Source organism: Taudactylus pleione, unplaced genomic scaffold (genome assembly GCF_031769625.1).
Source record: "Taudactylus pleione unplaced genomic scaffold, aTauple2 ptg000804l, whole genome shotgun sequence".
Classification (NCBI taxonomy): domain Eukaryota; kingdom Metazoa; phylum Chordata; class Amphibia; order Anura; family Myobatrachidae; genus Taudactylus; species Taudactylus pleione.
The window spans coordinates 1-503977 of NW_028285206.1; the positions used below are offsets into that span (position 1 = coordinate 1).

The 503977-nt window shown below is 45.8% G+C and overlaps 9 protein-coding genes and 1 pseudogene across 11 annotated transcripts; 4 read left to right on the plus strand and 6 right to left on the minus strand.

Annotated features, from left to right (window-relative positions):
• The first annotated feature begins 76461 nt into the window (after positions 1–76461).
• Positions 76462–105587, plus strand: LOC148474863 (uncharacterized). The gene is made up of 5 exons (XM_088458064.1): positions 76462–76517; positions 84146–84397; positions 90063–90160; positions 94589–94841; positions 103185–105587. The coding sequence occupies exons 2-5, from the start codon at positions 84148–84150 to the stop codon at positions 105158–105160; spliced, it is 2577 nt and encodes an 858-aa protein (XP_088314190.1). The 5' UTR covers positions 76462–76517; positions 84146–84147; the 3' UTR covers positions 105161–105587.
• Positions 105588–122759: 17172 nt separating this feature from the next.
• Positions 122760–149870, plus strand: LOC148474864 (uncharacterized). Of its 2 annotated transcripts, none has more exons than XM_088458070.1 (5): positions 122760–122835; positions 132664–132823; positions 141266–141363; positions 142309–142612; positions 147690–149870. In XM_088458070.1, exons 1-5 carry the CDS (start codon positions 122788–122790, stop codon positions 148763–148765), a joined length of 1686 nt encoding a protein of 561 aa, XP_088314196.1. In that variant the 5' UTR covers positions 122760–122787; the 3' UTR covers positions 148766–149870. The 2 variants fall into 2 exon arrangements, with proteins under 2 accessions (XP_088314196.1, XP_088314197.1); XM_088458071.1 differs by having other exon boundaries at positions 147693–149870.
• LOC148474865 (uncharacterized) lies at positions 142084–219318 on the minus strand. Its single transcript, XM_088458072.1, has 5 exons — positions 219051–219318; positions 173375–173453; positions 173174–173271; positions 168746–169029; positions 142084–142151 (listed from the first exon to the last, which is right to left on the minus strand). The coding sequence occupies exons 2-5, from the start codon at positions 173406–173408 to the stop codon at positions 142124–142126; spliced, it is 444 nt and encodes a 147-aa protein (XP_088314198.1). The 5' UTR covers positions 173409–173453; positions 219051–219318; the 3' UTR covers positions 142084–142123.
• LOC148474866 (uncharacterized) lies at positions 163293–165524 on the minus strand (annotated as a pseudogene).
• On the plus strand, positions 219068–304481 carry LOC148474867 (uncharacterized). Its single transcript, XM_088458075.1, is given in 16 exon segments — positions 219068–219309; positions 226651–226849; positions 228108–228186; positions 228306–228403; positions 228558–229005; positions 236230–237274; positions 241469–241572; positions 250183–250908; positions 271521–272568; positions 277062–277089; positions 288715–288974; positions 294380–294395; positions 296776–297539; positions 297541–297678; positions 298515–299634; positions 304371–304481. Coding segments are annotated over 16 exon segments (6225 nt in total). The 5' UTR covers positions 219068–219268.
• Positions 304482–309079: 4598 nt separating this feature from the next.
• On the plus strand, positions 309080–358580 carry LOC148474868 (uncharacterized). The gene is made up of 5 exons (XM_088458074.1): positions 309080–309114; positions 311677–312304; positions 325752–326861; positions 351349–352193; positions 357481–358580. Exons 2-5 carry the CDS (start codon positions 311686–311688, stop codon positions 358483–358485), a joined length of 3579 nt encoding a protein of 1192 aa, XP_088314200.1. The 5' UTR covers positions 309080–309114; positions 311677–311685; the 3' UTR covers positions 358486–358580.
• Positions 358581–372175: 13595 nt separating this feature from the next.
• LOC148474869 (uncharacterized) lies at positions 372176–390851 on the minus strand. Its single transcript, XM_088458067.1, has 5 exons — positions 390730–390851; positions 384137–384286; positions 381223–381410; positions 377969–378398; positions 372176–374287 (listed from the first exon to the last, which is right to left on the minus strand). The coding sequence occupies exons 3-5, from the start codon at positions 381340–381342 to the stop codon at positions 373059–373061; spliced, it is 1779 nt and encodes a 592-aa protein (XP_088314193.1). The 5' UTR covers positions 381343–381410; positions 384137–384286; positions 390730–390851; the 3' UTR covers positions 372176–373058.
• A 14339-nt stretch (positions 390852–405190) lies between these two features.
• LOC148474870 (uncharacterized) lies at positions 405191–417350 on the minus strand. Of its 2 annotated transcripts, none has more exons than XM_088458069.1 (5): positions 417268–417350; positions 415146–415259; positions 408917–409014; positions 408467–408749; positions 405191–406465 (listed from the first exon to the last, which is right to left on the minus strand). In XM_088458069.1, exons 2-5 carry the CDS (start codon positions 415240–415242, stop codon positions 405249–405251), a joined length of 1695 nt encoding a protein of 564 aa, XP_088314195.1. In that variant the 5' UTR covers positions 415243–415259; positions 417268–417350; the 3' UTR covers positions 405191–405248. The 2 variants fall into 2 exon arrangements, with proteins under 2 accessions (XP_088314195.1, XP_088314194.1); XM_088458068.1 differs by having other exon boundaries at positions 405191–406468.
• Positions 417351–436484: 19134 nt separating this feature from the next.
• On the minus strand, positions 436485–454559 carry LOC148474871 (uncharacterized). Its single transcript, XM_088458065.1, is given in 8 exon segments — positions 436485–436843; positions 436846–438086; positions 440016–440442; positions 440702–440799; positions 440919–440997; positions 441118–441309; positions 442894–443034; positions 454448–454559. Coding segments are annotated over 7 exon segments (2175 nt in total). The 5' UTR covers positions 442972–443034; positions 454448–454559; the 3' UTR covers positions 436485–436783.
• Positions 454560–465999: 11440 nt separating this feature from the next.
• Positions 466000–478379, minus strand: LOC148474872 (uncharacterized). Its single transcript, XM_088458066.1, has 5 exons — positions 478300–478379; positions 477942–478020; positions 477727–477824; positions 477121–477562; positions 466000–469626 (listed from the first exon to the last, which is right to left on the minus strand). The coding sequence occupies exons 2-5, from the start codon at positions 477973–477975 to the stop codon at positions 468419–468421; spliced, it is 1782 nt and encodes a 593-aa protein (XP_088314192.1). The 5' UTR covers positions 477976–478020; positions 478300–478379; the 3' UTR covers positions 466000–468418.
• Between the last annotated feature and the right edge of the window lie 25598 nt (positions 478380–503977).

A 503977-nucleotide genomic window follows, 5' to 3' on the forward strand; every position in this document is an offset into this window, starting at 1 on the left:
ACACTAAATACACACAGACACTCCCCTACTACACTACCAGCACCCAGACACCCCCTCCTACACTAAATACACACAGACACTCCCCTACTACACTACCAGCACCCAGACACCCCCTCTACACTGACCAGCACCCAGACACCCCTCTACTACACTAAATACACACAGACACCCCCTACTACACTACCAGCACCCAGACACCCCCCACTACACTACCAGCACCCAGACACCCCCTCCTACACTAAATACACACAGACACCCCCTACTACACTACCAGCACCCAGACACCCCCTCCTACACTAAATACACACAGACACTCCCCTACTACACTACCAGCACCCAGACACCCCCTCCTACACTAAATACACACAGACACACCCCTACTACCACTACCAGCACCCAGACACCCCCTCCTACACTAAATACACACAGACACTCCCCTACTACACTACCAGCACCCAGACACCCCCTCCTACACTACCAGCACCCAGACACCCCTCTACTACACTAAATACACACAGACACCCCCCTACTACACTACCAGCACCCAGACACACCCTACTACACTACCAGCACCCAGAGACCCCTCTACTACACTAAATACACACAGACACCCCCTCCTACACTACCAGCACCCAGACACCCCCTCCTACACTACCAGCACCCAGACACCCCTCTACAACACTAAATACACACAGACACCCCCCTACTACACTACCAGCACCCAGACACCCCCTCCTACACTACCAGCACCCAGACACCCCTCTACTACACTAAATACACACAGACACCCCCCTACTACAGTACCAGCACCCAGACACCCCCTCCTACACTACCAGCACCCCGACTCCCCCCAAATACACTACCAGCACCCAGACACCCCCCTACACTAAATACACACAGACACCCCCTACTACACTACCAGCACACAGACACCCTCTACTACACTACCAGCACCCAGACACCCCCTCCTACACTACCAGCACCCAGACACCCCCTCCTACACTAAAAACACACAGACACCCCCCTACTACACTACCAGCACCCAGACACCCCCTACTACACTACCAGCACCCCAGACACCCCCTCTACTACACTAAATACACACAGACACCCCCCCTACAACACTACCAGCACCCAGGCACCCCCCCCCACTACACTACCAGCACCCAGACACCCCCTCCTACACTAAATACACACAGACACCCCCCTACTACACTACCAGCACCCAGACACCCCCTCCTACACTACCAGCACCCAGACACCCCTCTACTACACTACCAGCACCCAGACACCCCCTCCTACACTAAATACACACAGACACCCCCCTACTACACTACCAGCACCCAGACACCCCCTCCTACACTAAATACACACAGACACCCCCCTACGGCACTACCAGCACAAGACACCCCCCCTCCTACACTACCAGCACCCAGACACCCCCTACTACACTACCAGCACCCAGACACCCCCTACTACACTACCAGCACCCAGACACCCCCCCACTACACTACCAGCACCCAGACACCCCCTACTACACTACCAGCACCCAGACACCCCCCCACTACACTACCAGCACCCAGACACCCCCTCCTACAATAAATACACACAGACACCCCCCAAATACACTACCAGCACCCAGACACCCCCTACTACACTACCAGCACCCAGACACCCCCCTACTACACTACCAGCACCCAGACACCCCCTCACTACACTACCAGCACCCAGACACCCCCTACTACACTACCAGCACCCAGACACCCCCTCCTACACTAAATACACACAGACACCCCCTACTACACTACCAGCACCCAGACACCCCCTCCTACACTAAATACACACAGACACTCCCTACTACACTACCAGCACCCAGACACCCCCTCCTACACTAAATACACACAGACACCCCCGTACTACACTACCAGCACCCAGACACCCCCTCCTACACTATATTACACACAGACACTCCCCTACTACACTACCAGCACCCAGACACCCCCTCCTACACTACCAGCACCCAGACACCCCTCTACTACACTAAATACACACAGACACCCCCCTACTACACTACCAGCACCAGAAACCCCCTACTACACTACCAGCACCCACACACCCCTCTACTACACTAAATACACACAGACACCCCCTCCTACACTACCAGCACCCAGACACCCCCTCCTACACTACCAGCACCCAGACACCCCTCTACTACACTAAATACACACAGACACCCCCCTACTACACTACCAGCACCCAGACACCCCCTCCTACAATAAATACACACAGACACCCCCCTACTACACTACCAGCACCCAGACCCCCCCTCCTCTACACTACCACTACCCCGACTCCTCCCAAATACACTACCAGCACCCAGACACCCCCCCCCTACACTAAATACACACAGACACCCCCTACTACACTACAAGCACACAGACACCCCCCTCCTACACTAAAAACACAGACACCCCCCTACTACACTAAAAACACACCCCTCCTACACTACCAGCACCCAGACACCCCCCTACTACACTACCAGCACCCAGACACCCCCCTCCTACACTAAAAACACGAGACACCCCCTCCTACACTAAATACACAGACACCCCCCTACTACACTACCAGCACCCAGACACCCCCCCCCACTACACTACCAGCACCCAGACACCCCCTCCTACACTAAATACACACAGACACCCCCCCTACTACACTACCAGCACCCAGACACCCCCTCCTACACTAAATACACACAGACACTCCCCTACTACACTACCAGCACCCAGACACCCCCCCACTACACTACCAGCACCCAGACCACCCCCTACTACACTACCAGCACCCAGACACCCCCCCACCACACTACCAGCACCCAGACACCCCCTACTACACTACCAGCACCCAGACACCCCCCCACTACACTACCAGCACCCAGACACCCCCCCACTACACTACCAGCACCCAGACACCCCTTCCTACACTAAATACACACAGACACCCCCCTACAACACTACCAGCACCCAGACACCCCCTCCTACACTAAATACACACAGACACTCCCCTACTACACTACCAGCACCCAGACACCCCCTCCTACACTAAATACACACAGACACCCCCCTACTACACTACCAGCACCCAGACACCCCCTCCTACACTAAATACACACAGACACTCCCCTACTACACTACCAGCACCCAGACACCCCCTCCTACACTACCAGCACCCAGACACCCCTCTACTACACTAAATACACACAGACACCCCCTACTACACTACCAGCACCCAGACACCCCCCCACTACACTACCAGCACCCAGACACCCCCTCCTACACTAAATACACACAGACACCCCCTACTACACTACCAGCACCCAGACACCCCCTCCTACACTAAATACACACAGACACTCCCCTACTACACTACCAGCACCCAGACACCCCCTCCTACACTAAATACACACAGACACCCCCCTACTACACTACCAGCACCCAGACACCCCCCTCCTACACTACCAGCACCCCAGACACCCCCTCCTACACTACCAGCACCCAGACACCCCCTCCTACACTAAATACACACAGACACCCCCTTACTACACTACCAGCACCCAGACACCCCCTCCTACACTAAATACACACAGACACCCCCCTCCTACACTACCAGCACCCAGACACCCCCTCCTACACTACCAGCACCCAGACACCCCTCTACTACACTAAATACACACAGACACCCCCCTACTACACTACCACCACCCAGACACCCCCCTACTACACTACCACCACCCAGACACCCCTTACTACACTACCAGCACCCAGACACCCCCTACTACACTACCAGCACCCAGACACCCCCCCACTACACTACCAGGCACCCAGACACCCCCCTACTACACTACCAGCACCCAGGGACACCCCCTCCTACACTAAATACACACAGACACCCCCCTACTACACTACCAGCACCCAGACACCCCCTCCTACACTACCAGCACCAGACACCCCCTACTACACTACCAGCACCCAGACACCCCCCACTACACTACCAGCACCCAGACACCCCCTACTACACTACCAGTACCCCAGACACCCCCTCCTACACTAAATACACACAGACACCCCCTAATACACTACCAGCACCCCAGACACCCCCTACTACACTACCAGCACCCAGACACCCCCCACAACACTACCAGCACCCAGACACCCCCTACTACACTACCAGCACCCAGACACCCCCTCCTACACTAAATACACACAGACACCCCCCTACTACACTACCAGCACCCAGACACCCCCTCCTACACTACCAGCACCCAGACAGCCCCCTACTACACTACCAGCACCCAGACACCCCCTCCTACACTACCAGCACCCCAGACACCCCCCTACTACACTACCAGCACCCAGACACCCCCTCCTACACTACCAGCACCCAGACACCCCCTCCTACACTAAATACACACAGACACCCCCCTCCTACACTATCAGCACCCAGACACCCCCTACTACACTACCAGCACCCAGATACCCCCTCCTACACTAAATACACACAGACACCCCCCTCCTACACTACCAGCACCCAGACACCCCCTCCTACACTAAATACACACAGACACCCCCCTCCTACACTATCAGCACCCAGACACCCCCTACTACACTACCAGCACCCAGACACCCCCTCCTACACTAAATACACACAGACACCCCCCTCCTACACTACCAGCACCCAGACACCCCCTCCTACACTACCAGCACCCAGACACCCCCTCCTACACTAAATACACACAGACACCCCCCTACTACACTACCACCACCCAGACACCCCTTACTACACTACCAGCACCCAGACACCCCCTACTACAGTACCAGCACCCAGACACCCCCTACTACACTACCAGCACCCATACACCCCCCCACTACACTACCAGCACCCAGACACCCCCTACTACACTACCAGCACCCAGACACCCCCTCCTACACTAAATACACACAGACACCCCCCTACTACACTACCAGCACCCAGACACCCCTTACTACACTACCAGCACCCAGACACCCCCTACTACACTACCAGCACCCAGACACCCCCTACTACACTACCAGCACCCAGACACCCCCTACTACACTACCAGCACCCAGACACCCCCCCACTACACTACCAGCACCCAGACACCCCCTACTACACTACCAGCACCCAGACACCCCCTCCTACACTACCAGCACCCAGACACCCCCTACTACACTACCAGCACCCAGACACCCCCTACTACACTACCAGCACCCAGACACCCCCTCCTACACTAAATACACACAGACACCCCCCTACTACACTACCAGCACCCAGACACCCCCCTCCTACACTACCAGCACCCAGACACCCCCTCCTACACTACCAGCACCCAGACACCCCCTACTACACTACCAGCACCCAGACACCCCCTCCTACACTAAATACACACAGACACCCCCTTACTACACTACCAGCACCCAGACACCCCCTCCTACACTAAATACACACAGACACCCCCCTCCTACACTACCAGCACCCAGACACCCCCTCCTACACTACCAGCACCCAGACACCCCTCTACTACACTAAATACACACAGACACCCCCCTACTACACTACCACCACCCAGACACCCCCTACTACACTACCACCACCCAGACACCCCTTACTACACTACCAGCACCCAGACACCCCCTACTACACTACCAGCACCCAGACACCCCCCCACTACACTACCAGCACCCAGACACCCCCTACTACACTACCAGCACCCAGACACCCCCTCCTACACTAAATACACACAGACACCCCCCTACTACACTACCAGCACCCAGACACCCCCTCCTACACTACCAGCACCCAGACACCCCCTACTACACTACCAGCACCCAGACACCCCCCCACTACACTACCAGCACCCAGACACCCCCTACTACACTACCAGCACCCAGACACCCCCTCCTACACTAAATACACACAGACACCCCCCTAATACACTACCAGCACCCAGACACCCCCTACTACACTACCAGCACCCAGACACCCCCCCACAACACTACCAGCACCCAGACACCCCCTACTACACTACCAGCACCCAGACACCCCCTCCTACACTAAATACACACAGACACCCCCCTACTACACTACCAGCACCCAGACACCCCCTCCTACACTACCAGCACCCAGACAGCCCCCTACTACACTACCAGCACCCAGACACCCCCTCCTACACTACCAGCACCCAGACACCCCCTACTACACTACCAGCACCCAGACACCCCCTCCTACACTACCAGCACCCAGACACCCCCTCCTACACTAAATACACACAGACACCCCCCTCCTACACTATCAGCACCCAGACACCCCCTACTACACTACCAGCACCCAGACACCCCCTCCTACACTAAATACACACAGACACCCCCCTCCTACACTACCAGCACCCAGACACCCCCTCCTACACTACCAGCACCCAGACACCCCCTCCTACACTAAATACACACAGACACCCCCCTACTACACTACCACCACCCAGACACCCCTTACTACACTACCAGCACCCAGACACCCCCTACTACAGTACCAGCACCCAGACACCCCCTACTACACTACCAGCACCCATACACCCCCCCACTACACTACCAGCACCCAGACACCCCCTACTACACTACCAGCACCCAGACACCCCCTCCTACACTAAATACACACAGACACCCCCCTACTACACTACCAGCACCCAGACACCCCTTACTACACTACCAGCACCCAGACACCCCCTACTACACTACCAGCACCCAGACACCCCCTACTACACTACCAGCACCCAGACACCCCCTACTACACTACCAGCACCCAGACACCCCCCCACTACACTACCAGCACCCAGACACCCCCTACTACACTACCAGCACCCAGACACCCCCTCCTACACTAAATACACACAGACACCCCCCTAATACACTACCAGCACCCAGACACCCCCTACTACACTACCAGCACCCAGACACCCCCTACTACACTACCAGCACTCAGACACCCCCCCACTACACTACCAGCACCCAGACACCCCCTACTACACTACCAGCACCCAGACACCCCCTCCTACACTAAATACACACAGACACCCCCCTACTACACTACCAGCACCCAGACACCCCCTCCTACACTACCAGCACCCAGACACCCCCTACTACACTACCAGCACCCAGACACCCCCCCACTACACTACCAGCACCCAGACACCCCCTACTACACTACCAGCACCCAGACACCCCCCCACTACACTACCAGCACCCAGACACCCCCCCACTACATTACCAGCACCCAGACACCCCTTCCTACACTAAATACACACAGACACCCCCCCTACTACACTACCAGCACCCAGACACCCCCTACTACACTACCAGCACCCAGACACCCCCTACTACACTACCAGCACCCAGACACCCCCCCACTACACTACCAGCACCCAGACACCCCCTACTACACTACCAGCACCCAGACACCCCCCCCCCCACTACACTACCAGCACCCAGACACCCCCTCCTACACTAAATACACACAGACACCCCCCTACTACACTACCAGCACCCAGACACCCCCTCCTACACTAAATACACACAGACACTCCCCTACTACACTACCAGCACCCAGACACCCCCCCACTACACTACCAGCACCCAGACACCCCCTACTACACTACCAGCACCCAGACACCCCCCCACTACACTACCAGCACCCAGACACCCCCTACTACACTACCAGCACCCAGACACCCCCCCACTACACTACCAGCACCCAGACACCCCCCCACTACACTACCAGCACCCAGACACCCCTTCCTACACTAAATACACACAGACACCCCCCTACTACACTACCAGCACCCAGACACCCCCTCCTACACTAAATACACACAGACACTCCCCTACTACACTACCAGCACCCAGACACCCCCTCCTACACTAAATACACACAGACACCCCCCTACTACACTACCAGCACCCAGACACCCCCTCCTACACTAAATACACACAGACACTCCCCTACTACACTACCAGCACCCAGACACCCCCTCCTACACTACCAGCACCCAGACACCCCTCTACTACACTAAATACACACAGACACCCCCCTACTACACTACCAGCACCCAGACACCCCCCCACTACACTACCAGCACCCAGACACCCCCTCCTACACTAAATACACACAGACACCCCCTACTACACTACCAGCACCCAGACACCCCCTCCTACACTAAATACACACAGACACTCCCCTACTACACTACCAGCACCCAGACACCCCCTCCTACACTAAATACACACAGACACCCCCCTACTACACTACCAGCACCCAGACACCCCCCTCCTACACTACCAGCACCCAGACACCCCCTCCTACACTACCAGCACCCAGACACCCCCTACTACACTACCAGCACCCAGACACCCCCTCCTACACTAAATACACACAGACACCCCCCTACTACACTACCAGCACCCAGACACCCCCCCTCCTACACTACCAGCACCCAGACACCCCCTCCTACACTACCAGCACCCAGACACCCCCTACTACACTAAATACACACAGACACCCCCCTACTACACTACCAGCACCCAGACACCCCCTCCTACACTAAATACACACAGACACCCCCCTCCTACACTACCAGCACCCAGACACCCCCTCCTACACTACCAGCACCCAGACACCCCTCTACTACACTAAATACACACAGACACCCCCCTACTACACTACCACCACCCAGACACCCCCTACTACACTACCACCACCCAGACACCCCTTACTACACTACCAGCACCCAGACACCCCCTACTACACTACCAGCACCCAGACACCCCCCCACTACACTACCAGCACCCAGACACCCCCTACTACACTACCAGCACCCAGACACCCCCTCCTACACTAAATACACACAGACACCCCCCTACTACACTACCAGCACCCAGACACCCCCTCCTACACTACCAGCACCCAGACACCCCCTACTACACTACCAGCACCCAGACACCCCCCCACTACACTACCAGCACCCAGACACCCCCTACTACACTACCAGCACCCAGACACCCCCTCCTACACTAAATACACACAGACACCCCCCTAATACACTACCAGCACCCAGACACCCCCTACTACACTACCAGCACCCAGACACCCCCCCACAACACTACCAGCACCCAGACCCCCCTACTACACTACCAGCACAAAGACACCCCCTCCTACACTAAATACACACAGACACCCCCCTACTACACTACCAGCACCCAGACACCCCCTCCTACACTACCAGCACCCAGACAGCCCCCTACTACACTACCAGCACCCAGACACCCCCTCCTACACTACCAGCACCCAGACACCCCCTACTACACTACCAGCACCCAGACACCCCCTCCTACACTACCAGCACCCAGACACCCCCTCCTACACTAAATACACACAGACACCCCCCTCCTACACTATCAGCACCCAGACACCCCCTACTACACTACCAGCACCCAGACACCCCCTCCTACACTAAATACACACAGACACCCCCCTCCTACACTACCAGCACCCAGACACCCCCTCCTACACTACCAGCACCCAGACACCCCCTCCTACACTAAATACACACAGACACCCCCCTACTACACTACCAGCACCCAGACACCCCTTACTACACTACCAGCACCCAGACACCCCCTACTACAGTACCAGCACCCAGACACCCCCTACTACACTACCAGCACCCATACACCCCCCCACTACACTACCAGCACCCAGACACCCCCTACTACACTACCAGCACCCAGACACCCCCTCCTACACTAAATACACACAGACACCCCCCTACTACACTACCAGCACCCAGACACCCCTTACTACACTACCAGCACCCAGACACCCCCTACTACACTACCAGCACCCAGACACCCCCTACTACACTACCAGCACCCAGACACCCCCTACTACACTACCAGCACCCAGACACCCCCCCACTACACTACCAGCACCCAGACACCCCCTACTACACTACCAGCACCCAGACACCCCCTCCTACACTAAATACACACAGACACCCCCCTAATACACTACCAGCACCCAGACACCCCCTACTACACTACCAGCACCCAGACACCCCCTACTACACTACCAGCACTCAGACACCCCCCCACTACACTACCAGCACCCAGACACCCCCTACTACACTACCAGCACCCAGACACCCCCTCCTACACTAAATACACACAGACACCCCCCTACTACACTACCAGCACCCAGACACCCCCTCCTACACTACCAGCACCCAGACACCCCCTACTACACTACCAGCACCCAGACACCCCCCCACTACACTACCAGCACCCAGACACCCCCTACTACACTACCAGCACCCAGACACCCCCCCACTACACTACCAGCACCCAGACACCCCCCCACTACACTACCAGCACCCAGACACCCCTTCCTACACTAAATACACACAGACACCCCCCTACTACACTACCAGCACCCAGACACCCCCTACTACACTACCAGCACCCAGACACCCCCCCACTACACTACCAGCACCCAGACACCCCCTACTACACTACCAGCACCCAGACACCCCCCCACTACACTACCAGCACCCAGACACCCCCTCCTACACTAAATACACACAGACACCCCCCTACTACACTACCAGCACCCAGACACCCCCTCCTACACTAAATACACACAGACACTCCCCTACTACACTACCAGCACCCAGACACCCCCCCACTACACTACCAGCACCCAGACACCCCCTACTACACTACCAGCACCCAGACACCCCCCCACTACACTACCAGCACCCAGACACCCCCTACTACACTACCAGCACCCAGACACCCCCCACTACACTACCAGCACCCAGACACCCCCCCACTACACTACCAGCACCCAGACACCCCTTCCTACACTAAATACACACAGACACCCCCCTACTACACTACCAGCACCCAGACACCCCCTCCTACACTAAATACACACAGACACTCCCCTACTACACTACCAGCACCCAGACACCCCCTCCTACACTAAATACACACAGACACCCCCCTACTACACTACCAGCACCCAGACACCCCCTCCTACACTAAATACACACAGACACTCCCCTACTACACTACCAGCACCCAGACACCCCCTCCTACACTACCAGCACCCAGACACCCCTCTACTACACTAAATACACACAGACACCCCCCTACTACACTACCAGCACCCAGACACCCCCCCACTACACTACCAGCACCCAGACACCCCCTCCTACACTAAATACACACAGACACCCCCTACTACACTACCAGCACCCAGACACCCCCTCCTACACTAAATACACACAGACACTCCCCTACTACACTACCAGCACCCAGACACCCCCTCCTACACTAAATACACACAGACACCCCCCTACTACACTACCAGCACCCAGACACCCCCTCCTACACTAAATACACACAGACACTCCCCTACTACACTACCAGCACCCAGACACCCCCTCCTACACTACCAGCACCCAGACACCCCTCTACTACACTAAATACACACAGACACCCCCCTACTACACTACCAGCACCCAGACACACCCTACTATACTACCAGCACCCAGAGACCCCTCTACTACACTAAATACACACAGACACCCCCTCCTACACTACCAGCACCCAGACACCCCCTCCTACACTACCAGCACCCAGACACCCCTCTACAACACTAAATACACACAGACACCCCCCTACTACACTACCAGCACCCAGACACCCCCTCCTACACTACCAGCACCCAGACACCCCTCTACTACACTAAATACACACAGACACCCCCCTACTACAGTACCAGCACCCAGACACCCCCTCCTACACTACCAGCACCCCGACTCCCCCCAAATACACTACCAGCACCCAGACACCCCCCTACACTAAATACACACAGACACCCCCTACTACACTACCAGCACACAGACACCCCCTACTACACTACCAGCACACAGACACCCTCTACTACACTACCAGCACCCAGACACCCCCTCCTACACTACCAGCACCCAGACACCCCCTCCTACACTAAAAACACACAGACACCCCCCTACTACACTACCAGCACCCAGACACCCCCTACTACACTACCAGCACCCAGACACCCCTCTACTACACTAAATACACACAGACACCCCCCCTACAACACTACCAGCACCCAGACACACCCCCACTACACTACCAGCACCCAGACACCCCCTCCTACACTAAATACACACAGACACCCCCCTACTACACTACCAGCACCCAGACAACCCCTCCTACACTACCAGCACCCAGACACCCCTCTACTACACTACCAGCACCCAGACACCCCCTCCTACACTAAATACACACAGACACCCCCCTACTACACTACCAGCACCCAGACACCCCCTCCTACACTAAATACACACAGACACCCCCCTACGGCACTACCAGCACCCAGACACCCCCCCTCCTACACTACCAGCACCCAGACACCCCCTACTACACTACCAGCACCCAGACACCCCCTACTACACTACCAGCACCCAGACACCCCCCCACTACACTACCAGCACCCAGACACCCCCTACTACACTACCAGCACCCAGACACCCCCCCACTACACTACCAGCACCCAGACATCCCCTCCTACACTAAATACACACAGACACCCCCCAAATACACTACCAGCACCCAGACACCCCCTACTACACTACCAGCACCCAGACACCCCCCTACTACACTACCAGCACCCAGACACCCCCTCACTACACTACCAGCACCCAGACACCCCCTACTACACTACCAGCACCCAGACACCCCCTCCTACACTAAATACACACAGACACCCCCCTACTACACTACCAGCACCCAGACACCCCCTCCTACACTAAATACACACAGACACTCCCCTACTACACTACCAGCACCCAGACACCCCCTCCTACACTAAATACACACAGACACCCCCGTACTACACTACCAGCACCCAGACACCCCCTCCTACACTATGTACACACAGACACTCCCCTACTACACTACCAGCACCCAGACACCCCCTCCTACACTACCAGCACCCAGACACCCCTCTACTACACTAAATACACACAGACACCCCCCTACTACACTACCAGCACCCAGAAACCCCCTACTACACTACCAGCACCCACACACCCCTCTACTACACTAAATACACACAGACACCCCCTCCTACACTACCAGCACCCAGACACCCCCTCCTACACTACCAGCACCCAGACACCCCTCTACTACACTAAATACACACAGACACCCCCTACTACACTACCAGCACCCAGACACCCCCTCCTACAATAAATACACACAGACACCCCCCTACTACACTACCAGCACCCAGACCCCCCCTCCTACACTACCACTACCCCGACTCCCCCCAAATACACTACCAGCACCCAGACACCCCCCTACACTAAATACACACAGACACCCCCTACTACACTACAAGCACACAGACACCCCCCTCCTACACTAAAAACACAGACACCCCCCTACTACACTAAAAACACACCCCTCCTACACTACCAGCACCCAGACACCCCCCTACTACACTACCAGCACCCAGACACCCCCCTCCTACACTAAAAACACAGACACCCCCTCCTACACTAAATACACAGACACCCCCCTACTACACTACCAGCACCCAGACACCCCCCCACTACACTACCAGCACCCAGACACCCCCTCCTACACTAAATACACACAGACACCCCCCTGCTACACTACCAGCACCCAGACACCCCCTCCTACACTAAATACACACAGACACTCCCCTACTACACTACCAGCACCCAGACACCCCCCACTACACTACCAGCACCCAGACACCCCCTACTACACTACCAGCACCCAGACACCCCCCCACTACACTACCAGCACCCAGACACCCCCTACTACACTACCAGCACCCAGACACCCCCTCCTACACTAAATACACACAGACACTCCCCTACTACACTACCAGCACCCAGACACCCCCTCCTACACTAAATACACACAGACACCCCCCTACTACACTACCAGCACCCAGACACCCCCTCCTACACTAAATACACACAGACACTCCCCTACTACACTACCAGCACCCAGACACCCCCTCCTACACTACCAGCACCCAGACACCCCTCTACTACACTAAATACACACAGACACCCCCCTACTACACTACCAGCACCCAGACACACCCTACTATACTACCAGCACCCAGAGACCCCTCTACTACACTAAATACACACAGACACCCCCTCCTACACTACCAGCACCCAGACACCCCCTCCTACACTACCAGCACCCAGACACCCCTCTACAACACTAAATACACACAGACACCCCCCTACTACACTACCAGCACCCAGACACCCCCTCCTACACTACCAGCACCCAGACACCCCTCTACTACACTAAATACACACAGACACCCCCCTACTACAGTACCAGCACCCAGACACCCCCTCCTACACTACCAGCACCCCGACTCCCCCCAAATACACTACCAGCACCCAGACACCCCCCTACACTAAATACACACAGACACCCCCTACTACACTACCAGCACACAGACACCCCCTACTACACTACCAGCACACAGACACCCTCTACTACACTACCAGCACCCAGACACCCCCTCCTACACTACCAGCACCCAGACACCCCCTCCTACACTAAAAACACACAGACACCCCCCTACTACACTACCAGCACCCAGACACCCCCTACTACACTACCAGCACCCAGACACCCCTCTACTACACTAAATACACACAGACACCCCCCCTACAACACTACCAGCACCCAGACACCCCCCCACTACACTACCAGCACCCAGACACCCCCTCCTACACTAAATACACACAGACACCCCCCTACTACACTACCAGCACCCAGACAACCCCTCCTACACTACCAGCACCCAGACACCCCTCTACTACACTACCAGCACCCAGACACCCCCTCCTACACTAAATACACACAGACACCCCCCTACTACACTACCAGCACCCAGACACCCCCTCCTACACTAAATACACACAGACACCCCCCTACGGCACTACCAGCACCCAGACACCCCCCCTCCTACACTACCAGCACCCAGACACCCCCTACTACACTACCAGCACCCAGACACCCCCTACTACACTACCAGCACCCAGACACCCCCCCACTACACTACCAGCACCCAGACACCCCCTACTACACTACCAGCACCCAGACACCCCCCCACTACACTACCAGCACCCAGACATCCCCTCCTACACTAAATACACACAGACACCCCCCAAATACACTACCAGCACCCAGACACCCCCTACTACACTACCAGCACCCAGACACCCCCCTACTACACTACCAGCACCCAGACACCCCCTCACTACACTACCAGCACCCAGACACCCCCTACTACACTACCAGCACCCAGACACCCCCTCCTACACTAAATACACACAGACACCCCCCTACTACACTACCAGCACCCAGACACCCCCTCCTACACTAAATACACACAGACACTCCCCTACTACACTACCAGCACCCAGACACCCCCTCCTACACTAAATACACACAGACACCCCCGTACTACACTACCAGCACCCAGACACCCCCTCCTACACTATGTACACACAGACACTCCCCTACTACACTACCAGCACCCAGACACCCCCTCCTACACTACCAGCACCCAGACACCCCTCTACTACACTAAATACACACAGACACCCCCCTACTACACTACCAGCACCCAGAAACCCCCTACTACACTACCAGCACCCACACACCCCTCTACTACACTAAATACACACAGACACCCCCTCCTACACTACCAGCACCCAGACACCCCCTCCTACACTACCAGCACCCAGACACCCCTCTACTACACTAAATACACACAGACACCCCCTACTACACTACCAGCACCCAGACACCCCCTCCTACAATAAATACACACAGACACCCCCCTACTACACTACCAGCACCCAGACCCCCCCTCCTACACTACCACTACCCCGACTCCCCCCAAATACACTACCAGCACCCAGACACCCCCCTACACTAAATACACACAGACACCCCCTACTACACTACAAGCACACAGACACCCCCCTCCTACACTAAAAACACAGACACCCCCCTACTACACTAAAAACACACCCCTCCTACACTACCAGCACCCAGACACCCCCCTACTACACTACCAGCACCCAGACACCCCCCTCCTACACTAAAAACACAGACACCCCCTCCTACACTAAATACACAGACACCCCTCTACTACACTACCAGCACCCAGACACCCCCCCACTACACTACCAGCACCCAGACACCCCCTCCTACACTAAATACACACAGACACCCCCCTGCTACACTACCAGCACCCAGACACCCCCTCCTACACTAAATACACACAGACACTCCCCTACTACACTACCAGCACCCAGACACCCCCCACTACACTACCAGCACCCAGACACCCCCTACTACACTACCAGCACCCAGACACCCCCCCACTACACTACCAGCACCCAGACACCCCCTACTACACTACCAGCACCCAGACACCCCCCACTACACTACCAGCACCCAGACACCCCCCCACTACACTACCAGCACCCAGACACCCCTTCCTACACTAAATACACACAGACACCCCCTACAACACTACCAGCACCCAGACACCCCCTCCTACACTAAATACACACAGACACTCCCCTACTACACTACCAGCACCCAGACACCCCCTCCTACACTAAATACACACAGACACCCCCCTACTACACTACCAGCACCCAGACACCCCCTCCTACACTAAATACACACAGACACTCCCCTACTACACTACCAGCACCCAGACACCCCTCTACTACACTAAATACACACAGACACCCCCTACTACACTACCAGCACCCAGACACCCCCCCACTACACTACCAGCACCCAGACACCCCCTCCTACACTAAATACACACAGACACCCCCTACTACACTACCAGCACCCAGACACCCCCTCCTACACTAAATACACACAGACACTCCCCTACTACACTACCAGCACCCAGACACCCCCTCCTACACTAAATACACACAGACACCCCCCTACTACACTACCAGCACCCAGACACCCCCTCCTACACTAAATACACACAGACACTCCCCTACTACACTACCAGCACCCAGACACCCCCTCCTACACTACCAGCACCCGGACACCCCCTCCTACACTAAATACACACAGACACCCCCCTACTACACTACCAGCACCCAGACACACCCTACTACACTACCAGCACCCAGAGACCCCTCTACTACACTAAATACACACAGACACCCCCTCCTACACTACCAGCACCCAGACACCCCCTCCTACACTACCAGCACCCAGACACCCCTCTACAACACTAAATACACACAGACACCCCCCTACTACACTACCAGCACCCAGACACCCCCTCCTACACTACCAGCACCCAGACACCCCTCTACTACACTAAATACACACAGACACCCCCCTACTACAGTACCAGCACCCAGACACCCCCTCCTACACTACCAGCACCCCGACTCCCCCCAAATACACTACCAGCACCCAGACACCCCCCTACACTAAATACACACAGACACCCCCTACTACACTACCAGCACACAGACACCCCCTACTACACTACCAGCACACAGACACCCTCTACTACACTACCAGCACCCAGACACCCCCTCCTACACTACCAGCACCCAGACACCCCCTCCTACACTAAAAACACACAGACACCCCCCTACTACACTACCAGCACCCAGACACCCCCTACTACACTACCAGCACCCAGACACCCCTCTACTACACTAAATACACACAGACACCCCCCCTACAACACTACCAGCACCCAGACACCCCCCCACTACACTACCAGCACCCAGACACCCCCTCCTACACTAAATACACACAGACACCCCCCTACTACACTACCAGCACCCAGACACCCCCTCCTACACTACCAGCACCCAGACACCCCTCTACTACACTACCAGCACCCAGACACCCCCTCCTACACTAAATACACACAGACACCCCCCTACTACACTACCAGCACCCAGACACCCCCTCCTACACTAAATACACACAGACACCCCCCTACGGCACTACCAGCACCCAGACACCCCCCCTCCTACACTACCAGCACCCAGACACCCCCTACTACACTACCAGCACCCAGACACCCCCTACTACACTACCAGCACCCAGACACCCCCCCACTACACTACCAGCACCCAGACACCCCCTACTACACTACCAGCACCCAGACACCCCCCACTACACTACCAGCACCCAGACACCCCCTCCTACAATAAATACACACAGACGCCCCCCAAATACACTACCAGCACCCAGACACCCCCTACTACACTACCAGCACCCAGACACCCCCCTACTACACTAGCAGCACCCAGACACCCCCTCACTACACTACCAGCACCCAGACACCCCCCCCCACTACACTACCAGCACCCAGACACCCCCTCCTACACTAAATACACACAGACACCCCCCTACTACACTACCAGCACCCAGACACCCCCTCCTACACTAAATACACACAGACACTCCCCTACTACACTACCAGCACCCAGACACCCCCTCCTACAATAAATACACACAGACACCCCCCTACTACACTACCAGCACCCAGACCCCCCCTCCTACACTACCACTACCCCGACTCCCCCCAAATACACTACCAGCACCCAGACACCCCCCTACACTAAATACACACAGACACCCCCTACTACACTACAAGCACACAGACACCCCCTTCCTACACTAAAAACACAGACACCCCCCTACTACACTAAAAACACACCCCTCCTACACTACCAGCACCCAGACACCCCCCTACTACACTACCAGCACCCAGACACCCCCCTCCTACACTAAAAACACAGACACCCCCTCCTACACTAAATACACAGACACCCCCCTACTACACTACCAGCACCCAGACACCCCCCCTACTACACTACCAGCACCCAGACACCCCCCCACTACACTACCAGCACCCAGACACCCCCTCCTACACTAAATACACACAGACACCCCCCTGCTACACTACCAGCACCCAGACACCCCCTCCTACACTAAATACACACAGACACTCCCCTTCTACACTACCAGCACCCAGACACCCCCCACTACACTACCAGCACCCAGACACCCCCTACTACACTACCAGCACCCAGACACCCCCCCACTACACTACCAGCACCCAGACACCCCCTACTACACTACCAGCACCCAGACACCCCCCCACTACACTACCAGCACCCAGACACCCCCCCACTACACTACCAGCACCCAGACACCCCTTCCTACACTAAATACACACAGACACCCCCCTACAACACTACCAGCACCCAGACACCCCCTCCTACACTAAATACACACAGACACTCCCCTACTACACTACCAGCACCCAGACACCCCCTCCTACACTAAATACACACAGACACCCCCCTACTACACTACCAGCACCCAGACACCCCCTCCTACACTAAATACACACAGACACTCCCCTACTACACTACCAGCACGCAGACACCCCTCTACTACACTAAATACACACAGACACCCCCTACTACACTACCAGCACCCAGACACCCCCCCACTACACTACCAGCACCCAGACACCCCCTCCTACACTAAATACACACAGACACCCCCTACTACACTACCAGCACCCAGACACCCCCTCCTACACTAAATACACACAGACACTCCCCTACTACACTACCAGCACCCAGACACCCCCTCCTACACTAAATACACACAGACACCCCCCTACTACACTACCAGCACCCAGACACCCCCTCCTACACTAAATACACACAGACACTCCCCTACTACACTACCAGCACCCAGACACCCCCTCCTACACTACCAGCACCCGGACACCCCCTCCTACACTAAATACACACAGACACCCCCCTACTACACTACCAGCACCCAGACACACCCTACTACACTACCAGCACCCAGAGACCCCTCTACTACACTAAATACACACAGACACCCCCTCCTACACTACCAGCACCCAGACACCCCCTCCTACACTACCAGCACCCAGACACCCCTCTACAACACTAAATACACACAGACACCCCCCTACTACACTACCAGCACCCAGACACCCCCTCCTACACTACCAGCACCCAGACACCCCTCTACTACACTAAATACACACAGACACCCCCCTACTACAGTACCAGCACCCAGACACCCCCTCCTACACTACCAGCACCCCGACTCCCCCCAAATACACTACCAGCACCCAGACACCCCCCTACACTAAATACACACAGACACCCCCTACTACACTACCAGCACACAGACACCCCCTACTACACTACCAGCACAGAGACACCCTCTACTACACTACCAGCACCCAGACACCCCCTCCTACACTACCAGCACCCAGACACCCCCTCCTACACTAAAAACACACAGACACCCCCCTACTACACTACCAGCACCCAGACACCCCCTACTACACTACCAGCACCCAGACACCCCTCTACTACACTAAATACACACAGACACCCCCCCTACAACACTACCAGCACCCAGACACCCCCCCACTACACTACCAGCACCCAGACACCCCCTCCTACACTAAATACACACAGACACCCCCCTACTACACTACCAGCACCCAGACACCCCCTCCTACACTACCAGCACCCAGACACCCCTCTACTACACTACCAGCACCCAGACACCCCCTCCTACACTAAATACACACAGACACCCCCCTACTACACTACCAGCACCCAGACACCCCCTCCTACACTAAATACACACAGACACCCCCCTACGGCACTACCAGCACCCAGACACCCCCCCTCCTACACTACCAGCACCCAGACACCCCCTACTACACTACCAGCACCCAGACACCCCCTACTACACTACCAGCACCCAGACACCCCCCCACTACACTACCAGCACCCAGACACCCCCTACTACACTACCAGCACCCAGACACCCCCCACTACACTACCAGCACCCAGACACCCCCTCCTACAATAAATACACACAGACGCCCCCCAAATACACTACCAGCACCCAGACACCCCCTACTACACTACCAGCACCCAGACACCCCCCTACTACACTAGCAGCACCCAGACACCCCCTCACTACACTACCAGCACCCAGACACCCCCCCCCACTACACTACCAGCACCCAGACACCCCCTCCTACACTAAATACACACAGACACCCCCCTACTACACTACCAGCACCCAGACACCCCCTCCTACACTAAATACACACAGACACTCCCCTACTACACTACCAGCACCCAGACACCCCCCCACTACACTACCAGCACCCAGACACCCCCTACTACACTACCAGCACCCAGACACCCCCCCACTACACTACCAGCACCCAGACACCCCCTACTACACTACCAGCACCCAGACACCCCCCCACTACACTACCAGCACCCAGACACCCCCCCACTACACTACCAGCACCCAGACACCCCTTCCTACACTAAATACACACAGACACCCCCCTACTACACTACCAGCACCCAGACACCCCCTCCTACACTAAATACACACAGACACTCCCCTACTACACTACCAGCACCCAGACACCCCCTCCTACACTAAATACACACAGACACTCCCCTACTACACTACCAGCACCCAGACACCCCCTCCTACACTACCAGCACCCAGACACCCCTCTACTACACTAAATACACACAGACACCCCCCTACTACACTACCAGCACCCAGACACCCCCCCACTACACTACCAGCACCCAGACACCCCTTCCTACACTAAATACACACAGACACCCCCTACTACACTACCAGCACCCAGACACCCCCTCCTACACTAAATACACACAGACACTCCCCTACTACACTACCAGCACCCAGACACCCCCTCCTACACTAAATACACACAGACACCCCCCTACTACACTACCAGCACCCAGACACCCCCTCCTACACTAAATACACACAGACACTCCCCTACTACACTACCAGCACCCAGACACCCCCTCCTACACTACCAGCACCCAGACACCCCTCTACTACACTAAATACACACAGACACCCCCCTACTACACTACCAGCACCCAGACACACCCTACTACACTACCAGCACCCAGAGACCCCTCTACTACACTAAATACACACAGACACCCCCTCCTACACTACCAGCACCCAGACACCCCCTCCTACACTACCAGCACCCAGACACCCCTCTACAACACTAAATACACACAGACACCCCCCTACTACACTACCAGCACCCAGACACCCCCTCCTACACTACCAGCACCCTGACACCCCTCTACTACACTAAATACACACAGACACCCCCCTACTACAGTACCAGCACCCAGACACCCCCTCCTACACTACCAGCACCCCGACTCCCCCCAAATACACTACCAGCACCCAGACACCCCCCTACACTAAATACACACAGACACCCCCTACTACACTACCAGCACACAGACACCCCCTACTACACTACCAGCACACAGACACCCTCTACTACACTACCAGCACCCAGACACCCCCTCCTACACTACCAGCACCCAGACACCCCCTCCTACACTAAAAACACACAGACACCCCCCTACTACACTACCAGCACCCAGACACCCCCTACTACACTACCAGCACCCAGACACCCCTCTACTACACTAAATACACACAGACACCCCCCCTACAACACTACCAGCACCCAGACACCCCCCCACTACACTACCAGCACCCAGACACCCCCTCCTACACTAAATACACACAGACACCCCCCTACTACACTACCAGCACCCAGACAACCCCTCCTACACTACCAGCACCCAGACACCCCTCTACTACACTACCAGCACCCAGACACCCCCTCCTACACTAAATACACACAGACACCCCCCTACTACACTACCAGCACCCAGACACCCCCTCCTACACTAAATACACACAGACACCCCCCTACGGCACTACCAGCACCCAGACACCCCCCCTCCTACACTACCAGCACCCAGACACCCCCTACTACACTACCAGCACCCAGACACCCCCTACTACACTACCAGCACCCAGACACCCCCCCACTACACTACCAGCACCCAGACACCCCCTACTACACTACCAGCACCCAGACACCCCCCCACTACACTACCAGCACCCAGACACCCCCTCCTACACTAAATACACACAGACACCCCCCAAATACACTACCAGCACCCAGACACCCCCTACTACACTACCAGCACCCAGACACCCCCCTACTACACTACCAGCACCCAGACACCCCCTCACTACACTACCAGCACCCAGACACCCCCTACTACACTACCAGCACCCAGACACCCCCTCCTACACTAAATACACACAGACACCCCCCTACTACACTACCAGCACCCAGACACCCCCTCCTACACTAAATACACACAGACACTCCCCTACTACACTACCAGCACCCAGACACCCCCTCCTACACTAAATACACACAGACACCCCCGTACTACACTACCAGCACCCAGACACCCCCTCCTACACTATATACACACAGACACTCCCCTACTACACTACCAGCACCCAGACACCCCCTCCTACACTACCAGCACCCAGACACCCCTCTACTTCACTAAATACACACAGACACCCCCCTACTACACTACCAGCACCCAGAAACCCCCTACTACACTTCCAGCACCCACACACCCCTCTACTACACTAAATACACACAGACACCCCCTCCTACACTACCAGCACCCAGACACCCCCTCCTACACTACCAGCACCCAGACACCCCTCTACTACACTAAATACACACAGACACCCCCCTACTACACTACCAGCACCCAGACACCCCCTCATACAATAAATACACACAGACACCCCCCTACTACACTACCAGCACCCAGACCCCCCCTCCTACACTACCACTACCCCGACTCCCCCCAAATACACTACCAGCACCCAGACACCCCCCTACACTAAATACACACAGACACCCCCCTACTACACTACCAGCACCCAGACCCCCCCTCCTACACTACCACTACCCCGACTCCCCCCAAATACACTACCAGCACCCAGACACCCCCCTACACTAAATACACACAGACACCCCCCTACTACACTACAAGCACACAGACACCCCCCTCCTACACTAAAAACACAGACACCCCCCTACTACACTAAAAACACACCCCTCCTACACTACCAGCACCCAGACACCCCCCTACTACACTACCAGCACCCAGACACCCCCCTCCTACACTAAAAACACAGACACCCCCTCCTACACTAAATACACAGACACCCCCCTACTACACTACCAGCACCCAGACACCCCCCCACTACACTACCAGCACCCAGACACCCCCTCCTACACTAAATACACACAGACACCCCCCTACTACACTACCAGCACCCAGACACCCCCTCCTACACTAAATACACACAGACACTCCCCTACTACACTACCAGCACCCAGACACCCCCCACTACACTACCAGCACCCAGACACCCCCTACTACACTACCAGCACCCAGACACCCCCCCACTACACTACCAGCACCCAGACACCCCCTACTACACTACCAGCACCCAGACACCCCCCCACTACACTACCAGCACCCAGACACCCCCCCACTACACTACCAGCACCCAGACACCCCTTCCTACACTAAATACACACAGACACCCCCCTACAACACTACCAGCACCCAGACACCCCCTCCTACACTAAATACACACAGACACTCCCCTACTACACTACCAGCACCCAGACACCCCCTCCTACACTAAATACACACAGACACCCCCCTACTACACTACCAGCACCCAGACACCCCCTCCTACACTAAATACACACAGACACTCCCCTACTACACTACCAGCACCCAGACACCCCCTCCTACACTACCAGCACCCAGACACCCCTCTACTACACTAAATACACACAGACACCCCCTACTACACTACCAGCACCCAGACACCCCCCCACTACACTACCTGCACCCAGACACCCCCTCCTACACTAAATACACACAGACACCCCCTACTACACTACCAGCACCCAGACACCCCCTCCTACACTAAATACACAGAGACACTCCCCTACTACACTACCAGCACCCAGACACCCCCTCCTACACTAAATACACACAGACACCCCCCTACTACACTACCAGCACCCAGACACCCCCTCCTACACTAAATACACACAGACACCCCCCTACTACACTACCAGCACCCAGACACCCCTCTACTACACTAAATACACACAGACACCCCCCTACTACACTACCAGCACCCAGACACCCCCTCCTACACTACCAGCACCCAGACACCCCTCTACAACACTAAATACACACAGACACCCCCCTACTACACTACCAGCACCCAGACACCCCCTCCTACACTACCAGCACCCAGACACCCCTCTACTACACTAAATACACACAGACACCCCCCTACTACAGTACCAGCACCCAGACACCCCCTCCTACACTACCAGCACCCCCGACTCCCCCCAAATACACTACCAGCACCCAGACACCCCCCTACACTAAATACACACAGACACCCCCTACTACACTACCAGCACACAGACACCCCCTACTACACTACCAGCACACAGACACCCTCTACTACACTACCAGCACCCAGACACCCCCTCCTACACTACCAGCACCCAGACACCCCCTCCTACACTAAAAACACACAGACACCCCCCTACTACACTACCAGCACCCAGACACCCCCTACTACACTACCAGCACCCAGACACCCCTCTACTACACTAAATACACACAGACACCCCCCCCTACAACACTACCAGCACCCAGACACCCCCCCACTACACTACCAGCACCCAGACACCCCCTCCTACACTAAATACACACAGACACCCCCCTACTACACTACCAGCACCCAGACACCCCCTCCTACCCTAAATACACACAGACACCCCCCCCTACTACACTACCAGCACCCAGACACCCCCTCCTACACTAAATACACACAGACACCCCCCTACGGCACTACCAGCACCCAGACACCCCCCCCTCCTACACTACCAGCACCCAGACACCCCCTACTACACTACCAGCACCCAGACACCCCCTACTACACTACCAGCACCCAGACACCCCCCCACTACACTACCAGCACCCAGACACCCCCTACTACACTACCAGCACCCAGACACCCCCCACTACACTACCAGCACCCAGACACCCCCTCCTACAATAAATACACACAGACGCCCCCCAAATACACTACCAGCACCCAGACACCCCCTACTACACTACCAGCACCCAGACACCCCCCTACTACACTAGCAGCACCCAGACACCCCCTCACTACACTACCAGCACCCAGACACCCCCCCCCCACTACACTACCAGCACCCAGACACCCCCTCCTACACTAAATACACACAGACACCCCCCTACTACACTACCAGCACCCAGACACCCCCTCCTACACTAAATACACACAGACACTCCCCTACTACACTACCAGCACCCAGACACCCCCCCACTACACTACCAGCACCCAGACACCCCCTACTACACTACCAGCACCCAGACACCCCCCCACTACACTACCAGCACCCAGACACCCCCCTACTACACTACCAGCACCCAGACACCCCCCCACTACACTACCAGCACCCAGACACCCCCCCACTACACTACCAGCACCCAGACACCCCTTCCTACACTAAATACACACAGACACCCCCCTACTACACTACCAGCACCCAGACACCCCCTCCTACACTAAATACACACAGACACTCGCCTACTACACTACCAGCACCCAGACACCCCCTCCTACACTAAATACACACAGACACTCCCCTACTACACTACCAGCACCCAGACACCCCCTCCTACACTACCAGCACCCAGACACCCCTCTACTACACTAAATACACACAGACACCCCCCTACTACACTACCAGCACCCAGACACCCCCCCACTACACTACCAGCACCCAGACACCCCTTCCTACACTAAATACACACAGACACCCCCTACTACACTACCAGCACCCAGACACCCCCTCCTACACTAAATACACACAGACACTCCCCTACTACACTACCAGCACCCAGACACCCCCTCCTACACTAAATACACACAGACACCCCCCTACTACACTACCAGCACCCAGACACCCCCTCCTACACTAAATACACACAGACACTCCCCTACTACACTACCAGCACCCAGACACCCCCTCCTACACTACCAGCACCCAGACACCCCTCTACTACACTAAATACACACAGACACCCCCCTACTACACTACCAGCACCCAGACACACCCTACTACACTACCAGCACCCAGAGACCCCTCTACTACACTAAATACACACAGACACCCCCTCCTACACTACCAGCACCCAGACACCCCCTCCTACACTACCAGCACCCAGACACCCCTCTACAACACTAAATACACACAGACACCCCCCTACTACACTACCAGCACCCAGACACCCCCTCCTACACTACCAGCACCCAGACACCCCTCTACTACACTAAATACACACAGACACCCCCCTACTACAGTACCAGCACCCAGACACCCCCTCCTACACTACCAGCACCCCGACTCCCCCCAAATACACTACCAGCACCCAGACACCCCCCTACACTAAATACACACAGACACCCCCTACTACACTACCAGCACACAGACACCCCCTACTACACTACCAGCACACAGACACCCTCTACTACACTACCAGCACCCAGACACCCCCTCCTACACTACCAGCACCCAGACACCCCCTCCTACACTAAAAACACACAGACACCCCCCTACTACACTACCAGCACCCAGACACCCCCTACTACACTACCAGCACCCAGACACCCCTCTACTACACTAAATACACACAGACACCCCCCCTACAACACTACCAGCACCCAGACACCCCCCCACTACACTACCAGCACCCAGACACCCCCTCCTACACTAAATACACACAGACACCCCCCTACTACACTACCAGCACCCAGACAACCCCTCCTACACTACCAGCACCCAGACACCCCTCTACTACACTACCAGCACCCAGACACCCCCTCCTACACTAAATACACACAGACACCCCCCTACTACACTACCAGCACCCAGACACCCCCTCCTACACTAAATACACACAGACACCCCCCTACGGCACTACCAGCACCCAGACACCCCCCCTCCTACACTACCAGCACCCAGACACCCCCTACTACACTACCAGCACCCAGACACCCCCTACTACACTACCAGCACCCAGACACCCCCCCACTACACTACCAGCACCCAGACACCCCCTACTACACTACCAGCACCCAGACACCCCCCCACTACACTACCAGCACCCAGACACCCCCTCCTACACTAAATACACACAGACACCCCCCAAATACACTACCAGCACCCAGACACCCCCTACTACACTACCAGCACCCAGACACCCCCCTACTACACTACCAGCACCCAGACACCCCCTCACTACACTACCAGCACCCAGACACCCCCTACTACACTACCAGCACCCAGACACCCCCTCCTACACTAAATACACACAGACACCCCCCTACTACACTACCAGCACCCAGACACCCCCTCCTACACTAAATACACACAGACACTCCCCTACTACACTACCAGCACCCAGACACCCCCTCCTACACTAAATACACACAGACACCCCCGTACTACACTACCAGCACCCAGACACCCCCTCCTACACTATATACACACAGACACTCCCCTACTACACTACCAGCACCCAGACACCCCCTCCTACACTACCAGCACCCAGACACCCCTCTACTACACTAAATACACACAGACACCCCCCTACTACACTACCAGCACCCAGAAACCCCCTACTACACTTCCAGCACCCACACACCCCTCTACTACACTAAATACACACAGACACCCCCTCCTACACTACCAGCACCCAGACACCCCCTCCTACACTACCAGCACCCAGACACCCCTCTACTACACTAAATACACACAGACACCCCCCTACTACACTACCAGCACCCAGACACCCCCTCATACAATAAATACACACAGACACCCCCCTACTACACTACCAGCACCCAGACCCCCCCTCCTACACTACCACTACCCCGACTCCCCCCAAATACACTACCAGCACCCAGACACCCCCCTACACTAAATACACACAGACACCCCCCTACTACACTACCAGCACCCAGACCCCCCCTCCTACACTACCACTACCCCGACTCCCCCCAAATACACTACCAGCACCCAGACACCCCCCTACACTAAATACACACAGACACCCCCCTACTACACTACAAGCACACAGACACCCCCCTCCTACACTAAAAACACAGACACCCCCCTACTACACTAAAAACACACCCCTCCTACACTACCAGCACCCAGACACCCCCCTACTACACTACCAGCACCCAGACACCCCCCTCCTACACTAAAAACACAGACACCCCCTCCTACACTAAATACACAGACACCCCCCTACTACACTACCAGCACCCAGACACCCCCCCACTACACTACCAGCACCCAGACACCCCCTCCTACACTAAATACACACAGACACCCCCCTACTACACTACCAGCACCCAGACACCCCCTCCTACACTAAATACACACAGACACTCCCCTACTACACTACCAGCACCCAGACACCCCCCACTACACTACCAGCACCCAGACACCCCCTACTACACTACCAGCACCCAGACACCCCCCCACTACACTACCAGCACCCAGACACCCCCTACTACACTACCAGCACCCAGACACCCCCCCACTACACTACCAGCACCCAGACACCCCCCCACTACACTACCAGCACCCAGACACCCCTTCCTACACTAAATACACACAGACACCCCCCTACAACACTACCAGCACCCAGACACCCCCTCCTACACTAAATACACACAGACACTCCCCTACTACACTACCAGCACCCAGACACCCCCTCCTACACTAAATACACACAGACACCCCCCTACTACACTACCAGCACCCAGACACCCCCTCCTACACTAAATACACACAGACACTCCCCTACTACACTACCAGCACCCAGACACCCCCTCCTACACTACCAGCACCCAGACACCCCTCTACTACACTAAATACACACAGACACCCCCTACTACACTACCAGCACCCAGACACCCCCCCACTACACTACCAGCACCCAGACACCCCCTCCTACACTAAATACACACAGACACCCCCTACTACACTACCAGCACCCAGACACCCCCTCCTACACTAAATACACACAGACACTCCCCTACTACACTACCAGCACCCAGACACCCCCTCCTACACTAAATACACACAGACACCCCCCTACTACACTACCAGCACCCAGACACCCCCCTCCTACACTACCAGCACCCAGACACCCCTCTACAACACTAAATACACACAGACACCCCCCTACTACACTACCAGCACCCAGACACCCCCTCCTACACTACCAGCACCCAGACACCCCTCTACTACACTAAATACACACAGACACCCCCCTACTACAGTACCAGCACCCAGACACCCCCTCCTACACTACCAGCACCCCGACTCCCCCCAAATACACTACCAGCACCCAGACACCCCCCTACACTAAATACACACAGACACCCCCTACTACACTACCAGCACACAGACACCCCCTACTACACTACCAGCACACAGACACCCTCTACTACACTACCAGCACCCAGACACCCCCTCCTACACTACCAGCACCCAGACACCCCCTCCTACACTAAAAACACACAGACACCCCCCTACTACACTACCAGCACCCAGACACCCCCTACTACACTACCAGCACCCAGACACCCCTCTACTACACTAAATACACACAGACACCCCCCCTACAACACTACCAGCACCCAGACACCCCCCCACTACACTACCAGCACCCAGACACCCCCTCCTACACTAAATACACACAGACACCCCCCTACTACACTACCAGCACCCAGACACCCCCTCCTACACTACCAGCACCCAGACACCCCTCTACTACACTACCAGCACCCAGACACCCCCTCCTACACTAAATACACACAGACACCCCCCTACTACACTACCAGCACCCAGACACCCCCTCCTACACTAAATACACACAGACACCCCCCTACGGCACTACCAGCACCCAGACACCCCCCCTCCTACACTACCAGCACCCAGACACCCCCTACTACACTACCAGCACCCAGACACCCCCTACTACACTACCAGCACCCAGACACCCCCCCACTACACTACCAGCACCCAGACACCCCCTACTACACTACCAGCACCCAGACACCCCCCCACTACACTACCAGCACCCAGACACCCCCTCCTACAATAAATACACACAGACACCCCCCAAATACACTACCAGCACCCAGACACCCCCTACTACACTACCAGCACCCAGACACCCCCCTACTACACTACCAGCACCCAGACACCCCCTCACTACACTACCAGCACCCAGACACCCCCTACTACACTACCAGCACCCAGACACCCCCTCCTACACTAAATACACACAGACACCCCCCTACTACACTACCAGCACCCAGACACCCCCTCCTACACTAAATACACACAGACACTCCCCTACTACACTACCAGCACCCAGACACCCCCTCCTACACTAAATACACACAGACACCCCCGTACTACACTACCAGCACCCAGACACCCCCTCCTACACTATATACACACAGACACTCCCCTACTACACTACCAGCACCCAGACACCCCCTCCTACACTACCAGCACCCAGACACCCCTCTACTACACTAAATACACACAGACACCCCCCTACTACACTACCAGCACCCAGAAACCCCCTACTACACTACCAGCACCCACACACCCCTCTACTACACTAAATACACACAGACACCCCCTCCTACACTACCAGCACCCAGACACCCCCTCCTACACTACCAGCACCCAGACACCCCTCTACTACACTAACTACACACAGACACCCCCCTACTACACTACCAGCACCCAGACACCCCCTCCTACAATAAATACACACAGACACCCCCCTACTACACTACCAGCACCCAGACCCCCCCTCCTACACTACCACTACCCCGACTCCCCCCAAATACACTACCAGCACCCAGACACCCCCTACACTAAATACACACAGACACCCCCTACTACAATACAAGCACACAGACACCCCCCTCCTACACTAAAAACACAGACACCCCCCTACTACACTAAAAACACACCCCTCCTACACTACCAGCACCCAGACACCCCCCTACTACACTACCAGCACCCAGACACCCCCCTCCTACACTAAAAACACAGACACCCCCTCCTACACTAAATACACAGACACCCCCCTACTACACTACCAGCACCCAGACACCCCCCCACTACACTACCAGCACCCAGACACCCCCTCCTACACTAAATACACACAGACACCCCCCTACTACACTACCAGCACCCAGACACCCCCTCCTACACTACCAGCACCCAGACACCCCTCTACTACACTAAATACACACAGACACCCCCCTACTACACTACCAGCACCCAGACACCCCCTCCTACACTACCAGCACCCAGACACCCCTCTACTACACTAAATACACACAGACACTCCCCTACTACACTACCAGCACCCAGACACCCCCTCCTACACTAAATACACACAGACACTCCCCCACTACACTACCAGCACCCAGACACCCCCTACTACACTACCAGCACCCAGACACCCCCCCACTACACTACCAGCACCCAGACACCCCCTACTACACTACCAGCACCCAGACAACCCCCCACTACACTACCAGCACCCAGACACCCCCCCACTACACTACCAGCACCCAGACACCCCTTCCTACACTAAATACACACAGACACCCCCCTACAACACTACCAGCACCCAGACACCCCCTCCTACACTAAATACACACAGACACCCCCCTACTACACTACCAGCACCCAGACACCCCCTCCTACACTACCAGCACCCAGATACCCCTCTACTACACTACCAGCACCCAGACACCCCCTCCTACACTAAATACACACAGACACCCCCCTACTACACTACCAGCACCCAGACACCCCCTCCTACACTAAATACACACAGACACCCCCCTACGGCACTACCAGCACCCAGACACCCCCCCTCCTACACTACCAGCACCCAGACACCCCCTACTACACTACCAGCACCCAGACACCCCCTACTACACTACCAGCACCCAGACACCCCCCCACTACACTACCAGCACCCAGACACCCCCTACTACACTACCAGCACCCAGACACCCCCCCACTACACTACCAGCACCCAGACACCCCCTCCTACAATAAATACACACAGACACCCCCCAAATACACTACCAGCACCCAGACACCCCCTACTACACTACCAGCACCCAGACACCCCCCTACTACACTACCAGCACCCAGACACCCCCTCACTACACTACCAGCACCCAGACACCCCCTACTACACTACCAGCACCCAGACACCCCCTCCTACACTAAATACACACAGACACCCCCCTACTACACTACCAGCACCCAGACACCCCCTCCTACACTAAATACACACAGACACTCCCCTACTACACTACCAGCACCCAGACACCCCCTCCTACACTAAATACACACAGACACCCCCGTACTACACTACCAGCACCCAGACACCCCCTCCTACACTATATACACACAGACACTCCCCTACTACACTACCAGCACCCAGACACCCCCTCCTACACTACCAGCACCCAGACACCCCTCTACTACACTAAATACACACAGACACCCCCCTACTACACTACCAGCACCCAGAAACCCCCTACTACACTACCAGCACCCACACACCCCTCTACTACACTAAATACACACAGACACCCCCTCCTACACTACCAGCACCCAGACACCCCCTCCTACACTACCAGCACCCAGACACCCCTCTACTACACTAACTACACACAGACACCCCCCTACTACACTACCAGCACCCAGACACCCCCTCCTACAATAAATACACACAGACACCCCCCTACTACACTACCAGCACCCAGACCCCCCCTCCTACACTACCACTACCCCGACTCCCCCCAAATACACTACCAGCACCCAGACACCCCCTACACTAAATACACACAGACACCCCCTACTACAATACAAGCACACAGACACCCCCCTCCTACACTAAAAACACAGACACCCCCCTACTACACTAAAAACACACCCCTCCTACACTACCAGCACCCAGACACCCCCCTACTACACTACCAGCACCCAGACACCCCCCTCCTACACTAAAAACACAGACACCCCCTCCTACACTAAATACACAGACACCCCCCTACTACACTACCAGCACCCAGACACCCCCCCACTACACTACCAGCACCCAGACACCCCCTCCTACACTAAATACACACAGACACCCCCCTACTACACTACCAGCACCCAGACACCCCCTCCTACACTACCAGCACCCAGACACCCCTCTACTACACTAAATACACACAGACACCCCCCTACTACACTACCAGCACCCAGACACCCCCTCCTACACTACCAGCACCCAGACACCCCTCTACTACACTAAATACACACAGACACTCCCCTACTACACTACCAGCACCCAGACACCCCCTCCTACACTAAATACACACAGACACTCCCCTACTACACTACCAGCACCCAGACACCCCCCACTACACTACCAGCACCCAGACACCCCCTACTACACTACCAGCACCCAGACACCCCCCCACTACACTACCAGCACCCAGACACCCCCTACTACACTACCAGCACCCAGACAACCCCCCACTACACTACCAGCACCCAGACACCCCCCCACTACACTACCAGCACCCAGACACCCCTTCCTACACTAAATACACACAGACACCCCCCTACAACACTACCAGCACCCAGACACCCCCTCCTACACTAAATACACACAGACACTCCCCTACTACACTACCAGCACCCAGACACCCCCTCCTACACTACCAACACCCAGACACCCCTCTACTACACTAAATACACACAGACACCCCCTACTACACTACCAGCACCCAGACACCCCCCCACTACACTACCAGCACCCAGACACCCCCTCCTACACTAAATACACACAGACACCCCCTACTACACTACCAGCACCCAGACACCCCCTCCTACACTAAATACACACAGACACTCCCCTACTACACTACCAGCACCCAGACACCCCCTCCTACACTAAATACACACAGACACCCCCCTACTACACTACCAGCACCCAGACACCCCCTCCTACACTACCAGCACCCAGACACCCCTCTACTACTCTAAATACACACAGACACCCCCCTACTACACTACCAGCACCCAGACACACCCTACTACACTACCAGCACCCAGAGACCCCTCTACTACACTAAATACACACAGACACCCCCTCCTACACTACCAGCACCCAGACACCCCCTCCTACACTACCAGCACCCAGACACCCCTCTACAACACTAAATACACACAGACATCCCCCTACTACACTACCAGCACCCAGACACCCCCTCCTACACTACCAGCACCCCGACTCCCCCCAAATACACTACCAGCACCCAGACACCCCCCTACACTAAATACACACAGACACCCCCTACTACACTACCAGCACACAGACACCCCCTACTACACTACCAGCACACAGACACCCTCTACTACACTACCAGCACCCAGACACCCCCTCCTACACTACCAGCACCCAGACACCCCCTCCTACACTAAAAACACACAGACACCCCCCTACTACACTACCAGCACCCAGACACCCCCTACTACACTACCAGCACCCAGACACCCCTCTACTACACTAAATACACACAGACACCACCCCTACAACACTACCAGCACCCAGACACCCCCCACTACACTACCAGCACCCAGACACCCCCTCCTACACTAAATACACACAGACACCCCCCTACTACACTACCAGCACCCAGACACCCCCTCCTACACTACCAGCACCCAGACACCCCTCTACTACACTACCAGCACCCAGACACCCCCTCCTACACTAAATACACACAGACACCCCCCTACTACACTACCAGCACCCAGACACCCCCTCCTACACTAAATACACACAGACACCCCCCTACGGCACTACCAGCACCCAGACACCCCCCCTCCTCCACTACCAGCACCCAGACACCCCCTACTACACTACCAGCACCCAGACACCCCCTACTACACTACCAGCACCCAGACACCCCCCCACTACACTACCAGCACCCAGACACCCCCTACTACACTACCAGCACCCAGACACCCCCCCACTACACTACCAGCACCCAGACACCCCCTTCTACACTAAATACACACAGACACCCCCCAAATACACTACCAGCACCCAGACACCCCCTACTACACTACCAGCACCCAGACACCCCCCTACTACACTACCAGCACCCAGACACCCCCTCACTACACTACCAGCACCCAGACACCCCCTACTACACTACCAGCACCCAGACACCCCCTCCTACACTAAATACACACAGACACCCCCCTACTACACTACCAGCACCCAGACACCCCCTCCTACACTAAATACACACAGACACTCCCCTACTACACTACCAGCACCCAGACACCCCCTCCTACACTAAATACACACAGACACCCCCGTACTACACTACCAGCACCCAGACACCCCCTCCTACACTATATACACACAGACACTCCCCTACTACACTACCAGCACCCAGACACCCCCTCCTACACTACCAGCACCCAGACACCCCTCTACTACACTAAATACACACTGACACCCCCCTACTACACTACCAGCACCCAGACACCCCCTACTACACTACCAGCACCCACACACCCCTCTACTACACTAAATACACACAGACACCCCCTCCTACACTACCAGCACCCAGACACCCCTCTACTACACTAAATACACACAGACACCCCCCTACTACACTACCAGCACCCAGACACCCCCTCCTACAATAAATACACACAGACACCCCCCTACTACACTACCAGCACCCAGACCCCCCCTCCTACACTACCACTACCCTGACTCCCCCCAAATACACTACCAGCACCCAGACACCCCCCTACACTAAATACACACAGACACCCCCTACTACACTACAAGCACACAGACACCCTCTACTACACTACCAGCACCCAGACACCCCCTCCTACACTACCAGCACCCAGACACCCCCTCCTACACTAAAAACACACAGACACCCCCCTACTACACTACCAGCACCCAGACACCCCCTACTACACTACCAGCTGCCAGACACCCCTCTACTACACTAAATACACACAGACACCCCCCCTACAACACTACCAGCACCCAGACACCCCCCCACTACACTACCAGCACCCAGACACCCCTTCCTACACTAAATACACACAGACACCCCCGTACTACACTACCAGCACCCAGACACCCCCTCCTACACTACCAGCACCCAGACACCCCTCTACTACACTACCAGCACCCAGACACCCCCACCTACACTAAATACACACAGACACCCCCCTACGACACTACCAGCACCCAGACACCCCCCCTCCTACACTACCAGCACCCAGACACCCCCTACTACACTACCAGCACCCAGACACCCCCTACTACACTACCAGCACCCAGACACCCCCTACTACACTACCAGCACCCAGACACCCCCTCCTACACTAAATACACACAGACACCCCCCTTCTACATTACCAGCACCCAGACACCCCCTCCTACACTACCAGCACCCAGACACCCCCTCCTACACTACCAGCACCCAGACACCCCTCTACTACACTAAATACACACAGACACCCCCTACTACACTACCAGCACCCAGACACCCCTCTACTACACTAAATACACACAGACACCCCCCTACTCCACTACCAGCACCCAGACACCCCCCTCCTACACTAAATACACACAGACAACCCCCTACTACATTACCAGCACCCAGACACCCCCTACTACACTACCAGCACCCAGACACCCCCTCCACCACTAAATACACACAGACACCTCCCTACTACACTACCAGCACCCAGACACCCCCTCCTACACTAAATTCACACAGACACCCCCCTTACTACACTACCAGCACCCAGACACCCCCTCCTACACTAAATACACACAGACACCCCCCTACTACACTACCAGCACCCAGACACCCCCTACTACACTACTAGCACCCAGACACTCCCCTCCTACACTAAAAACAAACAGACACCCCCCTAACACTAACAGCACACAGACACCCCCTACTACACTACCAGCACCCAGACACCCCCTCCTACACTAAATACACACAGACACCCCCCCTACTACATTACCAGCACCCAGACACCCCCTCCTACACTAAATACACACAGACACCCCCCTACTACACTAACAGCACACAGACACCCTCTACTACACTACCAGCACCCAGACACCCCCCACAGACACCCCCCTACTACACTACCAGCACCCAGACACCCCCTCCTACACTAAATACACACAGACACCCCCCTACTACATTACCAACACCCAGACACCCCCTCCTACACTAAATACACACAGACACCCCCCTACTACACTACCAGCACCCAGACACCCCCTACTACACTACCAGCACCCAGACACCCCTCTACTACACTAAATACACACAGACACCCCCTCACTACACTACCAGCACCCAGACACCCCCTCCTACACTACCAGCACCCAGACACCCCCTACTACACTACCATCACCCAGATACCCCCTACTACACTACCAGCACCCAGACACCCCCCACAGACACCCCCCTACTACACTTCCAGCACCCAGACACCCCCTCCTACACTAAAAACACAGACACCCCCCCTACTACACTACCAGCACATAGACACCCCCTCCTACACTAAATACACACAGACACCCCCCCTACTACACTACCAGCACCCAGACACCCCCTCCTACACTAAATACACACAGACACCCCCCTACTACACTACCAGCACCCAGACACCCCCTCCTACACTAAAAACAAACAGACACCCCCCTTCTACATTACCAGCACCCAGACACCGCCCTCCTACACTAAAAACACAGACACCCCCCTACTACACTACCAGCACCCAGACACCCCCCACAGACACCCCCTACTACACTACCAGCACCCAGACACCCCCTCCTACACTAAATACACACAGACACCCCCCTACTACATTACCAGCACCCAGACACCCCCCTCCTACACTTAATACACACAGACACCCTCCTACTACACTACCAGCACCCAGACACCCCCCTCCTACATTAAATACACACAGACACCCCCCTACTACACTACCAGCACCCAGACACCCCCTAATACACTACCAGCACCCAGACACCCCCTACTACACTACCAGCACCCAGACACCCCCCACAGACACCCCCCTACTACACTACCAGCACCGAGACACCCCCCACAGACACCCCCCTACTACACTACCAGCACCCAGACACCCCCTCCTACACTAAAAACACAGACACCCCCCCTACTACACTACCAGCACCCAGACACCCCCCACAGACACCCCCCTACTAAACTACCAGCACCCACACACCCCCTCCTACACTAAAAACACAGACACCCCCCCTACTACACTACCAGCACCCAGACACCCCCTACTACACTACCAGCACCCAGACACCCCCCTACTACACTACCAGCACCCAGACACCCCCTCCTACACTAAAAACACAGACACCCCCCTACTACACTACCAGCACCCAGACACCCCCTCCTACACTAAAAACACAGACACCCCCCCTATTACACTACCAGCACCCAGACACCCCCTACTACACTACCAGCACCCAGACACCCCCCACAGACACCCCCCTACTACACTACCAGCACCCAGACACCCCCTCCTACACTAAAAACACAGACACCCCCCCCTACTACACTACCAGCACATAGACACCCCCACCTACACTTAAAACACAGACACCTCCCCAACTACACTACCAGCACCCAGACACCCCCTACTACACTACCAGCACCCAGACACCCCCCTCCTACACTAATTACAGACACCCCCCCTACTACACTACCAGCACCCAGACACCCCCCTCCTACACTAAAAACACAGACACCCCCTCCTACACTAAATACACAGACACCCCCCTACTACACTGCCAGCACCCAGACACCCCCCTCCTACACTAAAAACACAGACACCCCCTCCTACACTAAATACACAGACACCCCCCTACTACATTACCAGCACCCAGACACCCCCTCCTACACTTAATACACACAGACACCCTCCTACTACACTACCAGCACCCAGACACCCCCCTCCTACATTAAATACACACAGACACCCCCCTACTACACTACCAGCACCCAGACACCCCCTAATACACTACCAGCACCCAGACACCCCCTACTACACTACACTACCAGCACCCAGACACCCCCCAAAGACACCCCCCTACTACACTACCAGCACCGAGACACCCCCCACAGACACCCCCCTACTACACTACCAGCACCCAGACACCACCTCCTACACTAAAAACACAGACACCCCCCCTACTACACTACCAGCACCCAGACACCCCCCACAGACACCCCCCTACTACACTACCAGCACCCAGACACCCCCTCCTACACTAAAAAACACAGACACCCCCCCTACTACACTACCAGCACCCAGACACCCCCCACAGACACCCCCCTACTACACTACCAGCACCCAGACACCCCCCTCCTACACTGAAAACACAGACACCCCCCTACTACACTACCAGCACCCAGACACCCTCTACTACACTAAATACACACAGACACCCCCTCACTACACTACCAGCACCCAGACACGCCCTCCTACACTACCAGCACCCAGACACCCCCTACTACACTACCAGCACCCAGACACCCCCTACTACACTACCATCACCCAGATACCCCCTACTACACTACCAGCACCCAGACACCCCCCACAGACACCCCCCTACTACACTTCCAGCACCCAGACACCCCCTCCTACACTAAAAACACAGACACCCCCCCTACTACACTACCAGCACATAGACACCCCCTCCTACACTAAATACACACAGACACCCCCCCTACTACACTACCAGCACCCAGACACCCCCTCCTACACTAAATACACACAGACACCCCCCTTCTACATTACCAGCACCCAGACACCGCCCTCCTACACTAAAAACACAGACACCCCCCTACTACACTACCAGCACCCAGACACCCCCACAGACACCCCCTACTACACTACCAGCACCCAGACACCCCCTCCTACACTAAATACACACAGACACCCCCTTACTACATTACCAGCACCCAGACACCCCCTCCTACACTTAATACACACAGACACCCTCCTACTACACTACCAGCACCCAGACACCCCCCTCCTACATTAAATACACACAGACACCCCCCCTACTACACTACCAGCACCCAGACACCCCCTAATACACTACCAGCACCCAGACACCCCCTACTACACTACCAGCACCCAGACACCCCCCACAGACACCCCCCTACTACACTACCAGCACCGAGACACCCCCCACAGACACCCCCCTACTACACTACCAGCACCCAGACACCCCCTCCTACACTAAAAACACAGACACCCCCCCTACTACACTACCAGCACCCAGACACCCCCCACAGACACCCCCCTACTACACTACCAGCACCCACACACCCCCTCCTACACTAAAAACACAGACACCCCCCCTACTACACTACCAGCACCCAGACACCCCCTACTACACTACCAGCACCCAGACACCCCCCTACTACACTACCAGCACCCAGACACACCCTCCTACACTAAAAACACAGACACCCCCCTACTACACTACCAGCACCCAGACACCCCCTCCTACACTAAAAACACAGACACCCCCCCTACTACACTACCAGCACCCAGACACCCCCTACTACACTACCAGCACCCAGACACCCCCCACAGACACCCCCCTACTACACTACCAGCACCCAGACACCCCCTCCTACACTAAAAACACAGACACCCCCCCTACTACACTACCAGCACATAGACACCCCCACCTACACTTAAAACACAGACACCTCCCCAACTACACTACCAGCACCCAGACACCCCCTACTACACTACCAGCACCCAGACACCCCCTCCTACACTAATTACACACAGACACCCCCCTACTACACTACCAGCACCCAGACACCCCCTCCTACACTAAAAACACAGACACCCCCCCTACTACACTACCAGCACATAGACACCCCCACCTACACTTAAAACACAGACACCTCCCCAACTACACTACCAGCACCCAGACACCCCCTACTACACTACCAGCACCCAGACACCCCCCTCCTACACTAATTACAGACACCCCCCTACTACACTACCAGCACCCAGACACCCCCCTCCTACACTAAAAACACAGACACCCCCTCCTACACTAAATACACAGACACCCCCCTACTACACTGCCAGCACCCAGACACCCCCCTCCTACACTAAAAACACAGACACCCCCTCCTACACTAAATACACAGACACCCCCCTACTACATTACCAGCACCCAGACACCCCCTCCTACACTTAATACACACAGACACCCTCCTACTACACTACCAGCACCCAGACACCCCCCTCCTACATTAAATACACACAGACACCCCCCTACTACACTACCAGCACCCAGACACCCCCTAATACACTACCAGCACCCAGACACCCCCTACTACACTACCAGCACCCAGACACCCCCCACAGACACCCCCCTACTACACTACCAGCACCGAGACACCCCCCACAGACACCCCCCTACTACACTACCAGCACCCAGACACCACCTCCTACACTAAAAACACAGACACCCCCCCTACTACACTACCAGCACCCAGACACCCCCCACAGACACCCCCCTACTACACTACCAGCACCCAGACACCCCCTCCTACACTAAAAACACAGACACCCCCCCTACTACACTACCAGCACCCAGACACCCCCGACTACACTACCAGCACCCAGACACCCCCCTACTACACTACCAGCACCCAGACACCCCCTCCTACACTAAAAACACAGACACCCCCCTACTACACTACCAGCACCCAGACACCCCCTACTACACTACCAGCACCCAGACACCCCCCCTACTACACTACCAGCACCCAGACACCCCCTCCTACACTAAAAACACAGACACCCCCCTACTACACTACCAGCACCCAGACACCCCCTCCTACACTAAAAACACAGACACCCCCCTACTACACTACCAGCACCCAGACACCCCCTCCTACACTTAAAACACCAGACACCTCCCCCAACTACACTACCAGCACCCAGACACCCCCTACTACACTACCTGCACCCAGACACCCCCCTCCTACACTAATTACACACAGACACCCCCCTACTACACTACCAGCACCCAGACACCCCCCTCCTACACTAAAAACACAGACACCCCCTCCTACACTAAATACACAGACACCCCCCTACTACACTACCAGCACCCAGACACCCCCTCCTACACTAAATACACACAGACACCCCCCTACTACACTACCAGCACCCAGACACCCCCCTACTACACTAAAAACACAGACACCCCCCTACTACACTAAAAACACACCCCTCCTACACTACCAGCACCCAGACACCCCCCTACTACACTACCAGCACCCAGACACCCCCCTACTACACTAAAAACACAGACACCCCCTCCTACACTACCAGCACCCAGACACCCCCCTACTACACTACCAGCACCCAGACACCCCCTCCTACACTAAAAACACAGACACCCCCTCCTACACTAAATACACAGACACCCCCCTACTACACTACCAGCACCCAGACACCCCCTCCTACACTAAATACACACAGACACCCCCCTACTACACTAAAAACACACCCCTCCTACACTACCAGCACCCAGACACCCCCCTACTACACTACCAGCACCCAGACACCCCCTCCTACACTAAATACACACAGACACCCCCCTACTACACTACCAGCACCCAGACACCCCCTCCTACACTAAATACACACAGACACCCCCCTACTACACTACCAGCACCCAGACACCCCCCTACTACAATAAAAACACAGACACCCCCCTACTACACTAAAAACACACCCCTCCTACACTACCAGCACCCAGACACCCCCCTACTACACTACCAGCACCCAGACACCCCCCTACTACACTAAAAACACAGACACCCCCTCCTACACTACCAGCACCCAGACACCCCCCTACTACACTACCAGCACCCAGACACCCCCTCCTACACTAAAAACACAGACACCCCCTCCTACACTAAATACACAGACACCCCCCCACTACACTACCAGCACCCAGACACCCCCCTCCTACACTAAAAACACAGACACCCCCCTACTACACTAAAAACACACCCCTCCTACACTACCAGCACCCAGACACCCCCCTACTACACTACCAGCACCCAGACACCCCCTCCTACACTAAATACACACAGACACCCCCCTACTACACTACCAGCACCCAGACACCCCCTCCTACACTAAATACACACAGACACCCCCCTACTACACTACCAGCACCCAGACACCCCCCTCCTACACTAAAAACACAGACACCCCCCTACTACACTAAAAACACACCCCTCCTACACTACCAGCACCCAGGCACCCCCCTACTACACTACCAGCACCCAGACACCCCCTCCTACACTAAATACACACAGACACCCCCCTACTACACTACCAGCACCCAGACACCCCCTCCTACACTAAATACACACAGACACCCCCCTACTACACTACCAGCACCCAGACACCCCCCTCCTACACTAAAAACACAGACACCCCCCTACTACACTAAAAACACACCCCTCCTACACTACCAGCATCCAGACACCCCCCTACTACACTACCAGCACCCAGACACCCCCTCCTACACTAAATACACACAGACACCCCCCTACTACACTACCAGCACCCAGACACCCCCTCCTACACTAAATACACACAGACACCCCCCTACTACACTACCAGCACCCAGACACCCCCCTCCTACACTAAAAACACAGACACCCCCCTACTACACTAAAAACACACCCCTCCTACACTACCAGCACCCAGGCACCCCCCTACTACACTACCAGCACCCAGACACCCCCTCCTACACTAAATACACACAGACACCCCCTACTACACTACCAGCACCCAGACACCCCCCTCCTACACTAAAAACAAACAGACACCCCCCTTCTACATTACCAGCACCCAGACACCGCCCTCCTACACTAAAAACACAGACACCCCCCTACTACACTACCAGCACCCAGACACCCCCCACAGACACCCCCTACTACACTACCAGCACCCAGACACCCCCTCCTACACTAAATACACACAGACACCCCCCTACTACATTACCAGCACCCAGACACCCCCTCCTACACTTAATACACACAGACACCCTCCTACTACACTACCAGCACCCAGACACCCCCCTCCTACATTAAATACACACAGACACCCCCCTACTACACTACCAGCACCCAGACACCCCCTAATACACTACCAGCACCCAGACACCCCCTACTACACTACCAGCACCCAGACACCCCCCACAGACACCCCCCTACTACACTACCAGCACCCAGACACCCCCCACAGACACCCCCCTACTACACTACCAGCACCCAGACACCCCCTCCTACACTAAATACACAGACACCCCCCCCTACTACACTACCAGCACCCAGACACCCCCTACTACACTACCAGCACCCAGACACCCCCCTACTACACTACCAGCACCCAGACACCCCCTCCTACACTAAAAACACAGACACCCCCCTACTACACTACCAGCACCCAGACACCCCCTCCTACACTAAAAACACAGACACCCCCTACTACACTACCAGCACCCAGACACCCCCTACTACACTACCAGCACCCAGACACCCCCCACAGACACCCCCCTACTACACTACCAGCACCCAGACACCCCCTCCTACACTAAAAACACAGACACCCCCCCTACTACACTACCAGCACATAGACACCCCCCTCCTACACTTAAAACACAGACACCTCCCCAACTACACTACCAGCACCCAGACACCCCCTACTACACTACCAGCACCCAGACACCCCCCTCCTACACTAATTACACACAGACACCCCCCTACTACACTACCAGCACCCAGACACCCCCCTCCTACACTAAAAACACAGACACCCCCCCTACTACACTACCAGCACATAGACACCCCCACCTACACTTAAAACACAGACACCTCCCCAACTACACTACCAGCACCCAGACACCCCCTACTACACTACCAGCACCCAGACACCCCCCTCCTACACTAATTACACACAGACACCCCCCTACTACACTACCAGCACCCAGACATCCCCTCCTACACTAAAAACACAGACACCCCCCCTACTACACTACCAGCACATAGACACCCCCACCTACACTTAAAACACAGACACCTCCCCAACTACACTACCAGCACCCAGACACCCCCCTCCTACACTAAAAACACAGACACCCCCTCCTACACTAAATACACAGACACCCCCCTACTACATTACCAGCACCCAGACACCCCCTCCTACACTTAATACACACAGACACCCTCCTACTACACTACCAGCACCCAGACACCCCCCTCCTACATTAAATACACACAGACACCCCCCTAATACACTACCAGCACCCAGACACCCCCTAATACACTACCAGCACCCAGACACCCCCTACTACACTACCAGCACCCAGACACCCCCCACAGACACCCCCCTACTACACTACCAGCACCGAGACACCCCCCACAGACACCCCCCTACTACACTACCAGCACCCAGACACCCCCTCCTACACTAAAAACACAGACACCCCCCCTACTACACTACCAGCACCCAGACACCCCCCACAGACACCCCCCTACTACACTACCAGCACCCAGACACCCCCTCCTACACTAAAAACACAGACACCCCCCCCTACTACACTACCAGCACCCAGACACTCCCCTACTACACTACCAGCACCCAGACACCCCCTCCTACACTAAAAACACAGACACCCCCCTACTACACTACCAGCACCCAGACACCCCCTCCTACACTAAATACACCCAGACACCCCCCTACTACACTACCAGCACATAGACACCCCCACCTACACTTAAAACACAGACACCTCCCCAACTACACTACCAGCACCCAGACACCCCCTACTACACTACCAGCACCCAGACACCCCCCTCCTACACTAATTACACACAGACACCCCCCCTCCTACACTAATTACACACAGACACCCCCCTACTACACTACCAGCACCCAGACACCCCCCTCCTACACTAAAAACACAGACACCCCCCTACTACACTACCAGCACCCAGACACCCCCTCCTACACTAAATACACACAGACACCCCCCTACTACACTACCAGCACCCTGACACCCCCCTCCTACACTAAAAACACAGACACCCCCCTACTACACTAATTACACACAGACACCCCCCTACTACACTACCAGCACCCAGACACCCCCCTCCTACACTAAAAACACAGACACCCCCCTACTACACTACCAGCACCCAGACACCCCCCTCCTACACTAAAAACACAGACACCCCCTCCTACACTAAATACACAGACACCCCCCTACTACATTACCAGCACCCAGACACCCCCTCCTACACTTAATACACACAGACACTCCCCTACTACACTACCAGCACCCAGACACCCCCCTCCTACATTAAATACACACAGACACCCCCCTACTACACTACCAGCACCCAGACACCCCCTAATACACTACCAGCACCCAGACACCCCCTACTACACTACCAGCACCCAGACACCCCCCACAGACACCCCCCTACTACACTACCAGCACCGAGACACCCCCCACAGACACCCCCCTACTACACTACCAGCACCCAGACACCCCCCCTCCTACACTAAAAACACAGACACCCCCCCTACTACACTACCAGCACCCAGACACCCCCCACAGACACCCCCCTACTACACTACCAGCACCCAGACACCCCCTCCTACACTAAAAACACAGACACCCCCCCCTACTACACTACCAGCACCCAGACACCCCCTACTACACTACCAGCACCCAGACACTCCCCTACTACACTACCAGCACCCAGACACCCCCTCCTACACTAAAAACACAGACACCCCCCTACTACACTACCAGCACCCAGACACCCCCTCCTACACTAAATACACCCAGACACCCCCTCCTACACTAAAAACACAGACACCCCCCCTACTACACTACCAGCACATAGACACCCCCACCTACACTTAAAACACAGACACCTCCCCAACTACACTACCAGCACCCAGACACCCCCTACTACACTACCAGCACCCAGACACCCCCCTCCTACACTAATTACACACAGACACCCCCCTACTACACTACCAGCACCCAGACACCCCCCTCCTACACTAAAAACACAGACACCCCCTCCTACACTAAATACACAGACACCCCCCTACTACACTACCAGCACCCAGACACCCCCTCCTACACTAAATACACACAGACACCCCCCTACTACACTACCAGCACCCAGACACCCCCCTCCTACACTAAAAACACAGACACCCCCCTACTACACTAAATACACAGACACCCCCCTACTACACTACCAGCACCCAGACACCCCCTCCTACACTAAATACACACAGACACCCCCCTACTACACTACCAGCACCCAGACACCCCCCTCCTACACTAAAAACACAGACACCCCCCTACTACACTAATTACACACAGACACCCCCCTACTACACTACCAGCACCCAGACACCCCCCTCCTACACTAAAAACACAGACACCCCCCTACTACACTACCAGCACCCAGACACCCCCCTCCTACACTAAAAACACAGACACCCCCTCCTACACTAAATACACAGACACCCCCCTACTACATTACCAGCACCCAGACACCCCCCTCCTACACTAAAAACACAGACACCCCCTCCTACACTAAATACACAGACACCCCCCTACTACACTACCAGCACCCAGACACCCCCTCCTACACTTAATACACACAGACACCCTCCTACTACACTACCAGCACCCAGACACCCCCCCTCCTACATTAAATACACACAGACACCCCCCTACTACACTAAAAACACAGACACCCCCCCTACTACACTACCAGCACATAGACACCCCCTACTACACTACCAGCACCCAGACACCCCCCTCCTACACTAATTACACACAGACACCCCCCTACTACACTACCAGCACCCAGACACCCCCTCCTACACTAAATACACACAGACACTCCCCTACTACACTACCAGCACCCAGACACCCCCTCCTACACTACCAGCACCCAGACACCCCTCTACTACACTAAATACACACAGACACCCCCCTACTACACTAAAAACACACCCCTCCTACACTACCAGCACCCAGGCACCCCCCCCTACCTTCCAGCTGCAGTGTACTGCTTGTGCTCCCTCCATGGTGCTCACTGCGTCCACTGACAGAGCAGAGGAAGCAGATCCCGGGCCTCGGCCGCCTTGTGTGTTCGCGGAGAAGAAAGGACAGGAGCGGAGGAGCCGATAAAGGAGGTTGCCCGGCAGCTAGAAAAGGGGGTGGAGCGAAAATGCGGGAGGGGCGGGGCCTAATTGCGGGCCTCGGCACCATTAAAAGATTTTTAAAAATTGTTTATTATGGGGATGTGGACGGGGGCAGTGTGTGGGGACCCCCTATGTGTGGGGGCCCCAGGACGACCGCCCCTGTCGCCCTGCCCTTAATCCGGCCCTGATCATATCTATCTAATCTATCTATCTCATAAATATCTATCTATCTAATATCATATCTATCTATCTCATATCTACCTCTATCTCATATCTATCTACATCATATCTATCTATATATGTATTTAATATCTATCTATCTCATATATATATATATTAGGGGTGAGCGGGTTCGATTTTACTCGGATCTTTAAACAACATTTTATTGGCTATCGCCTATCATGTGTTTTGGTTAGCCAATATAATAAATCCGAATTTGCGGTAAAGTGGCGATAAGAACCGAGTAAATCCGAGTAAAACCGAGCCGGCACATCCCTAATATATGTATATATGTCTATCTCATATCTATCTTGCTATCTCATATCTATCTATCTATCTATCTATCTATCTATCTATCTATCTATCTATCTCATATCTATCTATCTCATATCTATCTATCTATCTATCTATCTATCTATCTATCTATCTATCTATCTATCTATCTATCTATCTATCTATCTATCTCATATCTATCTATCTATCTATCTCATATCTATCTATCTCATATATATCTGTCTATCTCATATCTATCTATCTCATATATATATCTGTCTATCTCATATATATCTATCTATCTCATATCTATCTAAACATCTATCTATAAATCTATCTCATCTATCTATACATCTATCTCATATCTATCTATAAATCTATCTCATATCTATCTATACATCTATCTCATATCTATCTATACATCTATCTATAAATCTATCTCATATCTATCTATACATCTATCTCATATCTATCTATACATCTATCTCATATCTATCTATACATCTATCTATAAATCTATCTCATATCTATCTACCTATCTATCTCATATCTATCTAAACAAATAATAGTTTCTGTAAGTGAGAATGCGCTGATGAAAAATAATCAGAAAAAAAATAAAGAAAATACAGATATTCTCCTATGGTATGTCCCGTTTGAATATTCCAGTGCTGTCTGGGACTCTCAGGATGACGCAATTTATATATGAAAGAAAATAAACATTAAATATCAACAATTTTGTTAAAAAAAATTCAACAGTTATCGTATACTGGTTACTAAAATCGGCGTACCCCACTCACTATAAAAGTGGGTGTACTAAACATATCAAGGTATCTTTTCCCACCAAGGAATATTCTTTATTTATATCTCTATTTAGTAATGGAAAAGAACAGGGGCGTACCGTACTTACAGCAGGCTGAAGGGTTGCCCCGTACTTCAATGGTATCTTTAGGGAGGGAAATAGGGCAGATTAAGACCTTCCTGCCCTCCTTCTCCAATGCACTCCTCGTTACCGGAATCTCTCACTGAAGATGTTGCTGTTCAGGACCATAGGAAAGGAATTGAGGGTCTGATTCAGAGCCGGACGCTATTTGCGCTCGCTCGTTCAGGAAAAGGGGGTGGCTATTTAAATTAACCGTTCGCTCTTTGCGGTCTGTTCACGCCTCTATGTCTCAACGAGCGAACAAAACATGCTCTCGCTATTTTGAAAAAAACGCCCCCTGGCCGCTCGCATCCTACGTCATCTCCGCTATTTATTAGATTAATCGAGTACATCGAACAGCGTATGAACTGCTCGCTATTCTTGTGGTTGGTTTTTCCTACCACAATCATGCGAGCAGTTCTAGCTAAAAGACAAATAACTGACGTGGTCGATGACGCTACTTTGTTAATTATGCACACCCTTAAAACGCCCGTTGTGACCTTTAAGCACGCCTGCGTTCTGATTTCCACTCCCCGTTTTCAAGCACCTTCCCCTGTTACCACCCACATATGCCTCCTCCTGTCATTCAAAATAGCAGGCATTCGCTATATAGCGAGCACACGATTTTCGGCCGCACTGACTGGTTCTACTGGTATTACAATCCGTACGCAAGCGCAGATGTGCGAACATCGCTCGGAACGAACGAGCGGCCGCTTACGAGCGGCTCTGAAGGAAGCCCTGTGTCACTGCGCGTATTGCCGTACGCATTTATCCATCTGCCTGTGTGCCCCTGTTAATGTGCCTGTAAGTGCGTGTACAGTATCTCCACGCTGTTATCCGAGACTCTCTTTGTTCGTTGTTTCAGTTTCCATGCTCTGCCCGCCGCTGCCAAACCACAGATTTTGCTTCAAATAAAACAGATAGAAATTGGGCAGCCCAATTTTCAAGAAAGAACATGAGTGGTGCCAATCAGATCAACAGTGTTCTGTTCATCTCCCTAAAGATACCATTGAAGTACGGGGCAACCCTTCAGCCTGCTGTAAGTACGGTACGCCCCTGTTCTTTTCCATTACTAAATAGAGATATAAATGAAGAATATTCCTTGGTGATGTCCATATTTTTTTTATCTATCTATCTCATATCTATATATCTATCTCATATCTATTTATCTATCTCATATCTATTTATCTATCTCATATCTATATATCTATCTCATATCTATTTATCTATCTCATATCTATCTCATATCTATTTATCTATCTCATATCTATTTATCTATCTCATATCTATTTATCTATCTCAATTCTATCTAATCTATCTATCTATCTCATATCTATCTATCTATCTATCTCATATCTATTTATCTATCTCATATCTATTTATCTATCTCAATTCTATCTAATCTATCTATCTATCTCATATCTATCTATTTATCTATCTATCTCATATCTATCTAATCTATTTATCTATCTATCTCATATCTATTTATCTATCTATCTCATATCTATCTATTTATCTATCTATCTCATATCTATTTATCTATCTCATATCTATCTCAATTCTATCTAATCTATCTATCTATCTCATATCTATCTATTTATCTATCTATCTCATATCTATCTAATCTATTTATCTATCTGTCTCATATCTATTTATCTATCTATCTCATATCTATCTATTTATCTATCTATCTCATATCTATTTATCTATCTCACATCTATCTATTTCATATATATTTATCTATCTCATATCTATCTAATCTATCTATCTATCTATCTCATATCTATCTAATCTATTTATCTATCTATCTCATATCTATCTATCTATCTCATATCTATCTATCTATGTATCTATCTATCTCATATCTATTTATCTATCTCATATCTATCTATCTCATATCTATTTATCTATCTATCTAATCTATTTATCTATCTATCTATCTCATATCTATCTATCTATGTATCTATCTATCTCATATCTATTTATCTATCTCATATCTATCTAATCTATCTATCTCATATCTATTTATCTATCTATCTCATATCTATTTATCTATCTCATATCTATCTAATCTATCTATCTCACATCTATCTATCTATCTATCTCATATCTATCTAATCTATCTATCTCATATCTATTTATCTATCTCATATCTATCTAATCTATCTTTCTCATATCTATTTATCTATCTATCTCATATCTATTTATCTATCTATCTCATATCTATCTAATCTATTTATCTATCTATCTCATATCTATCTAATCTATTTATCTATCTAACTCATATCTATTTATCTATCTATCTCATATTATCTATCTCATATCTATCTTTCTACATCAGGGTCCATAGGGTTCCACAGGATACCTTGGGGTATAGGCGATGGCGGCAGACATCCAGGCACCACAGAGTTAAAGTTTTCATCCTCCCAGGATGCACTGGGGTCCCTTTCCTATACCCCGCCTCCGAGCCTCAGGCACTCAGTTTTCGTCGGTGCCTGGCTGAAGTCGGATGCACTGTACAGAGTGGGGGTCTGTAGGCCCCCTGAAGTTCTTCAATGCAGCTGTGGCTGCACATCTAACGAGCAGACAACATGGACAGTCTGTACTGACGTCCATATCGTCGCTCCTACACCCCGCTGGTACCAGAACACCGGTACTGATCTGGGGATGCTGGTGGGCGACGGGGTTCACAGCTAGCGGTGGCCCCAGTTACCCGGGACTGTGGCCGGATTTACAGGGGTTCAGGTAAGCGGCAAGGTCCCGCGGTGGGTCCCAGCCGCATAGCACAGTCCTTAGTCCCCAGGCAGGGGGCTCCCTGGGGACTGGCTGCAGTGTGGAACCAGGCTACTGATCCCTGCGCTTTCCACTACCCCCCTGGGACTGAGGACTGGACAGAAACAGTAAAAGTCCAGCGTCCCAAGGGTTAAATGCATGCCAGGGGAGCTTTCCCTGCTAAGCAGCCGGCACCTCCCCCGCTGCACACGGCCTCTCCACAAGGTGGTTAGGCATCTGCATGCGCTCCGCCCCCGGACCAGCCCTCCCTCTGCTCCTCGGTGGCCATTTTAATACATGTGGCAAACGCTGTTGGAAGCTGAAAAACGCGGGCATCGTGGTCTGGGTCCCCTGCATACCTCTCCTCCGGTGCTAGGTCAGTGTATGCAGTGCTGCTGGAAGCTGATAACGCGTGCATTGTGGTCTGGGTCCCCCTGCATACCTCTCCTCCGGTGCAAGGTCAGTGTATGCAGCGCTGCTGGAAGCTGATAACGCGGGCATCGTGGTCTGGGTCCCCCCGCATACCTCTCCTCCGGTGCAAGGTCAGTGTATGCAGCGCTGCTGGAAGCTGATAATGCGGGCATCGTGGTCTGGGTCCCCTGCATACCTCTCCTCCAGTGCAAGGTCAGTGTATGAAGCGCTGCTGGAAGCTGATAACGCGGGCATCGTGGTCTGGGTCCCCCTGCATACCTCTCCTCCGGTGCTAGGTCAGTGTATGCAGCGCTGCTGGAAGCTGATAACGCGGGCATCGTGGTCTGGGTCCCCTGCATACCTCTCCTCCGGTGCAAGGTCAGTGTATGCAGCGCTGCTGGAAGCTGATAACGCGGGCATCGTGGTCTGGGACCCCCTACATACCTCTCCTCCGGTGCAAGGTCAGTGTATGCAGCGCTGCTGGAAGCTGATAACGCGGGGATCGTGGTCTGGGTCCCCTGCATACCTCTCCTCCGGTGCAAGGTCAGTGTATGCAGCGCTGCTGGAAGCTGATAACGCGGGCATCGTGGTCTGGGTCCCCTGCATACCTCTCCTCCGGTGCAAGGTCAGTGTATGCAGCGCTGCTGGAAGCTGTTACCGCGGGCATCGTGGTCTGGGGTCCCCTGCATACCTCTCCTCCGGTGCAAGGTCAGTGTATGCAGCGCTGCTGGAAGCTGTTACCGCGGGCATCGTGGTCTGGGGTCCCCTGCATACCTCTCCTCCGGTGCAAGGTCAGTGTATGCAGCGCTGCTGGAAGCTGATAACGTGGGCATCGTGGTCTGGGTCCCCTGCATACCCCTCCTCCGGTGCAAGGTCAGTGTATGAAGCGCTGCTGGAAGCTGATAACGCGGGCATCGTGGTCTGGGTCCACTGCATACCCCTCCTCCGATGCAAGGTCAGTGTATGCAGCGCTGCTGGAAGCTGATAACGTGGGCATCGTGGTCTGGGTCCCCTGCATACCTCTCCTCCGGAGCAAGGTCAGTGTATGCAGCACTGCTGGAAGCTGATAACGTGGGCATCGTGGTCTGGGTCCCCTGCATACCTCTCCTCCGGTGCAAGGTCAGTGTATGCAGCGCTGCTGGAAGCTGTTACCGCGGGCATCGTGGTCTGGGGTCCCCCTGCATACCTCTCCTCCGGTGCAAGGTCAGTGTATGCAGCGCTGCTGGAAGCTGTTACCGCGGGCATCGTGGTCTGGGTCCCCCCGCATACCTCTCCTGCGGTGCAAGGTCAGTGTATGCAGCGCTGCTGGAAGCTGTTACCGTGGGCATCGTGGTCTGGGCCCCCCTGCATACCTCTCCTCCGGTGCAAGGTCAGTGTATGCAGCGCTGCTGGAAGCTGATAACGCGGGCATCGTGGTCTGGGTCCCCTGCATACCTCTCCTCCGGTGCAAGGTCAGTGTATGCAGCGCTGCTGGAAGCTGTTATCGCGGGCATCGTGGTCTGGGCCCCCCTGCATACCTCTCCTCCGGTGCAAGGTCAGTGTATGCAGCGCTGCTGGAAGCTGATAACGCGGGCATCGTGGTCTGGGTCCCCTGCATACCTCTCCTCCGGTGCAAGGTCAGTGTATGCAGCGCTGCTGGAAGCTGTTACCGCGGGCATCGCGGTCTGGGTCCCCCTGCATACCTCTCCTACGGTGCAAGGTCAGTGTATGCAGCGCTGCTGGAAGCTGATAACGTGGGCATCGTGGTCTGGGTCCCCTGCATACCTCTCCTCCGGTGCAAGGTCAGTGTATGCAGCGCTGCTGGAAGCTGATAACGGTGGCATCGTGGTCTGGGTCCCCTGCATACCCCTCCTCCGGTGCAAGGTCAGTGTATGAAGCGCTGCTGGAAGCTGATAACGCGGGCATCGTGGTCTGGGTCCCCTGCATACCCCTCCTCCGGTGCAAGGTCAGTGTATGCAGCGCTGCTGGAAGCTGATAACGCGGGCATCGTGGTCTGGGTCCCCCTGCATACCTCTCCTCTGGTGCAAGGTCAGTGTATGAAGCGCTGCTGGAAGCTGATAACGCGGGCATCGTGGTCTGGGTCCCCTGCATACCCCTCCTCCGGTGCAAGGTCAGTGTATGCAGCGCTGCTGGAAGCTGATAACGCGGGCATCGTGGTCTGGGTCCCCTGCATACCTCTCCTCCGGTGCTAGGTCAGTGTATGCAGCGCTGCTGGAAGCTGATAACATGGGCATCGTGGTCTGGGTCCCCCTGCATACCTCTCCTCCGGTGCTAGGTCAGTGTATGCAGCGCTGCTGGAAGCTGATAACGTGGGCATCGTGGTCTGGGTCCCCCTGCATACCTCTCCTCCGGTGCAAGGTCAGTGTATGCAGCGCTGCTGGAAGCTGATAACGCGGGCATCGTGGTCTGGGTCCCCCTGCATACCTCTCCTCTTGTGCTAGGTCAGTGTATGCAGCGCTGCTGGAAGCTGAAAACGCGGGCATCGTGGTCTGGGTCCCCTGCATACCTCTCCTCCGGTGCAAGGTCAGTGTATGCAGCGCTGCTGGAAGCTGTTACCGCGGGCATCGCGGTCTGGGTCCCCCTGCATACCTCTCCTACGGTGCAAGGTCAGTGTATGCAGCGCTGCTGGAAGCTGTTACCGCGGGCATCGTGGTCTGGGGTCCCCCTGCATACCTCTCCTCCGGTGCAAGGTCAGTGTATGCAGCGCTGCTGGAAGCTGTTACCGCGGGCATCGTGGTCTGGGTCCCCCCGCATACCTCTCCTGCGGTGCAAGGTCAGTGTATGCAGCGCTGCTGGAAGCTGTTACCGTGGGCATCGTGGTCTGGGCCCCCCTGCATACCTCTCCTCCGGTGCAAGGTCAGTGTATGCAGCGCTGCTGGAAGCTGTTACCGCGGGCATCGTGGTCTGGGCCCCCTGCATACCTCTCCTCGGGTGCAAGGTCAGTGTATGAAGCGCTGCTGGAAGCTGATAACGCGGGCATCGTGGTCTGGGTCCCCTGCATACCTCTCCTCCGGTGCAAGGTCAGTGTATGCAGCGCTGCTGGAAGCTGATAACGCGGGCATCGTGGTCTGGGTCCCCTGCATACCCCTCCTCCGGTGCAAGGTCAGTGTATGCAGCGCTGCTGGAAGCTGGTAACGCGGGCATCGTGGTCTGGGTCCCCTGCATACCTCTCCTCCGGTGCTAGGTCAGTGTATGCAGCGCTGCTGGAAGCTGTTACCGCGGGCATTGTGGTCTGGGTCCCCTGCATACCTCTCCTCCGGTGCAAGGTCAGTGTATGCAGCGCTGCTGGACGCTGATAACGCGGGCATCGTGGTCTGGGTCCCCCCGCATACCTCTCCTCCGGTGCAAGGTCAGTGTATGCAGCGCTGGTTCCTGCCAGGCTGATAACGCGGGCATTGTGGTCTGGGTCCCCCTGCATACCTCTCCTCCGGTGCTATGTCAGTGTATGCAGCGCTGCTGGAAGCTGATAACGCGGGCATCGTGGTCTGGGTCCCCTGCATACCTCTCCTCAGGTGCAAGGTCAGTGTATGCAGCGCTGCTGGAAGCTGATAACGTGGGCATCGTGGTCTGGGTCCCCCTGCATACCTCTCCTCCGGTGTAAGGTCAGTGTATGCAGCGCTGCTGGAAGCTGATAACGCGGGCATCGTGGTTTGGGTCCCCCTGCATACCTCTCCTCCGGTGCAAGGTCAGTGTATGCAGCGCTGCTGGAAGCTGTTACCGCGGGCATCGTGGTCTGGGTCCCCCTGCATACCTCTCCTCCGGTGCAAGGTCAGTGTATGCAGCGCTGCTGGAAGCTGGTAATGTGGGCATCGTGGTCTGGGTCCCCTGCATACCTCTCCTCCGGTGCAAGGTCAGTGTATGAAGCGCTGCTGGAAGCTGATAACGTGGGCATCGTGGTCTGGGTCCCCCTGCATACCCCTCCTCTGGTGCAAGGTCAGTATATGCAGCGCTGCTGTAAGCTGATAACGTGGGCATCGTGGTCTGGGTCCCCTGCATACCCCTCCTCTGGTGCAAGGTCAGTGTATGCAGCTCTGCTGGAAGCTGATAACGCGGGCATCGTGGTCTGGGTCCCCCTGCATACCTCTCCTCCGGTGCAAGGTCAGTGTATGAAGCGCTGCTGGAAGCTGATAACGGTGGCATCGTGGTCTGGGTCCCCTGCATACCCCTCCTCCGGTGCAAGGTCAGTGTATGAAGCGCTGCTGGAAGCTGATAACGCGGGCATCGTGGTCTGGGTCCCCTGCATACCCCTCCTCCGGTGCAAGGTCAGTGTATGCAGCGCTGCTGGAAGCTGATAACGCGGGCATCGTGGTCTGGGTCCCCCTGCATACCTCTCCTCTGGTGCAAGGTCAGTGTATGAAGCGCTGCTGGAAGCTGATAACGCGGGCATCGTGGTCTGGGTCCCCTGCATACCCCTCCTCCGGTGCAAGGTCAGTGTATGCAGCGCTGCTGGAAGCTGATAACGCGGGCATCGTGGTCTGGGTCCCCTGCATACCTCTCCTCCGGTGCTAGGTCAGTGTATGCAGCGCTGCTGGAAGCTGATAACACGGGCATCGTGGTCTGGGTCCCCCTGCATACCTCTCCTCCGGTGCTAGGTCAGTGTATGCAGCGCTGCTGGAAGCTGATAACGTGGGCATCGTGGTCTGGGTCCCCCTGCATACCTCTCCTCCGGTGCAAGGTCAGTGTATGCAGCGCTGCTGGAAGCTGATAACGCGGGCATCGTGGTGTGGGTCCCCCTGCATACCTCTCCTCCGGTGCAAGGTCAGTGTATGCAGCGCTGCTGGAAGCTGTTACCGCGGGCATCGTGGTCTGGGGTCCCCCTGCATACCTCTCCTCCGGTGCAAGGTCAGTGTATGCAGCGCTGCTGGAAGCTGTTACCGCGGGCATCGTGGTCTGGGTCCCCCCGCATACCTCTCCTGCGGTGCAAGGTCAGTGTATGCAGCGCTGCTGGAAGCTGTTACCGTGGGCATCGTGGTCTGGGCCCCCCTGCATACCTCTCCTCCGGTGCAAGGTCAGTGTATGCAGCGCTGCTGGAAGCTGTTACCGCGGGCATCGTGGTCTGGGCCCCCTGCATACCTCTCCTCCGGTGCAAGGTCAGTGTATGAAGCGCTGCTGGAAGCTGATAACGCGGGCATCGTGGTCTGGGTCCCCTGCATACCTCTCCTCCGGTGCAAGGTCAGTGTATGCAGCGCTGCTGGAAGCTGATAACGCGGGCATCGTGGTCTGGGTCCCCTGCATACCCCTCCTCCGGTGCAAGGTCAGTGTATGCAGCGCTGCTGGAAGCTGGTAACGCGGGCATCGTGGTCTGGGTCCCCTGCATACCTCTCCTCCGGTGCTAGGTCAGTGTATGCAGCGCTGCTGGAAGCTGTTACCGCGGGCATTGTGGTCTGGGTCCCCTGCATACCTCTCCTCCGGTGCAAGGTCAGTGTATGCAGCGCTGCTGGACGCTGATAACGCGGGCATCGTGGTCTGGGTCCCCCCGCATACCTCTCCTCCGGTGCAAGGTCAGTGTATGCAGCGCTGGTTCCTGCCAGGCTGATAACGCGGGCATTGTGGTCTGGGTCCCCCTGCATACCTCTCCTCCGGTGCAAGGTCAGTGTATGCAGCGCTGCGGGAAGCTGATAACGTGGGCATCGTGGTCTGGGTCCCCCTGCATACCTCTCCTCAGGTGCTATGTCAGTGTATGCAGCGCTGCTGGAAGCTGATAACGCGGGCATCGTGGTCTGGGTCCCCTGCATACCTCTCCTCAGGTGCAAGGTCAGTGTATGCAGCGCTGCTGGAAGCTGATAACGTGGGCATCGTGGTCTGGGTCCCCCTGCATACCTCTCCTCCGGTGTAAGGTCAGTGTATGCAGCGCTGCTGGAAGCTGATAACGCGGGCATCGTGGTTTGGGTCCCCCTGCATACCTCTCCTCCGGTGCAAGGTCAGTGTATGCAGCGCTGCTGGAAGCTGTTACCGCGGGCATCGTGGTCTGGGTCCCCCTGCATACCTCTCCTCCGGTGCAAGGTCAGTGTATGCAGCGCTGCTGGAAGCTGGTAATGTGGGCATCGTGGTCTGGGTCCCCTGCATACCTCTCCTCCGGTGCAAGGTCAGTGTATGAAGCGCTGCTGGAAGCTGATAACGTGGGCATCGTGGTCTGGGTCCCCCTGCATACCCCTCCTCTGGTGCAAGGTCAGTATATGCAGCGCTGCTGTAAGCTGATAACGTGGGCATCGTGGTCTGGGTCCCCCTGCATACCCCTCCTCTGGTGCAAGGTCAGTGTATGAAGCGCTGCTGGAAGCTGATAACGTGGGCATCGTGGTCTGGGTCCCCTGCATACCCCTCCTCTGGTGCAAGGTCAGTGTATGCAGCTCTGCTGGAAGCTGATAACGCGGGCATCGTGGTCTGGGTCCCCCTGCATACCTCTCCTCCGGTGCAAGGTCAGTGTATGCAGCGCTGCTGGAAGCTGATAACGCGGGGATCGTGGTCTGGGTCTCCCTACATACCTCTCCTCCGGTGCAAGGTCAGTGTATGCAGCGCTGCTGGAAGCTGTTACCGCGGGCATCGTGGTCTGGGGGCCCCCTGCATACCTCTCCTCCGGTGCTAGGTTAGTGTATGCAGCGCTGCTGGAAGCTGATAACGCGGGCATCGTGGTCTGGGTCCCCCTGCATACCCCTCCTCCGGTGCAAGGTCAGTGTATGCAGCGCTGCTGGAAGCTGATAACGCGGGCATTGTGGTCTGGGTCCCCTGCATACCTCTCCTCCGGTGCAAGGTCAGTCTATGCAGCGCTGCTGGAAGCTGATAACACGGGCATCGTGGTCTGGGTCCCCTGCATACCCCTCCTCCGGTGCTAGGTCAGTGTATGCAGCGCTGCTGGAAGCTGATAACGCGGGCATCGTGGTCTGGGTCCCCTGCATACCTCTCCTCCGGTGCAAGGTCAGTGTATGCAGCGCTGCTGGAAGCTGATAACGTGGGCATCGTGGTCTGGGTCCCCCTGCATACCTCTCCTCCGGTGCAAGGTCAGTGTATGCAGCGCTGCTGGAAGCTGTTACCGTGGGCATCGTGGTCTGGGTCCCCCTGCATAACTCTCCTCCGGTGCTAGGTCAGTGTATGCAGCGCTGCTGGAAGCTGATAACGTGGGCATCGTGGTCTGGGTCCCCCTGCATACCTCTCCTCCGATGCAAGGTCAGTGTATGCAGCGCTGCTGGAAGCTGTTACCGCGGGCATCGTGGTCTGGGTCCCCTGCATACCTCTCCTCCGGTGCATGGTCAGTGTATGCAGCTCTGCTGGAAGCTGATAACGTGGGCATCGTGGTCTGGGTCCCCCGCATACCTCTCCTCCGGTGCAAGGTCAGTGTATGCAGCGCTGCTGGAAGCTGTTACTGCGGGCATCGTGGTCTGGGTCCCCCTGCATACCCCTCCTCCGGTGCTAGGTCAGTGTATGCAGCGCTGCTGGAAGCTGTTACCGCGGGCATCGTGGTCTGGGTCCCCTGCATACCTCTCCTCCGATGCAAGGTCAGTGTATGCAGCGCTGCTGGAAGCTGATAACGTGGGCATCATGGTCTGGGTCCCCTGCATACCTCTCCTCCGGTGCAAGGTCAGTGTATGCAGCGCTGCTGGAAGCTGATAACGCGGGCATCGTGGTCTGGGTCCCCTGCATACCTCTCCTCCGGTGCTAGGTCAGTGTATGCAGCGCTGCTGGAAGCTGATAACGTGGGCATCGTGGTCTGGGTCCCCCTGCATACCTCTCCTCCGGTGCTAGGTCAGTGTATGAAGCGCTGCTGGAAGCTGTTACCGCGGGCATTGTGGTCTGGGTCCCCTGCATACCTCTCCTCCGGTGCAAGGTCAGTGTATGCAGCGCTGCTGGAAGCTGTTACCGCGGGCATCGTGGTCTGGGTCCCCTGCATACCTCTCCTCCGGTGCAAGGTCAGTGTATGCAGCGCTGCTGGAAGCTGATAACGCGGGCATCGTGGTCTGGGTCCCCCTGCATACCTCTCCTCCGGTGCAAGGTCAGTGTATGCAGCGCTGCTGGAAGCTGATAACGCGGGCATCGTGGTCTGGGTCCCCCTGCATACCTCTCCTCCGGTGCAAGGTCAGTGTATGCAGCGCTGCTGGAAGCTGATAACGCGGGCATCGTGGTCTGGGTCCCCTGCATACCTCTCCTCCGGTGCAAGGTCAGTGTATGCAGCGCTGCTGGAAGCTGATAACGCGGGCATCGTGGTCTGGGTCCCCCTACATACCTCTCCTCCGGTGCAAGGTCAGTGTATGCAGCGCTGCTGGAAGCTGATAACGTGGGCATCGTGGTCTGGGTCCCCTGCATACCCCTCCTCCGGTGCAAGGTCAGTGTATGCAGCGCTGCTGGAAGCTGATAATGCGGGCATCGTGGTCTGGGTCCCCTGCATACCTCTCCTCCGGTGCAAGGTCAGTGTATGCAGCGCTGCTGGAAGCTGATAACGCGGGCATCGTGGTCTGGGTCCCCTGCATACCTCTCCTCCGGTGCAAGGTCAGTCTATGCAGCGCTGCTGGAAGCTGATAACACGGGCATCGTGGTCTGGGTCCCCTGCATACCCCTCCTCCGGTGCTAGGTCAGTGTATGCAGCGCTGCTGGAAGCTGATAACGCGGGCATCGTGGTCTGGGTCCCCTGCATACCTCTCCTCCGGTGCAAGGTCAGTGTATGCAGCGCTGCTGGAAGCTGATAACGTGGGCATCGTGGTCTGGGTCCCCCTGCATACCTCTCCTCCGGTGCAAGGTCAGTGTATGCAGCGCTGCTGGAAGCTGATAAAGCGGGCATCGTGGTCTGGGTCCCCCTGCATAACTCTCCTCCGGTGCTAGGTCAGTGTATGCAGCGCTGCTGGAAGCTGATAACGTGGGCATCGTGGTCTGGGTCCCCCTGCATACCTCTCCTCCGATGCAAGGTCAGTGTATGCAGCGCTGCTGGAAGCTGTTACCGCGGGCATCGTGGTCTGGGTCCCCCTGCATACCTCTCCTCCGGTGTAAGGTCAGTGTATGCAGTGCTGCTGGAAGCTGTTACCGCGGGCATCGTGGTCTGGGTCCCCTGCATACCTCTCCTCCGGTGCATGGTCAGTGTATGCAGCTCTGCTGGAAGCTGATAACGTGGGCATCGTGGTCTGGGTCCCCCGCATACCTCTCCTCCGGTGCAAGGTCAGTGTATGCAGCGCTGCTGGAAGCTGTTACCGCGGGCATCGTGGTCTGGGTCCCCCTGCATACCCCTCCTCCGGTGCTAGGTCAGTGTATGCAGCGCTGCTGGAAGCTGTTACCGCGGGCATCGTGGTCTGGGTCCCCTGCATACCTCTCCTCCGGTGCAAGGTCAGTGTATGCAGCGCTGCTGGAAGCTGATAACGTGGGCATCATGGTCTGGGTCCCCTGCATACCTCTCCTCCGGTGCAAGGTCAGTGTATGCAGCGCTGCTGGAAGCTGATAACGCGGGCATCGTGGTCTGGGTCCCCTGCATACCTCTCCTCCGGTGCTAGGTCAGTGTATGCAGCGCTGCTGGAAGCTGATAACGTGGGCATCGTGGTCTGGGTCCCCCTGCATACCTCTCCTCCGGTGCTAGGTCAGTGTATGAAGCGCTGCTGGAAGCTGTTACCGCGGGCATTGTGGTCTGGGTCCCCTGCATACCTCTCCTCCGGTGCAAGGTCAGTGTATGCAGCGCTGCTGGAAGCTGTTACCGCGGGCATCGTGGTCTGGGTCCCCTGCATACCTCTCCTCCGGTGCAAGGTCAGTGTATGCAGCGCTGCTGGAAGCTGATAACGCGGGCATCGTGGTCTGGGTCCCCCTGCATACCTCTCCTCCGGTGCTAGGTCAGTGTATGCAGCGCTGCTGGAAGCTGATAACGTGGGCATCGTGGTCTGGGTCCCCCTGCATACCTCTCCTCCGGTGCAAGGTCAGTGTATGCAGCGCTGCTGGAAGCTGATAACGCGGGCATCGTGGTCTGGGTCCCCCTGCATACCTCTCCTCTTGTGCTAGGTCAGTGTATGCAGCGCTGCTGGAAGCTGAAAACGCGGGCATCGTGGTCTGGGTCCCCTGCATACCTCTCCTCCGGTGCAAGGTCAGTGTATGCAGCGCTGCTGGAAGCTGTTACCGCGGGCATCGCGGTCTGGGTCCCCCTGCATACCTCTCCTACGGTGCAAGGTCAGTGTATGCAGCGCTGCTGGAAGCTGATAACGTGGGCATCGTGGTCTGGGTCCCCTGCATACCTCTCCTCCGGTGCAAGGTCAGTGTATGCAGCGCTGCTGGAAGCTGATAACGTGGGCATCGTGGTCTGGGTCCCCTGCATACCTCTCCTCCGGTGCAAGGTCAGTGTATGCAGCGCTGCTGGAAGCTGTTACCGCGGGCATCGTGGTCTGGGGTCCCCCTGCATACCTCTCCTCCGGTGCAAGGTCAGTGTATGCAGCGCTGCTGGAAGCTGTTACCGCGGGCATCGTGGTCTGGGTCCCCCCGCATACCTCTCCTGCGGTGCAAGGTCAGTGTATGCAGCGCTGCTGGAAGCTGTTACCGTGGGCATCGTGGTCTGGGCCCCCCTGCATACCTCTCCTCCGGTGCAAGGTCAGTGTATGCAGCGCTGCTGGAAGCTGTTACCGCGGGCATCGTGGTCTGGGCCCCCTGCATACCTCTCCTCCGGTGCAAGGTCAGTGTATGAAGCGCTGCTGGAAGCTGATAACGCGGGCATCGTGGTCTGGGTCCCCTGCATACCTCTCCTCCGGTGCAAGGTCAGTGTATGCAGCGCTGCTGGAAGCTGATAACGCGGGCATCGTGGTCTGGGTCCCCTGCATACCCCTCCTCCGGTGCAAGGTCAGTGTATGCAGCGCTGCTGGAAGCTGGTAACGCCGGCATCGTGGTCTGGGTCCCCTGCATACCTCTCCTCCGGTGCTAGGTCAGTGTATGCAGCGCTGCTGGAAGCTGTTACCGCGGGCATTGTGGTCTGGGTCCCCTGCATACCTCTCCTCCGGTGCAAGGTCAGTGTATGCAGCGCTGCTGGACGCTGATAACGCGGGCATCGTGGTCTGGGTCCCCCCGCATACCTCTCCTCCGGTGCAAGGTCAGTGTATGCAGCGCTGGTTCCTGCCAGGCTGATAACGCGGGCATTGTGGTCTGGGTCCCCCTGCATACCTCTCCTCCGGTGCAAGGTCAGTGTATGCAGCGCTGCGGGAAGCTGATAACGTGGGCATCGTGGTCTGGGTCCCCCTGCATACCTCTCCTCAGGTGCTATGTCAGTGTATGCAGCGCTGCTGGAAGCTGATAACGCGGGCATCGTGGTCTGGGTCCCCTGCATACCTCTCCTCAGGTGCAAGGTCAGTGTATGCAGCGGTGCTGGAAGCTGATAACGTGGGCATCGTGGTCTGGGTCCCCCTGCATACCTCTCCTCCGGTGTAAGGTCAGTGTATGCAGCGCTGCTGGAAGCTGATAACGCGGGCATCGTGGTTTGGGTCCCCCTGCATACCTCTCCTCCGGTGCAAGGTCAGTGTATGCAGCGCTGCTGGAAGCTGTTACCGCGGGCATCGTGGTCTGGGTCCCCCTGCATACCTCTCCTCCGGTGCAAGGTCAGTGTATGCAGCGCTGCTGGAAGCTGGTAATGTGGGCATCGTGGTCTGGGTCCCCTGCATACCTCTCCTCCGGTGCAAGGTCAGTGTATGAAGCGCTGCTGGAAGCTGATAACGTGGGCATCGTGGTCTGGGTCCCCCTGCATACCCCTCCTCTGGTGCAAGGTCAGTATATGCAGCGCTGCTGTAAGCTGATAACGTGGGCATCGTGGTCTGGGTCCCCCTGCATACCCCTCCTCTGGTGCAAGGTCAGTGTATGAAGCGCTGCTGGAAGCTGATAACGTGGGCATCGTGGTCTGGGTCCCCTGCATACCCCTCCTCTGGTGCAAGGTCAGTGTATGCAGCTCTGCTGGAAGCTGATAACGCGGGCATCGTGGTCTGGGTCCCCCTGCATACCTCTCCTCCGGTGCAAGGTCAGTGTATGCAGCGCTGCTGGAAGCTGATAACGCGGGGATCGTGGTCTGGGTCTCCCTACATACCTCTCCTCCGGTGCAAGGTCAGTGTATGCAGCGCTGCTGGAAGCTGTTACCGCGGGCATCGTGGTCTGGGGTCCCCCTGCATACCTCTCCTCCGGTGCTAGGTTAGTGTATGCAGCGCTGCTGGAAGCTGATAACGCGGGCATCGTGGTCTGGGTCCCCCTGCATACCCCTCCTCCGGTGCAAGGTCAGTGTATGCAGCGCTGCTGGAAGCTGATAACGCGGGCATTGTGGTCTGGGTCCCCTGCATACCTCTCCTCCGGTGCAAGGTCAGTCTATGCAGCGCTGCTGGAAGCTGATAACACGGGCATCGTGGTCTGGGTCCCCTGCATACCCCTCCTCCGGTGCTAGGTCAGTGTATGCAGCGCTGCTGGAAGCTGATAACGCGGGCATCGTGGTCTGGGTCCCCTGCATACCTCTCCTCCGGTGCAAGGTCAGTGTATGCAGCGCTGCTGGAAGCTGATAACGTGGGCATCGTGGTCTGGGTCCCCCTGCATACCTCTCCTCCGGTGCAAGGTCAGTGTATGCAGCGCTGCTGGAAGCTGTTACCGTGGGCATCGTGGTCTGGGTCCCCCTGCATAACTCTCCTCCGGTGCTAGGTCAGTGTATGCAGCGCTGCTGGAAGCTGATAACGTGGGCATCGTGGTCTGCGTCCCCCTGCATACCTCTCCTCCGATGCAAGGTCAGTGTATGCAGCGCTGCTGGAAGCTGTTACCGCGGGCATCGTGGTCTGGGTCCCCCTGCATACCTCTCCTCCGGTGCTAGGTCAGTGTATGCAGCGCTGCTGGAAGCTGATAACGTGGGCATCGTGGTCTGGGTCCCCCTGCATACCTCTCCTCCGGTGCTAGGTCAGTGTATGAAGCGCTGCTGGAAGCTGTTACCGCGGGCATTGTGGTCTGGGTCCCCTGCATACCTCTCCTCCGGTGCAAGGTCAGTGTATGCAGCGCTGCTGGAAGCTGTTACCGCGGGCATCGTGGTCTGGGTCCCCTGCATACCTCTCCTCCGGTGCAAGGTCAGTGTATGCAGCGCTGCTGGAAGCTGTTACCGCGGGCATCGTGGTCTGGGTCCCCCTGCATACCTCTCCTCCGGTGCAAGGTCAGTGTATGCAGCGCTGCTGGAAGCTGATAACGCGGGCATCGTGGTCTGGGTCCCCCTGCATACCTCTCCTCCGGTGCAAGGTCAGTGTATGCAGCGCTGCTGGAAGCTGATAACGCGGGCATCGTGGTCTGGGTCCCCTGCATACCTCTCCTCCGGTGCAAGGTCAGTGTATGCAGCGCTGCTGGAAGCTGATAACGCGGGCATCGTGGTCTGGGTCCCCCTACATACCTCTCCTCCGGTGCAAGGTCAGTGTATGCAGCGCTGCTGGAAGCTGATAACGTGGGCATCGTGGTCTGGGTCCCCTGCATACCCCTCCTCCGGTGCAAGGTCAGTGTATGCAGCGCTGCTGGAAGCTGATAACGCGGGCATCGTGGTCTGGGTCCCCTGCATACCTCTCCTCCGGTGCAAGGTCAGTGTATGCAGCGCTGCTGGAAGCTGATAATGCGGGCATCGTGGTCTGGGTCCCCTGCATACCTCTCCTCCGGTGCAAGGTCAGTCTATGCAGCGCTGCTGGAAGCTGATAACACGGGCATCGTGGTCTGGGTCCCCTGCATACCCCTCCTCCGGTGCTAGGTCAGTGTATGCAGCGCTGCTGGAAGCTGATAACGCGGGCATCGTGGTCTGGGTCCCCTGCATACCTCTCCTCCGGTGCAAGGTCAGTGTATGCAGCGCTGCTGGAAGCTGATAACGTGGGCATCGTGGTCTGGGTCCCCCTGCATACCTCTCCTCCGGTGCAAGGTCAGTGTATGCAGCGCTGCTGGAAGCTGATAAAGCGGGCATCGTGGTCTGGGTCCCCCTGCATAACTCTCCTCCGGTGCTAGGTCAGTGTATGCAGCGCTGCTGGAAGCTGATAACGTGGGCATCGTGGTCTGGGTCCCCCTGCATACCTCTCCTCCGATGCAAGGTCAGTGTATGCAGCGCTGCTGGAAGCTGTTACCGCGGGCATCGTGGTCTGGGTCCCCCTGCATACCTCTCCTCCGGTGTAAGGTCAGTGTATGCAGTGCTGCTGGAAGCTGTTACCGCGGGCATCGTGGTCTGGGTCCCCTGCATACCTCTCCTCCGGTGCATGGTCAGTGTATGCAGCTCTGCTGGAAGCTGATAACGTGGGCATCGTGGTCTGGGTCCCCCGCATACCTCTCCTCCGGTGCAAGGTCAGTGTATGCAGCGCTGCTGGAAGCTGTTACCGCGGGCATCGTGGTCTGGGTCCCCCTGCATACCCCTCCTCCGGTGCTAGGTCAGTGTATGCAGCGCTGCTGGAAGCTGTTACCGCGGGCATCGTGGTCTGGGTCCCCTGCATACCTCTCCTCCGGTGCAAGGTCAGTGTATGCAGCGCTGCTGGAAGCTGATAACGTGGGCATCATGGTCTGGGTCCCCTGCATACCTCTCCTCCGGTGCAAGGTCAGTGTATGCAGCGCTGCTGGAAGCTGATAACGCGGGCATCGTGGTCTGGGTCCCCTGCATACCTCTCCTCCGGTGCTAGGTCAGTGTATGCAGCGCTGCTGGAAGCTGATAACGTGGGCATCGTGGTCTGGGTCCCCCTGCATACCTCTCCTCCGGTGCTAGGTCAGTGTATGAAGCGCTGCTGGAAGCTGTTACCGCGGGCATTGTGGTCTGGGTCCCCTGCATACCTCTCCTCCGGTGCAAGGTCAGTGTATGCAGCGCTGCTGGAAGCTGTTACCGCGGGCATCGTGGTCTGGGTCCCCTGCATACCTCTCCTCCGGTGCAAGGTCAGTGTATGCAGCGCTGCTGGAAGCTGATAACGCGGGCATCGTGGTCTGGGTCCCCCTGCATACCTCTCCTCCGGTGCAAGGTCAGTGTATGCAGCGCTGCTGGAAGCTGATAACGCGGGCATCGTGGTCTGGGTCCCCCTGCATACCTCTCCTCCGGTGCAAGGTCAGTGTATGCAGCGCTGCTGGAAGCTGATAACGCGGGCATCGTGGTCTGGGTCCCCTGCATACCTCTCCTCCGGTGCAAGGTCAGTGTATGCAGCGCTGCTGGAAGCTGATAACGCGGGCATCGTGGTCTGGGTCCCCCTACATACCTCTCCTCCGGTGCAAGGTCAGTGTATGCAGCGCTGCTGGAAGCTGATAACGTGGGCATCGTGGTCTGGGTCCCCTGCATACCCCTCCTCCGGTGCAAGGTCAGTGTATGCAGCGCTGCTGGAAGCTGATAACGCGGGCATCGTGGTCTGGGTCCCCTGCATACCTCTCCTCCGGTGCAAGGTCAGTGTATGCAGCGCTGCTGGAAGCTGATAACGCGGGCATCGTGGTCTGGGTCCCCTGCATACCCCTCCTCCGGTGCAAGGTCAGTGTATGCAGCGCTGCTGGAAGCTGATAATGCGGTCTTCGTGGTCTGGGTCCCCTGCATACCCCTCCTCCGGTGCAAGGTCAGTGTATGCAGCGCTGCTGGAAGCTGATAACGTGGGCATCGTGGTCTGGGTCCCCTGCATACCTCTCCTCGGTGCTAGGTCAGTGTATGCAGCGCTGCTGGAAGCTGTTACCGCGGGCATCGTGGTCTGGTTCCCCTGCATACCTCTCCTCCGGTGCAAGGTCAGTGTATGCAGCGCTGCTGGACGCTGATAACGCGGGCATCGTGGTCTGGGTCCCCCCGCATACCTCTCCTCCTGTGCAAGGTCAGTGTATGCAGCGCTGGTTCCTGCCAGGCTGAGGTCTGGTTAGTTGATGAAGCAGAGATACTGGAGGGTTTTCTGCATTGTATGTGACTTTGGGCTAGCGCTGCTGTCTGTTACTGTCACATACTGTCAGCTATTTTCCCTATCCCTTTCTTCTCTGCTAACAAGCCCTTGCGGTGCGGTGTTGCAAGGGGGATTTATACCTCACTATACAACTTGTTGTGAAGTGCGGTGGTCACATACAGCTCCGGGTCACACACTCAGTATGTCTGACAGTGAGCACGATTTCCCCATTCCGCCTTAGTGTACTGTATGCAAGGTACCATTGGCAGAGGGTGATGGTAACTCTGATGGATTATGTAAGGCGTGCCTGCGGTTGGCACGGCCGATTTCTGTCACTGCACCTGTGCACAGCAGTCGACAGAGTCTAATATGGTTTCATCCCCTATGCAGGGGTTTCCTAAACAGTTTATCGTACCTCAGAGTTTCCCGTTGTTGCCCCCCTCAGGTCATCCATGAACCTGCGTGGGCTAATTCACTGTCTACCTCAGTACAACAGCTGTCAGAGGTGTTACAGGGCGAGTCGTCTGTGCGGGCGCAGAAGCGTCAGCTGCAACCTCATCAAGATCAGGATGTTGTAACAACAGATAATGGCTCATACGTGCGGTGCGCACGGCCTTGGTTATTGAGGATGACGCTCCTCCTGTAGCTAAATCTAAATATGCCTTTTTCAAGGATATTAAAAGTGATGCTACGGTGTTTCCCCTATCTGATCAGCTAGTGGATCATTTGAGGAGGCGTGGAAAACGCCGGGTAAGCGTTACCAGCCCCCTAGACGGTTTACGGTGGCATACCCTTTTGCAGATAATTATTTTTCAAAATGGGATAAACCGCCACAAGTGGATTCACACGTTACACGTCTAGTAAAGAGTGCTACGTTGCCAATGCCCTCTATGTTCTCCTTAAAGGATCCCACGGATTGCAGGGTAGAAATATGTTTGAAATCTATCTATTCCCTTGCAGGAGGTGTGTCCAGACCGGCTATGGCCGTGTGCTGGGTGGCAAGAGCTATGGAGCACTGATCTGATACCCTGGAGGCATCCCTGGACCGAGACTCGTCACCTGAACAGGTGGAGTTGGTGGGTAATTTAAGGGACTCAGCTACCTACATTAATGAGGCAGCTTTAGATATAGGCCTCATGGTGTCTAAGATCTCCTCGGCAGCGGTGGCGGCTCGTCGTAGCCTGTGGTTGCGTTCTTGGAAGGCAGATGCTGATTCCAAAAAAGGGTTTGGATGGGGTTACCCTTCAATGGAGAAGTGCTGTTTGGCCCTGATCTGGACAAAATTATGGCTACTTTGGCAGCAGCTAAGGCTGCGTGTCTGCCATCCACTACTGTCCCATCAGGAGCGGGTTCTTCGTCCTTTTGCCCCTACAGAACACAGAACAGACCCAGGGTACAGTCCTTTCCTAGGAGGACTGCCACCAAGAAACCTGCGAAGCCCAGGAAGTAGGCCTGGAGTACCAGACGTTCCACTCCCAAGTCCGTTGACAAACCTTCGGCCTGACGGGACGGGCCTCTCTTTGGGGGACCCCAAAGTGGGAGGCCGACTTCTGAAATTCACCCAAAGATGGTGTCTGACCACTTCAGACACGTGGGTCAGAGAAGTGGTCTCTCAGGGGTACGCTCTCTCCTTCCGCAGGGGGCCTCCAGACGGTTTTTCACTACAGGCCTTGCGTCCAATCAGGACAAGGCCCGGGAACTCAAGAAGGTTATACAATCAATGCTCCAGAATGGAGTTATAGTGCCAGTTCCTTTGTCTCAGAAGGGATTGGGGTATTACTCCAATATTTTTTCTGGTGCAGAAACCCAATGGGTCCTACCGGCCAATGCTCAACCTGAAATCCCTCAACAGATTTCTGAGGGTTCCTCGGTTCAGGTTGGAGACCCTGCGTTCCATTATTTTAGCAATGGAACCTGGGGATTTCATGGTGTCGCTGGATGTTCAGGATGCTTACCTGCATATCCCTATTGTATCAGCGCACCAGTGCTTCCTCAGATTTGCAGTGGTCAAGGACCACTTCCAGTTTCAGGCTCTGCCCTTCGGTCTGGCTACAGCACCTCGGGTGTTCACCAAAGTTATAGCCGTCATGGCAGCCCTCCTGCGGTTGCAGGGAGTCCGCCTGTTACCTTATCTGGACGATCTCCTGTTACTGGCGGAGTCCCCAGAGAAACTTCAGCGCCATCTGCAACTAACAGTCTCTGTATTGCAGTCTCACGGCTGGCTGGTAAATTGGAAGAAGTCCTCCCTGGAACCATCACAGAGGATGCTCCATCTAGGAGCTCTGTTGGATTCTCAGCATCAGAGGATCTTTGTGACGGGAGAAAAGATCTCTGCGTTTCAGGCAAAGGTCCGTCTTTGCCTGCAGAGTCGCCGGGTGTTCATTCACTCGGCAATGAGGTTACTGGGATCCATAGTATCCATGTTCGACATGGTGGAGTTTGCCCAGCTTCACTCGAGGCCTCTGCAGAAGCTGATCCTCTCCAGATGGAATGGGTCGCCCCAAAGGATAAAGACACAGACTATGCTGCTTTCCCCGGAGGTGCGGTTATCTCTGGCCTGGTGGCTACAGACGGTTCACCTGAACAAGGGGCGCCCCTTTTGGATCGCAGACTGGGTCCTTCTGACGACGGATGCCAGTCTCAGAGGCTGGGGAGCGGTGTCGGGTCCACACTTCTTTCAGGGAAGGTGGACATCGGTAGAAGCTGCTCTTCCAATAAGCATATTGGAACTGCGGGCAGTATTCAAGGCTCTCCAGCATGCAAGACAGGTCCTGCAGGGAAAACCTGTGCAGGTACAGTCAGACAACGCCACCATGGTGGCATACATAAACCGCCAAGGAGGGACTCGCAGTCAGGCGGCTCTGACAGAGGTGTCCCGCATTCTAGTATGGGCGGAAAAGCATCTCACCGCAATATCAGCAGTGTTCATACCAGGAGTCCTCAACTGGGAAGCAGACTTTCTCAGCCGTCAAGACGTGCATCCAGTAGAGTGGTCTCTTCCCAAGGAGGTGTTTCAGTTACTGGTGAACAGGTGGGGCCTTCCAGATAAAGATCTCATGGCCTCACGACACAACAACAAACTGCCTTTGTTCGGGTCAAGAACAAGAGACGCAAAGGCTTGTCTAGTGGACGCCCTGGTGGTCAAGTGGACCTTCCAGTATGCGTACCTTTTCCCTCCGTTCTCCCTTCTTCCTCGACTGATGCGCATATTCAAGCAAGAAGGCGGAATGCTACTGCTGATGGCACCAGCGTGGCCCAGGCGGCACTGGTACACGGATCTTCAGAGTCTCTCAGTGGACACTCTGCTGTTGTTGCCTCAACGTCAGGACCTGCTATCTCAGGGTCCTTGTCTTTATCCGGACCTGAGTCGGCTGTCTTTGACGGCGTGGCTATTGAGACTGCCCTCTTGAGGTCCAGAGGTTTCTCCAGCTCGGTGGTCAACACCATGCTGAGAGCTCGGAAACCTTCATCTGCCAACATCTATCATGGAGTGTGGCGGGCTTTCTTCCAGTGGTGTCGCACTAGAGGTTATGCTCCTCAGGTGTTCAGATTGTCCAGGGTTCTGGCCTTCCTACAGGTGGGTTTAGACCAGGGTCTTCGCCTAGCTTCCCTGAAGGTACAGGTATCTGCACTTTCGGTGTGGTTTCATCATAGGATTGCTATGCTTCCTGATGTCCGCACCTTTATGCAAGGGGTGCTTCATATTCAGTCTCCCTTTGTTCCACCTGTGGCACCATGGGATCTGGCTGTGGTCTTGAAGGCTCTTCAAGGGCCGCCATTTGAACCACTGCCTTGAGGAAGGGAGAAGGTGCTCCCGAAACGCGTTGCTAGTGTGACAGAACTACTGGAGTAGTGGGTGATTCCAGAGGATCCTAATATAGATGCAGTTAGAGGTAATCCGGAATACCTCCATCATTAACATCTACATGCCCTATATATAGGGTTTTCTGGTAATTTCCCATCTTGTTTTAATTGTTGGATACGTTTATTACACATTGGATGGTGTGTGCACTTGTTTTAAAATATGAAAATAAATGTTACAAATTTTTAAGAAAATACTACACCATGATGGTGGTATAATTTTCTTGTTTTTTCATGGTATGAATATTGAGCAAGAGAAGATTTAACAACATAAGGAAGAATTGGATACTACAAAGGGAAGTACTCATAATATCTTAAAAAGATACAAGCGCAATTGATCTTTCAAGTTTTATTTAGTCCCTATGTTATTACGGTTCTAGGGGTAGAACCATTTTTGATTTGATTTTTTGCTGCTCTATAGGTATCTGGGCGCCAGGGGGTGCAACTATTATATTTTGGGTTTAGACCAGGGTCTTCGCCTAGCTTCCCTGAAGGTACAGGTATCTGCACTTTCGGTGTGGTTTCATCATAGGATTGCTATGCTTCCTGATGTCCGCACCTTTATGCAAGGGGTGCTTCATATTCAGTCTCCCTTTGTTCCACCTGTGGCACCATGGGATCTGGCTGTGGTCTTGAAGGCTCTTCAAGGGCCGCCATTTGAACCACTGGGCTCAGTGGATTTGAAATGGCTAACCATTAAGACTGTATTCCTTCTGGCTATTGCTTCGGCCAGAAGGGTTTCAGAATTGGGAGCTCTCTCATGTAGACCTCCATTTCTGATTTTTCATAGAAACAGGGCTGTGCTGCGCACTCGTCCTAGGTTTCTTCCGAAGGTGGTATCTAGTTTCCATTTCAACGAGGAAATTATTGTACCATCGTTTAATTCACTGGACCTTTCGGTTGGCGAGGTCACCTTGGATGTGGTGTGGGCCTTGAAAATCTATGTGGACCGCACTTCTGCCTATAGGAAGTCAGACTCTTTGTTTGTCCTTTATGGCTTCCATAAAAGAGGTTGGCCTGCCACTAAACAAACATTGGCAGGATGGATTCGACTGGCTATCTCTGAAGCTTAGGCTCACGAGGGCCTTCCTGTTCCATCTTCTGCTAAGGTTCATTCCACTAGGTCTGTGGGTCCTTCGTGGGCAGCTCGACGTGGCGCCTCAGCTGTTCAGCTTTGCAAGGCGGCCACGTGGTCATCTGTCCATACTTTCGTACGGTATTATGCTTTTCATACCTATGCCTCTCAGGATGCTTCATTCGGGCGACGGATTATCCTCTCAGCACAGGAGCGTCCCCACCCTTGAAGGATACTGCTTTGGGACATCCCCAAGGTATCCTGTGGATACCCTATGGACCCTGATGTAGAAAATATGAGATATGGTAAGAACTTACCTTTGTTATCTCTATTTCTACGAAGTCCATAGGGTCCCACAGGACTCCCGCCCTGTCGCACCTGTACTGCAGATGGGCTGTGGTTCTGGTCACCAGTTTTTCCGTCTCCCTCTGGTGAGACTGTGATTCTTGTGTGTTCCAGACTTTCTTCTCTCTCTTTTTATCCTCCTCCGGCCTATGGCTTGTGACGAAATTGAGTGCCTGAGGCTCGGAGGCGGGGTATAGGAGAGGGACCCAGTGCATCCTGGGAGGATGAAAACTTTAAATCTGTGGTGCCTGGATGTCTGCCGCCATCGCCTATACCCCAAGGTATCCTGTGGAACCCTATGGACTTCGTAGAAATAGAGATAACAAAGGTAAGTTCTTACCATACCTCATATTATCTATCTCATATCTATTTATCTATCTCATATCTAATCTATTTATCTATCTATCTCATATCTATCTTCTATCTCATATCTATCTATCATCTCTCTATCTATCTATCTATCTTATATCTAATATCTATCTCATATTTATTTATCTATCTATCTCATATCTATCTATCTAATCTATCTATCTATCTATCTATCTATCTATCTATCTATCTATCTATCTATCTATCTATCTATCTATCTATTCTAAACTAATACACTGTATAATATTATGTACAAGGGTCACATGATCAAGATCATCTGTTGTCAGAGTAGAGGAAAGACATATTTAAATAATATTATCAATATATGTCCTCAGTGTGAGGAGAGGCACAGCTAGTACAAGTACAACGTAGAGAGAGCGGCGGCCATTTTGCTGTAGTACAAATAGTATTTCTTTATACATAGTGTTTTCATTACAGCACTGCGTCGGCCATTTTCTTGTAGATTTACAAACGCCAGGCACACAGCGTAGACAAGCCGTCCTCTATCATCCGGTCATCTACTCCCAGACTCCCCGGGCGCCATTTTATGCATTGTTAGGAGGAGGTAATGTTTATATATCATGTTATTATTGTTATTCTAAAGGGCAGAGGGGACCGTACAGTGATATATGAGGGGGAATAACACAGCTCCCAGCACACACAGATATGTGATATTATTATTATATAGGGGGGAGGGGACTGTACAGTGATATATGAGGGGAATAACACAGCTCCCAGCACACACAGATATGTGGTATTATTATATAGGGGGGAGGGGACTGTACAGTGATATATGAGGGGGAATAACAGCTCCCAGCACACACTGATATGTGATATTATTATTATATAGGGGGAGAGGGGACTGTACAGTGATATATGAGGGGAATAACACAGCTCCCAGCACACACAGATATGTGATATTATTATTATATAGGGGGAGAGGGGACTGTACAGTGATATATGAGGGGGAATAACACAGCTCCCAGCACACACTGATATGTGATATTATTATTATATAGGGGGAGAGGGGACTGTACAGTGATATATGAGGGGGAATAACACAGCTCCCAGCACACACTGATATGTGGTATTATTATTATATAGGGGGGAGGGGACCGTACAGTGATATATGAGGGGAATAACACAGCTCCCAGCACACACAGATATGTGATATTATTATTATATAGGGGGAGAGGGGACTGTACAGTGATATATGAGGGGGAATAACACAGCTCCCAGCACACACAGATATGTGGTATTATTATTATATAGGGGGGAGGGGACTGTACAGTGATATATGAGGGGGAATAACAGCTCCCAGCACACACTGATATGTGATATTATTATTATATAGGGGGAGAGGGGACTGTACAGTGATATATGAGGGGAATAACACAGCTCCCAGCACACACAGATATGTGATATTATTATTATATAGGGGGAGAGGGGACTGTACAGTGATATATGAGGGGGAATAACACAGCTCCCAGCACACACTGATATGTGATATTATTATTATATAGGGGGAGAGGGGACTGTACAGTGATATATGAGGGGGAATAACACAGCTCCCAGCACACACTGATATGTGGTATTATTATTATATAGGGGGGAGGGGACCGTACAGTGATATATGAGGGGAATAACACAGCTCCCAGCACACACAGATATGTGATATTATTATTATATAGGGGGAGAGGGGACTGTACAGTGATATATGAGGGGAATAACACAGCTCCCAGCACACACAGATATGTGGTATTATTATTATATATAGGGAAGAGGGGACTGTACAGTGATATATGAGGGGGAATAACACAGCTCCCAGCACACACTGATATGTGGTATTATTATTATATAGGGGGGAGGGGACTGTACAGTGATATATGAGGGGAATAACACAGCTCCCAGCACACACAGATATGTGATATTATTATTATATAGGGGGAGAGGGGACTGTACAGTGATATATGAGGGGAATAACACAGCTCCCAGCACACACAGATATGTGATATTATTATTATATAGGGGGAGAGGGGACTGTACAGTGATATATGAGGGGGAATAACACAGCTCCCAGCACACACTGATATGTGGTATTATTATTATATATAGGGAAGAGGGGACTGTACAGTGATATATGAGGGGGAATAACACAGCTCCCAGCACACACTGATATGTGATATTATTATTATATAGGGGGAGAGGGGACTGTACAGTGATATATGAGGGGGAATAACACAGCTCCCAGCACACACTGATATGTGGTATTATTATTATATAGGGGGGAGGGGACCGTACAGTGATATATGAGGGGAATAACACAGCTCCCAGCACACACAGATATGTGATATTATTATTATATAGGGGGAGAGGGGACTGTACAGTGATATATGAGGGGAATAACACAGCTCCCAGCACACACAGATATGTGATATTATTATTATATAGGGGGAGAGGGGACTGTACAGTGATATATGAGGGGGAATAACACAGCTCCCAGCACACACTGATATGTGGTATTATTATTATATATAGGGAAGAGGGGACTGTACAGTGATATATGAGGGGGAATAACACAGCTCCCAGCACACACTGATATGTGGTATTATTATTATATAGGGGGGAGGGGACTGTACAGTGATATATGAGGGGAATAACACAGCTCCCAGCACACACAGATATGTGATATTATTATTATATAGGGGGAGAGGGGACTGTACAGTGATATATGAGGGGAATAACACAGCTCCCAGCACACACAGATATGTGATATTATTATTATATAGGGGGAGAGGGGACTGTACAGTGATATATGAGGGGGAATAACACAGCTCCCAGCACACACTGATATGTGGTATTATTATTATATATAGGGAAGAGGGGACTGTACAGTGATATATGAGGGGGAATAACACAGCTCCCAGCACACACTGATATGTGGTATTATTATTATATAGGGGGGAGGGGACTGTACAGTGATATATGAGGGGAATAACACAGCTCCCAGCACACACTGATATGTGGTATAATTATTATATAGGGGAGAGGGGACCGTACAGTGATATATGAGGGGATATAACACAGCTCCCAGCACACACTGATATGTGATATTATTATTATATAGGGGAGAGGGGACTGTACAGTGATATATGAGGGGAATAACACAGCTCCCAGCACACACTGATATGTGATATTATTATATAGGGGAGAGGGGTCTGTACAGTGATATATGAGGGGAATAACACAGCTCCCAGCACACACTGATATGTGGTATTATTATTATATAAGGGAGAGGGGACTGTACAGTGATATATGAGGGGGAATAACACAGCTCCCAGCACACACTGATATGTGATATTATTATATAGGGGAGAGGGGTCTGTACAGTGATATATGAGGGGAATAACACAGCTCCCAGCACACACTGATATGTGGTATTATTATTATATAAGGGAGAGGGGACTGTACAGTGATATATGAGGGGGAATAACACAGCTCCCAGCACACACTGATATGTGGTATTATTATTATATAGGGGAGAGGGGACTGTACAGTGATATATGAGGGGGAATAACACAGCTCCCAGCACACACTGATATGTGGTATTATTATATAGGGGAGAGGGGACTTTACAGTGATATATGAGGGGGAATAACATAGCTCCCAGCACACACTGATATGTGGTATTATTATTATATAGGGGGGAGGGGACTGTACAGTGATATATGAGGGGGAATAACACAGCTCCCAGCACATACTGATATGTGGTATTATTATATAGGGGAGAGGGGACCGTACAATGATATATGAGGGGGAATAACACAGCTCCCAGCACACACTGATATGTGGTATTATTATTATATAGGGGGAGAGGGGACCGTACAGTGATATATGAGGGGAATAACACAGCTCCCAGCACACACTGATATGTGATATTATTATTATATAGGGGAGAGGGGACTGTACAGTGATATATGAGGGGGAATAACACAGCTCCCAGCACACACTGATATGTGGTATTATTATTATATAGGGGGAGAGGGGACTGTACAGTGATATATGAGGGGGAATAAAACAGCTCCCGGCACACACTGATATGTGCTATTATTATTATATAGGGGGGAGGGGACTGTACAGTGATATATGAGGGGGAATAACACAGCTCCCAGCACACACTGATATGTGGTATTATTATTATATAGGAGAGAGGGGACAGTACAGTGATATATGAGGGGGAATAACACAGCTCCCAGCACACACTGATATGTGCTATTATTATTATATAGGGGAGAGGGGACCGTACAGTGATATATGAGGGGGAATAACACAGCACCCAGCACACACTGATATGTGCTATTATTATTATATAGTTGAGAGGGGACCGTACAGTGATATATGAGGGGAATAACACAGCTCCCAGCACACACTGATATGTGATATTATTATTATATAGGGGAGAGGGGACCGTACAGTGATATATGAGGGGGAATAACACAGCTCCCAGCACACACTGATATGTGGTATTATTATTATATAAGGGGAGAGGGGACTGTACAGTGATATATGAGGGGGAATAAAACAGCTCCCGGCACACACTGATATGTGCTATTATTATTATATAGGGGGGAGGGGACTGTACAGTGATATATGAGGGGGAATAACACAGCTCCCAGCACACACTGATATGTGGTATTATTATTATATAGGAGAGAGGGGACAGTACAGTGATATATGAGGGGGAATAACACAGCTCCCAGCACACACTGATATGTGCTATTATTATTATATAGGGGAGAGGGGACCGTACAGTGATATATGAGGGGGAATAACACAGCACCCAGCACACACTGATATGTGCTATTATTATTATATAGGGGAGAGGGGACCGTACAGTGATATATGAGGGGAATAACACAGCTCCCAGCACACACTGATATGTGGTATTATATAGGGGGAGAGGGGACGGTACAGTGATATATGAGGGGGAATAAAACAGCTCCCGGCACACACTGATATGTGCTATTATTATTATATAGGGGGGAGGGGACGGTACAGTGATATATGAGGGGGAATAACACAGCTCCCAGCACACACTGATATGTGGTATTATTATTATATAGGAGAGAGGGGACCGTACAGTGATATATGAGGGGGAATAACACAGCTCCCAGCAAACACTGATATGTGGTATTATTATTATTATTATATAGGGGGAGAGGGGACCGTACAGTGATATATGAGGGGGAATAACACAACTCCCAGCACACACTGATATGTGCTATTATTATTATATAGGGGAGAGGGGACTGTACAGTGATATATGAGGGGGAATAACACAGCTCCCAGCACACACTGATATGTGGTATTATTATATAGGGGAGAAGGGACCGTACAACACTATATGAGGGGGAATAACACAGTTCCCAGCACACACTGATATGTGGTATTATTATTATATAGGGGAGAGGGGACTGTACAGTGATATATGAGGGAGAATAACACAACTCCCAGCACACACTGATATGTGGTATTATTATTATATAGGGGAGAAGGGACCGTACAACACTATATGAGGGGGAATAACACAGCTCCCAGCACACACTGATATGTGGTATTATTATTATATAGGGGGAGAAGGGACCGTAAAGCACTATATGAGGGGGAATAACACAGTTCCCAGCACACACTGATATGTGGTATTATTATTATATAGGGGAGAGGGGACCGTACAGTGATATATGAGGGGGAATAACACAGCTCCCAGCACACTCTGATATGTGGTACTATTATTATATAGGGGGAGAGGGGACCGTACCGTGATATATGAGGGGTAATAACACAGCTCCTAGCACACACTGATATGTGGTATTATATATAGGGGTGGGGACTGTGCAGTGATATATGAGGAGGAATAAAACAGCTCCCGGCACACACTTATATGTAGTATTATTATTATATAGGGGGAGGGGACCGTACAGTGATATATGAGGGGGATTAATACAGTTCCCAGCACATACTGATATGTGGTATTATATAGGGGAGAGGGAACCATACCGTGATATATGAGGGGAATAACACAGCTCCCAGCACACACTGATATGTGGTATTATTATATATGTGGGGAGGGGACCATACAGTGATATATAAGGGGAATAACACGGCTCCCAGTACACACTGATATGTGGTATCACTGTTATATAGGGGAGAGGGGACTGTACAGTGATATATTAGGGGGAATAACACAGCTCCCAGCACACACTGATATGTGGTATTACAGGTTGAGTCTCCCATATCCAAAATGCTTGGGACCAGGGGTATTTTGGATAACGGAATATTCCGTATTTTGGAATAATTGCATACCATAATGAAATATCTTGGGAATGGGACCCCAATATACACACAGAATGCATTTATGTGTTATATACACCTTATAAACACAGCCTGCAGGTCATTTGATACAATATTTTCAATAATTTTGTGGCTCAAGCAAAGTTTGTGTACATACATGAAATAAATTTATGATTCATTTACACCCTATACACACAGCCTGAAGGTAATTTAATACCATATTTTAAATAATTTGTGCTTTAGACAAAGTTTTTGTACATTGATCCATCAAAAATCAAAGGTTTTATTATCTCAGTCATGCCAGAATTATTCCGTATTTCGGAATATTCCGTATTTCGGAATATTTGGATATGAGAGACTCAACCTGTATTATTATATAGGGGAGAGGGGACTGTACAGTGATATATAAGGGAAATAACACAGCTCCCAGCACACACTGATATGTGGTATTATTATATAGGGGGAGAGGACCATACAGTGATATATGAGGAGGAATAACACAGCTCCCAGCACACACTGATATGTGGTATTATCATTATATAGGGGGAGAGGACCATACAATGATATATGAGGGGAATAACACAGCTCCGAGCACACACTGATATGTGGTACTATTATTATATAGGGGAGAGGGGACCGTACAGTGATATATGAGGGGGAATAACACAGCTCCTAGCACACACTGATATGTGGTATTATTATTATTATATAGGGGGAGAGGGGACTGTACAGTGATATATGAGGGGGAATAACACAGCTCCCAGCACACACTGATATGTGGTATTATTATTATATAGGGAGAGAGGGGACCGTACAGTGATATATGAGGGGGAATAACACAGCTCCCAGCACACACTGATATTTGGTATTATTATTTATATAGAGGAGAGTGGACCATACAGTTATATATAGTGGAGACAATTAAACATTCCTGGTTATTAGGGATTATAAAAGTGGACTAACTAGATTGTGCAGGAGGTTCTTAGCTGGTGTCATATTCTAGTTATTTCATATTTAAACAATAATTGTTTCACGTAACAAAAAGCTAGGAAATTCCATTGACAAAACTACCTTACAGTGTAACACATTCTATTAAGGCTTCTTCCACATGATCTAAAGTTTCTGGAAATGTTTGATCGCTACCACTCGGGCTGGGATACAAAGGAATGATTTCCTCATCCTTATGATTGAATCCAGTTGCTTAGATGGCATGCGTGAGCACACAGACCTGTGATATAGCCGCTCTGCCGTTGTGTGAGTGACATCAGTCCATAACCCTGCAGGACCTGCAGCTAAGAGCAGGGTGTGATGGCACCGTGACTGGTATTACACAGGGAAATAGTAAAACAAGGCTTCTACCCTAATGGTGGTAATGTCATCTCTTTGTCGGGTTTGTTTTGTATCGTTTCCACTGTTTTTGAAATTGTAGATCATGTATAATAAGCCTCAATAGGACACGTTACACTGTATGGTTTATTCCACAGTGTCTGAAGAAGGAGGATGTGTGTGTTTTCTATACGGTATCAGTTTTATCTGGATTCCCCTCTATTCACAGAAGTTCTGCATTTGGAATCAGCTCAGTGTGTCACCAGAATTTAGCTCCTAGACCAGTGTTGGGCATTGATTTTATAATTAAGTGTAGCCGGTATCAGACCATACTTGTAGTGGTGACTGTCAGACTTCTCTTGTAACACACACATAATACCACATTTACTATATGGTCTGTAGGGCAGCTGTGACTCGTCTTCCACACTGATATTCTTCTCTTTTAGTAATGTCTGATATCATTTATTGGTATTAAAGTGCTATTTTATTGTTTTGTGTGGGTTATATATGGTAAAGGTATGACTGATGTAAAGACAGAAGATATAGAGGGAGAAGAAGAGACGTATGTGACTGATGTAAAGACAGAAGATATAGAGGGAGAAGAAGAGACGTATGTGACTGATATGAAGGCAGAAGATATAAAAGGAGGAGCAGAAGAAATGTATGTGACTAATATAAAGGAAGAAGATACAGAGGGAAAAGAAGAGACATATGCGATGGATGATCAGCAGTGTAAGGAGGAGGAAATACCTACAAATATCAACACAGGTGAGTAATAATTATTTATTACAGAAAAATGTCACATTCTACTGGTTCAGAAACTACAGCAATCTCTTTGCCTACATCCTCCTCTGTCAGTACAAATTAAAAAGTGAAATTAATCTGCCCAGTGGGGGAGTCAGAAGCCATCAGCCCCTATTATACTCCTGCTCTCCCCTTCACATCATATCACTGTGTGTTACCAGCCCAGAGATCTGACCAGTCTCCTCCCCACACTCTCTGGTGTATCTTATACATCAGGAGTCATCATCCCCTATTGTACTCCTGCTCTCCCCCTCACATCATGTCACTGTCTGTTACCAGCCCAGAGATCTGACCAGTCTCCTCCCCACACTCTCTGGTGTATCTCATACATCAGGAGCCATCAGCCCCTATTATACTCCTGCTCTCCCCTTCACATCATATCACTGTGTGTTACCAGCCCAGAGATCTGACCAGTCTCCTCCCCACACTCTCTGGTGTATCTTATACATCAGGAGCCATCATCCCCTATTATACTCCTGCTCTCCCCCCTCACATCATGTCACTGTGTTACCAGCCCTGAGATCTGACCAGTCTCCTCCCCACACTCTCCGGTATATCTCATACATCAGGAGCCATCAGCCCCTATTATACTCCTGCTCTCCCCCTCACATCATGTCTTGCTGTGACATCGTCTAGTGATAAATCATAGGACTCAGCTGAGAGACCTGATATCACTTTTGCTTATTTTCATCGAAGAGAAACAACTTTTTATAAAGAAGCTTCTGACGCTCTCATAGTAGAAGTGTCTGCACTCGGAAGTGATGGCTGTGAGCTTGTGATTATGACACTTGGGGATAAGGGGACACACGGGACCTTTTCAGTATGACGTCCTCTCTATTCATAAAGCAGTAGAGGTTCATTTCCTTCCACTACTCACCAATATATGCACAGCTTGGAAACCAATACACAGACTGAGTGACTGATGCCACAACTGAGAGAGTGCACAGAGCCAATTGTCCCAGGCTGTAGGGCTATGAGTGGCCACACGCTGGGGTACCGGTGTACTGGCTACCATTACGTCTGTGCGGCACGGAACCAAGTCTGGCTGCTGTGGCGTTGCTGGGAGAGTTACAGCAGCTGGGAGTCTGGTCCCAGGCCGCAGTGCTATGAGCTCCTGAATGTTACGGACTGGGAGCCTAACTCTGAGTGCCCCAGTACTGAAAGATTTAAGCTCCAGCGCTTATTCCCGGGGCTTGTGTTGGAAAAACTTTACAGATGATTAAATAAAATGTATTAAGAAATCTATTGCTCTGTGCAATGCATCAGGGAAAAATAATGTATTTAAGGTAAGTGTAATATTTAAAAGTAACATTGTACTTGCCTATTGGTGGTGGTCTAGGGGATCGGGAACCCTCCGTGGGCTTTGTTCCCCTCTCAAGGAATCAGAAACGCCTCCCATGCAGCCTCCTGCAGCAGAGTGGCATGGGGAGATGCAGGGAGATCTGGCCAGCAGAGTGGCATGGGGAGATGCAGGGAGACCTGGCCAGCAGAGTGGCATGGGGAGATGTAGGGAGAGCTAGCCAGCAGAGTGGCATGGGGAGATGCAGGGAGAGCTGGCCATCAGAGTGGCATGGGGAGATGCGGGGAGAGCTGGCCATCAGAGTGGCATGGGGAGATGCGGGGAGAGCTAGCCAGCAGAGTGGCATGGGGAGATGCGGGGAGAGCTAGCCAGCAGAGTGGCATGGGGAGATGCGGGGAGAGCTAGCCAGCAGAGTTGGCATGAGGAGATGCAGGGAGAGCTAGCCAGCAGAGTGGCATGGGGAGATGCAGGGAGAGCTAGCCAGCAGAGTGGCATGGGTAGATGCAGGGAGAGCTAGCCAGCAGAGTTGGCATGAGGAGATGCAGGGAGAGCTAGCCAGCAGAGTGGCATGAGGAGATGCAGGGAGAGCTGGCCAGCAGAGTGGCATGGGGAGATGCAGGGAGAGTTGGCCAGCAGAGAGGCATGGGGAGATGCAGGGAGAGCTGGCCAGCAGAGTGGCAAGGGGAGATGCAGGGAGAGCTGGCCAGCAGAGTGGCATGGGTAGATGCAGAGCAGGCTGGCCAGCAGAGAGGCATGGGTAGATGCAGGGAGAGCAGGCCAGTACAGTCAGCTGATTGTTTTCTTGGAGCTCCAAAGACCTCACACTTGGTGACCAGTAGACTGCTAACTGTCAATACTTTCTTTCTGCATCTGGAGCCCAAATTTGTCCATAGACGGTGGGCAAAAAGGGCTCCTAGCAAAATTCAGGAAGTAAAGTCTTGGATGTCACCTTCCCCCCTCCAGACTTGCTGGCAGCTGGGTACCTGGGTTAACTGTACAGATGGTCTTAGGCACAGAGGAGTGTGACCGCTCCCCACTGTTCATTAGGGACAATATCCTCTGGAACATCAAGAAAGATTAAGCACCTTCAGTGATGGGAATTGTCTTTTTCAAGACATTTGAGCAATAATCCTCTTGCCTTAAAATGCCTGCAACTGCTTGTATCCTGTGAACACCGGAATAGAGCAAAACATTTTGTTCTCCGGCTGTTCTGCAAGCTGAAACCCTCTGTTACCTATCCCTTGCAGACTGGATCCTGCGGAGGGACCAGTGGAAATTAGCCAACACTACCCAGTAACTGTTGCAGCAGCATGTCCACACATACCGTGAGGTAGGAGGTTACAGGTGCCAGTGGTAGGAGCTTAGGAGAAGTGGTTCCAGGTACAAATGTACGAACTTGCGTGGAACAAGCAATTCCAGGTGCCAGTGTAGGAGCCTGCTGGTGGCAGTTAATTAGCCGCCCACTGCGCAGTGGGAGGAGTTAGCAATAGGCAGTTACTGAGACGGAATCCCTAGGAGTGGTGGAGTAAGCCCACTCAGGCTACTGAGGAACGAGTGACCACCCTCTCTTCTATTGTGTCACAAAATTTGTGATCACCTGGCAAAGCGAGGTCATCCGGTCACAGGCGGCCTTAGGGCCCATTTATGGACTGACTGCTATTTCAGTTGATCTTTATTTTAGCTGTTCTTCTCTAAACACTCTACATGCCACCCAGTATATTGTATCCTGCACAAGGGACTCTAATCACCATTAAACAGACTGTAACTTGTTACTCTGTGTTGGTAGAAACCTGGAACTCTGTTTACAACTGTCACATGTCGCTAGGTCCAGCGGTGGCGGTCCCTGCTTGTAATCCGTGCCGATGAAAAAAGGGCAAGAGCACGATTACAACTGTCACACTTCGCTAGGTCCGGCGGTGGTGGTCCCTACTTGGAATCCGTGCCAATGAAAAAAGGGCATGAGGATGTTTACAACTGTCACACGTCTCTAGGTCCTGTGGTGGCGGTCCCTGCTTGGAATCCGTGCCGATGAAAAAAGGGCAAGAGGATGTTTACAACTGTCACACGTCGCTAAGTCCGGTGATGGCAGTCCCTGCTTGGAATTTGTGCCAATGAAAAAAGGGCAAGAGGATGTTTACAACTGTCAAACGTCACTAGGTCCGGCGTTGGTGGTCCCTACTTGGAATCCGTGCCAATGAAAAAAGGCCAAGAGGATGTCTACAACTGTCACCCGTCGCTAGGTCCGGCGATGGCGGTCCCTGCTTGGAAACCGTGCCGATGAAAAAAGGGCAAGAGGAAAGTGTTGTCTCTTTAGAATGGTGCACTTTGATTAATTTCAAATATATTACAAAACAATTTGTTACATACAAATAATCAAATGTAACTATTTCACTCACTTATTAACCATTCATTGGTATAATAAAGTATCAAGTTTGTCCAGATCGTCCTAACTATTTAATACACTTATATTTCTTAGTTCATCCTATTATTGATCTGGGTCAACCTGCTGCTCCCAATGACAACAGTTGTGTTGGAATCACTCGTTATTGTAGTAAACCTTAAGCTGGTCAGACACGCTACGATCATCGGGGCGATCCGCCCGATATCCGCGGATCGCCCCGATAATTGTAGCATGTGTGCGGGCGACCGAGGGTTAAATATCGCTCGGTCGGGCATGCCGGATCGTCCAGCATGTCCATCCGATGCGATATTTGTAATTTAAAATGACGGCCGCATCGGTCAGTGTATGCCCAGCCGCGGCCGACAGACAGACATTTCCTGTGTTCCTTCCCATGGGAGGAACAGGGAAATGTCTCCTCCCCCGGGAGCTACTGCATGCTCACGGGTGATTTTGGATTTGGTAGTAGCTCAAGAGTCATACTTCTATTAACAATTTCCCTGATTATTCCTCCGTCTCCGGACTCTGTCCATTATCCACAGTTCGGGTGACATATCGTCTAGTTTCCGCTAACGGGTGCTTGTTAATTAGCAGCAGTTGACAGGACAAACTTATGTAGTTTAAATTCAAATATTTGCACACATATGATACACACAGATAGCGTGTCGATGCATGTTTCGCTGCTGTTGTTGTTTCAAGGCTCTAATCTATATATCTTCTATACGGTTTTTAAATATTTCACTGATCCTATACCTCATGGTCCTGAACGGATCATCTTGGGTGATGATTTTTAGACAAGATACCTAATAAAAGTTAACTGTTATTATTTGTATATAACAGATTGTTTTTTTAATATATTTGAAATGAATCAAAGTGCACCATTCTAAAAAGACAACACTTTCCTCTTGTCCTTTTGTGTGTACTATTACCTGTTGTCGTATATTGGTAGCACCCCCACTACTACCAATTCTTCTACTGTGAATGATAATAAATACGGGGCTATTACTTAGAAAAGTTCTAAGCAACATTTCAAATCCAGCGTCTTACATAATCCCACTCTGGCTATTTCCTGCAGTTTATCCGTTCCAGACTCTCCGTGTTTCTAACTTCGCTTCCTGTTTGCTCCTTGGGTACCTCTGTTGCGCATTATGGTGACCACTTCAGACTAGTTTGTTGATTCTTCTGGAAGCCCATTTAGTACTTTCTTCTGACATATTGTATCTGGATGTGGGGACCTTAAGCGGCCCATACACGGTGCGATTTTTTGCACGATATGGCTGATTTAGATAAATCGTAACAACCAATCGTGGTATATCATGTGCTGTATTTGTACGATTACGATGATGATGTGCATCGTAGATCTTATGGAAAAATGGTAAGATTTCGACCTATCATGTGCGATGTGACACACATATGCTGTTTTGCTTGATGAACGATCCAATATACGTGGTCTTGCAAAATCCCTGGCCACTCCCCTCCATTTTGTGAGAAACGACGCATCGATATCGTATGTACAATTGTTAACCATTTCACTAAATCGTATAGAGAATTTCAAGGGAAATTGTACAACACATCTTAACGTTAGGAAATCGCATCATGTATGGCCAGCTTTAGACTTTAATTGTCACAGATCTGCCCTGTCACACTGCTGGGGATGTGGGGACCCTACACTAATGGGGATGTGGGGACCCTAGAAGTACAGTGTAAATATCTTTTGGTAATGTCCTAATATAAAACCATGTTGATAGAAATGTATTCCCTGATACACATCTTTGGAACATATATTCGAGATGCCTCCCTTATATACTTGGTAAATGCTGCATAGGGAGTCATACCTAGAGACCTTTCCCCATCCAGTATATTTGATTAGGTTTCTGTACACAAATCACCTGATAATCACATATATAACAGTCACTGTGTGCCTCCTACAGATGGATCTATTAACAGAAATACCCCAGAGAGATGTCCCCGTCCTATTTATTCCCAGGACTGTACAGAGGAGAATCACAGGACCCCACAGGAGCATCAGGTAATAGAGGCTCTTCCCAAAGATCGAAATACCAAAGTGACACTTCATTAATTGTTATATGAACAGAAAAACGAATATCTGGTGTCAATTTAACTTCCAGTGCAACCTTCTGTTTGACTGCTGCTTCCACAGAATGGAGGTACCCTACCCCCACATAAAAAATTATATTCAGCAAAGAAAAAAAGGAAGCGCTGGCAAACAGTAAAATTCGATTTAGGTTAAGGTAGGTGGACATTAATTCTACTTAGAAAGAGTATTAAGTGCACTGCTCTATATGAATATTCACATGGCCTAACATTGTTTTATTTATATATATATATATTTTCATTTTAATAAATATTGGAGTATTTTGTCGGCTGATATTTTAGAAGTGATATATCAATTAATATTAAAAGGAAAAATAAATCGAATTTTACTGTTTGTCAGCGCTTCCTCTTTTTTCTTTATTTCATTAATTGACCTTCCTTGATTAATTAATCTGCTTCTAATTGATTATTCAATTTGCACTAGTAACTCTTGGTGCTCCTACTTATCTCACACAGTAACTTGTAATTTTTATGTAGCTAATCTATAGAATGGAGGAATCAGTAACAATCTAAAAACGAAAAATAACAATGGATGACCATATTGAAGATATGTCATTCAAATAATAAATAAAAATAAGAGAAATAAATAAAATGAAAAAAAATTTCAATAAACATATAAATAGATTTGAATCTAAAAATACTTTGGCAGATAAAGTAAAAACAATTTATATAGCAAATTATAAATTAAAACATGTACGTATAAAACTCCAATATCCTTCACAATGCCTTTGCGTAGTGTACCATTTTTAATTTTCCAATGTTATAACATGGTTATGTACATTTCATGTATTTAATACATCACTAGTGAATGGTATATGCACATATGCTAATAGCCTAACCAGCATTGATATTCACTCCTGAATTAAATACTCTGCAGTCCTGAGTTCTGCTATTCCTTCAAAATGTAACAAAAAGACCTCCTTTATGATAGAAGGCGCAGCTTATTCATGATTCAAGTTTTGCCTGACTGGCATTGACATTTACTCACTGATATGGCCAACTCAAAATTGTCCCCAGATCTGCCAAATCCTGTAGCCGCTGGCCGTGGTTTTCTAGTTCCACACACTGCCCTTGGCTGCAGTTGCAGCTCAGTCGGTCTGGATCTGTTAACTCCTTAGTGTGTTGTGCTGCCTCTGGGTTGGACATACATTGTATGTCCCGCACTTACCCTTAATAGTTTGGTCTACTGACGTTCTCCGCCCTTTATTTTCCCACTTACGGTGGTCCGGTTTGCAAGCTGGGATTTTCGTCCTGGGTGCTCAGTCTTTGATTGTGCTGCTGTCCTGCATCTCTGTCTCTGCATTTCTTCCTTGCTGGAACGCAGCCGTGGAATGCAGAGCGACAGCTTCTGGCTTCCTCTCTTCACCTGCTTCCGGTACCTGGGTATCTTTTTTCCTATTAAAAATTGCTTTCACCTATGCGTTTCACCCATAATTTAATGTCGCCCTATAATTAGCTTCATCAGGGGTAAACCATCAGTCTCTATTACTGCCGTTATATAGGGCTTATAATTAATTAGTTTGTAGGTTCTCAAAATGGTCTAGTTTTTTTTTATTGAGTTTTCGAAACACACCCAAACAAAATAACAAAAGATACAGTAAGCTAATATTATCAGCAGGCATAAAATATACAACACATAATAGTGCTCTGGTTGAATGATACACATATAAGTAGCATAAATCATGGTAAATAACAGAAACATAGACCATAGCCATCTCAAACTGTGCGGATGTTACCGTGCAGACCCATAGGCACCATCTGAGCCCACGCAGTCTAAAAGCTATATAGAATAAATTATATGAACAGACATATTGTGTAGACATTATATAATTTAATACAAAATATCACATCAGAATAAAATACAAAAACCGTTCCATGCCTGCCAACATATATAAATTATAAAAATATATATAGTACCTATCCCCCCCAAAAATCCCAAATCAAACCACCCTTAAACCCCCCACCCTGTATGACCTAACCCCTAGATATACCTGGATCCCCTAAACCCTTAACCCGTTACTAACTAACCTAATTAGCTAAATATCTAAAAAAAAATGCCCCCCTCCCTACTGAAAATAATAAAACAGGGGCAAAAAACTGGATCGCCCTAAGCTAGTGGAGACCGACCCCAGCCCACAAGGCCTCCAAAATAGATTAAATCAAAAACAAATACTTCCCCCCTCGACATAAAGACAGAAACAAAAATATGAAGATCACATATATATCGGGAATAAATCCCCTATCACCTCCCGGCCTAAATACAAACAAAGTAATATTTATATATATATTTATATAAGCATATAGAAATTGTACAAGATAAGTAATAATTGACAGGGGCATTAGACTTAAGTAACTATACAGTAGTCATAACCCGGCTCCCAGATATATAAAAATGAAATTCCTCAACTTATTGAAACGAAATATGGTACTTTTGTGGCATGAAAAATATAAACATTTTAAGAATCAGGATATATACTTGTATATTGGTGCAGAAAATGGAAAATCAAATAGATACGGCATCAAAAATATGACAAATACATTAGACTAAGGAGTACTAATCCGGCCAAGCCTCAGTTTCTAGCAAAATATTAAAAGCAAAAGGAGTTTTGGACCAGCCCACCCAAACATATGCAAAAAGTACATATAATGCTGAATTGTTGGAATCAGAATCTTCAGCATAGCGTGTATGGCAAAAAGATGGGCTTTTTGGAGAGGCGTCACAGGTTCGGAGGGCCCATAAGCTGCAAAATCAACGGTCTGGGATTTAGCTGCAACCTCTATGGAGGATATAACCATATATTGAGCCTGAAAAGCCGCATACGATTCAGAATGTCCAGGGATCGGAAAAAAGTCAATCTTGGAGGAAAATGCAACCACTGAGGAGGATAACTCCAGGAGCTGGTTGGTTGCTGACATAGTGGGGTCGCCATATTCAGAGATCGAAGGAGAAATTGGAGAAACCGAAGTATCGAACACTGTCAGCAAATGGTATCTGAGACATCCCGCTCCACAGCTTGATGGTGTTCAGGCCGCCATTAACAGAGACATTGCTTTTCCCCACGTCATGATCACAGGTCACCTCTTCGGCTATCTGAGAATCAATGTGCTGAAAATCATAAATTGGAAAAAGTAACTCAGAATGTAGATTCATCACCCATGCTACAAGCCTCTCCTCTGAGCTGGCAATAGCTGTAAGGAGAAGTTCCATGATAGGGTGTGAGGACATAACCGCCTCAGCAGCTGAACGTAATAACAATAATATATTATAAACAAGAAGTTAGTGTAAAATAAAGCTTCGTTGTGAATAAGCTGCAATATCAGGCAGTAAGTTCAGGGAGGCAGACTGTAACGTGAGGTATGAGTCATAAAACTGTGCAGACAGAAATAATCTAGCACATCAATAAATGCAACTGCACCTGCACTCCAGGAAATACAGGATAGCAGCAGAAGGTCCACCCTCAGCCCGCAGGCCTTTAATAATTCAGAGGAGCACTTCCAGATAACGCTGGGTCCGGAAACCGCGGGTTCAGAAAGGATCTCAGCAAACTTTATGAAGTTATAGGATGGTCATCCGCCTCCCCAACAACTCAAAGCACTGACCGGTGGAGATTCGCTCTTGTCAGAGGGAGCAGCAGCAGCAGCACACTCTGAGACCGACCACAAGATGGCGGCCGGGCCCATGCTACGCGGATCAACAGGAGCCCACAGACTAAAGCTGGGTCTTCCACCTTCCCACCTGTCCAGGACACCGACCAGGATGACAGGGAACTCAGCGCCCGAGCCAGGAGCTGCAGCAGCCGCCGGAGGGGAATCCAAGATGGCGCCCGCAGTGATGAGACGCTGCAGAAGGAGACAAACTGCATCCACAGCACAGCCACCAGAAAGAACAGGCTGCCCAACGGGTTCCAGGAGCATGGAGGTAAGTATCCAGCTATGAGCCAAACTAGGAGTCCAGTCAGAGGGTACAGGATGCTAATGACGGATATTTAGGCCCAGGAGCTGTAAAGTCAGCCTCCTTCTCCTATCTCATCCAGGCCACGCCCCAAATTGGTCTAGTTTGATGTAACTGGGTATTTTTAACCCAGTCTACATCTTATGCTGTTTTATGATTAAATAGTATATATCTCTGAATTTATTTTTTTGTTACTGAGATCCAAGTCTTAAAATAATTATGATTAAAAACAGATAAAAAAATTTAATAAAAATTACAATAAATTAAAATAAAAGCAAACATAATAAGAATAATCTAATTGATGATCTTAGATGCTGAAATTTTACTATTTATTCTCATATTATGTACTCTGACATTATTAAAGTGGTATTGTTTATTTGGGTAAATTAGGATGAAGTCCTTACTGATATTAAGAGAGAAGTTATAGAGAGAGAAGAAGAGAAGTATGTAAGTGATATTAAGACGGAAAATATAGCGAGAGAGGAAGAGACATATGTGACTGATATGAAGGCAGAAGATATAAAGGGAGAAGAGACGTATGTGACTGATATAAAGGCAGAAATTACAGAGTGGGAAGAAGAGACGTATGTGAGGGGTTATCCGTCGTGTAAGGAGGAGGAAATCCCTACAGATATCAGCAAAGGTGAGTAATACATGCTTATTACAGAAAATAATCAAATATTCAGTCTCTTATTCCTCTGTTAGTGAGCAGTTTGTAGATTTGTAAATCTAATTAGAGGTGGTTTCTGCCGAGCCGTCCACAATTTATATGAAACATGGAAAGTGCAATCAGACTGTGACAGAATATAGTTTAAGGCTGACGCGTTTCTCCAGTAGTTCCGGTGCGCTTTCATCTGAGGAATAGTTTGTGAGGGTAAATCGGTACAGGTGCTCATAGTGTAGTAATAAAACACCAATTTATGGTTGTACAATAGGTATGTTGTGTACTTTTTTTTTTTTTTTTTATTGAAGCACAATCATTATACTAAGTACAATAACATGTATAGACATAATAGTATTTGAAGCAACTTATTGGGTGGCACAATGGCACTTATTCTACATGGAAAAATCCAAGAGATAAGGGATGAAAATATTACATACAATATTATAATGAACTTGTACATGGCGGTGTCACAGAATGTGCAAAAGGAAAAGGTAATTTAGACACAAATTTTATCGTTTCCACCCAGTCCATATTAAACATAAAATGGGTTGGGTATGCAATCCTGGCTGTCGGGATGCCACCGGGTACAATACCGACAGCAGCATCCTGACAGCCAGAATCCCGAAACCCATAGGGAAGACACGTAAGTACTTTTCTAACCCCTCCCCTCCCCCTAGTGTCTAAACCTAACCACCCCCTCCCCGCACCCTAAACCTAACACCCCCTCCCCGATGCCTAACCCTAACCTCCTACCCTAGTGTCTAAACCTAACTTCCCCCTCCCCGCACCGTAAACCTAACACCCCCTCCCCGATGCCTAACCCTAACCTCTCACCCTAGTGTCTAAACCTAACTTCCCCCTCCCCAAACCCTAAACCTAACACCGCCTCCCCGGTGCCTAAACCTAACCTCCCCCTCCCCGCATTCTAATCCTAAAACTCTCTACCCGGTGCCTAACCCTAACCTCCCACCCTAGTGTCTAAACCTAACCTCCCTGCACCCTAAACCTAACACCCCCTCCCCGGTGCCTAAACCTAACCTCCCCCCCAGTGCCTAAACCTAACCTCCCCGCATTCTAATCCTAAAACTCCCTACTCGGTGCCTAACCCTTCACCTAATGCCTAACCCTAATCCCACTACCTAACCTACACCTAACACCCCAATACTTACCTTCAGGATGCAGGCGATCGGGATACTGGTGCCGGGGTCCTGATCTGTCGGGATTTTGGTGCCGGTATTCATACAGTCCGCATGCTGGGATGCCGACTATATTCCCACTCCCATAAGCTATGGTAAAGATCCGCTTCCTCTCACCCACATCTAGGACAATTGTGGGATTGTGTGAGTCACATTCTAAATCATCTATCTGGGGACAATAAGTTTATTAATTATTAGCGAATAATTAATTATGTGCACTAGAAGTAAATAGAGAATGAGCTCTGGAGAGCCCACAAACGAAATCTGAGATGGTAAGAGTAGGACACTGCTGCAGCCATTGGCGCATACCTTGGCTAACCAAATCATGGTCCAAAAATGTACATAATAGGGAGATGGTCTTATAGAGAGGGGTAGGGCGACACAGAAGCTGGTCGAGTGAGTTTTGCCAGTCTGAATGTGCTAAGGGAAACTTCTCTAAATTTCCAAATTTTGCAGTTACCTAGAGGTATTTCAGGGGTCCACTGCGCTGGAACATTTAACACATTTTGAAGCTTGTGACTCTCCCTACTCTCCATATTGTGAAGGGGATTAGGTTGATTGACCATCTTGGAATTCCATATTACGTAAGAAAGGGAGGTGGATGGAACTCCTTGATTGTAAATGTGGAGGAAATATTTGAGGGTCATTGTGGGTAAAAACTGTTATTCCAAGGATGCCACAGTATGCTGGGTCCCCGACCCTTATTATCAGGTCCATCAGTGCCCACCGCGATGATCTCCTCCTGGTCGGTGCCCGGTGCTGAAGTACTGTAGGCTTCTCACCCCTGACTTCTGCGATCTGGCGGCCACGGCTCCCGTAGGGAAGCGTGTGCCACTCTGTGTATAATTTAAAGGGCCAGGAACGCCAAAGTGTGATGTCACACTGGCTCCAAATTTGAAATCCCTCCCTATATAAGGTTGTCTCTGAGCATAATTCAGTGCCAGAGTATAGGCTCAGTTACCATAGTCCAGCGATTAGCCATAGTGCATTCCAGTGCTCTTCCTGTGCTCCGTCCCTGGTTCCTGTCCACCCTGTGCTCAGTTCCTGCCGTCCTCCTGTCTGTTCCCTGACACCATATGCATTCCTGACCTTCCAGCTCCGACCCACTCTGTTTGCACTCATCCTCCTGTCTGTACACCTCACTGTGAAATTACCTTACCAGCTTCTGTGCACACAAGCCCCGTACCAGGAAACCCAATCAGAGTGCCGCGACCTGCTTGTCGGGCGTTTCGAAGCCCAAACTTCCTTGCGGGAGTCCCTGGTGAACACCACAGGCGCATTAGGCTCTGCGCCTCTGTACTGGGTCGACAGCCAGTTCTGTAGTGCGGGTTAACAATGATTTATTCCATCTACTGATGATCTGAACTGAGTGGCGTGATTATATGTAACAACATTGGGAAGTTAATTTGATTTTGGATGGCACAGTTTTCTAATCAAATTGGTGTGTTAATTACCGTAACATCTTTTGAGGTGAGTAAAAATGGCAGAGATTGGAGTAGGTATAAGAGGCGTGGGAAAGTTATCATGTTAATGAGAGCAGCACGTCCTAAGTATGAAGAGAGTCAGATGTTTCCATCATCTGAGTTCCTCAGTAATGTCACAAATCGTTCGGGAGATGTTCCTGATATATGGTAGGTCGGGGGTTCTGGGTGCAGTGATCCCCAGATATTTAGGTGTTTGGAAAATTGGTATAAGGACCCCCAGGAGGGTATGGGAGTACATTGATTTAGAAACATTGCCTTGGATTTATCCGCATTGACCACCAAGCCAGAGATGTCACCAAACTGATGTAATCAAGGGTTACGAACATTGTGGATCTGTAATATACAACAGGATGTCATCAGCAAAGGCTGTAATCTTAAAATGGCGTGAACCCACCCAGACTCCCCAGCTCTCCACAGCTCCATAGGGGCGCCACAAATCCCATTTAGCAGTAAAGATGTGCAAGGATTGAAGTAAAATAGACGAAGGAGTCGGATAAAGTCGGACAAATTCCCCACGTTCCAAAACTTCCAACAGGTGAGACCAGAGGACCATGTCGAACGCCTTGTGTGTCTGTCAAGACTGAGAAGCAAATTCTGAGTACAGGTTGAGTCTCCCATATCCAAATATTCCGAAATACGGAATATTCCGAATTACGGAATATTTTTAGTATGACTGAGAATGTGAAACCTTTGCTTTCTGATGGTTCAATGTACACAAACTTGTTTTAAAGCACACATTCATTAAAATACAGTATACAATAAACTTCAGACTGTGTGTATAAGGTGTATATGAAACATAAATGAATTTCATGTATGTACACAAACTTTTTTGATGCTCAAAATTATAAAAAAATATTGTATAAAATGACCTGCAGGCTGTGTGTATAAGGTGTATATAGAACATAAATGCATTCTGTGTTTAGTTTTGGGTCCTATACCCAAGATATTTCATTATAGTATGCAAATATTCCAAAATACGGAATAATCCGATATCCAAAATACCCCTGGTCCCGAGCATTTTGGATATGGGAGACTCAACCTGTACTGAGATGCCGAGCCGAAGTATTCACAGCAGCAAGAGCAGTCTGAATGCACCTAACCGATTGCCTTCCCCCCCACGTACCCCAGTTGATGTTACGTTAGCAGGCTTGGGAAAATATTTTTCAGGCGATTGGCCATGAACTTTTCTAAAGTAGTTTAAAGTCAATATTCAATAAGGTTATTTGATGATATGAACCACGGAGGGGATTGCATGGGAATAATTAAAAAAGCATAGGATGGGGCATGATGATGTATTCTACGGAATTGATCTAGGAGGAGGGGAGAGTTGTCCTCCTAGAGGAACTTGAATAATCTCAGGAGAAATCATCGGAACCTGGTGCTTTATGTGCAGGAAGGCATTTAAAGATGTCACGGAGTTCCTGATCAGTAATGTCCTCACTAAGGATGTCTTATTGCTCCTGAGTATGGGTAGATGGGCTTCATCTAGTAAAGCTCGTTGTTTGGCTGTGTCAACTGAGGTGGCAGAATATAAAAAAGAGTATTAAGAGTGAAAGAGGGACAAGATGGCCTTGGAGTCAGCAATTGAGGCCTGGGTGACTGGATGCTAAACTGCTGTAATGTGATTTCTCGGTTTTCAAGATTTGGCCATATTAGCCAAAAGATGGCCTGCCTTATTGTCCCAACATTAGTATTTGTGATTAGAAATTTCTAAATTATGTTTGGTTTGAGAAAGAAGAAAGTCTTCCAGTAGTTGCCGAGCCTGCTTGTAGCGAAGTTAGTTATCATTAGATGAGACCGATATGTAGTCAGAACTTGGGCAACAGTGGCACTCACACCTGCGCTTAGCTACATAGCTAATAATGTGTCCTCTAAGTACTGCTTTAGATGACTCCCACGTAAGGATAGGGTCCTCAAAATGCTCTAGATTATCATCAAGAAAATCGGACCAGCGTGCCTTGAGGAATGAATGAAAATCATCAGAAGAGGCCAAGTGGGTGGGGAATCTTCACATTTTATCTATATGGGGGTCAGTGGGGAGGGTGAGAACAACCGAAATAGGGGCATGTTCTGATATCATGGAGACGTGTCACCAAAGTATCCGACTGCTGAATGATGGGTCTGTATGAGGGATTCAGAAGAAGCCAGGGGTCTGTTAAATGCAAGGCTGTGAGCAGAGAGAGGAGCCACCGCCAGGTGGAAGAAGACGGTCTAGGGATCGGAGGCATCACCAATTTAAGGGTCAATGTATAATAAGCATATCCAGACCCCCAACAATCCATGAGGCAAGGTGCAAATGAACTAGGCAGCGAGTGGAGCTGGGGTCAGCCACAAGCCATCCTAACTTCCCTCCGGCATCTAAATGAGTAATGTGGCAGGTGGCTATGAATTTGAACAATCGGGGTATAATGACCTATCTTCGTATCCATGAGAAGATCGGAGGAGCATGTGGCAGTATATCCAAGATATTACGGATTATAAAGCTAAAATGGTTGAGATAGGAGGGGTAAGTAGTTCCTTAGTGGAGGATTTGTTTTATATTCAGTTTGATAATGACAATAAGTTACTAGCTAAGGCCCAGAAGACTCGGCCTGAGGAATCAGCCCTGGTGTTAGAAGAAACGGGAGTCCTGGGGCAAAATCGAATTTGTAAAATATGTGAGTATAGAGCTATGCTCGCACATTTTTACAACTGATCCTATGTAATACAGTGTGAGAACATGCAAACTTGCATGTTTCTCACACCACCGCAACTCGCGATGGCAAAACACACATCCAAATGTTTTGCCTTTGTGAGGATACAAGTCGGGCAATGTAATAGAGTGCCAGTGTTTAACTCCCACACTATTACTGTCTGAAAGCTTGAGAAAAAAACAGACCTGCTTCAGGCTAGCAAGTCTACCCTGAGTAGGTCCGAGTTACATATAAACATGCACAGATCCATGAGTTATGAGCATGTTTCTGTGTGTAAGAAAAAAAAAAGGAACTTTTTAAAAAATATATATATATGACATGCGTCCCCCCTCTCAAGCATAACTAGCCCCGGGATCTGCTGAGCCTGTCCTGGTTCTTAAAATACAGGGGAAAAAAATGCGTAGGGTTGTCCTGTATTTTAGGAACCAGCACCAGGCTGTTGAGCCGGTCCTGATTGAGAAAATATGGGTGAAAACTTACATAGGGGTCCCCCTGTATTTTCATCAACGAGCACCAGGCTCAGTGAGCAAGTCCTGGTTGTGGAAATACGGAGGACAAACTGAGCCGAAGCCCGCCGTATTCTCCGCAACCAGCACATGACTATCTAGCAGGGGTGTAATGCCACAGCAGGTGTACCCTTTCACTTTGTCCCCCGGCCAATGCATTATACCTGACCACTAGTCAGCCCAGGCCTGGGATGCCCTGGAGAGGGGGAACCCCTTTATTGGGGTGATTGAGTGATTATGTCTGCTTGTGTCTGACCTTGGCTTCATTCATGAACTGACTCCGTCTCCTTCCTGAGACTGTGCTTGGTATTCCGGTTTCGACCTTGGTTTGCCTACGTGACCTGTTTACATTAGCTCCCTGGTACCGTCTTGTCAACTACATGGTACGACTGCATTGTACTCCGCTCTAAACCAGAGAACACCAACACCTGTACAAGGGAACCAAGTCTGAGGGCCGCAACCTGCTTGTCGGATGCAGCTAAGTCCAAACCTCCTTGCGTGAGTCCCTGGTGAATATCGCCAGCACAATAGACTCTGCGCCTCAGTACTGGGTCTCGCCAATCCCGAAGTACGGGCTAGCATCCACTATCCATCTGTGAGTTGTGAGGCGTTCAGTCATGATTGTAAAATTTGCAGAGGATATTGCTATGGTTGGGTTGATAAGTAATGAGGATGAGGGCGCGTATAGGAACAAGGTTGAAATATTAGTTGAGCAGAGTCAGATTTATTGTTTACTTATAAATGCCTCTAAAACTAAGGAGTTGGTAGTTGATTTTAGGAAAAATAATAGGAGGCCGAAGCTACCGGTAGTCTTAGGGCACGATCCAATTAAGTGCAAATTGCAAGTAGCGTGTTGGTTACTTTAAACTCGCACACTTTGCCGCGTAGCACGCTCCAGAGAATTCTCCAATCCAACTAAAAATGCCTATTCGCACAACTCGCAGTGGAGGGGTGCAAATTAACTGGCAAACGAGATTTGCCAGAAATTAATAAAACTGTGGGGAGACCATCCTGGACGCCCAAAATGGATAATTTTGTTAGGACCGTATAGAAGGCTGTTTGTGGGCATTAGAAATGTACTGTAGGTTTTGAAATGGTGTCAAATGGCTGATTTGTGCTTTTTTTTTTTTTTAAATGCAAGAAAATTATAAAAAAACAAACTTTTTTCATTTAATCTCAAACGAATTAAATGAAAAGTGCAAAAAAAAAACTAGGAAAAAGGGTAATTTTGGGGTACTTTGAGGGCACCTTGAAAAATAAAAAAATGATAAAAACAATTATTTTTCAAATAAAAAATTATAATTAAATTTGGGGTGCCTAAACTAACGAAAAAGTTGATTTTGGGGTAATTTGAGGACATTTTTTTGTTACCTAAAAAAAATGACATGTAATTATTGGACTAAATAAGCTAATAATAAATTTCCAATTGACTAATTGGTCATTAGGGGGGGTGTCCAAGGGGTTCAGCACAGTGTCCCCACATTTTAACCTTAAAATAAAGATGTTCCTTTCCATCTCTCACTCTTAGGGAGGTGCGAGTGGAAACTTGCGAATTCAGTGCGAGTTGCTAACTGGATTGCAAAACGAATTCGCTATGCGAATTCGAAGTGAAAATCGCATCTTGCAATTCGCACCTAATAGGATTGACCCCTTAGATGGGCAGTCAAAGTTTTGGAGATTCAGACCTCGGATAATTTGACATGGTCATTACATTTCACACTTTATTGTTAAAATAAAAAAAAGCATAGCAACGCCTTTTCTTTTTGAGACAGCTAAGGGCGGCCTGTTTGAGTAAAGAAACCCTTATGGCATTACTGTACGGTATGGCAACTATACTGTCGCCGAGCGAGGTGCTCTCGGACATGTGGTTAGGACTGCACGTAGAGTGATCGGCGTGACTTTGCCTTGTATTCTGGATTTCTATGAGAAGAGGACTAAAGGTAAGTCATCCGAATTATAGGTTATTTGACACATTACCATCAGACAGAAGCTTTAGGACTGTGCTGTCCCGTACAAAGCGGTAATATAACAGATTTTTCCAACATTTGTACTTATGTTGAACTGGCAAAATGTACTGATGTAAGAAGGTATATTTGCTTTATAGTTACTTGAGGGTTTTTACTTGATATTTTATTGTTGTATTGTTTAATAACAAAAATGTGTATTATATTGTAAATATTATATTATAACCGTATTATTCTCACGTGTTTTAGCTGTAATTTTAGGCAACAATGGTATAATATTTTCCAGCACATTTTATAGCTGTATTATCACCACACATTGCTTTGATATTGCAAAGTAAATTCCATCGCAGATAATTACAATAAAGCTGTAGTCCCTACTCCATGCATAATGGATGGTAAAATAAGGACCTTTGACAACTGACTTTATTGTAAAATGAAAATCACTGGTGGTCATTCGTACATTATTTTATTCCCAACAGGTGGATGTTACAGCAGGAATATCTTGAAAGAAAATCTAATTTTATCTCCAGAATGTGAAATAAAAAATAATGACTTCAAACAAGATTCTCCAGGAGAAAACCCCATTACCCCAATTATACATCCAGTATCTCACAGTTCAGATGTATCACCTGATCCTGCTTATAATGAGGAATGTTTTCCTGGTACTTCTATTACAGCTCTTAGAGCAGATAAAGTATTTCCTTCTTCTATATATGCCAAATGTCTTACACAGAATAAAAAGCGTATTACTCCTAAGCCAGCTAAGGCAGGTGAGAGACCATTTCCATGTCCTGAGTGTGGGAAATGTTTTAAGTGGAAATCACATCTTGTTAGACATCAGAGAACTCATACAGGTGAGAAACCATTTCCATGTTCTGAGTGTGGGAAACATTTTACACGAAAATCATTTCTTGTTTTACATCAGAGAAGTCACACAGGTGTAGAGCTTATTTCATGTTCTGAGTGTGGTAAATGTTTTACACAGAATTCAGATCTTATTAGACATCAGAAACATCACACAGATGAGAAGCCATTTTCCTGCTCTGTGTGTGGGAAATGTTTTACACAGAAATCAAATCTCGATAGACATGAGAGAGGTCACAAAGGTGAGAGGCCATTTCCATGTTCTGAGTGTGGGAAATGTTTTACACGGAAATCAGTTCTTGTTAGACATCAGAGATGTCACACAGGTGAGAGGCCATTTTCATGCTTTGATTGTGGGAAATGTTTTACACAGAAATCAGTTCTTGTTTTACATCAAAGACATCACACAGGTAATAAACCATTTCCGTGTTCTGAGTGTGGGAAATGTTTTACACATAAATCAGTTCTTGTTTTACATCAGAGATCTCACTCAGGAGAGAGGCCATTTTCATGCTCTGAGTGTGGGAAATGTTTTAAACAGAAATCAATTCTTGTTCTACATCAGAGAAATCACACAGGTGAGAAGCCATTTTCATGTTCGGAGTGTGAGAAATGTTTTGCACAGAAATCAGATCTTGTTACACATCAGAAACGTCACAGAGATGAGAGGCCATTTTCCTGCTTTGTGTGTGGAAAATGTTTTACACGGAAGGAATTTCTTGTTAGACATCAGAGAATTCATACAGGTGAGAAACCATTTCCATGTTCTGAGTGTGGGAAATGTTTTACACGGAAATCAATTCTTGTTTCACATCAGAGAACTCACACAGGTGAGAAACCGTTCCCATGTTCTGAGTGTGGTAAATGTTTTACACGGAAGTCATTTCTTGTTAGACATCAGAGAAGCCACACAGGTGAGAGGCCATTTCCATGTTCTGAGTGTGGTAAATGTTTTACACGTAAATCACATCTTGTTTTACATCTGAGAACTCACACAGGTGAGAAACCATTTCCATGCTCTGAATGTGGGAAATGTTTTTCACGGAAATCAGATCTTGTTTTTCATGAGAGAAGTCACACAGGTGTAATCCTAATTTCATGTTCTGAGTGTGGGAAATGTTTTACAAAGAAATCACATCTTGTAAGACATCAGCGAAGTCATACAGGTGAGAAACCATTTCCATGTTCTGAGTGTGGCAAATGTTTTACACGTAATTCATTTCTTGTTAGACATCAGAAAAGTCACACAGGTGAAAAGCCATTTCCATGTTCTGAGTGTGGGAAGTGTTATACACTGAAATCAGATCTTGTTACGCATCAGAGAACTCATACAGAGGAGAAACCATTTCCATGTTCTGAGTGTGGGAAATGTTTTGCACGACAATCTCTTCTTGTTAGACATCAGAGAGGTCACACAGGTGAGAGGCCATTTCCATGTTCTGATTGTGGGAAATGTTTTACACAAAAATCAGTTCTTGTTACACATCAGAGAAGTCACACCGGTGAGAAGCCATTTTCATGTTCTAAGTGTGGGAAATGTTTTACACAGAAATCAAATCTTGTTTCACATAAACGACTTCACACAGATTAGCTATAAAGTATTTCTCTACACCCGGGCTCTTTGCTGACACCTGATGCTTCTTTTTCGTGATCCAGAAAGTTGAATGGTAATAGCATGTAATACTGTCCTTATTGTATTTTTGTGTTATTTTACTTGCATGTATTTTGTAAGGAGAGTTACTCTGCAGTGTGTATTGCATGTGTATAGCAGTTTTTGGAATTGGATCATTCGAATTCCAGTATTGGGAGTCGAGGGACTGAATGTTTGTCATCTGCTAATTTAGCAGATTTTAATGATGCTTATCTATTCAATATGTCTGTGCTTGAGTTCTGATGAATATACAGATATATGTAACACACAGATTGTGTATCCAACCAGTTTCACATAACCAATTTTTTGTTACTGTTCATATTGTTTTATACTCATGTACATAAAAAAAACCTAAAATGTCCAGTTACCATGTTTGGACTAATTATTTCCATCAAGGAATTGGATCACTTCCACTACAAAGCTCTCACATAACAGCAATGACTCCTTGATACAGACTCGGTTGAGGTGAAATGTGTCAAACTTTCTCTGTGTTTTTTTTTTATCTGTTGTTACAAATCACTTGCACAGTTTCCCTGATTGATCTATGAATATTTTGATACATCGATTTCTTGAGACAGTCACATCTTATTACTCTCTGTGTGAATACCAGTTTAATTCTTACATGCTAACAGCGTATACACTAGAAGTGGTCACCTGGGCGTTGCAGAATAAGGATACATCTCCAAGTAAACTTGTCCTAAATCTCTGCAAGTTCAGAAATGGTCCCACTACATTTTTTTTTTCAGCTGAGTAAAAATCCTCTTCACATTTTTAATAAGTATTTTTATCCAAAGAGGAGTATGTATGAGCTGAATGTAGATACTGAATGAGAAGGATGTTGGAATCTAGTGGGAAGGCTGTGTCACATAACTGCTCAGACCTTCAGTTGCATAGACTTAAGCACACTCTCTAGAAAGTGCTAAATCTGCAGCTAACCACAGGGTGTGATGGCACCATATCTGTATTGTACAAGGAACACGTGCACTTAAGCATCAACATTAATGGTCAAAATTTCACTTTTACCTGTTTAAGTGGAAGAATTACAACAGTTTTTAAAATCTGTCATCCTGTGTAAGAAGCCTTAAATCAACTTATGAAAACAAAGTTTTTAGTTAATGGAATGTCATAGCTTTTTTAAAGTTAATATATTTATGCTTTAAAATTTAGAAACAGAGAATTTGACAAACCCCGGCCCTCCTGCTTTTCCCTCTCACCCCACCATCTGCCCATCAATTCTTTTAATGTTACGGAGTACAGCTCAATGAGGACTGGATATGGGTCTGCAGGGCAGTGATGGCAAAATAGGTGGAAAGTCAGTGAGGAAATGGTATCAGGAAATGGGGAGCGCAGGGTAGCAATAACAGGATCATATCTGTTTTGGCAGGACATTAGGTGTTGCCGTGCATTGACCTAGGATGATTGGACAGAGAGGGGCCAAACATAACAGGACATGGGGGTGCAGAATGGGATAATGACATGGGGGCACAGGCGAGGATGACAAGAATTGGGTCTACTATGGGATGACAGGACATGGGGGTGTAAAACAGGATGATCGGACATGGGGCCAAACAACAGGACATGGGTGCAGATCATGATGACAGGACAAGACATGGGGGTACATAATGGGATGGCAGGGGTCACAGAATGGGATAACGACATGGGTGCAGAATGGGATGACAGGGGTCAGAGAATGGGATAACAGGACATGGGTGCAGAATGGGATGACGGGTCAGAGAATGGGATAACAGGACATGGGTGCAGAATGGGATGACGGGTCAGAGAATGGGATAACAGGACATGGGTGCAGAATGGGATGATGGGTCAGAGAATGGGATGACAGGACATGGGTGCAGAATGGGATGACAGGACATGGGGGAAGCAGAATAGGTCCATACATGGAGGTGCATATTGGGATAATGACATGGGGGCACAGATTGCGTTCACAGGACTTGGGGGTGGAGAACGGAATGACGACATGGGTGGTGCAGAAAATATTAAGTATCGCCCTAATATACCGTGGAGAGACCGCAGTGCATATCTCCATTTTTATTAACATCTACAGCCCCAATATCTTTCTGTGGGAGCTACAAAGCTGTCATTTACCAAGGTTTGGCCCCAGGTGCTAACACCGAAGATGTCGTTAGGCCTGTGGGGGGTATTTCATGAAATTTACCTGGAGAGGGTTCCTCCAGAATCTTCCCCGGCAATGTACGCCGCACATGCATGGTCAGGAGACCACGTAAGCACAGTGGCACTGTGGGGGTCTTAATGGATGCATTAATTTCACTTTGAACACATTGCAGGGACAGGCTGTTTTCCAGGACCCCTGTCCCTTTTCAGAACCCATCCTCAATATATCTCCAGTGTGGTATAAGCTGCAGCTGCATTATACACAGACATAATATAGACCCAGAGGTTGTCCATTGCTGAAGTGGCTGCATGCCTGTGTACTCCATAGGTTCATGTACTGAAATGATTTGGATAAAAAACAGCTTCCTTTAAGTTCTTTTTTTAAATCGCCCCTTTATGTACTGACCTGACATTTTACTCCAGTACCTGTAATCATTCCTGCTGTATTTTTAATGTAAAGCATCTTGTTCTAATCAAGTTTTTAAACAAGTAAGAAGTATATCTATTGAGCATGTAGCTGTGAGAACTATTATGGTTTTATAAACAGACTCCTGTTGTAATGTGTTAGACCAGAGGTTCCCAAACTCCGCCAGGACAAGCTTCCGAATGCACAAAAAGTATATTTACAAACAACATTTACATTTTTTCAAAGTATTCACCAGAGGAGTCTATGCAAAGTTGCGTATGCTCAAATCACTTGGCGAAACAGCTGGACCAGTCTGAAGCAGGTATGTCTTCTACCTGCTGGATGACAGTCTCCACTGCAGCTTTTGGTTACTCAATACGAATCCCATGCATCCCGTGATTGATTTCTGGGAACATGAACAAGTTACAAGGGGCCAGGAAGGATGACCAAGCTCCTGAATGTGTTCATTTGACCAAAAAATCCGCCACTGCCCTGGACTTGTGAGCAGGTGCATTGTCATGATGGAGAAGGGCACCACAAGCGCGAGATCTTGGACAGCGCCTGAAAATGGCTTCCAGCACTTGCGGCAGGCATTGGTTGGCGTACCAGTTCCCAGTGATGGTGTATGAGTGGTACGGTAGCTAGATGACTACGAAACATCAGAACTCTTTCAACTGGGCTGACTTGTTTGGTCTCGGGGTCAAGATCCAGGACTTAATACCACTGATAAACTCCCAGAATTTAAATGACCACTATCAAACTTGGCCAGCATATTGTGGCACCAAGTTACCCAAGCCTTCTGCTTGTGAGTCAGCTGATGGAGCACCAAGCATCCAGAAAACTTGCTTAGGCCAAGCTTTTCCTGAACGGATGGATCCCGATGAGATGCCTATCTCCTCTAACTAGGCCACATCAACTATGGCCCACACGGCAACATTAGCCTCGGTGATGGTGGACACAGGTTGGCTACAGCACTGCTTGTCTTCCAGAGACTGGTTCACATGCCAAAATTCTGCAAACCACTCAAACACCCCAAAAGCAGCTCCCCGTTGGTCAAATCTTTCCTGCTGTCGCAGACCACTCTTGTACTCATGGAAGATCATGGCTCTCCAGTCGCCTCTGTTGAGCTCTATAATGAGTTTGTGAAGGACTTGAACAAGCTGACTTCAGTGTGCAATGCAGCTTATATACAGTTCTATGCCCTGAAATTTGACAAGAATTTTAGTCAGAGATCACAGTTCACAACCAGTCAGTGTCTACCTATATCCGAAAACTTATTGCAGACATCATCTTCCTCTATATCTCCTGCCTTCATATCAGACACGTCTCTTCTCCCTCTGTATCTTCTTCCTTATGATGTCTTATTATCAGTAACATGTCTCTACTTCCATATACTCTACCTTAATATTATTCAGATCTTCACCCTAATAAACCCATACGATAATAAATGACAGTTTCATAATTTCTGATTTAAGTGATATAAAGTCACTTAGCTCTAAGATGAAAGCTGTGAAATAGCTGAAACTCATTGGAGTTAAACTAATCAGAACAAGGACCCCCATATACAATTATTCTCTGCCAGAGTAAACTAATCTCTAAAAGTATTGCTACACCCCCTAAGTAGGCCAAAAACATCAAATGAATTGAGATTAAACAATACTAACAGTGTATATAAGCACAAAGCTGTATACAGATCATAAAGAGCTCTGGTATATTATATTGTGAGATCCTAAATCCAATTTAACTGATTCTCCAATGGGATCCTTGGATTCTCCTCTGTACAGTCCTGTAAATAAAGAAGACAGGGACATCTCTCTGGGGTATCCATCCTGGATTATTTGTAGGAGACACACAGTCGATCATTTCAATTACCCTGGAGTCCCCTCGCTGCCCGAGAAAGTGCGGCTATATACTTATACCGGACATGCAGATATATATATACTTATATCGGACTCGCAGATGTCTGTTCGCAGCCTTATAGGGCTTAATAAAAAAACAGGAGTCCAGGGCAAGAACTTGTCAAGAGGAGTGTGAGTTCCGGTGGCTTTGGCTGCATGTACATGCTATTACAACGGCAATTCAACCCCCCACGTAGCTAATTAAATTGACCCCAGTGGCTGAATACATGATTTATAACAGATTATGGGCCTGATTCAGAGCCGCTCGTAAGCGGCCGCTCGCTCGCTCCGAGCGATGTTCACACATCTGCGCATGCGTATGGGTCATAATAATGCGCATGCGCCAACCATTGCGGTCGGAAATCGTCTGTTCGCAAAATAGCGAGTGCCTGCTAATTTGAGTGACAGGATGAGGCGTTTGTGGGTGGTAACGGGAAGGTGCTTGAAAACGGGGAGTGGAGATCCGAACGCAGGCGTGCCAAACGGTCAAAACGGGCGTTTTAAGGGTGTGCATAATTAACAAAGCAGCGTCATCGGCCACGTCACTTGATTGTTTCTTAGCCTGAACTGTTCGCATGATTGCAGTAGGAAAATTCAACCACAAGCACTGCGAGCAGTTCATACGCCTTTTCGATGTACTCGATTAATCTAATAAATAGTGGAGATGACGTAGGATGCGAGCGGCCAGGGGGCGTCTTTACAAAATAGCGAGCGCATATTTTGTTCGCTCGCTCAGACATAGAGGCGTCAACAGACCGCAAAGAGCGAGCGCTCTATTTAAATATCCGGCCCCTTTTTCTGAACGAGCGAGCGCAAATAGCGTCCGGCTCTGAATGAGGTCCTATGTGTGCATTTATGTAGCTTTCACAACTGCTCTCCCCTGTATAATAAATGACAGTCTCTTCTTATCCAGTGATGTGAGGGGACAGAGCTTCTCCATCATCACATCCTTGTACAGACCCCTCTGTTCCTCTATATACTCCCCCTTCTGCATAGAGACATAGACAGTGACATCCTGACACCTTATAGGAACCTGACACACACAATGACAGTCATCACCCAGACACATCCCCTGGTGTTACTGTATAATGTCCCATTCCCAGCAGTCACCTCTCCAGTCATCACCCAGACACATTCCCTGGTGTTACTGTATAATGTCCCATTCCCAGCAGTCGCCTCTCCAGTCATCACCCAGACACATCCCCTGGTGTTACTGTATAATGTCCCAATCCCAGCAGTCGCCTCTCCAGTCATCACCCAGACACATCCCCTGGTGTTACTGTATAATATCCCATTCCCAGCAGTCGCCTCTCCAGTCATCACCCAGACACATCCCCGGTGTTACTGTATAATGTCCCATTCCCAACAGTCGCCTCTCCAGTCATCACCCAGACACATCCCCTGGTGTTACTGTATAATGTCCCATTCCCAGCAGTCGCCTCTCCAGTCATCACCCAGACACATCCCCTGGTGTTACTGTATAATGTCCCATTCCCAGCAGTCGCCTCTCCAGTCATCACCCAGACACATCCCCTGGTGTTACTGTATAATGTCCCATTCCCAGCAGTCGCCTCTCCAGTCATCACCCAGACACATCCCCTGGTGTTACTGTATAATGTCCCATTCCCAGCAGTCGCCTCTCCAGTCATCACCCAGACACATCCCCTGGTGTTACTGTATAATGTCCCATTCCCAGCAGTCCCCTCTCCAGTCATCACCCAGACACATCCCCTGGTGTTACTGTATAATGTCCCATTCCCAGCAGTCACCTCTCCAGTCATCACCCAGACACATCCCCTGGTGTTACTGTATAATGTCCCATTCCCAGCAGTCACCTCTCCAGTCAACACCCAGACACATCCCCCGGTGTTACTGTATAATGTCCCATTCCCAGCAGTCTCCTCTCCAGTCATCACCCAGACACATCCCCGGTGTTACTGTATAATGTCCCATTCCCAGCAGTCACCTCTCCAGTCATCACCCAGACACATCCCCTGGTGTTACTGTATAATGTCCCATTCCCAGCAGTCACCTCCCCAGTCATCACCCAGACACATCCCCTGGTGTTACTGTATAATGTCCCATTCCCAGCAGTCACCTCTCCAGTCATCACCCAGACACATCCCCTGGTGTTACTGTATAATGTCCCATTCCCAGCAGTCACCTCTGCAGTCAGCAGCTGAATTATCTTGTTGGTGAGTTCCAGGATCTTCTGGTCATTGTGTCTCTTATGTATCAGTGACAGAGGTGGAGGCATCATGATGGGGCTCTGGGTCCTGTCCAGTCCTCCTGACAAATGGGGTCGGCTGCTGGGTGTCTCATACTTACTTGATGTCTTCACTACTGTGTAATCCTGTGTATTTAAAAGTACATTAACAATAACTACATACACTCCCAGATCCCCTTACCTCCCCAGTCATGTCCCTGTATTATTACATTAGATATATGTGATGTCACTGTGACACTCCCAGACCCCTCACCTTCCCAGTGTGTGCTGGGAGCTGTGTTATTCCCCATCATATATCACTTTACAGTTCCCTCTCCCCTATATAATAATAATCCCACATATCAGTGTGTGCTGGGAGCTGTGTTATCCCCCTCATATATCACTGTACAGTCCCCTCTCCTGTATATAATAATAATACCACATATCAGTGTGTGCTGGGAGCTGTGTTATTCCCCCTCATATATTACTGTACAGTCCTCTCATCCCTATATAATAATAATACCACATATCAGTGTGTCCTGGGAGCTGTGTTATTCCCCCTCATATATTACTGTACAGTCCTCTCATCCCTATATAATAATAATACCATATATCAGTGTGTGCTGGAAGCTGTGTTATTCCCCCTCATATATTACTGTACAGTCCTCTCATCCCTATATAATAATAATACCATATATCAGTGTGTGCTGGGAACTGTGTTATTCCCCCTCATATATTACTGTACAGTCCCCTCTCCTATTTAATAATAATAGCACATATCAGTGTGTGCTGGGAGCTGTGTTATTCCCCCTCATATATCACTGTACGGTCCCCTCTCCCCTATATAATAATAATACCACATATCAGTGTGTGCTGGAAGCTGTGTTATTCCCCCTCATATATTACTGTACAGTCCTCTCATCCCTATATAATAATAATACCACATATCAGTGTGTGCTGGGAGCTGTGTTATTCCCCTTCATATATCACTGTACAGTCCCCTCTCCCCTATGTAATAATAATACCACATATCAGTGTGTGCTGGGAGCTGTGTTATTCCCCCTCATATATCACTGTACGGTCCCCTCTCCCCTATATAATAATAATACCACATACCAGTGTGTGCTGGGAGCTGTGTTATTCCCCCTCATATATTACTGTACAGTCTTCTCATCCCTATATAATAATAATACCATATATCAGTGTGTGCTGGGAGCTGTGTTATTTCCCCTCATATATCACTGTACAGTCCCCTCTCCTGTATATAATAATACCACATATCAGCATGTGCTGGGAGCTGTGTTATTCCCCCTCATATATTACTGTACAGTCCTCTCTCCCCTATATAATAATAATACCACATATCAGTGTGTGTTGGGAACTATGCTATTCCCATACTTACAACAAAGGCAGACAGTTCTCTTTCTTGGGGCACTCAACCTACTATTTATACAAAAAGATTTTTTATAGTATATCACACTAAAAATGACCAAATGGTCATCTGACACATATAATCAAGAATAATACACAAAACATAATAAAATTAGTCAATATAAGTCCTGGCCATGCCAGGACCAATTCACCTTTAGAAATGACCTGTCACATGACAGGAGACATACATAATGAGTGTCTCTGTTATAATTCTGTCAATCATGACACAATGGTCAAAATTATGGTGAAAATATATACATGTAATCACAGAATTTAGGTGTAAATTACCCTCTGTATAAAAAGTCTTCGGCCATCCAATCAATATGCTATTGCCTGAGAGTGTTATCATGCATAATAATACAATCAGAAATTCATGACATAACTATGTATATTAGTATATATATGAGTATATATATATATATATATATATATATATATATATGAGAAGAAGATACCAATTCCCGTCAGACAACTGGCACAGTGGAGGTTTTTATTTTCATATATACTGATATTAAAATGGACTGGCAGATACTCATGCATATATATATATATTATATATATATATATATATATATATATTATATATATATATAAAATCAGCCTGACAGCCTTAAAACACAGCCACGCAGCTGAAAGTTCTAATTAGCCTCCTGCGAAGCTAACAGTCCAAAAAGCTACTAGCACAAACATCTTACTGAGGTTTCCAAACACATAGGTCAGGTATTTAGGGCAAATATATCTGCCTTCCACTATGATGCCAGTGACCTTGTCAAAAAATATATATATATTATATATATATATATATATATACATATATATATATATATATATACACACCTATATAATCCTATTGGTCCACACTCGCTCCATCTTATTTAATTAAGGAGTGCACTCACCAGACTTGAAAATTCATCAGCTTTTATTACATGGCTTACAAGAGAACACAGCTAGCCCATCGACATTTCGGTCTTCTCCCAGACCTTTGTCAAGATAATCACACACTGTCCTCTTTGCCTTATTTATACTAAGTGATCAAGTATCCCACCCACAATTATTAATGTGTACACCCACTCTTCTGTAGCTCATTAATGGCTTGTCTGGTAGCTTATTTTATAACCACAGACCCAATATCTAAAAATAAACTTCCAGACAAGCCATTGGTAAGCTACAGAAGAGGCTCTAATCTTAAGGACCTTCTCATGCGCCCGGAACTTTATCCACAAAGTACCCAAGAAAACATGGCTCACAAAGGAGAAGTATGGTTGCTTCAAATCTTCTGGATGCACAACACGCAGGGGGACGCTCACAGGTGACGTGTTTCACCACCCACATACGGGACGTAAAGTGAAGATTAAACATCGTGTTACTTGCACGTGTGATCATGGTCCCCTTTCGTGAATGGATGGCGAATCAAGGTTCCTCCATCAGGTCAGCTACTGAGAATGGTGTGACAGATAAACCAGTGGTGAAACATTTTATGGAGGCTCGCCACCCTTTAGTGTCACTAAAATGTATGGTGATTGACTTTATCCCTCCACCCTCGAGGGGTGGTGATTGAGCGAGAATGTTGTTGCACAGAGAAGCATTATGGCTCCAGGGAATAGATATGCCAGGGAGCCTGAACGACTCGATTCATTATGGAATTTTTCTGGATTAACTGGCTGGAGTTATTTGGTCTAACGAAATTTTATTTTATTTTGTGATATTTTTTTTCTTTATTCTATATTTAAAAAAATAAATAAACAGATTTTTCAATTTTTTTACTTTTATTTTAATTTTTTATTATTTTTTATTTAAATTTTAGTGTTGTCTTTCGGTGGGTTGAAAGTAACAGAACAATATAATATTTTTAATTCAAATGTTAATGCCACTACATAAAAGTTTTTTTTACATACAGATATCAGTCTATATAAATGTGTGGAAACAGTAATTAACTACTAGTTTCTAAGGGTATTGATACCTGGTACATGAACAGTGTTGTAACATACTTTACCGGCTCCAACTACATAGATTCTGCTTGATGGAACTGATAAATGGAAATAGTGGTAGATATATTGAGTATTTGATTATCGGTTGCTTGGCAACCTGTTTTGATAACATTCACTTGTTGCCTGATATCAGTGATTATCGGACGGAGCCGAGATCACATGATCATTACATAGACAATAGTAGCGTGGGGTCCGGCACCGGAATTACATGCAACAGCCTCGCGTGTCATTCTACGGTTAGAGCAGACTTCCTGCCGGCTGACAGGAAGTGCGGCCGTGGCCATTGTGAGACGATATACAGGTTGAGTCTCCCATATCCAATATGCTTGGGACCAGAAGTGTTTTGGATATCGGAGTATTCCGTATTTTGGAATATTTGCATACCATAATGAGATATTACGGTAATGGGAGCCAAATCTAGACACAAGACCTCACAGCAGCAAATGTCACAGGGTGGGAAAACAAATACATATTGTGCTAAATCTAGGGGTGTCACATATTGTGCTAAATCTAGGGGTGTAGAAAGCCAGGTCAGGACCAATTTTTAAGGGGGCGTGGCTTAATTGTGGAAGACGTGGTCACGCCCCTTTAAAAACAACCTTTTTTCTGCGCTGGGGAGGGGGGCGCTATGAGTCCCTCAGCCCAGCGCAAAGGTGTGTGTGGGGGGGCACGATCAGTGCGATCGCTCCCCCCTGAGAGGCAGAGGAGAGGAGACTGCCGCTGTGGGCTGGGCTGCCTGTGAGGTACTGTAAGAGGGAAAGGAAGCCTGGCCCAGGTCATTAGTACCCGCCCCCCTCCTCTCAGCAACCCTGGCTAAATCCCCCATAAACCCAGGACCCCTGCTACCAAGTAATCCAATTGTAATTCATCCATATGAAATGCCAGGCCTGCATACGGTACATGAACTGAATGTATCCATCATTATGGAGGGAATAGGTAAATACCCACCTACCTGAGGACACTGTGGAGACTGGCGTTGCTGGATGCTGCCATGCTGGATGACAGGTGTAGTATTGAGAGAGATGCAGCAGGTAAGGGACCTCTTCTAGCCCGTGATAATACAGTGGAAGGAGGGGCGTCTTTAGAGAGGAGGGGGCCCATGTGCATTCCCTGTCCGGGGCCCCCTCCTCTCTTCCCGGCGGCTGGCAGCCGTCTGATGCGGTTGGCCGGCCACCAGAGCACTAGAAGACTCTGGGCACTAGAGTGTGCCCGGAGTCTATTGCGGGTTTGGTACAGCGCTTTTACCCGGCGCGGGCCCTTGGAGAGGTAAGTTTTAAATAATATGGGTGCAGGGTGTGCGGTCCGGGCCCCTCCTGGACCCGGGGGCCCGTGTGCACCGCACACCTTGCACCCATTATAGATACGCCCCTGAGTGGAAGATACACAGACTGAGTGCCGCCCCTAGCTCTACCAGTCGGCACTTCCTGCTCTGACATGCCTGCTGTTAATTCAAGCACCCTGTCTGCAGATGGGGTCTATGTACCAAGCCTTGGAGGGAGATAATGTACCGGCCAATCAGCTCTTAACTGTCACTTTACAGGCTGTGCTTGAACAATGACAGCTAGGAGCTGATTGGTTGGTACTTTATTTCCACCCACGTTATCTCTCTTCGGCCGCGATTCAATTCAGCGCGCTGTTAAGTCGGAGAATGGCGGCTCTCGCGACTTAGCCTGTTTAGTCACGAGAACCGGCATTCTCCAACTAATGTGCCGGCCGCGGGGCTGTTAGCGCCACATTAAGCCGGCAAACAGCCGTGCGGCCGGCACTTTTGTCGGATTTCTCCTCGCACCCACAGGAGGGTGCTGGAGTCCAGGACAGTGGTTTCGCTACGGGTCGCCATTCAGCTTATACGCACGCACCGCAGTTGCTAATATTTATTTATTATTTATTATTACCAGTTATTTATATAGCGCACACATATTCCGCAGCGCTTTACAGAGAGAATATTTGGCCATTCACATCAGTCCCTGCCCCAGTGGAGCTTACACTCTATATTCCCTATCACATGCTCACACACATACACACTAGGGGGTAAATTTACTAAAGTGAGAGTTTTTAGAAGTGAGTTTTAAAAGTGATGTTGCCCATAGCAACCAATCAGATTCTACTTAACATTTACCTAGCACCTTCTAGAAGATAATAGCTAGAATCTGGTTGCTATGGGCAACATCACTTTTAAAACTCACTTCTAAAAACTCTCATTTTAGTAAATTTACCCCTAGGGGTAATTTTGTTGGGAGCCAATTAACCTATCAGTATATATTTGTAGTGTGGGAGGAAACCCACGCAAGCACAGGGAGAATATACAAACTCCACACAGTTAGGGCTATACATAGGGAGGACCTCTACTGTGGGCTCTGTATAAGGGGCACTACTGGAGTCTCTGGATAGGTTGGGACCACTTCTGGGGGCTCTGTATAAAGGGCAGAACTGGAAGCACTGAATAGGGGGAACACTACTGGGGGCACTGCATAGGGGGGCACTGTATAAGGGGCACTACTGGGGGCACAGGGGACACTGCAGAAGGGACACCACTACTGGGGCCACGGTATAAGGGGCAGTACTGGGAGCACTGCATAGGGGGACCACGACTGGGGGCACTGCTTAGGGGGGCACTGTATAAGGGGCACTACTGGTAGCACTGCATAGGGGGACCACTACTAGACTCACTGCATAAGGGGGCACTGTATAAGGGGCACTACTGGGGGCACAAGAGACACTGCATAAGGGACACTACTGGGGGCACTGCATAAGGGGCACTACTACAGGGGGCACTGCATAAGGGGCAATACTACAGTGGGCATTGCAAGAGGGTCACTACTACTGGGGGCAGTAAGGTGCACATGGAATAGAAAGGAATGTTCCCAGAGTGAGGAGAAACTGCTGACACAATTTTTTTTCAGTGGCCACGCCCCTTGTTGCATTTGGCCATGCCCACTTTTTCGATGCTCGCACATAATTGGGGGGGGGGGTGCACCATTTTTTTAAACTTGCCCTGGGCTCCAAGTACCCTAGTTACACCACTGCCCTGCTCCAACCCATGTCAGTACCTCAGTGATAAACTACCAACCTGTGTTTGAAAAATTACAGGAGCTGATTGGTTGGTAGTTTATCACTCTCCAATTTATCACTTTCCAGAGCTCAGTACATATCCCCCTTGAGATAGAACCAGGATGAGGAGAGAGCAGGAATTCCCTGTGACATTATCGACCAGATAAACAGCACAGACAACACTTTATATGGCTATGTCCATCCCGGGATCTCCAGGAATGGTGCTTCACCTCCTGCCCCAGTCCCCCATCTATCTGGTCTCTGGGGGTAGCAGCAGGGCCAAGGGCATCGGTGCAGGGGCAACCAGGGCTGGTGGTCCGAATGTGTGGCCGCTGGGGTGAGTGCCGACAAAAGATTATTAGGGAGAAATGGGTGTCTGACATCAGGAGGGGGCAGTACTGGTGGTATAAAAAAATACTCCAAAAGAAGCTGCCTAACCAGCCTCATTCACAAATCTAAGCTGGCACATGTGGCAGCGAGTCCAAAGATACTACACACTGTGTATGGGAGGAGACCCCTGTGTGTGACAGCCGTTGCCAGGAGGACCCTGCTGTGTGTCACTGCTACCACTCAGAATGGGCTGTACAGTACAGATAGCTGCTGGGGGTCCAGGGTATTCACAGTGTACGGGAAGCTGCGGGTACTCACATACTGCCGTGACAGTACAGAGAGCCCCCCTGCTGTGTGTCACTGCTACCACTGAGAAACGGGCAGTACAGATAGCTGCTGGGGGTCCAGGGTATTCACAGTGTGCGGGAAGCTGCAGGTACTCACATACTGCCGTGACAGTACAGAGAACCCCCTGCTGTGTGTCACTGCTATCACTGAGAACGGGCAGTACAGATAGCTGCTGGGGGTCCAGGGTATTCACAGTTTGCAGTATATATAAAAGCAGTCGCAGAGATTGAAGGATATCAGTTTTAAACTCAAGCCAATACACAAAATTATTAATAATATATATTATTTATTAATAATAAAATAAGAAACAAACACACATGTGATCTGGCATGATCCACAATAAAAATTTATATTGTTGAACCAATGTATAACTATACATACAACATGAAAGTCAAAACTACAATAATGATCTCAGGAGAGGGTTCAAGTTGTATAATGGAGCTGGAGAATGGAAAAATGTACATATATTGATAAATACGGTATTGCAGGCTCCTGTATGTGAGGGGCTAATTGAGCAGCAAATCCCAATAGTGTTACCTGCAGACTCCAATCCTTTAGTGCACAGTTGAAGAGGGTGAAGGGACCCTAGTACCCAGCAGGTACTGCACTCAACCCGGCCGGCGGGGAGCGACTTATGTGTTGATGGATCAATCCTGCAAATGGGGTGCTGTAATGTGGGGATGTTGCCTCCGTACCGTCCGATCTGCTCCAGCAGTGCAAGTGGGTGGGCAGGTATGTAGAGGATCCCCCAGAGCATACCTGGTGCTCCTCTTGTGTAAACTATGCGCCGTCAGGTGTACAGCAAACTCCGTCCTTCCAGCTCCCACGCACCTAGACTTGCTGTGCGGGCAGGAGCGTAACAGCCGTCACCTGATACCTTGTTTGGCGGGTGCAATAAGAGTCGTTGCCAGGTAAGATAGGTCAGATGGAGCAGTGTAGCGATTCAGATGAGCCGTATCCTAAAGATCTTGAGCGACGATAGAGCGCCTACGCGTTTCGACGTCACATGGGCGTCTTTGTCAAAGCAAATACTATGTGATCTGTTTCCAGTGTTTAAATAGCATTCTTACTTAGGCCCTGATTCAGAGCCGGACGCTCTGACAGAGCGCTCGCTCTGAATCAGGGCCGGTCTTTTTTTTTTTTTTAGAACGGCCTCCTGGCCGCTCGCATAGCTGTGGGTGACCACCCACAGCTATAGCGAGCGGCCAGGAAGATGGTCGCGATGGTCAAGACCATCAAGACCATCGGGCTTGCGACGAGACCCTTGTAGTAGGGGCTCATGGCCGCAACCCCCAGAGAGATTTCGTGATGTCAGTGGGGCCGCCCCCAAACGGAGGCTTTCACATGGGAACGCCTCCGTTTGGGCAGCCACTCCCCCGGGCCCGCCCACCAAAGAGGGCGTGCTGCCACTCAACATCGAAAGCAAGCCCCCTTTGGAGTGAGACCCGGAGCAACGGTTTGGCCGTCGCTATCCGGGTCTCGCGCATGCGCACGACGGAGCCGGCTCCATCGTGCGCATGCGCACTAGGCCACCATCGACCCGCTTGCGAGCGCATAGCGCTCACGAGCGGGTCTGAATCAGGCCCTTAGCCTGATCTGATTCAGCTTTATACACTTAAACCATTGTCTTGAGTCATTTTCTTTACTTTAAAAGGAATCGGTGAGAGATTTAAAAAGGAGACAATGTGTAACCATTATTAAACTACTATATATGTCCATTAAATAAACTCTAAAATAAGATACACACATATGCATTTGTCTAAAAATATATGTACATAACCAATTCATGGATTCATTAATACTATATCATTACATTTTCCATTTTATTCATTAATCACCTATCCTCATATGCCCTTAAGGGGAATTTTTAGTCTGGATATAATATCCCAAACTTTTATCTAAAGAAGAGAACATGCATTTTTTATATGTGTGTGTGTTCACTTCACACATCTGAATCACATATGTGAACCAAAAATGATTAACATAGACACAAACAAAATAATACCCCTTTTACACCAGAGCAAAAACCTGGGTTTTTGCTGGGTCTACCCGGGTCGCAGCTCAGTGTAAAAGGGTCTCTGAAAAATAACCGGGTCAAGTAACCCAGCAATCCAACCCAGGAGGTAGCTACCAGGGTTGGACCCAGGATGGACCCGGGTAATGGTGCAGTGTAAACGGTGCAACCCGGGTTATCTGACCTGGGTCATGCCTAAAGTGAGCTGATTGGTGGTTGTGGAGCAGTCACCTCCCACATTTTATGACCTCACAGGTTTAGCAAGGCAGACCTTAGTTCAGTGTGAGCAGGGCTGACCTGGGAGTAACCCAGATCGAAGGTGCAGTGTAAATGGGTCTGACCAGGGTTGGAACCATGTCCAAAACCCAAGGTCGGACCTGGGTTTTTGGTGGAAAAGAGGTATTAATGAGTGACTGTACCCTGGTCTCTCAGCTTTACACTTGAGAAATCATATTGCTACTGGAGACACTAGATGTATTAGCATGCAATCATGTGCGTAAGTATCCACATCCTGGTGATAAGTGAGTGGATATAGATAGAGTACAAATGTCCTTCTGTTGGTAACATATAGAATTACAATAAATTAGGAAATAGAGATTATCAATTACCCTAGATGCAAATATAGGAAAGGAGGATATGTAATATATGGTTGAAGATGTATCGAAAATGATGGGTGAGAGCAATATGGATGATAAATATGATCATACATGTACACATATATATATAGGAATCAACTAAATGAATAATAGAAATAAACATGTATATATATACACATATAAACATATATACAAAACACAAAAAAAATATGTATACATAGATAATAAACAAGAGAAAGAAAGAAAGCTGCGGGTACTCACATACTGCCGTGACAGTAGAGAGAACCCCCCTGCTGTGTCACTGCTGCCACTGAGAACGGGCAGTACAGATAGCTGCTGGGGGTCCAGGGTATTCACAGTGTGCGGGAAGCTGCGGGTACTCACATACTGCTGTGACAGTACAGAGAACCCCCCTACTGTGTGTCACTCCTACCACTGAGAACGGGCAGTACAGATAGCTGCTGGGGGTCCAGGGTATTCAGAGTGTGCGGGAAGCTGCGGGTACTCACATACTGCCGTCACAGTACAGAGACCCCCCCCTGCTGTGTGTCATTGCTAACTCTGAGAAACGGGCTTTACAGATAGCTGCTATCTGTACTGCCTGTGACTGGGGGTGTTTTGTTTTTGGGAGGTTACCCCCAGTCATATCGTAATCATTGAGGAATTCCTATAAGCAGGGGGGGGGGGGAAGACACCAAACATATTTCCATGTTTGTACACTTAAATATTATAAAATTCCCTATCTTTAACATGGGGCATATTTGGCTATATATACACTGTATGCATTTAAAAATATGTACAGTATATATAAATATATATATATATATACACAAATTAATAAACACACACTATATCTCTAATCTCTAGCTATCTCTAATTTAGTATACTATATAGTATTGAGTAAAAGGGTCATATAACGTCCTAGACCTAGATAATTCGTTGTTAGTGTAGAGGGAACAACTGATAAGTAAATTGTAAAATATATGTCCTCAGTCCAAGGAGAAAACAAAGCAGGGACTACACATTAAAATGCAATGAGCGGCGGCCATTTTACTGTAGTACAGCCTGTAATTCTCTATATTAGTACAAACTTGCGGCGGCCATTTTCTTATAGTCGTTCAGAAACAGCAGCACACAGTGTAGAAGAGTCGTCCTCTATCGCTCGTGTCATGAACCCAGACTACCCCGGGCGCCATTTTATACTCTGTCTGGAGGAGGTAATGTAATGTATATCATATTATTATTGTTATTATATAGGGGGGAGGGGACTGTACAGTGATATATGAGGGGGAATAACACAGCTCCCAGCACACACTGATATGTGGTATTATTATATAGGGGGAGGGGACTGTACAGTGATATATGAGGGGGAATAACACAGCTCCCAGCACACACTGATATGTGGTATTATTATTATATAGGGGGGAGGGGACTGTACAGTGATATATGAGGGGGAATAACACAGCTCCCAGCACACACTGATATGTGGTATTATTATTATATAGGGGAGAGGAGACCGTACAGTGATATATGAGGGGGAATAACACAGCTCCCAGCACACACTGATATGTGGTATTATTATTATATAGGGGAGAGGGGACCGTACAGTGATATATGAGGGGGAATAGCACAGCTCCCAGCACACACTGATATGTGGTATTATTATTATATAGGGGAGAGGGGACTGTACAGTGATATATGAGGGGGAATAACACAGCTCCCAGCACACTGATATGTGGTATTATTATTATATAGGGGAGAGGGGACTGTACAGTGATATATGAGGGGGAATAACACAGCTCCCAGCACACACTGATATGTGGTATTATTATATAGGGGAGAGGGGACCGTACAGTGATATATGAGGGGGAATAACACAGCTCCCAGCACACACTGATATGTGATATTATTATTATATAGGGGAGAGGGGACTGTACAGTGATATATGAGGGGGAATAACACAGCTCCCAGCACACACTGATATGTGGTATTATTATTATATAGGGGAGAGGAGACCGTACAGTGATATATGAGGGGGAATAACACAGCTCCCAGCACACACTGATATGTGGTATTATTATTATATAGGGGAGAGGGGACCGTACAGTGATATATGAGGGGGAATAACACAGCTCCCAGCACACACTGATATGTGGTATTATTATATAGGGGGGAGGGGACTGTACAGTGATATATGAGGGGGAATAACACAGCTCCCAGCACACACTGATATGTGGTATTATTATTATATAGGGGAGAGGGGACTGTACAGTGATATATGAGGGGGAATAACACAGCTCCCAGCACACACTGATATGTGGTATTATTATTATATAGGGGAGAGGGGACTGTACAGTGATATATGAGGGGGAATAACACAGCTCCCAGCACACACTGATATGTGGTATTATTATTATATAGGGGAGAGGGGACCATACAGTGATATATGAGGGGGAATAACACAGCTCCCAGCACACACTGATATGTGGTATTATTATTATATAGGGGAGAGGGGACCGTACAGTGATATATGAGGGGGAATAACACAGCTCCCAGCACACACTGATATGTGGTATTATTATATAGGGGGGAGGGGACTGTACAGTGATATATGAGGGGGAATAACACAGCTCCCAGCACACACTGATATGTGGTATTATTATTATATAGGGGAGAGGGGATCGTACAGTGATATATGAGGGGGAATAACACAGCTCCCAGCACACACTGATATGTGGTATTATTATTATATAGGGGAGAGGGGATCGTACAGTGATATATGAGGGGGAATAACACAGCTCCCAGCACACACTGATATGTGTTATTATTATATAGGGGAGAGGGGACCGTACAGTGATATATGAGGGGGAATAACACAGCTCCCAGCACACACTGATATGTGGTATTATTATATAGGGAGAGGGGACCGTACAGTGATATATGAGGGGGAATAACACAGCTCCCAGCATACACTGATATGTGGTATTATTATATAGGGAGAGGGGACTGTACAGTGATATATGAGGGGGAATAACACAGCTCCGAGCACACACTGATATGTTCTATTATTATTATATAGGGGAGAGGGGACCGTACAGTGATATATGAGGGGGAATAACACAGCTCCCAGCACACACTGATATGTGATATTATTATTATATAGGGGAGAGGGGACTGTACAGTGATATATGAGGGGGAATAACACAGCTCCCAGCACACACTGATATGTGGTATTATTATTATATAGGGGAGAGGGGACTGTACAGTGATATATGAGGGGGAATAACAGCTCCCAGCACACTGATATGTGGTATTATTATTATATAGGGGAGAGGGGACCATACAGTGATATATGAGGGGGAATAACACAGCTCCCAGCACACACTGATATGTGGTATTATTATTATATAGGATGGAGGGGACTAAACAGTGATATATGAGGGGGAATAACACAGCTCCCAGCACACACTGATATGTGGTATTATTATATAGGGAGAGGGGACCGTACAGTGATATATGAGGGGGAATAACACAGCTCCGAGCACACACTGATATGTTCTATTATTATTATATAGGGGAGAGGGGACTGTACAGTGATATATGAGGGGGATTAACACAGCTCCGAGCACACACTGATATGTTGTATTATTATTATATAGGGGAGAGGGGACCGTACAGTGATATATGAGGGGGAATAACACAGCTCCCAGCACACACTGATATGTGATATTATTATTATATAGGGGAGAGGGGACTGTACAGTGATATATGAGGGGGAATAACACAGCTCCCAGCACACACTGATATGTGGTATTATTATTATATAGGGGAGAGGGGACTGTACAGTGATATAAGAGGGAATAACACAGCTCCCAGCACACACTGATATGTGGTATTATTATTATATAGGGGAGAGGGGATCGTACAGTGATATATGAGGGGGAATAACACAGCTCCCAGCACACACTGATATGTGTTATTATTATATAGGGGAGAGGGGACCGTACAGTGATATATGAGGGGGAATAACACAGCTCCCAGCACACACTGATATGTGGTATTATTATATAGGGAGAGGGGACCGTACAGTGATATATGAGGGGGAATAACACAGCTCCCAGCACACACTGATATGTGGTATTATTATATAGGGGGAGGGGACCGTACAGTGATATATGAGGGGGAATAACACAGCTCCCAGCACACACTGATATGTGGTATTATTATTATATAGGGGAGAGGGGACTGTACAGTGATATATGAGGGGGAATAACACAGCTCCCAGCACACACTGATATGTGGTATTATTATTATATAGGGGAGAGGGGACTGTACAGTGATATATGAGGGGGAATAACACAGCTCCCAGCACACACTGAAATGTGTTATTATTATATAGGGGAGAGGGGACCGTACAGTGATATATGAGGGGGAATAACACAGCTCCCAGCACACAATGATATGTGGTATTATTATTATATAGGGGAGAGGGGATCGTACAGTGATATATGAGGGGTAATAACACAGCTCCCAGCACACACTGATATGTGTTATTATTATATAGGGAGAGGGGACCGTACAGTGATATATGAGGGGGAATAACACAGCTCCCAGCACACACTGATATGTGGTATTATTATATAGGGGGAGGGGACCGTACAGTGATATATGAGGGGGAATAACACAGCTCCCAGCACACACTGATATGTGGTATTATTATTATATAGGGGAGAGGGGACTGTACAGTGATATATGAGGGGGAATAACACAGCTCCCAGCACACACTGATATGTGGTATTATTATTATATAGGGGAGAGGGGACTGTACAGTGATATGAGCGGGAATAACACAGCACCCAGCACACACTGATATGTGGTATTATTATTATATAGGGGAGAGGGGACCGTACAGTGATATATGAGGGGGAATAACACAGCTCCCAACATACACTGATATGTGGTATTATTATTATATAGGGGAGAGAGGACTGTACAGTGATATATGAGGGGGAATAACACAGCTCCCAGCACACACTGATATGTGGTATTATTATTATATAGGGGAGAGAGGACTGTACAGTGATATATGAGGGGGAATAACACAGCTCCAAGCACACACTGATATGTGGTATTATTATTATATAGGGGAGAGGGGACTGTACAGTGATATGAGGGGGAATAACACAGCACCCAGCACACACTGATATGTGGTATTATTATTATATAGGGGAGAGGGGACCCTACAGTGATATATGAGGGGGAATAACCGGGCTCCCAGCACACACTGATATGTGGTATTATTATTATATAGGGGGTGGGGACCGTACAGTGATATATGAGGGGGAATAACACAGCTCCCAGCACACACTGATATGTGGTATTATTATTATATAGGGGAGAGGGGACTGTATATGAGGGGGAATCACACAGCTCCCAGCACACACTAATATGTGGTATTATTATTATATAGGGGAGAGGGGACTGTACAGTGATATAGGAGGAGGAATAACACAGCGCCCAGCACACACTGATATGTGATATTATTATTATATAGGGGAGAGGGGATTGTACAGTGATATATGAGGGGGAATAACACAGCTCCCAGCACACACTGATATGTGGTATTATTATTATATAGAGGGGAGGGGACTGTACAGTGATATAAGAGGGAATAACACAGCTCCCAGCACACACTGATATGTGGTATTATTATTACATAGGGGAGAGGGGACTGTACAGTGATATATGAGGGGGAATAACACAGCTCCCAGCACACACTGATATGTGGTATTATTATTATATAGGGGAGAGGGGACTGTACAGTGATATATGAGGGGGAATAACACAGCTCCCAGCACACACTGATATGTGGTATTATTATTATATAGGGGAGAGGGGACTGTATATGAGGGGGAATCACATAGCTCCCAGCACACACTGATATGTGGTAATATTATTATATAGGGGAGAGGGGACTGTACAGTGATATAGGAGGAGGAATAACACAGCTCCCAGCACACACTGATATGTGATATTATTATTATATAGGGGAGAGGGGATTGTACAGTGATATATGAGTGGGAATAACACAGCTCCCAACACACTCTGATATGTGGTATTATTATATAGAGGGGAGGGGACTGTACAGTGATATAAGAGGGAATAACACAGCTCCCAGCACACACTGATATGTGGTATTATTATTACATAGGGGAGAGGGGACTGTACAGTGATATATGAGGGGGAATAACACAGCTCCCAGCACACACTGATATGTGGTATTATTATTATATAGGGGAGAGGGGACTGTACAGTGATATATGAGGAGGAATAACACAGCTCCCAGCACACACTGATATGTGATATTATTATATAGGGGAGAGGGGACCGTACAGTGATATATGAGGGGGAATAACACAGCTCCCAGCACACACTGATATGTGGTATTATTATTATATAGGGGAGAGGGGACCGTACAGTGATATTTGAGGGGGAATAACACAGCTCCCAGCACACACTGATATGTGGTATTATTATTATATAGGGGAGAGGGGACCGTACAGTGATATATGAGGGGGAATAACACAGCTCCCAGCACACACTGATATGTGGTATTATTATTATATTGGGGAGATGGGACTGTATATGAGGGGGAATCACACAGCTCCCAGCACACACTGATATGTGGTATTATTATATAGGGGAGAGGGGACTGTACAGTGATATAGGAGGAGGAATAACACAGCTCCCAGCACACACTGATATGTGATATTATTATTATATAGGGGAGAGGGGATTGTACAGTGATATATGAGGGGGAATAACACAGCTCCCAGCACACACTGATATGTGGTATTATTATTATATAGAGGGGAGGGGACTGTACAGTGATATAAGAGGGAATATCACAGTTCCCAGCACACACTGATATGTGGTATTATTATTACATAGGGGAGAGGGGACCGTACAGTGATATATGAAGGGGAATAACACAGCTCCCAGCACACACTGATATGTGGTATTATTATTATATAGGGGAGAGGGGACCGTACAGTGATATATGAGGGGGAATAACACAGCTGCCAGCACACACTGATATGTGGTATTATTATTATATAGGAGAGAGGGGACCGTACAGTGATATATGAGAGGGAATAACACAGCTCCCAGCATACACTGATATGTGGTATTATTATTATATAGGAGAGAGGGGACCATACAGTGATATATGAGGGGGAATAACACAGCTCCCAGTACACACTGATATGTGGTATTATTATTATATAGGGGAGAGGGGACCGTACAGTGATATATGAGGGGGAATAACACAGCTCCCAGCACACACTGATATGTGCTATTATTATTATATAGGGGAGAGGGGACTGTACAGTGATATATGAGGGGGAATAACACAGCTCCCAGCACACACTGATATGTGGTATTATTATTATATAGGGGGAGAGGGGACTGTACAGTGATATATGAGGGGGAATAACAGCTCCCAGCACACACTTATATGTGGTATTATTATATAGGGGAGAGGGGACCGTACAGTGATATATGAGGGTGAATAACACAGCTCCCAGCACACACTGATATATGCTATTATTAATATTATATAGGGGAGAGGGGACTGTACAGTGATATATGAGGGGGAATAACACAGCTCCCAGCACACACTGATATGTGCTATTATTAATATTATATAGGGGAGAGGGGACTGTACAGTGATATATGAGGGGGAATAACAGCTCACAGGACACACTGATATGTGGTATTATTATTATATAGGGGGGAGGGGACTGTACAGTGATATATGAGGGGGAATAACACAGCTCCCAGCACACACTGATATGTGCATTTATTATTATATTGGGGGAGGGGACCATACAGTGATATATGAGGGAAATAACACAGCTCCCAGCACACACTGATATGTGCATTTATTATTATATAGGGGAGAGGTGACCGTACAGTGATATATGAGGGGGAATAACACAGCTCCCAGCACACACTGATATGTGCTATTATTAATATTATATAGGGGAGAGGGGACTGTACAGTGATATATGAGGGGGAATAACACAGCTCCCAGCACACACTGATATGTGCTATTATTAATATTATATAGGGGAGAGGGGACTGTACACACAGTGATATATGAGGGGGAATAGCACAGCTCCCAGCACACACTGATATGTGCATTTATTATTATTTTGGGGGAGGGGACCGTACAGTGATATATGAGGGGGAATAACATAGCTCCCTGCACACACTGATATGTGGTATTATTATTATATAATATATAATAATATATATTATGGGCATCACAGACTGTGTAATGGTTAGCGTTACTGCCTCACAGCACTGAGGTAATGGGTTTGATTCCCACTACGGCCCTAACTGTGTGGAGTTTGTATATTCTCCCTGTGCTTGCGTGGGTTTCCTACGGGTACTCCGGTTTCCTCCCACACTTCAAAAATATACTGGTAGGTTAATTGGCTCCCCACAAAATTGACCATAGTGTGTATGAACATGTGGTAGGGAATATAGATTGTAAGCTCCACTGGGGCAGGGACAGATGTGAAAGGTAAAATATTCTCTGTAAAGCGCTGCGGAATATGTGTGCGCTATATAAATAACTGGTAATAAATATATATAGTGGGGGAGGGGACTGTACAGTGATATATGAGGGGGAATACCAGCTCCGAGCACACACTGATATGTGGTATTATTATTATATAGGGGGAAGGGGATTGTACAGTGATATATGAGGGGGAATACCAGCTCCCGACAAACACTGATATGTGGTATTATTGTTTTAAAGAGGAGAGTGGACCATACAGATATATAGTGGAACAATTAAAAATGCCTTGTTAGTTATTATAAAATAATAAAAGTAGATTGTGCAAGGGGTTCTTAGCTGGTATTATATTCTAAGTATTTAACAGTTAAACCATTAAACTACCATACAGTGTATCACGTTCTATTAATGCTTCTTCCACATGATCTGATCTAAAGTTTCAGGAAACGTCTGATCGCTACCACTCAGGCTGGGATCAGTGTTGCCAACTCTGAAATGAAAAATAAGCAACCAATAAGTTACGAACAAGCCCAAACCAATCATTAAAAACCCAATAAAAAAGACCAATTTATGGGGGTGTCTCTTTGTCCTCTCTACCTGCCTAACTTCCTTTATTCCCCCCTTCACTAACTTAAATATGTTAGTGTATGCACAGCCTTATTATCTGCCTATATTGCTTTTCTACCTCTACACCAACCTCCATATTTTTACCTCCTCCCCCTTTTCATACCTCATTCCCTTGCCAGTCTTCAGCTGCCCGACCACGCAATATATATCGGGCGGTCAAAACATACTGCGCGATGCGGTGACCGAACGTCCGATATGTCGGGCACTGGCCCCATCCACTATGCAAGCGTCGGCATCTGTGTCGTTCCTTCGGCCCTACATGCAGGCTGACAGAGCGACCCTGATGGACGACCCATGGGAGTGCGCAGAGTCGTGCATAGTGGGTACACACTGGCCGATGTGTCGGCTGACCTTTCCTTTACCTGACTCCCCATTCCTCTCACCTCTCCTGTCGCCTGTCTAATGCCATTATCTCCTCACTATAACAGCCTCAGTCATTTTAACTCGCCCCTATGTACCTGCCCCATTTCCGTCATGTATTTTACCTCTCCCTCTTGCCTGCCCCCTCCAACTTCACCCTGTCCACTGTCTACCGCTCTCTATTCCCCAGACACAACCTCCCCCCCTCCCTCAGTCACTACTGGTGTAAAAAAAACACACACATACACTGCCTCAACAATGCACAAAAAAAAAACAAGCCCAAAAACAAGCTACCTTAAAAAAAAAAAAAAGCAACACGGAACCATAAAAAAAAACAATCAACTTGTGGAAAAAAGAAGCCCAATTCCGCTTGTTATAAGCGGACTTTGCAACTATGGCTGGGATACAAAGTAATGATTTTTTCATGCGATTATTCCATTGAGCACTCAGACCTGTGATATAGCCCCCCCTCATTGTGTGAGTGACATCAGTACATGACACTGCAGAATCTGCAGCTAAGTGCAGGGTGTGACGGCATCGTAACTGTTATTACACACTGAAAACGTGCAGTAAGTGGTATATTTACTAAAGTTCAGGTTTTTAGAAGTGGAGATGTTGCCCATAGCAACCAAGCAGGTTCAACTTATCATTTATCTAACACATTCTAGAAGATAATAGCTAGAATGTGATTGGTTGCTATGGGTAACATCTCCACTTGTAAAAACCTGCACTTTAGTAAATATATTCCCTAAGGTTTCTGCCATGGTTGCATAAATTTTTTTTTTTTTTTTTAAATAATGAAAAATGGATTTATTTGATTTTAATTAGATTTTTGGGATTTAAATAGGATTTTTTATAAAAAATTTGTTTAAAGTAAACATTTAAAATTTTTAAATGTTTATTTACATTTTTTTTTTTTTTTAAACTATTTAAATCAAATAAATTCGTTTTTGATTTAAAAAAAAAAAAAAAAAAAATCCAATTTTATACAGCCCTTATTGCGGTAATGTAATTTTTTCTGGTATGTGTGGAATGCGTTTCTGAGGTTTTATGAAATTCTTGATCATGTGTAATATGCCTGAATAGGACATGTTACACTGTAAGGTTCATGCCACGGTGTCTGAAGAATGTGAGTGTTTTCTATATGGTATCAGTGTGACCTGGGTGCCCCCTCCCCCCCCCCCCCCACTCTGATCACAGAGTTCTCTGTGGGGAATCAGCTTTGTGTGTAACCAGAATTTAGCTCCTTGTCTGGTGTTGGTCATTGATATGATAATTAAGTGTGTCCTGTATCAGCCCATACTTATAGTGGTGACTGTCAGACCTCTCTGGTAACACAAGTAAGTCCACATTTACTATATGGTATGTAGGGCAGCTGTAGTTAGTCTTCCACACTGTTATTCTTTTCTTTTACTAATGTCTAATATCATTATTGATATTTAAGTGTAACTTTATTGTTTTGTGGCTTATACAGGTTAAAGACATGACTGATCTTAATGTAGAAGATATAGAGGGAGAAGAAGAGACGTATGTGACTGTTATAAAGGCAGAAAACATAGAGGGAGAAGAAGAGATGTATATGATGGTTGATCAGCAGTGTAAGGAGGAGGAAATCCCTACAGATATCAGCACAGGTGAGTAATAAACACTTATTACAGAAAGGAGTCACATATTCTCTTTGATCAGTAACTACAGCAATCTAATATACTACACCCTCCTCTGTCAGTACAAACTAATGAGGGAAATGTATCTGCCCAGTGGGGGGCATCAGGAGCCACCAGCCCCTATTATACTCCTGCTCTCCCCCTCACATGATGTCACTGTGTGTTACCAGCTCAGAGATCTGACCAATCTCCTCCCCACACTCTCTGGTGTATCTCATACATCAGTAGCCATCAGCCCCTATTATACTCCTGCTCTCCTCCTCACATCATGTCACTGTGTGTTACCAGCCCAGAGATCTGACCAGTCTCCTCCCCACACTCTCTGGTGTATCTCATACATCAGGAGCCATCAGCCCCTATTATACTCCTGCTGTCCCTCTCACATCATGTCACTGAGTGTTACCAGCCCAGAGATCTGACCAGTCTCCTTCCCACACTTTCTGGTGTATCTCATACATCAGGAGCCATCAGCCCCTATTATATTCCTGCTCTCCCCCTCACATCATGTCACTGTGTGTTACCAGCCCAGAGATCTGACCAGTCTCCTCCCCACACTATCTGGTGTATCTCATACATCAAGAGCCATCAGCCCCTATTATACTCCTGCTCTCCCCCTCACATCATGTCACTGTGTGTTACCAGCCCAGAGATCTGACCAGTCTCCTCCCCACACTCTCTGGTGTATCTCATACATCAGGAGCCATCAGCCCCTATTATACTCCTGCTCTCCCCCTCACATCATGTCACTGTGTGTTACCAGCCCAGAGATCTGACCAGTCTCCTCCCCACACTCCCTGGTGTATCTCATACATCACTGTGTGTTACCAGCCCAGAGATAGGGTGATGTAACTTACTCTGCAGTGCAGTAACATTGCCCTTGTAATAATATATCGAGCCATTGTATGGCGGATCACATAGTGTGTACGCTGACAGGCTATATTATCACATGGTATCAGACTATTGCTGGATAGACTCTTCGTCGTTCTGTTGTGTACCCAGCGTAATACCCAGAATAATGATTCTGCTCAGGAGGGTATTGATGAATGCTTCTAGACCTCCCAAGTGGAGGCTTCTCTCCTGCAGACCCGGCTGGAACCCGAGAGACCCGTCCACCCCACGGCCTCAGATTTCCCCTCACTGGCTGTGGCATTGTCTAGTGATAAATCATTAGACTCAGCTGAGAGATTTGATATCACTTTTCCTCATGTTCTACCAAGAGAAACTGAACGTTACATAAAGAAGCTTCTGACGTTCTCATAGTAGAAGTGTCTGCACTCGAAAGTGTTGGCTGTGAGCTGGTGACCACGACACATGGTCATAAGGGACACACGGGACCTTTTCAGTATGACGTCCTCTCTTTTCATAAAGCAGTAGTGGTTAATTTCCATCCACTAATCACCAGAGCCGGATTAAGGCTTGTGGGGACCACGGGGCAACTACATTGTGGGGGCCCACGGGACCCACCCGGCAATGGTGGCATGCGCAGAACCCCCGGCAGCACTCCGGGCACATCACAGGGATTCTAGCGGTATGATCGCATCTTGCAGTGCGATCATGGGTGGTAATGTCATGCCCAGATCGTATTGCAAATGCGATAATTTATAAATTGGCCCCCACTGCCAGGGGCAAACGGAGAATTTTGAGTGGGGGGTGAGAGAAAGGCGGAAGAGGAAGGTGGATAGAAAGGGAGAGACAGAGAGAGGGAGGGACAAGGAGGGGGAGGGAGAAAGGGAGAGCGTGAGACAGACAGGGAAGTGAGAGCAAGAGGGAGAGAGGAAGTGAGAAAGGGAGAGAGAGGCCATGGCTAGAGACAGAGGTCATGAGTGACAAAGTAAGAGAGAGAGGAAAGGGCAGAGGGCCTGACTCAGACCGGACGCTATGCTGCGCTCGCTCGCATTGTGCGCGAACCAGATATTGCGATGGGAAAGTGGCCGCCCGTAACAGGCAAGTCGGGCCGCTATTTTGAGTGACAGATAGTGCCGTTTGTGGGAGGTAGCAGGGGAAGGTGCTTGAAAATGGGGGTGTGGATGTGCGAACGCAGGCGTGCCTGACCGTCAGAACGGCGTTTAATGGTCGTGCATAATTAGCAAAGTAGCGTCATCACACACGTAACAGTTGTATTTTAGCCTGAACTGCTCGCAATGTTGTGGTGGGAAACATTGCTGCGCTGCGAGCAGCTCCGATGGCTCTCGATGTTCCCGATTAATCCTAAAACTGCCGGAGATGACGTGTGTTGCGAGTGGCAAAGGGGCGTCTTTATACAGGTGCGAGCGCACAGTGCGGCCGCTTGCTATTACTTAGCGGGCGGCTTTACGCGACGCAGCGCGAGAGCATGATTTAAATAGCCGGCCCCTTTTAGCCAGCGAGTGGACGCAAATAGCGTCCGGGTCTGAATCAGGCCCAGAGTGCACACAAACACTACTGTACCTGCTGTAGGATCAGATCAGGACGGCAGGGCTTCTAAATGATGTGGGTCACGTAAGTAGTCTCCGCCCCCTACCCATTCACCCGCGAATCGTGGCAGCGAGGGGGCGGGGCTTCCATCGTCAGCTACGATCAGTGACAGTCAGTGTGCTCAGCTGTCACTGCTGCTGTCTGCTGCCGAGGGGAACCAGCCAGAGAGTGTCCAGACTCCAGAATGCTTGCTGCACACGTTGGGGGCTCCTGGACGACCGCCCCATCCGCCCTGCCTATAATCCGGCCCTGCTAATCACCTATATTTGCACAACTTGGAAACCAGCAGAATTAGACCTATATTACGGATTTACAACCAGACGGCCACTACACAGACTGAGAGAGACTGATGCCACAATCGGGATGTGCACAGAGCTAAAATGTCCCAGGCCTCATGAGTGGCCGCATGCTGAGGGACCGGGAGCCGCAGAACCCCACAGTGGAAAGAAGGGGGCGCTGCTGTGCTGATGCAAGGAGAGTAATAACAGTCAGGAGTCTAGTCCCAGGCTGCAGGGCTATGAGTTCGCCTCTCAGTGCCCCAGTTTGAAAGATTTAAGCCCCAGCCCTAGTCCCTGGGGCTTGTCTTGGAAAAACTCTACATATGTTTAAATAAAATGTATATATGTTGCTGTGTGCAATGCACCAGGCACGGGATCGGTATGAAATGCGTCCAGCGGTTCAAATCCTGACCCTGGAAGACTGGCGGTTCTAATCCCCCTTTCCCCGCACCCTAACCCTAAGTCTACCGGGGGGTGACTAACACTAACCTCCCCCCTTGTGTGCCTTACCCTAAACCCACCTTCCCCAAGCTTAACCGTCCCAGGGGGATGCCTAACCCTAAGTCCCCCCCGGGAGCCCCTAACCTAACCCTCCCACCCCGCAGCTGTCCACGCCTGCCGCCCACCTTCGATCGGTATGCCAGACGTCGGGCTCCCGGCGTAGGTAAAATACAGGCGTTGGGATTTCGACGCCTGTCATTAGACCCTTGCCGGGATTAGACAGTCGGGATCCAGACTGCATGCCCCAGGCACAAACAATGTATTTAAGGTAAGTGTAATATGTCAAAGTTACATTGTACTTGACCCTTGTGGTGGGCTACTGCTGGTCCCCCTCCCAGGGAATCAGAATGGTCTTCCATGCAGCCTCCTGCAGCAGAGTGACATGAGGAGATGCAAGGAGAGCTGGCCAGCTGATTGTTTTCTTGGAGCTCCACAGATTTCACACTTGGTGACCAGGACACTGCTAATTGTGAATACTTTCTATCTGCCTCTGGAGCCCAAATTCATCCAGAAAAAGTGATAAGGTCTCCTAGCAGAATTCTGGAAGTAAAGTCTTGGATGTCAACATCCGCTGTCCAGACTTGCTGGCACCTGGGCTGTGGTTAACGGTACATGTGTTCTCAGGCACAGAAGAGCAACCACTCCCCAATGTCCATTATACTTTATAAATGTGTGTATTCATAGTTCATGCAGTTACCTTGATTGGTTAAGGGACCCAAGGTGGGCTTCCCCCTGTGGTATTGTGTGTTAGTACTGTGTAAATGGATGTCCTGTGAGCCCTGAGTTTACAGCCTCTGGAACATCAATAAGGATTGTACTTCTGGAACATTTTATATGCTGTGATTCCCCAAGCTCCTTCACCAATGGGAATTGTATTTTTTAAATCATTTGAGCAGTAAACCTCTTGCCTTAAGACAGAAAACAATAATCGGAAATGAAGGCGCTGTGGTTAAATAATGTATGATGTTGTCAATCTACCTGCTGCTCTCTAAAAAAGTGATGACTAGTCACTTTGGTGGGTAACCCAAAAAGATAAAGAAAGATGTGAAAGCGCAATGAGATATAACAATTACATGATAGATAATTTAATAATAAGGATGTGATGTATGGAAAATTGGTAAAAAATAGTACTATCACAAAGAATTAATAAAAACACAGAATATACAATGGAAAGACACTAATAGCATCAAATATATACATAAATAGAATGTACATGAAATACTGAATGTACAGATGAGTAGTTGGTAATGATTGTATTTCTGTCTGTAAGACAGAATGAGGTAATTAACCCAATTAATAAAATAGAACCAATGGAAATATTCTTATGGGACAAAATGAAATAATAGTCTGGGATGATATAGAAAAAGACAATAGGAATGCTCCTGTAATAGGTAAATTAGCGTTGGTATTGTGCACAATACAGGCTAACCTTATAGATGTGGCTCCCGGTTAGACTTCACTGAAACACAGAGGGCAGTGTCCGGAATGCCTCTCTGGTATATATCTCACCCACCAAGGAATGATCCGGCCTCCTACCAATGTAGGGGAATGAATGTTGAGTGCGGTGGCAGGGAAAGTTGGATGCGGAGTAACCGCTGGTGTGAGGCCGCTATGAAAAGATCTGAGGACTGGTCTCTGCCCGTCCTGTGAGCGGCAATGGCTATTCGTAGCTTCGGCTGTCGGGACTCCGTGTGCAGGAGAACCAGGGGGTCAATGCGCCCAGTCTCAGCTGATGAACGGCCGTGATGGAAAAGGGCCGTGCTGACACACTCCGACCTCCGTCAGATGGCTGGATCGGGATAGTTCAAAGTCACCATATGAATGCTCTAATAGATGCCGTATGGTACTGTGTAGGTGGTCGTGTGCCACCGCACTCAACATTCATTCCCCTACATTGGTAGGAGGCCGGATCATTCCTTGGTGGGTGATATATATACCAGAGAGGCATTCCGGACACTGCCCTCTGTGTTTCAGTGAAGTCTAACCGGGAGCCACATGTATAAGGTTAGCCTGTATTGTGCACAATACCAACGCTAATTTACCTTTTACAGGAGCATTCTTATTGTCTTTTTCTATATCATCCCAGACTATTATTTCATTTTGTCCCATAAGAATATTTCCATTGGTTCTATTTTATTAATTGGGTTAATTACCTAATTCTGTCTTACAGACAGAAATACAATCATTACCAACTACTCATCTGTACATTCAGTATTTCATGTGTATTCTATTTATGTATATATTTGATGCTATTAGTGTCTTTCCATTGTATATTCTGTGTTTTTATTAATTCTTTGTGATAGTACTATTTTTTACCAATTTTCCATACATCACATCCTTATTATTAAATTATCTATCATGTAATTGTTATATCTCATTGCGCTTTCACATCTTGCCTTAAGACACCTGCATCTGCTTGTATCCTGTGACCACCAGAATAGAGCAAAACACTATTTTCTTCTCCAGTTGTTCTGCACTGATCTCAGTGTCTCCACGCTGAAAATCTCTGCCAGCTGCCCCTTGCAGGCTTGTCCATGCTGAGGGACCGGTAGGATATAGCCATCACTACCCAGGAACTGTTGTAGCAGTGTGTCCTCTCATACCCAGAAGTAGGTGGTTCTAGGTGCTGGTAATAGGAGCTTGGGAGCAGTTGTACCTGGTACTGGTGTAGGAGCCTGGTGGTGGCAGCGAGTTTCCCGACCACTATGCAGTGGGAGGAGTCAGTAACAGGCGGTTACTGCCAATGAGAGGGAATCCCTAGGAGTGGTCGAGTAATCTGACTCTGGTTACTCAGGGATCAGTAATCACCCTCTATTCTATCATGTTATACATCTGTGATCGCCTGGCGGAGTAAGGTCATCCGGTCACAGACGTCCTTACTGATAAAGGGCCCATTTATGGACTGTCTCTACATGCCGCCCAGTATATTGTGTCCTGCACAGGGGACTCTAATCCCCACTGACCAGACTGTCTGTAACTTAACATTCAGTGTTGGTAGAAACCTGGGACTCTGTTTAACAACTGTCACACGTTGCCAGGCCCGGCAGAGGTGGTTCATGCTTGGAATCCGTGCTGACACCCTGCTGTTGCTGGGCAGGTGTTTGGTTCAGTTCTGTGGTTGCCTCACTCTCTGTAAGAGCAGGCCTGAGGCTCTCTATTGGCTTTATGTGTGTGGTCATGTGACGAGTGACACCGATGCCGTACATCAAATTCAAATCCATGTGGGGACCCTAGATGTAGTTTCACAGATCTGCCCTATCACACTGCTGGAGATGTGAGGACCCTAGACGTACAGTGCAAATATCTTTTGGTAATGTCCTAATATTAAACCCTATTGATAGACATGGATTCACTGATATAAATTATTGGCACATATATATATATATATATATATATATATACACATATACAGTCAGGTGCATAAATATTGGGACATTGACAGAATTTTCATATTTTGACCTCTATTCACCACCACAATGGCTTTGAAATGAAACAAACAAGATGTGCTTTAACTGCAGACTTTCAGATTTAATTTGAGGGTAATTACATCCAAATCAGGTGAACGGTGTAGGAATTACAACAGTTTCTATATGTGCCTCCCACTTTTTAAGGGGCCAAAAGTAATGGGACTATCAACTCAAAAGCTATTTCATAGACAGGTGTGGGCTATTCCCTCATTATTTCATTATCAATTAAGCAGGTAAAAGGTCTGGAGTTGATTCTAGGTGTGACATTTGCATTTGGAATCAGTTGCTGTCGACTCTCAATATGAGATCCAAAGAGCTGTCACTTTCAGTGAAGCAAGCCATCATTAGGCTGAAAAATCAAAACAAACCCATCAGAGAGATAGCAAAAACATTAGGTGTGGCCAAATCAACTGTTTGGAACATTCTTAAAAAGAAAGAACGCACCGGAGAGCTCAGCAACACCGGAAGACCACGGAAAACAACTGTGGTGGATGACAGAAGAATTATTTCCCTGGTGAAGAAAAACCCCTTTACAACAGTTGGCCAAATCAAGAACACTCTCCAGGAGGTAGGTGTATATGTGTCAAAGTCAACAATCAAGAGAAGACTTCACAAGAGTGAATATAGAGGGTTCACCACACGATGTAAACCATTGGTGAGCCACAAAAACAGGAAGACAAGATTAGAGTTTGCCAAACAACATCTAAAAAAGCCATTACAGTTCTGGCAATCAACTTGTACCAGAGTGATAGGAAGAGAAGAGTATGGAGAAGGAAAGGAACTGCTCATGATCCAAAACATACCACCTCATCAGTGAAGCATGGTGGTGGTAGTGTCATGGCGTGTGTATGTATGGCTGCCAATGGAACTGGTTCCCTTGTATTTATTGATGATGTGACTGCTGACAAAAGCAGCAGAATGAATTCTGAAGTGTTTCGGGCAATATTATATGCTCATATTCGGTCAAATGCTTCAGAACTCATTGGATGGCGCTTCACAGTGCAGATGGACAATGACCCGAAGCATACTGCAAAAGCAACCAAAGAGTTTTTTAAGGCTAAAAAGTGGAATGTTATGTAATGGCCAAGTTAATCCCCTGACCTGAATCCGATTGAGCATGCATTTCACTTGATGAAGACAAATCTGAAGGGAAAATGCCCCAAGAACAAGCAGGAACTGAAGACATTTGCAGTAGAGGCCTGGCAGAGCATCACCAGGGATGAAACCCAGCGTCTGGTGATGTCTATGCGTTCCAGACTTCAGGCTGTAATTGCCTGCAAAGGGTTTGCAACAAAGTATTAAAAAGTGAAAGTTTGATTTAGGATTGTTTAGTTTGTCCCATTACTTTTGGCCACATATAGAAACCATTGTAATTCCTACACCGTTCACCTGGTTTGGATGTAATTACCCTCAAATTAAATCTGAAAGTCTGCAGTTAAAGCACATCTTGTTTGTTTCATTTCAAAGCCATTGTGGTGGTGAACAGAGGCCAAAATATGAAAATTCTGTCAATGTCCCAATATTTATGCACCTGACTGTATATATATATATATATATATATATATATATATATGAGATGCCTCTTTTATGTACATTAGGGTGTCATACCTAGTATAGTTGAGAACTTTTCCCATACAGTATAGGTTACTGTACACACATCACCTGATAATAACATATACACAATATACTCAGTCACTGTGTGTCTCCTACAGATGGACCCAGTAACAGAAATACCCCAGAGAGATGTCCCCGTCCTCTTTATTCCCAGGACTGTAAAGAGGAGAATCACAGGATCCCACAGGAGGATCAGGTAATATAGGCTCTTCCCAAGGGTCGTAATCCCAAAGTGACATTTTATTAATTCACCTGCATTGATTGATTAATCTGGATCTCTTTAATTATTATATTTGCTTTAGTAACTCTCGGCGCTCCTACCTATCTCATTCAGCCACTTGTGATGGTTATGTAGCTAATCTGTAGATTGGAGGAATAATACTACAAGTAACTATCTTAAAAACGAAATATAACCACGGATAACCAAATTGAAGAATATGTGGCATTCAAATATTAAATAAAAATGAGAGAGAAAAATAAAATTCAATAAAACATATAAGTAGACTTGGATCTAAAAGTGCTCAGACAGATAAAGCAAAAACAATATATATCACTAATAAATTGAACACTGATATGGTCAAATCAAAATTGTCCCTAAATTTGCAAATTCCTTCAGCCACTGGCCGTGGCTTTCTAGTTCCACGCACTGCCCATGGCTGTAGTTTCAGCTCAGTTGATTCTGCAGCTGTTAGCTCCTTAGTGTGTTGTGCTGCCTCTGAGTTGGACATACATTGTATGTCCCGCACTTCCCCTTAGCAGTTTGGTGTCATTCTCCACCATTTATTTTCCCACTTACTGTGGTTCGGTTTGAGGGTGGGATATTCATCCTGGGTGCTCAGCCTTTGATTACGCCGCTGTCCTGTATCTCTATCTCTTCACTTCCATGCTGGAATGTAGTGTGTGTGTGTATATATATATGTGTGTGTGTGTATGTGTATATTAATTTTTTTTTTCTGTTACATTTTATGGCTTGAGATCCAATTTCTAAAATAAATATAAATAAAAATAAATATTAAAAAAATTTAATAAAATAAAAGCAAAAATAATAAGAATAGTTTAATATCTTACATGCTGATATTATGCTATTTATTCTCATATAATATACTTAGTTTGAATGTTTAATGTTTTGTGGGTGTTTTAGGATGAAGGCCTTACTTATATTAAGACAGAAGATATAGAGGGAGAAGGAGAAACGTATGTGACTGATATTAAGGCAGAAGATACAGATGGAGAAGAAGAGACGTATGTGACTGATATAAAGGCAGAAGATATAGAAGGAGAAGAAGAGACGTATGGGATTGATATAAAAGTAGAAGATACAGAGGGAGAAGAAGAGACGTATGTGACTGATGTAATAGCAGAAGATATAGATGGTGAAGAAGAGATGTATGTGAGGGGTGATCAGCAGTGTATGGAGGAGGAAATCCCTACAGATATCAGCACAGGTGAGTAATAAACCCTTATTACAGAAAAAAGTGACATATTCTCCTTGCTCAGTCACTACAAAAATCTCTTGTCCCTCACCCTCCTCTGTCAGTGAGCATTTTGTAGATTAGTAAATCTAATTGGTTACTGCAGAGCCATCCAAAATGTATATGAGATATGGAAAGTGATAATGACAAAATGTAGTCTCACTAACGCGTTTCTACAGTAGTTCTGGTGCGCTTTCATCTGAGGCATAGTTTGTGAGTGTAAATCAGTACATTTACATGCTCTCATAAACCAATCAATTAATAAATATATGTGTGTGTCAATATATATATATATAGAGAGAGAGTAATAGGACAAGAAGGCGCTCATAGTGTAGTAAATAATACCCAATTGATGGTTGTAAAATAGAATTATGCGTACTTTTAAGAAAATATGTAAATGCTTATCTGAGTATGGTTCCCCTCAAGGGTAAGCGAAATCAGGAAAAAGTCATCATCTTGGACACTTTTTAAACCACATAATGATCTACATTTCTGGAATATAGCCTAGCACCAAGCAAACGGAGAAGACTGATGATGTAGTAATTTCCATATTTGCTAATTGTTACCATTTTCACACCCAAGGATGCTAGTTTTGTACGGAAAGTTTTGTGTCCAGTGAGAAAATGTCCAGACAGCCAGTGCGCGCTCCAACTTGGTCAGACTATTGGCTGTCACATTTTTTGTCTGTATGAGAGGCCAGTACTTATATAGGCAAGGCCAACATTGATTTGAGCATTCTATCCTCCAAGGACTCCGCTTCCTCTGTGGCAGCTAGGTAAGCGAGCAGACAGCAAGTCCAAGAAGGCTCTGGAGGGCCTTCTTTTCTCTGGTGAGGCTCTCTTTGTTTTTGAGCTGGATAAAATCATCACCACTGTAGCAGCTTCTAAAATGGCCTTTCTCCCCCCCCGGCGGCTCCGAAGACCAAAAGTTTTCCCTTTCTGTCCTTTCACCCACAGGAAAAGGCCAGAGGTTGTCCCTCTTCCAGAGCTCGTCCTTCAAAAGTCCAGAAGCCACTAGAACTGGTCAGGTCACCACAAGGCTCCTTAGCCAGCCTATAAACCGGCGGAATGACGGGGCTGGCCCCCACCTGGACCTCCCAAGGTGAGCGGCCGTTCTGTGCTTCGCCGATGTATGGTTGGAAACAACATCAGATACCTGGGTAGGGGGCACCATATCCCGAGGGTTCTCCTTTATATTTCAGGAACGCCCTCTGGTTCAGTTTTTTTTCCACAGGGTTTCCAGTTGGCAAGGCCGCCGCCCTTCGTACTTCCGTCAAGGCCCTTTTGACCTCCAATGTGATAGTTCGCGTTTCTCTCCCCCAAAGCAGGACAGGTTTTTACTCAAATTTGTTTCTCGTTCAAAATCCAGACAGCTCCTTTCGTCCTATACTCAACCTGCAGAATCTTAAACTGTATCTCAGGGTCCCCAGTTTCAGGATTGAGTCGCTCCATTCCATCATACAGGCAATGGAGCTGGGTGATTACATGGTCTCCTGGACATACAGAATGTCTACTTGCATGTGCCTATGCAGGAAGATCATCAGCGGTTCACGATACAGAGGGACCGCTTCCAGTTTGGGACTTGTCTTTTGGACTATCTACGGCACCAGTGTTCGCAACGTTCATGGCTGTTATGGCGGCTGACCTTTGTCAATGAGGTATCAAAATTCTGCCATACCTGGATGACCTCCTATTGGCTCAGTGGACGTCTTGCAGTCACATGTATGGCTGATCAGCTGGCGCAGGTCTAGCCTGGCTTTGTCTCAGGAAATGCTCCATCTGGGCGCTCTGCTGAATTCCAGACCACATAGGGTCTTTGTTTCCGGGGACAAGCTGACATTCCTTCAGTCCCTCATCAAACTTTTCCTCCACCAGCGCAGAGTCTCGATTCACTTCTGTATGTGAGGTTTGGGAAAGATGGTCTCCACCTTTGATATGATGGAATATGAACAGTTCCATTTCAGGCCACTGCAACTGAAACTTCTACAGTGGTGAAACCGCTCTCTCCCATCTTAAATCCCAAACGATTGGTCTGTTCTCAGAGGTCTGCCATTCCCTCTCATGGTGGCTCCAATCATCTCACCTCAACAGGGGTCACAGATTTCTGATTCAGGATAGGGTTCTTTTAACTACAGACCAGCTTTTGGGGCTAGCTTTTCAATCCGACAATGTGACAGCGGTTGCCTACATAAACCAGGGAGGTACCAGAAGTTGCGGACCCATGAAGGTAGTTGGTCCATCCTCATGGGCTTTCTTCCAGCTCTGTCAACAGTCTACATTCCAATAGTCTAGAGTGGTCTCTACATCCCAAAGTTTTTCAGATGTTGGGCCGTTTCTGGTGCCATCTATACATTGACTTTATGGCCTCCAGACACAACCACAAGTTTCCTCGCTATGGCTTCTGCACTAGAGACTGACGCACTCACAGTGCCATAGAATTTTCACTTGTTTACCTCTTACCTCTGATTGCTCTGCTTTAACTTCCTTTGGAAGTTAAAGCAGAAGGGCATCTCCGCCATTCTCATCACCCCGTTTTGTAGACAGAGCGCTTGTTACGCATACCTTCACACTCTATCGTCCTCATGGCGCCTTTCTCTTTGGCCGAATCTTCTCTCCAGGGCCCATGTCTCTATCTCGATTTTGCCCGACTTGCTTTAATGGAGTGGCTATTGAAACCTCAATCCTAAAAGCCAAGAGTTAGTATGATTTGGTTATCCGGACCATGATCCGTGCCGGGAAACCTTCATTGGCAAGGATCTATTATCATGTATGGTGAACTTATTTTGAGTGGTGTTCTGCCCATGGTGGGGATACACTTATTTTTCCCCAATCCAAGATATTGTTTTTCTGCAGGTGGGCTAGGACCTGACCCTTCGCCTTGCTTTCCTTAAGGTACAGGTGTTGGCCCTTTTGATCTTGCTACAATGCAAGATTATTCGCCTTCCGGCTATTCAGACTTTCTTGCAGGGGGTCCTTCACATTCAACCACCCTCTCCCCCCGGTGACACCATGGGACCTGACTTTAGTGTTGATGGGGCCTCAACAATCCTCCTTTGAACCGTTGGATTCTGTTGGCTGATGTGGAAAGCGGTATCCTACTGGCTATTTCCTCAGTCCGCAGAGTCTTGGTTTGGACTTGGGGCATTGTCTTACTGTGCACCTTTACTTGTTTTCCATCCTGACAATGCTGTCCTTTGTACCTGCCTGGGCTATTTTCTGAAGGTGGTGTCACGTTTCCATATCAATCAGGAGATTGTGGTCCCTTTGGCTACCAATACTACAGACTCTGGTCATTCTCTCCTCACATTGGACATGGTCCGGGCTCTTCGCACTTATGTCGACCAGACCAAGGACATTCGGAAATCTGACTCCCTATTCATTCTTTCTGACTTCCACAAGCGTGGCTGGTCATCTTCTAAACAAATTTTGTTGTGTCTGGCGATTTGTCAGACATCTTTTGGTAAGGACGTCGGTTCTGGCCTCAGTGAAGGCTAATTCCACTACATCTGTGGGGACCCCGAGGGCAAGCAGACTGAGGTGCCTCTGCAGAGCAGCTTTCACTCGGCCAAGTGGTCTTCTGCCAACACTTTCATAAAGTTTTACAACTTTGACACCTTTGCCTCGCCCAATATGGCTTTTGGGCGTCGGGTCCTTAGAGCAGTACAGGAGCATTCCCTCCTTTGAAGAGACCGCTTTGGGACATCTAATAGTGCCAGTGAACGAAAGAAAAGAGGGGATTTTTGTCTTGATTATTAAAACCTTTTTCTATGTCCATGGGGGTTACTGGGCGCCCACCCTCATGCCCTTGGCTGGCTGGGGCTTTCCCAATTTTGGCACTCGGTCTCTTACCAGTTGGTGTGTAGGTTTGTACGTGCATGTGTGCTGGTGTTCTCTTCTCCTGTTCCTGCTCCTTGGACTTATTAAGTATAACTGGCTTCCCGGACTTCAGGTGGGGTATAGGGAAGGAGGATCCTGTGCTGCTCTCAAAGAAGTCAACTCTTTGGTGCCCAGACTCCTGCATCTCCACCTATACCCAGGTCCCAGTGTCCCCATGGACTCAGAAAAAAGTTTTAACAGATTAAACTTTATAAAAGTTCGACCCCGAGTGGTTAAGTTGGGAAATTCACTTCAGTGGAAGTGCTGTTAAAAACAGGTGCCCCACAGTGTTGCGTTCTCAGTCTCCTACTATACTCATTATTTACGCACGACTGCGTATCATCTTCACAATCAGTTAACATTTTAAAATTTGCGGAGGATATTGCTATGGTTGGCTTGATAACTTATGAAGACAAGGGTGCGTATAGGAACAAGGTTGTAAAAATAGTTGAGTGGATTAAGAGTCATTGTTTACTTCTAAACGCCTCTAAAATGAAGGAGTTGGTGGATAATTTTAGGTAGAATAACAGGAGACCTAAGCTACCGGTAGTCTTAGATGGCCAGTCAGATTTTTTGGGGATTCAGAGCTCGAGTAATTTCACATGGTCCTACATTTCACACCTCTGCATTGCTGCAGTTACAGTTCTCCTGGATAGACAAATATCAAATCTTGTTGCACCTAAGAGAAGTCACACAGGTGAGAAACCATTTTCCTGCTCTGAGTGTGGGCAATGTTTTACACAGAAATCATTTCTTCTTTTACATCAGAGAAGTCACACAGGTGAGAAATCATTTCCATGCTGTTGACTGCTGCAGTTACAGTTCTCCTGGATATTGCACATTTTACCTACAAGCCTGGAGGCAGCTGTGGTTTTTCAATGCGCTTCAGCTGTAATTTTATTCAATACCAGTCTAGTATATTACAGCACAAGTTATAGCTGTATTATCACCACACATTGCTCTCATATTACAGAGTAAATTCCAGCACAAATGATTATAATAAAGCTGTAATCCCTGCTCTATACATAGCAGTGTAACATGTCAGGTGATGAGTTTTACATTGTACCTTAGAGCATTGTGAGTTTATCCATTTGATGGTGATTTAAGGACCTTTGATAACAGTCTTTATGTAACATTATATTTATGGGATATTCATATATTTATTTTTTTCCCAGCAGATGGAGGTAACAGCAGGAATATCTGGAAGGAGAATCTAGTTTTATCTCCAGATTGTGAAATAGAAGATAATGACATCAAACAAGATTCTCCGGTAGAAAACCCCATTACCCCAATTATACATCCAGTGCCTCACGTTGCAGATGTATCACCTAATCCTGCTTATAATGAGGAATGTTCTCCTGGTACCTCTATTACATCTCTTAGAGTAGATAAAATATTTCCCTCTTCTGTAGATGTCAAATGTTTTGCACAGAATATAAAGCTTATTACCCATCAGCCAGCTAAGGCAGGTGAGAGACCATTTCCATGTTCTGAGTGTGGGAAATGTTTTATACACCGATCACATCTTGTTACACATCAGAGATGTCACTTAGGTGAGAAACCATTTCCATGTTCTGAGTGTGGGAAATATTTTACACTGAAATCTCATCTTGTTACACATCAGAGAAGTCACAAAAGTAAGGAACTATTTCCGTGTTCTGAGTGTGTGAAATGTTTTTCACGTAAATCACATCTTGTTAGACATCAGAGACGTCACACAGGTGAGAAACCATTTCCATGTTCTGAGTGTGGGAAATACTTTACACAGAAATCACATCTTGTTACACATCAGAGACGTCACACAGGTGAGAAACCATATCCATGTCCTGAGTGTGACAAATGTTTTACACAAAAATCAGATCTTGTTGCACATCAGAGACTTCACACAGGTGAGAAACCATTTTCCTGCTCTGAATGTGGGAAATGTTGTAGACAAATATCAAATCTTGTTGCACATAAGAGAAGTCACACAGGTGAGAAACCATTTTCCTGCTCTGAGTGTGGGAAGTGTTTTACACAGAAATCAGTACTTGTTTTACATCAGAGACATCACACAGGTGTAAAACTAATTTCATGTTCCGAGTGTGGGAAATGTTTTACAACAAAATCAGAGCTTGTTAGACATGAGAGAAGTCACACAGGGGAGAAACCATTTCCATGCTCTGAGTGTGGGAAATGTTTTAAACAGAAATCATTTCTTCTTTTACATCAGAGAAGTCACACAAGTGAGAAATCATTTCCATGCTGTTGACTATGGGAAATGTTTTATACAGAAATCACATCTTGTTTCACATAAAATACTTCACACAGATTAGCTATTCTTATGGGAATGGGTATGAAATACCGGCGGCTGAACAGCTGACGCCGGAAGTCCGAACGCTGACGATCCCGACCCCTTTCCCCCCTAACCTTAACCCTCTCTGGTGCCCAACCCTAACCCACCCCTAGTGCCTAACACCCCTCCCCCAGTGGTGCCTAAAACTAACCCCCTCTCCCTGTAACCTAACTCCTCCATCCACGGGGAAACTACTATACTTACCGGGGTCCTGATGTTCAGGATTATGGCATTCGGGATGCCAATGCCGGTATCCTGATCTTCAGGATATTGGCGTCGGCATTTTGCTGGGCGGCGGGATTCTGGGGTCAGTATTTCGGCCAAACCGCATCCTTTCTGCCAGCAATTTAAGTACATTGTCGGAAATTACAGAAATCGGATCTCATTAAACCATCCTTTATTTACACTGGATAAACTGTGTGTTTACAAGTGGAAATTTCTTTTTAGAAAACATCTCATTAAGCCTAGTATTTCTCTTGATCCAGGTGCTTCATTCAGCCTCTGACATTTTTGTTTTGTGATCCAGACAGTTGGATGGGCTTAGCTTATATTACTGTCCTTATTCTTTTCTTGTGTTATTTTTCTTGCTTTTATCTGTTTTGTAAGAAAAGTTACTCTGTAGCGTGTATACCAATTATTGGAATTGGATCACTCAAAGAACATTGTGTAGGAAGACGAGCACCAGTGGTCAAGGCAGTAACGGAGTTCTATCATCTAATAATAGACCATAAGGTTCTGATAGCTGACATACACGTTCCTGCCACCAACCTCCTCCACTCTATGAAACCTGTATGCTGCAAGGAGACCAGGCGCCCAGAGCAATGGGTGGATATAAACACTTAGTTATATCAGAGTATGGTTTGTTAGAGAAAAATAAAAGTGCTATCACACATCATCAGGACACAACAGTGAGGAGTGAGGACTGTCCTATATGTGGGTGTTCCTGGTGCTACGAGTGGTCTCCCAATATGTGTATATTTCTGTGTATGTAAATAAATTCTCTTTCTTGTGCTTAGAGGGTGAGGCTATAAAGATTTATATTTTTGAAATTTAATATTGTGCAGTATGTACTTATTTATAAATGATAAGTTGTAATATTGTGTACATTTATTTCTGTGGTTTTCCATGTACAAAATACCAGATGAGCATCTACTTTCCAGTATTGGGATTTCAGGGCTGAATGTTTGTCATGTGCTAATTAACTAAGCAAAGTATTAAATCGGTATACGTTTATGAAGCCGGCGGACAGAATGCCGACCGGCAGCTTCTAGACTACTAAATCCCTGCGAGGGTTAAAAGACAGGCGTCTAAATCTAGACACCTGTCATTCCCAATCAAAGGGATGCAGGGCACCGGGCGCGGGAGGGTTAAGTTTAGGGCTCCCGGGGGGGAATTAGGGTTCGGCTAGGGGGAGGGAGGGTTAGGCACCCCCCTGGGGGACTTAGGTTTAGGCGGGGAAGGGGGGTTAGGTTTAGGCACTTAGGGGATTAGGGATAGGCACCCCTAAGGGAGGGTTAGGGGGTAAAATTAGGTTAGTTTATACTTACGTGGGGACAATCAGGATTTCCTCCGTCGGGCTGCCGGGATTTGAACCGCCGGCCATGCGGCTGCCGGTGAATAATACTGATTCCAATTACATCTGCTATTTTTTTATTGAATATATCTGTTTGAGTTTTAATAGACCAAAATATCTAACACACAAATTGTGTACCCAACTAATTTCACACAACCAGGTTTTTTTTTTACTGCTAATATTTGTTTTTTAAAAACAAACTAAAGGGTCCACTATCATCATCATGTGTGGACTAATTAATGCCATGCAGAAATTGGATCACTTCCACTACAAAGCTTTCACACACCAGCAATGACTTTGATAAAGTCTACATTGGAGGCAAAATGCGTCAGCCCTTACTGATTTACAGAATCGATATAACAAATCACTTACACTTTCTCCCTAATGCACAGGTTCTCAAAATCGGTGCTCAGGACCCCAAACAGTGCATGTTTTCCAGATCTCACAGAATCACAGGTGAAATAATATCCACCTTTGGATCTTTTAAAATGTGTCTGAGTAATGAAGACACCGACCTGTGCACCTGTTGGGTGACCTGGAAAATGTGACTTGTGTGGGAATTGAGTTTGAGAAGCACTGCCTTAATGGGTTGGTGAATATTGTAGTATATTGATCTCTTGAGACACATCTGAGTGCTGTGTGTGATTACCAGCTTCATTCTTACAGGCTAACAGCATATACACTAGAAGTGGTCACCTTACCGGACTTTGCAGAATAAGGATGCACCTGCGGATACACTTGTTCAGCTAAGTAAGTTTGGCACTGGTTCTACCTTCTTTTCAGCAGAGTAAAAATACTGTTCACATTTTTGATAAATATTTTTATCCAAAGAGGAGTGAAAATTACATATATACAATGACTCTCCCCTTCACATGTGAGCACAAATGTTAGGAAAACATTGCATGTAGCATCTGGAGTCTGGTCACTCCCATGTTATGTTCGTGCTTTTTCCATCCACAGTAATATGTTAGCATGGAGCAGTGTGTGCAGTCAGTATGGTAGTTACCTAGCAGGAAAATGACCAGCGGTCACAGCACCACCATTAAATGTTAGGAACCCCAGTTTAGGGGTGTGAGGATACGGGGTTCTCTCAATCACCCAGACACCGAGCAGATGAAAGCAAAGTGATGATTTATTGTTCACGGCACACAGAAATAGGTAATATGCAATGGCAAGGGGTAAATACAGCGAACAGGCAATATGCAGGTAGCAGTCCAGACAGATGCAGTCCTGGTAGGGGATAAAGTTCCAGAACAATTCCACCAAATAGCTAGAGACACCCAGTCTCACACAGTAGAAACTATCACAGTTCACACAGAAGTGATAGCGTATATGTCCATCCAAGCGTTTCAGGGTTCCAACACAGTCGAAACTACCACAATTCACACAGCAGTGATACACCCCGGAGAACGAAGATCTCCCCACTGGAGTTTCCAGATGTACACGTTCACACAGGACTGGCGATGCGTTCCACTAAGTACCTTGACAGAAATTCCCTTAGCCAAGGTCAGTGACTAACATCTGGAGCTGCCTTCGGTGACCTATTTTGAAACCTAATTTCCCACAATATTGTGACCACCCAGGGGAGTTGCACCGTTTCCTGATGATGTGGGTCCATTATCCTGCAACTTCCTCCTACCTCCCCCAGATATTACTTCCCCGAGGAATACTTGCTGGGTTGGCTCTGTACAGTCTGCCAGACTCCAGTGAGGCACAAAGACAGGCAAATGGAAGGAGGTGTAAGTCCTGAGTGTCCTTTGCAGAGGTGGAAATTAACTCAGGGGGTCTTTTGTTCTGTGAGGTGTTACATTGCTCTACTGGTTATGAATAAAACAGGCATATGGACAAGGCTAAACATCAAGGCTTACAAAGTATTAACCAAAACATTTCCTTACATTATATAATATACCTGCTACTGCAAAAGTATAAATCCTGTGGATGAACCCTCATACACTCAGACGGATAGGGGAACAAATGAGATTAAAAGTTAATCGCTGCAGGGACTGAGATGCTGCAAATACATTTTTAACACTCATCTCATGTCGTCACAAGGGGGCTATGCCTGGGGTTCTCCCCAGTCTGCTTAGCCCCCAGCTCAAGATCCTTCATACATCAGTCCGCTGGCCAGCCTCTTATGCTGGTAGTTGTAGGAGCAGTGGCTGATAAAGGCCCAGCTGCTGCAGTCCTGTTTATTACTGTGCACCAGGTGGCCGATATCCAGGGACAGCAGCTAGTCCTGCTATGCACCATCCCACAGGGTGATGTAATAGCCCAGGCCCAGTCTTGTTTCATGCATAGAAATATGCATGAAACCTCTCTTAAATAGTGCCTGTGGGTTCAAAGGCATCTGATGCCTATACAGGCATTACTGTGACATCTGAAGTTCAGATGTGATGTTTTTGGGACACTAAGGGGCATATTCAATAGGCTGCGAGAAAAGCCAAAAACCCGCACCTGCGAGGTATTTCCTGCAGGTGCGGGTTTTTGCTATTCTATTAGGTGCGTGTTTTTTTATAAAAACACGCGCCGGGAGGTTTTTTTTTGCGCACCTGAGCAAGCGTGATTTTTCCAGAAATCAATGTTCTTAGGAAAAATCACGTGTACTTGCTCTGACAACCCCCCCCCCTCCTCAAAGGACTAATTAAGCAATTGGAAGTATCCAATTAACTTAATTAGTCCTTAATTACTCACCTTCCTCAGCGCTGTCTTCTCATCTTCTTCATCCAGCGTCGGGAGCTGGCTCTTCTGCAGCAGCGGTGAGTATGTCAGTGTGTGTGCTGTATGTAAGTGCGTATGAATGTGTGTGTGACACCCGGTGCGGTGTTTGTGGCCCCCCGGAATGGGCGCTGGGAGAACTACATCTCCCAGCAGCCCTTGCTCCTCCCATCAGCCCCCGGGACTCCCAGCTGCCCCCTCTCCAGTAAGAAGAGAGAGGGGAGGCCACCGGGAGCCGTGGAGACCCGGACAGGTAAGTGACTATTTTAAAAAGAAAAATAAATTTACGCGGCGCGTGGTTTTCAGTGATGAAAACCCAGCGCCCACTGTTTTTTTAATTGAATCCCGCGGGTATCGGGAGCGCGCATACCCGCGGGTTTTCGAAATTGGCCACGAGGGGCGCGAGGTTTTTTCCTCGCAAAACCTTGCGGCCAATTGAATATACCACTAAGTTCCAGATGATTGCTTATTGCCCTTGTTTTAGTAATAATAGACTATATACTGTATGCTTGGATCAGATGAATACAGTATAACAATTTATTTATAACCTTGTTCTGGGGTTCTGTCTGCCCAAACCTCCTGGCATGAGGTCCCACTAGCTCAAGTGTCCAGTTCTTCCAGCTCTGCTAAGGTCCTAAGCACTGAGGTCCTGTGACTGCAGAGTCTTTAGTGCCGACTGGCGAGTCTTCAGTGATTGCTGTGCCGACTGGCAAGCCTCCAGTACCCGCTATGCCGACTGCTGAGTCTTTAGTGTCCACTGTGCCGACTGCCGAGTCTTCAGTGTACCTTCAACTGCAGCCTGTCCATGAAGTATGCTGTAAACTGGGACTTGTTTGTCGGTTTACTGCTGAGTCTCGTCGGTATATATAGTTCCTGGATTTCTCTGCCAATTACTGTGTTTTTAAATACATTTGTGCACTCTCCAGCCTTCAAGGGGTCTGCATACCCTGCCTTCACATGTGCTCTGTATAATAAACCTTTTATGCGTCTTCATCTACTTCTGGAATCTGTATTTGGGTTTTGCACATGCTGAAATCATAAGAGTGTGACCTGTCTGTGATTCATACATGACCTGTGTGTGTACCGTACATGTGACTTTTTTTTAATTAAGTACATTTTTATTGATTTTTAAAAGATACAACATTCAAAAAGAAAAAATATAGCGGCAGACATGGTAAAAAAATAAGTGCAGTATAGACCATATCATCTGACATGACAATATGTTAAAAGGCAAAAATATGCAATCAGGATATACACAAACCCCACATCCAATAAAAGAATATATCATGTACCCAAAGGCGCCATTCGGGTACCCAGAGCCTGAAACCTAAGAAGGGACAGAAGGAATGACCACACATCAAAACAAAAATACTAGAATATACAATAAAGTGACCCATACACGGTGCGATATACACCATGTATGATGACGGCCGATCCGATGCCCCTCATATCGGGTTGTCCCCACACACGGTGCGCAGTGGTGGACGACCACCCGATATGCCGGCACCTCCTTCATCTGCATAGTGCAATATGGGGTCGTACATCGCATCCCCTGATCGAGTGAATCTTCCGTAAGATCTGGGGATGCAATATACGACCCCATGGGAGCGCGCCCAAGATGATATCATGGGCATACACGGTATGATATAGCAGCTATATCGTGCCAATCCATCGGATCGGCTACTATATCGCACCGTGTATGGCCAGCATAAGTCACATCTCCCTGTAACCACCCACCCTATATAAACCAACACAACCTAGGTATACTTGGATCCCAACCCCCCCATTTACACTACTTAAGGTCTCACTCCCCTACCCCCCAAGCACCACCCGGAGACAAGCAGGAAAGAGCATAGAATACTGTATTGTCCCGGAGCTTCTTTTTGACCTGCATGAATTGTGACCATGTTTTCTGAACCTCCAGAGCAAAATCTGGAAAGACTGAAACAGCATGATTCTTGTACTTGAGAGGACCTTGATGGCAAGCCGGGCACAATACTGTATCACAATCCTTGAATTGGAGGAGACGAGCAATAAAAGATCTAGAAGGGGCTCCAATCGGCAGAGACTTGGAGGGAAGGCGATGAGCATGTTCCACCACAAACTGAGGTGTGAAAGCTTCTTTAGTAAAAAGCCAGTTCTCCAGAAATTTCTCAGGCAGGATCTTCTGCAGGCTCAAGAAAACCCACTAAGTGAAGTTTGCTATGTCTAAGTCTAACCTCCATATCAAAAATCTTGGACGCCACAGCAGCTATTTGAGAGGAAAGATCAGAAATGTTATCCTGCAAAAATGCAGTAGTGACCCCTAAATCAGATATTCTATGCTCAGCCTCACCAACCCTTTCTCGTATCTTCTGAATATCATGATGAAGCAGGGAGATATTGATATGCAACTGACTGGTCTTATCAGTAACCCGCTGCTCAGAGGGTGTGATAGCCTGCAAGGTCTGTTGTGTAGAAGGAGGAGAGTCCCCTGGGGTGACCCCAGCCGAGGACTGCGACTGAGAGACTTGGGTGTTGGCAGGTGGTTCCGCTGGTGGAGGGGGCTGAGAAGAACGACCAAGTCTTTCTAGTTTGGATGCCACTTTTCCCGATTTACCCATAACAGAGACAAGGAGAACCTCCCATGAAATGTGCTAGCTGAGGCAGAAGAAAAACTTGTCACACCGAGGATCCTGCTCAGGACAACCAGTAAATAAAAGCTGCACTATGGGTAACCTATCATGATACTGAATGGAGAGCACCTTCCCTGCTGGAACACAATTTGCATTTTAAAAATGGCTGTCGCCACCTGCAGCAGAGCTTGCCCAGGGAGAGACAGGTAAGGTAGGTCAGCAACAGACCAAAGCATCCAGGTAGAGAACCCCCAAGTTAGAAGGCACAAAGGACAGTTAGGTGGCAGGTTCCACAGGAGAGCAGCACCAGCAATCACCGGGACAAGATGGTGGCTCTTGACACAATGGCGTCATTCCCCCAGTGTGGTTTTTGGAGAGGAACGCAGCTCACACAGCAGCACCAGGAGTAGATTCCAACACTGGAGATATAGGCATATACACCCCTTAGGAGACGGGGACCAAGAGTCAATGCGGAGCTGAGCCCAGAGCAGACCTCAACCAGACCTGTCCGCGGGCATACAGCAGCTGGTAAATAAATAACAGGGCTTGGCACCAGGAGTGACTCAAAGCACCCTCGGGCCGCAGGAACTGCACACAGTGGAAGAGTTGTAGCTGAAGACCACCAGGAGAACCAGAGACTTCATAGGATAAATGCAGGAGCTCTGGCAGTATGCTGCCTACTCCATCACATGTATGACTTTTTACCTGTGTGTGATACATGTATTACCTGTGTGCTGTGTTTTATACATTACTTTGTACTATGTATTACACATGTATGACCTGTTTGCGGTTTTATACATTTATTACTTCGTACTATGTATTACACATGTATGACCTGTGTGCTGTGTTTTATACATTACTTTGTGCTATGTATTACACATATAGGACCTGTTTGCTGTGTTTTATACATTTATTACTTTGTACTATGTATTACACATGTAGGACATGTGTGCTGTGTTTTATACATTTATTACTTTGTACTATTTATTACACATGTATGACCTGTGTGCTGTGTTTTATGCATTTATTACTTTGTACTATGTATTACACATGTATGACCTTTGTGACACAGGTATGACCTATGTGCTGTGCATTATACATGTATGACTTTGTTCTGTGTATTTACGGGTTTGGTATGAGATCCCGGTGGTCGGGAAGCCGCTGGTCAGAATACCGGCACCCATAAAGAAATCAGGTAAGACTAACCCTTACCCCTCCCTCCCCGGTGCCTAAACGTAACCTTGCCCTCCCCGAATCCTAAACCTAACACTCCCTCCCTGATGCCTAAACCTATTCTCCCCCCTAGTTCCTAAACCTAACCTCCCCACACCCAAACCCTCCCCCTAACGCCCGATACTTACCTTCGGGATGCCGGCGGTCAGGATTCTGGTGCCGGGATGCCGATGGCTGGCTGACTACATTGTGTATATACATATATGATCTGTGTGCTGTGTGATACATGTATGACCTGTCTGTGTGTATTGTGTGTGATACATTTGATACTTGGATACAGTAAGTCACAGCTGCACAGCCAGTGTGTGGAGTTCCCCCAGCTTGGTATCATGGCTGGCGTACATCTCCAAAGACAAAAGGACTGCGATGTTCCGATCCTGCTTCTTTAGATGCAGGAATTAGATCTGAGATGCTGGCTGAAGGCGTCTTTTCCCTTCAGATGCCTCCTGCAATATGGCTCAATGTCTGTACCAGTAACAATCCGTGTCCCCAGCCAGGTATACAGAGGGAAGGCCCAGCATAGCTGGAGGAGATACAGAGTAGATACTGCATTCCAGCACCCAGTATAACTCTATGTTGACCCCAGCACAACCCTCTGCTGACCCCTAAGGTAACCTACAATGTATATTAACATAAAACACTGCACACATAATTACAAAAATAGTGCAAAAGACTAACAGTACAAAACATTGTAGAGCATAGAATACAAGTAAACATTTCAGTGTATGCAGTCAATATAGCCACAAAAGGACGGGCAAGCCCAAAGGTTCGGTGTTAGGTCCGGAAATTAAAAGCAGGAAATAGAATAGGGTCCTGCTCTTTACAGTTAGCAATCCATAAGGTATAGATAGTAGTTGGCTGTCTCAAGATAAACTTTATTATTCATATACATTGTATGATCATTATTATGTCTTTAACGGTACAGTACATCTGTATGTTCTTTATGTATTATGGAGTCATAATTAAAAGACAGACTCCGCTTGCTGGGACAACTTGTGAAGTTTTTCAAGATATCAGATAAACTCGAATTTTTTTAATTTATGGTACGGGTCCACTTCAAGCAAATTTTACACAACTAGTGGTGGCACACATTGCACTGGAGCAATTTCATCTTGCCACGGCCCCCGGCATCATATAACAACCTCCTGCATATCGCTCCTGCCACCTGTATCACACAACTGCCTCCTGCTTCTCACTCTTGCCCCCTGCATCTCACCACAGCCTCCTGCTTCTGGCTCCTGCCCCCTGCATCCCACCACAGCCTCCTGCTTCTCACTCCTGCCCCCTGCAACCCACCACAGCCTCCTGCTTCTCACTCCTGCCCCCTGCATCTCACCACAGCCTCCCGCTTCTCACTCCTGCTCCCTGCATCTCACAATAGCCTCCTGCTTCTCACTCCTGCCCCATGCATCTCACAACAGCCTCCTGCTTCTCACTCCTGCCCCCTGCATCTCACCACAGCCTCCTGCTTCTCACTTCTGCCCCCTGCATCTCACCACAGCCTCCTGCTTCTCACTCCTGCCCCTGCATCTCACAACAGCCTCCTGCTTCTCACTCCTGCCCCCTGCATCTCACCACAGCCTCCTGCTTCATACTCCTGCCCCCTGCATCTCACTACAGCCTCCTTCTCACTCCTGCCCCCTGCATCTCACAACAGCCTCCTGCTTCTCACTTCTGCCCCCTGCATCTCACCACAGCCTCCTGCTTCTCACTTCTGCCCCCAGCATCTCACCACAGCCTCCTGCATCTCACAACAGCCTCCTGCTTCTCACTCCTGTCCCCTGCATCTCACTACAGCCTCCTGCTTCTCACCTGCCATCTGCATCTCACTACAGCCTCCTGCTTCTCACTTCTGCCCCCTGCATCTCACCACAGCCTCCTGCTTTTCACTTCTGCCCCCTGCATCTCACCAGCCTCCTGCTTTTCACTTCTGCCCCCTGCATCTCACCACAGCCTCCTGCTTCTCACTTCTGCCCCCTGCATCTCACCACAGCCTCCTGCTTCTCACTCCTGCCCCCTGCATCTCACAACAGCCTCATGCTTCTCACTCCTGCCCCCTACATCTCACCACAGCCTCCTGCATCTCACCACAGCCTCCTGCTTCTCACCACAGCCTCCTGCATCTCACAACAGCCTCCTGCTTCTTACTCCTGCCCCCTGCATCTCACTACAGCCTCCTTCTCACTCCTGCCCCCTGCATCTCACAACAGCCTCCTGCTTCTCACTCCAGCCCCCTGCATCTCACAACAGCCTCCTGCTTCTCACTTCTGCCCCCTGCATCTCACCACAGCCTCCTGCTTCTCACTACTGCCCCCTGCATCTCACAACAGCCTCCTGCTTCTCACTCCTGCATCTCACCACAGCCTCCTGCTTCTCACTCCTGCATCTCACCACAGCCTCCTGCTTCTCACTCCTGCCCCCTGCATCTCACAACAGCCTCCTGCTTCTCACTTCTGCCCCCTGTATCTCACCACAGCCTCCTGCTTCTCACTTCTGCCCCCTGCATCTCACAACAGCCTCCTGCTTCTCACTCCTGCATCTCACCACAGCCTCCTGCTCACCACAGCCTCCTGCATCTCACAACAGCCTCCTGCTTCTTACTCCTGCCCCCTGCATCTCACTACAGCCTCCTGCTTCTCACTACAGCCTCCTTCTCACTCCTGCCCCTGCATCTCACAACAGCCTCCTGCTTCTCACTCCTGCCCACTGCATCTCACCACAGCCTCCTGCTTCTCACTCCTGCCCCCTGCATCTCACCACAGCCTCCTGCTTCTCACTTCTGCCCCCTGCATCTCACCACAGCCTCCTGCTTCTCACTTCTGCCCCCTGCATCTCACCACAGCCTCCTGCTTCTCACTTCTGCCCCCTGCATCTCACAACAGCCTCCTGCTTCTCACTCCTGCATCTCACAACAGCCTCCTGCTTCTCACTCGTGTCCCCTGCATCTCACAACAGCCTCCTGCTTCTCACTTCTGCCCCTGCATCCCACCACAGCCTCTAGCTCTCACTCCTGCCCCCTGCATCTCACTACAGCCTCCTGCTTCTCACTTCTGCCATCTGCATCTCACTACAGTCTCCTGCTTCTCACTTCTGCCCCCTGCATCTCACCACAGCCTCCTGCTTCTCATTTCTGCCCCCTGCATCTCACCACAGCCTCAGGCTTCTCACTTCTGCCCCCTGCATCTCACAACAGCCTCCTGCTTCTCACTCCTGCCCCCTGCATCTCACCACAGCCTCCTGCTTCTCACTTCTGCCCCCTGCATCTCACCACAGCCTCCTGCTTCTCACTCCTGCCCCCTGCATCTCACCACAGCCTCCTGCTTCTCACTTCTGCCCCCTGCATCTCACCACAGCCTCTAGCTCTCACTCCTGCCCCCTGCATCTCGCAACAGCCTTCTGCTTCTCACTCCTGCCCCCTGCATCTAACAGCCTCCTGCTTCTCACTTCTGCCCCCTGCATCTCACCACAGCCTCCTGCTTCTCACTTCTGCCCCCTGCATCTCACCACAGCCTCCTGCTTCTCACTTCTGCCCCCTGCATCTCACAACAGCCTCCTGCTTCTCACTCCTGCATCTCACCACAGCCTCCTGCTTCTCACTCGTGTCCCCTGCATCTCACAACAGCCTCCTACTTCTCACTTCTGCCCCTGCATCCCACCACAGCCTCTAGCTCTCACTCCTGCCCCCTGCATCTCACTACAGCCTCCTGCTTCTCACTTCTGCCATCTGCATCTCACTACAGTCTCCTGCTTCTCACTTCTGCCCCCTGCATCTCACAACAGCCTCCTGCTTCTCACTCGTGTCCCCTGCATCTCACAACAGCCTCCTGCTTCTCACTTCTGCCCCCTGCATCCCACCACAGCCTCTAGCTCTCACTACAGCCTCCTGCTTCTCACTTCTGCCATCTGCATCTCACTAGTCTCCTGCTTCTCTATCCTACCCCCTGCATCTCGCAACAGCCTCCTGCTTCTCACTCCTGCCCCCTGCATCTCACCACAGCCTCCTGCTTCTCACTCCTGCCCCCTGCATCTCACCACAGCCTCCTGCTTCTCACTTCTGCCCCCTGCATCTCACCACAGCCTCCTGCTTCTCACTTCTGCCCCCTGCATCTCACCACAGCCTCCTGCTTCTCACTTCTGCCCCCTGCATCTCACCACAGCCTCTAGCTCTCACTCCTGCCCCCTGCATCTCACAACAGCCTTCTGCTTCTCACTCCTGCCCCCTGCATCTCACAACAGCCTCCTGCTTCTCACACCTGCCACCTGTATCTCACTCCTGCCCCCTGCATCTCACAACAGCCTCCTGCTTCTCCCTTCTGCCACCTGTATCTCACTCCTGCCCCCTGCATCTCACAACAGCCTCCTGCTTCTCCCTTCTGCCACCTGTATCTCACCTCAGCCTCCTGCTTCTCACTCCTGGCCCCTGCATCTCACCAGTCTCCTGCTTCTCACTCCTGCCCCCTCCATCTCACCACAGCCTCCTGCTTCTTACTACTGGCCCCTGCATCTCACAGCAGCCTCCTGCTTCTCACTCCTGCCCCCAGCATCTCACAACAGCCTCCTGCTTCTCACTTCTGCATTTCACCACAACATCCTATATTTCACCACAGGGCCCTGCTTCTCCTGCAACTGGACCTTACCACAGCCCCCTGCATCTCACCAGTGTCACCCTCCCCCTCCTTGCACTGCAGCTGGCTGGTGCCTGGACACTGGGATGTGCTGGGATTGGCAGGATTATGGATGTGAGATTTGTATTACAGCTACCAAAAAGATTATCAGCATGTCCACAGGGCTGGGGCACCTGTGCATATTTCCACAGCCTCCATGTGTGCCCCTCCTTGGCTGATGAACATGGTGATGAGCAATGTCCTCTTTGCACAATGTACCCTTTATTTCCTGATCTTCCTGCTGAGCTTCCTCATCGTGGTGCCCCTGGCCGAGAACAGTGCTGACTACAATGGGAGGTGACTCCTGTTCACCGAGGGCGTGTGGCTGAGTGGGAACATCATGATGGAGAGGGAGCACTTCAGTGGAGTATTGGTGGCTGGAGTCCACCCTCAGGTTCTGTGTAGGGATGGACATTGAAATCCGATGTTTACTAACCAATGTCTTTGTGCCGATGCTAGTGTTTTTATCATTTGATGGTAGTGGTCCAATGTTTGCCACTATCAAATGGAAATCATTTGATGGTGTTCTGATGGTTGGTCTTTTTAAATCCTGATAGCTATGCCTCCCCTGGCTAATTTGTGGCTACTGAGTCTGCATCTGGGCATCTTAATGGGTTCGCTGGTGGCTCTCACTCTGTCTGCCTCAGACGTGTCCCTGCTCACCCTCCCCTCTCTAGACTGCTGCTAAGCAACAGGAAACATTGCTATCTCTAAATGGCTCTCACTGTCTCAGAGAGCCGATCAGAGCGCAGCCCTCGCCCCTGCAGCAGACACTCACACAGCACAACAGTATTTCCTGTGACTTGCTTCATCAGTAAAACCGTCACTGCTCGGCTCCCTTTTGTCACAGATGAATGGTTCATACACCTAAACCAACGCTGTATAGAATAGTGAAAGCCCGATCACAATTAGTCTAGTGGTTCAAGAGCTTAGCCCAAACGGAGACCCCTAAACTAAAAAAAAAAATAACACGACCACTGCTCAATATAGTATGCCCGTCGGCCAGTGTGTTTCAGCGATGTCTGAACGGCATCGTTTACAGACATATCACATCAGCTATGCTGCACAGCTGATGGCAGATATCTGCAGATATATATCTATGCATCATGCTGTGTGCTCGGGCGATCTACCGACCACCCTTACACTTGCAGCAGATGCCATGGGGAGGGGGTCGTGGCGCAACCCCCGGCCAGTGGGACCCAGACAGATGGAAAACAGTTGTTCAGTGTGTGTATGAACAACCATCATCTACAGATCACTTGATCTGCAGCTATATGTTAAGTGTGTACCCAGCTTTACACTTGCAGAGATTTAGCTGCACAAGTGTATTCGCAGGTGTCTCCTTATTCTGCAAAGTCCTGGTGAATACGGTGCCCACTTCTAGTGTATACGCTGTTATCGTTTTAGAATGAAGCTGGTAGTCACACACAGCACTCAGATGTATCTCAAGAGATCGATATACCACAATATTCATGGATCCATCAGGGACACAGTGCAAGCAGGTTGTAACATGATCTGTTAAACAGTAACTGACGTATTTCACCTCCAACTGAGACTTTTATCAGAAAGTCATTGCTGGACTGTGAGAGATTTGTAGTCCAATTATTCCATGACATTAGTCCACACATGATGTTAGTGGCCCTTTAAGTTCGGGTTTATTTTTAAAGTACATGAGGTATAACACAAAATAAACAGTAAAAAAAAAATTGGTTGTATAAAGCCTGTTGCGTACACAATTTATGTGTTAGGTATATTGGTCTATTCACTAAAACTCAAACACAGATATATTAAATAAAAGAAATAGCAGTTTTTTATGATAATTCGCTTAGTTAATTAGCACATGACAAACATTCATTCCCTCGAACCCCAACACTGGAAAGCAGATGCTTGTCTGACATTTTGTACATGGAAAACCAGAGAAATAAAACTACAATTACAATGTAACATATATACTGCACAATATTACATTTTATAGATAGAGCTTTATAGCCTCATTCTCTAAGCTCGGGAAGGAGTTGAGAGAGAATAGTATATATACAAACACAGAAATATACACATACTGGGGACACTACATATAGGACAGTCCTCACTGTGTTGTTGTGTCCTGCTGGTGTGTGACAGCTGTTATTTCTTTCTCTAACAAATAATTCCAATATTAGGATATATATACACTTCCATTGCTCTGGGCACCTGGCCTCCCTGCAGCATATAATAGAGGGGAGGAGGTGGGTGGCAGGAACTTGTCAGGTCTCAGACATTATGGTCTATTATTAGATGACAGGACAGGACTGAGCATGGCCACTGTTCCTCATGTCTTAATACACCCTTTTATACCATTCAGGTGATCAGATTCCAAAATCTGGGATACACGCTGTAGAGTCACTTTCCTTACAAAAAAAAAAAATTAAAGCGGAACACAATAACTGAATGAGGACAGTAAGACAAGCTATGACCATTCAACAATACATAAATACTGTATCAGGTGACAATAAAGCACACGGGTCAGGGGATATGAGATGGTTTTGTTCGTAGCAATAATTTCCACTTGTAAACACGCACAGTTTTGCCAGTGTAAATATGGAATGGCTTAACGAGATCTAAATTTTGTCATTTCTTACACTCGGGACAGTATAGCTAATGTGTGTGATGTCTTTGATGTTTAACAAGATTTGATTTCTGTGTAAAACATTTCCCACACTCCGAGCAGGAAAATGGCTTCTCCCCTGTGTGACTTCTTTCATGTGTGACAAGAAAAGATTTCTGTGTAAAACATTTCCCACACTCCAAGCAGGAAAATGGCTTCTCTCCTGTGTGAATTCTCTGATGTATCACAAGATATGATTGCCGTGTAAAACATTTCCCACACTCAGAACATGGAAATGGTTTCTCACCTGTATGTATACTCTGATGTCGATCGAGTGTTGATTTCAGTGCAAAACTTTTCCTACACTCAGAACATGGAAATGGTTTCTCACCTGTGTGACTTCTCAGATGTCTAAGAAGCTGTGATTTGTCTTGTAAACATTTCCCACACTCAGAACATGGATAAAGTTCCTCACCAGTGTGAAGTGTCTGATGTGCAACAAGCGCTATTTTCAGTGTAAAACATTTCCCACACTCAGAGCAGGAAAATGGTTTCTCACCTGTGTGAGTTCTCTGATGTCTAACAAGATGTGATTTCTGTGCAAAACATTTCCCACACTCAGTACATGGAAATGGCTTCGCACCTGTGTGACTTCTCTCATGTGTAAGAAGACCTGAAATCTGTGTAAAACATTTCCCACACTCAGAACATGGAAATGGTTTTGCACCTGTGTGACGTCTCTTATGTGTAACAAGAGCTGATTTCTGTGTAAAACATTTCCCACAATCAGAACATGGAAATGGCTTTTCACTTGTGTGACATTTCTGATGTCTACCAAGCTGTGATTTGTCTCTAAAACATTTTCCACACTGAGAACAAGGAAATGGTTTCTCACCTGTGTGACGTCTCTGATGTAAATCAAGAACTGATTTCCGTGTAAAAAATTTCCCACACTCAGAGCAGGAAAATGGTTTCTCACCTGTGTGACGTCTCTGATGTGTTACAAGATGTGATTTGTATGTGAAACATTTCCCACACTCAGAACATAGAAATGGCCTCTCACCTGTGTGACTTCGCTGATGTGCAACAAGCTGTGATTTACGTGTAAAACATTTTCTACACTCAGAGCATGGAAATGGTCTCTCACCTGTGTGATTTTTCAGATGTAAAACAAATTGTGATTTGTGGGTAAAACATTTCCCACACTCAGAACATGGAAATGGTTTCTCACCTGTGTGACTTCTCAGGTGGATAGCAAGCTGTGATTTGTATGTAAAACATTTCCTACACTCAGAACATGGAAATGGCCTCTTGCCTGCCTTAGATGGCTTTGTGTTCTGTGTAAGACATTTGGCATATATAGAAGAGGGAAATACTTTATCTACTCTAAGAGCTGTAATAGATGTACCAGGAGAACATTCCTCATTATAAGCAGGATCTGGAGATACATTTGCACTGTGAGGTACTGGATGTGTAATTGGGGTAACGGGGTTTTCTCCTGGAGAATCTTGTTTAATGTCATTATCTTCTATTTCATAATCTGATGAAAAAATTTGATTTTCCTTTGAGATATTCCTGCTGTTACATCCATCTGCTGGGAATAAAATAAATATATGAATGATCCCAGTAAATATAATTTTCTAATAAAGACTTTAATGATTACAATAAAGCTGTAATCCCTCCTCTGTGCATAATGGATCCTTATATCGCAGACTCAGTTGTACACAGATGTACAAGTGTTGTAAATCAAATTAACCAGTGCAGTCTCGTGATGAGGTTTGTCACATGCGTTTTCTCGCGAACAGACAAATTTTCGGGCAAAAAACAAGCCGAATCAAGTGGGAGCTGGCACGCCAACAAGGACTGTTTGACAGAACTGCAGCAATAAAGAGGTAGGGCAATTTTCCCTACACACTAGAATACATTGATGTGTTTTACTGCAATGTATGTGTTATTTAGTATTTCTACTGTTTAAGCAGTTTAGTGATGGTTGTCTATGTTCACTATGGTTGCTAGGATACTAGCAGGGATTTTGGGTAGCATGATGATGTGTGTCACTATCCGGTAACATCCCAGCTGGCAGCGCACACTTTGGGAGCGTGCAGAGCACAGGTGTGTACTTCCCATATATAAGCTAAGTACGATTTGTGTATATTTGCTGACCCTGATGAACGTTGTATAAACTAAAACACCTCGTTTACTAAAAAGATTTAATAAAAAGTTCCCTAAAAAGCCTTTTTAGGGTGTTCAGGATCCTTTACCGATGGGGGCTGCCACCTGCCTTGGGGTGTGGAGGGCCTGGCCCACATTCCCTGGGTCTCTCATTGTTTTCCTTCCAGCATACGCTAGCCAGCATCTGCTCCTGCAAAGTTTTGCTGGGCGCTGCCGTCATGATGGCACTTCCTCCTTTTTGGCCCCTAGAGGTCTCCATCTTGGCGGACCCTGTAAAAAATAACCTTAGGGGGTGTGTTTCTTTTCCTTGATTGAGCACCCTACTTATTATCCCTCTCTCCTACAGCACAGAGTTAGATCCCTTGTCAGCACTTGTGCTTGACAGCTGGGCTGCAAGTCTAGTACTGCGGTCCCTAGCTAGTGTGGATACTCTAGCGCTTCCCGGGGGATACTCTGCTGGGACTTCTAGCGCCTCCTGAGGGATACTCTGCTGGGACTTCTAGCACCTCCAGGGCATACTCTGCTGGGACTTCTAGCGCCTCCCGAGGGATACTCTGCTGGATCATCTAGCACCTCCTGGGCATACTCTGCTGGGCCTTCTAGCACCTGCTGGGCATACTCTGCTGGGACTTCTAGCACCTGCTGGGCATACTCTGCTGGGACTTCTAGCACCTGCTGGGCATACTCTGCTGGGACTTCTAGCACCTGCTGGGCATACTCTGCTGGGACTTCTAGCACCTGCTGGGCATACTCTGCTGGGACTTCTAGCACCTGCTGGGCATACTCTGCTGGGACTTCTAGCACCTGCTGGGCATACTCTGCTGGGACTTCTAGCACCTGCTGGGCATACTCTGCTGGGACTTCTAGCACCTGCTGGGCATACTCTGCTGGGTCTTATAGTTCCTCCTGAGGATACTCTGCTGGGTCCACTAACTACCACTGGGGATTCTCTTCTGGACTGTAGTCTATTCCACACCAGTGTGTGTCTTCCAGCTGTCTCTTATTGAGATCCTAATTATTTATCTTGTGGTGTTCACGAACCCAGGCAATGCTGTGGCGGCAGCAATGGGATGCGAATGGGAAGTCATCTCCTGTACCCCATAGAAGAAAAGGAACATTGCACTGTTTGAACGCTGATGTTACTTGTGGCCCCAGCATTGCATTTTGCTGCTGTGTGCGGCAATGCCACATGCAGGTCGGTTGTCACAAGGCATGCCAGATGGTGCTGTCCAAATTCATCCAGAGTTTCTTTGTAGGCCACAGAGGTGGGGCACCCTGGAGATCATCCCTGAGGTTGTGCTTGCGTTACAGCCTTGAAATTGTTGCATATGAAAATCCGAATTTCGGGTTGAGTTTGGAGATGTAGTGACCCATCTCTCTGACACCTACTATCAAGCCTCATTCAAAGTCTCTTGAATCGCAAAGTGCTGCCATCTTCACTGCGAATTATAACGGATTGCAGAGATATCGGTCTACATATAGTATATAATTTGTGGAAGATACCATTTAATGTGATGGTGTAGTGGTACGTACTGGGAATGGAAGTAGCTGTCTCGGGTGGTCTGGCACACCATGCATCTAGCACCGTAGGACATATTGAGGCTACTGTAGGTGTATGAAGACATTTTGTATCTATAAAATAAATTACACTAATTCATTGGTTTATGGGGACATTTAAATGTACTTTTTTACCCTCACAAACTATTCTTCAGATGAAACTGCACCGGTACTGGAGAAACGCGTCAGTATGAATCATGCAATCTACTAATTAACCTCTGAGAACTGGTGAGGATTCACATATTTATACTATATATAGATAACTATTACATCCATTGAGGACTTGGACTATATTCCATCTAATCTACAAACTGCTCACTGACAATGGAGGGTGGAGAATGATATTATTGTAGTTACTAAGCAAGAAGAATATGCAACTCTTTATTAAGTGTTTATTACTCACCTGTGCTGATATCTGTAGGGATTTCCTCCTTACACTGCTGATCACTCCTCATATACGTCTCTTCTCCCTCTATATCTTCTGCCCTCATATCAGTCACATAAGTCTCTTCTCCCTCTATATCTTCTGCCTTCACATCAGTCACATACGTCTCTTCTTCTCCCTCTATATCTTCTGCCTTCATATCAGTCACATACGTCTCTTCTTCTCCCTCTATATCTTCTGCCTTCATATCAGTCACATACGTCTCTTCTCCCTCTATATCTTCTGCCTTATTATCAGTCACATACGTGTCTTCTCCATCTATATCTTCTGCCTTATTATCAGTCACATACGTCTCTTCTTCTCCCTCTATATCTTCTGCCTTCATATCAGTCACATACCTCTCTTCTTCTCCCTCTGTATCCTCTTCCTTCTTATCAGTCACATACGTCTCTTCTTCTCCCTCTATATCCTCTTCCTTCATATCAGACACATACGTCTCTTCTTCTCCCTCTATATCTTCTGCCTTCAGATCAGTCACATACGTCTCTTCTCCCTTTATATCTTCTGCCTTCATATCAGTCACATACGTCTTATTTTCTCCTTCTGTATCTTCTGACTTTATATCAGTCACATACATCTTGTCTTCTAAATCGTCTGTCTTCATATCAGTTAGGTTTTTATCCTAAATGAACATAGGGGATGATTCAGTACTGGAAAGAATTGCAAAGCTACATGCAAGTCGCAGGCTGGAATAACCATCACGACCGTCGGTCACGATGGTAGATGGCGCAAGGCCACCAGTCAGCTGAGTAAGCCTCAGCTTACTCAGGCTGGCTGGCTTGCGATGCCAGGAAACTGCATCTGTGGACGTAGCCCCTGGCCTTGTCACTCACAGAAAACGGGACACGCCCACGTTTCCATGAACGCCAGCTGTTCCCGCACCGCCCCTTAAATGCCTCTGCCTGTCGATCAACTGGCACTGCAGGACCTGTTCTGCTGGTGCCTCACCATCGGATATGTACCCATAAGGTTTACATACCATACCAGATTCAGGCCCTGGAGTACATTATTTGAGAATAAATAGTATAATAGTATAATATCAGCATGTTAGACAATGAATAGGATGCAGATACAGTAATCAATGCAGGTCACTTTGATATACTGATCCTTGGAAAGAGCCTATATTCACAAAAAGAAAAAGGGAAGATTCCTGCACTAGTTAATGATTGTAATGCACAGATTTTAGATAAACCCCATATACTTCAAATTATCAAGAAATCTAAATAATTATATTTTATTAATGTAGGGGGTACAGCCTGATGACAATGAGAGGCCCATCAGAATATACAGAAAAAAGAAAATGTCTTATTCCAGACGCACAAAAATTTATTAAAACATAACTTTTAATTCATCTTACAATAAACATATATTACACAGAAATGAACAGCGAAATATTAAAAGGAAACAGAATGTTTCAAGACTATAAACAAACATATATAGTGTGGACTAGACAATAGAAAAAGTGTCAATAAAAAAACTCTGTCCCGCTGTGTGATTAATATGAAATTAATAGAATAATTCGTAATAGATTATGGGAGAGACTGCAACTGAGGTTCCATATACTTCTCAATAGTTGCAACATTATTATCATGTGTCAGACTCCCAATAGATAAATGTTACAAAGTGAATCCCTAAATGTAACTATCTGTGTTGACTGTATTCACAGTATTTTGTAAAAAATTATAGTACTGTCTATGATTGATATAGTCTTATCAGAACCCAATCCACTACAAGAGCTATGATGTGGATTGTCACAATATGTTGTAGATAATAATAAATAATTGGATATGGAAAGTAAGTTGTTAAATAAATCTATTCTAATACAATAAATTCGAATTGGAAAGGAATTGCTCCTCTCGCAAAATATTAGTTAAATGGGTTCTGAATGCTGTTTTATTATAAAGATCCTGTTGGTCTTAAACACCTAATGGTATATGTGTTATTGATCTCAGAGTTTCTTACATAAGACTGCTATCTGATCATCTAAATTACATGGACAGTAATAGGACAGGAATTGATGTTAATATAATTGTGTCCCTGCCCGATTCATACAACACTGTCCAACCGCAGAGCCGCTAAGTGTCCGGTGTGACTAGTATACCACTCTGTGATTGTACATATACAATACATACTAACAGCAACCGTACTCCATGTAGTATGGTCTTAACTGGGTTAATCAAAGGTGTAAGGATATTAATCAATGTTAGTATACCGCTGACATTGTCTCATTCATCAACTCTTATAAAGACACCCTAATGCTGCATATTAAGTATATCAGATATACAGCTGTAGGTTTCATATGTTTTTTATCATATGTAGTAGAATCCTTAGGGTAGACTTCACTTGAATAAATCGCAGTCACGCGCTGTCCCTGTCATATGGGTCTGTGCTGTTGAGATACTGAGCGGCTGTATATATTAGGTACTAGTAACACCATGCCGTCTTCATATCTTTAATGCTCTCAAAACGTATTCAGCAGACAGCAAGCCGTGTGCTTGACATGCACCATGGAGTAAATAGCGTCGGTATAAGTATGCTACTGGCGTTGTCTCACAGAACAGTCCTCTAAGTATATCCTGACACTGCCCAATTTAATTCTAAAATTCATATATTAATTATGTGCTGCAGTGAATTTACTCAGGATTATTAACATGGAAGTGAATCTTAATGAGACGCTGTCCCTGTCTCAATATTCGGCATCGTGAGTACACTGCATAGCTGCACGTCAGATATTCACAACACCTTTCCGTGTTCATACATACATTTTCATGATAGTTTTACAGATAGACCATTAACTAAATATGTGATGCCTATTACATGGAAAAACATTAGGTCACACAGTGGGACCTGCTGCAAACGCGCGTTTCGCTGAGATTAGCTTTATCAAGGCTAACCAGATTGCCCTGTTTGGTATCCTGATATACGTTAATAATCCATTTCCGAATTCATCATTTCAGTCACATGTTGATCTCAGTCAAGTTCATTGTACTGCTGCTTGTCAATTCAAATTACCATTCGTAAGAATACTATAGGTGCAGGAAATTTAAAATGCACCAAAAGGTATTCTCCGCAAAATGTGTCATATATGGATACTGTCTGGATACTAAACTATTAATTAATATGGCAGATAATGATTAATAAATAATAATCTTAAAATATATGTTCTTGCTCCCCTTTATGAATATACCAAATGAATACTTATATATATATTCTTAAATTATGTATAAAGAAATAAATAATATATATCATATTACTTATATAAAATACATTAACAAACTGAACAAACAAATCCCGTACATGCAAAAGTAAAAATGTGCTTCATAAATATAATCTTATATAATTAAAAAATGTTAAATGATTAAAGTGACCCATACCCATAATAAGTAGATGTACAAAACCCTTAATATTTAATTCATTACAAGATCCCTGATTGAAAACAGTGAATATAATAATATTGTTCCATATTAAGTGCCTTAAATAAAGTTATCATAAGAATTTAATTACAAAAATATATAATAAAAATATAATGATTTAATGTGCATCAAAAATTAAACAAAGTGATAAGTGAAATTAAATGGGTGTATATATTAAAAGTGCCAACATAGTGTATAGTGCTAAGGTGGGTTTATGGTGATCAATAGGTGCCTAAAAGGTTGAAGGGTGAATAAATGAAATCGTGTGTAATAGCCCCATGAAAAAATAAAAATGTGTCATATATAGACCTAGGATACTGAACTCATGAATGTGCTACCATAACATGTGTACATGTAAAATAGGTAATATTAACCAATAAAATCACCCAAATACGTGAATGTGAATTCATATTATATATTATACATATTGGAGGTGTATATCCGGTATATTCTACTATCTCCAGCATTAATATAAATTATGTAACATAAAAAAGAAATGGTATATATAAATTATGTATATTAAAAATGTGCTACCATAAAATATGTAAATCTAAAATAGATAATATTAACCTGTAGATCACCCATATTTGTGAGTGTATAATCATATTGTACCTTGCATATAGTGGCTGTGTATGTCCGATATGTTTAGATGATCAGATAGCAGTCTTATGTAAGAAGCTCCGAGATCAATAACACATATACCATTAGGTGTTTAAGACCAACAGGATCTTTATAATAAAACAGCATTCAGAACCTATTTAACTAATATTTTGCGAGAGGAGCAATTCCTTTCCAAATAGAATTTATTGTATTAGAATAGATTTATTTAACAACGTACTTTCCGTGTCCAATTATTTATTATTATCTACAACATAGTGTGACAATCCACATAGTGGATTGGGTTCTGATAAGACTATATCAATCATAGACAGTACTATCATTTTTGCAAAATACTGTGAATACAGTGAACACAGATAGTTACATTTAGGCATTCACTTTGTAACATTTGTCTATTTGGGAGTCTGACACATGATAATAATGTTGCAACTATTGAGAAGTATATAGAACCTCAGTTGCAGTCTCTCCCATAATTTATTACGAATTATTCTATTAATTTCATATTAATCACACAGCGGGACATAAAGTTTTTCATTGACACTTTTTCTATTGTCTAATCCACACTACATATGTTTGTTTATAGTCTTGAAACATTCTGTTTCCTTTTAATATTTCACTGTTCATTTCTGTGTAATATGTTTATTGTAAGATGAATTAAAACTTATGTTTTAATTATTTTTGTGCGCCTGGAATAAGACACTCTTTTTTCTGTATATTCTAAAGAACCTATATTACCTGATCCTCCTGTGGGATCCTGTGATTCTCCTCCATACAGTCATGTGTATACAGAGGACAGGGACATCTCTCTGGGGTATTTCTGTTACTGGGTCCATCTGTAGGAGTACATTGTATATATGTGATTATCAGGTGATCTGTGTATATAGGGAGCCCCCTTACCTACTCGCCCCTGTACAATAATTGACAGTCTCCTCTTACCCAGTGATGTGAGGGGCCAGTGATTCTCCATCATCACGTCCTTGTACAGACCCCTGTGTTCCTCTATATACTCCCCCTCCTGCATGGAGACATAGACAGTGACATCCTGACACCTTATAGGAACCTGACACACACAATGATACAGTCATCACCCAGACACATCCCCCGGTGTTACTGTATAATGTCCTATTCCCAGCAGTCACCTCTCCAGTCATCACCCAGACACATCCCCTGGTGTTACTGTATAATGTCCCATTCCCAGCAGTCACCTCTACAGTCAACACACAGACATATCCCCTGGTATTACTGTATAATGTCCTATTCCCAGCAGTCACCTCCCCAGTCATCACCCAGACACATCCCCCGGTGTTACTGTATAATGTCCCATTCCCAGCAGTCACCTCTCCAGTCATCACCCAGACACATCCCCCGGTGTTACTGTATAATGTCCCATTCCCAGCAGTCACCTCTCCAGTCATCACCCAGGCGCATCCCCCGGTGTTACTGTATAATGTCCCATTCCCAGCAGTCACCTCTCCAGTCATCACCCACACACATCCCCTGGTGTTACTGTATAATGTCCCATTCCCAGCCTTCACCTCTCCAGTCATCACCCAGACACATCCCCCGGTGTTATTGTATAATGTCCCATTCCCAGCAGTCACCTCTCCAGTCATCACCCAGACACATCCCCTGGTGTTACTGTATAATGTCCCGTTCCCAGCAGTCACCTCTCCAGTCATCACCCAGACACATCCCCTGGTGTTACTGTATAATGTCGCATTCCCAGCCTTCACCTCTCCAGTCATCACCCAGACACATCCCCCGGTGTTACTGTATAATGTCCCATTCCCAGCAGTCACCTCTCCAGTCATCACCCAGACACATCCCCTGGTGTTACTGTATAATGTCCCATTCCCAGCAGTCACCTCTCCAGTCATCACTCAGACACATCCCCTGGTGTTACTGTATAATGTCCCATTCCCAGCAGTCACCTCTACAGTCAACACACAGACATATCCCCTGGTATTACTGTATAATGTCCTATTCCCAGCAGTCACCTCCCCAGTCATCACCCAGACACATCCCCCGGTGTTACTGTATAATGTCCCATTCCCAGCAGTCACCTCTCCAGTCATCACCCAGACACATCCCCCGGTGTTACTGTATAATGTCCCATTCCCAGCAGTCACCTCTCCAGTCATCACCCAGGCGCATCCCCCGGTGTTACTGTATAATGTCCCATTCCCAGCAGTCACCTCTCCAGTCATCACCCACACACATCCCCTGGTGTTACTGTATAATGTCCCATTCCCAGCCTTCACCTCTCCAGTCATCACCCAGACACATTCCCCGGTGTTATTGTATAATGTCCCATTCCCAGCAGTCACCTCTCCAGTCATCACCCAGACACATCCCCTGGTGTTACTGTATAATGTCCCGTTCCCAGCAGTCACCTCTACAGTCAACACACAGACATATCCCCTGGTATTACTGTATAATGTCCTATTCCCAGCAGTCACCTCCCCAGTCATCACCCAGACACATCCCCCGGTGTTACTGTATAATGTCCTATTCCCAGCAGTCACCTCCCCAGTCATCACCCAGACACATCCCCCGGTGTTACTGTATAATGTCCCATTCCCAGCAGTCACCTCTCCAGTCATCACCCAGACACATCCCCTGGTGTTACTGTATAATGTCCCATTCCCAGCAGTCACCTCTCCAGTCATCACCCAGGCGCATCCCCCGGTGTTACTGTATAATGTCCCATTCCCAGCAGTCACCTCTCCAGTCATCACCCAGACACATCCCCTGGTGTTACTGTATAATGTCCCATTCCCAGCAGTCACCTCTCCAGTCATCACCCAGACACATCCCCCGGTGTTATTGTATAATGTCCCATTCCCAGCAGTCACCTCTCCAGTCATCACCCAGACACATCCCCTGGTGTTACTGTATAATGTCCCATTCCCAGCAGTCACCTCTCCAGTCATCACCCAGACACATCCCCCGGTGTTACTGTATAATGTCCCATTCCCAGCAGTCACCTCTCCAGTCATCACCCAGACACATCCCCCGGTGTTACTGTATAATGTCCCATTCCCAGCAGTCACCTCTCCAGTCATCACCCAGACACATCCCCCGGTGTTACTGTATAATGTCCCATTCCCAGCAGTCACCTCTCCAGTCATCACCCAGACACATCCCCTTGTGTTACTGTATAACGTCCCATTCCCAGCAGTCACCTCTGCAGACATCACCCAGACACATCCCCTTGTGTTACTGTATAACGTCCCATTCCCAGAAGTCACCTCTCCAGTCATCACCCAGACACATCCCCTGGTGTTACTGTATAATGTCCCATTCCCAGCAGTCACCTCTCCAGTCCTCAGCCAGACACATCCCAGGTGTTACTGTATAATGTCCCATTCCCAGCAGTCACCTCTCCAGTCATCACCCAGACACATCCCCCGGTGTTACTGTATAATGTCCCATTCCCAGCAGTCACCTCTCCAGTCATCACCCAGACACATCCCCTGGTGTTACTGTATAATGTCCCATTCCCAGCAGTCACCTCTCCAGTCATCACCCAGACACATCCCCCGGTGTTACTGTATAATGTCCCATTCCCAGCAGTCACCTCTCCGGTCATCACCCAGACACATCCCCCGGTGTTACTGTATAATGTCCCATTCCCAGCAGTCACCTCTCCCGTCATCACCCAGACACATCCCCTGGTGTTACTGTATAATGTCCCATTCCCAGCAGTCACCTCTCCAGTCATCACCCAGACACATCCCCCGGTGTTATTGTATAATGTCCCATTCCCAGCAGTCACCTCTCCGGTCATCACCCAGACACATCCCCTGGTGTTACTGTATAATGTCCCATTCCCAGCAGTCACCTCTCCAGTCATCACCCAGACACATCCCCCGGTGTTATTGTATAATGTCCCATTCCCAGCAGTCACCTCTCCGGTCATCACCCAGACACATCCCCCGGTGTTACTGTATAATGTCCCATTCCCAGCAGTCACCTCTCCGGTCATCACCCAGACACATCCCCTGGTGTTACTGTATAATGTCCTATTCCCAGCAGTCACCTCTCCAGTCATCACCCAGACACATCCCCCGGTGTTATTGTATAATGTCCCATTCCCAGCAGTCACCTCTCCAGTCATCACCCAGACACATCCCCTGGTGTTACTGTATAATGTCCCATTCCCAGCAGTCACCTCTCCTATATGTAACCATTTATATTATTATTCCAAATGTACAAAGCAATACTACAAACTCAGATAATAGCTCAGCAATAATATATAACAGTACTGAACATGGCGGATCCCACATGTATTTTCCCCAGGTGCAGACGACTACAGGACAGCGGGACCAGGTAAGTATGTAATAGGAGGAGCCTGACATTAAACTTGGTCTCATGCCTTCATTTTCATATACATATTACACACATCCCACAGGTCATACACAGGTCACACATCTAACACACATCCCACAGGTCACACACAGGTCACACATCCCACAGGTCATACACAGGTCACGCATCTAACACATCCCACAGGTCACACATCTAACACACATCCCACAGGTCGCACATCTAACACACATCCCACAGGTCATACACAGGTCACACATCCCACAGGTCATACACAGGTCACGCATCTAACACATCCCACAGGTCACACATCTAACACACATCCCACAGGTCACACATCTAACACACATCCCACAGGTCACACATCCCACAGGTCATACACAGGTCACACATCCCACAGGTCATACACAGGTCACACATCCCACAGGTCATACACAGGTCACGCATCTAACACACATCCCACAGGTCACACATCTAACACACATCCCACAGGTCACACATCTAACACACATCCCACAGGTCACACATCTAACACACATCCCACAGGTCACACATCCCACAGGTCACACATCTAACACACATCCCACAGGTCACACACAGGTCACACATCTAACACACATCCCACAGGTCACACACAGGTCACACATCCCACAGGTCATACACAGGTCACGCATCTAACACATCCCACAGGTCACACATCTAACACACATCCCACAGGTCGCACATCTAACACACATCCCACAGGTCATACACAGGTCACACATCCCACAGGTCATACACAGGTCACGCATCTAACACATCCCACAGGTCATACATCCCACAGGTCATACACAGGTCACGCATCTAACACACATCCCACAGGTCATACACAGATCACACATCCCACAGGTCATACACAGGTCACACATCCCACAGGTCACACATCTAACACACATCCCACAGGTCACACATCCCACAGGTCACACATCTAACACACATCCCACAGGTCACACACAGGTCACACATCCCACAGGTCATACACAGGTCACACATCTAACACACATCCCACAGGTCACACATCTAACACATCCCACAGGTCACACATCTAACACACATCCCACAGGTCACACATCTAACACACATCCCACAGGTCATACACAGGTCACACATCCCACAGGTCATACACAGGTCACGCATCTAACACATCCCACAGGTCATACATCCCACAGGTCATACACAGGTCACGCATCTAACACACATCCCACAGGTCATACACAGATCACACATCCCACAGGTCATACACAGGTCACACATCCCACAGGTCATACACAGGTCACACATCCCACAGGTCATACACAGGTCACACATCCCACAGGTCATACACAGGTCACGCATCTAACACATCCCACAGGTCACACATCTAACACACATCCCACAGGTCACACATCTAGCACACATCCCACAGGTCACACATCTAACACACATCCCACAGGTCACACATCCCACAGGTCACACACAGGTCACACATCCCACAGGTCATACACAGGTCACGCATCTAACACATCGCACAGGTCACACATCTAACACACATCCCACAGGTCACACATCTAACACACATCCCACAGGTCATACACAGGTCACACATCCCACAGGTCACACATCTAACACACATCCCACAGGTCACACATCTAACACACATCCCACAGGTCACACATCTAACACACATCCCACAGGTCACACACAGGTCACACATCCCACAGGTCATACACAGGTCACGCATCTAACACATCCCACAGGTCATACATCCCACAGGTCATACACAGGTCACGCATCTAACTCACATCCCACAGGTCATACACAGATCACACATCCCACAGGTCATACACAGGTCACACATCCCACAGGTCATACACAGGTCACGCATCTAACACATCCCACAGGTCACACATCTAACACACATCCCACAGGTCACACATCTAACACACATCCCACAGGTCATACACAGGTCACACATCCCACAGGTCATACACAGGTCACACATCCCACTGGTCATACACAGGTCACACATCCCACAGGTCATACACAGGTCACACATCTAACACACATCCCACAGGTCACACATCTAACACACATCCCACAGGTCACACATCTAACACACATCCCACAGGTCATACACAGGTCACACATCCCACAGGTCATACACAGGTCACGCATCTAACACATCCCACAGGTCATACATCCCACAGGTCATACACAGGTCACGCATCTAACACACATCCCACAGGTCATACACAGATCACACATCCCACAGGTCATACACAGGTCACACATCCCACAGGTCATAAACAGGTCACACATCCCACAGGTCACGCATCTAACACATCCCACAGGTCACACATCTAACACACATCCCACAGGTCACACATCTAACACACATCCCACAGGTCATACACAGGTCACACATCCCACAGGTCATACACAGGTCACACATCCCACTGGTCATACACAGGTCACACAACTAACACATCCCACAGGTCACACATCTAACACACATCCCACAGGTCACACATCTAACACACATCCCACAGGTCACACATCTAACACACATCCCACAGGTCATACACAGGTCACACATCCCACAGGTCATACACAGGTCACACATCCCACTGGTCATACACAGATCACGCATCTAACACATCCCACAGGTCACACATCTAACACACATCCCACAGGTCACACATCTAACACACATCCCACAGGTCACACATCCCACAGGTCATACACAGGTCATACATCCCACTGGTCATACACAGGTCACACATCCCACAGGTCATACACAGGTCACACATCTAACACACATCCCACAGGTCACACACAGGTCACACATCCCACAGGTCATACACAGGTCACGCATCTAACACATCCCACAGGTCGTACACAGGTCACACATCTAACACACATCCCACAGGTCATACACAGGTCACACATCCCACAGGTCATACACAGGTCACACATCCCACAGGTCATACACAGGTCACGCATCTAACACATCCCACAGGTCACACATCTAACACACATCCCACAGGTCACACATCTAACACACATCCCACAGGTCACACATCTAACACACATCCCACAGGTCACACATCCCACAGGTCACACATCTAACACACATCCCACAGGTCACACATCCCACAGGTCACACATCTAACACACATCCCACAGGTCACACATCTAACACACATCCCACAGGTCACACACAGGTCACACATCCCACAGGTCATACACAGGTCACGCATCTAACACATCCCACAGGTCGCACATCTAACACACATCCCACAGGTCATACACAGGTCACACATCCCACAGGTCATACACAGGTCACGCATCTAACACATCCCACAGGTCATACATCCCACAGGTCATACACAGGTCACGCATCTAACACACATCCCACAGGTCATACACAGATCACACATCCCACAGGTCATACACAGGTCACACATCCCACAGGTCACACATCTAACACACATCCCACAGGTCACACATCTAACACACATCCCACAGGTCATACACAGGTCACACATCTAACACACATCCCACAGGTCACACATCTAACACACATCCCACAGGTCACACATCTAACACACATCCCACAGGTCACACATCTAACACACATCCCACAGGTCATACACAGGTCACACATCCCACAGGTCATACACAGGTCACGCATCTAACACATCCCACAGGTCATACATCCCACAGGTCATACACAGGTCACGCATCTAACACACATCCCACAGGTCATACACAGATCACACATCCCACAGGTCATACACAGGTCACACATCCCACAGGTCATACACAGGTCACACATCCCACAGGTCATACACAGGTCACACATCCCACAGGTCATACACAGGTCACGCATCTAACACATCCCACAGGTCACACATCTAACACACATCCCACAGGTCACACATCTAACACACATCCCACAGGTCACACATCCCACAGGTCACACATCTAACACACATCCCACAGGTCACACACAGGTCACACATCCCACAGGTCATACACAGGTCACGCATCTAACACATCCCACAGGTCACACATCTAACACACATCCCACAGGTCACACATCTAACACACATCCCACAGGTCATACACAGGTCACACATCCCACAGGTCATACACAGGTCACACATCTAACACACATCCCACAGGTCACACATCTAACACACATCCCACAGGTCACACATCTAACACACATCCCACAGGTCATACACAGGTCACACATCCCACAGGTCATACACAGGTCACGCATCTAACACATCCCACAGGTCATACATCCCACAGGTCACGCATCTAACACACATCCCACAGGTCATACACAGATCACACATCCCACAGGTCATACACAGGTCACACATCCCACAGGTCATACACAGGTCACACATCCCACAGGTCATACACAGGTCACACATCCCACAGGTAATACACAGGTCACGCATCTAACACATCCCACAGGTCACACATCTAACACACATCCCACAGGTCACACATCTAACACACATCCCACAGGTCATACACAGGTCACACATCCCACAGGTCATACACAGGTCACACATCCCACAGGTCATACACAGGTCACACATCCCACTGGTCATACACAGGTCACACATCCCACAGGTCATACACAGGTCACACATCTAACACACATCCCACAGGTCACACATCTAACACACATCCCACAGGTCACACATCTAACACACATCCCACAGGTCATACACAGGTCACACATCCCACAGGTCATACACAGGTCACGCATCTAACACATCCCACAGGTCATACATCCCACAGGTCATACACAGGTCACGCATCTAACACACATCCCACAGGTCATACACAGATCACACATCCCACAGGTCACACATCCCACAGGTCATAAACAGGTCACACATCCCACAGGTCATACACAGGTCACGCATCTAACACATCCCACAGGTCACACATCCCACAGGTCGCACATCTAACACACATCCCACAGGTCATACACAGGTCACGCATCTAACACATCCCACAGGTCACACATCTAACACACATCCCACAGGTCACACATCTAACACACATCCCACAGGTCATACACAGGTCACACATCCCACAGGTCATACACAGGTCACACATCCCACTGGTCATACACAGGTCACACAACTAACACATCCCACAGGTCACACATCTAACACACATCCCACAGGTCACACATCTAACACACATCCCACAGGTCACACATCTAACACACATCCCACAGGTCATACACAGGTCACACATCCCACAGGTCATACACAGGTCACACATCCCACTGGTCATACACAGGTCACGCATCTAACACATCCCACAGGTCACACATCTAACACACATCCCACAGGTCACACATCTAACACACATCCCACAGGTCACACATCTAACACACATCCCACAGGTCATACACAGGTCACACATCCCACAGGTCATACACAGGTCACACATCCCACTGGTCATACACAGGTCACACATCCCACAGGTCATACACAGGTCACACATCTAACACACATCCCACAGGTCACACACAGGTCATACACAGGTCACGCATCTAACACATCCCACAGGTCGTACACAGGTCACACATCTAACACACATCCCACAGGTCATACACAGGTCACACATCCCACAGGTCATACACAGGTCACACATCCCACAGGTCATACACAGGTCACGCATCTAACACATCCCACAGGTCACACATCTAACACACATCCCACAGGTCACACATCTAACACACATCCCACAGGTCACACATCTAACACACATCCCACAGGTCACACATCTAACACACATCCCACAGGTCACACACAGGTCACACATCCCACAGGTCATACACAGGTCACGCATCTAACACATCCCACAGGTCACACATCAAACACACATCCCACAGGTCGCACATCTAACACACATCCCACAGTTCATACACAGGTCACGCATCTAACACATCCCACAGGTCATACATCCCACAGGTCATACACAGGTCACGCATCTAACACACATCCCACAGGTCATACACAGATCACACATCCCACAGGTCATACACAGGTCACACATCCCACAGGTCACACATCTAACACACATCCCACAGGTCACACATCCCACAGGTCACACATCTAACACACATCCCACAGGTCATACACAGGTCACACATCTAACACACATCCCACAGGTCACACACAGGTCACACATCCCACAGGTCATACACAGGTCACGCATCTAACACATCCCACAGGTCACACATCAAACACACATCCCACAGGTCGCACATCTAACACACATCCCACAGGTCATACACAGGTCACACATCCCACAGGTCATACACAGGTCACACATCCCACTGGTCATACACAGGTCACACATCCCACTGGTCATACACAGGTCACACATCCCACTGGTCATACACAGGTCACACATCTAACACACATCCCACAGGTCACACATCTAACACACATCCCACAGGTCACACATCTAACACACATCCCACAGGTCACACATCTAACACACATCCCACAGGTCATACACAGGTCACACATCCCACAGGTCACACATCCCACTGGTCATACACAGGTCACACATCCCACTGGTCATACACAGGTCACACATCCCACTGGTCATACACAGGTCACACATCTAACACACATCCCACAGGTCACACATCTAACACACATCCCACAGGTCACACATCTAACACACATCCCACAGGTCACACATCTAACACACATCCCACAGGTCATACACAGGTCACACATCCCACAGGTCATACACAGGTCACACATCCCACTGGTCATACACAGGTCACACATCCCACTGGTCATACACAGGTCACACATCCCACAGGTCATACACAGGTCACGCATCTAACACATCCCACAGGTCACACATCTAACACACATCCCACAGGTCATACACAGGTCACACATCCCACAGGTCATACACAGGTCACACATCTAACACACATCCCACAGGTCACACATCTAACACACATCCCACAGGTCACACATCTAACACACATCCCACAGGTCATACACAGGTCACACATCCCACAGGTCATACACAGGTCACACATCTAACACACATCCCACAGGTCACACATCTAACACACATCCCACAGGTCACACATCTAACACACATCCCACAGGTCATACACAGGTCACACATCCCACAGGTCATACACAGGTCACGCATCTAACACATCCCACAGGTCATACATCCCACAGGTCACACACAGGTCACACATCTAACACACATCCCACAGGTCACACATCTAACACACATCCCACAGGTCATACACAGGTCACACATCCCACAGGTCATACACAGGTCACACATCCCACTGGTCATACACAGGTCACACAACTAACACATCCCACAGGTCACACATCTAACACACATCCCACAGGTCACACATCTAACACACATCCCACAGGTCACACATCTAACACACATCCCACAGGTCATACACAGGTCACACATCCCACAGGTCATACACAGGTCACACATCCCACTGGTCATACACAGGTCACACATCCCACTGGTCATACACAGGTCACACATTCCACTGGTCATACACAGGTCACACATCTAACACACATCCCACAGGTCACACATCTAACACACATCCCACAGGTCACACATCTAACACACATCCCACAGGTCACACATCTAACACACATCCCACAGGTCATACACAGGTCACACATCCCACAGGTCATACACAGGTCACACATCCCACTGGTCATACACAGGTCACACATCCCACTGGTCATACACAGGTCACACATTCCACTGGTCATACACAGGTCACACATCTAACACACATCCCACAGGTCACACATCTAACACACATCCCACAGGTCACACATCTAACACACATCCCACAGGTCACACATCTAACACACATCCCACAGGTCATACACAGGTCACACATCCCACAGATCATACACAGGTCACGCATCTAACACATCCCACAGGTCATACATCCCACAGGTCATACACAGGTCACACATCTAACACACATCCCACAGGTCATACACAGATCACACATCCCACTGGTCATACACAGATCACACATCCCACAGGTCATACACAGGTCACACATCCCACAGGTCATACACAGGTCACACATCTAACACACATCCCACAGGTCACACATCTAACACACATCCCACAGGTCACACATCTAACACACATCCCACAGGTCATACACAGGTCACGCATCTAACACATCCCACAGGTCATACATCCCACAGGTCATACACAGGTCACGCATCTAACACACATCCCACAGGTCATACACAGATCACACATCCCACTGGTCATACACAGATCACACATCCCACAGGTCATACACAGGTCACACATCCCACAGGTCATACACAGGTCACATCCCACAGGTCATACACAGGTCACGCATCTAACACATCCCACAGGTCACACATCTAACACACATCCCACAGGTCATACACAGGTCACACATCCCACTGGTCATACACAGATCACACATCCCACAGGTCATACACAGGTCACACATCCCACAGGTCATACACAGGTCACACATCCCACAGGTCATACACAGGTCACGCATCTAACACACATCCCACAGGTCACACATCTAACACACATCCCACAGGTCACACATCTAACACACATCCCACAGGTCATACACAGGTCACACATCCCACAGGTCATACACAGGTCACACATCTAACACACATCCCACAGGTCACACATCTAACACACATCCCACAGGTCATACACAGGTCACGCATCTAACACATCCCACAGGTCATACATCCCACAGGTCACACATCTAACACACATCCCACAGGTCACACATCTAACACACATCCCACAGGTCATACACAGGTCACACATCCCACAGGTCATACACAGGTCACACATCCCACTGGTCATACACAGGTCACACAACTAACACATCCCACAGGTCACACATCTAACACACATCCCACAGGTCACACATCTAACACACATCCCACAGGTCACACATCTAACACACATCCCACAGGTCATACACAGGTCACACATCCCACAGGTCATACACAGGTCACACATCCCACTGGTCATACACAGGTCACACATCCCACTGGTCATACACAGGTCACACATCCCACTGGTCACACATCTAACACACATCCCACAGGTCACACATCTAACACACATCCCACAGGTCACACATCTAACACACATCCCACAGGTCATACACAGGTCACACATCCCACAGGTCATACACAGGTCACACATCCCACTGGTCATACACAGGTCACACATCCCACTGGTCATACACAGGTCACACATCCCACAGGTCATACACAGGTCACACATCTAACACACATCCCACAGGTCACACATCTAACACACATCCCACAGGTCACACATCTAACACACATCCCACAGGTCATACACAGGTCACACATCCCACAGATCATACACAGGTCACGCATCTAACACATCCCACAGGTCATACACAGGTCACGCATCTAACACACATCCCACAGGTCATACACAGATCACACATCCCACTGGTCATACACAGATCACACATCCCACAGGTCATACACAGGTCACACATCCCACAGGTCATACACAGGTCACATCCCACAGGTCATACACAGGTCACGCATCTAACACATCCCACAGGTCACACATCTAACACACATCCCACAGGTCACACATCTAACACACATCCCACAGGTCACACATCTAACACACATCCCACAGGTCATACACAGGTCACACATCCCACAGGTCATACACAGGTCACACATCTAACACACATCCCACAGGTCATACACAAGTCACACATCCCACTAGTCATACACAGGTCACGCATCTAACACATCCCACAGGTCACACATCTAACACACATTCCACAGGTCACACATCTAACACACATCCCACAGGTCACACATCTAACACACATCCCACAGGTCATACACAGGTCACACATCCCACTGGTCATACACAGGTCACACATCCCACAGGTCATACACAGGTCACACATCTAACACACATCCCACAGGTCACACATCTAACACACATCCCACAGGTCACACATCTAACACACATCCCACAGGTCATACACAGGTCACGCATCTAACACATCCCACAGGTCATACATCCCACAGGTCATACACAGGTCACGCATCTAACACACATCCCACAGGTCATACACAGATCACACATCCCACTGGTCATACACAGATCACACATCCCACAGGTCATACACAGGTCACACATCCCACAGGTCATACACAGGTCACACATCCCACAGGTCATACACAGGTCACGCATCTAACACACATCCCACAGGTCATACACAGGTCACACATCCCACAGGTCACGCATCTAACACACATCCCACAGGTCACACATCTAACACATATCCCACAGGTCATACACAGGTCACACATCCCACAGGTCATACACAGGTCACACATCTAACACACATCCCACAGGTCATACACAGGTCACACATCCCACTGGTCATACACAGGTCACGCATCTAACACATCCCACAGGTCATACATCCCACAGGTCATACACAGGTCACGCATCTAACACACATCCCACAGGTCATACACAGATCACACATCCCACTGGTCATACACAGATCACACATCCCACAGGTCATACACAGGTCACACATCCCACAGGTCATACACAGGTCACACATCCCACAGGTCATACACAGGTCACGCATCTAACACACATCCCACAGGTCATACACAGGTCACACATCCCACAGGTCATACACAGGTCACACATCCCACAGGTCATACACAGGTCACACATCTAACACACATCCCACAGGTCACACATCTAACACACATCCCACAGGTCACACATCTAACACACATCCCACAGGTCATACACAGGTCACACATCCCACAGATCATACACAGGTCACGCATCTAACACATCCCACAGGTCATACATCCCACAGGTCATACACAGGTCACGCATCTAACACACATCCCACAGGTCATACACAGATCACACATCCCACTGGTCATACACAGATCACACATCCCACAGGTCATACACAGGTCACACATCCCACAGGTCATACACAGGTCACATCCCACAGGTCATACACAGGTCACGCATCTAACACATCCCACAGGTCACACATCTAACACACATCCCACAGGTCATACACAGGTCACACATCCCACTGGTCATACACAGATCACACATCCCACAGGTCATACACAGGTCACACATCCCACAGGTCATACACAGGTCACACATCCCACAGGTCATACACAGGTCACGCATCTAACACACATCCCACAGGTCACACATCTAACACACATCCCACAGGTCACACATCTAACACACATCCCACAGGTCATACACAGGTCACACAACCCACAGGTCATACACAGGTCACACATCTAACACACATCCCACAGGTCACACATCTAACACACATCCCACAGGTCATACACAGGTCACGCATCTAACACATCCCACAGGTCATACATCCCACAGGTCACACACAGGTCACACATCTAACACACATCCCACAGGTCACACATCTAACACACATCCCACAGGTCATACACAGGTCACACATCCCACAGGTCATACACAGGTCACACATCCCACTGGTCATACACAGGTCACACAACTAACACATCCCACAGGTCACACATCTAACACACATCCCACAGGTCACACATCTAACACACATCCCACAGGTCACACATCTAACACACATCCCACAGGTCATACACAGGTCACACATCCCACAGGTCATACACAGGTCACACATCCCACTGGTCATACACAGGTCACACATCCCACTGGTCATACACAGGTCACACATCCCACTGGTCATACACAGGTCACACATCTAACACACATCCCACAGGTCACACATCTAACACACATCCCACAGGTCACACATCTAACACACATCCCACAGGTCATACACAGGTCACACATCCCACAGGTCATACACAGGTCACACATCCCACTGGTCATACACAGGTCACACATCCCACTGGTCATACACAGGTCACACATCCCACAGGTCATACACAGGTCACACATCTAACACACATCCCACAGGTCACACATCTAACACACATCCCACAGGTCACACATCTAACACACATCCCACAGGTCATACACAGGTCACACATCCCACAGATCATACACAGGTCACGCATCTAACACATCCCACAGGTCATACATCCCACAGGTCATACACAGGTCACGCATCTAACACACATCCCACAGGTCATACACAGATCACACATCCCACTGGTCATACACAGATCACACATCCCACAGGTCATACACAGGTCACACATCCCACAGGTCATACACAGGTCACATCCCACAGGTCATACACAGGTCACGCATCTAACACATCCCACAGGTCACACATCTAACACACATCCCACAGGTCACACATCTAACACACATCCCACAGGTCACACATCTAACACACATCCCACAGGTCATACACAGGTCACACATCCCACAGGTCATACACAGGTCACACATCTAACACACATCCCACAGGTCATACACAGGTCACACATCCCACTAGTCATACACAGGTCACGCATCTAACACATCCCACAGGTCACACATCTAACACACATTCCACAGGTCACACATCTAACACACATCCCACAGGTCACACATCTAACACACATCCCACAGGTCATACACAGGTCACACATCCCACTGGTCATACACAGGTCACACATCCCACAGGTCATACACAGGTCACACATCTAACACACATCCCACAGGTCACACATCTAACACACATCCCACAGGTCACACATCTAACACACATCCCACAGGTCATACACAGGTCACGCATCTAACACATCCCACAGGTCATACATCCCACAGGTCATACACAGGTCACGCATCTAACACACATCCCACAGGTCATACACAGATCACACATCCCACTGGTCATACACAGATCACACATCCCACAGGTCATACACAGGTCACACATCCCACAGGTCATACACAGGTCACGCATCTAACACACATCCCACAGGTCATACACAGGTCACACATCCCACAGGTCACGCATCTAACACATCCCACAGGTCACACATCTAACACACATCCCACAGGTCACACATCTAACACATATCCCACAGGTCATACACAGGTCACACATCCCACAGGTCATACACAGGTCACACATCTAACACACATCCCACAGGTCATACACAGGTCACACATCCCACTGGTCATACACAGGTCACGCATCTAACACATCCCACAGGTCATACATCCCACAGGTCATACACAGGTCACGCATCTAACACACATCCCACAGGTCATACACAGATCACACATCCCACTGGTCATACACAGATCACACATCCCACAGGTCATACACAGGTCACACATCCCACAGGTCATACACAGGTCACACATCCCACAGGTCATACACAGGTCACGCATCTAACACACATCCCACAGGTCATACACAGGTCACACATCCCACAGGTCATACACAGGTCACGCATCTAACACATCCCACAGGTCACACATCTAACACACATCCCACAGGTCACACATCTAACACATATCCCACAGGTCATACACAGGTCACACATCCCACAGGTCATACACAGGTCACACATCTAACACACATCCCACAGGTCATACACAGGTCACACATCCCACTGGTCATACACAGGTCACGCATCTAACACATCCCACAGGTCACACATCTAAAACACATCCCACAGGTCACACATCTTATGGAGCGTACACACGGTCAGATTTGTCAGACTTGTCAGATGAACGACTGAACGATTAAACGATTTGAACGATTTGGACGATTTGACCAAAGTTTTGAACGATTTCAAAGTTTTGAACGATTGAACGATTTTTGACTGCATTAAAATGAATGGAATCGTCCAAGTCTGACTGCAAACCCATCAGATGTCAGATATCGTTATCTGACAAACGGGAACGCGCATCGTTGATCGTCCATCGTTCAGGCATGTCAGATATGAACGATTTTCCTTCAGATATGAACGACTGAACGATTTTTAAATCGTTATCGTCCATATCTGAAGAAAAAATCTGATCGTGTGTATGCACCTTAACACACATCCCACAGGTCACACATCTAACACACATCCCACAGGTCATACACAGGTCACACATCCCACAGGTCATACACAGGTCACACATCCCACAGGTCATACACAGGTCACACATCCCACAGGTCATACACAGGTCACGCATCTAACACACATCCCACAGGTCACACATCTAACACACATCCCACAGGTCACACATCTAACACACATCCCACAGGTCATACACAGGTCACACATCCCACAGGTCATACACAGGTCACACATCTAACACACATCCCACAGGTCACACATCTAACACACATCCCACAGGTCATACACAGGTCACGCATCTAACACATCCCACAGGTCATACATCCCACAGGTCACACACAGGTCACACATCTAACACACATCCCACAGGTCACACATCTAACACACATCCCACAGGTCATACACAGGTCACACATCCCACAGGTCATACACAGGTCACACATCCCACTGGTCATACACAGGTCACACAACTAACACATCCCACAGGTCACACATCTAACACACATCCCACAGGTCACACATCTAACACACATCCCACAGGTCACACATCTAACACACATCCCACAGGTCATACACAGGTCACACATCCCACAGGTCATACACAGGTCACACATCCCACTGGTCATACACAGGTCACACATCCCACTGGTCATACACAGGTCACACATCCCACTGGTCATACACAGGTCACACATCTAACACACATCCCACAGGTCACACATCTAACACACATCCCACAGGTCACACATCTAACACACATCCCACAGGTCATACACAGGTCACACATCCCACAGGTCATACACAGGTCACACATCCCACTGGTCATACACAGGTCACACATCCCACTGGTCATACACAGGTCACACATCCCACAGGTCATACACAGGTCACACATCTAACACACATCCCACAGGTCACACATCTAACACACATCCCACAGGTCACACATCTAACACACATCCCACAGGTCATACACAGGTCACACATCCCACAGATCATACACAGGTCACGCATCTAACACATCCCACAGGTCATACATCCCACAGGTCATACACAGGTCACGCATCTAACACACATCCCACAGGTCATACACAGATCACACATCCCACTGGTCATACACAGATCACACATCCCACAGGTCATACACAGGTCACACATCCCACAGGTCATACACAGGTCACATCCCACAGGTCATACACAGGTCACGCATCTAACACATCCCACAGGTCACACATCTAACACACATCCCACAGGTCACACATCTAACACACATCCCACAGGTCACACATCTAACACACATCCCACAGGTCATACACAGGTCACACATCCCACAGGTCATACACAGGTCACACATCTAACACACATCCCACAGGTCATACACAGGTCACACATCCCACTAGTCATACACAGGTCACGCATCTAACACATCCCACAGGTCACACATCTAACACACATTCCACAGGTCACACATCTAACACACATCCCACAGGTCACACATCTAACACACATCCCACAGGTCATACACAGGTCACACATCCCACTGGTCATACACAGGTCACACATCCCACAGGTCATACACAGGTCACACATCTAACACACATCCCACAGGTCACACATCTAACACACATCCCACAGGTCACACATCTAACACACATCCCACAGGTCATACACAGGTCACGCATCTAACACATCCCACAGGTCATACATCCCACAGGTCATACACAGGTCACGCGTCTAATACACATCCCACAGGTCATACACAGGTCACACATCCCACAGGTCACGCATCTAACACATCCCACAGGTCACACATCTAACACACATCCCACAGGTCACACATCTAACACATATCCCACAGGTCATACACAGGTCACACATCCCACAGGTCATACACAGGTCACACATCTAACACACATCCCACAGGTCATACACAGGTCACACATCCCACTGGTCATACACAGGTCACGCATCTAACACATCCCACAGGTCATACATCCCACAGGTCATACACAGGTCACGCATCTAACACACATCCCACAGGTCATACACAGATCACACATCCCACTGGTCATACACAGATCACACATCCCACAGGTCATACACAGGTCACACATCCCACAGGTCATACACAGGTCACACATCCCACAGGTCATACACAGGTCACGCATCTAACACACATCCCACAGGTCATACACAGGTCACACATCCCACAGGTCATACACAGGTCACGCATCTAACACATCCCACAGGTCACACATCTAACACACATCCCACAGGTCACACATCTAACACATATCCCACAGGTCATACACAGGTCACACATCCCACAGGTCATACACAGGTCACACATCTAACACACATCCCACAGGTCATACACAGGTCACACATCCCACTGGTCATACACAGGTCACGCATCTAACACATCCCACAGGTCACACATCTAAAACACATCCCACAGGTCACACATCTTATGGAGCGTACACACGGTCAGATTTGTCAGACTTGTCAGATGAACGACTGAACGATTAAACGATTTGAACGATTTGGACGATTTGACCAAAGTTTTGAACGATTTCAAAGTTTTGAACGATTGAACGATTTTTGACTGCATTAAAATGAATGGAATCGTCCAAGTCTGACTGCAAACCCATCAGATGTCAGATATCGTTATCTGACAAACGGGAACGCGCATCGTTGATCGTCCATCGTTCAGACATGTCAGATATGAACGATTTTCCTTCAGATATGAACGACTGAACGATTTTTAAATCGTTATCGTCCATATCTGAAGAAAAAATCTGATCGTGTGTATGCACCTTAACACACATCCCACAGGTCACACATCTAACACACATCCCACAGGTCATACACAGGTCACACATCCCACAGGTCATACACAGGTCACACATCCCACTGGTCATACACAGGTCACACATCCCACTGGTCATACACAGGTCACACATCTAATGGAGCGTACACACGGTCAGATTTGTCAGACTTGTCAGATTTGTCAGATGAACGACTGAACGATTAAACGATTTGAACGATTTGGACGATTTGACCAAAGTTTTGAACGATTTGAACGATTGAACGATTTTTGACTGCATTAAAATGAATGGAATCGTCCAAGTCTGACTGCAAACCCATCAGATGTCAGATATCGTTATCTGACAAACGGGAACGCGCATCGTTGATCGTCCATCGTTCAGGCATGTCAGATATGAACGATTTTCCATCAGATATGAACGACTGAACGATTTTTAAATCGTTATCGTCCATATCTGAAGAAAAAATGTGATCGTGTGTATGCACCATAACACACATCCCACAGGTCACACATCTAACACACATCCCACAGGTCACACATCTAACACACATCCCACAGGTCATACACAGGTCACACATCCCACAGGTCATACACAGGTCACGCATCCCACACACATCCCACAGGTCACACATCCCACAGGTCACACATCTAACACACATTCCACAGGTCACACACAGGTCACACATCCCACAGGTCATACACAGATCACACATCCCACAGGTCATACACAGGTCACACATCCCACAGGTCATACACAGGTCACACATCCCACAGGTCATACACAGGTCACACATCCCACAGGTCATACACAGGTCACGCATCTAACACATCCCACAGGTCACGCATCTAACACACATCCCACAGGTCACACATCCCACAGGTCACACATCCAACACACATCCCACAGGTCATACACAGGTCACACATCCCACAGGTCATACACAGGTCACGCATCTAACACATCCCACAGGTCACGCATCTAACACACATCCCACAGGTCACACATCCCACAGGTCACACATCCAACACACATCCCACAGGTCACACATCCCACAGGTCATACACAGGTCACACATCCCACAGGTCATACACAGGTCACACATCTAACACACATCCCACAGGTCACACATCTAACACACATCCCACAGGTCACACATCTAACACACATCCCACAGGTCACACATCTAACACACATCCCACAGGTCACACATCTAACACACATCCCACAGGTCACACACAGGTCACACATCCCACAGGTCATACACAGGTCACGTATCTAACACATCCCACAGGTCACACATCTAACACACATCCCACAGGTCACACATCTAACACACATCCCACAGGTCACACATCTAACACACATCCCACAGGTCATACACAGGTCACACATCCCACAGGTCATACACAGGTCACACATCCCACAGGTCATACACAGGTCACGCATCTAACACATCCCACAGGTCACACATCTAACACACATCCCACAGGTCACACATCTAACACACATCCCACAGGTCATACACAGGTCACACATCCCACAGGTCATACACAGGTCACGCATCCAACACACATCCCACAGGTCACACATCCCACAGGTCATACACAGGTCACACATCCCACAGGTCATACACAGGTCACGCATCTAACACACATCCCACAGGTCACACATCCCACAGGTCATACACAGGTCACACATCCCACAGGTCATACACAGGTCACATATCCCACAGGTCATACACAGGTCACACATCCCACAGGTCATACACAGGTCACACATCTAACACACATCCCACAGGTCATACACAGGTCACACATCCCACTGGTCATACACAGGTCACGCATCTAACACATCCCACAGGTCACACATCTAACACACATCCCACAGGTCACACATCTAACACACATCCCACAGGTCACACATCTAACACACATCCCACAGGTCACACATCTAACACACATCCCACAGGTCACACATCTAACACACATCCCACAGGTCACACATCTAACACACATCCCACAGGTCATACACAGGTCACACATCCCACAGGTCATACACAGGTCACGCATCTAACACATCCCACAGGTCATACACAGGTCACGCATCTAACACACATCCCACAGGTCATACACAGATCACACATCCCACAGGTCATACACAGGTCACACATCCCACAGGTCATACACAGATCACACATCCCACAGGTCATACACAGGTCACACATCCCACAGGTCATACACAGGTCACACATCTAACACATCCCACAGGTCACACATCTAACACACATCCCACAGGTCACACATCTAACACACATCCCACAGGTCACACATCTAACACACATCCCACAGGTCACACATCCCACAGGTCATACACAGGTCACACATCCCACAGGTCATACACAGGTCACACATCTAACACACATCCCACAGGTCACACATCTAACACACATCCCACAGGTCACACATCTAACACACATCCCACAGGTCATACACAGGTCACACATCCCACAGGTCATACACAGGTCACGCATCTAACACATCCCACAGGTCATACATCCCACAGGTCATACACAGGTCACGCATCTAACACACATCCCACAGGTCATACACAGATCACACATCCCACTGGTCATACACAGATCACACATCCCACAGGTCATACACAGGTCACACATCCCACAGGTCATACACAGGTCACGCATCTAACACATCCCACAGGTCACACATCTAACACACATCCCACAGGTCACACATCTAACACACATCCCACAGGTCACACACAGGTCACACATCCCACATGTCATACACAGGTCACGCATCTAACACATCTAACACATCCCACATACATCCCACAGGTCACACATCTAACACACATCCCACAGGTCACACATCTAACACACATCCCACAGGTCATACACAGGTCACACATCCCACAGGTCATATACAGGTCACACATCCCACAGGTCATACACAGGTCACCCATCTAACACACATCCCACAGGTCACACATCTAACACACATCCCACAGGTCATACACAGGTCACACATCCCACAGGTCATACACAGGTCACGCATCTAACACACATCCCACAGGTCACAGGTACACAGTACAGGTTACACATCCCACAGGTCACACATCCTACAGGTCACACATCTAACACACATCCCACAGGTCACACATCTAACACACATCCCACAGGTCACACATCCCACAGGTCACACATCTAACACACATCCCACAGGTCACACACAGGTCACACATCCCACAGGTCATACACAGGTCACGCATCTAACACATCCCACAGGTCACACATCTAACACACATCCCACAGGTCACACATCTAACACACATCCCACAGGTCACACATCTAACACACATCCCACAGGTCACACATCTAACACAAATCCCACAGGTCACACATCTAACACACATCCCACAGGTCACACATCTAACACACATCCCACAGGTCATACACAGGTCACACATCCCACAGGTCATACACAGGTCACGCATCCAACACACATCCCACAGGTCACACATCTAACACACATCCCACAGGTCACACATCTAACACACATCCCACAGGTCACACACAGGTCACACATCCCACAGGTCATACACAGGTCACGCATCTAACACATCCCACAGGTCACACATCCCACAGGTCATACACAGGTCACACATCCCACAGGTAATACACAGGTCACACATCCCACAGGTCATACACAGGTCACGCATCTAACACACATCCCACAGGTCATACACAGGTCACACATCCCACAGGTCATACACAGGTCACGCATCTAACACACATCCCACAGGTCATACACAGGTCACGCATCTAACACACATCCCACAGGTCATACACAGGTCACACATCACACAGGTCACACATCCCACAGGTCATACTTGTTACACACAGCACATAATTCATACACAGGTCATTATAATTATAATTACACACATCCCACTGGTCATACACAGGTCACACAACTAAAACCCATATTACAAACAACCCAAAGGTCACACACATTACACAAGTCAAACACACGCTACACACAGGTCACACACACGTGTATGGCCTGTGTGCTGTGTGTAACATGTGTGCAATGTGTTTGACCTGTGTGTAACGTGTTACACACAACCCACAGGTCACATATCTAACACACATCCCACAGGTCATACACAGGTCACACATCCCACAGGTCATACACAGGTCACGCATCTAACACATCCCACAGGTCATACATCCCACAGGTCATACACAGGTCACGCATCTAACACATCCCACAGGTCATACACAGATCACACATCCCACAGGTCATACACAGGTCACACATCCCACAGGTCATACACAGGTCACGCATCTAACACATCCCACAGGTCACACATCTAACACACATCCCACAGGTCACACATCTAACACACATCCCACAGGTCACACATCCCACAGGTCACACATCTAACACACATCCCACAGGTCACACACAGGTCACACATCCCACAGGTCATACACAGGTCACACATCCCACAGGTCATACACAGGTCACACATCCCACAGGTCATACACAGGTCACACATCCCACAGGTCATACACAGGTCACGCATCTAACACATCCCACAGGTCACACATCTAACACACATCCCACAGGTCACACATCTAACACACATCCCACAGGTCACACATCTAACACACATCCCACAGGTCACACACAGGTCACACATCCCACAGGTCATACACAGGTCACGCATCTAACACATCCCACAGGTCACACATCTAACACACATCCCACAGGTCACACATCTAACACACATCCCACAGGTCATACACAGGTCACACATCCCACAGGTCATACACAGGTCACGCATCCAACACACATCCCACAGGTCACACATCTAACACACATCCCACAGGTCACACAGAGGTCACACATCCCACAGGTCATACACAGGTCACACATCTAACACACATCCCACAGGTCACACATCTAACACACATCCCACAGGTCACACATCTAACACACATCCCACAGGTCACACATCTAACACACATCCCACAGGTCATACACAGGTCACACATCCCACAGGTCATACACAGGTCACGCATCTAACACATCCCACAGGTCATACACAGGTCACGCATCTAACACACATCCCACAGGTCATACACAGATCACACATCCCACAGGTCATACACAGGTCACACATCCCACAGGTCATACACAGGTCACACATCCCACAGGTCATACACAGGTAACACATCCCACAGGTAATACACAGGTCACGCATCTAACACATCCCACAGGTCACACATCTAACACACATCCCACAGGTCACACATCTAACACACATCCCACAGGTCACACATCTAACACACATCCCACAGGTCATACACAGGTCACACATCCCACAGGTCATACACAGGTCACGCATCTAACACATCCCACAGGTCATACATCCCACAGGTCATACACAGGTCACGCATCTAACACACATCCCACAGGTCATACACAGATCACACATCCCACAGGTCATACACAGGTCACACATCCCACAGGTCATACACAGGTCACACATCCCACAGGTCATACACAGGTCACGCATCTAACACATCCCACAGGTCACACATCTAACACACATCCCACAGGTCACACATCTAACACACATCCCACAGGTCACACATCCCACAGGTCACACATCTAACACACATCCCACAGGTCACACACAGGTCACACATCCCACAGGTCATACACAGGTCACACATCCCACAGGTCACACATCCCATAGGTCATACACAGGTCACACATCCCACAGGTCACGCATCTAACACATCCCACAGGTCACACATCTAACACACATCCCACAGGTCACACATCTAACACACATCCCACAGGTCACACATCCCACAGGTCACACATCTAACACACATCCCACAGGTCACACACAGGTCACACATCCCACAGGTCATACACAGGTCACGCATCTAACACATCCCACAGGTCACACATCTAACACACATCCCACAGGTCACACATCTAACACACATCCCACAGGTCATACACAGGTCACACATCCCACAGGTCATACACAGGTCACACATCCCACAGGTCATACACAGGTCACGCATCCAACACACATCCCACAGGTCACACATCCCACAGGTCACACATCTAACACACATCCCACAGGTCATACACAGGTCACACAACTAAAACCCATATTACAAACAACCCAAAGGTCACACACATTACACAGGTCAAACACACGCTACACACAGGTCACACACACGTGTATGACCTGTGTGCTGTGTGTAACATGTGTGCAATGTGTTTGACCTGTGTGTAACGTGTTACACACAACCCACAGGTCACACATCTAACACACATCCCACAGGTCACACATCTAACACACATCCCACAGGTCATACACAGGTCACACATCCCACAGGTCATACACAGGTCACGCATCTAACACATCCCACAGGTCATACATCCCACAGGTCATACACAGGTCACGCATCCCACAGGTCATACACAGATCACACATCCCACAGGTCATACACAGGTCACACATCCCACAGGTCATACACAGGTCACGCATCTAACACATCCCACAGGTCACACATCTAACACACATCCCACAGGTCACACATCTAACACACATCCCACAGGTCACACATCCCACAGGTCACACATCCCACAGGTCACACATCTAACAAACACATCCCACAGGTCACACACAGGTCACACATCCCACAGGTCATACACAGGTCACGCATCTAACAAATCCCACAGGTCACACATCTAACACACATCCCACAGGTCACACATCCCACAGGTCACACATCTAACACACATCCCACAGGTCACACACAGGTCACACATCCCACAGGTCATACACAGGTCACGCATCTAACACATCCCACAGGTCACACATCTAACACACATCCCACAGGTCACACATCTAACACACATCCCACAGGTCATACACAGGTCACACATCCCACAGGTCATACACAGGTCACACATCCCACAGGTCACACATCTAACACACATCCCACAGGTCACACACAGGTCACACATCCCACAGGTCATACACAGGTCACACAACTAAAACCCATATTACAAACAACCCAAAGGTCAAACACATTACACAGGTCAAACACACGCTACACACAGGTCACACACACGTGTATGACCTGTGTGCTGTGTGTAACATGTGTGCAATGTGTTTGACCTGTGTGTAACGTGTTACACACAACCCACAGGTCACATATCTAACACACATCCCACAGGTCACACATCTAACACACATCCCACAGGTCATACACAGGTCACACATCCCACAGGTCATACACAGATCACGCATCTAACACATCCCACAGGTCATACAAAGGTCACGCATCTAACACACATCCCACAGGTCATACACAGATCACACATCCCACAGGTCATACAGGTCACGCATCTAACACATCCCACAGGTCACGCATCTAACACACATCCCACAGGTCACACATCCCACAGGTCACACATCCAACACACATCCCACAGGTCATACACAGGTCACACATCCAACACACATCCCACAGGTCATACACAGATCACACATCCCACAGGTCATACACAGGTCACACATCCCACAGGTCATACACAGGTCACACATCCCACAGGTCATACACAGGTCACACATCCCACAGGTCATACACAGGTCACGCATCTAACACATCCCACAGGTCACGCATCTAACACACATCCCACAGGTCACACATCCCACAGGTCACACATCCCACAGGTCACACATCCAACACACATCCCACAGGTCATACACAGGTCACACATCCCACAGGTCATACACAGGTCACACATCCCACAGGTCATACACAGGTCACGCATCTAACACATCCCACAGGTCACGCATCTAACACACATCCCACAGGTCACACATCCCACAGGTCACACATCCAACACACATCCCACAGGTCATACACAGTTCACACATCCAACACACATCCCACAGGTCATACACAGGTCACACATCCCACAGGTCATACACAGGTCACACATCCCACAGGTCATACACAGGTCACGCATCCAACACACATCCCACAGGTCACACATCCCACAGGTCACACATCCCACAGGTCACACATCTAACACACATTCCACAGGTCACACACAGGTCACACATCCCACAGGTCATACACAGATCACACATCCCACAGGTCATACACAGGTCACACATCCCACAGGTCATACACGGGTCACACATCCCACAGGTCATACACAGGTCACACATCCCACAGGTCATACACAGGTCACGCATCTAACACATCCCACAGGTCACGCATCTAACACACATCCCACAGGTCACAAATCCCACAGGTCACACATCCAACACACATCCCACAGGTCATACACAGGTCACACATCCCACAGGTCATACACAGGTCACACATCTAACACACAACCCACAGGTCACACATCTAACACACATCCCACAGGTCACACATCCCACAGGTCATACACAGGTCACACATCCCACAGGTCACACATCTAACACACATCCCACAGGTCACACATCTAACACACATCCCACAGGTCACACACAGGTCACACATCCCACAGGTCATACACAGGTCACACATCTAACACACATCCCACAGGTCACACATCTAACACACATCCCACAGGTCACACATCTAACACACATCCCACAGGTCACACGTCTAACACACATCCTACAGGTCACACATCTAACACACATCCCACAGGTCACACATCTAACACACATCCCACAGGTCACACACAGGTCACACATCCCACAGGTCATACACAGGTCACGCATCTAACACATCCCACAGGTCACACATCTAACACACATCCCACAGGTCACACATCTAACACACATCCCACAGGTCATACACAGGTCACACATCCCACAGGTCACACATCCCACAGCTCATACACATCCCACAGGTCACACATCTAACACACATCCCACAGGTCACACATCTAACACACATCCCACAGGTCACACATCTAACACACATCCCACAGGTCACACACAGGTCACACATCCCACAGGTCATACACAGGTCACGCATCTAACACATCCCACAGGTCACACATCTAAAACACATCCCACAGGTCACACATCTAACACACATCCCACAGGTCACACATCTAACACACATCCTACAGGTCACACATCTAACACACATCCCACAGGTCACACATCTAACACACATCCCACAGGTCACACACAGGTCACACATCCAACAGGTCATACACAGGTCACGCATCTAACACATCCCACAGGTCACACATCTAACACACATCCCACAGGTCACACATCTAACACACATCCCACAGGTCATACACAGGTCACACATCCCACAGGTCACACAACCCACAGCTCATACACAGGTCACACATCTAACACACATCCCACAGGTCACACATCTAACACACATCCCACAGGTCACACATCTAACACACATCCCACAGGTCACACACAGGTCACACATCCCACAGGTCATACACAGGTCACGCATCTAACACATCCCACAGGTCACACATCTAACACACATCCCACAGGTCACACATCTAACACACATCCCACAGGTCACACATCTAACACACATCCTACAGGTCACACATCTAACACACATCCCACAGGTCACACATCTAACACACATCCCACAGGTCACACACAGGTCACACATCCCACAGGTCATACACAGGTCACGCATCTAACACATCCCACAGGTCACACATCTAACACACATCCCACAGGTCACACATCTAACACACATCCCACAGGTCACACATCTAACACACATCCCACAGGTCACACACAGGTCACACATCCCACAGGTCATACACAGGTCACGCATCTAACACATCCCACAGGTCACACATCTAACACACATCCCACAGGTCACACATCTAACACACATCCCACAGGTCACACATCTAACACACATCCCACAGGTCATACACAGGTCACACATCCCACAGGTCATACACAGGTCACACATCCCACAGGTCATACACAGGTCACGCATCTAACACATCCCACAGGTCACACATCTAACACACATCCCACAGGTCACACATCTAACACACATCCCACAGGTCACACATCTAACACACATCCCACAGGTCATACACAGGTCACACATCCCACAGGTCATACACAGGTCACGCATCCAACACACATCCCACAGGTCACACATCCCACAGGTCATACACAGGTCACACATCCCACAGGTCATACACAGGTCACGCATCTAACACACATCCCACAGGTCACAGGTACACAGTACAGGTTACACATCCCACAGGTCATACACAGGTCACACATCCCACAGGTCATACACAGGTCACACATCCCACAGGTCATACACAGGTCACGCATCTAACACATCCCACAGGTCACACATCTAACACACATCCCACAGGTCACACATCTAACACACATCCCACAGGTCACACATCTAACACACATCCCACAGGTCACACATCTAACACACATCCCACAGGTCACACATCTAACACACATCCCACAGGTCACACATCCCACAGGTCACACATCTAACACACATCCCACAGGTCACACACAGGTCACACATCTAACACACATCCCACAGGTCACACATCCCACAGGTCATACACAGGTCACGCATCTAACACATCCCACAGGTCACACATATAACACACATCCCACAGGTCACACATCTAACACACATCCCACAGGTCATACACAGGTCACACATCCCACAGCTCATACACAGGTCACACATCTAACACACATCCCACAGGTCACACATCTAACACACATCCCACAGGTCACACATCTAACACACATCCCACAGGTCATACACAGGTCACACATCCCACAGGTCATACACAGGTCACACATCCCACAGGTCATACACAGGTCACGCATCCAACACACATCCCACAGGTCACACATCCCACAGGTCACACATCCCACAGGTCATACACAGGTCACGCATCTAACACACATCCCACAGGTCATACACAGATCACACATCCCACAGGTCATACACAGGTCACACATCCCACAGGTCATACACAGGTCACACATCCCACAGGTCATGCATCTAACACATCCCACAGGTCACACATCTAACACACATCCCACAGGTCACACATCTAACACACATCCCACAGGTCACACATCCCACAGGTCACACATCTAACAAACACATCCCACAGGTCACACACAGGTCACACATCCCACAGGTCATACACAGGTCACACATCCCACAGGTCATACACAGGTCACGCATCTAACAAATCCCACAGGTCACACATCTAACACACATCCCACAGGTCACACATCCCACAGGTCACACATCTAACACACATCCCACAGGTCACACATCCCACAGGTCATACACAGGTCACGCATCTAACACATCCCACAGGTCACACATCTAACACACATCCCACAGGTCACACATCTAACACACATCCCACAGGTCATACACAGGTCACACATCCCACAGGTCACACATCTAACACACATCCCACAGGTCACACACAGGTCACACATCCCACAGGTCATACACAGGTCACACAACTAAAACCCATATTACAAACAACCCAAAGGTCAAACACATTACACAGGTCAAACACACGCTACACACAGGTCACACACACGTGTATGACCTGTGTGCTGTGTGTAACATGTGTGCAATGTGTTTGACCTGTGTGTAACGTGTTACACACAACCCACAGGTCACATATCTAACACACATCCCACAGGTCACACATCTAACACACATCCCACAGGTCATACACAGGTCACACATCCCACAGGTCATACACAGATCACGCATCTAACACATCCCACAGGTCATACATCCCACAGGTCATACAAAGGTCACGCATCTAACACACATCCCACAGGTCATACACAGATCACACATCCCACAGGTCATACACAGGTCACACATCCCACAGGTCATACACAGGTCACACATCCCACAGGTCACACAGGTCACGCATCTAACACATCCCACAGGTCACGCATCTAACACACATCCCACAGGTCACACATCCCACAGGTCACACATCCAACACACATCCCACAGGTCATACACAGGTCACACATCCAACACACATCCCACAGGTCATACACAGATCACACATCCCACAGGTCATACACAGGTCACACATCCCACAGGTCATACACAGGTCACACATCCCACAGGTCATACACAGGTCACGCATCTAACACATCCCACAGGTCACGCATCTAACACACATCCCACAGGTCACACATCCCACAGGTCACACATCCCACAGGTCACACATCCAACACACATCCCACAGGTCATACACAGGTCACACATCCCACAGGTTATACACAGGTCACACATCCCACAGGTCATACACAGGTCACGCATCTAACACATCCCACAGGTCACGCATCTAACACACATCCCACAGGTCACACATCCCACAGGTCACACATCCAACACACATCCCACAGGTCATACACAGGTCACACATCCAACACACATCCCACAGGTCATACACAGGTCACACATCCCACAGGTCATACACAGGTCACACATCCCACAGGTCATACACAGGTCACGCATCCAACACACATCCCACAGGTCACACATCCCACAGGTCACACATCCCACAGGTCACACATCTAACACACATTCCACAGGTCACACACAGGTCACACATCCCACAGGTCATACACAGATCACACATCCCACAGGTCATACACAGGTCACACATCCCACAGGTCATACACGGGTCACACATCCCACAGGTCATACACAGGTCACACATCCCACAGGTCATACACAGGTCACGCATCTAACACATCCCACAGGTCACGCATCTAACACACATCCCACAGGTCACACATCCCACAGGTCACACATCCAACACACATCCCACAGGTCATACACAGGTCACACATCCCACAGGTCATACACAGGTCACACATCTAACACACAACCCACAGGTCACACATCTAACACACATCCCACAGGTCACACATCCCACAGGTCATACACAGGTCACACATCCCACAGGTCATACACAGGTCACACATCTAACACACATCCCACAGGTCACACATCTAACACACATCCCACAGGTCATACACAGGTCACACATCTAACACACATCCCACAGGTCACACATCTAACACACATCCCACAGGTCACACATCCCACAGGTCATACACAGGTCACACATCCCACAGGTCATACACAGGTCACACATCTAACACACATCCCACAGGTCACACATCTAACACACATCCCACAGGTCACACACAGGTCACACATCCCACAGGTCATACACAGGTCACACATCTAACACACATCCCACAGGTCACATATCTAACACACATCCCACAGGTCACACATCTAACACACATCCCACAGGTCACACATCTAACACACATCCCACAGGTCACACATCTAACACACATCCCACAGGTCACACATCTAACACACATCCCACAGGTCACACACAGGTCACACATCCCACAGGTCATACACAGGTCACGCATCTAACACATCCCACAGGTCACACATCTAACACACATCCCACAGGTCACACATCTAACACACATCCCACAGGTCATACACAGGTCACACATCCCACAGCTCATACACAGGTCACACATCTAACACACATCCCACAGGTCACACATCTAACACACATCCCACAGGTCACACATCTAACACAGATCCCACAGGTCACACATCTAACACACATCCCACAGGTCACACACAGGTCACACATCCCACAGGTCATACACAGGTCACGCATCTAACACATCCCACAGGTCACACATCTAACACACATCCCACAGGTCACACATCTAACACACATCCCACAGGTCACACATCTAACACACATCCTACAGGTCACACATCTAACACACATCCTACAGGTCACACATCTAACACACATCCCACAGGTCACACATCTAACACACATCCCACAGGTCACACACAGGTCACACATCCAACAGGTCATACACAGGTCACGCATCTAACACATCCCACAGGTCACACATCTAACACACATCCCACAGGTCACACATCTAACACACATCCCACAGGTCATACACAGGTCACACATCCCACAGGTCACACATCCCACAGCTCATACACAGGTCACACATCTAACACACATCCCACAGGTCACACATCTAACACACATCCCACAGGTCACACATCTAACACACATCCCACAGGTCACACACAGGTCACACATCCCACAGGTCATACACAGGTCACGCATCTAACACATCCCACAGGTCACACATCTAACACACATCCCACAGGTCACACATCTAACACACATCCCACAGGTCACACATCTAACACACATCCTACAGGTCACACATCTAACACACATCCCACAGGTCACACATCTAACACACATCCCACAGGTCACACACAGGTCACACATCCCACAGGTCATACACAGGTCACGCATCTAACACATCCCACAGGTCACACATCTAACACACATCCCACAGGTCACACATCTAACACACATCCCACAGGTCATACACAGGTCACACATCCCACAGCTCATACACAGGTCACACATCTAACACACATCCCACAGGTCACACATCTAACACACATCCCACAGGTCACACATCTAACACACATCCCACAGGTCACACATCTAACACACATCCCACAGGTCACACACAGGTCACACATCCCACAGGTCATACACAGGTCACGCATCTAACACATCCCACAGGTCACACATCTAACACACATCCCACAGGTCACACATCTAACACACATCCCACAGGTCACACATCTAACACACATCCCACAGGTCATACACAGGTCACACATCCCACAGGTCATACACAGGTCACACATCCCACAGGTCATACACAGGTCACGCATCTAACACATCCCACAGGTCACACATCCCACAGGTCACACATCTAACACACATCCCACAGGTCATACACAGGTCACACATCCCACAGGTCATACACAGGTCACGCATCCAACACACATCCCACAGGTCACACATCCCACAGGTCATACACAGGTCACACATCCCACAGGTCATACACAGGTCACGCATCTAACACACATCCCACAGGTCACAGGTACACAGTACAGGTTACACATCCCACAGGTCATACACAGGTCACACATCCCACAGGTCATACACAGGTCACACATCCCACAGGTCATACACAGGTCACGCATCTAACACATCCCACAGGTCACACATCTAACACACATCCCACAGGTCACACATCTAACACACATCCCACAGGTCACACATCTAACACACATCCCACAGGTCACACATCTAACACACATCCCACAGGTCACACATCCCACAGGTCACACATCTAACACACATCCCACAGGTCACACATCTAACACACATCCCACAGGTCACACACAGGTCACACATCTAACACACATCCCACAGGTCACACACAGGTCACACATCCCACAGGTCATACACAGGTCACGCATCTAACACATCCCACAGGTCACACATATAACACACATCCCACAGGTCACACATCTAACACACATCCCACAGGTCATACACAGGTCACACATCCCACAGGTCACACATCCCACAGCTCATACACAGGTCACACATCTAACACACATCCCACAGGTCACACATCTAACACACATCCCACAGGTCACACATCTAACACACATCCCACAGGTCACACACAGGTCACACATCCCACAGGTCATACACAGGTCACGCATCTAACACATCCCACAGGTCACACATCTAACACACATCCCACAGGTCACACATCTAACACACATCCCACAGGTCACACATCTAACACACATCCCACAGGTCACACATCTAACACACATCCCACAGGTCATACACAGGTCACGCATCTAACACATCCCACAGGTCACACATCCCACAGGTCACACATCCCACAGGTCATACACAGGTCACACATCCCACAGGTCATACACAGGTCACGCATCTAACACACATCCCACAGGTCACAGGTACACAGTACAGGTTACACATCCCACAGGTCATACACAGGTCACACATCCCACAGGTCATACACAGGTCACACATCCCACAGGTCATACACAGGTCACGCATCTAACACATCCCACAGGTCACACATCTAACACACATCCCACAGGTCACACATCTAACACACATCCCACAGGTCACACATCTAACACACATCCCACAGGTCACACATCTAACACACATCCCACAGGTCACACATCTAACACACATCCCACAGGTCACACATCCCACAGGTCACACATCTAACACACATCCCACAGGTCACACACAGGTCACACATCTAACACACATCCCACAGGTCACACACAGGTCACACATCCCACAGGTCATACACAGGTCACGCATCTAACACATCCCACAGGTCACACATCTAACACACATCCCACAGGTCACACATCTAACACACATCCCACAGGTCATACACAGGTCACACATCCCACAGGTCATACACAGGTCACACATCTAACACACATCCCACAGGTCATACACAGGTCACGCATCTAACACACATCCCACAGGTCATACACAGATCACACATCCCACAGGTCATACACAGGTCACACATCCCACAGGTCACACATCTAACACACATCCCACAGGTCACACATCTAACACACATCCCACAGGTCACACATCCCACAGGTCACACATCCCACAGGTCACACACAGGTCACACATCCCACAGGTCATACACAGGTCACACATCTAACACACATCCCACAGGTCACACATCTAACACACATCCCACAGGTCACACATCTAACACACATCCCACAGGTCACACATCTAACACACATCCCACAGGTCATACACAGGTCACACATCCCACAGGTCATACACAGGTCACGCATCTAACACATCCCACAGGTCATACATCCCACAGGTCACACATCTAACACACATCCCACAGGTCACACACAGGTCACACATCCCACAGGTCATACACAGGTCACACAACTAAAACCCATATTACAAACAACCCAAAGGTAACACACATTACACAGGTCAAACACACGCTACACACAGGTCACACACACGTGTATGACCTGTGTGCTGTGTGTAACATGTGTGCAATGTGTTTGACCTGTGTGTAACGTGTTACACACAACCCACAGGTCACACATCTAACACACATCCCACAGGTCACACATCCCACAGGTCATACACAGGTCACACATCCCACAGGTCATACACAGGTCACGCATCTAACACATCCCACAGGTCATACATCCCACAGGTCATACACAGGTCACGCATCTAACACACATCCCACAGGTCATACACAGATCACACATCCCACAGGTCATACACAGGTCACACATCCCACAGGTCATACACAGGTCACACATCCCACAGGTCATACACAGGTCACACATCCCACAGGTCACACATCTAACACACATCCCACAGGTCACACATCTAACACACATCCCACAGGTCACACATCCCACAGGTCACACATCCCACAGGTCACACATCTAACACACATCCCACAGGTCACACACAGGTCACACATCCCACAGGTCATACACAGGTCACACATCCCACAGGTCACACATCCCACAGGTCATACACAGGTCACACATCCCACAGGTCATACACAGGTCACGCATCTAACACATCCCACAGGTCACACATCTAACACACATCCCACAGGTCACACATCTAACACACATCCCACAGGTCACACATCCCACAGGTCACACATCTAACACACATCCCACAGGTCACACACAGGTCACACATCCCACAGGTCATACACAGGTCACGCATCTAACACATCCCACAGGTCACACATCTAACACACATCCCACAGGTCACACATCTAACACACATCCCACAGGTCATACACAGGTCACACATCCCACAGGTCATACACAGGTCACACATCCCACAGGTCATACACAGGTCACGCATCCAACACTCATCCCACAGGTCACACATCCCACAGGTCACACATCCCACAGGTCACACATCTAACACACATCCCACAGGTCACACACAGGTCACACATCCCACAGGTCATACACAGGTCACACAACTAAAACCCATATTACAAACAACCCAAAGGTCACACACATTACACAGGTCAAACACACGCTACACACAGGTCACACACACGTGTATGACCTGTGTGCTGTGTGTAACATGTGTGCAATGTGTTTGACCTGTGTGTAACGTGTTACACACAACCCACAGGTCACACATCTAACACACATCCCACAGGTCACACATCTAACACACATCCCACAGGTCATACACAGGTCACACATCCCACAGGTCATACACAGGTCACGCATCTAACACATCCCACAGGTCATACATCCCACAGGTCATACACAGGTCACGCATCTAACACACATCCCACAGGTCATACACAGATCACACATCCCACAGGTCACACATCCCACAGGTCATACACAGGTCACACATCCCACAGGTCATACACAGGTCACGCATCTAACACATCCCACAGGTCACACATCTAACACACATCCCACAGGTCACACATCTAACACACATCCCACAGGTCACACATCCCACAGGTCACACATCTAACACACATCCCACAGGTCACACACAGGTCACACATCCCACAGGTCACACATCCCACAGGTCATACACAGGTCACACATCCCACAGGTCATACACAGGTCACGCATCTAACAAATCCCACATCTAACACACATCCCACAGGTCACACATCTAACACACATCCCACAGGTCACACATCCCACAGGTCACACATCCCACAGGTCACACATCTAACACACATCCCACAGGTCACACACAGGTCACACATCCCACAGGTCATACACAGGTCACGCATCTAACACATCCCACAGGTCACACATCTAACACACATCCCACAGGTCACACATCTAACACACATCCCACAGGTCATACACAGGTCACACATCCCACAGGTCATACACAGGTCACACATCCCACAGGTCACACATCTAACACACATCCCACAGGTCACACACAGGTCACACATCCCACAGGTCATACACAGGTCACACAACTAAAACCCATATTACAAACAACCCAAAGGTCAAACACATTACACAGGTCAAACACACGCTACACACAGGTCACACACACGTGTATGACCTGTGTGCTGTGTGTAACATGTGTGCAATGTGTTTGACCTGTGTGTAACGTGTTACACACAACCCACAGGTCACATATCTAACACACATCCCACAGGTCATACACAGGTCACACATCCCACAGGTCATACACAGGTCACGCATCTAACACATCCCACAGGTCACGCATCTAACACACATCCCACAGGTCACACATCCCACAGGTCACACATCCAACACACATCCCACAGGTCATACACAGGTCACACATCCCACAGGTCATACACAGGTCACACATCCCACAGGTCATACACAGATCACGCATCTAACACATCCCACAGGTCATACATCCCACAGGTCATACAAAGGTCACGCATCTAACACACATCCCACAGGTCATACACAGATCACACATCCCACAGGTCATACACAGGTCACACATCCCACAGGTCATACACAGGTCACACATCCCACAGGTCATACACAGGTCACACATCCCACAGGTCATACACAGGTCACGCATCTAACACATCCCACAGGTCACGCATCTAACACACATCCCACAGGTCACACATCCCACAGGTCACACATCCAACACACATCCCACAGGTCATACACAGGTCACACATCCAACACACATCCCACAGGTCATACACAGATCACACATCCCACAGGTCATACACAGGTCACACATCCCACAGGTCATACACAGGTCACACATCCCACAGGTCATACACAGGTCACACATCCCACAGGTCATACACAGGTCACGCATCTAACACATCCCACAGGTCACGCATCTAACACACATCCCACAGGTCACACATCCCACAGGTCACACATCCAACACACATCCCACAGGTCATACACAGGTCACACATCCCACAGGTCATACACAGGTCACACATCCCACAGGTCATACACAGGTCACGCATCTAACACATCCCACAGGTCACGCATCTAACACACATCCCACAGGTCACACATCCCACAGGTCACACATCCCACAGGTCACACATCCCACAGGTCACACATCCCACAGGTCATACACAGGTCACACATCCAACACACATCCCACAGGTCATACACAGGTCACACATCCCACAGGTCATACACAGGTCACACATCCAACACACATCCCACAGGTCACACATCCCACAGGTCACACATCTAACACACATTCCACAGGTCACACACAGGTCACACATCCCACAGGTCATACACAGATCACACATCCCACAGGTCATACACAGGTCACACATCCCACAGGTCATACACGGGTCACACATCCCACAGGTCATACACGGGTCACACATCCCACAGGTCATACACAGGTCACGCATCTAACACATCCCACAGGTCACGCATCTAACACACATCCCACAGGTCACACATCCCACAGGTCACACATCCAACACACATCCCACAGGTCATACACAGGTCACACATCCCACAGGTCATACACAGGTCACACATCCCACAGGTCATACACAGGTCACGCATCTAACACATCCCACAGGTCACGCATCTAACACACATCCCACAGGTCACACATCTAACACACATCCCACAGGTCACACATCCCACAGGTCACACATCCCACAGGTCACACATCCAACACACATCCCACAGGTCATACACAGGTCACACATCCAACACACATCCCACAGGTCACACATCCCACAGGTCACACATCTAACACACATCCCACAGGTCACACACAGGTCACACATCCCACAGGTCATACACAGGTCACGCATCTAACACATCCCACAGGTCACGCATCTAACACACATCCCACAGGTCACGCATCTAACACACATCCCACAGGTCACACATCCCACAGGTCACACATCCAACACACATCCCACAGGTCATACACAGGTCACACATCCCACAGGTCATACACAGGTCACACATCCCACAGGTCATACACAGGTCACGCATCTAACACATCCCACAGGTCACGCATCTAACACACATCCCACAGGTCACACATCCCACAGGTCACACATCCCACAGGTCATACACAGGTCACACATCCCACAGGTCATACACAGGTCACACATCCAACACACATCCCACAGGTCATACACAGGTCACACATCCCACAGGTCATACACAGGTCACGCATCCAACACACATCCCACAGGTCACACATCCCACAGGTCACACATCTAACACACATTCCACAGGTCACACACAGGTCACACATCCCACAGGTCATACACAGATCACACATCCCACAGGTCATACACAGGTCACACATCCCACAGGTCATACACAGGTCACACATCCCACAGGTCATACACAGGTCACGCATCTAACACATCCCACAGGTCACGCATCTAACACACATCCCACAGGTCACACATCCCACAGGTCACACATCCAACACACATCCCACAGGTCATACACAGGTCACACATCCCACAGGTCATACACAGGTCACGCATCTAACACATCCCACAGGTCACGCATCTAACACACATCCCACAGGTCACACATCCAACACACATCCCACAGGTCATACACAGGTCACACATCCAACACACATCCCACAGGTCATACACAGGTCACACATCCCACAGGTCATACACAGGTCACACATCCCACAGGTCATACACAGGTCACGCATCCAACACACATCCCACAGGTCACACATCCCACAGGTCACACATCTAACACACATTCCACAGGTCACACATCTAACACACATTCCACAGGTCACACACAGGTCACACATCCCACAGGTCATACACAGATCACACATCCCACAGGTCATACACAGGTCACACATCCCACAGGTCATACACAGGTCACACATCCCACAGGTCATACACAGGTCACGCATCTAACACATCCCACAGGTCACGCATCTAACACACATCCCACAGGTCACACATCCCACAGGTCACACATCCAACACACATCCCACAGGTCATACACAGGTCACACATCCCACAGGTCATACACAGGTCACGCATCTAACACATCCCACAGGTCACGCATCTAACACACATCCCACAGGTCACGCATCTAACACACATCCCACAGGTCACACATCTAACACACATCCCACAGGTCACACATCCCACAGGTCACACATCCCACAGGTCACACATCCAACACACATCCCACAGGTCATACACAGGTCACACATCCAACACACATCCCACAGGTCACACATCCCACAGGTCACACATCTAACACACATCCCACAGGTCACACACAGGTCACACATCCCACAGGTCATACACAGGTCACGCATCTAACACATCCCACAGGTCATGCATCTAACACACATCCCACAGGTCACGCATCTAACACACATCCCACAGGTCACACATCCCACAGGTCACACATCCAACACACATCCCACAGGTCATACACAGGTCACACATCCCACAGGTCATACACAGGTCACACATCCCACAGGTCATACACAGGTCACGCATCTAACACATCCCACAGGTCACGCATCTAACACACATCCCACAGGTCACACATCCAACACACATCCCACAGGTCATACACAGGTCACACATCCAACACACATCCCACAGGTCATACACAGGTCACACATCCCACAGGTCATACACAGGTCACACATCCCACAGGTCATACACAGGTCACGCATCCAACACACATCCCACAGGTCACACATCCCACAGGTCACACATCCCACAGGTCACACATCTAACACACATTCCACAGGTCACACACAGGTCACACATCCCACAGATCACACATCCCACAGGTCATACACAGGTCACACATCCCACAGGTCATACACAGGTCACACATCCCACAGGTCATACACAGGTCACACATCCCACAGGTCATACACAAGTCACGCATCTAACACATCCCACAGGTCACGCATCTAACACACATCCCACAGGTCACACATCCCACAGGTCACACATCCAACACACATCCCACAGGTCATACACAGGTCACACATCCCACAGGTCATACACAGGTCACACATCCCACAGGTCATACACAGGTCACGCATCTAACACATCCCACAGGTCACGCATCTAACACACATCCCACAGGTCACACATCTAACACACATCCCACAGGTCACACATCTAACACACATTCCACAGGTCACACACAGGTCACACATCCCACAGGTCATACACAGATCACACATCCCACAGGTCATACACAGGTCACACATCCCACAGGTCATACACAGGTCACACATCCCACAGGTCATACACAGGTCACACATCCCACAGGTCATACACAGGTCACACATCCCACAGGTCATACACAGGTCACGCATCTAACACACATCCCACAGGTCACACATCCCACAGGTCACACATCCCACAGGTCACACATCCAACACACATCCCACAGGTCATACACAGGTCACACATCCCACAGGTCATACACAGGTCACACATCCCACAGGTCATACACAGGTCACGCATGTAACACATCCCACAGGTCACGCATCTAACACACATCCCACAGGTCACACATCTAACACACATCCCACAGGTCACACATCCCACAGGTCACACATCCCACAGGTCACACATCTAACACACATCCCACAGGTCATACACAGGTCACACATCCCACAGGTCATACACAGGTCACACATCCCACAGGTCATACACAGGTCACGCATCTAACACATCCCACAGGTCACGCATCTAACACACATCCCACAGGTCACACATCTAACACACATCCCACAGGTCACACATCCCACAGGTCACACATCCCACAGGTCACACATCCCACAGGTCACACATCCCACAGGTCACACATCCCACAGGTCACACACAGGTCACACATCCCACAGGTCATACACAGATCACACATCCCACAGGTCATACACAGGTCACACATCCCACAGGTCATACACAGGTCACACATCCCACAGGTCATACACAGGTCACACATCCCACAGGTCATACACAGGTCACGCATCTAACACACATCCCACAGGTCACACATCCCACAGGTCACACATCCCACAGGTCACACATCTAACACACATTCCACAGGTCACACACAGGTCACACATCCCACAGGTCATACACAGATCACACATCCCACAGGTCATACACAGGTCACACATCCCACAGGTCATACACAGGTCACACATCCCACAGGTCATACACAGGTCACGCATCCCACAGGTCATACACAGGTCACGCATCTAACACACATCCCACAGGTCATACACAGGTCACACATCCAACACACATCCCACAGGTCATACACAGGTCACACATCCCACAGGTCATACACAGGTCACACATCCCACAGGTCATACACAGGTCACGCATCTAACACATCCCACAGGTCACGCATCTAACACACATCCCACAGGTCACACATCTAACACACATCCCACAGGTCACACATCCCACAGGTCACACATCCCACAGGTCACACATCCCACAGGTCACACACAGGTCACACATCCCACAGGTCATACACAGATCACACATCCCACAGGTCATACACAGGTCACACATCCCACAGGTCATACACAGGTCACACATCCCACAGGTCATACACAGGTCACACATCCCACAGGTCATACACAGGTCACGCATCTAACACACATCCCACAGGTCACACATCCCACAGGTCACACATCTAACACACATTCCACAGGTCACACACAGGTCACACATCCCACAGGTCATACACAGATCACACATCCCACAGGTCATACACAGGTCACACATCCCACAGGTCATACACAGGTCACACAACTAAAACCCATATTACAAACAACCCAAAGGTCACACACATTACACAGGTCAAACACACGCTACACACAGGTCACACACACGTGTATGACCTGTGTGCTGTGTGTAACATGTGTGCAATGTGTTTGACCTGTGTGTAACGTGTTACACACAACCCACAGGTCACATATCTAATACACATCCCACAGGTCATACATGTTACAGACAGCCGACAGGTCATACAAGTAGTACAAACATCCTATAGGTCACACAGCACACAGGTCATACACATGTTACACACATCCAAATAGGTCATACATGTATGTGGGGGCAGCAGCTCAGGCCGGGTCTCCTCCTCCTATTATCCTGTCCGCGTTCCTCTCTCTCCTGCCCCACTGCGGCCTCCGTCACTTCCTACTACTGGCCGCCGCCGCCATTACTCTTCCTGGCAGCTGCCAGTTCCTCCCCTACTTCCCCCTCCTGGTGCCGGTGTCTCCGCGCTGCCCGGTGCCCTGTGTGTGCTGAGTGGGAAGAGGATGGGGGAGAGGCCGCTGCCTGACACTGAGGGGAGGGGGAGGTGAGTGACGGCTGCCCGGTGCCTCCCATATGTACCTCCTCCTACCCTATATATACATACCCCCCTGCCCGGTGCCTCTATATATATATATATATATATATATATATACCTCCTCCTACCCCATATACCTCATATATACCTCCTCCTACCCCATATACCTCATATATACCTCCTCCTACCCCATATATACCCCCCTACCCCATATATACCTCCTCCTACCCCATATACCTCATATATACCTCCCCCTACCCCATATACCTCATATATACCCCATATATACCTCCTACCCCATATACCTGCTACCCTATATATACCTACCCCCCTGCCCGGTGCCTCCATATATATATATATATATATATATATATATACCTCCTCCTACCCCATATACCTCATATATACCTCCTCCTACCCCATATACCTCATATATACCTCCTCCTACCCCATATACCTCATATATACCTCCTCCTACCCCATATATACCCCCCTACCCCATATATACCTCCTACCCCATATACCTCATATATACCTCCCCCTACCCCATATACCTCATATATACCTCCCATATACCCCATATATACCTCCTACCCCATATACCTGCTACCCTATATATACCTACCCCCCTGCCCGGTGCCTCCATATAGATACCTCCTACTACCCCATATACCCCTACACAAATATATATCACCCTATACATATCTATCTTCCACTACACCCCTATACATTTATCCCCCCTACAGCCCTATACATACACCTCTATACATATATACCCATCCCACCACAAAAGACCCCTGCCCTCATATACCTACATCCCTGTACATATATATATTCCCCTACACCCCTATACATCTCTCTATCCCCCTATACATATATCTATCCCCCTACACCTATATACCTATGCCCCTATACATATATATATATATCCACTACTGTCCTATAGTCCCCTATACATATATCCCCTTCCACCACATACCCCCCATACACCTACACCCATATATATATATATATATATATATATATATATATATATACACACTATATATATATATATATATATATATATATATATATCCCTCCCACCCCCTACACCCAAGTCCCCATACAACCCAATACACCCGTGCTCCCCATATATCTACATTTTTATACACATACCCCCCCATACACCCCTGCCCAATGTGTGTGTGTGTGTATATATATATATATATGTGTGTGCGTGTATATGTATGTGTGTGTGTGTATATATATATGTGTGCGTGTATGTGTGTGTGTGTGTGTTTATATATATATATGTATGTATGTATGTATGTTTGTATGTGTGTGTATATTATTACATAATACATTTTCAAATGACCAGGAAAACATGCACGGCACTGCAGGCTTTGAACAATAGACATTTTTTTACTTCACTCTGTTGCTTTGGGGGGAGCTTACTCTCCGTCCTCTGGAAGCACATGACAAACAAAACCAGAGGCTTATCTTATACCCCACTGGATAGTGTGTGTGACTCCCAGCCGGGTCAATGTGACCGGGGAGGTGAGCGGTGCGTGCGGATTACAGCACTTGCTCTATTCCCCGGCGGTTGCCATGTCAACAGCTAACGCTCGCCTGGCTGCCGAACACCGTAGCTTGGTAGGAAGAGTAAATAGTGCACAAAATAAAGCAGACAGCTTATTACATGAAGGTCTATAAGAGATAGTAAAACACATTGTAATCTATATAAAAAAGTGCCCATATGTGAAATCATAAACAATTTAAGCTATTAGCTCGGCACATATTTATATCTGTTGTTAATTACAATACAAATAGAAACCTAATTAATGCTCCAGAAAAAAACATATACATATTACACTGACATAGTATATAGCTTTTGGGAATTCAAGGGGAATCAAAAACATATTCTATTAACCCAAAATGGACTAAATTAAAAAGTCACAACAGAGTTTTCCGAGAGATCCTTTCATTTAGCCCGCAGGGTGCTACAGTATTAAGTCGGTAAATCCATGAGGCTTCCAATTTATCCAGTCGGGCTAACCGATCACCACCTCGTACTGGTAAAGGAACATGGTCAATAATCTTATGGCAAAGCGATGCTAGATGATGACAGCTGTCTCTGAATTGTGCTACGACAGGTTTGTCCATTGGTTGAAGGGCAACGATAGCATCCAGGTTTTTTTGTCATAAGATTGTGTAGGCTGAAATCAGTGACATCCGTATGGACTAGGAAGTCTCATAGATTGCAACTTCTCCTGTAACAAGTCGGTCATAGGTCTGAGATGCTGGCAAATCTTTATTACTAGAGAGAGGCCACACAGCTCGACATGCTCTGGAATCACGTCGCTTGAAGCTTCAAATGTAGTAACCCAGATGAAATTGTCCATATTGGTGGTACGAGCCTTTGGTTTGACAAGATCTTCACGATTTAATGACAAAACCTTTTGTTTAGTTGCTAATAGGTCCTTATATTTATATCCCCTCTCACGGAATTTAAAAAATTATTTTATCAAGTTGAAATGGAAGTTCCTGTTGGTTGTTGGTGATACGTGCCGCCCTTAACGTTTGGGAATAAGACAACCCTTTCTTGAGTGGAGGAGGATGTTGGCTGCCTACTCGTAACAAAGTATTTCTGTCTGTTGGTTTGTAGAAAATGGCAGTACATTAATTTTATCTGCACACAGTTGTACTGCCGCATCCAAAAAGTCAACATTAGTATCACTCCACCTGTAGGTAAATTTAACCAGGGAATTGGGTTAATTGATTTGCAACATTCATTGTTCAGATAATCGGTCACATCTATACATCAAGTATAGAAACCTATAGGTTTGGAAAATTCCGCATTCTGAAAACAAAAAGATCTTCAAGGTGAAACATAAATACATTAGCGTACGATGGAGGCCACAGCTTACACTATCGCACGGCCAGACACATGGAGGTAATACTCCCCATCGAATGGAAAATAGTTGCGGGTGAGAACGAGTTTGAGTAATTGTAAAAATAGAGTGTTATCAACACCAAAGTCACTATTAATGGTAGTCAAAAAAAGCTCAATAGCTATCAATCCCAAATCATATGGGATACAAGTATACAGGGGCACTGAGATGGGGGGGAACAGCAGCAGCAGTCTCCTCTGTCTGTGGGGTGGTAGCCCTGGATTTACTCTCATAGCGCCCCCTCCCACGCGCAACTGTTTTTTTTTTTCTTAAGGGGGTGTGACCACGCCTCCCGCAATTAGGCCACGTCCCCTTCATCCGGACCAGCCCTGCAAGTATATAAACTTTTAACGTCCCAAACGCACATAATAGTGTTAGCTCTGATGTCTATATCAACCCTCAAAAGATTTAAAATTGTGGCGGTGTCCTTGAAATAGGTAGGTCTTTTGGATACATATGGCTGTAGTAATACATCCAAGAGCTGGGAAATAGTTTGGTATAATGAGCCACAAGCCGATATTATACGGGCGGATTAACCGCTTCATTATGAATTTAAGGTATAGTGTAGAAAATTTCAGTTATTGGTAATTTTTGAAGTCGTGCATCTGCAAGTTTCTCTTCCAAGAGTTTGGATTTCACTCACTCTCGTAATATTTGATTTAGTTCTTGTTGATACTGGTTCAGCTGATTATTAGGTCATTTATGGTAAACATGTAAATCTGAAAGCGGCAGAAAGTTTTCTTCTTTATATTTCGTGATGCCCTGATGGACAGTGCCCCCGACTTTATCCGCAAGGTGAATGGTTATTCTCTTGCCCTGACTAAGCTCTTTTAAAGCTCGTTTTTCAGCTCTGTAAAGATTGTAATGGATTTGAGATCCTGCTTGCGTAAATTTAGACAAGTAAACGTGAAAAGGATTTAATGGAGGCATTGTTGGAAGGTGGATTGAATTTAGAATGCGCCCTTGTTCTGTAAAAAGTATCAAGAGGGGTGCTGAGTGACTCAATTGTTTGAATCTGAAAAAATTCTGTAAGTCTCAATCCCCGATTGATTCTATGGATATCAATTTGCCATTCAAAATTGTTGTGAATCGTTGTTGGTATCTGTTCAAATTTGTTCCTCAGTCTTAGAGGGCGAGAGGAGAAGTTAGATGCAAATTTTTTTTTCTAGATGTTGTTTTTGAACCTCCTTTCGTTGCACAGGAACCACCTCTAGGGACTTGTACTGAGCCACACCTTCAGCACAGGAACCACCTCTAGGGACTTGTACTGAGCCGCGCCTCCTGCACAGGAACTACATCTAGGGACTTGTACTGAGCCACGCCTCCTGCACAGGAACCACCTCTAGGGACTTGTACTGAGCCGTACCTCCTGCACAGGAACCACCTCTAGGGACTTGTACTGAGCCATACCTCCTGCACAGGAACCACCTCTAGGGACTTGTACTGAGCCACGCCTCCTGCACAGGAACCACCTCTAGGGACTTGTACTGAGCCGCGCCTCCTGCACAGGAACCACCTCTAGGGACTTGTACTGAGCCGCGCCTCCTGCACAGGAACCACCTCTAGGGACTTGTACTGAGCCGCGCCTCCTGCACAGGAACTACATCTAGGGACTTGTACTGAGCCATACCTCCTGCACAGGAACCGCCTCTAGGGACTTGTACTGAGCCGCACCTCCTGCACAGGAACTACATCTAGGGACTTGTACTGAGCCATACCTCCTGCACAGGAACCACCTCTAGGGACTTGTACTGAGCCATACCTCCTGCACAGGAACCGCCTCTAGGGACTTGTACTGAGCCGCGCCTCCTGCACAGGAACTACATCTAGGGACTTGTACTGAGCCATACCTCCTGTACAGGAACCGCCTCTAGGGACTTGTACTGAGCCGCACCCCCTGCACAGGAACTACATCTAGGGACTTGTACTGAGCCGCGCCTCCTGCACAGGAACCGCCTCTAGGGACTTGTACTGAGCCGTGCCTCCTGCACAGGAACCACTTCTAGGGACTTGTACTGAGCCGCGCCTCCTGCACAGGAACCACCTCTAGTGACTTGTACTGAGCCACACCTCCTGCACAGGAACCGTCTCTAGGGACTTGTACTGAGCCACGCCTCCTGCACAGGAACCTCTAGGGACTTTTACTGAGCCATACCTCCTGCACAGGAACCACCTCTAGGGACTTGTACTGAGCCGTGCCTCCTGCACAGGAACTACATCTAGGGACTTGTACTGAGCCATACCTCCTGCACAGGAACCACCTCTAGGGACTTGTACTGAGCCATACCTCCTGCACAGGAACCACCTCTAGGGACTTGTACTGAGCCTCACCTCCTGCACAGGAACCACCTCTAGTGACTTGTACTGCGCAATACCTCCTGCACAGGAACCACCTCTAGGGACTTGTACTGAGCCACGCCTACTGCACAGGAACCTCTAGGGACTTTTACTGAGCCACGCCTCCTGCACAGTAACCACCTCTAGGGACTTGTACTGAGCCGTGCCTCCTGCACAGGAACCACCTCTAGTGACTTGTACTGAGCCACGCCTCCTGCACAGGAACCACCTCTAGGGACTTGTACTGAGCCACGCCTCCTGCACAGGAACCACCTCTAGTGACTTGTACTGAGCCACACCTCCTGCACAGGAACCGCCTCTAGGGACTTGTACTGAGCCACGCCTCCTGCACAGGAACCTCTAGGGACTTTTACTGAGCCATACCTCCTGCACAGGAACCACCTCTAGGGACTTGTACTGAGCCGTGCCTCCTGCACAGGAACTACATCTAGGGACTTGTACTGAGCCATACCTCCTGCACAGGAACCACCTCTAGGGACTTGTACTGAGCCATACCTCCTGCACAGGAACCACCTCTAGGGACTTGTACTGAGCCTCACCTCCTGCACAGGAAACACCTCTAGGGACTTGTACTGAGCCGCACCTCCTGCACAGGAACCGCCTCTAGGGACTTGTACTGAGCCACGCCTCCTGCACAGGAACCTCTAGGGACTTGTACTGAGCCGTGCCTCCTGCACAGGAACCACCTCTAGGGACTTGTACTGAGCCACGCCTCCTGCACAGGAACCTCTAGGGACTTGTACTGAGCCACGCCTCCTGCACAGGAACTACATCTAGGGACTTGTACTGAGCCGCACCTCCTGCACAGGAACCACCTCCAGGAACTTGTACTGAGCCGTGCCTCCTGCACAGGAACCACCTCCAGGAACTTGTACTGAGCCGTGCCTCCTGCACAGGAACCACCTCTAGGGACGTACTGAGCTGCGCCTCCTGCAGAGGAACTACCTCTAGGGACTTGAACTGAGCCACGTCTCTTGCACAGGAACCACCTCTAGGGACTTGTACTGAGCCATGCCTCCTGCACAGGAACCACCTCTAGGAACTTGTACTGAGCCGTGCCTCCTGCACAGGAACCACCTCTAGGGACTTGTACTGAGCCGCGCGTCCTGCACAGGAACCGCCTCTAGGGACTTGTACTGAGCCATACCTCCTGCACAGGAACCGCCTCTAGGGACTTGTACTGAGCCATACCTCTGCACAGGAACCGCCTCTATGGACTTGTACTGAAACCAGCAACCTGACATGGAACCCGCCAATATGAGAATCTGCAGTAAAACTGGAAACACTTGATAAATGAGACAGCTCTCAGCATCCTTCTGCCATTAAATATTACAGCTTTGCTGACTGGGAAAAGTATCTGATATAGGAACAGGGATCTCAAGGCTGACAATCACCGATCTGACCTGTATATGGAGAGACTTTGTATCCATCACACAGGATTTTATTATACTCAGTTTAAATGTATCTCAATATAAGCCATAATTTTAATAAGTTACTGCAGCTGTCTGTACCCCAAGTAGGATACTTTGCTGAAAAGACCTCACAGAGGCCCCATGATTGGGAACCCCCAATGACAGATCACAAGGCATACAGATGCATAGACCGAGAGCTTAGAGGTTCCCGACCTCTAAAGATGGCAGAACCTGCAGTGTTTGTATATTGTCGGTGGTATACAGCTTACTACAGGTCATATGTGGGAATTTATAAAAGATAAAATAGGGATTGTTATAGCAACACAGACCCTTGTATATTTATCAAATAGACTTCATTCTAGCACCCTGCACACCCGTAATAACCCGTGCAGTTCCTCTTTCCTGCCTGGGGTGTCGCTCTCTGCTCTGTTGCTTCTAGCACACTCAGCTGATGCATCAAACTGCTGAGATTAAGCAGTTTGTGTGCTAGAAAGACCAGAGCAGAGAGTGACACCCCAAGCAGGAAAGAGGAACTGCACAGGTTATTACAGGTGTGCAGGGTGCTAGAATGAATGCTATTAAAATTACGCTATAAAAAAACAACTTTGATTTATATTCATTTTACCTTTTTGTTCTTTATGACTTAGTACACAGGGTTACACAGTAGTGAGTAAGACACCTGGTGAGTGTGAGGCACCCAGCAGCCATCCTTGTGTGTCAGGAGGACTCAGCGGGACCCAGAGCCCCATCACAGTGCCTCCACCTCACTCACTGATACATGAAAGAGACAATGACCAGAAGATCCTGGAACTCACTAACAAGATAATTCATCTGCTGACTGGAGAGGTGACTGCTGGGAATGGGACATTATACAGTAACACCAGGGGATGTGTCTGGGTGATGACTGGAGAGGTGACTGCTGGGAATGGGACATTATACAGTAACACCAGGGGATGTGTCTGGTTGATGGCTGGAGTCTGGGTGATGGCTGGAGAGGTGACTGGTGGGAATGGGACATTATACGGTAACACCAGGGGATGTGTCTGCTGGGAATGGGACATTATACAGTAACACCGGGGATGTGTCTGGGTGATGACTGGAGAGGTGACTGCTGGGAATGGGACATTATACAGTAACACCAGGGGATGTGTCTGGGTGATGACTGGAGAGGTGACTGCTGGGAATGGGACATTATACGGTAACACCAGGGGATGTGTCTGGGTGATGACTGGAGAGGTGACTGCTGGGAATGGGACATTATACAGTAACACCAGGGGATGTGTCTGGGTGATGGCTGGAGTCTGGGTGATGACTGGAGAGGTGACTGGTGGGAATGGGACATTATACGGTAACACCAGGGGATGTGTCTGGGTGATGACTGGAGAGGTGACTGCTGGGAATGGGACATTATACGGTAACACCAGGGGATGTGTCTGGGTGATGACCGGAGAGGTGACTGCTGGGAATGGGACAATATACGGTAACACCAGGGGATGCGTCTGGGTGATGACCGGGGAGGTGACTGCTGGGAATGGGACAATATACAGTAACACCAGGGGATGCGTCTGGGTGATGACCGGAGAGGTGACTGCTGGGAATGGGACATTATACAGTAACACCAGGGGATGCGTCTGGGTGATGACCGGAGAGGTGACTGCTGGGAATGGGACATTATACAGTAACACCAGGGAATGTGTCTGGGTGATGACCGGAAAGGTGACTGCTGGGAATGGGACATTATACAGTAACACCGGGGCATGTGTCTGGGTGATGACCGGAGAGGTGACTGCTGGGAATGGGACATTATACAGTAACACCGGGGCATGTGTCTGAGTGATGACCGGAGAGGTGACTGCTGAGAATGGAACATTATACAGTAACACCAGGGGATGTGTCTGGGTGGTGACTGGAGAGGTGACTGCTGGGAATGGGATATTATACAGTAACACCAGGAGATTTGTCTGGGTGATGACTGGAGTGGTGACTACTGGGAGTGGGACATTATAGAGTAACACCAGGGGATGTGTCTGGGTGATGACTGTATCATTGTGTGTGTCAGGTTCCTATAAGGTGTCAGGATGTCACTGTCTATGTCTCCATGCAGGAGGGGGAGTATATAGAGGAATACAGGGGTCTGTACAAGGATGGGCTGATGGAGAATCACCGTCCCCTCACATCACTGGGTAAGAGGAGACTGTCATTTATTGTACAGGGGAGAGCAGGAATGGTGGCCCCCTATATACACACATCACCTGATAATCACATATATACAATGTACTCAGTCACTGTGTGTCTCCTACAGATGGACCCAGTAACAGAAATACCCCAGAGAGATGTCCCCGTCCTCTTTATTCACAGGATTGGACAGAGGAGAATCACAGGATCCTACAGGAGCATCAGGTAGGTGGAATTTAGGGTCTCACTAATATACCAAAGTGATTGTCACTATATAATCTGTAGAGAAGCTGAGTGTGTCTTATACCCTGATATTTTGTTAAATTTTCAACAATAATATCCAAATAATGTTATTTTATAGTTTTTATGTGTTATTTAGGGTGAAGAGCTGACTGATATGAAGGCAGAAGATTTAGAGGGAGAAGAAGAGATGTATGTGACTGATATGAAGGCAGAAGATATAGAGGGAGAAGAAGAGATGTATGTGACTGATATGAAGGCAGAAGATATAGAGAGAGAAGAAGAGACGTATGTGACTGATATGAAGGCAGAAGATATAGAGGGAGAAGAAGAGACGTATGTGACTGATATGAAGGCAGAAGATATAGAGGGAGAAGAAGAGACGTATGTGACTGATATGAAGGCAGAAGATATAGAGGGAGAAGAAGAGACGTATGTGACTGATATAAAGGCAGAAGATGGAGAGGGAGAAGAAGAGACGTGTATGAATGATATGAAGGAAGAAGATATCGAGGGAGAAGAAGAAACGTATGTGAGGGGTGATCAGCAGTGTAAGGAGGAGGAAAACCCTACAGATATCAGCACAGGTGAGTAATAAACGTATTATAGAAAAGTGTCACATATTCTCCTTGCTCAGTCACTACAGCAATCTCTTCTCTGTCAGTACAAATTAATGAGGGACATGTATATGCCTAGTGAGGGAGAGGAGCCATCAGCCTCCATTATACTACTACTCTCCACCCTCACATCATGTCACTGTGTGTTATAAGCCCAGATATCTGACCAGTCTCCTCCCCACACTCTGGTGTATCTCATACATCAGGAGCCATCAGCCCCTATTATACTCCTGCTCTCCTCCTCACATCATGTCACTGTGTGTTACAAGCCCAGAGATCTGACCAGTCTCCTCCCCACACTCTCTGGTGTATCTCATACATCAGGAGCCATCATCCCCTATTATACTCCTGCTCTCTTCCTCACATCATGTCACTGTGTGTTAGCAACCCAGAGATCTGACCAGTCTCCTCCCCACACTCTCTGGTGTATCTCATACATCAGGAGCCGTCAGCCCCTATTATACTCCTGCTCTCCCCCTCACATCTTGTCACTGTGTGTTACCAGCCCAGAGATCTGACCAGTCTCCTCCCCACACTCTCTGGTCTTGTCTCATACATTAGGAGCCATCAGTCCCTATTATACTCCTGCTCTCCTCCTCACATCATGTCACTGTGTGTTACCAGCCCAGAGATCTGACCTGTCTCCTCCCCACACTCTCTGGTATATCTCATACATCAGGAGCCATCAGCCCCTATTATACTCCTGCTCTCCCCTCACATCATGTCACTGTGTGTTACCAGCCCAGAGATCTGACCAGTCTCCTCCTCACACTCTCTGATGTATCTCATACATCCGGAGACATCACCCCCTATTATGTGGAAGCTGTACACTGGTATACAGCTACCTATGTTTTTACATATGATATTATGCGCGTGGTTTTGTCATGTGATGTGAAGATGTGAGATCACAGGCTGTGTGACTTACAGCACCTATCTTGATATGTAAGTGCACTATCCAGGGTTGTTTTTCATGTCATGGAAGTCTGGTAAAGGAGAACCACAAACCCCAGGAAGAGGAGGCTTCTCGCAATCAGACGCTGCTGGAACTGGAGACCCCCACAGGCTCCTCAGCTTCTAATACCCTTTACCAAAGTCCTTACCATTGTGCATTGATTCATTAGACTCGGGGGGGGGTACCTCTAATTTTACTCCATTACTAGGAAGTCAAATTGTACATTCGATAAAGAGTGTTCCTCAGCTCCTAAAGTAGGAATTCCAGATCAGCATGAAGTTGTGGAACAAGTTCTATGGGGTTAATATCCATGCATTGGATTTTTAAATATGATGTTCCCTTTTTCTAAAGGTTTGCCCGCAAACTGGCACACATACAACAATATCTGGGTTTGAGGGTATATAAAAGGAAAGGTTGTTTGTTTGTTTTCTTTTTCACCCCCTGTAATACCAGATGGCCACTACAGAGATTTAGCTTATTCTCCTCTATTCTTTTTATCATTTATATTTCCTCATCTGCATACTTAGGGCAAAATTCACTAATTGGCAACTTGTAAATCCCAAACAATTTGGCAGTGGTTTTGCTATATGGCGATTTACTAAGCCCAAAACACCGCAAGACCATTGGGAAAGCACAGTTTACAATAGAATAGAGCAGAACTGAATATCAAAACACCATCAATGTTTTTTTACCATAGAAAGAATAGATTAGAAGTCCCGGATTTATCAAGTGAATGTTTTAAAAACCGGCGTAAAACCGACTACAAACCTGCCCAAACAATAGATCTGCCTCTGGCAGGCGAGTTTGGGTAAAGCACTGCAGAGATCACAATGATCTGTGCAGTCGTCATTTTGTTTAAAGGGATAGAAATAGTTTGAAATAATTAAACAAAAATGACTGGGGTCCCACCACAAATCCATAGCCAGCCCTGGACCTCTGAGCTTGGACTGGTATTGGAATATAGGGGGAAAATGGCGATAATCTCAGTTGTATGAAGGGGTCCATAATTGATCGGGGGAACCAGGTTGTGCGAAAGCTCTTAAGCAATACTTGTTCCTTCTAACCAGTTAGTGGAAAAGTAGAGAGCTAAACCAAGACTCAGGCAACTTTTTATTTTCCCAAGTGGTTACTTTGTTGTCAGCAGCCCAGCGCCAGGTGAGTTCAAATTAACCTTCTTTGGCTCAGGGTTTAGTCCGTTCAGTACAAATATTTGTCCAGCTTCCACCTCCGCTGCCCACAAAATGTCCCTGCCAGTGCCTTTACACTACTGGGATGGGCCTGTCTCTGAGGTCTGTGCTTTGGAATGAGTGGAGAAAGCAGATTTAGGGCCTGATTCAGACCCACTCGCGAGCGGCTGTCCGCTCGCAAGTGGGTCGATGTTATGCACTGAGCATGCGCACGACGGAGGGAGCTCCGTCGTGCGCTTGCGCCAGACGCGACGAGCGAAGGAAAGTCCTTCGCTCGTTGTGTCTGATCAAAGGGGGCGTGCTGTCGATGTTGATTGACAGCACGCCCCCTTTGGTGGGCGTGCCGGGGGCGTGCCTCCCTGACGGGGGCGTTCCCACGGGAACGCCTCCCGTCAGAAGCTGGCCCACTGACATCACTAGTGATGTCAGTGGGAGTGATTTTGGCTCTGATAGAGCCAAAATCACTCCGGAGCTTGCGGTTGAAAACCTCAACCGCAGGCTCCGGCTCGCAGTTTCGATGGTCGCGATGGTCACGACCATCGCGGCCATCAAAATGCACGCTCGTATAGGCTGTGGGTGGTGACCAACAGCTATACGAGTGTCCAGGAGGACGCTCCATTTTCATGGAGGGCGGCCCTCATTCAGAGCGTGCGCTCTGCTCAGAGCGTACGGCTCTGAATGAGGGCCTTAGATCTGTATAGTACTTATGTTTAGGAAGACGATCCATCTTCTCCGGAGTTAGAAGAACTTCTGGGTGAAGCTTGGGTTTGCCCAGACAGAAAATTCAAGCATTTTAGAAGACTTAAGTCTCTTCACCAACTGCCTGTGGTAGATAGAGGTAAGTGAGATATTCCTCCAAAGGTGGATTCTCCAATTACTTGGTTGGCAAAAGCTAACACTATTCCTATCCCTAATGAAGGGTCTCTGAAGAATAGTTCAGCAAGGAAAATTGATGAGCAGATTAGAGAAGTATCGGTTTACCTTGGATAGACAGCCATTGATTCTTAAAGCATGGTAGGGGGCACCATGTTTGGCTACTGCAGTTACAGCATATAGAGCAGTTTGATTGTGTTCTTCCCTCTGAAGAAACCGCCGGTCTTGTGGGCGGAGAAACGCGTCTGGTGATTGGCTGTCGTTGACACGCAGGTGGAACGCAGATACAGGAAGTTTGTACAGCAGTATCCGGAACTCAGCACGAGGAAGCGGTGGATTATATCCGCATCACTCCCGTTCCAGGGCTGCGGAGAGGCCGCGTCACAGGAGAAGAGGTCCCTTTGCATTGGGACTCGGCGCCACCGGAGATAGGGTGAGCGGCCGCCACACATATACCAGCGGGACGTATCAGGTATCTAACGTACCACTTACAATCACGTGGGCTTTTGAATGCCAGGATTATTACTTTGGCACATTTCTTACGATACACTAAGTACAGAGTGTCCGGAGATACCCTCCCTTAAATAAAGGTAGAGGATTTAAACTAACAATTGCATGAACTTTCTCCATAACCAGTTGCTGGTTTCTGCAATCCCTCGGCTTACTAACTATCTGCTGCAATATACTTCCTGACACTAACCTGCTTATATTAACAAACTTAAAGAATTTTAAATTATTATTTTAGAATAAGCATATGCTATTGTTATTGTTATTAATACAATTTAGAAGAATTGGCAATTTTTATGTGTATTTATGATTGTGTATTATTGTGATTTTTTTTGAATTGAGTAAACATTTTAAATCAGCAGCTGGTCACAGGCACCTCTATTCATTTTTAAGTTGATTGTGTTCTTGGCTGGCTGATACATTGGAAGCTCTTCCATTTGCAGAAAAAAAAATGTTTAGACAACTTCCCCCCCCCCAGTAGTCATGGATATTATGTTATCTTTTTCATCTGCTTCTGGGACTACTAGGAATAGTGGGTACTTCTGTTCATATGTCCTTGGTAGAAGCAAAGAATAGGCAGGCTCTAACACCTAAGTCCCAGCGTTCTGGTGCAGGCAGACATGGGACCATGCCCTAAACCCACAGTCAGCCAGCAAGCCTGACAGACAGGGGGCCTATTCCATAGATCAAATGGTGGGTGCTCATCTATTTAGTTTCAAGAAGAAGTGGTAAGAATCCACTTTAGATGTTTGGGTGAAGATAATCATTACCAGGGGGTACTTCATAGACCTAGTAAACCTCACTCTTAACCAATATTTTTTACAACAGAATTACCAGTACATCCAAGGAAGCATTTGGCTGTACCGGAAGCGATTCAGAAATTGCTTTCGGCAGATGTCATTGTGTCAGTACCAGCCAGAGAGGATTAGGGGTTTACTCCAATGTGTTCTTGGTTCAGAAGCCAGATAGCTCTTTCAGGCACCTTCTAAATTTAAAGTCTCAAGTCCTGTGTTCTACTTGAGGACATCTAGCTCAGCTTCAGGTTATAATAGACTGTTTCTGGTTCCTGTCTTGCTGCTTGAGTCCTCCCCTAATCCTTTGCTTTATCCCTATCAGTGGCTGTTCCTGACCTTACTCCATGTGTAGGAACTTCATCAGACCACCCAGTTTCTTGCACTCAACATCCTCACCGACTTCAGCACTAAGATCCAAGCTGGAAACCCAAAACCTGCTGATCTGACACAGATCTGTTAAGCCAGGGGCTTCTCAGTCATTCAGCATGATCTTGGCTGGTGCTTATGCCGTAGCTACTGAAGCTGTGATTTCAAAAGCCGAGGGGATTTTGGACATGTGATCTGGTGTGAAGGGAAAAGTTTCCCAACTATTAACTACAGGCAGGCAAGGTTACGCTTGTTTTTACAGGAAGGACTTGATGCGGAGTTGTGACTTGGATCTCTGAATGTTCAGATATCAGCTTTGTCAGTTTTCCTTCATGGGATACTGGTATTAATCCCAAGTGGTCAGGCTTGCCCAATTTAACGCTCTCTGGTTTATCAGATAGAGATTTTGAGGAAGTGGGAGAGGTCCTATCTTAATTTGTCCTCCCAGGTCATCACTCATCACTCCTCTGGTGGTTAGGGATTAGTTATCCTCCAGTACAGATGGGCAGATTGTCTCAGTAGTAGTAGTAGTGCGCCATATACTGAAAGCAGCCCAGGTTTGCCTGAAAGGTCAAACAGTAAATGGTTTGTTTAGAAAATGCTACCAAAGCAGAGGGGTACCAGGAGTGCCCTGGCCATGTGAGGGACATAACAGATCGTCTGATGGGCAGAAAAGAATGTTAAGACTCTCACTGCAGTGTTTATTCCAGACCTATCCGGAAGGTCTCTCAATCTTGGTGTATTCCCACATTTCCTAGACAGATGAGGTCAGCTAGACATAGACATAATTGGCATCCTGGCTGAATACTGTGCCAGCATATGGGAACCAGAAGCAAGTTTTAGTTGTTGCGGTGGTCATTCCTTGTAATTACCATTATTTACCTGTTCCCACTGGTAGCCTTAATACTGAGGGTTCTATATATGAGAGAGGGAGCACAGGTCATTCTAGTGACTCCAGATTGACTGAGGGACTGCTACTCAGATCTCTCATGAGTGTTAATGCTCCTCGGCATCTAGACCTGTTAGGCCAGGGGCTGTCCAGTCATTCAGTGTGATCTCGGCTGGCTTTGATGGCATAGCTACTGTAGTTGTGATTTTAAAAGCCAAGGGATTTTTGGACATGGAAGTTTGGAATATGATGAGCCTGAGGAAGCCAATATCGGGCAAAAAATATAATCAAATTTGGGAATCCTATGTGATCTGGTGTGAAGGGAAAAGTTTCCCAACTATTAACTATAGTTACGCTTGTTTTTACAGGAGGGACTTGATGCGGGGTTGTGACTTGGATCTCTGAATGTTCAGATATCAGCTTTGTCAGTTTTCCTTCAGGGGATACTGACATTAATCCCAGAGGTTCAAACATTCCCACATGGGGTTCTTCATGTACAACCTCCTTGATTTTCTCCAGTGGTCCTGTGGAACTTGAATTTGGTTCTTCAAACTTCACATGTCACCCTCTAAACCATTGAGTCTGTAGACATAAGGTTGGTAACCTGGAAGGTGTTTTTTCTTCTGGTTATCTGTTCAGCGTGTAGAGCATCAGAATTGGGAGCTCTTTTATGATGTTAGTCTTCTCTCCTATTTCTGGACAGCGTTTCTGATAAAATGCTCATTCACATCAGTAACAGACAGGGGTGGCTACTATCTCACTTCCTGTAGTGTTTATGTAGCATGTCATATGAGAAACAGACTATAGCATCCTGCACAGAAGACTCCAGTCATGATGAAACAGGCTGTGTGCTTATCACATTATGTGTCGTTACAAGACAGGGGCCGCACTCTAACATCATAGTGGATAAGGATATGAAGGTAATGATCGGCTACGTAAGTGGCATTACCCAGAAGTCCATTCTCCTATTCGAACGATATCTCATAAATCCAAACTTAAAAGTAAAAAAAGAATTATGTCACTGATTTATTAAATGTAATTATTTAATTATTTATCATATTTAAGGTTTAAGTACCTCTAATCTTTACATTAAAAATGCTGCAAAACCTAAAGCATTGAAAGTTAGTGTGAAAATGTGAATGTATTTTAAGTTTCAATGTTGTTTTCTCCTATTAATTGGTGTTACTATGGTTACTATCAGGGGTGCACAATTTTTTTTTTAGCCCAAGGGCCGCATTGAAAGTCCACAGTCAAACGTTACTTGTATAAACATGTAAAGGATCTACAATTTAATAGGAGAAAAGAGGGACCTCTATGCTGTATAACAGACCTCGCTGCATTGTTACACAGTCCCTATGGGGACACATAAACAGATACATGAAATGAGGATATGGTCCATTGTCTGTGTGATTATAGTACAAATGTACGTAACTACAAAATATGCGAAACATGCTATAGTGATGGGGGTATTCAGTAAAAGCAATATGTAATTTTGGAATGGCACTATGTGCCTGCAGGCATTGCAAGTTTTCCCTCACACCCCATAGAGGTGTGAGGGAGCACATGCGATGTCGGCCCACCCATTTAAAATAAAATGTTTTAATACATTTATTTTATTTCCAACAGGTGGATGCACAAGCAAGAGTGTCCCTAAGCGATATCTAATGTCTCCAGATTCTAATATACAAGAAAACATCACACAAGATTCTCCAGGAGAAAAATCCATTACCCTAAATGTACATCCAGATCTATATGATCATGAGCATGAGGAATGTTCCCCTGACAGAGCAGATATTGCTGCACATAGTACAACTCATAGAGGTGATATATTTTCCTGTTCAGAGTGTGGGAAATGTTATACACATAAATCAGCTCTGGTTATACACGAGAGATGTCACACAGGTGAGAGGCCATTTTCATGTTCTGATTGTGGGAAATGTTTTACACAGAAATCAGCTCTTGTTAGACATCAGAGAAGTCACACAGGTGATAAACCATTTCCATGTTCTGAGTGTGGGAAATGTTTTACACAGAAATCCGCTCTTGTTAGACATCAGAGCTATCACACAGGTGAGAAACCATTTCCATGTCCTGAATGTGGGAAATGTTTTACACAGAAATCACATCTTGTTACACATCAGAGTAGTCACACAGGTAAGAGGCCATTTACATGTTCTGAGTGTGGTAAATGTTTTACAGAGAAATCATATCTTATTATACATCAGAGATGTCACACAGGTGAGAAGCCATTTCAATGTCCTGAATGTGGGAAATGGTTTACACAGAAATCAGCTCTTGTTGCGCATCAGAGAAGTCACACAGGTGAGAAACCATTTCCATGTTCTGAGTGTGTGAAATGTTTTACACAGAAATCACATCTTGTTAGACACCAGAGAAGTCACACAGGCGAGAGGCCATTTCCATGTCCTGAGTGTGGGAAATGTTTTACATATAAATCATATCTTGTTATACATCAGAGAAGTCACACAGGTGAGAAACCATTTCCATGTCCTGAGTGTGGGAAATGTTTTACACAGAAATCAGATCTTGTCACACATCAGAGAAGTCACACAGGTGAGAAACCATTTCCATGTTCTGAGTGTGGCAAATGTTTTACACAGAAAGCAAATCTTGTCGCGCATCTTAAAATACATAAAATATCCATGACCTAGTGCAGAGGTTGCCAAACGTTGTCCTCAAGACTCCCCAACAGTTCAGGTTTTAGAGATATCCATGGTTGAGCACAGGTGACTTATTTAGTATCGAAGTTAATTTGATTTACCACCTGTGCACAACCATGGATATCTCTAAAACCTGAACTGTTGGGTGGCCTTGAGGACCGCATTTGGGAATCTCTGACCTAATGGGTATTAATCAGGTTTGCAGCAATACTGGCTTACACAACAAGGGAATAGGGGAAGGGAAATCTGTCTGCACAAGTATAGTAGGAATTATAAATTCAGATGTCCTGTATTTGTCTATTTACTTGACTCAGAGGGAGCTACCTATGACACCCATTGCAATTGTATACAAACAAAAGGAAACAAGTTGTATAATGTAGCACAAAGAAGAATATTATTTTATAACATCATTTTTTATTTTACAATTAAATGTTAATAAACGTTGCCAGCGAAATATGTTTAAGAATGAAGTAAATAACTAAATTGTGTAAAGATCATGAAATAAAGAAATAAATGTGATTGAAACCAAGTGTCTCGCTGTGTATTATTCATATGCTTATTCCATATTGGTTTCTTGTAAATATGTAGTTAATCCTAATGTGTGTGTTGGTGATGGATTAACAGCAGCCGATTCCCCCTATCTACATGAGTCATCTGGTACAATGTATCCCAGAGAGCCAATAAATAAATGGATTCAATTAATAGTACCCTTTAATAAGAACATTCTATACAATTGTGTGCTTAATAACCAGTATCCCAGTAATGTATGACCTGTCAGTATATATAATGATCTGTATTATCTAGGGTCCCATAATAGTACAGAGTAGAGATTAAGCCTTTTATCTGTAGATTAGCTGTCTAACTAAACCGGCACCAATTGGTAGTAACCAGATAGGTTATCATACATGTAGCTGCTACAGGAATGGTAAATCCCAATAGGTCTGTTTTGATATGATTTATTACAAATCTATTGTAGGAGATAAATTGCCCAAACAGAATAATTTAATTAGCAATCAGTTGTCTTTATGGCCATCAGTTACGGTGATAAACACTGATTTTCTGGTCTAAACAGTTGTTTCATTATGGATTTATAGTATATATATGCTATATATATATATATATATATATATACTATATGCTCTTGGAGTGACTATAGATGGCGCTATTAACGGTATTTTTAGTCTGTCCATGAACCAGTTGCAGTCTAATACAGTTGTTTTATATTCCTGGTAATGATAATCTGTTATCATGCATGGACAGATTGGGACACCGGACTATAGATAGACAGTAGAAAGGTCGACAATATCTAGATGTTAGACAGTCAATAGGTCGACCGGGACAAAAGGTCAACACACTAAAGGTACAAATGGACAACAAGGTCAAATGGTTGACTTTTTTATGTTTAGGGTTAGGCACTTACAGAAGGGTTAGGGTTGGGCACTTACGCTGATGGTTAGGGTTGGGCACTTACCCCGACGGTTAAAGTTAGGCACCTGGAGGGAGGGTTAGGCACTAGAAAGTATTGTTATAAGGGTAAGGCACCTACTCCAACGGTTAGGGTTGGGCACCAAGGGGAGGGTTAGTAGATTGGGGGTAGAAAACCAAAGAAATGTTGACCATTTTTTGTATCGATCATTTTTGTATCAACCCTTTGACTCTTTCAACCATTTGTACCCGTTGACCTTCTTACATGTCGTCCTTTAGTGTGTCGACCTTTTGTAACTGTCGACCTATTGACTGTATAACATCTGGTGTCTAGCTAGACACTGTTGACCTTTTTACTGTCTATCTCTTATACAACACCCAACAGATTGTGGGTTAATCACATCGCCCATAATCGGGCGTAAGTCCGTAGTGTATAATCCCCTTTGTGTAATAGTGTCATCTTATCCGCGGTTATAGCTGCTGGGGTAATTACACTAATGAGCTGCATTCTCAATCATCAATCATTGTGCTGTAATTTGGTACTTTGAAATAACACGTTTGATACAACGTTAATTTAGTCATTGGTGTCATATTGGCAAATTGTGTTCATACATCACAATCTATTGAGGTTGTTAGCATTCATGTACCTATAAAATGTAACCACAGATAACTGGTGAATGGTTCCTAAAGTAACGTTAGACAATGAGTAAAAGGTCCCTTTACCCGAGTTATCTCTTATGGTAATTAAATGGTTAATTTATTTTCTGAAAAAAAACCAAGTTGAGTTGTGACCTACGTTATTATAGAAAAGATCCACATTCACTTAGATTGTTTTGTGTTTGTTTTGTGTTTTATAGCGCTCAGTGGGTAAGATCATTACAAGGGGGAATTAGTCGTCGTTCCCACTCACATTATATAGAGGAGGCAAATTCTGTTTAGTGTTTCCGCATACACAACCTGACCGCTCTAACTGCTGGTCGCCCCACTTCTAGCTCCACAGGCTGAACTTCGTACACACACATTGTCATAACACACATTCAGTATAGCATATTACACAGCGAGCAAGTCACAAACACGTGTTTTGCTGTTAGAGGTTTATCAGATAACTCAGCGTGCATACTTTTCAGTGGGCTCAGGAGGTCGGACATCTAAAATATTAAACTCCATATAAGATGTGACCTCCCAATCCATCCGTTGCAGGAGGGATTTGAGCCATTTATCGGCTAACGCTCCTGCGTACACACTCTTCTGATATTGCATGAAGGGTCAGGAATCTAAAGGGTGGCCCAATAATTGTATAGGTGTGTAGCCAGTTTTAAGCTGGGTACACACTTGCCGCAATTGTTCATGCCACGAGCTGATTGTGACTAATTGAATTTTTCCCTATCGCGTAGCTTTATATACAGTACATGCAGGTCACTGTACTGTACCAGAATGTGGCCACACCAAGACACACTTAGAGAAGATGGCCATGGGATAAAAAAAACAAAGCTCTCTCTGGATTTGGGCTTAGAATAAAGATGGCAATGAGTTTATCTGTGACTCTTTATATTAAACTATTTTTAAAGCGTATTTTTTTATCTTTTACACTACAGTGTGCCACTACTTATCCCAGCAGGCCCTAGATGTCCGAGCATGTAGTTGCTTTTAGTTCTTCAAGTTGGCACATGTCATTCTACAAGCACAAGCAAGTCTAAGAAGTTAATGGCTGCCAGGGGTGGCTACTTATAGTTAGCCCACATATCCCTCTGTTTTCTTATTACATTTTATTAATTACTGTTTTATTAATATTATATTTACAGGTTAGTTTTATGTTTGTAATATATGTAAATGCCTGTTTCTACCCATAAAGACACACCCCTTGCCATTAACCTAGAAGAGGGTCGGACCACCGTTTGAACTCAAACTTAAAGGTGGAAATATGTAAATACAATAGGGTGGATATGACTCTAATTTCCCCACATGGAGATCCCCAGCCAGCATTGCTGTATATATATTAGAAGAGCAGAAGTGTGTCACCAGAAGTGGAGACAAAGGAAAGGTGGAAGAGACCCCAGGCCATTACCGTGACATAGGACTGGCGAATGTGCATCACCGGAAGGTGAAAATATGGAAGGGCAGCGGTCAGTCTATGCTATTTTATCCCTCCACGGCCCAACACAGAGAAACAGTTACATAAACCAGAATAGCGTCTAAGGAAGTGATGCGATCAGATCAGGTGGAAGAAACAGGGCAACGGATACCACCAATTTCCAACTGGTCAAGTAATTTAGGTATTTATTGTAAGATATGGAGGGAGTAAGTATCCTTGTATCCCTGATGAAGCCCCCACAGGCGAAATGCGTCGGAAAGAAGGTACAACCATGCCCTACACCAGCCTCAAAGAGGCTAAAGGAGAAGAACCCCATTTTGCCAGCAACACCCCTCCAGACTTTCCCTGTATACCATGGTACTATAGTACCCCCGCAACCTTCCGATAAGACTCAGTTTTGATTGCTCTGAAGAGGGTTAAGTGAGACTGTATCCACTCTGATACTTGGAGCCTCAGTTATACTAGCAGATGCCAAACCAACACCTTATAAATCTCAGGAACACTTTTATTGTTGGATTTTGTGAATAATGTCTACTAAGAAATCTTCAAAGGAAAAGGACCTAATTTATTGACATTATTTATACCAAATGTTTTTATTAATTTTTTCTTTATGAATGATATGTTGATTTGTTATTGTTTGATAAAAAATGCTCTTCCATTGTCTTAGTTGTGAAGGTTGCAAATGTACGAAACAAAGAAGGTCCAAGGGGATCGAACTCTACTCTTTCGCTAGTAACAAGAAAAGTTACAAGATAACAGACAAACTTACATGTGAGACCCAAGGGGTTATCTGCATGTTGGAATGCCCTTGCAGGCTGCGGAATGTAGGGCGGACGATAAGACCATTAAAACTAAGTATTGCAGGACATCCCTGAAATATAATGAAAAAAGCTGGCACCCACAGTGTTTCTGCACCCTTTGCTTTGTGTCATAACCGACCCATCTGGACTGATATTTATGGGTATCAAAAAGATCACAAACCACGGGGGAGGAGGTGATGATATTGCAGAAATCTCCAAAGAGGAAGCACAATGGATCTATTATCTAGTAACCATCTGCCCAAAGGGGTTAAATATCAATTTTCATCTAGGTTCTTGAAGTCCGACTTTCTATGGCCTCCTAAACACTCTTCCCAGATATTTAATTATTTTTTTTTCTTCTGCATTGATTTACTCCCTATTTTTACTCTTTTTTCACCTACTTTCTTAAGCCTGGTACACACTATATAATCTCTCGGAAAATATGCAAAATTCTGACAGATTGAAGCAACATATCGTTAAAATCATCTAGTGTCTACCCACTATGTTGCATCATTGGGTCGTCCTTACATGCTGCTCGACCAAACAAAGCGACTGACGACCCCATGCAGCAGGTGCTGACATATTGGGCGGTCGGGCACAGGATCGTCTAATGTGTACCAGCCACCCGAAATGTCGGCCGGTCGGCGGGATGGTCACCCGTCGTATCGCTGGCTACACACATCGTATAGTGTGTGACCAGCTATACCCTCTAATTAGATCCCAGTTATCAGATATAGAGATTTAGGAGATGTGTATCCCGAAAGCACAAGGATTATTACTAATGGACTTGAACCATAAAGATATTGACATGTCCAATTATTTTCAAAAGAAATAAACCAACATTAAACAAATTTTCTATTTATATAATATGTTCTAATTATATACTTTATATTTTAAATTACAAAATATATATTATTCCCAGTATAAATTAGCCTATTAAATATTAAATTAACCAACCATCCAGGGTAATACAATAAAGATAATAAAGGTATAGTATTATGGAGGCAAAAAACAAGAAAGGGGAAATATTGCCAGTTTATAAATAGATTGATAGGGGAAATAAAGAAACCAACAATAACCCAACAATTACATTATGTAAAAGAAGGAGAAAAGAGTTAACTGATGCTCATACAAATCAATTAACTAATTAAGCAACAGTGGTCCCTTTAAATAGGGCTGAAATGAGTGTAAGTTTCATCTCTGATGAAGCCTCGGGAGGGTGAAACGCGCTCCCCAGTGCAGATTGCTAATATATAAACATCTCATGCTGGTGATACAAATTAGACCAGTGGTCTCCAAGATTATTTGAGGTGTGAGCTACTTTAGAAAATGAAACCTCCTGTAGATCTACTGAATTTGTAGAAAAAAAAACATCTGGCTAATAACTGAACAATTGTAATTTAATGAAAAAAAAAAGATTAATAGAAAATAAAAATGCATTTAATTATTACGGTGATATTCCTGTAGTTTGTAAATAAAATGTAAGCACAGGCACATTTCACTGTTAATTACCAGCTCCAAGGAGGTACATGCAGTAGAGGAGCAAAAGATATAGGCAGGGCTGCTGTGTGATTTTCTGGCAGGGCTGGGCGGGAGTCACTCGCTCTGCCGTAGCGTAGACACCGCGGGTGGAACCACAGGGAAGCACGTCAGGTGATTGCTGTAGAGGCTTCGGAAATCACCTGACGTGCTTTCCTGCAATTCCACCCATGGTGACGATGCCATGGGGAGCACACGTCAGAGGTCACTTCCTCCTAGTTGACTCGGCAGTACTACAGCTAGGTGAGCTACCAAAATTAAGGTTGCGAGCAACAGGTTGGAGACCACTGTATTAGACAATATATACACTGGATGCCGATCAGGGTGGTCCATAAGTGTGGAACCACACTTATAAAAAGGAAATAAGTAAGAAAATATGAATCCAGTGTCTACACATATATGGGAATGGGAGTGGGGGAAAACTTTTTAGGGTATGTCACCAGTACAGCGGCCATCTTGAAGTCGACCATCTTGGATGCAACCCTAATTTTTTAATTTGGAAGGCAGTCATGTGACATCAAACAGATGCAGAAATTCATAAGAAAAACAATGGTGTTCTTCGTGTTAACGTCTCTTTATTCATTAACTCGAGAATAAATAATTATACGTTATAACAAAGCACATCATTGTTTTTCTTATGAGACTTTGCATCTGTTTAATATGTGGTATGACTACCTTATATATAATTTATATGGCAGGGAGGGTGACAGAGAGGAGGTATAGGGGTAACATTACAAGCAGGGGGCAGGAAGGAGGCTCATGGTGTAAACAGATATATAATGGTCCACATGGTCCGACTCTCTCCGTGGTTTGATAAAAACGCCCCGGGTGCCCGCACAAATAACAACATACAAGTTCCACGAGGTGCAACACTCCAGTTTCAAATAAGCTCACATACAGCGAAGGGTATAATGGCAACGTTTCAGTGCCTATGTATTTTGTGGCACTGACGAAAGTGCCACAAAATACATAGGCACTGAAACGTTGCCATTATACCCATATATATATATATATATATATATATATATATATATATATATAGGGCAGGGAGGGGTGACTGAGATGTGGTATAGGGGTAATAACCTGCAGGGGGCAGGAAGGAGAAAAATTGTATATAGATGGGGTAAAGAAGTAATACAAAGCAGAGGGCAGGAAGGAGGCATATGGTATATAGATGGGGTATAACAATCAGAAGAGGGCAGAAAGGAGACCCACGGTGTATAGAGAGGGTATAGTGGTATAATAATCAGCAGGGGGCAGGATGGAGGCACATGGTATACAGAGGTGGTATAATAACCAGTAGGGGACAGTAAGGAAACACATGGTATACAGAGGTGGTAAGGGGTATAATAACCAGCAGGGGGCAGGGAGGAGGCAAATGGTATATAGAGGTGTGTATAAAGGTATAATAATTAGCAGGCGGCGGGGGGAGGCACATGGTATATAGAGGGGGTATAGGGTATAATAACCAGCAGTGGACATGGAAAAAGCATATGGTATACAGTGGGGTGCAGAGGGGTATAATAACCAGCAGGGGGCCGGGAGGAGGCACAGGGTATATAGAGGGAGTATAGGGGTATAATAACAAGCAGGGGGCAGGGATGAGGCACATGGTATATAGAGGTATAATAACCAGCAGAGGGCAGGGAGGATGCACATGGTATATAGGGGGTGGTATAGGTGTATAATAACCAGCAATGGGCAGGGAGGAGATACATGGTATATAGAGGGGGTTATATAGGGGTATAATAACCAGCAGGGGGCAGGGAGGAGGTACATGGTATGTAGAGGGGGTTATATAGGGGTATAATAACCAGCAGGGGGCAGGGAGGAGGCACAGGGTATGTAGAGGGGGTTATATAGGGGTATAATAACAAGCAGGGGGCAGGGATGAGGCACATGGTATATAGAGGTATAATAACCAGCAGAGGGCAGGGAGGATGCACATGGTATATAGGGGGTGGTATAGGTGTATAATAACCAGCAATGGGCAGGGAGGAGATACATGGTATATAGAGGGGATTATATAGGGGTATAATAACCAGCAGGGGGCAGGGAGGAGGTACATGGTATATAGAGGGGGTATATAGGATTATAATAACCAGGAGGGGGCAGGGAGGAGGTACATGGTATATAGAGGGGGTTATATAGGGGTATAATAACCAGCAGGGGGCAGGGAGGAGGTACATGGTATGTAGAGGGGGTTATATAGGGGTATAATAACCAGCAGGGGGCAGGGAGGAGGCACAGGGTATGTAGAGGGGGTTATATAGGGGTATAATAACAAGCAGGGGGCAGGGATGAGGCACATGGTATATAGAGGTATAATAACCAGCAGAGGGCAGGGAGGATGCACATGGTATATAGGGGGTGGTATAGGTGTATAATAACCAGCAATGGGCAGGGAGGAGATACATGGTATATAGAGGGGATTATATAGGGGTATAATAACCAGCAGGGGGCAGGGAGGAGGTACATGGTATATAGAGGGGGTATATAGGATTATAATAACCAGGAGGGGGCAGGGAGGAGGTACATGGTATATAGAGGGGGTTATATAGGGGTATAATAACCAGCAGGGGGCAGGGAGGAGGCACATGATATATAGAGGGGGTATATAGGGGTATAATAACCAGGAGGGGGCAGGGAGGAGGCACATGGTATATAGAGGAGGGTATATAGGATTAAAATAACCAGGAGGGGGCAGGGAGGAGGTACATGGTATATAGAGGGGGTTATATAGGGGGTTATATAGGGGTATAATAACCAGAAGTTAGGGTGGAGGCACATGGTATATAGAGGGGAGTATAATAACCACCAGGGGGTAGGGTGAAGGCATATGGTCTATAGAGGGAGTATAGGCATGTAATTACCAGCAGGGGGCAGGGTGGAGGCACATGGTATATAGAGGGGGGCATAGGGGTACAATAACCAGCAGGACGCAGGGTGGTGGCACATGGTATATTGTGGGGGATAAAGGGGTATAATAACCAGCAGGGGGCAGGGAGGAGGCACATGGTATATAGAGGGGGAATAATAACCAGCAGGGGGCAGGGAGGATGCACATGGTATATAGTGGTGGGTATACACAGAGAATTATACACAGCAGCTCCCTGTATACAGCATTACATACATCCAGCTCTCTTTCACTGTATGTATGTACTAACCCCCCGCCAGGCTCTGTGCTCCCTGTACACACCCCACTTCCGCCTTGTGCGTTCCACCAGCACTTCCGCCCTTTGCGTTCCACCTGGTTTTCTGTTTGGGCAGTCCAATTGACTTCCGGTCTTTCTTCTAGCAGCTTCTGGAGCTGGGAAGCGGCAGCAGTAGGTAATAGTTTCTTATATACAGGGGGAGCAGCCTGTGGTGTCCTATATACAGGGGGAGCAGCCTGTGGTATCCTATATACAGGGGCATCAGCCTGTGGTGTCCTATATACAGGGGAAGCAGCCCGTGGTGTCTATATACGGGGGAGCAGCCTGTGGTGTCCTATATACAGATGGAGCAGCATGTGGTGTCCTTTATACAGGGGAATCAGCATGTGGTGCCTATATACAGGGGGAGCAGCATGTGGTGCCTATGTACAGGGAGAGCAGCCCGTGGTGTCCTATGTACGGGGATAGCATCATGTGGTATCCTATATAGAGGGGGAGCAGCCCGTGGTGTACTATGTACAGGGGGAGCAGCATGTGGTGTCTATATACAAGTGGGGCAGCCTGTGGTGTCCTATATACAGGTGGAACAGCTTGTGGTGTCCTATGTACAGGGGGAACAGCTTGTGGTAACCTATGTATAGTGGGAGCAGCCTGTGGTGTCCTATATACAGGGAGAGCAGCCTGTGGTGTCCTATATACAGGGGGAGCAGCCTGTGGTGTCCTATATACAGGGGGAGCAGTCCGTGGTGTCCTATATACAGGGGGAGCAGCCTGTGGTGTCCTATATACAGGGGGATCAGCCTGTGGTGTCCTATACACAGGGGGAGCAGCCTGTGGAGTCTTATATACAGGTGGAGTGGCCTGTGGTGTCCTATATAGAGGGAGAGCGGCCTGTGGTTTGCTATATAGCGTTTCCGAAGCTGAAAAGCAGCAGCAGTAGGTAATGGTATCTTATGTACAGTGGGAGCATCATGTGGTATCCTATATAGAGGGGGGCAGCCTGTGGTGCCTATATACAGGGGAAGCAGCATGTGGTATCCTATATACAAGGGGAGCAGCCTGTGGAGTCCTATGTACAAGTGGAGTGGCCTGTGGTGTCCTATATAGAGGGAGAGTGGCCTGTTGTTTGCTATATATAGGGTGAGCAGCCTGTGGTGTCTCCTATATACAGGTGAAGCAGCCTGTGGTGTCCTATATACAGGGGGAGCAGCCTGTGGGGTCCTATATCTAGGGGGAGAAACCTGTGGGGTCCTATTTCCAGGGGAAGCAGCCTGTGTGGTATTATATACAAGATGCAGCCTGTGGAGTCATATATGTATATATATATATATATATATATATACAGGGGGAGCAGCTTGTGGTGTCCTTCCATATAGGGGGAGCGGCCTGTGGTGTCCTACTAAACAGGATGAGCAGCCTGTCGTGTGCTTGCAGCATGTGGTACTACTATAAAGGGGGAACAGCCTGTGATGTCCTACTTTACAGGGGGAGCGGCCTGCGGTGTCCTATACAGGGGTAGCAGCCTGCGGTGTCGTATTCAGGGATAGCAGCCTCTGGTGTCCTCTGTACAAGGGGAGCAGCCTGTGGTGTCCTATGTTCAGGGGGAGCAGCTTGTGGTGTCCTATATACAGGGGGAGCAGCCTGTGGTGTCCTATGTACAGGGGGGAGCAGCCTGTGGTGTCCTATATACAGGGGGAGCAGCCTGTGATGTCCTATATACAGGGGGAGCAGCCTGTGGTGTCCTATATACAGGGGGAGCAGCCTGTGGTGTCCTATGTACAGGGGGGAGCAGCCTGTGGTGTCCTATATACAGGGGGAGCAGCCTGTGGTGTCCTATATACCGGTGGAGTGGCCTGTGGTGGTCTATATAGAGGGAGAGCGTCCTGTTTGCTATATATAGTGTGAGCAGCCTGTGGTGTACTATATACATGTGAAGCAGCCTGTGGTGTCCTATATCCAGGGGGAGTAGCCTATGGGGTCCTATATCTAGGAGGAGCAACCTGTGGGGTCCTATATCCAGGGGAAGCAGCCCTACTTTACAGGGGAAGCAGCATGTGTTGTCTTATATACAAGGTGTAGCCTGTGAAGTCATATGTACAGGGGGAGCGGCCTGTGGTGTCCTTCCACACAGGGGGAGCGGCGTGTGGTGTCCTACTAAACAGGAGGAGTAGCCTGTGCTGTCCTTCCAGCCTGTGGTCCTTCTATACAGGGGGAACAGCCTGTGGTGTCCTACTTTACAGGGGGAGCGGCCTGCGTCGTCCTATACAGGGGGAGCGGCCTGTGGTGTCCTTTATACAGAGAGAGTAACCTGTTTGGTCCTATATACAGGGGAAGGAGCCTATGGTGTCCTAGTATTTTAATATCGGGGAGCAGCCTGTTGTGTCCTGGTATTATAATACTGGGGAAGCAGCCTATGGTGACAGAAACTGACCAGTGACCTATGTCTAGGTGGAAAGAGGAGATTAAAGCTGCATACACACGTAAAGATTTTCTGTCCATCCATCCAACCAGTTGATTGGTTGGAATGAAATTTGGTAACGTATGAAAGCAAATGACAATCAGCAATTTTGTTGGAAAATGGTCAAAAACTGTTGTTTGATCAAATTGTTTAGATCAAACATTTAACAAACTTGTCTAATGACCATTTTCATCTGTTTTCTGGCATTTAGGAGCAAATTGCTGATCATCAGTTACTCCCATACGTTACCAGATTTTCATTCCAACCAATCAACTAGTTGGATGGTTGGATAGAAAATCTTTACGTGTGTATGCAGCTTTACTGGTCAATCATACCTGAAAATGTTACATGTGTTCTCTGTGATGTTTTTGTAATTATATTTATTCTTACAAAATCCAGCTGTGAGGTCTTTATTAGATGCTATGTGAGAATGAGACACAGACAGGAGTCACATGTCTGAGAGGATCTTTCATCTCACCCTGGAGATACTGTACCTACTACCTGGGGAGGTGAGGAGATCTGGGAGTGTCACAGTGACATCACATATCTATAGTAATAATACAGGGACATGACTGGGGAGGTGAGGGGATCTGGAAGTGTCACAGTGACATCACTTATATCTATAGTAATAATACAGGGACATGACTGGGGAGGTGAGGGGATCTGGAAGTGTCACAGTGACATCACTTATATCTATAGTAATAATACAGGGACATGACTGGGGAGGTGAGGGGATCTGGAAGTGTCACAGTGACATCACATATCTATAGTAATAATACAGGGACATGACTGGGGAGGTGAGGGGATCTGGGATTGTCACAGTGATTTTTCCACTTTCTATAGTAATAAAATAAGGACATGACTGGGGAGGTGAGATAATCTGGGAGTGTCAAAGTGACATCACTAAATATAGCTAAAATACCAGGACATGGCTGGGGATGTTAGGGGATCTGGGAGTGTCACAGTGACATTCCTAATATCTATAGTAATAATACAGGGATATGACTGGGAAGCTGAGTGGATCTGGGATTGTTACTGTGATATCACCACTTTATTATAGTAATAATATAAGGACATGACTGGAGAGGTGAGGGGGTCTGGGAGTATCACAGTGCCATCACCTATATCTATAGTTATAATACAGGGACATGATTGGGGAGGTGAGGGGATCTAGGACTGTCACAGTGACATCACTTATATCTATAGTAATAATACAGGGACATGACTGGGGAGGTGAGGGGATCTGGGAGTGTCACAGTGACATCACTTATAGCTATAGTAATAATACAGGGACATGATTGGGGAGGTGAGGGGATCTAGGAGTGTCTATGTGACAATGTTTATATCTATATTAAGTCTAACCAATTTGTTTTCATTCCGCAACCATTACTTTTAAAGTGTTTTTGATTTGTGTGTTATTTAGGGTGAAATATGACTGATATGAAGGCAGAAGATACAGAGGGAGAAGAAGAGATGTATGTGACTGATATAAAGGTTGAACCTTTAGAGGGAGAAGAAGAGACATATGTGACTGATATGAAGGCAGAAGATATAGAGGGACCAGAAGAGACGTATGTGACTGATATAAAGACAGAAGATATAGAGGGAGAAGAAGAGACGTATGTGACTGATAATAAGGCAGAAGATATAGAGGAAGAAGAGATGTATGTGACTGATATGAAGGCAGAAGATATAGAGGGACCAGAAGAGACGTATGTGACTGATAATAAGGCAGAAGATATAGAGGGAGAAGAAGAGACGTATGTGACTGATATAAAGACAGAAGATATAGAGGGAGAAGAAGAGACGTATGTGACTGATAATAAGGCAGAAGATATAGAGGGAGAAGAAGAGACGTATGTGACTGATAAAAAGACAGAAGATATAGAGGGAGAAGACGACACGTATGTGACTGATAATAAAGCAGAAGATATAGAGGGAGAAGAAGAGACGTATGTGACTGATAATAAAGCAGAAGATATAGAGGGAGAAGAAGAGATGTATGTGACTGATATGAAGGCAGAAGATATAGAGGGAGAAGAAGAGACGTATGTGACTGATATGAAGGCAGAAGATATAGCGGGAGAAGAAGAGACGTATGTGAACGGTGATCGGCAATGTAAGAAGGAGGAAATCCCTACAGATATTAGCACAGGTGAGTAATAAACACTTATTAAAGAAACGCAACACATAAATAATAAAATGCTCAGTGTTAGTGCTCTGTGTGAGTAGCCGCCTCCTATTAGATACAGGTGTGTCAGTCATTTACTAATAAAACAATGAGAATAAATAAGACCTCATGCAGTTGCAGTACAGTATCCCTACTTTCAGGGTATGTTAAAGCATTCCTACTATGTCGGAGTCTTTCATGGCGATATAAGTGAAGTAAATGCTGAGGTGTAAATAACTGAGAGATCTCTTATTTAGAGTGTAATCCTATACAGTTGTGATAATACAAAATGGCCTCAGACACCTCATACAGACTTGTCAGTATATTGCTCACATAGAATCAATTGTAAGAGAAACCTTTGTCCTTATTACCCCCTTTACTATATACAGTATAACATTAATTTATTACCATTGTAAGTTTCTCCAATATGTGATTGTATAACTTAAACAACCTCCTAGACTAACACCCTTCCTTACGTTGCTTATTAACTCTAACATAACCGAGGGGTATCTTACAGTAATGTCCTGGATCCGTGGTAACAAGAGACCATTCATAGGTAGCTGTTCCCCTCCAAACGGGTGTCTACAGACGTCCTTATAAGGGCAGAGAGCGCACACGGTTATATAGCCGCTGTGATTTTTCCTTCATATAATGTGACTCTGAACCTCCTACATGGGCTCATATGGAAACAGCCGCCGCGGTCCTTGGCAAGGATGGCTATAGAGAAGTAATAATGCATAAAATTAATTATAGAAACAATCTGAATAATAACTGGTTTCACCTCCCCCAACATAGACAGTGAAAGAAATATTGTATAATTGAATTTGTCTTATTGGCATAGAGCTCAGTATATTACAGTAAATTATAGTATATACAGTACGTGTGTTTTAGTTACTGGTGTTTTTGAGAGAGAACCTGTTTTTGTAACATTCTCAGACAGGAAATCTATTAATAAAGCATTTAGTCTGAGGCAAGATAAGGGGTGGCGTTAGCTTGACCAGTACATTCCTCAGCTTGAAATCTCACCAGAGGGTCCCCGTATGTCAGTTCTGTGTGCCAGAGTTTTCTGTGGAGATGTTCCATTATTGAACCATATAGGTATTTGGGAATTAACGATTACTGTAAATTGTCTCATTCCAATGTAAGATCATGTACTGCTTGTGGTTAGAGCTACCCCTTGATGCTAAGCTCTAATGTTTAATACCCCTGTGCTGTAAGTTGTCCTGTTGTGATGAAAGGAGGTCTGCCCTCTTTCCAACCCAGGAGATAAATGAGTTGGGCATATATAGGCCTTAATTGGTAGGCTCTGTGTAGTATTTCCCGAGCCTCTAAGTTATGATGCCAGGGCTGGAGACTGGTTTGGGTTCTGTATAAAGAGCGCCCACTGCTGGATTTTGTACATGTACCACCTTGTACTTCTCAGTGTATTATCCCTCTCACAGAGGGGTGTATAACAGTCCTTTTAAGGACTATTTTAAGGACAATAAACATCTCAATGTCTATTACCTGCTTTAATACTGTGACGTACAGCTGAGAGCTAACACTCTAATCCATTCTTTGGCTGTCTGCATAGAACCCAGTGTCTTGAGTCAATGCACTGGCATACAGCCCCCTATGTTATTGCATATTGTCGAAGCCGGATGATTGGCTGAGACAGAATCTGTTAAAAATTAAAATCTGCATGATGCCATTTTGCGAATGGCAACGACGCCATTTTGCGAATGGCCGCACAACGCCATTTTAGCGAATACCACGTAATATCAGTACATACGGCGATGTTATTATTGAGCGTTGTGCAATTCCAATGCAATAGAACACTATTAAAAGTCCTTACTAAAACCATACACACGTTTATTAATACACATAATATGAACAATCCTGCAAAACACGTACCACACTGTACTCCACAAGCACGTAGACACACAACGCTAACTAGCGTCTTTTCTTAATATCCCCACACTTACACATTGCATACTTACACTTAAAGGTTCCAAGGCATTAAGGTTAATATTTAAGGTTTTATTCATTATCAATGATATTGTGAAATACATGTTATTTGATATCTAAGGTTTAGTACATGAAAAGCAGACCGTGTTTGGTGTCATTCTAAACAACTGTGTATTTGCAGATTTCCGGTTCCATCGGCAAGGAGATCACAACATGCGTCTGCAAGTTATGAATTATGGAGAATTAGGTGATAGAATGTACTTTGTATGTAGTGTCCATTTATTAGTTATTCGGCGGGAAGATACACACAAAGAGGTGTTGGAGGGCTGAACTATTGCTGTACAAATGGACCAATGAACTGTATCGTAACAGAAGATCCACGAGGAAGAACCAATGGGATTATGCCAGCTCATGTCTATTGTATTGCCTATCTCTGTAATGGTATATATGCAAGCGCTCTATTTTTGGTAGTTAGCCATCTTCTTTCGTGTGACGGAGGCTTCATCTTTGATGCTGGGAATCTGGATCCAGAGCGCTTGCGTATGTAACGACTGTACCTTATTGAATGTAATAACCCTTTGCGCTCATTGTCTAGATCAAAGTGCGTGATACCTTTTTTTTGTGAATAATAACTTTATGCTTTGGAACCACACTCAAGGTTTAGAAAGTGTTTATTTAATGTGCGACTGTTCACAACGCTAAATAGCGACATTTAAGGTATAGAGGTTTATTAGGAATTCATGGTTGAGGGCTCATAGAGTGAAACACGCTACCATTTACACGGTAACACTCGGTTATCGGTCTCTCCCCAAAAGGGTGGACGGCGCCATAAGCAGGAAAGAACGATTTGCCTTCGAATACCTGCTACCACTTTGTTGCTGAGAGACAGCTATCCGTTATTGTGTGAGTTCAAGGAGCGCTGATTAGAACTAGGGACGAGGAAGGAAAAGTGTGTTTTTCCTTCGTTGTTAAAGTTTTGTGTTAGGGGGTAAGTTGCACAATAGCGTCCGCATATTTCCTGTATTGCTGCCACGTGTTCAAACGGTCATTGTATTCATAGCGTGATTGCTTGTTAAAAAAACCCTCTGAATTATACTGCTATATTTAAGTAAAGGATTTATTTTTCTGTACAGAAAAGGTGTCTGATTGAAACGTGTGTGTAGGCTACTGTCTGGTTAAGCCTAAGTAAGTGGAGGCTACTGTCTGGTTAAGCCTCGGTGGAGGTTACTGTCTGTTAAACCTCGGTGAAACTCGGTAGGGGACCCTGAGGAGGTCGCACAAGCTACTGGGCCAGTGTACAGAGCAGGTACATTGTGGTTTATCGAGAAACTAAGAGCGTTTCTCGGTCCGGCACCCGTTAATCGCAAAATCCGCTGATCAGTTAGGTTCCTTGGACAGCGCGATCAGACCGCATAGTTATATAAACTGTGATTGTGAAGTGGGTTGTTGTGGGAGTGAAACCGCTGGTAAGGTTAGTAGTTATTAACTTCTAGATGCTACCAGCTGGGAGTAAACTCAAAGCAGGGAGCTAGTGGTAAAGCTTGAGTTGATTTACCACTGGTAAAATAATTCGCTAAGCGGTTATTTTACTCCTCGTTAGGTACACGGTCCCTAAGGGCGGGAAATCGGTGCATAACGGGGAGTGCGTGAACGTTGGCTCTAAAAAAAAAAATCGTTCACCAATCGAAATTCTCTGGAAGTTGCTAAGTGTTTCCTCAGATGGGGGCTAAGCAATCTCTAGTAATGGTCGATGTTGTGCTGCTGTCGGAAGGGCCGCTTGGGTCGGCCAGGTATGTTATGTTTAAAAAGTATGGTGCGTATGCAATGGCGTACTGTAACATATGGGTCAAGATGACCAAGAAATGTAGAAAGCCTTTTCCCAAGATTGGTAGTTTTGATTTGGAGGTTCTGTTTAATGACTGTTTAAAGTTATGGCAGCACGAGGGGAACATGTGGCTTAGCGGAGTGCACGCGATGCAAATTAGCGGCGCGTTCATGACGCAAGGGAGCGCGTACGCAATGCAAAATAGCGTTGCACATGTGACGTAAGGGAACGAGTACGCACAGCAATGTAGCGTTGCCAAAGATATTGTTAGTAGCTCATGCGCACCACCTCCACCCTATGCGGATGGGGGTGAAGGTACAGTCGTTCTCAAAAATCATTAAAATTTAACAAGTAACTTGTACCCTCTCCTGAGTAACTATAAGGAACATGTTTATAATGCAGATGATGAACCTGTTGTAATGTCAGCTCTATCCCATGTTGCCCAAATATTAAATGCACCCACACAGCAAGCACAGGTAGCTGCCCCATCCGTACCATTAGTGGAGGTAGCCCCACCATTGATGGTGCAGGAAGTATCAACACCTGTTGTAGCAGTAACGGAGGTTGTTAATCCCATAAGTAGCAGTAGTAGGCTGAACCCTCCACCAGGTAACAAGGCCACAGGTAGTGGTGCAGTTGGCATTCATCCCGTCCGGACAATAACTTCCCAAGGGGAATCCGGACGCACAGGGTATAGTGGCCACAAAGTATGTAGCAATGCATTGTCCATGGACGAGAGTGGAGCTACATTCCATAATGACAGATTTCCCTGACCCTAGGCATAAGTTAGCAAAGTGCCAGAAATTTGTAAAGGATTTAGGTAATGCTCATGAGCCAACCAATAAGGATTGGTGAGTGGTATTACGGGCATGTCTTCCACACAATACCGATGTGAAAAAGTTTATCACGGCCTGTGTATTGGATGGAGATAGTCCCATAACAGATGCAGATAATCAGGATAACATAGCCCACATTGTCACCCAGTTGGCCGTATATTTCTCAGTAGTAGTTAAACTGGAGTAAGATTTTTACCATTAAACAGAAAGTGAGTCTGCAGCAGATTATTTCACCAGAGCGCTGCAGACTATTACCCAATACACTGGGATAGAGGATATAAAAGATAATACCCATCACAGGGAAATGGTGCTTATGGATGGTCTTAAAGACATCCTAAAAACCAGGGTTCAGACCTCACTTCCTGTGTGATGGGGAATTACTGTAGACATTCTCAGGGAATCTACAATTGAACATGATAAAAACATCCTTAGGAAGAGAGAAATGCAGAGCGAGAAACTAATGGCTGTTAGTATTCAAGCTCTGGAAGTAATGCAAATACCACCGCAACGCTCTTATCACACACAGCCAAAATACACTCACCCCATACAACCTCCAAACCCCTATCCCCCTATACAGCCACAATCTTTCCACACTCCACAACCCGCACAACAACAACCTTTTAATACACGTCAACCACGAAGGTGTTATAGATGTAACCAGGAGGGGCACATAAGTAGGTTTTGTAAAAATAGTACGTGGGAATCTCCAAACCAGAGAACACCAAGGTACCCACAGGAGAGGCACCCACCACAGTCAGAACAATTCCAACCATTACCTGCTCACATCGTAAAAGTGAATGCTTTGCTGGAAGAGGACAGTCAGCTCTAGGGGTCAGGTCATACCTGTAGTCTACAGCCAGTCAGATTAACTAGGGATACCAGGGAAGAACCTGTAATGTTAATTGATGTAGCTGGTACCAAACATTCTTTTCTTGTAGACACAGGGGCGAACAGATCAGTGTTAAATTCTTCATCCAATTTACAGGTAACCAGCAAGACAGTGCCAGCAATGGGTGTAACGGGTAAAGTACATTATTCTTTAACCAAATCCGCAGAAGTAACTATCGGTCTATTGCATACCAGGCATTCCTTTCTCCTGGCAGCAGCGGCCCCTACTAACCTACTGGGAAGGGATTTTTTATGTAAAATGGGATCTGTCATTTAATGTACCCCTGATGGTATATTTTTAGATATCCCATAGAGAGTTGCGCACGAAAGGAGGGATATATTGGACACTCCCCAACGGTTAATGTTTCACTCTACTGTTTTAGATTAAAATCCATCCCAGGTAGAGCAGATGTTATCTCAAATACCTGGTTCACTTTGGACCAAAGATGGACAAGACACTGGATTAATGGCAAACATAGCTCCTGTAATGGAAAATCTAAAAAGTGGTAGGCAAGCTCCAAAAAATTCCCCAGTACCTGTTAAAACCAGAGGTAGAGATCGGGGTTTATCCCATAATTGAGCGGTTATTACAGCAGGGAATTTTGGTCCGTACAACAAGTGTAGCCAATAGTCCCATTTTTCCAGGTAGTTGAGAGCCAATTCCCCGTATGCCAAATCCAGCTGTCATCCTTATGCAGATCCCACCAACGGCCACTTATTTCAGTGTCATTGACTTCTGTTCTGCTTTCTTCTCTGTCCCTCTTCATCCTGACTGTAAGTACCTATTCGCCTTCACATACACGGGAGTACATTACACATGGACACGATTGCCCCAGGGTTTCATAGACAGCCCAAGTATCTTCTCCCAGGCCTTTCATGGCTGTTTACAATCTTTTCAACCTGCCAATGGATCTGTTCTAATTTAATATGTAGACGATTTGTTGTTAGGCTCTGATTCGTTTGTTATGTTTAAATGATACTAAACTGTTGTTACTTTATCTCTCACAAACAGGGCACAAGGATGCAAAGGACAAATTACAGCCATGCCAGTCTAAGGTTAAATACTTGGGACACTGCCTAACCCAGGGGTTACGACATCTGACTACTGACCAAATCCAAGCCATACAGACCATGACACTGCCGCGTAACCAATAGCAAATCCGTACCTTCTTGGGAATTTGTGGATACTGCAGAATGTGGATCCCAGGTTTTTCTATTTTGGCCTTACCTTTACAGGACTTAGACCCTCATTCAGAGGCGGTCGCAAAAGAAGCGACTGCTCGCTCTGAATGAGCACAGCCACTTGATTTTTCTAGTGGGGCCTCCTGGTCGCTAGCTAAGCTGCGGGGCGGCCATCGGGGCTTGCGATGAGACCCTAAGGTTGGGTCTTGGCAACCGCAAGCCCCAAGGAGCTTCCTGCTCTGATCGAGCAGGAAGCTCCCTGACATCACTGCTGATGTCATTGCGGCCGCCCACAAACAGCAAGCGTTCCTTAAGGAACGCCTCTGTTTGTCCAGCCCCCCCCGCCCATCAAACGGGGCGAGCTATTGATTAACAACGACAGCCGCCCCGTTGGTAGCGAGCCCCGCAGCGAGAGAATTTCTCTCTCGCTCTGGGGCTTGCGCAGTGCGGCTGCGCGTGCGCAGGGCCTAAACATTGACCCGGTTGAGAGCGCTCAGCGCTTGCGACCGGGTCTGAATGAGGTCCATAGTCTCTTCCTCAAAGCCCGATCGTGTCATACACACAGAGGAAACAGAGCAGGCTTTCCTTAATCTTAAGGACAGTGTGACAAGAGCACCTGCATTGGGAATACCTGACTATGAAAAACCTTTGAGTTATATTGTACGGAAGCCGATAGTTGCACAGCAGGTGTCCTCACCCAAAAACATTGTGACGCTAGCAGACCTGTAGCATACTACAGTGCCCAATTGGACACTGTGGCAAGATCACTCCCAACGTGTTTAAGAAGTGTTGCTGCCACCGCTCTTTTGGTAAACAAGAGCGATGACGTAGTGTTAGGACATGATACAGTTGTCTATACACCCCATGCAGTATCTGCCTTGTTGAATTCAGCTCAAAACAGACATGTCTCCTCAGCTAGGTTCACAAAATGGGAACTAGCCCTGATAGCACCTGCAAACATCACCATAAAACGGTGCAATAAATCCAGCAACGTACTTACCATATGTGCATCGGAATGCACAAAGAGTGGAAGGTGAGTCTCTGGCGGAAGGTGAGTTTTGCAGGGGTACTGATAAACATGACTATATGGATTATTTGAATCGAACTTTTACAGCTAGGCCTGACATATGTGATACACCTTTGGAAAATGCAGATTTGACGTTTTACACGGATGGGAGTCGTCATAGACAAACTGACACAGGAGAGTTTTATGTACAGGTTATGCTGTTGTAGATGACAAGGATATCATAGAAGCCGAACCCCTTGGTCCACCTCACTTGGCCCAAGTGGCGGAGCTGGTGGCACTAAGAAGAGCGCGTGAATTAGCAGAAGGTTAATCTGATAATATCTACACTGACTCTAGGTACGCCTTCGGGGTAGTACATGATTTCGGTGCTCTATGGCGTCTGAGAAATTTTATGACAGCAGCAGGCACACCAGTCGCACACTCAAAACATATAAAAGGACTATTGACAGCGATTCAAATGCCTAAGGCAGTGGCCATCATTAAATGTAAGCCCATACATGTGAGGACGATCCAGTGTCACTAGGAAATAACAGAGCTGATGAAGCTGCTAAATGGGCAGCAGGGTTGAAAATGAAGGTACCAGTTGATCAAATTATGGTTTTTCAAACGATTGACATGCAGAAATTAATTGAGATGCAAAGTTTGTGTTCCATTCAGGAAAAGGCAGTCTGGAGATCCAAGGGATGTGGACAGGAGTCCTCTGGACTCTGGAGAGATGGACAAGGTAAGCCGGTGGCACCCAAGGCATACTACCCAAGCTTGGCTGAGGCAGCGCACGGTCTGACTCACCTGGGAAAGCAAGGTATGTGCAAGTTGGTCAGGGCGTATTGATGTGCACCAGGTTTTTCTTCCCAAGCTGAAAAGAGGGCAATGTCCTGTTTGACATGCTTGAGGAAGAACGTTGGAAAAACAATACCAACCGAGCCATCCCACATCCCTCCGACAGATGGACCTTTTCAGGTAATACAAATTGATTTCATCCAATTACCACCCTGCAGGAATCTCAAGTATGTATTAGTTTGTACTGATGTATTTTCTAATTGGGTAGAGGCATATAAAGTTGCCACTAATACTGCTGTGTTCACTGCTAAAAAGATTGTACAGGAGTTTGAATGCAGATATGGTATCCCTAGGATTATTGAAAGTGATAGGGATGCTCATTTCACAGGTGATGTCTTCCAGAGCATGTGTAAGTTGATGGATATTAATAGTAAACTTCACACCCCCTGCTGAGCCCAGGCCAGTGCGAAGGTGGAGAGAGTAAACGGTACTATTAAGAATAAATTGAGTACGATCATGGCAGAGACTGGACTGGGATGGCCAGAAGCATTACCGTTAGTCCTTCATAGCATCAGGACAACTCATAGACCTCCTCTTAATCTGTCCCCCTTTGAAATACTGTTTGGTAGATAACCTCATTTGATTGTAAGTCCACAGGAAGATTTGAAGAGTAAAAATAAGGTTACTGTGAAGTGTCTTATAGCAATGAGTAAACAGTTGAAACAGCAACAGCAGAAACTGAAATTGTCACCTGATATACCAGAAACAAACCTGGGGAATTTGTTATGATCAGAAATTTCTTACGTTCAGGTTGTCTGATAGATCGGTGGAAAGGTCCGTACCAGGTGTTGCTGATGAGTACTACATGCTTGAACGTGACAGAGAGATACCTGGGTCCATTCCACTCACTGCAGGAAGGTCAACCAACCGGTGGAGATACAAGGCGGAGTCGAGGCAGATAACGTAGACCTGTCAATTGCGAGCTTGTTCCAGGAGGGCTAAAGGTTGCAGTTAGATACCTGAGCTAGATAAATTTGTAGATCATTGTTTTCAGCAATGGAGTGGCCTGCTGTGGTTATCTTTGTGTTTTCTTCCAGAGTTTTCATCATCCTGGGTTGTTTGGGGATTTCTGGTTTCCGTGAACGAGGACAGATAACGGAGAGGGGAGCTAATGTTGATATCGATGGAGTGGAGTTGGAGAAGGAGTTCTAAACCAACCGGGGGAGTATATGACCAAATCCAGTACAGTAATTGCTAAGAGATCTGTTATGCCTGAAACTCGGAGACAGTGTGAAGGTCTATCATCTGAGGAAAATTGTATTTGTGAATTTTGTGGTCCCTAGTCGATGAGAGATGCATCCAATGGTGCCAGCCTAAGTATAACCCATATTGGGGAGGGTATCCTTTAGAGGATTATCATAACATGGTGGGCAAAGTCTTAAATCACTCTGACTGTTGGGTGTGCTCTCACGTGCCTCAAGGACAGCATAATGTAGGGCTAGTGCCATTTCCATTAAATGCCTCTGAGGTTTTAGAATTGCAAAAAGGGAAAGCGCTGGATGGAAGATTCCTTATGTCCAAACCACCTCATTTTAAACTCCACCATTATCAAGTAGATCACTTTTGTGATTGAACATCACCAACTCCAACAAACCAGGAAGTTGGGAGGTGATGGGGAATAACCAGATGATGACCTCACTAAGAGCTGATAATGAGCCTATAGATTTTGACCTGTTACGCACAATTAGGTTAAATGGGAGACATTTCTGGTATCGGTATACACTTAGTGATACTAAAGGAATGGTTTGTAGGGTACCAGAAGGGTACTGTTCCAGGGTTATACAACCAGAAACGTGTATTGATCAGATGGGACAACCAGAAATAGGATCACTTGCTAGTGAAGTGTGTTTAACGATTATGATGCATACTGTTCCTTATGTTCTCCCCGATGATGTGTATTTTATATGTGGAAGAAAAGCGTATAAGTGGCTCTCTCCGAGTTCAGAAGGTTTATGTTATCTGGGAAGAATACTTCCAGAGGTTATGACCCTTACACATGATGAAATGCTTGGTATCCATAAAAACACCCCATCTCCATATCTTCATACACATTATGAACACTGTGACAAAAGAAATATGATACCTGGTGACATACATAAAGCCACTCAGTTAATTAGTGAGACAACTGGCTTTCAAGTTTTGGTAACACTAGATCCCACCAGGATCGCTCGGGGTACACTAAATATTAGATATATCCAAGATCTTGCTAAATTAATAGATAATATCACCGAGATGTATGATGACACATTCAGGTATACAGGTAAGGAGTTACAGGCTTATAAGAAAGAACTTGTGCAACATAGACTAGTGTTAAATTATTTAACAGTTGTCACAGGAGGATACTGTGTGACATTGGCCACCCAATTTGGTGCAAAGTGCTGCATGTATATTACTAATAACACTAGTGACCCCAAGGAGGTGATAAGCTAGAAGATGGACGAAATTCTGCAGCTAAAATGGGAATTCCGAAAGAACCATAATGCTTCATTGATTGAAGTAGAGGAAAGGGTAGAGGAATGGTTCACTTGGTAGAACCCTGTGAAATGGTTCTCCAGTCTAGGAGAGTGGGTCCAGGAATTGGTTGCTACAAAGGGTAAGCTCCTGATCCTTATAATGAGTGTCATCTTAGTAATTGGCTTATGTGTCAGGTGTGTTCCTAATGTATTGAAGTGCGGAAAATGTACCAACCGAGATGATGGTGGTAAGCAATGATATTATGGATACCAAGGTCAAGGAAGAACTGTATTACAACCCTGAATTAGAATGTACCATATGATGATGTAACCCAGATTTGTTTGGTCATGCATAAATATATTGTTGATATTATTTTAAAACATCTTAGATAATGCAGTCCCAAACCCCTTCAAGACTTCCCTTATAGGTTAGGTGCACCCCCACATCTTTCCCATGATCCCTTATAGATCCACAGTATAAGGGCAGTTTTATGTCCCTTCCAGGGGCGCATTATTTAATGGTTCAAATGACCAAACTGTGTCATACCATATATAACATTAAACAGCATATTTTCATGCATGACTAAACAGATTCAAGACAGGTTGTGATAGTGCTTGATTGGCTATCAAAGGGTGGACTGTCGAAGCCGGATGATTGGCTGAGACAATCTGTTAAAAAATTAAAATCTGCACGACGCCATTTTGCGAATGGCAACAAGACGCCATTTATGGGAATCCCACGTAATATCAGTACATACGGCGATATTTATCGTCGTGCAATTCCTACGCATTAGAACACTGTTAAAAGTCCTTACTAAAACCATACACACGTTTATTAATACACACAATATGAACAATCCTGCAAAACACGTACCATGGTGTACTCCACAAACACGTAGATGCACAACGCTAACTAGCGTCTTTTCTTAATATCCCCACACTTACACATTGCATACTTACACTAAAAGGTTCAGTAGCATTATGGTTAATATTTAAGGTTTTATTCATTATCAATGATATTGTGAAATACATGTTATTTGATATCTAAGGTTTAGTACATGATAAGCAGACCGTGTTTGGAGTCATTCTAAACCACTGTTTATTTGCAGATTTCCGGTTCCATCGGCAAGGCGATCGCAACATGCGTCTGCAAGTTATGAATTATGGAGAATTAGGTGATAGAATGTACTTTATATGTAGTGTCCATTTATTAGTTATTCGGCGGGAAGATACACACAAAAAGCCATTGGAGGGCTGAACTATTGCTGTACAAATGGACCAATGAACTGTATCGTAACAGAAGATCCACGAGGAAGAACCAATGGGATTATGCCAGCTCATGTCTATTGTATTGCCTATCTCTGTAAGGGTATATATGCAAGCGCTCTATTTTTGGTAGTTAGTCATCTTTCGTGTGACGGAGGCTTCATCTTTCATGCCGGGAATCTGGATCCAGAGCGCTTGCGTATGTAACGACTGTACCTTATTGAATGTAATAACCATATGCGCTCATTGTCTAGATCAAAGTGCATGATACCTTTTTTTTTGTGAATAATAACTTTTTGTGCTTTGGAACCACACTCAAGGTTTGAAAAGTGTTTATTTAATGTGCGACTGTTCACAACGCTAAATAGCGACATTTAAGGTATAGAGGTTTATTAGGAATTCATAATATGTAATTATTCACGTGGTTGTGTCATGTGACGTGAGGATGTTTATCACAGGCCATGTGACTTTCTGCACCTATCCTGATATGTAAGTGCACTAACCAGGGTTGTTTTTATGTCATGTAAGTCAAAACCACAAACTCCAGGAAGAGGAGGTTTCTCGCCAGAAGACGCTGCTGGAACTGAAGAGCCCCACATGTTCCTCAGCTTCTAATGCCCCCTTACAAAGGTCCTTATTGTTATGCATTGATGATTTATAAGACTCTGGGGAGAGTACCTCTACATTTGCTCCCTTTCTAGCAAGAATTCCTACACTAGCCATAAAGAATGTTCCAATGCTCCCAAAGTAGACGTTCCAGATGAAGTTGTGGAAAAAGTTTTATTTTTTCATAAATAAGCAGGTGACATCTGTAGTGCATGTGAACTTCAGGCTTAGTCTCAATAATCTGCTGGGTCTGTCACTGATCGGGGGGGAACCAGCTTGGGCAAAAGCTCTCACTCAAGCAGTGAATATATATATATAGCTACGAGACTGCGCTATGAAGCTACATAAAAAAGAAAAATATAATAACCCGTATGGTCAATGCGTAGAGATAGCAGCATCTTTTTTTGATTGTTTCGATCAGTAACACAGTGGTCACCTAGTAAATAGTATCAAAAGAAAAAGGGTAGTGATAGCACAACTGGTGCTGGGTGTTTATATGTTGAGATTCGTGAGTAGCAATAACCTAGAGATACCATTTGGATAAATTCTATAACATGGCAGATTCTTTTATAATAAACAGATTTATTACACATTCTGTACAAAATTCATATTAAAAACAAAAAACATCAAAAACATTTGCAATTAATAAGTACAATACTGATGTATAAAATATTTGATTTCAATTTGAAAAAATGAGGTGTAAAAAAAATTATAGGAGGAAAAAGATAAAATGAGTTTAAAAAGTGAAAAGGTTGATAAAAATAGTAATTAATATGAACAAAAAAATGTTTGTGGAAAAATAAACAGATAAAGTCAGATAGGTAATATTATAAGTCCCTGATGGGAAACAGGTCTTTGTAGATTCAAAACACGTTGCTAGGGAATGGATAAAAATTGCCTAACCTGCAGGTTGGTTTATATTGAGGTCTGTATCTCACAAAGGGTAGAATGCTTGATCCAATGGTATCTCCACTGAATGTGATGTATTCAGCAATGAATTGGCTGGATGCTGTAATCCAATGGAAAGCTGATGATCCTTTGTAGTAGTATAGTAAAAGGTCCGTGTATCACGGAGGATCAAGGTGCTCGTATGGATATTTGAGCTTCCAATCATGCTGTAAGCTGATCAGCTGAGTCAATGGTAAATTCTGGTCCCTTGTGGAGTGTGTGTCGGGATCCAGCTCAGGATGCAGGGGAGATATCACAATGGCATCTAGTGAGAACGGACAAGAGCTCATCCGAAGCAGCGTGTGTGAACTGGCTAACGCGTTTCTCTGTAGCAACAGCTTTCTCAGAGGCTTAGTAACTTGGTCTACATTGGATCAACCTTTATATACCCTCTCTAATCAGCTTAATTGCATACTGCTGTTTTATCAGGGTTAATAAATCAACGCATTGATTCCCAAAACAATATATAAAAAATATATATAGCTGCCTTATGATTGTTATAATGAATCAATGTTATTAGTGAATAGTAAAAAAGACCATATAGAGAAAAAAAATGTGACCAGAGCGTCGAACCTGGTGCTCTACGGCCGCTATATTGATGACCTACTTATCGTATGGAATGGCACCTTAAACTGCTACTTCATTCGTAGAACATTTTAAATTAGTACAATTTGCACTTCACACATACTTTTAATACCTCCACCATCAATTTTTTGGATGTAACGGTACAGGCAGTGGATTACCAATTGGTAACCTCCAACTTTCAAAAACCCACAGATGCGAATAACTTTTTGCATTTTAAAAGTGGTCACCACAAACCATGGAAAACCAATATCCCTAAGGGCCAATTATGTAGAGTCCGAAGGAGCTGCTCATCTAATGAGATATTTAACATACAAGCTGAACAATTAGTGAACAACCTCAGAGATAGATCCTATCGGGATCATCTTCTGAAAAATGCCCTGGAAGAGGTTAATACTTTAGAACTACCGCAGGACTGCTGTCAGGACACAAGGTTATCCAGTGAAGTGGCCGTCCTACCCCTGCAGGAACTTCTTGGAGTGAAGATGCAGGTATAATGTATCTTGTACTGGAACATTGATAAAAGTACATTGGCAGCGGCAATTGGCGATGGTCTCAGGTGCGTCTGAGGACTATGTTACGACTGGGTCGCCAGGCATAAAGCGGTTTAACACTGGCTGGATAGTCGCTAGCTATGAGCAGGAGAGACTGGGACTGTGGTACAGCAGGGTCTCAGGCTATGGCATGACTAGCTATGAATTTCGGTGCGGCTCAGCCATGGGCTGTGGAGCGGAATATTAGACAGATGGTCATAGGTGCGGCTTAGAGCTCAGGCTGGAGGCAGATGGAGAGCACTGTTAGCTTGAAGTGGCTGATCACTGACAGACGCGACTTAGACTGTTGTGCAGAAATGCTGCTGGCTGAGGACAGGTAGGCCACGGCTGCAGAAGTCGCTGCTCCGACTAGTACCAGCAGCGAGAATGTAAGCCGGTAGAATTACAGCAGGTTAAACCAGGACTTCTGATCAGGAAGGCAGGTACAGGAAGGACTTGATGCAGGGTTGTGACTTGGATCTGTGAATATTCAGATATCATCTTTTTTAGATTTACTAAAGGGCATTAATGTCAGATTTACTAAAGGGCATTAATCCCAGATGATCAAGCATTACCACATGGGGTTCTTCATGTACAACCTCCTTGATTTCATCCAGTGGTCCTGCACCACTTGAATTTGGTTCTTCAAGCATCACAAGAGTCGCCCTTTGAGCCACTGAATCTGTAGACATAAGATAAGTACCCTGGAAGGTGGTTTTCTTCTGGTCATCTGTTCAGCGTGTAGAGCTTCGGAATTTGGAGCTCTTTTACGTTGTTAGTGTTCTCTCCTATTTTAGGACAAATGCCCATCTAGCATTTCATATGAGGAACAGAATATAGCACTGCACAGAAGACTCCAGTCATGATGAAACAGGCTGTGTGCTTATGATATTATGTGTCGGTACAAGCCTGGGCCACGCTCTAGTGTATAAGGATATGAAGGTAACAGTCTGCTATGTAAGTGGCGTTACCCAGAAGTCCTTTCTTCTGTTGGAATAACATCTCATAAAAGTAGAGACAATCCAAACTTTAAAGTAAAAAGTATTGTCAGTGATTTATTAAATGTCATTATTTATATCGTATTCGATCTATGTACGAAGCTTAGGAGTGAGATAAAGTATCAGCCAATCAGCTGATCACTTTATAGGCTGTGTTTGAAAAATGACAGGAACTGATTGGTTCTTTATCTCCATCCACATTATCTCTCTTCAAGACTTAGGGCCTGATTCAGGTTGGATCGCAATGCTGCATTCGCACTCAACCGGCAGCTGCGATAATATGCTAATTAATGCATTCACACCGCCATCGCAGCACAAGATGTAGACGTCCAGCACTACATAATCAGTGATCGCGCTGAACAAAAAAAAATACTTTAGCAATTTGGGGTCCTAGTCCACTGTTTCTGTGTCCCATCAAACATAGCAGTTGTGACAGAGCTGGGGTGCAAGGAAGGGGTGAGGGGGCAAGGGTAGATAGCAGCTGGCGCAGTACAGGGAGGACAAGGAGGGGGTTAGGGGCAGGCAGAACTGGGGGTCGGGAGGGGGGCAAGGGTAGAACGCAGCTGGCACAGTTCTGGGGGTTAAGGGCAGGAAGTACTGGGGGTAGGGAGGGGGTAAGGGTAGATAGCAGCTAGGGCAGTACTGGTGGGGCAGAAAGGGTGTTAGGGGCAGTGCTGGGGGTAGAGGGGATCAGGATAGCATCTGGGGCAGTGCGGGGGGTAGGGTGGGGAAATGGCTGGATAACAGCTGGAGCAGTACTGGGGGACAAGGAGGGTGTTGGGGGCAGTGCTGAGGGTAGGTGGGGGTCAGGATAGGAGTTGGGGCAGCACTGGGGGTAGGGAGGGGGCAAGTGTAGATAGCTGGGGCAGTATGGGGGCTGAGAAAGAGGTTAGGGACAGGCAGTATTTGGGGTAGGGTAGATAGCAGCTAGGGCAGTACTGGGGGAGGGCAAGGAGGGGGTTAGGGGCAGGCAATACTTGGGGCAGTGCTGGGGGTAGGGAGAGGGTTAGGGTAGCTAAAACTTGGGGCAGTGGTTACCTCTTTTGCTTCTGCTGGAAGCCCTTGGCTGGGTCACTGTTTTCCACCTGCAGCTCCCTTCTGCCCCATGTGCTGTTCGCCTCCTGCGTACAGAGAGCTCAGCTGGCTGAAGGAGTGCCCTGGCACCAACGACAATGCTGCTGCAGCCAAATCGCCCATGGACTTCTGGCGGAGGACCCGCTGCACAGCGATTGGCTGGGGGTGATGGTGCTGCGTGGTGAATGGCTGGGGGGATCCCGCTGCATGGCGATTGGCTGGGGGGACAGTGGTGCATTGTAATTGGGGGGCATGCCTCATGAATGGCTGGGGGACACCGCTACATGGCGATTGGCTGGGGGTACGGCGCCGCGTGATGATTGGCTGGGGGAGCCGCTACTATGATTGGCTGGAGGACAGTGCCACGTGGTGAATGGCTGGGGGCATGGCGCCCTGTGTTGAACGGCTGTGGGGATGCCGCTGCACACTGGCTACTGAGGTACACACAGCGCCAGCGCGTCCTCCAGAGGGCCACTACAAAGACAGATATTCCAAAGCTTTGGTAATAATAGCACAGATGGTGCTATTAGTTTGAGGTTTTATCTCCTGGTCTGCAAACATTGTGTCAACTGTACTGGAACAGGCAGCTGTTATACACTTGGATACACTTTTTCCTATTAGATAAACATATGATCTAAGACAATCTTTCAATCTTCCAGATCTCTATTTACTCCCATGCAAATTTAGTCATTCCAGTGCAGATCAGTTAAATATCATCTCCGGATATCTCACTACTGTGTGTCACCAGCCCAGAGATCTGACCAGTCTCCTCCCCACACTCTCTGGTGTATCTCATACATCAGGAGCCATCAGCCCCTATTATACTCCTGCTCTCCCCTTCACATCATGTCACTGTGTGTTACCAGCCCAGAGATCTGACCAGTCTCCTCCCCACACTCTCTGGTGTATCTCATACATCAGGAGCCATCAGCCCCTATTATACTCCTGCTCTCCCCCTCACATCATGTCACTGTGTGTTACCAGCCCAAAGATCTGACCAGTCTCCTCCCCACACTCTGGTGTATCTCATACACCAGGAGCTATCAGCCCCTATTATACTCCTGCTCTTTTCACATCATGTCACTGTGTGTTACCAGCCCAGAGATCTGACCAGTCTCCTCCCCTACACTCTCTGGTGTATCTCATACATCAGGAGCCATCAGCCCATATAATACTCCTGCTCTCCCCCTCACATCATGTCACTGTGTGTTACCAGCCCAGAGATCTGACCAGTCTCCTCCCCACACTCTTTGATGTATCTCATACATCAGGAGCCATCAGCCCCTATTATACTCCTGCTCTCCCCCTCACATCATGTCACTGTGTTACCAGCCCAGAGATCTGACCAGTCTCCTCCCCACACTCTGGTGTATCTCATACACCAGGAGCCATCAGCCCCTATTATACCCCTGCTCTCCCCGTCACATCATGTTACTGTGTGTTACCAGCCCAGAGATCTGACCAGTCTCCTCCCCACACTCTCTGGTGTATCTCATACACCAGGAGCTATCAGCCCCTATTATACTCCTGCTCTTTTCACATCATGTCACTGTGTGTTACCAGCCCAGAGATCTGACCAGTCTCCTCCCCTACACTCTCTGGTGTATCTCATACATCAGGAGCCATCAGCCCATATAATACTCCTGCTCTCCCCCTCACATCATGTCACTGTGTGTTACCAGCCCAGAGATCTGACCAGTCTCCTCCCCACACTCTCTGATGTATCTCATACATCAGGAGCCATCAGCCCCTATTATACTCCTGCTCTCCCCCTCACATCATGTCACTGTGTTACCAGCCCAGAGATCTGACCAGTCTCCTCCCCACACTCTGGTGTATCTCATACACCAGGAGCCATCAGCCCCTATTATACCCCTGCTCTCCCCGTCACATCATGTTACTGTGTGTTACCAGCCCAGAGATCTGACCAGTCTCCTCCCCACACTCTCTGGTGTATCTCATACATTAGTGCAAGGGACAGCACTAGAGTGATTCAGATGTGACATGATAATGATCAGACCTGTGCACTGCCACATGTGACCTTTCTCATTATTCTTTTTGAAATTATACCTGCTTTTTTGACTGTCAATATGTATATACAGCTGAGCTAAAGCAAAATAGCGGGTGACTCCGATTTCACACAAGCTCCTCCCACACATCATAACCACACTCATCATTGCACAATAGTTCCCCTCCATTCTCTGTGCTTAGATGCTCTGTACTGTTGCTCTTTATCCTCTGATCTGTCCATGTATCCTGAGCTGTTCTAATGTATCCTTACATTGCTGTGACCTGTCTGTGCCGTACTCCAATCACGTACACTGGCCTGGCTCCTCCTCTGTACTGCTATCAGCGTTCCGTGTTATTTCCTAGCTTGGTCTTCTGAGTTCTGTCATATTTCTTCCCCAGAGCTTAGCCTAATGTTGTGCCATTACTCTGCCCACTGTTGTGCTTTGCTACCTGCGTGTCCTCGTATTGTAGATGCATGGATAGTACATGCTCTTAATTTAGCCCATGTCTACCTTGCTTCCAAGGCTCCAGTGTGTGTATGGATGGGACATGTGATTAGACAATGTCACAGGCTAATGAGGCTTCCTGTCCTGTGATGCTATGGATAAGGATGGAGAAATAAATTACAAGTGTAAGTTGTTACGGGCTGGGGTGTATTTTTGTTGGTTTGCTGCCAATAACTTGATAGGTTTTTAGGGAAGAACAGTTCAGCAGTTGGTTATGCATTATCGGGAGGCTGAATGAACCATAATTAAGTACAGACATACGGAATGTGGTCCCACTGTCATTAACACTATTCAGTATATGATGGTATTGGAATGTTATCTTAGCTATTAAGACCTGTGTCTCTCAATAACAACAGAATTGTTGTCCTCAGTTGTTAACCCAGTGAGTCGCAGGTGTCTGCTATTAGTACTTATAGATGCAGTGCAGAATGTAAATTCTCAACGCGTTTCACTCTTTCATCAGCAGGTGTTTCTCTTGTGGGAAAGGAGTTTGAAGTCCCACTCTCCAATCAGGGGAATTTGTTTCAATCGTTTAGCCTAATCTCTATTTTTGCCCTATTAATATCCACACTCTTTACACTAATATTCATCATGTGACAGGTGTGGAGACAATTAGACAGAACTGTCACATGATGAGATCTTAGGGGACCTTGAAGAATTTATTCAGCACTACGTTAATTTTATCATGTCATGTAATTATTTTATATTTAATCACCAATTTTATTTGCAAATTCTTGGAGTTGGGATGGGAATTAGTGTAAATACATCTGGAATGTGCCTGCTCTGGAATTATTACTCAGTGAAGTCTGCGTTCTTGTGGGAGTTGTCCAATGTGATGGCCAGTCACTGTTGCTGGGTCTATTCAATTTGATTTACAATGTGGTTGTTGTATATATATTCAGCCAATGATTAACTGTATCTACTCAACAACAGAAACCTATGTGCTGTTTGCACATTAATAACTGTAATAAAGTGTTTAAATTAGGCAAATAGAATACAGTGAAACCTATGTAACTCATAGAATGAACATGTGCTCCTCACTGTACGGTAATGTTTATTATACATTTTATTTCCAGCAGATCAGTGTCAAAGCAGGAATGGCTCTGAGGGACATCTCGTTTGGTCTCCTGACTTCAAAATAGAAGATGACAACATTGTACCAGATTCCCAAGGAGAAAACACTCGAAATTTACACCCAATTCTTCATACTGCAGAAATATTGTCTAGTCCCTCTAACCTTGAGGCATGTTCTCCTGATAATTCAGGTGGCAAAAACCTTTCCTGTTCGGAGTGTGGGAAATGTTTTACACAGAAATCAGATCTTGTTACACATCAGAGATGTCACACAGGTGAGAGGCCATTTCCATGTTCTGAGTGTGGGAAATTTTTTGCACATAAATCACGTTTTCTTACACATCAGAGAAGTCACACTGGAGAGAAACCATTTCCATGTTCTGAATGTGGGAAATGTTTTACACAGAAATCAGATCTTGTTAAACATCAGATAAGTCACACAGGTGAGAGTCCATTTCCATGTTCTGAGTGTGGGAAAAGTTTCACACTAAAATCATATCTTGTTAGACATCAGAGAAGTCACACAGGTGAGAAGCCATTTCCATGTTCTGAGTGTGGGAAATGTTTTTTACTGAAATCAGTTCTTGTAACACATCAGAGAAGTCACACTGGAGAGAAACCATTTCCATGCTCTGAGTGTGGGAAATGTTTTACACGAAAATCATATCTTGTTACACATCAGAGAAGTCACACAGGTGAGAGGCCATTTCCATGCTCTGAGTGTTGTAAAAGTTTTACATGTAAAGCACATCTTGTTATACATCAGAGACTTCACACAGGCGAGAATTTACTTCCATGTTCAGAGTGTGGGAAATCTTTTATAGACAAACATCATCTTGTTATACATCAGAAACAACACACAGGTGAGAAACCATTTCCATGTTCTGAGTGCGGGAAATGTTTTGCATGTAAATCAGTTCTTGTTACACATCAGAGAAGTCACACAGGAGTAAAATCATTTTCCTGCTCTGAGTGTGGGAAATGTTTTACACGTAAGGTAAGCCTTGCTAAACATCAGACAAATTGCACAGGTGAGAAGCCATTTCCATGAGCTGAAGTTTGTAAAATGGTTGCAGTAATCCCAAATTTTGTAACTATTGATATTCATGCAAATGATAATAGTTCTTTATATTTATGGAGAATAGGCCTAAAGTTATATTGACTTCAGTGAGTGTTTGCGGGCACTTCAAAGCTTTAATCACACAGTGGGGCAGATTAAATTGACTGCAAATTTAAGACTCTGACCTGGACAGTTAACGCACAGAAGTCGCCACAACAGGTTCCAGCACTTTCTGCGGCTAGTTTAATCTGCCCCAGTATATTAACATGTTATAATATAAATAGCGCTCATAGACTTAGGTGAAATGTATGTAAGCAAATAATACTGGAAGCAATTTCTTGTGTGGAACTTTTTGCAGTTTCTTACTCTATTGAAATACGGCAGCACTCCAATGTAATAATAGAACACGTTATCTTGGGTCCTATGTAATATATATTGCTAGCAGTAGGCTTGAGTTATGTATGAACTTTGAATTTATTACATGATGTTTTGTCAAAATGTATAAAGTGATATGATTCATGTAATTAGTTCTGTAATCTTACAATGTAATGGAATAATTAAAAAAGATGCGGAAATGTGGTCCATTTAAATAGTTACACGCGTGGCTTGCTAGTTCAAGATATGTCTGCAGGGGTGCAAAACTTTGCCCATTATGGGATCAGCTAAGTGGATCCGGCCATGTTCTTCACCATTGATTACTTTTTACAAAACTGTACACGTGCTTATACGTAGCGGAGGTCAGACCTCATCTCATGTTTTTTTTAGCAGGATACTTATTATATCTTCCAGGAACAATTCAATTGAAATTTATTTTTTTTATAGAGACATAAATACTCATGAATTAAACATACTCTTGTGACAGTGGATTGAGAGTGGGCATTCTATGGTCCTGATTTTGCATGTTCCTATGTTGGGAGGTATGTAGGCCAATATATAGGTGTATTTTTGTGTAAGCAAATGCTCTTTGGGGCTGTATTCGTTTTTCAGGTGATAAATTACTATTCGTGGATCCAGCAATTTTCTTGTCCTGTAACAGATTCTTTATCTGTTTAGTAGACAATAAGAACATTTCTCATTATTTCTTTTGGACTTAAATATTGGCCATATGATATGGTGAGATGACATGACACACATGACGTGACGGTCGGCCGTGTTATCCAACAGTTCAGTGCTTCAGACGCCGAATAATCAGGCAGTTGGGAGGTTTCCTGGGGCGAGTCCCCTTTTTCTATACATTGGGGCACGTTTGATTAACAACAGTTGAGCCTTTGTCCAGAGGTCTAGCCTAAATGGAGACACCTGTACAAAGTCCAAATCTAAAAGGCAATAAAGGTACATCATACTCAACCAAACTAAAACAAAAAAAATCATACATTTATTGAGTGTTTTAAAAAAAAAAAATAAATAACCAGAAATATATACCTCAGACACCACACATCGGCGTGGTGTATAGATATTTTACCTTTTACCACAGCTGTGATGTACTAAATAATCATGGACTACTCACAACCAGGAACTAGTTCTATATGTTTCAGCCAGAGAGAGATGCACAATAACTATCCACCACGTGGCTGGAGCCAAAAATGAGACCAGTGGTTGTATCCATGAACATGTATCCCCTCCAGCAGCCACAAATGTTACTCCACTGCCTTACGTCTCAAGGGTTCCTCCCGTTTCTTAGATTGTAACATCAAATATCACCATCTTTTCCAGTATCTTGCATTTTATGTCATCTTACAGTATTTGCCTCCCCTGTTTACAGCACCAACTAATAGGTTGTTGGTTTCTAAATTACATATAGTAGGAATACTAACAATAGAATGGTTCTTAGAAGAATAAAGTTGTTATATCTCCCTCAATCCTGGCACCCACAGAGGAGGGGGATTATCCTCTTTAAAATGTTCTGGCCCCTGCATGGTTATTGATTGGTAATAATCCGATATCACCATGCACTGCATAAACACTAATAGAGCCAAAGATGGGGGAGGCACTAAAATGGCCATTCTCCTTCCTGGCACCAACACTCTCAGGGGCACACCCATTTATTGCCATAAACAAACACAGGGTGCACGCAAAATGTGGAACGTTCTGCAACTTTCAAACTTGAATGCCTTATTCCTACACAGTCTCATTCAACCAAGTAAAAAGAAATCAGATTGTGTAATAGCAAATCCTGAGAGTACGATTAATGCTTAAGCAAAAGCCACAAAGTATTTATTGGTAAAAAAACACGTTGGCCACTGTGGGTGGATTTTCTAGATCATGTGAGGCGATATGAACAAGTTACTTCTGGACAGTCAAAGACTCATAAAAAAACAAAAGTAGGATTTATCCAATCCGAGCGTGAGAAAAGCCTTGGCAGTGAACCAGTGAATTGATGTAATGCCAGAATATATGGCTAGAATCCTATAGTTGACGCGCTTTCTATGCAAGATTCAGTTCATCGTTGGCCTTGGTTTACTACTAACTTGTGTATTGTGCACTGTAGTTTGCATGGGATTAATGGAATGTTTTAGAAGCAGTTGAATATTTTTTTATTATGTAATTTTGAATCTTTTGTATAATTATGTAGCAATATTATATGTAGGCATGACCGGCAATGTTAAAATAATAAAATCTGTAATTACCAACCAACTTGCCTTCTTGTTTTTCTTAAAATTGCTTAAATATTTTTGAGAATATCCCCTCTTTTCATAAGAGGTGTAGGCGCTAATCATTTCCGTTTACAACAATCACATATATTTTGACACCTATAACACACTGAGAGAACAATATTATGGTGCGATGACTTCCTAGCTCTATGGATATCAAAGCCTAGGACCATCCCTATTGAGTGTCTGCAACCCTCTGTGAAACCAGGTGGCCACTACAGAGACTGATATTCCACAGCCTTGGTAATAATATCACAGATGGTGCTATTAGCTTTAGGTTTTATCTCCTGGTCTGCAAACTTTGTACGCGCTGTACTGGAGCCGGCAGCTATTGGTTTGAAGTTTTTCCTATTAGATAAACAATGATCTAAGACAATCTTTCAGCCTTCCAGAATTCCTGTGTTCTTCCAGATCTGTACTTACTCCCATGCGGATTTGGTCATCTGTATAATCAAACTTTCATTCCAGTGCAGAGCAGTTACATATCATCTCCTGATATCTCACTACTACTTTTTCCTCACTACTGTGTTACCAGCCCAGAGATCTGACCAGTCTCCTCCCCACACTCTCTGGTGTATCTCATACATCAGGAGCCATCAGCCCCTATTATACGCCTGCTCTCCCCCTCACATCATGTCACTGTGTGTTACCAGCCCAGAGATCTGACCAGTCTCCTCCCCACACTCTCTGGTGTATCTCATACATCAGGAGCCATCAGCCCCTATTATACTCCTGCTCTCCCCCTCACATCATGTCACTGTGTTACCAGCCCAGAGATCTGACCAGTCCCCTCCCCACACTCTCTGATGTATCTCATACATCAGGAGCCATCAGCCCCTATTATACTCCTGCTCTCCTCCTCGCATCATGTCACTGTGTGTTACCAGCCCAGAGATCTGACCAGTCTCCTCCACACACTCTCTGGTGTATCTCATACATCAGGAGCCATCAGCCCCTATTATACTCCTGCTCTCCACCTCACATCATGTCACTGTGTTACCAGCCCAGATATCTGACTAGTCTCCTTCCCACACTCTCTGGTGTATCACATACATCAGGAGTCATCAGCCCCTATTATACTCCTGCTCTCCCCCTCACATGATGTCACTGTGTTACCAGCCCAGATATCTGACTAGTCTCCTCCACACTCTCTGGTGTATCACATACATCAGGAGTCATCAGCCCCTATTATACTCCTGCTCTCCCCCTCACATCATGTCACTGTGTGTTACCAGCCCAGAGATCTGACCAGTCTCCTACCCACACTCTGGTGTATCTCATACATCAGGAGCCATCAGCCTCTATTATACTCCTGCTCTCAACCTCACATCATGTCACTGTGTTACCAGCCCAGATATCTGACTAGTCTCCTTCCCACACTCTCTGGTGTATCACATACATCAGGAGTCATCAGCCCCTATTATACTCCTGCTCTCCCCCTCACATGATGTCACTGTGTTACCAGCCCAGATATCTGACTAGTCTCCTCCACACTCTCTGGTGTATCACATACATCAGGAGTCATCAGCCCCTATTATACTCCTGCTCTCCCCCTCACATCATGTCACTGTGTGTTACCAGCCCAGAGATCTGACCAGTCTCCTTCCTACACTCTCGGATGTATCTCATACATCAGGAGCCATCAGCCCCTATTATGAGGTAAGCTGTACACTAGCATACAACTACCTATGTTTTTACATATGATATTATGCACATGGTTGTGTCATGTGATGTGGAGCTGTGAGATCACAGGCCGTGTGACTTACAGCACCTATCCTTATATGTAAGTGCACTATCCAGGGTTGTTTTTCATGTCATGGATGTCTTGTAAGGGAGAACCACAAGCCCCAGGAAGAGGAGGCTTCTCACCATCAGACACTGCTGGAACTGGAGACCCCCAGAGGCTCCTTAGATTCTAATACCCTTTACCAAAGTCCTTATCATTGTGCATTGATGATTCATTAGAATCAGGAGGGTACCTCTAATTTTGCTCCATTATTAGTAAGACAAATTCCATAAAGAGTGTTGCTCAGCTCCTAAAGTAGGAATTCCAGATCAGCATGAAGTTGTGGAACAAGTTCTATGGGGTTAATGGGATACATTGGGTTTTTAAATACGATGTTCCACTTTTTTCATAAAGCAGTCAAGGTACAAATAGTTTGCCTGCAAACTGGCACACACATACAACAATATCTGGGTTTGAGGGTTTAGAAAAGGAAAGGGTTTTTTTGTTTGTTTTACCCCATGTAATAACAGGTGGCTACTACAAAGATTTAGCTATTACTCTTTTATATTATTTTTATTATTTCTATTTCCTCGTCTGCATATGTAGGGCAAAATTTACTAATTGGCGAGTTGTAAATCCCCAAAATTTTGCAGTGGTTTTGCTATATGCTGATTTACTAAGCCCAAAACCACTGGGAAAGCGCACTTTACAATAGAATAGAGCAGAACTGAATATCGAAACACCATCAATATTTTGTTTTACCATAGAAAGAATAGGTTAGAAGTTCCAGATTTATCAAGTGGGGGTTTTGAAAACCGTGGAAACCCGGCAACAAACCTGCCCAAACAATAGACCTGCCTCTGGCAGGTGAGTTTGGGTAAAGTACTGAACAGATCACAATGATCTGTACAGTCATTTTGTTTAAAGGGATAGAAATAGTTTTAAAAAATGAAACAAAAATGACTGGGGTCCCACCACAAATCCATAGCCAGCCCTGGACCTCTGAGCTTGGACGTATTAGAAAATAGGGGGAAAAATGGTAGACTTGATAATCTCAGTTGTATGAAGGGGTCCATCATTGATCGAGGGGAACCAGGTTGTGCGAAAGCTCTTAAGCAATACTTGTTCCTTCTAACCAGTTAGTGGAAAAGTAGAGAGCAAAACCAAGAATCAGGCAACTTTTTATTTTCCTACGTGGTTACTTTGGTATCAGCAGCCCAGCGCCAGGTGGATTCAAATGAACCTTCTTTGGCTCAGGGTTTAGCCCATTCAGTTTAAAGATTTTTCCAGGTTTCTTCATCTCAGGGAAATTGCCTGGAGACAGCTTCCACCTCCGCTGCCCGCAAAAGATCCCTGCCAGTGCCTCTACAGTCCTGGGAAGGGCTGGTCTCTGAGGTCTGTGCTTTGGAATGACTGGAGGAAGCAGATTTAGATCTGTATAGTACATATATGTTTTGGAAGACGATCCATGAAGTAGTCAGGTGGTGAGTCTTTGGTCTGGGGAGTGAGAGAAGTACTTCAGATTCAGGGTGAGGAATGTGATGTACCAAATATTGCTCTGTTATAAAGGAAGAAGAAATAGTTTGTTATTTTTCCATCTTTCCAGGAGTTAGAAGAACTTCTGGGTGAAGCTTGGCTTTGCCCAGACAGAAAGTTGAAGCATTCTAGGAGGCTTAAGTCTCTTTACCCTTTGCCTATGGTAGATAGAGATAAGTGAGAAATTTCTCCAAAGGTCGATTCTCCCATTACTCGGTTGGCAAAAGCTAACACTATTCCTATCTCTAATGAAGGGTCTCTGAAGAATAGTTCAGTAAGGAAAATTGATGAGCAGATTGGAGAATTATCGGTTTACCTTTAGATGTTTGGGTAAAAAGAATCAATACCAAGGGGGTATATCATACACCTAGCAAACCTCAATAGTAACCAATTATTTCTAACAGGATTACCAGTACATCGAAGGAAGCATCTGGCTGTACCGGAAGCGATTCAGAAGTTGCTTTCGGCAAGTGTCATTGTCCCGGTACCATCCTGAGAGGATTGGGGTTTTATTCCAATCTGTTCTTGGTTCAGAAGCCAGGTAGCTCTTTTAAGCCCATTCTAAATTTAAAGTGTCATCCTGTGTTCTACTTGAGGACATCTAGCTCAGCTTCAGGTTATGAAAGGCTAATTCTGGTTCCTGTCTTGCTGCTTGAGTCCTCACCTAATCCTTTGCTTCATCCCTATCTATCAGTGCCTGTTCCTGACCTTACTCCATGCGTAGAAACTTAATCAGGCTACCCAGTTTCTTGCACTCAGCATCCTCGCCGACTCCAGAATAAAGATCCAAGATGGAAAAACAAAACCCGCTAATCTGACACAGATCTGTTAAGCCAGGGGCTTTTCAGTCTATCAGCGCGATCTCGGCTGGCGCTTATGGCGTAGCTACTAAAGCTGTGATTTCAAAAGCCAAGGGGTTTTCGAACATGGAAGTTCAGGCTATGATGAGCCTAAGGAAGCCGGTATCAGGCAAAAAATATAATCAAGTTTGGAAATCCTATGTAATCTGGTGTGAAGGGAAAAGTTACCCAACTATTAACTATAGGCAGGCAAGGTTACGGTTGTTTTTACAGGAAGGACTTGATGCGGGGTTGCGGTTTGGATCTCTGAATGTTCAGGTATCAGCTTTGTCAGTTTTCCTTCATGAGATACTGGCATTAATCCCAAGTGGTCAGGCTTGCCCAATTTAATGCTCTCTGGTTTTTCAGATAGGACCTCTTCCACTTCCTCAAAATCTCTATCTTAATTTGTCCTCCTAATTCCTCACTCATCGCTCCTCTGGTGGTCGAGTAGTAGTGAACCTCCAGGGCAGATGGTCTCAGTAGTAGTGCACCATATACTGAAAGCACCCCAGGTTTGCCTGGAAGGTCAAGCAGTGAATTGTCTGACTAGAAAATGCCTTGGCCATGAGAGAGACATCACAGATCATCTGATGGGCAGAAAAGAATGTTAATGTTTAATGTCATATGACTACCATATATATATAATTTATATGGCAGGGAGGGGTGACAGAGAGGGTATAGGGGTAAAATTACAAGCAGGGGGCAGGAAGGAGGCACATGGTGTAAATATATTTATATATATATGTATATAGGGCAGGGAAGGGTGACAGAGATGTGGTATAGGGGTATAACCAGCAGGGGGCAGTAAAGAGAAACATGGTATATAAAGGGGGTAAAGAAGTAATACAAAGCAGGGAGCAGGAAGGAGGCACATAGTATATAGATGGGGTATGGGGTATAATAATCAGCAGAGGGCAGAAAGGAGACACATGGCGTATAGACGGGGTATAATAACCAGCAGGTTGGAGGTACATTGTATACAGAGGGTATATAAACCAGTAGGGGGCAGGGAGGAGGCACATGGTATATAGAGGAGGTACAAGGGTTTAATAACCAGGAGGGGCAGGAAGGAGACACATGGTATATAGAGGGAATAATCACAAATGGGACAGGAAGAAGGTACATGGTATATAGAGGTGGTAAGGGGATATAATAACCAGCAGGGAGAAGGCACATGGTATATCAAGGGTGTATAGGGTTATAATAACCAGCAGGGTGCTGGGAGGAGGCACATGGTATAAAGAGGGGGAAATAGGGGTATAATAACAAGCAGGGGGCATGAAGGAGGCACATGGTATATAGAGGGGGTATAGGGGTATTATATCCACCAGGGGGCAGGGACGAGGCACATAGAATATAGAGGGGGTATGGCACGTATAATAACAGCAGGGGGCAGGGAGGAGGCACATTGCATATTAAGGGGGTATAGACATGCAATAACCAGCAGGGGGCAGGGTGGAGGCACATGGTATATAGAGAGGGGGGTACAATAACCAGCAAGGGGCAGGGAGGAGGCATATGGTATATAGAGGGGGTATAGGGGTATAATAATCAGCAAGGGGCAGGGAGGAGGCATATGGTATATAGAGGGGGTATAATAACCAGCAGGGGACAGGGAGGAGGCACATGATATATAGAGGTGGTATATGGGTATAATAACCAGCAGGGGGCAGGGAGGAGGCACATGGTATATAGAGGGGGTATAGGGGTATAATAATCAGCAGGGGGCAGGGAGGAGGCGTATTGTATATAGAGGGGGTATAGGGGTTTAATAACCAGAAGAGGGCATGGAGGAAGCACATGGTATATAGAGGGGGGGTAAAATATCCAGCAGGGGGCAGGGATAAGGCATATGGTGTATAGATTAGGGTACAGTGGTATAATAAACAGCAGAGGCAGGGAGGAGGCACATGGTTTATAGAGGGGGGTACAGGGGAAAAATAACCAGCAGGGAGGAGGCACATGGAATATAGAGGGGGTATGGAACGTATAATAACCAGCAGGGGGCAGGGAGGAGGCACATGGTATATAAAGGGGGGTAAAAAGGTATAATAACAGCAGGGGGCAGGGAGGAGGCACATTGCATATTAAGGGGGTATAGACATGCAATAACCAGCAGGGGGCAGGGTGGAGGCACATGGTATATAGAGAGGGGGGTACAATAACCAGCAAGGGGCAGGGAGGAGGCATATGGTGTATAGAGGGGGTATAGGGGTATAATAACCAGCAGGGAGGAGGCACATGGTATATAGAGGGGATATAGGGGTATAATAACCAGCAGGGGGCATGGAGGAGGCATATGGTGTATAGAGGGGGTATACGGGTATAATAACCAGCAGGGGGCAGGGAGGAGGCACATGATATATAGAGGTGGTATATGGGTATAATAACCAGCAGGGGGCAGGGAGGAGGCACATGGTATATAGAGGGGGTATAGGGGTATAATAACCAGCAGGGGGCAGGCATATTGTATATAGAGGGGGTATAATAACCAGCAGGAGGCAGGGAGGAGGCACATGGTATATAGAGGGGGTATATGGGTATAATAACCAGCAGGGGGCAGGGAGGAGGCACATGGTATATAGAGGGGGTATAATAACCAGCAGGGGGCAGGGAGGAGGCATATTGTATATAGAGGGGGTATAGGGGTTTAATAACCAGAAGGGGGCATGGAGGAAGCACATGGTATATAGAGGGGGGGTAAAATATCCAGCAGGGAGCAGGGATAAGGCATATGGTGTATAGGGTACAGTGGTATAATAAACAGCAGAGGCAGGGAGGAGGCACATGGTTTATAGAGGGGGGTACAGGGGAAGAATAACCAGCAGGGGGCATGGAGGAGACACATGGTATATACAGGGGGGTATAGGGGTATAATAACTAGCATGGGGCAGGGAGAAGACACATGGTATATAGAGAGGGTATAAGGGTATAATAACCAGCAGGGGCAGGGAGGAGACACGTGCTATATAGAGAGGGTATAGGGGTATAATAACCAGTAGGGGGCAGGGAGGAGACACATGGTATATAGAGGGGGTATAGGGGTTTAATAACCAGAAGGGGGCATGGAGGAGGCACATGGTATATAGAGGTGGGGGCAGGAATAAGGCATACGGTGTATAGAGGAGGGTACAGTGGTATAATAAACAGCAGGGGGCAGGGAGGAGGCACATGGTTTATAGAGGGGGGTACAGGGGTAGAATAACTAGCATGGGGCAGGGAGAAGACACATGGTATATAGAGAGGTTATAGGGGTATAACAACCAGCAGGCGGCAGGGAGGAGACACATGGTATATAGAGAGGGTATAAGGGTTTAATAACTAGCAGGGGGCAGGCACATGGTATATAGAGGTATAATAACCAGCAGGGGGCAGGGAGAAGACACATGGTATATAGAGGGGGTATAAGGGGTATAATAATTAGCAGGGGGCAGAGAGGAGGCACATGGTATATAGAGGGGTGTAGGGGTAGAATAACCAGCAGGGGGCAGGGAGGAGACACATGGTATATAGAGGGGCATAGGGGGTATAATAACTAGCAGGGGGCAGGGAGGAGGCACATGGTATATAGAAGGGGTAGAGGAGTATAATAACCAGCAGGGGGTAATGAGGAGACACATGGTATATAGAGGGGGTATAGGGGTATAATAACCAGCAGGGGGCAGGGAGGAGGCACATGGTATATAGAGGGGGTATAGGGGTATAATAACCAGCAGGGGGCAGGCATATTGTATATAGAGGGGGTATAATAACCAGCAGGAGGCAGGGAGGAGGCACATGGTATATAGAGGGGGTATATGGGTATAATAACCAGCAGGGGGCAGGGAGGAGGCACATGGTATATAGAGGGGGTATAATAACCAGCAGGGGGCAGGGAGGAGGCATATTGTATATAGAGGGGGTATAGGGGTTTAATAACCAGAAGGGGGCATGGAGGAAGCACATGGTATATAGAGGGGGGGTAAAATATCCAGCAGGGAGCAGGGATAAGGCATATGGTGTATAGGGTACAGTGGTATAATAAACAGCAGAGGCAGGGAGGAGGCACATGGTTTATAGAGGGGGGTACAGGGGAAGAATAACCAGCAGGGGGCATGGAGGAGACACATGGTATATACAGGGGGGTATAGGGGTATAATAACTAGCATGGGGCAGGGAGAAGACACATGGTATATAGAGAGGGTATAAGGGTATAATAACCAGCAGGGGCAGGGAGGAGACACGTGCTATATAGAGAGGGTATAGGGGTATAATAACCAGTAGGGGGCAGGGAGGAGACACATGGTATATAGAGGTGGGGGCAGGAATAAGGCATACGGTGTATAGAGGAGGGTACAGTGGTATAATAAACAGCAGGGGGCAGGGAGGAGGCACATGGTTTATAGAGGGGGGTACAGGGGTAGAATAACTAGCATGGGGCAGGGAGAAGACACATGGTATATAGAGAGGTTATAGGGGTATAACAACCAGCAGGGGGCAGGGAGGACAACACATGGTATATAGAGGGGGTATATGGGTATAATAACCAGCAGGGGGCAGGGAGGAGGCACATGGTATATAGAGGGGGTATAATAACCAGCAGGGGGCAGGGAGGAGGCATATTGTATATAGAGGGGGTACAGGGGTTTAATAACCAGAAGGGGGCATGGAGGAAGCACATGGTATATAGAGGGGGGGTAAAATATCCAGCAGGGAGCAGGGATAAGGCATATGGTGTATAGGGTACAGTGGTATAATAAACAGCAGAGGCAGGGAGGAGGCACATGGTTTATAGAGGGGGGTACAGGGGAAGAATAACCAGCAGGGGGCATGGAGGAGACACATGGTATATACAGGGGGGTATAGGGGTATAATAACTAGCATGGGGCAGGGAGAAGACACATGGTATATAGAGAGGGTATAAGGGTATAATAACCAGCAGGGGCAGGGAGGAGACACGTGCTATATAGAGAGGGTATAGGGGTATAATAACCAGTAGGGGGCAGGGAGGAGACACATGGTATATAGAGGGGGTATAGGGGTTTAATAACCAGAAGGGGGCATGGAGGAGGCACATGGTATATAGAGGTGGGGGCAGGAATAAGGCATACGGTGTATAGAGGAGGGTACAGTGGTATAATAAACAGCAGGGGGCAGGGAGGAGGCACATGGTTTATAGAGGGGGGTACAGGGGTAGAATAACTAGCATGGGGCAGGGAGAAGACACATGGTATATAGAGAGGTTATAGGGGTATAACAACCAGCAGGCGGCAGGGAGGAGACACATGGTATATAGAGAGGGTATAAGGGTTTAATAACCAGCAGGGGGCAGGCACATGGTATATAGAGGTATAATAACCAGCAGGGGGCAGGGAGAAGACACATGGTATATAGAGGGGGTATAGGGGGTATAATAATTAGCAGGGGGCAGAGAGGAGGCACATGGTATATAGAGGGGTGTAGGGGTAGAATAACCAGCAGGGGGCAGGGAGGAGACACATGGTATATAGAGGGGCATAGGGGGTATAATAACTAGCAGGGAGGAGGCACATGGTATATAGAGGGGGTAGAGGAGTATAATAACCAGCAGGGGGTAATGAGGAGACACATGGTATATAGAGGGGGTATAGGGGTATAATAACCAGCAGGGGGCAGGGAGGAGGCACATGGTATATAGAGGGGGTATAGGGGTATAATAACCAGCAGGGGGCAGGCATATTGTATATAGAGGGGGTATAATAACCAGCAGGAGGCAGGGAGGAGGCACATGGTATATAGAGGGGGTATATGGGTATAATAACCAACAGGGGGCAGGGAGGAGGCACATGGTATATAGAGGGGGTATAATAACCAGCAGGGGGCAGGGAGGAGGCATATTGTATATAGAGGGGGTATAGGGGTTTAATAACCAGAAGGGGGCATGGAGGAAGCACATGGTATATAGAGGGGGGGTAAAATATCCAGCAGGGAGCAGGGATAAGGCATATGGTGTATAGGGTACAGTGGTATAATAAACAGCAGAGGCAGGGAGGAGGCACATGGTTTATAGAGGGGGGTACAGGGGAAGAATAACCAGCAGGGGGCATGGAGGAGACACATGGTATATACAGGGGGGTATAGGGGTATAATAACTAGCATGGGGCAGGGAGAAGACACATGGTATATAGAGAGGGTATAAGGGTATAATAACCAGCAGGGGCAGGGAGGAGACACGTGCTATATAGAGAGGGTATAGGGGTATAATAACCAGTAGGGGGCAGGGAGGAGACACATGGTATATAGAGGTGGGGGCAGGAATAAGGCATACGGTGTATAGAGGAGGGTACAGTGGTATAATAAACAGCAGGGGGCAGGGAGGAGGCACATGGTTTATAGAGGGGGGTACAGGGGTAGAATAACTAGCATGGGGCAGGGAGAAGACACATGGTATATAGAGAGGTTATAGGGGTATAACAACCAGCAGGCGGCAGGGAGGAGACACATGGTATATAGAGAGGGTATAAGGGTTTAATAACCAGCAGGGGGCAGGCACATGGTATATAGAGGTATAATAACCAGCAGGGGGCAGGGAGAAGACACATGGTATATAGAGGGGGTATAGGGGGTATAATAATTAGCAGGGGGCAGAGAGGAGGCACATGGTATATAGAGGGGTGTAGGGGTAGAATAACCAGTAGGGGGCAGGGAGGAGACACATGGTATATAGAGGGGCATAGGGGGTATAATAACTAGCAGGGGGCAGGGAGGAGGCACATGGTATATAGAAGGGGTAGAGGAGTATAATAACCAGCAGGGGGTAATGAGGAGACACATGGTATATAGAGGGGGTATAGGGGTATAATAACCAGCAGGGGGCAGGGAGGAGGCACATGGTATATAGAGGGGGTATAGGGGTATAATAACCAGCAGGGGGCAGGCATATTGTATATAGAGGGCATATTGTATATAGAGGGGGTATAATAACCAGCAGGAGGCAGGGAGGAGGCACATGGTATATAGAGGGGGTATATGGGTATAATAACCAGCAGGGGGCAGGGAGGAGGCACATGGTATATAGAGGGGGTATAATAACCAGCAGGGGGCAGGGAGGAGGCATATTGTATATAGAGGGGGTATAGGGGTTTAATAACCAGAAGGGGGCATGGAGGAAGCACATGGTATATAGAGGGGGGGTAAAATATCCAGCAGGGAGCAGGGATAAGGCATATGGTGTATAGGGTACAGTGGTATAATAAACAGCAGAGGCAGGGAGGAGGCACATGGTTTATAGAGAGGGTATAAGGGTTTAATAACCAGCAGGGGGCAGGCACATGGTATATAGAGGTATAATAACCAGCAGGGGGCAGGGAGAAGACACATGGTATATAGAGGGGGTATAGGGGGTATAATAATTAGCACGGGGCAGAGAGGAGGCACATGGTATATAGAGGGGCATAGGGGGTATAATAACTAGCAGGGGGCAGGGAGGAGACACATGGTATATAGAGGGGCATAGGGGGTATAATAACTAGCAGGGGGCAGGGAGGAGGCACATGGTATATAGAGGGGGTAGAGGAGTATAATAACCAGCAGGGGGTAATGAGGAGACACATGGTATATAGAGGGGGGAGGGGTGTCTATGGGTATAACAGCATCACAGTTATACACAGCAGCTCCTTGTATACAGCATGTTACATACATCCAGCTCTCACTCACTGTGTGTATGTAGTAACCTTTCGCCAGGGTCTGTGCTCGCCTCACCTCACACGGGGGGAATAACACACCCCACTTCCGCCCTGTGCGTTCCACCATCACTTTCACCCTGTGCGTTCCACCTGGTTTTCTATTTGGGCGGTCCAATTGACTTCCGGTCTTTCTTCAGCTGTTTCCTTAGCTGAGGACCTCAGAAGCGGCAGCAGTAGGTAATGGTGTCTTATTTACAGCATCATGTGGTATCCTATATACAGGGGAAGCAGCCTGTGGTGTCCTATATACAGGGGAAGCAGCCTGTGGTGTCCTATATACAGGGGGAGCAGCCTGTGGTGTCCTATATACAGGGGGAGCAGCCTGTGGTATCTTATGTACAGGGGGAGCAGCCTGTGGTATCTTATATACAGGGGGAGCAGCCTGTGGTATCCTATATACAGGGGGAGCAGCTTGTGTTGTCTTATATACAAGGGGAAAAGAATGTGGTGCACTATATACAGGCGGAGCAGCTTTTGGTGTCCTATATACAGTGGGAGCAGCCTGTGGTGCCTATATACAGGGGAGTAGCATGTGGTGCACTATATACAGGGAGAGCAGCCTGTGGTGTCCTATATACAGGGGGAGCAGCTTGTGGTGCACTCTATACAGGGGGAGCAGCCTGTGGTGTCCTATGTACAGGGGGAGCAGCCTGTTTTGGCCTTTATACAGGGGGAGCAGCCTGTGGTTTCCTATATACAGGTGGAGCAGCCTGTGGTGTCCTATATACAGGTGGAGCAACCTGTGCTGTCCTATATCTAGGGGGAGTAACCTGTGGGGTCCTGTTTCCAGGGGGAGCAGCCTTTGGTGCCCTACTTTTCAGGGGAAACAGCCTGTGTGGTCTTATATACAAGGTGCTGCCTGTGGAGTCATATATACAGGGGGAACGGCCTGTGGTGACCTACTATACAGGAGGAGCAGCATGTGGTGTCCTACCGGCCTGTGGTCATACTATACAGGGGGAACAGCCTGTGGTGTCCTACTTTACAGGGGGAGCAGCCTGTGGTATTCTTTATACAGATAGAGTAGCCTGTTTGGTCCTAAATATGGAGTCTAAGTATTTTAATACCGGGGAGCAGCCTGTGGTGACCTGGTATTATAATACTGGGGAAGCAGCCTATGGTGACACACTGACCTGTGACCTCTGGCTAGGAGGAGAGAAGAGACTTACTGGTCACTCGTACCTGAAAATGTTACATGTGTTCTCTGTGATTTTTTTGTAGTTATATTTATTCTTACATAATCCAGCTGTGAGGTCTTTATTAGACGTTATGTGAGGATGAGACACAGACGGGTCACATGTCTGAGAGGATCTTTCATCTCACCCTGAAGATCCTGTACCTACTGACTGGGGAGGTGAGGGGATCTGGGGGTGTCACAGTGACATCACTTATATCTGTAGTAATAATACAGGGAGGTGAGAGGGTCTGGGAGTGTCACAGTGACATCACTTATATCTATAGTAATAATACAGGGATATGACTGGGAAGGTGAGAGGTTCTGGGATTGTCACTATGATATCACCACTTATATAGTAATAATATAAGGACATGACTGGGGAGGTAGGGGATGTGGGAGTGTCACAGTGACATCACATATATCTATATTAAGTCTCATCTCAATTTGTTTTCATTCCTCAACCATTACTATTAAAGTGCTATTGATTTGTTGTTTATTTAGGGTGAAGATATGACTGATATGAAGGCAGAAGATATGGAGGGAGAAGAAAAGACATATGTGACTGATATGAAGGTAGAAGATATAGAGGGAGAAGAAGAGACGTATGTGACTGATATGAAGGCAGAAGATATAGAGGGAGAAGAAGAAATGTATGTGACTGATGTGAAGGCAGCAGATGTAGAGAGAGAAGAAGAGATGTATGTGAGGGGTGATCATCAGTGTAAAAAGGAAGAAATCCCTACAGATATCAGCACAGGTGAGTAATAAACACTTATTACAGAAACGCAACACATAAATAATAAAATGCTGAGTGTTAGTGCTCTGTTTGACCAGCCGCCTCCTATTAGATACAGGTGAATTAGTAATTTGCTAATAAAACAATGAGCATAAATTAGAACTCGTGCAGTTGCAGTTCAGTATCCCTACTTTCAGAGTTTGTTAGAGCATTCCTACTATGTCGGAGTCTTTCATGGTGATATAAGCGAGATGAAGGCTGAGGTGTAAATAACAGAGATCTCTTATTTAGAGTGTAATCCTATACAGTTTTGATAATACAAAATGGCCTCAGACACCTCATACAGACTGTCAGTATAATGATCACATAGAATCAATTGTAAGAGAAACCTTTGTCCTTATTACCCCCTTTACTATATACAGCATAACATTCATTTATTACTATTGTAAGTTTCTCCAGTATGTGATTGTATAACTAAAACTACCTAGACTAACACCCTTCCTTAAGGTGTTTATTAACTCTTACATAACCGAGGGGTATCTTACAGTTATGTCCTGTATCCGTGGTAACTAGAGACCATTCATAAGTAGCTGTTCCCCTCCAAACGGGTGTCTACAGACTTCCTTATAAGGACAGAGAGCGCACACGGTTATATAGCCGATGTGATCTTTCCTTCATATGATGTGACTGAACCTCCTACATGGGCTCATATGGAATCAGCCGCCGCGGTCCTTGGCAAGGATGGTTATAGAGAAGTAATAATCCATAAGATTAATTATAGGAACAATCTGAATAATAACTGATTGGTTTCAGCTCCCCCAACATGGACAGTGGAAGAAATATTGTATAAATTAATGTCTTATAGGCGCAGAGCTCATTGTATATTACAGTACATTATAGTGTGTTTTAGTTACTGGTGTTTTTGAGAGAGAACTTGTTTTTGTAACATTCTCAGACAGGAAATCTATTAATAAAGCATTTAGTCTGAGGCAAGATAAGGGGTGGCGTTAGCTTGACCACTACATTCCTTAGCTTGAAATCTCACTTTTCTGTGGAGATGTTCCATTGTTGAACCATATAGGTATTTGGGAATTAATGATTACTGTAAATTGTGTCTAATACCAATGTAAGATCATGTTCTGCTTAGTGTGGTTAGAGCTACCCCCTGGTGCTAAGCATTAATATGTAATACCCCTGTGCTGTAAGCTGTGCTGTTGTGATGAAAGGAGGTCTGTCCTCTTTCCAACCTAGGAGATAAATGAGTTGGGCATCTATAGTCCTTAATTGGTTGGCTCTGAGCAGTCTGCCCCATCTCCCTGATTCTGTCCTGCTCAGTCATCCACTAGGACAGTGCAGTATTTCCCGAGACTATATGTTATGATGCCAGGGCTGGAGACTGGTATGGTTCTGTATAAAGAGCGCCCGCTGCTGGATTTTTTACGTGTACCACCTTGTACTTCTGAGTGTATTATCCCTCTCACAGAGGGGTGTATAACAGTACTTGTAAGGACTATTTTAAGGACAATAAACATCTCAATGCCTATTACCTGCTTTAATACTGTGACGTACAGCTGAGAGCTAACACTCTAATCCATACCTTGGTTGTCCGTATAGAACCTAGTGTCCTGAGTGAATGCACTGGCATGCAGCTCCCTATGTTATTGCATATGTAATTATTCACATGGTTGTGTCATGTGACGTGAGGATGTGAGATCACAGGCCATGTGACTTTCTACACCTATCCTGATATGTAAGTGCACTAACCAGGGTTGTTTTTATGTCATGGAAGTCTGGCAAAGGAGAACCACAAACTCCAGGAAGAGGAAGTTTCTCGCCAGGAGACGCTGCTGGAACTGAAGACCCCCACACGTTCCTCAGCTTCTAATGCCCCTTACCAAGGTTCTTATCGTTGTGCATTGATGATTTATAAGACTCTGGGGGGAGTACCTCTACATTTGCTCCCTTTCTAGCAAGACTTCCTGCACTAACCATAAAGAATGTTCCTATGTTCCCAAAGTAGAAGTTCCAGATGAAGTTGTGGAAAAAGTTTTCTTTTTTCATAAATAAGCGGGTGACATCTGTAGTGCATGTGAACTTCAGGCTTAGTCTCAATAATCTGCTGGATCTGTCACTGATCGGGGTGGAACCAGTTTGGGCGAAAGCTCTCACTCCAGCAGTATCTGATCTGTAACATTTGGAGGTTAGTAGAGAGCAAAAGACTGTAAGGCCGCTTCTATATTTTCCCAAGCGTATACTTTGGAGTCAGCAGCTCAGGGTTTAGCCTGTTCAGTACAAACCGTTGTCCAGGTTTCTTCATCTCAGTGAAAGTGCCTGGAGACAACTTCCATCTCTAGTGCCCAGAATTGGTCCATGCCTCTGCAGTCCTGGGAAGGGTCAGTGTCTGAGGTCTGTTCTTTGGAAGGAGTGGGAGAAGCAGATTCAGATCTGTATGTTTCTTTTTGGAAGAGGATCCAGTAAGTAGTCAGGTGGTGAAGTATTGGTCAGGGCAATGAGAGAAGTACTTCAGATTCAGGGTCAGGATAGAAACATAGGGCTCGATCCAATTAGGTGCCAATTGCGAGTAGCGAGTTTGTTTCTTTAAACTCGTACACATTGCCTCGAAGTTCGCTCCCGAGAATTCTCCAATCCAATTAAAAATGCCTATTCGCTTTACTCGCAGCGGAGGGGTGCGAATTAACTGCCAAATGAGATTTGCGAGAAATGTATGGAAATGTGGGGAGACCATCCTGGACCCCCCAAAATTGATAATTTCATTAGCAGGACCGTATAGACGGCTGTTTGTGGCTATTAGGAAGTTACTGTAGGTATTGAAATGGTGTCAAATGGCTGATTTGTGCTTTTTTTTTTCTTTTTAAATGCAAGAAAATTATAAAAAATAAACTTTTTTCGTTGAATCTCAAATGAATTAAACGAAAAATGCAAAAAAAACTAGGAAAAAGGGTGATTTTGGGGTACTTTGAGGGCACCTTGAAAAATGGAAAAAAATTACAAAAACAATTATTTTTCAACTAAAAGAATATTGTAATTAAATTTGGGATGCCTAAACTAACGAAAAAGTTGATTTTGGGGGGTAATTTGAGGATATTTTTGTTTTTTACCTAAAAAAAATGACATATAATTATTGGAATAAATAAGCTAATTAGAAACTTCCAAATGCCTATTTGGTCATTAGGGGAGGTGTCCAAGGGGTTCAGCACAGTGTCCCCACATTTTAACCTTAAAATAAAGCTTTTCCTTTCCATCTCTCACCCTCAGGGAGGTGCTAGTGGAAACTTGCTAATTCAGTCTGACTGATCAGTGCGAACTGATAATTGGATTGCAAAATGAATTCGCTATGCAATTTCGAAGTGAAAATCGCAACTCGCATCTCACAAGTTGCACCTAATAGGATTGACCCCATAGAATTTGGCTGATAGGAACCACTTGACCCATCCAGTCTGCCCCTTTTTTACCCTTATGGTAATGTCAAACCCTATTTTATAATTTTGTTCTTTGTAAGTATATCATTATGTCTATCCCAAGCATATTTAGTTGCCCTTCTTTGTATAGTCTATAATGATTTATATCCTTCTGGAGACGTGGCCTCCAGAACTGAACACTGTATTCTAGATGAGGCCGTACCAATGACCAATACAGGGACATTACTACTTCTTTTTGCTACTGATTATGATCAGTATATTTAACCACGGCCTGTGGCAGCCAAGTGGGAAATTCCTCCAAAGCCGGATTCTCCCATTACTCGGTTGCCAAAAGCTAACACTATTCCTCTCCCTATTGCAGGGTATCTGAAGTATAATTCAGAAAGAAAAATTGATGGGTTCCACAAATCTATTTTCACAGCTGTGGGGGCTATACATACCTGTCTTAGCATCAGCCTGGCTAAATAAGGTGGGATAATGCTATCCAGTTGGAGGAAGGGCTCCACACTGGTTCTCCAAAGACAGATTTGCTTTTATTGTTGGCGCAGATTGGAGAAGCATCGGTTTACTTTGGATAGACAGCCATTGATTCATCAAGCATGGTTGGGGTAATTTTGGCTGCTGCAGTCACAGAATATTGAGCAGTTTGGCTGTGTTCTTAGCAGGCTGATACATAGTCCTAAGGGTCTTTGGAAACTCTTTTGTTTGCTGGGGAAACTTTGTTTGGAGAATAGCCAGACAAGATCATTTCACTGACTACTTGGTGGAAAAGTTCTAGCCTTTCTTCATCATCTTCTTGGACTACTAGGATTAGTGGGGCATCCTGTTCATCCTTTACTCATCTTTTATGTTCATGGTAGATGCAGAGAATAGCCCCAGCAATCTGAAGCAGGCAGACGTGGCTACTTTGCACTTAGACCCACAGTCAAGCGGCAAGCCTAACTGCAGTAATGTCTATTTGGGGGCCCCCATGATAGGTGCTTATCTATTTAGTATAAATAAGATGTGTTTAGAATCCACCTTGGATGCTTGGGTGAAGAGAATCGTTACAAGGGGGAACATCATAGACCTAGTAAGTCTCAGGCTAAACCAATTTTTTTGAAAAGTGGATTACCAGTAGATCCAAGGAAGCATCTGGCTGTGCAGAAAGCGATTCAGATGTTGCTTTTGGCAGGGGTTGCTGTTCCGGTACCAGCCAGAGGGGATTGGGGTTTTCCTCCAATCTGTTCTTGGTTCAGAAGCCAGATAGATCTTTCGGACCGATCCTAAATTTAAAGTCTCTCAATATTCATCTTCAGGTGGACCATTTTACTATAGAATCACCGAGGTCTATAGTCCATAGCATGGAATGGGGGGAGTTTATTATGTTCATGAGCATCGAGGATGCCTACCTACGTGTTCCTATCTTGGAGGGACATCAGTCACTTCTCAGATTTGTGCTATTAGTTTATGGCTCTTCCTTTTGGCATCGCCACCCCTCCGAGAGTATTTACCTTACTGATAACAGCTCTTCTCTAGCCCAAAGGAGTAACCGTTATCCCTTATTTAGACCTTTTCATAAAAACAATCTCTCCAAAAGTTCTGTTAGAACATTTTAAAAACAGAACTGCTGGAATCTCAGGGTTGAATTTTAAATTATTCCAAATCTAATCTGGTTCTGTCTCATAGGAGACTCTTACTTGGCATGCTGCTAGACACCAGATTACTGAGGGTGTTTCTCCCACACGACCATTACAGAATCCGGTAACAGTACTGCCAAAATCTGATCTGTCAGTGCACTTTTGCATGAGCGTACTGGGGAAAATGGTTTCTACTTTCAAAACAGTCCAGTTTGCCGAGAGTTTAACGCTCTCTAGTTTTTCAGACAGGGTACCTGTTCCACTTTCTCACAATCTCTATCGACTAATGTTAGTCACTTTTGTGGTGGTTGTCGACCAGCAACCTAGACAGTGGTAGTCTGTTTGCTGTCTGGGAGTGTATCTTAATACAGTGGACATCAGTCTCGGGTTAGGGAGCAGTGGTGCTCCAGTACGGATGGGCAGAAGATCTCAGGAGAAGTGCGCAATATGCTGAAAGCAGCCAAGGTTTGTGCCGAAAAGAGACATCACAGATCACATGATGGACTATGATGAGCCTGTAGAAGGCAAAAAAAATAAATCAAGTTAGGAAATCCTGAATGGACCGGTTGTGAAAGGAAAAGTTTCCCAACTACTAGCTATAAGCAGGCAAGGTTACTGTTACGGTATTCCGCAGTTATGTAAGACCTTGAGAGCCAAGGAGAGGATCTTCCGCCAATAACAGCCACCCGCTGTTCCCTTAGTGATAGATGTTCACACCGGTACTTAGGTGGCCGTCTGGACTTAAGCCTCCAGCAGTAGAGGCTTACACAACTGATGAAATACTGCAGGACTGCTGTCAGGAGACAAGGTTATACAGTGAAGTGGCCGTCCTACCCCTGCAGGCGCTAGCTGGAGTGAAGCTGCAGGCAGAATGTATCTTGTACTGGAGCAATGATAAAAGTACACTGGCAGCGGCAATTGGTGATGGGCTCAGGTGCATCTGAGGACTATGTTATGACTGGGTCGCCAGGCATAAAGCAGCTTAACATTGGGTGGATAGACGCTAGCTATGAGCAGGAGAGACTGGGACTGTGGTACAGCAGGGTCTCAGGCTATGGCACGACTAGCTATGAATTCCGGTGTGGCTCAGACAGATGGTAACAGGTGAGGCTTAGAGCTCGGGCTGGAGGCAGTGAGATGGAGACCACTGTTAGCTTGAAGCAGCTGATCACTGACTGTCGTGACTTAGACTGTGGTGCGGAAATGCCGCGGGCTGAGGACAGGTAGGCCACGGCTGCAGAAGTCGCTGCTCCGACTGGTACCAGCAGCGAGAACGTAAGCAGGTAGAATTACAGCAGGTTAACTTCTGATCAGGAAGGCAGGTTCAGGGAACTGGAAGCAACAGCTACCTTGAACTGCAGACAAGGTGAGACCAGCTAAAACACGGGCTTCTGAGCACAAGGAAACACACATACTCCAGAAGTCAGGCAATTGGTCATCGGCAGGAAGTGCAGGGCTGGCTGTAAATTAACAGAAGTAGGGACCAATGAGAGCAAGCCCTGCAGAAAGCCTCCTTGATGAGTGAATGGATTGCAGCTATGAGCTGCACACACAGCCACAGTTCCAGCTGTCTAGCAACAGCCAGGACTGGAATCTAAGGCACAATCCAGTGTCCCAATCGCCTAATACGGCCTGGACCTGCGACCAAACTCATACGCTGCTGTGGATCAAAGCAGTTACTCTTGTTTTTACAGGAAGGACTTGATGCGGGGTTGTGACTTGGATCTGTGAATGTGCGCTTATGATAATATGTGTCGGTACAAGCCTGGGCTGCGCTCTAACAATCTAGTGTCCATGCTCCTGGAATAACATCTCATAAAAGTAGAGACAACCCAAACTTTAAAGTAAAAAGTAATGTCATTATTTATATCGTATTTAGGGATCTATGTACTAAGCTTAGGAGAGAGATAAAGTGGATCAATCAGCTGATAACTTTACAGGCTGTGTTTGAAAAATGACAAAAATGGGCCTCATTCAGGTTGGAGGACAATGCTGCGTTCGCATGCAACTGGCCCCTGCAACGGTGTTCGAACGCCCTGACGCCAGCGTTCTCATGACTACCCCCCGTCGCCACCCACAAACGGCGCTTCTCGTCAATCACTGAGTGATGGGTCTGCGTACTGCATTCCCGATCCCAGCGCCTGGTTCGCGCACACGCACTGTGTCTTATATGCATGCGGAGATTGCAAACATCGTCTGGCTGCGTACGAACGTAGCATTGGAATCCAACCTGAATCAGGCCTTTAGTACATAGATCCGTAAAGGTATAATTACAACTCATCTTTACATAAAAAATGCGGCATAATCTAAAACATTTAAACGTAAAATACAATGGTGTTACTATAGTTACTATTAGGGGCGCACAGCCTTTTTTAGCCCAAGGGCCGCATTGATTGGCTGAGGTCAAACATGTAGAAGACCTACAATAAACTAGTGGAAAAAGAGGGACCTCATTGCTGTATAACAGACCTTGCTGCATTGTTACACAGTCCATATGAGGGCACATAAACAGATACAGGAAATGAGGATATGGTCCAGTGTCTATTTTAGTACAATACAAAAGTACGTAACTACAAAATATGGGAAACATGCTATAGTGATAGGGGAATTCCATTCAAAGTGATGTGGCATTTCAGGTTTGCATATTGCATCCACAAGCATCGAACCCTATAGAGGTGTGAGGGAAAACATGCAATTATTGGCCCTACTGGGAAAAAAAAAATTTTGTACATTTATTTTGTATCTAACAGATGGATGCACAAGCAAGAATGTCCGTAAGCGATATCTAATGTCTCCTGATTCTAATATACAAAAACACATCAAGCAGGATTCTCCAGGAGAAAACCCCATTACCCTAAATGTACATCCAGATCTATCTGATCCCTCTGAGCATGAGGAATGTTCCCCTGATACATCAGTTATTGCTGCACATAGTACAGCTCATAGAGGTAATATAATATTTTCCTGTTCTGAGTGTGGAAAAGGTTTTACACATAAATCAGATTTTATTGTACATAAAAGAACACACACAGGTGAGAAACCATTTCCATGTTCTGAGTGTGGGAAATGTTTTACACACAAAAAGGTTCTTGTTGCACATCAGAGACTTCACACAGGCAAAAGGCCATTTCCATGTTCTGAGTGCGGGAAACGTTTTATACAGAGAGCATCTCTTGTTAAACATCAAAAAAGTCACACAGATGAGAAGCCATTTCTATGTTCTGAGTGTCAAAAGTGGTTCAAACATAAATCAGGTCTTATTGAACATCAGAGACGTCACACAGGTGAAAAACTATTTCCATGCTCTGAGTGTGGGAAATGTTTTACATATATCTCACATCTTGTCGAACACCAGATGGTTCACACAGGTGAGAAACCCTTTCAGTGTTACGAGTGCGGGAAATGTTTTACCTATAAGTCACATCTTGTTAGACATCAAAGAATTCACACAGGTGAAAAGCCATTTGCTTGCTCTGAGTTTAGGAAATGTTTTACAATCAAATCACAACTTAATAGTCATCACAAAAAGCACAGGTTAGAAACCGTTTCCATGCTCTGAGTGCGGGAAATGTTTTACACACAAATCAGTTCTTGTTACACATCAGAGACTTCACATAGGAGAAAAATCGTTTTCCTACTCTGAGTAAAATTGTTCTCAGTTGTTATCCCAGTGAGTCGCAGGTGTCTGCTATTAGTACTTATAGATGCAGTGCAGAATGTAAAATTCTCAACGCATTTCACTCATCAGCAGGTGTTTCTCTTGTGGGAAAGGAGTTTGAAGTCCCACTCTCCAGTCAGGGGATTTTGTTTCAATCGTTTAGCCTAATCTCTGTTTTTGCCCTATTAATATCCACACTCTTTACACTAATATTGATCATGTGACAGGTGTGGAGTCAATTAGAACTTACTGTCCCATGATGAGATCTTAGGGGACCTTGAAGAATTTATTTAGCACTATATTAATTTTATTATATCATGTAATTATTTTATATTTGATCACCAATTTTATCTGCAAATTCTTGGACTTGGGATGGGAATTAGTGTAAATGCATCTGGAATGTGCCTGCTCTGGAATTATTACTTGGTGAAGTCTGCATTCTTGGGGGAGTTGTTCAATGTGATGGCCAGTCACTGTTGCTGGGTCTATTCAATTTGATTAGCAATGTGGTTGTTTTATATATATTCAGCCAATGATTAACTTTATCTACTCAACAACAGAAACCTATTTGCACATTTATAACTGTAATAAAGTGTTTATATTAGGCAAATAGAATACAGTGAAACCTATGTAACTCATAGTATGAACAATATGCTCCTCACTGTACAGTAATGTTTATTATACATTTTATTTCCAACAGATCAGTGTCAAAGCAGGAATGGCTCTGAGGGACATCTCGTTTTGTCTCCTGACTTGAAAATAGAAGATGACAACATTGTACCAGATTCCCAAGGAGAAAACACTCGAAATGTATACCCAGTTCTTCATACTGCAGAAATATTATCTAGTCCCTCTATCCATGAAGCATCTACTGATAATTCAGGAGGCAAAAACTTTTCCTGTTTGAAGTGTGGGAAATGTTTTGCACATAAATCACATTTTCTTACACATCATAGAAGTCACACAGGTGAGAAAAAATTTCCATGTTCTGAGTGTGTGAAATGTTTTACACAGAAATCAGATCTTGTTAAACATCAGAGAAGTCACACAGGTGAGAAACCATTTCCATGTTCTGCTTGTGGGAAATCTTTTTCACAGAAATCAGCTCTTGTTACACATCAGGTAAGTCACACAGGTGAGAAACCATTTCCATGTCCTGAGTGTGGGAAATCATTTTTACGGAAATCAGAACTTGTTATACATCAGAGACGTCACAAAGGTGAGAAACCATTTCCATGTTCTGAGTGTGGGAAATCATTTACACGGAAATCAGAACTTGTTATACATCAGAGAAGTCACACAGGTGAGAAACCATTTCCATGTTCTGTGTGTGGGAAATGTTGTACACTGAAATCAGATCTTGTTAGACATCAGAGAAGTCACACAGGTGAGAAACCATTTCCATGTTCTGCTTGTGGGAAATCTTTTACACAGAAATCAGCTCTTGTTACACATCAGAGAAGTCACACAGGTGAGAAACCATTTCCATGTTCTGAGTGTGGGAAATGTTTTTCACAGAAATCAGATCTTGTTAAACATCAGAGAAGTCACACAGGTGAGAAACCATTTCCATGCCCTGAGTGTGGGAAATCTTTTACACAAAAATCAGCTCTTGTTACACATCAGAGAAGTCACACAAGTGAGAAACCATTTCCATGTTCTGAGTGTGGGAAATCTTATACACGGAAATCAGAACTTGTTATACATCAGAGACGTCACACAGGTGAGAAACCATTTCCATGTTCTGAGTGTGGGAAATGTTTTACATGTAAATCAGTTCTTGTTAAACATCAGAGAAGTCACACAGGAGAAAAATCATTTTCCTGCTCTGAGTGTGGGAAATGTTTTACACATAAGTTAAGCCTTGCTAAACATCAGACAAATTGCACAGGAGAGAAGCCATTTCCATGAGCTGAAGTTTGTAAAATGGTGGCAGTAATCCCAAATTTTGTAACTATTGATAGTCATGTAAATGATAATAGGTATATATATTTACAGAGTATAGGCCTAAAGTTATATTGACATCAGTGAGTGTTTGCAGAGGGGCAGATAAAAGATAAAATGGACTGCGAATTTACGAATCTGACCTGGACAGTTAACGCACAGAAGCCGCAACAACGGATACCAGCGCGTTCTGCACTTAGTTTAATCTGCCCCAGTATAATAACATGTTATGATGTAATTAGCGCTCAAAGACTTAGTTGAAATGTATGTAAGCAAATAATACTGGAAGCAATTCTTGTGTGGAACTTTTTGCAGTTTTCTTACTCTATTGAAATACGGCAGCACTCCAATGTAATAATAGAACACGTCATGTTGGGTCCTATGTAATATATATTGCTAGCAATGGGCAGGAGTAATTATGTATGAGCTTTGAAATTATTACATGATGTTTTGTCAAACTTTATAATGTGATATGATTTATGTAATTAGTTCTGTAATCTTACTGTGTAATGGAATCATTTAAAAAGATGCGGAAATGTGGTCCATTTAAACAGTTACAAGCGTGGCTTGCTGGTTCAAGATATGTCTGCAGGGGTGCAAAACTTTGCCCATTATGGGAGCAGCTAAGTGGATCCGGCCGTGTTCTTCACCATTGATTACTTTTTACAAAATTGTGTACATGCTTATACGTAGCGGAGATCAGACCTCATCCCATGTGTTTTTTTAGCAGGCTACATATTATATCTTCCAGGAACAATTCAATTGAAAATATTTTTTGTAGAGACATAAATACTCATGCATTAAACATTCTCTTGTGACATAGTGGACTGAGAGCGGGCATTCTATGGTCCTGATTTTGCATGTTCCTATGTTGGGAGGTATGTAGGCCAATATATAGGTGTATTTGTGTGTAAGCAAATGCTCTTTGGGGCTGTATTCAGCTGATAAATTACTTCAGCTGATAAATTACTATTCATGGATCCAGCAATTTTCTTGTCCTGTAACAGATTCTTCATCTCTTTAGTAGACAATAAGAACATTTCTCATTATCTATTTTGGACTTACATACTGGGCATATGCTATGGTGAGAAGATGACATGAGACACATGACATGACGGTCGGCCTTGTTATCAGACAGTTCAATGCTGCAGACTCCCAATATTCAGGCAGTTGGGAGGTTTCCTGGGGTGAGTCCCCTTTTTCTATACATTGGGGCACATTTGATTAACAAGAGTTGAACCTTTGTCCAGAGGTCCAGCCTAGATGGAGACACCTGTACAAAGTCCAAATTATAAAAGGAAATAAAAGTACATCATACTCAACCAAACTAAAACAAAAAAATCATAAATTTATTGTTATTTTTTTTAAATAAGCAGAAATATATCCCTCAGACACACACATCAGAGTGGTGTTATTTTACCTTTTACCACAGCTGTGATGTACTAAATAATCATGGACTACTCACAACCAGGAACTAGTTCTATATGTTTCAGCCAGAGAGAGATGCACAATAACTATCCACCACGTGGCTGGAGCCAAAAATGAGACCAGTGGTTGTATCCATGAACATGTATCCTCTCCAGCAGCCACAAATGTTATTCCACTGCCTTACGTGTCAAGGGTTCCTCCCATCTCTTAGATTGTGACCTCAAATATCATCATAATTATCAGTATCTTGCATTTTATTTCATCTTACATTATTTGCTTATATCTGTTTTAGAAGCAGTTGAATATTTTTTATTATCTAAATTTGAATCTTTTGTATAATAATGTAGCTATATATATATATATATATATATATATATAGGCATGACCGGCAATGTTAAAATAATAAAATCAGTAATTACCAACCAACTTGCCTTCTTGTCTTTCTTAAAATTGCTTATATACTTTTGAGAATATCCCCTTTTCATAAGAGGTGTAGGCGCTAATCATTTCCGTTTACAACAATCACCTATATTTTCACACCTATAACACTGATATAACAATATTATGGTGTGATGACTTCCTAGCTCTATGGATATCAAAGCCTAGGACCATCCCTATTGAGTGACTGCAACCCTCTGTGAAACCAGGTGGCCTCTACAGAGACTGATATTCCACAGTCTTGGTAATAATATCACAGATGGTGCTATTAGCTTTAGGTTTTATCTCCTGGTCTGCAAACTTTGTACCAGCTGTACTGGAGCAGGCAGCCATTATTCACTTGGATTGGTTTGAAGTTTTTCCTATTAGATACACAATGATCTAAGACAATCTTTCAGCCTTCCAGAATTCCTGTGTTCTTCCAGACCTGTACTTACTCCCATGCGGATTTGGTCATCTGTATAATCAAACTTTCATTCCAGTGCAGAGCAGTTAAATATCATCTCCTGATATCTCACTACTACTTTTTCCTCACTACTGTGTGTTACCAGCTAAGAGATCTGACCAGTCTCCTCCCCACACACTCTGGTGTATCTCATACATCAGGAGCCATCAGCCCCTATTATTCTCCTGCTCTCCCCCTCACATCATGTCACTGTGTGTTACCAGCCCAGAGATCTGACCAGTCTCCTCCCCACACTCTCTGGTGTATCTCATACATCAGGAGCCATCAGCCCCTATTATTCTCCTGCTCTCCCCCTCACATCATGTCACTGTGTTACCAGCTAAGAGATCTGACCAGTCTCCTCCCCACACTCTCTGGTGTATCTCATACATCAGGAGCCATCAGCCCCTATTATTCTCCTGCTCTCCCCCTCACATCATGTCACTGTGTGTTACCAGCACAGAGATCTGACCAGTCTCCTCCTCACACTCTCTGGAGTATCTCATACATCAGGAGCCATCAGCCCCTATTATACTCCTGCTCTCCCCCTCACATCATGTCACTGTGTGTTACCAGCACAGAGATCTGACCAGTCTCCTCCTCACACTCTCTGGAGTATCTCATACATCAGGAGCCATCAGCCCCTATTATACTCCTGCTCTCCCCCTCACATCATGTCACTGTGTGTTACCAGCCCAGAGATCTGACCAGTCTCCTCCCCGCACTCTCTGGTGTATCTCATACATCAGGAGCCATCAGCCCCTATTATGAGGTAAGCTGTACACTGGCATACAACTACCTATGATTTACATATGATATTATGCATGTGGTTATGTCATGTGATGTGAAGATGTAAGATCACAGGCCGTGTGACTTACTGCACCTATCCTGATATGTAAGTGCACTATCCAGGGTTGTTTTTCATGTTATGGATGTCTTGTAAGGGAGAACCACAAACCCCAGGAAGAGGAGGCTTCTCGCAATCAGACGCTGCTGGAACTGGAGACCCCCACAGGCTCCTCAGCTTCTAATACCCTTTACCAAAGTCCTTATCACTGTGCATTGATGATTCATTAGAGTCAGGAGGGTACCTCTAATTTTGCTCCATTACTAGTAAGACATATTGTGCATTCCATAAAGAGTATTCCTCAGCTCCTAAAGTAGGAATTCCAGATCAGCATGAAGTTGTGGAACAAGTTCTATGGGGTTAATGGGATACATTGGGTTTTTAAATACGATGTTCCACTTTTTTCATAAAGCAGTCAAGGTACTAATAGTTTGCCCGCAAACTGGCACACACATACAACAATATCTGGGTTTCAGGGTTTAGAAAAGGAAAGGGGTTTTTTTGTTTGTTTTACCCCATGTAATAACAGGTGGCTACTACAAAGATTTAGCTATTACTCTTTTATATTATTTTTATTATTTCTATTTCCTCGTCTGCATATGTAGGGCAGAATTTACTAATGGCGAGTTGTAAAATTTTGCAGTGGTTTTGCTATATGCTGATTTACTAAGCCCAAAACCACCGCAAAACCATTCCGAAAGCGCACTTTACATAAAGCAGAACTGAATATCGAAACACCATCAATATTTTGTTTTACCATAGAATGAATAGGTTAGAAGTTCCAGATTTATCAAGTGGGGGTTTTGACACCGTGGAAACCCGGCAACAAACCTGCCCAAACAATAGACTTGCCTCTGGCAGGTGAGTTTGGGTAAAGTACTGAACAGATCACAATGATCTGTGCAGTCATTTTGTTTAAAGGGATAGAAATAGTTTTAAAAAATGAAACAAAAATGACTGGGGTCCGACCACAAATCCATAGCCAGCCCTGGACCTCTGAGCTTGGACTTGTATTAGAAAATAGGGGGAAAAATGGTAGACTTGATAATCTCAGTTGTATGAAGGGGTCCATCATTGATCGAGGGGAACCAGGTTGTGCGAAAGCTCTTAAGCAATACTTGTTCCTTCTAACCAGTTAGCGGAAAAGTAGAGAGCAAAACCAAGAATCAGGCAACTTTTTATTTTCCTACGTGGTTACTTTGGTATCAGCAGCCCAGCGCCAGGTGGATTCAAATGAACCTTCTTTGGCTCAGGGTTTAGCCCATTCAGTTTAAAGATTTTTCCAGGTTTCTTCATCTCAGGGAAAGTGCCTGGAGACAGCTTCCACCTCCGCTGCCCGCAAAAAGTCCCTGCCAGTGCCTCTACAGTCCTGGGAAGGGCTGGTCTCTGAGGTCTGTGCTCTGGAATGACTGGAGGAAGCAGATTTAGATCTGTATAGTACATATATGTTTTGGAAGACGATCCATGAAGTAGTCAGGTGGTGAGTCTTTGGTCTGGGGAGTGAGAGAAGTACTTCAGATTCAGGGTGAGGAATGTGATGTACCAAATATTGCTCTGTTATAAAGGTAGAAGAAATAGTTTGTTATTTTTCCATCTTTCCAGGAGTTAGAAGAACTTCTGGGTGAAGCATGGCTTTGCCCAGACAGAAAGTTGAAGCATTCTAGGAGGCTTAAGTCTCTTTACCCTTTGCCTATGGTAGATAGAGATAAGTGAGAAATTTCTCCAAAGGTCGATTCTCCCATTACTCGGCAAAAGCTAACACTATTCCTATCTCTAATGAAGGGTCTCTGAAGAATAGTTCAGTAAGGAAAATTGATGAGCGGATAGGAGAATTATTGGTTTACCTTGGATAGACAGCCATTGATTCATCAAGCATGGTAGGGGCACCAAGTTTTGGCTACTGGAGTCAGCATATAGAGCAGTTTGATTGTGTTCTTGGCTGGCTGATACATTGGAAGATCTTTCATTTGCAGGAAAAGAATAGTTTAGACAACTTTCCCCCAGTAGTTATGGATATTATGTTATCTATTTCATCTGCTTCTTTGACTACTAGGACTAGTGAGTACTTCTGTTCTTATGTCCTTAGTAGAAGCAAAGAATAGGCTGGCTCTAACACCTAAGTCCCAGCATTCTGGTGCAGGTAGACATGGGCTACTTGGTGCCCATGTCCTAAACCTACAGTCAGCCGGCAAGCCTGACAGACAGGGGGCCTATTCCATGGATCCCAAGGTGGGTGCTTGTCTATTTTCAAGGAGAAGTTGTAAGAATCCACTTTAGATGTTTGGGTAAAAAGAATCAATACCAAGGGGGTATATCATACACCTAGCAAACCTCAATAGCAACCAATTATTTCTAACAGGATTACCAGTACATCGAAGGAAGCATCTGGCTGTACTGCAAGTGATTCAGAAGTTGCTTTCGGCAAGTGTCATTGTCCCGGTACCATCCTGAGAGGATTGGGGTTTTATCCTGAGGAAGCCGGTATCAGGTAAAAAATATAATCAAGTTTGGAAATCCTATGTAATTTGGTGTGAAGGGAAATTTTTCCCAACTATTAACTATATGCAGGCAAGGTTTCGGTTGTTTCTACAGGAAGGACTTGATGCGGGGTTGTGGTTTGGATCTCTGAATGTTCAGATATCAGCTTTGTCAGTTTTCCTTCATGGGATACTGGCATTAATCCCAAGTGGTCAGGCTTGCCCAATTTAACGCTCTCTGGTTTTTCAGATAGAGATTTTGAGGAAGTGGAAGAGGTCTTATCTTAATATGTTCTCCCAGGTCATCACTCATTGCTTCTTTGGTGGTTGAGGAGCAGTGATCCTCCAGTACAGATGGGCAGATGGTCTTAGTAGTAGTGCGCCATATACTGAAAGCAGCCCAAGTTTGCCTGGAAGGTCAAGCAGTGAATTGTCTGACTAGAAAATGCCTTCGCCATGAGAGAAACATCACAGATCATCTGATGGGCAGAAAAGAATGTTAAGGCTCTCACTGCAGTGTTTGTTCCAGACCTGGACAGCTTTGGCAGACTTTTGACATATCCGGAAGGTTTCTCAATCCAAATGTGTTCCCACGTTTCCTAGACAGACGGGGTCAGCTAGACATAGACATAATTGGCATCCAGATATGTCTAAATTACATAAAAGGGGCGCTAATAATTTTTATGTGCTAAAGTCATTCGCCATTCTATACACTGTAAGCATACATGTATGGGAGTTATCTACATATACGGTGCTGGACTCTCTATATGCACTATTCTATAGACCAGGAGGTTCCACTGAATGGTGATCTACACCGCACTATTCTAACTGTACCAATACGGTTGTTTTATCCGATTTTTCCGCATGGTATCACGTTGGAGAGTACACAGAGGTCAGACGTACGAACAACTGAAATATAAGGATTGTATCTCTTCCCATCAATTTTATATATTCATTTGTATGTAAGAAGCAGACTAAGCACCGATTGTTTGGTATATTTATTTTATGTCTTTGATGGTTTAGAGGATTAGGTGGTTCTCTTAGTTACTAAATTTGGCAGCTTGTCTTTATTTTGCGCCTTTGAAACTCATCCATTAATTAACTTATATCCAGGGTTATATATTAAAGATAATAAAGATATAGTATTATGGAGGCAAAAAACAAGAAAGGGGAAATATTGCAAGTTTATAAATATATCGATAGGGGAAATAAACAATAAACCTTTAACTAGGGATGAGATGAGTGTAAGGTCCATCCCTGATGAAGCCTCAGGATGGTGAAACGTGTTCCCCAGTGCAGCATGCCAATATACAAACGGTATCTGTACATCTCATGCTGGTGATATGTATTAGACAATGTATTCACTGGATGCCAATCAGGGTGGTCCATTAAGTGTGGAAACACCCTTATAAAAAGGAAATGAGTATTAAAATATTAATCCAGTGTCTACACATATGATATGGGAGTGGGGGAAAACTCTTTAGGGTATGTCACCAATATGGCGGCTATCTTGAAGTCAACCATCTTGGATGCAACCCTATTTTTTTAATATGGAAGGCAGTCATGTGACATCAAACAGATGCAGAATTTCCTAAGAAAAGCAATGGAGTTCTTCGGTTTAACGTCTCTTTATTCATTAACTTGAGAATAAATAATTACACGTTATAACAAAGCTCACCATTGTTTTTATGAAATTCTGCATCTGTTTAATGTCATATGACTACCATATGACAGAGGGTGACAGAGAGGGTATAGGGGTAATATTACAGTGGGCAGGAAGGAGGCACATGGTGTAAATATATATATATATATATATATATATAGGACAGGGAGGGGTGACAGAGATGTGGTATAAACCAACAGGGGGCAGTAAAGAGAAACATGGTATATAAAGGGGGTATAGAAGTAATATATTGAAGTAATACAAAGCAGGGGCAGGAAGGAGGCACATGGTATATGGTATGGGGTATAATGATCAGCAGAGGGCAGAAAGAAAACACGGTGCACAGACGGGGCATAGGGGTATAATAAAGAGCAGGGGGCAGGTTGGAGGCACATGGTATACAGAGGGGGTATATAAACCAGTAGGGGGCAGGAAGGAGGATCATGGTATATGATATGGGGTGTAATGATCAGCAGAGGGCAGAAAGAAAACACATGGTGCACAGACGGGGCATAGGGGTATAATAAAGAGCAGGGGGCAGGTTGGAGGCACATGGTATACAGAGGGGGTATATAAACCAGTAGGGGGCAGGGAGGAGGCACATGGTATATAGAGGGGGTACAAGGGTTTAATAACCAGGAGGGACAGGAAGGAGGCACATGGTATATAGAGGGGATATAAGGGTATAATAACCAGCAGGGGGCAGGGAGGAGGCACATGGTATATAGAGGTGGTATAGGGGTATAATAAACAGCAGGGGCAGGGAGGAGGCACGTGGTATATAGTAGGTAGTTATAGAGGTATAATAACCAGCAGGAGGCACATGGTATATAGAGGGGCAGGGAGTAGGCAAATGGAATTTAGAGGGGTATAGGGCATATAATAACCAGCAGGGGGCAGTGAGGAGGCACATGGTATATAAAGGGGGGTATAGGCATGTAATAACCAGCATGGGGCAGGGTGGAGGCACATGGAATATAGAGGGGGTATACGCGTGTAATAACCAGCTGGGGGCAGGGTGGAGGCACATGGCATATAGAGGAGGCACATGGTATATAGAAGAGGCACATGGTATAGAGGGGGGGTACAATAACCAGCAAGAGGCAGGGAGGAGTCACATTGTATATAGACGGGGGTAAAGGGGTATAATAACCAGCAGGGGGCAGAAGGGAGGCATATGGTGAATAAAGGGGGTATAGGGGTTTAATAACCAGTAGGGGGCAGGGAGGAGGCACATAGTATATAGATGGGGGTACAGGGGTAGAATAAGCAGCAGGGGGTAGGGAGGAGGCACGTGGTATATAGAGGGGGTATAGGAGTTTAATAACCAGCAGGGGGCAGGGAGGAGGCACATGGTATATAGAGGGGGTATAGGGGTATAATAACCAACAGGGGGCAGGCAGGAGGCACATGGTATATAGAGGGGGTATAGGGGTATAATAACCAGCAGGGGGCAGGGAGTAGGAACATGGTATAAAGATGGGGTATAGGGGTATAATAACTAGCAGGGGGCAGAAGGGAGGCATATGGTGAATAAAGGGGGTATAGGGGTTTAATAACCAGTAGGGGGCAGGGAGGAGGCACATAGTATATAGATGGGGGTACAGGGGTAGAATAAGCAGCAGGGGGCAAGGAGGAGGCACATGGTATATAGAGGGGGTATAGGGGTATAATAACCAGCAGGGGGCAGGGAGTAGGAACATGGTATAAAGATGGGGTATAGGGGTATAATAACTAGCAGGGGGCAGGGAGGAGGCACATGGTATATAGAGGGGTATAAAAACCAGCATGGGGCAATGAGGAGACACATGGTATATAGAGGGGGGGGTATATATGGATATACCAGCATCACAGTTATACACAGCAGCTCCCTGTATACAGCATGTTACATACATCCAGCTCTCACTCACTGTCTGTATGTACTAACCCCTCGCCAGGCTCTGTGCTACTCCACAGGAAGAGAATCTATCTCATTCCCGCAACCTGGGGCCATTACACACCCCACTTCCGACGTGTGCGTTCCACCATCACTTTCGCCCTGTGCGTTCCACCATTACTTCCGCCCTGTGCGTTCCACCTTCACTTCTACCCTGTGCGTTTCACTTGCACTTCCGCCCTGTGCGTTCCACCTGGTCTGTTTGGGCGGTCCAATTGATTTCCGGTCTGTCTTGTAACAGCTTCCGGAGCTGAGAAGCGGCAGCAGTAGGTAATAGTAACTTATGTACAGGAGGAGCAGCCTGTGGTGTCTATATACCGGGGGAGCAGCCTGTGGTTTCCTATGTTCAGGAGGAGCAGCCTGTGGTGCCTATATACGGGGAGCAGCCTGTGGTGTTTTATGTACATGGGGAGTATCATGTGGTATCCTATGTACAGGGGGAGCAGCTTGTGGTGTCCTATCTACAGGGGGAGCAGCCTGTGGTGTCCTATATACAGGGGGAACTGCTTGTGCTCTCTTATATACAAAGGTAGCAGCATGTGGTGCACTATATACAGGTGGAGCAGCCTGCGGTGTCCTATGTACAGGGGGAGCAGCCTGTGGTATCCTATATACAGGGGTAGCAGCCTGTGGTGCCTTTATACAAGGGAGCAGCATGTGGTGCACTATATACAGGGGAAGCAGCATGTGGTGCACTATATACAGGGGGAGCAACTTGTGGTGCACTATATACAGGGGAAGCAGAATGTGGTGCACTATACAGGGGGAGCAGCTTGTGGTGCACTATATACAGGGGGAGCAACCTGTGGTGCACTATATACAAGTTGAGGAGAACTGTGGTGTCCTTTATACATGGGGTGCAGCATGTGGAGTCCTATATACAGGAGGAGTGGCCTATGGTGTCCTATATAGAGGGGGAGCGGTTTGCTACCTACAGGGTGAGCAGCCCGTGGTGTCCTATATACAAGTGGAGCAGCCTGTGGTGTTCTATATACAGGGGGAGCAGCCTGTGCTCTCCTATATCTAGGGGGAGCAACCTGTGGGGACCTGTTTCCAGGGGGAGCAGCCTATAGTGCCCTACTTTACAGGGGAAGAAGCCTGTGTGGTCTTATATACAAGGTGCAGCCTGTGGAGTCATGTATACAGGGGGAGCGGCCTATGGTGTTTCACTATACAGGAGGATCAGCATGTGGTGTCCTACCAGCCTGTGGTCATACTATACATGGGGAACAGCCTGTGGTGTCCTACTTTACAGGGGAAGCAGCCTGTGGTCTCCTTTATACAGAGAGATTAGTCTGTTTTGTACTAAATATGGTGTCCAAGAATGTTAATACCGGGGAGTAGCCTGTAGTGTCCTGGTATTATGATACTGGGGAAGAAGCCTATGGTGACAGACACTGACCTGTGACCTATGGCTAGGAGGAAAGAGGAGACTTACTGGTCACTCATACCTGAAAATGTTACGTGTTCTCTGTGATTTTTTTGTAGTTATATTTATTCTTACAAAATCCAGCTATGAGGTCTTTATTAGACGTTTTGTGAGGATGAGACACAGACAGGGGTCACATGTCTGAGAGGATCTTTCATCTCACCCTAGAGATCCTGTACCTGCTCACTGGGGAGGTGAGACGATCTGGGAGTGTCACAGTGACATCACTTATATCTGTAGTAAGAATACAGGGACATGACTGGGGAGGTGAGGGGATCTGGGAGTGTCACAGTGACATCACTTATATCTATAGTAATAATACATGGACATGACTGGGGAGGTGAGGGGATCTGGGAGTGTCACAGTGACATCACTTATATCTATAGTAATAATACATGGACATGACTGGGGAGGTGAGGGGATCTGGGAGTGTCACAGTGATGTCACTTATATCTATAGTAAAAATACAGGGACATGACTGGGGAGGTGAGAGGATCTGGGAGTGTCACAGTGACATCACTTATATCTATAGTAATAATATAGGAACATGACTGGGGAGGTGAGGGGATCTGGGAGTGTCACAGTAACATCCCTAATATCTATAGTAATAATATAGGGACATGACTGGGGAGGTGAGGTGATCTGGGAGTGTCACAGTGACATCCCTAATATCTATAGTAATAATATAGGGACATGACTGGGGAGGTGAGAGGATCTGGGAGTTTCACAGTGACATCCCTAATATCTATAGTAATAATATAGGGACATGACTGGGGAGGTGAGGGGATCTGGGATTGTCACTATGATTTCACCACTTTCTATAGTACTAAAATAGGGACATGACTGGGGAGGTGAGATAATCTGGGAGTGTCAAAGTGACATCACTAAATATAGCTATAATACCGGGACATGGCTGGGGATGTGAGGGGATCTGGGAGTGTCACAGTGACATCACTTATATGTATAGTAATAATACAGGGACATGACTGGGGAGGTGAGAGGATCTGGGAGTTTCACAGTGACATCACTTATATCTATAGTAATAATACAGGGACATGACTGGGGAGGTGAGGAGATCTGGGAGTTTCACAGTGACATCACTTATATCTATAGTAATAATACAGGGACATGACTGGGGAGGTGAGGAGATCTGGGAGTTTCACAGTGACATCACTTATATCTATAGTAATAATACAGGGACATGACTGGAGAGTTGAGGGGGTCTGGGAGTGTCACAGTGACATCACATATATCTATAGTTATAATACATGATATGAATGAGAGGTGAGGTGATCTAGGAGTGTCTCTGTGACAACGTTTATATCTATATTAAGTCTCACCTCAATTTGTTTCCATTCCGCAACCATTACTATTAAAGTGTTATTGATTTGTGGGTTATTTAGGGTGAAGATATGACTGATATGAAGGCAGAAGATACAAAGGGAGAAGAGATATATGTGACTGATATAAAGTTTGAACCATTAGAGGAAGAAGAGACGTATGTGACTGATATGAAGGCAGAAGATACAGAGGGAGAAGAGATATATGTGACTGATATAAAGTTTGAACCATTAGAGGAAGAAGAAGAGACGTATGTGACTGATATGAAGACAGAAGATATAGAGGGAGAAGAAGAGACGTATGTGACTGATACGAAGGCAGAAGATATAGAGGGAGAAGAAGAGACGTATGTGACTGATATGAAGGCAGAAGATATAGCGGGAGAAGAACAGACGTATGTGACTGATATGAAGGCAGAAGATACAGAGGGAGAAGAAGAGACGAATGTGACTGATATGAAGGCAGAAGATATAGCGGGAGAAGAAGAGACGTATGTGACTGATATGAAGGCTGAAAATACAGAGGAAGAAGAGACGTATGTGACTGATGTGAAGGCAGACGATGTAGAGGAAGAAGAAGAAACTTATGTAACTGATATAAAGGCAGAAGATACAGAGGGAGAAGAAGAGACGTATGTGAATGGTGATCAGCAGTGTAAGAAGGAGGAAATCCCTACAGATATTAGCACAGGTGAGTAATAAACACTTATTACAGAAACGCAACACATAAATAAAAAAATGGTCAGTGTTAGTGCTCTGTGTGAGTAGCCAACTCCTATTAGATACAGGTGTATCAGTCATTTACTAATAAAATAATGAGAATAAATAAGACCTTTTGCAGTGGCAGTTCAGTATCCCTACTTTCAGGGTATGTCAAAGCATTCCTACTATGTCGGAGTCTTTCATGGCGATATAAGTGAAGTAAAGGCTGAGGTATAAATAACAGAGATCTTATTTAGTGTTTAATCCTATACAGTTTTGATAATACAAAATGGCCTCAGACACCTCATACAGACTGTCAGTATAATGCTCACATAGAATCAGTTGTAAAAGAAACCTTTGTCCTTATTACCCCCTTTTCTATATACAGCATAACATTCATTTATTACCATCGTAAGTTTCTCCAGTATGTGATTGTATAATTAAAACAACATCCTAGATTAACACCCTTCCTCTACTTAAGGTGTTTATTAACTCTATCATAACCGAGGGGTATCTTACAGTAATTTTCTGGATCCGTGGTAACAAGAGACCATTCATAGGTAGCTGTTCCCCTCCAAACGGGTGTCTACAGACGTCCTTATAAGGGCAGAGAGCGCACACGGTTATATAGCCGCTGTGATCTTTCCTTCATATGATGTGACTCTGAACCTCCTACATGGGCACATATGGAAACAGCCGCCGTGGTCCTTGCCAAGGATGGCTATAGAGAAGTAGTAATCCATAAGATTAATTATAGAAACAATCTGAATAATAACTGATTGGTTTCACCTGGACATGGAAGAAATATTGTATAACTGAATTTGTCTTATTGGCACAGAGCTCATAGTATATTACAGTACATTATAGTATATACAGTACGTGTGTTTTAGTTACTGGTGTTTTTGAGAGAGAACCTGTTTTTGTAACATTCTCAGACAGGAATTCTCATATTAATAAAGCATTAGTCTAAGGCAAGATCAGGAGTGGTGTTAGCTTGACCACTACATTCCTTAGCTTGAAATCCCACATGAGGATCCCTGTATGTCAGTCCTGTGTGCTAGAGGTTTCTGTGGAGATGTTCCATTGTTGAACCATACAGATATTTGGGAATTAATGATTACTGTAAATTGTGTCTAATTCCAGTGTAAGATCATGTTCTGCTTAGTGTGGTTAGAGCTACCCCCTGGTGCTAAGCATTCATATGTAATACCCCTGTGCTGTAAGCTGTCCTGTTGTGATGAAAGGAGGTCTGTCCTCTTTCCAACCCAGGAGATAAATGAGTTGGGCATATATAGTCCTTGATTGGTTGAGTCTGCCCCATCACCCTGATTGTCTTTCCTGCTCAGTCATCCACTAGGACGGTGCAGTATTTCCCAAGCCTTTATGTTATGATGCCAGGGCTGGAGACTGGTTTGGGTTCTGTATAAAGAGCGCCCGCTGCTGGATTTTGTACATGTACCACCTTGCACTTCTGAATGTATCATCCCTCCCACAGAGGGTGTATAACAGTCCTTGTAAGAACTATTTTAAGGACAATACACATCTCCCTGAAGATGATGCCTATTACCTGTTTTAATGCTGTGATGTACAGCTGAGAGCTAACACACTAATCCATTACTTGGCTGTCCGCATAGAACCCAGAGTCCTGGATCAATGCACTGGCATACAGCTCCCTATGTTATTACATATGTAATTATTCACATAGTTGTGTCATGTGATATAAGGATGTTAGATCACAGGCCATGTGACTTACTGCACCTATCCTGATATGTAAGTGCACTAACCAGGGTTGTTTTATGTCATGGACGTCTGGCATGGGAGAACCACAAACTCCAGGAAGAGGAGGCTTCTCGCCAGGAGACGCTGCTGGAACTGAAGACCCCCAGACGTTCCTCAGCTTCTTACCAAGGTTCTTACCATTGTGCATTGATGATTTATAGGACTCTGGGGAGAGTACCTCTACATTTGCTCCCTTTCTAGCAAGAATTCCTGCACTAGCCATAAAGAATGTTCCTATGCTCCCAAAGTAGAAGTTCCAGATGAAGTTGTGGAAAAAGTTCCCTTTTTTTCATAAATAAGCAGGGGACATCTGTACTACATGTAAACTTCGGGCTTAGTCTCAATAATCTGCTGTGTCTGTCACTGATCAAGGGGGAACCAGTTTGGGCGAAAGCTCTCAAGCAGTATCTGATCTGTAACATTTGGAGTTTAGTAGAGAGCAAAAGACTGTCAGGCTGCTTCTATATTTTCCCAAGTGCATACTTTGGAGTCAGCATCCCAGGGCTCACGGTTTAGCCTGTTCATTACAAACATTTGTCCAGGTTTCTTCATCTCAGGGAAAGTGCCTGGAGACAGCTTTCACCTCTAGTGCCCAGAATTGGTCCGTGCCAGTGCCTCTACAGTCCTGGGAAGGGTCAGTGTCTGAGGTCTGTTCTTTAGAAGGAGTGGAAGAAGCAGATTCAGATCTGTATATTACTTACTTTTTGGAAGAGGATCCAGGAAGTAGTCAGGTGGTGAGGTATTGGTCAGAGCAATGAGAGAAGTACTTCAGATTCAGGGTGAGGATAGAAACATTTGACCCATCTAGTCTACCCCTTTATGGTAATCTCGAACCCTATTTGATCCTTTATTCTTTGTAAGTATATCATTACGTCTATCCCAAGCATGTTTAGTTGCCCTTCTTTGTATAGTTTATAATGTATTTATATCCTTCTGAAGATGCGGCCTCCAGATCTGAACATTCTAGATGAGGCCGTACCAATGACCTATACAGGGACATTACTACTTCTTTCTGCTACTGATTATGATCAGTATTTTTAACCACGGCCTGTGGCAGGTAAGTGGGAAATTCCTCCAAAGCTGGATTCTCACATTACTCGGTTGCCAAAAGCTAACACTATTCCTCTCCGTATTGCAGGGTTTCTGAAGTATAATTCAGAAAGAAAAATTGATGGGTTCCATGAATCCATTTTCACAGCAGTGGGGGCTATACTTATACCTGTCTTAGCATCAGCCTGGCTAAATAAGGTGGGAGAATGCTATCCAGTTGGAGGAAGGGCACCACTCTGGTTCTCCGAAGACAGATCTGCTTTTATTGTTGGCGCAGATTGGAGAAGCATCAGTTTACTTTGGATAGACAGCCATTGCTTCATCAAGCATTTTTGGCATAACTTTGGCTGCTGCAGTCACAGAATATTGAACAGTTTGGCTGTGTTCTTAGCAGGTTGATACATAGGACCTCATTCAGAGTCAGTCGTTGCGGCCGCTCGGTCGTAAGGGAAAAGGGGCTGGACATGCAAATTAAGAGCTCGCAAGTTGCGTCGTTAAGATGGGATCGTTAGCTGGATGAGCAAGGGGAGGATGCGGCCGTAAGACAAAAAACACGCCCCCTTCTCGATCGCAATACACATCATCTCCAGGCATATAAGGATTAATCAAGACCATCGGGAACCATCAGAGCTGGTCGTAGAGCTAATGGTTGACCATGCCCTCTCTTAAGCACTACGATCAAGTCAGTGTAAAAACCTCCCATGTCACATGTGCCATGACACTACTTAATTATGCACTCCCATAAAACGCTGTTTGCAGGCACGCCTGCGTTCAGATCTCCACTCCCCCGTTCACAAGCACCTTCCCCTGTTACCACCTACAAACGCCTCATCCTGTCACTCAAACTAACGACCTGGCCAAGTTGAAGGAGAGAGAAATTTCCGATCGCAACAGCTAGTTTGCGCATGCGCATTGCGAAACTTACGCATGCGCTGTTTTGCGAACATCGCTGGGTACGACCGAGCGGCCACTTACGACCGACTCTGAATGAGGTCCATAGTCCTAAGGGTCTTTGGAAGCTCTTCTGTTTGCTGGGGAAATTTTGTTTGGAGAAGAGCTAGACAAGATAATTTCACTGACTACTTGGGGGAAAAGTTCTCACCATTCGTCATCTGCTTCTTGGACTACTAGGATTAGTGGCGCCTCCTGTTCATCCTTTACTAATCTTTTATGTCCATGGTAGAAGCAGAGAACAGTCCCAGCAATCTGAAGCAGGCAGACGTGGCTACTTTGCACCCATGCCCTAGACCCACAGTCAAGCGGCAAGCCTAACTGCAGTAATGTCTATTTGAGCCCCCCCTATTTAGTATAAATAAGATGTGTTTTAGAATCCACCTTGGATGCTTGGGTGAAGAGAATCGCTACCAGGGGGTACATCATATTCCTAGTAAGTCTCAGTCTAAACCAATTTTTTAAAACTGGTTTACCAGTAGATCCAAGGAAGCATCGCACTGTACAGAAAGCATTCAGACGTTGCTTTTGGCAGTGGTTGCTGTCCCGGTACCAGCCAAAGAGGATCATGGTTTTACTCCAATCTGTTCTTGGTTCAGAAGCCAGATAGATCTTTCAGACCCATTCTAAATTTAAAGTCTCAATATTCATCTTTAGGTGGACTATTTTACTATGGAATCACCGAGGTCTATAGACCAAAACATGGAATGTGGGGAGTTTATTATGTTCATGAGCATCGATGATGCCTACCTACATGTTCCTATCTGGGAGGGACATCAGTCACTTCTCAGATTTGTGCTATTAGTTTATGGCTCTTCATTTCGGCATCACCAACCATCTGAGAATATTTACCATACTGATAACAGCTCTTCTCTAGCCCAAAGGAGTAACCGTTATCCCTTATTTAGACCTTTTCATAAAAACAATTTCTCCAAAAGTTCTGTTAGAACATGTTAGAAACAGAACTGCTGGAATCTCAGGGTTGGATTTTAAATTATTCCAAATCTAATCTGGTTCTGTCTCAGAGGAGACTCTTGCTTGGCATGCTGCTAGACACCAGATTACTGAGGGTGTTTCTCCCGCACGACCATTACAGAATCTGGTAACGGTACTGCCAAAATTGGATATGTCAGTGCATGAGTGTACTGGGGAAAATGGTTTCAAAACAGTCCAGTTTGCCGAGAGTTTAGCTCCCTGGATTTTCAGATAGGGTACCTGTTCCACTTCCTCACAATCTCTGTCTTCATTTGTCCTCCCAATTTTTCACTCTATCGACTAATGTTAGTCACTTTTGTGGTGGTTGCCCACCAGCAACCTAGACAGTGGTAGTATGTTTGCTGTCTGGGAGTGTGGACGTCAGTCTCGGGTTAGGAAGCAGTGGTCCTCCAGTACATTTGGGCAGATGGTCTAAGGAGGAGTGCGCAATATGCTGAAAGCGGCCCAGGTTTGCCCGGAAGAGAGAGAGATAACAGATCATGTGATGGATTATGATGAGCCTGGGGAAGGCAAAAAAAAAAAAAAATCAAGTTAGGAAATCCTGAATGGACTGGTTGTGAAAGGAAAAGTTTCCCAACTACTAACTATAGGCAGGCAAGGTTACTTTTACGGTATTCCGTATAGTTATGTAAGACCTTGAGAGCCAAGGAGAGGATCTTCCGCCAATAACAGCCACCCACTGTTCCTTTAGTGATAGATGTTCACACCGGTACTTAGGTGGCCACCTGGACTTAAGCCTCCAGCAGTAGAGGCTTACACAACTGACGAAATACCGCAGGACTGCTGTCAAGAGACAAGGTTATACTCTGAAGTGGCCGTCCTACCACTGCAGGAACTAGCTGGAGTGAAGCTGCAGGCAGAATGCATCTTGTACTGGAAAAATGATAAAAGTACACTGGCAGCAGCAATTGGCGATGGTCTCAGGTTCGTCTGAGGACTGTGTTATGACTGGGTCGCCAGGCATAAAGCAGCTTAACACTGGGTGGATAGACGCTAGCTATGAGCAGGAGAGACTGGGACTGTGGTACAGCAGGGTCTCAGGCTATGGCACGACTAGCTATGAATTCCGGTGTGGCTCAGACAGATGGTCACAGGTGCGGCTTAAAGCTCAGGCAGTTTGCAGTGAGATGGATACCACTGTTAGCTTGAAGCGGCTGATCACAGACTGTCGTGACTTAGACTGTGGTGCGGAAATGCCGCGGGCTGAGGACAGGTAGGCCACGGCTGCAGAAGTCGCTGCTCCGACTGGTACCGGCAGCGAGAACGTAAGCAGGTAGAATTACAGCAGGTTAACTTCTGATCAGGAAGGCAGGTTCAGGAAACTGGAAGCAACAGTTACCTAGTACTGCAGACAAGGTGAGACCAGCTAAAACACAAGCTTCTGAGCACAAGGAAACACACATACTCCAGAAGTCAGGCAATTGATCATCGGCAGGAAGTGCAGGGCTGGCTGTCAATTAACAGAAGTAGGGACCAATGAGAGCAAGCCCTGCAGAAAGCCTCCTTGATGAGTGATTGGATTGCAGCTATGAGCTACACACACACAGCCACAGTTCCAGCTGTCTAGCAACAGCCAGGACTGGAATCTAAGGCACAATGCAGTGTCGCAATCGCCTAATACGGCCTGGACCTGCGACCAAAATGATCCGCAGCTGTGTATCATAACAGTTACTCTTGTTTTTACAGGAAGGACTTGATGCGGGGTTGACTTGGATCTGTGAATGTTCAGATGTCAGCTTTGTCAGATTTATTAAAGGGCATTAATCCCAGAGGTTCAAACATTACCATATGGGATTCTTCATGTACAATTTCCTTAATTTCCTCCGGTGGTCTTGCACCACTTGAATTTGGTTCTTCAAGCATCACAAGAGTCGCCCTTTGAGCCACTGAATTTGTAGACATAAGATAAGTAACCTGGAAAGTGGTTGTCTTCTGGTCAGCTGTTCAACGTGTAGAGCTTCAGAATTTGGAGCTCTTTCATGTTGTTGGTGTCCTCTCCTATTTCAGGACAAATGCCCATTTGCTTCAGTAGCAGAAAGGGCTGGATGCTCTCTCACTTCCTGTGGTGTCTATCTAGCATTTCATATGAGGAACAGAATATAGCACTGCACAGCAGACTCCAGTCATGATGAAACGGGATGTGTGCTTATGATATTATTTGTCGGTGCAAGCCTGGGCCACGCTCTAACAACCTAGTGTATAAGGGTATGAAGGTAACAGTCTGCTACGTAAGTGGCATTACCCAGAATCCATGTTCCTGTTGGAATAACATCTCATAAAAGTAGAGACAACCCAAACTAAAAAGTATTGTCAGTGATTTATTAAATGTAATTATTTATATTTAGGGATCTATGCACTAAGCTTAGGACAGAGATAGCGTATCAGCCAATCAGCTGATAACTTTACAGGCTGTGTTTGAAAAATGACAGGAAGTGATTGGTTCTTTATCTCCTTCCACTTTATTTCTCTAGACTTTGGGCCTCATTCAGGTTGGAGCACAATGCTGCGTTCGCACGCAACCGACCGCTGTGAGAATATGCTAATTAATGCATTCGCACTTCCGTCGCAGCACAAGATGCAGACGCCCAGCACTACATAATGCCGCCCGCTCACCCTCTTCTCACATCCGTACTAATGTGCAAGTATGCAAATTTATCGGTAACATCGTGCTGCACGCACACTTCTGGCTGACATGACCCTGCCGCAGAAGTTACTAAACTCCCTGCACGCAGTGAGTACTCAGGCTGCGTATGGGATCACTGTGAATAATTTATGCACGCCCCTGCAAAGGACGCACTGACGCCTGCGTTTGCACGACCACCCCCCCATCACCACCCACAAATGGCACTTTCTGTTAATTACTGAGTGATGGGTCTGCGTACTGCATAACCGATCCCAGCGCCTGGTTCGCATACGCGCTCTGGGATCGTATATACATGCGGAGATTACAAACATCAGCTGCGTGCGATCCAACCTGAATCAGACCCTGAGTACATAGACCCGTAAAGGTTTAATTACCGTTGATCTTTACATTAAAAATGCTGTAAAACATAAAACATTTAGGCCCGTATTCAATTTGAGGCGAAAGTCCAGACTTTTCAACTTGCTGGACTTTTCGCCTCCTTCGTCTGTTTTCCAGGCGGAAAACAATCGCGCGCGCCCCCGTATTCAACTTCAAAGGACGCGAAAATGGGAACCGGCGAAACTTGCAGAGGCGGAAAAAAAAGGGAATTTTCAGGAAATCACCCTAGGAACCCCCTAAAGATGTCCAGACATAGGGGTTCACTATGGGTACCCCCCGTTTTTGCATGCAGAAGGGAAGTCGGGTTTTTAAGTAGTGGCGGCAGGTGCATAAATGCGGCTTTGAAGAAGGTGATGCAGAAGAGAATTTAGCAATTTTTTTGGGGAAAAAGAACTATGCCCATCACATTTGGGGTACATGAAAATGGGTGCAGGCATATTTTTAAGTCCCTAAAATGATTTTTAAAAATTCTTCAAAAATGCACCTGACACTACTCCCGCAATGAAGAAAACACCTTCCGCATATAAGGGAACACCTCTGGAATCAATTTCGCTATTTTAGAACTGTGGCCCTGATTCAGAGCCAGATGCTCTGACAGAGTGCTCGCTCTGAATCAGGGCCGTCCTTTTTTTTTTTTTTTGAACGGCCTCCTGGCCGCTCGCATAGCTGTGGGTGACCACCCACAGCTATAGCGAGCGGCCAAAATGATGGTCGTGATGGTCAAGACCATCGCGACCATCGGGCTTGCGACGAGACCCTTGCGGTAAGGTCTCGTTGCCACAAGCCCTGAAGTGCTTTTGACTCTATCAGAGCCAAAAGCACTCCCACTGACATCACTTGTGATGTCAGTGGGGCCGGCCCCAGACGGTAGGCGTTCCCATGGGAACGCCTCCGTCTGGGCAGCCACACCCCTGGCAGCCCACCAAAGGGGGCGTGCTGTCACTCACCATCGACAGCACGCCCCTTTTGGTGCGAGACCCATAACGACGGCTTGGTCGTCGTTATTCGGGTCTCGCGCACGACGGAGCCGCCTCCGTCGTGCGCATGCGCACTTAGCCAACATCGACCCGCTTGCGAGCGATCAGCGCTCGCGAGCGGGTCTGAATTAGGCCCTGTGTTCCCTATTATTTATTTATTTATTTTACCCCAAAATTGAATATATATATGAATATATATATATAGTTTATCAGCTGGTAAATTACTTCTTGTGGATCCAGCAATTTTCTTGTCCTCTAAAAAATTCTTTGGGGTCAATCCTATTAGGTGCGAATTGCGAGATGCAAATTGCTAGTTGCAATTTTTACTTCGAATTCACATTACAAATTCATTTTGCAATTCAATTAGCAACAGCACTGAATTCACAACTTTCCACTTGTACCTCTTGTGAGAGATGGAAAGGAAAATCTTTGTTTTAAGGTTAAAATGTCGGGACACTGTGCTGAACCCCTTGAACACCCCCCCCCCCCCCCCCCCACACACACACACACACACACACTAATGACCAATTAGGCAATTGGAAGTTCCTAATTATCTTATTTAGTCCAATAATTACGTCATTTTTTTTAGGTAAAAAAAAAAAAAAAAGTCCTCAAATTACCCCAAAATCAACTTTTTCGTTAGTTTAGGCACCCCAAATTTAATTACAATAAGTTTTTAGTTGAAAAATAATTTTTTAGAATTTTTCCATTTTTCAAGGTACCCTCAAAGTACCCCAAAATCACCCTTTTTCCTATTTTTTTTGCATTTTTCGTTTCATTTGTTTGAGATTAATCGAAAAAATTTTGTTTTTTTATAATTTTCTTCCATTTAAAATAAAAAAGCACAAATCAGCCATTTGACACCATTTCAATACCTACAGTAACTTCCTAATAGCCACAAACAGCCGTCAATTCTACTAACAAAATTATCCATTTTGGGGGGGTCCAGTATGGTCTCCCCACATTTTCATGCATTTCTCGCAAATCTCATTTGACAGTCAATTCGCACCCCTCCGCTGCGAATAGGCATTTTTAATTGGATTGGAGAATTCTCGGGAGCGTGCTTCGTGGCGAAGTGTGCGAATTTAAACAAACAAACTCGCTACTTGCAATTCGCACCTAATTGGATCGAGCCCTTTATCTCCTTAGTAGATAAGAACCTTTCTCATTATCTCTTTTGGACTTAGCCATATGATATCGTGATAAGATGACATGAGACACAGGACATGACGGACGGCCTTGTTATCCAGCAGTTTAGTGCTTCAGACTCCCAATATACAGGCTGTTGGGAGGTTTCCTGGGCGATTCCTGTTTTTCTATACATTGGGGCACGTTTGATTAACAAGAGTTGGACCTTTCTCCAGGTATCTTTCCTAGATGAAGACACTTTTGCAAAGTCCAAATTATAAAAGGAAATAAAAGTACATCATACACAACGAGACTAAAACGAAAAAATCACAAATTTATTGTTTTTTTTTTTATTGTTTTTTTTTAATAACCAGAATTATATCCCTCAGACACCACACATCGGAGTGCTGTTATTTTACCCTTTACCACAGCTGTGATGTACTAAATGGTCATCAACTACTCACAGCCAGGAACTAGTTCTATGTTGAGATGCACAATAACTACCCACCAAGTGGCTGGAGCCAAAAATGAGACCAGTGGTTGTATCCATGAACATGTATCCCCTCCAGCAGCTACAAGTGTTACTCCACTGCCTTACGTGACAAGGGTTCCTCCCATCTCAATTATAATCATAATTAGTATCTCCCTCAGTCCTGGCACCTACAGAGGAGGGGGATTATCCTCTTTAAAATGTTTTGGCCCCGGCATAATTATTGATTGGTGATTATCCGATATCACCCTGCACTGCATAAACACTAATAGAGCCAAGGATGGGGGAAGCACTAAAATGACCATTCTCCTTCCTGACACCCACACTCTCAGGGGCACACCCGTTTATTGCCATAAACAAACACAGGGTGCACTCAAAATGTGGAACGTTCTGCAACTTTCAAAATGGTACTGTATGCCTTATTCCTACACAGTTTCATTCAACCAAGTAAAAAGAAAGATTGTGTTAAAGCAAATCCTGAGAGTAGGATTAATGCTTAAGCAAAAGCCACAAAGTATTTATTGGTAAAAAAAAAACATGTTGGCCACTGTGGCTAGTTTTTCTAGATCATGTGAGGCGATATGTACAAGTTAATTCTGAACAGTCAAAGACTCCTAAAAAAAAATTTAGGATTTGTCCAGTCCGAGCATGAGAAAAGCCTCGGCAGTGAACTAGTGAATTGATGTAATGCCGGAATATATGGCTAGTATCCTATAGTTGACGCGCTTTCTATGCAAAATTCGGTTCATCGCTGACCTTGGTTTACTACTAACTTGTGTATTGTGCACTGTAGTTTGCATGGGATTAATGAAATGTTTTAGAAGCAGTTGAATATTTTTTATTATCTAATGTTGAATCTTTTGTATAATAATGTAGCTATATATATATATATATATATATATTATATAGGCATGTCCGGCAATGTTAAAATAATATAATCAGTAATTACCAACCAACTTGCCTTCTTGTTTTTCTTAAAATTGCTTAAATACTTTTGAGACTATCCCCTCTTTTAATAAGAGGTGTAGGCGCTAATCATTTCCATTTACAATAGTCACCTATATTTTGACACCTTTAACACACTGATAGAACAATATTATGGTGTGATGACTTCCTAGCTCTATGGCTATTGAAGGCTAGGATTATCCATATTGAATTCTGTAAAACCAGGTGGCCACTACAAAGACGGATATTCCAAGGTCTTGGTAATAATAGCACCGATGGTGCTATTAGCTTTAGGTTTTAGCTACTGGTCTGCAAACATTGTGTCAACTGTACTGGAGCAGGCAGCCATTATACACTTGGATTGGTTTGAACTTTTTCCTATTAGACAAACAATGATCTAAGACAATCTTTCAGCCTTCCAGAATTCCAATGTTCTTCCAGATCTGTACTTATTCCCATGCAGATTTCCTCATTCCAGTGCAGATCAGTTAAATATCATCTCCTGATATCGCACTACTACTATGTTTTCTCACTACTGTGTGTTACCAGCCCAGAGATCTGACCAGTCTCCTCCCCACACTCTCTGGTGTATCTCTTACATCAGGAGCCATCAGCCCCTATTATACTCCTGCTCTCCCCCTCACATCATGTCACTGTGTGTTACCAGCCCAGAGATCTGACCAGTCTCCTCCCACACTTTCTGGTGTATCTCATACATCAGGAGCCATCAGCCCCTATAATGCTCCTGTTCCCCCTGTTAATTGTTCCTGGAAGAAATAATAAGTAGCCTGCTAAAAAAAAAACATGGGATGAGGTCTGACCTCCGCTATCTATAAGCATGTGTACAATTTTTAAAAAGTAATCGATGGTGAAGAACACGGCCAGATCCACTTAGCTGATCGCATAATGGGCAACGTTTTCCACCCCTGCAGACATATCTTGAACCAGCAAGCCACACATGCAACCGTATAAATGAGCCACATTTCTGCATTTTTTTTAATTATTCCATTACATAGTAAGATTACAGAACTAATGAAATGAATCATATCACATTATAAAGTATAACAAAACATCATGTAATCATTTCAAAGTTCATACATAACTCAAGCCTACTGCTAGCAATATATATTACATAGGACCCAACATAACGTGTTCTATTATTACAGTGGAGCGATGCTGTTATTCAATAGCGTAAGAAAGCTGCAAAAAGTTCCACACAAGCAATTGCTTCCAGTATTATTTGCTTACATACATTTCTACCAACTCAGATATCTGACCAGTCTCCTCCCCACACTCACTGGTGTATCTCATACATCAGGCGGCATCAGTCCTTATTATACTCCTCTCCTCACATCATGTCACTATGTGTTACCAGTCCAGAGATCTGACCAGTCTCCCCCTCACACTCTCTGGTGTATCTCATACATCAGGATCCATCAGCCCCTATAATACTCCTGCTCTCCTCACATCATGTCACTATGTGTTACGAGCCCAGAGATCTGACCAGTCTCCTCCCCACACTCTCTGGTGTATCTCATACATCAGGAGCCATCAGCCCCTATTATACTCCTGCTCTCCCCCTCACATCATGTCACTGTGTGTTACCAGCCCAGAGATCTGACCAGTCTCCTCCCCACACTCTCTGGTGTATCTCATACATCAGGAGCCATCAGCCCCTATTATACTCCTGCTCTCCCCCTCACATCATGTCACAGTGTGTTACCAGCACAGAGATCTGACCAGTCTCCTCCCCTTGGAGCTGGGATGGGAATTAGTATAAATGCATCTGGAATGTGTCTGCTCAGGAGTTATTACTCAGTGATGTCTGCATTTATGGGGGAGTTGTCCACTGTGATGGCCAGTGAGACTTGCTGGGTCTGTTCAATTTGATTGGCAATGTGGTTGTTTTATTTAGTCAGCTAATAATTAACTGTATCTGCTCAACAACAGAAACCTATTTGCTGTTTGCACATTTATAACTAATAAAGTGTTTATATTAGGCAAATTGAAAGTACACAGTGAAACCTATTTAACTCATAGCATGAACATGTGCTTCTCACTGTACAGTAATGTTTATTATATATTTTATTTCCAACAGATCAGTGTCAAAGCAGGAATGGCTCTGAGGGACATCTCGTTTTGTCTCCTGATTTGAAAATAGAAGATGACAACACTATACCAGATTCCCAGGGCGAAAACACCAAAAATGTACACTCAGACCTTCATACTGCAGAAATATTGTCTAGTCGCTCTAACTTTGAGACATGTTCTCCTGATAATTCAGGTGCCAAAAACTATTCCTGTTCAGAGTGTGGGAAATGTTTTGCACATAAATCACGTTATCTTACACACCAGAGAAGTCACACAGGTGAGAAACCATTTCCATGTTCTGAGTGTGGGAAATCTTTTACACAGAAATCAATTCTTGTTACACATCAGAGAAGTCACACAGGTGAGAAACCATTTCCATGTTCTGAGTGTGGGAAATATTTTACACGGAAATCAGTTCTAGTTACACATCAGAGAAGTCACACAGGTGAGAAGCCATTTCCATGTTCTGAGTGTGGGAAATGTTTTACACAGAAATCAGATCTTGTTAAACATCAGAGAAGTCATACAGGTGAGAAACCATTTCCATGTTCTGAGTGTGGGAAATCTTTTATACGGAAATCGGCTCTTGTTACACACCAGAGAAGTCACACAGATGAGAAACCATTTCCATGTTCTGAGTGTGGGAAATATTTTACACGAAAATCAGCTCTTGTTACACATCTGAGAAGTCACACTGGTGAGAAACCATTTCCATGTTCTGAGTGTGGGAAATGTTTTACACAGAAATCAGATCTTGTTAAACATCAGAGAAGTCACACAGGTGAGAAACCATTTCCATGCCCTGAGTGTGGGAAATCTTTTATACGGAAATCGGCTCTTGTTAGACATCAGAGAAGTCACACAGGTGAGAAACCATTTCCATGTTCTGAGTGTGGGAAATGTTTTACACAGAAATCAGATCTTGTTAAACATCAGAGAAGTCACACAGATGAGAAACCATCTCCATGCTCTGAGTGTGGGAAATCTTTTATACGGAAATCAGCTCTTGTTACACATCAGAGAAGTCACACAGGTGAGAAACCATTTCCATGCTGTGAGTGTGGGAAATGTTTTACACGGAAATCAGCCCTTGTAACACATCAGAGAAGTCACACAGGTGAGAAACCATTTCCATGTTCTGAGTGTGAGAAATGTTTTACACAGAAATCAGCTCTTGTTACACATCAGAGACGTCACACAGGTGAGAAACCATTTCCATGCTCTGAGTGTGGGAAATGTTTTACACGGAAATCACATCTTGTTATACAGCAGAGACGTCACACAGGTGAGAATTTACTTTCATGTTCAGAGTGTGGGAAATCTTTTATAGACAAACAACATCTTGTTATGCGTCAGAAATAACACACAGGTGAGAAACCATTTCCATGTTCTGAGTGCGGGAAATGTTTTACATGTAAATCAGTTCTTGTTACAAATAAGAGACTTCACACAGGAGAAAAATAATTTTCCTGCTCTGAGCGTGGGAAATATTTTACACGTAAGTAAAGCCTTGCTAAACATCAGACAAATTGCATAGGTGAGAAGCCATTTCCATGAGCTGGAGTATGAAACCGTTGCAGTAATCCCAAATATTGTAACTATTGATATTCATGTAAATGATAATAGTTCTATATATTTAAGGAGTATAGGCCTAAAGTTATATTGACATCAGTGATTGTTTGTGGGCAGTTCAAAGCTTTAATCACACAATGGGGCAGTTTAAATTGTGAATTAAAATATCTGACCTGACAGTTAATGCACAGAAGACGCCAAAACGTGTTCCAGCGCATTCTGCGGCTAGTTTAATCTGCCCCAGTTTATTAACATGTTATAATGTAATTAGCGCTCATAGATTTAGTTGAAATGTATGTAAGCAAATAATACTGGAAGCAATTGCTTGTGTGTAACTTTTTGCAGCTTTCTTACTCTATTGAATAACAGCATCGCTCCACTGTAATAATAGAACACGTTATGTTGGGTCCTATGTAATATATATTGCTAGCAGTAGGCTTGAGTTATGTATGAACTTTGAAATGATTACATGATGTTTGTCATACTTTATAATGTGATATGATTCATGTCATTAGTTCTGTAATCTTACTATGTAATGGAATAATTTAAAAAGATGTGGAAATGTGGTTCATAAACATTTACACGTGTGGCTTGCTGGTTCAAGATATGTCTGCAAGGGTGCAAAACTTTGCCCATTATGGGATCAGCTAAGTGGATCCGGCCGTGTTCTTCACCATTGATTACTTTTTCAAAAATTGTACACATGCTTATACATAGCGGAGGTCAGATCTCATCCCATGTTTTTTTTAAGCAGGCTACATATTATATCTTCCAGGAACAATTACATTGAAAACTTTCTATAGAGACATAAATACTCATGAATTAAACAAACATACTCTTGTGACATAGTGGATTGAGAGCGGGCATTCTATGGTCCTGATTTTGCATGTTCCTATGTTGGGAGTTATGTAGGCCAATATATAGGTGTATTTATGTGTAAGCTAATGTTCTTTGGGACTGTATTCGTTTTTCAGCTGATAAATTACTTTTCGTTGATCCAGCAATTTTCTTGTCCTATAACAGATTCTTTATCTCTTTAGTAGATAATAAGAACATTTCTCATCTCTTTTGGACTTACATATTGGGCATATGCTATGATGAGAAGATAACACAGGACATGACATGACGGTCGGCCGTGTTATCAGACAGTTCAGTGCTTCAGACTCCCAATATTCAGGCAGTTGGGAGGTTTCCTGGGGCGAGTCCCCTTTTTCTATACATTGGGGCACGTTTGATTAACAAGAGTTGAACCTTTGTCCAGAGGTCCAGCCAAGATGGAGACACCTGTACAAAGTCCAAATTATAAAAAGAAATAAAGTAAATCATACTCAACCAAACTAAATAAAAAAAATCATAAATTTATTGAGTGTTTTTTTTTTTTTTTTTTAAATAAGCAGAAATATATCCCTCAGACACCACACATCGGAATGGTGTACAGTTATTTTACCTTTTACCACAGCTGTGATGTACTAAATAATCATGGACTACTCACAGCCAGGAACTAGTTCTATATGCTTCAACCAGAGAGAGATGCACAATAACTATCCACCACGTGGCTGGAGCCAAAAATGAGACCAGTGGTTGTATCCATGAACATGTATCCCCTCCAGCAGCCACAAGTGTTACACCACTGCCTTACGTGTGAAGGGTTCCTCCCATCTCTTAGATTGTGACCTCAAATATCACCATAATTATCAGTATCTTGCATTTTATTTCATCTTACATTATTTGCTTGTATCTGTTTTAGAAGCAGTTGAATATTTTTTATTATCTAATTTTGAATCTTTTGTATAATAATGTAGCTATATATATATATATATATATATATATATATATATAGGCATGACCGGCAATGTTAAAGTAATAAAATCAGTAATTACCAACCAACTTGCCTTCTTGTCTTTCTTAAAATTGCTTATATACTTTTGAGAATAATATCCCCTCTTTTCATAAGAGGTGTAGGCGCTAATCATTTCCGTTCACAATAATCACCTATATTTTGACACCTATAACACACTGATAGAACAATATTATGGTGTGATGACTTCCTAGCTCTATGGCTATTGAAGGCTAGAATCATCCATATTAAAAGTCTGTAAAACCAGGTGGCCACTACAGAGACTGATATTCCACAGCCTTGGTAATAATATCACAGATGGTGCTATTAGCTTTAGGTTTTATCTCCTGGTCTGCAAACTTTGTACCAGCTGTACTGGAGCAGGCAGCCATTATCCACTTGGACTGGTTTGACGTTTTTCCTATTAGATACACAATGATGTAAGACAATCTTTCAGCCTTCCAGAATTCCTGTGTTCTTCCAGACCTGTACTTACTCCCATGTGGATTTGGTCATCTGTATAATCAAACTTTCATTCCAGTGCAGAGCAGTTAAATATCATCTCCTGATATCTCACTACTACTTTTTCCTCACTACTGTGTGTTACCAGCTAAGAGATCTGACCAGTCTCCCCACAGTCTCTGGTGTATCTCATACATCAGGAGCCATCAGCCCCTATTATACTCCTGCTCTCCTCCTCACATTATGTCACTGTGTGTTACCAGCCCAGAAATCTGACCAGTCTCCTCCCCACACTCTCTGGTGTATCTCATACATCAGGAGCCATCAGCCCCTATTATACTCCTGCTCTCCTCCTCACATCATGTCACTGTGTTACTAGCCCAGAGATCTGACTAGTCTCTTCCTCATGCTCTGGTGTATCTCATACATCAGGAGCCATTAGCCCCTATTATACTCCTGCTCTCCCCCTCACATCATGTCACTGTGTGTTACCAGCCCATAGGTCTGACCAGTCTCCTCCCACACTCTCTGGTGTATCTCATACATCAGGAGCCATCAGCCCCTATTATACTCCTGCTCTCCCCTAACATCATGTCACTGTGTCTTACCAGCCCAGAGATATGACCGTTCTCCTCCCCACACTTTCATACATCAGAAGCCATCAGCCCCTATTATGCCCCTGCTCTCCCCCTCACATCATGTCACTGTGTGTTACCAGCCCAGAAATCTGACCAGTCTCCTCCCCACACTCTGGTGAATCTCATACATCAGGAGCCATCAGCCCCTATTATACTCCTGCTCTCCCCCTCACATCATGTCACTGTGTTACCAGCCCAGAAATCTGACCAGTCTCCTCCTCACACTCTCTGGTGTATCTCATACATCAGGAGCCATCAGCCCCTATTATACTCCTGCTCTCCCCCTCACATGTCACTGTGTGTTTCCAGCCCAGAGATCTGACCAGTCTCCTTCCCACACTCTCGGATGTATCTCATACATCAGAAGCCATCAGCCCCTATTATGAGGTAAGCTGTACACTGGCATACAACTACCTATGTTTTTGCATATGATATTATGCACTTGGTTGTGTCATGTGATGTGGAGATGTGAGATCACAGGCCATGTGACTTACAGCACCTATCCTGATATGTAAGTGCAATATCCAGGATTGTTTTTCATGTCATAGATGTCTTGTAAGGGAGAACCACAAACCCCAGGAAGAGGAGGCTTCTCGCAATCAGACGCTGCTGGAACTGGAGACCTCCACAGGCTCCTCAGCTTCTAATACCCTTTACCAAAGTCCTTATCATTGTACATTGATAATTCATTAGACTCGGGAGGGTACCTCTAATTTTGCTCCATTACTAGGAAGACAAGTTGTGCATTCGATAAAGAGTGTTCCTCAGCTCCTAAAGTAGGAATTCCAGATCAGCATGAAGTTGTGGAACAAGTTCTATGGGGTTAATGTCCGCGCATTGGATTTTCAAATATGATGCTCTCTTTTTTCATAGAGCCGTATTACTAAAAGTTTGCCAGCAAACTGGCAATCATACAACAATATCTGGGTTTGAGGGTATATAAAAGGAAAGGTTGTTTGTTTGTTTTGTGTTTTCATCCCCTGTCATACCAGATGGCCACTACAGAGATTTAGCTTCTTCTCCTCTTCTTTTTATAATTTATATTTCCTCATCTGCATACTTAGGGCAAAAATCACTAATTGGAGAGTTTTAAATCCCAAACAATTTGGCAGTGGTTTTGCTAAATGCCAATTTACTAAGCTCGAAACTACCGCAAGACCATTGGGAAAGCACAGTTTATAATAGAATAGAGCAGAATTGAATATCAAAACACCATCAATGTTTTTTTACCATATAAAAAATAGATTAGAAGTCCTGGATTTATCAAGTGGGCGTTTTGAAAACCGTCGTAAAACCGGTGAATTTTTAAATACAATGTTCCCTTTTTTCATAGAGCTGAGCAAACTGGCACACATACAACAATATCTCGGAAAGGTGTTTTTTTTTTTTTTTTTTTCACGCCCTGTAATACCAGATGGCCACTACAAAGATTTAGCTTATTCTCCTCTATTCTTTTTATTATTTATATATCCTCGTCTACATACTTAAGGCAAAATTCACTTATCAGCGAGTTGTAAATCCTAAACATATTGGCAGTAGTTTTGCTATATGCCGATCTACTAAGCCCAAAACCACCACAAGATGATTGGGAAAGCACAGTTTACAATAGAATAGAGCAGAATTGAATATGAAAACACCATCAATGTTTTTTTTTAACCATAGAATAGATTAGAAGTCCCGGATTTATCAAGTGAATGTTTTAAAAACCGGCGTAAAAACGGCGACAGACCTGCCCAAACAATAGACCTGCCTCTGGCAGGCGAGTTTGGGTAAAGCACTGCAGAGATCACAATGATCTGTGCAGTCGTCATTTTGTTTAAAGGGATAGAAATAGTTTGAAATAATTAAACAAAAATGACTGGGGTCCCACCCTCCATAGCCAGCCCTGGACCTCTGAGTTTGGACTGGTATTGGCATATAGAGGAAAAATGGCAGACTTGATAATCTCAGTTGTATGAAGGGGTCCATCATTGATCGGGGGAACCAGGTTGTGCGAAAACTCTTAAGCAATACTTGTTCCTTCTAACCAGTTAGTGTTAAAGTAGAGGGCAAAACCAAGACTCATGCAACTTTTTTATTTTCCCAAGTGGTTACTTTGTTGTCAGCAGCCCAGCACCAGGTGAGTTCAAATTAACCTTCTTTGGCTCAGGGTTTAGTCCGTTCAGTACAAAGATTTGTCCAGGTTTCTTCATCTCAGTGAAAGTGCCTGGAGACCTCCACCTCCACTACCTACAAAATGTCCCTTCCAGTGCCTTTACAGTACTGGGATGGGCCTGTCTCTGAGGTCTGTGCTTTGGAATGAGTGGAGGAAGCAGATTTAGATCTATATAGTACTTACGTTTTCGAAGACGATCCATCTTCTCCGGAGTTAGAAGAACTTCTGGGCGAAGCTTTGGTTTGCCCAGACAATTCAAGCATTTTAGAAGGCTTAAGTCTCTTCACCCACTGCCTGTGGTAGATAGAGGTAAGTGAGATATTCCTCCAAAGGTGGATACATCTTGCTGCTTGAGTCCTCCCCTAATCCTTTGCTTTATCCCTATTTATCAGTGCCTGTTCCTGACCTTACTCCATGTGTAGGAACTTCATCAGACCACCCAGCTTCTTGCACTCAACATCCTCACCGACTTCAGCACTAAGATCCAAGCTGGAACCCCAAAACCTGCTGATCTAATAACCCAAAACCTACAGATCTGATAAGCCAGGGGCTTCAGTCATTCAGCGTGATCTTGGCTGGCGCTTATGGTGTAGCTATTAAAGCTGTGATTTCAAAAGACAAGGGGTTTTCAGACATGGAAGCTCAGGCTATGATGAGCCTGAGGAAGCCAGTATCGGGCAAAAAATATAATCAAGTTTGGAAATCCTTTGTGATCTGGTGTGAAGGGAAAAGTTTCCCAACTATTAACCATAGACAGGCAAGGTTACGGTTGTTTTTAAAGGAAGGACTTGATGCGGGGTTGTGACTTGGATCTATGAATGTTCAGATATCAGCTTTGACAGTTTTCCTTCATGGGATACTGGTATTAATCCCAAGTGGTCAGGCTTTCCCAATTTAACGCTCTCTGGTTTTTCAGATAGAGATTTTGAGGAAGTGGAAGAGGTCCTAACTTAATTTGTCCTCCCAGGTCATCGCTCCTCTGATGGTTGGGGAGCAGTGATTATCCAGTACAGATTGTCTCAGTAGTAGTAGTTGTGCGCCATATACTGAAAGCAGCCCAGGTTTGCTTGAAAGGTCAAACAGTAAATGGTTTGATTAGAAAATGCTACTAAAGCAGAGGTGGTACCAAGAGTGCCCTGTCCATGAGAGAGACATCACAGATCATCTGATGGGCAGAAAAGAATGTTTAGACTCTCGCTGCATTGTTTATTCCAGACCTGGACACTATAGCAGACTTTGACCTATCCGGAAGGTTTCTTAATCTAGATGTGTTCCCACATTTCCTAGACAGATGGGGTCAGCTGGACATAGATATAATTGGTATCCAGGCTGAATACCTCAGCAGCACAAGGGAACCACAAGCAAGTTTTAGTTGTTGCGGTGGTCATTTCTTGTAATTACCTGTTCCCACTGGTTGCCTTAATGCTGAGGGTTCTATATATAAGAGAGGGAGCACAGTTCATTCTAGTGACTCCAGATTGACTGAGGGTCTGCTACTCAGATCTCCCGTGAGTGTTAATGCTCCTCGGCATCTAGACCTGTTAGGTCAGGGGCTGTCCAGTCATTCAGCGTGATCTCGGCTGGCTTTGATGGCGTAGCTACTGTAGCAGTGATTTTAAAACCAAGGGGTTTTTGGACATGGAAGTTTGGAATATGATGAGCCTGAGGAAGCCAATATCAGGCAAAAAATATATTCAAATTTGGAAATCCTATGTGACCTGGTGTGAAGGGAAAATTTTCCTAACTGCTAACTACAGGCAGGCAAAATTACTCTTGTTTTTACAGGAAGGACTTGATGCAGGGTTGTGACTTGGATCTCTGAATGTTCAGATATCAGCTTTGTCAGTTTTCCTTCAGGGGATACTGACATTAATCCCAAAGGTTCAAATATTCCCACATGGGGTTCTTCATGTACAACCTCCTTGATTTCGTCCAGTGGTCCAGCGGAACTTGAATTTGGTTCTTCAAGCATCGCAGGTCACCCTCTAAACCATTGAGTCTGTAGACATAAGGTTGGTAACCTAGAAGGTGTTTTTTCTTCTGGTCATCTGTTCAGCGTATAGTGCATCAGAATTGGGAGCTCTTTCATGTTGTTAGTCTTTTCTCCTATTTCAGGACAGCGTTTCTGATAAAATTCCCATTCACATCAGTAGCAGACAGGGCTGGCCGCTATCTCACTTCCTGTAGTGTCTATATAGCATTTCATAAGAGGAACAGAATAGAGCATCCTGCACAGAAGACTCCAGTCATGATGAAACAGGCTGCGTACTTATGACTTTGTGGCGGTACAAGCCTAGGCCGCACTCTAACAACAAAGTGGATAAGGATATGAAGGTAACGGTACGCTATGTAAGTGGCATTACCCAGAATTCCATTCTGCTATTGGAATGATATCTCATAAATCCAAACTTAAAAGTAAAAAAAAATTGTCACTGATTTATTAAATGTAATAATTTATCATATTAATGGTTTCATTACCACTAATCATATTAATGGTTTAATTACCGCTAATCTTTACATTGAAAATGCTGCAAAACCTAGCACATTGAAAGTTAATGTGAAAATGTGAATGAAACGTAAGATACAATGTTGAACGTCCGCAGTCAAACGTTACTTGTATAAACATGTAAAGGATCTACAATTTAATAGGAGAAAAGAGGGACCTCTATGCTGTATAACAGACCTCGCAGCATTGTTACACAGTCCCTATGAGGACTCATAAACACATACATGAAATGAGGATATTTATTATTTATTATTATTTATTAACAGTTTCTTATATAGCGCAGCAAATTCCGTTGCGCTTTACAATTTATATACATATAAATGGATATAGTCCAATGTCTGTGTGATTATAGTATAAATGTACGTAACTACAAAATATGGGAAACAAGCTATACAGATGTGGGAATTCTATTAGAAGCAATATGTAATTTCGGAATGTGCCTGCAGGCATTGCAAGTTTTCCCTCACACCCCATAGAGGTGTGAGGGAACACATGCGATGTCGGCCCACCCATTAAAAATAAAAGTTTTAATACATTTATTTTATTTCCAACAGATGGATGCACAAGCAAGAGTGTCCCTAAGCGATATCTAATGTCAGATTCTAATATACAAGAAAACATCACACAAGATTCTCCAGGATAAAAAAATCCATTAACCTAAATGTATATCCAGATCTATATGATCATGAGCATGAGGAATGTTCCCCTGATAGAGCAGATATTGCTGCACATAGTACAACTCATAGAGGTGATATATTTTCTTGTTCAGAGTGTGGGAAATGTTATACACATAAATCAGCTCTGGTTATACATGAGAGAAGTCACACAGGTGAGAGGCCATTTGCATGTTCTGAGTGTGGAAAATGTTTTACACAAATCAGATCTTGTTATACATCAGAGAAGTCACACATGTGAGTAAACCATTTCCATGTTCTGTGTGTGGCAAGTGTTTTACACAGAAGGGAAATCTTGTCGCGCATCATAAAATACATAAAATATCTATGATCTAATGCAAAGGTTGCAAAACACGGTCCTCAAGCGTTCCCAACAGTTCAGGTTTTAGAGATATCCATGGTTGTGCACAGGTGACTTAATTAGTACCTAAGTCAATTTGATTTACCACCTGTGCACAACCATGGATATCTCTAAAACCTGAACTGTTGGGTGGCCTTGAGGACCGCATTTGGGAATCTCTGACCTAATGGGTATTAATCAGGTTTGCAGCAATACTGGCTTACACAACAAGGGAATAGGGGAAGGGAAATCTGTCTGCACAAGTATAGTAGGAATTATAAATTCAGACATCCCGTATATGTCTATTTACGTGGGGAGCTACCAATGACACCCACTGCAATTATACAACAAAAGAAAACAAGTTGTATAATGGCGCACAAAGAAGAATATATATATATATATATATATACACACATATAAATATAAAAAATATTTTACAATATAATGTTAATAAATGTTGCCAGCGAAGAATAAAGTAAACAACTAAATTGTGTAAAGATCATGAAATTAAAGAAAGAAATGTGATTAAAACCAAGTATCTCGATGTGTATAATTCATATGCTTATTCCATATTGGTTTCTTGTAAATATGTAGTTAATCCTAATGTGTGTGTTGGTGATGGATTAACAGCAGCCGATTCCCCCTATCTACATGAGTCATCTGGTACAATGTATCCCAGAGAGCCAATAAATAAATGGATTCCACTAATAGTAGCCTTTAATAAGGACAACATTCTATACAATTGTGTCCTCGACAACCAGTATCCCAGTAACGTGTGACCTGTCAGTATATATAATGATCTGTATTATCTAGGGTCCCAATATAGTACAGATTAGAGATTAAACCTATAGATTAGCTGTCTACCTAAACCGGCACCAATTGGTAGTAACCAGATAGCCTATCATATATGTAGTTTCTGCAAACATGGCAAATCCCCATAGGACTGTTTTATATGAATTCTTACACATATATTATGAGATAAATTGCCCAAACAGAATAATATAAGTAGCAGTCAGTTGTCTTTATTACCATTAACACTGATTATCTAAATTATTGTCTAAAAAATTGTTTCATTATGGATTTATAGTATACACATATCACACTATGGCCCATATTAAATTTGAGGCGAAAAGCCATTTTTGCGTGTTTTTGGCAGAAACTTTTTGACGATTACGTCATTTTCGCCTGTTTTGACTTTACTTCATATTCAATTTGGAAGACTTTCCACCTAGTGCAATGTAATAGGCGGAAAAGTTTCGCCTATGAATAGGAGGCGGAAAAAAGTGTGGAATTAGGGTTTTTGGGTGCAACGTTGCGGGAACCCCAGTGCAGCCTTCAGACAGTCCCCCAAAGGTAAACTGTGTCAAAAAATAAAAAAGAACACTTAAGAACACCCCCAAAAATTACTGAATTAAGGGGCATAAAAAAAAATGTTGGGGGACAAAGTTAAAAACTAGCGAACTTGACTCTGGGGGGGTCCCCAAGTATGCCCCAATTGTTTTTTTTGATTGCAGGTGCTTGCGGCAGGTGGATTTTTTCCATTTTCAACTTCACTTTAGCAACTTTTAAATATGCTGGCCCCCGTTTTCAAGTTATTTTATACGAAAAACCTCCTGAATACTATTCTGCATCACGTATACAGAAACACTATTTAGCAGCTATTGAGCGTGTTTAAAAACCCCAAATACCTTCAGCAAGCCAAATTAGGGGGTACCATAGGGAACCCCATGTCAGAGCATCTTTTGGGGGGTGTCAGGCTGATTTCCCAAAATCTGACAGGACTTTCCGCCTGTTCAAGTTTTACCAGGTCCCGTTTTGGCGTACTGTCAAATTGAATACGGGGTACAGCGGGCACGCGCACGATACTTTTCCGCCTACAAATAACGCAATGTAGGCGAAAAGTCTGGGAGGCGGAAAAGTATGGCGGGTCCGCTCTAATTGAATACGGCTCTATATGTTGGAGTGACTATAGATGGCACTATTAATGGTATTATCCATACAAATATTTCTGCAGACGAGTCACAGGGGAATGAATTTTAGTCTGTTCATGAACCAGTTGTAGTCTAATACAGTTGTCTTATATTCCTGGTAGTGATAATCTGTTATCATGCATGGACAGATTCGGATACCGGACTATAGATAGACAGTAGAAAAGTCAACAATATCTAGATGTTAGACAGTCAATAGGTCAACTGGGAGAAGAAGGTTGATATTTAAGAAGGTTAACAGGTACAAATTGTCAACAAGGTCAAATGGTTGACTAATTTTTTTTCATGTTTAGGGTTAGGCACTTACCGGTGGGTTAGAGTTGGGCACTTACCCTGATGGTTAGGGTTGGGCACTTACCCTGACGGTTAGAGTTAGGCACCTGGAGGGAGGGTTAGGCACTAGAAAGTATGGTTAGGGTAAGGCACCAAGAGGAGGGTTAGTATAAAGATTGGGGGTAGAAAACAAAAGAAATGTGTTGACCATTTTTTGTATCGACCATTTTTGTATCAACCTTTTGACTCTGTCAACCATTTGTACCCGTTGACCTTGTTACATGTTGTCCTTTAGTGTGTCAACCTTTTGTACCTGTTGACCTATTGACTGTCTAACATCTGGTGTCTATCTAGACACTGTCGACCTTTTTACAGTCTATCTCTTATACCACACCCGACAGATTGTGGGTTAATCACATTGCCCATAATTGGGCGTAAGTCCGTAGTGTATAATCCCCTTTGTGAATGTAATAGTGTCGTCTTATCCGCGGTTATAGCTGCTGGTGTAATTACACTAATGAGCTGCGTTCTCAATCATCAATCATTGTGCTGTCATTTGGTACTGTGAAATAACACGTTTGATACAACGTTAATTTAGTCATTGGTGTCATATTGGCAAATTGTGTTCATACATCACAATCTATTGAGGTTGTTAGCATTCATGTTAGCATTCATGTACCTATAAAATGTAACCGCAGATAACTGGTAAATGGTTCCTAAAGTAACGTTAGACAATGAGTAAAAGGTCCCTTTACCCGAGTTATCTCTTATGGTAATTCAATGGTTAATTTATGTTCTGAAAAAAAAATAATTTGTTATAAAAGAGATCCACGTTCAATGAAATTGTTCATCTTTTATAGCGCTCAGTGGGTAAGATCACTTCAAGGGGGAATTAGTCGTCATTCCCATTCACATTATATAGAGGAGGCAAATTCTGTTTAGCGTTTCCGTATTCACCACCTGACCGCTCTAACTGCTGGTCACCCCACTTTCTAGCTCCACTGGCTGACCATCGTACACACACATTGTCATAACACACATTCAGTATAGCATATTACACAGCGAGCAAGTCACCAACACGCGTGTCACTGTTACAGCTTTATCAGATAACTCAGGGTGCATCTAAAATATTAAACTTCACATAAGATGCGACCTCCAGATCCATCCATTGCAGGAGGGATTTGAGCCATTTATCGGCTAACGCTCCTGCGTACACACTCTTCTGATATTGCATGAAGGGTCAGGAATCTAAAGAGTGGCCCAATAATGTATAGGTATGTAGCCAGCTTTAAGCTGGGTACACACTTGCCGCAATTGTTCACACCACGAGCTGATTGTGACTAACTGAATTTTTCCCTATCGCGTATCCTTATATACAGTAAATGCAGGTCACCGTACTGTACCAGAATGTGGCCACACCAAGACACACTTAGAGAAGATGGCCATGGGATAAAAAAAACAAAGCTCTCTCTGGATTTGGGCTTAGAAAAAAGATGGCAATGAGTTTATCTGTGACTCTTTATATTAAATTATTTTTAATGCATATTTTTTTATCTTTTACACTACAGTGTGCCACTACTGATCCCAGCAGGCCCTAGATGTCCGAGCATGTAGTTGCTTTTAGTTCTTCAAGTTGGTACCTGTCATTCTACAAGCACAAGCATGCCCAAGAAGTTAATGTCTGCCATAAGTTACTACTTATAGTTAGCCCACATATCCCTCTCTTGTTTTCTTATTACATTTTATTAATTACTGTTTTATTAATATTATATTTACAGGTTAGTTTTATGTTTGTAATATATGTATATGCCTGTTTCTACCCATAAAGACACACCCCTTGCCATTAACCTATAAGAGGGTGGGACCTCCGTTTGAACTCAAACTTAAGGGTGGAAATATGTAAATACAATAGGGTGGATATGACTCTATTTTCCCCACGTGGAGATCCCCAGCCAGCATTGCTGTATATATATTAGAAGAGCAGAAGTGTGTCACCAGAAGTGGAGACAAAGGAAAGGTGGAAGAGACCCCAGGCCATTACCGTGACATAGGACTAGCGAATGTGTATCACCGGAAGGTGAAAATATGGAAGGGCAGTGGTCAGTCTATGCTATTTTATCCCTCCATGGCCCTACACAGAGAAACAGTTACATAAACCAGAATAGCGTCTAAGGAAGTGATGCGATCAGATCAGGCGGAAGAAACATGGCAACGGATACCACCAATTTCCAATTGGTCAAGAAATTTAGGTATTTAGGGCAAGATATGGAGGGAGTAAGTATCCTTGTATCCCTGATGAAGCCCCCACAGGCGAAATGCGTCTGGTGAAAGTACAACCATGCCCTACACCAGCCTTCAAGAGGCTAAAGGAGAAGAACCCCATTTTGCCACCAACACCCCTCCAGACTTTCCCTGTATACCATGGTACTATAGTACCCCCGCAACCTTCCGATAAGACTCAGTTTTGGTTGCTCTGAAGAGGGTTAAGTGAGACTGTATCCACTCTGATACTTGGAGCCTCAGTTATACTAGCAGAGGCCAAACCAACACCTTATAAATCTCAGGAACACTTTTATTGTTGGATTTTGTGAATTATGTCTAATAAGAAACAATCTTCAAATGAAAAGGACCTAATTCATTGACATTATTTATACCAATTGTTTCTATTAATTTTTTCTTTTATGAATTATATGTTGTTTTGTTATTGTTTGTTTACTGTATACCGATATTAAGTGCTTAATATTATGCAATACCTGATTTATACTATATCAATGGGTAAAACATACTATATTTATAAATAGTTTCGGTTTTAGAATTTTTGGCTTTCTGTAAATTCTTATATTGCTACTGATGTTAGAATAACTACCAGTCATGCGCTAAGAATTTTGTTTTTATGCAAGGGGTGTTGGAACACATAATGTAACCCCTGCCACCCAAGTGCCGGTAACTGGCCTTGTGACGGAGCTTAGAGATTATGGTGGCCATGACCGAGATGTGCTGAAGGGGGTGTAGGTATGTCTGGAGGGGAGGAGGTTGAAAATCTCCCACCAGCACGAAGAGAGGGGCAGAATGAGGGGGCAGACATTTCAAGTGCTGGAGAGGAGAATCCTAGCAGATACGGCAGAAGGTTACAGAGAGAGCTAGGGACTCAGTAGCAATAGGAGACAGAAAAAGAAGCGGGTGGCAATAGAGAGTAGTTGAGGTAATTAGAAATTTGTGGAACTACAGGTACCCAAAAGTGTCCAGTGGGGACCTGTTGACTTCGATCCAGATCTAGAATTCCTCTAGGAGAGCCTAGAGACATTCAAGCAAGTCCCTCACCCGAGAGGATAAGCCGTTGAGCAGTGAGGTGGAAAAATGACAACAGTTTGGATAAACCCTACCGAGTTGTTGAGAGTTCCAGACGTTAAAGCAGCAAAGTTACCTTTTATCAATTCTACTGCACAGTTTATTAATCCCTTTCTTTGTTTCTTCTTCTGTATTAACTTACTCCCAATTTTTCTCTCTCTTTCACTAGCCTCAAATTAGATCCCGGTTATCATATATAGAAAGTTAGGGGATGTGTACCCCGAAAGCACAAAGATTTTTTATAATTGACATGAACCCTGATGATATTGTCATATGCAATTATTTTTCAAAGAAATGAACCAGAATTAAATAAATGTTCTGTTTATACAATATGTTCTAATTTTATACTTTTATTTACAAAATATATATTATTCCCAATTTAAATTAGCCTAGTAAATATTAAATTACCCAACCATCCAGGGTAATACATTAAAGATAATAAAGATATAGTATTATGGAGGCAAAAAGGAAAATACTGCCAGTTTATAAATAGATCAATAGGGGAAATAAACAATAAACCTTTAACTAGGGCTGAGATGAGTGTAAAGTCCATCCCTGATGAACCCATAGGACGATGAAACGCATTCTCTAGTGCAGTATGCCAATATACAAACGGTATCTATAAATCTCATGCTGGTGACACGTATTAGACAATATATACACTGGATGCCAATCAAGTTGGTCCATAAGTATGGAAATACTGTTATAAAAAAGAAATTAGTAAGAAAATACTAATTCAGTGTCTACACATATGATATGGGAGTGAGGGAAAACTTTTTAGGGTATGTCACCAGTATGGAGGCCATCTTGAAGTTGACCATCTTGGATGCAACCCTAATTATTTAATATGTCATGTGACATCAAACAGATGCAAAATTTCATAAGAAAAACAATGGTGTTCTTCGTTTTAACATCTCTTTATTCATTAAGTCGAGAATAAAGATACATTAAAACAAAGCACACCATTGTTTTACTTATGAAATTCTGCATCTGTTTAATATGTCATATGACTACCTTACATATAATTTATATGGCAGGGAGGGTGACAGAGAGGGGGTATAGGGGTATAATTACAGGCAGGGGGCAGGAAGGAGGCACATGGTGTAAATATATAATATATATATACATACATAGATAGAAAGATATAGGGCAGGGAGGGGAGACAGAGATGTGGTATAGGGGTATAACCAGCAGGGGGCAGTAAAGGGAAACATGGTATATAAAGGGGGAATAGAAGTAAAACAAAGCAGGGGGCAGGAAGGAGGGACATGGTATATAGATGGGGTATAGGGTATAATAATCAGCAGAGGGCAGAAAGGAGATACATGGTACATAGAGGGGGTATAGGGGTTTAATAACCAGGAGGGGGCAGGGAGAAGACACTTGGTATATAGAGGGGGTATAGGGGTATAAAAACCAGCAGGGGGCAGGGAGGAGACACATGGTATATAGAGGGGGTAGAGGAGTATAATAACCAGCAGGGGACAGTGATGGTATATAGAGGTGTGGGGGTGTATATGGGTATAATAGCATCACAGTTTATACACAGCAGCTCCCTGTGTACAGCATGTTACAAACATCCAGCTCTCACTCACTGCCTGTATGTACTAACACCTCGCCAGGCTCTGTGCTACCCCACAGAAAGGGGATCTATCTCATTCCCCCACTTCCGCCCCATGCTTTCCACCATCACTTCCGCCCGTGCGTTCCACCTTCACTTCCGCCCCGTGCGTTCCACCAGCACTTCCGCCTCGTGCGTTCCACCATTACTTCCGCCCAGTGCGTTCCACCATCACTTTCACCCTGTGCGTTCCACCTGTTTTTCTACCTGGGCGGTCTAATTGACTTCCGGTCTTTTGTCTAGCACCTTCCGGAGCTGAGGAGCAGTAGGTAATGGTGTCTTATGTACAGGGGGAGCAGCCTGTGGTGTCTTATGTACAGCGGGAGCAGCATGTGGTACCTTATGTACAGGGGGAGCATCATGTGGTGCCCATATACAGTGCCTATATACAGGGGGAGCAGCCCTTGGTATCCTACATACGGGGGGAGCAGCCTGTGGTATCCTAGGTACAGGGGGAGCAGCTTGTGGTGCCTATATACAGGGGAGCAGCATGTGGTGCACTATATACAGATGGAGCAGCCTGTGGTGTCCTATATACAGGGGGAGCAGCCTGTGGTGTCCTATATAAAGGGGGAGCAGCCTGTGGTGTCCTTTGTACAGGGGAAGCATCCTGTGGTGTCCTTTGTACAAGGGGAGCAGCCTGTGGTGTCCTATGTACAGGGGGAGAAGCCTGTAGTGTCCTATATACAGGGGGAGCAGCATTTGGAGTCCTAGATACGGGAGGAGTGGCCTGTGGTGTCCTATATAGAGGGAGAGCGGCCTGTTGTTTGCTATATACAGGGTGAGCGGCCTGTGGTGGCCTATATACAGGGGGTGCAACCTGTGAATTCCTATATCTAGGGGGGACCTGTGGGGTCCTGTTCCAGAGGGAGCAGTCTATGGTGTTCTACTATACAGGGGGAGCAGCCTGTGGTGTCCTTTATACAGAGAGAGTAGCATGTTTGGTCCTTAAAATGGTGTCCAAGTATTTTAATACCGGGGAAGCAGCCTATGGTGACAGACACTGACCTGTGACCTATGGCTAGGAGGAAAGAGGAGACTTACTGGTCACTCATACCTGAAAATGTTACATGTGTGCTCTGCTTTTTTTGTAGTTATATTTATTTTTACATAATCCAGCTGTGAGGTCTTTATTAGACGTTATGTGAGGATGAGACACAGACAGGGGTCACATGTCTGAGAGGATCTTTCATCTCATCCTGAAGATCCTGTACCTACTGACTGGGGAGGTGAGACAATCTGGGAGTGTCACAGTGACATCACTTATATCTAGTAATAATACAGGGACATGACTGGGGAGGTGAGGGGACCTGGGAGTGTCACAGTGACATCACATATATCTATAGTAATAATACAGGGACACGACTGGGGAGGTGAGGGGATCAGGGAGTGTCACAGTGACATCACTTATATCTATAGTAATAATACAGGGACACGACTGGAAAGGTGAGGGGACCTGGGAGTGTCACAGTGACATCACTTATATTTATAGTAATAATACAGGGACATGACTGGGGAGGTGAGGGGATCTGGGAGTATCACAGTGACATCAGTTATATCTATAGTAATAATACAGGGACATGACTGGGGAGGTGAGATGATATGGGAGCGTCACAGTGACATCACTTATATCTATAGTAATAACATAGGGACATGACTGGGGAGGTGAGGGGATCTGGGAGTGTCACAGTGACATCACTTATATCTATAGTAATAATACAGGGACATGACTGGGGAGGTGAGGGGATCTGGGAGTTTCACAGTGACATCACATATCTATAGTAATAATACAGGGACATGACTGGGGAGGTGAGGGGATCTGAGCGTTTCACAGTGACATCACTTATATTTATTAATTATTTATTATTTATTACCAGTTATTTATATATCGCATACATATTCCGCAGCGCTTTACAGAGAAGATCTGGACATTCACATCAGTCCCTGCCCCAGTGGAGCTTACAATCTATTTTCCCTACCACATGTACACGCACACACTAGGGTTCATTTTTTGGTGGGAGCCAATTAACCTACCAGTATATTTTTGGAGTGTGGGAGGAAACCGGAGTACCCGGAGGAAACCCACGTAAGCACAGGGAGAATATACAAACTCCGCACAGTTAGGGCCGTGGTGGGAATCGAACCCATGACCTCAGTGCTGTGAGGCAGTAACGCTAACCATTACACCATCTTATATCTATATAATAATACAGGGATATGACTGGGGAGGTGAGGGGATCTGGGAGTGTCACAGTGACATCACTTATATCTATAGTAATAATACAGGGACATGACTGAGGAGGTGAGGGGATCTGGGAGTGTCACAGTGACATCACATATCTATAGTAATAATACAGGGCCATGACTGGGGAGGTGAGGGGATCTGGGAGTGTCGCAGTGATGTCACATATCTATAGTAATAATACAGGGCCATGACTGGGGAGGTGAGGGGATCTGGGAGTGTCGCAGTGATGTCACATATCTATAGTAATAATACAGGGACATGACTGGGGAGGTGAGGGGATCTGGGAGTTTCACAGTGACATCACTTTTATCTATAGTAGTAATACAGGGATATGACTGGGGAGGTGAGGGGATCTGGGAGTGTCACAGTGACATCACTTATATCTATAGTAATAATACAGAGACATGACTGGGGAGATGAGGGGATCTGGGAGTGTCACAGTGACATCACTTATATCTATAGTAATAATACAGGGACATGACTGGGGAGGTGAGGGGATCTGGTAGTATCACAGTGACATCACTTATATCTATAGTAATAATACAGAGACATGGCTGGGGAGGTGAGGGGATCTGGGAGTGTCACAGTGACATCACTTATATCTATAGTAATAATACAGGGACATGACTGGGGAGGTGATGAGATCTGGGAGTGTCACAGTGACATCACTTATATCTATAGTAATAACACAGGGACATGACCGGGGAGGTGAGGGGATCTGGGAGTGTCACAGTGACATCACTTATATCTATAGTAATACAGGGACATGACTGGGGAGTTAAGAGGATCTGGGAGTGTCACAGTGACATAACTTATATCTATAGTAATAATACAGAGACATGACTGGGGAGGTGAGGGGATCTGGGAGTCACAGTGACATCACATATCTATAGTAATAATACAGAGACACGACTGGGGAGATGAGAGGATCTGGGGGTGTCACAGTGACATCACTTATATCTATAGTAATAATACAGGGACATGACTGGGGAGGTGAGGGGATCTGGGAGTGTCACAGTGACATCACTTATATCTATAGTAATAATACAGAGACATGGCTGGGGATGTGAGGGGATCTGGGAGTGTCACAGTGACATCACTTATATCTAGTAATACAGGGACGTGACTGGGGAGGTGAGAGGATCTGGGAGTGTCACAGTGATATCACTTATATCTATAGTAATAATACAGAGACATGACTGGGGAGGTGAGAGGATATCGAAGTGTCACAGTGACATCACATATCTATAGTAATAATACAAAGACATGACTGGGGAGGTGAGGGGATCTGGGAGTGTCACAGTGACATCACATATCTATAGTAATAATACAGGGACGTGACTGGGGAGGTGAGAGGATCTGGGAGTGTCACAGTGATATCACTTATATCTATAGTAATAATAGAGACATGACTGGGGAGGTGAGAGGATATCGAAGTGTCCCAGTGACATCACATATCTATAGTAATACAGAGACATGACTGGGGAGGTGAGGGGATCTGGGAGTGTCACAGTGACATCACTTATATCTATAGTAATAATACAGAGACGGGAGGTGAGGGGATCTGGGAGTGTCACAGTTACATCACTTATATCTATCGTAATAATACAGGGACATGACTGGGGAGGTGAGGGGATCTGGGAGTGTCACAGTGATATCACTTATATCTATAGTAATAATACAGAGACATGACTGGGGATGTGAGGGGATCTGGGACTGTCACTATGATATCACCACTTATATAGTAATAATATAAGGACATGACTGGGGAGGTAAGGGATGTAGGAGTATCACAGTGACATCATATATATCTATAGTTATAATACATCACATGAATGGGGGGTGTAGGGATTTATATCTATATTAAGTCGCACCTCAATTTGTTTTCATTCCTCAACCATAACTATTAAATGCTATTGATTTGTTGGTTATTTAGGGTGAAGATATGACTGATATGAAGGCAGAAGATATGGAGGGAGAAGAAAAGACCTATGTGACTGATATAAAGGCAGAAGACATAGAGGGAGAAGAGAAATATGTGACTGATATAAAGGTAGAAGATACAGAGGAAGAAGAAGAGACATATGTGACTGATATAAAGGTTGAACCTTTAGAGGGAGAAGAAGAGACGTATGTGACTGTTATGAAGACAGAAGATATAGAGGGAGAAGAAGAGACGTATGTGACTGATATGAAGGCAGAAGATACAAAGGAAGAAACGTATGTGACTGATGTGAAGGCAGAAGATGTAGAGGGAGAAGAAGAGACGTATGTGACTGATATGAAGGCAGAAGATATAGAGGGAGAAGAAGAGACATATGTGACTGATATGAAGGCAGAAGATATAGAGGGAGAAGAAGAGATGTATGTGACTGATGTGAAGGCAGAAGATACAAAGGAAGAAACGTATGTGACTGATGTGAAGGCAGAAGATATAGAGGGAGAAGAAGAGACGTATGTGACTGATGTGAAGACAGAAGATATAGAGGGAGAAGAAGAGACATATGTCAGGGGTGATCATCAGTGTAAAAAGGGAGAAATCCCTACAGATATTAGCACAGGTGAGTAATAAACACTTATTACAGAAACGTGACACACAAATAATAAAATGCTGAGTGTTAGTGCTCTGTGACCAGCCGCCTCCTATTAGATACAGGTGTATCAGTCATTTACTAATAAAACAATGAGAATAAATAAGACCTTGTGCAGTTGCAGTTCAGTATCCCTACTTCCAGGGTATGTCGGAGTCTATCATGGCGATATAAGCGAGATGAAGGCTGAGGTGTAAATAACTGAGAGATCTCTTATTTAGTGTTTAATCCTATACAGTTGTGATAATACAAAATGGCCTCAGACACCTCATACAGACTGTCAGTATAATGCTCTTACTCTTAGTATCAATTGTAAGAGAAACCTTTGTCCTTATTACCCCCTTTACTATATACAGTATAACATTCATTTATTACCATTGTAAGTTTATCCAGCATGTGATTGTATAACTAAATCAACCTCCTAGATTATCACCCTTCCTCTACTTATGGTGTTTATTAACTCTTACATAACCGAGGGGTATCTGACAGTATTGTCCTGGATCCATAGTAACAAGAAGCCATTCATAGGTAGCTGTTCCCATCCAAACGGGTGTCTACAGACAGAGAGTGCACACTTATATAGCTGCTGTGATTCTGAACCTCCTACATGGGCACATATGGAAACAGCCGCTGCATTCCTTGCCAAGGATGGCTATAGAGAAGTAATAATGCATAAAATTAATTATAGAAACAATCTGAATAATAACTGGTTTTGCTTCCCCCAACAAGGACAGTGGAAGAAATATTGTGTAATTTAATTTGTCTTATTGGCGCAGAGCTCATAGTACATTACAGTACATTATAGTATATGCAGTACGTGTGTTTTAGTTACTGGTGTTTTTGAGAGAGAACCTGTTTTTCTAATATTCTCAGACTGGAAATCTCCTATTAATAAAGCATTTAGTCTGAGGCAAGATAAGGGGGGGGCGGGGTGTTAGCTTGACCACTACATTCCTTAACTTGAAGTCCCACCGGAGGGTCCCTGTATGTCAGTCCTGTGTGCTCGAGTTTTCTGTGGAGATGTTCCATTGTTGAACCATACAGATTGTCACAACTTTCGGGCGGATTGTGGATGCAACCCGTATTCAGGGAATTGGCTAGACCTATTCCTGAGGCGCGTAGTCTAATGTGCCGGCGGTGTTCACCAGGGACCCTCGCAAGAAGGTATGGACTTGGCTGCGTCCGACACACAGGTCGTGGCCCTCAGGTTAGGTTTCCCTCTACAGGTGCTGGGAGACTTGGTTGGAGTGCAGGAAGCTTGCATAGTCGACTAGCCGGGTCAGAACCAAACAGATGAAACGGTACCAGGGGGCAGACGTAAACAGGTCACAAGGAATAGCCGAGGTCAGAACCAAATATCAACGCAGAACCAGGGATCAGGCAGAATCAGAGTCACAGACAAGAAAAGGTCAGAACCAATAATCAGGATATGCACAGGAACGCTGGAGTATGGTAATGGAGCCTATACTCTGCACTGAGGTGCTCCCAGGAACTTCCTTATATAGGTCAGGGTTCAATCCAACCTAATCAGCAACTCCCAAATCCTGACCTGACTATTTTGCCTGCAGAAGAAAAGTAAGAGGACAGGTAGGCCACGGCTGCAGAAGTCGCTGCTCTTACTGGTACCAGTAGCGACAACGTAAGCAGGTAGAATTACAGCAGGTTAAACCAGGGCGACTTCTGATCAGGAAGGCAGGTTCACGAAACTGGAAACAGCTATCTTGAACTGCAGACAAGGTGAGACCAGCTAAAACACAAGCTTCTGAGCGCAAGGAAACACACATACTCCAGAAGTCATGCAATTGATCATCGGCAGGAAGTGTAGGGCTGGCTGTAAATTAACCAATGAGGGACCAATGAGAGCAAGCCCTGCAGAAAGCTCCTTGATGAGTGAATGGATTGCAACTGCCGTGACTAGAATCTAAGGCACAATGCAGCATCCCAATCACCTTATACAGCCTGGACCTGCAAAACGATCCGCTGCTGTGTAGGTTCAAGCATTACCACATGGGGTTCTTCATGTACAATCTCCTTGATTTCCTCTGGTGGTCCTGCACTACTTTAATATGATTCTTCAAGCATCACAAGAGTCGCCCTTTGAGCCACTGAATCTGTAGACATAAGATAAGTAACCGGGAAGGTGGTTTTCTTCTGGTCATCTGTTCAGCGTGTAGAGCTTCGGAATTTGAAGCTCTTTCATGTTGTTAGTGTTCTCTCCTATTTTAGGACAAATACCCATTTGCTTCAGTAGCAGACAGGGCTGGATGCTCTCTCACTTCCTGTGGTGTCTATCTAGCATTTCATATGAGGAACAGAATATAGCACTGCACAGAAAACTCCAGTCATGATGAAACAGGCTGTGTGCTTATGATATGTGTCGGTACAAGCCTGCGCCGCGCTCTAACAACTTAGTGTATAAGGATATGAAGGTAACAGTCTGCTACATAAGTGGCATTACCCAGAAGTCCATGCTCCTGTTGGAATAACATCTCATAAAAGTAGAGACAACCCAAACTTTAAAGTAAAAAGTATTTTGTACTAGTACTATGTACTAAGCTTAGGACAGAGATAGCGTATCAGCCAATCAGCTGATCACTTTACAGGCTGTGTTTGAAAAATGACAGGAAGTGATTGGTTCTTTATCTCCTTCCACTTTATTTCTCTCCAAGACTTTGGGCCTTATTCAGGTTAGATCGCAATGATTGGCTGAGGTAAATGTTACTTGTCTAAACATGTAAAAGTCGTACAATAAACTAGTGGAAAAATAGGGACCTCTTTGCTGTATAACAGACCTTGCTGCATTGTGATACAGTTTCTATGGGGGACATAAACAGATACAGGAAATGAAGATATGGTCCAATGTCTATTTGAGTACAGTACAAATGTACTTAACTACAAAATATGGGAAACATGCTATAGTGTTGGGGGAATTCCATTCAAAGTCATGTGGCATTTCAGGATTGCATATTGGATCAGCAAGCATCGAACCCTAAAGAGGTGTGAGGGAAAACATGCGATTATTGCCTCTACCATAAAAAAAAATTTTTAGTACATTTATTTTGTATCCAACAGATGGATGCACAAGCAAGAATGTCCGGAAGCGATATCTCATGTCTCCAGATTCTAATATACAAGAAAACATCAAGCAAGATTCTCCAGGAGAAAACCCCATTACCCTAAATGTACATCCAGATCTGTCTGATCCCACTGAGCATGAGGAATGTTCCCCTGATACAGCAGATATTGCTGCACATAGTACAGTTCATGGAGGTGATATAATATTTTCTTGTTCTGAGTGTGGGAAATGTTTTACACACAAATCAGATCTTATTGTACATAAGAGAACTCACACAGGTGAGAAACCATTTACATGTTCCGAGTGTGGGAAATGTTTTACACAGAAATCATCTCTTGTTACACATCAAAAAAGTCACACAGGTGAGAAACCATTTCCATGTTCTGAGTGTGGGAAATGTTTTACACATAAAAAAGTTCTTATCCGACATCAGAGAAGTCACACAGGTGAGAGGCCATTTCCATGTTCTGAGTGTGGAAAATGTTTTACACACAAATCAGTTCTTGTTACACATCAGAGAAGCCACACAGGCGAAAGGCCATTTCTATGTTCTGAGTGCGGGAAACGTTTTACACAGAGAGCATCTCTTGTTAAACATCAGAAAAGTCACACAGGTGAGAAGCCATTTGCATGTTCTGAGTGTCAAAAGTGGTTCAAACATAAATCAGGTCTTATTGAACATCAGAGAAGTCACACAGGAGAAAAACTATTTCCATGCTCTGAGTGTGGGAAATGTTTTACATACATCTCACATCTTGTCGAACACCAGATGGTTCACACAGGTGAGAAACCCTTTCAGTGTTATGAGTGCGGGAAATGTTTCACATATAAATCACATCTTGTTGGACATCGGAGAATTCACACAGGTGAAAAGCCATTTGCTTGCTCTGAGTGTGGGAAATGTTTTACAACCAAATCACAACTTAATAGTCATCACAAAAAGCACACAGGTGAGAAACCATTTCCATGCTCTGAGTGTGGAAAATGTTTTACACACAAATCGGTTCTTGTTACACATCAGCGACGTCACACAGGAGAGAAACCATTTCCATGCTCTGATTGTGGGAAATGTTTTACACACAAATCGGTTCTTGTTACACATCAGAGACTTCACACAGGAGAAAAATAATTTTCCTGCTCTGTGTGGGAAATGTTTTACACGTAAGTTAAACCTTGCTAAACATCAGACAAATTGCACAGGTGAGAAGCCATTTCCTTGAGCTGAAGTATTTGAAACAGGGTTGCAATAATCCCAAATATTGTAGCTATTGATATTCATGTAAATGATAATAGGTATATATATTTACAGAGTATAGATCCAAAGTTATATTGACATCAGTGAGTGTTTGATTGCACTTCAAAGCTTTAATCACACAGTGGGGCAGATTAAATTTACTGAGAGCAGCTATCTGCATTTTATTTTTTTTGTTACCCATTACTTTAGGAAAATTGTGCTCGCACCTCCCTAGACTACAAGTAGAATCTGACCATTATGGGTAATAGACAGAAGCCTCCACAACAGGTCCCAGCACGTTCTGCAACTAGTTTAATCTGCCCCAGTATATTAACATGTTATTATGTAATTAGCGCTCATAGACTTAGTTGAAATGTATGTAAGCAAATAATACTGCAAGCAATTGCTTGTGTGGAACTTATTGCAGTTTTCTTACACTATTGAATAACGGCAGCACTCCAATGTAATAATAGAACACGTTATGTTGGGTCCTATGTAATATATATTGCTAGCAATGGGCAGGAGTAATTATGTATGAACTTTGAAATTATTACATGTTTTCTCATACTTTATAATGTGATATGATTCATGTAATTAGTTCTGTAGTCTTACTATGTCATGGAATAATTTAAAAAGATGTGGAAATGTGGTCCATTTATACACGCGTGGCTTGCTAGTTTAAGATATGTCTGCAGGGGTGCAAAACTTTGAACATTATGAGATCAGCTCAGTGGATCCGGCCGTGTTCTTCACCCATGATTATGTGGTTCAAAACTTTTGAAAAAATTGTACACATGCTTATACATAGCGGAGGTCAGACCTCATCCATGTTTTTTTTTAGCAGGCTACTTATTATATTTTCCAGGAACAATTCAATTGAAAACTATTTTTTGTATAGACATAAATTCTCATGAATAAAACATACACTTGTGACATAGTGGATTGAGAGTGGGCATTCTATGGTCCTGATTTTGCATGTCCCCATGTTGGGAGGTATGCACTAAGCTAATATATAGGTGTATTTGTGTGCAAGCAAATGATCTGTGTTGTATTAGTTTATCATCTGGTAAATTACTTCTCGTGGATCCAACAAATTTCTTGTCATGTAACAGATTCTTTATCTCCTTAGTAGATAAGAACCTTTCTCATTATCTCTTTTGGACTTGGCCATATGATATGGTGATAAGATGACATGAGACACAGGACATGACGGTCGGCCTTGTTATCCAACAGTTAAATGCTTCAGACTCCCGATATACAGGCAGTTGGGAGGTTTCCTGGGGCGATTCCTGTTTTTCTATACATTGGGGCACGTTTGATTAACAAGAGTTGGACCTGTCTCCAGGTATCTTTCCTAGATGAAGACATTTTTGCAAAGTCCAAATTATAAGAGGAAAAAAAAGTACATCATACACAACCAAACTAAAACAAAAAATCACAAATTTATTGAGTGTTTTTTTTTTTTTTTTAAAAACCAGAAATACAGTATATCCCTCAAACACCACACATCGGAGTGCTGTTATTTTACCCTTTACCACAGCTGTGATGTACTAAATGGTCATCAACTACTCACAGCCAGGAACTAGTTCTATGTTGACATGTACAATAACTATCCACCAAGTGGCTGGAGCCAAAAATGAGACCAGTGGTTGTATCCATGAACATGTATCCCCTCCAGCAGCTACAAGTGTTACTCCACTGCCTTACGTGACAAGGGTTTCTCCCATCTCAAATATAATCATAATTATCAGTATCTCCCTCAATCCTGGCACCCACAGAGGAGGGGGATTATCCTCTTTAAAATGTTTTGGCTCTGCATGGTTATTGATTGGTGATTATCCGATATCACCCTGCACTGCATAAACACTAATAGAGCCAAAGATGGGGGAGGCTCTAATATGGCCATTCTGCTTCCTGGCACCCACACTCTCAGGGGCACACCCGTTTATTGCCATGAACAAACACAGGGTGCACTCAAAATGTGGAACGTTCTGTAACTTTCAAAATGGTACTGAATGCCTTATTCCTACACAGTTTCATTCAACCAAGTAAAAAGAAAGATTGTGTTGTAGCAAATCCTGAGAGTAGGATTAATGCTTAAGCAAAAGCCACAAAGTATTTATTGGTAAAAAAACACGTTGGCCACTGTGGGTAGATTTTCTAGATCATGTGAGGCGGTATGAACAAGTTAATTCTGAACGGTCAAAGACTCCTAAAAAAACAAACGTAGGATTTGTCCAGTCCGAGCGTGAGAAAAGCCTCAGCAGTGAACTAGTGAATTGATGTAATGCCGGAATATATGGCTAGTTTCTTATAGCTTTGTATGCAAGATTCAGTTCATCGCTGACCTTGGTTTCCTACTAACTTGTGTATTGTGCACTGTAGTTTGCATTGGATTAATGGAATGTGTTAGAAGCAGTTGAATATTTTTTATTATCTAATTTTTAATCTTTTGTATAATTATGTAGCAATATATATAGGCATGACCGGCAATTTTAAAATAAAATCAGTAATTACCAACCAACTTGCCTTCTTGTTTTTCTTAAAGTTGCTTAAATTCTTTTGAGAATATCCCCTCTTTTCTTAAGAGGTGTAACCGCTAATCATTTCCATTTACAATAATCACCTATATTTTGACACCTTTAACACACTGATAGAACAATATTATGGTGTGATGACTTCCTAGCTCTATGGCTATTGAAGGCTTGGATCATCCATATTGGGTGTCTGTAAAACCACGTGGCCACTACAGAGACGGATATTCCAAAGTCTTGGTAATAATAGCACATATGGTGCTGTTAGTTGTAGGTTTTATCTCCTGGTTTGCAAACATTCTGTCAGCTGTTCTGGAACAGGCAGCCATTATACACTTGGATTGGTTTGAAGTTTTTCCTATTAGATAAACATATGATCTAAGACAATCTATCAGGCTTCCAGAATTCCAGATCTCTATTTACTCCCATGCAAATTTGGTCATTCCAGTGCAGATCAGTTAAATATCATCTCCTGATATCTCACTACTACTATGTTTTCTCACTACTGTCTGTTACCAGCCCAGAGATCTGACCAGTCTCCTCCCCACACTCTATGGTGTAGCTCATACATCAGGAGCCATCGGCCCCTATTATACTCCTGCTCTCCCCCTCACATCTTGTCACTGTGTGTTACCAGCCCAGAGATCTGACCAGTCTCCTCCCCACACTCTATGGTGTATCTCATACATCAGGAGCAATCAGCCCCTATTATACTCCTGCGCTCCCCTCTCACATGTCACTGTGTGTTACCATCCCAGAGATCTGACCAGTCTCGTCCCCACACTCTCTGGTGTATCTCATACATCAGGAGCCATCAGCCCCTATTATGCTCCTGCTCTCCCCCTCACATCATGTCACTGTGTGTTACCAGCCCAGAGATCTAACCAGTCTCCTCCCCACACTCTGGTGTATCTCATACATCAGGAGCCATCAGCCCCTATTATGCTCCTGCTCTCCCCCTCACATCATGTCACTGTGTTAATTGTTCCTGGAAGATATAATAAGTAGCCTGCTTACAAAAACATGGGATGAGGTCTGACCTCCGCTATCTATAAGCATGTGTACAATTTTTTAAAAAGTAATCAATGGTGAAGTACATGGCCAGTTCCACTTAGCTGATCCCATAATGGGCAAAGTTTTCCAACCCTGCAGACATATCTTGAACCAGCAAGCCACACATGTAACCGTATAAATGAGCCACATTTCTGCATCTGTTTAAATTTTTCCATTACATAGTAAGATTACAGAACTAATGACATGAATCATATCACATTATAAAGTACGACAAAACATCATGTAATCATTTCAAAGTTCATACATAACTCAAGCCTACTGCTAGCAATATATATTACATAGGACCCAACATAACGTGTTCTATTATTACAGTGGAGCGATGCTGTTATTCAATAGTGTAAGAAAGCTGCAAAAGTTCTACACAAGCAATTGCTTCCAGTATTATTTGCTTACATACATTTCTACCAACTCAGATATCTGACCAGTCTCCTCCCCACACTCACTGGTGTATCTCATACATCAGGCGGCATCAGTCCTTATTATACTCCTCTCCTCACATCATGTCACTATGTGTTACCAGTCCAGAGATCTGACCAGTCTCCCCCTCACACTCTCTGGTGTATCTCATACATCAGGATCCATCAGCCCCTATAATACTCCTGCTCTCCTCACATCATGTCACTATGTGTTACGAGCCCAGAGATCTGACCAGTCTCCTCCCCACACTCTCTGGTGTATCTCATACATCAGGAGCCATCAGCCCCTATTATACTCCTGCTCTCCCCCTCACATCATGTCACTGTGTGTTACCAGCCCAGAGATCTGACCAGTCTCCTCCCCACACTCTCTGGTGTATCTCATACATCAGGATCTATCAGCCCGTATTACACTCCTGCTCTCCTCCTCACATCATGTCACTGTGTGTTACCATCCCAGAGATCTGACCAGTCTCCTCCCCACACTCTCTGGTGTATCTCATACACCAGGAGCCATCAGCCCCTATTATACTCCTGCTCTCCCCCTCACATCATGTCACTGTGTGTTACCAGCCCAGAGATCTGACCAGTCTCCTCCCATTGGAGCTGGGATGGGAATTAGTTTAAATACATCTGGAATGCGTCTGCTCAGGAGTTATTACTCAGTGATGTCTGCATTTATGGGGGAGTTGTCCAATGTGATGGCCAGTGACTGTTTGCTGGGTCTGTTCAATTTGATTGGTAATGTGGTTGTTTTATATATTCAGCCAATAATTAACTGTATCTGCTCAACAACAGAAACCATCTGCTCAACAGAAACCTATTTGCTGTTTGCACATTTATAACTAATAAAGTGTTTATATTCGGCAAATAGAAAGTACACAGTGAAACCTATTTAACTCATAGCATGAACATGTGCTTCTCACTGTACAGTAATGTTTATTATATATTTTATTTCCAACAGATCAGTGTCAAAGGAGGAATGGCTCTAAGGGACATCTCGTTTTGTCTCCTGATTTGAAAATAGAAGATGACAACACTATACCAGATTTCCAAGGAGAAACCCAAAATGTAAACTCAGATTTTCATACTGCAGGAATATTGTTTAGTCCCTCTAACTTTGAGACATGTTCTCCTGATGATTCAGGTGGCAAAAACTTTTCCTGTTCAGAGTGTGGGAAATGTTTTGCACATAAATCACAGTATCTTACACACCAGAGAAGTCACACAGGTGAGAAACCATTTCCATGTTCTGAGTGTGGGAAATCTTTTACACAGAAATCAATTCTTGTTACACATCAGAGAAGTCACACAGGTGAGAAACCATTTCCATGTTCTGAGTGTGGGAAATCTTTTACACGGAAATCAGTTTTAGTTACACATCAGAGAAGTCACACAGGTGAGAAACCATTTCCATGTTCTGAGTGTGGGAATTGTTTTACACAGAAATCAGATCTTGTTAAACATAAGAGAAATCACACAGGTGAGAAACCATTTCTATGCCCTGAGTGTGGGAAATCTTTTATACGGAAATCAGCTCTTGTTAGACATCAGAGAAGTCACACAGGTGAGAAACCATTTCCATGTTCTGAGTGTGGGAAATGTTTTACACAGAAATCAGATATTGTTAAACATCAGAGAAGTCACACAGGTGAGAAACCATTTCCATGTACTGAGTGTGGGAAATATTTTAGACGGAAATCAGCTCTTGTTACACATCAGAGAAGTCACACAGGTGAGAAACCATTTCCATGTTCTGAGTGTGGGAAATGTTTTACACGGAAATCAGCTCTTGTTACACATCAGAGATGTCACACAGGTGAGAAACCATTTCCATGTTCTGAGTGTGGGAAATGTTTTACACGGAAATCAGCTCTTGTTATACATCAGAGATGTCACACAGGTGAGAAACCATTTCCATGTTCTGAGTGTGGGAAATCTTTTACACGGAAATCAGCTCTTGTTAAACATCAGAGATGTCACACAGGTGAGAAACCATTTCCATGCTCTGAGTGTGGGAAAAGTTTTACACTAAAATCATGTCGTGTTAGACATCAGAAAACTCACACAGATGAGAAGCCATTTCCATGTTCTGAGTGTGGGAAATGTTTTACACGGAAATCACATCTTGTTACACATCAGGGGTCACACAGGTGAGAGTCCATTTCCATGTTCTGAATGTGGGAAATATTTTACATGTAAAGCACATCTTGTTATACAGCAGAGACTTCACACAGGTGAGAATTTACTTCCATGTTCATAGTATGGGAAATCTTTTATAGACAAACAACATCTTGTTATACATCAGAAACAACACACAGGTGAGAAACCATTTCCATGTTCTGAGTGCGGGAAATGTTTTACATGTAAATCAGTTCTTGTTACACATAAGAGACTTCACACAGGAGAAAAATAATTTTCCTGCTCTGAGTGTGGGAAATGTTTTACACGTAAGTTAAGCCTTGCTAAACATCAGACAAATTGCATAGGTGAAAAGCCATTTCCATGAGCTGAAGTATGTGAAACAGTTGTAGTAATCCCAAATATTGTAACTATTGATATTCATGTAAATGATAATAGTTCTATATATTTATGGAGTATAGGCCTAAAGTTATGTAGACATCAGTGAGGGTTTGTGGGCACTTCAAAGCTTTAATCACACAATGGGACAGATTAAATTGACTGCAAATTAAAAAATCTGATCTGGACAGTTAATGTACAGAAGACGCCACAACGTGTTCCAGCGCATTCTGCGGCTGGTTTAATCTGCCCCAGTATATTAACATGTTATAATGTAATTAGTGCTCATAGACTTAGTTGAAATGTATGTAAGCAAATAATACTGGAAGCAATTGCTTGTGTGGAACTTTTTGCAGCTTTCTTACTCTATTGAATAACAGCATCGCTCCACTGTAATAATAGAATACGTTATGTTGGGTTCTAGGTAATATATATTGCTAGCAGAAGGCTTGAGTTATGTATGAACTTTGAAATTATTACATGATGTTTTGTCATACTTTATAATGTGATATGATTCATTTCATTAGTTCTGTAATCTTACTATGTAATGGAATAATTTAAAAAAATGCAGAAATGTGGCTCATTTATACGGTTGCATGTGTGGCTTGCTGGTTTAAGATATGTCTGCAGGGATGCAAAACTTTGCCCATTATGGGATCAGCTAAGTGGATCCGGCCGTGTTCTTCACCGTTGATTACTTTTTTAAAAATTGTACACATACTTATACATAGCGGAGGTCAGACCTCATCCCATGTTTTTTTTATCAGGCAACATATATCTTCCAGGAACAATTAAATTGAAAACTATTTTTTTATAGAGACATAAATACTCATGAATTAAACATACTCTTGTGACATAGTGGATTGAGAGCTGGCATTCTATGGTCCTGATTTTGCATGTTCTTATGTTGGGAGTTATGTAGGACAATATATAGGTCTATTTGTGTGTAAGCAAATGCTCTTTGGGGCTGTAGTCGTTTTTCAGATGATAAATTACTTTTCGTTTATCCAGCAACTTTCTTGTCCTGTAACAGATTCTTTATCTCTTTAGTAGACAATAATAACATTTCTCATTATCACTTTTGGACTTAATTATTGGGCATATGATATGGTGATAAGATGACATGAGACACAGGATATGACGGTCGGCCTTCTAATCCAACAGTTCAATGCCTCAGACTCCCAATATTCAGGCAGTTGGGAGGTTTCCTGGGGCAGGTCCCCTTTTTCTATACATTGGGGCACGTTTGATTAACAAGAGTTGAACCTTTGTCCAGAGGTCTAGCCTAGATAGAGACACCTGTACAAAGTCCAAATTATAAAAGTCAATAAAAGTACATCATACTCAACCAAACTAAAACAAAAAAAATTGCAAATTTTTAAAATAACCAGATATATATCCCTTAGACACCACACATCGGTTGTGTTATTTTACCTTTTACCACAGCTGTGATGTACTAAATAATTATGGACTACTCACAACCAGGAATTAGTTCTATATGTTTCAGCCAGAGAGAGATGCACAATAACTATCCACCACGTGGCTGGAGCCAAAAATGAGACCAGTGGGTTATATCCATGAACATGTATCCCCTCCAGCAGCCAGCCACAAATGTTACTCCACTGCCTTACGTGTCAAAGGCTCCTCCCATCTCTTAGATTGTGACCTCAATATCATCATAATTATCAGTTTCTTGCATTTTATTTGATCTTACATTATTTGCTTGTATCTGTTTTAGAAGCAGTTGAATATTTTTTATTATCTAATTTTGAATCTTTTGTATAATAATGTAGCTATATATATATATATATATATATATATATATATATATATGTATGAATGACCGGCAATGTTGAAATAATAAAATCAGTAATTACCAACCAACTTGCCTTCTTGTCTTTCTTAAAATTGCTTATATACTTTTGAGAATATTATCCCCTCTTTTCATAAGAGGTGTAGGCGCTAATCATTTCCGTTTACAATAATCACCTATATTTTGACACCTATAACACTGATAGAACAATATTATGGTGCGATGACTTCCTAGCTCTATGGATATCAAAGCCTAGGACCATCCCTATTGAGTGTCTGCAAACCTCTGTGAAACCAAGTAGCCTCTACAGAGACTGATATTCCACAGCCTTGGTAATAATATCACAGATGGTGCTATTAGCTTTAGGTTTTATCTCCTGGTCTGCAAACTTTGTACCAGCTGTACTGGAGCAGGCAGCTATTATACACTTGGACTGGTTTGAAGTTTTTCCTATTAGATACACAATGATCTAAGACAAACTTCCAGCCTTCCAGAATTCCTGTGTTCTTCCAGATCTGTACTTACTCCCATGCGGATTTGGTCATCTGTATAATCAAACTTTCATTCCAGTGCAGAGCAGTTACATATCATCTCCTGATATCTCACTACTACTTTTTCCTCATTACTGTGTGTTACCAGCTAAGAGATCTGACCAGTCTCCTCCCCACACTCTCTGGTGTATCTCATACATCAGGATCCATCAACCCCTATTATACTCCTGCTCTTCCCTCACATCATGTCACTGTGTGTTACCAGCCCAGAGATCTGACCAGTCTCCTCACCACACTCTCTGGTTTATCTCTGTCACAGTGCGCTGGACCCCGGTGTCCACTTACTGGGTCCGGCAGCACTGGAATCTGCGGCGGGCAGGAAGTCCCTGGTGCCCGCTGCCATGACATCTTTCCCGAGTCCCCCGCATGCCGACTTGGATTGCAGGCGGCCTCGGCTCTCCTATTAGCGCGCGCGCCACCCTGCAAAAATATTTAAAGGCACAAGTGTGCCAAACGTGAAATCACGTTTGGCGCGAGATTTGAACTTCCTCTATAAGAGGAAGCCTCGGGCACCAGACAGGTGCCAGAGTATAGGCTCCATTCCATACTCCAGCGTTCTTTGCACTTACCTGTTATCCTGACCTTGGCTTGTTGTGACTCCGATTTCGTCTGACCCCTTGTACTGGTCTTGATATCTGGTACTGACCTTGGCTGATTCCTGTGACCCGTTTACATCTCCCTGGTACTGTCTCGTTCCTTTGGTTCTGACCCGGCCTGTCAACTACGTTTATTCTTCTGCACCTGATCCTGTGTCCACCAGTACCTGTATAGAGGAACCTAACTTGAGGGCCGTGACCTGTGTGTTGGATGCAGCCAAGCCCATACCTTCTTGCGAGGGTCCCTGGTGAATACTGCCGGCACATTAGACGCCGCGCCTCAGGTATAGGTCTAGCCAATTCCCTAAATACGGGCTGCATCCACATTCCGTCCGAGAGTTGTGACAGAATACTTTGGCCGACAACATGGATGCTACTGGTAATCCATCACCACGAGACCTGCTCGAGAACCTACTTGCTAGAGTTGAGAAACAAGAACATGACCAGGCTCAGATTATGCAGTGTTTGCAGACACTGATGCAGCATGTTGGTGTCACTCAAGCACCTTCGGTACAACCAGGTCCATCTACTATGGCACCAGCCGCAGGGGCTTCCGCACCGATATGGATTCCGAATCCAACAAAATATGATGGAGAACCGACAGGCTGTCATGGTTTCCTGAACCAGTGCTCGATCCAGTTCGAAATCCAGGCAGCAAGTTTCTCTTCAGACAGAACTAAAGTGGCTTACATAATCTCGCTATTGTCAGGTCAAGCATTGGGTTGGGCCTCTCCATTGTGGGAAAGAAATGATCCGCTTGTCAACAATAGTGCCGAGTTCCTGAGAGCCTTTCAGAAGGTCTTTGATGAACCTGGGCAAGTATCCTCCGCAGGGTCGGCCATCTTGCAACTGAAGCAGGGGAAGCAATCTGCGGGACAGTATGCCGTACAGTTCCGAACCCTTGCTTCAGAATTGGGGTGGAACAATGAAGCCTTGGTTGCCGCATTTATGCAGGGACTGTCAGATCAAACTAAAGATGTCCTTGCATCCAGGGAATTGCCAACGTCCTTGGACGACTTGATCTCCTTGTGTATTCGAGTAGACCTTCGTCACAGACAGAGAGCACGAGAAAAGGAACAATCTCGTCGCTTCACTTTTAAGCTGGCTCCACGATTCACGGCACCTATTGAGTTACCAAAAGATTGGGAAATCTTGTCTTCCTGCCGCAGAAAGAGAAAGGAGGTTCAAGAATAAACTTTGTACTGTGGAGAATAAGGCCACCTCCTCTCTGGCTGTCCAAAGTGTCTGGGAAACAAGAAGGTCTAAATGATCGAGGGGTGGTCTGTTTAGGTGCGATGAAATACACCCCAAAAAAATCAAGTTACTTCCCAGTTTTCTGTCAATGTAACCCTGGTCGTGGGAGATTTCTGTGAAGAAGTCCAAGCCTTTTTGGATTCAGGTGCCAATGGCAATTTCATCACGGCTAAAAAGGTCCAAGATTTAGGTATTGCTAGCATGCAGCTGCAAAAACCCCTTGGCATCATTGGCGTGGATGGAAATAAACTCCCCAGGACTGCCATTCATTCTCAGAGGACAGAAATTACCATGCAAATAGGGGCTCTTCATCGGGAGTCAATAACATTCTATATCCTCCCGTCAGCCGAAAGACCTGTTATCCTGGGTCTTCCTTGGCTTCCCAAGCATGTCCTGGACTGGAGAGAGCCGCAAATTCTGTCATGGGGTTCTCAATGCCGAGGGTCTTGTTTATTATCTGTCAAACCACCTCATCGCATCATTCGGACCTCCGTTGTCTCGTTGGAAGATCAGCTTCCGGCACCATACCAGTCCTTCAGAGAGGTGTTTAGGAAAAAGGCCGCTGAGACGCTTCCTGCCCATCGGGAGTGGGATTGCGCTATAGATTTATTGCCTATAAAGGTCCCACCTCGTGGAATAATTTTTCCCCTCTCATTTCCCGAATCCCAGGCAGTTACTGAATACATTACAGAGAACCTGGGACGTGGATTTATCAAGAGAGTCTAAAGCTCCTGCTGGAGCCGTTGTCTTTTTTGTTAAAAAAAAAGGATGGGGGTTTGAGACCATGCATCGATTACCAGGGCCTGAATGCAATTACCATCAAGGATCAGTTCCTGCTACCCCTGATTTCAAAACTCTTTGATCGAATTAAGGGGGCATAGATTTTCACTAAGCTAGATCTTCGCGGGTCCTACAATTTAAGAGGAATTAAGCTGTCGGTGACAAGGAACTACTTGCCATCAAACTAGCTCTACAAGAATGGCGATACTTGTTAGAAGGAGCCAAATTCCCTGTAACAGTCTACACCGATCATAAGAATTTGACGTACCTCAGGACAGCTCACTGTTTAAATTATCGTCAGTCCAGGTGGTCTTTGTTCTTCGATCGATTTAATCTAGTGATTACTTCCTGGCCGGGTAATAAGAACATCAAGGCCGATGCTCTGTCTCAAGCATTTAGTTCTGCTGAAATGGAAGATGTAAAGGAGGATAAGGCCATCCTAAACCCTGCCTGTTTCTTAGCAGCCAGGAAGAGAGTCAAGATTCCACTAGGGAAAACATTCATAGCCTCAGAACTTTTGGCTAAACTACTTCAGTGGGCGCATTCATCACGTTTCAGTGGGCATGCAGGTGTCAAAAGACCTTGGAACTGATCCTCAGGTGGTACTGGTGGCCGACGATCCATCAGGATGTAAAGGACTTTGTTGCAGCCTGTCATATTTGTGATCAGCATAAGATTCCACCGCACTCTCCATCGGGTTCCCTGTTGCCACTACCAGTGCCTGATTGCCCTTGGACTCACATTTCCATGGACTTTGTGACTGATCTGCCTTCATGCCAAGGGTTCAACACAATTCTGGTGGTTGTGTATAGGTTCTCCAAGACTGCTCACATTATTACTTTGAAAGGTCTATCCTCAGCATCAAAGTTGGCAGAGATTTTTGTAAAAGAAATCTTTAGGTTACACGGGTTTCCTAAGGACATTGTTTCCGACAGAGGGGTACAGTTCACCTCTAAGTTCTGGAGAGCATTATGCAGGTGCTTTGGCATCAATCTGAGCTTCTCTTCGGCCTATCATCCCCAGAGTAATGGCCAGACTGAACGAGTAAACCAAGAATTGGAAAAATTCACTAGGATGTATGTTTCATGCAATCAAGATGACTGGGTCTCTTACCTTGGGCTGAATTTGCCCACAATAACCTATACCATGAGGCATCGGGACATTCTCCATTCTTTGTTCAGTATGGTCTGCATCCAGTATTACCTGAGTTACCAGGCCTTCAGCCAGTATCACTCCCAGCCGTACGTGGTATAGTGAATCGATTCTTTAGGGTCTGGAAGATGGTAAAGAGGAATTTGTGTAGAACCTCTTCAAGGTACAAGCTGTTTGCAGATAGGAGAAGGAGGAGGGGTCCAGTGCTAGCTCTTGGTGATAAAGTCTGTCTGTCAACCAAACATCTGAGATTAATAGTTCCTACAATGAAATTCACTTCCAGATTCATTGGTCCTTTTCAGATCTTACAGGTGATCAACCCAGTGGCATATTGTTTGGATATTCTTAGAGTGTTTGGAAGTTTCAATGTGTTTACGTTTCTCTTCTCAAACCCTTGGTGCTCAATCATTTCTCAACTCATTGCAGCCCTCCTCCTGCAATTCCGGTAGACCATCAAGAAGAATATGAAGTGAAACCGATTCTGGACTCTAGGGTTTCTAGAGGAGCTGTTCAGTTTCTAGTAGATTGGAGGGGCTATGGTCCTGAGGAACGTTGCTGGGTCAAGGCCTCTGACATTCATGCACCTCAGCTTCTTCAGAAATTCCACCGGAAGTTTCCCAACAAACCATTTGTGTGGTGTTCGGTGCCCACCCCTAGAAGGCGGGGGGGGGCATCCACTTACCGGGTCCGGCAGCACTGGAGTCTGCGGTGGGTAGTGGGCAGGAAGCCCCCAGCGCCCGCTGCCATAACATCTCCCCCGGGTCCCCGCATGTCAGCTTGGATTGCAGGTGGCTGCGGCTCTCCTAGGAGCACGAATGCCGCCCTGCAAAACTATTTAAGGCACAGGTGTGCCAAACGTGAAGTCACGTTTGGCACGAGATTTGAACTTACTCTATAAGAGGAAGCCTCTGGCACCAGACAGGTGCCAGAGTATAGGCTCCATTCCATACTCCAGCGTTTGTTGAACTTACCTGTTATCCTGATCCTGACCTTGGCTTGTTGTGACTCCGATTTCATCTGACCCCTTGTACTGCTCCTGATATCTGGTTCTGACCTCGGCTGATTCCTGTGACCCGTTTACGTCTGCTCCCTTGTATAAAGTGAGCATATTTATATTGTGCTGCGGTGGCATTGCGATCGCTCATGATCGCACTGATTTGCATAATTTTGCGGCAGGACTGCATTGCGATTGCAAAAGTGCTTATTGTTGTTAAATACAATTAGATTGGTCACTGTGATGTCGGCTTAGATCAAACCCTCCGCAGTGTTAGTAATAATAATACGATCTGTTGTTACTAATGAGCTCACATCCGCTCACTGGGTCTCATTCAGACCCGCTCGCGAGCGCTGTATGCTCGCAAGCGGGTCGATGTTACCCAAATGCGCATGCGCGAGACCCGAATAACGACGGAGTAGCCATTGTTATGGGTCTCGCACCAAAGGGGGCTGCCCAGACGGAGGTGTTCCCATGGGAACGCCTACCGTCTGGGTCCGGCCCCACTGACATCACTAGTGATGTCAGTGGGAGTGTTTTTGGCTCTGATATAGCCAAAAGCACTCCGGGCTTGTGGCAGATGAGACCCTACCACAAGGGTCTCGTCGCAAGCCCGATGGTTGCGATGGTCTTGACCATTGCGACCATCTTTTTGGCCGCTCACATAAGCTGTGGGTGGTCACCCACAGCTATGCGAGCGGCCAAGAGGCCACTCCAATTTTAGGTAGGCCGGCCCTGATTCAGAGCGAGCGCTCTGGTCAGATCGTCCGGCTCTGAATCAGGCCCAGTGTTCTATAGTAATATCTGGCTTTACATCTACTTCTCCTTCTAGTAACATAATTACATTGTAACTGCAGATTATCCAGACCACTGTCATATATGATGTTATATTTAGACATGTTCACAGTTCATATCCTGGCTTAGCCTCTGTGTGTTTAATAACCGCATCTGGTTCTATTACAGACGAGCCTATTGGTCCCTCTGTATGTATATGTGTGACTCTGATATCTGACGGGATGTAAAGGGAAAGCTTTCTGTCTATGACTAATGTTTTGGTTTATCGCCTGCTAGTTGCCATCCACCCTTGTTACATTTGCAGATCTGCCAGACACAGTTATTCATTAATTTATTTATTAATGAGCTTTTCCTGGCTCATTGATTTATAGTATTATCTGGTTTTACATCCGCTAATTCTAGCAACGTGCTTGTGTTATGTACAGATTAAAAAAAATGTTGTTATATTATGTAAATAGTTGGCTGTTTAAACCCAATACAGTATCATTTTATTAACAAATATGCAATTTTGGGGACATTTGTGGAAAAAACTTCACAACATATATATATATATCTGGTTTCCTGGGGAGCGAGCAATGGGGGAAGGAGACGGAGCCTGAGAGATAAAGAGCATTGGACTACTGGACTGGCGGCTGAGAGAGGGCAGGGGGAGGTGCAGCCCCCTCAGAATGCCTGTAGTCAGAGGAGAGCACAGAAGTTGTAGCCCGGGATGCAGTAAGACTGTCTTCACGCAACCAGGGGTCCCGCTTCTGTACACAGCCTGGCCAGCTTGACGTGGCAACGGAGAGTCCAGCCGGGTGTGCCGAATTTGACAGCTGCTGGAAGATTAGCCTCCAGTAGCTGCGGGCAGGCTCCTCTTGACACGGTTGCACCAAAATGACTGTGAAAGGGAAAGTCCAGCCTTCTGATAAATAAAGTTTTGGTTTAGCTAGTTACATTTGTAGACATACCAGAAACATATCTTATTAAGGCATATATATCATATGGGGAAAAGAGCTGAGCACTGGTGCAGTACCCCTAAGATATAAGACTTAATAGTGGCTAAAAATGAGAGGCAGACCTCACATGCCAACAGAACAAAAACAACATTGAAGACATTGGCCATTATGGTCTCAAATGGCTAATATGGATGGCCCAGAGCAGTGTCGACTTAATACATAAGTGTTCTCCAGGAGGATCGGTATGATTTACCACCAGATGCATGTTCAATTCCTGATGCTGGAAGCCTGGCACCAGTGAAGATCCTGACTGCGCTAAAGGTAATAACTAACCTAACTCCCCCAACCCTCCTTTAGGGGTGCCTAACCCTAACCTCCCTCCTTAGTGCCTAAACCTAACCCCCCTTCCCTGCTGCCTAACCCTAACCTCCCCCCTGGGGTGCCTAACCCTAACCCCCCTTCCCCTAGCCTAACCCTCCCGTGGGGGTGCCTAACTCTAAGTCCCCCCCCAAGAGCCCCTAACCTAGCCCTCCCCCCCTGCGGCACCCGGCTTACATTTAATCAGGATGCCGGGGCGTTGGGCTCCCTGCGTAAGTAAAATGACAAGCATTGGGATTTCAACGCTTGTCATTAGATCCTTGCCGGGATTAGACAGTCGGGATGCCAACGGTCGGCATTTAGACCGTCGGCATCCCAACTGCATACCGTTTCCAGGGTGCACCTACCTAGATATGCGGTTAGGTTCCACAATATTTCAGCACATTCCCATATTTTATTCTTCCCAAATTGGGAATAAGTAAACCTAGGCTATTCCCAGCAAAAATAAAAGACAGACAATGGAATAATGTGCAGGTTAGATCCTTTATAGGTATTAGTGGCATTCACCAATATTCAGGAATCGTTCAAGCAAATGTAACCATTTATATAGTACAAAAAAAGTGGGCAAATAGATATTACAAAATAATATAATTCAGCAAATGAGGCAATGGTTATGGTACATAGAAAGATTAAAGTAGATTTTTGCTTTGGAACACGTTGAAGTATTTGATGGGCTCCCCTCTGATAGGGGAACGCTTATGCAATACTATGCCCAGATTGTAATTATAGAAGAAAAGGGGATTTTCCCTCCAGCACACTGCAACAATATCAGCAAAAATGCTTGAACCCTACATAAGAATAGAAATTCAGAGGTATTAGTTACATACATTTGCAAATATATGATTAAGCGCTGAGCCAGCGTCAAGGTTCCCCTATAACAGCGCCCCTAACATTCAGGGGTTCACGTCTGAGGCGTCAGTTACCCCAAAAAAATCCAGCCAAGGACCATCCCCAGGGCATCACATGAAAAAAAGGTGATAGTGAAGTGTATAGATGTGTAAAGATAATCAGTAAGTGTTAATATAGTAAGAAAGAATTAAAATTACATGAATAATAAACAAATAAAAAGGTGATTTGAACATTTATCTATGTGAGCTAAGTGGTGATGCCCTTAAGAAGCCCAGCCAGATCAACCTCGGGGGCCCCACACCCAAATGCTCACCCCAAAATAATTAGTGCTACCTAATAGTAGCACCCACTCTGGGTCATATAATTATAAATTAATGAACAGCATAACAGCACATGTATAAGCCGAGAGCTGACTCACCTAGGAGGTACCCCAGAAACCTCCAAATGGCACTATAAGGATCAGCACATCCTCCCAATGCTGGCTCCATTCATGCCTCTCAGAACTGCAATAAAAAAATATAGTGGTCGCTCACATCAGCTTAATGACATTGCACAGGTGCTTTTGAAGGGCAGGGTTTACTCTGAACCACAGGAAAATAAGGGATATTCCTATCAACAAAAATACTTGAACCCTACATAATAGAAATAGAGGTACTGGTTACATACATTTGCAAATATATGATTAAGCGCCGGGCCAGCGTCAAGGCTCCTCTATACCGGCGTCCATAACATTATGGGGTTCACATCTGAAGCACAGGGCACCCCCAAAAAATCCAGCCAAGGACCATCCCCAGGGCATCACACGAAACAAAGGTGATCGTGAAGTGTAAAGTATAGATGTGATAACACAGGAATATGTGGTCGTACATGTTCCTCAGCAATTCACGAATATATGCATGCTTATGTTCCTTTATTTTCCCTTATATTGCAATGTAGATTATATAGAAATGTTAAGATGGTATTTATTAGTATAGTTGTGGGAGGTGCAGCTGGGTCGCATTTGTCGAATGGGCTCAGCCCTGGAAAAGATTGAGGCCTACCCTCCCTTGTCCCTCCCTCCCCTGTCCAAAGTAAATAAATGAGTCCCTGTCGCACCAGTATTTTATTTAATGTTTGATCCAAAGATATAGTATATTATGTATTAATAAGTATATAGAGAGTAGTGTTTATTTCTATGTAGCTGTAATTAACTACAGAGATATGTATAAGTTAGAGCTGATAAAGACAGCCATCTTGTTTAGGGGTGAGCAATAAGAATTGTAAGCCATTTTGTTCTAGCAATAGGAATCACAGGTTTATAATATGTCAGTTTTTCAGGATGAGCAGACAAGTCTCAGATTTAATAAACAATAGATGGCTAATCAAGATAGCCTTGGTCTAGAAGAAGCTACAGGGGAACAGAACAAGAAAATAACATATTATATTATGGTTACGACATTTAACTAATTAGTTACTAAACACGTACATTCGCCATTTTTGGATTTTGGGGGATGAACAAATTATAGTATAAAGTATTGAGCAGGGAGAGAGGGAGGGGGCATGCACAGCTAGAATCCAGGAGAGGGAAGAGGTTGGAGTGGGGGGTGCTGGTACGTAGGTATAATCCCATTTGGTTGGCTGTTGTCTTGTAGAATTTGTGCTAGACATTGCAAATGATTTCTTTAACACTGCTGCTGGAATAATAATGTGCATTTCTGTTGTAAGTCGGCATTTACAAGACTTCATGTATAACCGTGTAAAGTAAAGCATTTTAATTTGTTTTAAAATCTGCATTTGTGTGTATTATTTCATTTTCCCTTTAGAACAAGTAAGGTTTATAAATAAATATAGAACTAACCGCGCTATCAGATGTGTAAAGATAATCAATAAGTGTTAATGTAATAAGAAAAGTAATAAAGAATTAGATTGTAATTAGGCAGCCATCCATAATTGCATACTGTACATATAAGTGGATAGCATACACTAAAAACCATAGATACGCAAATATAGAGATCAGTGTAATCGGATGGTTTAAAAATCAGAGATCGAGAGGTACCCTTCAATGCTTAAAAGACAAATAGCTGCTGCACGTCGTGTGCTTAGCAGTGAATGACGTGTGAGCGAATTTGTTAGGATTTGCCACACAACTTTGTTTTTGCATTTAACCTTAGGAGCAAACTCACATCCAAACGAAAGACGACAGAGGAATGATAGGAGACCGACCTCAGCAACTCATATCAGCCAAAAGACCTTTGGAAGAAGCACCCGCCAGGAGCCTTTACCCAGCCAGCAATTTACTTTAAGGGGTCTTTATACGGCATGTCCACAGCGCTCCAAGCAGGTAGTTTGAGGAGCACAGCAGTCACAGAAGCTGGATTTTGGAAGACGCTATCAATTATATAGTAAACTTCAAGCCTGTACTATATAGAGGGACTCTGAGAAGTGTCTTTGGTGAGCAGAACTTCCTTTGAAGGACCACCAGATACATGGGTATGATCACTATATCCAGGCATGAAGGTAGAGGCCAGTGAAATAAAGCCACCTCAGGATGCCCAAAGAAACCTAAGGTGAGTGCTACAGAGGTCCCCTATAGGTTGTTTTGGAAGAATCTAGACCTATAGACCTCATCATTCATTTGTTTTCCTACCTTCTCTATTCATTGGCAATACAGGGAGGACCCAGAGAAAAATAATGCTGTTTTCTACGATAAGTGAATTACAAGAAAGACAGGGCCAGAGGACCCTCGTGTGGTATAGGAGTACGAGTTTGGCTCGGGAAAAGGACTAATCAGCTGTCTATGGTGCAAGTTGTAAACATTTGTTTTATCCGCACATCACACTCAAGAGATCGATATACCATAATATTCATAGATCCACCAGAAAGTCAGTGTAGGCGATATTTAACATCCAATCAGTAAAACAACAAGGTTGACGCATTTCGCCTCCAACAGACTTTATCATAAAGTCACTGTGAAAGCTTTCTAATGAAAGTGATCTAAGTTCTGCATGGCATTAATTAGTCCACACATGATATTAACAGACCCTTTAGTATGTGTTGTTTTTTTTAAAAAAAACATACATGACATTTAGAACAATACAAATAATAAAAAGAAAAATGGCCATGTGAAACCAGTTCTGTACACAATGTGTTAGGCATATTGAACTATTCATTAAAACGCAAACAGATATATTGTATAAAGAAATAGCGGTTTTTAATGATACTTTAGTTAGTTAATTAGCATATGGCATTCGGTGTATTGAAACCCAATACTGGAAAGTAAATGCTTGTCTGACATTCTGTACATGGAAAACCTGAGAAATAAAACTACACAATATTACAATGTAGCAGGAATACATATATTAGTACATACAGCACAATATTAAGTTTTAAAAAAAAATCTTTATAGCCTCATCCTCTAAGCTCAGGAAAGAGATGTAGAAAGAATAGTTTAGTTACATACACAGAAAATTACACATACTGGGGACACCAACCGGAAAACCAGGGACACTCACATATAGGACAGACCTCACTGTTATGTCCTGATGGTGTGTGACAGCACTTTTATTTCTCAAGCAAATAATTCTATATCCTCCCATTGCTCTGGTTTCCTGGCAGCATATAATAGATATTACATAGAGGGAGGAGGTTGGTAGCAGGAAATTGTCTGTTAGGTCCCAGACCTTATGTTCTGTTATTACATGATAGCATAGCGTTACTACCTTGCCCACTGTTCCTCGTGTCTTCCTACACCCTCTTATACCATTCAGGCGATCCAATTTCAAAAAGTGCTATAAACACTGCAGAGTAACTTTCCTTACAAAATGGATAAATGCATGTAATATAGCACAATAATCAATGAGGACAATAACATAAGCTATGACCATTCAACCTTCTGGATCATGAAGCAGCAACATCAAAGGTCAATGAAGCGCCTGGGTTAGGAGAAATACTATGCATGTAAATTTTTTTTTTTAAACATTTTCACTTTTAAAATGCAGTTTCTACAGTGTAAAGAATGGTTTAACCAGATCTGATTTCTGTCATTTCTGACAGCTAATCTGTGTGAAGTCGTTTATGTAATACTATATCTGATTTCCATGTAAAACATTTCCCACACTCAGAACATGGAAATTACTTTTCACCTGTGTGACTTCTCTGATGTGTAACAAGTTTGGATTTATGTGCAAAGCATTTCCCACACTCAGAGCATGGAAATGGTTTCTCACCTGTGTGACTCCTCTGATGCGACACAAGATCTGATTTCCGTGTAAACCGTTTCACACACTCAGAACATGGAAATGGTTTCTCACCTGTGTGACTTCTCTGATGTGCAGCAAGATCTGATTTATCTGAAAAACATTTTCCACACTCAAAGCATGGAAATGGTTTCTCTCCTGTGTGAGTTCTCTGATGTGTGACAAGATGTGATTTCATTGTAAAACATTTCCCACATTCAGAGCATGGAAATGGCTTCACACCTGTGTGACTTCTCTGATGTATAATAAGTTCTGATTTCTGTGTAAAACATTTCTCACACTCCGAGCATGGAAATGGTTTCTCACTTGTGTGACGTCTTTGATGTGAAACAAGAGATGTTTTTTGTGTGAAACATTTCCGACACTTAGAACATGGAAATGGCCTCTCACCTGTGTGAGTTCTCTGATGTATAACAAGCCGTGATTTGTCTATAAAACATTTCCCACACTCAGAGCATATAAATGATTTCTCACCTGTGTGATGCCTCTGATGTTTAACAAGATTTGATTTCTGTGTAAAACATTTCCCACACTCAGAACATGGAAATGGTGTCTCTCCTGTGTGACTTCTCTGATGTGCAACAAGAACTGATTTGTGTGGAAAACATTTCCCACACTCAGAGCATGGAAATGGTCTTTCACCTGTGTGAATTATTTGATGTGTAACAAGATGCGATTTCCGTGTAAAACATTTCCCACACAGAGAACATGGAAATGGCCTCTCACCTGTGTGAGTTCTTTGATGTGTAACAAGATTTAATTTCCGTGTAAAACAATTCCCACACTCAGAACATTGAAATGGCCTCTCACCTGCCTTAGCTGGCTGATGGGTAATTAGCTTTGTATTCTGTGTAAGACATTTGGCATCTATAGAAGAGAGAAATACTTTATCTGCTCTAAGAGCTGTAATAGAGGTACCAGGAGAACATTCCTCATTATAAGCAGGATCAGGTGATACATCTGCAATGTGAGGTACTGGATGTATAATTGGGGGAATGGGGTTTTCTCCTGAAGAATCTCGTTTGATGTTGTTATCTTCTATTTCACAATTTGGAGATAAAACTGTTTTTTCCTTTGAGATATTCTTGCTGTCACATCCATCTGCTGGGAATAAAATAAATATATGAATGTACCATAAATATAATTTTCCAGAAAGACTTATCAAAGGTCCTTAAATCACCATCAAATGGATAAACTCACGATGCTCTAAGGTGCAATGTAAAACTCATCACCTGACATATTACGCTGTTATGTATAGAGCAGGAATTACAGGTTTATTGTAATAATTTGTGCTGGTCACTCTGTAACATGAGAGCAACGTGTGGTGATAACACAGTTATAACATGTGCTGTAATAAATTAGACCGGTGTTTGCATAAAATTACAGCTGAAATGCAGGACTTAAATAAAGCTACCTCCAGGCTTGTAGGCAGGATGCGCAATATCCAGGAACACTAAGTGCGGAAATTCAGGTGGGCTGCCGGCTCCAGAAATCTCAGTGCCGGAATACCGAGACAAGACCGGCGCCAGAATCCCGACATGACTGGGGATGCCGACGCTGGAATCCCGGCAGCCGGCATGCTGATCGTAAGGACACAGAGGCAAGGTATCAGCTGCGGGGAGGGAGGGTTAGGTTTTGGCACCCAGGGGGGACTTAGGGTTAGGCACCCCTCGGGAAGTGTTAGGTACCACTGGGGGGAGGTTAGGTTTAGGGTGCGGTGAGGGGGGGTTAGGGTTTGTATACTTACCTGCCCCTATCGGGATCTCTCATCATCGGGCTTCCGCTGGAATATCATACCCAACCCATGCTGAAGTGTTACCATGTTATGTAATATTTACACTATAACGCGCCTGTAATTTATAGCAGTACTGTGTACATTATCAGGACAGCGTGTAACATGCAGAGCAGCAGGTGATGGGTGTATATATGGTCACACGTGGGTACTAGGTATATGTAGCCATAGCTTGTTCTTCTCAAAATAACTACTACAGAGACAGAGAGCACACATCATGCACACATCACTGTCACTACATGTCTGAGGAAGACACCAAGGGCTCTGGTTTTAATGTTACAATAGTGTGTGGCTAAGCTGAGAACCTCCTGTGACAAATTATATATACATATATATAATTATATATACACACACGGAAATCGGTATGAAATAGGGTAAACAACACAGGGTAATTTACAGAGCAGCAAGAAACCAAAAAAACTGAGGGTAGTGGTAGGAATACAGTGTCCTCCAGACAGAATCAGTTAAAAAAATGTACAGATAAGTACAAAAATCCCGTTTTCTGTTTTCATTTCATCTTGTGGACTGTGAAGCCTTGAGATTTGCTTCTACGGGAGAACACACAGAGTTATAGCAGAAATACTCGGAGAGGTGGGATCCATGGAATACCCTGAGGTGTTTAAACACAGTAGGCACAAATGTTGAAGTACCGCAGAGTACACAATGTGTGGGATTTTGGTAGCGTGCCACAAGGTTCATGGATGTGTTGGCATTGTTTGTACATCGCGAAGCGTGCAATAAGGTACACGAATGTGTTGATACTACTTGAGCAGCGCGTGGCATACAATAAGTTACACGGAAATGTTGGCACCATCTGAACAGTGTGTAGTGTGCAATAGGGTATATGGAGTTGCAATAAGGTACACAGAGGTGTTGGCACTGTTTGGACAGCACGTAGCATGTAATGAGATACACGTATGTGCTGGCACTGTGGGAACAACGTGTAATGTGCAATGAGAGACATGGATGTGTTGGCACTGGGATCAGCGAGTAGCGTGCAATGAGATACAGAGTATTTTGCAATAACCAGGAGCAAAAATTGTTGGAAGCAGATCAGTGGTGTCCATGACTGCTGGTACTGGCAGTACCCCTCCTCAAAAGGGGGGGTCACCAGACTCCTGCAAATCCTCTTATGGGGGAACTTCCTCAGGAGTTTTGTGATAGCCCGTTGAACATGAACATTTGATGCCTCAACCAAGGTTCAATGTTCCTCAACCAAGGTTCATTGACCATGTTCCTACCAGGCTATCAGATATTGCAGGGTGCCTCTATATCTATGGACATCTAAAACCTGCCTGATTTCGCGCTCCTTCTATGGTGACACTGCAACTGGTGAATTTAGCAGTGAGATGTGGAACACATTGGGGATCTGCAAAGAGTCTGGTAGTTTCAACCGAAATTCCACCGAATTGATAACCTGGATGATATGAAGGGATCAATGTACCTCAAAGCAAGTTTCATCAAGGGTATCCAGAGACAAATGTTCCTGGCTGATTTTGTCTTCGCGACCCAATTGTATGCCCTTCCTTCTTTTATCAGTCTCCATTTTGTATGCGGCTGAGTAATTTGTCAGCAGTGACACTAGACTAAATGTCCACTGCCGGGAATTTCCAAAGTCGAGATGACAGGAGGTTCGGGAAATCAGGGGTGGTACTCATGGAGAGTAAAGAAAGATATGGAGCCTGTACTCGAGTGGTAGTGCAGGTAGAGGGCAAATACTGCCCATGGAAGAGAGTCTACACAGACCCCCTGGTTGCCTGAGACATACATACTCAGGAAGGTCTCATGGTCCTGGTTCACCCTCTCAGTCTGACCATTAAAGCGATGGCGAAACACAAGAGGTAAAGTTCTGTTCTATGCCAGCCTTTCTGAGGAATTCCTTCCAGAAACAGAATTTGAACTGGGTACCCCTATACAATGTGATGTCCCTGGGGCAACCGTGGAGTCGGAAAATTATACTGAAAGATTTGTGACAACTCTGTGGCTGAGGGTATGTGGGCCACCATGGTGAACCGATCCACTACAACCCAGATGGTGTTACACCCTTTAGATGTTTTCAGCTCAGTGATGAAGTCCATGGAGATGCAGCCCCGGGGTTGACTAGGAATGGGGAGTGGACACAGAGGCCCTTGGAGCTTCATCCTCTGGAACTTGTGTTGGGCACAGGCGAAGACACATTCCTACACATCTCTTGAGAGAGTAGACCACCAGAAAGATATGGAGAGGAAGTGGGTTATTATCCGGGTCCCGGAATGTTCTAGAAATTGTGGTGTGCGCCCAGCGAAGCAAACCGGGTCTCAGCCATTCTGGCACGAATAGTACTACCACAGTGCCAATAGAGGAAGCTTCCACCTCCAGTATGAAGACTCGAGAGGTGGCCGGCTGTGTGAGGATAGTGGCTGAAGTGAAGGTCTTGTTCAGGGTATTGAAGGCCTCAACAGCTTCTGGTGGCCACTGACTGTGGTTACTCCCTTTCCTGGTATGGTCAGTTACAATATATATATATATTTAGACATTAAATGATTGGTTTATAGGGACATATAAATATAACGATTTACCTTCACAAACTATTATGCAGATGAAACCGCTGGAGAAATGCGTCAGCATAAAACCTATAGTTACTAAGATCATCTACTGACTTACCTAAGAACACTGATTCATCGCAGTGGGTGGAGCCATATAGGAAGCAGCCTATACCAGTGTGGTGAGGATTCCCCAATTTGAACTAGTAATATACTACAAACCGGCATTTCTGTTGTCTGGTATGAGTGAAATATTACATCCACTAAAGAGTAAGACTACATTCAGTCAAGACCTGATTGCACTTTCCATGTATCATAAATTGTGGACAGATCTACAGTAACCACCTCTAATTAGATTTACAAATCTACAAACTGCTTCCTGACTTAGGACGGTGATGAATAAGAGATTGTTGTAGTGACTGAGCAATGAGAATAGGAGACTTTTTTCTATAAAAAGTAATTATTACTCACCTGTGCTGATATCTGTAGGGATTTCCTCCTTATACTGCTGATCACCCCTCACATACATCTCTTCTTCTCCCTCTAGATCTTCTGCCTTATTATCAGTCACATACGTCTCTTCTTCTCCCTCTATATCTTCTGCCTTCATATCAGTCACAAAAGTCTCTTCTTCTCCCTCTGTATTTTCTGCCTTCATATCGGTCACAAAAGTCTCTTCTTCTCCCTCTGTATCTTCTGCCTTCATATTGGTCACAAAAGTCTCTTCTTCTCCCTCTGTATCTTCTGCCTTCATATCAGTCACATACGTCTCTTCTTCTCCCTCTGTATCTTCTGCCTTCATATCAGTCGCATATGTCTCTTCTTCTCCCTCTAAATCTTCTGCCTTCATATCAGTCATATATGTCACTACTTCTCCCTTAATATAAGTCATATATTCATCCTAAACAACCAACAAAAACACATTAATAATGCCCACTGTTATTCATTGAGATTAAACAGTAGAATATCAGTGTCAACATCAGTGGTCTAGAACTCAAGATATAGGAACCAGCGCTTATATACAAATGTATTGCAATTAAATGAGAAACGGATGTATTACTTAATATAAATAATCACATTTAATGTAAAAGTATCATTTGAAAAAGAAAGCTTATAAATTAAAACATAAATGTTTGTATACTTAAATGACCGAGTATCCGATTTCATGTATAGCAGTATTTATCAGTATTTATCAGCAAGACTAGCTCCCATAGGTCTAAATTGAAGTGCAGTCAATTATTCAAGTGTTAATAAGGACCAGTTCTCATGAAACCCAGTTCATATGCAGCCGATAATTACGAAGTGTTGGATGGTATAAATAGTCCTCTTAGGGTGTAATCCGCACCTTGTGGGGCTGTAATTTAAATCCACTTGTAGTTTGCAAGGTTGTAGTTCCAAATGCACTTATAGCTGGAGTGATCAGGACCAAAGTAGTGGGCTTGTAAACTGTGGCAGGAATTCAGAGTAAAAGGGTCCAAGGTCGCAGTGTAAAGTCCACACGGCAGGGAATCATATCCAGGTACCAGTCAATATAGCATAGGTATTCGCTTAACGCATTTCACTGGATAAATCCATCCAGCTTCTTCAGAAGCATATACTTGTACTGTCCATAAAAGCTCCTTATATACACTTCAAATAGGATCACAGACACCTGATGGTAACTATTAAGACTTATAATAATCATCCGTTTCTCATATTAATATAAGTATAACATTTATTGAGGCAATCTTACCATACCTAGAGTTCAGTGGAGTTCAAGCGTTATTATATTCAAATGATTTTATAATCTTATATACATACCACTAAACAAAGGACTTCTCAAGAGGAGACTCCCCCTATCACATGATCAAAATGAATGAGTCACGGAAAGTGTCTGTAGCACTGCCTAGCAAATAAGCTCGGACCATTTCCGTATATATGTCAGTCCGGTCATGTGATCATAAGTAACCAATCAAGGAGTTCTCACTGTGGATTTGTTGTTACATTACCAAGGTAACTTCCCTTGCCGGAAACAGTCTTTCTATATAGATTAAACTCTATTAATCATTCCATTAGATGTTCTAATGTTCTTAATATCACCAGGCAAGGTCACAGATGCTCTTATCCTCAATTCTAGCAGAATCTATATTCTGATTATAATTGTGATTGTTACATAGGACAAAAATTACATATTTAGCTACTACTAGAGTACACTTAAGAATATAGTTAAATCCACAGACTAATCTTGGTCTGTAAAAAGATCGTAGTTATATGTAATTTTTAAACACTTTTATATTCATAAAGTGTTATATCTCTCAAACGAGAGCATTGATACATTCTATACACATTGACATTTCTTTTTAAAACCTTAATTCTAACTGTATGATCCATCTAAAACAATCTACTCAGTGTGGAACATGTTTAATATATTATGCCCTCGACACAGGAGTCCTTTAAACAATAGAGACATAACCAAATATCACATTAAGGGCAGAATTTACAAATGAGAGGCTTCTGTAAGCAGAGTTGCTTAAAATTGGATTTAAAAAAAAAAAAAATAATAATCAAAAACTGATTTATTTGATTTAAATAGGATTTTTTTATTAAAAAAAAATGTGTAAATAAACATTTAAAAATTTTAAACGTTTACGTAAAAAAATTTTTAAATAAAAATCCTATTTAAATCCAAAAATTCTGATTTAAATCAAATAAATCCGTGTTTGATTTTTATTTTATTTTTTTAAATCCAATTTTATGCAACCCTGTCTGTAAGCCGCTGCTTCCCGTCGGGTTGCAGGTACATATTTAAAACGGCACCCGGAGTCAGTGTAAAGCCCGGCATGCTTACAGAAGCTGCTGCATCTTAAATTCTGCCCTAAGTCTCTTCTTCATATACATGGGAAAAGCAGTTAAAAAAGTTATGAGGGTACCATAAAAGCTTATTTTTTATTGTCTTCAAATGGACAATATTAACTGATAAACCCCCAAAATGTTCACCTTATAACCATAGATCAAGAGTAAAAGCTCTCATTCTTATAAGATTAATCACAATATGGAGTTAAATTCAATTGTTACATTTAAACCTATTGGATACAGTGAATTGAACTATAAAGTCCAGTATACTTCCTGACGACATAAGGTGTTATACCTATCCCCCTCTCTTGATGTACACGGAACCATCTCAATACCCACAACAGAGAGACACTTAGGGTCTTCATTGTGAACCTCATTATAATGTTAGATGCTATGATTAGTATAGTGGTTCAGAATATTGCGTCTGTGCTCCATAAACAGTGTCCGCATGTAAGTAGGTAAATAATATATTGTGTATCGGATTATCAGGTGATGTGTGTATATAGGGGGTCCCCATACCTGCTCTCCCCTGTATAATAAATGACAGTCTCCTCTTTCCCAATGATGTGAGGGGCCGGTGATTCTCAATCATCATGTCCTTGTAAAGACCCTTGTGTTCCTCTATATACTCCCCCTCCTGCATGGAGACATACACATTGACATCCTGACACCTTATAGGAACCTGACACACACAATGATACAGTCATCACCCAGACACATCCCCTGATGTTACTGTGTAATGTCCCATTCCCAGCAGTCACCTCTCCAGTCATCACCCAGACACATCCCCTGGTGTTACTGTATAATGTCCCATTCCCAGCAGTCATCTCTCCAGTCATCACCCAGACACATCCCCTGGTGTTACTGTATAATGTTCCCTTCCCAGCAGTCACCTCTCCAGTCAGCAGATGAATGATCTTGTAGGTAAGTTCCAGGATCTTGTGGTCATTGTCTCTCTCATGTATCAGTGAGTAAGGTGGAGGCACCGTGATAGGGCTCTGGGTCCTGCTCATTCCTCCTGACACACGGGGAGAGCTGCTGTCTCACACTCACCGGATGTCTTCTTCACTACAGTGTAAACCTGTGTATTGGGGAATACACCAAATATAACTGCATACACTCCTAGATCTCAACACCTCAAAAGTCTTGTCCACATATTATTACTATAAATATAAGTGATGTCACTGTGACACTCCCAGATTCCCCAACTCCCCAGTCATGTCCCTGTATTATTACTATAGATATAAGTGATGTCACTGTGACACTCCCAGATCCTCTCACCTCCACAGTCATGTACCTGTATTATTACTATAGATAAGTGATGTCACTGTGACACTCCCAGATTCCCCAACTCCCCAGTCATGTCCCTGTATTATTACTATAGATATAAGTGATGTCACTGTGACACTCCCAGATCCCTTCACGTCCCGTCATGTCCCAGTATTATTACTGTAGATATAAGTGATGTCACTGTGACACTCCCAGATCCTCTCACCTCCACAGTCATGTACCTGTATTATTACTATAGATATAGGTGATGTCACTGTGACACTCCCAGATCCTCTCACCTCCACAGTCATGTCCCTGTATTATTACTATAGATATAAGTGAGGTCACTGTGACACTCCCAGATCCTCTCACCTCCCCAGTCATGTCCCTGTATTATTACTATACATATAAGTGATGTCACTGTGACACTCCCAGATCACCTCACCTCCCCAGTCATGTCCCTGTATTATTACTATACATATAAGTGATGTCACTGTGACACTCCCAGATCACCTCACCTCCCCAGTCATGTCCCTGTATTATTACTATAGATATAAGTGATGTCACTGTGACACTCCCAGATCCCCTCAGTCATGTCCCTGTATTATTACTATAGATATAAGTGATGTCACTGTGACACTCCCAGATCCCCTCACATCCCCAGTCATGCCCCTGTATTATTAATACAAATATAAGTCTTGTCATTGTGACGCTCACAGATCCCCTCACCTGCCCAGTCATGTCCCTGTATTATTACTATAGATATAAGTGATGTCACTGTGACACTCCCAGATCCCCTCACCTCCCCAGTCATGTCCCTGTATTATTACTATAGATATAAGTGATGTCACTGTGACACTCCCAGATCCCCTCAGTCATGTCCCTGTATTATTACTATAGATATAAGTGATGTCACTGTGACACTCCCAGATCCCCTCACATCCCCAGTCATGTCCCTGTATTATTAAAACAAATATAAGTCTTGTCATTGTGACACTCACAGATCCCCTCACCTGCCCAGTCATGTCCCTGTATTATTACTATAGATATAAGTGATGTCACTGTGACACTCCCAGAGCCTCTCACCTCCCCAGTCATGTCCCTGTATTATTACTATATATATAAGTGATGTCACTGTGACACTCCCAGATCCCCTCACCTCCCCAGTCATGTCCCTGTATTATTACTATATATATAAGTGATGTCACTGTGACACTCCCAGATCCCCTCACCTGCCCAGTAATGTCCCTGTATTATTACTATAGATATAAGTGATGTCACTGTGACACTCCCAGATCCCCTCACCTGCCCAGTCATGTCCCTGTATTATTACTATATATATAAGTGATGTCACTGTGACACTCCCAGATCCCCTCACCTCCCCAGTCATGTCCCTGTATTATTACTATAGCTATAAGTGATGTCACTGTGACACTCCCAGATCCCCTCACCTGCCCAGTCATGTCCCTGTATTATTACTATAGATATAAGTGATGTCACTGTGACACTCCCAGATCCCCTCACCTCCCCAGTCATGTCCCTGTATTATTACTATAGATATAAGTGATGTCACTGTGACACTCCCAGATCCCCTCACCTCCCCAGTCATGTCCCTGTATTATTACTATAGATATAAGTGATGTCACTGTGACACTCCCAGATCCCCTCAGTCATGTCCCTGTATTATTACTATAGATATAAGTGATGTCACTGTGACACTCCCAGATCCCCTCACATCCCCAGTCATGTCCCTGTATTATTAATACAAATATAAGTCTTGTCATTGTGACACTCACAGATCCCCTCACCTGCCCAGTCATGTCCCTGTATTATTACTATAGATATAAGTGATGTCACTGTGACACTCCCAGAGCCTCTCACCTCCCCAGTCATGTCCCTGTATTATTACTATATATATAAGTGATGTCACTGTGACACTCCCAGATCCCCTCACCTCCCCAGTCATGTCCCTGTATTATTACTATATATATAAGTGATGTCACTGTGACACTCCCAGATCCCCTCACCTCCCCAGTCATGTCCCTGTATTATTACTATAGATATAAGTGATGTCACTGTGACACTCCCAGATCCCCTCACCTGCCCAGTCATGTCCCTGTATTATTACTATAGATATAAGTGATGTCACTGTGACACTCCCAGATCCCCTCACCTGCCCAGTCATGTCCCTGTATTATTACTATATATATAAGTGATGTCACTGTGACACTCCCAGATCCCCTCACCTCCCCAGTCATGTCCCTGTATTATTACTATAGCTATAAGTGATGTCACTGTGACACTCCCAGATCCCCTCACCTGCCCAGTCATGTCTCTGTATTATTACTATAGATATAAGTGATGTCCCTGTGACACTCCCAGATCCCCTCACCTCCCCAGTCATGTCCCTGTATTATTACTATAGATATAAGTGATGTCACTGTGACACTCCCAGATCCCCTCACCTCCCCAGTCATGTCCCTGTATTATTACTATAGATATAAGTGATGTCACTGTGACACTCCCAGATCCCCTCACCTCCCCAGTCAGTAGGTAGATGATCTCCAGAGTGAGATGTAAGATCCTCTCAGTCCTGTGTCTCCCATCCTTGTCCATCCTCAGTGAATTAGGGGGAATACAGAATATGCGACTTATAATAAAGACTCTGGTTCTTTACAGCTAGATTATCTAGAAAAAAATATAATACCCATCACAAAGAACACATGTACCATAGTCAGACATGTAACATTGAGTGACCAGCAAATCTCCTCTTTCCTCCCAGCCATATAGCCCTGGTCAGTGTTCCTCAGATGTTCCTGTAACCAAGCTTCATATCACCCCTCAAAGAACATCACACAACGCTGTAGTGCTTAAGGTTAAACCAGTGAATTTGACCGATAGTCCTGGTCATCCCAGACATCTCTTTAAGAATAATTTAAACCAGAATTACATCAAAGCTTTCCAGTATTCTGATTCCCTTTGCTGTTTGAAGCTAAATGGGATAAAATCTTTATTGAAATGCTGCGATGGGAGCATGAAGGTAAGGATATGTGGCAGGGGGTACAGGTAACACAGGAGAGAAGAGAAAGGGGAGCACATGGGTAAGGACATGGGGAGAAGACAAAGGGGAGCACATGGGTAAGGACATGGGGAGAGGAGAACAGAGAGCACAGGGGTAAGGACATGGGGAGAAGACAAAGGGGAGCACATGGGTAAGGACATGGGGAGAAGACTAAAGGGACCACAGGGGTAAGGACATAGGGAGAGAAGAGAGAGCACAGGGGTAAGGACATGGGAAGAGAGCAGTGAGCACAGGGGTAAGGACATGAGGAGAGGAGAACAGAGAGCACAGGGGTATGGAAATGGAGAGAAGAGAAAAGGGAGCACAGGGTTAAGGACATGGGGAGAGGAGAACAGAGAGCATAGGGGTAAGGACATGGGGAGAGGAGAAGAGAGAGCACAGGGGTAAGGACATGGGGAGAGGAGAACAGGGAGCACAGGGGTAAGGACATGGGGAGAAGACTAAAGGGGGCACAGGGGTAAGGACATAGGGAGAGAAGAGAGAGCACAGGGGTAAGGACACGAGGAGAGGAAAACAGAGAGCACAGGGGTAAGGACATAAGGACATGGGTAGAGAAGAACAGGGAGCACAGGGGTAAGGACATGGGGAGAGGGGACATGAGAGGAGAACAGGGAGCACAGGGGTAAGGACATGGGGAAAGGAGAACAGAGAGCACAGGGGTAAGGACATGGGGAGAGGAGAACAGGGAGCACAGGGGTAAGGACATGTGGAGAAGAGAACAGGGAGCACAGGGGTAAGGACATGGGGAGAAGACAAAGGGGAGCACAGGGGTAAGGACATGGGGAGAGGAGAACAGAGAGCACAGGGGTAAGGACATGGGGAGAGGAGAACAGAGAGCACAGGGGTAAGGACATGGGGAGAAGACAAAGGGGAGCACAGGGGTAAGGACATGGGGAGAGGAGAACAGAGAGCACAGGGGTAAGGACATGGGGAGAGGAGAACAGAGAGCACAGGGGTAAGGACATGGGGAGAGGAGAACAGGGAGCACAGGGGTAAGGACATGTGGAGAAGAGAACAGGGAGCACAGGGGTAAGGACATGGGGAGAGGGGACATGAGGAGAGGAGAACAGGGAGCACAGGGGTAAGGACATGGGGAGAGGAGAACAGAGAGCACAGGGGTAAGGACATGGGGAGAGGAGAACAGGGAGCACAGGGGTAAGGACATGGGGAAAGGAGAACAGAGAGCACAGGGGTAAGGACATGGGTAGAGGAGATCAGAGAGCACACGGGTAAGGACATGGGGAGAGGAGAACAGAGAGCACAGGGGTAAGGACATGGGGAGAGGAGAACAGGGAGCACAGGGGTAAGGACATGGGGAGAGGAGAACAGAGAGCACAGGGGTAAGGACATGTGGAGAAGAGAACAGGGAGCACAGGGGTAAGGACATGAGAGGAGAACAGGGAGCACAGGGGTAAGGACATGGGGAGAGGAGAACAGAGAGCACAGGGGTAAGGACATGAGGAGAGAACAGTGAGCACAGGGGTAAGGACATGGGTAGAGTAGAACAGGGAGCACAGGGGTAAGGACATGGGGAGAGGGGACATGAGGAGAGGAGAACAGGGAGCACAGGGGTAAGGATATGGGGAGAGGAGAACAGAGAGCACAGGGGTAAGGACATGGGGAGAGGAGAACAGAGAGCACAGGGGTAAGGACATGGGGAGAGGAGAACAGAGAGCACAGGGGTAAGGACATGGGGAGAGGAGAACAGGGAGCACAGGGGTAAGGACATGGGGAGAGGAGAACAGAGAGCACAGGGGTAAGGACATGTGGAGAAGAGAACAGGGAGCACAGGGGTAAGGACATGAGAGGAGAACAGGGAGCACAGGGATAAGGACATGGGGAGAGGAGAACAGAGAGCACAGGGGTAAGAACATGGGGAGAGGAGAACAGAGAGCACAGGGGTAAGGACATGAGGAGAGGAGAACAGGGAGCACAGGGGTAAGGACATGAGGAGAACAGGGAGCACAGGGGTAAGGACATGGGGAGAGGAGAACAGAGAGCACAGGGGTAAGGACATGTGGAGAAGAGAACAGTGAGCACAGGGGTAAGAACATGGGGAGAGGAGAACAGAGAGCACAGGGGTAACGACATGAGGAGAGAACAGTGAGCACAGGGGTAAGGACATGAGGAGAGGAGAACAGGGAGCACAGGGGTAACGACATGAGGAGAGGAGCACAGGGGTAAGGACATGAGGAGAGGAGAACAGGGAGCACAGGGGTAAGGACATGGGGAGAGGAGAATAGGGAGCACTGGGGTAAGGACATGGGGAGAGGAGAACAGGGAGCACAGGGGTAAGGACATGAGGAGAACAGGGAGCACAGGGGTAAGGACATGGGGAGAGGAGAACAGAGAGCACAGGGGTAAGGACATGAGGAGAGAACAGGGAGCACAGGGGTAAGGACATGAGGAGAGGAGAACAGGGAGCACAGGGTTAAGGACATGGGGAGATGAGAACAGGGAGCACGGGGTTAAGGACATGAGGAGAGGAGAACAGGAAGCACAGAGGTAAGGACATGAGGAGAGGAGAACAGGGAGCACAGGGGTAAGGACATGAGGAGAGGAGAAGAGAGAGCACAGGGGTAAGGACATGGGGAGAAGCGAATAGGGAGATCGCAGAAAAGACATGGGGAGAGGAGAACAGGACAACACAGGCAGCTACCCCGGTATAATAATAATAACAGGACACCACAGGATGCTTCCCCTGTATAATAATAATAACAGGACACTAAAGGATGCTCCCCCTGTATAATAATAACAGGACACCACAGGCTGCTCCCCCTGTATAATAATAGGACACCACAGGCTGCTCCCCCAGGGGCGTATCTATAATGGGTGCAGGTTGTGCGGGGAACATGGGCCCATAATTTTACTTACCTCTCCAGAGTCCCACGTCGGCGCAGGGGTCCAGCGTTGTGAAACAACTGGAAAATGGCTGCGGTGGCCATTTTCCCGTCGTTAGCGCATGCGCAGTACAGGGAAAATGGCCACCGCGGGGAATCTAGTGCCCAGAGTCTATGACTCCGGCACTGGCCTCGCACAGCTCAGTGCGCTGCCGGCCACTGGGCAGAGAGGAGAAGGCCCGTGTCGGAGACTGCACATGGGCCCCCTCCTCTCTAGAAACGCCCCTGTGCTCCCCCTGTATAAAAATAACAGGACACCAAAGGCTGCTCCCCTGTATAATAATACTAATACCAGGACACCATAGGCTGCTCTCCCTGTATAATAATAATAACAACAGGACACCACAGGCTGCTCCCCCTGTATATTAATAACAGGACACCACAGGCTGCTCTCCCTGTATAATAATAACAGAAAACCACAGTCTGCTCTGCCTGTATAATAACAACAGGACACCACAGTCTACTCCCCCTGTATAATTATTACAGGACACCACAGGACACTCCCCCTGTATATTAATAATAACAGGACACCACAGACTGCTCCGCCTGTATAATAACAACAGGACACCACAGTCTACTCCCCCTGCATATTACAGGACACCACAGGACACTCCCGCTGTATATTAATAATAACAGGAAACCACAGTTTGCTCCGCCTGTATAATAACAACAGGACACCACAGTCTACTCCCCCTATATAATTATTACAGGACACCACAGGACACTCCCCCTGTATATTAATAACAGGACACCACAGTCTGCTCCGCCTGTATAATAACAGGACACCACAGTCTACTCCCCCTGTATAATTATTACAGGACACCACAGGACACTCCCCTGTATATTAATAATAAAAGGACACCACAGGCTGCTCCCCCTGTATAATAATAATAATTAGCGTTCCTTCTAGGCTGTTTTAGCAGTGTCCCGCAGGTGGGGAAAACGGCAGAGCAGCGGTCACCGCTGGTGAATGGATGCCGGACGCCCCCCCAAGAGTGGCGAAAAAGAGACGCGTCATAAAGACACGCCCACTTTTCATTGACCCACCCCCTTTTAGGGAGCACGCAGAAGTGTCCTTGCTCTAGGTCCGGCGCCTTGCCTGTCTGCGGACCTAGAGTTACCACTAATTATAACAACAGGACACCACAGGCAGCTCCCCTGTATAATAATAATAACAGGACACCACAGGCTGCTCCCCCTGTATAATAATAATAACAGGACACCACAGGCTGCTCCCCCTGTATAATAATAATAATAATAATAATAATAACAGGACAGCACAGGCTGCTCCCCCTGTATAATAATAATAATAAAAAAAACATGATACCACAGGCTGCCCCCCCTGTATAATAATAATAATAACTGGACACCACAGGCTGCTCCCCCTGTATACCAATATTAATAACAGGACACCACAGGCTGCTCCCCCTGTATAATTATAGGACACCACAGGCTGCTCCCCCTGTATAATAATAATAATAATACGACACCACAGGCTGCTCCCCCTGTATAATAATAATAATAACAGGACACCACAGGCTGCTCCACCTGTATAACAATAATACGACACCACAGGCTGCTCCCCCTGTATAATAATAATAGGACAACACAGGCTGCTCCCCCTGTATAATAATAATAACAGGACACCACAGGCTGCTCCCCCTGTAAACCAATATTAATAACAGGACACCACAGGCTGCTCCCCCTGTATAATTATAGGACACCACAGGCTGCTCCCCCTGTATAATAATATCAGGAAATCACAGGCTGCTCCCCCTGTATAATAATACCAGGAAACCACAGGCTGCTCCCCCTGTATAATAATAATAATAACAGGGCACCACAGGCTGCTCCGCCTGTATAATACGACACCACAGGCTGCTCCCCCTGTATAATAATAATAGGACACCACAGGCTGCTCCCCCTGTATAATAATAATAATAACAGGACACCACAGGCTGCTCCCCCTGTATACCAATATTAATAACAAGACACCACAGGCTGCTCCCCCTGTATAATTATAGGACACCACAGGCTGCTCCCCCTGTATAATAATACGACACCACAAGCTGCTCCCCCTGTATAATAATAATAACAGGACACCACAGGCTGCTCCCCCTGTATAATAATAATAATAATAACAGGACACCACAGGCTGCTCCCCCTGTATAATAATAATACGACACCACAGGCTGCACCCCCTGTATAATAATAATAGGACACCACAGGCTGCTCCCCCTGTATAATTATAATAATACGACACCACAAGCTGCTCCCCCTGTATAATAATAACAGGACACCACAGGCTGCTCCCCCTGTATAATAATAACAGGACACCACAGGCTGCTCCCCCTGTATAATAATAATACGACACCACAGGCTGCTCCCCCTGTATAATAATAATACGACACCACAGGCTGCTCCCCCTGTATAATAATAATAATAACAGTACACCACAGACTGCTCCCCCTGTATACCAATATTAATAACAGGACACCACAGGCTGCTCTCCCTGTATAATTATAGGACACCACAGGCTGCTCCCCCTGTATAATAATAATAATACGACACCACAGGCTGCTCCCCCTGTATAATAATAATAACAGGACACCACAGGCTGCTCCCCCTGTATAATAATAATAATACGACACCACAGGCTGCTCCCCCTGTATAATAATAATAGGACACCACAGGCTGCTCCCCCTGTATAATAATAATAATATGACACCACAAGCTGCTCCCCCTGTATAATAATAACAGGACACCACAGGCTGCTCCCCCTGTATAATAATAACAGGACACCACAGGCTGCTCCCCCTGTATAATAATAATACGACACCACAGGCTGCTCCCCCTGTATAATAATAATACGACACCACAGGCTGCTCCCCCTGTATAATAATAATAATAATAATAACAGTACACCACAGGCTGCTCCCCCTGTATACCAATATTAATAACAGGACACCACAGGCTGCTCTCCCTGTATAATTATAGGACACCACAGGCTGCTCCCCCTGTATAATAATAATAATACGACACCACAGGCTGCTCCCCCTGTATAATAATAACAGGACACCACAGGCTGCTCCCCCTGTATAATAATAATAACAGGACACCACAGGCTGCTCCCCCTGTATAATAATTACCATCACCCCCTCAGTAACCGCTGTGACCGGGAAAGCCGCTGACAGAAGCCGGTAATATCGGGGGTCACAAGGGGGATACCGCCATTTTGCCGTGTTAGACTTTTGGTGTTCAAGAAAATGGCCGCCGGTCCCCCGCACAGGAGACATTCGCTATACAATCTTTATACACAGTCCAGGCTCTAGTGCTTGTGCCCTCTCCTTTCCCATTGCAGCATCACATGACCTAGTCGTTGCTATGGGGACGGGGAGCGCTGTCCTGAGCGTTAGAGTCTGTTTCCCATGATGCCATGGGGCGGTGTCTATATAATATGTGATGTTATTACCTATAGGTGTGGTGCTATATATACATGTATGTAATGTGTATATAATATGTGATGTTATATTACCTATAGGTGTGGTGCTATATATACATGTATGTAATGTGTATGTAATATGTGATGTTATATTATCTATAGGTGTGGTGCTATATATACATGTATGTAATGTGTATATAATATGTGATGTTATATTACCTATAGGTGTGGTGCTATATATACATGTATGTAATGTGTATATAATGTGTGATGTTATATTATCTATAGGTGTGGTGCTATATATACATGTATGTAATGTGTATATAATATGTGATGTTATTACCTATAGGTGTGGTGCTATATATACATGTATGTAATGTGTATATAATATGTGATGTTATATTACCTATAGGTGTGGTGCTATATATACATGTTTGTAATGTGTATATAATATGTGATGTTATTACCTATAGATGTGGTGCTATATATACATGTATGTAATGTGTATATAATATGTGATGTTATATTACCTATAGGTGTGGTGCTATATATACATGTATGTAATGTGTATATAATATGTGATGTTATATTACCTATAGGTGTGGTGTTATATATACATGTATGTAATGTGTATATAATATGTGATGTTTTATTACCTATCGGTGTGGTGCTATATATACATGTATGTAATGTGTATATAATATGTGATGTTATATTACCTATAGGTGTGGTGCTATATATACATGTATGTAATATGTATATAATATGTGATGTTATATTACCTATAGGTGTGGTGCTATATATATAATGTATGTAATGTGCATATAATATGTGATGTTATATTACCTATAGGTGTGGTGCTATATATACATGTATGTAATGTGTATGTAATATGTGATGTTATATTATCTATAGGTGTGGTGCTATATATACATGTATGTAATGTGTATATAATATGTGATGTTATATTACCTATAGATGTGGTGCTATATATACATGTATGTAATGTGTATATAATATGTGGTGTTTTATTACCTATAGGTGTGGTGCTATATATACATGTGTGTAATGTGTATATAATATGTGATGTTATATTACCTATAGGTGTGGTGCTATATATACATGTATGTAATGTGTATATAATATGTGATGTTATATTACCTATAGGTGTGGTGCTATATATACATGTATGTAATGTGTATATAATATGTGATGTTATTACCTATAGGTGTGGTGCTATATATACATGTATGTAATGTGTATATAATATGTGATGTTATTACCTATAGGTGTGGTGCTATATATACATGTATGTAATGTGTATAAAATATGTGATGTTATATTACCTATAGGTGTGGTGCTGTATATACATGTATGTAATGTGTATATAATATGTGATGTTATATTACCTATAGATGTGGTGCTATATATACATGTATGTAATGTGTATATAATATGTGATGTTTTATTACCTATAGATGTGGTGCTATATATACATGTATGTAATGTGTATATAATATGTGATGTTATATTACCTATAGGTGTGGTGCTATATATACATGTATGTAATGTGTATATAATATGTGATGTTATTACCTATAGGTGTGGTGCTATATATACATGTATGTAATGTGTATATAATATGTGATATTATATTACCTATAGGTGTGGTGCTGTATATACATGTATGTAATGTGTATATAATATGTGATGTTATATTACCTATAGATGTGGTGCTATATATACATGTATGTAATGTGTATATAATATGTGATGTTTTATTACCTAGAGGTGTGGTGCTATATATACTGTACATGTATGTAATGTTTATATTATATAATATGTGATGTTATATTACCTATAGGTGTGGTGCTGTATATACATGTATGTAATGTGTATATAATATGTGATGTTATTACCTATAGGTGTGGTGCTATATATACATGTATGTAATGTGTATATAATATGTGATGTTATTACCTATAGGTGTGGTGCTATATATACTGTACATGTATGTAATGTTTATATTATATAATATGTGATGTTATTATCTACCTCCCCGTCATCTAATAGCTACTTCCACCAGGATAACGCACCAGGTCACACAGCACACGTCACCTCAGGCTGCTTCCACGGACATGACAATGAGATTGGTGTCCTCCAAAGCCCACTGCAGTCACCAGGTCTCAGTACCCATCTCAGCTGCACAAGGATGCGATATACCATCACTCCTCCAGGTAATAAAGTCGGGTAATGTACAGCACTGTGGGGCAGATTTATATAGGGGCAATAAGCCCTTTTGTTGATAAACTTAGAGATTAAAGTAATGTGCCAGAGCTATTATTACACACTCGAGAGGAGTGATGTCGCCATATCTGGGTATTATCTGTCATATCATAAGGTGATTGCATATGGAGATAAATCCCAATCTGTTCTCTATTAGCTCTATAGGATATGTGGTTCCTATAAACGTTTAATTGACTGTGTATTGTCTTCTTTCCACAATTATAATCACTTAGTTGAGCTGGCTGTATATATCATGTGTACATATATGATTTGAGCACATCTATGAAGGTATGGAAGTGATGATTAAGTGCAATAATAGTCCCCAATTGCTAAGGGGCATCTTCTTCCCTTATTACTCGGTTTAGTAAGCTTCCAGTAAAGTAATTCAATTAATATTCAGTTTCTTACTACGTTATTTGTAGCTATAGCCATATTTAGGACTGTATTTTACTGTTTTTTCTAGTTATACTCTAATGTACAATGCCACCAGATTACGTACGTATATACTTCCAAATAAACCAGTATCAACGGTTGTGTCTCCACTCTCAGGGTCCCACCTATCAAAATCTGCAACTTATTTGCGTTATTAAAGCGATATTAATGATGATTATTGCATTGCGATAATCAAAGATATAACATGGATGTATCAATATCTTGCGATAAAGCTATGTCCTGGCGAATCCCCTCCGCAAACTTTTCATTGTATTTTTTGGGAAAAAATACAGTGAAAAGAGTCTGTACATCTGTTGCCTCCGTATCCCCCGCCGCCTTACATCCCCTGCTGAGGCCCGTATCTGCTTTCTCCATCCTCTGCCCCTGTCATCTTCCTGCCACCCCCTCTGCCAGCCGGACTCTGACTGCCCCTGTCATCTCACCGGTCTTGGGTAAGTCTCCTTTTTTATAACAAGTGGCTACTAGGGCAGCAGCAGGGGGAGTAAGGCAGTGGTGGCGGCGGGCAGTGCCAGTGGCTGGGGTGGGTGATATGGGTCAGTGGCTGGGGTGGGTGATGGGGGGCAGCAGCGGCAGGGTGATGACAGGTAAGTGTCGGGATGGCAGCAGCAGGGGGATTTTTGTTATAGTGGTCAGCTTGTTGTCCATTTAGACCACACAGCTGATCAGTGAGACCCGGCTCCTGGCTCTGCTCGGCCTGTCAGCAGAGTAGGAGTCGGGGAACCGGGGGAGAAAGCCCCGATAACCCCATCTGAAGATGGTGTTATTGTCTCAGGGCTTTCCCACCTATTTTTTTTTACAATTTACTTGTAGTATATCTCAGGTAGATCACATTTCCCATTACAAGTATGGAAAATGCGAACTGCTTACTAAATATATGTGAATATAAGGGATTGAGGTAGTTTTTCACAAAATGTATTTGATACTAAAATAATGTGAGAAAGGTGTGAAAGACCCATTTTCTAATTTTTTTAATACAAATAATATTGATAAAGAGGGCTGTAAATCCAAAGTGGGACTATGGTCCTCATTCAGAGTCGATCGCAAGAAGCGATCGCTCACTCTGAATGAGGGCGGGCACTTCTTGTTTAGAAGAGCTGCCTCCAGGTCGCAAGCTAAGCTGTGGGTTACCACCCACAGCTTAGCTTGCAATCAGGGTGATGGTCGCGATGGTCATCACCATCGCGACCATGGGGCTTACGACCAGACCCTAAGGTTGGTCTGGGCTCTCGTAAGCCCCAGGGAACTTCCTGCTCTGTTTGAGCAGGAAGATCCCCACTGACATCATCAATGATGTCAGTGGGGCCGCCCCCAAACGGCAAGCGTTCCGGCTGTCGATGTTGAGTGACAGCTCGCCCCGTCTGCTACGAGACCCCTAGCGACGGAGCGCCCGTCACTAGCCGCTCCGTCGTTTGCATGCTCTGTGGGGACCATCGACGCGGTTGCGAGGGCATCGGCGCTTGCGACTGGGTCTGAATGAGACCCTATAACCTGTTGTTTTATCACAGATGAACTCCCTCCAGCAAAGCAGGCTGTGTTCACATACATATACATGAATACACTGTGGGCTGATTCAGCCAGGAACGCACGGATGCAGATGGACGCACCTGTCCACTGCGAGTATATGCTAATTAATGCATACGCACGCAGAACAAGCAGACGATTAGCAACACACTATGCCTCCCACTTCCCTTATTGTGCGTTCTGTTATACCACTCAAGACAGCGGAAACATCGGTAACATCGAGAACCATCGACCACATTAGCATATTAGTGGTTGGCTTGACTCCACGCAGGATGTGTGCCGCTTCCTGCGTGCAACTAGACCTCAGGCTACGGACGTCGCCGCAAGGGCTTAATTATACACGTCCCTAAAGCACCGTCCAATTGCACAAGCACGCCTCTGAAATAGGTCGGAGGCGGAAAGTTGGACAGGCAAAACTTTTCGCCTCTAATTGAATACGGGCTTTGGGCCTGATTCAGAGCCGCTCGTAAGCGGCCGCTTGTTCGTTCCGAGCGATGTTTGCCCAACTGCGCATGCGTACGGATCGTTATACGCATGCGCGAACCAGTCAGTGCGGTCGAAATTCATGTGCTCGCAAAATAGCAAATGCCTGATAATATGAGTGACAGGAGGAGGCGTATGTGGGTGGTAACAGGGGAAGGTACTTGAAAACGGGGAGTGGAGATCAGAACGCAGGCGTGCTTAAAGGTCAAAATGGGCGTTTTATGGGTGTGCATAATTAATACAGCAGCGTCATTGACCACGTCACTGGGTTATTTTATAGCCAGAACTGTTCGCAAAATTGTGGTAGCAAAAACCAACCACAAGAATAGCGAGCAGTTCATACCCTGGTCGATGTACTCGATTAATCTAATAAACAGTGGACATGACGTAGGATGCGAGCGGCCAGGGGGCGTATTTTTTCAAAAAACGACCGCAAGTTTTGTTCGCTCGTTCAGACCTAGAGGCGTGAACAGACCGCAAAGAGTGAACGGTTGATTTGAATAGCCACCCCTATTTTCTGGACGAGCGAGCGCTAATTGCGTCCGGCTCTGAATCAGGCCCTTTATTTCTATAACTGAAATCAGCAATACGGACACCTATGTTAATCCCGACGCCGGAACACCGACCCCCGCCATCCCGATCGTCCGCGACGGGTAAGTACAACACTTAGCCCTGGGATGGGAGGCTTAGGTTTAGGGACCCCCGGGTTGACTTAGAGTTAGGCACCCCCGCAGGGAAATTTAGGGTTAGGATAGGGAAAGGGGGGCTTTATTCAATTCCAAAACAGACGGAAAGTGGTGTCAGAAGTGGGGAAATCAGTCTGTACCCCAAAAAAAGATGCACTAACATAGGGAAGCAATGTAGAAGTGTTCTAATAGCCCTAATAAAAGTGTTTGGGGTACCTCAGTAGTTTAAATAGCTTATTAGTGTCTTTGCAAAAGTGGCGAAGAATGGCATAAAGCTGTATTTTTTGGTGAAAATAAGTAGTCCAGTCAAATTTGGGGTACTTGAAAATGGGTGACAGCATATATTTATCTCTGTAAAGTCAACTTTTAAAAAATGTGAAAAACCACCTACAAACATGCACCTGCAATCTCAAAAACACCTGACCCATCCTTACTACACCCCAAGAAGTCTATATCGCTAGTTTTTATAATTGTCCCCCCACTTTTTACTTTTTTGCCCCCAAATCAAAAGTACTTTTTGTGGGTGTTCTGAGGTAATTATTTTGTTGATTTGTCCTTTGGGGGGCTGTCCCAAGGGTTCCGAGTCGTTTCCCCACGTTTGCACCCCAAAATAACGATTTTGCACTTTTTTTCATCTGCTATTCATAGGAGATACTTTTCCGCCTATTACAATGCATCGAATTTCCGCTTAGGCGAAATCGTCCTGGAATTGAATATGGAGATACTTTGAAAACAGATGGAAAGTCCGAATCCGAAGAAACATTTCTCCAAACAGCACTTTTCGCCTGTAATTGAATTCGGCCCTAAGTGTGTTCCTGATAATAGGTCTTCATAGCTAGAATGATGGAGCGAATAGACTCTATGCGGAATTTGGGAATATGCAGATACAGCACCTTCAAATTAAGGATGGGCCAAAATGAGCCATCTGGCATCTGGACAAGGAAGAGGTTGGCATAGAAAACAGTACCTTTTTGAGATGGGGGAACCAGTATGATGACCTTGGAAGCCAGAAGGGAGTGAACCGACTCCCTAAGAGCTCTTGCTTTTCCTAAATCTGCTGGAAATCCCATGAAAAAGAACAGCACCGGAAAACGCTTCTGAAAAGTCAGTGTGTATTGCAGGAAGACTACAGCCCTCACCCAAGCATCTGTCTGTCATGGTTCCCATCCACTATTGGAAAATAACAAAAGCTGGCCTTACACACTGGGATCCTCCAGGTGGGGGACCGCCCTGTCATGCGGCAGGCTTGTTAGCTGGCTTGCTTGGTAGCTGGACGTCTGGTGGACCTAGACTGCTTACCATGTGGCTTAGATCCCTTGGAGGAGGAACTTTGGAATTTAGATGGTGCCTGACCTCTGACCTTTCCCTGTGGATGAAAGGAATAAAAGGTAGACATTATGGCCCTTGGAAGTGCCGCTGAAGGCAGAAAGGCCGTCCTGGATTCCGCCACTGTAGCAACAATCTTGTCCAACTCCTGATCAAAGAGGTTGTCACCAGAATGTGGGAGCAACTATACCGGTTTCTTAGAATCAGTATCAGCTCACTAGAAACATAGCCAGAGTGTTCTCCTGCCCTCAACAGTAGATGCTGACACCTTAAAGGTCAAGACCCTGGTGTCATTGGCCACCTCACCCAAGTAGGAACACATCTCCTTAATGTGCCCTATAAGTGTCAACAATTCCTTTCTGCTGGTACCAGAGCTGAGGCCTTCTTCCAATGCCTTTGTGCACCCAAGGCTATCTTAAGAAAGGTCTCCAGCTTCCTATCAGTAGAATCCCTAAGGGAAGCTGTATTAGGAATAGGAAAAATGGAAGATCTAACAAGGTGAGGAGACTCCCACTTTTCCCGCTCTGCAACCGGTAGTGGGTAGAAGGATGTCATGTTCTTTGACAACTGGAAGTGCCTATTAGGATGAGAGCATGCTTCCAAAAGGAGGTCCTCCAACTGCCCTGAAGAAGGGAACTCCGTGGTTGTCTTCTTCAATCATTTGAAAACTGTGACTTTGGACCTAGAAGTCTGCTCAGAATCCTCTGCCTGAAGCACCAAGATGCTGACACCTGCGCCAACCCCTGTACCGACTGTGCAAATGACTGCATCCATGGAGGTTCTATAGCAGACAGTTGAGCAGTCTGGACATGCAAAATGCTCGTACCCGGGAGCACACCTGAAGCTAGACTAGCAGAAGGAGGTTTTTCCGGGCACTGCAAGCTTATCAACTAAATGAGACATTGGGCCAAATGTAATAGGGTGAGAGTTTAACAAATGTGAGAGTTTAGCAGTAAACTCTCACACTTTTTAAACTTGGCCAAATGAAATAAGAGTCCGAGAACATGCAAAACTAGCCTGTTTTTAGACAAAAAAAAATCTCTCATCCAGATGTTTTCCCATTTTGAAGATAAAACTTGACCATTGTGAGTGGTTACTGCTAAACTCTCTGTGGCCGGAAGCCGGCCCCACGTGTATAAAGGCGGCTGTGGCACTGAAGGGGTTAACCCCCGTGCTGCAGTGCCATTTTTAAAAGGACAAAAGGTGCCAGACGCCCATTGTAAATGTGTATTCTGCGCTAGGCGCTGAGTGTTAATAAGTGTGCTTTTAATGTTTTATGTGAACTCCAGATGAGACCAGGATAGAAGCTTTCTGTGGAAAGGTGTGAAGAGAGGCAAATGGCCAAATCTTCATTTGAAATGGCCTGAGATTGTCTCTTGTGTGTCTGCACTTCCTGTGATAGGTCCCTGAGATTGTCACTTGTGTGTCTGCACTTCCTGTGATAGGTCCCTGAGATTGTCACTTGTGTGTCTGCACTTCCTGTGATAGGTCCCTGAGATTGTCTCTTGTGTGTCTGCACTTCCTGTGATAGGTCCCTGAGATTGTCACTTGTGTGTCTGCACTTCCTGTGATAGGTCCCTGAGATTGTCACTTGTGTGTCTGCACTTCCTGTGATAGGTCCCTGAGATTGTCTCTTGTGTGTCTGCACTTCCTGTGATAGGTCCGAGATTGTCTCTTGTGTGTCTGCACTTCCTGTGATAGGTCCCTGAGATTGTCACTTGTGTCTGCACTTCCTGTGATAGGTCCCTGAGATTGTCACTTGTGTGTCTGCACTTCCTGTGATAGGTCCCTGAGATTGTCTCTTGTGTGTCTGCACTTCCTGTGATAGGTCCCTGAGATTGTCTCTTGTGTGTCTGCACTTCCTGTGATAGGTCCCTGAGATTGTCTCTTGTGTGTCTGCACTTCCTGTGATAGGTCCCTGAGATTGTCACTTGTGTGTCTGCACTTCCTGTGATAGGTCCCTGAGATTGTCTCTTGTGTGTCTGCACTTCCTGTGATATGTCCCTAAGATTGTCACTTGTGTGTCTGCACTTCCTGTGATATGTCCCTGAGATTGTCACTTGTGTGTCTGCACTTCCTGTGATATGTCCCTGAGATTGTCACTTGTGTGTCTGCACTTCCTGTGATATGTCCCTGAGATTGTCTCTTGTGTGTCTGCACTTCCTGTGATATGTCCGAGATTGTCACTTGTGTGTCTGCACTTCCTGTGATATGTCCCTGAGATTGTCTCTTGTGTGTCTGCACTTCCTGTGATATGTCCCTGAGACTGTCTCTTATGTGTCTGCACTTCCTGTGATATGTCCCTGAGATTGTCTCTTGTGTGTCTGCACTTCCTGTGATAGGTCCCTGAGATTGTCTCTTGTGTGTCTGCACTTCCTGTGATAGGTCCCTGAGATTGTCACTTGTGTCTGCACTTCCTGTGATAGGTCCCTGAGATTGTCACTTGTGTGTCTGCACTTCCTGTGATAGGTCCCTGAGATTGTCTCTTGTGTGTCTGCACTTCCTGTGATAGGTCCCTGAGATTGTCTCTTGTGTGTCTGCACTTCCTGTGATAGGTCCCTGAGATTGTCACTTGTGTGTCTGCACTTCCTGTGATAGGTCCCTGAGATTGTCTCGTGTGTCTGCACTTCCTGTGATATGTCCCTAAGATTGTCACTTGTGTGTCTGCACTTCCTGTGATATGTCCCTGAGATTGTCACTTGTGTGTCTGCACTTCCTGTGATATGTCCCTGAGATTGTCACTTGTGTGTCTGCACTTCCTGTGATATGTCCCTGAGATTGTCTCTTGTGTGTCTGCACTTCCTGTGATATGTCCGAGATTGTCACTTGTGTGTCTGCACTTCCTGTGATATGTCCCTGAGATTGTCTCTTGTGTGTCTGCACTTCCTGTGATATGTCCCTGAGATTGTCTCTTGTGTGTCTGCACTTTTGGGGAAAAAATTGTTTGTTTTCATGATTATTGCAGGAAGACAAAAGCGAATACTATTGGTTATTCTGTATAGATATTTTGTCACTGTGTGATAAATGTATCAAAGGATGAATGTTATTTACCATTCCCTGTGAAAGGTTATATCAACATTTTAGGAGACAGTTAAACTGTATGCTAAATCAGCTTATGTTTAGGAAGCAACTGCTTTTAGGTGGTAGATTAGAAAGGAGGAAATTGGGTGACTCCTTTGAAATGTAATATGTGGTTAAATTATATTATGTGAGGAAACATGATTGGTTGAGAGGAATCCAGGGCGGGTTTACACCCCTGTGATATTGTGTGTAAGAATGATATAAAAAGAGGGCCTGTGAGCCCTGTATGTGGTACATCTTTGACAATCCTTTGCGGACAAGAACTGCTGTTTGATTCCTGTAACATCTTGTACTGTATACCGATTATTCCCCTTCAATCCAAAGGGACGAGTCTTATTTAAGACTGAGAGCAATAAACACCTTTGCCTTTACTTCGACTACATCTGTACCCTGCGACAACAGAATTGCGCCAAACGCTATTCCGTTCTCCAGCTGTTCTGGGTAAGAGCTCAGCGTCTCCAACTTCAAGCCCTCTGCCAAGCTACCGTGCAGACCTGGTCCATTGCGAGGGATCAGGTGGGAATAGCCGACACTAAACAGGAGGTGTGTCCGCAGTTAGTCGACGCATACACAGCAGAGTGGTTCCAGGCGCCAGCGGTAGGAGCCTGAGTGGACCTAATAAGCAGTTCCAAACGCCGATGGTAGTTTGGTGGTGGCAGCTTCAGTAAACGCCCACGGCGCAGTGGGCAGAGTCAGTGACAGGCGGTCACTGACGGTGAGTGTGAGTCCGAAAGTGCTAACCCGTGACCAGGGCCGGCCTAGACAAAAGGCGTCCGGTCACACTCTCACCCTATTACATTTGACCCTTTATCTTTGCCAATGCTGAAGCCCAAGCCGGTTCCTGACTGGAGTCTCCCTGCATGGATCTGCGAAGCAGAGGACGCAAAGGCTATCGTTGTCTGGGTCCTGGGGAGAAAGTATGTTAACACAGGTCCCACAGGTTGCGTGGCACAGGAGCATCCACCTCCTTGGGAGCTTTCTTTCCGGAAGCCATTATAACAGCAATCCTGGGGTGTCCCCACACACAAAAGCTGAAGCAGTGGTGTGTATGTATAATATATATTGTACCAGGGTTGGAAAACTAAGAACACATGACAGGCACGTTCTCAGTGTACCAGTATATTTTAATGAAAGCAGACACTGTTCTTTAGCAAATACACATAGTAGCCTGGAATAGCAGGCCTAGAAATTAAATAAATAGGTGTACTCAAATAACCCAGCACCAAAGTCTCTAGAGTTCAGTCTGGTCTGCTGCTATGGAATGGCTCGGCTATTCAGTCAGTGCCTGGCACTAATCACACTCAGGCCTACTCGCTGGTTGCTATTCGGCATCAGTGCCCAGAGCACTGGGTGAACAAAAGTTTTAACTCCTCCTGTCTAGTATTAACCTGCAGCTGGGCTTGTGCAACCTTAACCCAGAGTTCCAAATCTCCATTGCTGCTGCAAATTGCACAGGCTTTGCATTCATCTCCCTTGGAGGGAGCTGATCCCAGCAGAATGTGGGTAATTCAGGTGAGACAACCCGTTTCACCACTATATAGCAACATGATTGCATTGCATTATATACAGTGAAAAAAAACTGTTATATTATGTATATAGTTGCTATTTAAACCAGATAAAGAATTATTTTATTAACAAATACGCAGAATTGTTAAAAAGATATATACTGAATAAGGATTCAATAGCAACTATTTACATAATTTAACCATTTAAAAAAAAATAAAAAATTTTGGGGACATTTTTGGAAAAATTATTTTATACAATAATTTATAAGTATTTTTTACAGCGTGTATATATATATATACTGTTTAAAAACTGTATACAATAGTTACTGATGGGCTCAGGGTACGGTATTAGGGGGCCAGGGTGCAGTATAAGGGGATCATATCACAGAACATACAATCATGAGCCAGTGACAGGGCTGCAGCTGTCCCAGCAGAGTCACTGACCACACGGGGAGCTCAGTAGGTGCTCAAGACCTGAATGCTGTCGCCATCACTGAGTGGGAGCCGGTGGCTCTGCTGTCAACTCCATGCTGCGACCCAGAGAGACACATTCGCTGCAGAATGCACCGGGCAGCTCATAACTGGCATCCAAGGGGGCGGGCAGTGGGGGGAGGAGACGGAGCCTGGAGGAACACAATACCTGGAAAGAGCAGCAGACTGCTGGCCTGGGAAGGATAGAGGGCAGGTGGAAGCGTGGCCAGAGGTCTCCCTTCTTTACACAGCCTGGCCAGCTTGCCATGGCAAGTGAGGAGCCAGCCAGGTGTGCTAAGCCCGACAGCTGCTTACGTCAGAAAGGAGACGGAGACTTGCTGATTATACTGGCCTGTAGAGTGCTCTACCTGCTGCATTGTGTGCGGCTGTCACAGGCTGATTGAATTACCGCTCAGGAGAACCGCTAATACAGCTGCACGATCACCTCTTAGCCGCTCTAAGGAGCAACCCAGCCTGACAGGGCTTTTATTATATCAGACCAGAAGGAGCAGAGTTTTAATTATCTCCGTCTTCACAACCTGTTTGGTGAGATTTTAATAGGACAGACTTTGCTTTACTATTGTGCCTTTGAAAGTCTTTATATGGACTAATAAGAACTGGCTACTGGTTATGTCCATCTATATAAGATTATGCAGATTTTTATAATGCTGTTATTTATACAGTGTGTAGTACACGTTGATATATATGCTTTTCGTGCATTTTATTGGTTAAATTTAATATAAATATCTATGAGATTATTTTGGCGTCTTAACCTTATTTTGTTCTGCCATATCTGGTATTAATGCTGCAACATATTATATTTACATATGAGCTTTGTAAAAATGTGTTTTATTCGCACATAACTCAAGAGATCGATATACCACAATATTCACATATCCACAAGAAAGACAGTGTAAGCTCTTTTTAACACTAGATTAGTAAAACGCGTTTCGCCTCCAACAGAGACTTTATCACAAAGTCATTGCTGGTCTGTGAAAGCTTTGTAGTGGAAGTGATCCAAGTTCTCCATGGCATTAATTAGTCCACTCATGATGTTAGCAGAACCTTTAGTATGTTGGGTGCGTGAAACCGGTTCGGTGCACAGTACATTTTTTAATGATACTTTGGTTAGTTCATTGACAAACATTCAGTCTCTTGAATCCCAATACTAGATGCTCATCTGACATTTTGTACATTGAAAGCCATCGAAATAAAACTACACAATATTACAATGTATCAGGTATAAATATATTAGTACATACAGCATATTAAGTTTCATAGATCTTTATAGCATCATTCTCTAAGCTCCAAAAAATAAAGTAGAGAGAGAATAGTATATATACATACACAGAAATATACACATACTGGTAACACCACCCGGAGCACCATGGACACCCACATATAGAATGGGATGTAGTTATTAGACCGCCGGACGAGATGCTGGCTGTCTAAATGCCGACAGCTGAAGCCCGACACCAGACTTAAGATAGGAGTCAAAATACCAATGCCTATCTTAATCCCAATGCCGGAACCTGACAAACGCCATCCCGAACGAGGTAAGTCTGGGGCATTTTAGGAGTTAGCTGTGGGGGGGAGGTTTGTTTAGGGACCCACAGGGGGACCTAGGGTTAGGCACCCCCCGGGGAGTTAGGCTAGGAAAAGGGGGGGTTAGGCACCACTGGCGGGAGATTAGGCACACCCCTGGGTTAGGTTTATGGTGCGGGAAGGGGGGTTAGGTTTAGGCATCTCTGGGGGGATTTAGGGTTAGGCCCCACCAAGGGAGGGTTGGTGGGGGAGTGTTTTAATCCCATTCCTATAGGACAGTCCTTACTCCTCACTGTTGTGTCCTGATGTGTGACAGCACTTTTATTTCTCAAGCAATAATTCTCTGATATAACTATATCCTCCCATTGCTCTGGGCACTTGGCCTCTTTGCAGCATATAATAGAGGGGAGGGGGCTAGTGGCAGATACTTGCCTGTCAGATCTCAGACCTTATGGTCTATTAGATGTTAACACTCTGTTACTGCCTAGGCCACTGTTCCTCGTGTCTTCCTACACCCTTTTATGCCATTCAGGTGATCCAATTCCAAAAACTGCTATAAACCCTGCAGAGGACCTTTCCATACAAAATAGATAAAAGCATGTAAATATAAGCTATGACCATTCAACCTAATGGATCATGAAACAGAAACATCAAAGGTCAATGAAGCACTTGGGTCAGGAGAAATAATATGCATGAGATTATTTTTTGGTTGTAGAAATAGTTTCCACTGTAAAATGCAGTTTCTACAGTGTAGACTGGCTTAACCAGATCTGATTTCTGTCATTTCTGACAATCAGAACATGAGAAGCGCTAAAAAATGTGATTTCCATGTAAAACATATCCAACAATCGGAGCATGTAAATGGTTTCTCACCTGTGTGTCCTTTGATGTGACACAAGATCTGATTTCCGTGTAAAACGTTTCCCACATTCAGAACATGGAAATGGTTTCTCACCTGTATGACTTTTCTGATGTGCAGCAAGATCTGATTTATCTGTAAAACATTTTCCACATTCTGAGCATGGAAATGGTTTCTCACCTGTATGAGTTCTCTGATGTGTGACAAGATTTGATTTAATTGTAAAACATTTCCAACACTCAGAACATGGAAATGGTTTCTCACCTGTGTGTGTCCTCTGATGTGTAACAAGTTCTGATTTCTCTGTAAAACATTTCCCACACTCTGAGCATGGAAATGGTTTCTCACCTGTGTGACGTCTTTGATGTGAAACAAGAGATGATTTCTGTGTAAAACATTTTCCACACTCAGAACATGAATATGGATTCTCACATGTGTGATGTCTCTGATGTTTAACAAAATCTGATTTATGAGCAAAACATTTCCCACACTCAGAGCATGAATATGGTTTCTCACCTGTGTGGTATCTCTGATGTATAACAAGCCGTGATTTGTCTATAAAACATTTCCCACACTCAGAGCATATAAATGGTTTCTCACCTGTGTGACTTCTCTGATGTCTAATAAAATGTGTTTTGTGTGTAAAACATTTCCCACACTCAGAACATGGAAATGGTTTCTCACCCGTGTGACTTCTCTGATGTCTAACAAGATGTGATTTCTGTGTAAAACATTTCCCACACTCAGAACATGAAAATGGTGTCTCACCTATGTGACGTCTCTTATGTGCAACAAGAACAGATTTGTGTGTAAAACATTTCCCACACTCAGAGCATGGAAATGGCCTCTCACCTGTATGAGTTCTCTGATGTGTAACAAGATGTGATTTTCGTGTAAAACATTTCCCACAATCAGAACATGGAAATGGCCTCTCACCTGCCTTAGCTGGCTGATGGGAAAGAGGCATTGTGTTCTGTGTAAGACATTTGGCATCTATAGAAGAAGGAAATACTTTATCTGCTCTAAAAGATGTAATAGATGTACTAGGAGAATATTCCTCATTATAAGCAGGATCAGGTGATACATCTGCACTGTGAGGTACAGGATGTATAGTTGGAGTAATGGGGTTTTCTCCCGGAGAATCTTGTTTAATGTCATTATCTTCTATTTCACTATCTGGTGATAAAACTGGATTTTCCTGCGAGATATTCCTGCTGTTACCTCCATCTGCTGGGAATAAAATAAATATATAAAGCCCCATAAATGTCATTTTCCAATAAAGACTGTTGTCAAAGTTTAAATCACCATCAAATGGATAAATTCACGATGCTCTAAGGTACAGTGTAACACTCATCACCTGACATGTTACGCTGTTATGTATAGAGCAGGGATTACAGCTTTATTGTAATCATTTGTGCTGGAATTTATGCTGCAACATCAAAATGTGGTGATAATACAGCTATAATATGTGCTAGTTATTAGACCGCTGTTTGCATAAACTTAAAGTAGGATGCACAATATCCAGGAACACTAACTGTGACAATGCAGAGGTTCATGTAATATTCACATTATGACATGCCTGTAATTTATAGCAGAACTATGTACTTTATGTAACTTGCAGGCTCAAAGCAGCAGGTGCTGGGGGTATATATGGTCACCGGTGTGTACTAGGTATATGTAGCCATAGCTTTTCTTCTCATAATAACTACTACAGAGGCAAAGAGCACACATCATACACACATCACTGTAACCACATGTCTGAGGAAGACACCAAGGGCTCTGTGCTTTCCATGTTACAAGAGTGTGTGGTTAAGCTGAGAACCTCCTGTGACAGATACAGATAAATATTAGGAGAATCCTTCATTTCACTTTTGTAGATATTAAACCAAACCCCCCAAAAAATACTAAAATCATAGAACAGCGCGTAGCATGGAATGAGATACAGAGTATTTTGCAATAACCCAGGAGGCCAAAACAGACAGCAAGTGTATCAGAGTACACACAAAGACAGATTATAAATGCAAACAGGTGGAATTGGTGCAATCAAATAATCTGGCGTAGAGTATAAAACCCCAGCGTATAGTTCTGGAGCAAGAGCACCTATGTAGAACACAACTGATACTCAGGCACTGGAGGAGTGCACCGAGCAGGTTCTTATAGTGGCTGGTTGATGGGTAATTCTCTGCATGAGTCATCAGTGCTGGAGGTTAGTAGTAACACCTGAGAGAGGTGCTGTGTCATCTCTAGCTTGAGGCTGAGCCCAGCTTGGTTCTGTTAAGAACTGTAATTGGGAAGGCCAGCAATCAGTGGCCTGCTAAGTGTTGGAGGCAGATTAGTGGTATCCATTACTGCTGGTACTGGCAGTGCCCCCCCTCAATAGGGTGGACACCGGACTCCCGCAAATCCTGTTATGGGGGAACTTCCTCAGGAATTTTCTGATAGCCTGTTGAACATGGAGATCTGATGCCCCCACCAAGGTTCTTTGGACCGTATTCCTTCCAGGCTATCAGATATTGCAGGGTGCCTCTATATCGGTAGACATCTAAAACCTGCTTGATTTCGTGCTCCTATGGTGACACCGCAACTGGTGAATTTAGCAGTGAGATGTGGAACACATTGGGGATCTGCAGAGAGTCTGGCAATTTCAACCAAAATTCTACCGACTTGATAAACTGGTTGATATGAAAGAGACCAATATACCTAAGAGCAAGTTTCATAGAAGGTATTTGAAGACAAATGTTCATGGTTGACAACCAGACTCTGTCTCCATGACTTAAACGTTAGCCCTTCTTTTTTTTATACTTGATTTGATTCATTTATAGTGACATTTACATGTACTAATTAAACCTCACAAACTAGCCCGCAGATGAAACCACACTGCAACTACATGATAAAAATGTGTCAACATGAAACCAGAAGTGGGTAAGATCATGCAATCATCTACTGACATACTTAAGAGCACTTATTCATCACAGTGGGCGGAGCCTGTGTGGAAAGATGCCTATAGAAGTGTGCTGAGGATTCGCATATTTGAACTAGATATATACTACTATAACTATCCGGCACTTGGTCTATTGTTTTGTATGAGTAAGACTACAGTCTGTCACGGTCTGATTGCACTTTCCTTGTCTCATATAAATTGTGGACCGATTTGCAGTAAGAGATTTTTGTAGTGACTGAGCAAGGAGAATATATGACTATTTTTTGTAATAAGTGTTAATTACTCACCTGTGCTGATATCTGTGGGGCTTTCCTCCTCCTTACACTGCTGATCACCCCTCACATATGTCTCTTCTTCTCCCTCTATATCTTCAACCTTTTTATCAGTCACATACGTCTCTCCTCCCTCTGGATCTTCTGCCTTTATATCAGTCACATACGCCTCTTCTTCTCCCTCTATATCTTCTGCCTTCATGTCAGTCAAATATGTCTCTTCATCTTTTGCCTTCATATCAATCACATATGTCTCTTCTTCTGCCTCTATATTTTCTGTTTTCATAACAGTCAGGACCTAAATTACCCACAAAAAAATAAAATAACACTTTAATGTCTAAGTACAATATTTGAGAAGTAGTAGTATAAAGGTATAAAATCAGTAGTTAGGACAATCTATTAGATGTAGATTAATTAATGAAAAATCACTTTGGTATTTCGATCCTTGGGATGAGCCTCTATTACCTGATCTTCCTGTGGGGTCCTGTGATTCTCCTCTGTACAATCCTGTGAATAAAGAGGACGGGGACATCTCTCTGGGGTATTTCTGGTAATGGGTCCATCTGTAGGAGACACACGGAGACTGAGTACATTGTATATACGTGATTATCAGGTGATCTGTGTACAGTAACCTAACCAACTACTGTATACTGGATGGGGAAAGCTCTCTAGGTATGACTCCCTATGCTGCATTTACCAAGTATATTAGGAGGCATCATATATATTATATATACAGATGTAGTCATGCTCATCTATCCCACGATATGAGCGCATCCCGGCATGGATGGTGCGACTAGTGTGCCTGCGTCTATGGCATGTGCACGCGTACGCACCTGCGCACCATAGACTTCAATAAGGTAATCGCCGGCTGCAAAGATGAGGGGCTGGCTACATCTGTGTATATATATGTATATATATATATATATATATATATATAAATATATACACACACACATATATATATATATATATATATGTATAAATATTACACTGTACATCTAAGTTCCCCGCATGCAGATATTTAGGAGAAAGTACCAAGGAACGTCCACAAAAATTGTCATGCAAGTCACAAGTGGACCACCATAAACGGTAGCAGAGGTACTCAAGGTGCAAAGAGGAAGTAGAAAGTCAAAAACACGGAGTGGCATAAGAAGTCTGGAACCGTAAAGCTGAAGTACAGGAAAATGCCAGGGTGGGATTTATGTATTTTTGAATTTAGCGCAAAGCGCAGTGTCAGCAGTCACATGACCGCACACCTAAAGCTGAAAAAAACACGCACCAGCTCCTATGGAGAGAGCATGAACACAGAATAACAAATTACATTCGGCCTGATCAGTGGAGATTAGAGCCCTCTGTGATGGATACAATATACTGGACAGCAAGTGGCATGTATTAGTGACACCATAGCAAAGGAAATAAAGATCATCTGAAATAGCAGTCAGACCATGTCACAACTCACGTATGGATAGTAGATTGACGAGACCCAGTACTGAGGCGCGGAGTCTAACATTCCGGCGATGTTCACCAGGGGCCCCCACAAGGAGGTTTGGACTTAGCTGCGTCCGACACACAGGTTGCGGCTCTCAGACTTGGTTCCCTAGTACAGGTGCTGGTATACTCTGGTACGTAGTCGACAAGCCGGTTCAGAATCAGATGGACAAGACAGTACCAGGAATAAAACAATCACAGTCATGAATGAAGCAAAGATCAGAACCGGAATACCAAGTGAGGTACCAGGGATGAGACGGAATGAGGTCACAAGCAAGCCAAGGGTCAGTAACGAGTCGTAAAGATCACTGGAGACAGAAACGCTGGAGTATGGTATGGGAGCCTAAACTCTGGCACAGACGTGCACCCAGGAACTACCTTGTATAGGAGGAGGCTTGAATTTGGCGCCTCTTTTGACGTCATCTAGGAGGCGCCAAATTCAAGCCTCCTCCTAACCCGGAAGCCGCCAGTGATCACAGTGTGCCTGAGCGGTAAGTAGAGCCGGCGATTCTTCACGACAGCTGGCACCGGGGACCTGCTGCCCCACAGATCTCCCGAGAACAACGCTGCCGGACCCAGTACGTAGACGCCAAAATTTGGCACGCTGTGTCAGACCATAGACGGGCACTTTATCTGTAAACCCGTCACTTACTCATACTAACACTGATGGTGTTTGAGCAGGGGGCAAGGATCCATATGATAAGGACTTGGACATCCTACCGGTCTTTGTGGCTTCATAAGAATGCTCAGTCTACAAACAGAGGACGTTTCCACAGGAGGTGAAAGGAATATTGCACAATACAAGGTAGATGAGACTAAGGGCCTGATTCAGACCCGGACGCTATTTACGGCCGCTCGCTGGCTAAAAGGGGCCGGCTATTTAAATCATGTGGCGTAAAGCCGCCCACTAAGTAATATTTAAATAGTAATAATAATAGTAAATATTATAATAGTAATATTTAAATCATGTAGCGTAAAGCCGCCCACTATGAGCTCGCACCTGTATAAAGACGCCCCTTTGCCACTCGCAACACACGTCATCTCCGGCAGTTGTAGGATTAATCGGGAACATCGAGAGCCATCGGAGCTGCTCGCAGCACTTGTGGTAGCCTTTTCCCTCCACAACATTGCGAGCAGTTCAGGCTAAAATACAACCCAGTCACGTGTGTAATGACGCTACTTTGCTAATTATGCACACCCATTAAACGCCGCTCTGACGGTCGGGCACGCCTGCGTTCGCACATCCACACCCCCGTTTTCAAGCACCTTCCCCTGTCACCACCCACAAACGGCACTGTCACTCAAAATAGCGGCCCGACTGCGGGCTACGGGCGAGCACTTTCCCAATCGCACTGGCTGGTTCGTGCACCCGGATTGCGACTCATACGTAAATTCCGAAAAATCGCTCAATGCGAGCGAGCGCAGCATAGCATCCGGGTCTGAATCAGGCTCTAAGTACGTTAGAGATGTTGACCCTTCTCCCTCTACAGGGAACAACTTCCAAATCCTTTATGTAAGTAACAGGTAGTGGTTACAGGGGTTCCGGACTGTAGATAGACAGTAATTAGATAGACCCCAGATGTTAGACATCAATAGTTCGACAGGTACAAAAGGTTGACAGGTACAAAAGGTCGACACACTAAATGTTAACATCTAAGAAGGTCGACTGGTACAAATGGTCGAAAGGGTCAAAAGGTCGATGTGAAAATGGTCGACACAGAAAAAATGGTCGACGTGAATTTTTTTGTGATTTAGGGTTAGGCACTTACTGGAGGGATAGGCACTTACCTGCGCGGTTAGGCACTTACCCAGATGGTTAGGGTTAGGCACCAGGAGGGAGGGTTAGGCAATTACTGGAGGGTTAGGCACTTACCCGCGCGGTTAGGGTTAGGCACCAGAAGGGAGGGTTAGGGTTAGGCACTTACCCAGACGGTTAGGGTTAGGCACCAGGAGGGAAGGTTAGGCACTTACTGGAGGGTTAGGCACTAGAAGGGACGGTTAGGGTCAGCCACCTATCCTGACGGTTAGGTTTAGGCACCAGGAGGGAGGGTTAGGGTGAAGATTAGGGTTAAAAAAATAAAAATCATTTGTCGACCATATTTGTGTTTACCATTTTCATGTCGACCTTTTGACCGTCAACTTTCTTACATGTCGACCTTTAGTGTGTCGACCTTTTGTACTTGTCGACCTATTGACTGTCTAACATCTGGGGTCTATCTAATTACTGTCTATCTCTTATACCACACCCGGTTACAGAATAGCCGACACAAAGTCTGCCGGCAAGGATATAAAAAGCTGCAAATGACAGCACCATCCCAACTGTGCCATCAGTCTGTGTAGTGGCCGTCCACGCCATGGTTGTGCCGTGGGTTACACATCCTCAATAGGGAGGGATCAAATCTTCTGCTTCCATAATATTCCTCTATCTCTGCTGGTGTCCATATTGTCCGATGGATATGAACCTCTACTACTTCAAGTACAAGGATGGGGGGGCGTCAAAGTGAAAAAGTCCTGTACCCCCCTTATCCCAATGTGTTGTGGCAACCAGCTCGCAGCCATCACTTCCGAGTGCAGACACTTCTACTATGTGAACATCAGAAGTCACATCAGAAGTCTCCTTATGCAACGTTCAGTTTCTCTTGGAACTGAAAATGAGCAAAAGTGACACCAGATCTCTCAGCTGAGTCTTACGATTTATCACTAGACAATGCCACAGCCAGTGGTGGGAAATCTGAGGCCGAGGGGTGGATGGGTCTCTTGGACTCCAGCCGGGTATGCAGGAGAGAAGCCTCCATTTGGCAGATCTAGAAGAACTCACCGATATACTCCTGAGAAGCATCATTATTCTGGGCATTAAGCTGTGAACACACCTGAGCAACAAATCAATGCTGCGACGGCCCACTACAATGTGATGATATTGCCTGTCATCATACACACTACGAGATTCGCCGCACAAGGACAAAAGATACAATTAAAGAAGCATAATGTAACAGCACTGGATATTGCATCATCCATTTGGCGTCCAGCAAATCAGATAGGAAGATGAATTGGGGGCACACACTCTAAGATTGTATTTGCGATCGCTAGTAGCAGAATTGGACAACATATCGTCTAGACTATACCCTGCATACAAAGCTGTTTGCCAATACTATCTGTGACTATAGAGTGTGGGAAGTAGACTGGTGGCATGATGTGAGGGGGAGAGCAGGGGCCTAAAAGCGACTGATGGCTCCTGATGTAAGAGATACACCAGAAAGTGTGGGGAGGAGACTGGTCAGATCTCTGGGCTGGTAACACACAGTGACATGATGTGAGGGAGAGCAGGAGTATAATAAGGGCTGATGGTTCCTGATGTATGAGATACACCAGAGAGTGTGGGAGGAGACTGGCCAGATCTCTGGGCTGGTAACACACAGTGAAATGATGTGAGGAGGAGAGCAGGAGTATAATAGGGGCTGATGGCTCCTGATGTATGAGATACACCACAGAGTGTGTGGAAGAGACTAGTCAGATCTCTGGGCTGATAACATACAGTGATATGATATGAAGGGGAGAGCAGGAGTATAATAGGGGCTGCTGGCTCCTGATGTATGAGATACACTAGAGAATGTGGGAAGGAGACTGGTCAGATCTATGGGCTGGAAACACACAGTGACATGATGCGAGGAGGAGAGCAGGAGTATAATAGAGGCTGATGGCTCCTGATGTATGAGATATACCAGAGAGTGTGAGGAGGAGACTGGTCAGATCTCTGAGCTGGTAACACACAGTGACATGATGTGAGGAGGAGAGCAGGAGTATAATAGGGGCTGATGGCTCCTGATGTATGAGATACACCAGAGAGTGTGGGGAGGAGACTGGTCAGATCTCTGGGCTGGTAACACACAGTGACATGATGTGAGGAGGAGAGCGGGGGTATAATAGAGGCTGATGGCTCCTGATGTATGAGATAGACCAGAGAGTGTGGGGAGGACACTGGTCAGATCTCTGGGCTGGTAACACACAGTGACATGATGTGAGGGGAGGGGAGAACAGAAGTGAAATAGGGGCTGATGGCTCCTGGCTTCCCCACTGGGCAGATACATTTCCATCATTAGTTTGTACTGACAGAAAAGGGTGTAGGACAGTGGTTTTCAACTAGTGTGCCTTGGCCGGTTGTGAACTGTACCATGGGGAAGTCAGAGCCACCGGGCACATTTTACGGTACTGCAGCACCCCGGGCCGCTGAGCTCCTGTGGGCCCGGGCAGTGACCTGCAAAGAGGCGGCGGCGTGACATCACAGGTCACGCACGCCGCTTTGTCCACTGCCCTCCAGCCCGGTCCGCCAGCCAACGCCCTGCGCCAGCCAGTCCGCGCTCTCTTTTTACCTCCCGTCCGGCAGCCTGCTGCAGTGTGAGTGACAATATGGGTTTTGTTTGTTTTGGTGGGGACCAGCTATATATTTTTTTCTTAGTAGGGACCAGCCATTTATTTTTTGTTTAGTGGGGACAGCCATATTTTATTTTTTAGTTGGGACAAGTCATGTAATTTTTTTTAGTGAGGACCAGCCATATATTTTTTAGTGGGGAACAATGTGTTTTGGTTTTTTCTTATTTCTGTGGGGGCCAGCCATGGGTTTCTTTTTCTGTGAAGAGCAATGTGTCAGTGGTGTTCTGTGGGAAACAATTCTGTGGGGAGCAATGTGTTATGATTGGTTTTTGTCTGTGGAGCGCAATGTGTTATGATTGGTTTTAGTCTGTGGAGCGCAATGTGTTATGGTTGGTTTTTGTCTGTGGAGTTCAATGTGTTATGGTTGGTTTTTGTCTGTGGGGAGAAATGTGGTTTGGTTGGTTTTTGTCTGTGGAGCGCAATGTGGTATGGTTGGTTTTTTTCTGTGGGGCGCAATGTGGTATGGTTGTTTCTTGTCTGTGGAGCGCAATGTGGTATGGTTGGTGTTTTTCTGTGGGGCGCAATGTGGTATGGTTGGTGTTTTTTTGTGGGGCGCAATGTGGTATGGTTGGTTTTTTTCTGTAGGGAGCAATGTGTTATTAAATATTATATTTGGTAAAAAAAAAAAGGATGGTGTGCCTCTGCAATTTTAAAATCTTGTGTAGTGTGCCCCCAGTTGGAAAAGGTTGAAAATCTCTAGTGTAGGATAAGAGATTGTTATAGTGACTGAGCAAGGAGAGTAGGTGACTCTTTTCTGTAATAAATGTTTATTACTTACCTGTGCTGATATCTATAGGGATTTCCTCCTCCTTACACTGCAGATCACCCCTCACATACATCTCTTCTTCTCCCTCTATATATTTGGGATCAGTCATGTCTTTACACTATAAAACTAACACAACAATAAAATAACACTCAAATAAAATTAAATGATATCAGACATTACTAAAAGAGAAGAATATCAGTGTGAAAGACTAAATACAGCTTCAGACACTTTAATATTCCTCAGACATCCCTCATTCTTTAAACAAGCCCCCTCAGACATCACTATATAGTGGCCCCTCTATATAATACCACATATCAGTGTGTGCTGGGAGTTGTGTTATTCCCACTCATATATCACTGTACAGTCCCCTCCCCCCTATATAATAATACCACATAGTGTGTGCTGGGAGCTGTGTTATTCCCCCTCATATATCACTGTACAGGCCCCTCTCCCCTATATAATAATAATACCACATATCAGTGTGTGCTGGGAGCTGTGTTATTCCCCCTCATATATCACTGTACAGTCCCCTCCCCTCTATATAATAATACCACATATCAGTGTGTGCTGGGAGCTGTGTTATTCCCCCTCATATATCACTGTACAGTCCCCTTTCCCCTATATAATAATAATACTACATATCAGTGTGTGCTGGGAGCTGTGTTATTCCCCCTCATATATCATTGTACGGTCCCCTCTCCCCTATATAATAATACTACCACATATCAGTGTGTGCTGGGAGCTGTGTTATTCCCCCTCATATATCACTGTACAGGCCCCTCTCCCCTATATAATAATAATACCACATATCAGTGTGTGCTGGGAGCTGTGTTATTCCCCCTCATAAATCACTGTACAGTCCCCTCCCCCCTATATAATAATACCACATAGTGTGTGCTGGGAGCTGTGTTATTCCCCCTCATATATCACTGTACAGTCCCCTCTCCCCTATATAATAATAATACCACATAGTGTGTGCTGGGAGCTGTGTTATTGCCCCTCATATATCACTGTACAGTCCCCTCAAACTATATATAATAATACCACATATCAGTGTGTGCTGGGAGCTGTGTTATTCCCCCTCATATATCACTGTACAGTCCCCTCCCCCTTATATAATAATACCACATATCAGTGTATGCTGGGAGCTGTGTTATTCCCCCTCATATATCACTGTACAGTCCCCTCCCCCTATATAATAATACCACATATCAGTGTATGCTGGGAGCTGTGTTATTCCCCCTCATATATCACTGTACAGTCCCCTCTCCCCTATATAATAATACCACATATCAGTGTGTGCTGGGAGCTGTGTTATTCCCCCTCATATATCATTGTACGGTCCCCTCTCCCCTATATAATAATACTACCACATATCAGTGTGTGCTGGGAGCTGTGTTATTCCTCCTCATATATCACTGTACAGGCCCCTCTCCCCTATATAATAATAATACCACATATCAGTGTGTGCTGGGAGCTGTGTTATTCCCCCTCATAAATCATTGTACAGTCCCCTCTCCCCCTATATAATAATAATACCACATATCAGTGTGTGCTGGGAGCTGTGTTATTCCCCTTCATATATCACTGTACAGTCCCCTCTCCCCTATATAATAATACCACATATCAGTGTGTGCTGGGAGCTGTGTTATTCCCCCTCATATATCACTGTACAGTCCCCTCTCCCCTATATAATAATAATACCACATATCAGTGTGTGCTGGAAGCTGTGTTATTCCCCCTCATATATCACTGCACGGTCCCCTCTCCCCTATATAATAATAATACCACATATCAGTGTGTGCTGGGAGCTGTGTTATTCCCCCTCATATATCACTGTACGGTCCCCTCTCCCCTATATAATAATAATACCACATATCAGTGTGTGCTGGGAGCTGTGTTATCCCCTCATATATCACTGTACAGTCCCCTCTCCCCCTATATAATAATACCACATATCAGTGTGTGCTGGGAGCAGTGTTATTCCCCCTCATATATCACTGTACAGTCCCCTCCCCCTATATAATAATAATACCACATATCAGTGTGTGCTGGGAGCTGTGTTATTCCCCCTCATATCACTGTACAGTCCCCCTCTCCCCTATATAATAACAATAAAATTATATACAATTACCTCCTCACAACGTATAAAATGGCACGCGGGGGATTATGGGAGCACATAACCAGGACGATAGAGGACGCATTGTCTGTACCGTGTCCGGGGTGTGAGACTAGAAGAAAATGGCCGCTGCTGATATGTTTATGAAAGCACTAGGAGGGAAACTAGTTTGTACTACAACAAAATGGCCGCCGCTCTAACTATGTCACTCACACAGAGGACATTTATTTGTGTTTTAAATAAAATGTAGTTTTCTCTGCACTTTCCACTATGTCTCTTGGATATTTAATTTCCCCTATACCTAATATTATGTTACACAATCTGTATTCTTTACAATATTGACATACTATATATTATGTGTATAGCTTATGTTATGTGATCAGTGTACCTATTATATATTATACCATATATACAGGGTACATACCGTATATTATGTGTACAGTGTATGTCATATGATCAGAGTACCTATTATATATTATACCATATATACAGGGTACATACCGTATATTATGTGTACAGTGTATGTTATGTGATCAGAGTACCTATTATATATTATACCATATATACAGGGTACGTACCGTATATTATGTGTACAGTGTATGTTATGTGATCAGAGTACCTATTATATATTATACCATATAAACAGGGTACGTACCGTATATTATGTGTACAGTGTATGTTATGTGATCAGAGTACCTATTATATATTATACCATATATACAGGGTACGTACCGTATATTATGTGTACAGTGTATGTTATGTGATCAGAGTACCTATTATATATTATACCATATATACAGGGTACGTACCGTATATTATGTGTACAGTGTATGTTATGTGATCAGAGTACCTATTATATATTATACCATATATACAGGGTACATACCGTATATTATGTGTACAGTGTATGTTATGTGATCAGAGTACCTATTATATATTATACCATATATACAGGGTACGTACCGTATATTATGTGTACAGTGTATGTTATGTGATCAGAGTACCTATTATATATTATACCATATATACAGGGTACGTACCGTATATTATGTGTACAGTGTATGTTATGTGATCAGAGTACCTATTATATATCATACCATATATACAGGGTACGTACCGTATATTATGTGTACAGTGTATGTTATGTGATCAGAGTACCTATTATATATCATACCATATATACAGGGTACGTACCGTATATTATGTGTACAGTGTATGTTATGTGATCAGAGTACCTATTATATATCATACCATATATACAGGGTACGTACCGTATATTATGTGTACAGTGTATGTTATGTGATCAGAGTACCTATTATATATTATACCATATATACAGGGTACGTACCGTATATTATGTGTACAGTGTATGTTATGTGATCAGTGTACCTATTATATATTATACCATATATACAGGGTACGTACCGTATATTATGTGTACAGTGTATGTTATGTGATCAGAGTACCTATTATATATTATACCATATATACAGGGTACGTACCGTATATTATGTGTACAGTGTATGTTATGTGATCAGAGTACCTATTATATATTATACCATATATACAGGGTACGTACCGTATATTATGTGTACAGTGTATGTTATGTGATCAGAGTACCTATTATATATTATACCATATATACAGGGTACGTACCGTATATTATGTGTACAGTGTATGTTATGTGATCAGAGTACCTATTATATATTATACCATATATACAGGGTACGTACCGTATATTATGTGTACAGTGTATGTTATGTGATCAGAGTACCTATTATATATTATACCATATATACAGGGTACGTACCGTATATTATGTGTACAGTGTATGTTATGTGATCAGAGTACCTATTATATATTATACCATATATACAGGGTACGTACCGTATATTATGTGTACAGTGTATGTTATGTGATCAGAGTACCTATTATATATTATACCATATATACAGGGTACGTACCGTATATTATGTGTACAGTGTATGTTATGTGATCAGAGTACCTATTATATATTATACCATATATACAGGGTACGTACCGTATATTATGTGTACAGTGTATGTTATGTGATCAGAGTACCTATTATATATTATACCATATATACAGGGTACGTACCGTATATTATGTGTACAGTGTATGTTATGTGATCAGAGTACCTATTATATATTATACCATATATACAGGGTACGTACCGTATATTATGTGTACAGTGTATGTTATGTGATCAGTGTACCTATTATATATTATACTGTATATTATGTGATCAGTGTACCTATTATATATTATACCATATATACAGGGTACATACGGTATATTATGTGTACAGCGTATGTTATGTGATCAGTGTACCTATTATATATTATACCATCCATATAGGGTACGTACCGTATATTATGTGTACAGTGTATGTTATGTGATCAGTGTACCTATTATATATTATACCCTATATACAGGGTACATACCGTATGTTATGTGTACAGCGTATGTTATGTGATCAGTGTACCTATTATATATTATACCATATATACAGGGTACATACCGTATATTATGTGTACAGTGTATGTTATGTGATTAGTGTACCTATTATATATTATACCATATATACAGGGTACATACCGTATATTATGTGTACAGTGTATGTTATTTGATCAGTGTACCTATTATATATTATACCGTATATTATGTGTACAGTGTATGGTTATGTGATCAGTGTACCTGTTATATATTATACCATATATTATGTGTACAGTGTATGTTATGTGATCAGTGTACCTATTATATATTATACCGTATATTATGTGTACAGTGTATGGTTATGTGATCAGTGTACCTGTTATATATTATACCATATATTATGTGTACAGTGTATGTTATATGATCAGTGTACCTATTATATATTATACCATATATACAGGGTACATACCGTATATTATGTGTACAGCGTATGTTATGTGATCAGTGTACCTATTATATATTATACCATATATTATGTGTACAGTGTATGTTATGTGATCAGTGTACCTATTATATATTATACCATATATTATGTGTACAGTGTATGTTATGTGATCAGAGTCAGGGCCATCTCTTCCATTGGAGATGTTGGGCAGTTGCCCAAGGGCCCGAAGCTTGTAGGGGCCCGCCAACCCGCCCCGCTGCAGCCGCAGCCAGTTGGTTAATTTGTGATAGTTTTATAAACCGGCTGCCGGTGTACTGTATTCTGACCTAACCTCCCCCCCATCCCCCCCCTGTTGACGAGTACTCACCTGGGAGGTCTGATGGGCATGCAGGAGGGTTTCATTTTATTGACCATTTACATTTTTTTCTCGTGAATGGGTGGGTATGGCATACTTGTCTACCTTTACATTTCTGTTCCTGGGAGATGCCCAGTTAATCAAGCAGGAGGGTGGCGATGGGGGGCGGGGCCTGATTATTTGAGCTATTAAGCCCCACCCCTCATGGTAAAAGTGCCGCATTTGGATCAAATTTGAATAGGGGCGAGGCCAAATTATGCATATAATGAAGAATTGCATCATTAAGCCCCGCCCCCTGCACGGAGACCTGCGATCGCCGTGGAAATTCTACCCATTCTGCCCACTTCACTAGGAAGTGGGCAGAATGCGGGAGAAGTGCCTACCCTTCCAGGGGGTGCGAGGCGTTACCCAAAAAATCGGGAGCCTCCCGCGAAAACCGGGAGGGAAGGCATGTATGGGGTAGGGGCCCCTGTGCATTGCCTTGCCCAGGGCCCACACTGCTGTAAAGACAACCATGATCAGTGTACCAATTATGTTATACCATATATACAGGGTACGTACCGTATATTATGTGTACAGCGTATGTTATGTGTACAGTGTATGTTATGTGATCACTGTACCTATTATATATTATACCATATATTATGTGTACAGTGTATGTTATGTGATCAGTGTACCTATTATATATTATACCATATATTATGTATACAGTGTATGTTATGTGATCAGTGTACCTATTATATATTATGTGTACAGTGTATGTTATGTGATCAGTGTACCTATTATATATTATACCATATATTATGTGTACAGTGTATGTTATGTGATCAGTGTACCTATTATATATTATGTGTACAGTGTATGTTATATGATCAGTGTACCTATTATATATTATACCATATATTATGTGTACAGTGTATATATACTATAGTTGGTATGTTATGTTAGCAGTGTGCGTGGTTGCTGATCCTGGACAGTAGTATAGACCGGCTCTATCGTCACACAAGGAACACTCTAACCTTATTACACTCACAGCCCCCATGTCACACACATGCGCTGGGACCAGGACAGTTTGATAAATGCTGTAGGAGCCCTCATATACTATTATTGAGGATCTCCCCTGGATGGCTACAGTAAGGGTGCATTTATTATGCAGGGTGTGAGGGGTACACGGCACATTGTGGAAATCACAGGGAAAATGGCGGCCATGCCATTTTCCCGGTGACCTGCACTTGTGCAGTAGACTATGGGCACAGACTACTGATATGGTGCTGCGGATTTATATTCTCCCTCTATGCCCACCTGGATATTAAATGGTGATGCCAGGGTCCGCTCGGTGAAGGGCATCTAGATGCTACCCTGTGCCGGAGAGAGAGGAGCAGGCCCCGGACGGAGAGTGCACACGGGCCCCCTCCTCTCTTTATACACCTCTGTCCCTCAGCAGTGACTAAGGATAGTCAGTCCTCCCCTCCTGTCCTATGTCATTACTGCAGAATATCCCAGTAACAGTACACATTGGGGTGGGGGCCCCTCAACTCTACTGAGCAGCTAGGACAGTGGATGGAGGGCCTGGTGGCGGAACAGAGGGTGTGGTCACTAATATGTTTAATTTCTCCCCATCCCCAAAGTCTGCAGCTATAGTGTAATGTCAGGTATAACTCTGCTATGGAAAGTATTACAGTTTCCGTTTACAAGAAAGGGCAATTATTTACTATTAAAACTTATACAAAAATGTAACATGGTCTGTCTGTGCTTCCACCTCCAATTATAACAGCTTTCTAATGTACAGTACCGAACCTCTATCTACTGCCTCACTGTGCGCCCCTTCTCCCATGGGTGTGTAATCTGTATAATGTACAGTACTGTACCTCTACTATCTACTGCCCCACTGTGTGCCTCTTCTCCCATGGGTGTGTAATGTACAGTACTGTACCTCCTATCTACTGCCCCACTGTGTGCCTCTTCTCCCATGGGTGTGTATTTTGTATAATGTACAGTACTGTACCTCTAATATCTACTGTCCCACTGTGTGCCTCTTCTCCCATGGGTGTGTAATCTGTATAATGTACAGTACTGTACCTCTACTATCTACTGCCCCACTGTGTGCCCCTTCTCCCATGGGTGTGTAATCTGTATACTGTACAGTACTGTACCTCTACTATCTACTGCCCCACTGTGTGCCCCTTCTCCCATGGGTGTGTAATCTGTATACTGTACAGTACTGTATTTCTACTATCTACTGCCCCACTGTGTGCCTCTTCTCCCATGAGTGTGTAATATGTATACTGTACAGTACTGTACCTCTAATATCTACTGCCCCACTGTGTGCCTCTTCTCCCGTGGGTGTGTAATGTACAGTACTGTACCTCTCCTATCTACTGCCCCACTGTGTGCCTCTTCTCCCTTAGGTGTGTAATCTGTATAATGTACAGTACTGTACATCTACTATCTACTGCCCCACTGTGTGCCCCTTCTCCCATGGGTGTGTAATCTGTATACTGCACAGTACTGTATTTCTACTATCTACTGCCCCACTGTGTGCCTCTTCTCCCATGGGTGTGTATTTTGTGTAATGTACAGTACTGTACCTCTACTATCTACTTCCCCACTGTGTGCCCCTTCTCCCATAGGTGTATAATCTGTATAATGTACAGTACTGTACCTCTATCTACTGCCCCACTGTGTGCCCCTTCTCCCATGGGTGTGTAATCTGTATAATGTACAGTACTGTACCTCTAATATCTACTGCCCCACTGTGTGCCTCTTCTCCCATGGGTGTGTAATCTGTATAATGTACAGTACTGTACCTCTAATATCTACTGCCCCACTGTGTGACCCTTCTCCCATGAGTGTGTAATCTGTATAATGTACAGTACTCTACCTCTACTATCTACTGCCCCACTGTGTGCCGCTTTTCCCATAGGTGTATAATCTGTATAATGTACAGTACTGTACCTCTACTATCTACTGCCCCACTGTGTGCCCCTTCTCCCATGGGTGTGTAATCTGTATAATGTACAGTACTGTAACTCTACTATCTACTGCCCCACTGTGTGCCCCTTCTCCCATGGGTGTGTAATCTGTATAATGTACAGTACTGTACCTCTAATATCTACTGCCCCACTGTGTGCCTCTTCTCCCGTGGGTGTGTATTCTGTATAATGTACAGTACTGTACCTCTACTATCTACTGCCCCACTGTGTGCCCCTTCTCCCATGGGTGTGTAATCTGTATAATGTACAGTACTGTAACTCTACTATCTACTGCCCCACTGCGTGCCCCTTCTCCCATGGGTGTGTAATCTGTATAATGTACAGTACTGTACCTCTACTATCTACTGCCCCACTGTGTGCCTCTTCTCCCATGGGTGTGTATTTTGTGTAATGTACAGTACTGTACCTCTACTATCTACTGCCCCACTGTGTGCCCCTTCTCCCATGGGTGTGTAATCTGTATACTGTACAGTACTGTATTTCTACTATCTACTGCCCCACTGTGTGCCTCATCTCCCATGGGTGTGTAATCTGTATACTGTACAGTACTGTACCTCTAATATCTACTGCCCCACTGTGTGCCTCTTCTCCCGTGAATGTGTATTCTGTATAATGTACAGTACTGTACCTCTACTATCTACTGCCCCACTGTGTGCCTCTTCTCCCATGGGTGTGTAATATGTATACTGTACAGTACTGTACCTCTAATATCTACTGCCCCACTGTGTGCCTCTTCTCCCGTGGGTGTGTATTCTGTATAATGTACAGTACTGTACCTCTACTATCTACTGCCCCACTGTGTGCCTCAACCCTAGTCCTGACCGTCAGGACCAATCAGCTGGAACAAATACATGAGAACTCAGAAACTGGTCAGGTGGCAACTCAGAAAACCAATACCCCAGCTGGAAACCACTGACAGTGGTACAACCTGACTGCCAGAGCTGGGTGCCCTGAGCCTACACCCTCAGAGAGGGTCCACAGATCCAGTACCCAGCACCTAGTTGGCTACTCCACAGAAAACTCAGCACGAACCCTAACAGTTATTGAGAGAACAATTAGCACAACCACCACCATCGATGGTCAAAATGAACACAGAGTCTCAGAGGCAAGTTTGGAGTAGTTGTGCTAATAAAAGTGGTGGGGAAGTATCTAACGCAAGATCAGTTCACTTGAACCCACAATGAACAGGCAAGTTGCTAACAGAATATCACAAATGGTAGACTGAAAACTTGGCATTTTGAAGCACTAGTTTGGTCAGTGTTAGCAAATAGATTCTCCAGATCGGATGTAGTTATAATACCGACGACTGGGATGCCGTCAGATTAAATCCCGGCATCAGAATCCCAATTTGGGACTAAAAGGCAGCTAAATCCCGACGCCTGTCTACATACCAACACCAGAATACTGACATACGACATCCCGATCGAAGGTAAGATGGGCTGTCTTAGCTGTAAGCCACGGAGCGGGGGGGGGGGTTAGGTTTAGGCACCCCTGGGGGGACTCAGGGTTAGGCATCCCCCAGGTAGGGTTAAGCTGCAGGGAAGGTGGGTTAGGATGCGGGAAGGGGGGGTTAGGCACCACTAAGTGAGGGTTAGGGGGGGGGGGGAGAGGGGAGGAATAGGGTACTTACCTACCCCTGTCAAGATCTTCAGTGATCGAGCTTCCACAGTCGGGATTTTTTCATACCCAACCCACTTCAGACTACTGCAGGGATAACAGACTGGAACTGGAGTGTAGGTGGCAGGCTGAACCGGACCGAAACTGGTATGATGGACCCAGGCTAGAAATATGCAGGTCAGACTGGACTGGAATTGGTGGAGACAGTAAGTGATTTAATTCAAACTAATACTGGAGGTGGCTGAACCAGATTGGGACCAGAGAACACTGAAGATACCTTGAACTGGACTTGAGGGGTCCGGAGGTGACTTGAACTGGTCTGGAATCGGAGGTACTTGCACTGGTCTAGAACCAGTGGAGACAGGGACAAGACTATAACCAGAGAAGAAAGCAGCACTGTGGACAGGCAGGAGTGATAACACTGCAGAGTACATGGAACTGACTCACAGGTAGGGTAGAAGCACCTTGCACAGTCACAGGTAGCAGGAGCGCTGGTTCAGACAGTGGATCGGAGTCAGAAGGTACAGTGGAGAATGAGAACACAAAGGAAGCTCCGCTCCACATTGTTCTGATGGTGAGCTAGTGACAGGTGTAGATTTAAATAGGGCGCTCTTGCAGGGGAGAGAACAGTCTTGTAACCACAGCAGGCAGTGACTAAATTTTACCATGGCTGTGCCCAATCACCTTAAGAAAGTACTATCACTCTGGAACACGATGGCCCACCTTAAAGAAGCCCTGAAGCACAGGGTATGAGTGTCTAGTGATTTGTGACAGAACCCCCCTCCCATCTTTACAGATGGCCACTGGACACCTTGAATGCGGCTCAATCGTGAATCTGAGATTACATTTTTTACTAAAGATGGTGCGTGAGCATCAGATGTTTTGATCCAGGATTTCTCCTGACTACCATATTCTGTCCGGTCAACAAGATATTGCAACTGCTTGTACCGAATTTGAGAGTTCAGAATCTCCTTCGCTTTGTATTCTTCACCTTGCTCAACCAGAATCAGAGAAGATGCTGGCTTGGCTGTGAAGAATCTATTAATGATTAGGGGATTCAGGAGAGAAAGATGAATGGAGTTTGGTAACTGTAGTTTGTAGGACACTGGATTGATGACCTGAGAGATAGGGAAAGGACTACTGAGATGAGGAGTGATTTTCATTGAATGTACCCTCAACTTAGGTTTCGAGTAGAGAACCATACTTTGTCACCAGGTTTCAAAGCTGGAATCACTCCACATTTCTTATCTGCTTGGACTTTATAGCATTGAGATGCTTTAAGTTGTGATTCACGTAGTTTCCAATTTCACAAAAATATTTCACAAAAAGCTCAGAAGTTGGAACACATAGAGAGAATGCAAGTACATTAGGATGTAGTCCATACACCATGAAGAATAGAGGAGGATCCACGATAGTAGTTATTATGGGAGCTTTCAGCCCACGGCAGAGGGCTTATCCATTATTTCTGGGATGATGATGACATACAAATGGATGTTTCCAGTTCTTGGTGGACTCTTTCCGTCTGTCCGTTGGATAAGGGATGGTACACAATCACCTGATTTATCATGGCTGTTTATTGACCTTATGGACAACGCTGACATTGCCCTGGAGCAGGATGGCCCACCTTACAGAAGCACAGCCGGACAGGTTTTGAGCAGCTAACTTCCTGGTTTGTGAAACTCTTTCACCTACACCAGTCATACCCTCAAGCTTCCTCCTCTCTGCTCACCAACTCTCACACGTCTTCCCTTCTTCTGCCAGGACTCTCCCCCTTTTTTCTCCCCAATAGCTAGCCGCAGGTTGGTGTTCCCCTCAGATAACTTGAGATCCAACCAGATCTTTGAAAGCCCGACAACCTGTGGTCACATTTCCTGCGACTGTACCAGGCTAGGGGATAATCCACAGGAGAAACCAAGATTCTACATAAAAGTTTCCACAATAAAATATGCACTTGAACACATTGATGCATCTTTTTATTAGTTTGAACGAAATGCATACAATATATAATAGCAATAATGTAGCCCAACAAGACACACCATTTTGAAAAGTAGACAACCTAACATCAAATGAGGCCCTATTAACGCAGGTAGGGGGGACATATGGGCATTAGGATTCCACCATCTCTTTAAGCCTTCTGTATTGAGTGATCACCAGACAATAGCTACTAAGGGGTCATATTGTCAGAGTGGGGACTCAATTGAGTAAGCATATGTCAGGGAGAGAACAAAGAAATTTAATGTCCCCCTATTTCAAGTATATATGCCCATGGATTTATTGAAGTCAGGATGGGAGAGATCTTCCCCATTCCTTAACTTCATAATGATTTCTACAGCATAGAATGGGTTCCCAACCACAGTCCTCAAGGCACACGAATAGGGATTTGGAGCGAAAATTTTGGAATCATTGTAATTTCATTTTCGCCGATTTCAATTATCCCCGTATTCAATTTCAAAGACTTTTCGCAGGTTCGAAAAGTCTTTGAAAAAAAACGGGGATAACTTTTCACCACTGAATAGGTGGCAAAAAAAAGTGCAGAATTGGGGTTTAGGGGTGCAGGCTATTTTTTTTAAGCCTGCACCCCTAAACCCCAATTCTGCACTTTTTGGGAATGACATTTAAAAAATAACTGTCAAAAAAAGTTTTTTTAAAAAAAAATAGGGTCGCCCCCAAAAATTAATTTAGAAATTTGGGGTGAAAAAAAAAAAAGGGAGAAAAAAGTGTTTAAAAATAGGGAAATAGGTTCAGGGCTATTCTGCAAATATGCGGCAGGTGTTTTCTAGAATAGATTATTAGCGGCAGGTAAATTTTTGCAGAATTTAAAAAATATGAGATATGGTAAGAACTTACCCTTGTTATCTCTATTTCTACGAAGTCCATAGGGTTCCACAGGATACCTTGGGGTATAGGTGTGACGTCAGTCGCAGGGCACCAAAGAGTTAAGCTTTCAGCCTCCCAGGATGCACTAGGTCCCCCTCCTATACCCCGCCCCCGGGCCAAGGCACCTCAGTTAGTTACCAAGCCATAGGCCGGAGGAGGAGAAGGAAGAGAGAGAACAAAGATCTGGACACATACAAGAATCACATTCTCACCAGAGGGAGACGGAAAACCGGTGACCAGAGCAAAGCCCATCTGCAGCACAGGTGCGACAGGGCGGGAGTCCTGTGGAACCCTATGGACTTCGTAGAAATAGAGATAACAAGGGTAAGTTCTTACCATATCTCATATTTTCTACTTCAGGGTCCATAGGGTATCCACAGGATACCTTGGGGATGTCCCAAAGCAGTATCCTTTAAGGGTGGGGACGCTCCTGTGCAGAAAGGAGAATCCGCCGCCCGAAGGAAGCATCCTGAGAGGCGAAGGTGTCAAACCTGTAATACCTCACGAAGGTATGGACAGAAGACCACGTAGCAGCCTTGCAGATCTGAACTGCCGAGGCACCACGTCGAGCTGCCCACGAAGGACCCACAGACCTAGTGGAATGAGCCTTCAGAGAAGGAGGGACCGGTAGGCCTTCATGAAGATAAGCTTCAGAAATAGCCATACGGATCCAGGCTGCCAAAGTTTGCTTTGAAGCAGGCCAACCCTTTTTACGGAAGCCAAAGAGGACAAACAAAGCGTCCGACTTCCTAAACGAAGAAGTGCGGTCAACATAAGTCCTTAAGGCCCGCACAACATCCAAAGAGGCCTCACCCACGGAAAGACCCGGTGAGTTAAAGGCCGGAACAACTATTTCCTCGTTAATATGAAACTGGGAAACAACTTTGGGAAGAAACTCGGGCCGAGTGCGGAGCACTGCCCTGTTCCCATAAAAAACCAAGAAAGGGGGTCTACAAGAAAGAGCCCCTAACTCAGAAACACGTCTGGCCGAAGCAATGGCCAGAAGGAAAACAGTCTTAGCCGTTAGCCATTTAAGATCCACTGAGCCCAGTGGTTCAAACGGCGGTCCTTGGAGAGCCCTCAGGACCACAGCCAAATCCCAAGGCGCCACAGGTGGAACAAAGGGCGGCTGAATGCGGAGAACACCCTGCATAAAGGTGCGCACATCCGGGATTGTAGCAATCCTACGGTGAAACCAGACAGATAGGGCCGAAACCTGTACCTTCAAAGAAGCAAGGCGAAGCCCATGATCTAGTCCCGCTTTCAGGAAGGCGAGAATCCGAGACAGACGAAACTCCCGCGGTGCATAACCTCTCGGTCGACACCACTGGAAGAACGTATGCCACACGCGATGGTATATCCTCGCGGAAGACGGTTTCCGAGCTCGCAACATGGTACGCACCACAGAGCTGGAAAACCCCCGGGACCTCAGCATGGCCGTCTCAACAGCCACGCCGTCAAAGACAGCCGAGTCAGGTCCGGGTGAAGGCAAGGACCCTGAGACAGAAGGTCCGGTCGTAGCGGCAACCGCAGAGTAATGTCCACGGACAGACCCTGAAGGTCTGAGAACCAGTGCCGTCTGGGCCACGCGGGAGCTATCAACAGGAGCGTCCCTCCTTCCTGTTTGAATTTCCGGATTACCCGTGGAAGAAGGGAGACCGGAGGGAACAGGTATGCGAACCGGAACGTCCACCGGACGGACAGAGCATCCACCAGAGACGCCCCTTCGTCTCTTGTGCGAGACCTGTACACCGGCAACTTGTTGTTGTGCCGGGACGCCATGAGGTCGATTTCTGGAAGACCCCACCTGTCCACCAGTAGTTGAAAAACGTCCGGGTGCAGGGACCATTCCCCCGGATGAACGTCCTGGCGACTTAGAAAGTCCGCCTCCCAATTGAGCACTCCCGGGATGAAGACCGCTGATATGGCCAGAAGATTGCGCTCCGCCCAAACCAGGATCCGAGAGACCTCTACGAGAGCCGCCCGACTGCGAGTTCCTCCTTGCCTGTTTATGTAGGCCACGGTGGTAGCGTTGTCCGACTGGACCTGCACCGGGCGACCCTGGAGAAACCGCTGTGCCTGCTGGAGAGCATTGAAGACCGCACGGAGTTCCAAGATATTTATTGGAAGCTCCGCTTCTGTCGGCGTCCACCTGCCCTGGAACAAGTGTGGACCCGAAACTGCTCCCCAGCCCCGAAGACTGGCGTCCGTTGTCAACAGGACCCAATTTGGAACCCAGAACGGACGTCCCTTGTTGAGGTGGGTCGTCTGTAACCACCACGTAAGGGACAGGCGAACCTCCTGGGTGAGCACAATCGTCTGGGACTTCAGAGACTGAGTCAGCCCGTTCCACTTGGACAGGATCAGGTGCTGCAGAGGTCTGGAGTGAAACTGGGCGTATTCCACCATGTCGAACACCGACACCATGGAGCCCAGTAACCTCATCGCCGAGTGTAAGGACACCCGGCGGCTGTGCAGACAACTGCGCACCCTTGACTGTAAAGCAGAGATCTTGTCCTCCGTCACGAAGATCCTTTGCTGTCCCGAGTCCAATAAGGCTCCAAGATGCAGAATCCTCCGAGACGGGATTAGAGTGGACTTCTGCCAGTTGATTAGCCAGCCGTGCCGTTGCAGCAGTGCAATGGTCAGGTCCAAGTGGCGTAACAGGAGCTCTGGAGATCCTGCCACCAATAACAGGTCGTCCAAATACGGCAACATGCGGACTCCCTGCAGCCGCAGAGAAGCCGCCATGACCGCCATCACCTTGGTGAAAACACGTGGTGCTGTTGCCAGGCCAAAAGGTAACGCCCGAAACTGGAAGTGGTCGCTGCTGATTGCAAACCTGAGGAACTGTTGATGGCGCCAAAGAATAGGGACATGCAGGTAAGCGTCCTGTATGTCCAATGACACCAAGTAGTCCCCAGGTTCCAGCGCCAGAATGATGGACCATAGGGTCTCCATCCGAAACTTCGGGACCCGCAAAGACTTGTTGAGTGCTTTGAGGTTGAGAATCGGACGATATGACCCATTGGGTTTCTGTACCAAAAATAGATTTGAATAGAAACCCTGGCCCCTCTGGGAGAATGGAACCGCCACTATAACTCCAGCCTGGAGCATAGTGTGCAATACCTTCCGCAGCTCCGTAGCCTTGTTCCGGTCTGATGGGAGACCCGTGGTGAAGAAGCGAGCCGGGGGTCTGTGCCGGAAGGAGAGGGCGTATCCGTGGGAAACCACCTCCAGAACCCAAGTGTCTGTCGTAGTGGTCGACCAACACTGGGCGAACTGTAGCAGGCGGCCTCCCACCCTGGGATCCCCCAAAGGGAGGCCCGGACCGTCAGGCCGCAGGCTTGTCATCTGGCTTGGGGGCCGGACGTCTGGTACTCCATGCCTGCTTCCGGGGCTTGACCGATTTCTTAGGGCCAGCCTGTCGAGGAAACGACTGTGGTTTGGGCCTGCCCTGGGCCCTAGATGACCGAAAGGACGATGGTCCCGAACCAGAAGGAGCAGCGGCCGACGGGAGACAGGCAGATTTGGCTGCCGCCAGCGTGGCCACAATCTTATCCAGATCCGGACCGAAGAGAACTTCTCCGGTAAACGGCAACGCTTCCAGACCTTTCTTGGAATCTGCGTCCGCCTTCCAGGATCGCAGCCACAAGGTGCGACGAGCAGCTACCGCTGCTGAAGAAATTCTAGACACCAGAGTACTAATGTCTAGAGCCGCCTCGTTGATGTAGGTGGCCGAATCACGGAGATTGCCAATCAACTCCGCCTGATCGGCCGGACAGTCGGATTCAAAAGAAGCCTCTAATGAATCCGCCCAGCGCTCCATCGCTCTGGCAACCCAGCAAATGGCCATAGCCGGCCGTGCTGCCCCCCCTGCAAGGGAATAAGCGGACTTCAGGCAGATTTCTACCTTGCGGTCCGTAGCATCCTTAAGGGAGGACATGGATGGCATCGGCAATGTGGCACTACGGACAAGACGGGTCACGTGAGAATCCACCTGTGGAGGGGATTCCCACTTCGCAAAATAATTATCCGCGAACGGATAAGCCACCGCCAGGCGTCTCTGCGGCTGGTATCTTTTGCCAGGTTGTTTCCACGCCTCCTCTAAATGGTCCACCAACTGACCCGAAAGAGGAAAGACTGTGGCATCGCCCTTCACATCTTTGAAAAAGGCATACTTAGATTTAGCCGCTGGGGGAACTTCGTCCTCAATCACCAAGGCTGTGCGGACCGCCCGAATAAGTCCAGGAATATATACTTTGGACTTAGCATCAGCGTCCTTAGTATGGAGAGGTTCCTGATCGTAAGGATCTAGAATCTCCCCATCATCAGACGTCCCTTCGTCATCCTCATAAGGAGCGGACAGAGACGCCACCGGCCTTTTATGAGACCGCATCACAGACTCCCCTTGCAACACATCCGACAAGTGCTGTACAGAACTCGTCAGGGAGTTAACCCACGCTGGCTCCTGAGAACCCGGGAGCGGGGAAATAGGGAGACTGTGGGGTACCACCAATTGTCGTGGGAACCCCTGCATGGGTGACGACACCACAGACTGCTGGGACAAACCCATCGGAGTAAACGCGGGCTGCGGAGCTAACTGGCCCACTAAAGCTGTTAACGCCTGAGCGAAACAAGCCCAGGGCGGCTCCTGTACCGGTGCTGTAACCGTAATAGGCCGCGCCATGGACAAACACTGCCGGCAAAGGCCCTCCGCGCTACCCTCCCCCTCCGCTAACGGTACTTTGCACGTGGTACACTGTAGCCGGAGGGGAAAATCACTTTCAGACATGATGGCACCACGTATGTGACCTCTCTCACCAATTAAGTATTAAATAGGCGAGAGACCACCCTGCAGCACCGCACCGCAAGGGCTTTAGCAGAAAGAACAGGGACAGTAATAAAGCTGACAGTTTAGAGAAGAAAAGATTACAGGCAGCAGCGCTAGCACAGTCACATACAATGCAGAAAAATAACAATTCCTGCACTAACAGCGCTGATCACTCAACTACACAGACACAGGGCCTGGTAGGACACAGCGCTGCATACACAGACCTGACCACAGCGGAGGAGAGGTATGCGGGGGGACCCAGACCACGATGCTTCCGTCCAGCGCTTCCAGCAGCGTTCACCATGCGTTCTGGAGAAGATGGCCGCCGAGGAGCAGAGAGGAGGCTGGCCTGGGGGAGGAGCGCTGCCACAGGACCAGTCGGCAGCATGCAGAGAGGGCTGTGTGCAGCGGGGGAGGCGCCGGCTGTGAGACAGGGAAGGCGCGCTCCCCTGGCATGCATTTAACCCCTGGGACGCCGCAGCGCTACCGCTCTGCTGCGGTCCGCTGTCCCAGGGGGTAGTGGAAGCGCAGGTTGGTCGCCTGGCTCCACGCTGCAGCCAGTCCCCAGGGAGCCCCCTGCCTGGGGACTTAGGACCATGTGATCAGCGGGGACCCACCGCGGGACCCCGCTGCTTACCTCTGTCCCCCTTGAATCCGGCCATGGTCCGGAGCATCTGGGGTCACCGCTAGCTGTGACCCCAGACGCCCACCAGCATCCCCGGATCAGTACCGGCGTTCTGGTACCGGCGGGGTGTAGGGAAGACAGCATGGACGTCAGGACTGACTGTCCATGCTGTTCATCCAGTTGTGCAGCCACAGCTGCATGAAGAATAAGCTTCAGGGGCTCTTCTAGCCCCCACTCCAACAGGTGCACCCGACTCCGGCCGGGCACCAAACTAAACTGAGGTGCCTTGGCCCGGGGGCGGGGTATAGGAGGGGGACCTAGTGCATCCTGGGAGGCTGAAAGCTTAACTCTTTGGTGCCCTGCGACTGACGTCACACCTATACCCCAAGGTATCCTGTGGATACCCTATGGACCCTTAAGTAGAAAAAAACAGTTTAGGGACTTAAAAATAGGAATCGGTATGAAATACCGCCGGCCGCATGGCCGGCGTTCCGATTCCCGGCAGCGGCAGGCCGACATCAGCAGAGATCCCGGCAGCGGAAGCCCGACAGCGCTGGAAATCCCAGGTGGATAGGTGAGTATCTACTAACCTAACCCCCCTAACCCTCCTTAGGGGTGCCTAACCCTAACCTCCCCCCAAGTGCCTAACCCTAATCCCCCCTCTAAGTGCCTAACCCTAACCACCCCCTTCCCCGCTGTCTAAACCTAAGTCCCCCGGGGGGGTGCCTAACCCTAAGTCCCCCCCGGGGGTGCCTAACCCTAAGTCCCCCTCGCCTAACCCTCCTGGGGGGTGCCTAACCCTAAGTCCCCCCCGGGAGCCCTAAACCTAACCCTCCCCCACCGCGGCTGGCCGCTGGCGGCGCCCGGCATCACTACGATCGGGATGCCAGGCGCCTGTCTCCCGGCGTCTACATCTAGACACCCGGCATTTCACCCTTGCCGGGATATGACAGTCGGGAAGCCGGCTGTCGGTATTTACGCAGTCAGCTTCCCGATTGCATACCTAAAAATATGCTAATACCCATTTTCATGTACCCCAAATTTGATGGGACCACTTATATGTCTGCATCACTTCTTCAATGTCGGAAAAAAAACACCTGCCGCGGCTATTTAAAACCCCGACTTTCACTTGCAGGCTAAAATGGAGGTACCCATAGTGATCCCCCATGTTTTGACAGCTTTAGGGGGGTCCTACAATTGGGGGGTCCTACAGGTAAATGGCTTTTTTTTCACCGATCCTATTTCGCCGGCTCCTGTTTTTGTAGCTTTTTAATTGAATTTGGGGATAAAGCGGGCGCGCGCCCGATACTTTATCCCAGGAAAAGCTCCAATGTGGAACGAAAATTCCAGCATGGACGAGACGATGTGATGTATGAACAATGTTGGTGAAAGATTGTCCTTGAACTTTCTGTAGTGCAGGACAAACGATATTGGGTGTACAATAAAAACAAACAGGGATAAACAGCGCTCTGTAGTTAAAAGACGTAATGATGTATTTAATACTGATACCGGGTAAGAAACCCAAATCACACATAAAATCTAAAAGAAAAATGAATGAATGAAAAAATAATAAATACAAATAAATACACAGATCTTGCATATATTTCAATCCTCTAGGAGCATGTCGCTGTGTGCTTGTGGCCGCCTCCTCTAGGAGGAGGCGGCTGCAAGCACACAGCGTCATGCTCATTGCCATCTACCGCTGTGCCTATTAAGTGACGAGTGCTATACCAGCCGGAAACCAGACCTGTGCCCTGGGGACCTCTTTGTGCGAATTGCTGAATCGCTAACTGGACCCTGGTATATTTGGACACTGGACCTGTCCCATCAAGTCTCCTACACAATTGTGTTCTGGGGAGCCGCGTGTGCACAAACATCCACTATCACCAACGGACCCCAAACCTGTGTGGATATTGGACTGGGTAACTATCTGGCTGGACATTAATTATACTTTTATCAGCATCTAGCACATGGACACTCAAATTGGTTGTGATCAGAAGTTTTTTGATTGAGATATATGCAAGATCTGTGTATTTATTTGTATTTATTATTTTTTCATTCATTCATTTTTCTTTTAGATTTTGTGTGTGATTTGGGTTTCTTACCCGGTATCAGTATTAAATTAATTCATCATTACGTCTTTTAACTACAGAGCGCTGTTTATCCCTGTTTGTTTTTATTGTGATATCTATCGAGGACTAACCATCCTCTTATTTACAGCTGCTCTTTCTTATACATGATATACACCCCTCAACAGCGCTCCCCAGTAGCAATACTGTTTCGATATTGGGTGTACACACTGATATATCTTTCAGTGTAGCCATCCTTTCACATCTCTGAATAGGCAATTCTTGCCTATATCGTCCATATTGGCCTGCATGTACGTAAGACAAAAGATATCATTATCGTCCCGCGGGAGCGCGCATCATTAGTCGTTCACTGCGTACACACTGAAAAATATGAACGATATATCGTTGAACGATATCGTTATCGTTCAAAGATATCGTCTTGTGTGTATACCCAGTTTTTAAGGTTAGCCATACCTAAACACAGGTGTCTTAATTCGAACCTCAGATATTTTGATTCAACCATCTGTGCTCAAGCATGGATATCACTAAAACCTGGACTGATAGTGTGCCTTGAGGACAGAGGTTAGGAAACACTGGTATACAAGCTATTTGTCTGGTAAACACACAGATCACTAAACAACTCCTACAGAGAAGATAATTTGAAAAAGGAGACTCCCTCCTTTTAAATGTCTAAGAATATTTATGTGCCCTTTTAAGGCCCACTCAGCCACTCCCAGACTTTTAAGAGGTGGAGCTTGATGATGTCATTGAGTATAGCAGTCATGATGTAACTGCCTCCTTCATTGGCCACCATCAGCAGTAAGATAAGTTCCCTCCCCCCCCCCCTTTCAGTGCTGTAGACGATTCAGTCTTGTCCTTAGCACTTTTGATGTGTATGCTAAGGACAAGTCCTACTCTTCCTTAGCCTTGAAGGAGTTTATTAGAAAGTATTAACAAACAATGTAACAGTGTCCCACTTTTCAGTTATATCTGAATCCCAATGTCAGGATTATTTGCTAGAATGCTATTCTAACTTTACATTGGTGACATTTCATCTATGAACATTTATAATAACGAAATTATATCATGCTAATATACTGTATGATTGGATATTTGAAGTGCACTCCACAAGGTGTTGCTTTAATTGTGTTATCAGCTCAGGGAAATTGCTTATCGCATGTGAGTTCTCTTATGGTTAACAAGGAATGCGTGACTTCTGTGTAAAACATTTCCCATACTAAGGACATAGAAATGGTTTCTCACCTGTGTGACTTCTCTGATGTGTAACAAGATATGATTTCTTTGTAAAGTATTTCCCACACTCAGAGCATTGAAATGGCTTCTCACCTGTGTGACTTCGTTGATGTGCAAAAAGATTTGATTTCTTTGTAAAACATTTCCCACACTCAGGACATGGAAAAGGTTTCTCACCTGTGTGACTTCTTTGATGCGTAACAAGAGCTGATTTCTGTGTAAAACATTTCCCACACTCAGAGCATGAAAACGGCTTCTCACCTGTGTGGCTTCTCTGATGTATAATAAAATCGGATTTGTAGCCAAAACATTTCCCACACTCAGAACATGGAAATGTCCCCTCACCTGTGTGAGTTCTCTGATGTGCAAGAAGATCTGATTTCAGTGTAAAACATTTCCCACACTCAGAACATGGAAATGGTTTCTCACCTGTGTGACTTCTCTGGTGTTTAACAAGAGAGGATTTCTGTGTAAAGCATTTCCCACACTTAGAGCATGGAAATGGTTTTTCACCTGTGTGCTGTCTCAGATGTTTAACAAGATTTGATTTGTGTGTAAAACATTTCCTACACTCAGAACATGAAAATGGTGTCTCACCTGTGTGAGTTCTCTGATGTATAACAAGAGAGGATTTCTTTGTAAAGCATTTCCCACACTCAGAGCATGGAAACGGTTTCTCACCTGTGTGACTTCTCTGATGCATGATAAAATCAGATTTGTATTCAAAACATTTCCCACACTCAGAACATGGAAATGGTTTCTCACCTGTGTGAGTTCTCTGATGTGTAACAAGATGTGATTTCAGTGTAAAACATTTCCCACATTCAGAACATGGAAATGGTGTCTCACCTGTGTGGCGTCTCTGATGTGTAACAAGAGAGGATTTCTGTGTAAAACATTTCCCACATTCAGAACATGGAAATGGTTTCTCACCTGTGTGATGTCTTTGATGAGTAACAAGATGTGACTTCCGGGTAAAACATTTCCCACACTCAGAACATGGAAATGGGCTCTCATCTACCTTAGCTGACTGATGGGTAATATGCTTTTTGTCCTGTGTTAGACATTTGGCATCTATAGAAGAGGGAAACGCTTTATCTACTCTAAGAGCTGTAATAGCTGTACCAGGAGAACATTCCTCATTATAAGCAGGATCAGGTGATACGTCTGCACTGTGAGGTACTGGATGTATAATTTGGGTAATTGGGATTTCTCGCGGGGAATCTTGGACGATGTCATCTTCTATTTCACATTTTGGAGAATAAACGAGACGATTCTCTGAAATATTCCTTCTGTTATATCCATCTGCTGGGAATAAAATACATTTACGGAAATATTAAATGTTTCCCCGCAAGTTTAATCGGCTATTAAAGCCTATGGTTAGAAGTCCCCAAATTACCATCAAATGGGTCATTCAAGATGTTTCAAAGAGCAATTTATAAACCAATAACTATCATTCTAAGCTGTGTATGGATTTATGTAATATATAAGTGAATCGCTTTGCTTGGTTACTTTACACCAAATTATGATTTATATTTAAGTGCAGTTAGACTTTTTTTCTTTCTGTTTAGCTTAACCACATAACTGAATTTTTATTCCCAAAAAACATTCAGAAATTGACAGGTTTTTTTTGTAATTTAATAAAGTATAGAATGTATTTTTAAAAATATATATATAAATAAAATATACCTAGGGAGTATTTTCCAACCTCCCCCATGTCCTTAGGCCCCCATTGTAAAATCACCTCCCACCCTCATCAGAAGTGGCAAAAGATCCCCAGTATTATCACCCCTCACCCTCCTAGTGGTAACCGATCCCAATGGCAAAGCCCCTGCTCTCACCCCCAGTGTCAATGGGCCCCCCTATGTATTAATATCCCCCTCCCCATGTGTCAATGTATATGTATTTTTTTTATTTTTAATATATTCCCCACTAGCCAAAAAAAAAAATTTTTGTGGGGTAGCATAATCCATATTATACGTGTGAGTCTATAGATTTACTAAGTCCAAATATTCGTATTCAATATATTGTGTAATAGAATGGATGAGGTCACAGAGTAATAGATTATTGTTTGAAAATCTGTCTGAAGTTGAAAATACACAAATAGAGCTTGGTACACATTGTACAATATTTAGGCAGATCAGCTGAAGTATGAATGGTGAGCGCAATAATTGTACAGTATGTAAGCAGGAGTGTCACAGCAGCGTCAGCCGATAAAAAGCTTCTCAAACGCTCCTGCAACGGGAGGTTGGGATTTTATGTCCTGCTAAAAATTCTGACCCCTGACCTCCCGATTCCATTAAAGAAAGCACACACTGAGCTAAAGATAGGTGCAGACTGATTGGATAATCGCTCTGTGGGTCGGAGCATTTCCCTCATCTGCAGAGATGATCGGAAAGTGTGCACCCGATGAAGGAGCAGACAAGGTAATATTTAACCCAGCAGATTTTTGGGAATTACCAGAAGAATATTAACTAAATGTGGATCACAAACTTTTACAATTGAAAAAAAAAAAATGGGAAGTAGACTTGGTCCTACATAGCCAAATTGGACTACTATCACCACAAAAACACATATCCCCAGAGGGATGTAGTTATGAGACCAGCAGCCGCCGGTCTCAATACCAACATCGGAATATCGGCAAGGGATTCAATATAGGCGCTGAAATACAAGATGGGGGGGGAGATTAGGGTTAGGCACCCCTAGGGGGAAGTGTTAGGGTTAGGCAACCATGGGGGGAGGTTAGGCACCAGTAAGGGAGGGTTGGGGGGGGAGAGGTGTAGGGATAGGGTACTTACCTGCCCTGTCCGGATCTTTTCCCTTCAGGCTGCTGACGTCAGGCTATTCAGCCACCGGGACTTCATACCCATTCCATCCCCAGATTATTTGGTATTCGTAATGTTCCCACTATTGGTAGGAATAATCCTAGTTTTTGTAGCAGGTGGTGATGGGTTCTCATAAATTATTTACGCTCAACTTCCTATTGGTGGAGGAGCTGGGGGTTTAAGAGTCTAAGACTCCCATCGGACTTCAACAGAAATCCCCAGAAGAGGATATGGACTTTATTCAGTGAGGGCCCAGGTCGCGGCTGATGGCTCCTGACCCCTACTGGGTAGATACATTTCCCTCATAATTTTGTACTGACAGAAGAGGAGGGTGTAGGATAAGATATTGCTGTAGTAACTGAGCAAGGAGAATGTGTGACTTTTTTCTGTAATAAATGTGTATATTTCTCACCTGTGCTGACATCTGTAGGGATTTCCTCCTCCTTACACTGCTGATCACCACTCACATACGACTCTTCGTCTCCCTCTATATCTTCTGCCTTATTATCAGTCACATACATCTCTTCTTCTCCCTTTATAACTTCCGCCTTATTATCAGTCACATACGTCTCTTCTCCTACCTCTATATCTTCTGCCTTCATATCAGTCAAATATGTCTCCTCTTCTCCCTCTATATCTTCTGCCTTCATATCAGTCACATACGTCTCTTCTTCTCCCTCTATATCTTCTGCCTTCATATCAGTCACATACGTCTCTTCTCCCTCTATATCTTCTGCCTTCATATCAGTCACGTCTGTCTCTTCTTCTCCCTCTATAATTTCTTCCTTATTAATAGTCACATACGTCTCTTCTCCATTAATATAAGTCATATATTCATCCTAAACAACCAACAAAAATATAACACGTTATTAATGTCCAATGTTAAAATATCAGTGTCAGCATCAGCAGTCTAGAACACAACAATAAGAAGTTCTGGCGCCTGCGCAGTAGAGAAGCTACGGACTGGAGATAACATTCAAGCTGCCAGGAAGTATTTACAAGCGGCTGAGCTAAAACTAATTGTTGCGTGATTAGTTTCTCTACAGAAACTTACAGTAGATCCTTAGAAACTCTGCCTTGTCCTGCAATCCCACCTACCAGATGCTCCTGTGGGATCCTGTGATTCTCCTCTGTACAATCCTGGGAATAAAGAGGACGGGGACATCTCTCTGGGGTATTTCTGTTACTGGGTCCATCTGTAGGAGACACACAGTGACTGAGCATATTGTATATATGTGATTATCAGGTGAAGTGTGTATATCAGGGGCCCCCATACTTGATCTCCCCTGTACAATAAATAACAGTCTCCTCTTACCCAGTGATGTGAGGGGCCAGTGATTCTCCATCATCACGTCCTTGTACGGACCCCTGTGTCCCTCTATATACTCCCCCTCCTGCATGGAGACATAGACAGTGACATCCTGACACCTTATAGGAACCTGACACAGTGATGCAATCATCACCTAGACACATCCCCTGGTGTTACTGTATAATGTCATATTCCCAGCAGTCACCTCTTCAGTCAGCAGCTGAATTATCTTGTTGGTGAGTTCCAGGATCTTCTGGTCATTGTGTCTCTCATGTATCAGTGAGTGGGGTGGAGGCAACGTGATGGGGCTCTGGGTCCTGCGCAGTCCTCCTGACACATGCGAATGGCTGCTGGGTGTCTCACAGTCACCGGATGTCTTCCTCACTACTGTGTAATACTGTGTATTGGGGGAGACACCAAATATCACTACATACACTCTAAGATCTTCTCACCTCCCCTGTCATGTCCCTGTATTATTACTATAGATATGTGATGTCACTGTGACACTCCCAGACCCTCTCACCTCCCCAGTCATGTCCCTGTATTATTGCTATAGATATAAGTGATGTCACTGTGACACTCCCAGACCCTCTCACCTCCCCAGTCATGTCCCTGTATTATTACTATAGATATAAGTGATGTCACTGGGACACTCCCAGACCCTCTAACCTCCCCAGTCATGTCCCTGTATTATTACTATAGATATAAGTGATGTCACTGGGACACTCCCAGACCCTCTAACCTCCCCAGTCATGTCCCTGTATTATTACTATAGATATAAGTGATGTCACTGTGATACTCCCAGATCCCCTCACCTCCCCAGCCATGTCCCTGTATTAGTACTATAGATATAAGTGATATCACTGTGACCCTCCCAGATCCCCTCACCTTCCCAGTCATGTCCCTGTATTATTACTATGGATATGTGATATCACTGTGATCCTCCCAGATCCCCTCACACCCCCAGTCATGTCCCTGTATTATTATTATAGATATAAGTGATGTCACTGTGACACCCCCAGACCCTCTCACCTCCCCAGTCATGTCCCTGTATTATTACTATAGATATAAGTGATGTCACTGTGACACTCCCAGATCCCGTCACCTCCCCAGTCATGTCCCTGTATTATTGCTATAGATATAAGTGATATCACTGTGACACTCCCAGATCCTCTCACCTCCCCAGTCATGTCCCTGTATTATTGCTATAGATATAAGTGATGTCACTGTGACACTCCCAGACCCTCTCACCTCCCCAGTCATGTCCCTGTATTATTACTATAGATATAAGTGATGTCACTGGGACACTCCCAGACCCTCTAACCTCCCCAGTCATGTCCCTGTATTATTACTATAGATATAAGTGATGCCACTGGGACACTCCCAGACCCTCTAACCTCCCCAGTCATGTCCCTGTATTATTACTATAGATATAAGTGATGTCACTGTGATACTCCCAGATCCCCTCACCTCCCCAGCCATGTCCCTGTATTAGTACTATAGATATAAGTGATATCACTGTGACCCTCCCAGATCCCCTCACACCCCCAGTCATGTCCCTGTATTATTACTATAGATATAAGTGATGTCACTGTGACACTCCCAGATCCCCTCATCTCCCCAGTCATGTCTCTGTATTATTACTGTAGATATAAGTGATGTCACTTTGACACCCCCAGACCCTCTCACCTCCCCAGTCATGTCCATGTATTATTACTATAGATATAAGTGATGTCACTGTGACACTCCCAGATCCCCTCACCTCCCCAGTCATGTCCCTGTATTATTACTATAGATATATGTGATGTCACTGCGACACCCCCAGATCCCCTCACCTCCCCAGTCATGTCACTGTATTATTACTCTAGATATAAGTGATGTCACTGTGACACTCCCAGATCCCCTCACCTCCCCAGTCATGTCCCTGTATTATTACTATAGATATAAGTGATGTCACTGTGACACTACCAGACCATCTCACCTCCCCAGTGAGCAGGTAGATGATCTCCATAGTGAGATGTAAGATCCTATCAGTCTTGTGACTCCCGTCCTTGTCCATCCTCAGTGAATTAGGGGGAATAAAGAACAAGCGACTTGTAATAAAGACTCCGGTTCTTTACATCTAGAAAAAAAAATTATGTGCATATCAAAGAACACATATAACATAGTCAGACATGTAACACTAAGTGACCAGCAAATCAGCCACAGAGCCCTAGTCAGTGTTCCTCAGACATTTCTGTGACCCAGCTTCATATCAACCCTCAGAGAACATCACACAACGCTGTAGTGCTTAAGGTTAAACCAGTGAATTTGACCAAGAGTCCTGGTAATCCCAGACATCTCTTTAAGAATAATTTGACCAGAATTACATCAAAGTTTTCCAGTCTTCTGATTCCCTTTGCTGTTTGAAGCTTAATGCAATGCTGCAATGGGAGCACGGGGGTAAGGACATGCAGGAGGGAATACTGTTAACACAGGGGTAAGGAAATGGCATGAAGACAAAGGGGTAAGGACATGGGGAAAGGAGAACAGGGAACACAGGGGTAAGGATATGGGGAGGGTATAACAGGGATAAGGACATGGAGAGAACAGGGGTAATGACATTGGGAGGGGAGAACGGGAAAGCACAAGGGTAAGGACATGAGAAGACAACAGGGAGCACAGGGGTAAGGACATGAGAAGACAACAGGGAGCACAGGGGTAAGGACATGGGGAGAGCAGAAAAGTAATCATGATGATAAAGGCAGGGGGAGAGAGATAGCACACGTGAGAAAAAGGAGCAAAAGGGTAAGGACACGGTAAAAGTAGAACAGGACAACACAGGCTGCTCCTCCTGTAGAATAACAACAGGACACGACAGTCAGCTTCCCTTGTATAATGATAATGATACCAGGACACCACAGGCTGCTCTCCCTGTATAATAACAGGACACCACAGGCCGCTCCCCCTGTATAATAATAATAACAGGACACCACAGGCTTCTCCCCCTGTATAATAATAATAACAGGACACCACAGGCTGCTCCCCCTGTATAATAATAATAACAGGCCACCAGAGGCTTCTCCCCCCATATAATAATAATAGGACACCACAGGCTGCTCCCCCTGTATAATAATAATAACAGGACACCACAGGCTTCTCCCCCTGTATAATAATAATAACAGGACACCACAGGCTGCTCCCCCTGTATAATAATAATAACAGGCCACCAGAGGCTTCTCCCCCCATATAATAATAATAGGACACCACAGGCTGCTCCCCCTGTATAATAATAATAACAGGACACCACAGGCTTCTTCCCCTGTATAATAATAATAACAGGACACCACAGGCTGCTCCCCCTGTATAATAATAACAGGACACCAGAGGCTTCTCCCCCCATATAATAATAATAGGACACGACAGGCTTCTCCCCCTGTATAATAATAATAACAGGACACCACAAGCTTCTCCCCCTGTTTAATAACAACAACAGGACACCACAGGCTGCTCCCTCTGTATAATAATAATAATAACAGGACACCACAGGCTGCTCCCCCTGTATAATAACAATAACAGGACACCACAGGCTGCTCCCTCTGTATAATAATAATAACAGGACACCAGAGGCTTCTCCCCCCATATAATAATAATAGGACACCACAGGCTTCTCCCCCTGTTTAATAACAATAACAGGACACCACAGGCTGCTCCCTCTGTATAATAATAATAACAGGACACCACAGGCTTCTCCCCCTGTTTAATAACAATAACAGGACACCACACGCTGCTTCCCCTTTATAATAACACTAATGAGGACACCACAGGCTGCTCCCCCTATATAATAATAATAGGACACCACAGGCTGCTCCCCCTGTACAATAATAATACCAGGACACCACAGGCTTCTCCCCCTGTTTAATAACAATAACAGGACACCACACACTGCTTCCCCTTTATAATAACACTAATGAGGACACCACAGGCTGCTCCCCCTATATAATAATAATAATAGGACACCACAGGCTGCTCCCCCTGTATAATAATAATACCAGGACACCACAGGCTTCTCCCCCTGTTTAATAACAATAACAGGACACCACAGGCTGCTCCCCCTGTATAACAATAATAACAGGACACCAGAGGCTTCTCCCCCCATATAATAATAATAGGACACCACAGGCTGCTCCCCCTGTTTAATAACAATAACAGGACACCACACGCTGCTTCCCCTTTATAATAATAATAACAGGACACCAGAGGCTTCTCCCCCCATATAATAATAATAGGACACCACAGGCTGCTCCCCCTGTATAATAATAATAACAGGACACCACAGGCTTCTCCCCCTGTTTAATAACAATAACAGGACACCATAGGCCATTACATGAACAGAACACCACACGCTGCGTCCCCTTTATAATAACAATAATGAGGACACCACAGGCTGCTCCCCCTGTATAATAATAACAGGACACCACAGGCTGCTCCCCCTATATAATAAAAATATTAACAGGACACCAAAGGCTGCTCCCACTGCATAATATAATAATAATAATAAATAGACCACATGCTGCTCCTCCTGTATAATAACAACCACAGGATGCTCCCCCTGTATTATAATGATAATAAAAACAGGACACCACAGGCTTCTCCCCCTGTATAATAATAATAACAGGACACCACAGGCTGCTCCCCCTGTATAATAATAATAACAGGACACCACAGGCTGCTCCCCCTGTATAATAATAATAACAGGACACCACAGGCTACCCTTACTGTATAATTATAATAATAACAGGACACCACAGGCAGCTCCATCTGTATAATAATAACAAGACATCACAGCCAGCTCCATCTGAATAATACTACTAATATTAATGACATGACACTACAGGACGCACCCCCTATAAAATAATAACAACAACAACAACAGGACACCACAGGCTGCTCCCCCTGTATAATAAAAAAAACAGCACAGTCTGCTCCCCCTATATAATAAAAACAGGATACCAGTCTGCTCTCCCTGTATAATAAAAACAGGATACCAGTCTGCTCTCCCTGTAGAATAAAAACAGGATAGCAGTCTGCTCTCCCTGTATAATAAAAACAGGATACCAGTCTGCTCTCCCTGTAGAATATAAACAGGATACCAGTCTGCTGTCCCTGTATAATAAAAACAGGATACCAGTCTGCTCTCCCTGTATAATAAAAACAGGATACCAGTCTGCTCTCCCTGTATAATAAAAACAGGATACCAGTCTGCTCTCCCTGTATAATAAAAACAGGATACCAGTCTGCTCTCCCTGTATAATAAAAACAGGATACCAGTCTGCTCTCCCTGTATAATAAAAACAGGATACCAGTCTGCTCTCCCTGTATAATAAAAACAGGATACCAGTCTGCTCTCCCTGTATAATAAAAACAGGATACCAGTCTGCTCTCCCTGTATAATAAAAACAGGATACCATTCTGCTGTCCCTGTAGAATAAAAACAGGATACCAGTCTGCTCTCCCTGTATAATAAAAACAGGATACCAGTCTGCTCTCCCTGTATAATAAAAACAGGATACCAGTCTGCTCTCCCTGTATAATAAAAACAGGATACCAGTCTGCTCTCCCTGTATAATAAATCAGGATACCAGTCTGCTCTCCCTGTATAATAAAAACAGGATACCAGTCTGCTCTCCCTGTATAATAAAAACAGGATACCAGTCTGCTCTCCCTGTATAATAAAAACAGGATACCAGTCTGCTCTCCCTGTATAATAAAAACAGGATACCAGTCTGCTGTCCCTGTATAATAAAAACAGGATACCAGTCTGCTGTCCCTGTATAATAAAAACAGGATACCAGTCTGCTGTCCCTGTATAATAAAAACAGGATACCAGTCTGCTGTCCCTGTATAATAAAAACAGGATACCAGTCTGCTGTCCCTGTATAATAAAAACAGGATACCAGTCTGCTCTCCCTGTATAATAAAAACAGGATACCAGTCTGCTGTCCCTGTATAATAAAAACAGGATACCAGTCTGCTCTCCCTGTATAATAAAAACAGGACAACCAGTCTGCTGTCCCTGTATAATAAAAACAGGATACCAGTCTGCTCTCCCTGTATAATAAAAACAGGATACCAGTCTGCTCTCCCTGTATAATAAAAACAGGATACCAGTCTGCTCTCCCTGTATAATAAAAACAGGATACCAGTCTGCTCTCCCTGTATAATAAAAACAGGATACCAGTCTGCTCTCCCTGTATAATAAAAACAGGATACCAGTCTGCTCTCCCTGTATAATAAAAACAGGATACCAGTCTGCTCTCCCTGTATAATAAAAACAGGATACCAGTCTGCTCTCCCTGTATAATAAAAATAGGATACCAGTCTGCTCTCCCTGTATAATAAAAACAGGATACCAGTCTGCTCTCCCTGTATAATAAAAACAGGATACCAGTCTGCTCTCCCTGTATAATAAAAACAGGATACCAGTCTGCTCTCTCTGTATAATAAAAACAGGATACCAGTCTGCTCTCCCTGTATAATAAAAACAGGATACCAGTCTGCTGTCCCTGTATAATAAAAACAGGATACCAGTCTGCTGTCCCTGTATAATAAAAACAGGATACCAGTCTGCTCTCCCTGTATAATAAAAACAGGATACCAGTCTGCTGTCCCTGTATAATAAAAACAGGATACCAGTCTGCTGTCCCTGTATAATAAAAACAGGATACCAGTCTGCTGTCCCTGTATAATAAAAACAGGATACCAGTCTGCTCTCCCTGTATAATAAAAACAGGATACCAGTCTGCTGTCCCTGTATAATAAAAACAGGATACCAGTCTGCTCTCCCTGTATAATAAAAACAGGATACCAGTCTGCTCTCCCTGTATAATAAAAACAGGATACCAGTCTGCTCTCCCTGTATAATAAAAACAGGATACCAGTCTGCTCTCTCTGTATAATAAAAACAGGATACCAGTCTGCTCTCCCTGTATAATAAAAACAGGATACCAGTCTGCTGTCCCTGTATAATAAAAACAGGATAGCAGTCTGCTCTCCCTGTATAATAAAAACAGAATACCAGTCTGCTCTCCCTGTATAATAAAAACAGGATACCAGTCTGCTGTCCCTGTATAATACTGTATAATAAAAACAGGATACCAGTCTGCTGTCCCTGTATAATAAAAACAGGATACCAGTCTGCTGTCCCTGTATAATAAAAACAGGATACCAGTCTGCTCTCCCTGTATAATAAAAACAGGATACCAGTCTGCTCTCTCTGTATAATAAAAACAGGATACCAGTCTGCTCTCCCTGTATAATAAAAACAGGATACCAGTCTGCTCTCCCTGTATAATAAAAACAGGATACCAGTCTGCTCTCCCTGTATAATAAAAACAGGATACCAGTCTGCTCTCCCTGTATAATAAAAACAGGATACCAGTCTGCTGTCCCTGTATAATAAAAACAGGATAGCAGTCTGCTCTCCCTGTATAATAAAAACAGGATACCAGTCTGCTCTCCCTGTATAATAAAAACAGGATACCAGTCTGCTCCCCCTGTATAATAATAAAATAGGATACCACAGGCTGCACCACTTGTAAAATAATATCAGGACACCATAGGCCGCTCCCCCTGTATAATAATATTAACAGGACACCAAAGGCTGCTCCCCCTGCATATTATTATTATTATAATACAAGGGGAGCAGCCTGTGGTGTCTTATTTTTATTATACAGGGGGAGCATTATTATTATACTAATAATAACAGGACACCACAGCTTCTCCCCCTCTATAATAATAACAGGACACCACAGGCTACTCCTACTGTATAATAATAACAGGACACCACAGGCAGCTCCATCAGAATAATAATAATAACAGGACACCACAGGCTGCTCCCTCTGTATAATAATAATAACAGGACACCAGAGGCTTCTCCCCCCATATAATAATAATAGGACACCACAGGCTTCTCCCCCTGTTTAATAACAATAACAGGACACCACAGGCTGCTCCCTCTGTATAATAATAATAACAGGACACCACAGGCTTCTCCCCCTGTTTAATAACAATAACAGGACACCACACGCTGCTTCCCCTTTATAATAACACTAATGAGGACACCACAGGCTGCTCCCCCTATATAATAATAATAGGACACCACAGGCTGCTCCCCCTGTACAATAATAATACCAGGACACCACAGGCTTCTCCCCCTGTTTAATAACAATAACAGGACACCACACACTGCTTCCCCTTTATAATAACACTAATGAGGACACCACAGGCTGCTCCCCCTATATAATAATAATAATAGGACACCACAGGCTGCTCCCCCTGTATAATAATAATACCAGGACACCACAGGCTTCTCCCCCTGTTTAATAACAATAACAGGACACCACAGGCTGCTCCCCCTGTATAACAATAATAACAGGACACCAGAGGCTTCTCCCCCCATATAATAATAATAGGACACCACAGGCTGCTCCCCCTGTTTAATAACAATAACAGGACACCACACGCTGCTTCCCCTTTATAATAATAATAACAGGACACCAGAGGCTTCTCCCCCCATATAATAATAATAGGACACCACAGGCTGCTCCCCCTGTATAATAATAATAATAACAGGACACCACAGGCTTCTCCCCGTTTAATAACAATAACAGGACACCATAGGCCATTACATGAACAGAACACCACACGCTGCGTCCCCTTTATAATAACAATAATGAGGACACCACAGGCTGCTCCCCCTGTATAATAATAACAGGACACCACAGGCTGCTCCCCCTATATAATAAAAATATTAACAGGACACCAAAGGCTGCTCCCACTGCATAATATAATAATAATAATAAATAGACCACATGCTGCTCCTCCTGTATAATAACAACCACAGGATGCTCCCCCTGTATTATAATGATAATAAAAACAGGACACCACAGGCTTCTCCCCCTGTATAATAATAATAACAGGACACCACAGGCTGCTCCCCCTGTATAATAATAATAACAGGACACCACAGGCTACCCTTACTGTATAATTATAATAATAACAGGACACCACAGGCAGCTCCATCTGTATAATAATAACAAGACATCACAGCCAGCTCCATCTGAATAATACTACTAATATTAATGACATGACACTACAGGACGCACCCCCTATAAAATAATAACAACAACAACAACAACAGGACACCACAGGCTGCTCCCCCTGTATAATAAAAAAAACAGCACAGTCTGCTCCCCCTATATAATAAAAACAGGATACCAGTCTGCTCTCCCTGTATAATAAAAACAGGATACCAGTCTGCTCTCCCTGTAGAATAAAAACAGGATAGCAGTCTGCTCTCCCTGTATAATAAAAACAGGATACCAGTCTGCTCTCCCTGTAGAATAAAAACAGGATACCAGTCTGCTGTCCCTGTATAATAAAAACAGGATACCAGTCTGCTCTCCCTGTATAATAAAAACAGGATACCAGTCTGCACTCCCTGTATAATAAAAACAGGATACCAGTCTGCTCTCCCTGTATAATAAAAACAGGATACCAGTCTGCTCTCCCTGTATAATAAAAACAGGATACCAGTCTGCTCTCCCTGTATAATAAAAACAGGATACCAGTCTGCTCTCCCTGTATAATAAAAACAGGATACCAGTCTGCTCTCCCTGTATAATAAAAACAGGATACCAGTCTGCTGTCCCTGTATAATAAAAACAGGATACCAGTCTGCTGTCCCTGTATAATAAAAACAGGATACCAGTCTGCTGTCCCTGTATAATAAAAACAGGATACCAGTCTGCTGTCCCTGTATAATAAAAACAGGATACCAGTCTGCTGTCCCTGTATAATAAAAACAGGATACCAGTCTGCTCTCCCTGTATAATAAAAACAGGACAACCAGTCTGCTGTCCCTGTATAATAAAAACAGGATACCAGTCTGCTCTCCCTGTATAATAAAAACAGGATACCAGTCTGCTCTCCCTGTATAATAAAAACAGGATACCAGTCTGCTCTCCCTGTATAATAAAAACAGGATACCAGTCTGCTCTCCCTGTATAATAAAAACAGGATACCAGTCTGCTCTCCCTGTATAATAAAAACAGGATACCAGTCTGCTCTCCCTGTATAATAAAAACAGGATACCAGTCTGCTCTCCCTGTATAATAAAAATAGGATACCAGTCTGCTCTCCCTGTATAATAAAAACAGGATACCAGTCTGCTCTCCCTGTATAATAAAAACAGGATACCAGTCTGCTCTCCCTGTATAATAAAAACAGGATACCAGTCTGCTCTCCCTGTATAATAAAAATAGGATACCAGTCTGCTCTCCCTGTATAATAAAAACAGGATACCAGTCTGCTCTCTCTGTATAATAAAAACAGGATACCAGTCTGCTCTCCCTGTATAATAAAAACAGGATACCAGTCTGCTCTCCCTGTATAATAAAAACAGGATACCAGTCTGCTCTCTCTGTATAATAAAAACAGGATACCAGTCTGCTCTCCCTGTATAATAAAAACAGGATACCAGTCTGCTGTCCCTGTATAATAAAAACAGGATAGCAGTCTGCTCTCCCTGTATAATAAAAACAGAATACCAGTCTGCTCTCCCTGTATAATAAAAACAGGATACCAGTCTGCTGTCCCTGTATAATACTGTATAATAAAAACAGGATACCAGTCTGCTGTCCCTGTATAATAAAAACAGGATACCAGTCTGCTGTCCCTGTATAATAAAAACAGGATACCAGTCTGCTCTCCCTGTATAATAAAAACAGGATACCAGTCTGCTCTCTCTGTATAATAAAAACAGGATACCAGTCTGCTCTCCCTGTATAATAAAAACAGGATACCAGTCTGCTCTCCCTGTATAATAAAAACAGGATACCAGTCTGCTCTCCCTGTATAATAAAAACAGGATACCAGTCTGCTCTCCCTGTATAATAAAAACAGGATACCAGTCTGCTCTCCCTGTATAATAAAAACAGGATACCAGTCTGCTCTCCCTGTATAATAAAAACAGGATACCAGTCTGCTCTCCCTGTATAATAAAAACAGGATACCAGTCTGCTCTCCCTGTATAATAAAAACAGGATACCAGTCTGCTCCCCCTGTATAATAAAAACAGGATACCAGTCTGCTCCCCCTGTATAATAATAAAATAGGATACCACAGGCTGCACCACTTGTAAAATAATATCAGGACACCATAGGCCGCTCCCCCTGTATAATAATATTAACAGGACACCAAAGGCTGCTCCCCCTGCATATTATTATTATTATTATAATACAAGGGGAGCAGCCTGTGGTGTCTTATTTTTATTATACAGGGGGAGCATTATTATTATACTAATAATAACAGGACACCACAGCTTCTCCCCCTCTATAATAATAACAGGACACCACAGGCTACTCCTACTGTATAATAATAACAGGACACCACAGGCAGCTCCATCAGAATAATAATAATAACAGGACACCACAGGCTGCTCCCCCTGTATAATAAAAACAGGACGCCACAGGCTGCTCCCCCTGCATAATAATAATAGGACACCACAGGCTGCTCCCCCTGTATAATAATAGTAACAGGATACCACAGGCTGCTCCCCCTGTATAATAATAGTAACAGGATACCACAGGCTGCTCCCCCTGTATAATAATAATAGGACACCACAGGCTGCTCCCCCTGTATAATAATAGTAACAGGATACCACAGGCTGCTCCCCCTGTATAATAATAATAGGACACCACAGGCTGCTCCCCCTGTATAATAATAGTAACAGGATACCACAGGCTGCTCCCCCTGTATAATAATAGTAACAGGATACCACAGGCTGCTCCCCCTGTATAATAATAATAGGACACCACAGGCTGCTCCCCCTGTATAATAATAGTAACAGGATACCACAGGCTGCTCCCCCTGTATAATAATAATAGGACACCACAGGCTGCTCCCCCTGTATAATAATAGTAACAGGATACCACAGGCTGCTCCCCCTGTATAATAATAGTAACAGGATACCACAGGCTGCTCCCCCTGTATAATAATAATAGGACACCACAGGCTGCTCCCCCTGTATAATAATAGTAACAGGATACCACAGGCTGCTCCCCCTGTATAATAATAGTAACAGGATACCACAGGCTGCTCCCCCTGTATAATAATAATAGGACACCACAGGCAGCTCCATCTGTATAATAATAACAAGACATCACAGCCAGCTCCATCTGAATAATACTACTAATATTAATGACATGACACTACAGGACGCACCCCCTATAAAATAATAACAACAACAACAACAGGACACCACAGGCTGCTCCCCCTGTATAATAAAAAAAACAGCACAGTCTGCTCCCCCTATATAATAAAAACAGGATACCAGTCTGCTCCCCCTATATAATAAAAACAGGATACCAGTCTGCTCTCCCTGTATAATAAAAACAGGATACCAGTCTGCTCTCCCTGTATAATAAAAACAGGATACCAGTCTGCTCTCCCTGTATAATAAAAACAGGATACCAGTCTGCTCTCCCTGTATAATAAAAACAGGATACCAGTCTGCTCTCCCTGTATAATAAAAACAGGATACCAGTCTGCTGTCCCTGTATAATAAAAACAGGATACCAGTCTGCTGTCCCTGTATAATAAAAACAGGATACCAGTCTGCTCTCCCTGTATAATAAAAACCGGATACCAGTCTGCTCTCCCTGTATAATAAAAACAGGATACCAGTCTGCTCTCTCTGTATAATAAAAACAGGATACCAGTCTGCTCTCTCTGTATAATAAAAACAGGATACCAGTCTGCTGTCCCTGTATAATAAAAACAGGATACCAGTCTGCTCTCTCTGTATAATAAAAACAGGATACCAGTCTGCTCTCCCTGTATAATAAAAACAGGATACCAGTCTGCTGTCCCTGTATAATAAAAACAGGATACCAGTCTGCTGTCCCTGTATAATAAAAACAGGATACCAGTCTGCTCCCCCTGTATAATAATAAAATAGGATACCAGTCTGCTCTCCCTGTATAATAATAAAATAGGATACCACAGGCTGCACCACTTGTAAAATAATATCAGGACACCATAGGCCGCTCCCCCTGTATAATAATATTAACAGGACACCAAAGGCTGCTCCCCCTGCATAATATTATTATTATTATTATTATAATACAAGGGGAGCAGCCTGTGGTGTCTTATTTTTATTATACAGGGGGAGCATTATTATTATACTAATAATAACAGGACACCACAGCTTCTCCCCCTCTATAATAATAACAGGACACCACAGGCTACTCCTACTGTATAATAATAACAGGACACCACAGGCTGCTCCCCCTGTATAATAAAAACAGGACACCACAGGCTGCTCCCCCTGTATAATAATAACAGGACACCACAGGCTACTCCTACTGTATAATAATAATAGGACACCACAGGCTGCTCCCCCTGTATAATAATAGTAACAGGATACCACAGGCTGCTCCCCCTGTATAATAATAATAGGACACCACAGGCTGCTCCCCCTGTATAATAATTACCATCACCCCCTCAGTAACCGCTGTGACCGGGAAAGCCGCTGCCAGAAGCCGGTAATATCGGGGGTTACAAGGGGGATACCGCCATGTTGCCGTATTGGGTTTTGGTCTTCAAGAAAATGGCCGCCGCTCCCCTGCACAGGAGACATTTGCTATATAAAAATCCAAGGTCTAGTGTCCTAAACTCCGCCTCTTTTCTCCTCAGAGCGTCACATGACCTAATGATTGCTGTGGGGACGGGGAGCGCTGTCCTGAGCGTTAGAGTCTGTTTCCCATGATGCCATGGGGCGGTGTCTATATAATATGTGATGTTATTACCTATAGGTGTGGTGCTATATATACATGTATGTAATGTGTATATAATATGTGATGTTATTACCTATAGGTGTGGTGCTATATATACATGTATGTAATGTGTATATAATATGTGATATTATATTACCTATAGGTGTGGTGCTATATATACATGTATGTAATGTGTATATAATATGTGATGTTATATTACCTATAGGTGTGGTGCTATATATACATGTATGTAATGTGTATATAATGTGTGATGTTATATTACCTATAGGTGTGGTGTTATATATACATGTATGTAATGTGTATATAATATGTGATGTTATATTACCTATAGGTGTGGTGCTATATATACATGTATGTAATGTGTATATAATGTGTGATGTTATATTACCTATAGGTGTGGTGCTATATATACATGTATGTAATGTGTATATAATATGTGATGTTATATTACCTATAGGTGTGGTGCTATATATACATGTATGTAATGTGTATATAATGTGTGATGTTATATTACCTATAGGTGTGGTGTTATATATACATGTATGTAATGTGTATATAATATGTGATGTTATATTACCTATAGGTGTGGTGCTATATATATAATGTATGTAATGTGTATATAATATGTGATGTTATTACCTATAGGTGTGGTGCTATATATACATGTGTTTAATGCATACCTCCCAACTGGCCCGAATTTAGCGGGACAGTCCTGTTTTTATGGGACTGTCCCGTTGTCCTGCCCGGGGCCGCAGTGTCCAGTGGTGGGGGTACAGTTGGGGAAAGCATACACCGCAGCGTGTATGCAGAGCAAGAATAGATACTGTGCACATGCGCACAGCATCTATTCACATTACGAGGAGGAAGTCTGGGGGCAGCCCAGCATCTCTGAAATGCTAGGCACGCCCCTTAGTGATGTAAACGGGGTGTGCCGCTAGGCCACGCCCCTTTACATGTAGGCCATGCCCCCTTTTCGGGAGCGTGCGCGCCTCCGGCCCACAGATGTCCCGACTGCTTTTGGACAAGTGTTGGGAGGTATGTTAATATGTATATAATATGTGATGTTATTACCTATAGGTGTGATGCTATATATACATGTATGTAATCTGTTATGTTATTACCTATAGGTGTGGTGCTATATATACATGTATGTAATCTGTTATGTTCTTACCTAAAGGTGTGCTATATACAGTACATGTATGTAATGTGTATATATGTGATGTTATTACCTATAGGTGTGGTGCTATATATACATGTATGTAATGTGTGATGTTATTACCTATAGGTGTGCTATATACAGTACATGTATGTAATGTGTATATAATATGTGATGTTATTACCTATAGGTGTGCTATATACAGTACATGTATGTAATGTGTATATATGTGATGTTATTACCTATAGGTGTGGTGCTATATATACATGTATGTAATGTGTGATGTTATTACCTATAGGTGTGCTATATACAGTACATGTATGTAATGTGTATATAATATGTGATGTTATAGTACCTATAGGTGTGGTGCTATATATACATGTATGTAATGTGTGATGTTATTACCTATAGGTGTGGTGCTATATATACATGTATGTAATGTGTGATGTTATTACCTATAGGTGTGCTATATACAGTACATGTATGTAATGTGTATATAATATGTGATGTTATTACCTATAAGCGTGGTGCTATATAGAAGTTGTACCTGTGTGATGTCAGATATATGTGTGTGTGTTAGTATATATATATATATTTAGAAGTGTTGGTGCTGGACCGGCAGCCGTGAGCGTTCTATGACAGTACACTACAGGATCAGGATTTCAAGGACAGCAGCAGCATTTCAAATAAGCTGGCGGCCGCTCCTGATTGGCTGCCGGTCCGCGGCTTATTTAAAATGCTCCGGCTGTCCCTTCAGTCTCTATACTGTTATTACTCTAGTGTCACTGCTAGAATGGTTATGGCTGCCGGTCTGGCGCCAATACTTCCCCTAGTCTGGCTCCAATAACTCACTGAGTGGCTGAAAGCGCCATTTAAATCCCAATGCAGGCTTGATGGGCAGTTCGGTGCCCATCTTCCTCCCCCCCCCTAGTCCTGTGTCACTTATAGTGTTCCCTGCCCTGTGCCCCCCCCCCCCCCAGTCCTGCATTTTCTGCTATGTGGTCTCCCAGTCTAGTATTCCCTGCCATTCCACACTATGCCCTGCCATTCCACCCTCCCCCAGTCTAGTGTTCCCTGCCATTCCACCGTCCTCCCACTGGTACAGCATTCACTGCCCTGTGCCCTTCCCTGCCCCACCTCCCTTACCAATTGATTCCCCGCCCCATTGTAGCTCCACGCACCTTACCCACAGCTCCGCCCACCTCTGGTTCCTGAACTTTTATTTTCGAACAATAGCACTATATTTTCCAACAATAGCCCTATATTTGTGTATATGTGTATATATATATATATATATATATTGCTATTGTTGAAAAAACTTCACATAAACCCAATGAGTCCCGGTCCCAAAGAGTTCCAGACATGGTCAAGAGGTTCAATTGTTGGTAAGACAAAACTCCACAATGACAAAAAAGTGATCTAAGTGACTGTGGAATGATTGATGGTGTCAAGCAAACGTTAGGTTAATTAATAATAACTGAGCACTGTATAAATGCCATAGCCTACCTGAGTATTGTTGCTGGTCATGTACATTCCCTAATGGCCACAACCTCCCCGTCATCTAATAGCAACTTCCAGCAGGATAACACGCCAGGACACACAGCACGTCACCTTAGGCTGGCCCCACGGACATGACAATGAGATTGGTGTCCTCCAAAGGCTGCCGCAGTCACCAGGTCTCAGTACAATACACTCTTCGGGATATGGTGGAGCAGGAGACTTGAGGGTTACTACCATGAGTATAGACCACTCTCATTGATTCTCCTTCTCTTTCCTGTGAAATGGGTAGGGCAAGGCTTTGATAGGTGCCTTCAGACCCACCTCAGCTGCACATTCCTCCAGGTAATAAAGTCGAGTAATGTACCTTACTGTTGGACAGCTTACTATAGGGGCAATAAGCCCTTTTACTGGTGAGAATCAGGGCTCTTGCTGGTGATCTGGCTAGTTTCTAATTCACTCTATAATCTTATGGGGCATAATCCTAATTTCTCGCCTAACCCCAACCCCAGTGATAGGGGACAGCAAAAAAGAGGATTTATGGTCTTACCTTGTTAAATCCTTTTCTTCGAGCGGAAAGTATGGGCACCAAACAGTTAATTACCCAGCAGCCCAGGGCTCCCTCTCCCCCATACCCAGCCCCCGGCCAGCCAGCTAAGTAAGCAAGTCCCTAACCCCTGCTAGCCAGGTGTGTCAGGGTGGGCGCCCTGTGCCACTATGGAGTCGAGGAAGAGTTTAACAAGGTAAGATCCATAAATCCTCCACTAAGGAGCACAAGGAGGACTATGTGGGACATCCTAAAGCTATCCTTCACGTTGAGTTGCCCAGGAGGCTTTCACTGACCTAGTGGAATGAGCAGTTAACTTGTCAGAGGCAGGATAATCAAGCGGAAAGTCCTGGACAAGGACTGTTTAGAAGCCGGCCAGCCTCACTTGTTAAATCATACAGGGGACACAAAGAATCAGATCTGCGAAGCTCTATGGTCCTGTCTATGTAAATCCGGAGAACCCTCCTCCAGCACGTTCATTCTGTTGAGTTGGCTCTGCATTCAGACGTCTTCCGGTTACTGGTCAGCTGTTGGGGCCTACCAGGCATAGATATGATGTCACAACAACCAGCTGCCGAGATACAATTCCCACACCAGGAATACCAGAGCATTCCTAGTGGATGCTCTGAGGGTGCCATGGATGTTCCTGCTTATCTATAGCTTTCCTCCAATCTTGATCCAGCAGCATCTCTTCAAGGTCGAATTGGAGGGATCCTAGAAATTTTCTAAGGACCCTTTAATTACAATCAAATAAGTAGACAAGGGAGGGGGAGTGGTAGTGCAAGATACATCGGCCTAATTATTGGAGGCTAATAGACAGCTATCAGACATCCATTATTTTAAGACTCTTAACTGTGATCCGACTATAGATTATCAGAAAGAATTAAAGGGTTTATTCAATAATGCCCTCTTGGATGTTGTATTGACTAAAGAGGAGTTTGATTTCCTGTACCCCTCTACCCCATCTTCCTCATGTACTGTCACCTCCCTAAAACCCACAAGATGCTACACAATCCACCTGGGTTACCCATTATTCGTGGGATAGGGGTACTCTTAATTTATCTGCATACTTTGATTTTTATTTACAACCACATGCTGCCTCTCTGAAGTTCCGCTACAACAAAGTTTATTGATCAGATTGAAGGTTCTACATGGAAACCAAATAACTTACTTGTTACGTGTGACATACAAGCATTGTATACGAATATTCCATGCACAATGGGTGGACGATTCGCACCGAGTTTTGCATCTCTGTAGAAGGGCCATCTCGAGCAACAACTTATTTGGGATGGTACCTTTGGTGCCAACCTAGTTCTCTACTGTTGCTATATCGACGACCTGTTCTTTATTTGGGAAGGTTATGTTGCTTCTGTCACTGTTTTAAAAAAAAAAAATTTAAATACTAACACTTTTGGGTTATCCTTCACGTGCACAAACAACCCTACTCGCATTAAATTTTTAGATATTTCAGTGGAGTCTTTTGTATATCTTCCTTTAAGAAAAAGGTAGATGTTTGCAGCTACAGTATATCCTCTATTCCAGCAACCATAACAAAAAAAATGGTTAAACAATGTCCCCAAAAGTCAGCTACATATCCGGAGAAATTGTACATCTGATAAAACCTTTGAAATTCAAGATTCAAATTAATTAAGGACTTTAAGGACCGAGATTATCCTCAGACCATCCTTGATGAAAAGTTAGAATACTCTATCACTTTTGATAGGCCTGAAATATTAGATGGCAATAAAAATAAGGATAAAAAATAAGTAAAAATAAAGTTAAGAATAAAAATAAGGATATATAAAAAAACAGCTAAGAATAAAAATAAGAATAAAAAGTAAAAATAAGGATAAAAATAAAGATAAGAATAAAAATTTAATTACTGTACACTAGTTATGGAAAATGTGAGTGAAAATAAAACTAGAGAAGACATGGATAGTGCAGAGACTAGTGAGGGACCGGATTTTATGCTATCCGTAACAAAATACAATGTAGCAACGAGTAAAATTCTGAATATTGTAAGAAGGAATTATAGATTATTACTGACCATATTTTATGTAAATCTCTTGATAACATACCCTTATTTTTAAGAATTAAAGAGTCTCAAGAATATGTGAGTTCCTAGTTTTTTTCTTAATCCTTTCATTACAAAAATCTCTTTACAGGTATGCAGATTTGTAGTTTTCATAAATGTATCCATAATAGATGTACTACATGCACGTATGTGGTTGATAAGACTAAGGGCCGTATTCAATTAGAGGTGAAATCAGCCATTTTCGCCGTCGTTTGCGAATCGGCCAATATATCGGCCGCGATCAGCCGATTTACAGACGATTTGCGGCCAATTTCGCAAATGACGGCGAAAAATGGCTGTTATTCGCCTAAAAACTGGATAAAACTTTTCTCCAGCCTAGGGCAGGCGAAAAAATTAGCAAAATCCTTATTTTTGGGTATAAATTTGGGATTTCTTACAGAAACCTTTGCACAGCTCCCCTAATGATACTTTAGCGAAAAAAAATTGTAAGTTGCGTACTTTGGCAAAAACTGGGCGCTGAAATTTCGGTCAAATGTTTTTTTTCCTGTGAAAAATGCATTTAATGTATTAGGTCTGGTATTTCAGAGGGTCATATGGCTGCGCCAAGTGTTTTAAACATCGCACGTGGCTGGCGCAGGTGGTTTTTTAAAACCGCTAAAAACACGCCCGCGCCAGCCACGTGCAATGTTTAAAACACTTGGTGCATCTTTATGTCCCTCCAAAATACCAGCCCCAATACATTAAATGCATTTTTTACAGAAAAAAAAAAAAATTTGACCAAAATTTCAGCTGTCGTTTTCCGCAACCAAAGGGTTCTGTATGAAATCCCCACATTTTTACACAGAAATAGAGATGTTGCACATTTCCCTCTTTTTTAAAATGGAGAAAAGTTTTCTCCATTTTTACATGAAAAATCGGCGACATTATAGCCTAAAACTTGGCGGGTGCGATAATATCACCGGTAATTGAATGCGGCCCTATATCTGTTTTTTTTTCATGTAAATCTAATAGAGAGTTTCAGATTGAGTTGTTCATTAATTGTAATTCCAAGTGTTATTTATTGTATTGTCCTTGCCGTATGTACTATGTAGGCCGGACCACACGTAATTAAAAATGTAGGTTTATGGAGCATAGGAGGAATATTGTAAATAAATGTGTAAATCACAATGTCCCCAGACATTTTTTGGAACACTATGAAGAGACCCATCTGTCTTACGATAAATAGGAATAGAACATATTCCCATTACAAGTAGAGGTGATAGATTTAGAACGTTATGTCGGCAAGAGACAGCCTGGATCTTGAAATTGCAATCATTGAAACCACAAGGGTTAAATGAGACTATAGATCTTGCATTGGCCTCAGTATGATATGCCGGCTGTCGGGATGCCTCCTGTCAGAATACCGACAGCGGCATCGGGTAAGTATACTTACCCTCCCCCCATATAACTTGTTTGGAAATATATATAATCCTTATGTGCATTTATTCATGAATGCTTGTTTATATTGTACATCTTTATTTTTGTAGCACGTCAATTTCATATTAATGTATTAGTCTATATAAATGTATTAGTTGTAATTTCAATAAATAGATTTTATTTTATATTTTTTATAACTACGAGGAGGAGTCAAAAATTATCTGCACTCTGGTTGTAGAATTTATTTTAATCAACTTTCAGAAAAGACGTTGAAAAAAAGGTTTTAGGCTGAGCTGCGAGCCACAAAGGCACCGATGTCTTCACCTCTTCATCAGACGTGAATCTTCGTCCTCTTAGGGCTTCTTTCAGGGGACCACCACTGTCAATCGTCTGTCCAACAGAATCAGTTCACGCGTACGCTCAATTTTCTCATCAGACGTGAACGGGCGTCCGGCTCCTTCATGGCTGAAACTTGTGCGACTTTCTTTGAACTTGTCTATCCATTCATACACACTTCTTTGCGACAAAACACTTTCTCCATACTGTGCACAAAGTAATATCAGAACCAGACACACCCTCAGACCACAAAAAAAAATCACTGCACGCTGCTCTTTTGTGCAAATCACAAGTGGGGCAGCCATTTTTTCTTGCACTGCAGTCACAAATGAACTGGGGAGGCACTGACCTAGTACAGAAAGCATTGATAAGACAGTGCGGCCAACAGAAGTTTTAATATAACTGGAGTGTGGATCAATTTTGACCCTTGTATATATACTAGAAATGAATCTATGAGAATTTAATTAGAGTAAGAATTCTTTCAACTGATGAGAGCTGAACCTCACCTGATTGCAATTAATACTAGCAAAATGTATTCTGGTCTTGGCAGACCAGTGACTACTTCCGTCTCTTGAAAAAGCTGCCTAGTGCGGTGAAACGCATCGAGGATACGGGACTATTGGCAGAGCTCTACTTGGAATTAACCTGCACCCCCTTTTTTTATCCACGTGGCACCGCTAGGACCTGCTAATTTCATCAAGCAGGAGTTTGCCGGAAAGACCTGTGCAGTCTCTATATTTAGGGGATTGCCCTATTGATGACCGGAGGACTCGCTGCTCATCTGCGATTTGAACCGAGTACTGCTCTCACCGGCTGCCTGTACACTGTGAGTACTGTGGAGAGCTGAGGCTCTCGGCGGCTTCTTGTGTATCATTCTAAAGCCACATCATATTGCCACATACCTACTGCTACAATTTCATGGGACAGTGATACCTTTTCACATATTCGTTATTTTAACCAGTAAATGTCTGCCAATATTTATTATTTGTTCATGTGCAATTAATTTGTTATATGTGCTTTTATTTTTACGGTATCTATTTTATTATTATATTTGTACTTATGACCCCACTCCCAGGAGTTTTATAATGTTGGTTATTTACTGTTAATAATGTTCCTATATTTGCATGAATAAATAGATATTTACTTTTATCCACTGTTGTGTGTGATAAGCGCCACCTATTAATCTATTTTGGGTACATGTTTTTTGCGAGAGGGTTGGCAAAACCTCTGTATAGGTGCGCAGCTATTGTTACCTGCAGAGGATTGTGATTTAAATTTTATATACACTTTTGCCGGTGCCTGGATCATTTGCTGTCTATAGATCAAGCTCGGGACCCTTGGGTCTGACCGATGTACATAGAAAACAAAGTGGCTTGATACAACTCGGACTCATGGGTGCCAGTGTAGGAATCACAAACTTGTTATATGCAAGGATACTAGAATGGAACCGAGGTGAACAGGCCAGGTCCACTCAGCAACCCTTCGACCTTTGAAGGCCAGGAATATACTCCAGTAACAATGGTGACCCCGAAACTCAGAATAACATAGTACTGAGAGAAAGGAAGTCAGGCCAGGAATCGAGTCTTATGTAGTCAGAGTACAACTTGAGGAAGTTGTGACCCTGGTACAACTCTGATGCAAGACCTGGAACCAGTGAAGAACTCAGAACTGACAGTCGGGATAGGTAATACAGTTACTGAACACCTCAGTGTACAGATTGTATACCCCACACACCTGCCCTGGAACCAGCACCCTTTTCTGAACCAGCCTGTCAAATCGCACCAGACACTGGCACAGCACTGGTCAGCAGCAGGCGAGGAGTCCCCAGCACATGCTGCTCTGTCTTCCGGATTCCTCCCCCGGCATCCAGCATCCAAGTGCAGGTGGCCACAGCTCTCCTGGGGGCAAGTGCGCTGACCTGTAAGGAATTTAAGGGGCCAAGCACTCCATTAGGTGACATCACAGGAGGTGCCAAATTCAAGCTGTCTATTTAAGGATGTCCCTGGAAGCCATCTTGTGCCCTAGGCTCCCAAACCTTACTCCAGCATTCCTGCTCATTCTTTCAGTTACCAGAGCTAAGGTTGTCTTCCAATGCCTTTGCCCAGCTGACAACGGCCTTGGCAAAGCTGAAGCCAGTGCAGGGTTTGCAATATCCCCTGCATTGGTATAGACTATCTTAAGAAAAGTCTCCAGCTTCTTATCCGCAGGATCCCTAAGGGAATAGGAAATATGGAAGATTTAACAAGGTGAGAAGACTCCCACCTAGAACGCTCTACTACCAATAGCGGGTAGGATGTAATGTGCTTTGACAACTGGAAGCACTTATTAGGGTGAGATCATACTTCCATAAGGAGGTACTCCAACTGCCCCAAAGTAGCGAACTCAGTGGTCACCTTCATCAAATGCTTGAAAACCAGGGCTTTGGACCTAGGAGTCTGTTCAGAATTCTCCATCTGGAGTACCAGTCTAGCTTGATTAAAGCCTCCATCAACTATAGACACAGAATTCTTAGGCACTGGGGAAGTTTCCCCTTCAGAGGTGACTGAGATACTAGCCCTGTGCTCCGAGGACAAGGTATCTGAAACGCCTTCCGATAAGAGTGGAGAATTTCCTTCTGGAAGGCTTGCACTTGGATGAAATATCCTTGTCTAGCATCTGCAGGAAAGATGCTCACACTGGCGCCAACCCCTCTACCGACAGTGAAAATGACTGCATCCATGGAGGTTCTATAGTACAGCTAAGCAGTCTGGGTAGGCAAATGTGCCCTTTCTACCATGAATGTGTAATCTGTATAATGTACAGTAGGGTACCTCTTACACTTCTGTGGGCACCATAAACACTACGCATTTCATATGCGGCCAATGTGGGCTGTACGCGTTGCTGTACTGCAATTATATAGAGTGGACGCACCAGCTTCTCTGAGAGTTCTGATCTTTCCCAAGTATTTTAATTTGAAGTGTTATCGCAGGTACACTACATGTAGAAAGCTCACTAGAATGAATGGGGCTGTTTAAAGGAATGGGAAAAATTTCTAGCAATACAATAAAAATACAAATGAGGCGTTGTAATTCCTCAACAAATGGTAGAACACCTACCCAACTCCAGGTGCTATTTAATTGATTATGCCAATGCTGGCTCTCATCCTGGGTGGTCCCTGTAAATATATGGAGCAAAAGCTGGATAATATTAAAGTTACCTGCAACTAAGAGCACACGTCGCTCCCCTCTCTAAGTCCCGGCAGTTCCCGTAAGCAAGCTGCAGGCCGGTCAGGGTAGACCACACACCTCTTGCTTCTCCTGGAGGTGCTAATAGATCTGGGTTATGTCCACACCGCGCCCGTCTCACATAGATATTCGGTAGCCGGTGAGTATCATGAAATTGCACCTAAATGAGCAGGTTGTTCCTAGCTCCGGGGTGTGGCCGATTTCCTGGTGTGTCCAGGTGTTCCGAACAATACAGAGAAGAGCAGTAATTGTTGCTCCGGATATCTGTAGTTTAGCGCAGGATAGTGGCGAGTCCAGTCGGCTATTTGCTGCTACAATCAAGGAGCTAGCCCCACTTGGCAACGTGTTTCGTCTCGCTTTTTCTAGACTTTGTAATTCCTCAACAAGCCCCGGAAGCATCTGCATTACCTGTGCCAGCCAGTCTCTGCCCAGTGCATTGTTGGTGCTGTTCTCTATATAATGTTATTGTGCAGGTCCTGGTGCCAGTGCGCCCACATTGGCAGTGATGTCATTACACACACCTGGGCACTGAGGATTCTTGTAATGCTGTACTGGGCCTTCTAGTAATCTCACCCCACAAAAGATCGTACTGAGTATGGGAATGCTACATATGGGTATGAGTGCTACGGGTTGGGTACAGGATCCCGGCGGTTATAATCCAGATGTTAGGATACAGACACCTGTCGGTTGGTATCCTAACCCTCCTGTTCTCCCTACCCTAATCCTCCCTACCCTCAGCCTAAACCTAACCCTCCCCCTAACCCCAGGACGTACCTTCGGGATTCCGGCACCGGTATTCTAACAAGTGTCAGGATTCCGGTGTCAGCATTCTGAACGTTGAGGTCCCCGCTGTCGGGATTATGACCGTATCCCAAATACCACATATAGGATACACGAGGAAAACAAGGCACTGCAGGCCAAGTAGGAAAATAAGAAGACATTATAATAAGGAAAGGTTGTAAAGCCGTGACAAAGAAAGCAATATAGAAAGTGTACACATAGACAAGTAAAACATTTTTATTAATATAAATACACACGGCATGACAAGCAAAGTAAAAACAGACATGTGAGTCAATACAGTTAACATCTATTTAAAACTTATTAAATCTTCTCCATTCACAATACCTCCACCATTCCTCCTCTACTTTCCTGAACCCAACTCTTTATATTATCCCCTAACCTAAACCCTCCTCCTCTCCACCAGACATTTAAGCTGGGTACACACGTAAAGATTTTCTGTCCAACCATCCAACTAGTTGGTTGGAATGAAAATCTGGTAAGGTATGAAAGCAAATGACAATCAGCAATTTGCTCCCAACGCCGGAAAATGGACAAAAAGTGTTGTTTGAACAAATTGTTTAGATCAAACATTTAACAAACTTGTCTGACGCCATTTTCATCTGTTTTCTGGCATTTAGGAGCAAATTGCTGATCATCAGTTACTCCCATACCTTACCAGATTTTCATTCCAACCAATCAACTAGTTGGATGGTTGGACAGATAATCTTTAGGTGTGTACCCAGCCTTAGGCTTTCACCTCTCTGCTCATCAGACCCTTATTCTTCCACCTACCCCAATCATACCATCAAGCTTCCACCTCACTGCTCACCAGACCATCACCCTTCCACCTACACCAATCATACCATCAAGCTTCCATGTCTGCTCACCAGACCCTCACCTATCCAGCTACCCATCATACTGTCAAGCTTCCTTCTCTCTACTCACCAGACCCCCACCCTTCCACCCCTCTGCTCACCAGACCACCCTTCCACCTACACCAATCATACCATCAAGCTTCTACCTCTGCTCCAGACCATCACCCATCCAGCTACCCCAATCATACTGTCAAGCTTCCTTCTCTCTACTCACCAGACCCCCACCCTTCCTCCTCTGCTCACCAGACCCTTGCCCTTTCACCTACACCAATCACACCATCCATCTTCCACCTCTCTGTTCACCAGATCTTCACCCTTTCTCCTTACCAAACTCTCACCCATCCTCCTTTTTTCCTCCTCTCAGGTCACGAGGCAGAAAATTATATTTTTTTATTAGCTTGAATCAAATGCATAAAATATGTAATAATAACGTAGTCTAACAAGACACACCATCTTGAAAAGTAGACAATCTAACATCAAGCAATCTAACATGAAATGAGGGCCCTATGTGTTTATTGGTCGGGATGGGGAAGATATTAGCATTAGAATTCTCCCATCTCTTGAATTCTTCATGCTTTCTGTAGTATATAGTAGGCTTCCTTCTAGCACCCTGCGCCTGTCACAACCCGTGTAGTTACTCTTTCCTGTCCGGGGTGTCGGTCTCTACTCCCGGTGCTTCTAGCACACTCAGCTGATGCAATAAACTGCTGAGATTAAGCAGTTTGTGTGCTAGAAGCAACAGAGCAGAGAGCAACACCCCAGGCAGGAAAGAGGAACTGCAAGAGTTTTAACAGGTGCAGGGTGCTGGAATGAACACTATATAGTGATCACCAGACAATAGCTACTAAGGAGACATATTAACAAGGTGTTGAATTAACCAGATTAGTAGCGTGTGCCAGGATGGGGGAAGAATAAGCACATTTCATGTCCCCAACCCCATTGTGTCCATGGCTTTATTACAGTCAGGACAAGATGCCTTTTGCTTGGAGAACACACTGATCAGACTGCTAAAGAGAACACATAATTTGAAAAGGGCACTCCATGAGGTTGCCCAAGCTTTTTAGGTCCTAGGATGAGGGAGATCAGGCACTTCTAAGGCCCTCCAGCCATTACCAATATTTTGGCGAGGCTTGATGCGGTCATTGGGTATTATGCAGGGGCGTTTCTAGAGAGGAGGGGGCCCGTGTGCAGTCTCTGTCCGGGGCCGCCTCCTCTCTGTAGGCCTGCTGCCCACAGCGGCGAGCGCAGCACCTGTAGGCTCTGGGCACTAGAGTGTGCCCGGAGTCTACACCACATGCACAGGTTCACCGGGAATATGGCTGCGGTGGCCATTTTAACAGCGCTGCTACCGGCGCCGACGTGGCACTCCGGAGGTGAAGAGGTAAGTATTAAAAATATGAGTGAAGGGTGTGCGATGTGGGCCCCCCTGGACCCAGGGTCCCATGTGCCCTGCTTCCATTATAGATATGCCCCTAGTAATATGTTAATGATGTAATCATGTCGTGCCTTCTCCATTGGCACCATCAGCATTAAGGTAAATTTCCTCCACACTTTAATCTCCTGCCGTGCTGAGGACAATTGGGTATCATCCTCACTACTTTTGATGTATATGTTGAGGACAAGTCCCACTCTTCCTTAGCACTGTTGGGGTTGATTAGAAAATATGAACAATGTAATATTGTCTCAGTTTCCCATTATATCCAAACCATATGGTCGGGATTATTTACTAGAATGCTATATAACAATGCAGTCTTATTATTGTTGAGAGTGATGCCTGTTCACACATAACATTAAATGGTTTCTCACCTGTGTGTTATCTGATGTGTAACAAGAGCTGATTTCTTTGTAAAACATTTCCCGCACTCAGGACACGGAAATGGCTTCTCACCGGTGTGACTTCGCTGATGTGCAATAAGATTATATTTCCGTGTAAACAATTTCCCACAGTCAGAGCATGAAAACAGTTTCTTCCCTGTGTGACTTTTTTGATGCATAAGAAAATCTGATTTGCATCCAAAACATTTCCCACACTCAGAGCATGGAATTGGCTTCTCACCTGTGTGACTTCTCTGATGTGAAACAAGAGCTGATGTCTGTGTAAAACATTTCCCACACTCAGAACATGGAAATGGTTTCTCACCTGTGTGACTTCTCTGATGTGTAACAAGATTTGATTTGTGTGTAAAACATTTCCCACACTCAGAGCATGGAAATGGCTTCTCACCTGTGTGACTTCTCTGATGTGCAATAAGATTATATTTCCGGGTAAACAATTTCTCACAGTCAGAGCACGAAAACGGTTTCTTCCCTGTGTGACTTTTTTGATGCATAAGCAAATCTGACTTGCACCCAAAACATTTCCCACACTCAGAGCATGGAAACGGCCTCTCACCTGTGTGACTTTTCTGATGTATAACAAGATTTGATTTGTGTGTAAACCGTTTCCCACACTCAGAGCATGTAAATGGTTTCTCACCTGTGTGACATCTCTGATGTATAACAAGTCGTGGTTTGTGTGTAAAACATTTCCCACACTCAGAACATGGAAATGGCTTCTCCCCTGTGTGACGTCTCTGATGTGTAACAAGATGCGATTTCTGTGAAAAACATTTCCCACACTCAGAACATGGATATGGCTTCTCCCCTGTGTGACGTCTCTGATGTGTAACAAGATTTGATTTCCGTGTAAAACATTTCCCACACTCAGAACATGTAAATGGCCTCTCACCTGCCTTAGCTGGCTGATGGGTAATACACTTTGTGTTCTCTACAGAAAAGGGACATATTTTATCTACTGTAAGAGATGTAATACGTGTACCATTATAAGATTTATCAGAATATTCCACCCTATCAGACGGATTAGATAATGCATCTGCACTGTGAGGTACTGGATGTATAATTGGGGCAATGGAGGTTTTTCCTGGAGAATCTCGGACAATGTCATTTTCTATTTCAGAAGTTGTAGAAAAAATGAGATGATTCTCTGAAACATTCCATCGGTTACACCCATCTGCTGGAAATGAAATAGATATGTTTAATTTTCAATTAAAGTCTATGGTGAGAGTTGCAAATTGCCATCAAATGGGTAATTTATGCGGTTTCAAAGAGCAATTTATAAACCAATAACTATCATTTTAAGCTGTGGATTTGTGTAATAAACAAGTGAAGATCTTGGTTACTTGACACCAAATGATTTAAAGAGGGAGGTATTCCAGCCAATTCTATGCGTAACCTTTTTATATATATTTGTGAAGTTTTTGGATTGTCAGCTCTATTGATAATTCTCCAGTCAAGTTTTTTTTTATCTCAAGGGTTTAATGTCTGACATTCAGTGGTCTTATTTCTTACTGTTGTATGTATAACCCAGAGCATCGACACGTGTGGTTATACATTATATTTGTTATCTATGATTAAAACTGGTTGACATGGGAAACGGTCAAATGGCGACTACCGAAATCCCGATCAGCTGGAGATGCCGAAATACAGAGAGCCAGCATCCCGAACGTAAGTACAGAGGGGCCGAGTACCTGTTAGCCGCGGGGAGGGGGGAGGTTAGGTTTAGGCGCCCCGGGGGGACTTAGGCTTAGGGAGGGGGGAGGTTAAGGTTAGGCTACAAACAGCAAGGCTTAGGCACCATCGGGGAGAGGTTAGGGTTAGGCACTCCCGGGGAGGGTTAGGTTTAGGGTGCGGAAAAGGGGGGTTTGGCACCACCAGGGGGAGGTTAGGGTTAGGCACCTCCCAGGTAGGTTAGTGGTTAGGCACCCCAAGGGAAGGTTAGGGTTAGGGTGGGGAGAGGGTTATGGAATGTATCAGCCATAGGGCCAGATGCAATTAGTCGCGAAAAGCTGAGATCGGCGAAAAGCACAATGTTTACGCCTCATTCACATGTTTTGAGGCAAAGTTTTCGCCTCCTTACTCAATGCGCGCACCCACTTTTCGCCTTATTCAATTGTAAAACAGGCGAAAAAGCATATAGGCAAATGCAGCGAATAGCGGAACTGGCGAAAAGGACAGTTTTTTGGGGGGGAAATCAGTCTGTACCCCCAATAAAGCCTAACTCACCTGGAGAATCAATATAGATAATAAAAGTAATTAGGGATCTTATTTTGAGTCAAAGGGCTGTTATATGCATGTGTGGAAAAATGATATTAAGCAATGTCTTTATGAAAAATAATTGCTGTAGTTAAATTGGGGGTACATGTAAATGGATACTAGTATATTTTGGGGTTTGTAAAGCGCAGAATACATAATACAGCTGCTGCAGCCTCCTGAAATCCTAAAAACAAAACATGTCTCATCCATAGAGCACCCCAAAATACCTATCCCAGTATCCCGTGCCGCCCTCTTGCTTTAACTTTCTGAGAACCCTCGGGAGGAGGGAGATTGGAGGATAAAGATGCAAGATTGAAGTCCCATCTCACTGCTTTACAATACTTTGTAAAGAAAGCTCGGTTGGCAATTACAGAGGTCAAACGTTTCCTGTAGTTCTTGACCAGGTTTGCACACACTGCAGCAGGTATTTTGGCCCACTCTTCAATGCAGATCTTCTCTAGACGTGTCATGTTTTCGGGCTGTCGCAAGGCAACACGGACTTTCAACTCCCTCCACAGATTTTCTATTGGGTTGAGGTCTGGAGACTGGTTAGGCCAATCCAGGACCTTGAAATGCTTCTTACGGAGCCACTCCTTAGTTGCCCGGGCGGTGTGTTTGGGGTCATTGTCATGCTGGAAGACCCAGCCACATTGCATCTTCAATGCTGAGGGAAGGAGGTTTTTCCCCAAAGTGTCACGATACATGGCCCCATTCATCCTCTCCGTAATACGGATCAGTCGTCCTGTCCCCTTTGCAGAAAAGCATCCCCAAAGCATGATGTTTCCACCCCCATGCTTCACAGTGGGTATGGTGTTTTTGGGATGCCACTCATCATTCTTCTCCCTCCAAACACGGCATGTGGAGTTTATAACAAAAAAGTTCTATTTTGGTCTCATCTGACCACAACATTCTCCCAATCCTCCTCTGGATCATCCAGATGGTCACGGGCAAACTTTAGACGGGCCTGGACACGTGCTGGCTTAAGCAGGGGGACCCTTCGGGCACTGCAGGATTTGAATCCATGACGACGTAGTGTGTTACTAATGGTAACCTTTGTGACTGTGGTCGCAGCTCTCTTGAGGTCATTGACCAGGTCCCCCCATGTAGTTCTGGGCTGATCCCTCACCATACTCAAGATCATTGATACCCCACGAGGTGATATCTTGCATGGAGCCCCTGATCGAGGGAGATTGTCAGTGATCTTGCATTTCTTCCATTTTTTAATAATTGTGCCAACAGTTGATCTCTTCTCACCAAGCTGCTTGCCTATTGTCGAGTAGCTCATCCCAGCCTTGTGCAGGTCTACAATTTTGTCCCTGGTGTCCTTAGACAGCTCTCTGGTCTTGGCCATGGTGGAGGGAGTTGCAGTCTGACTGTTTGAGGGTGTGAACAGGTGTCTTTTATACAGTTAACCAGTTCAAACAGGTGCCATTAATACAGGTAACGAGTGGAGGATAGGTGAGCTTCCTAAAGAATAAGTAACAGGTCTGTGAAAGCCAGAATTCTTGCTGGTTGGTAGGTGTCCAAATATTTATTTTCCGCAAGAATATAAAATAAATTGTTTAAAAATCATACAATGTGATTTCCGGAATTTTTTGTTCTGATTCTGTCTCTCACAGTTAAAGTGTACCTATGATGGAAATTACAGACCTCTCTCATCTTTTAAAGTGCAACAACTTGCACAATCGGCGGCTGTCCAAATACTTTTTTGCCCCACTATATATATATATATATATATATATCTATCACACATACACACACATATATATATATATATATATATATATTATAAATGGTGTGCTTTTTATGCATTTACAATGCCCGATTACTGTGTCCAGCAGTGATCGGATCAGGGGCGGAGTTGAAGCCAGAAGGAGGGGACGGGGCACTAGGGATCCGCCTGGCCGGGTGAGGAGGCAGTGGGCTGCTGCCGGATGCTCGTGATTGGGTCAGAGCAGTAGCCGCCGACGATGCCGTGGCTGCTGCTTCTGTAGCTTTTCTACAGGCAGCCGCACTGCTGAAGTTAAAGGTGGGCGAGCTGCCGGCTCCCCGGGGTCAGAACAGCAACCACGCCGCTGTAGGTAGAGGCGGGCGAGCTGCCAGCTCCCCGGGATCAGAACAGCAACCGCGCTGCTGAAGGTAGAGGCGAGCGAGCTGCCGGCTCCCCTGGGTCAGAACAGCAACCGCGCCGCTGAAGGTAGAGGCGGGCGAGCTGCCGGCTCCACGGGGACAGAGCAGCAACCGCGCCACTAAAGGTAGAGGCGAGCGAGCTGCCGGCTCCCCGGGGACAGAGCAGCAGCCGCAGCTGACAGGAGCCGCAGCTGCTGCTCCTGTTGTTCTAATGTCACCGGCAGCCAGCGCCGGTGAAAGGGGTGGGAGAGCCGTCGGCTTCCCGCAAAGAGAGCAGCAGCCGTGGCTAACAAGTCGCAACTGCTGCTTCTATAAGTGAAAGCCACGTCGGGGACAAGGGAGTGGGGGGTCCGACCGGCTGCCCAGACCGGGGACACAGCAGGGCAGCCGCGACGGGAGGGGGGGGTAATGTCGGCTGCCCGATCACTGCTAGCTACAGTGATCAGGACTCACAGAAGAATTCAGTGATGCAAAGGGACCAGCAGGTCCCTCTGATATAGGCGGCTGTGGGAAGATCAGCTTCCCGCAGCCGCCCAGTGGGCATTCCTGACTGGTCTTATCAGATACAACCATGTCAGGTAAAGCCCAGTCTGGTATGGTCGTATCTGACCATGCCAGGCAAGTGGTTAAGGGAGAATGCGGATGGTATAGACAACGTGGAGCTCTTAACTAAACGTGCCACATGAGAATCCACCATAGGAGGGACTTCCCATTTAGTACACTCAGTTGGTGGGAGAGGGTAAAAAGACGCTAGTCTACTTGGAATCTGGAACCGTTTGTTAAGAATATTCCATGCCTCCCCCATAAGCTCAGTGAGCTGCACTGATTGAGGGAACTTAGCCTTAACCACATTTTGTGGTAGGATTTGAGTGCTGTATAACCTGGCTCCAGGGAGAGGTATACAGGGAGATAAGACCTGATCTCCTGAGATCTACAGCTTCAGAAAAGCCCTGATTAAAGGCACCTGAGCGTCTCATTAGGGAGGAAGGTGTAGGAGGAGCAGTTCAGATGCGGGAAGACTCACCTGAGAAATCACACTCCGAGCTGAAGGAGGGGCTGTCAGGGGAGAGCTTACTTCCCCACTGCTGTATTAACCCCAGGGTCTACTGGCTTAACAGAGACCCTAGACGCCAGATTTTACTGTCCTGGTGGTGTAGTGGGGGAGCGGACACACCAGTTGCCCCACAACAGCGGCCTCCGGCTGGTCTCCACAGCCGGAGGTGAGGACTGCATTCAGACACGATTTCCCGCAAACGTGGAATCACCTTACTTGGCAACCCCATTATCCAGCTGCAGTCCAGGGTCTCCCAGGGAAGCGCTAGCCAAGCTCCACTGGTGCCCGCCGTCATCACCGGACCGCTCACCGGTGATGCGGCAACGGCAGGGGTAGTAGGAGCAGTCATGAAGGCGTCCATTAGGACACTCAACGTGACTTGCTCAGAAACAAAGTAAAAACTTTAAAACATAAAATAAAAGCTTTTGACTATCTAACAGCCCCACTGTTCTCAAAGGTGCGACTGCTTCTGCCAACACTAAACAAAAAAACTGGCTGCCTGTGGCTGTTGTATATGTGGAGTAGGACCAGTGCATCCTGGGAGTTAAAGCTTTAACTGTTTGGTGCACGCCTCACTCCAACCAACTACACCCCATGGTAATCCCTGTGGACCCCCTATGGACTCTGAAGAAGAAAATCAACAATTTGCACCCAAACGCAGGAACACAGCCTAAAATGGTCGTTCAGACAAGTTGGTTAAATGTTTGATTTAAAAAAATTGTTCAAACAGCAGTTTTTGTCCATTTTCCAGGGTTTGGGAGCAAATGGTAGATTGTCATTCGCTCCCAAACATTACAAGATTATCATTCCAACCAACCAACTAGTTGTATGGTTGGAATGAAAATCTGGTCTAGTGTATGGCCAGCTTTAAATTTACTGAGTCCAAATGTTCATATTCAATAGATTGTGCAATAGAATGGGCGAGGTCACAGATTAATAAATTATTGTTTGAAAGTCTACTGTCTGAAGCTGAACATGCAAAAATAAAGCTTGGTACACACTGTACAATATTTGGGCAAAGCGTGAATGCAGTAGTGTTACAGGAGCGCGATAAACGGCTTTAAATGCTCCAGCAACGTTTGGCAATGGGAGGTCAGGATTTTATTTTATGTCCTGCTTAAAAATTTTGATCCCCGACCTCCCGATCCCATTGAAGGAAGCTCGCACTGAGCTAAAAATAGCTGCAGACCGATCGTATAATCGCTCTGTCGGGTCGGAGCGTTTATCTCATCTGCAAGTGTGTAACCAGCTTTGGTCTCAGATGACGAAGCAGATACGGTATCTTATTAACAAAGCAATAGAAGATGTGCGTTTTGCCAGAGGATCGTTCACTAGGACGTTCAATCCTGAGCGGCTTGTATTAGCAGATACCTCCAATCATTATAGAGAATGTATTGATTGGTTTAGGGGTTAGCCAATTGTAGGGAACCGTTTGTGAGCCTATTGCTGAAGGAGCTATGGTGATTGACAGATGAAAGGGTGTCTAACAATCCTATTATTGGGACTGTTATTATATAGCACTTCACTGCAGTATTACATAGTGCACATATCTAGAACAGACCTAAAAAAAAGGTACAGTAGTAATTTTAAAAATTATATATACAGTATATGTGTGTACACTATATAATTATGAATATAGTGATGCAAATTATTTACAAACTATGTAGCTTATAAAATTAATTCCAAACATTTTTTATTTACATATTTATACAATTTATTAGGAATGGGTATGAAATTCTGGCAGTCGGGATGCCTGCGGTCAATATACCGACAGCGGCATCCCAATGCTCAGGATCCAGACAAGGGTCCGGTAATTATACTTAGTCTCCCCCCTTCTCCCCCTAACCTTAACCCTCTGTTTCTACTTCATAACACTAACCCTCCCCCCTCCCCATCCTTACCGTCCCCGCTGGTGCCTAAACCTAACCCTCCCCACCCTTCTAACCCCCCCCCCAGTTGTGCCAAACCCTAAACCACCGCCGGGGGTACCTAACCCTAACTCCCCCTACCCTCACGGCTAAGTCCTAACCAGCCCCGCTATACTTACGTTCAGCATCCTGTCAAGATTCCGGCGTCAAAATGTCACCTCTCGGTATTCCCGCGCTAGTCTTCTAGCCGGGTAGTGGCATTCCGACGCTGGGATTTCTTCAGCCGTGATGCCGTGCATCGGTATTTTAACTACATCCTTTTTATTATTATATTTACAAATATATTCATTACATTTACCATAAAAACATAAATATGAAATTAAAAGAATAATAAATATGTAAATGGGAAACGTATGCAAATTTGACATTAAATAATCTATTATTCAAGAAATAAATGACAGAAAAAAATAACACAATAATTACATGATAAAAAAAAGACTATAAATGGAAACATCATTAATATCACCAATGGCTAGTGTGTGTTTTCCTCCATACAACTTCCATGTGCCCTAAGGACAGCCCGAGTGATAGTGTCAGGACAGACGTACTATCTCACACACCCTGTGACCTTCACGTCACATCACACACCCATAACACAGTTTACATGTAATATAATAGGTAATTGTAGGGTTAGTACACAGCTTCTCTCATATACAAATGAGAGAATAAATCATCATTAACAAAACTATTTGTAAGATATAATATTACCATTACTGATGGAATCACTATGGTGACCTCCTTTGTACTGAGGTACCACACAGTGACATGATGTGAGGGGGAGAGCAGGCGTATAATAGGGGTTGATGGCTCCTGATGTATGAGATACACCAGAGAGTGTGGGGAGGAGACTGGTCAGATCTCTGGGCTGGTAACACACAGTGACATGATGTGAGGGGGAGAGCAAGAGTATAATAGGGGCTGATGGCTCCCGATGTATGAGATACACCAGAGAGTGTGGGGAGGAGACTGGTCAGATCTCTGGGCTGGTAACACACAGTGACATGATGTGAGGGGGAGAGCAGGAGAATAATAGGGACTCATGGCTCCCGATGTACGAGATACACCAGAGAGTGTGGGGAGGAGACTGGTCAGATCTCTGGGCTGGTAACACACAGTGACATGATGTGAGGGGGAGAGCAGGAGTATAATAGGGGCTGATGGTTCCTGACTCTTACACTGAGCAAATATATTTCTCTCATAAGTCTGTACTGAAAGAGGAGGGTGGGGAATAAGAGATTGCAGTAGTGACTGAGCAAGTTAACTATGTGGCTATTTTCTATAATAAGTGCTTAGTCCTCACCTGTGCTGATATCTGTAGGGATTTCCTCCTCCTTACACTGCTCATCACCCTTCACATACGTCTCTTCCTCTCCCGCTATATCTTCTACCTTCATATTAGTCACATACATATTTTCTTCTCCCTCTGTATCTTCTGCTTTTATATCAGTCACAAAAGTCTCTTCTACTCCCTCTATATCTTCTTCCATCATTTCAGTCACATACGTCTTTTCTTCTCCCTCTGTATCTTCTGCCTTTATATCAGTCACATACGTCTCTTCTTCTCCATCTATATCTTGTGCCTTCATATCAGTCACATACGTCTCTTCTGCTCCCTCTATTTCTGCCTTCATATCAGTCACATATGTCTCTTCTTCCTTTATATCTTCTATTTTAATATCAGTCAAGTATGTCTCTTCTTCTCTCTCTGTATCTTCTGCCTTATTATCAGTTACATCTTCATCCTAAACAACCAACAAAAGAAAAACACATTAATAGGCACAGACTGGAGATGACATTTAAGCTGCCAGAAAGAATTATAAGCGGTTCAGCTAAAACTAATTGTTATGTGATTAGATTCTCTGCAGACGCTTAAATCCTCAGAATCTTTGCCTGCAAGCCCACCTACCTGATGCTCCTGTGGGGTCCTATGATTCTCCTCTGTACAATCCTGTGAATAAAGAGGATGGGGACATCTCTCTGGGGAATGTCTGTTACTGGGTCCATCTGTAGGAGACACACAGTGACTGAGTACATTGTATATATGTGATTGTCAGGTGATGTGTGTATACAGGGCGCCCCCATACCTGCTTTCCCCTGTTCAATAAATTAGTCTCCTCTTACCTAGTAATGTGAGGGGCCGGTGATTCTCCATCATCACGTCCTTGTACAGACCCCTGTGCTCCTCTATATACTCCCCCTCCTGCATGGAGACATAGACAGTGACATCCTGACACCTTATAGTAAGCTAGAAAAAAGGAGTGTCTGCGCTTGACTAGCTGCTTAAATAAATAATGAAGTAATTGAGAAAAGAGTTTAAGCGCTTAATATTGGCTGAGCGGACAAACAAACAAATTACATATATATGTTTATACTCTTTTGAGATAAAGTGTGGAATTTTGAGGCTTGCTGGTAACTTGCCAGCGCTTCTACAAGTGACAGTCAGTGTGTAGGTTCCTATCTATACTGTCCCTTACACTACCTGAGAGTGTCCGGTGGTTGCGGCAATTTTCTCCCCTTGCACGGGGGTGCCTTCTCCTTCCAGATTACTCTCTGCGTGCCCCGATGTTGAAATAACGGCAGTCGCTGGTTGCGGCGATCTTCTCCCTTGCACGGGAAGCCTTCTCCTCCCGGGTCTTGTGCTGTGAGACAGCGGCAGCGGAATGTCGAGCGGGCTTGCACGGATAGGAACTGCTCCACATGACCTCTCATGTAAACAAACTTGTGAGCAGCATGGAAGTCCCCACAGCTGATTGAGACAGCCCAGTGCAGTGGGGAGAGATCAACAGCCAGGACCCAGAGAGGTCTGAAACGCGTTGGAGAAGGAGAGTGAGAGGTCATTAAGCGCTTAAACTTTTTCTCAATTACCTTATAGTAAGCTGACACACAATGATTCAGTCATCACCCAAACACATCCCCTGATGTTGCTGTATAATGTCCCATTCCCAGCAGTCACCTCTCCAGTCATCACCCAGACACATCCCCTGGTGTTACTGTATAATGCCCCATTCCCAGCAGTCACCTCTCCAGTCAGCAGAGATAATACCACATAGTGTGTGCTGAGAGCTATGTTATTCCTCCTCATATATCACCATACAGTCCCCTCTCTCCTATATAAATAATACCACACATCCGTGTGGACCGGGAGCTATGTTACTCCCCCTCATATATCACTGTACGGTCCCCCCCCCCCCTATATAATAATACCACATATCTGTGTGTGCTGGGAGCTGTGTTATTCCCCCTCATATATCACCTTACGGTCCCCTCTCCCCCTTAAAATAATAATACCACATATCAGTGTGTGCTGGGAGCTGTGTTATTCCCCCTCATATATCTGTACGGTCCCTTCCCCCTATATAATAATAATACCACATATCAGTGTGTGCTGGGAGCTGTTATTCCCCTCATATATCACTGTACGGTCCCCTCCCCCCTATATAATAATAATACCACCACATATCAGTGTGTGCTGGGAGCTGTGTTATTCCCCCTCATATATCACTGTACAGTCCCCTCTCCCCTATATAATAATACTACATATCAGTGTGTGCTGGGAGCTGTGTTATTCCCCCTCAAATATCACTGTACAGTCCCCTCTCCCCTATATAATAATAATACCACATATCAGTGTGTGCTGGGAGCTGTTATTCCCCCTCATATATCACTGTACGGTTCCCTCTCCCCTATATAATAATACCACATATCAGTGTGTGCTGGGAGCTGTGTTATTCCCCGTCATATATCACTGTACGGTCCCCTCTCCCCTATATAATAATAATACTACATATCAGTGTGTGCTGGGAGCTGTGTTATTCCCCCTCAAATATCACTGTACAGTCCCCTCTCCCCTATATAATAATAATACCACATATCAGTGTGTGCTGGGAGCTGTGTTATTCCCCCTCATATATCACTGTATGGTTCCCTCTCACCTATATAATAATACCACATATCAGTGTGTGCTGGGAGCTGTGTTATTCCCCCTCATATATCACTGTACGGTCCCCTCTCCCCCTATATAATATTAATACCACATATCAGTGTGTGCTGGGTGCTGTGTTATTCCCCCTCATATATCACTGTACAGTACCCTCTCCCTATATAATAATAATAATACCACATATCAGTGTGTGCTGGGAGCTGTGTTATTCCTCCTCATATATCACTGTACGGTCCCCTCTCCCCTATATAATAATAATACCACATATCAGTGTGCTGGGAGCTGTGTTATTCCCCCTCATGTATCACTGTACAGTCCCCTCTCCCCTATATAATAATAATACCACATATCAGTGTGTGCTGGGAGCTGTGTTATTCCCCCTCATATATCACTGTACTGTCCCCTCTCCCCTATATAATAATAATACCACATATCAGTGTGTGCTGGGAGCTGTGTTATCCCCCCTCATATATCACTTTACGGTCCCCTCTCCCCTATATAATAATAATAATACTACATATCAGTATGTGCTGGGAGCTGTGTTATTCCCCCTCAAATATCACTGTACAGTCCCCTCTCCCCTATATAATAATAATACCACATATCAGTGTGTGCTGGGAGCTGTGTTATTCCCCCTCATATATCACTGTACGGTCCCTCTCCCCTATAGAATAATACCACATATCAGTGTGTGCTGGGAGCTGTGTTATTCCCCCTCATATATCACTGTACGGTCCCCTCTCCCCCTATATAATAATACCACATATCAGTGTGTGCTGGGAGCTGTGTTATTCCCCCTCATATATCACTGTACGGTTCCCTCTCCCCTATATAATAATACCACATATCAGTGTGTGCTGGGAGCTGTGTTATTCCCCCTCATATATCACTGTACAGTCCCCTCTCCCCCTATATAATAATAATACCACATATCAGTGTGTGCTGGGTGCTGTGTTATTCCCCCTCATATATCACTGTACAGTACCCTCTCCCTATATAATAATAATAATAATACTACCACATATCAGTGTGTGCTGGGAGCTGTTATTCTTCCTCATATATCACTGTACAGTCCCCTCTCCTCCTATATAATAATAATAATAATACCACATATCAGTGTGTGCTGGGAGCTGTGTTATTCCCCCTCATATATCACTGTACAGTCCTCTCCCCTATATAATAATAATACCACATATCAGTGTGTGCTGGGAGCTGTGTTATTCCCCCTCATATAACACTGTACAGTCCCCTCTCTCCTATATAATAATACCACATATCAGTGTGTGCTGGGAGCTGTGTTATTCCCCCTCATATATCACTGTACAGTCCTCTCTCCCCTATATATTAATAATACCACATATCAGTGTGTGCTGGGAGCTGTGTTATTCCCCCTCATATATCACTGTACAGTCCCCTCTCCCCCTATATAATAATAATAATAATAATAATACCACATATCAGTGTGTGCTGGGAGCTGTTATTCTTCCTCATATATCACTGTACAGTCCCCTCTCCCCTATATAATAATAATAATAATAATAATAATAATAATAATAATAATACCACATATCAGTGTGTGCTGGGAGCTGTGTTATTCCCCCTCATATATCACTGTACAGTCCCCTCTCCCCTATATAATAATAATAATAATAATAATAATAATAATAATAATACCACATATCAGTGTGTGCTGGGAGCTGTTATTCCCCCTCATATATCACTGTACAGTCCCCTCTCCCCTATATAATAATAATACCACATATCAGTGTGTGCTGGGAGCTGTGTTATTCCCCCTCATATATCACTGTACGGTCCCCTCTCCCCTATATAATAATACCACCACATATCAGTGTGTGCTGGGAGCTGTGTTATTCCCCCTCATATATCACTGTACTGTCCCCTCTCCCCTATATAATAATAATACCACATATCAGTGTGTGCTGGGAGCTGTGTTATTCCCCCTCATATATCACTGTACAGTCCCCTCTCCCCTATATAATAATAATACCACATATCAGTGTGTGCTGGGAGCTGTGTTATTCCCCCTCATATATCACTGTACGGTCCCCTCTGCCCTATATAATAATAATACCACATATCAGTGTGTGCTGGGAGCTGTGTTATTCCCCCTCATATATCACTGTACAGTCCCCTCTCCCCTATATAATAATAATAATAATAATAATAATACCACATATCAGTGTGTGCTGGGAGCTGTGTTATTCCCCCTCATATATCACTGTACAGTCCCCTCTCCCCTATATAATAATAATAATAATAATAATACCACATATCAGTGTGTGCTGGGAGCTGTTATTCCCCCTCATATATCACTGTACAGTCCCCTCTCCCCTATATAATAATAATACCACATATCAGTGTGTGCTGGGAGCTGTGTTATTCCCCCTCATATATCACTGTACGGTCCCCTCTCCCCTATATAATAATACCACATATCAGTGTGTGCTGGGAGCTGTGTTATTCCCCCTCATATATCACTGTACTGTCCCCTCTCCCCTATATAATAATAATACCACATATCAGTGTGTGCTGGGAGCTGTGTTATTCCCCCTCATATATCACTGTACAGTCCCCTCTCCCCTATATAATAATAATACCACATATCAGTGTGTGCTGGGAGCTGTGTTATTCCCCCTCATATATCACTGTACAGTCCCCTCTCCCCCTATATAATAATAATACCATATATCAGTGTGTGCTGGGAGCTGTGTTATTCCCCCTCATATATCACTGTACAGTCCCCTCTCCCCTATATAATAATAATACCACATATCAGTGTGTGCTGGGAGCTGTGTTATTCCCCCTCATATATCACTGTACAGTCCCCTCTCCCCCTATATAATAATAATACCACATATCAGTGTGTGCTGGGAGCTGTGTTATTCCCCCTCATATATCACTGTACGGTCTCCTCTCCCCTATATAATAATACCACATATCAGTGTGTGCTGGGAGCTGTGTTATTCCCCCTCATATATCACTGTACTGTCCCCTCTCCCCTATATAATAATAATACCACATATCAGTGTGTGCTGGGAGCTGTGTTATTCCCCCTCATATAGCACTGTACGGTCCCCTCCCCCTATATCATTATATAATAATAATATGATATATAATACATCACCTCGGCCTTATACAGTATGTAAGCAGCGAGTAATAGTGTGAGATGACAACAATGTACTACAGTCTCCTCAGATGCGTCGTATGCTGCTGTGTTGCGAAGAACGGATATTTAGAAGACTACAAGAAAATGGCGCTGCATTATTGCTTTGGGTCGTCTTCTTGTTGAGAAACCCTATTAGAAATGTCTTATAGGAAATGGCCGCCGACCCTGAAAACTGAAGACAGATAGTGTGAGCTATAAGTACATATCACGTGTTCTTTGGGTCTTTACCAATCGTATCCTCCGCTCTGAACCTGCGCGTTACTATTACAACAGGAGTGAAGACTCGGCGGCCATGTTGGATGAGGGCAGTCGGAATAAGGGCGTGTGTGACAGATGAGAGACTTATATACATGCTACACATGATGTATGTGGCGGCTGGCCATTACCTTGTATGTTACATTATACACTGTGTGGTGTATAAATATATATATATTACACTATCTCACACAACTTATATGTATATTATATGTAATGTATGGTATACTACATATCATATAATGTGTGTACATTACATTTATGTTACATTAACACTGTGGTATATAGTATATATCTATATTATACCATATCTTGTACACCATATATGTATTGTCTATGTACTGCATGTGTAATGTTATACTGTGTACATGTTACATTATGTACTGTATGATTTTATATATACCGTATATTATATATATATATATATATTGTACCATATCTTACTATATATGTATATTATACGTACTATACAATATATGTTGTACTACATACATGGTACGTATCATATATTATGTGTCTATTACCTTGTATGTAACATTATATATATATATTGTATGTACTGTGCAACATGTTATACTACATTCATGGTACATATTAAATAATTTGTAAATTACCTTGTATGTCACACTATGTACAGTATGATTATATATAGATATATATGTAGATATATATATATATATTTATCTGTATTGTACCAAACCTTAGCGAATATCTATATTATATGTACTTTACGATATATGTTATACTACATCCATGGTTCGTATGATATATTATGTGTGCATTACTTTGTATGTCACATTATGTACTGTATTACTGTATGATATATATTTATAACTGTATTATACCACATCTTACACACTATATATGTATTTTATATGTACTGAGTTGGTGCATGTAGTGCGCCTAGCTCCAGCATACCCTACCACTTAAGGGCCCAACCACACTAGTGCACCAGGGATAAAATAAAATCACATTTTATGAAATTTTAAGTAGATAACCCACAACGCTAAGGATTTATTTATCTTTTATATGTACAGGTACAACAAGGTACTGCTAAAGATCGTCTTCAGCACAGATCCCCCATCAGCAGGACGCAGCCTCCTGAGAGGCGTGAATCAGAGGCTGCTTCCTCCTATATGTAAGGGGCATTAAAGGTGCCCATCCACTAGCCGACTACATTGTACGATTGCTGCACGATTACGACATCGTAATTGTGCAATCGCTCAGTAATCGGCCGCAAATCGTGCATCCAAATGTCGGAAACGACCATTGATTCTTGCTCCCGATAGTCGTTTCCGACATCAATCATCACCCGAGCATGCAGACCAATCAGCCGATAACGACAGATTGGACATGTTCGGTGATGATTGATGTGCACTGCACTCCCGGAACGACGGTACGATTACGATGTCGTAATCGTACCATCTTTCCCTGATCTACTAGTGGATGGGTACCTTTACACCTCCACCCTCTCCTGCCCTGATCAAGCTGTCACATTTTACCAATCCCCCCCCCCTGCTCCTGACTCTGCTGTCCCGGGCATCACTCTCAGGATTGGCCTATCTACTCCCCAACACTGGCCTTGTGCTCACGCTAAGTCTATTCCATGCTCTCTACACCACAACGAGATGTGCTATTGCAGGACGTATCATCCCATTTATGGAGGCAAAGCAACGAGCTATAGAGCTCAGATGTATTACTGGGTTAGCCACAGGAGTGGTGAAGAGAAAAGTCCCCGCTCCGGGGATCTCAGCAAGTTACATTGCGCATCAGCCTAGTGTTGTTCCAGACCAGTGGTTGTCGGCTCACTAGGTCGCAACTTTGCGTCTCCCAGGGGCTTAAAGTTTTAGCAGGTTTCTGGGCATATTATCACTACTGAGTGTCCTGTTCCACAAGAGATTGAGCTGGCTGCTTCTCTGCCCAATGGTAGCGTAGTGCTGAGAAGTGTTGCCGGCAGCTAATGATGACATAGCCGGTAGTGATGATTGTGGTTGGGACCACAGCAGATGGGGTCAGAATGTCCATGAAGGAAGAGAAAACAGAAGAGGGGTCAGAAGATCTAAAGAGGAAGAGGTCCTCTAATATTAGGTTAAATACCGGTTCACCCAAGGTTTTAAGTCCTATTTTACTTTCCTTTTTCACCTATGATTGTGTTCCAGTTTTTGGATCTAATTCAGTTGTGAAGTTTGCTGGGCCTCATAAGTAATGGGGACCGGATGAGATGGCGTATCGGAGTGAAACTGCACAACTTGCCGTGTGGAGCAAGGAGAATCATTAGGTCCTTACCAATAAAAGAAGATTCTAATTTATTTCATTCTTCAAGGTCAAATTTGCTCAGTATCCAGATCTCTACCGACATGTTTTGATCCACACAAATATTTCCTTTTTGGCAAAGGCGCCACAGTCTGTACCCGGACCTATGGGGTGATTAGCATCGAATAGAATTGCAAAGCTGCATGCAAATGCAGCAGGAGGTGAATGACACCCCCTGTATGACACCCCCTGCCGCATTTGCGATCCCAGCACTGTGACTGAGGTCACCATCGCGTCAATCTGTGGTCAGTGGTGGATGGCGCCGGCCACTGGCCAACTGAGTAAGCCTCAGCTTACTACTGCTGGCTTGCCAGGCCATGAAACCGCATCCGTAGACTGAGTTCCTGGCCTTGTCACTCCCGGAAAACTGGGCAGACACCCTAACGTTTCCTGGAATGCCGGCCCACCCCGCCCCTTAGTTTCCCCTGCCTGCCATTCAGGCAGCAGGATAGAAGGGTCTGCGTGCTATCACACTCACAGAATGGGCCCTGTGTACGCGCAGATTCCCGATAATAGGAAAATGCTGAATCAGGCCCCTAGTCTGTATCCGATGACATACCTTAAAACTTCAGTTGGTGTCCTTCCTAAACACCACTCAGTCACGTTTCGTACTTGCCTGAGGGACCATGGCCTGCGTGGTGTCCAAAGCGAAGTCTAACTTCTTTGCAAGAGTCCCTGGTGAACACCTGACCATCGTTAGACTCCAGTCCACACCCTTTGGCTATAGGCCTGATTCCAATATGTCCATTACGCTAACCTGATGGTTAGCGCACATCTCCGATGGTGGGAGGACTGCGCATGTGTTGGAAGCAGACATTCTGGCCTCACAAGCCTCCAGGAACCGGGTCAGGTTGCTGTGATCTTCAGCTACCGTAGCCTGGCCGAAGGGACAACAATCGCGACTGATGGTGACCCCAGGCTGTGACCTCGGTGGCAGCGCTGGGATCACGCAGATGCAGCATTGTAAATGGACGGAATTGTGCAGCCGCTTGTGTGCGTCTCTGCAATTCCGTCCATCTCTGAATCAGGCCCAGTGTAAAGCCAAACTGGTTGCACTGGAAACTTAGGGCATTATTCAGAGTCGTATGCCACTGCAGCTCCGAATTTCTACGCAGATACCGTGCGACGATATGCCTGTTTTGATGCCACTCCCCAATTACTCCCATTACCTCCCCCAATTGCACCCGGACTGTCAATCACTTTGCAAAAAAATCCTCACTGCGAGCAGCACCAGTAATATACCTTGACGAGTGCGCAGTGCGATTAGATGCCACAGTTTACCGATAATTGCTCGACTCCATAAATTGCGGCATTGTGTACAACTGTGAATCAGACCCTTATTCTGGGATGCGGCCAAAATCCCGGCACCAGCATCCCGACCGCCGGAATCCCGAAAGTAAGTAGCTGGGTTATAGGGAGAGTTAGGGTTAGGCACTAGGGGGAGGGTTACGCACTAGGAGGAGGGTTATGGTTAGGCACTAGGGGGAGAGTTAGGGTTAGGCACTAGGGGGAGGGTTAGGGTTAGGCACTAGGGGGAGGGTTAGGTTTAGGCACTAAGGGGAGGGTTAGGGGTTAGGCACTAAGGGGAGGGTTAGGCACTAGGGGGAGGGTTAGGGGTTAGGCACTAGGGAGAGGGTTAGGCACTAGAAGGAGGGTTATGGTTAGGCACTAGGGAGAGTTAGGGTTAGGCACTAGGGAGAGGGTTAGGGTTAGGCACTAGGGGGAGGGTTTGGGTTAGGCACTAGGGGGAGAGTTAGGGTTAGGCACTAGGGGAAGGGTTAGGGGTTAGGCACTAGTGGGAGGGTTGGGGTTAGGCACTAGGGAGGGTTGGGGTTAGGCACAAAGGGGAGGGTTAGGGGTTAGGCACTTGGGGGAGGGTTAGGCACTAGGAGGAGGGTTATGGTTAAGCACTAGGGGGAAGGTTGGGGTTAGGCACTAGGGGGTGGGTTAGGGTTAGGCACTAGGGGGAGGGTTAGGCACTAGGGGGAGGGTTGGGGTTAGGCACTAGGGGGAGGGTTAGGGGTTAGGCACTAGGGGGAGGGTTAGGGGTAGGCACTAGGGGAGGGTTAGGCACTAGGGGAGGGTTAGGCACTAGGGGGAGGGTTAGGGGTAGGCACTAGGGGGAGGGTTAGGCACTAGGGGGAGGGTTGGGGTTAGGCACTAGGGGGAGGGTTAGGGGTTAGGCACTAGGGGGAGGGTTAGGCACTAGGGGGAGAGTTAGGGATAGGCATTAGGGAGAGGGTTAGGGGTAGGCACTAGGGGGAGGGTTAGGCACTAGGGGGAGGGTTGGGGTTAGGCACTAGGGGGAGGGTTAGGGTTGGGCACTAGGAGGAGGGTTAGGCACTAGGGGGAGGGTTAGGCACTAGGGGGAGGGTTATGGTTAAGCACTAGGTGGAGGGTTAGGCACTTGGGTGAGTGTTAGGGGTTAGGCACTAGGGGGAGGGTTATAGTTAAGCACTAGGGGGAGGGTTAGGCACTAGGGGGAGGGTTAGGGGTTAGGCACTTGGGGGAGGGTTAGGGGTTAGGCACTAGGGGGAGGGTTATGGTTAAGCACTAGGGGGAGGGTTAGGCACTAAGGGGAGGTTTAGGCACTAGGGGAGGGTTAGGCACTAGGGGGAGGGTTATGGTTAAGCACTAGGGTTAGGCACTAGGGGGAGGGTTAGGGGTTAGGCACTAGGGGGAGGGTTAGGGTGTGGGGAGGGGGAGGTTAAGTTTAGTCACTTGGGGGGGTTAGATTCAGGCCGGGGAGGGTTAGCGTAGGGAGAGAGGGAGCGTTATGATACCTACTGACAGGTGTCAGTATCCTAACCCTGTCAGGATGCCGGCGACTGGATTTTGACCGCCAGGATCCTGAGCTCCGACATCACGTACCCATCCCCATATTCCTCCAGTGAGTTTCCTAACAGTTTAAGTGCTGTCCAACTACCATCAACTTCAATAAAAACACCATTGAATTGGCTGGTACCTTCAGTCGGTGTATCCGGGGGAATCTCTCCAAATTTCCCGACCATGGTGATGAATCTGCCACCTCAGAACATCGGGTCTGTTATACCATCACTTTGTTACTCGTAATTATACCACCACCACGTGCTACTACTAAATACACTTCCACGTAGATATCGAAACTGGAGAGGAGCATGAGGAATGTTTGCGCAGTGTCTATAGAGATTTGCAAGTTTATAAAAGAACATTAACGAGGTGAGCGTGATGATGTCATAAGTAGGATTTGTGGGTGACTCGGCCGATGACCGGAGCCAGAATTTCCCATCCCGGAAACCGTAAATGATTTGTTGAAATTTCTGGGAAGGTGAATTTCTCCAGGGAATTTATCGACAATTTTGCAGAGGTTTCACACCTACAGTATTAAAAGGATCAACCGATAACAATGGAGACATAGGGTGTGATTCAGCCTTGCACGTAAGTGCAATGCTGAACGCAGATTCCCGATAGTTGGGAATCTGTGTGCGCAGGACTCCGTATTCCAAAACAGAGGCGTGCCGCCGCCATTAGGGGGGGTAGGGGAGAGGCCAGGATCTCCGTCGGCAGACTGTCACTCAGCTGGCCAAGGATCATGCAGATTATCAGATGCTGCGTTCTTGGACGCAGATTGGATCATTATTGCATACAGGAGGCATGACGCCTCCTGCTCCATTAACATAATAGCAAAGCCAGGATTGCAAAGCTGCACGCAAGCGTCCACTGCTGAATCACCCCCATAATCCTCACCGATGACGCTGTCTAAGCAGCCTATGGGGCAAACTGCCCCACTAATTATCCCTAACACAGCTGGTAAGGAAAACCTCTTACTCCTATCCTGGTATCGTCAGGTATACTGCAACTAGGGCCCGTATAAATTTTTAGGCGAAAAGTCCAGATTTTCGCCTGCTGGACTTTTTGCCTCCTTCGCCTGCTTTCCAGGCGGAAAAGTATCGCGCACGTGCCCGCTATTCCCCGTATTCAATTCCAAAGTAGGCGAAATCGGGAACAGGCAATTCTTTGATTAGCGAACAAATACGGGAATTTCGGGAAATAATTGTAGGACCCCCCCTAAAGATGTCCAGACCTGGGGGATCACTATGGGTACCCCCGTTTTTGCCTGCAAAAGAAAGTCGGGTTTTTAAATAGCCGTGGCAGGTGTTTTTTTCCCGACTTTGAAGAAGTGATGCAGAAGAGCACTTAGCTTTTTTTTTTCGTTTTTAAAAGTGGTCCCATCAAATTTGGGGTACCTGAAAATGGGTACTAGCATATTTTTAAGTCCCTAAACTAATTTTTTTTTAATTCTTCAAAAATGCACCTGCCGCTAATAGCCTATTCTAGAAAACACCTGCCGCATACTTACAGAATACCCCTGAACCTTTTTCGCTGTTTTTAAACACTGTTCCCCTTTTTTTTATTACACCCCAAAAATTTTAAAACATTTTTTGGGGTGTCCCAATTTATTTTTACTTTTTTTTTGCACATTTCGTTTTAAGGGGGCATTCCCAAGGCTGCAGGCAATTTTTTTTAAGCCTGCACCATAAACCCCAATCCTGCACTTTTTTTTCACCTGCTAAAGGTAATTAAAAAATTATCCCCATTTTTTTGAAATCACTTCGCACCATCTCCAAAAAAAAATGGGAATTTTCGGGAAATATGCCTGGGACCCCTCTAAAGATGTCCAGACATGGGGGATCACTATGGGTACCTCCATTTTTGCCTGCTGATGGAAGTCGGGGTTTGTAATAGCCGCGGGTGAAGAATAGCACTTAGATTTTCTTTTTGTTAAAATAAATATTCCTATCAAATTTGGGGAACATGAAAATGGGGGTAAGCATATTTTTAAGTCCCTAAAGTTATTTTTAAAAATTCAGCAAAAATGCACCTGCCGCTACTCTGCGCAATGAAGAAAACACCTGCCGCATATAAGGGAACCCCTGTGGATTTAATTTGTCTATTTTAGAAGTGGTTTTTCGTTTTTGTTTTTTTTCACCCCAAAAATAAAGTAATTTTTTTGGGGTGTCCCGATTTTTTAAAACTTTTTTTTGACACAGTTTATTTTTGAATGACATTCCCAGGGGTGCAGGCTACTTTTTTTTAAGCCTGCACCCCTAAACCCCAATTCTGTACTTTTTTTCGCCCTGTAAAACATGGTGAAAACTTATCCCTGTTTTTTGCACCGGCGAAAAGTCTTTGAAATTGAATACGGGGATAACGGAAACATACGAAAATGACGTAATTTATCGCCGATTCCAACTTTTTCGTAGCCTAATTGAACCCCCCAATGTCTCTAGTAATCCAGCGTTAATAAAGTGACATGTACAGTATATATATCATGACGTTCAAATATCATTTATAAGTTGTGCCTAAATTATATTAGGACATAAATGATTCAATTAACTAAAGACCGTTAATGGTGTTTATGTTACATGTAAAAAAAATATACGAAGGTGCCAATCTCTTAGGGGTAAATTTACTAACCCGCGGGTTGTACTGAAGATGGGGAGCGTCTGATCTCTATACCGTAATTGTGCTATTTTGTCGGTTATTTGGAGGTAGTGGCTCCATCGACACATATCGGCTAGCCTTAGAGCTGTGCCTTAGTGATACGTTTTATTGCATTCATTTCGGGGGTATGAAGAGCATGAAATGGGTTTCAGCAATATTGTAAAAATGTTTTTTTATTTTTAATTAATGTAAAATAGACATATACGGTGAGCACAGAGTGTATATCTAAAGATCACTACGTTTTGTTGGTCATGCCATAGATTAGCGTGTTGTCATATAATTATCACACTCAAGCGTACATCGAATGGGTTCCAGACTATAGATAGACAGTAGTTAGATAGACAATGTCTAGATAGAGACCAGATGTTAGACAGTCAATAGTTAGACAAGGACAAAAGGTCGACAGGGACAAAAGTCAGACACACTAAAGTTCGACATGTAAAAAGGTCGACAGGTACAAAAGGTCGACAGGGTCAAAAGTTCGTCATGAAAATGGTCGACATTTTTGTTTTGTTTGTTTTTTAGGGTGAGGGTTAGGTTTAGGGTTAGGCACTTACTGGAGGGTTAGGCACTTACCCAGACGGTTAGGGTTAGGCACCAGGAGGGAGCGTTAGGGTTAGGCACCAAGGGGAGGGTTGGGTTAGATTAGGGCTAAAAAAATTTAAATAAATTGTCGACCATTTTCATGTTGAACTTTTGACCCTGTCGACCTTTTTACATGTCGAACTTTAGTGTGTCTGACTTTTGTCCCTGTCAACCTTTTGTCCCTGTCTAACTATTGACTGTCTAACATCTGGTATCTATCTAGACATTGTCTATCTAATTACTGTCTATCTCTTATACCACACCCAGATCGAATGTGCCCTCAACATAAGACTGGAAAAGATTGCTCCTGTGGGGATGGTTACAGACTATATTGAACATCGGGAGCGTCTGACCTTTGCACCCTTATTATGCTAATTGTCAGTTATTTGGAAGTGGCGATTCCATTGGTACATAGCGGCTGTTATCAGTCTTTTTTATTGACCTTTTATAATACCAAGGGGGCGGGATACAGAAGGAAGAAAAGGCAAAATGGAAGGAAGTAGGGAGAGGTACATTGTAATTCAGCATTAACAACATGATATCTAGGGGGAGATTTACTAAAGCTTATAAACCAGACAACCAATCATATTCCGTCTATCATTTTCTAGGATGTAATAGAGAAATTATAGCTACAATCTAATTGGTTGCTATGGGCAACACCTCAAATTTTCATTGTTCCATAACTGAAAAGATGGAAGGGCCAGTGAGCTCACATAGAGAGAGCTGACAGTCACTAAGTCCAAATGTTAGGGTGCATGGGCACTGGGGTAAAACAGTCAATGTGCCCAAATGGCTTAATTGTCCACGATACAGAATATGCTCCATTTTATGTGCACCATACATCTTCTTTAATAGAAGTAAGAGGAGGGAGACAATCTGTTCTTTCAATCTTTGAGTATATGAGTTCTCAGGGTACATTTTGGGATGGACAGAATGGGTCTGTGGAGGAGCGAGTATGTGATAGGATTAGGACTCTGGACGTTAGTGATTATGATTAGAAGCCCTTGAGCGTCCCTACATGTAAAGGATAATTTTGGGCAAGAGCACAATATATGGCGAAGTGAACCCTCCTGACCACTATCTCTCCCTCAGAGTTCTAAGGCAGGAAGATACATTCTATGAAGACATCAAGGAACCAAATCCCAGCATTGGCAATTTTTTTATATACTTTCCATGCATGTGAACTGAGGAAGCCGCTACGACAAGATTTGCACAAATCATCTCCCGAGCCTCCGGGTCAAGGGTCTCCCCCAAATCCCACTCCCAGAGCTCCTCAGGAGTGTCTTTAGGGAGTGCTCTGGAGAAGAAGGTTATGTATTGAAGGCAGAAGGCCCCTGGCCGGAGCACAAAGCCAACCAAGAAATTCCAAGCTCCATCTTTGTTTAGGGGATCGGAACTTAACCACTGAGTGATAAAAATTGTGAAGCTGAAAGTATGGAATTGGCTATGTGGGTGTCTTTGCTGACTGCCAATGTGCAGCTGCCATTGCCAGGGAGGGTTTCGGGGGAACTCTCACAAAGCGAATTATGCGATGTGATCCATAGGCTACAGCAGCTAACGCCATCTTCAGATGTGGGGCCAATCTCCAGATGCTACGCATCCCCCATAGAAACCTATGGGGGCTGCGGCTGCCAGCGGACATGTAGGGATCTGCTACAGTCCCTCTGTCATATGGGATACTAAATAATTACCAGAATTATAAACAGTCCTCTGTGTGATGTTATATTGGTATCTTTCCTATAAAACTCTGTGAGGGGTTCGGTATGAGATGCCGGCGGCTGAAGCCCGATCATCCACGATCCCGATAGGGGCTCGTAAGTATATTAACCCTCACCCTCTGCCCCCCCCAACCCTCCCTTGGTGGTGCCTAACCCTAACCTCCCACCAGTGGTGCCTAACCCCCCTCCCCATAGTCTAACCCTCCCCGGGGGGTGCCTAACCCTAACCTCCCACCGGTGGTGTCTAACCCTAACTCCCCCTTCCCGCACCCTAAAACTAACCCTCCCTGGGGGTGCCTAACCTTAACCTCCCCCCGGTGGTGCCTAACCCCCCCTCCCCATAGTCTAACCCTCCCCGGGGGTGCCTAACCCTAATCTCCCCTCAGAGGTCCCTAAACCTTACCCCCCCCCATCCCCGGAGAAATTCTAATACTGACACGGATCCTTACGTTCAGGATGCCGACGCCAGTATACGGCTCTCCTTCGGGAAAGCAGAGTCGGCATTTTCCCCGGCAGCGGGCTTCTGGCATCAGAATATTGACGTCTGGGATCCCGTCAGCGAGAAATATAAACGTATACCCTCCGTGGGTTGTATGGAAAACAGCAAACACATCACTTCCATGCAGGATAAATCACCGGCTAGAGCCAAGTATTACTGGTCTAGTCTGCTCTTTTACACGTTTCACCGCCAGCTGCTTCCTAAAAAAAGGACTGTTCATAACACCGGTAATTGTACAAACAACTGGCAATATGCTTCAAACTTGGCCAGGAATGCACACTGCTACAAGCTCGAAGTAACATTTGAAAAATTATTGTACACCGTACATATTTATGAAAAAATATACAGATTTTAACTACTGCTGCTACTGTACACTAATCTACAGCTAATAACCATTACTGCTACACTAACCTACAGCTAATAACCATTACTGCTACACTAACCTACAGCTAATAACCGTTACTGCTACACTAACCTACAGCTAATAACCGTTACTGCTACACTAATCTACAGCTAATAACCATTACTGCTACACTAACCTACAGCTAATAACCATTACTGCTACACTAACCTACAGCTAATAACCGTTACTGCTACACTAATCTACAGCTAATAACCATTACTGCTACACTAACCTACAGCTAATAACCGTTACTGCTACACTAACCTACAGCTAATAACCGTTACTGCTACACTAATCTACATCTAATAACCGTTACTGCTACACTAATCTACAGCTAATAACCATTACTGCTACACTAACCTACAGCTAATAACCATTACTGCTACACTAACCTACAGCTAATAACCATTACTGCTACACTAACCTACATCTAATAACCGTTACTGCTACACTAATCTACAGCTAATAACCATTACTGCTACACTAATCTACAGCTAATAACCGTTACTGCTACACTAACCTACAGCTAATAACCGTTACTGCTACACTAATCTACATCTAATAACCGTTACTGCTACACTAATCTACAGCTAATAACCGTTACTGCTACACTAACCTACAGCTAATAACCATTACTGCTACACTAACCTACAGCTAATAACCATTACTGCTACACTAACCTACATCTAATAACCATTACTGCTACACTAATCTACAGCTAATAACCATTACTGCTACACTAACCTACAGCTAATAACCATTACTGCTACACTAACCTACAGCTAATAACCGTTACTGCTACACTAACCTACATCTAATAACCGTTACTGCTACACTAACCTACAGCTAATAACCGTTACTGCTACACTAACCTACATCTAATAACCGTTACTGCTACACTAACCTACAGCTAATAACCGTTACTGCTACACTAACCTACAGCTAATAACCGTTACTGCTACACTAACCTACAGCTAATAACCGTCACTGCTACACTAACCTACAGCTAATAACCGTTACTGCTACTCTAATCTACAGCTAATAACCGTTACTGCTACACTAATCTACAGCTAATAACCATTAATGCTACACTAACCTACAGCTAATACCCGTTACTGCTACACTAACCTACAGCTAATAACCGTCACTGCTACACTAACCTACAGCTAATAACCGTTACTGCTACACTAACCTACAGCTAATAACCGTCACTGCTACACTAACCTACAGCTAATAACCGTTACTGCTACTCTAATCTACAGCTAATAACCGTTACTGCTACACTAACCTACAGCTAATAACCGTTACTGCTACACTAACCTACAGCTAATAACCGTTACTGCTACACTAACCTACAGCTAATAACCTTTACTGCTACACTAACCTACAGCTAATAACCGTTACTGCTACACTAACCTACAGCTAATAACCGTTACTGCTACACTAACCTACAGCTAATAACCGTTACTGCTACACTAACCTACAGCTAATAACCGTTACTGCTACACTAACCTACAGCTAATAACCGTTACTGCTACACTAACCTACAGCTAATAACCGTTACTGCTACACTAACCTACAGCTAATAACCGTTACTGCTACACTAACCTACAGCTAATAACCGTTACTGCTACACTAACCTACAGCTAATAACCGTTACTGCTACACTAACCTACAGCTAATAACCGTTACTGCTACACTAACCTACAGCTAATAACCGTTACTGCTACACTAACCTACAGCTAATAACCGTTACTGCTACACTAACCTACAGCTAATAACCGTTACTGCTAAACTAACCTACAGCTAATAGCCGTTACTGCTACACTAACCTACAGCTAATAATTACTGCTACACTAACCTACAGCTAATAACCGTTACTGCTACACTAACCTACAGCTAATAACCGTTACTGCTACACTAACCTACAGCTAATAACCGTTACTGCTACACTAACCTACAGCTACTAACCTTTACTGCTACACTAACCTACAGCTAATAACCGTTACTGCTACACTAACCTACAGCTAATAACCGTTACTGCTACACTAACCTACAGCTAATAACCGTTACTGCTACACTAACCTACAGCTAATAACCGTTACTGCTACACTAACCTACAGCTAATAACCGTTACTGCTACACTAACCTACAGCTAATAACCATTACTGCTACACTAACCTACAGCTAATAACCGTTACTGCTACACTAACCTACAGCTAATAACCGTTACACTAACCTACAGCTAATAACCGTTACTGCTACACTAACCTACAGCTACTAACCTTTACTGCTACACTAACCTACAGCTAATAACCGTTACTGCTACACTAACCTACAGCTAATAACCGTTACTGCTACACTAACCTACAGCTAATAACCGTTACTGCTACACTAACCTACAGCTAATAACCGTTACTGCTACACTAACCTACAGCTAATAACCGTTACTGCTACACTAACCTACAGCTAATAACCGTTACTGCTACACTAACCTACAGCTAATAACCGTTACTGCTACACTAATCTACAGCTAATAACCGTTACTGCTACACTAACCTACAGCTAATAACCGTTACTGCTACACTAACCTACAGCTAATAACCGTTACTGCTACACTAACCTACAGCTAATAACCGTTACTGCTACACTAACCTACAGCTAATAACCGTTACTGCTACACTAATCTACAGCTAATAACCGTTACTGCTACACTAACCTACAGCTAATAACCGTTACTGCTACACTAACCTACAGCTAATAACCGTTACTGCTACACTAACCTACAGCTAATAACCGTTACTGCTACACTAATCTACAGCTAATAACCGTTACTGCTACACTAACCTACAGCTAATAACCGTTACTGCTACACTAACCTACAGCTAATAACCGTTACTGCTACACTAACCTACAGCTAATAACCGTTACTGCTACACTAACCTACAGCTAATAACCGACACTGCTACACTAACCTACAGCTAATAACCGTTACTGCTACACTAACCTACATCTAATAACCGTTACTGCTACACTAACCTACAGCTAATAACCGTTACTGCTACACTAACCTACAGCTAATAACCGTTACTGCTACACTAACCTACAGCTAATAACCGTCACTGCTACACTAACCTACAGCTAATAACCGTTACTGCTACTCTAATCTACAGCTAATAACCGTTACTGCTACACTAATCTACAGCTAATAACCATTAATGCTACACTAACCTACAGCTAATACCCGTTACTGCTACACTAACCTACAGCTAATAACCGTCACTGCTACACTAACCTACAGCTAATAACCGTTACTGCTACACTAACCTACAGCTAATAACCGTCACTGCTACACTAACCTACAGCTAATAACCGTTACTGCTACTCTAATCTACAGCTAATAACCGTTACTGCTACACTAACCTACAGCTAATAACCGTTACTGCTACACTAACCTACAGCTAATAACCGTTACTGCTACACTAACCTACAGCTAATAACCTTTACTGCTACACTAACCTACAGCTAATAACCGTTACTGCTACACTAACCTACAGCTAATAACCGTTACTGCTACACTAACCTACAGCTAATAACCGTTACTGCTACACTAACCTACAGCTAATAACCGTTACTGCTACACTAACCTACAGCTAATAACCGTTACTGCTACACTAACCTACAGCTAATAACCGTTACTGCTACACTAACCTACAGCTAATAACCGTTACTGCTACACTAACCTACAGCTAATAACCGTTACTGCTACACTAACCTACAGCTAATAACCGTTACTGCTACACTAACCTACAGCTAATAACCGTTACTGCTACACTAACCTACAGCTAATAACCGTTACTGCTACACTAACCTACAGCTAATAACCGTTACTGCTACACTAACCTACAGCTAATAACCGTTACTGCTAAACTAACCTACAGCTAATAGCCGTTACTGCTACACTAACCTACAGCTAATAATTACTGCTACACTAACCTACAGCTAATAACCGTTACTGCTACACTAACCTACAGCTAATAACCGTTACTGCTACACTAACCTACAGCTAATAACCGTTACTGCTACACTAACCTACAGCTACTAACCTTTACTGCTACACTAACCTACAGCTAATAACCGTTACTGCTACACTAACCTACAGCTAATAACCGTTACTGCTACACTAACCTACAGCTAATAACCGTTACTGCTACACTAACCTACAGCTAATAACCGTTACTGCTACACTAACCTACAGCTAATAACCGTTACTGCTACACTAACCTACAGCTAATAACCATTACTGCTACACTAACCTACAGCTAATAACCGTTACTGCTACACTAACCTACAGCTAATAACCGTTACACTAACCTACAGCTAATAACCGTTACTGCTACACTAACCTACAGCTACTAACCTTTACTGCTACACTAACCTACAGCTAATAACCGTTACTGCTACACTAACCTACAGCTAATAACCGTTACTGCTACACTAACCTACAGCTAATAACCGTTACTGCTACACTAACCTACAGCTAATAACCGTTACTGCTACACTAACCTACAGCTAATAACCGTTACTGCTACACTAACCTACAGCTAATAACCGTTACTGCTACACTAACCTACAGCTAATAACCGTTACTGCTACACTAACCTACAGCTAATAACCGTTACTGCTACACTAACCTACAGCTAATAACCGTTACTGCTACACTAACCTACAGCTAATAACCGTTACTGCTACACTAACCTACAGCTAATAACCGTTACTGCTACACTAACCTACAGCTAATAACCGTTACTGCTACACTAATCTACAGCTAATAACCGTTACTGCTACACTAACCTACAGCTAATAACCGTTACTGCTACACTAACCTACAGCTAATAACCGTTACTGCTACACTAACCTACAGCTAATAACCGTTACTGCTACACTAATCTACAGCTAATAACCGTTACTGCTACACTAACCTACAGCTAATAACCGTTACTGCTACACTAACCTACAGCTAATAACCGTTACTGCTACACTAACCTACAGCTAATAACCGTTACTGCTACACTAACCTACAGCTAATAACCGACACTGCTACACTAACCTACAGCTAATAACCGTTACTGCTACACTAACCTACAGCTAATAACCGTCACTGCTACACTAACCTACAGCTAATAACCGTTCACTGCTACACTAACCTACAGCTAATAACCGTTACTGCTACACTAACCTACAGCTAATAACCGTTACTGCTACACTAACCTACAGCTAATAACCGTTACTGCTACACTAACCTACAGCTAATAACCGTTACTGCTACACTAACCTACAGCTAATAACCGTTACTGCTACACTAACCTACAGCTAATAACCGTTACTGCTACACTAACCTACAGCTAATAACCGTTACTGCTACACTAACCTACAGCTAATAACCGTTACTGCTACACTAACCTACAGCTAATAACCGTTACTGCTACACTAACCTACAGCTAATAACCGTTACTGCTACACTAACCTACAGCTAATAACCGTTACTGCTACACTAATCTACAGCTAATAACCGTTACTGCTACACTAACCTACAGCTAATAACCGTTACTGCTACACTAACCTACAGCTAATAACCGTTACTGCTACACTAACCTACAGCTAATAACCGTTACTGCTACACTAACCTACAGCTAATAACCGTTACTGCTACACTAACCTACAGCTAATAACCGTTACTGCTACACTAACCTACAGCTAATAACCGTTACTGCTACACTAACCTACAGCTAATAACCGTTACTGCTACACTAACCTACAGCTAATAACCGTTACTGCTACACTAACCTACAGCTAATAACCGTTACTGCTACACTAACCTACAGCTAATAACCGTTACTGCTACACTAACCTACAGCTAATAACCGTTACTGCTACACTAACCTACAGCTAATAACCGTTACTGCTACACTAACCTACAGCTAATAACCGTTACTGCTACACTAACCTACAGCTAATAACCGTTACTGCTACACTAATCTACAGCTAATAACCGTTACTGCTACACTAACCTACATCTAATAACCGTTACTGCTACACTAACCTACAGCTAATAACCGTTACTGCTACACTAACCTACAGCTAATAACCGTTACTGCTACACTAACCTACAGCTAATAACCGTTACTGCTACACTAACCTACAGCTAATAACCGTTACTGCTACACTAACCTACAGCTAATAACCGTTACTGCTACACTAACCTACAGCTAATAACCGTTACTGCTACACTAACCTACAGCTAATAACCGTTACTGCTACACTAACCTACAGCTACTAACCGTTACTGCTACACTAACCTACAGCTAATAACCGTTACTGCTACACTAACCTACAGCTAATAACCGTTACTGCTACACTAACCTACAGCTACACTAATCTACAGCTAATAACCGTTACTGCTACACTAACCTACAGCTAATAACCGTTACTGCTACACTAACCTACAGCTAATAACCGTTACTGCTACACTAACCTACAGCTAATAACCGTTACTGCTACACTAATCTACAGCTAATAACCGTTACTGCTACACTAACCTACAGCTAATAACCGTTACTGCTACACTAACCTACAGCTAATAACCGTTACTGCTACACTAACCTACAGCTAATAACCGTTACTGCTACACTAACCTACAGCTAATAACCGTTACTGCTACACTAACCTACAGCTAATAACCGTTACTGCTACACTAACCTACAGCTACTAACCGTTACTGCTACACTAACCTACAGCTAATAACCGTTACTGCTACACTAACCTACAGCTAATAACCGTTACTGCTACACTAACCTACAGCTACCTAATCTACAGCTAATAACCGTTACTGCTACACTAACCTACAGCTAATAACCGTTACTGCTACACTAACCTACAGCTAATAACCGTTACTGCTACACTAACCTACAGCTAATAACCGTTACTGCTACACTAACCTACAGCTAATAACCGTTACTGCTACACTAACCTACAGCTAATAACCGTTACTGCTACACTAACCTACAGCTAATAACCGTTACTGCTACACTAACCTACAGCTAATAACCGTTACTGCTACACTAACCTACAGCTAATAACCGTTACTGCTACACTAACCTACAGCTAATAACCGTTACTGCTACACTAACCTACAGCTAATAACCGTTACTGCTACACTAACCTACAGCTAATAACCGTTACTGCTACACTAACCTACAGCTAATAACCGTTACTGCTACACTAACCTACAGCTAATAACCGTTACTGCTACACTAACCTACAGCTAATAACCGTTACTGCTACACTAACCTACAGCTAATAACCGTTACTGCTACACTAACCTACAGCTAATAACCGTTACTGCTACACTAACCTACAGCTAATAACCGTTACTGCTACACTAACCTACAGCTAATAACCGTTACTGCTACACTAACCTACAGCTAATAACCGTTACTGCTACACTAACCTACAGCTAATAACCGTTACTGCTACACTAACCTACAGCTAATAACCGTTACTGCTACACTAACCTACAGCTAATAACCGTTACTGCTACACTAACCTACAGCTAATAACCGTTACTGCTACACTAACCTACAGCTAATAACCGTTACTGCTACACTAACCTACAGCTAATAACCGTTACTGCTACACTAACCTACAGCTAATAACCGTTACTGCTACACTAACCTACAGCTAATAACCGTTACTGCTACACTAACCTACAGCTAATAACCGTTACTGCTACACTAACCTACAGCTAATAACCGTTACTGCTACACTAACCTACAGCCTAATAACCGTTACTGCTACACTAACCTACAGCTAATAACCGTTACTGCTACACTAACCTACAGCTAATAACCGTTACTGCTACACTAACCTACAGCTAATAACCGTTACTGCTACACTAACCTACAGCTAATAACCGTTACTGCTACACTAACCTACAGCTAATAACCGTTACTGCTACACTAACCTACAGCTAATAACCGTTACTGCTACACTAACCTACAGCTAATAACCGTTACTGCTACACTAACCTACAGCTAATAACCGTTACTGCTACACTAACCTACAGCTAATAACCGTTACTGCTACACTAACCTACAGCTAATAACCGTTACTGCTACACTAACCTACAGCTAATAACCGTTACTGCTACACTAACCTACAGCTAATAACCGTTACTGCTACACTAACCTACAGCTAATAACCGTTACTGCTACACTAACCTACAGCTAATAACCGTTACTGCTACACTAACCTACAGCTAATAACCGTTACTGCTACACTAACCTACAGCTAATAACCGTTACTGCTACACTAACCTACAGCTAATAACCGTTACTGCTACACTAACCTACAGCTAATAACCGTTACTGCTACACTAACCTACAGCTAATAACCGTTACTGCTACACTAACCTACAGCTAATAACCGTTACTGCTACACTAACCTACAGCTAATAACCGTTACTGCTACACTAACCTACAGCTAATAACCGTTACTGCTACACTAACCTACAGCTAATAACCGTTACTGCTACACTAACCTACAGCTAATAACCGTTACTGCTACACTAACCTACAGCTAATAACCGTTACTGCTACACTAACCTACAGCTAATAACCGTTACTGCTACACTAACCTACAGCTAATAACCGTTACTGCTACACTAACCTACAGCTAACCTAACCGTTACTGCTACACTAACCTACAGCTAATAACCGTTACTGCTACACTAACCTACAGCTAATAACCGTTACTGCTACACTAACCTACAGCTAATAACCGTTACTGCTACACTAACCTACAGCTAATAACCGTTACTGCTACACTAACCTACAGCTAATAACCGTTACTGCTACACTAACCTACAGCTAATAACCGTTACTGCTACACTAACCTACAGCTAATAACCGTTACTGCTACACTAACCTACAGCTAATAACCGTTACTGCTACACTAACCTACAGCTAATAACCGTTACTGCTACACTAACCTACAGCTAATAACCGTTACTGCTACACTAACCTACAGCTAATAACCGTTACTGCTACACTAACCTACAGCTAATAACCGTTACTGCTACACTAACCTACAGCTACTAACCGTTACTGCTACACTAACCTACAGCTAATAACCGTTACTGCTACACTAACCTACATCTAATAACCGTTACTGCTACACTAACCTACATCTAATAACCGTTACTGCTACACTAACCTACAGCTAATAACCGTTACTGCTACACTAACCTACAGCTACACTAACCTACAGCTAATAACCGTTACTGCTACACTAACCTACAGCTAATAACCGTTACTGCTACACTAACCTACATCTAATAACCGTTACTGCTACACTAACCTACAGCTAATAACCGTTACTGCTACACTAACCTACAGCTACACTAACCTACAGCTAATAACCGTTACTGCTACACTAACCTACAGCTAATAACCGTTACTGCTACACTAACCTACAGCTAATAACCGTTACTGCTACACTAACCTACAGCTAATAACCGTTACTGCTACACTAACCTACAGCTACACTAACCTACAGCTAATAACCGTTACTGCTACACTAACCTACAGCTAATAACCGTTACTGCTACACTAACCTACAGCTAATAACCGTTACTGCTACACTAACCTACAGCTAATAACCGTTACTGCTACACTAACCTACAGCTAATAACCGTTACTGCTACACTAATCTAC

Bases quoted from the DNA above. Each gene is read 5' to 3' on its own strand.
- LOC148474863 (XM_088458064.1), top strand. From the start codon at position 84,148: ATGACTGATGTAAAGACAGAAGATATAGAGGGAGAAGAAGAGACGTAT. The intron at 90,161-94,588 runs GTAATAGAGGCT...TGGGTAAATTAG, and splicing joins GGACCCCACAGGAGCATCAG to GATGAAGTCCTTACTGATAT. The intron at 94,842-103,184 runs GTGAGTAATACA...TATTCCCAACAG, and splicing joins CCCTACAGATATCAGCAAAG to GTGGATGTTACAGCAGGAAT.
- LOC148474864 (XM_088458070.1), top strand. From the start codon at position 122,788: ATGAACCCAGACTACCCCGGGCGCCATTTTATACTCTGTCTGGAGGAG. The intron at 132,824-141,265 runs GTGAGTAATAAA...TGTCTCCTACAG, and splicing joins CCCTACAGATATCAGCACAG to ATGGACCCAGTAACAGAAAT. The intron at 141,364-142,308 runs GTAATATAGGCT...TGGGTGTTTTAG, and splicing joins GGATCCCACAGGAGGATCAG to GATGAAGGCCTTACTTATAT.
- LOC148474865 (XM_088458072.1), bottom strand. From the start codon at position 173,408: ATGATGGAGAATCACTGGCCCCTCACATCACTGG. The intron at 173,272-173,374 runs GTAAGAGGAGAC...GTACTCCTACAG, and splicing joins CTGGCCCCTCACATCACTGG to ATGGACCCAGTAACAGAAAT. The intron at 169,030-173,173 runs GTAATATAGGTT...ATGTTCATTTAG, and splicing joins GGATCCCACAGGAGGATCAG to GATAAAAACCTAACTGATAT.
- LOC148474868 (XM_088458074.1), top strand. From the start codon at position 311,686: ATGACTGATATGAAGGCAGAAGATACAAAGGGAGAAGAGATATATGTG. The intron at 312,305-325,751 runs GTGAGTAATAAA...TATTTCCAACAG, and splicing joins CCCTACAGATATTAGCACAG to ATCAGTGTCAAAGCAGGAAT. The intron at 352,194-357,480 runs AAATAATTTTCC...GATTCAGGTGGC, and splicing joins AGAGACTTCACACAGGAGAA to AAAAACTTTTCCTGTTCAGA.
- LOC148474869 (XM_088458067.1), bottom strand. From the start codon at position 381,342: ATGAGCAGGACCCAGAGCCCTATCACGGTGCCTCCACCTTACTCACTG. The intron at 378,399-381,222 runs GTGACTGCTGGG...TTGGTTGTTTAG, and splicing joins TTCATCTGCTGACTGGAGAG to GATGAATATATGACTTATAT. The intron at 374,288-377,968 runs GTGAGTAATAAT...TTTTATTCCCAG, and splicing joins CCCTACAGATATCAGCACAG to CAGATGGATGTGACAGCAAG.
- LOC148474870 (XM_088458068.1), bottom strand. From the start codon at position 415,242: ATGACTGATCCCAAATATATAGAGGGAGAAGAAGAGATGTATGTGAGG. The intron at 408,750-408,916 runs GTAATAGAGGCT...TGGGTAATTTAG, and splicing joins GGACCCCACAGGAAGATCAG to GTCCTGACTGTTATGAAAAC. The intron at 406,469-408,466 runs GTGAGTAATTAA...TTTTATTCCCAG, and splicing joins CCCCACAGATATCAGCACAG to CAGATGGAGGTAACAGCAGG.
- LOC148474872 (XM_088458066.1), bottom strand. From the start codon at position 477,975: ATGATGGAGAATCACCGGCCCCTCACATTACTAG. The intron at 477,825-477,941 runs GTAAGAGGAGAC...TGTCTCCTACAG, and splicing joins CCGGCCCCTCACATTACTAG to ATGGACCCAGTAACAGACAT. The intron at 477,563-477,726 runs GTAGGTGGGCTT...TTGGTTGTTTAG, and splicing joins GGACCCCACAGGAGCATCAG to GATGAAGATGTAACTGATAA.